Source organism: Taudactylus pleione, unplaced genomic scaffold (genome assembly GCF_031769625.1).
Source record: "Taudactylus pleione unplaced genomic scaffold, aTauple2 ptg001661l, whole genome shotgun sequence".
NCBI lineage: Eukaryota > Metazoa > Chordata > Amphibia > Anura > Myobatrachidae > Taudactylus > Taudactylus pleione.
This window is the reverse complement of record NW_028286058.1, coordinates 3,095,181-3,660,372: the sequence shown is the minus strand read 5'-3', so window position 1 is coordinate 3,660,372 and position 565,192 is coordinate 3,095,181. Positions and strand designations below refer to the sequence as shown.

General features: G+C 46.5%; 5 protein-coding genes across 10 annotated transcripts; 3 read left to right on the top strand and 2 right to left on the bottom strand.

Annotated features, from left to right (window-relative positions):
* Nucleotides 1-29,735: 29,735 nt before the first annotated feature.
* On the top strand, nt 29,736-64,884 carry CCDC197 (coiled-coil domain containing 197). Its single transcript, XM_088464348.1, has 9 exons — nt 29,736-29,992; nt 34,903-34,948; nt 38,661-38,837; nt 40,306-40,463; nt 41,498-41,580; nt 43,641-43,813; nt 50,705-50,815; nt 62,302-62,418; nt 62,517-64,884. Exons 1-9 carry the CDS (start codon nt 29,907-29,909, stop codon nt 62,670-62,672), a joined length of 1,107 nt encoding a protein of 368 aa, XP_088320474.1. The 5' UTR covers nt 29,736-29,906; the 3' UTR covers nt 62,673-64,884.
* A 5,519-nt stretch (nt 64,885-70,403) lies between these two features.
* OTUB2 (OTU deubiquitinase, ubiquitin aldehyde binding 2) lies at nt 70,404-108,769 on the top strand. The gene is made up of 6 exons (XM_088464347.1): nt 70,404-70,571; nt 97,285-97,380; nt 100,072-100,190; nt 102,710-102,794; nt 106,161-106,355; nt 108,502-108,769. The coding sequence occupies exons 1-6, from the start codon at nt 70,404-70,406 to the stop codon at nt 108,712-108,714; spliced, it is 876 nt and encodes a 291-aa protein (XP_088320473.1). The 3' UTR covers nt 108,715-108,769.
* A 5,804-nt stretch (nt 108,770-114,573) lies between these two features.
* On the bottom strand, nt 114,574-136,859 carry DDX24 (DEAD-box helicase 24). Of its 3 annotated transcripts, XM_088464378.1 has the most exons (10): nt 136,622-136,859; nt 134,672-135,399; nt 133,899-134,315; nt 131,458-131,611; nt 129,454-129,969; nt 127,042-127,117; nt 124,150-124,338; nt 123,845-123,974; nt 122,059-122,126; nt 114,741-114,867 (listed from the first exon to the last, which is right to left on the bottom strand). In XM_088464378.1, the coding sequence occupies exons 2-10, from the start codon at nt 135,387-135,389 to the stop codon at nt 114,835-114,837; spliced, it is 2,301 nt and encodes a 766-aa protein (XP_088320504.1). In that variant the 5' UTR covers nt 135,390-135,399; nt 136,622-136,859; the 3' UTR covers nt 114,741-114,834. The 3 variants fall into 3 exon arrangements, with proteins under 3 accessions (XP_088320505.1, XP_088320503.1, XP_088320504.1); XM_088464379.1 differs by lacking the exon at nt 122,059-122,126 and having other exon boundaries at nt 114,574-114,867; nt 134,834-135,399; nt 136,622-136,857; XM_088464377.1 differs by lacking the exon at nt 122,059-122,126 and having other exon boundaries at nt 114,574-114,867; nt 136,622-136,855.
* Nucleotides 136,860-222,380: 85,521 nt separating this feature from the next.
* PPP4R4 (protein phosphatase 4 regulatory subunit 4) lies at nt 222,381-434,076 on the top strand. Of its 4 annotated transcripts, XM_088464385.1 has the most exons (25): nt 222,381-222,759; nt 223,575-223,648; nt 336,007-336,109; nt 349,540-349,687; nt 355,416-355,489; nt 363,735-363,841; nt 367,164-367,271; nt 387,321-387,442; nt 391,217-391,339; nt 392,154-392,317; nt 393,732-393,851; nt 397,324-397,401; nt 399,928-400,011; nt 400,605-400,787; nt 401,671-401,776; nt 405,947-406,094; nt 408,407-408,551; nt 408,849-408,890; nt 408,997-409,071; nt 412,652-412,721; nt 413,278-413,358; nt 418,839-418,938; nt 420,746-420,798; nt 431,124-431,268; nt 433,000-434,076. In XM_088464385.1, the coding sequence occupies exons 1-25, from the start codon at nt 222,646-222,648 to the stop codon at nt 433,022-433,024; spliced, it is 2,592 nt and encodes an 863-aa protein (XP_088320511.1). In that variant the 5' UTR covers nt 222,381-222,645; the 3' UTR covers nt 433,025-434,076. The 4 variants fall into 4 exon arrangements, with proteins under 4 accessions (XP_088320511.1, XP_088320514.1, XP_088320515.1 ...); XM_088464389.1 differs by lacking the exons at nt 222,381-222,759; nt 223,575-223,648 and adding an exon at nt 318,087-318,205; XM_088464386.1 differs by lacking the exons at nt 222,381-222,759; nt 223,575-223,648 and adding an exon at nt 322,424-322,512.
* An 8,758-nt stretch (nt 434,077-442,834) lies between these two features.
* Nucleotides 442,835-530,270, bottom strand: LOC148442019 (uncharacterized). The gene is made up of 9 exons (XM_088464346.1): nt 529,658-530,270; nt 512,541-512,811; nt 488,198-488,345; nt 485,577-485,765; nt 474,011-474,203; nt 450,663-451,349; nt 447,932-448,205; nt 446,982-447,129; nt 442,835-443,032 (listed from the first exon to the last, which is right to left on the bottom strand). The coding sequence occupies exons 1-9, from the start codon at nt 530,268-530,270 to the stop codon at nt 442,835-442,837; spliced, it is 2,721 nt and encodes a 906-aa protein (XP_088320472.1).
* Between the last annotated feature and the right edge of the window lie 34,922 nt (nt 530,271-565,192).

Below are 565,192 nucleotides of genomic sequence, written 5' to 3'. Positions count from 1 at the left end.
GAGCGAGCGCTCTTTCAGAGCGCCAGTCTCCGAATCAGGGCCACAATTTCTTCACAGAGAAGAGCCTGTCTATGCTCCCGCGCATATTGAGTTGTAGGTAGAGGATTTTAAAATCAAAATTCTTTTCACGTTAGTATTTCTATGCTGCTAGGCCTGTGTAGTCTATGTGACTTATCCAGGACATTGTGAATACTTTGTGTGGGTCATATGTACCTGAATTCAACAAAATATGCAGCAAAATAGGAATGTGTTCATCAAAGCACAGAGGGACTGATTCAGCAGGGAACGTAGTAGCTTATACGCACGCAATGTCTATTGTTGCATGCATCGCAGTGCGCGTGCGGGAACTAGCCACTGCGCTCGGGACCTGCGAACGCAGAGGATACGCAGACGCATGGCAGTTTGATTGACAGGAAGTGCCGTTTGTGGGTGGTGATGGGGGGGGGGGTGGACGGGCGAATGTAGGCGTGTCAGTGCGTTTCAGCACCGTTGCATGGGCGTGCATAAATTAGCCACTGCGATTCCAGACGTAGCCTGAGGCCTCATAGCGTGCGCTGAAGTTAGCAATTCCTGAGTGAGGTCTGGGCTTCATTAACTGTGCATATGGGTCCGATGGTACTCGATGTTACCGATTATTTTGCTATGTTGCCCTAGTATATGGGTGTGAGTAAGGGGAAGTGGGCGTCCTTATGTCAGGCTGAGATCGCAATGTGAATGCAAACATTTACATATCAGCGCTGATATTAGCAACTGCGTTGCGTTCGTATTAGCAGAATAGTGATCCGAAGTGAATCAGGCCCAGAGTGACCTGTCTGGTCTAATATAGCTTAATTGGACTCATATGTTTAGACCTGTTTGGCCAATTTCATTATGTTTAGACATTTCACTGTGTTGCTCCCTAATAAACTGTTCAAAACTATTCTAATCTGATCCAATCACATTTGGTTAATTGGAATGGAGAAGGAATGGTGGAGCCTGTACAGCCATTGGCCAACCAGGATCATTGTTCTCTCTACTCCTCCCCATCATATAATGCAAATGTTCATTAGTTGCTTTCACTAGCCATAAGGAGTCGCTCTACCATTCCTTTCACTTCCCCCATCCCCTCCACCCTGCGTTTGGTTATATGATTTTCTTATGCTACAGTTATACTGTGTTGTTTTACGTATTCATGTACAATTGTATTGTTAATTCCTGAATTGTACTGTGGATACCTTGTGACGCCATAAACTGTAAATACAAGATGATGATAATAATAATAATAATAATAATAATAATACCAGGTTCAATAGATCTGGCGTGACTGGCAGGTGGCGCTTCAAATGGGAAACCACTGCTAGTCACAGTGTAGCCAGTGCAGTCACGGACTGCACTGGCTCACTGAAGTGGAGGACTTTACTGGGGAGGTGGGGGGGCTACAGCCCCTAGATAAAATCCACCACTGGTAATAATAGGGAAGTTGAACCAAATGACTGAATCTGGCTGTGCATGGGTAACACTAAACTATTGCAAATGGTTACTTACTGATCCACAATGTGTCCAGGACCCCTGCAGTCTTGGATACCATGTGTCCAGGCCCCCCCCCCCCCCCCCACCATCCCTTGTGGTAATGATCTGTTCCCAACTCTTAAATTCCTACATCACTCCGTGTAAAGCTGCATATACACGTAAAGATTTTCGGTCCAACCATCCAACTAGTTGATTGGTTGGAATGAGAATCTGGTAATGTATGGGAGTAACTGATGATCAGCAATTTGCTCCTAAATGACAGAAAACAGATGAAAATGACGTCAGACAAGTTTGTTAAATGTTTGATCTAAAACATTTGTTCAAACAGCAGTTTGTGTCCATTTTCTGGCGTTTGGGAGCAAATTGCTGATTGTCATTTGCTTTCATACATTACCAGATATTCATTCCAACCAATCAACTAGTTGGATGGTTGGACAGGAAATCTTTACGTGTGTATGCACCTTAAATGTTTCCCTAAAGCTGATTGGACAGCTTCCTTCGCTTTGTTGATACATTCGCAGAGGCCTTTATATACTTTGAAACTTCTCTAGAGTGTAAAGCCCAGAGCTGGCCACACATCTAAAACCAACCAGCCAACTACAAACAACAATCGGCCATTTGCTGCCAAACGCTGGAAAATTGACAAAAATGGTCATTCAGACAAGTTGGTTAAATAAAATTAATTTAACCAACTTGTCTGAAGTCTTTTTCGTCAGTTTCCCGGAGTTTGGGAGCAAATGGCCGATTGTTGTTTGCCCCTATACATTACCAGATTTTCATTCCAACCAGAAACTAGTCAGCTGGTGGGAAAGCTTATCTTTAAAATGTGTGGCTAGCTTAAAACCCCATGAGGCAATATACTCATTTGGAACCCATTACTTACAACCTGTTTGTCAAAAAGGGTTGGGTACGACATCCCGTCAGTCAGAACCCCGACCCAATTCCGAAAGTATTCTAAGCCTAACCCTCCCCCTAACCCACCTTTTCCTGCAGCCTAACCCTCCCACCGCAGCCTAACCCTAACCCTCTCCCCCCACAACCCAACCCTACCCCTCCCCCTAGTGCCCAACCCTAAACCTAACCCATCCCCTAACCCTAATATTTACCATCGAGATGCCAGCATTCGGGATTCTGGTGGTGGGATTCCGGTGCCGGTATTCTGAGAGCCGCTATCCCGACCGCCGGGATGGCAACTACATCTTGTCAAAAATAATACAACAGAAGAATGGGTTAGGGCAGGGGTTCTCTACAAGCGTAGGCTCTTCCTATGTTGAGAACGGGGTTCACACTGCATCGTGAGCCGCGTTGAACTCGTGTTCAACCCTGCTCGATGTACGGGTGGAAATGCCGCGTCGCTCAACCCGGGTTATTTCAAACGGGCCCTTCAACACTGCACAATAATCTGGGTTTCTGAAGTGAAATAACCCGGGTTACTGCTGGCAGTGTGAAAGGGGTATAACTATTCCACCTGCTTCCACAGACAGAAATCCTCAAAACATGATCTGTTGGGGACGGGATACCGGCGCTCGGAATCCAGGCGGTCAGAGTCCAGACACCGGCATCCCAGCCAGGTCAGAATGCTGACGCCGCCAGGTAAGTAAGCCTAACCTAACCCTACCCCTCCCTCCCCGGTTCCTAAACTTAACGTCCCACCTTAGTGTCTAACCCTAACCCTCCCCATAGTGCCTATTCCGGATTCCGGTGGTCGGGATGATGGCGCCAGTTTTCTGACCGCCGGATCCCAGCGGTTAGCATTCTGACAGCATCCCGTTGGTCACACTTGAGAGTTGAGTCTTGGAACCACTGAGTTAGGGTATTCCTGGTCCATCAGTGCCCATTAGGAACCTAGGTTGCTTATTGAATGATCCAGCTATGGAGAAGCTCTGTATTAGTGACCGTTTTTGGGGAAGGCAGGGGTATGACAGTGAAATGTGGAGTTCTGGGCATATGAACGAGTCTGCGGTGTTGTGGGGACAGGGGGCCTCATTCAGAGGCGGTCGGAGGATGCAAGCCATCGCTCAGAAACTGGGCGGCCGCTTGCATCCTGACCGCCCGCCTCTGTTAACACCCACAGCTTCAGAGACCATTGCGACCATCGGGGCTTACGACGAGACCATAGGGTAGGGTCTCCCTTGTCATAAGCCCCGGAGAGATTCTGGCTCTGTCTGAGCCGGAAGCTCTCCACTGACATCACTAGTGATGTCAGTGGGGCCTCCCCCAAACGGTAGGCGTTCCCATGGGAACGCCTCCGTTTGGGCTGCCACCCCCCCGGCCCGCCTTCCAAACGGGGCGAGCTGTCAATCAACATCGACAGCTCGCCCCCTTTGGATCGAGACCCGCTACGACCGGCGCCGTCGTGCGCATGCTCTGTGGGGGGCCATCGACCCGGTCTGAGCGCATCAGCGCTAATGACCGGGTCTGAATGACCCCCAGGGTCTTGATACTTACAACTATCATACTGGACTTCTTTGAGTGAGCCTGAATGCTGGAACAATGCTGGGGTTGCGTATGGGTGTAGTATTTAGAAGTCTTCTCAAAATCTGTCCTTTGTGATTCTCCCAGTACAGCAAATTACACTTTGCCACTTTAAAGGTTAATTAAAAGTTGTGTATGTGCATGTGTGAACAAACCTCATACACAGGGCTAATGAAGGTTATTTATTGCCGGGGAACAATAGCTATTGTATGAGGAACCTGACTCCTACACAGACAGATGATCCGTGACAGCTGCTCTCAGGGACACAAAGATCTCTGTCCGGAAGCATCACACATTGTCTATGCTATGGACATCGGTACATAGCGGAGGAATAGTGGGGAGTGTCTGGGTGTGTGGAGGACACCCATCCTCCTGGCATTCATGCAATATAAATGCATTTGTTCCACCAGCCTAACATTTGTCCCACAGCATTGAGGTCATGAGTTTCCGCCCAGATCTCTTACTGGGGGACTAGTATGTACTAAGCCCTGCAGAGTGATGCAGGGCAAACGAGAACCAAAAGAGGGCCGGGTGCTAGGGGGGAAGAGGGGGGGGGGGGTTTAGTGGCCAAATATGGGTGGCGTGGCCATGCCCCTCCTAAAATAATGTGAAAAAATATCATGAACATTTGTTCCCCTCAGCAGCGCTGCATATGGGGCACCTCCAATGAGCCCAGACCCGGGTAATATATAAAAAATGTATACATTTATTTCAAAATAATGTTGTTTTCAGTCTATTTTTCCATGTTCTTGTTACATTTTTTACGACTCTGCACCTGGAAGACTGACACACAGCAATGCCAGATCACGCATGTGCAATATAGACTTTGGGCAAAATTTACTAAGCGGCGGGTTCTAAACCCCGGCGGTTTGGTGACGGTTTTGTGCCAGCACTGCCGGGGAGCCAAGCATCGCTCAGCTGTCCCTATTTATTTTTTCTAACTAGCCCTGAAAAAGATTTTCTATCGCATTGATGAGCAGTGGTAGAAACAGGGCAACAGCAGGATTTTATACAGGGAGGTTTTAACATGCTTGATTTAAGAACAAAGGGCCTGATTCAGCAGGACACGCAAGTGCACTGCTGATCACAGATACCCGATTATTGGGAATCTGTGCATGCGCAGGACCCATTCTGCGAGTGTGCAGAATGGGTCCTGCGTAGTTGCATGCAGACCCTTCTGCCTGATAGAAGGCAGAGGCATTTAAGGGGCGGTCGTCATTCCTGGAAACGGGGGGGGCAGTTGTCCGGGAGTGTCTGGCCCAGGATCTGCGTTGATCAATGCAATGTCCTGGGCTCGCAAGCCGGCCAGTCTGAGTAATCAGAGGCTTACTCAGATGACCGGAGGCCCTCCGCCATCCATTATCGCAACCATCGACCACCGATGGTCGCGATGGTGATCCCAGCCTGCGACCTCCGTCGCAATGCTTGGATCACAAAAGCACCCGGGGGTGTCATACACCTCCGCCTACATTTGCATAATAGCAAGGACGGAATTGCAAAGCTGCCTGCGTGCATATATCATATACTGTATCTATAGCCTGCGTGCAGCTTTGCAACTGCGGCCCTTGCTGAATCTGGTCCAAAGTTCAGAATAATTGCTGCAATACAGGCGGGTACACACTATACGATATATCGACCAATCTGCACAACCATCGTATTGTTTGTACACCTAAATCTATTGTTTACACATGTAGTTCATTGCATCTTCCCATCTTATGCGTTGCATGTCAGATGGGATGATGCCATGTACGATGCAGTGCACATTGGCCCTGATTCAGACCCGCTCGCAAGCGGGACGATGGTTGTGCATTGCACACGCGTGGCGTGCGCAAGCCCCGTAGCGAGTGAGAAATTCACTCGCTCCGGGGCTCGCTACAAACGGGGCGGCTGTCGATACTAAAGGTGGGTACACACCTACAGTAGCAGATATATCTGTAGATGATGGTCGTTCATATACACTGAACGACCATCATCTTCCAGGAAGCCGCGGTCCCGCCGGTCCGCCCCCCCCTCCCTGTGGCTGCATGTGCCGATGTCTGCAGATAGATCTGTCCATCGGCTGTGTAGCACAGCTAACGCAAAATGTCTGTGAACGATGTATTTCACAGACATATCGCTAGTACACACTGGCCGACGGGCACCAGATATATTGGCCGATCAATTGATCGGCCAATATATCTGTCAGCGTGTACCCAGCATGAGCGCCTCATTTATCAACGAGTTTTATCATTCACAATGAGTGTGATAATGGTGCTCCAGTTGGGAGCTGATTGGCTGAAGCACCATTATCATACTCATTGTGAATGATAAAACTCATTGAGAAATGAGACCCTAAGTAAGTAAAGATTGATAAATAGTTGAGGCTCTTCATACTTCCCAGTTTCGATGCTGCTGGCTTCTTCTCCAAGCGCTGGCTCTTTCTATGCAGTGAACGGGATCCAGGTTGCATCGATCCGGGTTACCCGTTCACACTGCATCACAAGCCGGGTTGAACCCGTGTTCATCCCTTCTCGTGACCAGGGATGAAATGTCAGGTTGCTCAATCTGGCTTATTTCAACCTGGCCCTTTTACCCTGGTTAGTGTGAAAAGGGTATTAGTGAAATCCCCCAGACAGTTTTATCTTATCAGACATAACAGTTATACCTCTTCCGACCTGGATTTTTGGACATGGTTCCAACCCTGGTCAGACCCATTTATACCCCTTTTACACCAGAGCAAAAACCAGGGTTTTTGCTGGGTCTACCCAGGTCGCAGCTCAGTGTAAATGGGTCCCTGAAAAATAACCTGGGTCAAGTGACCCTGCAATCCAACCCAGGTAGCTACCAGGGTTGGACCCAGGATGGACCCGGGTAATGGTGCAGTGTAAATGGTGCAACCCGGGTTATCTGACCTGGATCATGCCTAAAATTAGCTGATTGGTGGCTGTGGAGCAGTCACCTCCCACTTTTAATGACCTCACAGGTTTAGCAGGGCAGACCTGAGTTCAGTGTGAACAGGGCTGACCTGGGAGTAACCCAGATGAAAGGTGCAGTGTAATACCTCTTTTACACCGGAGCTAAAACCCGGGTTTTTGAAGGGTTAACCCAGGCAGCTCCCTGGTGTAAAAGGGCAGAGGGTTGGATCGCCGGGTCGAGTGACCCGGCAATCCAACCCAGGTAGCTAGCAGGGTTTAACACGGGCGTAGCCCGTGAAACCCTGCTATGGGAACAGCGCACTCCGGGTCACGATGACCTGGAGTGCGCTGCTAGCCGGCCGATTGGTCCGGCTCCAGTGGCGCTTGGAGATGACGTCATCTCCAAGCGTCCACTTTCACTCCGCAAAAGCCGGGTCTATGCAGACCCGACTGCGGTGTGAGCGGCGCTGACTCGGGAATATCCCGAGTCAGCGCCGGCAAAATTCCGGGTCTGATCCGGATAGGAACTTTGTTCCAACTCCGGGTCAGACCCGAAATTTAGGTGGAAAAGGGGTATAAATGGGTCTGACCTGGGTCTGACCAGGGTTGGAACCATGTCCAAAAACCCCGGACGGACCTGGGTTTTTGGTGGAAAAGGGGTATTACACTGCACCTTTGATCTGGGTTACTCCCAGGTCAGCCCTGTTCACACTGAACTCAGGTCTGCCCTGCTAAACCTGTGAGATCATAAAAAGTGGGAGGTGAATGCCCCACAACCACCAATCAGCTAATTTTAGGCATGACCCAGGTCAGATAACCTGGGTTGCACCATTTACACTGCACCATTACCCGGGTCCATCCTGGGTCCAACCCTGGTAGCTACCTGGGTTGGATTGCTGGGTCACTTGACCTGGGTTATTTTTCAAGGACCCTTTTACACTGAGCTGCGACCTGGGTAGACCCAGAAAAAACCCAGGTTTTTGCTCTGGTGTAAAAGGGGTATTACTCCATCCAGGATTTTAAGACTCAATTAGACATTTTAAAGGAATATGCAAATGTTATAATAATATATCTGAATTCCTAGCTAATATCTCTGTATTTTGTCAAAGTATAGAAACATTTAACTGTATTTTTGTTTAAACTGGGATCTGATTTTAATCCATCAGAAAACTTTTTTTTTAAAATGTTCTATTTAGCTTCCCTTACTTTGGGCAGGGAACCAAGAAAAAATACTTTATGCTCACTTGGAAAAGAAGCATGGATGAGGTAATCATATGCTAATCAGTATTACTCAGGATGGACTTTCACCTTGGAGAGATTGTAGAATAAATCCTGATTACAATCTGCGATGATTGTTTGGGCTGGTTCAAGATCATTGAATTGGTAAGTATCGTCACCAGGTGGTAGAGATCAACAAACAGATCATAGAATTTAGAAAGAGTGGGACAAAAGAAAGTTATTCTGTTTCATCAGAGGAGAGAACGTAATTGGATAATTGGATCCCTTCATCCAGTATGTAGATATGGGAAGCCATGTTCTCCTTGTCACTATGGGTGTGAGCCCATGGGTGTAACTACAATAGGTGCAAGGGGTGCAGCTGCTATAGGGCCTAGAGCCGAGGGGGGCCCATATTTCTTGTCAAACTTACATGTGTTATATAAATTTTTCACCATTTGGTGGTACATATGGGGCCGTCAAATGGAATCGGTATGTAATGCCGCCGGATCAAATTCCGACAGCGGGAGGCCGGCGGGACGAAATCCCAACAGGTACAGGTAAGTATTCTAACCCTCCCTTCTCCCCCCCTAACCCTCCTTTAGGGGTGCCTAACCCTAACCTACCCCCAGGGGTGCCTAAACCTAACCCCCCCTCCACGCACCCTAAACCTAACCCTCCCAGGGGGGTGCCCAATCCTAGTCTCCCCCCCCCTAGTGCCTAACCCTAACCCCCCTTTCCCCTAGCCTAACCCTAAGTCCCCCCAGGAGTCCCTAAATCTATCCCCCCCATCCCAAGGCTGAATGTTATACTTACCCGTCCGAGGACGATCGGGATGGTGGGCGTCGTTCTTCCGGCGTCGGGATTAAGATAGGCTATTTTAAGTCCCTTGTCGGGCAGGAGGAGTCAGGATTTAGACCGGCGGCATCGCGTCCGCCAGTCTATTAACTACATCCCGTTCAAGTACCTAGTTACGCCCATGGGTGTGGCGGTCTAATCTCAGTAATCTGCGCATGCATCAGGTGATATTACCGTAGTCAATCTCAGCAACGTTTAATTGCAGTGTGATTGGCAGATGGAGCATTTTGGGGAGGTAACGGGGAGTGTTGACAAAGAACGCAGGCGTGTTGCGACCGTTTTCAGGACATCACACCCTGTGTCTGCGATCCCATAAGCAATAAAAATGGCTCTAGCGTCACAGTTCCCGCGGCCATTCTGTGTGACCATAGGGCCTAATGAAGGATCTGTGACCAGTGCTGCGTCTTCATACGCAGATGCTGGAATTTGCATAGCTGCAGGGGGCATCTGCGACATTCGAATATTTGCGCACTGCGGCTGCATAGGTGATGGCGGCGATGGCATTAGTGTACAGTTAGTGCACTGTTAGGGTGCCCTAAGCCCTGAGTTTGGGAACCTCTGGTCTGATCAAATACTCGGAGTCAGTTTTATCTTATCGGACATCACTGTTTATGGGATGCGGTCAATATCCCAACAGCGGGGATTCCGGTGCTCAGAATGCTGGTACCAAAATCCCAACACTTGTCAGAATTGCAGCGCCGGCATCCTGCCCTCTGGAATCCCAAAGGTAAGTAGCGGGATTGGAGGGATGAATAGCGCGGTTAGGGTTAGGCGCTAGGGGGAGGGTTAAGGTTTGGCACTAGGGGGTATAGGGTTAGGTTTAGGGAGGGGGAGGTTAGTTTTAGGCACTGGAGAGGGAGGGTTAGGGTAGGGAAAGGGGGATGGTTAGAATAGTGACTGAGAAGTGTCGGTATTCTAACCCTGTCGGGATGCTGATTTCGGGATTCTGATGGCTGAGATCACGAGCACCGGTATCCCGCACCCAGCCCCTGTTTATCCCGCAAGGATTTTATAACTAAGTTTTTAGAGAGAAGCATTATTCTGCCACATTTGTGATTGAATTACACAAGCTAAAGCTCTGCAATATATTTGTAAAATGAGGTAAAGAGAGTTTGACTCAGCCCTTTAGTGGAGAGGCTGACAGGCTTTCAGGGGGTCTGCAGGCTCACTCTGCATACAGGGTTATAGATTTACTGGATAGCTACAGACCTGGTAGGGCTGCTGTATAAGTCAGCTCAGGGGCACCAGTACGTGTTAGTAACCTTTGAGTGTAAGCTACGTGCTATCCAGAAGCCATTCCGTTGTGCAACATTAAATCAAGTACCATAGCTAAGGTATTACTTCTTACTGTATATATGCAAAGTTGGGAATCCTGAGAGAGAGCTTGATGGACCATTTTAAAGATGAAGAAAGAGATAAGCCAGCTACTTGGGTGAAAACCCTGCAGGTCTGGGTCTATCACCTGTAAACGGATGAAACAGAAGATTAGAAGTGCTGTGGTACAAGAAAAGAAAGATTGGGATGTTCCTCTCCAAATCCTAATTTGCAGTACGGGAAGTCCCAAAGGCCTCAACAGGGTTAATTTGCTTGACATGTTGACTTTTACTATGTTGACATTTATGTCGACACAATGTTCGATGTCAATGTCAACAAAATGTTCCTGGTGACTTACCTGGTTTGGCAGGGTCGGCGGCTCCAGCTGTGACATCCGGGTCTGGCTGTCTGCTGACGGTGACTTCCAGCTGATCATGCGGCAGTTCCAGTGGTGAATACCGCTAACCCTTAACCCTTATACTAGTGCCTAACTTCCCCTCCCAAAGCCTAACCCTTCCCATAGGGACCAGTGAACTACAGAGTCTGCCTGTTAGGGAGAAGGTAGTAAGAACAGATGTATCTACTAAAACACAAGGAAAATGCTGCATCTTCGCTGCTAGCCACTAATACAGAGGACTGTGAATGCCCATTGAATCTTCCGTAAATCCAGGCCAAAGGCAGCAGGCAGAAGAAATGGTGGCGCGGAACAGGGACGTCTTCTCTGGAGCATACTAATCTTATTGAACATGATTTAGTTACACCTCTTAGATTAGTCATTGAGCAACAGCCTTACCATATCGTTTTTGGTTTGATGGGCTGTGGTGAAGTGGGAGATTGAGAATATGATCTTACCAGACACAATAGAGGAATCCTCCAGTGAGTCGTATTGTATTGGTCGTCTTTCCTAACGGGACGATACGGTTCACAATGACGTGAGACAGCTAAATAAAGTCTCTCAATTTGATACTTACCCTGTGCCATGGGTAGACGAGCCAGTTGAGAACTTAGCCGGAAGTTAGAACCTGACCATGTTAGACTTCACGAGGGGTAACGACAGATAACCCTGACAGCCTCAGCTAAGTCCAAGACTGTGCTTTTGACACCTGAGGACTTGTTCCATAATAAAGTAGGAAAAAAGAGGTATACCTCCAGCGATGGAGGAGGGTACAGCAACAATCTTGGGTATAATCTGAAAAAATGTGTCTGTGACACAGTGCTGTGACTAGACTGTCCCTTACTCTTCTAAAAGGAGAGCTATTCAGTGTTCTGGGAATGTTCCAATAATGGTCTCCGCTTCAACCACTATAATGATCAGCCTTACAGAGAGAGCTATATTATAAAGTAGGAATGACCAAAAGAGAATGACCAAGTATATGTTACAAGTTGCGGTCACGACTTGTCTCCTTCAAGCAGGTTACCTAGTCAGGACGGGGTTACTCCAGTTCTCCCGTCACTAGGCGATCGGCACGTCTCAGGAAATGACGTGTCATCCACAATGCAGTGTGATTGGTGCTTACATCTGTTTGTATTCACTGGACTTTTGCCGCCTCACTGACTATAGCGTATCTGAGTTCCATCGGCTTGGCTGCATGGTCAGCGTTCTGTTCCTCGTGGTGCAGATTTTGGCTTTCCCAAAGTGGCTTTTGTGCTATCTCCGGCTCTCCAGCTTCCCTACGGCTTCTTAGCCACACCTATACTACCGTGCTGCCATCGGCTCTCCAAGCCCCAGCACCGACTACCTACTCCTCACTCAGCGGCTCTTGCCACACTTTCGGCACATTTGCCGCACCACCAGCTTCCGTGCTGTCCCCGGCGCTCCAGCTTCTTTTACGGCTTCCAAGCCGCACTTACACCACCATGCTGCCAACGGCTCTCCAAGCCACAGCATTTAATGTTAACTGTCTATCACTGGCTATAGCTGCTCCATCGGCACACAAGCCGCACCATCGGCACACAAGCCACACCATCGGCACATTATCTGCTCCCAAAGCCACAACATTACTATTTTACAGTCTATCACCGGCTATTGCAGCACCATCGACACCTTTGCCGCATCATCGGCACATTTGCTGCACCATTGGACCAGTAGCCGCACCATTGGCACACTTCACACCATCGGTTTCCACGCCGCATCTCTCCAACTGTATTGTCTGCTCTTCCTGTACAAAGACTCATTCCTTTCATCTCAGGATTCCAGTCGACACTCTTGTAAGCTGCTACTACCCCGGGCAATAAGTCCAGGTGGCCGCCTAAGTACCGGTGAGTGATTAATCTCTAAGGGAACAACGGGCGGTTGTTAGTGGCGGAAGACCTCGTAGCCTGAGTTCTAGACGGCTTACTAGGAGTGGTCACTGGTAATCGTAACAGTATAAATGTAAATAAAAAGTATTTATTTTTAATAATGGTATCAACAAACATACAGCAACTGTCCTAGATAAGCAAATTACATAATGTTTTTCTCTAGTTCAGACAATATTTGATGAAAAACAGTTTTAAACAAAATAAATTTAAAACAGTATCACATGGTAAAATAGAACATAATACTTGATATACTTTAAAATAAAGCATAAAATTAAACGTAGTAATCTCACTTAAATTGTGATGCGTTTCACTGCATCCAGCCGCTTCCTCAGGCAGTTAAACAGTGACTATAAAGTGTTACCATTTGGGCTACATGGAGCACACACTGTATTCCAAAGTCTATGGATAAACTCTTGAAGCCCCACAAGGCATCTGTAGCTACATATAGTCATCTGCTCTAAGGATTGGGAATTACACTTTCCCAAGGCGGAGGTGGTCTTGGCGTCTTTGAGGACATTTGACCTTACTGACAATCCTCAGAAGTTTACCTTGGCCATGCGAGGGGCAAAATATTTAGGACATATAGTTGGATGTGTGAAGGTGAAACCCAAGTAAACCAGCTTTTCTGGCCGCCAGGATCCCGACTGTAGGTATTTCATACCGATTCCAGCCAGTCACTAGGTAGGAGATCACTGTATAGTTAGTGACATGGACCGTGCATGAAACTGCTGGATGCGAACTTTCTGAAACCGCAGATGTCACCGTCTTTACCATCCTGGCAACATTAAATACAGGTCAACAAAATGGTTCTGCAACTAATTCACCTTTTAAGGGGCCTATCCATTAGCAGATGTTTTTCTGAACGACGAAAGACAAAAGATATCTATTGAAAATTCCGGTGGCTGTACTGAACGATATCTGTCATGTACATGACAGATTTCTGCAAAAGATGAACGATATCGCGTGACATCATTCAGGGAGTGGATTTTTTTCTCTCCAGTGCTTTGTAGCTGCTGTTAATATCGTTCGTCGTTTACGTAGATATTTATTAGATATTTATAATTTATCGTTTATTAGATATTTCTAATATCTGCCAGTGATATGCGATAATTGACCAACATGTTGGAGAGACGAAAGATAAAATTTATCGGCGCATCTGTCATCGTTCAGGGCCTATCCATTAGCAGATAAATTGAACGACTGAACGATATATCGTTCAGTCGTTCAATTTATCTGCTAATGGATAGGCCCCTTTACTCTCTATCTCTCTCAAATAGATATACCACTCTTGGGTGTGCGGTCTCGCTCTGTCGAGTGCGTTCAGCCACCCAAGGCGTGCGTATACATCAGAGCGTGACCGTACACCCAAGAGTGGTAAATCTATCTTATAAAATGGCCCCTGTTGTGACAAAATAGCTCTACATGGAGATGATGTAGGGTGACACAGATACAGGATAGGAGATAATAATAGTACAGAATAGGCTGTTTAATATGAATTATTTTTAATGAATTTAACTGGATAACAAGTGAATAAAACAGTAAGAATAGGCCGATTAAACAGTCGAACATTAATGATTACTGTCATTAGATTAGTGGCTCATTTTGGAAAGAAAATGTGTGTTGAATAGTGAATTGTACTGGCAGAAAGTGCTACATGCTTCATCTGGGTCAGGCTTACATGTCTGCTCAATGTTTGCTGTGCTGGATTCTCAAGTGGCTGCTCCAGTGAGTCCTGTTCAAGTGCTTTGGTGAGGACTGATATCAGGTCCTTTGAGTTAAGTAATAATGTTGATATTTCTTGAAATGTTTCTGTAAGAAATGTGTATTTCTGTCAGTGAGGCAGTGATGTGTATCTGTCAGTGATGTGCTGCTTTTCTGTGAGCAGTGTCTCTTTGAGAGAAGTTATTGTTTACACTTGTGGGGGGATACAGCTGTAGCTTTGTGATGAGGTTCAGATAACAAAAGGAAGTAGATCAGGCGTGAGGTGTGCGGTCGTTGGGAAATAATGCACAGTCATGTGATCTAGTGTGTCCAGTCATGTTGGTGATATATCTCCCAATACACCACACCGTTTTATATATATATTCCATGGTCTTCCGGGTCTTTTGGTGTTGCTGAGCTCTCCGATGCGTTCTTTCTTTTTAAGAATGTTCCAAACAGTTGATTTGGCCACACCTAATGTTTTTGCTATCTCTCTGATGGGTTTGTTTTGATTTTTCAGCCTAATGATGGCTTCACTGATAGTGACAGCTCTTTGGATCTCATATTGAGAGTCGACAGCAACTGATTCCGAATACAAATGTCAGACCTAGAATCAACTCCTGCTTAATTGATAATGAAATAACGAGGGAATAGCCCACACCTGTCCATGCTTTTTTAGCTTTTGAGTTGATAGTCCCATTACTTTTGGCCCCTTAAAAAAAATTCTGTCAATGTCCCAATATTTATGTACCTGACTGTGTGTGTGTGTGTGTATGTGTGTGTATATGTATATATATATATATATATATATATATATATATATATATATATAAAAGTTGGAATGGTTGTGTCTGTACATAAAAATGATTTTGACAAAATTTACTGTACTCCTTGGGACTGTGGACCTGGTTCACTAGATGCGATCACTCGCTCCGAGCGTATGGAAACTCGGCTAAGTGACGTCAAGGCAGCTGCTCACAGGGCAAGTCATAAGCACTCCCACTATTCATTGGCGATCGATCACTTTTTGTTTGTAGATGCCCACCAGCCTGTCTTAAGACGCCCACTTGCGTACGTCATCTCCAGGAAGTGCATGAAACCATTGGTACATCGAGCACCATCAGATGCGATCGCAGCGCTTGAGGTTGACTATACCCTGCCGCAAGCACTGCGAGAACTTCAGTGTATATTTCTATGAAGCTGGCTGTTAATTATGCACGCTTCTGAAACTGCGTTAAAATTCTCAGGAACGCCAGCGTTCGCACCTCCACTCCCCCATTTCCAGTGGCCTGCCTCAGTTACCACCCACAAACTGCTTGACCTGTCACTCATTCAGCTGGGCTGTCTATGCTTGGCGAGCGAGAGTTTCCCCATCGCTCATTCTAGTTCGCGCACTCGCATTACGAAGCGTACGCATGCGCACATTGAAAAACATCGCTCGCTCTGAGCGATCGCTTGCTAGCGAACGGGTCTGAATCAGGCCCTTTGTATGAACTATGGAGACAGAAACTCATTTTTGAGGACTTTTTGCTTGTCTGTCTGTCTGTTCGTTCCAGCATCACACAAGAACTACGGTATGAAATTTAATTGGGTCTTCAATATTGCATAGCTTAGTCACCAAGAAAGAAACTGAGGTCTGTATTATCTCAATGTGACATCAGAGAGAGAAGCAATAAAGGAGTAACCAGACGCTTGACACTCGGCGAATGCAGTATATATATATATACATATATACAGCCTCAGCGGCACTCTGGTATAAAAGGGGCACAGGATTTAATACATCAACTTTTCGATGCCTTTATTGCATCGTCATCAGGATACAAACATTTAAAAAAATTGTCACTTACTTATACCCGACCACCAAACACCATGTGCGGCTCCACAGCTTCCGGGTCCGGTCAGTAAATGCCCACAGATGATGGCATCCTGCACGGCCCGTTGCCATGGCTACCAATAGTCTCTGAAAAGTTATTTAAAAACAAAGAAGCAATGTCATTTATTCTAAAACATTATCCTGCTAATCCACCGCACAAACAAGATCTTGAACTCTAAATGTCATGGCATCCCACCGAGCACCATATTATACCATACAATAATAATAATAATAATAATAATAATAATCCGAACACAGTAATAGTCAACATAGGGAACTAATACAAACTCAATTGCAACATACAGGTGTTCACCCAGCTCACATAGCTATAAGCTTTAAACACTCCTTGGTATATGATAGCCTGTGTGTCTTAATATATATGCAGCAATCCTCTCTGCAATGGAAGATTTATGTGTAGCTCTTAATCTGGCCTTACAGACTGAAGGACATAGGTTGTCATTTTCTGAGTCTGAGGCAGGATCAATCCTTTGTAAAGAACCATTTGATGACTCAGGCACCAAGACTAATGAGCAGTTATACCGGGATTTATTGAAATTGCGACAAAGGGAGTTGGATTATTACTTCCATGGAGTAACACTTATTGATTACTTCAAAGTGAAAAGAATACCACGGTGATTCCGGGTAAAGAATTGCCCAACCATTGGCAGGCATAATGTGAATTTTTGTTGGTGCTGAATCGCCATTCTAAACAAATGCAGTTTTGATTTAATATTACTTGTCATCGAAGAAGCTATACGTGAGCTCAATGCCACCAAAGACAAAAATCCTGCCTTTGAATGGCACATAAAGACATGTTAGTGGCTGATACACAGGCAGATTGGATGGAAAAATTGGGGACACAAATTGCAACATATAGAAAAGACCTTATTCAGTTAAAAAAATTGAAGTTGTCTAAAGTTATCAATGACTATGAACAGAACAAGGTATATATGTGGAGCAATAATGGTCCTCATAAATCAGGATAGACCACGACGTAGACGTTTTAGACGTTTCTTTCCTGACTCTGATATATCAGGCATGACTAGTGACTCTGATAATGCCAATAACACCAATGACATGCCATCACGTGTCCCTTTAGGGGTACGAACTCGCCAACAGGCCGAAGGTCGAGGAGATGGTATACGCGGCGCGGTGGCCAATGGACGAGGAGGAAAAAGGAGACTGGGGAGGCCCCCTCTGCCGAAGAAACGATAATCTTCAACCTTTCAGAACAACGATCTACGGACATTTGGATAAAGGTATTATCAAAGGGCTTATCCTTCGTCCCCACTGTACGTTTTGATGGCATGGGCTGGGGGCTTGAGAAATATAAACTCAACAGACAGCTCAAGCTGCATGAATTTTATAGAGGAACGAATTCAAAGGTGGTAGAAATCAAGCCATCTGATGTACCTCAGAGTCTAAGGAAATCAACATATAAGTTCTTTTGACCCTATTTCTAATAATCCATCCATCAAGACTTATATGAACTTGGAAGAGAAAGATGTTAATAGAACTACATCACAGAAACCTTACGTCCAACATAATCTCAGTAGAGACGAATTCCAGGCCTTGAAAGATCTCACCTTATACTCAAATATTGTAATTCGACCTGCGGATAAAGGTGGGTCAATTGTTATACAAATTTTGGTTGATTTTCGTAGTGAGGTGATGAGACAATTATCTGATGTATCTGTGTACATCCCATTAGATGTGGATCCAACTGTTCGCTTATTTGCAATATTGCCTTGAGGGGGCTGTATCTGAGGGTAGTATTTCTCAGGAGTTGTGTGAGGCATTAATACCTAAATTTTCAGTTACGCCACTGTTGTATACCCTGCCAAAGGTACATAAAGGCTTAGACAACCCCCCGGACGTCTGATTATTTCAGCGCGGGGGTTGTTGTTTCAGCCTACTTCTATGTACCTAGATTCTCTGTTGCAGCCCTGTGTAGTTGGGCATCCTGAGTACTTATTGGATGCTACCTCCTTTCTAAGAAAATTGATGGCCGTGGGAGACATCCCACCGCACAGTTTACTGTACAGTGCAGATGTCTCCATTTTATACACTGTCATACCGAATGATGAGGGAATTGATGCAGTGTTTCAGTTGATTAAGGATAATCCTTTGTATAAGGGACCAGATATCAAATTAGTCCGGGAATTACTAAAAATTATTCTTACCCATAATTACTTTATTTTTGACGGGAAAATGTACCTACAGCGGCTGTGCGATGGGGTCCAGTGTAGCCCCATCGTACGCCAATGCGTATATGTTTATGGCAGAGAAAAATATTTTTTTTTCAGCGTACGATGTATCGAGGAAGATTTATTTCTACACGAGATACATCGATGATATTTTTTTGATATGGACAGGCACTAGGGAACATCTAGAAGAGGTCATTAGGAGTCATAATACATCATCTAGCCCTATAAAATGAAGTACATGTAATGACTCTGAACGAGTGACGTTCTTGGACGTCGAAATACAAAATCAATAGGATAAATTGAATACATCATTATACCGTAAACTGACTGACAGGAAGACTCTTCTTCACGCAAATAGTTTCCATCCAAAACATTCAAAATATAGCTTACCGTACTCACAATCTTGAGAGCAAGAAGGATCTGCAGCAATAAGGAGGTTGCAGAATACACAATCAATATGATGATTAAAGATTTTTTGATAAGGGGATATGAGGAAGAATCATTGATAAAAGCAAAGGATAGAGCACTTAAAATCCCTCGGGAACAATTAATGATTTCTAATACTAAAAAATCCAATGGAAACTGTATACCTTGGATAAATCATTTTAATACATCCAGTGGTAATATTAATTCAATCCACTGATGTGGAGTAAAGAAATCTAAGGTGGGGGAGATTTATATAGTATACCCACAAACAAAGCTGCATTTTATCAAAATGTTATATGAAATATGATGGTATATACCTGGAACTAATTCCTAGAGTTTTTTTTTTTTTGTCTGAAAAGATTTTTTATGTTTTAATAAATGTATATATATTTTATATGCTCTATTGATTCATTTCTTAGGGGTGTCAGGGTTTATCCACAGGGAAATTTGGGTTAAAATTATTGACCTACATCTAAAGTGTCCAATATTGTCTGTGAAGAATTTGTATAAATTTGGAAGTTCTTCCTTCAATTGAAAAGCGACCACGTGAAGTTCCACTCCCTTAAAGAAAGAAATCAAGATCCGGGAGATATCACTGTGTTTCACCAAATAGGAACTGTTTGTTCTTCATACGTTACTTACAAAAAAGGACATTGTTCTGGTGATGAAAAATTCTATAAACTTAAGATTTCTGTTAGCACCCTCTCTCATATATATTTTACACATACATACACAATATATACATATATTGCACACCCCGAACGCAAACAGTTATATATGTAAGTATGCATATATAAGTACAAAGATATACAGTGCATCTGGAAAGTATTCACAACGCTTCACTTTTTCCACATTTTGTTATGTTACAGCCTTATTCCAAAATGGAATAAATTCATTTTTGTCCTCAAAATTCTACACACAATACCCCATAATGACAATGTGTAAAAAGTTTTCTTTAGATTTTTGCAAATTTGGGCTGCCATGTGCTTTTTACTAAGGAGTGGCTTCCGTCTGGCCACTCTAATATACAGGCCTGATTGGTGGATTGCTGCAGAGATGGTTGTCCTTCTGGAAGGTTCGGCTCTCTCCACAGAGAAATGCTGTAGCTCTGACAGAGTGACCATTGGGTTCTTGGTCATCTCACTGACTAGGGCCCTTCTCCCCCGATTGCTCAGTTTAGACGGCCGGCCAACTCTAGGAAGAGTCCTGGTGGTTCCGATCTTCTCCCATTTACGGATGATGGAGGCCACTGTGCTCATTCTGACCTTCAAAGCAGCAGACATTTTTCTGTACCCTTCCCCAGATTTGTGCCTCGATACAATCCTGTCTCGGAGGTCTACAGACAATTCCTTGGACTTCATGCTTGGTTTGTGCTCTGACATGCACTGTCAAGTATGGCACCTTATATAGACAGGTGTATGCCTTTCAAAATCATGTCCAATCAACTGAATTTACCACAGGTGGACTCCAATTAAGCTGTAGGAACATCTCAAGGATGATCAGTGGAAACAGGATGCACCTGAGCTCAATTTTGAGCTTCACGGCAAAGGCCGTGAATACTTATGTACATGTGATTTCTTAGTGTTTTTTTTATTAAATTTGAAAAAATCTCAAACTTTTTACATGTTGTCATTATGGGGTATTGTGTGTTGGATTCTGAGGACAAAAATCAATTTATTCCATTTTGGAATAAGGCTGTAACATAAAAAAATGAATACTTTCTGGATGCACTGTGTATGTATGTATATGTGTGTGTATATATATATATATATATATATATATATATACTGTAAATATATACTGTAAATATATACTGTAAATATGTTAAGATTTATTTTGAAGGAAAATCCATCTATATATTAAGCACTAATTAGGCAGCTTATCTTGACTCATGATGTTGCTGTATACATGTCAATCCAGTAGATGGCGCACCAAGACAGATATTACATATCATAGAGTCGCTGCTCATGTTACTTGCAACTTTTCAGTGTCACTGTAGGTTAAGCGACTTGCTCACGAGTTAGTAGTAGCCCCAAGCATCTTTTTGTGTTAATCTCTGAAGGAAAAACTACAAATATTGTTTTGTGATCAATGTCTACAATATAAAATATACATCACAATATTAGATGCCACTACTGTCTTTGTAAAATTAGTTCCGCTGAGCAATAACCGACATCCACGCGAGCGAGGCTGAGGGCAAACACTAGTATATGTGTTTGTATATGAAAATATATATATATATATACACATACACTCTTTATACGTTGTTTGACGGTTCTATAATGTTACTTTTAAATACTTTTTCTACAGTTTGCTGGCTGTGGTTACACATTAAACTAGTTATTTCCATGTACGATAAGTGGGTAAGTATATTATTGCATGTGAACTCGCATTGGTCTTGGCCAGCACTTAGTATAATTAGCCAGCTGGAAACATTCCTGGATTCTGCCCATTATACCATTACTTAATGCAGATGCATTTCTCACAATTACTGTGATGTATTGTATTGTCTATGTTGCAGTGTTGACTAGCTGGTACTCTACATGGACCAATGTTTCTTGTTAATGATGAACAGTATTCACAATTGTTCCCTTTGCTGAACCTTCTCTACAAAAATCAGACCCATCTGTATCTCTGTAAAGGTGAAAATCCTCATTGCCAGTGACTTTTTTCATTTCACTCTATACATCAAAGGTTTACTGCCACTGATGGCACTGTATGACAGTAGGGTAGCCTATATAATAAAAAGCGTGTCAGTATTTGTAGTGATGCAAAACCGGTACCAGCTCTGTTAGCGTCATCTCGTAAAATAATTTAATAAATTGAATTACTCTTTGAATTTAATATTTTTTTTAAATTAATAAATGTTTCTTTTTTCATTTTTTATTTTTTTATTTTTGTTAATATACTCTTTTTTTTATCGTGCTCACAGATGTGTGTGGACATATTTTTTGTTAAATTTCAGAAATAAGCAATTTTCTTTTTAATCACTATGATTAGCTGCAATAAGCAAAATCAGCTGTATTAGATATACTGCCACGATCAAGGTGCTTATATGAGTGAAAGAAAAAAGAAAGAATGTGAAAAGGAGAAATAAAATGAGAGGTAAAAGGAGAAAGAAAAAGTATAAAAGCAAAACGGGCCTCATGACCCTATTCCTAATGCCTTAAATACTAGATTAGGCTGACCTCCCTCGTCTTACTTCTACACCAGGGGTTCCCAACCTCGGGGCCTTATTTGGCAGTGTACCCTAGTACTCTGCTGAACGCTGATTCCCGATAATCAGGAATGTGCGCAGGCGCCTGACCTGTTCTGCGCATGTACAGAACGGGTCTGCAATCCAGTACACAGACTGGCACCAGACTGTCATTGACTGACAGTTTGCTGCCGTTGTGGGTGGGGAGGGGGCGGCGATGGCCTCCGTTTCCAGAAACAGAGGCGTGCTGCCGCCATTGGGGGATAGGGAAGAGACAAGGATCTCTGTCGGCTGACGGACATTTCCTGGCCTCTTCCTCTCATCTGCGGCGGCCAGCTTGCGTGACCCCATGGGTCACCTCAGACGGCCAATATTCCCGCAGAGTATCCGATGCTTCTGCAGAGTATCCGATGCTGCATTGGACAACGCATCTCGGTTAAGTAATGCACAGGAGGCGTGATGCCTCCTCTGCATTATCGTATCTGCAAGTATCACAATTGCGAAGCTGCTTCAGTGCATACATCATATCTATAGCCTGCGTGCATATATCTATAGCCTGCGTGCATACATCATATCTATAGCCTGCGTGCATACATCATATCTATAACCTGCGTGCATACATCATATATCTATAGCCTGCGTGCAGCTTTGCAATTGCCCTCAGGGCCTGATTCAGCTTTGGAAATAGAGTGAGATATCTCACTCAACTGATCATCTTGGTGACACCATGCTGCACTGCAGGTGGGGCAGATTTAAAATGTGCAGAGAGATTTAGATTTGGGAGGAGTGTGTCAAAATTAACATCTAAATTGAAGTGTAAAAATAAATCTGTGCCGAATTCAGGGGCGTGTCTTTAAGGGTGCAGGGTGTGAGGGACACACGGGCCCAGGGGGGGCCCAGGGGGGGCCCCGCACACCCTGCACCCATAGTATTACTTACCTCTCTGTAGTCCCACATCGGAGCGGGTATCCAGCGCTGTAAAAACGACTGGAAAATGCGCAGTACTGGGAAAATGGCCGCCGCGGCCATTTTCCCGGTGACCAGCACATACTCTATAGACTCTGGGCGCACTCTAGTGCCCAGAGTCTATAACTCTGGTGCTGGCTGCGCACAGCTCAGTGCGCTGCCGGCCGCCGGACAGAGAGGAGGGGGCCCATGTCGGAGACTGCACACGGGCCCCCTCCTCTCTAGAAACACCCCTGGCAGTATTTGTGGGCTACATTCAAAAGCAGCCAGTATTTACCCCACATGCAAAAAAAATGTATGTATTTACACCCCTTGCATTGCAATATGGTTTGTCCAGGTTCACATTTTAGTGCTATTTCTCACTCTATTCCCAAAGCTGAATCAGGCCCACAGTCCTCAAGGAACCCTAATACCTCTTTTACACCGACATAAAAATCCTGGGTTGATGCACATCAACCCGGGATTTTTCGTCTGTGTAAATGGATCCACCCGGGTCCAGGGATCCAACTCGGTTGTTCCCGTGGCACCCTGCAGTGTAAACGGAGCGATCCAGGTCACGATGACCCGGATCGTGCCACATGCCGTCGGACTGGCTGGTTTCTGTGGAGCTTGGAGATGACATCATCTCCAAGTGTCCACTGCAACGTTGGAAGAGCCGGGTCACCACAGACCCGGCTCCGGTGTGAACGGCGCTGGTTCGAGAATATCCTGGGTCGGCGCCGCAGTATGAAAGGGGACTGTTCCGGGTCTGAACCGGATTGGAACCCAGGACCTGATTCAGACCCGCTCGCTAGGATGCGTTCGCATGCAGCCAGCCGATTGTTGCATTCTGCGCATGCATACGCATCGCAATGCACGTGCGCGAATCAGTGCGAGCGATCGGCAAGCGTTCGGTCGCTGCGCATAGACAGCCCAGCAGAATGAGCGATCGGAGATGCCGTTTGTGGGTGGTGACAGGGGCTGGACCCTAGAAACGGGGGAGTGGAGGTGTGAACACAGGCGTGCCTGAGCGTCTTAATGCCGTTTCAGAGGCGTGCATAATTAAAAAGTAGCGTCATTGTACACGTCACTTGGTAGTATTCACTCGCAGTGGTTGCATAAGTGTATGGTCAACCACAAGCGCTGCGATCGCATCCGATGTTACTGATGGTTGCATACACTTCCTGGATATGACGTACGCAAGTGGACGTCTTAAGATAAGCGTCTGCATACACAATGCGATCGCACGCTAAGACATAATGGGCGTGCTAATGCCTGGCCGTGTGATTGCCTGCCTTGCAGAATTTGCATACGCATCTTGCGAGTGGGTCTGAATCAGGTCACCTGTTACTACCCTCGGGTCAGACCCTGAACTTTGGTATAAACGTGGTATAACAGTCCAGGTTTTAAGGATATCCATGCCTGTGCATAGATAGTATAATCAAACTGACTGAGGTATTAATTTAATTCACCCGTGCTTAAGTATGGATATCCTGAAAACCTGGATTGTCAGGGTGCCTTAAGGTCCGAGTTTGGGAACCACTGATCTTCACAGAGGGGTGTCCTAGGGTTACACACAGATCCAGCGACATCAGACGGGAAAGGGCTGGTGCACATGCAGGCCAGTCATGATGATGGCGGTTCTCAAAAGCGAGTTCATATTGGGGGCCTATTTCTTAAACTATATTTGCGCCATATCCCGTTTTCGGAGGATATCTGCCAAGGTCCCTCCATTTCTGACAGCAGTCGCAGCCTCCATAGGTCTCTATGGGGGCTGAAGCGCTGCGTGCTTACCAAGCTCAGGAATGGCGTTAGCCTATAGTATCCTACAGGCTACCTGTCACAATTTGTTTCGTGAGAGGGAACCAAAGGATCCCTCCCAGATGTTTGCGGCTTGCCTCCGTCGTTGGCGAATGCCAGGTGGGTCAGCTGAGGGGAGAAAGCAGGACGTAATGTGATCTCAGTACAATCACATTACTTCTCACTGATCGCCGGAATGGGCTCCTTATATTCAGGAGCAGACTTCAATTAATAATAAATAAGCCCTTGGTGAGTCAGGCAGCTCCTGGGATGCCGGGATTACACAGCTCAGGGATACAACAAGTGCCACGTGTAGTGTATGCAGTGCTTAGACTCTAGAGATGACATTTCAGATGCCACCGTGTCATCAGCAGATTCTAAGTTTAGTACAAGAGTAAGCTAGATAACACATGGCCAAAGTTTGTGTCTGTTATACAACTTGTATTGAACAGAACATACTCAAAACAGACACATCTTATTGTATTGCTGCTGTCACATTTCTCCCTAAACACGTCTGTATCATAGATAAATAACTGCGAGGTACCAGGGGGTCACTAATGAAATGACTGCAAAAACTAATCTTCGATTAAAACTAGGAGTAATACAGTACCGTGCTCGGGGAATTGGTTTGTTTGACCGCCGGACCGAAGTCCGACGCCGGAAGACCGGCATAACAAGATCACGACAGGTATGTTTTTACTATAGCTAACCCTCTGCTCCCCTAACCCTCCTTTAGGGGTGCCTAACCCTAACCTCCCCCCGTAAGTGCCTATACCTAACCACCCCGCCCTGCACCCTGAACCTAACCCTCCCGGGGGGCTGCCTGACCCCAACCCCCCTTTCCCCTAGCCTGACCCTAACACTCCCGGGGGTGCCTAATCCTAAATCCCCCCCGGGAGCCTCTAACCTAACCCTCCCCTCGGCTGTCCGCTCCCGCTGCCCGGCTTTCCTTCGTTCCGTATGCTGGCCGTCGTAGGGATAATGGATAGGCGTCAGGATTTCTACGCCTATCATTAGTCCCCTGCCGGGATTTGACAGTTGGGAAGCCGGCAGTCGGCATTTCGACCGCCGGCTTCCTGACTGCATCCCAGCCCTCTGTTAGAGTGCGCTCTCAGGTAGATAAATGGATTAAAGGGGAACGGATCCTATACGGTATTGTAGAATGTGGTTGTAATCTGTTAGTGTGGTGGTATGTGATAAATCAGTGCTGGATGCAGATCTATAGTTGAATGCTTTGCTAAAATTAATAAAAAGTGAAGATTACATAAATTGGTGATACAAAGCAGATAATCAATACACACAAAGTGGTGACAGTAAGTGAGTGGTCTGTGCTACTGAGTGCTGAGACAGATCGGGGGGTTTATTTCTTCTTCCAGGGTGAACTTCAATAATTGGGTGCCCCAATATCCTCTATGAGGAGAGGAAAAAAATCCTGTAATCCAGCGATTCCCACACTTTCCCGTGATCACAGGGCACTAGATTATCAGGATTTTTATCACGGCACCCCTGGGCCAAAAGTTTCTTATTGAGAAATGTATAAAAAATGATTAAATTGAGTAAACTGTGCTTCCCTGTCATCCGTAGGGTCAGTTATGTGGTGCTTCTATTTGTCCATTGGTTTAGAGTATCACATGGATCATAATTAATTTGATTTGGTCCAGGATCACTAACTCGAGGCACCCCTGCAAATGCCCAATGGCACCCAGTTTGGGAACCACAGTTATAATCTGTGCTAATGCTTAGACTGTCAACTACACCTACAAGCCAGGGAATATTATTCATGGGAAGCTGCTTATATATAGGGGCATGTGGGTGAGACTGGTAGCATATAAGTGGCATGTGGAGGGGCCTGATGGTATGTGTGGGTGTGGGAGGTCTGATGGTATGTAAAGAGCATGTGGAGGGGCCTGATGCCACATAAAGGGCATGTGGAGGGGTCTGATGGTATGTAAAGAGCATGTGGGAGGTCTGATGGTATGTAATGAGCATGTGGAGGAGTCTAATGATATGTAAAGAGCATGTGGAGGGGTCTGATGGTATGTAAAGAGCATGTGTGAGGTCTGATGGTATGTAATGAGCATGTGGAGGAGTCTGATATGTAAAGAGCATGTGGAGGAGTCTGATGATATGTAAAGAGCATGTGGAGGGGCTTGATGGCACATAAAAATCATGTGAGATGGAGTATGTGTGGAGGAGACTGAGGGCAAGACGGGGGGTGTCCCAGGGGGTACTGCAAGTGAGGGGGCGTTGGTGTCGCGTGTGGGGAGTTGGGTGCGAGTGTAAAAAAAAATTGTAAAGTAAGGTGAAGTTTATGAATCCCATCTAATGATCACATGTAACAGATTTAATGTGTGTAAATGATCACAAGTATATAATTGATCACATGTAAGAGACTGGCTTAGTCTTGCTGGGTGTAAAAGGGCCCATACACCTAAACGACCAGCATAAGATCAGATGAATGAGACGTTTTCCCTACGAATCTCCCGGAGCTCCCTGGCCGTCCCTGCAGCATGTTTGTGGTTTTTCTATCACAGGATCAGTCGTAAGATCGATCCTTTGTCTCACAGGCTCATCAGGGGCTCATCAGGGAAACAGTCATTGAAATGACTTGAAATGCCACACGATGGATCGCATGAACAAATTAAACGGCACAATCCTCATATGGATACGACGGGCAAGATGTGCTGCACATATGATCAGAAGACACAATTGAACGAACAGCGGGAGCGCGCATCGGATCGGAAGTTACTAAAAAAAGACACGATTTTCACAACATCCATCTTACGATTGCAGGAATATCGTGTAATCTTCCAGAAATCGTGTAGGTGTATGGGGGCCTTAACTGATCACATCTAAGGGACTGTCCTGCTGTGTGTAAATCGTCACATGTAAGGGACTGGCGAGCTGTATGTACTTGATCACATGTAACGGACTGACTTTCTGTCTGTAGAAATTTAAATGTAAAGGGACTGGTGTGCTATGTGCAACTGATAACATGTAAGGGACAGGCGAGCTGTGTGTAACTGATCACATGTAAGGGACTGGTGTGCTGTGTGTAACTGATCGCATGTAAGGGACTGGTGAGCTGGTTGTAATTAATCACATGTTCATGAACTAATGTAAAGGACTGGTGAGATGTGTGTAGATGATCACATGTAAGGGACTGGTGATGTGTGTAACTGATCACATGTTAGGGGACTGGCTTGCTGTATGTAGATGACCACATGTAAAGGGAATGGCATGCCGTGTGTAACTGATCACATGTAAGGGACTAGCTTGCTGTGTGTAGAAGATCACATGTAAGGGACTGGCTTGCTGTGTGTATAAGATCACATGTAAGGGACTAGCTTGCTGGGTGTAGAAGATCACATGTAAGGGACTAGCTTGCTGAGTGTAGAAGATCACATGTAAGGGACTGGTTTGCTGAGTGTAGAAGATCACATGTAAGGGACTAGCTTGCTGTGTGTAGTTGATCACATGTAAGGGACTGGTTTGAGGTATGTAGAAGATCACATGTATGGGACTGGTTTGCTGTATGTAAAAGATCACATTTAATCCTACTGGCTTGCTGTATGTAGATCACATGTAACGGACTAGATTGCTGTATGTAAATGATCAGATGTAAGGGACTGGTTTGCTGTATGTAGATGATCACATGTAAGGCATGTAAGGGACTGGATTGCTGTGTGTAGAAGATCACATGTAAGGGACTAGCTTGCAGTGTGTAGATCACATGTAAGGGACTGGTTTGCTGTATGTATAAGATCACATGTAAGGGACTGGCTTGCTGTGTGTAGAAGATCACATGTAAGGGACTGGTTTGCTGTATACATAAGATCACATTTAAAGGACTGGCTTGCTGTGTGTAGAAGATCACATGTAAGGGACTGGTTTGCTGTGTGTAGATGATCACATGTAAGGGACTGGTTTGCTGTGTGTAGATGATCAGATGTAAGGGACTGGTTTGCTGTATGTAGATGATCACATGTAAGGCATGCAAGGGACTGGATTGCTGTGTGTAGAAGATCACATGTAAGGGACTGGTTTGCTGTGTGTAGATGATCACATGTAAGGGACTGGTTTGCTGTGTGTAGATGATCAGATGTAAGGGACTGGTTTGCTGTATGTAGATGATCACATGTAAGGCATGCAAGGGACTGGATTGCTGTGTGTAGAAGATCACATGTAAGGGACTAGCTTGCTGGGTGTAGAAGATCACATGTAAGGGACTAGCTTGCTGTATGTAGAAGATCACATGTAAGGGACTAGCTTGCAGTGTGTAGATCACATGTAAGGGACTGGCTTGCTGAGTGTAGAAGATCACATGTAAGGGACTGGCTTGCTGTATGTATAAGATCACATGTAAGGGACTAGCTTGCAGTGTGTAGATCACATGTAAGGGACTAGCTTGCTGTATGTATAAGATCACATGTAAGGGACTAGCTTGCTGTATGTAGAAGATCACATGTAAGGGACTAGCTTGCAGTGTGTAGATCACATGTAAGGGACTGGCTTGCTGAGTGTAGAAGATCACATGTAAGGGACTAGCTTGCAGTGTGTAGATCACATGTAAGGGACTGGCTTGCTGTATGTATAAGATCACATGTAAGGGACTAGCTTGCAGTGTGTAGATCACATGTAAGGGACTGGCTTGCTGTATGTATAAGATCACATGTAAGGGACTAGCTTGCTGTATGTAGAAGATCACATGTAAGGGACTAGCTTGCAGTGTGTAGATCACATGTAAGGGACTGGCTTGCTGTATGTATAAGATCACATGTAAGGGACTAGCTTGCAGTGTGTAGATCACATGTAAGGGACTAGCTTGCTGTATGTATAAGATCACATGTAAGGGACTAGCTTGCTGTATGTAGAAGATCACATGTAAGGGACTGGCTTGCTGAGTGTAGAAGATCACATGTAAGGGACTAGCTTGCTGTATGTAGAAGATCACATGAAACAGACCAGTACTAACATACACACACAAGGGTAACTGGTAGTAGAGGCAGCATTGTCTGGTGTGTGGACAGGGGAGGAGGCGGGTCAGTGGAGCCCGGGTAACGCGCAGTGATTGGTGATAAAGTTGCTATGGACGCATAACGCTGACCCGGCAGGTCCCCGCTGTCCGGTGCAGGATCTCTATGGGGGGCCTGTGATTCCCGCTCTCCCTCCTCGCCGGACCGTACGACACAATGACGGACTGGGAGCCGCCGAGACATGAGCTGCAGCTGGACATCAGGAGGAGGATCGTGTTTGTCACCCAGCTGGGGGAGGGCAGGTGAGAGACCCCTATGGCTGTGCATGGGAAGTGTAGTGAGGCCGGAGGTTGCAGCACCTCAGGCTGGAGCTGGTCTCAGTGTCTCATTAGCGCCCGCGCTGCCCCTTCATGCAGAATAATAATAGTATGTGTTAGTGATTGCTCCGTGCCCAATTCATGAGTCTGTGCATAGGCAGGGTGCCCAGAATACCCCCCACACCCCTTCCTCACCACAACTGCTGGGTACAATGAGACACTGACCTGCTGTGCTGCCATTCCCGGCTCTGCACCAAACTTGCACTCACTCCTTTCTGTAGGGTAATATTTGTGGACGTATATATTTGCTGTATACTCTGCATGTGATGTATATACAACATGTATAAATATTTTGCCCCAGCTGTATTGCAAGATCTTCTTCTTACTCGCCAGAATAACAGCGGCTTTGTGCCTGATTCAGACCTGGTCGCTATCCGCGTACGCTCGCTGGATGCATATGCAAATTTGTCAGTGACGCCACGGGAAGCGAAGGCTCGCCAAGGCATAAGCACGCCCACCATGCCTTAGCAAGCGGCCACTTTGTCTGAGCGTACGCCCAATTGCACAGGCAGAGCCGCCCACCAGCACACGTCATCTCCAGGAAGTGTATAAAAACATTGGTACATCGAGCACCATCGGATGCTAACGCTGTGCTTGCGGTTGCTTTACCCTACCGCAAGCATTGCGAGGAAATCGGTGTAAAAAAAAGGCAAGTGACGTGTACTATGACGCTGCCTGTTAATTATGCACGCCGTTAAAATGGCGTTGAAACACTCAGACACCTGTGTTCGCATCTCCAACACCCCGTTATTAGTGTCCTGCCCCTGTTACCTCCCACAAACAGCCTCTCCTGTCACTCATTACCCTGGCCTGCCTTTGCTGGGTGAGCGAGAGGGTTGCGTTCCCAGCGTGTAGTTCGTGCACGTGCAGAACGAAGCATGCGCGTACGCTAAACATCGGGCTGCTTGTGAACGCACAGCGTGAGCGAGCGGCACTGAATCAGGCCCTTTGTACACAAGCAAGGTGAGTGTGAGTGTTCCCAGTCCTTGGGTTAAGCTCGACCTCAGGAATGAGTGACAATAACTGCCGGGGAGGGTGGAACCTAGGGGCCTAATTCTGAGTGGCGTGGAATGCCAATGTTCACGTATTTGAGTGATTATTTGCAGCTGGGCATGTGCGAACCCGTACGGTGCATGCGTTACACATTGTGCACACACCGGTGGAGACGATATCAGAGGAGATGGCCAGTGACTGGGAGGTGGCCACTGGTGCATGCAAAAATGGGCCTGTCAGTTGGCGTATTATGGGAGTGTCGCCATTGTGTCAGTGACGGCGGCTGCGTTCACAGATGCACCAAAGCGAGCATGAAAAACTGCACCTGCCATAGGGCTAGTGCAATTTCTGATGGCGCGACTGATGTTGGCATATAATGATGCACCAATCGGTATTATGGCGTGCATGAGCGCTAACAGTGGATGTCTCTGGCCTTGTTCATTCTGCCACACGGATGTACCCATGTTGAATTCGTTATTGCGTGTGACTCAGAATCGGACCCTATATCCGCAACACTCAGACAAATGGAGCCTGATACATTGATGCTATACATTGGGCGTGACTCAGTGAGGTACGCTAATGCAGCTGCAAGTTTATACACAGCGGCTGTGTGAAAATATGCGAATGTCGCAGCTGCTGGGATTTGTATCGAGTCACCCACCGCTGACTTTGCAAATCCATGTGACTGCGTACAAAGATGCAGCTTGGTCGCAGGTCAGTTTACCATCGGCCTTCTGAGTAACGTTATGGTTGCACAGAATGGCTGCGGGAACTGAGAGACTTCATGCGGGATCGCAGTCGCAGGCTGAGACATGCTGCGAAAATGACTGAGACACATCTTCCCTCCTCCCCCGTCGCCACAAACTGTCCCTGCCTGTCAATCACTTTGCAAATAAATCTGCACTGTGCGCAACATCAGCAATGAGATCTGACGCATGCGCAATGTGACGCAGGTGGTGCATATACTGACTGACCACCGCTAATCACTCACCTGCATAAACATTCATATTGTGTCCATCTCTGTATCAGGACCATTGTCCCCAAGGGAGATCTCAGCATCCATTGTCACGGAACTCATAGAACTTTCATTTCTATCTTGTCAAGCAGCTGACATATCCCTGGTGAGTAGGTTCCAATATGTGAGATTAGATTCCTAGTGAGTAGGTCCCAGTGTGGTAGATTAGCTGGTCCTGGTGAGTAGGTTTCAGTGTGGTAGATTAGCTGGTACGTAGATTCCAATGTGGTAGATTAGCTGGTCCTGGCGAGTAGATTCCAATGTGGTAGATTAGCTGGTCCTGGCGAGTAGATTCCAATGTGGTAGATTAGCTGGTCCTGGCGAGTAGGTTCCAGTGTGGTAGATGAGCTGGTCCTGGCGAGTAGGTCCCAGTGTGGTAGATGAGCTGGTCCTGGCGAGTAGGTTCCAGTGTGGTAGATGAGCTGTCCCTGGCGAGTAGGTTCCAGTGTGGTAGATTAGCTGGTCCTGGCGAGTAGGTTCCAGTGTGGTAGATGAGCTGGTCCTGGTGCGTAGATTCCAATGTGGTAGATTAGCTGGACCTGGTGCGTAGTTTCCAATGTGGTAGATTAGCTGGTCCTGGCGAGTAGGTTCCAGTGTGGTAGATTAGCTGGTCCTGGCGAGTAGTTTCCAGTGTGGTAGATTAGTTGCTCCTGGTGCGTAGGTTTCAGTGTGGTAGATTAGCTGGTGCATAGAATCCAGTGTGGTAGGATGAGCTGGTCCTGGTGAGTAGGTACCAGTATGGTAGATTAGCTGGTCCTGGCGAGTAGGTTCCAGTGTGGTAGATGAGCTGGTCCTGGTGAGTAGGTTCCAGTGTGGTAGATTAGCTGGTCCTGGCGAGTAGGTCCCAGTGTGGTAGATTAGCTGGTCCTGGTGAGTAGGTTTCAGTGTGGTAGATTAGCTGTCCCTGGCGAGTAGGTCCCAGTGTGGTAGATTAGCTGGTCCTGGCGAGTAGGTTCCAGTGTGGTAGATTAGCTGGTGAGTAGGTTCCAGTGTGGTAGATTAGCTGGACCTGGTGAGTAGGTTCCAGTGTGGTAGATTAGCTGGTAAGTAGGTTCCAGTGTGGTAGATTAGCTGGTACTGGTGAGTAGGTTCCAGTGTGGTAGATTAGCTGGTGAGTAGGTTCCAGTGTGGTATATTAGCTGGTGAGTAGGTTCCAGTGTGGTAGATTAGCTGGTCCTGGTGAGTAGGTTCCAGTGTGGTAGATTAGCTGGTCCTGGCGAGTAGGTTCCAGTGTGGTAGATTAGCTGGTCCTGGCGAGTAGGTTCCAGTGTGGTAGATTAGCTGGTACGTAGATTCCAATGTGGTAGATGAGCTGGTCCTGGTGAGTAGGTTCCAGTGTGGTAGATTAGCTGGTCCTGGCGAGTAGGTTCCAGTGTGGTAGATTAGCTGGTGAGTAGGTTCCAGTGTGGTAGATTAGCTGGTCTTGGTGAGTAGGTTCCAGTGTGGTAGATTAGCTGGTCCTGGTGAGTAGGTTCCAGTGTGGTAGATTAGCTGGTGAGTAGGTTCCAGTCTGGTAGATTAGCTGGTACTGGTGAGTAGGTTCCAGTGTGGTAGATTAGCTGGTACTGGTGAGTAGGTTCCAGTGTGGTAGATTAGCTGGTGAGTAGGTTCCAGTGTGGTAGATTAGCTGGTGAGTAGGTTCCAGTGTGGTAGATTAGCTGGTCCTGGTGAGTAGGTTCCAGTGTGGTAGATTAGCTGGTCCTGGCGAGTAGGTTCCAGTGTGGTAGATTAGCTGGTCCTGGCGAGTAGGTTCCAGTGTGGTAGATTAGCTGGTGAGTAGGTTCCAGTGTGGTAGATTAGCTGGTCTTGGTGAGTAGGTTCCAGTGTGGTAGATTAGCTGGTCCTGGTGAGTAGGTTCCAGTGTGGTAGATTAGCTGGTGAGTAGGTTCCAGTCTGGTAGATTAGCTGGTACTGGTGAGTAGGTTCCAGTGTGGTAGATTAGCTGGTACTGGTGAGTAGGTTCCAGTGTGGTAGATTAGCTGGTGAGTAGGTTCCAGTGTGGTAGATTAGCTGGTGAGTAGGTTCCAGTGTGGTAGATTAGCTGGTCCTGGTGAGTAGGTTCCAGTGTGGTAGATTAGCTGGTCCTGGCGAGTAGGTTCCAGTGTGGTAGATTAGCTGGTCCTGGCGAGTAGGTTCCAGTGTGGTAGATTAGCTGGTCCTGGTCAGTAGGTTTCAGTGTGGTAGATTAGCTGGTCCTGGTCAGTAGGTTTCAGTGTGGTAAATGAGATGTTCTTGCTCAGTCTCTTTCCAAGTTTGTTATATCAAATGTAATCTGTTTGTTGAATGATATTGTAATCTACATAATGTTACTGCTTCAATATATTTAGTATGTGTATATATACATTAAATTGTCACTCATTACTGTTACTCTGTGTTTGTGGACTTGTTCAGTGAAGCCATACATATGTGACCACATTTTCCTTGTTGTCTGATTGTAAAACGGATCTATGACACCTGCATGATGGGAAGTTTGAACTATTGCAGAAATGATTCCTAACCACTGCTGGAGATGTACGATTACGAACTGTCCTCACCTATCACTAATCAAAATTGCTGAAGAAATGTAAATGTACATGAATGTATTGGGATTTTTCGTTGTCCTCCAAGGACAGACCGTTGATAGATGGCTGGGCACTGACTATAATAGACACATGACCTTTGAGTACATATGTCAGCCATAAATAACAGCTCAGTCCATGGTTTGGACTAAGCGGGTGTTGGTGCTGTGCCTGCTCAGTGGGGAAAAAACAACAATACAAATCAAAATACAATTCTCTGGTGCAAACCTACCAGGATATACCTAAAGTGTTGTAACTTTACTTTCCAGAGAGGAAGAGGATGAAAATATTACGCAAATCCCTATAATAAAGGAGGTAAGTTTTTTGTTTTGTTTTGTTTTTGTATCGTTTACTGTGATCACTGAAAAGTGAGCGTTTTTAGAAGTGGAGATGTTGCCCATAGCAACCAAGCAAATCCTACTTAACATTTATCTACCACCTTCTAGAAGATAATAGCTAGAATCTGATTGGTTGATATGGGCAACACCTCCACTTCTAAAAACTCTCATTTTAGTAAGTTTACCCCTTTTGTATATTGGTTCTCTGACACTTGCAATAAAATCAGCATGCTTTAAATGTACAAACGTAAACTGGGGTCAGTGGCCAGGGCCAGATCAACAATGGGGCGGATGGAGCTCCAGCTCCAGGCCTTTACAAAAACATAGGCCCATCAACATGACAGCATGATTACCAGCTGCCTAACTGGCCATACATTTTAAGTGTTTAAGTAGTTTATCTAGTCCTCCGACCCCAAACCCCCCCCTCCAAAAAAAAAAAAAAAAATGCAAATTTTTTTATTTCTGTGTAATTAGTGTTCGTAGTGCTGGGGGTGTACACACCAAGGTGACTCTGAACACACTCACACAGCACCGATCACAGCTCTTCCCCTTCTCACTATGCGCCATTGAACATTTTCAGTTCCAGGCCCATGTCTTAATCCGGCCCTGTCACTGGCTGGTTATTATAAGGGGACATGGAGAGCTATGAGAAATCTTAAGTTTTCCTTTGTTTAAATCAGTGGTGAAATTTGACCTTGACAAGACATTAAGTGACCTTGGAGTCAGGTCTGGGGGTCCATTGTGTGTTCCAGTGATGTAGGTGGGATGCCCTTGCTGTTCCTGTATAACACTGGCAGTATAAAGCAGCACATACACAGTTGCAGCTGGATTAGTGTCTTCTCAACCAAGGTGTGTGACCATCTCTGACATGTCCTCTGGGCCAATTTAGTTAATTCCTCTGATGAGCACACAGGCTGGCACATCTGACTGCCAGGTTTTTTGCCAGTGATTTCAGGCTAAGTTTAATGCCTACAAAGAACAACTTAATTGGCCAACCGGATGGCAACATAAACAGGATCTGAAAATGTATAAAGTGAGATTGTTGCAAGTCTTGGAAAATATAAGATCCAACGTGGTGCTGTTTTAGATTGTCAGCTTTCAGAAACAAATATATGAACACTGGGTAACCTGATGGCAATTTGCCATCTACAGTTTGCTACACTGTCATAGTATATTGTAGATTAGGACTTGGGCCTGATTCAGAGCCGGACGCTATTTGCGCTCGCTCGTTCAGAAAATAGGGGTGGCTATTCAAATAAACCGTTCGCTCTTTGCGGTCTGTTCACGCCTCTAGGTCTGAACGAGCGAACCAAACATGCGGTAGTTTTTTGGAAAACTACGCCCCCTGGCCGCTCGCATCCTACGTCATGTCCGCTATTTATTAGATTAATCGAGTACATCGACCAGCATATGAACTGCTCGCTATTCTTGTGGTTGGTTTTTCCTACCACAATCTTGCGAGCAGTTCTGGCTATAAAATAACCCAGTGACGTGGTCAATGACGCTGCTGTATTAATTATGCACACCCATAAAACGCCCGTTTTGACTTTAAGCACGCCTGCGTTCGGATCTCCACTCCCCCGTTTTCAAGCACCTTCCCCTGTTACCACCCACATACGCCTCCTCATGTCACTCAAAATAGCAGGCATTCCATTTTAGCGAACAAACTATTTTCGGCCGCACTGACTGGTTCGCGCATGCGTATTACGATCCGTACACATGCGCAGTTGTGCGAACATCGCTGGGAACGAACGAGCGGCCGCTTATGAGCGGCTCTGAATCAGGCCTTTGGTCTTTTTCTAGTATATTGCTGCATAATACAATGGTAAGGTGACGGCAATGTATGTAATTTATATCTATATGAAAGTAAATTCTCATGTCATTCCCTGTAATTGCTGAACTCTGATGTCATCACTGTAGTATTCAGTAGCAAAACTTGCATAATATAGATCGTGCTGTAAATTATTTCAAGCTTGCGGCTTAATTCCTTTATATAGACCCAAAACTCCTTGGTGACTTCATAAGCATGACATTAACAGTAGTGGTGGAATGGTCGCACATGTCTTATCACAGTACGGCACATTATCCTGAGCTGAAGGGAACGCTGCAAGTGTAACAGTGTAAGGTCCGCTCCTGGGAAGTGCAGGGTTGTAGTGATAGTAGTCAGCGCTAGCTCGCGGTTATAGGTACTGTATGACTATATGTCACAATAATTTAGCCAAGAAGGGTGATGGGAGAAGAAGAGTAAAATGCTACTGTAGGTCAGGGCTTGGCAAATCCCAGGGGCCTGGTCGCCATGGCTACCAGATTTTGCTGCCTGGCCACCAGATTTTGCAGTGAGGCAGATCCTCATCAGCTTCGGCGGAGATTCGTGCCTATAGTATTGCGGTGTTCATATCATGCACAGGAGTGCATGTGCTGAGTGTCATCTGCGGTGACTGCTGTGCCTCTGTCCGTCCCGGCCTGCGCTGACGACTCCTCTCCATCCTGGCCTGCTCTGATCGCTGCTGTCTGTCCCAGTCTACACTAATCATCCTGTACGTCCCGGCTGTCTACTGTCTCCTATCTCCTGCTGCATAGAGCAGGGATTGCGGAGCGGCTTCAGAGGGATAGTGGTGTGACCATGAGGGGAGGGGGGGGGGGGGGGGTTTGTTGTACTTGGCACCATTGTTTTATATGAAATGTGGTCCGTTATTACTGGAGGGTGGGGGTGGAGCAGGGGAGCTGTGCAGAGCAGTGAGGGGGCCTCCATTTTACTGTATCCATTCAACTGTGTAGTGTTCCCTCTAGCTGCGGCAGCAGGCAGGTCGCTGGAGCTAGAGAGGGCAAGCTTGTGCGCGCGCCGAAGGCGCGTCCGAAAAGGGGCGTGGTTATGAAAAGGGGGCGTGTCTATAAGACGCGTCCCCTTTTTGTCATACTTGGGGGCGTGCCTGGCGCTTACGGATATGCTGGGCAGCCCCCAAGCGCTACAGAAAGGGAGAATAGATGCCGGGCGCATGCGCCCGGCGTCTATTCTCCCGCGGTGATCGGATCACCGCATGTTTGTCTACCCGCGGGACACTGCGTCCCGCGGGTGAGAACGGCTCCCGCAGGCTGTTAGGGCAGGGCGCTTTTTGCTCTCCTCCTGGAGGGCAGGGTGCTTTTTGCCCTCCAGAAGGAGGGCAGGGCGCCGCGCCCTGCTAAAACAGCCTAGCGGGAACGCTAACTGTGACTATTTTGTGGACTAGTATAGTGTGTATAACAGTTATATAACACACAGAGCTGTGTGCCTCACTCACGCCTGTAATTTTTTGGGGGGGACAGTGGTCTGGCTCCTACACTGGCTCCTAGATTTTAGAAAAAATTTGTCAAGCCCTGCTGTAGGTGAGAGGGATATTCTAGTCTTGTGGTCCTATAAAGGAGGAGGCAGAATGCACAGATGGCCAGGGGTGGTTAGATACACTCTAATGATGCATAGACAGTATATTAGCAGCAGCCCTGTAGCTTCTTGACATACATATATGCCGGTCTGCATGCCCAACATTTGCATAAACCTCCTTACTGTGTTTTGCCTGCGTCAGGCCGATCCTTGTCACCGCCGTCCTGCCTTACAGAACTTAGAGTTGAAAGTGCCAGATAGGCGATGGGCGGCATTGGCACCACAATGCGTGGTCGGCGTATACGTTCATGGTTTTCTGTTTTATTTTAAGGCTGCCGGTAAGATATTGGACACCAGTAAAAACACTCTGCAGAAGACGCTGGTTTTGAAAAAAGAGGTGGAGTATGACCGCGTCAGCCAGGAACTGGTCAACAAAAGACGTGAGTTTACCGAACGGATGCGGGCGCTCGATGCGCTGAAGGAGGAGTTTGCACTGAAACAGAAAGAAGTAAGATGGACAGAAGTAGATTTCATGTCTTCATTTGCATCTGAATCACTAAGAGACAGTGGGCCTCATTCACATTGCGCAAAATGTTTGAGCGCTGGCACAGATATTTACAAACTCTGGGTCTGATTCTGTGTCTTGGCCGCGTCAGCAGCCATTTATCCATGCGGCAGCCTGCTCCCTACCTTTTAAAGCGCTCGCTTTTCATCGCATAGCGCCATTCTCAACATTAAAACGCCAAAAAAAATCCAGTGAGACGCGCTGTCACAAGAGCAGCTGGTTCAAGGGGTAGTCACGCCCTTAAGTCATACACCATAAAATTCAAGTAAACCAGCGCTAAGGTAAAAGGATGGACAGTTATATCTTAAACAATGAAATACATTTATTTATAATAATATATAAAATATATACCACAAACAATGTATGAATTGCCAATAGTCTTTGTATCAAAATATTAGAATTCCAGATATTATGATTGTTTATAAAATATAAGTCTCTGTTCCTGTATATTAAAGTGCAGATGGGACCTAGGACTCCTTCCACTGTGTCCAAGACTTGTGTATAAGTAGCAATAAGGTTCTCAGCACATAGGTTTCAACACTGGCCCTCATTCAGAGCCACTCGCTAGCGGCAGTACGCTCGTTCCGAGCGATGTTCGCACATCTGCGCATGCGTACGGTTTTTAGTACGCATGCACGAACCAGTCAGTGCGGCTGAAAATCGTTTGTACGCTATATAGCGAATGCCTGCTATTTTGAGTGACAGAATGAGGCGTATGTGGGTGGTAACAGGGAACGGTGCTTGAAAACAGGGGGTGGAGATCCGAACGCAGGCGTGCTTAAAGGTCAAAACGGGCGTTTTATGGGTGTGCATAATTAATACAGCAGCGTCATTGACCACGTCACTTGTTTTTTTTTAACTCAGAACTGCTCGCAAAATAGCAGTTGAAAAAACCAACCACAAGAATAGCGAGCAGTTCAGACCCTGGTCGATGTACTCGATTAATCTAATACATAGCGGACGTGACGTATGGTGCGAGCGGCCAGGGGGCGTTTTTAACAAATAAACGAGCGTATGTTTTGCTCGCTCGTTCAGACTTAGAGGTGTGAACAGACTGCAATGTGCGAACGGATCATTTGAATAGCCACCCCTTGTTTTTGAACGAACGCAAATAGCGAACGGCTCTGAATGAGGGCCACAGTCTTTAGCATCCAGGGTGCAAGTGATGAAGCTGTATATAATCCACCTGTATTGTCTCCAACGCCGCATTTTCAGCATTGTCTGAAACTTTCAAACCCATTCTATCTGAGTGCGATATAATTCTGTAGGAGCAGTCACTGTGGCTTATTCTGAGAAAGGCGCTCCTATTTTCAGAGACGCAAATAGCGAGTTTTCCATAGTTTGTTAAACCAAACAAAGCAAAAAAAAAATCTTCCATTGCAATATCTATATTTCTTTTTATTGTCCGCAGTGCTCAGATAAAGCAGTAAAGTTTGAGAAGTTCCTGAAAGACAGCGATGCCAAGAGAAGACGGGCGATAGCGAAATGCCAAGCAGAGTCGCGGCAGAATGATTTGCGCCAAATGGAGATTGATGAGCTGACACAACAGCTTGGAGAGAAGCGAATCAGGTAGAACATGTAACAACTGGTATATTTTCGCCAGCCGTGCACTGAGGTTCACTAATACAACGATTGTACATGAAGTGATCAGATTTGTAGGTACACCTGCTCTTCCTATGTAGTTCAACGTTAGTGGGTTGTACTGTCAGTCTGCAAGAAGCCATAGTACAAAGCAAATCGCTGGAGAGGGTAAGTGTTTGATTTGCAGTAGGGCCCATAGTAATTTCCACTCTACAAGAATAAAAAAAAAAACAGTTGACATTTTAACTAGCTCAGAGCTGGTGAAGAGCCAGTCTTTTCCTATAACAAGACGCATTTCGCCATTGTAGACGCATTTTGCTCAATGGGATGAAAAGCTTGAAACACTCAAGATGAGTTGCAACATGTAATAAAGTCAACCGCCACATCTCCTCACCCTGAACATACAATTAAAGCCAAAATAAAGCTAAACTAAGCAGTAGTGTAGGATAACCAGGAAAGGAGATGTAGCCTCACTAATACCGCTTTTATACTGAAATATCGGGTCTGACTCGGAGGTTGGAACAGGGTTCCAATCCAGGTCAGACTCGGAATTTTGCCGGCGCTGACCCAGGATATTCCTGAGTTGGCGCCGTTCACACTGGAGCCGGGTCTGCAGAGACCCAGCTTTTCCGGTATTGAAGTGGACGCTTGGAGATGACGCCATCTCCACGCGCCACTGAAGCCGGCCAATCGGCAGGCATGCGGCACGATCCAGGTCACCGTGACCCGGAGTGCACCATTCACACTGCAGGGTTACTCCCGTGTTAAACCCTGGAAGTTACCTGGGTTGGATTGCCGGGTCACTCGACCCAAGAATCCAACCCTACCCCGTTTTACACCAAGGAGCTACCTGGGTTAACCCTGCAATAACCCGGGTTTTAGCTCTGGTGTAAAAGGGGTATTACTTTCATCCCTAGAACATAGTACGGGGCTATCGTCCTACCACACTGCATCATGTTGTTAGATATAGGATAAGAAATATGAGAAATGACTGATTGTCTCCATTATTATGTGATTCATAGACAGCAGAATTTACATGTAAGAATGAAGAGAAGCAAAATCTATGACGATTTCTTGTTGAAGATGGTTGAGAAAGTCCCAGACAGTAAGTGACTGGTGATCTTGTATCTATTATTGGAATATATATATATATATAAGTTCTTGTTTAGAGATTCGTCCAACTCTGCTTCGGCATCATGTGCACCTAATTTATTTTATCATTGTGTGTATCTGTGAAAGGAATACGCCTCCTAACAGGTGTGTGCTTGTGTCTGCAGCTCTGCACAAGTCCCATTTGTGTAAGCACCTTTACTGTACTCAGCCTACGTGAGAACATCCCTTCTCTTCTCCGTCCTGCTTCTCCAGGCACATTCAGGAGGAAGTCTCTAATATGCGCTTACGTGTGTGCCCACTGCCTGGCCGTGCGCACAGTGATTCATGCAGGATACGTAAACTTGCGTACATCCTCCTCTATGTCTAAAGCTAGTGGGGAGTTTTAAGTCTCAGGGGAAGATTTATGAAACCTTCGAAAGAAGAGGTGTTACCCTAAGCTACCAATCAGATTCAAGCTATCCTTTATCTAGTATATTCTAAGATGATAGCTAGAATTTCATGAGTTTCTAAGGGCAATATCTTCACTGATGAATAGATGGGCTGCATTCTCAGTGACATCACTGGTTCCTAGTGACTGGATAGGCTGCATTCTCAGTGACATCACTGGTTCCTAGTGACTGGATAGGCTGCATTCTCAGTGACATCACTGGTTCCTAGTGACTGGATAGGCTGCATTCTCAGTGACATCACTGGTTCCTAGTGACTGGATAGGCTGCATTCTCAGTGACGTCACTGGTTCCTAGTGACTGGATAGGCTGCATTCTCAGTGATGTCACTGGTTCCTAATGAATGGATAGGCTGCATTCTCAGTGACGTCACTGGTTCCTAGTGACTGGATAGGCTGCATTCTCAGTGACATCACTGGCTCCTAGTGACTGGATAGGCTGCATTCTCAGTGACATCACTGGTTCCTAGTGACTGGATAGGCTGCATTCTCAGTGACGTCACTGGTTCCTAGTGACTGGATAGGCTGCATTCTCAGTGATGTCATTGGTTCCTAGTGACTGGATAGGCTGCATTCTCAGTGATGTCACTGGTTCCTAGTGAATGCATAGGCTGCATTCTCAGTGATGTCACTGGTTCCTAGTGAATGGATAGGCTGCATTCTCAGTGACGTCACTGGTTCCTAGTGACTGGATAGGCTGCATTCTCAGTGACGTCACTGGTTCCTAGTGACTGGATAGGCTGCATTCTCAGTGACGTCACTGGTTCCTAGTGACTGGATAGGCTGCATTCTCAGTGACGTCACTGGTTCCTAGTGAATGGATAGGCTGCATTCTCAGTGACGTCACTGGTTCCTAGTGAATGGATAGGCTGCATTCTCAGTGATGTCACTGGTTCCTAGGGAATGGATAGGCTGCATTCTCAGTGATGTCACTGGTTCCTAGGTAATGGATAGGCTGCATTCTCAGTGACGTCACTGGTTCCTAGTGAATGGATAGGCTGCATTCTCAGTGATGTCACTGGTTCCTAGTGACTGGATAGGCTGCATTCTCAGTGATGTCACTGGTTCCTAGTGACTGGATAGGCTGCATTCTCAGTGACGTCACTGGTTCCTAGTGACTGGATAGGCTGCATTCTCAGTGACGTCACTGGTTCCTAGTGACTGGATAGGCTGCATTCTCAGTGACGTCATTGGTTCCTAGTGACTGGATAGGCTGCATTCTCAGTGACGTAACTGCTTCCTAGTGACTGGATAGGCTGCATTCTCAGTGATGTCACTGGTTCCTAATGAATGGATAGGCTCTTCTCTCAGTGATGTCATTGGTTCCTAGTGACTGGATAGGCTGCATTCTCGGTGATGTCACTGGCTCCTAGTTAATAGATGGGCGGTACTCTCGGTGACGTCACTGGTTCCTAGTGACTGGATAGTCTGCAGTCTCATATCCTTTATATAAGGATACCCACAAAATACCATCCTCCACTGGTGATAAACACTGGGTACATTTTATCTGTCAGTCAGGGCAACCTTTACCTGTGACTTGTGAAAGTCGCCCATTATAGCAGTGCGTTGCTATTCCATTAAGATTTCTTTTATGATCCTCCTTGCAGATTATCTGGAATATGGAGTAGACACCCCGGTGAAGGCCATAATCAGACGCTATGAGACTCTCTCCTTTACAAATGAGAATTTAGTGAATAACCTGACTGGTCTCGCTGACGAGTTGGAGAGCGCACAGCACACATTGGATGTCCTAAAGAGAGAGCACGACACGTCGAAGCTGGTAAATAGGCCGCCCAATCATACATGACTTGATATGGAGGTTGTGTGTGTATGTAATGATTAATGAATTTTCAATAAACGTCACCTTGTCTACTTCAATTAACATTTCTATTCCATACTACATGGGAAACTAGCTTTGTGTGATCGTGGCTATATTTAGCAGAAATGTTTAATTTGGATGAGAGGCTGCTTAATGCCAGTGACTCAGGTATGCAGATGAAATGGAGGAGAAAGACTTAACAGGCATTCTAGCTGCATAAAAAGACAGGTATCCCATCCATGCACCATGCAAGGGGATAAAATTGACAACAAAACACATAAGTACAGACTAATACAGACAGTATATAAATTTACATAGATACACCATTACAGTGAGCAGCTAGAATAATTTTGTGGATCAGGCCAGGGGAGAGAGCAGGGTTTCTGAGTACCCAGAAAATTCCCCAATGAGACAGCTTTGTCTCCATCTCAAACTGACGCAGACGGCGATAGGAGCTCCCAACAGGGAGTTCTGATCGGCAGGGCTCTCTGTCCATGGCATACGGACGGCTGAGGTGGAGCTGCTGTATATGTAACATTAATTTATACGTATAATATATAGTATTTGAAACCCTCACCCCTACAAACCTTGCTTTTCCCCCTGGAGAGGGCCCTGCTCATATGAGCTTACAATCTTTAGGTGATATAGGTGGTCACATCTGGAGAAGAGGGCAGAGACTACAGTCGCAGACCCTCCAGCATGCCTCGTTCCATTAGGTGCACAATGCTCTGCTCCTCACATTGTAATGCAATGTTTTCCATCAATTTGCAGCACCTCCTGTAAGATAGAAGCCAGCAAGAGGATCTAAAACTGCAATCGTAGACATAGATCTATCCAGGGCCGCTGTGAGGTCAATGGCTGGGGAGGCACACATGGAGATGGGTCTGAGTGCTGGGAGCCTGTCTCACCCCCTTCTCAATGTAACTCTCCTCTCACTACACACTTCAGAGTCCATTGATTCTCCTACCTGCATCACTGTGTCTTCTCTTGCTGCTGCTGACTGAGGAGGTCCGATCTCTAAACACTGCAGTGCACTTCTTGGTCACATAAAACAGCCAAGGTGTCTATCAGTGCTCAAGGCATGCCCCCCATAGTCAGAGGCATGCCTATATTAGCTCTCTCTCTGTGTAGCTTATTGCCTGTGGTGTTGCCCCGCCCCCTGCTCTGCAGGCAGTGTCTAACTATATAGAAGCGAGGCTGAACTGTTGCCGCCTCATCTCTCATCTCTCATCTCCCTGTAGTCAGAGGGAGCTCCACAAAGATGGTGAGTGTTAACTATAAAAATGATTACAATAAACCAGTGGTTCTCAAACTCTTTCCTCAGGTTTTCCATGTACTCATTACTCACTGACACATTTTAAAAGATCCACAGGTGGTTATAATTTTTTTTTTTTTGATTCTGTGAAGAGACCTGGAAAACATGCAATGTGTGGGGTCCTGAGGACCGAGTTTGAGAACCTGTGAAATAAACAAAGACAATAGTTATAACTTATAAACATCTTCTTTGTGTTATTCTAATCCTTTTATATCAAATCTCAGCAGTATGACAGGGGAGGCATTGCCTACCCTGACTGCAGGTCTGTAACTAGGGGTGTGCAAACTATGCCCCCGCACAGAGCGGAGGGCTCTGTGGGCGGCACTGTCACTGCCCCATGGACCTTGCTTTTGGCTACGAGGGTGCCTGAAATTGCACCCTGCAGTCAGTAACACTGTAGCAGTGCTGCCAGTATCTTCCTTTGGACACTACAATCAGGCACCCTGCTGTGTATACAGCTTCTAGATGCTCTGTGCACTGCCACACTTCCAGGTGCTGGCTGGCTCTGCCCCCCATACACAAAGGGGGTGGGGCTGGCACAGGGCGCATTAAAGTCCTGTTACGGCACTGGATCTGTCAAACAAACCTATATCTCTATTATCCTTAAAATGTCAGATGAGATGTAAGCTTAGCACGTTGCTGTACTTGGTATTGCAGGTATGTCTGTGATATCGTCAGAGCAGCGAGTAAGAAGAAAAGCGACTTGTTCTTTTTGTTGTGGAATTCTGCCAGCAGGATTGAGCAATCAGTTTCTGTACAGCGGGGGCACAATTACAGGATTACCAGACGTTTGCTTGGAGCGAGGCGCTTGGTGTTTCCAATTTACAATGGATTATTGTACGCTGAAATAACTGAGTTTATGAAACACTGTTACAGACAAAACAATAGAACATTGAAACAGTTTCATTCTTGGTTAATCTCTGGCTGCTGACAGCAAGCTGGTTACACCTTGATATAATATGACATTATGTTTATAAATATATTAGTGACAGAAGCATATTTGGAAAAATAGAAGCTTTTAAAGTATCTAATACATGCTATACGATATATTGGGCAATTTTATGATCTGCGATGGATCGAAACAACCATCGTATGGTATGTACCCTCAATTTATTGTTTCAATTGTCTTATGGCATCTTTTCATCTGATGTACTACAGGTCAGATACGACGTGCGGTAATACTACCCCTATAATTATATATTGTGCAGATCTTGTGTGTTTACGCGGCCAAAATATAGATCGCAGTATACTACTTCATGTCCGCAACACTGCTGGGAACCGACTCCTAGCAGCATAGTACACTGGTAAGAGCAAATGCAGGATTGTGGGTGGGGGGCTTAGAGAGATGGAGGAAGGCAGACAGAGAGAGGGGAGTGAGGTATAGGTATATCAAGCTGTCTTCGGGTACATACCGCAGTTGATTACCGCGAGATGTACCTAGAATATTGCAAATGACAGATCGTCCGATAAGAGCTGTCCTTTTGCGATGGCTCCGGACAGAGGGCCTAATTCAGACCCGCTCGCGAGCGCTGAGCGCTCGCAAGCGAGTCGATGGTGCCCTAATGCGCATGCGCACGACGGAGGGAGCTCTCGCTCCGGGTCTCGTACCAAAGGGGGCGTGCTGTCGATGGTGACTGACAGCACGCCCCCTTTGGTGGGCGTGCCGGGGGCATTGCTGCCCAGACGGAGGCGTTCCCAGACGGAGGCGACCATCTTTTTGGTGGGCGTGCCGGGGGCATTGCTGCCCAGACGGAGGCGTTCCCAGACGGAAGCGACCATCTTTTAGGCCGCTCGCATAAGCTGTGGGTGGTCACCCACAGCTATGCAAGCGGCCAAGAGGCCGCTCCATTTTTAGGTAGGAGGGCCCTGATTCAGAGCGTCCGGCTCTGAATCAGGCCCAGAGGAACTTCTGGGTTTAACACACAGAAGTCCTTGCAGAAGGCTGCAGGATGGGAGGGAGGGAGTGATGGGAGGGAGGGAGGGAGTGAGTGGAGGGATGGGAGGGAGTGAGTGGAGGGATGGGAGGGAGGGGTGGAGGGAGGGAGTGATGGGAGGGACGGAGGGAGGGATGGGACGGAGGGAGTGGAGGGAGGGAGGGAGTGATGGGAGGGAGTGATGGGAGGGACGGAGGGAGGGATGGGACGGAGGGAGTGGAGGGAGGGAGGGAGTGATGGGAGGGACGGAGGGAGGGATGGGACGGAGGGAGTGGAGGGAGGGAGGGAGTGATGGGAGGGAGTGATGGAGGTTGTTTTTCTTTTAACAATGTCACCCCTATCTGATCAATTGCTAGATGCACCCCGATACAGGGTGTAGCTAACAAACCTATCAAAGAATAGTCAGCATTGCAGATTCCTCATCTTCAGTAGGAAGGGGACTCCATCACCCTGTGTGAATTAATATATATTGCATTATACTGCCCACAAATCTAACTAATTAATGAATTTTTCCCACTCCGTCAAAGACCCCAAACTTCAGAAACTTGTTATAATAGTTTGGTAACTACCACAGATAGGAAAATGTAACAGCCTGCAAGATGCAGGCATCATCGCAATTCCGGCGACTGGACGATATTTTAAATCGGCAATTATTTACAAGGCAAAGGTTTTGCCATTAAATGATTGCTGTTTTAAAACATTGGACAGACTCATCGGAATTCCGCTGATGCCTGTATCTGGCAGGATGTTACTGTTCCCCCAATGTCAGGATTCCAGGGAGATGAGCTCAGAGCTATTCTCTCTCTCTAGTCTAAAATAACAGTATGTAACAAATTTTTAGTCCTTGAGTGGAAGCGGTATGAAATACTGGCGGCTATTGAGTCGCGGCGTTCAAACTTCCGCTATATCTTGGTGGAAGTGCTCGCCTTGCTCCTCAATTTCTCAACATGAGCATCAGGAATATGGACTTCACCAAAGTCTCAACCAGCTCCTCGTAGTTTTCGGCCTTGTGATTGCCCAGGAAGCCCCGAAACACTGCGATAAAGCTGGTCCAAGCAGCTTGCTCCTTCTGAGCGAGCATCTTTGGGAATTCCTTGCACTGCAGGATCTTCTTAGTCTGTGGTCCCACAAAAACACCAGCTTTGACCTTTGCCTCAGACAGCTTAGTGAAGAAGTCTTGAAGGCTGCCAAATCCTTATCTAGAGCTCTAACAAGTTGTTTCATGAGGCCCAACTTGATGTGTAGTGGAGGCATCAGCCAGGGCCGGTGCTAGGAGGCTGCCTAGGGGCACCAGCCACTGGAGGGCGCCGCTGAGTCCACATTAAAAAGGAGGATGTCTCTTTCAGTCCCGGCTGGGTCGTGTGTGTGTGTGTGTGTGTGTGTGTGTTTAATTGGTGCTGACATACTGTATAATAGGGCACAGATGTGTCATAAATATATATTGGGGCATGGATGTGTGGCATGTATTGGAGGCACAGCTGTATGGCATAAAGAAGTTGGGGCACGTGTGGCATACAGTATGTATTAGAGACATTGTATAGCCTAATTCAGGGCAGCGGGATACAATACATTTGGTGCACAGCTGTATGGCGTATGTATTGTAGGCATTGATGTATAGCATAATTATAAATTGGGGATACAGCTATGTAGCATACAATGAATTTGTAGCACAGGTGTGTAGCATATTATGAATTGGTATCGCTAATGTGTGGCATAGTATCGGAGGGAGCAGGGGCGGTCGATGAAATGGCGCCTAGACACCTTACCCTGGTATCCGCACCTTCCTGGAGTCCACCTGTGGCTCCCACTTGACGTTATTCGTCCCCACACAGAACCCTGGGCTTGATTCTGAGACGGATGCAACAGCGATTACGTACGCAGATGAAGCGATCGTTTGTCATTACGCATGCGTATAAGCCGTACTGCACATGCACAGCGTTCACATTGCGATTACGGATGCGCAGAGAAGTCCATTGCAAAGTGAGTGACCGGTTGTCAGTGTTTGGGGGTTGGTCTGAAAAACGCAGGCGTGTTGGTCCGTATGAACGCCGTTTTATGGGCGTGAATACATTAGCACATGCGTTTTCCTACGCAGCTCTGCGTGTCAGGAGAGCTGCCGAGTCTGTGGCTGGTCGGACCTGCTGCAAGGGCAAGATGGCCGCCGACGTGCGTCGATGGTACCGATATGTACGCAAGTACGAGTCGACCACGGCTAAGGCATCAGTGGGCGTCCTTATGCTCAGGTGGTCTTTGCAGGCATTATCATATCTGCATAGCTGTGTTACATATGAAATCGCATCTGCATTCGTACTGGCGTCTGTCACTGAATCAGGCCCTCTGTCCGCTGTGGTCAGTGTCCTGTATATTGTAGTGCGCCTTGGTGTCCCTGCTGTCCCAAAGGCAAATAAAGCAGCAAAATTTGTTAAGACCTCCTTGGAGACCCATTAGAGGAACTTTGAAGTCTCCGATGACCTCCCAGCCATATTCAGCATATTACAAGGCTTCCAGCGAGATACAGTCAGTGTTATTGGGCTCACCTCTGGCGGAGCTGCAATGTTCTGCAGCCTCCACGTTGCAGCTGCACTGAAGTATCAGAAATGTCCTGGAAAATAAGAACATTTCAAAATATCTCTGATCAGGTGACAAAAGCAGTTTGTGGGGAATATTTCACATTTTCTACACTCTAGGGGCAATTTGGAAATAACATTTCATACACAAAGGCAAACAAAAATGTGTTACATAGAGTGATTAGAATGTAATAAGCAATATATTGCATACACAGTGGGTTGTCTATTAATAGGGATAAAGTAAGTTGTTTCGTGATTGTAAATGTGAGTGCCAGATAGAAAGCACATATCAAGTACTGATTGATATTGCTGACTGTGTTGGAGTCAGTAAATCTAGTGTTTCAAGACTTAAAACTCACTGTGTGTCATGGAAAGGTAAAACAACACCCAGAACTGAGAAACTGTTGATTCAAAAAAGTGTTATTTGTGCAGATAAAACAAGCAAGGGCATAGAAAGAGACTTAAAGGGAGATGTATCAAAGAACGGAGAAGCCCATAGCAAACAATCAATTTCTACATATTTTATAAAATGTGGTTCATAAATGATTGGTTGCTATGTACAACTTCTCCACTCTTCAGAGCTTTGACCTATCTCCCCCTTAGCCACTGGTGGTGCACTGACAGTTTCTAGAAGTGGGAAGAACTAAATAAAAAATAACTTCTTACAATTACAACTATTTATAGCAGCTATTGGTGGTTATATTAATCATTTAGAATCTGTAAACAATTCTATTTTGGTAATAGAAACAAAATCCAATTTGTCAAATAATTTGCATATCACATTAAGAGTCCTAATATATACCCAGTGCCCCATCTGCTCCTGTACAACTATCTATGCTAGTAGAAACGAGTACTACCAGCCGCTAGTCAGAGTTTCTGCAGGAGAATATAGGTAAAATATAAATCTGTACATAAGGCCCGTCAGACACATTTGCAGGATGCCCACGTTTAGTCTTTGGAGTTGTTAGCTTCTGGTGATGAACTACAGTTCCCATCATGCTTTGGCTAATGTCATATGTTTGTCTGGGTTCTGCAGATAATGACGAGTGAACTTTCTCAGCTGCAACTGGAATATGACAAATTACAGGAGAAAAATAAACAGCTGGAATTAAACTTCAACGTGGGGAAAAGTCAGTTCCGGAACCAGGTGAGTGCAGCCCGTGCTGTGCGGAGTGTTGTGGGGTTCCTGCAGGAGCTGAGTAATTCGGGGAGTGAGAACGGTAATGTATCCGGGATGGGTGTTTGCATCCGTTGGCAGGAAAGAGTTGGTATGAGTGTTCTTGTGGCTGTTATGTTATAGCCACCAATTCATGTACTAACACAACTGGAAGAATCTGATTATTAACTGTGTCTCAATAAACCAGGGATTGCCAGACTAAAGGGCGAAAATCTTTTGTGATCTACCAAGTTAGGACATTTGCACGCACCCTAGGCCTGCACCCTAAAAAGAGGACTTGTCCTCATGCCAAGCAGCGTGGGGACTGTCCCACCAAAAAGGACTCTGAGCCATTGAAACGTAAATTAACAAAACATATCAATTTTAAATGAATTATAAAGTCAGCAAGCATGTCATCAGATCTCCTCAACATTCCCCTTGTTTGCCCAAACATCATCCACATGCCCATTACATCTCCTCAAAATGCCCCTCCGCTCCCTACTTATTGTTACGCTGGAGCAGAAGGGCAAGAGCAGATTCTCCTACGTCTCCTCCACTTGCAATTTTATGTGACCTCCTGTGTTATGCAGAGAACACAAGACTCAGGTGCCGCAATCCCTGCTCCTAGCTGGTGTAGAGGGGTTGCTAGGGGGCGGTGCAGAGAGCCTGCTGTGGTGCAGGTGTAGTCAGGCACTTACCTCAGTCAATCGCCCTCACCTTCAGGTTGCCGATGACGCCACGGGCGACTGTCCTGGAACACCGGTCTGACGTTGACGGTGAAAGCTGAAACTCCTGCTCAAGAACCCTGCGAGGGAAATATGCGTTGAACCAGGATGACCTCTACTGGGATCAGTGGCTGATCCTCATTAGCACTTTTGGCCTCAGACTGGTTACACCTACTTGCCAAACTCAAGGGCGTAACCCGCACAAAAATACCCAAAGGGGAAGGGATAACACAGATAACAGAAGTTATGCTCACCAAATTTACACCCGGTCCCCTTGATGGACGAGTGGTCCTGATCTCTGCACCTGAAAATAAACACAAGAAACAACACAACCCCTCGGCGACAATACCCTTTCCCTAGCGTGTGCCACCCACAACACCTCGACTGACTCATTCACACATCAGTCTCTGACAGAGGCGGATTGGGATGGAAAACCAGCCTGGGAAATGTTTGAAAGCAGCCCTAATGGGGCGAGTCTATTGAGGGGAGGAGTCTGTGGAGGGGACGGGATACTGCCTTCTCATAGGGCCTGATTCTGAGTCGGGGGCAGTCATGGAAAACATCACTCCACTGCGTCTGACTCCGCATCAGGCCCATATTGTTTTTACCATAGTGGTGCTCGCTGTATAACATGCATATTACATGATGCCACTCCCTTTCTATCTGCTGATTATAAAAATGTTCAGTGCAAGAAATAGAAAATAGCTGAGACACGTCCCCCAAACAGTCAGGACACGCCTGGGTTTTACTCGCCATCCCCCATTACCTCCAACAGATGCCCCATCTATAAATCACTCTGCGTCCATTTCATCACTGCAATTACCGTCGGTAACCTATTACATTGCAGTATATACAGCCCCCCCCTCCCCATACTACCCTCAGTACACACAGCACCCCCATATTACATTGCAGTGTGTGTATATATAGCCCCCCATACTACCCCTCAGTATACACAGCCCCATCCATACTACCCAACAGTATACAGTACAGCCTCCCATACTATCCCTCAGTATACACAGCCCATACTAGCCCTCAGTATACACAGCCCCCCCATACTAACCCTCAGTATACACAGCCCCCCAATGCTACATCTCTGTATACACCGCCCCACGCATACTAACCCTCAATACAGCCCCCCATACTAACCCTCAGTATACACAGCCCCCCATACTAACCCTCAGTATACACAGCCCCCCAATGCTACCTCTCTGTATACGCCGCCCCACGCATACTAACCCTCAATACAACCCCCCATACTAGCCCTCAGTATACACAGCCCCCCAATGCTACATCTCTGTATACACCGCCCCACGCATACTAACCCTCAATACAGCCCCCCCATACTAGCCCTCAGTATACACAGCCCCCCCATACTAACCCTCAGTATACACAGCCCCCCAATGCTACCTCTCTGTATACACCGCCCCACGCATACTAACCCTCAATACAGCCCCCCATACTAGCCCTCAGTATACACAGCCCCCGCATATTAACCCTCAGTATACAGTGATCGCAGTGAGTGACAAAATGTGGGTCCCGGGGACCCTTCGCTGTAAAATAAATGGGGTACTTCCTCACCGTTTCTGGGTGCCATTATAATTTAGAGCTCCCCATATAACTCTCAGACCTCCCCTAGCCCCTTACACATTATGCCACACAGCCATGCCCGGCCTTTACACATTATGCCGCACATTAATGCCCAATCTTTACACATTATGCCGCACATTAATGCCCCTTACAAATTATGCCACACCGCTATCCCCGGCCTTTGCACATTATGCTGCACATTAATGCCCTTTAGTCCCCCTATGCATTGGCCCCAGCAGTAGTAACCCCCCCCCCCTCTCCCCCCTTTGCATTGCCTCCAGTAGTTGACCCCCTATGCATTGCCACTAGTAGTAATCCCCCTATGCATTACCTCTAGTAGACCCCCTATGTATTGCCCCCAGTAGTCCGCCTATGCATTGCCCCCAGTAATAGTCCCCCTATGCATTACCTCTAGCAATCCCCCCTATGCAGTGGCCCTAGTATTGGCCCACCTATTTGCCCTTTAGTGACCTGGGCCTAATGTGCAGGTTACTCACACCTATTTGTGGGGTAGATACCTTCAATTGGGCCTAATTCCCCCTATGTAGCCGGGGCCTTGTGCCCACCTATATACCCACAGGCCTATTGCTTGAATCTATGCCACGGACCTAGTGCTCTACAACCCTGGTGGTCTAGAGAGGGGTAACTAACGGTGGCCCAAGGCCACCTACCCGTACGGTGGAAGAGGCTGCAGGGGGAGCTCTTTTTCTTTCCACCCCCGCAGTCCTCTCCGGTCCCCAGCTTCATTCTTCTGCCGCTGGCCCGTCCTTTCTTCTCTCTTGATCACGCCGTCTTCTGGCCTCTTGCGCGGCTGCCGGAAATGTTGCCGCGCCACTCTGCTCTTCGGGAGGTCTTCACTCCTCCCCTCCGCCGCCGGTACTGAAGTTTCCCATTCAGCAGCGTCTAATTCAAGACGTAGCGACTGGGCGGGGCTATGACTAGGTGAGCCGCGATTAGCTCGTCGCATCTGCCTCCTATTGGCTGCTGGACCGCGAGCCATGTTTGGCTCGCGGCCAGTGCCAAACAACCGCCTCCGCTACTTGGCTTCCGGGCAGCGAGCTCAGCTGCTAGTATGAGGGCCCTCAGTATACACAGCCCTCCCTATACTACCCCTTAGTATACACAGCCCCCCATACTAGCACTCAGTATACACAGCCCCCCATACTAGCCCTCAGTATACACAGCCCTCCCTATACTACCCCTTAGTATACACAGCCCCCCATACTAGCACTCAGTATACACAGCCCCTCATACTAGCACTCAGTATACCCAGCCCCCCATACTAGCCCTCAGTATACCCAGCCCCCCATACTAGCCCTCAGTATACCCAGCCCCCCATACTAGCTCTCAGTATACACAGCCCCCCATACTAGCCCTCAGTATACACAGCCCCCCATACTAGCCCTCAGTATACACAGCCCCCCATACTAGCTCTCAGTATACACAGCCCCCCATACTAGCTCTCAGTATACACAGCCCCCCATACTAGCACTCAGTATACCCAGCCCCCCATACTAGCACTCAGTATACCCAGCCCCCCATACTAGCCCTCAGTATACCCAGCCCCCCATACTAGCCCTCAGTATACCCAGCCCCCCATACTAGCCCTCAGTATACCCAGCCCCCCATACTAGCTCTCAGTATACACAGCCCCCCATACTAGCTCTCAGTATACACAGCCCCCCATACTAGCTCTCAGTATACACAGCCCCCCATACTAGCTCTCAGTATACACAGCCCCCCATACTAGCTCTCAGTATACACAGCCCTCCATACTAGCTCTCAGTATACACAGCCCCCGCATACTAACCCTCAGTATACACAGCCCCCCATACTAGCCCTCAGTATACACAGCCCCCCATACTAGCCCTCAGTATACACAGCCCCCCATACTAGCCCTCAGTATACACAGCCCCCCATACTAGCTCTCAGTATACACAGCCCCCCATACTAGCTCTCAGTATACACAGCCCCCCATACTAGCTCTCAGTATACACAGCCCCCCATACTAGCTCTCAGTATACACAGCCCCCCATACTAGCTCTCAGTATACACAGCCCCCCATACTAGCTCTCAGTATACACAGCCCCCCATACTAGCCCTCAGTATACACAGCCCCCCATACTAGCTCTCAGTATACACAGCCCCCCATACTAGCTCTCAGTATACACAGCCCTCCATACTAGCTCTCAGTATACACAGCCCTCCATACTAGCCCTCAGTATACACAGCCCCCCATACTAGCTCTCAGTATACACAGCCCCCCATACTAGCCCTCAGTATGCACAGCCCCCCATACTAGCCCTCAGTATGCACAGCCCCCCATACTAGCCCTCAGTATGCACAGCCCCCCATACTAGCCCTCAGTATGCACAGCCCCCCATACTAGCTCTCAGTATGCACAGCCCCCCATACTAGCTCTCAGTATGCACAGCCCCCCATACTAGCCCTCAGTATGCACAGCCCCCCATACTAGCTCTCAGTATGCACAGCCCCCCATACTAGCTCTCAGTATGCACAGCCCCCCATACTAGCTCTCAGTATGCACAGCCCCCCATACTAGCTCTCAGTATGCACAGCCCCCCATACTAGCTCTCAGTATGCACAGCCCCTCATACTAGCACTCAGTATACCCAGCCCCCCATACTAGCCCTCAGTATACCCAGCCCCCCATACTAGCCCTCAGTATACCCAGCCCCCCATACTAGCTCTCAGTATACACAGCCCCCCATACTAGCCCTCAGTATACACAGCCCCCCATACTAGCCCTCAGTATACACAGCCCCCCATACTAGCTCTCAGTATACACAGCCCCCGCATACTAACCCTCAGTATACACAGCCCCCCATACTAGCCCTCAGTATACACAGCCCCCCATACTAGCCCTCAGTATACACAGCCCCCCATACTAGCCCTCAGTATACACAGCCCCCCATACTAGCTCTCAGTATACACAGCCCCCCATACTAGCTCTCAGTATACACAGCCCCCCATACTAGCTCTCAGTATACACAGCCCCCCATACTAGCTCTCAGTATACACAGCCCCCCATACTAGCTCTCAGTATACACAGCCCCCCATACTAGCTCTCAGTATACACAGCCCCCCATACTAGCCCTCAGTATACACAGCCCCCCATACTAGCTCTCAGTATACACAGCCCCCCATACTAGCTCTCAGTATACACAGCCCCCCATACTAGCTCTCAGTATACACAGCCCTCCATACTAGCCCTCAGTATACACAGCCCCCCATACTAGCTCTCAGTATACACAGCCCCCCATACTAGCCCTCAGTATACACAGCCCCCCATACTAGCCCTCAGTATGCACAGCCCCCCATACTAGCTCTCAGTATGCACAGCCCCCCATACTAGCTCTCAGTATGCACAGCCCCCCATACTAGCTCTCAGTATGCACAGCCCCCCATACTAGCTCTCAGTATGCACAGCCCCCCATACTAGCTCTCAGTATGCACAGCCCCCCATACTAGCTCTCAGTATGCACAGCCCCCCATACTAGCCCTCAGTATGCACAGCCCCCCATACTAGCCCTCAGTATACACAGCCCCCCGTGGTACCTGCATTTCTTCCAGTACAGAGCAGCAGCAGGGTTGTGACAGTTCATGGGAGGAGCAGGAAGAGGAGGGCGGGGCTAATGCACACAGCTCAGACATGAGGGAGGGGCCAGACAGGCGCTGTGTCACATGGCCCGGTATGTATGCTGTCCTGGCTGCTGCGCTGCTTTAGTTTGCGGGCAGCACAGCTGACCAGCTGTATCGCCAGTTAATCAGCCCGGCCTGCAATGTGCTGTTGCTAATGCGCAGAATCTCTCAGTGCTGCCTGATGGCTGCAGTTGTGATTTGGCCCACGTAGCAGACGGGGGAGGGGGGGCAAGGGGGGGGGGGGGATGGCGTAGGGAACTGTCCCCAATCCACCCCTGGGCTCTGATACTAGCTGGCCCGGTGGACAACATCAATATACCACGTGTGTGTAGTGCACTGCCTTGCCAAGCAATTCCTAGACTTTCCAAACAATGCATTTCTTCTTATAATGCAGTAACAGTTATGAAACAAAGAAAACATACAGTTACAGCACCCAAATATACAAGCAGGTTCCTTACCAACAGCCTACCTTTCATGGGGTCCTGACTGTGGGGGAATACAATGATTTAGCACAGCCTACCTTTCATGGGGTCCTGACTGTGGGGGAATACAATGATTTAGCACAGCCTACCTTTCATGGGGTCCTGACTGTGGGGAATACAATGATTTAGCACAGCCTACCTTTCATGGGGTCCTGACTGTGGGGGAATACAATGATTTAGCACAGCCTACCTTTCATGGGGTCCTGACTGTGGGGGATTACAATGATTTAGCACAGCCTACCTTTCATGGGGTCCTGACTGTGGGGGATTACAATGATTTAGCACAGCCTACCTTTCATGGGGTCCTGACTGTGGGGGAATACAATGATTTAGCACAGCCTACCTTTAATGGGGTCCTGACTGTGGGGGAATACAATGATTTAGCACAGCCTACCTTTCATGGGGTCCTGACTGTGGGGGAATACAATGATTTAGCACAGCCTACCTTTCATGGGGTCCTGACTGTGGGGAATACAATGATTTAGCACAGCCTACCTTTCATGGGGTCCTGACTGTGGGGAATACAATGATTTAGCACAGCCTACCTTTAATGGGGTCCTGACTGTGGGGGAATACAATGATTTAGCACAGCCTACCTTTAATGGGGTCCTGACTGTGGGGGATTACAATGATTTAGCACAGCCTACCTTTCATGGGGTCCTGACTGTGGGGGAATACAATGATTTAGCACAGCCTACCTTTCATGGGGTCCTGACTGTGGGGGAATACAATGATTTAGCACAGCCTACCTTTCATGGGGTCCTGACTGTGGGGGAATACAATGATTTAGCACAGCCTACCTTTCATGGGGTCCTGACTGTGGGGGATTACAATGATTTAGCACAGCCTACCTTTAATGGGGTCCTGACTGTGGAGGGAATACAATGATTTAGCAGAGCCTACCTTTCATGGGGTCCTGACTGTGGGGGATTACAATGATTTAGCACAGCCTACCTTTAATGGGGTCCTGACTGTGGGGGAATACAATGATTTAGCACAGCCTACCTTTCATGGGGTCCTGACTGTGGGGGAATACAATGATTTAGCACAGCCTACCTTTCATGGGGTCCTGACTGTGGGGGAATACAATGATTTAGCACAGCCTACCTTTCATGGGGTCCTGACTGTGGGGGATTACAATGATTTAGCACAGCCTACCTTTCATGGGGTCCTGACTGTGGGGGATTACAATGATTTAGCACAGCCTACCTTTAATGGGGTCCTGACTGTGGGGGAATACAATGATTTAGCACAGCCTACCTTCCCTGGGGTCCTGACTGTGGGGGATTACAATGATTTAGCACAGCCTACCTTTCATGGGGTCCAGACTGTGGGGGAATACAATGATTTAGCACAGCCTACCTTTCGTGGGGTCCTGATTGCCTAACCAAGGAGCTACTAACCAAGTACTTATAACAATACCTTTTGGGCCTAGTGGCGTCTAACGTGGGTCAAAATACCAAATTTCTATAGTGCTTATTGCCCTACATGGCTAGGGCCTACTGCCTGTCTAGTAGGGAACGATTCTATAGGGCCTAGTGCCCTTCCTAAGCCCTCTGGTATTGTCCCAGCCCGTCTAACCTGGGGCAATATATACAGGCACAGAAACAGACAAATCTCAGGTGCACAACTCCAAATTATTAATATATATAAATGCAATAAAATTTTGCAATCAATAGAGGTATTTAGCATAATCATGGCCAAGCTTATGGGCCTACCCAACATATCCGGGTAACCTCTTTCAGGTAGGTCCCTAACATACTAGGGTTCAAATCCAGAACGCATGACCCCCCAAAACCTGCCCCAGCTGCAGCTATATATAAAGAATGAAAATAAAAAAGTGAAGTACATATATATTAAAAATACACAGTGAAGGGTTAAAATGTGTTATAATGGAAAATGTGTTATAATGGAAAATGTGTTAAAATGCAGTGCCCTGAGACAAATCAGCCAATGCAATCCAGGGGGACCCACGCCCCAAAAATGAACCAAAGTTGCACTACAGTATATAACTTGTAGGACTTATCTAGAATTGTGCCTAGGGAATAGCCCACACCTGTCCATGAAATAGCCTTTGAGTTGATAGTCCCATTACTTTTGGCCCCTTAAAAAGTGGGAGGCACATGTAGAAACCGTTGTAATTCCTACACCGTTCACCTGATTTGGATGTAATTACCCTCAAATTATATCTGAAAGTCTGCAGGTAAATCACATCTTCTTTGTTTCATTTCAAAGCCATTGTGGTGGTGACTAGAGGCCAAAATATGAAAATTCTGTCAATGTCCCAATATTTATGCACCTGACTGTATACAGTCAGTATACTGTAATGCTGCCTAACATGGGGGTAAATCATGTCTAAAGGGCTTTGTGCCTGTCCTACCGGGGCCTAGTGCCCTTTATATTCCCTGGGCCTAGTGCCTTTCTATGCTGCCGGGGCCTAGTGCCCTTTATATTCCCTGGGCCTAGTGCCTTTCTATGCTGCCGGGGCCTAGTGTCCCACTACCTCCCACGGCCTGTTTAAACTCTCTTGCAATGGCCGCCACCTTCCAGGACTTCTGGCGTCGTCATCTTTGTGCTTCTGTCTTCAGGAGCTCTTCTTCTCTGCTCCTTCCCTAATACAAGCCGGCGCCAGGGGGCAGTGTGATGATGCAGCGCTTTTGATTGGCTGCCAGTCTGAGTGCCATGATTGGCTCGCGGTTGTGCCAAATTTGAGATGCATCCTTGCAGGTTCACCGCTGCCTCCACGCCCGCTGCTGCACTCTGCTGTCAGGATGTCAGGATAGATGGGGACTGGATCCTCCAGGATCCAGGCCCTCTGCCATGCCTGGGGGTTGTACAGAACGGATTTCCTCCATGCAGATGGGGAGACACAACGGTCCGGCACTGTCTGTTTCGTTGTGGCCATGTCGGGTAAAGCAATTCTGGCTGTGGACGTATCCCAATGCCTTTGTGCCAGGCGTGTGGTTAAGGGAGGGGACTCTATAGCATTAGCTTCAGGGAGTATTCTCCACCTGTCTAATAGTCCAGTTAGAGCGGGTGCATTCCCTGAGTGGATATACGCTTAAAATGGCCCTGTCCAATGGAGGCAGACAATTTGTAGACTGAAACAAATAATGAACCTATCAATTTACTAGAGACAAGTAGAATCACTGAGGCACGAGGTACTCCCTGCCTTGTAAATGTATAGGTTGCATTCTCATGAATATTGGGTTCCACAAAATGGCTGCCTCCACTATATATAGTGACGGATCAATATTAAAAGTCAGAGGGAGGAGGCGGTGTTTGTGTGGTTAGATGAATGGCAAGGGGCAGATACAGTAAGCTGCGAGCAGCTGCTATAATGGTTTCCAGCGGCTTTGCAGGATATGGGTCTTGCTGAATTCCTGCTTTCAGTCTATGCTGCTATGGGCAACAGCTCCACTTTTTAACTCTTAGAACTTTTAGTAAATATGCCCCTAATCCTATATACTTGGTAGTCTTTAAAAAAAAAAAAATCTGTGCTATAACTTTCACATCGCCCAGCCCCGAAACGTCCTAGTTCACAGAACGACAGATGATCAAGAGCCGTATTCAATTTGAGCAGAACTGCGATACTTTTCCACCTCCCGGACTTATTTGCCTACATCGCGTGATTTGCAGGCGGAAAAGTATTGCGCGCGTGCCCCCGTATTCAATTTGAAAGTACGTGAAAACATTTGGGTCGCTGAAGGTATTTGGTGATTTTAAACGGGCTCAATAGCTGCTAAATAGCGTTTTTGTATAAGTGGTGCAGAATAATATTCAGGAGTATTTTTTGCAGAAAATAACTTATCCCAGCAAATTTGGGGTACTTCAAAATGGGGGTCAGCATATTTTAAAGTTAAGTTGAAAAAATCTTTAAAAATCCACCTGCCTGCCGCAAGCTCCTGCAATGAAAAAAAACACAGGGGGCATACTTTGTCCCCCATCTTTCTTTTTTCGCCCCCAAATTCAAAGCTATATTTTTTTTGGGGTGTCCTTAAGTGTTTTTTTTTTTTTTATATGCAGTTTACGTTTGGGGTACTGTCTGAAGGCTGCACGAGGGTTCCCGCAATGTTGAACCCCAAATCTGCACTTTTTTTCGCCTGCTATTCATAGGCGAAACTTTTCCGCCTAATACATTGCATTGGCTTTCCGCCTGGCGAAATGACGTCATCGGCGAAACGATTCCGGCTTTTCGCCTCGAATAGGACAGACCTGCGCAAAAAATGTATAAAGTCGCTTCTGTGTATTCGTTCTGTGCAAAAACTCACCATTTATGTCCGTTAACAGAGAACCGTTCGATTTAAAATCAACCCCCAGGAGAGCTATAGAGCGAGAATAGACAACAAAAATGACCATTTCCTTTCTGTTCTTAGGCCCTCATTCAGAGCCGTACGCTCTGAATGAGGGCCGCCCTCCATATTTATGGAGCGTCCTCCTGGACGCTCGTATAGCTGTGGGTCACCACCCACAGCCTATACGAGCGTGCAGTTTGATGGCCGCGATGGTCTTGACCATCGCGACCATCGCCACTGCGATCCGGAGCCTGCGGTTGAGGTTTTCAACCGCAAGGCCCGGAGTGATTTTGGCTCTATTAGAGCCAAAATCACTCCCACTGACATCACTAGTGATATCAGTGGGCCGGCTTCTGACGGTAGGCGTTCCCTTGGGAATGCCCCCGTCAGGGAGGCACGCCCCCGGCACGCCCACCAAAGGGGGCGTGCTGTCAATCAACATCGACAGCACGCCCCCTTTGATCAGACACAACGAGCGAAGGAAAGTCCTTCGCTCGTCGCGTCTGGCGCATGTGCACGACGGAGCTCCCGCCGTCGTGCGCATGCGCAGTGCACAACATCGACCCACTTGCGAGCGGACAGCCGCTTGCGAGTGGGTCTGAATCAGGCCCTTAGTACACATCTAGTCAGTTGTACAAACCTCTTTTATTTGAATATACCAGTGAGTTGTTGTGTAGGCTTTGCTGTAGGTTGATCCCTAATACCGCTGTCTCTTGTCCCTATAGAGTGTTGAGATCGGCAGTTTACTGCTGGCAGTGATTAACATCGCCGATCAGTGTCACATGAAGCATTATGGGCCTCTGGCCGAAGTAGAACTCGCCCATAAGTTGGATATGATCAAGGTAAATATGGTATCCTCAGCCGATGTGGGTTCAGTTGTTTTCATATTCAAATATCTCAATAAAATCATTTTCTGACCGTTTTCTGTGTATAATTCCAGGAATATATTCTGGAGAAAATACAAATAGAAAAATTGTCCAAGAATCCCTATGAAGAAATTCAGATTACCGAGGAGCAAAAGCAGAAAAAAACGAACCATGCGATGAGTAAATTCCTTTCCGATAAGATTGTAAAAACGTCGGGAAGTAAGCGCTAGGTGCCCAACCGCTGCATCAAGCGCCAAACCGCCTTTTACCACCAATAAAGTGTGAGGGACGCACAAACCGTGTGGACTGTAATAAGAGATTTTTTATGTTTACTACAATTTTATAAAAAGACTTAAAAGCATCTTATGTCCTGATCTGGAAACTCAACAGTTAATCAAATTATGCGCATAGCACCATGAGGAGATATGGGTCCCTATGTCCTTCCATGAGTGCGACTGCTAAAATGAAAGTGAAGACTCGGAAAAAAAGCGGAGGACCTCTCTCCGTCTCTGTTAACAGAAAACGGAGCCTTAAAGCGGATGTTATATATGGTTTTGTGTTTAAGAGGTTTAATGGCACAGATTCCGTGTTGGTCACCACCCGGCAGTCAGTCCATTTTTGTAATCGTTGCTCGGTGCACACAGCCATATTTCTCTGTACGAGGCACTGACATGTTCTCATCGGTTTGTTATGGGTTTGTTTTATTTATACATGCCACAACATATTACATAGCACTGTACAGAGAGAATGTTTAATAAAATCAATTGTTGCCGGAGTTGCCCTTACAATAGAATTTCCCAACTGCGGGTGCAGAAATGTGCACACATGCTACAGCCCATCTAGTTAGGAGATCATTATTTGGAAGGAAACCAATGCTGGAAGATACTACAGTATGTACTTGTCTTCTTCACACACTGAAAGCAGCCATTTGGATGTCACTGCTTCCTAGTGAATAGGTAGGCTGCATTCTCAGTGATGTCACTAGTTCCTAGGGAATGGATAGGCTGCATTGTCAGTGTTGTCACTGGTTCCTAGGGAATGGATAGGCTGCATTCTCAGTGATGTCACTGGTTCCTAGTGACTGGATAGGCTGCATTTTCAGTGACGTCACTACTTCCTAGTGACTGGATAGGCTGCATTCTCAGTGATGTCACTGGTTCCTAGGGAATGGATAGGCTGCATTCTCAGTGACGTCACTACTTCCTAGTGACTGGATAGGCTGCATTCTCAGTGATGTCACTGGTTCCTAGTGACTGGATAGGCTGCATTCTAGTGAGGTCACTGGTTCCTAGTGAATAAATAGGCTGCATACTAAATTATGTTACTGGTTCCTAGGGAATGGATAGGCTGCATTCTCAGTGATGTCACTAGTTCCTAGGGAATGGCTAGGCTGCATTCTCAGAGATGTCACTAGTTCCTAGGGAATGGATAGGCTGCATTCTCAGTGATGTCACTGGTTCCTAGTGAATAAATAGGCTGCATACTAAATTATGTTACTGGTTCCTAGTGAATGGATAGGCTGCTTTCTCTGTGATGTCACTGATTCCTAGTGAATAGGCTGCATACTAATTATGTCACTGATTTCTAGTGACTGGATAGGCTGTTCTCTCAGTGATGTCACTGCTTCCTAGTGAATCGATAGGCTGTTTTCTTGGTGAGGTCACTGGTTCCTAGTGACTGGATAGGCTGCATTCTCAGTGATGTCACTAGTTCCTAGGGAATGGATAGGCTGCATTGTCAGTGTTGTCACTGGTTCCTAGGGAATGGATAGGCTGCATTCTCAGTGACGTCACTACTTCCTAGTGACTGGATAGGCTGCATTCTCAGTGACGTCACTACTTCCTAGTGACTGGATAGGCTGCATTCTCAGTGATGTCACTGGTTCCTAGTGACTGGATAGGCTGCATTCTCAGTGATGTCACTGGTTCCTAGTGACTGGATAGGCTGCATACTAAATTATGTTACTGGTTCCTAGGGAATGGATAGGCTGCATTCTCAGTGATGTCACTAGTTCCTAGGGAATGGATAGGCTGCATTCTCAGTGATGTCACTGGTTCCTAGTGAATAAATAGGCTGCATACTAAATTATGTTACTGGTTCCTAGTGAATGGATAGGCTGCTTTCTCTGTGATGTCACTGATTCCTAGTGAATAGGCTGCATACTAAATTATGTCACTGATTTGTAGTGACTGGATAGGCTGTTCTCTCAGTGATGTCACTGCTTCCTAGTGAATCGATAGGCTGTTTTCTTGGTGAGGTCACTGGTTCCCAGTGACTGGATAGGCTGCATTCTTATTGTGGTCACTAGTTGGTTGGTTCCTAGTGAATTCTACTGCTGTAACCAATGTGTTGCCTATATTAATGCTACCCACTGAAACTAATAAAGATAATTTGCACTAAATTCATGGTCTATTATTCGGAAAGAGGATATACTGCGCTCAGCTAGCATATAATAATATCTGTATAGTGTATGTTAACAGAATGTTGGGCTAATTATGTCTCTACCTGGATAATATGAAAAACAATAAGTATGCAAAATCCTACCAAACCACTGCAAATACTATGTTATAAAAGTCAAAAAGACTTAGCGTCCGGCTCTGAATCAGGCCCTATTTGAGGTCGTTCGTCCAGAAAAAGAGGGTGGCTATTCAAATGAACCGTTTGCTCTTTGCGGTCTGTTCACGCCTCTATGTCTGAACGGACGAACAAAACTTGCGGTCGTTTTTTTAAAAACTACGCCCCCTGGCCGCTCGCATCCTACGTCATCTCCGCTATTTATTAGATTAATCGAGTACATCGACCAGCGTATGAACTGCTCGCTATTCTTGTGGTTGGTTTTTGCTACCACTATATTGCGAGCAGTTCTGACTATAAAATAACCCAGTGAGGTGGTCAATGACGCTGCTGTATTAATTACGCACACCCATAAAACGCCCGTTTTGACCTTTAAACACGGCTGCGTTCTGATCTCCACTCCCCGTTTTCAAGCACCTTCCCCTGTTACCACCCACATACGCCTCATTCTGTCACTCAAAATAGCAGGCATTCGCTGTTTAGCGAACAAACAATTTTCGGACGCACTGACTGGTTCGCGCATGCGTATAACGATCCGTACGCATGCGCAGTTGGGCAAACGTCGCTCGGAGCGAACGAGCGGCCGCTTACGAGCGGCTCTGAATCAGGCCCTTAGTCTTAAAAGTCTATAAAAGACTGTGCACTTTAGTGCATTGCAATATTTTCAATAGCAGGATTTCTTCAGTCTGATATCCAATATTCACCAGCTCATTCTTTGCATGTTTATATCTTATGTATTTTCTCAGCTACAATTGATTCTATTCCTGACATTTTGGTAGGATATACATTTGTGTGCCTGTGCAGTTTTTCTGTTTTTTTATGGTTTAGCCCTTTTGATAATAAATTGACTTTTATAACATAGTATTTGCAGTGGTTTGGTAGGATTTTGCATATTTATTGTTTTTCATATTATCCAGGTAGAGACATAATTAGCCCAACATTCTGTTAACATACACTATACAGATATTATTATATGCTAGCTGAGCGCAGTATATCCTCTTTCCGTTACGATTTAGGGATTCAGGCCCTGATTCAGAGCCGGACGCTCTGACAGAGCGCTCGCTCTGAATCGGGGCCGTCCCTCCTCCTTTTTGCAGCAGCCTCCTGGCCACTCGCATAGCTGTGGGTGACCACCCACAGCTATAGCGAGCGGCCAAAATGATGGTCACGATGGTCAAGACCATCGCGACCATCGGGCTTGCGACGAGACCCTTGTGGTAGGGTCTGGCTGCCGCAAGCCTGGAGTGCTTTTGTCAGTATCAGAGCCAATAGCACTCCCACTGACATCACTAGTGATGTCAGTGGGGCCGGCCCCAGACGGTAGGCGTTCCCATGGGAACGCCTCCGTCTGGGCAGCCACGCCCACCAAAGGGGGCCTGCTGTCAATTGCCATCGACAGCACGCCCCCTTTGGTGTGAGACCCATAACGGCGGCTTGGCCGCCGTTATTCGGGTCTCGTGCATGCGCACAACGGAGCAGCCTCCGTCGTGCGCATGCGCACTTTGGCAACATCGACCCGCTTGCAAGCGCTCAGCGCTCGCGAGCGGGTCTGAATCAGGCCCTCAGTCAGTTATCCCATACGGCAGCTCGCTTGCATCTCATACCCCCTAAATTTCTTGGTGCGCTAGTATTCTGTTTTTTCATGGTCTATTATTCGTTTATAAAATGAGACAAAAATAAAGTGGGCAAGTGACGTTCCAATGCAGGATTTGGAAAACCGTTTTACTGAATAGAAGGGTGTGAATGATGGCCATGGTTTAATCTTTATTCTGCATCTAGTAAATGTACATTTCATCCTAATGAATGTGTATTCCTGAAGTAAGGTCTAAAAAGTGTGTAAAAACCCAGAAATGAAAGCAAATTTGTTTTTATTATATTATGAAGTATGCAACGAGGGTCTGACGGACTTAATGACAGCTGGCTCCCTTCATTCCATTTTACCAGCATTTAGTACATCGAAAAATGTACAGTAGCATTTATTTTATATTTTATCTGTAAATATGCTGTGTTGTGTTTTATGTACATCAAACTAATATGTAATAAAAGACTCTGTAATTTCACAGCTTGATAATTAAGAGATTCCAGAGCAATTATCATTTTTGAGACATTTAGCTGGAAATTATATCTTGGCTTCTAATAATAAAACTGAAGACATAAAGCCGAATTCAGTTTGGAGCGAAAAACCGTTCTTGGCGAAACTTTTTCACCGATGTCACTTTCGCCAATTCCACTTTTCCCCGTATTCAATATGGCCGACTTTTCGCTGGTGGGGCGAAAAGTCAATGCATCAAACACGGCGAAAAAGTATAACCGAGTAATAGGTGTCGAGAAAAAATGCAAAATTGGGGTACAATAGGAAAAATAAACACCCAGCACCCATGGGAAAGGCCCCCTAAGGATAACGGCGTCAACATTTAAAAAAAAAAAAACACTTCAGCACACCCCAAAAACAGTACTTTTGTTTTTCGGGTGAAAAAAAAAAATCAGTTTGGGAACAAACTTAAAAACTAGCAAAATAAACTCCAGGGTGGTCCCCAAGTATACCCCAGGTGTTTTTTTGCTTGCAAGTAGTTGCGGTAGGTGTATTTTTCAAGTTTTCTAACAACTTCATATTAGCAACTTTAAAATATGCTAGCACCCATTTTCATGTACCCCAAATTTGATGGGACCACTTATTTTGCCAAAAAAATCCTCCATAATGCTATTCTTCACCACCTTCTAAAAAAAACACTCAGATTGAGACCATTTAAATACCTTCAGCAGGGCTATTCGGGGGTAAACATAGTGATCCCCAATATCACAGCACCTTTTGAGGGGGGGTGTCGGGCTGATTTCCCCAAAAATGACAGCACTTTTCGCTGATGTCTGTTTCGCCTGGTCCCGTTTTCGACGATTTCAAATTGAATCCGGGGATACACGGGGACGCGCACGATACTTTTTCGCCGGCAAAACCTCCAATGACGGCGAAAAGTCCGACCTAGGACCTTTCGCCTCAAATTGAATTCGGCCCATAGTGTAGGGTGGGAATCACTAAGCTCAATATATAGTCATCCTAAATATCACTTTCGTGGAGCCCTCTGTTCCTTTCACAGAGGCAGGAGGGGTGGAGGGGTTGGCATCTCTATATCATGTTGATTCCCCCCCCCCAACATTGCATATTGAACCAACATTTTGGTTTCAGCACACTTGGCTCATGCAGGTAATATATTGTATTAATATTAATGTTTAACCACTTTACTGGCACAGTGGCATGGGATGCACACAGCCGGATGGCCTTTCTCTGACCTGGTCATATCTCATCACTAAAATTGGTAAAAGTTTATGTAAGAGAGGTTCTTGATTTAATTATCTGAAGCTACAGTTATAGGTGGAGTCTTCCCGCCCCTGTAGTAAGAAGCCCCGCCCCTCTTCAGCTGTGGAAGCTGGGACTGTCAATCTGAAATTAGGGTTATGCCAATGGTTTCGAACCCTATCCACAGATACCAAACTGCTCCCATCCCTTCAGGGCTCCATACCAACAACATGGTGTAATCACACAGCCAACAGGTTTAAAGTCCTAGATTTCACCACCAAACCATGTTGTGTCTAAAGGTGGGTACACACGGTACGATGTGTACCCACTGATGCGACCAACGGTCAGAGGGCCGACATATCGGGCGGTCCCTACACACTGGGCGATCCGGTGCCCATCCGCCGATATGCCCCCCCCCCCCCCATTGCGCTGCATGGGATTGTCCATCGATTTGCCTGATCTTTTGAACATGAAGAAAGATCAGATGAAGCCACGAACGACCCCACGGGAGCGCACAATGCACAATATCATGCATACACACAGAACGATATTGCTGATTTATCGTTCCAATCCGTCAGATCGTAGGGAATATCGTTCTGTGTGTAGGGGCCTTAAGGCAGCTGCCTGTTCTGCCTACCACTGATCCTGGCCACGTGATTAAATTCACCATTACGTCTGAAAATGTATGCATCCTTAGTGAGCAGTAGGCTTAGTGGACATGGTTAAGAGCATAGGCTTCTGTGCTGTTCAGTCATGTAGTGATTATAATCAAGAAGGTCGGTTTTTTTTTGCCCTGGGATACGGCACAAAAGCTGCTCACTGATACAGATTTATTAAATACAGACAGCAGAGCGACAATCCCTGGTCAACAAAATACATATCTCTGCCTTAACAAAGAAGGACATGGTAAAGGAACAACACAGACAGAATGTATTTAGTAAATGTTGCATAACAGCATGCATCGTACAAGCCAGAAAATTAAATCAATATGAAGGTGGATTAGTTATTGCTGAGACCATTAGAATCTGGTTCTTTGTTTAGAAGTGAGGTTCCGAAACTCTGTCCTCAAGGCACCCTAACAGTCCAGGTTTTAAGGATAAGAGTGTAGCGCCATGAGGCAGAAGACTCGAGCCATTCAGCGAAGAGGAGAAGAATAAAGTAAGTCACTGTGGGCTGGAGCCGGAGGGATGCAAGGGCCTGGCTGGAGAGACACTGGTGCTGACTGGAGACACAGAAGGGGGCTTTCTGGTAGGAATGGACATCGAATCGCGATGGTTTAAAACCTTAAATTTTTTTGTGATGGTAGTGTTTTTACCATTTGATTATGGCGTTCCGATGTTTGCTGCCATCGAATGATTGCACTACCTCCTCTAGTGATAGACCGATTCTATTCAGGGCCCCACCCCTACCCTCAGTCACACCCCTAGCTCCGCTCTCAGTCCTGTCCCAGACGGTAGTGTTACAGAGCATTGCGCATGCGCAAACATGGTAATGGCTTTGCCATTGAATGCTATTGATTCGATGAAGGAGGTGAACCGCGCTCACTGATTTGGTTGTTGGGTATGGGGAGAGAGGGGTGAGGGTGGGGGAAGGGGGGGTGTATGGAAGGGAGAGGGATAGGGAAGGGGATGTGCGTGTGTCTAGATGGGGGGGGGGTTGGGGGAGGGTAAGTGCTGCACCTGTGGTAGGAGTACCTGATCCTACCTGGATAGCGGACAAGTAATAGGGGGGTAAGGCGCGCTCTTCTGTGGGAGGTGGGAGTGTGTGCTGTGTGTGGGTGTGTACGAGATGTCTAAAAGAGAGACTGAGTCGGTAATGTTGGGTCAAAGGCTTTATTTGAGTAGGCACAGTGTTGATGAAAAAACAAATGACCCTGGGGTGTAAGGGGGTGTAGATAGATGCGTGCACGGGGGGAAGGTGGGTGGACCCTTTTAGGGGGCTCCTTGCCGTGCAGTTCTTGACCAGCACGTAATCCCTGCTGGACCTTTGGTCAACAGTCTTAATGCCCGGCAATGTGGTGGTGGAGGGTGTGGTGGCGGCGTCCCGCACAGTGTGCAACTTACCTACCGGTAGGTGCCTGGGTAGGCGTTGCGATATGGAGATGGTGATCGGCAGTCGCTGGTTGTTGTGCAGCGTTGTGGCTGTAGAATGTTCTTTCTGTACTGTGTCTCTTGGAGCGGTTGTGCCACGTGCTGATGGTGATGGTGGTGGCGTTCTTGATGGCAGACTGGAGATGTCTGCGTCAGCTCGGTGTCTGTACCCGGTATGGGTGGGCGGACTGTGACGGGCTGGCGGCACCTGGGATCGGTATGCACGCTTGTGCCGAAGTGTAGGTTCCGCGTGTGCCGGCGGGACGACCCGGGGTGGGAGTTTGGTGTAGGTGCTGCTGGAAGCCGGGTGTGCCTGTGCCCGGGTAGAGGGCGGGTAGCGGCTCCGAGGTGCGGGAGGCGCGCTGCTGGCTGGACCATGTGCCGCGTGTGCCGGCGGGGCAGACGGGTGTTGAGTCTGGAGGCTGCTTGCGGCTCCTGACAATGAGATCACTGGGTTGCCGCCGGAAGTGGTGTGTGCACAAGGCGGGGGTGCCGCTCGCCGAAGGTGCTGGCGGCTCCTTGTGACTCACCACCCTGCGTTCAGCTGGGGGAGTTGTTTAGCTGAGCAGAGTGCGGACTTGGATGAGTAGACGGTGGAAGGTGTGGATTCTCCAACGCGTTTCGGCGTGTTGCCTTATTCATGGAGGTATTCTGCTCAGCTAAACAACTCCCCCAGCTGAACGCAGGGTGGTGAGTCACAAGGAGCCGCCAGCACCTTCGGCGAGCGGCACCCCCGCCTTGTGCACACACCACTTCCGGCGGCAACCCAGTGATCTCATTGACAGGAGCCGCGAGCAGCCGCCAGACTCAACACCCGTCTGCCCCGCCGGCACACGCGGCACATGGTCCAGCCAACAGCGCGCCTCCCGCACCTCGGAGCAGCTACCCCGCCGGTACCCGCCCTCTACCCGGGCACAGGCACACCCGGCTTCCAGCAGCACCTACACCAAACTCCCACCCCCGGTCGTCCCGCCGGCACACGCGGAACCTACACTTCGGCACAAGCGTGCATACCGATCCCAGGTGCCGCTAGCCCGTCACAGTCCGCCCACCCATACCGGGTACAGACACCGAGCTGACGCAGACATCTCCAGTCTGCCATCAAGAACGACATCACCATCAGCACGTGGCACAACCACTCCAAGAGACACAGTACAGAAAGAACATTCTACAGCCACAACGCTGCACAACAACCAGAGACTGCCGATCACCATCTCCATATCGCAACGCCTACCCAGGCACCTACCGGTAGGTAAGTTGCACACTGTGCGGGACGCCGCCACCACACCCTCCACCACCACATTGCCGGGCATTAAGACTGTTGACCAAAGGTCCAGCAGGGATTACGTGCTGGTCAAGAACTGCACGGCAAGGAGCCCCCTAAAAGGGTCCACCCACCTTCCCCCCCGTGCACGCATCTATCTACACCCCCTTACACCCCAGGGTCATTTGTTTTTCAAGCAGCACTGTGCCTACTCAAATAAATCCTTTGACCCAACATTACCGACTGAGTCTCTCTTTTAGACATCTCGTACACACCCACACACAGCACACACTCCCACTTCCCACAGAAGAGCGCGCCTTACCCCCCTATTACTTGTCCGCTATTGATTCGATGGTTAACTACAATAGCATTGGAGCGGACGGATACCCGTAACACCATTTGACGACTGGCTTCCGATCTCCATCTCTACTGTCTGGAGAGACAGAAGGGGATTGCTGGAGAGACAGAAGGGGGCTGGCTGGAGACACGGCGGGGCTGACGGGAGAGACACTGCGGGACTGGCTAGAAACACACTGTGGGACTGATGAGACAGAAAGTAGCTGGCTGGAGACACACTGAAGCTGGTGAGACAGAAGAGCTGACTGGAAACACACTGGGGCTAGGGAGACAAAAATTGAGCTGGCTGGAAACACTGGGGCTGATGAGATGGAAGGGGGCTGGTTGGAGAGACACAGGTGCTGGCTGGAGACACAGAAGGGGGCTTTATGGTAGAGCTGGACATCGAATTGTGATGGTTTATAACCATACAATGTTTTTATTTGTGATGGCAGTGTTTTTAACCTTCAATGGAGGCGTACTGATGTTTGGCGCCATCGAATGGATGATTTGATCTGTGGGGCTGGCTGGAGAGACACTGGGGCTGGTGAGACAGTAGGGGAGCTGGCTGGAAACAAACTGTGGGGCAGGTGAAACAGAAATGAGCTGGCAGGAGACCCACTGTGGAACTGGTTGGATACACTGTGGGGCTGGCTGAAGACACACTGTGGGGAAGGTGAGACAAAAGGGGGCTGGCTGGAGACACATTGTCGGGATGGTGAGACAGAAGGGAACTGGCTGGAAACACTGGGGCTGATGACACAGTAGGGGGCTGGCTGGAAACATACTTTGGGGCTAGTGAGACACTGGGGCTAGTGAGACACTGGGACTGGCTGGAGACAGTTTAAGTTGAGGATTGGGACATTATGTGCATGATATGTTGACTTTTTAACTGTCAGCATTTTGGATGTGCCGTCATTTTGCAGGTGTTGATATTAACCATGTTGACATTATGGTGGCAACCTTTTGACTGTTGACATGATTTCTACATCCCCATAACAACATTCCTACACATTTCTCTGTTTACTGCAGTGTAAACTGCTTAGAAATATGTTGTTAGAGCCAGTTTATATAGAGTATTATGTCATCCTTTACTGTATTTAAACTGCACGTCACCTACACACATTGGAAGCAGCCATTCTGTGGACACTGCTAACACTCATAAGAATGATTGTAGCCTGTCAATGTACTAAGAAACAGTACCTCATGAATATTAATCAGGCAGTACCTCAGGCAATGTCTGTAGCAAATTGATTGGTTGCTTATTGGGTTATCCTGTAAGATGGCTGCAACCACTATTTATAACAAAGGGCAGAATGTACAAGGTTGTGAATTTGAGGCAACGTATATGTTGCCTCAAACCCTGGCGATTTTGGCCTCCAAATCCCCGGACATAATAGCAGGTGATTTGGAAGCCGATTGGCCACACTGACAACAATGTGAGAGATTACAAACCCACACACTGCCCGGCATTCTGACATTTTACCTTATTTTTACTCTCAATAACCCAAATGTTTTTCACATTCTAACTAACCAGAGCGTTTCCATTCACTTTAACAGGCGCTTTGTGCCGCCATTCGTCACAGGGTCCTGCAGCAACAAGTTGATCACCATTGTAGTGTTGTTGTTATTTGCCGTTCCAGGCCATAGATGCTATGTGGGCAGGGGACGAGATGCCGGGGACGGTGGTGACATGGATAGGTTATGAGATGCAGGGGACGGTAGTGACATGGATAGGTTATGAGATGCAGGGGACGGTGGTGACATGGATAGGTTATGAGATGCAGGGGGCTTTGGTGACATGGATAGGTTATGAGATGCAGGGGGCTTTGGTGACATGGATAGGTTATGAGATGCAGGGGACGGTGGTGACATGGATAGGTTATGAGATGCAGGGGACGGTGGTGACATGGATAGGTTATGAGATGCAGGGGACGGTGGTGACATGGATAGGTTATGAGATGCAGGGGGCTGTGGTGACATGGATAGGTTATGAGATGCAGGGGGCTGTGGTGACATGGATAGGTTATGAGATGCAGGGGACAGTGGTGACATGGATAGGTTATGAGATGCAGGGGGCTGTGGTGACATGGATAGGTTATGAGATGCAGGGGACAGTGGTGACATGGATAGGTTATGAGATGCAGGGGACGGTGGTGACATGGATAGGTTATGAGATGCAGGGGACGGTGGTGACATGGATAGGTTATGAGATGCAGGGGACGGTGGTGACATGAATAGGTTATGAGATGCAGGGGGCTGTGGTGACATGGATAGGTTGTGAGATGCAGGGCACGGTGGTGACATGGATAGGTTATGAGATGCAATGGATGGTGGTGACATGGATAGGTTATGAGATGCAGGGGACGGTGGTGACATGGATAGGATATGAGATGCAGGGGACGATGGTGACATGGATAGGTTATGAGATGCAGGGGACGGTGGTGACATGGATAGGTTATGAGATGCAGGGGACGGTGGTGACATGGATAGGTTATGAGATGCAATGGACGGTAGTGACATGGATAGGTTATGAGATGCCTGGGACGTTGGTGACATGGATAGGTTATGAGATGCAGGGGGCTGTGGTGACATGGATAGGTTATGAGATGCAGGGGACGGTGGTGACATGGATAGGTTATGAGATGCAGGGACGGTGGTGACATGGATAGGTTATGAGATGCAGGGGATGGTGGTGACATGGATAGGTTATGAGATGCAGGGGACGTTGGTGACATGGATAGGTTATGAGATGCAGGGGACGTTGGTGACATGGATAGGTTATGAGATGCAGGGGGCTGTGGTGACATGGATAGGTTATGAGATGCAGGGGGCTGTGGTGACATGGATAGGTTATGAGATGCAGGGACGGTGGTGACATGGATAGGTTATGAGATGCAGGGGACGGTGGGGACACGGATAGGTTATGAGATGCAGGGGGCTGTGGTGACATGGATAGGTTATGAGATGCAGGGGACGGTGGTGACATGGATAGGTTATGAGATGCAGGGGACGGTGGTGACATGGATAGGTTATGAGATGCAGGGGACGGTGGTGACATGGATAGGTTATGAGATGCAGGGGGCTGTGGTGACATGGATAGGTTATGAGATGCAGGGGACAGTGGTGACATGGATAGGTTATGAGATGCAGGGGGCTGTGGTGACATGGATAGGTTATGAGATGCAGGGGACAGTGGTGACATGGATAGGTTATGAGATGCAGGGGGCTGTGGTGACATGGATAGGTTATGAGATGCAGGGGACAGTGGTGACATGGATAGGTTATGAGATGCAGGGGACAGTGGTGACATGGATAGGTTATGAGATGCAGGGGACGGTGGTGACATGAATAGGTTATGAGATGCAGGGGGCTGTGGTGACATGGATAGGTTGTGAGATGCAGGGCACGGTGGTGACATGGATAGGTTATGAGATGCAGGGGGCTGTGGTGACATGGATAGGTTATGAGATGCAGGGGACGGTAGTGACATGGATAGGTTATGAGATGCAGGGGGCTGTGGTGACATGGATAGGTTATGAGATGCAGGGGGCTGTGGTGACATGGATAGGTTATGAGATGCAGAGGACGTTGGTGACATGGATAGGTTATGAGATGCAGGGGACGTTGGTGACATGGATAGGTTATGAGATGCAGGGGACGGTGGTGACATGGATAGGTTATGAGATGCAGGGGACGGTGGTGACATGGATAGGTTATGAGATGCAGGGGGCTGTGGTGACATGGATAGGTTATGAGATGCAGGGCACGGTGGTGACATGGATAGGTTATGAGATGCAGGGGACGTTGGTGACATGGATAGGTTATGAGATGCAGGGGACGTTGGTGACATGGATAGGTTATGAGATGCAGGGGACGGTGGTGACATGGATAGGTTATGAGATGCAGGGGACTGTGGTGACATGGATAGGTTATGAGATGCAGGGGGCTGTGGTGACATGGATAGGTTATGAGATGCAGGGGACGGTGGTGACATGGATAGGTTATGAGATGCAGGGGACGGTGGTGACATGGATAGGTTATGAGATGCAGGGGATGGTGGTGACATGGATAGGTTATGAGATGCCGGGGACTGTGGCGAGATGAAATTGTTCCCGTACAAAGCTGGGGCGGGTCGCTAGTCAACAATAAATGAGTAAAAAAGAGAAAACTGATAAAACATTAGTTGAGTCATGACTTTATTTTAATGGTGCACTGCAGGTACCGGCGGCCCTGGGAACAACTGGGCAGACGGGGACCCCTAGTGTGCCAGTAAAAAATATTTATTCTAACAATAACCATTTATTACACCACTACCCATGTATTGGGAATTGACCTAGTGCTAGGAGCACATGGCTGTTGTTTACTAGGAGTGGGCTACTTTTTTTTTATCACAAGCTGGAACCCAGTTGGGAATACAGCCTGGTGCTGACTGGCCTAAGGTGGCTTGCCACCATGGTTGGTGGCAGGGCCGTAACTAGGGTATTGCAACCAGTGCCATGGCACAGGGCACCGCAGGGCGGGGGGCCTGTCAATTTTCCTGTTTATTATCATTCTCACTTTTAGTTTCCTTTTATCCCCAGCATCTCCTGGCCTCCCCTATATCTTCCCTGGCCCTTCCCCATGAGGCCATGGCCCTCTCTCAGGTGCACTATATTATGTCTCTATTTATCCCCAGCATCTCCTGGCCTCCCCTATCTCTTCCCTGGCCCTTCCCAATGAGGCCATGGCCCTCTCTCAGGTGCACTATATTATGTCCCTATTTATCCCCAACATCTCCTGGCCCCCCTATCTCTTCCCTGGCCCTTCCCCATGAGGCCATGGCCCTCTCTAAGGTGCACTATACTATGTCCCTATTTATCCCCAGCATCTCCTGACCTCCCCTATCTCTTTCCTGGCCCTTCTCAATGAGGCCAGGGCCCTCTCTCATGTGCACTATATTATGTCCCTATTTATCCCCAGCATCTCCTGGCCTCCCCTATCTCTTCCCTGGCCCTTCCCCATAAGGCCCTGGCCCTCTCTCAGGTGCACTATATTATGTCCCTATTTATCCCCAGCATCTCCTGGCCTCCCCTGTCTCTTCCCTGGTCCTTCCCCATGAGGCTATGGCCCTCTCTCAGGTGCACTAAATTATGTCCCTATTTATCCCCAGCATCTCCTGGTGTCCCCTATCTCTTCCCTGACCCTTCCCCATGAGGCCATGGCCCTCTCTCAGGTGCACTATATTATGTCCCTATTTATCCCCAGCATCTGCTGGCCTCCCCTATCTCTTCCCTGGCCCTTCCTCATGAGGCCATGGCCCTCTCTCAGGTGCACTATATTATGTCCCTATTTATCCCCAGCATCTCCTGGCCTCCTCTATCTCTTCCCTGGCCCTTCCCCATGAGGCCATGGCCCTCTCACAGGTGCACTATATTATGTCCCTATTTATCCCCAGCATCTCCTGGCCTCCTCTATCTCTTCCCTGGCCCTTCCCCATGAGGCCATGGCCCTCTCTCAGGTGCACTATATTATGTCCCTATTTATCCCCAGCATCTCCTGGCCTCTCCTATCTCTTCCCTGGCCCTTCCCCATGAGGCCATGGCCCTCTCTCAGGTGCACTATATTATGTCCCTATTCAGGGCCGCCATCAGGGGGGGACTGCCGGGACTGGAGTACCGGGCCCGGACAGAGAGGGGGCCCGTCCACAATCCCAGTCCCCCCCCTTGCCTACAGATCCATCGCTGCCGCTAAACGAGTGTGGGTTTTTTTCTGTGAGACGGAGATTCTTGTCTCCGTCTCACTGGAGTTCCCCATGCGTGCCTGTCAGCGAAGTGAGCTACCGCGCATGCGCGGCAGCTCCTCGTTCTCTCATAGCCACAGAGAGATCACAGAATGAAGGGAGCTAATGATGTGGTACATAGCTCCTCCTAGGCAACTCGAGAGGTGAGGTCCTTTGGTTACAGTGCTCGGTCAGCCACTGCACTCCTACTCCAGCTGCAGGTAATGCACACCTTTATACATTGGGGGATTGGGCTGTGAGTTGTCACATGTTGGGGGGAATCATCAGAATAAATAACTGGGCACTGTGGGGAGCATGTGTATATATTGCATGCAGTATGTATGTGTATATATATATATATATATATATATATAAAGCAATATCCTGACAGTGTGGGCAGGATATATATTTCTCTCTCATATATATATATATATATATCTCCCGGTAATACCATACCACCATCAATACAGTATTAGAGAAATGGCGACACTCAGGTACTATCATGTAAGACTTCACACAACAAACATAGGGCCTGATTCAGAGCCGCTCGTAAGCGGCCGCTCGTTCGCTCTGAGCGATGTTCGCACAACTGCGCATGCGTATGGGTCATATAATGCGCATGCGCAAACCAGTCATTGCGGTCGAAAATCGAGCGCTCGCAAAACAGCGAATGCCTGCTAATTTGATTGACAGAATGAGGCGTATGTGGGTGGTAACAGGGGAAGGTGCTTGAAAACGGGGGAGTGGAGATCCGAATGCAGGCGTGCTTAACGGTAAAAAGGGCGTTTAATGGGTGTGCATAATTAGTAAAGGAGCGTCATCGACCACGTCACTTGGTTGTCTTTTAGCCTGAACTGCTCGCAGTGATAGCGGGAAGTAAATCCTACCACAAGCACTGCGAGCAGTTCAGACGCCTTTCGATGTACCCGATTAATCAAATAAATACCGGAGATGACGTGTGATGCGAACGGCAAAGTGGCGTCTTTACAAAATAGCGAGCGCATTTTTCGTTCGCTCGCTCAGACATAGAGGAGTCAACAAACCGCAATGAGCGAGCGCACAATTTAAATAGCCGGCCCCTTTTTTTGAACGACCGTCCGCAAATAGTGTCCGGGTTTGAATCAGGCCCTAAGTCTGTGCCACCATTTCAGTCCATCCAGGCTTTTATTAAGAATATTCTTGCTAAAAGTCCAAATGGACTGAAACTTTGGGTAAAGACACTGTTTGAATTCCCTTCAAGTAGTACCCATGAGCGATGGCGTTTGTCCAGTACTGTATAATATATATATATATATATATATATATATATATACACATACACACACACTGCCAAGTTATTGCTTATGTATACTTATATATATAGTAAACCCCCTCATGCAGCAAATCCTGCAATCCCACTGCCCGCCCACATCCCTGCCCGTCACACCGTGCCTCTGAAAGGGAGGGGTGTGTCACATAAGGAGTAGGTCTCTGAGCAACAAGAACAAGGTAAGTGTGGAGGCTGCCTGTAGACAGAAGGTGGGCTCGCATGAGACACAGCAAAAGGGGGCCAGGCTGGGGAGACAGTAGGGGGGCTCACTGGAATTGGAAAAACACTGCATGGCAAGAGTTGCAGAAACATGGGGTGGTAGGGAGGGCCCTACCTATTTTGTCAGTCCCGGGCCCCACAATTTCTGATGGCAGCCCTGTCCCTATTTATCCCCAGCATCTCCTGGCCTCCCCTATCTCTTCCCTGGTCCTTCCCCATGAGGCCATGGCCCTCTCTCAGGTGCACTATATTATGTCCCTATTTATCCCCAGCATCTCCTGGCCTCTCCTATCTCTTCCCTGGCCCTTCCCCATGAGGCCATGGCCCTCTCTCAGGTGCACTATATTATGTGCCTATTTATCCCCAGCATCTCCTGGCTTCCCCTATCTCCTCCTTGGCCCTTCCCCATGAGGCCATGGCCCTCTCTCAGGTGCACTATATTATGTCCCTATTTATCCCCAGCATCTCCTGGCCTCCCCTATCTCTTCCCTGGCCCTTCCCCATGAGGCCATGGCCCTCTCTCAGGTGCAGTATATTATGTCCCTATTTTTCCCCAGCATCTCCTGGCCTCCCCTATCTCTTCCCTGGTCCTTCCCCATGAGGCCATGGCCCTCTCTCAGGTGCAGTATATTATGTCCCTATTTTTCCCCAGCATCTCCTGGCCTCCCCTATCTCTTCCCTGGCCCTTCCCCATGAGGCCACGGCCCTCTCTCAGGTGCACTTTATTATGTCCCTATTTATTCCCAGCATCTCCTGGCCTCCCCTATCTCTTCCCTGGCCCTTCCCCATGAGGCCATGGCCCTATTTTCAAATGCACTAACTTATGTCCCTATTTAAACAATGTGTGGGGGGGTTGTCAATGCTCTCTCTGGCACAGGACACCAAAAAGTCTAGTTAAAGCTCTGGTTGGTGGACACCTGGATAGTAATGCCTAATGCTGGTGGTTATGGAAGTGTCAGGGGTATCCCGCGCTCTTTATTTATAGCCCCCCTCCCCCTGATTTTTCAAATACCAATCTAAGGTGAAGCGCTAGTGTTGGTTTTGCATCTTTTTTTCAATTAGGCTATTTTTTTCACACGGTGCCAGACGAGAGAACTGCATTAGCTCCTATCTCCTCGGCCACAGGCCCCTCTTTTGTTTGCCAAATTTTTCTGGTGCATTTCCGGCAAGTTGAAACTCGCTGGCTATTTACATCTGGTGACTTTTATAACATTAGAAACCCACGGAACGGCGACAAGCAGCCTGGTGTGCTTCATTCTATCAGGTTTCTTGCAACTTTGAGACCAGTTTTCTCAGAACAGAGGCGATTAATTATAAATTCTTCATTGCAGTGTATTAACTTTAGACAATTGATAATTACAATTAGAAGTCCATATCCTAACCTTAGAAGCTGGATCGATTATAGAGATTGTCCAGGTCTGTTTATACCAGGACACGTTTGACAAACTTTACTTATCAGAAAGTCAACTTGGCTCTGAAAAGTTTGAGAACTATTTTACCAGTGATGTCATTGTGCCCCCCGGTGGATTTTTCTAGTACCGCATGTAGTCTACGAGGTCATCATGACTGGTTCTCAGTGTAGTAGTTTTAAAAAAAATAAATAAAAAAAGGCTCCAGTGTAGGTATTTCAGTCCCACACATGCCGGTTGTATTAAGCCTTCGTTCTCATAATATTAAATTTGCTCTCAATCATTTTAACACCTTCATAACTGGATGTAGTGTGCTCCTTAAGTGACCTGAGCTTTCAGTGTGTTTTTATGTGGAGTTGGATTTCTCAGGAATAACTCTATTTGTAGGTACCAGTAGAAGAACTTTTGATGTAATCAGAGACAGGGATGTCAGGAAGATAACTACACCGCGCACTATTAGCCGGTGGAGGGATCCGCCAGAACCCTCCTCGGTTATGGCGGATGTGCATGTGCAGTCCCTGCATTTCCGTGACAAGCCCGTGTCCCTGCATATCCCGCATTATACATCTGGCCAATAGGATGGCTTTTTGCAATGAGATCATGGGCATTACTGCATGTATCATTGATAAATGGGCCACTTAGTAACACGGGCCAATACAGAGGCTGAGTTTAGAAGAGGATAGGTAAAGTCAGGTATCATTCATATAGAGATGATACTGAAACCAAATGATGTTATAGAGAGATGTTGGTGTTGGAATAGAGAGATAAGAGCATTGGTATAGAGAGATAAGAGTAGAAGATCTAAGACTGAGCCTTGTGGTACTCCCACTGAAACAGCGAGTCAATAAGTAGAATGAGGATCAAGAGAGCAAAAAGTTACAAACCTTAAATTAAATAATTTAATCTCACAATGCACAGCACTAGAAAATGTAGAAAATCTGGGTAGACAGAAGGGGGATGGATGGGAGACTGATGGAGGATGGCTGGGGGAGACAGAAGGGGATGGCTGGGGAAATAGAAAGGGATTGCTGGGGAGACAGAAGGGGTATGGCTGGGGAGACAGAAGGGGGATGGCTGGGGAGACAGTAGGGGGGTGGCTTGGGAGACCGAAGGGGGGTGGCTTGGGAGACCGAAGGGGGGTGGCTGGGGAGACAGAAAGGAGATAGATTGGGAGACAGAAGGGGGATGGATGGGGAGACAGAAGGGGGATGGTTGGAGAGACAGAAGGGGATGGCTGGGGAGACAGAAGGGGATGGCTAGAGCAACAGAAAGGGATGGCTGGGGAGACAGAAGGGGTATGGCTGGGGAGACAAGGGGGATGGCTGGGGAGACAGAAAAGGGATGGTTGGGGAGACAAAAGGAGGATGGCTGGGCAGACATAAAGGGGATGGCTGGAGAGACAGAAGGGGATGGCTGGGGAGACAGAAGGAGAATGGCTGGGGAGACAGGAGGGGGATGGCTGGGAAGATAGGAGGGGGGTGGCTGGGGAGACAAGGGGGTCAGCTGGGAAGACAGAAAGGGGGCTGGCTGGAGAGACATTATAAGTACAGAGTGTAATTATTCACAAAATATGGGGGGCGCCAGTCCATTACTTTGCCAGGGGTGCTCTGAGTCCTAGATACACACCTGCTCTGTCTCACTTGGCTCCAGCTATCACACAGACTTTTAATACACATTATCCTTCCTTGGGTTCAGGTACTGGCTCACTAACTTAAAGAGACAGAACCACACCCAAGCATATCAGTTAGTGAGCAACTCGGCACTTACCTACTGTACTTATATTCCAAATTGTATTTTATTTAAATTCAGGGAATGTTAGTACCAAAATATTGCAATAATTTGTCAAGCTGTCCATAAGGGGAGACTGTGACGTGGTTGGTCAGCCTGACAAATTAATGCAATATAACATTTTACTTTCCACAAATGTTTTTGAAGATGTTGTGTTTCTTTAGTGTGCCAGTTCTGTCGTCGTGGCTGGTGCAATGTGTGAAGGGCCATTTGATAGAGGACTTGTTTAAGATGTAGCGCTGCCATATTCGGGCCGGAAAATTTAAAAAATTGGGAGATAAGTTGTTGCAGGGAGAGGTAGATAGTTATTGATGATTAACAGAGTTAATATTTCTGCAGGCTAGAGGACGCTTGGTAGAGTTTAATAGCAGAGAGTTTAGAGTAATGGTGGAGAGCGTGCAGGTGATAATCTGAGAGAGGGAAGTAGTGTCAAGCTGGCCATACACTAGACCAGAGGTTCTCAAACTCGGTCCTCAGGACCCCATACAGATCACGTTTTCCAGGTCACCCAGCAGGTGCACAGGTGTATTCATTACTCACTGACACATTTAAAAAAATCTACAGATGGAGCTAATTATTTCACTAGTGATTTTGTGAGGAGACCTGGATAAGATGCACTGTTTGGGGTCGTGAGGACCGAGTTTGAGAACTTGTGCACTAGACCAACTTTCACTCAAGCATTCAACTAACCAACTGTCCAAAATGGAATGGGGTTGTTATGCCGGCGGCTGAAATCCTGACAAGCGGAGGTAAGTAACCCTAACCCTCCCCTCTCCCCCCCTGACCCTAACCTCCCCCCCTAGTGCATAGCCCTATCCTCCCCACGTTAGTACCTAAACCTACCCCCCCTCTCCGCACTCTAAACCCAACCCCCGGGGGGGGGGTACCTAACCCTAACCTCCCCCTGGTGGTGCATAACCCTAACCACCTGTTGATATTAAAATTGAACCTCTATATACCCCTGCCTGTACCTTCTAAAATCCTACCTATAAACCTCTAAGGATGATGCTTAATTTGCGTACGCAGTCATACCATAAATAAAGACTTAGACGTGGAATCTGTGGTTCCAAAGCACAGGTGTTATTCAGGTAAAAGTTCAGACAGTCTCACGCAATTGATCAAGACACAATTTAGGCGCAAAAGGAAAATTATACAGACCCAAGTACAGTATACATATGCAGGCGCTTCCGGACCCAGAGATAGGCATCAGCAAGAGACCCCTAGTCATACAGCGTTCAGCACGAAGACTGAGAACCAGCGTTCGTGCATGCATATTTATACCCCCCCAGAATAAATAGGACAATAGGGAAGTTAGTTGCTGATGTCATTGGTTCCCAGGGGAGAAGCATCTGTTACAGCACATTTAACAGGCTGGTTCAAATAGACTCTCCCTACCTCTAACAGCTGGGGATCTTCCTCTTCACGTCCCCTGCAACATTCTAACAGTTGTTCCTGAAATATACATTTTGTTGCCTGTAGGCTCTGCGATCCATAACTTGAGTTTGCATGATGCGATAGTACTGGAATTCTGTTGAAAGAGTATGCATCAGTACGAACCCAAACACTGCTGTCTTAACATGTATAGAACCTTAGTTAGCAAATATCTTTATTTCACAGCATTTAAACTAACTGAACCAACTTAAATCATATACTTTAAAGCTTATTAAACCTTATGTGTGAATATGTAATGTGTGAGTATTCGGGGTTTGGTATAAAGACGTATTAATGTGTGTATGAGGAAGGGGTGCAGTTAACTCTCACTGAGTGAACATTTTAACAGTGTGACATGCTGAGCCAGGTAGTTCCACATGCCCACTCTGTCAGCAGTCCCCCCCACCTGTCCCAGACTTCAAAAGAAAACTCTTTATTCTCCCAGTCTCTTGTGTGAAATGCAAATAACCCAGCTACAAGAGACAGACATAAGATGACACTCTAGTCTTTGAAATCATGTCATTGCAGGAAGCTTGCTAATGTAGGTGTGTATTCGAGCCAGACCACCTGTTGTAAAGGGCAAACACTGTCCATGAAGCTTATTTACACAAGCTAGTTGTCACGTAGTCATTTGCTTTATTCAGCTAATGCAATCAATTTTGGCATACTGTAAAGTCATTTCTGAAATATATCCTTTATAATATGTAAAGTTATGAAATAGGCTTCTGGTGAATCGCCGTAACTTGCTAATAGTATTATCGCCACATGTACTAAAGTGTGAGTTTATCTAAAATGGCGCTTAGGAGGCCATCTTGCAAAATGGCGTCTTGCGGCCAGTCGCAAGATGGTGTCGCTGCGATTCAATTTTAAACTGATCTTGTCTCCGCCAATAATCTAGTTTCGACACACCCCTTCCCCTAGCCTAACCCTAACCCTCGCCAGGGGGCACCTAAACCTAAGTTCCCCCGGGGTGCCCTAAACCTAACCCCCCCCCATCCCCGGGCCAAGTGAATACTTACCCCGTCAGCGATGATCAGGATGGCTGAGGTCGGGGTTCCGGCATTGGGATTATGGCAAGCGTTGGCATCTCGACGCCTGTCATGAATCCCTAGCCGGCATTCTGGCGCCGGGATTGTGATCGGCGGCCTTGAGGCCACCGGTCACATGACTACCTCCCGTCCAGGAATGCAAAACAGTACTCCATAAACTGGCCAGCCAAGTTCTCTCCAACTGGAGACACTGTTCCCCTACTTCTATTTATAAAATAGAAAAATAAATAATTATAATTAGTAATAGTAATAAAATAATCAATTACTGTAATCACGAATAAAAAATATTCACATATGCCACAGCAGCTTGCCGTACAACCCTCCATTTGCAGAGCAGCTTGTTACACACTCTCTTCAGTAGTGTATCTATAATGGGTACAGGGTGTGCAGGGAACATGGGCCCCTGGGGGCCCATACTGCACACCATGCACATATGTTCTTTACCACTTACCTCTCTGGAGACCCCTTTGACAGCGGTAGTGCTACAGAAATGACTGGGAAAATAGTGTGGCAGCCATTTTCCCGGTGATATGAGCATGCACAGTAGAAAAATCACTAGCAAAATGTCTCACTGCGCCATTTTTGCAGAGACCTGCTCATGCGCAGTAGACTCTAGTACAGTGCTAGATTTTACTCTGTGCACCGCCTGCTGGAGGAGGGGGCCCGGATAAAGACTTCCTGTCATAATATGCCCAGAGTCCACCCCCTGCACAGCAGCACTTACCACACTCCCTCCCCTTCCACACTTCATCTACATGCTGTCACTGCTGTCGTCTCCTCCCCGCACTTCAGGCAGCTCCCAGGGAAGAGGCAGCCTCATTTTTAATCCAAATGGCATCAGCGTTCACTTCACTTAACAAATCAGATCATAGGTGTATTTATGGGATGCAGTCAGTATACAGGCGGGCGCTATCCCGCCCGCCAATATCCCGACACTTTCATTCCAACATGGGACTAGAGATAGGTGTCAAAATCCCGATGCCTATCATTAGCCCCACTATGGAATCCCGACATCTGGCATACCAAACGAAGGTATGCCCGGTGTCTTAGCATCTAGCCACGGGGGAGGGGGGGAGGGTTAGGTTTAGGGACCCCCGGGGGGACTTAGGCAACCCCTGGGAGAGTTAGAGTTAGAGTAGGGGAAGGGGGTTAGGCTTAGGCACCCCTAGGGGGGGGTCAGGGAATTAGAGGTAGGCACTAACGGGGGGGAGGTTAGGCTTAGGAACCCCTAAGGGAGGGCTAGGGTTAGGGGGGAGAGAGGGGAGGGTTAGGGTACTTACCTTTAGCTGTCGGGATTTAGAACTGCCAGCCTGCCGCTGTCAGTATTTGGTATTTGAACCGGCGTTTAGCCGCTGGCATTACATACCGATTCTGTATTTATAATGGGTGCAGAGGCTGCTACTGTGTCAGAACTATTCTTTACTTGTGCGCATGTGCTATCTGCCCGAATATCACTGGGAAAATAGCACAGCGGAGGAAGGGGTACCCGCTGATCGGCACAAAGTAATTGCGGAGGCAGGGCTGGCAACAGAAATCATGGGGCCCGGTACACCAATTTTTTTAGGGGCCCCCATCCCTGGGTCCCCGTCGGTACAGGCCCATCGCTGGAGAGTTTGCTTTACCTGTATGTGGTTTCACTGCAACAGGGAACCACTGAAAAAATTGTTCATCCCTAAACTCCCCCCACCATTGGTGCCTAAACCTAACTCCCCCTCCCCGCACCCTAACCCTCTGGGGGTTTGCCTTATCCCTAACCTTCCCCCTAGTGTCTAACCCTAACCCCCCTTTCCACTAGCCTAACCCTAACCTTCCCCGGGGCAGGGGTGCTTAACCCTAAGTCCCCCCGGGGGTCCCTAAGCCTAAACCCCCCATCCCCGAGCTAAGTGTATATATACCCGGCAGAGAGGACGATCGGTCCGGCATCCTCGGCATTCCAGCGTTGGGATTAACATAGGTGTCGGTGTTTTGACACCTATGATAAATCCCTTGCCGGGATTATGCTGTTGGGATTGAGACCGGCTGCCAGTCTCATATCTACATCCCGTTAGTAGTAAAGTCAGATTATCCAAGCATCATATACATAGGATAGAAAAGAGTCATGACAGTGTTATTAATAAATGTGAAAGTTGAATCTACCATGTTCTGTAAAAAGCACTTAAATACAGACACAAATACAAAAGTAATGTGAAGATTAAATGACGTCAAAACATAGGTTGGCTTAAAAAAACCAAACAAATGGGAATCTTCTTTCCACCATGGTCCTGCAAATATAAAACGAGTAAGGTGCACAGATTGAGACGTCAGGTAATATAGCAGCCACTCTACTAATTATATACCATCGGTAGTAGGTGTCCAGGTGCAATCAGCCAATCAGAGGTCGCTGCCGCCAGCATCATTATCAGTGAGTATTTTGCACCATGAGTGTAGCAGCTGCGAGAGACACATCTTCTGATAGGTGCATGAGTGTCTGTAGGGCTGATTCAGAGATTAGGCGCAATGCCGATATTTATGCAGTTAATTGATTATCGGTAAATATTGCATGCATCTAATATGGTGAAGGTACATTACCATGCTCGCAGCGACTATATACCCGCAGTTTAAATTGACAGTCTGGGAGCGTTTGGGGGAGGTGACGGGGGAGTAGCAGCACATAAATGAGGCGTCACAACCATTTTGAGGCATGTCGCAGCCTGCGTCTGCAGTCCCATACACTATAAAAATGGCTCCAACCTCACAGAACACATGGCCCTCCTGTGTGACAATAGCGTTACTAAGAAGGCCGTGTATCCAATGATACACGGCCCTCTTAGTAACACTATTGTCATGCAGGAGGGCCATGTGTACTGAGATATATATTAATTATTGGGATTTAGACTCAATACTTATAATTTCTTATCGTCGCTATTTACAGAAATAAGAAAATGATGTGCTGCCCGGATGTATAAAGAAACATCCAGGAGCAGGGTCTCTGATAGGAGCCCATCCGTCTGATGTAGAGGTGTATTAATACCCAAGGGTCTCATGTACAGTGGGCCTCCTCCTCTGCGTAGCAGGATCTCCCAGCCCCTTTGCGCAGGTCTGGCGACAAGGAGGGACTAGGGGCACAGCTGTACCAGGCCCGAGGTTCTAGGGGGCACCGGAAGGCCCTCAGATGAACCTATCTCTAATGGCTGCCTGTGCTGCTGCAGTGATTGGCATAGTCAACGGGATCCATCTGGGGAGATACTGTGGCTGTAGCGCTGCTAAATTGCACCGGTGGTGGCCAATGCAATATGGTCTTTTTGTTTATTGCGGTGCAGCACACGTGACATTATGCAGCGCTGAGAGGAGCCACAGAAGGCAGCCAGATCTTAAAGACATAACAGAAAGGTAATTGTGGGGACTGGAGATACACTGGGGACTGAGGGGACACTGTAAGGACTGGAGATACACTGGGGGCTGGAGAGACAGAAGGGGTCTGTGGATGGAGAGACAGAAGGGGTCTAAGGCTGTAAAGACAGAAGGGAGCTAGGGAGACAGAGGGGGTTTGGGGATGGAGAGACAGAAGGGGTCTGGTGATGGAGAGACAGAAGGGGTCTGGGGATGGAGAGATAGAAGGGAGCTGGAGAGACCTTGGGGAATGAGGAAAGACTTGTGTGGGAACTGGAGATACACTTGGAGCTGGAGGGACAATGTGGGGGCTGGAGGGATACTGTGGGAGCTGAAAGGACACTGTGGTGGCTGGAGAGACACTTTGGGAGCTGGAGGAACACTGTGGAAACTGGAGAGACATAACGGGTCTGTGGATGGACCCGTTCCAATGCTGCATCTTTGTACGTAGACACAAGATTTGCAAAGGTGCCGGTGAGCATCTCAATACATTCCTTGGCATATGAGACATTGCCATATTCCACACAGCGGCTGCGTACATGGATGCCGCAACAGCAACAGCGTCCATCCCTGAATCAGGCTCTCAGTGCAGGTCTGCCCCCAAGTTTTGGTCAGGGGGTCAGAGAGGGGGGGCGGGTATTTGTTGCTTATTCCACGAAAACTCCCTTTTTCCAGGGGTAACGGCAAATATTTAATATTCCCCGAATGTATGACATAGACACCTGCTGCGATCCCTCCATTCCCGCCGGCAGTCGCAATGCCCATAGGTTCCTACGGGGGATGCGATGCTGCTATATTTACCAACTTCCAGAATGCAAGATTGGCCCCCAGCCCTTTGTAGCCTATGGGCTATACATTACATAACTGGCTGGGAGAGGGTTCCATAGGATGCCTCACTTTGGCCCTGTCCTCAAAGATCCCTAACAGTGCATATTTTCCGGATCTCCTAGTACGCATTACTGGCTTGATACATTTTTAAAAGATCCAGAGGTGTTGCTAATTATTTCACTTGTGATACTGAGAGATCTGGAAAACATGCACTGTTAAGGGTTCCTGAGGACTGGAGTTGGGAAACACTGTACTAGACACGTGACATCATTGAGGCATGAGGCACTGTTTACCTTATGCCATGACACGCACAAAATGAGACGTCGTCACTCGTCAGACATGGAGGTGAACTGTTCAAACAAATTTTCTGTGTTTCATATTAACCAGTCACAAATGATATTCTCATTAGGACATTTTTACAGTTGTTTTGCTATTGTGCATGTCCTGTTGCTATTGTGCATGTCCTGTTGCTACTGTGCATGTCCTGTTGCTATTGTGCATGTCCTGTTGCTACTGTGCATGTCCTGTTGCTATTGTGCATGTCCTGTTGCTATTGTGCATGTCCTGTTGCTACTGTGCATGTCCTGTTGCTATTGTGCATGTCCTGTTGCTACTGTGCATGTCCTGTTGCTATTGTGCATGTCCTGTTGCTACTGTGCATGTCCTGTTGCTATTGTGCATGTCTTGTTGCTATTGTGCATGTCCTGTTGCTATTGTGCATGTCCTGTTGCTATTGTGCATGTCCTGTTGCTATTGTGCATGTCTTGTTGCTATTGTGCATGTCCTGTTGCTATTGTGCATGTCCTGTTGCTACTGTTGCTATTGTGCATGTCTTGTTGCTATTGTGCATGTCCTGTTGCTATTGTGCATGTCCTGTTGCTACTGTGCATGTCCTGTTGCTATTGTGCATGTCCTGTTGCTATTGTGCATGTCCTGTTGCTATTGTGCATGTCCTGTTGCTACTGTGCATGTCCTGTTGCTGTTACTGTTATTATCTAGATTTGACACTGTCCGAACTCATCATGGGCCCCATTTATCATTGTGAAATTGACTTAAAAAATGAGAAAAGCGCATTGCTTCGCATTAAACAAGTATCACTTGAATGTATGTAGCTGTTAGCGCTTTTAATTTCGTTAAATATTTCGTACGGCTTTCACTTCGTTCTCTTACCGCAGTCCCCATCTCTGTAATGGAATTGCCGGTTACCCAAATGTATCAAGGTCCGGGACGAAATTATTTTGGAAACTTGCCCCAGACTACTAATGCCAACTTCAGATGCCGTTACAGTGATTTTCCACGTAAGTCACTCCCCACCTCCCCTGTCCCCGACATTGCTCACAGATCACTGCCCGGATCCGCCTCAGGGATCCTGCACACTCTCCTCTGCTCCTGACCGCCCCATATGCACTTTGGTCTATTCTGTGCAAGACTCCGCCCACGTCGTGACATCATGCACAGGGAAGTGGGCGTGGTCTATGTGAGAGGTGGAGTTTATATGGGGACAGTGTCGGTGGTGTTGGTTTTGCAGGAAAAAGACGGTATATAGCAGCCATGGTCAGTACTAGGTGTATACTGTATATAGCAGCCATGGTCAGTACTAGGTGTATACTGTATATAGCAGCCATGGTCAGTACTAGGTGTATACTGTATATAGCAGCCATGGTCAGTACTAGGTGTATACTGTATATAGCAGGCATGGTCAGTACTAGGTGTATACTGTATATAGCAGCCATGGTCAGTACTAGGTGTATACTGTATATAGCAGCCATGGTCAGTACTAGGTGTATACTGTATATAGCAGCCATGGTCAGTACTAGGTGTATACTGTATATAGCAGCCATGGTCAGTACTAGGTGTATACTGTATATAGCAGCCATGGTCAGTACTAGGTGTATACTGTATATAGCAGGCATGGTCAGTACTAGGTGTATACTGTATATAGCAGCCATGGTCAGTACTAGGTGTATACTGTATATAGCAGCCATGGTCAGTACTAGGTGTATACTGTATATAGCAGCCATGGTCAGTACTAGGTGTATACTGTATATAGCAGCCATGGTCAGTACTAGGTGTATACTGTATATAGCAGCCATGGTCAGTACTAGGTGTATACTGTATATAGCAGGCATGGTCAGTACTAGGTGTATACTGTATATAGCAGCCATGGTCAGTACTAGGTGTATACTGTATATAGCAGCCATGGTCAGTACTAGGTGTATACTGTATATAGCAGCCATGGTCAGTACTAGGTGTATACTGTATATAGCAGCCATGGTCAGTACTAGGTGTATACTGTATATAGCAGGCATGGTCAGTACTAGGTGTATACTGTATATAGCAGCCATGGTCAGTACTAGGTGTATACTGTATATAGCAGCCATGGTCAGTACTAGGTGTATACTGTATATAGCAGCCATGGTCAGTACTAGGTGTATACTGTATATAGCAGGCATGGTCAGTACTAGGTGTATACTGTATATAGCAGCCATGGTCAGTACTAGGTGTATACTGTATATAGCAGCCATGGTCAGTACTAGGTGTATACTGTATATAGCAGGCATGGTCAGTACTAGGTGTATACTGTATATAGCAGGCATGGTCAGTACTAGGTGTATACTGTATATAGCAGCCATGGTCAGTACTAGGTGTATACTGTATATAGCAGCCATGGTCAGTACTAGGTGTATACTGTATATAGCAGGCATGGTCAGTACTAGGTGTATACTGTATATAGCAGGCATGGTCAGTACTAGGTGTATACTGTATATAGCAGCCATGGTCAGTACTAGGTGTATACTGTATATAGCAGCCATGGTCAGTACTAGGTGTATACTGTATATAGCAGCCATGGTCAGTACTAGGTGTATACTGTATATAGCAGGCATGGTCAGTACTAGGTGTATACTGTATATAGCAGCCATGGTCAGTACTAGGTGTATACTGTATATAGCAGCCATGGTCAGTACTAGGTGTATACTGTATATAGCAGCCATGGTCAGTACTAGGTGTATACTGTATATAGCAGCCATGGTCAGTACTAGGTGTATACTGTATATAGCAGCCATGGTCAGTACTAGGTGTATACTGTATATAGCAGCCATGGTCAGTACTAGGTGTATACTGTATATAGCAGGCATGGTCAGTACTAGGTGTATACTGTATATAGCAGCCATGGTCAGTACTAGGTGTATACTGTATATAGCAGGCATGGTCAGTACTAGGTGTATACTGTATATAGCAGGCATGGTCAGTACTAGGTGTATACTGTATATAGCAGCCATGGTCAGTACTAGGTGTATACTGTATATAGCAGCCATGGTCAGTACTAGGTGTATACTGTATATAGCAGCCATGGTCAGTACTAGGTGTATACTGTATATAGCAGCCATGGTCAGTACTAGGTGTATACTGTATATAGCAGCCATGGTCAGTACTAGGTGTATACTGTATATAGCAGGCATGGTCAGTACTAGGTGTATACTGTATATAGCAGCCATGGTCAGTACCAGGTGTATACTGTATACAGCAGCCATGGTCAGTACCAGGTGTATACTGTATACAGCAGCCATGGTCAGTACCGGGTGTATACTGTATACAGCAGCCATGGTCAGTACCGGGTGTATACTGTATACAGCAGCCATGGTCAGTACCGGGTGTACAGCAGCTGGATGGACAGTTATGTAGTGTTAAATGTGTAATGATCTGCATGCATGTAGTGTTAAATGTGTAATGATCTGCATGCATGTAGCAATGTCCTATATGTCTTGCTGTTCAGTTATAGGGGAAGCTGTCCTGTAGCTCATTGGTAACTAGGGAGCTGTTACATATTATTGTAAGGATTTGTTACAGACTTGCTATAATACTGAGATCTGCACAAGCAGGGCTGTGTACAAATAATGTGGCAAGTTAATGAATGTGATACTATGTAGCCAGCTGAGCTTCACAACATGTATGTGGGAGACATTCAGATAATAGGCTCAGTCTGATTATCCTATTACAGGACAGGGGCTAGGAAACGCCCTGATCCAGCACAAGTGCTGTTAAGAAAGAATATGTTAAAGTAACTAGTTTGTGCTATTTGTACTCTGTACAGCAGGACAGTCATCATGGATCTCTCCTGGCCTAAACCAGAAGTACTAACTGAGGAGTGCTGGAAGCTGCCACCAAGGCTGTATGTATAACAGCTGGCGATTCCCTGGGCACTAGGAGAATATACACCCTGCCACATGCTTCTTTTTAAAAAACAAAACAAAACCACACACTTGTATTAAGGGGTTGGGTACGGGATGCCAGTGGTCAGAATCTCCACAGGGTTAGAATATCGACACCTGTTTGTCAGTATCCTAACCCTCCCTGCATGCACAAGGTCGCAGTTATTGCAGTGCAGAGGCAGCCCCTAGTATTCCTCTATTCACAACCCTGGACCTCTTCCCATTGGAAGGAGCTGGGCTCTGGGAACCAATGGCCCGTTGGTTTCAGTTTTCAGCGTTTGCTGAATACTACACGGCCCCTAATAAGAAATGGGCCCGTTATAGAAAACATGTGGAAATGCTAGTTTTCACATCTGTAACAGGCCTATAAGGAATCCTGAATAGGCCTCTAAGTAGTAAAACTGAATATTGATAACCATCCCCTATGCCAGTGCTTCTCAAACTGTCCTCAAGACACACTAAAACAGGTTTTAAGGATATTCATACTAGAACACAGGTGACTTAACTAGTACCTCAGTCATTTGCTACTTCTATTGTTCCCAGGGAGATACATACATGCATGCATACATATTATACCTTAAACGTGGGTGTCCTCCCGGGAATCATTCAGACTCCAATAGTACAAAACTTCCATCATCAACATTTCAGATGTATTGTCACATCCATGGTCAGAATGATAGATGTGACAATAAATCTGAAACATTGATGATACAGCTGGTGTTTGTCTGAACTTTTTTCAAATTCGGGGAGTACCGCCCTATGTTGGAAGTTTTGCGTATATATATCATTTTTTTTTTGTTTATTTTGTTTCGTGGTCTGCTGAGCTCTATACATGGTGTAATATTGTATCCAGAGATTAGTTTCTATCAAGACATTACTGAAAAGGAGAAGAAAGCTGTATGTAAATGCATCAGGTGGGCCTGTACAAGCCATTAGATTATTATCTGAAGGTGAAAAAATGCTTTAACAGAAAAGTACAAATCGCTACTTTCCTTAGGTTATGTTGTGAATTACGTGACCCCTGGTAACATGAAACCATAACTGACCTTCTGTATGTGAATTCCTGCTTATTTATGTGTATGCTTTATGCTGTGCCTGTCTGCAGTTCTCAGTCATGGTTACTGTAATAGTGTTTGTGTGTATGTATACAGATGTGTCCTCACACACAAAGCCTCAATACACCATCAGGCGCGAGATTCTCGGTGATACTGAGCCGCTCCGAGGGGTGTAGCATAGCAGCTTTTTATTTAAATGTGCTGGTGGTCAGAAATGCTGATGAAATGTCCTGATGCAAAGTAAGGTCCAGTACAGAAACTCCTGATGCGTTTCCCGGTGGGTCCTACAGCTTTTTCAAATCCTGCATCGGGACTTTTCATCAGCATTTCTGAACACCTGGACCAAGCCCTGGATCCTTTCTTAATACCTGGACTTACTGCGGCAATTTGTCACCTACCATCTCTTCAGCAACTCTAACCACAGGGGTCTACGCCTTACAAGGGGCTAACGACATCCAGGACTTTCTCTGCTAAAGGACCCTACACCACTGGATCATAGTAGTAACTATCTGAGACTGTCTGATACCATATATGTAACACCAGCCAACAGACTCTATGGGCCGCATTCAATTTGAGGCAAAATGTCAGTTATTGGCTATAATTTATCGCCGAAGATGTCATTTTCGCCTGTTTCACTTATCCCCATATTTAATTTCAAAGACCTTTTTGTAGGTGCGAAAAGTCTTTGTTAAAAAACGGGGAGAAGTTTTCTCCTTGTAATACATGGCAAAAAAAAGAGCAGAATTGGGGTTTTGGGGTGCAGACTTAAAAATAAATAGCCTGCACCTCTGGGAGTGTCCCCTAAAAGTATTGTGTCAATTTTTTTTTTTTTAAAAGTCCTCAGGACACCCCAAGAAATGTACTTACATTTTGGGGGCGAAAAAAATATTGGGGATCAAAGTTTTAAACAAACTAAATTGATTCAAGAAGGGTTCCCCTGTGTGCGGCCGGTGTTTTCTAGAGTGCGGGTGGTAGCAGCAGGTGCATTTTTGAAGAATTAAAAAAAATTACTTTAGGGACTTAAAAATATGCTTGCACCCATTTTCATATACCCCAAATTTGATGGTCATAGTTTTTTTTTTTAAAAGAGAGAAATGCTATTATTCACCCCTTCTTCACAGGCGCATTTATGCACCTGCCGCTGCTATTTAAAAACCCAACTTACCTTCCGCAGGCCAAAACGGGGGTACCCATAGTGATCCCCCATATCAGACCATCTTTAGAGGGTGCCAGGATGATTTCACCAAAAATTGACAGGACTTTTCCATACTTACCTTTCCACTGGGTCCCGTTTTCACCAGATCCAAATTGGATACGGGGATTAGCGGGCATGCGCCCGATACTTTATCCCTGCAGAAACCTCCGATGATGGCGAAGTCCGAGCTCGGACTTTTCGCCTCTAATTGAATATGCCCTATATCATAAAGGCTATAATGGGAACATGTGTTTTATACATTATACCCTGAATGTCCCAGATGCTTAATATTAATTGATTTTAAATTAATGTATTTTAGCATCTCTAACAAACTGTATCCAACACAGGTCTTGTATTGCTGCCTTGTATATTTCCCAACCTGCCAACATTTACTGTTGAAAATTTGGAACACCATAGACCAGGGATCTTCAACCTTTGGCCCTCCAACTGCTGTGGAACTACAGATCCCAGGATGCACTGCCGCAGTTTTAGCATGCTGTTATAACAAAATGGTGTCAGGGCATGCTGGGACGTGTAGTTTCACAGCAGCTGGAGGGCCAAAGGTTGAAGACCCCTGCCATAGACCATGCCTAGATCTTCCCAAACTATACGCGATTCAGGTTGGGAATGATTATCGGATTGTTGGTAACAATAATTGTTCCGATCTGATGGAGACAGCTTCTCTCTGATGGCTGCTGACATCATTCCTGCCGAGTACACCAGGAAGGAGAAACTCTGTGTGTCTGTAGCAGAACTCCATTGCGCAAACTTCAGATGTCTTCTGCGCCATAATTTTCCAAACTCTGCCATTACAGTCCAGATTTTAAGGATATCCATGCTTGAATCCAGATGGTTAAATCAAATTGACTGAGGTTCTAATTAAGTCATGACCCTCATCTGGTGTCGACCCCTAATTCAGATGAGACCTTTTCCATTAAGCCAGAGGTTCTCAAACGTGGTCCTCAAGGCTCCCCAACAGTTTAGGTTTTAGAGATATCCATGGTTGAGCACAGGTGGCTTAATTAGTACCTCAGGCTATTTGATTTAACCACCTGTGCTCAACCATGGATATCTCTATTGGGGAACCCCAAGGACTGCGTTTGGGAACCTCTGCATTAGGCCACAGGTTCTCAAAATCTGTCCTCAGGACCATAACAGTGTATGTTCTCCCGGTCTCCTCAGTCACAAATGGAATAATTAGCTCCACCTGTGGATCTTTTAAAATGTCAGTGAGTAAAGGCCCCCATACATCAGAGATAGATTGCAGCAATCGTGCAATTTGCAATCGATTGTGTATAAAAATCTGCAATGTATGGGCTTCACAGATCGCAGATTGCAACCAAAAAGTGATTGGAATTGTTTAATCAGATTGTCCAACATGTTGGATTTCACAGATCGATTGGGGCTGTAGATTGCTAGTGTATGGTCATGATCACCAGATTTGCAGACTGTTACTAGTAAAATGATGGAGCCTTTCAAGATTGCCAGATCTGTGTTTGCTGCAATCGATCTGTAAATCACTGAAAAAGATCTGTAATGTATGGGCACAGATTGCTCGATTGGGAAATCCTAAGATCGGGCAATAAATCTTCAAATTGTTCAATTGTGGTTTTCAGATTGCTGATGTATGGGGGCCTTAACCTGTTTCTGCTTGATTCTCAGACTGACGATTCCTTTGATTTTGTATCAGAAAAGTGTGATATAGAGTCATTTATAGAAGAACACGCTGGCGATCCGCTGTATCAGCAGAAGCTGAAGGTAAATGTTTGATTAATCACCATTTCTGTACACAGTATAAAAGTTTGTGACTTTGGTGCGTTCTGTTCCTCACATCTATTTGCTATGCTAAAGTTTGTGGTTTAAGAAGCCTACTCGTAGTATAAAAACCCTGATTGGACAGATTTGAGGTACGGATTATTTGTCACTAATTTCCAAAGTAAAGTAATATAATCCATGTTCCTGGTGATATCAAGGGCAATTTTCAGACAGACTGGACCCATTTTGCCTTCTGAAAATTGGGTCTATTACTTGATATGACTTGCATCCCCTCCATTCCCTTTGGGACATTTCTTATTGTGCTATTACCTATTATGTTCTGGTGGGAGGAGCAGAGCGCTTTCACCAGGTGCCAATATTTGCACAATTCACACCTTCCTGGTCCAAGTGAGAGTTTGGATTGGCCACCGGGCTCTTTCAATCACATGCTAATCAATTGGCATTAATTAACTGGCTTTGGACCAGCCAGGCTACATTTATTTGTCCATGCTGTAGGGAATATAAAGTGTAAGCTTCCCTGGGGCGGGAACTGATGTGAATGGCCAAATATTCTCTGCAAAGCGCAGAGGAATAAGTGTGCGCTATATAAATAACTGTTACATATATCATCTTGATGTTTTAATTAATTTACTATGTATTTTTTAAAAGGGCACTATAAAACCTTTCTTGATACTCCTGTATAGTATGCTGCTGTCATAGTGTCGGTGTAGTGTTACTAAAACTTCTATAAAAGTGAAAAGTGGAGGCTTGGCCGATAGTAACCAATCAGATTGCACCTATATGGAATGGGTATGTAATACTGGCTGTCGGGATACCTCTTGTCACAATACTGACAGTGGCATCCCCATGGTAGGTATCCCGACGGGTCGGGTAAGTATACTTACCCTCCCCCCTTCTCCCCATTACCCTCCCTTCTTGTAGCCTAACGCTCCCCACCAGGCACCCTAACCATCCCCATTAGTTCCTAAACCTGTGTCCCCCCTTAGTGCCTAAACCTAACCTTCCCTCAGTGGTGCCTGACCCTAACTCCCCCCCCCCTAGGGGTGCCTAACCTGCCTCCCACAAAAACATAACGCTAATCCTGCTAACTGACCTAAACCTAACCCTTCCCGCGGCTAATACTATGGGCGCCCTGGCTTTCCTTCGTTCAGGAATCAGGCACGTGTCCTCCTGGATTCCAGCATCGGGAATAAGATAGGTGTTGGTATTTTGACGCCTATCGTAACTCCCTTCTCGGGATTCTAGCGTTGGTATAGAGACCGGCAGCCGCTGGTCTCTTAACTACATCCCCATCTATATAGTACAGTCTAAAAAATTGATAGCTAGCATCTAATTGGTTGGGCATATGGGCACCCCCCTTACTTTTTTTTTTTTTTTTAAGTTTTTGTAAATCTACCCTAAATCTTTTTGTGAACAGCCATTGTAATGGTGAAACCAGTCTGCTACAGTAACAAAAGAAAATAGACAGCACTAAAGGGGGAGAAGAAAGAAAACATTATACCAATGCTATGTGTGTGTATGTATGTATGTGTGTGTGTGTGTGTATATGTGTATATATATATATATATATATATATATATAAGCACTAATACACGGCACTCACCTTTCCTAGAATTGGGGTGCAAAATGGTATGTGACCACATTGTTTAAATAGAAATCACAGGGGCTCTGCGCTCACCATAATAACTAAAACAATCGTAATAAACAGTGGGGTTTTGGTTCATGAATTGATCAATGCATTTAAGCTTGCAGCCCCCGTCACGGGACCCCACTTTACTGCAAGTCCCTACTCTATTGCTCAGAATTATAACATGGACATAGCCATCACATTAGTGTTAAACTCAGGGTATGCTATCAAGGTTTAAAGCTCACAGTAACTTTGCTTTTAAATGTAAGACAGTTACCAAGCACACCTGTTGCAAAGCACCTAGGAAAACAGCTGACACAAGTTAGATAACTAGTTAAAAGGGGTGCATGAGAAAATGTGATCACAAAAATGATTAATTATAAAAATTAATCAAAATAAACAAAAAGCACTAATCCACGGCACTCACCATTCCTAGATTTGGGGTGCAACATGGTATGTGACCACATTGTTTACAAAGAAATCACAGGGGCTCTGCACTCAACATAATAACTAACAATAATTGTAATAAAGATAATAAACAGTGGGGTTTTGGTTGTGATGGCTATGTCCATGTTATAATTCTGAGCAATAGAGTAGGGACTTGCAGTAAAGTGGGGTCCCGTGACGGGGGCTGCAAGCTTAAATGCACTGATCAATTCATGAACCAAAACCCCACTGTTTATTATGTTTATTACGATTATTGTTAGTTATTATGTTGAGTGCAGAGCCCCTGTGATTGACTTATATATATATATATATATATTTATTATAAAAATTGTATTTTTTTTCGTTAATGAAAAGAGGCTGACGTTTATTTATAGCCATACAAAAGTTTATTATGAAGATCCTTGGTGTTTTTTTTTTTTAAAAGGAGACTTCCATTAACGGGACAGTCGAGTTTTGTTTATCCCATCCAGTGAGCAGCTTTTTTTTATATTGACCTCTGTTTTTATATCTACCATCTCCTCCAAAGTGCTAGCTCAAACCTTTCTCCTTTTTCTTTGTCCTTATTTTGACCCATATTTGCTGTTTAATTTTTAATCCAGGACCTTCAGGCCATGTACTGCGCTGTCCGTAAAACGCGAGCTGATGGCAGCTGTTTCTATAGAGGCCTGGGCTTTGCCTATTTAGAATCTTTGCTTGGTAAACAGCAGGAAATTCTCAGGTGAGTGTTGCATTTATAAACCAGATAAAGACCTTTTCTGATAACTATTTCCTGGTGGCATATGTCCATTACTCATATCCTTTGTGCACTCTAGAGAAATTTTGACCACCAGTATTGAAAAATAATTCGGTTACAAATTCTGTCTCCAAGTGGCGTAGTAGTAATACAAATCACTTGAGTGCTACAATTGTTCAATGCGTCCTCAGTTTCCACTGGAAGAACAGCATTTCCTGTAGCAGAACGTAACATGTCAAGTGGAATAGCCAGCAAATAACTAATGCCTTTCATATCTGACAGGGTATAACATCCTTCCTTCCAGGGAATGTATTCTTTCTGATGCACTTGGTTCTACTTTAAAAAAAAAAAAAATGATATATATATATATAATCACATGGGCTGAGGACTGGTGATCGGGGAGGTCATGATGTCTGAAAGTAGCGGTTGATGACCTGTTCGTCAGTAAAGTGTTTTAGCAATCTTTGAACACAATAGATGATTTGGAACTGTGCACCACCTAGCATGAATATGTCCTGGTGACGATATTTGTGGTGAGTTTTTTGTTTTTTTTTCCTCAATAAATGACTAGCACACCTGTTGGAGTACCTGTTGTCTAAGTTTTTACTGATTATGAAACTTAAAATTAATATATCCCTACATATAACCAAGTTCGAACAGCTGTGGACATCAAGATGCGCTGTGGGGGGAGGAGCTGGAACTAATTGCCTGGGCCTGCTGGAGGGGTATGCAGTCAGGAAGCCAGAGGACCTAATCCCGACAGCCGGCTTCCAGACTGCTTAATCCCGGTGAGGGTTAAATGACAGGCGTCTAAATCTAAACGCCTGTCATTTTACAGACGCCGGGAGACCGGCGCTCGGCATCCTGATCAAAGGGACTCCGAGCGCGGATAGCCATGGGGGGGGGGTAGATTAAGGGTTCCTGGGGGGGACTTAGGGTTATTTACCCCCCTGGGTGGTTAGGTTTAGCTTAGGGGAAGTTGGGGTTTAGGTTTATGCACTTAGAGGGGGGATTAGAGTTAGGCACTGGGGGGGGGACGTTAGGGTTAGGCACCCCTAAGGGAGGGTTAGGGTTAGGGGGTATAATTAGGTAAGACAATACTTACCTAGGACGATCGGGATTTCCTCCTCTGCCAGGATGCTGCTGTCGAGATTCCAACCGCTGGGCATGGGTCTGGCGGTAAATCATACCGATTCCACTTGAGGCGGGTGCCCCAGTCGGCTGCTAAAGGGACAAATGTCCCCCTGTGCCTGGAGCCCCCTGTGCAGCCATCTGTTGAGGGGGGATGGCAATGCCTTTCCGGGATTTGTCCACACCCCCTCAGTACCCGGACCTGTGGCAGCTGTCGGCGGCTCTGTGCACATCAACCAATAGCTTGTGCCGCTAGCCCCTTACAGTCTTAGACCTAAGACGATTTACTTAGATCATCTCGTACCTGCTGTCCTGAGATGCAGGGGGGGGAGGGGGGTTATTGTCCTTTTATACCACCTGGGAAATGTACATTTATATATTATAGACTTTGACCTATCGGTCTTTGTGTGTAATGTATTACAGCAGGTCCTGCACTTGTTTCCCAATGTGCCAGGGGCAGATTTAAGGTTGCCAACTCAAGGGTGAATATAATAAACGTATTGAATATATAAACACAATGTTACATTCAGTTACGATAAAGACTTGTTACTAATTAATAAATACTGTAAATGTGTCCAAATACCATGTGGAAGGTAATTATCCCAAATATTTCTGGAGGAAGTGAAACCTACCATATAGCAAACCATGATGCACAAGCAGAGTTACGCCATGCAGTCACCGAGCCCACCGAATTGAATTGCTCTTTTAACCCCAAATGGAAAAGCTAAATATACAACTGTATTGGGCCACTAGATATGTCCTATAACACCCTGGTGAGGAATAAGAGTAGCTTTTTTATATGACTGTCCTCCAGGGAGTCCTTTGCAAGGTGGGTGACATAGGGGTGAAAGTTACAATTGGGAGAAGACTCCAAATAAATTTTGCAGGCTCAAAGTCATTGATATAACATTCTAAATAGGTGCAGGCGGCTCATATTAGCAGGGGTGCCAAGGGGGGGCATGTACTAATTTCCTGGGCTTATTTGAGGGGCCCTGTGGGGGGCCCAGGTCCAATGCTGGACCCCATCCCTCTTGCAAATAGGGTTTTTTATTTATTAAGGGAGTGTGAACATGCCCCAGTGATTAGGCCATGCCCCTCACAATAATGGGGCTCTGGTCTTTGCTGTGGGCCCAAGGGTATGAAAGATAAAATCAAATGATCCATTAAAGGATTTAACCCGACGCATTTCTCCACAGGAAATATGATTTCATCATATTCTTTCTGGTAAGAGGAGGGAGAGTTTTATATATCTCCAATCTCTTCAGTTATCACCTGAAATTATAGGCCGAACGTAGGTTACCTGCTGTTCACTATATACAGCATGTACTGAGGAACTGCAAACCTGCATTAATCATCTCTTTGCTTTCTCCTAGGTTTAGAGAGCATTTAATCCAGAGCAGACATGAGCTCCTCGCAGCCGGCTTCTTGGAACACCTATTTCGATATTACTATGAAACAGTGAGTGGAGATAAAAACTATTATAAGGAGCGACCTCTGACAACATGAGATATATAGGGGCATATTCAATTAGACGCGAAAAGTCCTGTACTTTTTGCATGCCGGACTGTTATCGACATCACTTTTTCGCATGGAAAACCAGCATCGCCCATGTCCCCGTATTCTATGGGATTAGATTTATCAGATTTGGGGGACATCTGCCTGACGCCCCCCCCGAACGATGCACTGACATTGGGGATCACTATAGATACCCCCGATAGGCCTGCTTGAAGGTATTTGGGGTACTTAAATGATCTCAATAGTCTCAGCAAATTTGGGGTACATGAAAATGGGTGCAAACATGGTTAAAAATCGCAAAAGTGAGGTTTTGAAAAATGCACCTGCAATTAAAAGAAAAAAGACCACTCCCCCATACTTACAGGACCCCCCCAAGTCTATTTCGCTAGTTTTTAAGTTTGTACCCCAACTTTATACTCTTTCGTCCCTTTTTTCAAAGTCTATTTTTGCGGTGTTCTCAATATTTAATTTTTTTGACGCTGTTTACCTTTTGGGACCTGTCCTAATGGTGCAGGGTGGTTTCCCCACCTTTGCACCCTAAAACCGCAATTCATAGGCAAAACTTTTCCGCCGGGAACATTGCATTGCGTTTCCACACCGGCGAAACGTTGCCACAATTGAATACGGAGATAAGTTTCCGCTGGCAAAATGACGTCACCGGCAAAACTTTTTTACTGAAAACTGCTCTTCGCCGCTAATTGAATACGGCCCATAATCTGGTACAAAATTGTCCATTGTACTACTCCAGCGACTAAAGTGGTCTTGAGGAAAAGACTGCTGTTTGTTATGGAACTACATGTCCCAGTATTCTGTACCAACCAGAGGATGGGAGATGTAGTACACCGCAGCTAGAGTCACAGGTTTACTACTCTCTAGTTCAAGGCACTAAATCGAAACTGGTGAAAACGTGTTATTTGTGCATCATTTCTCTAAATCGCCGGTGCGCAAAATCAGCCCACAGGACCCCAAACAGTGCATGTTTTCCAGGTCTCCTCACAGAACCACAAGTTAAATAATTAGCTCCACCAGTGTAACTTTTAAAATGTGTCAGTGAGTAATGAGTACACCTGTGCACCTGCTGGGTGACCTGGAAAACGTCACCTGTGTGGGGTCCTGAGGACTGAGTATGAGAACCACTGCTCTAAATTATGTCCATTTCTCAGGGTATGCAGTCGTGATGCCGACGGTCTAAATGCCGACTGTCTGCATCCCGACTGTCTAATCCCGGCAAGGGTCTAATGACAGGTGTCGAAATCCTGATGCCAGTCATTTTACCTATGCCGGGAGCTGATGGGGGGGGGGAGCCGTGGGTTGGAGGGTTAGGCTAGGAGCTCCCTCGGGGGACTCAGGGTTAGGCTAGGGGAAGGGGGGGGCATCCACTGGGGGAGGTCAGGGTTAGACACCCCCCCCCGGGAGACTTATGTTTAGGCTGCAGGGAAGGAGGGTTTGGTTTAGGCACTTACAGGGGGGGTTAGGCACTGCGGGGGGGGGGGGAGAGAACAGTATTTATATCTGTATCTCCCCTGTAACATGTCACTTCTTGTGCCACCTAATTGGTGGTTGCAGTTTAGAATTGTGACATATTGGTACAAGGAAGGAAGCCCTTGGCTTGTATCAGGCTTACTGAGAGCAAACCGCACAATCCTCCATCTCCTACGCTGGATAATCCAAGACCAATATTTCAAACAAACATAACCAGTCCATCTCTGTTCCTCTTACATTGCAAGGCCGGCTGCCATGGGTAACCTGGCCCTGCAATCATATGCCACCAGACTTAAAGCTGAAACGCTATTTACTAAAGTTTACGGGCCCATGTTTAGAGGTTGTGGCCAGCCACCGCAGAGCTTAGCCAACCATTATAGAGGACATAACCTTCAGTAAACATGGATGTTACAGTGCATGGTCTGTTCATTATCTACCAGGTAACTGACCCTGTAATAAAGTAACAATGTTTAATTTCAGGCACTGTCATTAGAAACGAAGGTGGGGGCCTCAGGCAGTGGGACCCACCTGGAGTTTCCCCTTTACCCCTGTGGGCCAGTCCGACCCTGATCTTGTACATGGTTGTAGGGGGTGCCATTGCTATGGGAGTCCAGAGGTTTAGGGTGCTCGGACAAAGATTGTATAGTTGTCTACCAAGTTCCCAGAATTGCTTGCTGAGCAATTGGGTCCTACCCGTTGGCAGGCCTAAATGGGGTGACATTCAAGTTTTAGTGAATGCTGTGAGTAGTGGATGTTATAATGGTAAGGCAGGCCTGTAAACTGGCATAATCTAAATTGGGCACTGTCATGTGATATAATCTGATCTTGGGGCACTGTACTGTGGCATAATATGAACTGGGGGCACTATAGTATGGCATAATATAAATTGAGGGCACTGAAATGTTTCTTTGTATGAACTCTGGGCACTGTAATGTGGCATAATATGAATTGGAGGCACTACAATGTGGCATTATGAACAGAGGACATCTCAATGTGACATGTACTGGGGACACTGTATGGCATAATGTGAATTGGGGGCACTGTGACATGTGTACAGCGGCATATTGTGAACTTGGGCACTACTGTGGGGCATGCAATGAACTAGGGCACTACTGTGGGGCATAACCTTAACTATAGGATACTACTGTGGGGCATAAAATTAACTAGGGCATTACTATGGGGCATAAAATGAACTGGTGCAGCGAAAGGTGTCTCTATAGGAGCATTAAGGTAGAGGCCCTTTCAAAATGAACTATGGGTCCCACAAAGTTCTGGCTATGCCCCTGAACCACTTACCGGACAATTCCACTACAACTCCACTAAATAATGCTGCCCCGATTAATACCTCTCCCCTACCGCCTGTCTAACTTTAGAATTCAACATTTCGGTTGAACCCATGATGATTTAGGGAGCCTTCCCTTTTATTTTTCCCGTATGGTGGCGCAGTCAATATAGAAATGCATGAGAATTATAGGAGAATATTAACAGGACGTGTGGTGGTAATAAAAGAGTTGTGGAGATACAATAACAAGAAGCACAAAACAAGTACAGATTCCTTACATGGCAATTACACATATCAGAAAAACACTGGCTATAATAATAATAATAATAATAATAATAATAACAATAATAATGCAGCATAAAACCTAACTTGTATAAGTGAGATAGACAGAGGGGACAGACATGAGATAGAAGGTAGGGAGGGTCCTGCTCATGTATGATGCCTTCAATGGTTCTTTTTCTTCTGTTTATTTTTGTGTCTTTGTGACTTTGGATTGTCACATGCTTGTGGTGTAAAGACATTGCAGTTAACTGAACTAATCTCAGTTTCTTAGCATTGTAGATATGACTGAGAAAGATGGTTCGGTCTCCAACCTACTGAAAGCATTCAACCATCCATATGTCTCGGACGGTGCCATCCAGTACCTGAGACTGGTCACCTCTGCCTTCCTCAGGAACAGGGCTGAGTTCTACCAACCGTTTATAGAGGACGGACTACACATATTGGACTTCTGCACTCAGGTCAACTATATACTCATTGTGTACAACAGTTACTGGGGTATATTTGGTCACCAGACATGTTACTAAAGGGGGGAAAAAGCTAATTTGGGTAAAACTTTCTACTTAAGTTTTCTCCTGGCTTGGTAAATGCAGTGACATATGGGGCACTTGATCCATAAACTTAATAACTATAGCCTCTAACTCATGGGGGTCAGTCTATAGACCTGGTGCAAAAGTGTCTTGGAGTTACTTTAACTGTGTGTTTTATTAGCTATAAAATGTCCCATTTTTATTTTGCCATGCAAATAAAATGTACAGTATAGTGGGGATCGGTATGAAATCCCAATGCTGGAAGACCGGCAGTGAAGATTCTGACAGGTAAGTATTTCAACTTACCTACCCCCCCATCCTTAGGGGTGCCTAACCCTAACCCCCCCCCCCAGTGCCTAAACCTAGTTTGACCCTGATCATAGGTTTTAGTATCTCTAACCAGTCCCTAGTAGAGACACTGTGAAATGGGGATCTCCAATCAAGGTAGAAATTTCCATAGCAAGAATGTCCAAAACCACCCAATTCCTTTGTCCAAAGCTGCTACCCCCAAGGATTAGCAATTAGATGAAGATCAAAGTCACCCTAAAGTCTATCTTCACAGAGCCACTAGCCTCACTCTGACCATTCTGTTTTAGGGTCTGAGGTCCAGCCAACCCATTTTGGAATTGTTCATGAGCACATCAGATAGGCTTTTGAGTAGCTGGGAGAAGTGGCATTTCTTGGGCAACGGTCTATCTCTGTAGTCGCAGTGCTCCTTGCTCTGTGGCCTAGACTGGTTGATACAGATCCTCCACCCTTTGCAAGGTAATGCCTTGTTTGCCCCTGAACAAAATAATCTCATTGGATACAGGAGAGGCGAAGGAGAGTTCTTTCTTTAGCTGGAGGACTCAGTTTGTGCTCCTTTGCCCCAGGCTGGTCCTTCAGACCAATTCTCAACTTAAAATATCTAAATGTTCATCCAAGTGTGCACAAGTTCAAGGTGGAGTGGCTGAAGTCTGTTGTCAAACGCAGGAGGGCAGTTTATGGATACATGGACATTAAGGTTGCCTATCTGGGAGAGCACCGGTGCCTCCTTAGATTTGCTGTGCAGTCTCTGCATTGTAGACAAACCCAAAGGGTAGACCAACTGAAACTGTTGAGGGTCTCCAAAAATATTTTTGGCAGTTATACTGTAGTTGCCTTGCTGAGAACATGAGAATCCTACTGTACCTGGTTGACCTGATCGTCAAGGTGGCTGCCCCAGTCTTACTGCAGGCCCAGGTTCTGTTAATGGCCCAACCCAAAAGTCCAGTTTGAACTGTTTCACTTGAGAGAGATCAGATTGAGGTCCTCTAAAAGTGGAACAAATCTCATCTGCAGCTAATCTCTAACTATATCAGACTCTCTATTCTCCGCTTTGGTGGTTGAGGGGTGATAAACTCAAGTGGTTATCCAATCACTTTATGGGACTGGACTCTGGTGGTCAGTTTCATGAGCTGGGGGTGGGGGGTAGTTACCTTCCAGTACAATTTTCGGGGGCTTTGGGTTGTCATGGTCTCCCTATCGAGGATTTCCAACAAGTGGTAGACCGATGGTGTCAGACATTGACCTAATGGCCTCCTGACTGTATTGCAGCAAGACAAAGTGCAATAACCAGGAAAACCTGACAAGGAGCATAATTGGGTAAGGGTGTGCAGTGTGCCGTATGAATTTGGAGAAAAAGACTTGTAAGTACAAAAATTCCTCTTTTGAAAGTGAGTGTGTGGGATATCCCTGATGGCTTTGGGGGGCCCTGACTGGGGATTCTTTAGTTGCAATAGAGAATGCCAGGAAAACACAAAATGGATAGGTATAAACCAATGGTTCCCAACCACAGGCCTCATGGCCCACTAGCAGTGCATACTTTCCAGATGCACACGTGTATGTATTACTGGCTGACACATTTTAAAAAGATCCACAGGTGGTGCTAATTATTTCCTTGCTAATACTGAGATCTGTAAAACATGCAGTTACGGCTCCTTGAGGATGAGAGGTCTGAAGCTCTAGTATCCACCTTTAGTTGTATGTTGTTCAGCTCTTCAAATAAACTAGGTGCCATTTCTATGTACCGTTCTCAATGTACTGTCCTTGTTTCCAGCACGTGGAACCCATGAACACGGTATGTGACCATATTCAGATCATCGCCCTGACGCAGGCGCTGGACATTCCTCTGCAAGTAGAATATGTGGACGCCATGGACAGTGTGGTAACTCAGCATGTGTTTCCTGAGGGTGCTAGTCCCACCATCTACATGCTGTACACACAGGATCATTACTCCTTGTTATACAGGGCACAAAGCCTGGAGAAGTGAAGTCACATTATGATGCTGCAGTGATTATCCTCACTGGACACTTTTATAGTGAGTTGTTGTGTTGTGTTTTTTTTTTTGTCCTCGTCTGATCTTAAGTTTAGACTTTGTTTTTTTTTTTTTTTTTAACTTTAAGAAATTGTACAAAATAAAATACATTTTCAGAAATGTACATTCCGTGTGTGTTAAGACAGGCTCCGAAGACTTGTGACATAAAGCCTGTACGTGTGTGTGTGTGTGTTGATACACAATGAGCATTCATTATATTATGTATAACTGGTACACATTTTTTCTATTGAACCAGTGTCCTTGTAAAGTTAGGATTTTGGCAAATGCTAAAATATACATTCTTAAATCTTAATAAATACATGTATTGTTGAACGCACGGAAACAGTCTGGTAGAACATATGACGCCCTCCCCCTGGAGGGGTGATAAAAGATCAATAACTAACAATGGGGTTTATGTATCGAGCAGAGAGAAGTTGCCTATAGCAACCAACCAGCTCCTATCTTTTATCTTATAGACTGTACAGCCATGGCCAAAATTTTTGAGAATAACAAGTATTGATTTTCGTAAAAGTTTACTGCTTCTGTCTTTAGACCTATTTGTAATTTTACTTCAGTATACCGTAGTAACATCTGACAAGCATTTCATAAGTGTCAAAGGCTTTTATTGACGATTACATTAAGTTTATGCAAATTAGTCAATATTTGCAGTATTGACCCTTCTTTTTCAAGACCTCTGCAATTCGCCCTGGCATGCTGTCACTAAACTTCTTGGCCACATACTGACTGATGGCCGCCCATTCTTGCCTAATCAATGCTTGGAATTTGTCAGAATTTGTGGGTTTCGTTTGTCCACCCGCCTCTTGAGGATTGACCACAAGTTCTCAATGGGATTAAGGTCTGGGGAGTTTCCTGGCCATGCACCCAAAATTTCAATGTTTTGTTCCCCGAGCCACTTGGTTATCATTTTTGCCTTATGGCAAGGTGCTCCATCATGCTGGAAAAGGCATTGTTCATCACCAAACTGTTCTTGGATGGTTGGGAGAAGTTGCTTTTGGAGGATGTTTTGGTACCATTCTTTATTCATGGCTGTGCTCTTAGCCAAGGGAGTGAGCTCACTCACAATTTAGCCTGAGAAGTAACCCCACACATGAATGGTCTCAGGATGCTTTATTGTTGGCATGACACAGGTCTGATGGTACCACCCACCTTTCTTTCTCCGGACGTTTTTCCAGATGCCCCAAACAGTCTGAAAGGGGATTTATCAGAGAAAATCACTTTACCCCAGTCCTCAGCAGTCCAATCCCTGTACCTTTTGAAGTGGCTTCTTCGCTGCCCTTCATGACACCAGGCCATCCTCCAAAAGTCTTCGTCCTGTGTCATATGTACACAGCCTTACAAGCCAAGTTTCAATCATTTTAATGGTGAAGATCCAGGGTGTAAGCACAAAGCACCACCCATGCTTAATAGTGTCATGGGTGGCTTATAGTTGTGCATTACACCACCGTGCTGAACCAGTGATTATACAGCTGTATATATGGGAGAGGGATGGAAAGCATTTAGAAAATCAGTAATGAAAGCATCAAAGTGAGGAGGTGAAGTATCGGCTTTGTTACATGAAGGTAAGGTTAAGTCTATCAGGGGAGGAACAGCATTTGGTCAGGCCCCAAAATGTAACTTAGTATACTGCTGTAGCTTGGGGTGCCCCCATCGCAGTAACTTTGTTAAGAAAAGAGAAACGCATAGGCCCATATTCAATTGCCGGCGAAAAGTGCCAGACTTTTCGTCGTCATAGCCAGTTTGGGCTCCGGAAAAGTACTGCACTAGTCACTGCGATTCGCCCTATTCAATTGCAAAGGACATGAGAACGTGTTTCAGTGAAAAGTACTGTCAGATTTGGGGAAATCAGTCTGACACCCCCTTAAAGATACACTGATGGGGGGGTGGAATGGGGGAGAAGGTCACTATGGATACCCCCAAATAGCTCTGTTGAAGGTATTTGGGGTACTTGAATGGTCTCAATAGGTGCTATTTAGCGTCTTTGCAGGGTTTTTTTTTGCCTAAAATAAGTAGTCCCAGCAAATTTGGGGAACGTGAAAATGGGTGCAAGCATGGTTAAAAATCACTAACGTGAGGTTATTTTTAAAAAACAAACCTGTACTAAAAAAAACAGCTTGGGCATACTTGGGGGACCCCCTGGAGTCTATTTCGCTAGTTTAAGTTTGTCCCCTAAGTTTTTTTTCACCCCCAAAATGAAATCTTTTTTTTGGGGTGATCTAAAGTATTTTTTTTAAGTTTACCTTTTGGGGGGCTGTCCCAAGGCTGCGGGTGTGTTCCTGCAACTTTGCACCCCAAAACCTGCACTTTTTTCCGCCTCCTTTCAGTGGCGAATCTTTTCCACTGGTTACAAGGCGCAGACTTTTTGCACCGGCGGAAAGTCTTTACAATTGAATATGGGGAAAAGTTCTCGCCTGCGAAATGGAGTCACCGGCGAGAACTTATTGCCGGCAATTGAATGCGGCCCTAAATCGCAATGTAATTGTATACTAGTCATATTGTAAGTTACAAATATAACTATGTTCTCTTAATATACAACAACTTTGGTAATTAAATAATACAAAGTGCAGCTTATTGTAGTTAGAGGAAATGATCCAGAAGTTTGTCATTCTAATCTCTGTACTGGCTTTGAAAGAGAGAAGGGATTTACACCTCCAGGTGGTCATCTAGTAGAAGTCTCCCTACACATTATACGTAGCACATCTTCTGAGTGTTTGAATTGTGGTTAAGGCATCAGCCAGTGTTGTTGTAGGGCAGTGGTCTCCAACCTGTAGCTCACCTAGCTGCAGTACTGCCAAGTAAACTAAGGGGAAGTTACCTCTGATGTGTGCTCCCCTGTAGCATTGACACCATGGGTGGAGCCACAGGGAAAGACGTCATATGACTGCTACCGCCTCTACAGCAGTGGTGTCAAACTCGGGCCCTCCAGCTGCAGTAGAACTAACATCCCAGCATGCAGTGCCACAATTTTGCTATTAGGGCATGCTAAAACTGTGGCAGGGCATGCTGGGATATGTAGTCTCACAAAAGCTGAAGGGCCCGAGTTTGACACCACTGCTCTACAGCAATCACCCGCTGTATTTCCATGTGGTTCCGCCCACGGCGTCTACGCTACGGCGTAGTGACTGACTCCCGCCCTGCCGGAAAATCACACAGCAGCCCTGCCTATAACCTTTGCTCCTCTACTGCACGTACCGCCTTGGTGCCAGTAATTAACAGTGAAATGTGCGTGTGCTTAAATATTATTTACAAACTACAATATCACTAATACTTAGTCGAAAAGATAGGGGGTATACTGCGCACTGAGCTATGGGTTGGTTGTGCGGGAGGGCAGCGTTAGCAGTGGAGGGGTATCAGGCCTCCTATTTGATATATACTAAACAAATTGGATTAACGCGCTCTATAGACCCCTTTATGTGAGGGCTCTAGCCTGCACTGATGTAGAGATATCGTAGGTAAAAATGCATATATCAAAGAATTGATTATGTAAATCTGATAAAGAGGAAATGTTCAATAATTCTTTACTAGAAGAAAATCAAAATGTTTGGGAAAAACACAGAACATGAAAATAGTGAAAAATATTAATAATGAATACACGTGTAACGATGGGAGCAGGCTCTCCACATCAAAATATATGAGTTACCAAAACAAAACAAATTGCAGCAATATAGTAAATGAACAGCCGTCGGAGTGGATATGAAAGTCAAATGAAAATGATAACAGGTAACACTATAGCAAGTGTTCTTCTGTATATGTAACCTTGATGTGTCTTAAATTGTGCTAAGGCACTAGGGGTTAGTGCAGTCTATAGGCAAATCACAAATGTCAGTCAAAACTCTCTAAAGGTGACGGGAGGTGGTTATGGTGTCGTTAGCGGCGTCCCGCTGAAGAAAGTGTGCGGTTCCCGGGGATGGATTCTTCCCTGGGTAGGAGTACGGGACTCTGGAGGGTGTAAGGCTGGTCTGTCCCCTGGCTCGCGTCTGCCGTACCCTATCCGGGCGCAGCATGGGTCCGAATGAACGGGCCGCGCACTGCCGACACTGAAGGGGTGGACTGCGCCTGCCTGGGGAGGAGGTATGACGGCAGTGGCTCGTGTGAGCAATATGCCGCAACCTCCTCCAACGGTGGGGCTTACCTCCTTGGGGCTTACCGGATCCCGCTCTACCCCTCGCCGGCTGTGTTGATAGAGATCGTCTGTGGCTTGCCGTGTGTAGTTTCCGGATGGAGCTCGTGAATGAGTTTGAATAGGCTGGGTAACGTGGCTGTTTGCTGCAATCACTTTCATATGGGTCCTTAAGTTCTGGTAATTGTGGGTATGGTGGGTGCAATTGGGTAACGCGTTTCGACCCTCTGGGGGTCTTTTTCAAACCAGTGTAACATGGACATTTGTTGTATCTTGCAGTGATTATAAGGCCAGGCAGGTCCCGCCTCTTGTTAGTTTAATGAAATGATTGGTCCAAACAAGGTTGGTGTCAGGTGATAGGATGAGTCTCCTGTCACTCCTAGTTAACCACCTGCTGTGTGCATGTAATTGTGGTAATTGATTAATTGCCAAACAAGTCCAATCTCACTGTGACAGCAATATAGTGGACTGATGCCATGTAAGAAAGAACGGAAATTTGACAGAATGTAGATCAAACTCTAATCTTAGTAAATCTGTACGTTTAACTAATTTAAAAAACACCCTAAAAAATCGGGACACAAGGGACTTACATTATAGAAAGGATATTTAGGATGGTACGATGGTATAGTCTAAGTTTATAATCCAGACTCAAGCGTATTAATTAGGATAATAACAAACATGACCGACTCCGGTATAATAAAGAAAGTTAAAGAATGCCGGAGCGGGGACTAGTGATGTATCTTATTCATAATACCATGAGTATATAAAACTGAATATATTCTGATTCTTCATTATTAATATTTTTCACTATTTTCATGTTCTGTGTTTTTCCCAAACATTTTGATTTTCTTCTAGTAAAGAATTATTGAACATTTCCTCTTTATCAGATTTACATAATCAATTCTTTGATATATGCATTTTTACCTACGATATCTCTACATCAGTGCAGGCTAGAGCCCTCACATAAAGGGGTCTATAGAGCGCCTTAATCCAATTTGTTTAGCTAATACTTAAATACTTTTATTCTTTGAAACTTTTTTTTTTTTTTTCATTAAATTACCATCAATTGTTCGGTTATTATCCAGATTTTTTTTCTACAATTTTAGTAGCTCTTCGGGAGGTTTCATTTTTCTAAAGTAACTCACACCTCAATTTACGGTTAATGTAAGTAGGGCATTAATGACACAGATCTGCTCTCCGCATTGGATGAAAGAGTCCAGAGAGGAGTTTTGTATTAGGAAAACGTCTCATTTAAGCTTAATGACGCCTAAAACCAACCCCCCCAAGGGAACATTAAGGCCATGTAACGGAATCTGACCAGATCCTATCAATGTGAGATTTATGCTGCCCATGGTAATAGATTGCACATCCAGAGGGTTGTAGTAAATCACAGAAGTAACAGCTTAGAAAAACTGTATATAGGCCTAAAAAAATATTATGTGAACATCCCCCGACTGTACAGTGCTGCATAACCTCTAGTAATTATGTACTATTACACAAGGGTCTCACACACTGGTTCATTAAATACCTCTCCCATGCCAGGTGTTTGGATTTTCCTAATTTGTGTTCTTCAGGACCGGACTACCGCACCTGGTCAGAGTACATTGCACCCACCCTAATCGCCCTACTCCCAGGCCCAGCACCACAGAAGTGTTATAGACCACAGACCAGGCATGTTAATAAAAGACTGTGGCTTTGTATTTGCAATAGAATCTCACAATAAAACACTCTGAATCAGGGTCTGTGCGATTTCTTCTTCTTCTCAGACGTCTGCTTGGAGAGGGTGTCGAGGGCGGTCTCGGCCTTGCTGACAGGGAGGCTGGGGAGGGACAGCCGTCCGCTCTGTGTTGGGTATTTTGTTTTCATGACGTTCTTGAATATGGGCTGAGCCAAGAGTCGTTTTAGCTGTTTCTTCATCAGTTTCAGCTGCTTTTGCTTCAGGCTGGTCTCTCGCTCACTTTGTTTCCCACCTAAAAACAAGCAGATTATTATCACTATTGTACCATGTAGATGGTCATTTCATCCGATCACTGTGACACACTGCAAGTTTTATTAATGGTCACCCAAAATCCTTATACTTTGCTAGTTGTGTCAAGAGAGACACATTTCTCTCTATGGGTCATATTCATTCAATTACTTTCGCACCAGCGATGCTTTTTCGCATGCCGGACTTTTCACCTACATCGCGTATTTTAGCTGCGGAAACTTATCGCATGCATCTCTGTGATTCGCCGTATTCAATTCCAAAACACACAATAACGCAACACGGCGAATGCAAGACAGGCGGAAAGTGCTGTCAGAATTGGGGAAATCAGCCTGACAGCCCCTAAAAGACACACTAACATTGGGGATCAATGTACATGCCCCCAACTAGCCCTAATTTAAGCTATTTGGGTTACTTAAGGTGTGTCAATATCTTCTAGCTTTCCCGCTAGGCTGTTTCAGCGAGGAGGTGCACCCTGCCCTATTTCTGAACGGCGCACCGCTGAAAGAACCTGTGGGTTCTGTGCTCCACCCGTGGGCCGCAGGTGGGAAAAACGGCCGAGCAGCGGTCACCGCTGGTGAATGGATGTCAGGCGCATGCACCCGGCATCCATTCACAGTGACTGCGGCGCTTGGGGGCTGCCCAGCATGTCCGTAAGTGCCAGGCACACCCCCCAAGAGTGAAAAAAAAAAAAAGGGGATGTGTCAAAGACACGCCCTTTCATTGGGCACACCCCTTTTCAGGCACGCGCACGCAGAAGTGCCCTTACTCTAGGTCCGGCGCCCTGCATGGTTTGAAGTTAAGTGAAGTTTTACAAAACCCACCTCAAGCAAACACCTGCAATCAATCCCAAGGGTGCCGATTGGTTTCCCCACCTTTGCACCTCAAAATAACGACTTTGCACTCTCTTTTAGACACCTATTCAGAGGCGAATATTTTTCGCCTATTACATCGCGTTTTTGCGTACGCGAAAAGTGTTTGCAATTGAATATGGAGATAAAAGTTTCCGTCTGGCGAAAATTCGCAATCGGCGATACTTTTTTCGCAGATTCTGACTTTTGGCGGCTAATTGAATACGGGCCTATTTCTACTTCAGGGTCCATAGGGGGTCCACAGGGTTGACCTTGGGGTTATAGCTGGAACAGGATCCATGGGCACCACACAGTTAAGCTTTTAGCTCCCAGGATGCACTTGGGTCCTCCTCTATACCCCGCCCCCGAGCCACAGGCACCTCAGTGTAAGCTGGTGCCCGGCCGGAGTCGGTCACCGCGCAGGGGGGCTGCAGGAGCAGCCCCCAGAAGCTTTTTATTTTAAGTTAGATTTTATTTATTTTAATCTCTTTTTACTACAGACGGCAGCGAAGGGCTGTCTGTACAGACGCCCACGCTGCCGCTCTGATCCCCGACTGGCGCCGCGACGCCAGTACTGATCTGGGGATCGCGGCGGGAGGGCAGAGTCCGTACTAGCCGGACTCTGTCTACCTCCCAGGACTGCTGCCGGAGTCGCCGGGGATTCAGTTAAGCCGCGCGTCGCTGGCTAGCGGCGGCGCGCGGTATGCCTTAAATGCAGTCCTTTAGCCTCCGGTCCTGGGGACAGACCGGAGGCTGCTGGCAGTGGCGGCGGGCCCCCCCCATAACCCGTGGGACCACTAGACCACCAGGGATAAAGGGGCAAGCGGGAAGCCAGCATCCCTGGGGTTATGGCCAGCCAGGGGAGGAAGCCTTCCCTGTCAGCGGCTCCTCCCCTCAGCTCAGCGCGCCTTTCAGCACGGAGTCTGGCGTCGCTGAGCTGCAGCTACTTGGGCCACTCCTCCTCTGAGGTCTCCAGCGGCCATTTTCTCACAGTGGAAGCGCAGATCTCAGGGAGCACGCGGACCGGTCCCCCTGTGTACCTCTCCCCTGATTAAGGAGAGCGTACACAGCACTATAGCCCTCCCAGACACTGAATCTGGGCAGGTTGATTGTAGTGGAAAGGTGCAGTGAGTATATCTTCCTGCATGGTATGTGACTTTTGCTAGTGCTGCCTGTCTGTGCTTATTTTCTACTTACTGTCAGCTTATACCTATCCCTTTACTTCTCCTACAAGCCCTACAGGTGTGTGGGGGAGGGGCGTTTCTACTGACCTCACTTATATAGATCACGTATTTGTGAGGTCCGTCACATACAGTTGTGTGCTACTCAGTGCCATATTGTGGGCTGTTGTTCAGCACACCGGTGAGTGCGTTTTACTTCTACCCTGGTGCCAGATATATAATATATTCTGTCATGTCAGACGAGGAGGTTGAGCGCTCAGTGGCTCCGGTGTTGGCCTCCTGCGGACGCTGTTCTGCAGGAGTAGATAGGGAGGATTTGTCACAGGATGGCCTGTGTAGTCGATGCCAGGTGGCTCCTGGCCCATCCAGACCTTCTCTGGCGCAGGAACCACCGTGGGCGATGTTTTCTCAAGTGCTGGTGTCTATTGCGGACCGTCTGTCGGTCCCGACTGCTCTCCCTACTAGGGCGGTGCCCCAGCCGACCATCCCCCATTCCCCGGGTGTCCCGCAGTTATTGCGGAGTCCTCCTGGGTCTCAATCAGTAGGTCCCTATGCGGGGTTGCCTATGTATATACAGGCTTCCCCTGTGCCGCAGCAGCCTGTGGTACCTTTTCAGGCCCCTATGGCGACTCCTCCACCATGGGTGGATGTGCTCTCCAACTCCGTGCAAAATTTGGCGGCCGCTTCCTCGGCTTTTCAGTCAATGTTGCAGACTGACATGCCTTCTAGGATTTCAAAACGCCCACTCATGACACGGGCTGCTCAGGTATCGGACTCAGAGGGTTCCTCAGATGATGGGGAGGTCCCTGATGACACTGACTCGGACGCCTCGGTCCAGAAAATGGATACCAAGTCGTCCATTAATGTGCGAGCACTAGTTAGGGCGGTGCAAGCTATTCTTCTTATAGAGGATGAGGCACTGGTTCCTAAGTCGAAGTTTCCTAGTTTCAAAAAAACTAAGGTGGCTTCTGCGGTGTTTCCCCTGTCGGATCAGTTGACGGATCATATGGCGGTAGCTTGGCAGGCGCCCAGTAAGAGATTCCTTCCTCAGAAGCGGTTGGCTTCTAATTACCCCTTCCCTGAGGCACATTGTAAAAAATGGGAAACTCCACCGGCGGTGCATTCCCATGTCACCCGTTTAACTCGGGGCGCCACCTTACCATTACCGTCGATATCCTCGCTGAAGGATCCCACGGACAGGAAAGTTGAGACTTGCTTAAAGTCTATTTACTCCCTCTCCGGGGTGGTGGCCCGACCGTCCATGGCCATCTCCTGGGTGGCCAAGGCCATTGAGGGGTGGGCCAATGCATTGGAAGATACCTTCCCAGACGACGCTCCGGATGTCCAGCGGGCGTTGTTGGGACAAATGAGGGACGCTGCTTCTTACATTGGTGAAGCCTCTTTAGATGCTAGTCTGCTGACCTCGCGGGTATCGGCTGCAGCGGTGTCTGGCCGCCGATCCTTGTGGTTGCGGTCCTGGAGAGCGGACTCTGATTCAAAGAAGGGTCTGGAGGCCTTACCTTTCAATGGGGAATTACTATTTGGTCCGGACTTGGACAAAATAGTGGACACCCTGGCTAAATCCAAGTCGGCCTTCCTCCCTTCGGCGGCACTGCCTGCTAAGGTTCGGAGTTCGGCTTTTCGTTCCTTTCGGGTTCAGGGTAAGGCGAAAGGTCAGTCCTTCCCGAGACAGTCTGCGAGTAAGACTGCCTCTAAACCCAAGAAGCAAGCCTGGAGTGCTCGGCGCCCTTCTTCCAAGCAGGAAGATAAACCTGCGGCCTGATGGGACGGGCCTCCCTCTGGGGGACCTCAGAGTGGGAGGCCGACTTCTTCTATTTGCCCAGTGCTGGCACAATACCACCACGGATGCCTGGGTTCGAGAAGTGGTCTCCCAGGGGTACGCCCTGTCTTTTCGGCACAGAAAAACCCCACCAGTTTTTCTGCACAAGTCCTTCTCAGGACAAGACCAAGGCGTTACAGGTTCAGGAGGCTATAGAGTCCTTGCTGAAAGCAGGGGTCATTGTTCCCGTTCCTCTATCACAACGAGGGACGGGGTATTATTCGTCTCTGTTTCTGGTGCAGAAACCCAATGGTTCTCATCGCCCTATCCTCAACTTGAAGTATCTGAACAAATTCCTCAGAGTTCCCAAGTTCAGGATGGAAACGTTACGTTCCATCATTCTGGCGATGGAACCGGGGGATTACATGGTGTCCCTGGACATCCAGGACGCCTACCTCCATGTTCCGATAGCATCTTCACACCAGCGGTATCTGAGGTTCGCTATCCTTCAACACCACTATCAGTTCCGGGCGCTACCCTTTGGTCTCTCCACGGCACCGAGGGTGTTCACGAAGATTATGGCGGTCATGGCCGCACATCTTCGGAACCAGAATGTACGGCTGCTGCCGTATCTGGACGACCTCCTGTTGCTGGCAAGCTCCCCGGAGGTACTGCTTCAACATCTCCACCTGACGATCGCTTGCCTCTGCAAGCACACGGGTGGTTGATAAATTGGAAAAAGTCCTCCCTGATTCCATCACAGCGGATGGTTCATTTGGGAGCCCTGCTGGATTCGCGTCAGCAAAGGATCTTCCTGACTCCGGAGAAGGTCTCCTCCCTACAGCTGCGGATACACAGTTGCCTGAGCCGTTGCCGCCTGTCGGTCCATTCGGCTATGAGAGTTCTGGGGTCCATGGTGTCGACATTCAACATGGTGGAATTTGCCCAGTTCCATTCCCGGCCCCTGCAGGGGCTGATTCTATCAGAATGGAACGGGTTACCTCACCGGATCCGCTCTCAGGTGCTGGTGTTGTCTCCGGACGTTCGGCAATCTTTGGCTTGGTGGCTTCAGACAGCTCATCTGGTCGAGGGGCGCCCATTTTGGATCCCGGACTGGGTCCTGCTCACGACGGATGCCAGTCTCCGGGGTTGGGGGGCAGTGGCCGGCTCTTTGTCGCTTCAGGGTCGTTGGTCAGCGGAAGAAGCACTTCTCTCCATCAACATCCTGGAACTGCGGGCAGTATACAGGGCCCTGCAGTCGTCCGGCCCCGCTCTTCACGGAAGGGCGGTACAGGTGCAGTCTGACAACGCCACCACGGTGGCGTATATCAACCACCAAGGCGGAACTCGCAGTCAGGCAGCGATGTCGGAGGTGTCTCGTATCCTGACTTGGGCGGAGGGTCACATTCCGGCGATCTCGGCGGTCTTCATCCCCGGAGTCCTCAATTGGGAGGCGGACTTCCTCAGCCGTCACGACGTGCATCCCGGGGAATGGTCGCTTCACCCAGAGGTGTTTCAGCTACTCGTGGACAGGTGGGGACTGCCGGAGCTGGACTTGATGGCCTCCCGTCACAATCACAAGTTGCCCGTTTACGGGTCAAGGACAAGAGACGCCGGCGCAAGTCTGGTGGACGCGCTGTCGGTGAAATGGACGTTTCACCTGGCGTATCTGTTTCCTCCGCTATCCCTGCTTCCTCAGGTTCTGCGGAAATTCAAGCAGGACGGCGGCATGCTCGTGCTGGTAGCTCCGGCGTGGCCCAGACGTCCTTGGTACTCCGATCTCAGGAGCCTCTCTATCAACGCTCCGTACCTTCTTCCTCAGCGTCGGGACTTGTTGTCTCAGGGGCCCTGCCTTTACCCGGATCTGGGTCGGCTGTCTTTGACGGCGTGGCTCTTGAGACAGCCGTCTTGAGGTCTCGGGGCTTCTCCAGTTCGGTTATTGGTACCATGCTCAGGGCACGCAAGCCTGCTTCAGCACGGATTTATCACAGAGTGTGGCACACTTACTTTCAGTGGTGTGAGTCCAGACATTATGATCCTCAGGTGTTCCAAGTTTCTAGGATCTTGGAATTTCTTCAGTCAGGATTGGATCTCGGCCTACGCCTTGCATCTCTGAAGGTTCATGTGTCCGCCTTGTCCGTGTGGTTTCAACGGCGGTTTGCAATACTACCAGACGTTCACACCTTTTTCCAGGGTGTTCTCAGGATCCAGCCTCCCTTTGTGCCTCCTGTGGCTCCTTGGGACTTGGCGGTGGTGCTACGGGTCCTGCAGGGTCCTCCGTTTGAGCCTCTTGAGGCAGTGGAGCTCAAGTGGCTGACATTTAAGACGGTTTTTCTCCTGGCAATTGCTTCGGCCAGGAGGGTGTCTGAATTGGGGGCGCTTTCCTGTCGCCTTCCTTTCCTGATTTTTCACCAGGACAGAGCGGTGCTCCGCACTCGTCCTGAGTTTTTGCCCAAAGTGGTCTCGAAGTTCCACATTAATCAGGAACTTGTTGTGCCTGATCTTTCAGCTGGTGAGACTTCCTTAGATGTGGTCCGGGCGCTTAGAATTTATGTAGACCGGACGGCTTCGGTTAGGAAGTCTGATTCCTTGTTTATCCTCTTTGGTTTTCACAAGAGGGGTTGGCCTGCCAACAAACAAACGTTAGCCCGTTGGCTTCGTTCCGTTATTTGTGAGGCTTATGCACAAGAGGGTTTACCTGTGCCAGCCTCTGTTAAGGCTCATTCCACTCGTTCTGTGGGTCCCTCTTGGGCTACTAGACGTGGCGCTTCTGCTGTTCGGCTGTGTAAGGCGGCCACTTGGTCTTCTATTCAAACGTTTTTGAGGTTCTATGCGTTTGACACCTTCGCCTCTCAGGATGCTTCCTTTGGGCGCCGGGTGCTCCTTTCAGCACAGGAGCGTCCCTGCCCTTAGTTGAACTGCTTTGGGACATCCCCAAGGTCAACCCTGTGGACCCCCTATGGACCCTGAAGTAGAAAACAAGAGATATGGTAAGAACTTACCTTTGTTATCTCTGTTTCTACAAAGTCCATAGGGTCCACAGGGCGCCCGCCCTGACGCACCTGGCTTCAAATGGGCTGTGTGGCTGGTCACCGGTTTTCCGTCTCCTATTGCTGTGAGTATGGTTTCTTGTGTGTTCCAGTCTTCCTTCTCTCTGTTCCATATTCTCCTCCGGCCTAGGCTGCTTACCAACTGAGGTGCCTGTGGCTCGGGGGCGGGGTATAGAGGAGGACCCAAGTGCATCCTGGGAGCTAAAAGCTTAACTGTGTGGTGCCCATGGATCCTGTTCCAGCTATAACCCCAAGGTCAACCCTGTGGACCCTATGGACTTCGTAGAAACAGAGATAACAAAGGTAAGTTCTTACCATATCTCTTGTTGTATCTTGCCCATCATCTACTAGGAAACGCCAGGAGGAGAGGACGCCATGTGTGACTGTAAGAAATCTAATACTGCTCGTAACAATTGATCAGATTAGAGTCCTTGTCTAATTATTATTTCAGTAAATTTTTCTTTATTAATGAGGATTTTCAAGTCTCAGCTACACATGATTAAGAGTGCCCCCACATAATAAAAGCTAGAAGATCGCTGTCCATATATAGCAGCAATTCCATTCTACATCCATCACAAATGCAGTGTATACATAAAAAAAAAACCAAAAACATAACACCATAGAAGTATTAGCAACTAAAGGGGATATTAATACATTCAGATAGTTTTCCAAGAAAGCATGAAAAGACATCCATATAACAAGATGACAGCAATAGACACCAGCGTCCACAGAACATCACAGCCAAACCCACTGAGTTCCCCGATGTACAGTTTTATCCAAACAGTAACTTCGTGATCACAGCCCATTCACCAGAGTTGAAAGTCTCAGCAGCATCCAATAACATCACAACCGAGTCATCATGCAGAACCAGGGAACCTCCGCACCATGCACTTCACAGTTATAAGGGGAAGATATATGGGTCAATCCTATTCCATGCGATGTTCTCATGGGTGCACGTCATCGCTACAGCAGCCGCTCTTGACGGTAACCCGGATTTGCTTAGAAGTGCTCGCAGCCCCATAGGAAGTGCCGGTATTTTAAAGCCATTGCAACGGCAACTCGCACCCTTAGCATGGAATAAGATTGACAGTATTGAGAGGGATGGAATAGATATAGGCTATTTGAACATAGATTGACCCATTGGGTCTATATCCACCATGTCTAAGACCAAAGGATAGGCGTCTATGAGACAGAACACCTACTAGCAGCTAACTGAACTGACCAGAAAGACAACAAACACAATCTCCCCCCAAACTCCCAGCCCATATACCAAATCCCCAATTTTGGACCCCTTGGCAATTATTAGAATTCATTTATATAGCGACACCAATTATGCAGTGCTGTACAGAGAATATTTACCATTCCCTGTTCCTGTGAAGAGCCCTGCCTAAGTTCCTTAACACACTAGGGTAGGGGGTTCCCAAACGCAATCCTTAAGGCACCCTAACAGCCCAGGTTTTAAGGATATCCATGCTTATGCGTAGATGGTATAATCAACCTGACTGAGGTACTAATTAAGTCACCCGTGCTGAAGAATGGATATTCTGAAAACCTGGACTGCTAGAGTGACTTGAGGACAGAGTTTGCAAACCACTGCACTAGGGTACACATTTTAGTTAGCAGTCAGTTAAGTTACCAGTATATACTGGAGTGTGGTAAGAAACCACACGTAAAGAGGAACGCATACAAACTCCACACAGATAGGGCCTTGATTGGGAATCAAACTCAAGACCCCAGTTCTGGGAGTCAGCAATACTAATATAAATATCTATAGCCTCTGTATGCAGGTGAGACACCATGCAGCAAACAATTGGCACTAGCAGATGACAGAGTATATATTCCTATTATATTATATACATTGCCAGCATATTCTGTCGCCCTCTACAGCCAGTGTCCGGACATTCACTTTATTCCGCGTCCATGTATGTGCATTTGCTGTGCACTATATAAATATAGTATACTCTTCTCTTTTCAACGGTAATTAAGATGGCCCCACACATCACAACCAATCCTGGCCAGCGGGGTGATACAATGGAAGATCGTGTAGCAGGAATTTGTTACATATAAAATAAATAAATAATATAAAACCTGACATTCTTACCAATTAAATCATCATCGTCCAAATCCATTTCAAGGGCCTCAGCAGCCTGCTGGATCCAGGAGTTCTGCTGCTTTGCTTTACTGTTGAAATATTCCATCTTCTCGATGGCTCTGGCCAGATCGACACGTTCCTGATGACGGAGGGAAAACAAACGTGATGAGCAATACACAGAGTACTACTAGGCGACACACCGGATAAAGCAAGGACAAAGGTGCAGTCTCACATACACTATGTATCACTGGATAACCTCTACTTTATACAGTCTCCATCCCCTCCGGCCTAGAACCACTTTCCGCACTGTATACCTTAATGCCAGTCATGCACTTTGGCTCCACCGGGAAAATCGCCAACTCCTCGTTCTTTTCCAGGGTCCTGAAGATCTTCTTATAATTCATGATGTCGTCCGGTCCGATAAGTAGCAAGCTGAGGCCATCGCTAGAGGCTCGCGCTGTTCTGCCGCTCCGGTGAACATAGGTTTCAGACGTTCTGGGGACCTATGTCAGGAGCACATGGAATCTCTCATTACAACGTATACAGGAGCATTGCTGCAGCAACCAGATGTTCGCTTCGGTCAGTGTATGCAGATACTGTATTAATTGCTATGGGTTACAGCTCCCCCAGGATGGGTTACGCTCCCTTGTGCGCTCAGCAGCATCCATGATCCAACGCCCACAGTAGCTCCGAGCTCTCACACTCAGTGTAGCGGTAGCAGCAGCCTCCGCCCAATCAGAGGGCAGCGTCAGCGATAGTGCTGGCTGGCTGCGCCAATAACAGGTGGAGTGTCATTGTGGGCTGCTGGGCCTGGAGGTGGCTTTGTGGGTGTGTGTGTGGGACTGCATCACAACACGGATACAGCGCAACAGGTAAAGTGGGGGGGGGGCCTCAGATTTTATTGCGCCCCCCCCAACATAAAGTCGCCTCTAGATACAGGTATCGACTAAATATATATTTTACAGTTCTTGAGTGATAACCAATTAATTTATGAAATATACAGATAAGAATGGCTCACATTGCCATGATAGTTGTCATCCAAAAGTATCTTATACAAATTGTCTGAATAGGAAAGGATTATGCTGACTAGGCCCAAAATGAGAAACCGCACATGACTAATGCATCTGAATGATAAATAGGTTTATTAGAAAGGGTTAGAAGAAATGAGGTCTTAAATCGATTGCAACCCTCGTATCCTCGGCTGTTGCACAATCAGAGTTCCTTGTGTGATGAAATATCAATTCTCACAGGCCCTAATTAATCATCATTTTGCAGAATGCTGTAACACGCTGGTCCCCAATTAAATGACCTCCTTTCTTTGCACATAATAGAACAAGTCCATCGGTGAACAAGTAACCAAATCTGATTGCGGCAGAAGGAGAACAAGTCAACAAGCGCATAGGCACACAGAGGCAAGACTTGCATGGTGGGCCATTATAAAGGGTGGGGTGAACTAGCCATTGATGTACCTCTCTCATTTTGGGGGGACAGTAAAGCAGCTAGGATGTGAGCCCTCAGTTTAACATCAATGGCTGCATCACGTCTGTGTCTGCTCCTATTGTATTGCTTTACTACAAAAGCAAAATCAACAAACCAGAGCATAACCCGTACACTGGATTAAACGCTGTATTGCAGGCCAATGGGATGTGGCACTATATAGTAATGCGAGGCGTAACATGAGAGCACATGGTGACAAATCCTCTTTAACCTGAACCTGTAAAATGTACGATAAGTAGCACACTTGGGGCTGTATTCAATTAGCGGCGAAAACAGCAGTTTTCGCCCCAAAAAAACTGCAAGATTTTCGCCAAAAAACAAGCGAAAACGAAGAAAAAAAAAAAAAACAGGAAAAAAGTTTTCTTCGTCCCAGACCAGAAGGAAAAAAAAAAATCCCAAAATCCCTATTTTTGGCCAAAAATGTGGGAATTTCGTTCAGAACCCTTTGGACACCCCCCCAAATGATAAAATTACCCCAAATTGTTTTCGTGAGCTGCGGACTTTGGCAAAAAACGACCGCACAATATTTGGGTGAAAAAAAAAAAAAGGGTAAAAAGATAGAAAGCTATTTTTTTTTTTTCAGGAAATTACTGTTCCATGTAAATTGGGGGTACGGTAAAATGGGTGCAAGTATATTTTCATGTCGTAAATACGCAATTTTAAAAACCGTAAAAAAACAAAAACTGCCTGCTATGACCACGTGCAATGTTTAAAACACTTGACACATCCATACCGCCCCCCGAAAAAAATAAAAAAATCAGACCCAATACATTAAAACCATTTTCATTGATTTTTTGTTTTTCCGCCCATAATTTGCCGGTCGTTTCTCACCTAAGTACGCAACTTACGATTTTTTTTTCCTGGTAATTTATCATTAAAGGGGCGGGAGGGGGTGTCCAAAGGTTACTGAAGGAAAATCCCCACTTTTTAGCCAAAAATAGGGATTTTGCTTTTTTTTTTTTTCCTCCTGGTCTGGGACAGACAAAACTTTTCTCCGTTTTTTATTATATATTAGCAGTTTTCGCCAATGGTGATAAAAACGTCTGTTTTCGCCGCTAATTGAATACGGCCCTTGGTGAGAATTCACAATACAGGCTGTGCTCTCATAAATTAAGCCTTGCAGGAAGGGGATGTCTACTAAATTCATTTATAGTAAAGAACCGCCATTAGCAAAGGCTTAATATTCTGACGTTTCACCCGCCGTCTCTTCTGAAATATTCTCTGAATAAAGAAGCCAGGGCTGCAACTAGAGATAAATAACTGGTGCCGCCGTCTAGGGCAAAAGAACCAGAGGGAGGCATCAGTGCTGCACTGTGCCACCTATATCTGCCTGGAACGACACCCTGCAGATACGCCCCCGAGTATCCTTATAACGCGCAGAGAGATCAGCTTTTTGGTCCCGGTAGTGACCCATTGTGATGTGATGATGTTACTTTGGCGAGTGGGGCCAGCTCAGGGTGCATTATCGTCCTGTCACTGGTCTAATCATGCCCCCACATTCCCTGGCAACCAGCGCTATGACAGAGCAGCAATCACACCCCCTTAACTCTACATGGAAAAGATTTAAAGGAAAAAATAAATAAAACAATAAAAGTTTTTTTGTAGCCTAAGGGTAAATAATAACATTGTCAGTAGACATCACACGTGTACATGTTTCCATGCTAGTAAAGGTAGATCCTACTTTACACCAGAAGAAACGGCATCTGTACCTGGTAATGGAGAACGTGCTGGATGTTGGGGATGTCCAGACCTCGAGCTGCGACATCAGTGGTGAGGAGGATACAGCTGTGGTAACATCAGAGCGGAGATTTCAAGCTTCCCAGTTACACATATTCAACATGGCTGTTATCTTAGACTTACCCTTTACACCATTCGGCTACCTCGTCCTGTATTATAATTTATATGTAGCTTTCTTCAAATACTCCTCTCCTTCCCTCCACTAAAAACTGGCTTCGTTCTGCACCATCCACTCATCTCCCATGCCCTAATCTTCTGTTTCCTTACCTCTAAACCGCCATCGCTTCAGCTGAGATAAGTGTTCATTCTAGTTCCCTGCACCTGTCACTACCCGTGCAGTTCCTCTTCCCTGCCTGGGGCGTCGCTGTCTGCTCCGGTGCTTCTAGCACACTCTGGTCAGTACCCCAGCAGTCTGTTGCATCAGCTGAGTTTGCTGGAAGCAGCAGAGCAGAGAGTGACACCCCAGGCAGGAAAGAGGAACTGCAACGGTCATGACAGGTGCAGAGTGCTAGAATGAACACTAGAGATTGCTATAGTGCTATAACAAAAACAAACAAACAAAAAACACAACAGGTAAACTTTTCAGATGTTAAACTTCCTGTTTGTTTGGAAAATATTGTGCACAATGTGTGGTGGCAAATAAAAAAAATATACAAAAAGCATAACTAAAAAAAAAAAACTTTTCTACTTCCAAAGTAAAGATTCACACAGAGCTACAGAGGTTAATTATTTTCCTCCGTCAACCTAAGAGACTGAACCTTGGGAATAGTGGGGGCGATTCAGACCCGGACGATAAGCCGCAATCGCTCACATCCAAAAGGGGCCGGTTATGCAAATTCTGCGATTGCACTGTCTGGTGTAAGGACGCCCTCTATGTCTTAGAGAGCAATGGCAGAATGAGCGCACGCCGGTCTAAAGACGCCCACTTTTCTTTCTTAGTGCACGTCATCTCCAGGAAGTGTGTGATTAATCAGAACCATCGAGAGCCATCGGAGCTGCACTCTACGCTTGAGGTCGACCCTACCCCGCCGCAATCAAGTGACGTGTACAATGACACCTCCATGCTAATTATGCACACCCATAAAACTCCGTTTTGACGGCCAGACACGCCTGCGTTCGCAGCACCACTCCCCCGTTCATTAGCACCTTCCCGTTACCACCCACAAACGGCACATTCCGTCACTCAAAGTAGCGTCCAGTCTGTGTACTACGAGTGCACAATTCCCGATCGCAGTGACTGGTTCGCGCGCTGTGATGCAGATGGGCGACAATTGACCATCGCGTGTGTCCGCAGCTTAGCGACCGGGTCTGAATCAGGCCCAGAGTCGCTGAGGATGATACTTTAAATTCTTCTAAAGCGTTAACCCCTCCTCTTCCATGTTTAATATTACTGAAGTTTATCTAGATAGTGCCTTCATTAATATGGTGCTACATGGGATCCACAGCACTCCAGAGGATACCATACAATAAAAAATTAAAATACATTATGCAGTTACAGACTAGTTTGTAAATTGATGGATTAGCATAGTTATAGAATATAAACCCACCAGTTACATGGAGGAGACCGTAGGAGAGAGGGCCCTGCTCATCAGTTCTTACATAATATGAGAAGGCACAAGTGGCAGAAAGGAGCGGAGTTGGGGAGAGAAGAGGCTGAAGAGTTAGGTAAAGGATGACACCCAGGCAGCTGACTTGGGAGGCAAAGGGGTGGAGGAGAGAGGACCTTAGGAGGGGATGGAGCTGTAGTTCCCAAATCAGTCCTCAAGCCACCGTAACAGTGCAGGATTTCCGGATATCCATACTTAAGCACAGGCAACTTAATTAGTACCTCAGTTAGTTTGAGTATACCATCTATGTACAAGCATGGATATCCTTGAAACCTGGACTGTTAGGGTGCCTTGAGGAGCGAGTTTGGGAACCCCAGGAATAGAGTTCAGGTTTAGAGATGTTAAGTTTGAGGAAGTGAGGTGACTGACGGACCGTTATATGTGAGAAAGGACAGATGGGACGAGGTCAAGGGAAAGAGAGGTACATTTGAATGTCATTAGTGTACAGGCGGTAACGGAAGGAAAGGAACTGACGAGCACTGTGAGGGAAGTCTAGAGGGTGAAGAGACGGGGAGCAAGGAAAGATCATTGGGGGACATAGAAGGAAGGGGAAGAGGAGGCGAGGTGGAAGCTGATTGACCTCATTTACCACCTTCTCCTCCTGCAATCCACCATTCAAAGGTGCCGAGAGTTTGCGGAGGACAAGAAGAGACGGGGAATCCTTAGATGAGAGGAAGGGGGTGAAGTGCTTGTGGAAAACATGCTCAAGTAGCTTGGAGGCCTAATCTTCTATGTGGGGTATCAGATCTCCCCATCAGGAAGAAACAGAAACTTTACCTCTCTCTGTCGGCAAATCGCTCCAGGTTTTTTAACCTCTGCTTTTGGTGCATGTTGGCGTGTAGAGGGAGAGGGTTGCAGCCCAGGATGGTGAGGAGGGAGGTCAGCCTCTTAATGCAGTCGATGCTGTTAGCAAATACCATAGTCCTCCCAGAGTACTGGAGCAGAAAGTAGTACAGGTAGAAGTCCTTCTCGTCACTGGTGCAATGGATTCTGGTCTCGGTCAGAGTCTCCACCGTGGCCTGTTTCCTGGTCAGGTCGATCACTTTCGGCTTCCCCTTCAAGCCAATCTTATCCATGAGGTTTCCCAGCTTGCCCTCCTTGTCCATTCTCTTGAAGGTCTTTTTCTGCAGCAGCCGAGCGGGGGCCTGGTGGATGAGAGTCAGGGTGGCGGAGAACACAAAGGTCTGTCTCTTGGGATTGTAGTAGGTATCGTTCAGCATCTCCAATAACTGTGTCAGCTCGGCATAGTGCCCCTTCTCCACCATCCGGTCCGCTTCATCGATAACCAGACACCTGTTGCACCAAGGCAGAGATAAAGAGTGTAGACTGTGCCTAGATACTCAATCGTGAAAAGTTTAATAAATTATAATAAAAACTTGCAGACTCCAAGTTTGTAATAACAGTAAGAAGAGAGATATCAACATTTTAGTGATGCAAGATTGGGATGAATATTTAACCCCCTAATCTGCTCAGAAAAATAAAATCGGAGAACCGTAATGTCTCATATTGTCAGGGCAGTCGTAATTGTTGCGGGATTGTACTGAGTTTTATCCCACTTAATTCCACATGCTACGACTGCCTGTAACCCCTGCTAGTGAGTCAGAGAACCATACTGGTTGGTTTGTGTCCCCTATAATCAATAGAATGTTCAATGTATGTAGGAACTAATCCATAATCTTTTATTATTAGTTTTTTAATAAATGCACATTCTGGTCATAAAGGGGCAATACAAATTAAGAGTATTTATACATATGTTCTTTTTACTTCTATATATTTTAATTTTATAATAATTAACTGGTCCCGGTAAACGTTAAAATATAAATATCTTTTCATCTTAATCCCCCTTTCCTAAAATGCAACCCCCTTGCGCCATTATCCTTGTAGTGAGATGTTCAAATCTCAGCCCACGGGTCCGCCTAGACTGACCTCTTCTCCTTACAGCCATGTAACAGCTGTCGTCCAAATCATCAAAGTGGGCATCTGCTATTATACTGCCACAAGACTCTACCAGGGTGTGCCACTCCCAGCTGCCCCCCTCTGATATGTTGCCTTCCCTGATCGCCCATACGAGTACACAGCTGGCCAAGCTGAACAAGGGGCAAAGCAGTGAGATGAATAGCATTTCACCAGCTGGCTTTCTGACTATTTACCCAGCCACTGGATGGAGAGCGATCAGGAAGGTACAAAGATGCATCAACTGGAACAATTTGCCTGATGTAGATGGGAAAATCACAGATGGCACAATGTAACATTTCTGCAAATGTTATATCTATGTCAATAAATAGAAAAGCATTTTCCATCTCCAGGACCCTGGTTTTTTTTTGGAAACAATCTGAAATGACACTAATATAAGCTGATCGAATTCTTCTTGGGTGGTGGGCACTGGATAACCCATCCCCACCGACGTGTCCTGTATAAAATTTTGCTAACTGAAACATAAACAAGTCCTGTTCTATAAATCTGTAGCCATTTATGACTTGACCACTAGTGAAAGCTATAATAATTATATTATAGTTACCGCGCTAATGAACGTTATATAGAAAAAGCTGCTTATTCTTAAATAATAGTAAATGAACTAATAAATGAAGCGCTTGTAAATAAGTAACATAAAATGTGTAGCACAATACCTGCAACATAAAAACAAATTAAATCATGTTTATAGCGGCTATAAACATTATTTATTTTGTTTTTATGTTGCAGGTATTGTGCTACACATATTTTATGTTACTTATTTACAAGCGCCATATTTATTTGTTCATTCACTAGTGAGAGCTGCCACACCTGAGCTTCCGGAAGTTAGACAGATGCGGGTGTCTCTCTCTTATCATCTCCCACAAGCGTCCTGGGGTTGCTATGACAATTTCCGGTCTTCGGTTTAACACCCTCTGCTGCTTTTGTGGCGCCATTCCTCCGACAACTGTTGCTGTTTTTATCCCTAGAATGATGAGCAAAGGGGAAAATGATATTACACAGCAGATCTATGGGAGGGTTGAGAAATGTACCTCGGACCACTTTTGGGTGTCCCGCACCAGAGGTAGCTCTGGCTACAATAATATTTGATCTTCGACCTACAGTTGTGTCCACATATAACTATCCTCCCTACGCGTTACACAGCCCTTCTAGTCGCGCTATGCCGTGGCGTGACTCAGTAGCGCCAAGTGTTTTTAAGTGCGACTTTTCCCCTTCAAATTCCTCCTCTTCGCATTGTGATGCACAAGCAGCATCTGCTGATTAAAATGGTATGTGGCATGCCTATATTGTGTGCGAGAATGCGGGTGTATCTGCATGCGGAATGCTACGTTACAGTGTCACAGCCAGATGCTACGTTACAGTGTCACAGCCAGATGCTACTTTATAGTGTCACAGCCACCGACACTGTAACGTAGCATTTCGCCTGCAGATACTGTACACCCGCAGTCGCACACAGAATATAGGCATGCCACATATCATTTTAATCAGCAGAAGCTGCTTGTGCGTCCTATTTGCACCGCTGTGCAATCAAGATGGATGTGAAGGGAAAACGTTGCACGTAAGGACATTCGGCATTACTGAGACACACGGCGCTCACGTGTTATGTGTAAAACGACTTGTAGTGCACGGAGAATAGATGTATATGGACACATCTGTACTTTGTTACTACTTTGTTCTTCAAGGGTGTATATCAAACACTAAGGGGAGAATTTACAAAGCAGCGGCTTCTGTAAGCCGCTGCGTCCCGGCGGGTTGCAGGAACATATTTAAAACGGCACCCTTAGTCAGTGTAAAGCCCATGGTGCTTTACACTGACTGACTCCGGGTGCCGTTTTAAATATGTACCTGCAACACGCCGGGAAGCAGCGGCTTAGAGAAGCCGCTGCTTTGTAAATTCTTGAAAGTTAAAAAAAAAGTTAAAGTAGTTTCAAGTAGTTGAAATTCTAGAAAGTTAAAGTATCAACCAATCCGCTCCTGTCATTTTTACAGGCTCCCCAGAGGAGGAGACATTTCCCCATTCCTTCTCTGTGAAGGAAGAGGTTAAATGTCTGTCGGTGGGCCACAGCGGTACATGCACTGCCCGATGCGTCTGACTTTTATCTTACAAAATATTGCATCAGTCGGACATGCTGGACGAGACGGCATTCCAGACCAATCGATATTTTCTAATTGGCCAGCCGCATGCACAGTACAATTATCTGGGCGGTCCGCTGATATCGGCCCGATAATTGTATAGTGTATGCCCAGCATTAGAAGCTGGTTGGTTCCTAGAAGCAACTTCTCCACTCTCCCCGTCTCCAATATGTGATAAATGTTCCCCTATTATTGTGATTAAACACAAAGGTTCAAAAACAAAAGGAATAAGGATTAGTTATTTTGGAATGTGCACTCAGATTTTTATATATATATATATATATATATATATATATATATATATATATATATATATATCTATTAGATTATATAAAAATAAATCTCTCTTTTTAAATGCAATAATTAGAAGGTGAACAAGTATTTTTGGGGTCACATATTGCAATTATGCCACCTGTACATTTTTGGAGTGTGAAAGAACCCCGGAGTACTTAGAAAAAGCTCACTGGAAAATTGGGAAAACATACAAACTCCCCACAGATGGTTACCTGGTCTGGAATTAACTCAGGGCCCCAGAGCTGTGAGGCAGCAATATTAACCACTGTGCCACCACATTATCTTTCAGCAACAGAACTGCATATCCCCACTATACTACAGTGCGTTTAGGCCGTGTGTCGACACTGCACCCAGAATGCACTGCTGGTATTTATATATACGTCCACTTGCTCGCCTTTTGTGTAAAAAGTGTAAAGGTACCTCTATAGCTGCATACACAACGATTTAGCAAATGAACAATTTTAGTAAACGACTATCGTTTATTTTTTCAAGGGAAAAATTAACGAAAATCGTTTACTAAAATAGTTCATTTATTAAACGTAATGAACGATTGTTTTGAACTACAAATGATTTTTGCATATTCCCTTACTGAAAATCGTTGGTCAGTATGATTGAACTACAAACGTGAACGCGCATGAACGATAATAGTTCGTTTTAACTCAGAAAGTGAACAATTTTTTCAACGATTGAACGATATCGTTATCGATAATCGTTCAAAAAAATCGTTGTGTGTGTATGCACCTTAAGGCTCTATATTTGCCTGCAGCATGGAGAAGACCTGACACAGTTCTGTTACAGAAAGAGGAGTATTATTGGAAACTCACCCGTAAATTTGGCCACGGCGTCTATGTGATGTTTGACTTGTACAGCCAGCTCTCTAGTGGGGGTGACCACAAGCCCAAGCAGCGGTCTATTTCTGTCCCACTGGGGAGCGCTTCCGGGAGGAGCAGCGTTAAAATTTATGTCTGCAACTTCCTCAACCTGCGCACAGCCCGTGGAGGCAGAATCCTCATCATCACCATCGTCCTCCTCCCCCTCATCATCACCACCAATGTCGTCGTCGTCCTCATCATTATCCTGACTTGTGCTCTCCTCCATGTCTGCAGCATCTTCTGCCTCCTCTTCTGGATTCTTCTCATCAGTGTTTTCCTCTTCATCTGAGACTCCACTTTCCTGAGATTTCCTCCATTCCAGGATGGAGTGGATCATAGGAATGGCAAAGGCCAGTGTTTTCCCACTTCCTAAAGTGACAGATGGCATGTAAAGTGTTCTCATAGCTCAAGAAGATTTCAAGTTACATTAATAGCCTATAAATGTTCAGCAAAACTCATATTATAGTCTTTTTTTTTTACTAAGATGGGTGAAAGCTTGCTTGACGGATTGTGGTACCTCGGACTGCGTGTGAATCTACACAAACCCGCTGATCAGCGGAAGTAACTGTATTACGAACAAAAAAAAATTTAAAAATAAATGTTTTCACCTAATCGCTCACAAATTCCATTTTAGGGGGGTATTCAACCTTTTGAACAGCAATATTTTTTTAGATTAAGTTAATTCAAATAAAAGAGTAAATAATTGGTGAACATTTCCCACTCACCTGTTTCAGCGGCACCTAAAATGTCCATTTTGTCCCGGATTGCCGAAGGCAGCGCCAAAGCTTGTATCGGTGTCGGAGCAGAAAACCCCAAGTAGCTGAGAGCCTGGAGAACTGGCTGAGGAACACACAGGTCTTTCCATGAAGCAACATCAGTGTTCTTACCCACTGTGTCAGTCATGGAACTTGCAGCCCAGTTCTTGGTCCTCTTTGAGGGTTGGACGACCGGAGCTTTGTCCGGAGATTCCTCTGGTTTCTTTTTTGTCTTATTTTTCCGTTTCCTCCTTTTTCTCAGACGGCTGGTTGCTGTTTTTTCTCCAGGTTCGGCATCTTCTTCAATAGCTTCATTGACCTCCTCTGCTTCTTCCCCTCCAAGGAATATTTCCTCCTGATCATCCTCCGATTCCTCCTTCACTCTTTTGGCCTCAAATTTTTTCTTATGCTTTTTCTTCTTTTTTCTTTTGCCAATATTCCCCTCCGAATCCTCCTGTTCAGAGTCCTCATCGTGTTTTCTTTTCAACGCTTTTGCTTCAAAATCTTTAGAGGTCTTCACTAGTTTATAATCTGTGAGTTCCTCAAAACATATGACTTCATCCATTTTCTCGTCCGCAAAGAGACTCGGGTCCAGAGAAACCGGTTTCCATTTGCCGGTAACTTTGATGCCCTTGCTCAGTAATTTTGAGCATTGCTTTCCTGGCTTTCTAGACTTCTGTGATTTCATTTTTGCTGATCTGTATAAAGAAAAAAAAAAATTATATGATACATTTTACTATATAGCAACATATACACTCAATGGCTACTTAGTGAAGCACGGGTACAGGATGCCGACGGTCAGAATCCCGACGCCGACATCCCAACAGGGTTAGGATACCGACACCTGTCGTTTAGTATCCTAACCCTACAACCCCCCCCCCCCCTCCCCACAGCCTAACCTAACCCTCTCCCTAACCTCAACATTTACCATCGGGATGCCAGCAGGAGCACCAAGAGGGGGGGGGGGTTGTGGGTACAGATTACCCATGCTTCGTGAGGGGCCTGGCGCCGCCCCTCCCCCTCTCTCACAGCAGCCCAGCACACAGCGTGTGCTGAGCTGCAGTGGGAGACTCCCTCACAGCAGCCACAGCAGTCTCCTGTGTCTGTGGGGGGGGGGGGGGGGGGGAGCGATCACACTGATCGCACCCCCCTGGCTTTGAGCAGGGCTGAGGGGGCTCAGAGCGTACCCCCTCCCCAGCGCCGCAAATCGTTTTTTTTCCCCGGGAAGGGGGTGTGGTCACACCTCCCGCGATAAGCCACGGCCCCTGTTACCCGAGCCCACCGCGGCTCTTGGTGGGCCTGGATGCCAGCACCGAGATTCTGAGAGGTGTCGGGATTCCAGCGCCAGCATCCTGACAGCCGGGATTATAACCACATCTTCTTTCCAGCACTGGGTAGGATCACTACACATCAATGTTTAATATATAAAATAAATGTACACCCACTAAAGATGAGAAATATAGAAATACTGTGACCAGAGAACTGGTACAAAACCACAGGCCTTTCTAAGCACAGAACTTGGAGGTGACTTCTATAAAGGATCATACAGTAAGTTACTGAGAGCACATTATTATTACTCCTGTTCCACAGAATTCACCATTTATATTGCTGCCATCGCACCAAACGCAATTTATACACATATTACCAACACCTCAGCGCTTTCTCCAACTGCTGTCAGACAACTGCCCCCATTGTCAGACGGATGATAGGAGTGGTGGTCTAATCAGCCGAGGCACCTAGAAACCTGAGCTACATACAGTACATAAATGAATGGTACCTCAGGCCAGGGTGGTACTCCCACCACAGGGAACTGAGGAGATAGATAGGACTGATATGGCAAGTCTCTATCTGTCTAGGATCTATCCCCCACCCATACACCAGACTGCTGTGCCCTGGTCATACTACGCCTCGCCTTCTTACATGTATCACCAGTGATGATGCAGCTGCACCGGCTCCAGGGCTCAGTGACAGAGTATCAGGGCCGATCTCCGGATTACACAGTTGCCAGATCCGCTGCTGCTCAGCCACATGTACCGCAGCAGCACGCCGCCATCACTCCGGTGACATCATCATCAAGCGACAGAGAAAACTTTAATGAACACGAACATTGGCTGCAGTGAGCAATAAGCCTAGGGAATGACGCTGGACAGTAACTGATGACGTCAGGGTGGTACGTCTAAGGAAGGGGATGTAGCTGTAACCAGGTAATGTCTAAATCCCCTTCACGGAGAGGCCCCTGGCGCATAATTCCATAGTGTGTCTGTGTGTAAGAGAATTTAGCTACGCATGGCATGCAGGAGCCCCGCCCCCTAGCTACAGCCGTGCTCCCTATAGGTGTAAACCCCCCCTGCTTCCCCCAGACCAGTGTCACTGTCAGTGTATGCAGTATATACATACAGGCACATGCTCATCCATCCATGTCATCTGCTATGGTTGGGAACTAGGCTTAACCAGCCAGGTCTTCTTTGTGTTTTCCAGACCTCGCTCTGGGTGGCACTGTGCTCTAGATATAGAGAACATAGGGGGAGATGGTCTACTCTAAGCCTTGAAAAGTGATAAAGTGGACAGTGATAAAGTACCAACCAATCAGCTCCTAACTGTCATGTTGCAGGCTATGTTTGAAAAATGACAGGAGCTGATTGGTTGGTAGTTTATCACTCTTCACTTTATCACTTTTCAAGGCTTTAGTACATCTGCCCCACAATCACGTTCACAGGGCCCTCTTACCTCTATGTCTGTCTGTTATTATCCTGTTTTGTTAATTCAATGTTTCCAATTGTAAAGCGCAACGGAATATGCTGCGCTATATAAGAAACTGTTAATAAATAAATCTCTCGTTCTGTACTTGAAATACTTGATTCTGCTAATAACTTGCTTACACATATCCGGGGCTAAATGCCCCCCTTCCCTTCCTTGTTCCCTCCCCCTGAGCATATACCAATAAAGCTAGCGGGTGGGTGGTGGCGGCCGGGTTTTTCCGAAACCGGGCGATGGTGAGCGCCTCAAAAATAACGTTCAGGCTATGGCGCTCCGGGCAACTGCCCTTCTAACCCGTGCCCTGAGCCGTTCATTGTATTTATTGAGCCAAGTCAGTGACTAGCAATTGTGCTGCTGTAGCCTATGGACTGCACTTCGTAAAAATTACTGGGAGAGAGTTCTGGAGGATCGCCCCCCCCCTCCCCTTGGCAATAACCGCTGCACATTGCCTGGAGTCCTGGAACAGGAGTGAAGAGACCGGTCTCCTCACTTCAAGCACATCGCAGGGACGGGGGTGCTCTTTCATACGTCCTGCCGCTATGATCGCATACTGCAATGTGATCACGGGCGCTAATATCGCGCCCAGATCGATTATTGATAAATGGGTCCCTTTGTGTTAAAACAAAAAATTTCCATAATTAATTTTTCATTCCTCAAACAAATAGAATTCCTTCTAATAAACCCCCCTTTTATTTTCTTAGACCTACTTGCATTTGGGAAAGGGCTGACACAAAAAAGGAGGTAGCAAAGGTATGTTCAACATCATGGAAACTGGGAGGTTTTGATTAAATTGATTTAGGATGCTCACATCTGCCATCCCCCTATATGACTACAAAATGCCATTCATAAAATAGGATAGTGGTTGTGGCCTCACTAATATTGCAGGTGCTCAAGCATGTACAGCACCCATAGATCTGGCTACTATGGAGGTTGCTGTTACCATAATTTGTTTTTGTACAGTGGCGGAAAAAAAGTTTAGTCCCTCCATGATTTCTTCTATTTTTGCATATTTGTTACATTTGATTGTTTCAGATTAAACAAAATTGTATATAAGACAACCTGAGCACAAACGAAATACATTATGATGTAAATGATCATTTCATTTAATGAGGGATAAAGCTTATCCAGCACTTATGTCACCCATGTGATAAATGAATTGCCCCCATAAACTTAATAACTGGTTCTGCCACATTTAGCAGCAGCAACTGCAACCAAACGCTTCCGATAACTGGCGATCAGTCTTTCACATCGCTGTGGAGGAATTTTGACCCACTCTTCTTTGCAGAATTGCTTTAATACAGCAACATTGGAGGGTTTACAAGCATGAACTGACCCAAGTGTTCCGAAAAGTTCCATTATTGACTCATCAGTCCACAGAACATTAGCCTAGAAGACTTGGGGGTTATCAAAGTGTTTTTTGGAAAATGTGAGACGAGCCTTTACGTTGCTCGCAGTGGTTTTTTTGCTTTGCAACTCTCCATAGGAGTCCATTTTTGCCCAGTCTCTTTCTTATGCTGGAATTACTGTATGAATGAATTAACTGAGGCGAGCGAGGCCTGCAGTTGATTAGATGTTCGTCTGGGTTCTCTTGTGACTTCCAGGATAAGATGTCGATGTGCTCTTGGAGTAATTTTGTTAGGCTGCCCACTTCTGAGAAGATTCATCACTGTTCAAAGTTTTTGTCATTTGGAGATAATAGTTCTAACTGTGGTTTGCTGGAGTCTTAGAGAGATGGTTTTGTAACTCTTTACAGGATGATATATTTCAATAACTTTCTTTCTCATCTCTTCTGGGCTTTCTTTAGACTGCGTCATATTGTGCTGCTTGTTGAGACCTGTTAATCAACTTCACATTGCTTGAAAGGTTCTATTTAAGTAATGGTTTGATTCAACAGGACTGACAGTTAATCAAGCCTTATTATGTCTAGTCTAATTGTGTCCAATGATAAATTCAATTTATTTAATGGGTCGAATGAGTATCTAAGGGGGCAAGTGCAATTTCACACAGGTAGGACTGGCAACAGAAATCATAGTGCCCTATACAACCATTTCCCCCCCCCCCCCCCCCCCCCATCCTCGGGTCTATGGCAGGTACAGGCCAGTCCTTAATTATATGTGGTTTCTCTGATGGAACTGTGCCTCTCTGGGCAAATGGTGACTTCAGTTGGTATTCACATTAGAGATCACATGGCCTGGAAAATGCCTGTTAGCGTAGGTATATAGTCAATGTCTTTGTCATGTAGTAGTGCCCTTTCAGCCCCCACAGTGTCCCTTCAGCCCCAAAAGTCTCTCTCCAGATATCACAGTCTCTCTCCAATCCCTACAGTGGCCCTCCAGCCGCCACAGTGTCTCTCTAGCCCCCAATGTCTCTTCAGCCCACACAGTCTCTCTCCAGCCTCCACAGTGTCTATCCAGCCCCTAGTGTCCCTCCAGTTCCAAAGTGTCCCTCCAGCCCCTAATGTGGCCCTCCAGCCCACACAGTCTCTGTCCAGCCCCCACACTGGTTCTCCAGTTCCCACAGTGTCTCTCCTGCCCACAATGTCCATCCAGCCCCCACAGTGTCTCTCCAGCACTCACAGTGGGCCTGATTCAGAGCCGCTCGTAAGCGGCCACTCGAGCTTTCCGAGCGATGTTTGCCCAACTGCGCATGCGTACGGATCGTAATACGCATGCGCGAACCAGTCAGTGCGGCCGAAAATCGTTTGTTCGCTAAATAGCGAATGCCTTCTATTTTGAGTGACAGGAGGAGGCGTATGTGGGTGGTAACAGGGGAAGGTGCTTGAAAACGGGGAGTGGAGATCCGAACGCAGGTGTGCTTAAAGGTCAAAACGGGCGTTTTATGGGTGTGCATAATTAATACAGCAGCGTCATTGACCACGTCACTGGGTTATTTTATAGTCAGAACTGCTCGCAAGATTGCGGTAGGAAAAAGCAACCACAAGAATAGCGAGCAGTTCATACACTGGTCAATGTACTCGATTAATCTAATAAATAGCGGACATGACATAGGATGCGAGCGGCCAGGGGGCGTAGTTATCCAAAAAACGACCGCAAGTTTTGTTCGCTCGTTCAGACATAGAGGCGTGAACAGACCGCAAAGAGCGAACGGTTCATTTGAATAGCCACCCCTTTTTTCTGAACGAACGACCGCAAATAGCGTCCGGCTCTGAATGAGGTCCAGTGTCTCTCCAGCCCTCCAGTGTCACTCCAGCCCCAATGTCCCTCCAGTCCCAACAGAGGACCTGATTCAGAGACGGAGCGCCCGCTCTGAATCAGGGCGTTTTGTTTTTTTTGGAGCGTCCTCCTGGACGCTCGCATAGCTGTGGGTTACCACCCACAGCTTATGCGAGCATCCATGATGATGGTCGCGATGGTCAGGACCATTGCGACCATCGGGCTTGCGACGAGACCCTGCGGTAGGGTCTCGGTGACCGCAAGCCCTGGAGTGATTTTGGCTCTATCAGAGCCAAAATCACTCCCACTGACATCACTAGTGATGTCAGTGGGGCCGGACCCAGACGGTAGGCGTTCCATGGGAACGCCTCCGTTTGGAAGCCACACCCCTGGCACGCCCACCGAGACCCGGAGCGACAGCCTCCGTTGTGTGCATGCGCACTAGGGCACCATCGACCCGCTTGCGAGCGCTCAGCGCTCGCGAGCGGTTCTGAATCAGGCCCAGAGTCTTTCCAGCACTCACAGTGTCTCTCCAGTTACCCAGTGTCTTTCCAGTTCCCAAAGTGTCTCCCCAGCCCCCAGAGTGTCTCTTCTGCCTCTACAGTGTTTATCCAGCTCCCACAGTGTCTCTGCAGCCCCCACCAAGTCTCTTTCCAGTCCCAATAGTGGCCCTCCAGCTCACACACCTTCTTCTGGCTGCCTGCCACAGTTCCTATGTTCTGTTTCAGCAGTGCGGCACTGTGTGACATCATGACTCCACAATAAACAAATCAGGAAGGGGCAAAACTTTTTTACGCCACTGTATGTGCAAGTAATTATTTTATTTGTATTACTGTATTGTACTTGCAATGTTTTCTCATGGAGATTCAGCCACCCTTTCTGTCCTGAGCCATGCTTTGTAAGTCTTATCAGGGCCATAAAGAGCAATGGTGGGCCCAGGTGATGGGGGAAGGCGTGGCCAAATAATGGTAGTGTGGCAACATCAGGTTTGTTTGTTTGTTTTTAAATGAAAACAACTATACCACTGGCAATGTGCTCAGAGGAGGGGAGAATTCTTACCCCTGCACGGCTGGCCTGGGCCTCTGCGGGGCCCTTAAGACAAGCCCTGGTAATTAGCAGCTGACCCCGACCCCTCTCAGCACCCTCAAATCTTATTGTTACTTTTCTGAATGATGCCCGTTTCAGTTACTGGGCCCCTTTTATACTAAATGATTGTTTTGCAGCATCAGTTTACAGCATAAATAACTGTAAGAGTACAATATTCATTTGCATGCTAACAGCAGTAATTAGTGAACCTTTTCACCTGCACACATGTGAGGCAACCATTTTTTTGTTGACTAAACCATTATTCAAGAGAACATTGCCAATCCATTCACTGGGATATAGTCAGCATGTCAACATTCAATCTGTTGACACCTTAAAGTCGACATGGTCAGAATGACTTCTTTGAAAAATGTCATCGTGTTCGGTGTGTCAACATTTAACATGTCGACCTCCAAATTGGTGACACTGACAAAATGTTGACATTATGAATGTCAACAGTCAGCATGTTGACACATTTAACTAGGGCTAGGTGGCAATTATTGTTAGGCTGCCATTAGGGTTAGGTTTAGGCTGCAATTAGGGTTAGGCGCAATTAGTGTTAGGCTGCCATTAGGGTTAGGTGGCAATTAGGATTAGGTGGCAATTAGGTTTAGTGTTAGGCTGCTATTAGGGTTAGGGTTAGGCTGCCATTAGGGTTAGGATTAGGCAGCAGTTAGGGCTAGGTTTAGGCTGCAAATAATATTAGGGCTAGGTGGCAATTAGAGTTAGACTGCCATTAGGGTTAGGATTAAGCTGCAGCAAGGGTTAGGATTAGGCTGCAATTGAGTTAGGGTTTGGGCTAGGCGGCAACTAGGATTAGGCTGCCATTATGTCTAAGCTGCAATTAGGGTTAGGCTGCAATTAGGGTTAGGGTTAAAATGCCAATAGGGTTAGGTTGCCATTAGGGTTAGGGTTAGGCTGCAGTTAGGATTAGGTTTAGGCTGCAATTAGAATTAGGTGGCAAGTAGGTTTAGTGTTAGGTTGCAATTAGAGTAAGGTTTAGGATGCAATTAGTATTAGTGCTAGGTGGCAATTAGGGTTAGGCTGCCATTAGCGGTAGGATTAGGCTGCAGTTGGGTTAGGGTTTGGGCTAGGCTGCAATTAGGGTTAGGCTGCAGTTAGGGTTAGGATTAGACTGCAGTTAGGGTATGGATTAGGCTGCCTTTAGGGTTAGGATTAAGATGCAGTTGGGTTCGGGCTAGGTGGTAATTAGGGTTAGGATTAAGATGCAGTTGGGTTCGGGCTAGGAGGTAATTAGGGCTAGGCTGCAATTAGGGTTAGGCTGCAGTTAGGGTTAGGATTAGACTGCAGTTAGGGTATGGATTAGGCTGCCTTTAGGGTTAGGATTAAGATGCAGTTGGGTTCGGGCTAGGTGGTAATTAGGGTTAGGATTAACATGCAGTTGGGTTCGGGCTAGGTGGTAATTAGGGCTAGGCTGCAATTAGGGTTAGGCTGCAGTTAGGGTTAGGATTAGACTGCAGTTAGGGTATGGATTAGGCTGCCTTTAGGGTTAGGATTAAGATGCAGTTGGGTTCGGGCTAGGTGGTAATTAGGGTTAGGATTAAGATGCAGTTGGGTTCGGGCTAGGTGGTAATTAGGGCTAGGCTGCAATTAGGATTAGACTGCAGTTAGGGTATGGATTAGGCTGCCTTTAGGGTTAGGATTAAAATGCAGTTGGGTTCGGGCTAGATGGTAATTAGGGTTAGGTTTAGGATGTAGTTAGGGTTAGGATTAGGCAGCAGTTAGGATTAGAATTAGGCAGCAGTTAGGGTTAGAATTAGGCAGCAGTTAGGGTTAGGATTAAGCTGTCATTAGGGTTAGGATTAGGCTGCCTTTAGGGTTAGGATTAGGCTGCCATTAGGGGAAGCAGTCGGGAAGCCAATGGATGGAATCCTGACCGTCGGCTTCCCAACTGTCTAAACCCGGCAAGGCACTAATGACAGCCGTTGAAATCCCGACGCCTGTCATTAGACCTGAGGCGGGAGCCCGACACGCGGCTTTCCGTTCAAAGGTAAACCGGGTGCGGACAGCCGCGGTTGGATAGGGTTAGGTTTAGGGCTCCCGGGGGGGTGGGAGCCTAACCCTAAATATCCCCCCCCCCAGGAGCCCTAAACCTAACCCTACACCCCCCAGGTGTAGGCGGCAATTAGGGATAGGCTGCCAATAGGTCTAGGCTGCAATTAGGGGTAGCCTTCAATTAGGGTTAGGGTTAAAATGCCATTAGGGTTAGTTTGCTATTAGGGTTAGGATTAGGCTGCAGTTAGGATTATATTTAGGCTGCAATTAGAATCTAGGTGGCAATTAGGTTTAGTGTTAGGCTACAATTAGGGTTAGGTTTCAGATGCAATTAGTATGAGTGCTAGGTGGCAGTTAGGGTTAGGCTGCCATTAGGGGTATGATTAGGCTGCAGTTGGGTTAGGGTTTGGGCTAGGCAGAAATTAGGGCTAGGCTGCAGTTAGGGTTAGTATTAGACTGCAGTTAGGGTATGGATTAGGCTGCCATTAGGGTTAGGATTAAGATGCAGTTGGGTTAGGGCTAGATGGTAATTAGGTTTAGGATGCAGTTAGGGTTAGGATTAGGCAGTAGTTAGGGTTAGGATTAGGCAGCAGTTAGGGTTAGAATTAGGCAGCAGTTAGAATTAGGCTGCCTTTAGGGTTAGGATTAGGCAGCAGTTAGGATTAGGCTGCCTTTAGGGTTAGGATTAGGCTGCCATTAGGGGAAGCAGTAGGGAAGCTGATGGACGGAATCCCGACCGTACGGCTTCCCGACTGTCTAATCCCGGCAAGGCACTAAAGACAGGTGTCGAAATCCTGACGCCTGTCATTAGACCTTCGCCAGGAGCCTGACGCCCGGTTTACCGATTGAAGGTAAACCGGGCGCCGGGTGCGGACAGCCGCGTGGGGAGGGGAGAGTTAAGTTTAGGGTTCTTGGGTGGATTTAGGGTTAGGCACCCCCCCGGGAGGTTAGGTTTAGGCTAGGGGAAGGGGGGGTTTGGGTTAGGCACCCCCCGAGGGGAGGTTAGGGTTAGGCACCCCACGGGGTACTTGGGTTTAGGTGGCGGGGAAGGGGGGGTTAGGTTTAGGTACTTAGAGGGGGAATTAGGGTTAGGCACTTGGGGGGGAGGTTAGGGTTAGGCACCCCTAAGGGAGGGTTAGGGGGTAGAATTAGGTTTGTAAATACTTACCGTTGACGATCAGGATTTCCTCCTCTGCTGGGACGTCACTGTCGGGATTAGAACCGCCGGCCAAATGGTATGTATTCTGCCATTAGGGTTAGGTTTAGGATGCAGTTAGGGTTAGGTTTAGGATGCAGTTAGGGTTAGGATTAGGCAGCAGTTAGGGTTAGGATTAGGCAGCAGTTAGGGTTAGGATTAGGCAGCAGTTAGGGTTAGCATTAGGCTGTCATTACGGTTAGGAATAGGCAGCAGTTAGGATTAGGATTAGGCTGCAGTTAGGGTTAGGATTAGGCAACAGTGAGGGTTAGGATTAGGCAGCAGTTAGGGTTAGGATTAGGCAGCAGTTAAGGTTAGGCAGCAGTTAGGGTTAGGATTAGGCTGCAGTTAGGGTTAGGATTAAGCAGCAGTTAGGGTTAGGATTAGGCTGCAGTTAGGGTTAGGATTAGGCTGCAGTTGGGGTTAGGATTAGGCAGCAGTTAGGATTAGGCTGCAGTTAGGGTTAGAATTAGGCAGCAGTTAGGGTTAGGAATAGGCAGCAGTTAGGGTTAGGATTAGGCTGCAGTTAGGATTAGGATTAGGCAGCAGTTAAGATTAGGCAGCAGTTAGGGTTAGGATTAGGCTGCAGTTAGGGTTAGGATTAGGCAGCAGTTAGGGTTAGGATTAGGCAGCAGTTAGGGTTAGGATTAGGCTGCCATTACGGTTAGGATTTGGCTGCAGTTAGGGTTAGGACTAGGCTGCCATTACGGTTAGGATTTGGCTGCAGTTAGGGTTAGCATTAGGCTGTCATTACGGTTAGGATTAGGCTGCAGTTAGGGTTAGGATTAGGCTGCAGTTAGGGTTAGGATTAGGCAGCAGTTAGGGTTAGGATTAGGCTGCCATTACGGTTAGGATTTGGCTGCAGTTAGGGTTAGGACTAGGCTGCCATTACGGTTAGGATTTGGCTGCAGTTAGGGTTAGCATTAGGCTGTCATTACGGTTAGGATTAGGCTGCAGTTAGGGTTAGGATTAGGCTGCAGTTAGGGTTAGGATTATGCTGCCATTACGGTTAGGATTTGGCTGCAGTTAGGGTTAGGATTAGGCTGCAGTTAGGGTTAGGATTAGGTTGCAGTTAGAGTTAAAATTAGCTAGCAATTAGGGTTAGAGTCAAATATGAATGTTGACATCATGACTGTAGACATTCATAATGTCAACATATTGAACAGGTTGACATTTTGTCAGTGAATGTAGATATATTATATGTCAACATTCTGAACATGTTGAATTCTGACCATGTCAACATTGTGGTGTCAACATTTTGAATGTCGGCATTACATACCACACCCAATATACTAGGCGGTAATGACATCACTGAGACATACGGCACAAAGAACCTCATGCTAGATGCTACAACCTTGCCACAGGCTTCTTCTATATGACCGGCAGTTTTACTGTAGCACATTGCTAGATCTATGTAGCACATTACAAAGTAATAAAAGCCAATTAACCACACACTGCATGCAGGTATTAAGTATTTAATAGAGTAATAGAACACATATTAAAGATAACAGCCTAGGCACAAATGAACATGCGTGTGTGACTAATTCTTATTGTTTATTTAAAGGATTTTGGTGGTTTTGATCCTGCAGTTATTTAATCTCATACTGTGAGCTGTTATCTCTGGCTGGGAGAGTCCGCTCAGGTCCTCCTTTCACAAGGTATAGTGCAGACAATAGGACATTGTCTGTCTTTTCATACCCTGATCTCAGCAGAGAATACAGGCTGTTTGTTGTACAGGTCACCAAGACAACCATGGCTCTAGTGTGGCTTTACATATGATTGTAATTATGTATACAGCTTATTTAATACCTACATGTGACAGCAGCGGTACAGTGGATATGTATTACAAAGGCATTTGTGGTCTCTTTCACATTAATAGTAATCCTTGACATGTTCTATAAATAGATAGTTGCAATTTTTCCATATGCTCATTATGTTGGTTAATGCAGATTGAAAATGCAAAATGCGTATGTATCAAATATAATGGCTTTATTCTGCACCTAGATACTTATATCTGTAAGTACTGCTATATTCCTATACACACAGCAATAAGAAGAGTGTCACCTGGGCTGAATTTCCATGAAAGCATTGCACAGGAATAGATTTGTTCTACTTACCATTAAAAATAAAATAAAAAAATCAATAAAACTGGGGCCCATGTTGAGTTGGGCGTACTCCCACTCCCATTTGCATAGTGGAAAATACACAGGGCAGTGAGTGCCCCAGGCCCTGGTACTGAGAGTGGGAGTGGCCAATCCAGTGAGGCCTCTTTTAAAAAATAGAAAGAAAATAGTATGTTCTGCAGCACCGCCCGCTGTACAGATAACATAGCTACAGATCATATAGCCCCGCTCACAGCAGCCGACACCTATGGGAAGGGACATCCTCCTGAGGGCACATGATCCTCCGTCCTCATGTCCCCTCCTTCTTGCCGCTGTGCAGGGGGGCCACCGGTAGTTGCACAGGGGGACAGTGTGTATCATCATGGTCCCACAGCGTAATGGTGTGAATCACAGAAATACATTGTGGGGTCCTGTATTGCCACATCTTTCCGTGGGAATCAATATTCATGGCTTTGCACCCTGTAAAGTCACAACCAATCGGTATCATGTTTGAGGTAAAGTGGTGGCAGCCATTTTGTAGGCTGACCCTATTGACATGAGATTGTAGCCTATCAGTTAGCTAGAAATCACAGAAGCATGAGGCACCTTGTTCTTCTGGTTCCCCTAGTTGCTAGAAAATTTGTAGGCTGACTTCTCCGTAATATAGGTTTGGATATATGTCTCATCGGCGTATGCCCATTTAATAGCACATGTACCAGCGGCATTTAAGGCTATTTAAGGAGACTTGGACCTTCCCAGAGCTTTGGAATGCCATGATGACATAGTACAACACAACGTGACGTGACCCCTCACCATGACACATGACCCACCCCCCTTCTCGTGTGCCTACATAGGGCCTGATTCATCACAGATCGCAACTGCAACAGTGCACGCAGATTGGCCGATGGTGCGTACTGTGCATGCGCATGCATTGTGCGATCTCATATGCAGATACAAAGCCATTGTAGGGTGAGCAACGGGATGTCAGTGTTTGGGGGAGTGGTCGGAGAAACGCAAGCGTGCCAGTCCATTTGAACGCCGTTTCCTGGGTGTGCATAAATTACCCACTGCAAGGGCTGCCATCAGAAATTTTGGGGCCCAGTACTGACAAAATAGGAAGGGCCCCCCGGGGTATAGGGCAGACTTGGGTGGAGTTGTGGATAATGTGGATGGAGCTATTTCGGGGGTGGTGCATCAATTGGTATGTAAATCAGGGATGGCTAGACATGGTGTATGGGGGGGCACAGGGTAGAGAAGGTTGGATATTAATGGGGGCACAGGGCCGGGAAGGTTAAAAAAGCGGGGGCACTTGGCTGGGAAGAGTGGATTGGGGTGGCAAAGGGCAGGGAAGGCTGGCTTGGTCTGAGGGGGGCAAAGGGCAGGGAAGGCCGGCTGGACTAGGGGAGAGGCAGGGCAGGGAAGGCAGGCAGGCTGGCTAGACATAGGGGTGCCGCAAGAAAGACTGTCAGGACTAGGACAGGGAAGACAGGCTGGCTGGACCAGAAGGGGGGAGAAGGGAGTGCATGGAAGGCTGGCTGAACTGGTGGGGTAGGCAGGGAAGGATGGCTTGCTAGACTGGGGAGATAGGCGGGGAAGGAATTCTGGCTGCACTGGTGGGGGGAGGTGGGCAGGGATTCAAGGCTGGCTGCACTAGTGGGGTGTGGGCAGGGAAGGAAGGCTGGCTGCACTGGTGGGGGGGCAGGGAAGGATGGCTTGCTGGACTGGGGGGATAGGCAGGGAAGGAAGTCTGGCTGGACTGGGGGATAGGCAGGGAAGGATGGCTTGCTGGACTGGAGGGATAGGCAGGTAAGGATGGCTTGCTGGACTGGGGGGGGTGGGCAGAGAAGGAATGCTGGCTGGACGGAGGGGGTGGGCAGAGAAGGAATGCTGGCTGGACCGGGGGGGTGGGCAGAGAAGGAATGCTGGCTGGACTGGGAGGTGGGTAGAGAAGGAAGGCCGGCTGCACTAGGGGGGTGGGCAGGGAAGGAAGGCTGGCTGCACTGGTGGGGGGCAGGGAAGGATGGCTTGCTGGACTGGGGGGATAGGCAGGGAAGGAAGGCTTGCTGGACTGAATGGATAGGCAGGGAAGGATGGCTTGCTGGACTGGGAGGGTGGACAGAGAAGGAATGCTGGCTGGACTGGGGGGTGGGTAGAGAAGGAAGGCTGGCTGCACTAGGGGGGTGGGCATGGAAGGTAGGATGGCTGCACTGGGGGGGTGGGCAAGGAAGCAAGGCTGGCAGCAATGGGGGTGGGCAGGGAAGGCAGTATGGCTGGCTAAACCTGGGGGGAGGGCAGGCTGGCTGGACTGGGGGGGCAGTGCAGGGAAGCCTATCTGGCCTCGAGTGGGGGCACAAGACAGGGTCAACAGAAGTACCTGAGAAAGGGGCCAGGGTGGCAGCGGCAAGTAGTGCCCCGGGCCGCAGGCGTAGAAAAAGAGCGTCTTCATCGCGGCATTTGAACTATGGAGCCGGTCCTGAGCCAATCACATCTCACGGAACAGCAGCCAATCAGGAGCAGCCGCTCCTGATTGGCTGCTGTTTCGTGACCTATGATTGGCTCGCGGCCAGCTCAATACAACTACTGAGCTGGCCGCGAGCCAGTCACAGCTCGTGGAACAGCAGCCAATTAGGGGCGGCTGTTCCTGATTGGCAGCCGTTCCGCGAGCTGATATTGGATCGCAGGCGGCTCCATAGTAGTGCCGCAGCACCACCGATGCGCTTCCTCCCTCGCCGAGTCACCGCTGCCACCCGGGCCCCCTTTCTCTCCGGGCCCGGGACAGGAGGCCCGGCAGTCCCCCCCTGATGGCGGCCCTGCCCACTGCGATGGCATTCGCATGTCTCACTGCGTGCGACGACAGTTGCAATTTGTAAGACAGGTCAGACTTGCTGTAATTCTGCATGAGGGTCCGATGTTACTCGATGTTACCGATGTATACGCAGGACTGCGAGGTCTTACGGATGTGCGAAAGCTGTAGTCAGGGCCGGTGCAAGGTTTCTTGGCACCCCGGCATAGCTTCAGCCTAGCGCCTCCCCCCTTCATTCGGGTAGTTACAGAAGCCCTTATATAGTGCTCCCAGTAGTGGTCCCCTTTATGCAGTGCTCCCAGTAGTGGTCCCCTCTATGCAGTGCTCCCAGTAGTGGTCCCCTCTATGCAGTGCTCCCAGTAGTGGTCCCCTCTATGCAGTGCTCCCAGTAGTGGTCCCCTTTATGCAGTGCTCCCAGTAGTGGTCCCCTCTATGCAGTGCTCCCAGTAGTGGTCCTTACACAGTGCCCCCAGTAGTGCCCCTTATACAGTGCCCCTTATACAGTGCCACCAGTAGTGGTCCCCCCTATGCAGTGCCCCCCATACAGTGCCCCCAGTAGTGGTCTCCTCTATGCAGTGCCCTTTATAAAGTGCCCACAGTAGTGGTCTCCCCTATGCAGTGCCCCTTATACAGTGCCACCAGTAGTGGTCCCCTCTAAGCAGTGCCCCTTATACAGTGCCCACAGTAGTGGTCTCCCCTATGCAGTGCCCTCAGTAGTGGTCTCCCCTGTGCAGTGCCCCTTACACACAGACAACAACAAATGACACACCTGAATCCTTGCTCCTGTTCCTGCACCCGCTGCCGTCTGCTTCTCTGTCCTCATGCTCAGCACTATGGGAGAGACGTCATGATGTCTCTCCCCTCACCCGCTACGGGCATCGGAAGGCGGAGCTCATGAGTGAGCTCCAGCCTGGCTCCGCCAGTGGGCACAGCAGCCAATGAGAGTCTGTCTGACTCTCATTGGCTGCTAAAACAAATACACCGTGGCCGGGTAGTACGAGTGCCGGGTAGTACGAGTGCCGGGTAGTACGAGTGTACTACCCGGCGCCGGTGTTTGTTACTGTGTAGTGCAGACCACACTTTGTGGGGCCCGCAGTACACTGACTGGGACACAGCGCCGCCCTCCAATGGCCAGTGATCTAGGCAGCTGACTAAGTGCTATTTCACACCTGCCGGGTTTGGTCGGCCGGCCAAGAAACAGGCAGAAGCCGGACATTTTTTTTCAGGCACTCAGTGCCTATCACATGGAGCCGCTTTGAGTAGTTTTACATTTTTTTTTTTGCCCTTCACCTACTGAGCATGCGCATCTGCAGTACAAGCCGACCGGTGTGTGTGTATTTTCCACTGCCTTGCTTGGACGGCACGGACACAGCACGGCAGCCATCCTGCTCAGCGGATACTTCTGGCTCTTACACGGCGACCGTGTAATGCCTGTGCTGTGTGAAAGAACCCACCTGCCTCCATGAATAAATGTATGTACAAGTACGTTCCTCTTTTTTTTTCTTTTTCAATGCTACTGTTATATTGGAAAATCTGAATAAAAATATTTTACAAAAAAAATTTAATTTAACACCCGGGCGGGCAAAACCGGCAGGTGTCAAATAGGCCTAAAGCTAGGGCATCTCTATGCCGGATGAGCAGTTGCAGACATTAGCATATTTTCACAGCAGAACTACATGCGTAATCGCAGCTGCAACCGCAATAGCGATCTGTAATGAGTCAGGTCCTTTGACCAAATTCTCCAAAATGAAAGGTTGGGATTTATGGTTTAGCTAGCAAAATGGCTACACCTTGAATGATATTGTATTATATTTGTTTCATTTTAAATTGCAACGTTAGGGTTATAAGAAAGTGAAGATTCACATTCTCTATTTTGTCCTTAATATTATCTGACACTTTGGGCCTGATTCAGAGCCGCTCGTAAGCGGCCGCTCGTTCGCTCTGAGCGATGTTCGCACAACTGCGCATGCGTATGGGTCGTAATGCGCATGCGCAAACCAGTCATTGCGGTTGGAAATCGTACGCTCGCAAAACAGCGAGGGGCTGCTAATTTGATTGACAGAATGTACCGTTTGTGGGTGGTAACAGGGGAAGGTGCTTGAAAACGGAGAGTGGAGATCCGAACGCAGGCGTGCCTAACGGTCAAAAGGGCGTTTAATGGGAGTGCATAATTACCACGTCACTTGGTTGTCTTTTAGCCTGAACTGCTCGCAGTGATAGCGGTAAGAAAAACCTACTACAAGCACTGCGAGCAGTTCAGATGCCTTTCGATGTACCCGATTAATCAAATAAATACCGGAGATGACGTGTGATGCGAACGGCAAAGGGGCGTCTTTACAAAATAGCAAGCGCATTTTTCGTTCGCTCGCTCAGACATAGAGGCGTCAACAAACCGCAAAGAGCGAGCGCTCAATTTAAATAGCCGGCCCCTTTTTTGGAACGACCGTCCGTAAATAGCGTCCGGCTCTGAATCAGGCCCTTTATCCCTTCATTGCAGCTTTTACCCTTTCCCTTATTCCCGAATATAACAGGTATTTTATAAATAGTGAGTCTTTAGAGTTAGGCGTTAACCAAGCTAGAAAATGCAGGGGGGTAAAATGTGTGCAGATCAAAATACCAGTAAAATATTAGAACTACCCAGTATTTGTGCGGTGTATGTAAAGGCAGCCAGTATTTCCCATGCTTGCTAAAAACAAAAACCAGCATTGTCCGGCTGGCATCGCACCATGGTTTGTCCAGGTATAAATTTGCTCTTCATTAGCTGCCTCTAATTCACATATGTACATTAATGCAATCACAGGTGCGTTCCCGCTGTGGTCGCAGATCCTTTGACAATTGACCATCTGAGTAACGCTATGGTTGCGTATACGCCAAGTTTTCTGCGTATGGGATCGCAGTAATATGCTGAGACACGCTAAAAAAAAACCTGGCAGCGACATGCCTGCATTTTTGCCGCCACTTCCCGTAACCACCCCTAAATGGTCCCGCAATCTCAATCACTGCTTACAAATCCTCACTGGGAGCGGCACTGCAAAGGTACCTTGGCGCGTGTGCAGTGCGACCGATAATAGCTCAACTGCGTAAATACCGGCATTGCATCCACATCTGAATCATCACTTATTTTTTACAAAAGCAGGTGAAAATGCACATTGCTTCTTCAGGGTCCATAGGGCTCCACAGGGAGACCTTGGGGTGTAGGTGGTGGTTGAGGACCAGGCACCACGCAGTTAAAGCTTTCAGCTCCCAGGATGCATCGGCCCATCCCCAATACTCCGCCCCTGAGCCAGAGGCACCTCAGTTTCGTCAGTGCCCGGCCAGAGTCGGGTCACCATTATGCAGGTGGGCTGCTTAGGCAGCCCAAGAAGCTTTTATTTTCTGATTTGTTTATTTATATATTTTCCTGCTGAGCACGTAGCAGCAGACTGCCCACAGGACATCTGCGCTGCCGCTCCGTCACCCCTCCGGGCACCGCAACGCCAGCTTCAGCTGGGGATTTCGGCGGGCATCCCGGGGTCCTCGCTAGCCGGCTCCGTAGACGGACCCAGACTGCAGCTGGACGCAAGGGGACAGGTAAGGCGGGTCATCACTTGCGGTGACCCGCGATTGGCAGTCATACCTCCGTTCTCAGGGGACAGACCAGAGGCGCTGAGAGTGAACAAAGGCTTTGTCCAAAGTGATCCACTAGACCACCAGGGTACATATGGAGCTGGAATCCAGCATCTCGGTGGTTACTAATCAGCATGGGGAGGTCAGCGGCCCCTCCCCTCAGCTCAGGTCTCGCTTCCCTGAACTGCTCTGCTCCTCCGACCACGCCCCCTCAGAGGTCTCCGGCGGACATTTTCTCCAGGATCAGCCAAAGTTCTCTCAAGGAAACGCTGGGTCCGGTCACCCTACATACCTCACCCTAGAGTCAGGTTATGTAGTGCTATAGCCTACCAGATGTTGAGTCACTGACCACAGAATCTGTGTAGTTGATTGTAGTGCCCTTCTGCAGTTATATGGTTTTCTGCCTGTCTGTTTATTTCTCTATACTCAGTATATATCTTTCCCTTTTTTATTTTACTTTGCACCAATATACAGGTGTATTCAGAGTTTTTCCAGTGCCTCAAATCTCTATAATAAATGTATTGGTGAGGGTTGTCACATACAGTTGGTTACTGCACCGAGCCATATTAGTGCTGTGTGCGCTCCTGCAGCTTGCCCAAGCCTAAGAGAGAATCAATATATTGCATTCCTACTTGTTTCCTACATACCCAGTGGTTGCATTATACCCAGTGCTATATTGTGTGCTATACTACTCTACAGCTATGTCTAGCAAAGGCAAGAGTAGCAAGCAAGCATCTGCACCCATACTGCTATCATGCAAATTATGTGCTGCAGGCTTACTTGAGGAGGATTTGATAAAAGATGGGTTATGTGTTAAGTATTATTCTCCACTAGGCCCATCAGACCCCCCAGCTCGTGCACAGGAGCCCTGGGCTTCCTTTTCTCAGGTGCTGGCTATGACTACGGACCACCTAGCAGTTCCGGCTGTAATTCTCTCTATGAGCTTACCACAACAGGTAACCTTCAGCGTGTTGCTTCAGCCTGCTCACAGTTTCCTGTATCAGCTTCCATGCTAAACCTTACTCTGAGACTTTAGCTTTCTCACAGTACTTCAGTGTTTCATGTCCCTTCCCTGTGTGTCTTTGTATATGTGCTGCTAATTCTATTGCAGCTTTCCTGTGGCTATTACCCTGTATCACTGAAGTGTCAGATTACCTGCTGGTATTAATTAGCTCACAGCTGGACCCCCCAGCACATGTCTGTGTCAATCTGCTCTGTGTCTTGTCAGTGCAAATCTGCACTTGCAGTTAGCACTCTCCCAGTGTATGCCTATCTTCTCTATATGTCTTGTCTGTGCAATCTGAACCTGCATATATGATTATTCCCAGTATTTTGCCTTTGCCCAGTACCAGCATTTCTAGCTTCCCAGTATTTGGCCTTTGTCCAGTACCACATTTCTAGCATTCCCAATATATTCCTTGAGTCCAGTCTACTCTTGTATGTGCAATCCCCAGTATATGTTTGTGCTTTCCTGCATATTTAGCAAACTCCAGTACCTGCCTGTGTCCACATCTCCCTGAGCTAGTCAGCTCCTGGATTTCTTAGTGATTCTCAGTACATTCTCAGTAATCTCATGCAAGCCGGTGATCAGGATTTCTAATTGTGTTCCAGTGTATCTCCAGTGTTCTAGCAATAACTTAACGTAATATAGTTTCCGGTCTTCTGCCATTCCCAGGTACCTGTCCAGAGGGCCGCGACCTGCTCACTTGGTGCAGCGGAAAACCAAATCCCAATTGGAGGGGTCACTGGAGAAAACCACCAAGTGAGTTAGACTCCGCGCCTCTGGGCAGGTCTAGCCAAACCTGGGTTCGGCCGCAAATAGGAGACCTAGCCACAGTCACTCCGATAGTCACCTGAACCCCCCGGCTCACCGTCCTCCACAGAGGATCACTTTCACCGGATTGTGACAGTTTGAACAGCCTAATATGCAAGCCGCCGGGTTCCAGGTTGAAGCAGGTTTTCAGGATTTACTCTTTCGTGTATCTGCACAGGAGACAGCTTTGCAATCCGTCAGACAGCAGCTGCAAGAACTCTCTAGTCAAATGATGGTTATTCATTCAGTTCTAGCTGCTTTGTCCCCAGACACACCACAAGTTCTGTCAGTGAATTCTCCACAGTTTCGTTCCGAAGTTTCAGTTACCCCTACAGATGAAAAATTTTCTGTGCAAGCTAGTGAACCTCTCAAGTGTCCTCTGGTTCCCCAATTTCCTGATATTCGTGACCCTGAACCTTTCAAGAGTTTCTACTGGCTTCTAGAACAACTACAAAATCTCCGTCCCAAAATTTTTCAAGTTATTTCCAAGCTTTCTAGTGCTACTCCTGACTTGACTAACAGCTTTTCCAAGCAAACTAAAGTAAAGCATCAAAGTTACCTGCGCCCTAAACTTACTGAGGTTGAACGTCAGCGACGCCGGGAACTGCATCTGTGTTTATATTGCGGTTATGATGATCACTTTCTTAAGGACTGTACTCTGCGCCCACTGAGAAGTGGTGACAAGTGTGTGACTCCTAATGTCTGCGTTTTCAGTTCTCCCCATCATCCATCAGTGATTCCCGTTTCTTCAGTTACAGATAAGGAGGTGATGTCCACTAAGCAAGAGAAAGTTCAAGTTTTCGATTGGTGCCCTGCTACAAGATGCTTCAACCCTCGTCTAAGAAATATTGGGAGGATATTTCAACCTTCTAAAGTCAGGGACACTACTCATTCCACTTCTACTGGTCACGGCCCGGATTCCATTTCCATCAGTCCCAGCCCGGATTGTGCCTGTTCCGGTCCTAGTCCGGATTCTGCTTTTCCCAATACGGGACTCCAGTCAGTAGCCCCAGGAGGGGTCTCAACTTCCTTACCCCAGCAGGGGGTCCCAAGTCTCGCACCCCAGCAGGGGGCCCCAAATCTCGCACCCCAGCAGGGGGTCCCAAGTTTCGCACCCCAGCAGGGGGTCTCAAGTCTCGCACCCCAGCAGGGGGTCTCAAGTCTCGCACCCCAAGAGGGGGTCTCAAGTTCCATGCCCCAGAAGGGGGCCTTCGTTTCAAGTTTCATGCCCCAGGAGGGGGTTTCAAATCTCTCACCCCAGAAGGGGGTTACAAGTGTTGTACCCCAAGAGGGGACTTTCATTTCAAGTTTCACGCCCCAGGGAGGGGTCTTCGTTTCGAGTTTCATGCCCCAGGAGGGGGCCTTCGTTTCGAATTACACGCCTCAAGAGGAGGCCTTCGTTTCGAGTTTCATGCCCCAGGAGGAGGCCTTCGTTTCGAGTGTTATGCCCCAGGAGCGGACCGTAATTTCAAGTGTTACACCCCAAGAAAGGGTCTCAAGTTCCATACCTCAAGAGGGGGTTCTGAGCCACTCACCCCAGGAGGAAGTCTGTGTTCTTGCATCCCAAAAGGGGGTTTCATATTGCGCACCCCGAAAGGAAAAGCCAAGTCAGCTTCCCCAGAAGGGGGTTTTAGGTCCCATACTCCAACAGGGAGTGTCAAGTTCTGTACTCCAGGAGGGGGCCTTGAGTCTCTCACCCCAAAAGAAGGTTTCAAATCTTGTTTCCCAGGAAGGGGCCTCAAATGCTATCCCCCAGGAGGGTGTTTCTAGTGTTATACCCCAAGAAGGGATTTCAAGTGTCACACCCCAAGAGGAAATCCTCATTTCAAGTTCTTTACCCCAGGAGGGGATTTCAAGCCTCTTACCCAGAGAGAGGGTTCCTAGTGTCCTTCCCCTAGAGGGGACTTCAAGTGTCTCACCCCAGGATGGGGTTCCCAGTGTAATACCCCAGGAGGGGATTTCCAGTGTTACGTTTCAAGAGAAAGTTCTTGTTTCAAGTTCTTCACCCCAGGATGGGGTTCCCAGTGTTGTGCCCCAAGGGGGAATTTCAAGTGTTATTCTCCAAGATGGGACCTCAAGTGTCTCACCCCAGGATGGGGTTCCAAGTGCTATACCTCAAGATGGGATTCCCAGTGTTATACCCCAGGAGGGGAATTCAAGTGCCTCATCCCAAGATGGGGTTCCCAGTGTTATACCCCAGGAGGGGAATTCAAGTGTCTTACCCCAGGACGGGGTTCCCAGTGTAATGCCCCAAGATGGGGTTCGTGGTGTTATTCCCCTGGAGGGGACTTCAAGTGTCTCACTCCAGGATGGGGTTCCCAGTATCATTCCCCAGGAGGGGTTTCGAGTAGTATACTTCACAGAACAACTTCCGCTAATTTGTCCATCCCAGTTATAAATTCTTCTGTTCCTATGTTCAGGGGATCTTCACAAGCCTCACGCTCTTTTGAATCAGAGTCTAGCATTTCTGAACAGACTTCCCAGGAGATTGATAACCACTTGAAAAATGTTACTTTTGTGATCTCAGAGGTCCATGGGCTTCTGGGGAATAAAGGACTCAAGTCTCTAGTTGAGGCAGTTGGAGGTAGCATTGTGGAAAATCTTAGTAAAGAAACCGATTACCTCATCATGAGTCCCAACGGTGATAAATCTAAACGGAAAGTCGCAGAAAATCTTGGTGTCAAGGTCATCGACGAGGACCAATTGTTTGAATTAATGTATTCTTCGTCCAATGACGTAGTAGGTACTGACCATATAATCCCTGAGAATAACAATTTTTTTAATTCTGGTGCAGATAAAGAACATCATTTAATGCCAATTACATCTCCTGTTTATCAATCGATGGATCTCCAGTATAATTCCATGTCCACTCCTAACTGTGTTTTGTCCATTCCAGTATGCTCAACTAAAGTGTCTGAGGTATCTTCAATTCCAAAAGGGAAAAGCTCTAAATCAAAGACCAAAGAAATTTCATGCTCACAACCAGTTCTCCTACCTTCCTCTGTGGATAAAACCAGTTCTTCAACTAAAGACCTTGGCCCTCATTCAGAGCCGTACGCTATTTGCGGTCGTTCGTTTAAAAACAAGGGGTGGCTATTCAAATGATCCGTACGCACATTGCAGTCTGTTCACGCCTCTAAGTCTGAACGAGCGAGCAAAACATACGCTCGTTTATTTGTTAAAAACGCCCCCTGGCCGCACGCATCCTACGTCATGTCCGCTATTTATTAGATTAATCGAGTACATCGACCAGCGTATGAACTGCTCGCTATTCTTGTGGTTGGTGTTTGCTACCACAAATTTGCGTGCAGTTCGGGCTATAAAATAACCCAGTGACGTGGTCAATGACGCTGCTGTTTTAAATATACACACCCATAAAACGCCCGTTTTGACCTTTAAGCACGCCTGCGTTCGGATCTCCACTCCCCATTTTCAAGCACCTTCCCCTGTTACCACCCACATACGCCTCATTCTGTCACTCAAAATAGCCGGCACTCGCTATATAGCGTACAAAGGATTTTCGGCCGCACTGACTGGTTCGCGCATGCGTACTAAAAAGCGTACGCATGCGCAGATGTGCAAACATCGCTCGGAACGAGCGTACTGTTGTTAACGTGCGGCTCTGAATGAGGGCCCTTATCTCTGAGCAAAATTTTTTGGGAACAGATAATTGCCTGAAGGACTTGTCTTTTGTGATCTCGGGAGTCTTAGAATCTGTTGAGAATAATGAAGCCAAATCTTTAATAGAAACTTATGGAGGCAAAGTTTTTGAGAAACTCAGCAGTAAAATCAATTATCTTATTTTGGGCCGTGATGGTGGGAGATCCAGGCGAGCAAAAGCAAAAGATTTGGGGGTCAAAGTCATTAATGAGGATACATTTTTTTAATTGGTGGACATTTATTTCAGCAAACAGTTACTTCTTGAACAAGCCTCCTTATGTAGTATTCCAGTACTTCCAGTCTCTAAAAACGGATACGAAAGTTGGGAGGATATCTGAAAAGTTATTTTTTCTAGTCTGCTGGAACCCAGTTCTTATTGTGTCTTCAAGCAAGATTTTTTTTTTTTTGTTGATATTTTCAAGTCGGATTTTCGAGTTTCCTGTGTTTTTCAAGTATATTTTTTGTGTCTTTCTGAGGAGTTCCAGTTGAGCCTTTATGGGTGTTCGGTGCCCACCCTAAAAGGAGGGGGTACTGTCAGGGTTCAGCCTAGGATCGGCCTCTCTCACCTCCTTGCCGGCTTCCCCTGACTTCCTTGCGGTCAGACGTTTGGTGCAGTGATGGATGTGGGGCTGAGTATTCTGCCTTAGGTGCTTTTTGCGAGCTTCCATGGTCGGCTGTGTATGCTGGGGATCGGAGTTCCCATCATGGGCGCCGCCATGACAGTTCCTCTCATGTGACAGTACTCCTAACCTATGGTAGCATGATTTCAGTCAGCTAATGCTGTGCTCCAGTAATCTGCTACCCCTGGGTATAAATCCGCCTCCAGAACTCCAGGAAGTTGCTGTTCAACTTCGTTATTCCAAGTGCCTGTGTTACTCCCACTGTTGCTCTCTGCTAAATCCTTCAGCGTGTTGCTTCAGCCTGCTCACAGTTTCCCAGTTTCCTGTATTAGCTTCCATGCTAAACCTTACTCTGAGACTTTAGCTTTCTCACAGTACTTCAGTGTTTCATGTCCCTTCCCTGTGTGTCTTTGTATATGTGCTGCTAATTCTATTGCAGCTTTCCTGTGGCTATTACCCTGTATCACTGAAGTGTCAGATTACCTGCTGGTATTAATTAGCTCACAGCTGGACCCCCCAGCACATGTCTGTGTCAATCTGCTCTGTGTCTTGTCAGTGCAAATCTGCACTTGCAGTTAGCACTCTCCCAGTGTATGCCTATCTTCTCTATATGTCTTGTCTGTGCAATCTAAACCTGCATATATGATTATTCCCAGTATTTTGCCTTTGCCCAGTACCAGCATTTCTAGCTTCCAGTATTTGGCCTTTGTCCAGTACCACATTTCTAGCATTCCCAATATATTCCTTGAGTCCAGTCTACTCTTGTATGTGCAATCCCCAGTATATGTTTGTGCTTTCCTGCATATTTAGCAAACTCCAGTACCTACCTGTGTCCACATCTCCCTGAGCTAGTCAGCTCCTGGATTTCTTAGTGATTCTCAGTACATTCTCAGTAATCTCATGCAAGCCGGTGATCAGGATTTCTAATTGTGTTCCAGTGTATCTCCAGTGTTCTAGCAATAACTTAACGTAATATAGTTTCCAGTCTTCTGCCATTCCCAGGTACCTGTCCAGAGGGCCGCGACCTGCTCACTTGGTGCAGCGGAAAACCAAATCCCAATTGGAGGGGTCACTGGAGAAAACCACCAAGTGAGTTAGACTCCGCGCCTCTGGGCAGGTCTAGCCAAACCTGGGTTCGGCCGCAAATAGGAGACCTAGCCACAGTCACTCCGATAGTCACCTGAACCCCCCGGCTCACCGTCCTCCACAGAGGATCACTTTCACCGGATTGTGACACCTTGCTGCAGACAGGGATAATTGTGCCAGTCCTGCTATCTCAGCGAGGGGACTGGTTATTATTCTACTCTCTTTCTGGCTCAGAAGCCAAATGGGTCTCATCAGCCTATCCTGAACCTCAAATCCCTGAAAAAATTCCTCAGGGTACCAAGGTTCAGGATGGAAACCCTACGCTCTATCATCCCAGCTATGGAGCCTGGGGACTTTATGGTATCTCTGGATATTGAGGACGCGGACCTACATGTACCTATAGCGCCCTCACATCAGCGATATCTCCAGTTTGCTATACTAAAGCAACACTTCCAATTTCAGGCTTTGCCCTTTGGACTATCCACAGCTGCACGGGTGTTTACCAAAATTATGGCTATCATGGTGGCCCACCTGCATGGTCAGGGTATCTGACTGTTACCATATCTGGACGACCTCCTGCTCTTAGCAGGATCCCCAGAAGTGCTTCACCTCCATCTGCGGCTAACCATTGCTTTCCTTCACAAGCACGGACGGTTAATCAACTGGAAAAAGTCCTCCCTGAATCCCTCACAGAGAATGACTCATCTGGGAGCCCTGCTGGATTCTCAGGGTCAGATAATCTTTCTGACATCAGCTAAGATCTCCACACTTCAGCTACGAGTGTGCAGATGTCTCCACAGTTGCCGGGTGTCGATCCACTCAGCAATGCAGGTTCTGGGATCCATGGTGTCCACCTTCGACATGGTGGAGTATGCTCAGTTCCACTCTAGGCCTTTGCAAAGGCTGATTCTCTCCAGGTGGAACGGGTTACCCCATCGGATCAAAGCTCACACAATGGTACTCTCTCCGGAGGTGCATCTGTCCCTCTCTTGGTGGCTATAGACATGTAATCTAACCAAGGGGCGCCCCTTTTGGATCCCAGACTGGGTACTCTGAACAACGAACACCAGTCTCCGGGGTTGGAGTGCAGTGACCGGTCCACACTCCTTTCAAGGCTGCTGGACATCGGCCAAATCAACCCTGCCGATCAACATATTGGAACTTCGAGCTGTCTACAGGGCCCTCATGCTGGTCCAGCACATACTTCATGGAAAACCTGTACAGGTACAGTCCGACAATGCCACAAAAGTGTCTTACATCAACCATCAAGGAGGCACTTGAATTCAGGCAGCAATGAAAGAAGTGTCATGCATTCTGACATGGGCCGAAGGTCACTTCGTTGGCATCTCTGTGGTGTTCATACAGGGAGTTCTCAATTGGGAGCAGACTTCCTCAGCCGTCACGACCTGCATCTTGGGAAATGGTCTCTTCACCAAGAGGGTTTTCAACTCCTAGTGTGCAGATGGGGCCTCCCAGTGGTGGACCTCCTGGCCTCCCGACACAATCATCCACTCATAGGAGCATGGCATAGCACCCAGCAGCTGGCACTAAAGTAGTCACTACTGTATTAGGATGGCAGGAGCTGCATTGTTAGCAGGATGTATTTAGATGCTAAAATGCAATACACAAAAATTAGAGCGCTACAACTTTATTTTGTACATCTCTCAAGTAAATAACACATAAACAAAATCTATTTTCTGTCATATAGATGAATGAAGGACTTCATTTTGTCATAACATCAGGTCATCTTATACACACACATTCCGCAGCACATATCCTAACCCACTGCTCCTTGTGCCTTCCTCACTATCTACCCCATCTGTCTCGCCCCTGTCTGTCTGCCCCTCCCCTTTAGAATGTAAGCTCTCACGAGCTGGGCCCTCGTCCCTCACGTGCTTCTCCTATACCTACTTATAGTATAATTTATTCCTAACTCTCCAATTGGCACCCAACATCTCGTTGCTGAGGCCCTGCTGCTTGTGTTATGCAGCTAAGCTATGTGTATAAACCATGTCCTTGTCCTGCATTGTTTTGTATTACTATTAACGTTTTTTCTTGTGTGCTCATTTATGTACTGTGTAAGGCGCTGCGGAACCTTTGTGGCGCCATATAAATAAAGGATAAAAATAATAATCACAAACTGCCGGTGTACGGGTCCAGAACAAGAGATGCCGAGTCAACCTTTGTAGACACATTATCAGTGAAGTGGACCTTCCAGTTTGCTTATCTATTCCCTCCGGTCTCCCTTCTTCCTTGAGTTCTTCGGAAGTTCAAACAAGACGAGGGCACTGTTCTGCTGGTGGCTCCAGCTTGGCCGAGACGTCATTGGTACTCAGATCTTCGGAGTCTCTCCATAGACACTCCGTTCCTGCTGCCTCAAAGACCGGACCTGTTGTCTCAGGGTCCTTGCCTTTAACCGGACCTGGGTCATCTGTCTTTGATGGCGTGGCTCTTGAGACATCCCTCCTGAGGTCTAAAGGATTCTCTAGCTCTGTAGTCAAAACTATGCTCAGAGCGCATAAGTCAGCCTCTGGTCGGATCTACCACAGAGTGTGGAATACATATTTCCAATGGCGTCTTACCAAATGCTACGATCCCCAAGTGTTTAGGATTTCCAGAGTCCTGGCCTTGCTTCAAGCTGGATTGGACGTTGGACTCCGCCTGGCCTCACTGAAAGTGCGTCTCTGCTCTATCCATTTGGTTCCAGCGTAAGCTTGCTCTACTTCTGGACGTCCACACCTTCCTCCAAAGTGTCCTCCATATACAAGCTCCCTTTGTCCATCCAGTGGTTCCATGGGATTTGTCAGTAGTGCTTCGTGCCCTCCGGGGTCCTCCGTTTGAACCCCTGGATTCTGTGGAACTAAAGTGGCTCACAGCAAAGACTCTTTTTCTTCTGGTTATGGCGTCCACCAGAAGGGTGTTAGATTTAGTGGCGTTCTCCTGTAGCTCCCCATTTCTGATATTCCATCAGGACAGGGCTGTACTCGCCTTCGGACTCGTCCTGGTTTCCTTCCAAAAGTTGTTACTAGTTTCCACATTAATGAGGAAATTGTATTCCTGGCCTTTCAATCACCAGACCTATCGGCAGGTGAGGCCTCCTTGGATGTGGTCCGTGTCCTCAGGATATATGTGGACCGTACCAGTTCTCTTCAGAGATCAGACTCCTTAGTTGTGCTCTATGGATTTCACAAGAAGGGATGGCCAGTAAACAAACAGACATTGGCTAGATGGCTTCACATCACTATCTCACAGGCTTACACGCAGGTAGACCTTCCTGTACCGGCTACTGTTACTGCTCACTCCACTCGCTCTGTGGGACCTTCGTGGGCAGCTCGCCGTGGCGCCTCAGCTGAACAGCTTTGTACGGTGGCCATGTGCTCCTCTGTCCATACATTTCTGAGGTTTTATGTCTTTGATACATGTGCCTCTCAGGATGCTTCATTTGGGCGCCGGATTTTCCTCTCAGCACAGGAGCGTTCCCACCCTTCAATCACTGCTTTGGGACATCCCCAAGGTCTCACTGTGGAGCCCTATGGACCCTAAAGATGAAAATGGGAGTTATGGTAAAACTTACCTTTGTTAACGCTCTTTGGGCCTGATTCTGAGCCGGACGCTCTGAACGAGCGCCCGCTCTGAATCAGGGCGTTGTTTTTTCTTGGAGCGTCCTCCTGGACGCTCGCATAGCTGTGGGTTACCACCCACAGCTTATGCGAGCGTCCATGATGATGGTCGCGATGGTCAAGACCATCGCGACCATCGGGCTTGCGACGAGACCCTGCGGTAGGATCTCGGTGACCGCAAGCCCTGGAGTGATTTTGGCTCTATCAGAGCCAAAATCACTCCCACTGACATCACTAGTGATGTCAGTGGGGCCGGACCCAGACGGTAGGCGTTCCCATGGGAACGCCTCCGTCTGGCAGCCACGCCCCCGGCACGCCCACCAAAGGGGGCGTGCTGTCACTCAACATCGACAGCACGCCCCCTTTGGTGCGAGACCCGGAGCGACAGCTTGGCTGTCGCTATCTGGGTCTCGCGTATGCGCACGACGGAGCTCCCCCCGTCGTGCGCATGCGCACTAGGGCACCATCGACCCGCTTGCGAGTGCTCAGCGCTCGCGAGTGGGTCTGAATCAGGCCCTTTATTCGAAGTCCATAGGCACCCGCCCTGACGCACCTGGCTTCATATGGGCTATGTTTCTGGTCACCGGTTTCTCGTCTCCTTCTCCGTGAGAGTGTGATTCTTGTGTGTACCAGTCTTCCTTCTCTCTTCCCCTCCTCCGGCCTTTGGCTTGTCACAAAAGGTGCCTCTGGCTCGGGGGCGGGGTATAGGGGGATGGACCGATGCATCCTGGGAGCTGAAAGCTTTAACTGCGTGGTGCCGGTCCTCAACCAACACCTACACCCCAAGGTCTCCCTGTGGACCCTATGGACTTCGAAGAAAGAGAGTTAACAAAGGTAATTGTAAAAATTAAGTTATAGGGCCATTCATCACGAAGGTAAAGCACGAGATATCACAGATATCTCCTGCTTACTTTCCTCTGACGGAATGGCCCGCTGTCCCCATACACTAGTACGGGGACAGAATTCATCAAGCTCCGAAAATATAAAATTTTCGGAGCTTGACTGCGGGAGCATTCGCCATCTTCAAATAGCGAATGCTCCTTCTCCGTACTCACAACCCGCTCCTTCGCTATGGGAAGGAGGTCCGGGTTGCGAAGATGGATCCTTTCGGATCTCTCTGCCCTTGTCCGGCTCCTTCCGCCGGATGTTGGAGTTTTAGTGCGCATGCATAACCTGAAGGACGCGCATGCGCAGTTCCGTCACTGCTCCGAAAGGAGCAGTGAAAGATTCGCTGCTCCGAAAAAGGAGCAGTGAAGCCGCTCGCTGGGAAAGTGAGCAATGATGAATTGCTCCGGCAGCCGCGGCGAGTTAGAATGTTAATTATCAGGGTCCGTTCGGACCCCGATAATTAACATCATGAATAGGCCCCTAAATGAGACCCACCGTATGTATTTTTTTGCAAAGAGAAGTAATATACTCTATAATCCTGCAATTTGGCATTACTTTATGTATGATGATAATAAATTTGGTTCCAGAGAGTGTCTGTAACCTTGAAAAGACATTGTATTTGCTCACATAGAGCGATGAAAATAACATCTAGAAAAAAAAAAACACTTTACTTATTAAATTCATAGATACAGTACTGCAGTTATAAAGAGGAGCTAAATATAGAAGCTTTATAAAAAGACGCTGGAGATTGAAAACCGGAGATAAATTATCTGCAGCGAGACGCGTTTATTCTGCAACCTACTTCTCTTTTAAATAATAAAAAATGGTACGTTTATAAAGAGTACTAACAGAAAACAAATGTTGTCTATATTTTCAAGTTCTCAATTGCTTTTCTTTGTATGTTTTTATATTTGTAAATTAGTTTTTAATCTCTTTTCATAATTAAAGCTGCCCCCACTAGCGGAGATTCTAGAGGGCAATTTGGTTGTGAGACTAAAGGTGGGTACACACCTACCTGATAAATCTGCAGATGATGGTCGTCCATACACACTGAACGACCATCATCTGCATGCCGCAGCGGGTCCCGGCAGCCGGAGGTCAGGTAGGGGGTGCGGCCTAATCGTGGAAGGTGTGGCCACGCCCCCTTCTGGAAAAAAACCCATTTGCGACGCTGTGCTGCACTGCGCGCTGGGGAGGGGGGCGCTGTGTGCTCCTCAACCTGGCGCACAGCCAATGGGGGACGCGATCAGCGTGATCGCTCCCCGCTTTGGCATAGGATACTGCTCGGGCTGCTGCTTTAGCAGCCTCGGACAGTCTCCCAGTGTAGCCCAGCACACAGCAGCGTGTGCTGGGCTGCTGTGGATGGGGAGCTGTGCCGGACCCGGGTATGTAGTACCCGCTCGTGGCTCCCAGGGCTGGCTCTAGGAGTGTGCGACCAGTGCGGTCGCACAGGGGCGCCACCCATAGAGGGCGCACCCCTCCCCAAAATCCCGATTTCAGCGGGACAGTTCTGTCCCGCTGCTCCACCCGTGGGCCGAAGTGGCCCGCGGGTGGTCAAATTGGGAGGTTGGAGACCCCCACCGCTGCAGCTGTGCGGCGGTGCCAGACCCCCGGAGTGTGAATGGATGCCGCGCGCACAGGGTGCTCAGACCCCTGGAGCCGGCCCTGGCGGCTCCCCCCCTTTTCTGCACACCTGTGTACTGGCGATCGGCTGATCGCCCGTACACACATACCGATGGACAGATATGTCTGCAGACATATCTGTTCATTGGCATATCGGGCCAAATGTAATAGGGTGTCTGTTTTGGTAAATTGCGAGTTTGGTGCTAAACTCGCAATTTTTCACAACTTTCCAATGTAATAGGGGTCTGTTCACTAAAAGTCGCATTTTTCAGAGTTACTAAAACTCTCCATCCTCAAACTCGCATCCAGATGTTTTCACATTGAAAACAATCAACTCGCCCAATGTAATAGGGTCTGTTTCAGACTCGCAAAAAAAAGATTACCAAAAGTCCCCAAATAATAGACCTGCTTCAGGCTAGCGAGTACAACCTGAGCAGGTCAGATTAACACAGAAACATGCACATATCTTTGAGATATGTACATGTTTCTGTGTGTACTTATGTAAAATGTTTTTAAATAAAAAAAAAAATTACGTGCACCCCCTCCCCAAAAGCATAACCAGCCCCGGGCTTTATAAAGCCTGTTCTGGTTCTAAAAATACAAGGGCTAAAATGCGTAGGGAGCCCCTGTATATTAAGGACCAGCACAGGGCTTTGTTGAGCTGGTCCTGGTTCTGGAAAATCAGGGGACAAAACGAGTAGGGGTCCCCAGAAAATTCCAGAACCAGCACCGAACTCTTTCTAGCGGGGGGATAATGCCACAGCCAGGGAAAACCTTTCACCGGTTTCCCCAGCCAAAGCATTATCCCTGACCGCTAGTCAGTCCAGGCCGCTCGCTCGGTCAGAAAAAGGGGCCGGCTATTTAAATTGAGCGCTCGCTCTTTGCGGTCTGTTGACGCCTCTATGTCTGAGCGAGCAAACGAAACATGCGCTCACTATTTTGTAAAGACGCCCCCTGGCCGCTCACATCATACGTCATCTCCGCTATTTATTAGATTAATTGACTACATCGAAAGGCGTCTGAACTGCTCGCAGTGCGTAGGTTTATCCTACCGCAATCATGCGAACAGTTCAGGCTAAGAGACAACCAAGTGACGTGGTCGATGACGCTGCTTTGTTAATTATGCACACCCTTAAAACGCCCGTTTTGACCGTTAGGCACACCTGTGTTCGGATCTCCACTCTCCGTTTTCAAGCACCTTCCCCTGTTACCACCCACAAACGCCTCATCCTGTCACTCAAATTAGCAGGCACTCGCTATTTGGCCAGCGCTCGATTTCCGATCGCACTGACTGGTTGGCACATGCGCATTACGACCCATACGCATGCGCAGTTGTGCGAACATCGCTCGGAGCGAACGAGCGGCCGCTTACGAGCGGCTCTGAATCAGGCCCAAAGTTTCCATATTGTCTTTAGTTGTAGAACTTTCGTACCAGCAAGCCTCCCCTGCATGCTGGTATTTGGAGAACCACAAATACCAGCATGCGGGGCATTACGGGCCCGCTGGCACTTGTAGTTCCACAACTAAAGAAATACGTAAATAAACAAACATACACCGTGAAAGTATAATTTTAATAAAACATACATGCACACTCACACTCACACATACTCACCTAGTATCCGAAGTAATCCATAGGGGTGTACCTGAAAAGTGCCAGCGGGCCCGTAATGCCCCGCATGCTGGTATTTGTGGTTCTCCAAATACCAGCATGCAGGGAAGGTTTGCTGGTACTTGTGGTTCTACAACTAAAGACAATATACAAACTTTATTTTTACACTTTACACTATCAACCCGGCACCCACCGCCCTAGGGTGCCTGGGATAGCCCCGGGCTATCAGTCTAGGCCTGGGGTGCCCTGGAGAGGGGTACCCCTTTATTGGGGGGGTACCCAACTCCCCACGGATCCCCGGCCTGGACTGACTAGCGGTCAGCGATAATGCTTTGGCCGGGGAAACCGGCGAAAGGATTTCCCTGGCTGTGGCATTATCCCCCCATTAGAATGAGTTCGGTGCTGGTTCTGGAATTTTCAGGGGACTCCTACTCCTTTTGTCCCCTGATTTTCCCGAACCAGGACCAGCTCAACAAAGCCCTGTGCTGGTTCTTTATATACAGGGGCCCCCTACGCATTTTGGCCCCTGTATTTTTAGAACCAGAACAAGCTTTATGAAGCCCGGGGATGGTTATGCTTTTGGAGAGGGGGTGCACGTTTTTTTTTTTTACACACACACAGAAGCCATCACGGATCTCACTGATCTGTGATGGCTTCTCTAAAACTCGCACCTTTTAATGCTACTCGCATTAAAAGGTGTCAGTTTACATAGTCCTAAACTCGCCTGCACTCGCAAATGCAGTAGCCTCGAGCTGAAAAGTTCGCAGGCTATTGAATTTGCGAGTTTCAGTACAAACTCTCACTTTTTAAAAGTGCGAGAAAGTGCGAGTTTGTACTGTTACTAAAACAGACTACCTATTACATTTGGCCCATCGTCTGTAAACACTGGGCGACGAGGGCACGATATATTGGCCGATCAATTGATCGGCCAGTGTGTACCCAGCTTAAAGTGTATAGAAATCATTGTACATGAACCTAGTATGACCGCCAAGTCTGATCTTTGTGATAGGGTGTAAATAGATGTCGATTGTAACTAGAGATGTGCGCCGACCCTCGTGTTTTGGTTTTGGATCTGGATCTCCCCTGGTTTTGGATCTGAATCTGGTTTTGGATTTTTTTCCTTGGTGTTTTGTTTTCGTGTTTTGGTTTTGGATCTGGATTTTTTCCTTAAAAAATAAAAAAAACAGCTAAAATCACATAAAATGTGCCTCTTTTGTTCCTACAGTATTAATAACCTCAATAACATTTATTTCCAGTCAATTTTGGTTACCTCACAGCTCACAATATTCATTTTTTTCATCTAGTTAAAGGGCCAAAAGGTTGCATCCAGCTTGCTGGCTCAAAACTGATTAATATAATTGTTAATAAATAGAGTTGAGGACTGTGCAGAGATGATGGTTGGGATACCCTTGAGGATTGAAGACATGGGCCTTCATAGAGGACAAGGAAGTTGACGGCCTTGCAGTATCATGATGGCTGCTGGCGGCAGCTACAACATGTGGTTCTTGGCCTTGCTCTCCTGTCATGTGACAGCCCTCCATATTTTCTGCGGTCTTGAAGCAGTGTCACAAGCACCAGTAGTGTAGACAACGTGCGGTTACAAAATTCACACACGTGCAGTCGTGCACAGAAAAAATATACAAAAGACGCTATTATTTTTTTTGCGGGTCCAGAACTTGGGCCCAGAGCACAGATTGGTGATGATTGGAGTCGGGCAGCACTAGGTTGCGTTGCTGTATCTTGTGTGGCTAAGCCTAACACACACACTCACACAGAAAATAAATAGACAAAATACACTATTTTTTTTGGGGGGGGGGGGTTTCGGGTCCAGAACTTGGGCCTAGAGCACAGATTGGTGACGACTGAAGTCGGGCAGCACTAGGTTGCATTGCCGACTTGCTACATCTTGTGCGGCTAAGCCTAACACGCACAGACACACAGACAATTATTAGAAAGAAAGACAATTTATTTTAATTTTATTTATGCTCCAGAACTTGGGCCCAGAGCACAGATTGATCACGACTGGAGTCGGGCAGCACTAGGTTGCAACTTGCGTTGCTGGCTGGATCTTGTGCGGTACTGCGGTTAAGCCTAATATGCACACACACACACACACACACACACACACAGAAAAATATAAAAGACACTTTGATTTTTTTTTTAACTATATATATTTTTATTTTTTTTTTGAGTCCAGAACTTGGGCCCAGATGGACACAGCAGACATGAAAAACACCAGCCCAGAATGGATCAATAGCACCGCCAGCCCAGGACACAGCAGACAGCACAGACAGCCCAGATGGACACAGCAGACAGCACAGTGACAGCACCAGCCCAGGACACAGCAGACAGCACAGACAGCCCAGATGGACACAGCAGACAGCACAGTGACAGCACCAGCCCAGGACACAGCAGACAGCACAGACAGCCCAGATGGACACAGCAGACAGCACAGTGACAGCACCAGCCCAGGACACAGCAGACAGCACAGACAGCCCAGATGGACACAGCAGACAGCACAGTGACAGCACCAGCCCAGGACACAGCAGACAGCACAGACAGCCCAGATGGACACAGCAGACAGCACAGTGACAGCACCAGCCCAGGACACAGCAGACAGCACAGATGGACACAGCAGACAGCACAGTGACAGCACCAGCCCAGGACACAGCAGACAGCACAGACAGCCCAGATGGACACAGCAGACAGCACAGTGACAGCACCAGCCCAGGACACAGCAGACAGCACAGACAGCCCAGATGGACACAGCAGACAGCACAGTGACAGCACCAGCCCAGGACACAGCAGACAGCACAGACAGCCCAGATGGACACAGCAGACAGCACAGTGACAGCACCAGCCCAGGACACAGCAGACAGCACAGACAGCCCAGATGGACACAGCAGACAGCACAGTGACAGCACCAGCCCAGGACACAGCAGACAGCACAGTGACAGCACCAGCCCAGGACACAGCAGACAGCACAGACAGCCCAGATGGACACAGCAGACAGCACAGTGACAGCACCAGCCCAGGACACAGCAGACAGCACAGACAGCCCAGATGGACACAGCAGACAGCACAGTGACAGCACCAGCCCAGGACACAGCAGACAGCACAGACAGCCCAGATGGACACAGCAGACAGCACAGTGACAGCACCAGCCCAGGACACAGCAGACAGCACAGTGACAGCACCAGCCCAGGACACAGCAGACAGCACAGTGACAGCACCAGCCCAGGACACAGCAGACAGCACAGACAGCCCAGATGGACACAGCAGACAGCACAGTGACAGCACCAGCCCAGGACACAGCAGACAGCACAGTGACAGCACCAGCCCAGGACACAGCAGACAGCACAGACAGCCCAGATGGACACAGCAGACAGCACAGTGACAGCACCAGCCCAGGACACAGCAGACAGCACAGACAGCCCAGATGGACACAGCAGACAGCACAGTGACAGCACCAGCCCAGGACACAGCAGACAGCACAGATGGCCCAGATGGATCAGCAACAGCCCAGATGGACACAGCAGACATCACAGTGACAGCACCAGCCCAGGACACAGCAGACAGCACAGACAGCCCAGATGGACACAGCAGACAGCACAGTGACAGCACCAGCCCAGGACACAGCAGACAGCACAGATGGACACAGCAGACAGCACAGTGACAGCACCAGCCCAGAATGGATCAACAGCACCAGCCCAGGACACAGCAGACAGCACAGACAGCCCAGATGGATCAGCAACAGCCCAGATGGACACAGCAGACAGCACAGTGACAGCACCAGCCCAGAATGGATCAACAGCACCAGCCCAGAACACAGCAGACAGCACAGACAGCCCAGATGGACACAGCAGACAGCACAGTGACAGCACCAGCCCAGGACACAGCAGACAGCACAGGACACAGCAGACAGCACAGACAGCCCAGATGGACACAGCAGACAGCACAGTGACAGCACCAGCCCAGGACACAGCAGACAGCGCAGATGGATCAGCAATAGCCCAGATGGACACAGCAGACAGCACAGTGACAGCACCAGCACAGGACACAGCAGACAGCACAGTGACAGCACCAGCACAGGACACAGCAGACAGCACAGTGACAGCACCAGCCCAGGACACAGCAGACAGCACAGTGAGAGCTGTCACAGGCACCAGCCCAGAATGGATCAGCAGTCACCAGCCCAGGACACAGCAGACAGCACCAGCACCTCTCCCAGCCCTACACTACCCACCCTCCCTGTTCAGTCTCCACAGCCAGAGTGAAATGGAGTCTGTCGTGTGGTCCCTTATATACTTCATTGATTTCGTCTCTATGGTTTTGCCTCGATTTGAGAGATCCGAGTAAGGCGGGAACATCCGAGCCTGCTTGGATCCGACTCGGTTCTGCTATATTCGGGTGGGTTCGGATCTCTGGAAACCGAACCCGCTCATCTCTACTTGTAACTACTAGAAAATATATATTACTATCTGTGTATATATTTTAGTCATTGCTTCTAGGCATACTTGCAGACCGTTTATTGCTGTCTTGTGGTGGGGGGTGCGGTCAATTGTTTAATTGCATCCCTGCCCCCCATTGCACAATGCTCTGATTCGCCGCAACTCGCGGCATGAAGACCCCGGACTGCCCACATCACTTGGGAAGTTGGAGGGATATGGAAGACGTTCCTATTCTTCCAGGAGGGCAGAACTCCCTGAAATTCAGTGTGTCTACACTTTACGAAAACTGTTCAACATGCTGTTTATTTATTTTGTCCAGACATAGAAACCATTGCTTGCTAGGGTGATACTTTCAATCAGATGAGTATTTGAGTATCCTGAGTATAGTTCCTTTTATTCAAATATGTTGTGAATTGTATGTTAATAACATGTTTACAGTGCCTGATCGACAATTAGGCTGTAGCCTAGGGCACCGGGACTTGGGGGGGTCTTGGGGCAGTAAGCAGTTGGCAGCCGGGGAATAAAATGAAGTCCTAATTAATTCCATGTTGGCAGTTGCTGCAAAGATTAATTAAAGAATCTTGTTATCCATCCGAAGGCAGTATTGAGGGATGTTCTTAATGTGACTACAAGATGGCTATGGCTATGTGACCATGTAACTTACTGCTAAAACCTTTATGTACATTGGGCTACAGCACCATTGGGTAGCCTGAAGAAATGCATGCGATTATCTTTATAGTCCTCCTCATATTCCCCAGGAGTCAAAGTTAACCTTACATTACACAAACATCATTAGGTGCCATGATCAATCACGTCAGTTGAATATTCATCGTTAGCTGCACATGCGCAGTGTGAATGGCGATTTCCTGAGCACGCATACGCACCGTGCTCTGTATTTACCAGCATTGCAGGGGCTGCTGAAAGTGCATTAGCCCAGTGTGTCCAGAACCCAGGGACAGACAGACCTGATTACAGCTGGTGATTACAGCTGGGAAGCTGCACATTTCCTCTCCCCTTCATTTCGAGCCGGAGGTAAGGCGGGTGGGCAGGGTTTTATTATCTGCGCCATGCTGGGTGCCTGGCGCCCTTACACGTCCGGGCACCATGTGTAATGGTCGGGCCGGCGCTGCCGGAACTCTTAATCAGGCCCTGCATATTTATCTAATCTATGCTTAAAATGTTAAATAATTTATTTTGGAAAGCTGTTTGCCATTAAACAACTATGGTGATCCTTGTGGTGCCATATTGAGGATCTGGATGTACCTCCAGGAGAGTTGGCTCTCAATTTAAAAATACATAAATGTATGACCCAAAGGGGGGTATTCAGTTTGGAGCGAAAAGTCCGTTGGAGGTTTTCCGGGGGTAAAGTATCGGACGTGTGCCCGCTTATTCAATTAGGAATCAGTGAAAACGGGAGCCGGCGGAAAGGTGTATCGAAAAAATTTGGGAATTTTTGGGAAATGTTCCCGGGACCCCCCTAACATGGGTACCCCCGTTTTTGCCTGGTGAAGGTAAGTCGGGTTTTTAAATGCGCCTGGAAGAAGGTGGTGGAGAATAGCACTTAGTTTATTTTGGAGGAAAAAAATAACTTGTCCCATCAAATTTGGGGTACATGAAAATGGGTGCAAGCATATTTGTAAGTTCTTTAAATGATTTTTAAAAATTCTTTAAAAATGCACCTGCCACTACTCCCCGCATTCTAGAAAACACCTGCCACATACTTGGGAACCCCTCAGGAATCAATTTCGTTGGTTTAGAAGTTTGTCCCCCAATAATTTTTTTTAACCCCAAAATTCAAATACCTTTTTCTTACTTTTTTTAAATTTTTTTTTTACACAATACTTTTGGGGGACTCTCCCAAGGGTACAGGCTATTTTTTTTTAAGCCTACACCCCTAAACCCCAATTCTGCACTTTTTTTCGCCATGTAAAACATGGTGAAAAGTTATCCCCGTTTTTTAACAAAGACTTTTCGCATAGGTGAAAAGTCTTTGAAATTGAAAACGGGGATAATTGAAACATGCAAAAATGACGTAATCAACGGCTTTTTGCAGGCAAATTGAACACCCCCCAAAGTGGTGCTATTATCATGTAGTGTAGGACCACCAGAGCAAAAATGCCTTTCCATGGCTGGTGGCTTACCATATGCATGCAAGTGTATTACTATTATCATGTAGGATATATGTCTCTTTTGCTGATCCCTTGTTTTTTTCTCTGTCTAGATTAACCCCTCTCTTACATGCACCTGTGATGGACCAATAAATTGATTTGAGCAACTACCATTCTGTGTATCACTGTTCATTAAACAACAAGCAATAATCCAGCACTCCCAGTACAAAGTTAACGTCACCAGGTACCTTCACAAATAGTTTCGTCAATGTGGGTGCGCCACTCCCAGCTAGAATGAACCATGCTCATATGCACTGCAGGTTACCAACGTTTCAGTGCTGTCAATGAATATATGCACTGTCATCAGGGATATAAAGTATAAAAAATTTTACCAATCTTTTTTAAGCACCAACACCACGTTGATGCTGTTGACTCGAAAGTGAAACTACACACCCGGTCGACAGCGAAATGTCATCACTGACAGTGCTATGTGGTAAACAGTTTGCTCCAATGTGCCAAACTGTGTACATGTGGTGGACTTTACATCATATTTGCCTACTCTCCCGGAATGTCCCGGGAGGCTCCTGAAAAAATGAGTGGCGCTTCCGGTCGCATGGAAAAGTGGGCAAGTCTCCCAGAGTGAAAATTGGCAGTCTCAACGGCGGAGGACGTGATTTGTGCTGATTCGCATAATCGTGCTGATTGCCGGTAATCGCGGCATTATGTTACGATGGGCGGGGACACGATGACACAATTGCGACATCATGCCCACCGGCCCGCCCACATTCCTGTGACCCCTTCCTCCCCATCACTGAGCAAAGTCAGCAAGTAAGCTTTACAAGAGAAACGACCTGTACAAGAAATTAAAAAATAAATGTATTCCTGTGAGGTTCTGAATTTGTTGTGGACCCGGGGTGGTGATAGGAGCAGACACAGAAGCAGACTTAAATGAAAAAGTGGAGTTTTTAATAAGTGACTTAGAAGACATGGGAATGGCAAATGAAAAAGTCCAGGTATAGCACTAAAGTGCACTTGATAACTGTAGTGGGGAAATGTCCAGATAGTGACAGGCAGGAACAGTCCAGTAAATAAGTATGGTGAGCTGAAAACAGAATGCAGGTATGGTGAGCTGTAACTAAATGCAGGCTTGATGTGCTGTAACAGAATGCAGGTATGATGAGCTGTAACTGAATGCAGGTATGATGAGCTGTAACTGAATGCAGGTATGGTGAGCTGTAACTGATGCAGGCAGAGGTAGTGAAGTCCAGCTGGGAGTGAAATGAAGCAAGGTGCAGGGAAACAGCAGGTTCAGGTACTCAGGCAGGTGAGAAGGTATATGGAGGGTGCAGGGTAAGTCCAGCAGGTTGGAGCAGGCAAGGTTCAGGCTAGGACCGTATACAAGCAGGCAGGTAAGGCACAGGTACTCTCTCTCAGCCGCAGCTGAGAAACACGTTGCACTGGCAAAGGAATGAAGGCTCTAGACCTTCCTAAATACTCAGTACCGCGCTGTGACTGGCTGGAATGAGCACATGACCTACCAGGATTGGATAGCCGGAATCACATGGCCGCAGGCAAGATGGCGGCGCCCATGCCAACGGAACGGAAACACCGCCAGACCTCACCAGGCCTAATGACAATGTGCCCGCACAGAACCACGTGCAGCCAATGCCCCTCGCCAAACACCAGCACTCATCCAAGAGACCCCCCGCCATAACGACCTCACAGGTAATACCCAGTGACTACCATGCCGAGAAACCCTGGCCGTGACAGTACCCACCCCCCCTTATGGGTGGCCTCAGGACACTCACCAGGCTTCTCCGGATGGGGAGCATGGAATATCTTGATGAGTGCAGGAGCATGGACATCTCGGGCATCGGTCCAACAACATTCCTCTGGGCCGTAGCCCCTCCAGTCCAGTAGGTACTGCAAATGTCCTCTGCGGAGACAGGAATCCAAGACCTGGGAGACCTCAAACTCTATGCCCCTTTCAGTCTGGACACGGGGAGAAGCAGGCAGGACTCTGTGACATTTGTTTAGCAGCAGGGGTTTCAACAGGGAGACATGAAAGGAATTGGGAATTTTCAGATAAGGGGGTAGTTGAAGGTGATAAGCCACAGGGTTAATGACTTCTATGATGGGGAAGGGCCCGATGAAGTGTGGAGCAAATTTCATGGATGGCACTCGAAGTCGTAGGTTCCAGGTGGACAACCAGACCTGGTCTCCACTTGCATACGTGGTATTTTCCTACGCTTCTCATCAGCTTGAAATTTCTAACGGGAGGCTGACGGGATTTGAACCGCGGGCCGCATACTGATTCCCTCGCAGACATACTTCCAGCTAAGCCTAAGATCATTTACCGCAAGTCACCAGATATTAAAAAACGACTGGTAAAAAAATAATTTGAACTAGGAAAAAAAACAAAAAACACTAAACAGGAAACCCACTACAGGGAGGTTTATATTATACTATTGCAGCAATTGTAAATTAGGCAATACATCCACGAAAAAAAAGTGGGAGAGTTCGACTCACATACCACCAAAGAAACGTACAGAATTAAACAGCACATCACTTTTAAAATTATATACATGATAGAATGCCCTCGTGGCTTGCAATATATTGGCAGAACCACACTAAAATTACAGCTAAGAATCTCTGAACATATAAAAAACTCACACACAACCTCTCACTCCATTTCAGGGAACATCACCATTAAGGCTTGAATGTCCTGGGCTTTAGGAAAAAAACTCATCAACCAGTAGGAATTAAGGTGAATTTTCACACTCAAAACATTCAGACCCCAATGGTTAAACATTGACAAACGAGGTTAAAGCAGTAATCTCATGCTGTTTGGTGATTATTATGCCATGGTAACCTCCTGAGTTGGACCCACTTGTAACACATGTACATAGATGATATAACCCCTATTGAGAGATATATTTGCTAACATGAATTATATTGTACAGATGATACATCCGGAGACATTGTAAGAAGGGATACAAACAAGATTTCCCTATCAAAACTTAAATGGACCGGAACGAAAGGGACATAGAATAAATTGAGAGCACATGAGAATCACAATGAACTCTGCTGTAGACGAGGAAATCAACATAGCATTGATAACCACCGCCCACATGTGACATCATAAGTGAGGTCATGAGTGGGAAAGAATAAAAGGGAACCACATCCAAGATGGCGCACACATTCCCTGTGGAAGGATCTGTATAAGCCGATACGCATTAAGAGACTGAACACCAAGCACCTGCACACTCACTTCCACACAGGAATCCATCCAAAGAGCGGGTGGTAACTGCGGTGGACGCTGAGGGACTGCGAGATCGCGATACCCAGAAGTCCTGCAGAACACCAGTCAATCCCAGGCGTGGGCGCACCACTGGGACAGAATTAAGACACCAGGACAACACTCACCAGGAGACGAGTGCACCGCGCGATACAAATGGGTGAGTGACTGGACCAGAGGGCACGGGGCGCCACCCCTCCAGAGCAGACTACTTCCGGCAGGACTCACGTCATTGTGGACTCACATCGTCCCTTGCACTTCCGTGACTGAGATGCGATCATTCCGCCTGTACATTATACTAAGGTGGATCACATTGAACAGTGATCAGTGACTTTAGCTGGAACATTTATATCCAGTATCACCCACAACAGATTACTTAATATGACTGGTTGGAGCACTGTGTCTTCCAAATAAAACCAGACATACTTTCACCACCTGTCGTTACATGTATCATTTATTTGGTTACTCAAATTGCCTACAGTAAATAATTACTGTGTTTTATGTAGTGTAATGGGCCAGTCGCAGGAGTGGTTTTGGACTCAGATATATAATCGTGTACATTGGAGGCCATACACTGATGGAGACTCTGGCCCTCATTCAGACCCACTCGCGAGCGGCTGTCCGCTCGCAAGTGGGTCGATGGTCTGCACTGCGCTTGCGCACGACGGAGGGAGCTCCGTCGTGCGCATGCGCGAGACGCGACGAGCGAAGGACTTTCCTTCGCTCGGAGTGTCTCATCAAAGGGGGCTTGCTGTCGATGTTGACTGACAGCACGCCCCCTTTGGTGGGCGTGCCTGCCAGACGGAGGCGTTCCCAAGGGAACGCCTACCGTCTGAAGCCGGCCCCACTGACATCACTAGTGATGTCAGTGGGAGTGATTTTGGCTCTGATAGAGCCAAAATCACTCCTGGCCTTGCGATTGAAAACCTCAACCGCAGGCTGTTGCTCGCAGTTTCGATGGTCGTGATGGTCAAGACCATCGCAACCATCATCCTACACGCTCGTATATGCTGTGGGTGGTGACCCACAGCTATACGAGCGTCCAGGAGGACGCTCCATATTAATGGAGGTGGGCCCTGATTCAGAGCGAGCGCTCTGGTCAGAGCGTCCGGCTCTGAATCAGGGCCTCTGTGCCTAGCATGGGGCTGTGCAAGTCCTGATGGTGCTTCCGATAGTTGCAACTGCAACCGCTCAAGTGGGCGTCCCAGCTCTCGCAAATTCAGAACAAGATTGTCCTTCGGAGAAAGGCAACAGATGCAAAGGTATACTTACCTACTCTCCAGGAAGGTGTGGGAGCAGGGGCGTATCTATAATGGGTGCATAGTGTGCCATGCACACGGGCCCCTGGGTCCAGGGGGGCCCACACCGCACACCCTGCACCCATACTTTGTAATACTTACCTCTCCAAAGTCCCACGTCGGCTGGAGTGGCGCTACACAAAATTCCTGGAAAATGGCCGCCATGGCCCTTTACCCGGTGTCCTGCGCATGCGCAGTAGGGGAATCACCGGAGAAATGACAACCGCGCCATTTTCCCGGTTTCCTGCTCATGCCCAGTATACTCCTTGTCAGTGCGCCGCAGTCACCGGAGAGAGAGAGAGGAGGGGGCCCCGGATAGTGAGTGAACAGAGAGGAACAGCTATAATATGTGACAACCCAATATTCAGCCTATGAGTAGGAACTAGTGACATGACTGCTCTATGCCCCCAGAGGGGATGTAGTCAGGACAGTGAAAGCCCGGCATGGGACTAATGATAGGCATCTAAATACCGACGTCTATTAGCCCCACGCCTAAATCCCGATGCCCGGTATACCAAACGTAGGTAAGCTGGGCGTCGGGAACTCATAGCCGTGGGAGTGGGGGAAAGGTTAGGTTTAGGTACCCCCCCCCCGGAGGGTTAGGCTAGGGTAATGGGAGTTAGGGTTGAGGTTAGGGTTAGGCACCTCCCAGGAGGGTTAGGGTGCTGGGAGGTGGGGTTAGGTTTAGGCACCACCCCAGGAGGGTTAGGGTGCGGGGAGGGGGGGTTAGGTTTAGGCACCCCTGGGGGGAGGTTAGGCTTAGGCACTAAGGGGGAAGGTTAAGGTTAGGCACCCCTAAGGGAGGGTTAGGGGGGAGAGGGGAGGGTTAGGGCAAATACGTCAGTTAGGATCTTCATCTGCCGGCCTTCCGACGTCAGTATTTCATCCGCCAGGTTTAGGTCCGGCGGTAATACATACCGATTCCCCCCAAGAGGTCTAATTCCTAGAAAAATGGTACACTGCATTTCCAGGAATATTAGTTTTGTGCACAAATGGCTGCCTCTACTGTGTATTTAGGCGGGTACACACTGGAGCGATGTCGGGCCGATATGCCATTTTGTAATGACATATATCGCCTACATCGTTCAGTGGGCCTGATTCAGAGCCGGACGCTATTTGCGCTCGCTCGTTCAGAAAAAGGGGCCGGCTATTTAAATTGAGCGCTCGCTCTTTGCGGTCTGTTGACGCCTCTATGTCTGAGCAAGCGAATGAAACATGCGCTCGCTATTTTGTAAAGACGCCCCCTGGCCGCTCGCATCCTACGTCATCTCCGCTAATTATTAGATTAATCGAGTACATCGAAAGGCGTCTGAACTGCTCGCAGTGCTTGTGGTTGGATTTTCCTACCGCAATCATGCGAACAGTTCAGGTTAAGAAACAACCAAGTGACGTGGTCGATGACGCTGCTTTGTTAATTATGCACACCCTTAAAACGCCCATTTTGACCGTTTGGCATGCCTGCGTTCGGATCTCCACTCCCCGTTTTCAAGCACCTTCCCCTGTTACCACCCACAAACACCTCATCCTGTCACTCAAATTAGCAGGCATTCACTATTTTGCGAGTGCTCGATTTCCGACCGCACTGACTGGTTGGCGCATGCGCATTACGACCCATACGCATGCGCAGTTGTGCGAACATCGCTCGGAGCGAACGAGCGGCCGCTTACGAGCGGCTCTGAATCATGCCCAGTGTGTACACAAGATTCCGCTGTCACTAGCGATGGTCGCCAGGATTGATGTGCTGCACATCAAACCTTGTGATATTGCTAGCGACCAATGCACAATCACTGTTCACGGGCATTCATTCTGATGTCGGAAGGAATGCCCGCCGCTCCAGTGTGTACCTAGCCTTGTGGTGGGTCTACTTTACTACTAGTTTCCATATTCATAACTGTTAGTTGCAGCCACATTTAATGATTTTTTGCTAATAATTATAGATTATTTATTATTATAGTTTAGATTGTAATTCATAGGCAAGGTTAGGAAATCAAATCTCTGCAGTAATATGGAATCAACATGTCTCCTGACCAACCCTATATGGTCAGGAGACAGGTGGTCTCCATAGTATAAGATCCACTAATAACTCAGCAACAAGGACAAACAAACGCAGGGATTATATAGAGATCAGGGAGGAAATAGGATCAGTTAAAGGACAAACCTTCACTTCCAAAAATTGCTCACCAGTCCCTATGACCTTAGGGAAATGTGACTTCTTCAGGCCTGCAAATAGCACCAACCCGGTCCTGGCTTCTGTTGTGCTTGTCAGTGTTTCCATCATGTAAGTGTGATGACGCACAAAGCCAGATTCAGAGGTGTATGCCGCGCCGATATGCGCTCAGCTGACCAGTAATTCTTATTCCACGCTTGCGTCCGAATCGCAACAGGCCTGCATCCCGATTGTCTGTGCACAGAGACGCAGCACAGGATCGGATGCAGGGTCTGTGAATTTTAGTGGGCGTTCCTGGGAGGGTATGCAGTCGGGAAGCCGGAGGACCTAGGGCCTGATTCAGACCCACTCGCGAGCGGCTGTCCGCTCGCAAGTGGGTCGATGTTCTGGACTGAGCATGCGCACGACGGAGGGAGCTCCGTCGTGCGCATGCGCCAGACGCGACGAGCGAAGGAAAATCCTTCGCTCGTTGTGTCTGATCAAAGGGGGGCGTGCTGTCGATGTTGATTGACAGCACGCCCCCTTTGGTAGGCGTGCCGGGGGCGTGCCTCCCTGACGGGGGCATTCCCACGGGAACGCCTCCCGTCAGAAGCCGGCCCACTGACATCACTAGTGATGTCAGTGGGAGTGATTTTGGCTCTGATAGAGCCAAAATCACTCCGGAGCTTGCGGTTGAAAACCTCAACCGCAGGCTCCGGCTCGCAGTTTCGATGGTCGCGATGGTCAAGACCATCGCGGCCATCAAACTGCACGCTCGTATAGCCTGTGGGTGGTGACCCACAGCTATACGAGCGTCCAGGAGGACGCTCCATTTTCATGGAGGCCGGCCCTCATTCAGAGCGTGCGCTCTGCTCAGAGCGTACGGCTCTGAATGAGGGCCCTAATCCCTACAGCCGGCTTCCCGACTGCTTAATCCCGGCGAAGATTAAATGACAGGAGTCTAAATCTAGACGCCTGTCATTTTAACGATGCCGGGAGACCGGTGCCCGGCTTCCCGATCGAAGGGGTGCCGGGCGCCGATAGCCGCAGGGGGGGAGGGTTAGGTTTAGGGTTCCCGGGGGGGGGGACTTAGGGTTAGGCACCCCCCCGGGAGGTTAGGATTAGACTAGGGGAAGGGGGGTTAGGGTTAGGCACCCCCGCAGGGAGGTTAGCATTAGGAACCCCCCCATTTAGGCAGTGGGGAAGGGGGGGTTAGGTTTAGGCACTTAGAGGGGGGATTAGGGTTAGGCACTGAGGGGGAAGGTTAGGGTTAGGCACCCCTAAGGGAGGGTTAGGGGGTATAATTAGGTTAGACAATACTTACCATGGACGATCGGGATTTCCTCCTCTACCGGGATGCTGCTGTCGGGATTCCAACCGCCGGGCATGGGTCCGGTGGTAAATCATACCGATTCCCCTGGGAGGTACCATGGGAGGTGGCGAGGTAGGCGGGGGGGGTGTCGCTGAAAGCGGTTGCATTCAAAGACGCACAGCCGATCACACAGGAGGCCACAGTCAGACGGAGGGGTGGGGTATAAAAGATAGACAGTAAAAAGGTCGACAGTGTCTAGATAGACATCAGATGTTAGACAGTCAATAGGTCGACAGGGACGAGAGGTCGACACAGAAAAGGTCGACATGGAAGGCAGACAGGTACAAAAGGCCGCAATACATATTGGTAGCTGCTCAATCACCTTAGTAATATCGCTCAGGTGTATGAAAGGGACGGGTTATTCTATACAAGAAACAGCAAAGTGTATCCCCCAACCCTCGGCATGATATCAGCAATAAGATTTGACAAACCAATGGTAGTAGATAATTCAGAGATCTCAGGGCTTGATTCAGACCCGGTTGCTAAGGAGCATTCGCTTGTAGCTGGGCGACTTTCGCATTCTGCGCATGCATCGCAATGCGCGTGCGTGAACCAGTGCAAGAGATCGGGAAGCGTTCGCTCGCTGCACATAGACAGCCCAGCAGAGTGACAGGAGAGGCCATTTGTGGGTGGTGACAGGGGCTGGCCATTAAAAAAGAGGGAGTGGAGGTGCGAACGCAGGCGTGTCAGAGTGTCCCAACGCAGTTTCAGAGGCATGCACAATTAACAGGCAGCGTCATAGTAAACGTCACCTGGTTGTATTTCACACTGAAGAGATCGCAGTGCTTGCGGTAGGGTATAGTCAACCTCAAGCGCTGCGATCGCATCTGATTGTCCTCGATGTACTGATGGTTTCATACACTTCCTGGAGATGACGTGTTCAGATGGGCGTTTTATAACAGGCTGGTGGGCGTCTGCATACTGAAAGTGATCGCACACCAACACATAGTGGGCATGCTTATGCCTTGCCGTGTGATCGCCTGCCTTGCTGGGTGTGTGCCGGATTTGCATACGCTGGGTGCGAGCGAACGCATCCAGTAAGCGGGTCTGAATGAGCTCCTCAGTTGCATATGTTTGCAAAAATATGGCTAAGCCTCCAGGCCACGTCACGGCTTCTCTGATTACTGGAGGTCCCTAATTCTAAGTCTGGGGCCAGCCACCCCAGGGCAGCACACCTGTAAGTGTTAGTAAATATAAAACAAAAGCTATATTTTAAAAGGTGATACATAGGTGAAAAGTGTAATTAAAATGCTAAATAAAGTAATATTAGTAGAAAAATAATTAGAAAGTGCTAAATAAAGTGTTATAGTGTGTCACCCCAAAGCAGTCCAGCCACACCAACCCAGGGGGCACCACGCCGCAATCTCATCCCCAAAATAATAATATCCAATCTAGGTCATATAATTGCCCAATATTAGGCCAATAATAATGACACATACACAAACATATCTAAATGAGAGCCAGCTTACCTTGGAATCACCCCTAGGCCTCCTAATGGCACTACAGGAACCAGCATGCCTTCCATGCTGATATCATTCAGAGTGCTGGGGCATACCCTTTGCTGTTTCAGGTACAAAAGGCCGTCATGGTCAAAAGGTTGACACAAAAATATGGTTGACACACAATTGGTCGACAGGGGCTTCGAAAGTTTTTGGCCACAATTTAAAATTGTAATAAAAAAAATATATATATATATATTGATATCTATCTATAAAAACTAATAGGGTTATTCAGTTTCAAATAAGTCTGGCTTTATGCTTGCATTAATATTGATAGGCAGCAGTACGCTCACCCCCATAACACTGCGGTGGAACACTGCAGAGAGATGTGTCTCTATAAAAGCTATGGGGGGAAGGGTCCCACAAAGTTCTAGCTACATCCTTGGTCCGGGGCATAATACAGAAGTCGTCGCAGGGCAGTGAAAGGCTTCACAAGCTTTCCATGTGCAGCATAAGGTCTCAGCGCCCCCTCAGCACCTAAAGGGACAGAGTAGCTTAGCAGTCTAAAGTCTGTGAAGTCGGCCTGGGCCTCCTTATGATCTTAACGGGGAAGGGAGAGGATGGGGAATTTAGAGGGTCATTCAGACCCGTTCGCGAGCAAAGGACGCTCGCAAACGGGTCGATGTTGCCCAACTGCGCATGCGCACGACGGAGGGAGCTCCGTCGTGCGCATGCGTGAGACCCGGACTGCGACAGCCAAGCTGTCGCTCCGAGTCTCGCACCAAAGGGGGCGTGCTGTCGATGTTGATTGACAGCACGCCCCCTTTGGTGGGCGTGCCGGGGGCGTGGCTGCCAGACGGAGGCGTTCCCATGGAAACGCCTACCGTCTGAGTCCGGCCCCACTGACATCACTAGTAATGTCAGTGGGAGTGATTTTGGCTCTGATAGAGCCAAAATGACTCCAGGGCTTGCGGCAGCAAGACCCTACCGCAGGGTCTCCGTTGCAAGCCCGATGGTCGCGATGGTCTTGACCATCGCGACCATCATCATGGACGCTCGCATAAGCTGTGGGTGGTAACCCACAGCTATGCGAGCTTCCATGAGGACGCTCCTAAAACAGGTAGGAGGGCCCTGATTCAGGGCGAGCGCTCTGGTCAGAGCGTTCAGCTCTGAATCAGGCCCTTAGTTTTATGGCCAATATAATGTTTAATTGAAAGTATCACACTACATCTGGGGGAGGTCAGTGCCATAAACAGTGTTTAATCCTTAATTGAGGTGGTCACTGATGTACTGTAACATTAAGAAACAATGTAACCACAGTGAAATTGGGTTCATACAAAGCCCGATATAGCTATAGATTAATAGGGAAAACCTGCCATAAAAATAATAATAATCTGATGTGAATGTAATAGTTGTAATTTAGGAGTGACATCACATTTCCCTTAGGTCAGTCATGCAAAAGACACCAGGGGCCTCAAACCAGAAATAACCAGTCTTGGCCTGCCTGTTGGAGTCTGTGAGGTCATGCTGTGATGTCATAATGGTAACTGCCTGTATCAGGGCTTTGCTGTTGCTGCCTCTGTCATACACTACCAGGTCACTGACACTGCACCACACACCAGCAGGGGATACTCCATAAGGTTAGTGACTGGACAGAGATAAGGGCAGCTTAGTTCTATGCGTCGGCAGACAGCGTGACTACTGTAATATGACTTATGACCGCGGGGACAGGGCAGTATTGGATAAAAACAGAACCTCACACCTAGTGGGACAGTGTTATTACTTCACAGCCCAAAGCGGCTGCATCTCGGACATCTTTTATAGAGAGGTGGGTGTTGGATGGGACTATACTGTTCCTAATTAAATCCTTTACACTCTTCCTCCTAAGCCCGGTATGCCAGTATTGCAGTCTGTTCCATTCTTATTAATGTGCAGAGGTGTGAGAGCATACTGTGCTTTAGTTATTTGTTTTTATCCAATACTGCCATTAGTAATTGTTACATCTAGATCATAGTTTGGGCTCCATGTAAGAGTGATACTAAATGCCGGTGGCATATTTTGTTTCTTGTCACTGTGTTACATACGAATATGCCGCTGGTATTTACCATCACTTACCTGTCCAGCGGTGTCCTCCTCCTCTGCTGCATCCTCTGCTGTGTTGCTGGCAGCCTAACGTTGCCGGCGATGGGTCACTGACTAATGTACATATGTGATGACCGTCTGTGCATGCGCATAGAGCTCAAACCCTGTGGGGACATCAGAAACAGCGTTAGAGCTGGTTGCTGAATATAACATTGCAGTCACCACCCCTTATAGCACCAGAAATGAGTACTAAAGGGATCATGACTCTTTCTTACATGGAGCTCTAAATACTAAGGGGGTGCTAGGTTGTTTTCTTCCTACGCCCCTCTTCCCCTCTCTGTTTTGTCTCTGCCCCTCCCATGCCCACTTCTCCTGTCTATCACTCTCCTTTCTGTCTCTCTCACCGTGGACATGCGATCGCCATCGACGTACAGATGCGTTTTTCACCAGCCGGGTAATAGGTCAAAATAGCAGATTGAAGTGACAGAAGGGATGACGAGTTATGCACGGTTAGTGGTGGGTGGGTGATTTGGGAAAACTCTGCATAGCCTCTTAATGCCTAGAGGGACGGGCAGTCCTTCAGCCATGGGTCCCCAGAGGTTTCCTCCACAGGGGGTTTTTCCTCTCCTGAGTGCTGAAGGATGATTCTTCGTGAGTCATGAGGTTTCCACCAATTTGTTCCTCATATCCCCAATCCACCAAAATCCCGAATCTGTCCTGGGATTTGGAACACGGTTCCAAGCCGGGTCATACCCAAGATTTACCCCATTCCCACAGCGGCGCAGACTCGGGAATATCCCGGGTTGGCACAGTTCTTACTGCACACGGGTGCAGTGCTGGCGCTTGGAGATGATGTCATCACAGAGCGGACCAGCAACCAGGAGAGGGGGTAGTTCCTGAGGGGTGGGGTGTCCTTTTGGGAGGCGGTGATGTCACAGCTGTCACCGGGGACACGTGCAGGGAGAGATTACAGTCTCCCCGTATGAAGTGGGGATGGGGTAAAAACCAGAACGGTCCGGACCATACAGGGAGGCTGTAATCTCTTCCTCACTGGTGACAGCTGTCTCGGACAGCTTCCGAATACCACCCAATCAGCATGCTGTAAAAGGGTCCTGGGTTGGAAGACCTGGGTTACCAGCTTCTACTGAGCTTGACCAGGGTTTTACCCGTGTTAAAACCCTGCTGGAGACTCGGGTAGAAATTCCGGGTCAATCGACCCTGGATTTTTTCCTAGGAGCCTTTTCCACTGAGCCACTACCCGGGTTGACACGGCAATAACCTGGGTATTTTGTCCAGTGGAAAAGGGGTATTATAGGACAAGAGTAAGAATTCTGGATCAATCTTGGTCCAGAATTCTCTATTTTATAAAGCAGAGTATATAAAAAAAGTTTACATTGTACTTGAAATAAAAGCTTAAATTATTATTTTTTATATATATTTTGCTTAAAGGAGTCTTTATTTTTATTAATAAATGCTCTCAAATGTGAAGATGCTGAAATGAGACCTGGCGTGGTAAATGATAGCCGAGCTGGAAATGGAAAGTAATACGGTGGTGTGGAGACAGAGAGGATGAAAGATCAGCTTAGATAACGTATAGGTAAAGGTGTGAGAACTGCAGGCTTAGGGGCCCATTTATCAGGGCATCCAGTACCGCCCATGATCGCATTGCAAAATGCGATCATATCGGCTGAATGTACTATCCGGCACATGCAGGGAGATGGCCTGCGATGTGGCCGGAGTGCATGCGGGACTGCTGCGCATGCGCAGTCCCGCGGACTGCACATGAGCGGCGCCCATTGCCGGCGGAGGGATCTGGGGGATCCCTCCACCAGCTGAAATGCGGTAAGTCCCCATAGACTACAGCGGCTAACGCTATCTTCAGATAGCGTTAGCTGCTGGTGCGAAGCATTCCCGATATTGATATATTTGGCAGCATCGCATCCCCCATAGAAACCTGTGGGGGAGGCTGCTGCGGGCGGCAATGGAGGGATCGCAGCAGGCTGCGGTCCCTCTTTCATACATCCGGGGGATACTTAATATTTGAGGTAATAGGAATTTACCTCAAATTAACTTTGATAAATGGGCCCTTAGAACCTAAAGACTGAGGTGACAATGCAAATGAGAGGGGTTTCTGGAGAAATTATGAGAATGGATCGATGCCTCTGTCTCATATCCGGAGAACCTTATTCAACTTGGGATGTCCACATCTCCTGACAGACATCGTCGGAGAGAGATCGTATGAGTCACATTGTACCCAATACCATAGGATCATGAACCATGATACCCCAACCATATGAGAAACTTTTCAACAACTTTATGCACCATGGGCCTGATTCAGAGCCGAACGCTCTGACCAGTGCGCTCGCTCTTAATCAGTGCCCTCCTCCGTGAAAATGGAGCGACCACCCACAGCATATGCGAGCGACCATCGGGTTTGCGACGGAGACCCTGCGGTATACGAACAGTGTATAATCACACACACTGGTGTCTCCCCCTGGTATACGGACAGTGTATAATCACACACACTGGTGTCTCCCCCTGGTATACGGACAGTGTATAATCACACACACTGGTGTCTCCCCCTGGTATACGGATAGTGTATAATCACACACACTGGTGTCTCCCCCTGGTATACGGACACTGTATAATCACACACACTTGTGTCTGTCCCCCTGGTATACGGACACTGTATAATCACACACACACAGGTGTCTCCCCCTGGTATACGGACACTGCATAATCACACACACAGGTATCTCCCCCTGGTATACGGACACTGTATAATCACACACACAGGTGTCTCCCCCTGGTATACGGACACTGCATAATCACACACACAGGTATCTCCCCCTGGTATACGGACACTGTATAATCACACACACTGGTGTCTCCCCCTGGTATACGGACAGTGTATAATCACACACACTGGTGTCTGTCCCCCTGGTATACGGACAGTGTATAATCACACACACTGGTTTCTCCCCCTGGTATATGGACAGTGTATAATCACAGACACTGGTGTCTCCCCCTGGTATACGGACACTGTATAATCACACACACTGGTGTCTCCCCCTGGTATACGGACAGTGTATAATCACACACACTGGTGTCTCCCCCTGGTATACGGACACAGTATATTCACACACAGGTGTCTCTCCCTGGTATGCGGACACTGTATAATCACACACACAGGTGTCTCCCCCTGGTATACAGACATTGTATAATCACACACACTGGTGTCTCCCCCTGGTATACGGACAGTGTATAATCACACACACTGGTGTCTGTCCCCCTGGTATACGGACAGTGTATAATCATACACACTGGTGTCTGTCCCCCTGGAATACGGACAGTGTATAATCACACACACTGGTGTCTCCCCCTGGTATACGGACAGTGTATAATCACACACAGGTGTCTCTCCCTGGTATGCGGACACTGTATAATCACACACACAGGTGTCTCCCCCTGGTATACGGACAGTGTATAATCACACACACTGGTGTCTCCCCCTGGTATACGGACAGTGTATAATCACACACACTGGTGTCTCCCCCTGGTATACGGACACTGTATAATCACACACACTGGTGTCTCCCCCTGGTATACGGACAGTGTATAATCACACACACTGGTGTCTCCCCCTAGTATACGGACACTGTATATTCACACACAGGTGTCTCTCTCTGGTATGCGGACACTGTATATTCACACACAGGTGTCTCTCCCTGGTATGCGGACACTGTATAATCACACACACAGGTGTCTCCCCCTGGTATACGGACAGTGTATAATCACACACACTGGTGTCTCCCCCTGGTATACGGACAGTGTATAATCACACACACTGGTGTCTGTCCCCCTGGTATACGGACAGTGTATAATCACACACACTGGTGTCTCCCCCTGGTATACGGACAGTGTATTTTCACACACACTGGTGTCTCCCCCTGGTATACGGACAGTGTATAATCACACACACTGGTGTCTCCCCCTGGTATACGGACAGTGTATAATCACACACACTGGTGTCTCCCCCTGGTATACGGACAGTGTATAATCACACACACTGGTGTCTGTCCCCCTGGTATACGGACAGTGTATAATCACACACACTGGTGTCTCCCCCTGGTATACGGACAGTGTATTTTCACACACACTGGTGTCTCCCCCTGGTATACGGACAGTGTATAATCACACACACAGGTGTCTCTCCCTGGTATGCGGACACTGTATAATCACACACACAGGTGTCTCCCCCTGGTATACAGACAGTGTATAATCACACACACAGGTGTCTCCCCCTGGTATACGGACAGTGTATAATCACACACACTGGTGTCTGTCCCCCTGGTATACGTACACTGTATAATCACACACACAGGTGTCTCCCCCTTGTATACGGACACTGTATATTCACACACAGGTGTCTCTCCCTGGTATGCGGACACTGTATAATCACACACACAGGTGTCTCCCCCTGGTATACAGACAGTGTATAATCACACACACTGGTGTCTCCCCCTGGTATACGGACAGTGTATAATCACACACACTGGTGTCTGTCCCCCTGGTATACGGACAGTGTATAATCACACACACTGGTGTCTCCCCCTGGTATACGGACAGTGTATAATCACACACACTGGTGTCTCCCCCTGGTATACGGACAGTGTATAATCACACACACTGGTGTCTGTCCCCCTGGTATACGGACAGTGTATAATCATACACACTGGTGTCTCCCCCTGGTATACGGACAGTGTATAATCACACACACTGGTGTCTCCCCCTGGTATACGGACAGTGTATAATCACACACACTGGTGTCTGTCCCCCTGGTATACGGACAGTGTATAATCATACACACTGGTGTCTCCCCCTGGTACACGGACAGTGTATAATCACACACACTGGTGTCTGTCCCCCTGGTATACGGACAGTGTATAATCATACACACTGGTGTCTCCCCCTGGTATACGGACAGTGTATAATCACACACACTGGTGTCTGTCCCCCTGGTATACGGACAGTGTATAATCACACACACTGGTGTCTCCCCCTGGTATACGGACAGTGTATAATCACACACACTGGTGTCTCCCCCTGGTATACGGACAGTGTATAATCACACACACTGGTGTCTCCCCCTGGTATACGGACAGTGTATAATCACACACACTGGTGTCTGTCCCCCTGGTATACGGACAGTGTATAATCACACACACTGGTGTCTCCCCCTGGTATACGGACAGTGTATAATCACACACACTGGTGTCTCCCCCTGGTATACGGACAGTGTATAATCACACACACTGGTGTCTCCCCCTGGTATACGGACAGTGTATAATCACACACACTGGTGTCTCCCCCTGGTATACGGACACTGTATATTCACACACAGGTGTCTCTCCCTGGTATGCGGACACTGTATAATCACACACACAGGTGTCTCCCCCTGGTATACAGACAGTGTATAATCACACACACAGGTGTCTCCCCCTGGTATACGAACAGTGTATAATCACACACACTGGTGTCTGTCCCCCTGGTATACGGACACTGTATAATCACACACACAGGTGTCTCCCCCTGGTATACGGACACTGTATATTCACACACAGGTGTCTCTCCCTGGTATGCGGACACTGTATAATCACACACACAGGTGTCTCCCCCTGGTATACAGACAGTGTATAATCACACACACTGGTGTCTCCCCCTGGTATACGGACAGTGTATAATCACACACACTGGTGTCTGTCCCCCTGGTATACGGACAGTGTATAATCACACACACTGGTGTCTCCCCCTGGTATACGGACAGTGTATAATCACACACACTGGTGTCTGTCCCCCTGGTATACGGACAGTGTATAATCACACACACTGGTGTCTCCCCCTGGTATACGGACAGTGTATAATCATACACACTGTTGTCTCCCCCTGGTATACGGACACTGTATAATCACATGGATGTCTCACCACCGGGACACAGACACGGTATAATCACATAGATAGGTAACTCCCCCCTTATAAGGATAATATATGGTCACACATACAGGTGTCTCCCCACGATACACACACACAGTATAATCACAGGTGTCTCCCTGGTACACGCACACCGTATAGTCACACATAGGTGTCTCCCTGGTACACGCACATCGTATAGTCACACATAGGTGTCTCCCTGGTACACGCACACCGTATAGTCACACATAGGTGTCTCCCTGGTACACGCACACCGTATAGTCACACCTCGTCAGTGTCTTTGCATTTCAGAACTTGGTAAATCTGACAGGATCGCATCCCCCTTTTAAACCTATGGGGGTTGCGGTGCTGGTGAAAAAGGAGGGAGAGCAGCTATCGGAGATATCTGCTGCAATCCCTCCATAATACATCTGGGGATACTTAATATTTAGGCACCAGTGTGTGTGTGTGTGGGGGGGGTAGGGTTAGGCACTAGGGGGTACGGTTAAGTCTAGGCACCAAGGGGGGTGGGTTAGGTTTAGGCACTAACGGGGAGGGTTAGGGTACACGACGGGAGGGTTAGGGGGAGAAGGGTTAGCATACTTATCCGACCACTGTCAAGATACCGAGCATCAGGATGCCGCTGCCTGCATTATTGGCAGCAGGCTTCCTGACTGCCATTATTTCATACCCATACCTGCTGTGATCCCTCCATTCCCGTCAGCAGCCGCAGCCCCCATAGATTTCTCTGGGGTATATGTTGCTGCCATATTTACCGACCACCGGAATGCAGAGCATTCCGGAGATGGCTCCCACAGCTACTGCCATCTAAAGATGGCGTTTGCCCACTGTAGCCTATGAGCTACACATTGCATAAATAGCCAGGAGAGGGTTTGATAGGAACCATCCCCCAGGAATGGCTGTGGCGCATGCTTGTTCTGTAGAACGCTCATGCGCTGGAGTTTCGGCACAGGAGTGTAGAGACCGCTGACGCGGTCACTTCACTCCCAGCACATCACAGGGACGGGCTTCTTTCGGAGGTCATGTCACTGCGGGTGCTTCTTGTTACATTCGGGCGCTATGATCGCATATCGCACCCAGATTAATAAATGGGCCCCTATAAAGTGTTCGTATTCCGGAAGAGACACCTATGTGATTATACAGTGTTTGTATGTCCTGGGGAGAAGACGCCTGGTTGTGTGATCATACCTTGTCCTTATACCATGGTGGAGATACCTGTGTGATTATACAGTGTTTGTATGTTCTGGGGGGGAAGACGCCTAGATGTGTGATCATACCTTGTCCTTATACCATGGAGGAGATACCTGTGTGATTATACAGTGTTTGTATGTCCTGGGGGGAAGACGCCTGGATGTGTGATCATACCTTGTCCTTATACCATGGTGGAGATACCTGTGTGATTATACAGTGTTTGTATGTTCTGGGGGGGAAGACGCCTAGATGTGTGATCATACCTTGTCCTTATACCATGGAGGAGATACCTGTGTGATTATACAGTGTTTGTATGTTCTGGGGGGAAGACGCCTGGATGTGTGATCATACCTTGTAATTATACTATGGTGGAGATACCTGTGTGACTATACAGTGTTTGTATGTCCTGGGGGGAAGACGCCTGGATGTGTGATCATACCTTGTCCTTATACCATGGAGGAGATACCTGTGTGATTATACAGTGTTTGTATGTTCTGGGGGGAAGACGCCTAGATGTGTGATCATACCTTGTCCTTATACCATGGAGGAGATACCTGTGTGATTATACAGTGTTTGTATGTCCTGGGGGGAAGACGCCTGGATGTGTGATCATACCTTGTCCTTATACCATGGAGGAGATACCTGTGTGATTATACAGTGTTTGTATGTTCTGGGGGGGAAGACGCCTGGATGTGTTCTGGGGGGAAGACGCCTGGATGTGTCCTTAGACCTTGTCCTTATACCATGGAGGAGACACCTGTGTAACCACACACACATACAGGTGACTCCCCCAGTATACCGACACTGTATACTCACACAGGTGTCTCACTTGGTATACGGACACGGTATGGTCACACACCAAGGTGTCTCCCCAAGTACACGGACACTGTATAGTCACACAGGTGTCTCCCCCGAGTATACAGATACGGTAAGCTCACACTCACAGGTGTCTCCCCCCCAGTATATGGACACTGTATAGTCTCACATACAGGTGTTGCCCCCTGGTATAAGGATACAGTATAATCTCACAGATGTCTCCTTCATGGCATGAGGACAAGGTATGACACAACAGGTGTCTCCTCTCCTCCTCTTCATGGTATAAGGGCAAGGTTATTATGGGGGATGCGATGCTGTCAGATTGACTAAATTCTGGAATGCAAAGTATTTAGGGACCTAAAGATGGCGTAAGCCTCCGTAGCCTATGGGCTACACATCACAATACTAGCCGGGAGAGGGTTCCATAGGGGATGTAGTCGGCATCCTGTCGTGCGGGATGCCGACGGTCTGAATACTGGCGCTGAAATCTCGACAGGTCGGGATCCCGGCACCAGTATCCCGACCACTGTCATCCCAAAGGTAAGTGCCGGGGTGTTAGGGTTAGGTAGCGGGGTTAGGCATTAGGGGGAGGGTTAGGCACAGAGTAGGGAGTGTTAGGATTAGGGTGCGGAGAGGGGGAGGTTAAGTTTAGACACTAGGGGGGAGGTTAGGTTTAGGCATCAGGGAGGGGGTGTTAGGTTTAGGGTGCGGGGAGGGTGAGGTTAGGATTAGGCACTAGGGGGGGTTAGGGTTTGGCACCGGGTAGGTTGGTTAGAAAAGTACTTACCATCACTTCCTATGGGTGTCGGGATTCTGGCTGTCGGAATTCTGACCAGCGGCATCCTGACAGCCGGGATTTCATACCCAACCCTTCCATGGGAACCTTCTGTAGACTGAGTATGATCCCTGGCACAGGTGTGATGAGACTGCTAATGGGATCACTTCACTCCCAGCACATCGCAGGGACAGGCTCCTTTTCGGGTGCAATGTTACAATCTGGCGCTATGACTGCATCTTGCAATGCGATCATGGGTGCTAACATTGCTCCCAGATTGCATTGCAAATGCAATCATTAATAAATGGGCCTCCTAATTTATGATTCTCCTCCCCTGTGTTGAAACACTTTTCTCATGATCAATTAACTAGTTCATCACAGGTGGCAGCAATCATACAAAATAAGAGGAAAGTCCAGGAGCAGAGCATTTTGTAACGGAAGGGGTCATGTCAGAGGGTCTGACACTGTATGGTCACACATGAGTCCCCACCCTACTCCCTGGTATAAGGATGGTGTCTCCCTGGGTACACCATATAGTCACTCGGACAGACATGGTGTCTCCCCCTGGTATGGTCACACACACAAAGGTCACTGTCTCCCCCCGGTATACGTACACAATATGGATGGTCACACACACAGGTGTCTCCCCCCAGTATGGTCACACACTCACAGGTCACTGTCTCCCACCGGTATACGGACACAGTATTGGTCACACACACACGTGTCTCCCCCTGGTATAGGGACACGTTATGGATGGTCACACACACAAGTGTCTCCTACGGTATAGGAACACGGTATGATCACACATGCAGGTGTCTACGGACACGGCATGGTCACACACACACAGGTCACTGTCTCTCCCTGGTATACGGACACGGCATGGTCACACACACACAGGTCACTGTCTCTTCCCGCTATACGGACACGGTATGGTCACACACTCAAAGGTATAGGAACACGGTATGGTCACACACAGACACAGGTTTCTCCCCCCGGTATAGGGACAAGGTATGGATGGTCACACACGCAGGTGTCACCCCCTGGTATATGGACACGATATGTTCACACATGCGGGTGTCTCCCCCCCGGTATATGGACACGGCATGGTCACACTCACAGGTGTTTGCCTAACAGAAGGGGTCATGTTGGAGGGTCTGAAACTGTATGGTCACACATGAGTCCCCACCCTACTCCCTGGTATAAGGATGGTGTCTCCCTGGGTACACCGTATAGTCACTCGGACAGACACGGTATGGATGGGCACACAAGCGTCTCCTACGGTATAGGGACACGTTATGATCACACAAGCAGGTGTCTTCCCCCAGTATATGGACACACACACACAAAGGTGTCTCCCCCCGGAATACGGACACAATATGGATGGTCACACACACACAGGTGTCTCCCCCGGTATGGTAACACACACAGGTCAATGTCTCCCACCGGTATACGGACACAATATGGATGGTCACACACACACATACACACACAGGTGTCTCCCCGTTGGTATAGGGACACGTTATGGATGGTCACACACTCACACAGGTGTCTCTCCCCGGTATATGGACACGGTATGATCACACTCACAATTGTCTCCCTCCGGTATAGGGACACAGTATGGTCACACTCACTGGGGTCTCCCCCCCGGTATAGGGACACAGTTTGGTCACACACACAAGTGTCTCCCCCCGGTATAGGGACACGGTATGGTCACACTCACTGGGGTCTCCCCCCCGGTATATGGACACGGTATGGTCACACAGTGTCTCCCCCAGTATAGGGGCACGGTATGGTCACACACACAGGTGTGTCTCCCTCAGTATAGGGGCACGGTATGGTCACACACACAGGTGTGTCTCCACCAGTATACGGACACGGTATGGTCACACACACAGGTGTGTCCCTCCCAGTATAGGGGCACGGTATGGTCACACACACAGTTGTGTCTCCCCCCCCCCCCCGGTATATGGACACGGTATGGTCACACACACAGGTGTCCCCCCCTTCCCCCAGTATAGGGACACGGCATGGTCACACACACACACACACACAGGTGTCTCCCCCGGTATAGGGACACGGTATGGTCACACACACACAGGTGTCTCCCCCGGTATAGGGACACGGTATAGTCACACACACACAGGTGTCTCCCCCCCCCAGTATAGGGACACGTTATGGTCACACACACACACATACACACACAGGTGTCTCCCCCCTGGTATAGGGACACGTTATGGATGGTCACACACTCACACAGGTGTCTCTCCCTGGTATATGGACACGGTATGATCACACTCACAATTGTCTCCCCCCGGTATAGGGACACAGTATGGTCACACTCACTGGGGTCTCCCCCCCGGTATAGGGACACAGTTTGGTCACACACACAAGTGACTCCCCCCGGTATAGGGACACGGTATGGTCACACTCACTGGGGTCTCCCCCCCGGTATATGGACACGGTATGGTCACACACACAGGTGTCTCTCCCAGTATAGGGGCACGGTATGGTCACACACACACAGGTGTGTCTCCCCCCCCCCGCCCGGTATATGGACATGGTATGGTCACACACACAAGTGTCTCCCCCCGGTATAGGGACACGGTATGGTCACACTCACTGGGGTCTCCCCCCCGGTATATGGACACGGTATGGTCACACAGTGTCTCCCCCAGTATAGGGGCACGGTATGGTCACACACACAGGTGTGTCTCCCTCAGTATAGGGGCACGGTATGGTCACACACACAGGTGTGTCTCCACCAGTATACGGACACGGTATGGTCACACACACAGGTGTGTCCCTCCCAGTATAGGGGCACGGTATGGTCACACACAGTTGTGTCTCCCCCCCCCCCCCGGTATATGGACACGGTATGGTCACACACACAGGTGTCCCCCCCTTCCCCCAGTATAGGGACACGGCATGGTCACACACACACACACAGGTGTCTCCCCCGGTATAGGGACACGGTATGGTCACACACACACAGGTGTCTCCCCCGGTATAGGGACACGGTATAGTCACACACACACAGGTGTCTCCCCCCCCCAGTATAGGGACACGTTATGGTCACACACACACACATACACACACAGGTGTCTCCCCCCTGGTATAGGGACACGTTATGGATGGTCACACACTCACACAGGTGTCTCTCCCTGGTATATGGACACGGTATGATCACACTCACAATTGTCTCCCCCCGGTATAGGGACACAGTATGGTCACACTCACTGGGGTCTCCCCCCCGGTATAGGGACACAGTTTGGTCACACACACAAGTGACTCCCCCCGGTATAGGGACACGGTATGGTCACACTCACTGGGGTCTCCCCCCCGGTATATGGACACGGTATGGTCACACACACAGGTGTCTCTCCCAGTATAGGGGCACGGTATGGTCACACACACACAGGTGTCTCCCCCCCTGGTATCCTGGTATAGGGACACGGTATGGTCACACACACACAGGTGTCTCCCCCGGTATAGGGACAAGGTATGGTCACACACACACACGGTGTCTCCCCCCCCGGTATAGGGACATAGTATGGTCACACACACAGGTTTCTCCCCCAGTATAGGGACACGGTATGGTCACACACACAGGTGTCTCTCCCAGTATAGGGGCACGGTATGGTCACACACACACAGGTGTCTCTCCCGGTATAGGGACATAGTATGGTCACACACACAGGTTTCTCCCCCAGTATAGGAACACGGTATGGTCACACACAGACACAGGTTTCTCCCCCCGGTATAGGGACAAGGTATGGATGGTCACACACGCAGGTGTCACCCCCTGGTATATGGACACGATATGTTCACACATGCGGGTGTCTCCCCCCCGGTATATGGACACGGCATGGTCACACTCACAGGTGTTTGCCTAACAGAAGGGGTCATGTTGGAGGGTCTGAAACTGTATGGTCACACATGAGTCCCCACCCTACTCCCTGGTATAAGGATGGTGTCTCCCTGGGTACACCGTATAGTCACTCGGACAGACACGGTATGGATGGGCACACAAGCGTCTCCTACGGTATAGGGACACGTTATGATCACACAAGCAGGTGTCTTCCCCCAGTATATGGACACACACACACAAAGGTGTCTCCCCCCGGAATACGGACACAATATGGATGGTCACACACACACAGGTGTCTCCCCCGGTATGGTAACACACACAGGTCAATGTCTCCCACCGGTATACGGACACAATATGGATGGTCACACACACACATACACACACAGGTGTCTCCCCGTTGGTATAGGGACACGTTATGGATGGTCACACACTCACACAGGTGTCTCTCCCCGGTATATGGACACGGTATGATCACACTCACAATTGTCTCCCTCCGGTATAGGGACACAGTATGGTCACACTCACTGGGGTCTCCCCCCCGGTATAGGGACACAGTTTGGTCACACACACAAGTGTCTCCCCCCGGTATAGGGACACGGTATGGTCACACTCACTGGGGTCTCCCCCCCGGTATATGGACACGGTATGGTCACACAGTGTCTCCCCCAGTATAGGGGCACGGTATGGTCACACACACAGGTGTGTCTCCCTCAGTATAGGGGCACGGTATGGTCACACACACAGGTGTGTCTCCACCAGTATACGGACACGGTATGGTCACACACACAGGTGTGTCCCTCCCAGTATAGGGGCACGGTATGGTCACACACACAGTTGTGTCTCCCCCCCCCCCGGTATATGGACACGGTATGGTCACACACACAGGTGTCCCCCCCTTCCCCCAGTATAGGGACACGGCATGGTCACACACACACACACACACAGGTGTCTCCCCCGGTATAGGGACACGGTATGGTCACACACACACAGGTGTCTCCCCCGGTATAGGGACACGGTATAGTCACACACACACAGGTGTCTCCCCCCCCCAGTATAGGGACACGTTATGGTCACACACACACACATACACACACAGGTGTCTCCCCCCTGGTATAGGGACACGTTATGGATGGTCACACACTCACACAGGTGTCTCTCCCTGGTATATGGACACGGTATGATCACACTCACAATTGTCTCCCCCCGGTATAGGTAGGGGCACGGTATGGTCACACACACAGTTGTGTCTCCCCCCCCCCCCCGGTATATGGACACGGTATGGTCACACACACAGGTGTCCCCCCCCTTCCCCCAGTATAGGGACACGGCATGGTCACACACACACACACACACACACAGGTGTCTCCCCCGGTATAGGGACACGGTATGGTCACACACACACAGGTGTCTCCCCCGGTATAAGGGACACGGTATAGTCACACACACACAGGTGTCTCCCCCCCCCCAGTATAGGGACACGTTATGGTCACACACACACACATACACACACAGGTGTCTCCCCCCTGGTATAGGGACACGTTATGGATGGTCACACACTCACACAGGTGTCTCTCCCTGGTATATGGACACGGTATGATCACACTCACAATTGTCTCCCTCCGGTATAGGGACACAGTATGGTCACACTCACTGGGGTCTCCCCCCCGGTATAGGGACACAGTTTGGTCACACACACAAGTGACTCCCCCCGGTATAGGGACACGGTATGGTCACACTCACTGGGGTCTCCCCCCCGGTATATGGACACGGTATGGTCACACACACAGGTGTCTCTCCCAGTATAGGGGCACGGTATGGTCACACACACACAGGTGTGTCTCCCCCCCCCGCCCGGTATATGGACATGGTATGGTCACACACACAGGTGTCTCCCCCCCTTCCCCCAGTATAGGGACATGGCATGGTCACACACACACAGGTGTCTCCCCCCCTGGTATCCTGGTATAGGGACACGGTATGGTCACACACACACAGGTGTCTCCCCCGGTATAGGGACAAGGTATGGTCACACACACACACGGTGTCTCCCCCCCCGGTATAGGGACATAGTATGGTCACACACACAGGTTTCTCCCCCAGTATAGGGACACGGTATGGTCACACACACAGGTGTCTCTCCCAGTATAGGGGCACGGTATGGTCACACACACACAGGTGTCTCTCCCGGTATAGGGACATAGTATGGTCACACACACAGGTTTCTCCCCCAGTATAGGGACACGGTATGGTCACACACACAGGTGTCTCTCCCAGTATAGGGGCACGGTATGGTCACACACACACAGGTGTCTCTCCCGGTATAGGGACATAGTATGGTCACACACACAGGTTTCTCCCCCAGTATAGGGACACGGTATGGTCACACACACAGGTGTCTCTCCCAGTATAGGGGCACGGTATGGTCACACACACACAGGTGTGTCTCCCCCCCCCCCCGCCCGGTATATGGACATGGTATGGTCACACACACAGGTGTCCCCCCCCCCTTCCCCCAGTATAGGGACATGGTATGGTCACACTCACAATTGTCTCCCTCCGGTATAGGGACACAGTATGGTCACACTCACTGGGGTCTCCTCCCCGGTATAGGGACACAGTTTGGTCACACACACAAGTGTCTCCCCCCGGTATAGGGACACGGTATGGTCACACTCACTGGGGTCTCCCCCCCGGTATATGGACACGGTATGGTCACACAGTGTCTCCCCCAGTATAGGGGCACGGTATGGTCACACACACAGGTGTGTCTCCCTCAGTATAGGGGCACGGTATGGTCACACACACAGGTGTGTCTCCACCAGTATACGGACACGGTATGGTCACACACACAGGTGTGTCTCTCCCAGTATAGGGGCACGGTATGGTCACACACACAGGTGTGTCTCCCCCCCCCCCGGTATATGGACACGGTATGGTCACACACACAGGTGTCCCCCCCCTTCCCCCAGTACAGGGACACGGCATGGTCACACACACACACACACAGGTGTCTCCCCCGGTATAGGGACACGGTATGGTCACACACACACAGGTGTCTCCCCCGGTATAGGGACATGGTATAGTCACACACACACAGGTGTCTCCCCCCCCCAGTATAGGGACACGTTATGGTCACACACACACACATACACACACAGGTGTCTCCCCCCTGGTATAGGGACACGTTATGGATAGTCACACACTCACACAGGTGTCTCTCCCTGGTATATGGACACGGTATGATCACACTCACAATTGTCTCCCCCCGGTATAGGGACACAGTATGGTCACACTCACTGGGGTCTCCCCCCGGTATAGGGACACAGTTTGGTCACACACACAAGTGACTCCCCCCGGTATAGGGACACGGTATGGTCACACTCACTGGGGTCTCCCCCCCGGTATATGGACACGGTATGGTCACACACACAGGTGTCTCTCCCAGTATAGGGGCACGGTATGGTCACACACACACAGGTGTGTCTCCCCCCCCCGCCCGGTATATGGACATGGTATGGTCACACACACAGGTGTCTCCCCGCCTTCCCACAGTATAGGGACATGGCATGGTCACACACACACAGGTGTCTCCCCCCCTGGTATCCTGGTATAAGGACACGGTATGGTCACACACACACAGGTGTCTCCCCCGGTATAGGGACAAGGTATGGTCACACACACACACAGGTGTCTCCCCCCCCGGTATAGGGACATAGTATGGTCACACACACAGGTTTCTCCCCCAGTATAGGGACACGGTATGGTCACACACACAGGTGTCTCTCCCAGTATAGGGGCACGGTATGGTCACACACACACAGGTGTCTCTCCCGGTATAGGGACATAGTATGGTCACACACACAGGTTTCTCCCCCAGTATAGGGACACGGTATGGTCACACACACAGGTGTCTCTCCCAGTATAGGGGCACGGTATGGTCACACACACACAGGTGTCTCTCCCGGTATAGGGACATAGTATGGTCACACACACAGGTTTCTCCCCCAGTATAGGGACACGGTATGGTCACACACACAGGTGTCTCTCCCAGTATAGGGGCACGGTATGGTCACACACACACAGGTGTGTCTCCCACCCCCCGCCCGGGTATATGGACATGGTATGGTTACACACACAGGTGTCTCCCCCCCTTCCCCCAGTATAGGGACATGGTATGGTCACACACACAGGTGTCACCCCCCCCCCTTCCCCCAGTATAGGGACATGGCATGGTCACACACACACACACAGGTGTCTCCCCCCCTGGTATCCTGGTATAGGGACACGGTATGGTCACACACACACAGGTGTCTCCCCCGGTATAGGGACAAGGTATGGTCACACACACACACAGGTGTCCTCCCCCCCGGTATAGGGACATAGTATGGTCACACACACAGGTTTCTCCCCCAGTATAGGGACACGGTATGGTCACACACACGGATGTCTCCCCCCCGGTATAGGGACACGGTATGGTCACACACACAGGTATCTCCCCCAGTATATGGACACGGTATGGTCACACACACACACACAGGTGTCTCCCGCAGTATACGGACACGGTATGGTCACACTCACACAGGTGTCTCCCCCGGTATAAGGACACAGTATGGTCACACACACACAGGTGTCTCCCCCCCGGTATAGGGACACGGTATGGTTACACACACAGGTGTCTCCCCCAGTATAAGGACACAGTATGGTCACACACACACAGGGTCTCCCCCGGTATAGGGACACGGTATGGTCACACACACAGTGTCTCCCCCGGTATAGGGACACGGTATGGTCACACACACACAGGTGTCTCCCCCGGCATAGGGACACGGTATAGTCACACACAGACAGGTGTCTACCCCCCCGGTATAGGGACACGGTATGGTCACACACACACACACAGGTGTCTCCCCCCTGGTATAGGGACACGTTATGGATGGTCACACACTCACACAGGTGTCTCTCCCCGGTATATGGACACGGTATGATCACACTCACAATTGTCTCCCCCCTGTATAGGGACACAGTATGGTCACACTCACTGGGGTCTCCGACCCCGGTATAGGGACACAGTTTGGTCACACACACAAGTGTCTCCCCCCGGTATAGGGACACGGTATGGTCACACTCACTGGGGTATCCCCCCCGGTATATGGACACGGTATGGTCACACACACACAGGTGTCTCCCCCGGTATAGGGACACGGTATGGTCACACACACACAGGTGTCTCCCCCGGTATATGGACACAGTATGGTCACACACACAGGTGTCTCCCCTGGTATAGGGACACGGTATGGTCACACTCACTGGTGTCTCCCCCCCCCCTCTCCTTCCCCCAGTATAGGGACACGGTATGGTCACACTCACTGTGTCTCTCCCCCCGGTATAGGGACACGGTAGTACCGTATGGTCACACACACAGGTGTCTCCCCCATCCCCAGTATAAGGTATACCGTATGGTCACACACACCCACACAGGTGTCTCCCCCATTATAGGGGCACGGTATGGTCACACACACAGGTGTGTCTCCCCCAGTATAGGGGCACGGTATGGTCACACACACAGGTGTGTCTCCCCCAGTATATGGACACGGTATGGTCACACACACAGGTGTGTCCTCCCCCAGTATAGGGGCACGGTATGGTCACACACACAGGTGTGTCTCCCTCAGTATAGGGGCACGGTATGGTCACACACACAGGTGTGTCTCCACCAGTATACGGACACGGTATGGTCACACACACAGGTGTGTCTCCCCCAGTATAGGGGCACGGTATGGTCACACACACAGGTGTCTCCCCCATCCCCGGTATAGGGACACGGTATGGTCACATACACAGGTGTTTCCCCCATCCCCGGTATAGGGACACGGTACCGTATGGTCACACACACACACACAGGTGTCTCCCCCATTATAGGGGCACGGTATGGTCACACACACAGGTGTGTCTCCCCCAGTATAGGGGCACGGTATGTCACACACACAGGTGTGTCTCCCCCAGTATAGGGGCAACGGTATGGTCACACACAAAGGGGTGTCTCCCCCGGTATAGGGACACGGTATGGTCACAAACACACAGGTGTCTCCCCCATCCCCGGTATAGGGACACGGTACCGTATGGTCACACACACACACACACACAGGTGTCTCCTCCATTATAGGGGCACGGTATGGTCACACACACAGGTGTGTCTCCCCCAGTATAGGGGCACGGTATGTCACACACACAGGTGTGTCTCCCCCAGTATAGGGGCACGGTATGGTCACACACAAAGGGGTGTCTCCCCCGGTATAGGGACTCGTTATGGTCACACACACACAGGTGTCTCCCCCCCGGTATAGGGACACGGTATGGTCACACACACAGGTGTCTCCCCCAGTATACGGACACGGTATGGTCACACACACAGGTGTGTCTCCCCCTGTATAGGGGCACGGTATGGTCACACACACACAGGTGTGTCTCCCCCAGTATAGGGACACGGTATGGTCACACACACACACAGGTGTCTCCCCCCCCGGTATAGGGACACGGTATGGTCACACACACAGGTGTCTCCCCCAGTATACGGACACGGTATGGTCACACACACAGTTGTGTCTCCCCCCTGTATAGGGGCACGGTATGGTCACACACACACACAGGTGTCTCCCCCGGTATAGGGGCACGGTATGGTCACACACACAGGTGTGTCTCCCCCAGTATAGGGGCACGGTATGTCACACACACAGGTGTGTCTCCCCCAGTATAGGGGCACGGTATGGTCACACACAAAGGGGTGTCTCCCCCGGTATAGGGACACGGTATGGTCACACACACACAGGTGTCTCCCCCGGTATAGGGACACGGTATGGTCACACACACACACACAGGTGTCTCCCCCCCCGGTATAGGGACATAGTATGGTCACACACACAGGTTTTCTCCCCCAGTATAGGGACACGGTATGGTCACACACACAGGTATCTCCCCCAGTATATGGACACGGTATGGTCACACACACACAGGTGTCTCCCCCAGTATACGGACACGGTATGGTCACACTCACACAGGTGTCTCCCCCGGTATAGGGACACAGTATGGTCACACACACACAGGTGTCTCCCCCCCGGTATAGGGACACGGTATGGTCACACACACAGGTGTCTCCCCCAGTATAAGGACACAGTATGGTCACACACACATAGGTGTCTCCCCCGGTATAGGGACACGGTATGGTCACACACACACAGGTGTCTCCCCCGGTATAGGGACACGGTATGGTCACACACACACAGGTGTCTCCCCCGGCATAGGGACACGGTATAGTCACACACAGACAGGTGTCTACCCCCCTGGTATAGGGACACGTTATGGATGGTCACACACTCACACAGGTGTCTCTCCCCGGTATATGGACACGGTATGATCACACTCACAATTGTCTCCTCCCGGTATAGGGACACAGTATGGTCACACTCACTGTGGTCTTCCCCCCGGTATAGGGACACAGTTTGGTCACACACACAAGTGTCTCCCCCCCGGTATAGGGACACGGTATGGTCACACTCACTGGGGTCTCCCCCCCGGTATATGGACACGGTATGGTCACACACACACAGGTGTCTCCCCCGGTATAGGGACACGGTATGGTCACACACACACAGGTGTCTCCCCCGGTATATGGACACGGTATGGTCACACACACAGGTGTCTCCCCCGGTATAGGGACACGGTATGGTCACACACACACAGGTGTCTCCCCCGGTATAGGGACACGGTATGGTCACACTCACTGGTGTCTCCCCCCCCCCCTCTCCTTCCCCCAGTATAGGGACACGGTATGGTCACACTCACTGGTGTCTCTCCCCCGGTATAGGGACGGGGTAGTACCGTATGGTCACACACACAGGTGTCTCCCCCATCCCCAGTATAAGGTATACCGTATGGTCACACACACCCACACAAGTGTCTCCCCCATTATAGGGGCACGGTGTGGTCACACACACAGGTGTGTCTCCCCCAGTATAGGGGAACGGTATGGTCACACACACAGGTGTGTCTCCCCCAGTATATGGACACGGTATGGTCACACACACAGGTGTGTCTCCCCCAGTAAAGGGGCACGGTATGGTCACACACACAGGTGTGTCTCCCTCAGTATAGGGGCACGGTATGGTCACACACACAGGTGTGTCTCCACCAGTATACGGACACGGTATGGTCACACACACAGGTGTGTCTCCCCCAGTATAGGGGCACGGTATGGTCACACACACAGGTGTCTCCCCCATCCCCGGTATAGGGACACGGTATGGTCACATACACAGGTGTTTCCCCCATCCCCGGTATAGGGACACGGTACCGTATGGTCACACACACACACACACACACGTGTCTCCCCCATTATAGGGGCACGGTATGGTCACACACACAGGTGTGTCTCCCCCAGTATAGGGGCACGGTATGTCACACACACAGGTGTGTCTCCCCCAGTATAGGGGCACGGTATGGTCACACACAAAGGGGTGTCTCCCCCGGTATAGGGACACGGTATGGTCACAAACACACAGGTGTCTCCCCCATCCCCGGTATAGGGACACGGTATGGTCACATACACAGGTGTCTCCCCCATCCCCGGTATAGGGACACGGTACCGTATGGTCACACACACACACACAGGTGTCTCCTCCATTATAGGGGCACGGTATGGTCACACACACAGGTGTGTCTCCCCCAGTATAGGGGCACGGTATGTCACACACACAGGTGTGTCTCCCCCAGTATAGGGGGCACGGTATGGTCACACACAAAGGGGTGTCTCCCCCGGTATAGGGACACGGTATGGTCACACACACACAGGTGTCTCCCCCCCGGTATAGGGACACGGTATGGTCACACACACAGGTGTCTCCCCCAGTATACGGACACGGTATGGTCACACACACAGGTGTGTCTCCCCCTGTATAGGGGCACGGTATGGTCACACACACACAGGTGTGTCTCCCCCAGTATAGGGACATGGTATGGTCACACACACACAGGTGTCTCCCCCCCGGTATAGGGACACGGTATGGTCACACACACAGGTGTCTCCCCCAGTATACGGACACGGTATGGTCACACACACAGGTGTGTCTCCCCCTGTATAGGGGCACGGTATGGTCACACACGCACAGGTGTCTCCCCCGGTATAGGGGCACGGTATGGTCACACACACAGGTGTGTCTCCCCCAGTATAGGGGCACGGTATGTCACACACACAGGTGTGTCTCCCCCAGTATAGGGGCACGGTATGTCACACACACAGGTGTGTCTCCCCCGGTATAGGGACACGGTATGGTCACACACACACAGGTGTCTCCCCCCCGGTATAGGGACACGGTATGGTCACACACACAGGTGTCTCCCCCAGTATACGGACACGGTATGGTCACACACACAGGTGTGTCTCCCCTGGTATAGGGGCACGGTATGGTCACACACACAGGTGTGTCTCCCCCAGTATACGGACACGGTATGGTCACACACACACAGGTGTCTCCCCCGGTATAGGGGGACGGTATGGTCACACACACAGGTGTGTCTCCCCCAGTATACGGACACGGTATGGTCACACACACACAGGTGTCTCCCCCGGTATAGGGACACGGTATGGTCACACACACACAGGTGTGTCTCCCCCAGTATACGGACACGGTATGGTCACACACACACAGGTGTCTCCCCCGGTATAGGGGCACGGTATGGTCACACACACGTGTGTGTCCCCCGGTATAGGGGTACGGTATGGTCACCCACACACAGGTGTCTCCCCCGGTATAGGGGCACGGTATGGTCACACACACAGGTGTGTCTCCCCCAGTATAGGGGCACGGTATGTCACACACACAGGTGTGTCTCCCCCAGTATAGGGGCACGGTATGGTCACACAGAAAGGGGTGTCTCCCCCGGTATAGGGGCACGGTATGGTCACACACAAAGGTGTGTCTCCCCCGGTATAGGGGCACGGTTTGGTCACACACACAGGTGTGTCTCCCCCGGTATACGGACACGGTATGGTCACACACACACAGGTGTCTCCCCCGGTATAGGGGCACGGTATGGTCACACACACAGGTGTGTCTCCCCCTGTATAGGGGCACGGTATGGTCACACACACAGGTGTGTCTCCCCCTGTATAGGGGCACGGTATGGTCACACACACACAGGTGTGTCTCCCCCAGTATACGGACACGGTATGGTCACACACACAGGTGTCTCCCCCGGTATAGGGGCACGGTATGGTCACACACACACAGGTGTGTCTCCCCCAGTATACGGACACGGTATGGTCACACACACAGGTGTCTCCCCCGGTATAGGGACACGGTATGGTCACACACACAGGTGTCTCCCCCAGTATACGGACACGGTATGGTCACACACACAGGTGTGTCTCCCCCGGTATAGGGGCACGGTATGGTCACACACACACAGGTGTCTCCCCCGGTATAGAGGCACGGTATGGTCACACACACAGGTGTGTCTCCCCCGGTATAGGGGCACGGTATGGTCACATACACAGGTGTGTCTCCCCCAGTATACGGACACGGTATGGTCACACACACACAGGTGTCTCCCCCGGTATAGGGGCACGGTATGGTCACACACACAAGTGTGTCTCCCCCAGTATACGGACACGGTATGGTCACACACACACAGGTGTCTCCCCCGGTATAGGGACACGGTATGGTCACACACACACAGGTGTGTCTCCCTCTGTATACGGACACGGTATGGTCACACACACACAGGTGTCTCCCCCGGTATAGGGGCACGGTATGGTCACACACACAGGTGTGTCTCCCCCGGTATAGGGGCACGGTATGGTCACACACACACACACAGGTGTCTCCCCCGGTATAGGGGCACGGTATGGTCACACACACAGGTCTCCCCCAGTATAGGGGCACGGTATGTCACACACACAGGTGTGTCTCCCCCAGTATAGGGGCACGGTATGGTCACACACAAAGGGGTGTCTCCCCCGGTATAGGGGCACGGTATGGTCACACACAAAGGTGTGTCTCCCCCGGTATAGGGGCACGGTATGGTCACACACACAGGTGTCTCCCCCAGTATACGGACACGGTATGGTCACACACACACAGGTGTCTCCCCCGGTATAGGGGCACGGTATGGTCACACACACAGGTGTGTCTCCCCCTGTATAGGGGCACGGTATGGTCACACACACAGGTGTGTCTCCCCCTGTATAGGGGAACGGTATGGTCACACACACACAGGTGTGTCTCCCCCAGTATACGGACACGGTATGGTCACACACACAGGTGTCTCCCCCGGTATAGGGGCACGGTATGGTCACACACACACAGGTGTGTCTCCCCCAGTATACGGACACGGTATGGTCACACACACAGGTGTCTCCCCCGGTATAGGGGCACGGTATGGTCACACACACACAGGTGTGTCTCCCCCAGTATACGGACACGGTATGGTCACACACACAGGTGTCTCCCCCGGTATAGGGACACGGTATGGTCACACACACAGGTGTCTCCCCCAGTATACGGACACGGTATGGTCACACACACAGGTGTGTCTCCCCCGGTATAGGGGCACGGTATGGTCACACACACACAGGTGTCTCCCCCAGTATACGGACACGGTATGGTCACACACACACAGGTGTGTCTCCCCCGGTATAGAGGCAAGGTATGGTCACACACACACAGGTGTCTCCCCGGTATAGGGGCACGGTATGGTCACACACACAGGTGTGTCTCCCCCAGTATAGGGGCACGGTATGTCACACACACAGGTGTGTCTCCCCCAGTATAAGGGCACGGTATGTCACACACACAGGTGTGTCTCCCCCAGTATAGGGGCACGGTATGGTCACACACAAAGGGGTGTCTCCCCCGGTATAGGGACTCGGTATGGTCACACACACACAGGTGTCTCCCCCCCGGTATAGGGACACGGTATGGTCACACACACAGGTGTCTCCCCCAGTATACGGACACGGTATGGTCACACACACAGGTGTGTCTCCCCCTGTATAGGGGCACGGTATGGTCACACACACACAGGTGTGTCTCCCCCAGTATAGGGACACGGTATGGTCACACACACACACAGGTGTCTCCCCCCCGGTATAGGGACACGGTATGGTCACACACACAGGTGTCTCCCCCAGTATACGGACACGGTATGGTCACACACACAGTTGTGTCTCCCCCTGTATAGGGGCACGGTATGGTCACACACACACACAGGTGTCTCCCCCGGTATAGGGGCACGGTATGGTCACACACACAGGTGTTTCTCCCCCAGTATAGGGGCACGGTATGTCACACACACAGGTGTGTCTCCCCCAGTATAGGGGCACGGTATGGTCACACACAAAGGGGTGTCTCCCCCGGTATAGGGACACGGTATGGTCACACACACACAGGTGTCTCCCCCGGTATAGGGACACGGTATGGTCACACACACACACAGGTGTCTCCCCCCCGGTATAGGGACATAGTATGGTCACACACACAGGTTTCTCCCCCAGTATACGGACACGGTATGGTCACACACACACAGGTGTGTCTCCCCCGGTATAGAGGCACGGTATGGTCACACACACACAGGTGTCTCCCCCGGTATAGGGGCACGGTATGGTCACACACACAGGTGTGTCTCCCCCAGTATAGGGGCACGGTATGTCACACACACAGGTGTGTCTCCCCCAGTATAGGGGCACGGTATGTCACACACACAGGTGTGTCTCCCCCAGTATAGGGGCACGGTATGGTCACACACAAAGGGGTGTCTCCCCCGGTATAGGGACTCGGTATGGTCACACACACAGAGGTGTCTCCCCCCCGGTATAGGGACACGGTATGGTCACACACACAGGTGTCTCCCCCAGTATACGGACACGGTATGGTCACACACACAGGTGTGTCTCCCCCTGTATAGGGGCACGGTATGGTCACACACACACAGGTGTGTCTCCCCCAGTATAGGGACACGGTATGGTCACACACACACACAGGTGTCTCCCCCCCGGTATATGGACACGGTATGGTCACACACACAGGTGTCTCCCCCAGTATACGGACACGGTATGGTCACACACACAGTTGTGTCTCCCCCTGTATAGGGGCACGGTATGGTCACACACACACACAGGTGTCTCCCCCGGTATAGGGGCACGGTATGGTCACACACACAGGTGTGTCTCCCCCAGTATAGGGGCACGGTATGTCACACACACAGGTGTGTCTCCCCCAGTATAGGGGCACGGTATGGTCACACACAAAGGGGTGTCTCCCCCGGTATAGGGACACGGTATGGTCACACACACACAGGTGTCTCCCCCGATATATGGAACCGATATGGTCACACACACACACAGGTGTCTCCCCCCCCGGTATAGGGACATAGTATGGTCACACACACAGGTTTCTCCCCCAGTATAGGGACACGGTATGGTCACACACACAGGTATCTCCCCCAGTATATGGACACGGTATGGTCACACACACACACAGGTGTCTCCCCCAGTATACGGACACGGTATGGTCACACTCACACAGGTGTCTCCCCCGGTATAGGGACACAGTATGGTCACACACACACAGGTGTCTCCCCCCCGGTATAGGGACACGGTATGGTCACACACACAGGTGTCTCCCCCAGTATAAGGACACAGTATGGTCACACACACATAGGTGTCTCCCCCGGTATAGGGACACGGTATGGTCACACACACACAGGTGTCTCCCCCGGTATAGGGACACGGTATGGTCACACACACACAGGTGTCTCCCCCGGCATAGGGACACGGTATAGTCACACACAGACAGGTGTCTACCCCCCTGGTATAGGGACACGTTATGGATGGTCACACACTCACACAGGTGTCTCTCCCCGGTATATGGACACGGTATGATCACACTCACAATTGTCTCCCCCCGGTATAGGGACACAGTATGGTCACACTCACTGTGGTCTTCCCCCCGGTATAGGGACACAGTTTGGTCACACACACAAGTGTCTCCCCCCGGTATAGGGACACGGTATGGTCACACTCACTGGGGTCTCCCCCCTGGTATATGGACACGGTATGGTCACACACACACAGGTTTCTCCCCCGGTATAGGGACACGGTATGGTCACACACACACAGGTGTCTCCCCCGGTATATGGACACGGTATGGTCACACACACAGGTGTCTCCCCCGGTATAGGGACACGGTATGGTCACACACACACAGGTGTCTCCCCCGGTATAGGGACACGGTATGGTCACACTCACTGGTGTCTCCCCCCCCCTCTCCTTCCCCCAGTATAGGGACACGGTATGGTCACACTCACTGGTGTCTCTCCCCCGGTATAGGGACGGGGTAGTACCGTATGGTCACACACACAGGTGTCTCCCCCATCCCCAGTATAAGGTATACCGTATGGTCACACACACCCACACAGGTGTCTCCCCCATTATAGGGGCACGGTATGGTCACACACACAGGTGTGTCTCCCCCAGTATAGGGGAACGGTATGGTCACACACACAGGTGTGTCTCCCCCAGTATATGGACACGGTATGGTCACACACAGGTGTGTCTCCCCCAGTATAGGGGCACGGTATGGTCACACACACAGGTGTGTCTCCCTCAGTATAGGGGCACGGTATGGTCACACACACAGGTGTGTCTCCACCAGTATACGGACACGGTATGGTCACACACACAGGTGTGTCTCCCCCAGTATAGGGGCACGGTATGGTCACACACACAGGTGTCTCCCCCATCCCCGGTATAGGGACACGGTATGGTCACATACACAGGTGTTTCCCCCATCCCCGGTATAGGGACACGGTACCGTATGGTCACACACACACACACACGTGTCTCCCCCATTATAGGGGCACGGTATGGTCACACACACAGGTGTGTCTCCCCCAGTATAGGGGCACGGTATGTCACACACACAGGTGTGTCTCCTCCAGTATTGGGGCACGGTATGGTCACACACAAAGGGATGTCTCCCCCGGTATAGGGACACGGTATGGTCACAAACACACAGGTGTCTCCCCCATCCCCGGTATAGGGACACGGTATGGTCACACTCACTGGTGTCTCCCCCCCCCTCTCCTTCCCCCAGTATAGGGACACGGTATGGTCACACTCACTGGTGTCTCTCCCCCGGTATAGGGACGGGGTAGTACCGTATGGTCACACACACAGGTGTCTCCCCCTTCCCCAGTATAAGGTATACCGTATGGTCACACACACCCACACAGGTGTCTCCCCCATTATAGGGGCACGGTATGGTCACACACACAGGTGTGTCTCCCTCAGTATAGGGGCACGGTATGGTCACACACACAGGTGTCTCCCCCAGTATACGGACACGGTATGGTCACACTCACACAGGTGTCTCCCCCGGTATAGGGACACAGTATGGTCACACACACACAGGTGTCTCCCCCCCGGTATAGGGACACGGTATGGTCACACACACAGGTGTCTCCCCCAGTATAAGGACACAGTATGGTCACACACACATAGGTGTCTCCCCCGGTATAGGGACACGGTATGGTCACACACACACGTGTCTCCCCCGGTATAGGGACACGGTATGGTCACACACACACAGGTGTCTCCCCCGGCATAGGGACACGGTATAGTCACACACAGACAGGTGTCTACCCCCCTGGTATAGGGACACGTTATGGATGGTCACACACTCACACAGGTGTCTCTCCCCGGTATATGGACACGGTATGATCACACTCACAATTGTCTCCCCCCGGTATAGGGACACAGTATGGTCACACTCACTGTGGTCTTCCCCCCGGTATAGGGACACAGTTTGGTCACACACACAAGTGTCTCCCCCCGGTATAGGGACACGGTATGGTCACACTCACTGGGGTCTCCCCCCTGGTATATGGACACGGTATGGTCACACACACACAGGTTTCTCCCCCGGTATAGGGACACGGTATGGTCACACACACACAGGTGTCTCCCCCGGTATATGGACACGGTATGGTCACACACACAGGTGTCTCCCCCGGTATAGGGACACGGTATGGTCACACACACACAGGTGTCTCCCCCGGTATAGGGACACGGTATGGTCACACTCACTGGTGTCTCCCCCCCCCTCTCCTTCCCCCAGTATAGGGACACGGTATGGTCACACTCACTGGTGTCTCTCCCCCGGTATAGGGACGGGGTAGTACCGTATGGTCACACACACAGGTGTCTCCCCCATCCCCAGTATAAGGTATACCGTATGGTCACACACACCCACACAGGTGTCTCCCCCATTATAGGGGCACGGTATGGTCACACACACAGGTGTGTCTCCCCCAGTATAGGGGAACGGTATGGTCACACACACAGGTGTGTCTCCCCCAGTATATGGACACGGTATGGTCACACACAGGTGTGTCTCCCCCAGTATAGGGGCACGGTATGGTCACACACACAGGTGTGTCTCCCTCAGTATAGGGGCACGGTATGGTCACACACACAGGTGTGTCTCCACCAGTATACGGACACGGTATGGTCACACACACAGGTGTGTCTCCCCCAGTATAGGGGCACGGTATGGTCACACACACAGGTGTCTCCCCCATCCCCGGTATAGGGACACGGTATGGTCACATACACAGGTGTTTCCCCCATCCCCGGTATAGGGACACGGTACCGTATGGTCACACACACACACACACGTGTCTCCCCCATTATAGGGGCACGGTATGGTCACACACAGAGGTGTGTCTCCCCCAGTATAGGGGCACGGTATGTCACACACACAGGTGTGTCTCCTCCAGTATTGGGGCACGGTATGGTCACACACAAAGGGATGTCTCCCCCGGTATAGGGACACGGTATGGTCACAAACACACAGGTGTCTCCCCCATCCCCGGTATAGGGACACGGTATGGTCACACTCACTGGTGTCTCCCCCCCCCTCTCCTTCCCCCAGTATAGGGACACGGTATGGTCACACTCACTGGTGTCTCTCCCCCGGTATAGGGACGGGGTAGTACCGTATGGTCACACACACAGGTGTCTCCCCCATCCCCAGTATAAGGTATACCGTATGGTCACACACACCCACACAGGTGTCTCCCCCATTATAGGGGCACGGTATGGTCACACACACAGGTGTGTCTCCCCCAGTATAGGGGAACGGTATGGTCACACACACAGGTGTGTCTCCCCCAGTATATGGACACGGTATGGTCACACACAGGTGTGTCTCCCCCAGTATAGGGGCACGGTATGGTCACACACACAGGTGTGTCTCCCTCAGTATAGGGGCACGGTATGGTCACACACACAGGTGTGTCTCCACCAGTATACGGACACGGTATGGTCACACACACAGGTGTGTCTCCCCCAGTATAGGGGCACGGTATGGTCACACACACAGGTGTCTCCCCCATCCCCGGTATAGGGACACGGTATGGTCACATACACAGGTGTTTCCCCCATCCCCGGTATAGGGACACGGTACCGTATGGTCACACACACACACACGTGTCTCCCCCATTATAGGGGCACGGTATGGTCACACACACAGGTGTGTCTCCCCCAGTATAGGGGCACGGTATGTCACACACACAGGTGTGTCTCCTCCAGTATTGGGGCACGGTATGGTCACACACAAAGGGATGTCTCCCCCGGTATAGGGACACGGTATGGTCACAAACACACAGGTGTCTCCCCCATCCCCGGTATAGGGACACGGTATGGTCACACTCACTGGTGTCTCCCCCCCCCTCTCCTTCCCCCAGTATAGGGACACGGTATGGTCACACTCACTGGTGTCTCTCCCCCGGTATAGGGACGGGGTAGTACCGTATGGTCACACACACAGGTGTCTCCCCCTTCCCCAGTATAAGGTATACCGTATGGTCACACACACCCACACAGGTGTCTCCCCCATTATAGGGGCACGGTATGGTCACACACACAGGTGTGTCTCCCCCGGTATAGGGGCACGGTATGGTCACACACACAGGTGTCTCCCCCTTCCCCAGTATAAGGTATACCGTATGGTCACACACACCCACACAGGTGTCTCCCCCATTATAGGGGCACGGTATGGTCACACACACAGGTGTGTCTCCCCCGGTATAGGGGCACGGTATGGTCACACACACAGGTGTCTCCCCCAGTATACGGACACGGTATGGTCACACTCACACAGGTGTCTCCCCCGGTATAGGGACACAGTATGGTCACACACACACAGGTGTCTCCCCCCCGGTATAGGGACACGGTATGGTCACACACACAGGTGTCTCCCCCAGTATAAGGACACAGTATGGTCACACACACATAGGTGTCTCCCCCGGTATAGGGACACGGTATGGTCACACACACACAGGTGTCTCCCCCGGTATATGGACACGGTATGGTCACACACACAGGTGTCTCCCCCGGTATAGGGACACGGTATGGTCACACACACACAGGTGTCTCCCCCGGTATAGGGACACGGTATGGTCACACTCACTGGTGTCTCCCCCCCCCTCTCCTTCCCCCAGTATAGGGACACGGTATGGTCACACTCACTGGTGTCTCTCCCCCGGTATAGGGACGGGGTAGTACCGTATGGTCACACACACAGGTGTCTCCCCCATCCCCAGTATAAGGTATACCGTATGGTCACACACACCCACACAGGTGTCTCCCCCATTATAGGGGCACGGTATGGTCACACACACAGGTGTGTCTCCCCCAGTATAGGGGAACGGTATGGTCACACACACAGGTGTGTCTCCCCCAGTATATGGACACGGTATGGTCACACACAGGTGTGTCTCCCCCAGTATAGGGGCACGGTATGGTCACACACACAGGTGTGTCTCCCTCAGTATAGGGGCACGGTATGGTCACACACACAGGTGTGTCTCCACCAGTATACGGACACGGTATGGTCACACACACAGGTGTGTCTCCCCCAGTATAGGGGCACGGTATGGTCACACACACAGGTGTCTCCCCCATCCCCGGTATAGGGACACGGTATGGTCACATACACAGGTGTTTCCCCCATCCCCGGTATAGGGACACGGTACCGTATGGTCACACACACACACACACGTGTCTCCCCCATTATAGGGGCACGGTATGGTCACACACACAGGTGTGTCTCCCCCAGTATAGGGGCACGGTATGTCACACACACAGGTGTGTCTCCTCCAGTATTGGGGCACGGTATGGTCACACACAAAGGGATGTCTCCCCCGGTATAGGGACACGGTATGGTCACAAACACACAGGTGTCTCCCCCATCCCCGGTATAGGGACACGGTATGGTCACACTCACTGGTGTCTCCCCCCCCCTCTCCTTCCCCCAGTATAGGGACACGGTATGGTCACACTCACTGGTGTCTCTCCCCCGGTATAGGGACGGGGTAGTACCGTATGGTCACACACACAGGTGTCTCCCCCATCCCCAGTATAAGGTATACCGTATGGTCACACACACCCACACAGGTGTCTCCCCCATTATAGGGGCACGGTATGGTCACACACACAGGTGTGTCTCCCCCAGTATAGGGGAACGGTATGGTCACACACACAGGTGTGTCTCCCCCAGTATATGGACACGGTATGGTCACACACAGGTGTGTCTCCCCCAGTATAGGGGCACGGTATGGTCACACACACAGGTGTGTCTCCCTCAGTATAGGGGCACGGTATGGTCACACACACAGGTGTGTCTCCACCAGTATACGGACACGGTATGGTCACACACACAGGTGTGTCTCCCCCAGTATAGGGGCACGGTATGGTCACACACACAGGTGTCTCCCCCATCCCCGGTATAGGGACACGGTATGGTCACATACACAGGTGTTTCCCCCATCCCCGGTATAGGGACACGGTACCGTATGGTCACACACACACACACGTGTCTCCCCCATTATAGGGGCACGGTATGGTCACACACACAGGTGTGTCTCCCCCAGTATAGGGGCACGGTATGTCACACACACAGGTGTGTCTCCTCCAGTATTGGGGCACGGTATGGTCACACACAAAGGGATGTCTCCCCCGGTATAGGGACACGGTATGGTCACAAACACACAGGTGTCTCCCCCATCCCCGGTATAGGGATACGGTATGGTCACACTCACTGGTGTCTCCCCCCCCCTCTCCTTCCCCCAGTATAGGGACACGGTATGGTCACACTCACTGGTGTCTCTCCCCCGGTATAGGGACGGGGTAGTACCGTATGGTCACACACACAGGTGTCTCCCCCTTCCCCAGTATAAGGTATACCGTATGGTCACACACACCCACACAGGTGTCTCCCCCATTATAGGGGCACGGTATGGTCACACACACAGGTGTGTCTCCCCCAGTATAGGGGAACGGTATGGTCACACACACAGGTGTCTCCCCCAGTATAGGGACACGGTATGGTCACACTCACTGGTGTCTCTCCCCCGGTATAGGGATGGGGTAGTACCGTATGGTCACACACACAGGTGTCTCCCCCTTCCCCAGTATAAGGTATACCGTATGGTCACACACACCCACACAGGTGTCTCCCCCATTATAGGGGCACGGTATGGTCACACACACAGGTGTGTCTCCCTCAGTATAGGGGCACGGTATGGTCACACACACAGGTGTGTCTCCACCAGTATACGGACACGGTATGGTCACACACACAGGTGTGTCTCCCCCGGTATAGGGGCACGGTATGGTCACACACACAGGTGTCTCCCCCTTCCCCAGTATAAGGTATACCGTATGGTCACACACACCCACACAGGTGTCTCCCCCATTATAGGGGCACGGTATGGTCACACACACAGGTGTGTCTCCCCCAGTATACGGACACGGTATGGTCACACTCACACAGGTGTCTCCCCCAGTATACGGACACGGTATGGTCACACACACAGGTGTCTCCCCCCCGGTATACGGACACGGTATGGTCACACACACAGGTGTCTCCCCCGGTATAGGGGCACGGTATGGTCACACACACAGGTGTCTCCCCCAGTATACGGACACGGTATGGTCACACACACAGGTGTCTCCCCCGGTATAGGGGCACGGTATGGTCACACACACAGGTGTCTCCCCCAGTATAGGGGCACGGTATGGTCACACACACAGGTGTCTCCCCCAGTATACGGACACGGTATGGTCACACACACAGGTGTCTCCCCCGGTATAGGGGCACGGTATGGTCACACACACACAGGTGTCTCCCCCGGTATAGGGGCACGGTATGGTCACACACACAGGTGTCTCCCCCAGTATACGGACACGGTATGGTCACACACACAGGTGTCTCCCCCGGTATAGGGGCACGGTATGGTCACACACACACAGGTGTCTCCCCCGGTATAGGGGCACGGTATGGTCACACACACAGGTGTCTCCCCCGGTATATGGGCACGGTATGGTCACACACACAGGTGTCTCCCCCGGTATAGGGGCACTGGCATGTGGCAGACCCTGGTGAGGACACGCAGTAGTTGGCGAGGTGTGAGGTAGTAGCAGTGATGCGTTGCTATGGAGCCCGGGAGCCGCACACCCCTCTCCCAGCCAGGCCGCCTCCTACTCCCAGCCACACGCAGCCCTGCTCACCGAGATCCGTATAGCCTGCGAGCCGAGCTCCGGACACAGAGACACCCGAGGCCCAGATACTTCGCCAGTGAGCGCAGCTCTCCCTCAGCACCCGCCGTGTGCCAGCCCCAGTTACTTCCCTGTGCCCCTGGTGCCCCCCGTACTAGTCTCTTCTCATTATTTGCCACTGTTCCTCCCCCATAACACTACCAGTCCTCTGTGCCCCTGCATACTCCCCTCAATACTGGTGCTGCGTGCCAAATCAGTGCTCGTCTACCTGTGCCCCCAATACCAGCCTTCTGTGCCCACTCCGCATCATCTATGCCCATGCACCCACAGTACTTCTCCTTAGTACTAGTCCTCCTGTGCCTCCTCGGTACTATTATCCTGTGCCCCCTCTATTATTCTATGCCCTCTCAGTACTGTTAAACTGTGCCCCCTCAATATCACTCCTCGTATCCCATATGTACCTGTCTCCTCTGTATTGGCATCCCCAATAACAGTCCAGTATTGTTCTCAGTAGCACTGTCCTGTGCCCCCTGTCACCTCACAGTGTCAGTCCCTCAGTAACCCTTCCCCCCTCTGAAGCAGTCTTCTCTAGTAGTCCCCTCAGTAACTTTTTCTCTGTACACACTCGATGCCAGTCCCCTTTGCCCTCTTAGTGCCAGTGCCCAGTGACTCCTCAGTCAGCCCCCTGTGCCAGTCCCTTTTCCCCTCAGTTCTGGCACCTGTGCTCCCTCAGTGCCAGTCCCCTAATTTCTGGCCGCTGTGCCCCTCAATACCAGTCCCCTGAGCCTCCTCAGTGCCAGTCCCCTGTGCCCCCTCAGATCCAGTCCCGTGCCCCCTAGGTTCTAGTGTTCTGTGCCCCATAAGTACCAATCCTGTGCCCCCTCAGTCAGTCCCCTGTGCTCCACTTAGTACCAAACCCCTGTGTGATAGAACCCCTGTGCCCCCTCAGATCCAGTCCCCTGTGCCCCATAAGTACCAATCCTGTGCCCGCAGTGCCAGTCCCCTGTGCCCCCCTCAGTGCTAGTCCCGTGCCCCATAAATACCAATCCTCTGTTCCCCCAGTGCCAGTCCCGTGTGCCCCCCACAGTGCCAGTTCCCTGTGCCCCCCTCAGTGCCAGTCCTCTGTGCCCCATAAGTACCAATCCTCTGTACCCCCAGTGCCAGTCCCGTGTGCCCCCCTCAGTGCCAGTCCCCTGTGCACCACTCAGTACCAATCCTCTGTGCCCCCAGTGCCAGTCCCCTGTGCACCACTCAGTACCAATCCTCTGTGCCCCCCTCAGTGCCAGTCCCCTGTGCACCACTCAGTACCAATCCTCTGTGCCCCCCTCAGTGCCAGTCCCCTGTGCACCACTCAGTACCAATCCTCTGTGCCCCCAGTGCCAGTCCCCTGTGCACCACTCAGTACCAATCCTCTGTGCCCCCCTCAGTGCCAGTCCCCTGTGCACCACTCAGTACCAATCCTCTGTGCCCCCAGTGCCAGTCCCCTGTGCACCACTCAGTACCAATCCTCTGTGCCCCCAGTGCCAGTCCCCTGTGCACCACTCAGTACCAATCCTCTGTGCCCCCAGTGCCAGTCCCCTGTGCACCACTCAGTACCAGTCTGTCTCCTTTATTAGTAGCAGCTCCGGGGACCCAACGTCTAACGTAGCCGCCAGCATCATCATCATCAGCAGCACTCTTCCCGGTGATCTCGGTGCTGGCTCCTCCCCTGTCCTCCCCCGCCACCCTCTGCCTCTCTCCCGCCGCCCCCACACGCAGGATCTCCGGGTCCTGGCATGTGAAGAGCCCCCGCAGCCGCCACTGTCTTCCGGGCGATGCCCAGTGCGGCTCTCTGACTCTCCCATGCATCCCACCGGCTTCTTCAGGATGGATTTCAGCCAGGGCAGCCTGTTCGGCTACATCGAGGACCTGCATGAGCTGGCGATCATCGAGAGGCCGGTCCGCAGGAGCCTGAAGGTATTTGGGGGGAGGAAGGGGGGGAACACGTGACGTCATTCACTTGTCTGCATCCCCACCCCTGGCCGGGACCCTTTGCTGTCACCCCCTTCAAATAATAGCCAGTGCTCAGTGCAGGTGAGGTATGATGCCATCTTACATCATACCAGGGTCTCCTGTACACCACACTACTGTACAGAGCTGACATTGGGGTCCCCTATGCATGGAACAGGAAAGCAGTTTGGGGGTGACAGAGAAAATGCCTAAACTTTAGGAGTGTTTGGCTGCAGAATTACCATAGGCTACAAAACATATTAAATATTCCATCTTTATTGCCTCTTTCTCAGCCTGTAATGATGACTCCAATGCTACATTATCATTGATGAGGGTTAATTAGCTCCCACTAAGTGTTCCTCTTCATCCCACAGACTGTACTGCCCATATACCCAGTATCATTGCTGCCCTGTATTTACATGCACAGAAATAATCATATCCCATCCCACCTGTATCTCTGAATTTCCACTATAAGCTCAATGTAATCTGATTTAGCATCCAATTCCAAAGGGGAGGCTGTTTAATCAGCTGAAAGTGGTAGACCGGTTCTGTCATTTTATCCCAGCGCTTTATATTGATTTTCTGCTTATAATTATAGTCTTTAGGTACATAAAATAATTGTACGTGTAATTCCCTTCAGAGCAGTGGCAGCATCCTTGCATACATAATGTGAATTCTGATTATTTTAAGCACGGTACATGCAGGGTTTTGTCATTAGTTGCATTTAACACTCTGTTTCGCATCTCCCACTGACGTACTGAATCTCTTATTGCAATGTGCAGACGCCTGAGGAAATTGAAAGGTTGACAGTAGATGAAGAACTTAATGATATTGAAAGAGCCGTATACCTGCTCAGGTATGTCTTACCTGTCCTGTGGATGTTTGTTGTCAGGAGCCACTGTACTGTGTGTTATCGTTTACTGTAATTGCTGTAATTCTCTTAATAAATAACCATTTGTATTGTGTTGAGAAGCATTTTGCAATCATGTATATATGTGACCATTAGATCTTGGTGATGGTATCTGCAATTCTGCATCTGGCATGTCGAATGTTGCTTTCCAAGAGACGCAGATCACTGCTGTGACAGATTTGGGATTGTTGCATACACACCACGTTTGTTTTTGGATAAGAGTCACAAGCACGTGGGTGACTTGTGTAAAGACATCAGAGCCCAGGAATGGGCAGGCAATTTCCCAGCTAAAAACCTCCTAGAACACTTGTGCCATTAAAGGCAGTATGAAAGGTGTGTGACGTAGTCTGGAGTTCACTGGCTGGGTTAAAAAATAGATTATTCCAGAGTCAGGTAGGCAGGAAAACTGTATGCGCTGATGATTGCCTAACCCATATTGTTGTTTTCGATATGTCTTTTGGTACACTTTTCTCCTGGATCCTTATTGCAGACCTAGAACACCTGTAGCTCTCCTAGGGGCCCATTTATCAATAATCACATACTCAATGTGTCCTGGGCGCGATATTAATGCTCAGAATCGCACTGCAGTATGTGATGATACCGGCGTAATGTATGTATGCGGAGGAAGGGTCACCGAGGGACTGTATACCGCTGCTCTGAAAGGAACCCGTCCCTGCAATGTGCTCGTAGTGAAGTGACGGCATCAGTGGTCTCCTCACTCCTGCGCTGGGACTCAAGCGCATGCGCAGTCTGCTGACCAGTCACGTGCTGTGGCCATTCTTCCGGTATTTTAGCCTATAGATAGACTACAGCGCCTAAGGGGGCCAAACTCTGGAATGTTTCGCATTTCAGGGTTTGGCAAGTCTGATAGCTTCGTAACCCCCATAGAAACCTATAGGGGTTGTGTCTACTGTTAAAAATGGGGGAACCACTGCAGAGACTGCAGATATCTGCTGAAGGTCCTCCATGGTACATTCAGGGGATACTTAATATTTGCGTGTATCCCATGAAAACAGGTATTTTCGGGGAGTATGCCACAATTATTTATTGATAAATAGGCCCCCTAGTGTTATGATACTACAACTACCAGCATGTTAGCTGACCGGATATGCTGGGATATTTAGTTACACAGCAACTGAAAGCCACATGTTGTCCAGGCTTGTCCGAATATATCAACCTGGCTTCAGAATGTCACAAACTGACTCCTAAATTATTCTTATCCAACCTTGGTTTATTCTGTGCAACCAAATAAATAGCGACTACTTTGGGCTCTGAACCCTTGAAGGTAAAAGTGAGAATAGTACTGTATGTAAAATTATCTTAGAATATTGATAGAAGTAGATCTTTTTCAACGGTAGGGGGAAAACAACTCCCCCTGACCTAATTCAGAGATCGCAGCTGCAATTTCCTACGCATCGCACCTGCGAAAATATGCTAAAGGTCGCAAAGCTTACCCGAGCATAAGGACTCCCACTGCTGCCGCCTTCTCACGTGCGCACAACGTCGTTTATGTGTGTAAATATCGATAACATCGACGCACATCGAGCAGCCACCTTGCCCTTGTGGGAGGTCTGATCTGCCGCAGCCTTCGGAGCTCTCCGGACCTGCAGAGCTGCATAGGAGATCGCATGGGCTAATTTATGCACGCCTATGAAACGGCGTTCAAATGGACAGACATGACTGCGTTTTTTAAGACCACCTGCCCCGTCACCACCCCCAAACGCTGACCGCCTGTCACTCACTTTACGATGGATTGCTCTGTACATCTGTAGTCACAATGCAAACACAGCGCACGCGCAGTGCGACTTATATGGCAAACAATCGATCGATCTGCGTCCGTAATTGCCGTTGCGTCCAGCTCTGAATCAGGCTCAATTTCTATTAATATTCTAAGATAAGTTTTACATACTATTCTCACTTTTTCCTTCAAGGATTGAGAGCCCAAAGTAGCCACCATGTATTTTTTGTGTCTAAGATTTTAGGTTTAATTAAACCAGTCACCACTACTTTATCACCCTTCAGCGCCCAATTTGTGCCCATCTCCTCTCCCTACTGCTTATTCTATGCAACCGCTCAAAGTCAAAAGTGACGAAATCTAGCTCAGTGGCACAGTGGTTAGCATTGTAATAAGAGATAACAGTGTTGACATTGATCAGGCTGCTATCTGCATGGCTTGTTTGTTTAGGTTTCCTTGCACAGCCTAAAAACATACAGGTAGATTAATTATCCTCTTGGTAAATTCCCCCATGCGTAATTGGTCAGCTCAATATAAACGACAAAATACGGTAATAACAATCTCTAGGAGATTGTTATCACAGTGCCCATATTCCTATATCTTTAGTGGACCAGAGGAGTCTTATCCAAGGAGGGTGCCCGTATGCAAATTCCGCGCGCCCATCTTTCATTAACGCGCATTCCGCAGTGAAGAATCTAGCATTGCGCCAGAGTTTACTGCGCATAGGCATGGCGCCAGTGCCATTTTCCCTGCAATTTTTTCAGTGATGTGGCATCAAGCTAAGTATACCCATTGGGTGCAGTGTAGCCCTCCCTCCCCTACTCGAGTCAGGGACCTGCATCCATTGCAGATGAACAAGTATAGTGGATCCTGTAAGCGCCCCGCTTTAAAGACGAATATTTGAGTGGCATTATATGTTTACCATGTTCTGGGAAATCAGGGATGGGGAATCTCAGACCCGGGGGCCGTATAAGGCCCCTGGGATCATTTGGTCTAGCCCTCTGAACTTTTTTCTGCTAGCCTCATCTGGACCCTGCAGCCAGAGTCTATGCAGCAGTGCCGCCTGGAGCCTCCTTAGGACGCTTCAGACAGTCACACAGCTGCCCTTACAGCTCTCCGGAGCATCCTCAGGATGCTCCGGGCATTGCTGTAATCACCAGAGATTATGGCCCCGCCCCTTTGTGACATCACACGGAGGGGTCGTGACCTGCACCTACTTTATATATCAAAATGGCCCTCAGCAGAAAAAAGGTTCCCCACCATGCTTGCCGACTATTTGGCTGCCCCTTCCGGGAGGGAGCAGCCAGATCGGCTTTACTGGGGGGGCGTGGCCAGCAAACGGGAGCGGGGCCGGCCAGACTTAAAAAGTAAGGGGGCGGAGCCACGCGATCGCGTCACTTTGGCCCCGCCCCCGCTACACACTGCCAATATTACAGGCAGCGTGAAGCAGGGGGCGGGGCCAAAATGACGCGATTCGACGTGAATCGCGTCACAGGCCCCCCGCTGCCGAGGATTTTACTGTTTTGAGGTTGGGGGCAGGAGGGGTTTGCAGACGCCGGGAGACTTGCCTGCCTTCCCAGGAGGTCGGGAGCGGCACCCAATTTTCGGGAGGCTCCCGACCAAATCGGGAGGGTAGGCAAGTATGTTCCCCACCCCTGTGGGAAATATATAGTTTCTTTCATTATTAGCTTCCATTTCACTTGCACCTACTGTATCTAAAAGAACTTGCTGTTTACCAATGAAATCTGAATGTTGCAACTTTATCAGACTGGGTTCTCATATAAACAAACAAACAAACCAGCCAGTAATACTAACTACATCCTGGATATAGCTGACCACAAAATGTCTATTACCTAATGTTGTAATAACATGGCTTGCTGTACTACCCTAGCAAATATTAACTTTTAACTTATCACATAAATTATACATTGGGCAGATCCACCTTTTTGAGTATTTGACACTTTAATAAAATATTAAGGGTGAAGATAATATAAATTATATCATTAGTTTTTAGAAGCAATTCATTCGTACTTTTGATCTTTGTATTATATTCCACTGGAAAACAAGCACACATTCTGTGGAACGTTCAGTTTGATTATATTTATTGTTTAGTTATATTTTGACTGTTGTCACTATTAAATTCTGCACTTTTAAGCTGAAGCGGTTTAGTTGACATCTTAATAGACAGGAACACCAGCATGGCCACCATTCCGCTATAAGGAGTTACCACGTTCTATATAAAGTGTATATCTGTTTACATACAGATTTATAATATTGGGACATTTTCAGCAACTGTAATATATTGATTTTGACCCTTAAGGACAGGAGTATAATATGTATGGCTTTAAAAAAATACGTATAGGATACCAGAGTCTGTCAGGTATTGCCTGTAATGTTGTCTTGTTGGGGGACACGGTGGTGGCTTTAAAGATGGACATTGTTGTAATATTATTTGCAAGATCCAGATGGTAGAAAAGATGCTGGCAAAATCCTTGTTAGACTGCTAATCATTCATTTACACACAGGGCAGATGCAGAATGGAATGCAAGTCAGTTTGTGGTGCGTATCTGGTGTGCTTTCATTCTGCGCACGCTCCCTAACCAAGTGTCTGTTACTCTGGGTGATGCAGAGTCTTATATAATCAATGCACATCTCTGTGACTGAAGAGGAATAGCTAGGCTGTAACGGGGCATGCTTATGTAGGCAATGTTCTCACGAGGGCTACGTACCATAGAGCGTAAGTATGGCTGTTTTCAGAGATATCTTTTGTACCAGGTATAGGGATAATGCAAATGCGCCCTAATGATAATGAGGGATGACCATCGGGGTTGGACTGGCCCACAGGGGTACAGTGTCGTAATGCTGGCATTTGTGGCACAACGTCACATGGGGTAAGGTTGTGATGATGTGATTGGCGTTCCCCTACCCCACCCACCTGGTCTTACCACTCCATAGTCCCCACTGGTCTCATCATTACAAAGATGACAGTTATGCTATAAGAGTTTGAGAAATACCTACACAATTCATTGACCTGAAAATGTTCTAAAGTAACCACTCCATTATTGGTCCCCTTTACCCAAATTATGGTGGTCCCTCTGTGCTACTGGGCTCCGCCATCTGTCCTCTCTTCAGAGGTCCATGTTTATATTTTCCCCGTGAAAAGAAGGGTCCAATATGCGAGCCCCGCCTCCTTCCCTTGCGACCCTTGGACTGATGAAAACATTTACCACAGTGCAGCAGAGGGACTTTTAAGGGAAGGGTCCTAACACAGGGCCTGATTCAGACCCGGTCGCACTGAGCGTACGCTCGCACAGAGCGTATGCAAATACAACAGAGTGACGCCACGGGAAGCGAACGCTCATAAGCACGCCCACAATGTCTTAGCGAGCGGCCACTTTGTCTGAGCGTACGCCCAATCGCACAGGCAGAGCCGCCCACCAGCACACGTCATCTCCAGGAGTTGTATTAAAACATTGGTACATCGACCACTATCGGATGTGAACGCAGTGCTTGTGGTAGCTTTTTTCAACTGCAAGCATTGCGAGGAAAACAGAGTAAAAAAATGGCTGGTGACGTGTACTATGACGCTGCCTGTTAATTATGCACGCCTCTAAAACGCCTTTGAAACTCTCTGGCACGCCTGCGTTCGCATCTCCAACCCCCCGTTTTTAGTGTCCTGCCCCTGTTACCACCCACAAACGTCCTCTCCTGTCACTCATTACACTGGGCTGTCTTTGCAGGGCGATCGAACGGTATGCGATCGCAGGGAGTAGTTCGCGCACGCGCAGAATGAAGCATGCGCATGCATGTACGCAGAACATTGGGCCACTTGCGAGCGCACGCCTATAGCGAACGGTTCTGAATCAGGCCCGCAGTTCAAGAAAAGGGGGCGCAAATGGAGTTGGGGGCGTCACTCCACCAAATTTTCAGTAAAAGGTGGAATTAGCGTAACGTCTATGACGCATACCTGCCCAGGTATTGCTGCAATACAGACAGCCATTTTGCCACTGTCAACTAAACTAAGATCACATTGGTGCCTGTGTGGGCCCAAATGACCACCAACTCTGTTCAAGTGGGGCCAAGACTGCCATAAAACTGGTACAGCTGCTACCCTCCAACCCATAATATGATCTCAAAGGATATTTGCCCAAATTAGCCATACACAAAGCAGACCACTCCAGCCACTTCATGCTTCACCCGAGCTGCTGGATCTGATCATCTGTGGGCACTGGGCAGCTTCTATTTCTGCTGCTTGGTGCATGATGTAAGGTTACATAAGATGAATATTATCTGCCTCCTCTGTGTAAGGACTGTTCTGCACTTTGTGCTCGGCAGATTAGCGCAGACATTGGTGGGTGTGACTGTGTACCATGTGAATTACTCTGAGTGACACTGTGTCGGTTACATAATAAGCATATGTTCTGCAGCCGGCGGGTGGGAGTGGGTTTAATTAGTCCATACCATTTACTCTGTGCCTTTTCCATTGTGCTAGAGGTGTGGTTTCAATGCCCTCTTAATCATTTTAATGCTGTAACAAGCCATTGTGATTCGTTTGGGAATCAGCAGCAGGTCAGCCTTGTGCTGGAAGTGTTAAGCACTTAAATCTTCTGTTGCATGGAAACCACAATCATTCCTATGTTTTTAGACAGAATTGTAAAAAAAAAAATGTTGATCAAAATAACATTGATTTCAAGCACAAACCAGATTCCAAGAACTCAAATTTAGAAGAGGGTCATATTAACAAGAGGTATTTATTGAATATTTCCATGATCTGCTAAAAGCAGCCTGCATAATGGTCACAACAAATTCCATTGTAGTACGAAAGTGTATTTTGAGTATCTCATTCATTTCTGATCATCTAGACGTGTTCTGACAATCAAGGAAAAATGCTTCATTCATTCAGACTGACTCATCTGTGTCATTAAATGGGATATAAGGGAACTCAAACTGCATCCATAATATCATTCCTTTGACATTGGGGTACTCAGACTGTCTCCACTGCATCAGTCATCTGACATTGGGGTACTCAGACTGCCTCCACCGTGTCATTCATCCGATATTGGGGTACTCAGACTGTCTCCACGGCATCATTCATCTGACATTGGGGTACTCAGACTGTCTCCACCGTGTCATTCATCTGACATTGGGGTACTCAGACTGTCTCCACTGCATCATTCATCTGACATTGGGGTACTCAGACTGTCTCCACTGCATCATTCCTCTGACATTGGGGTACTCAGACTGTCTCTACTGCATCATTCATCTGACATTGGGGTACTCCGACTGTCTCCACTGCATCATTCATCTGACATTGGGGTACTCAGACTGCTTCCACCGTGTCATTCATCCGACATTGGGGTACTCAGACTGTCTCCACTGCATCATTCCTCTGACATTGGGGTACTCAGACTGTCTCTACTGCATCATTCATCTGACATTGGGGTACTCAGACTGTCTCCACTGCATCATTCATCTGACATTGGGGTACTCAGACTGCTTCCACCGTGTCATTCATCCGACATTGGGGTACTCAGACTGTCTCCACTGCATCATTCCTCTGACATTGGGGTACTCAGACTGTCTCCACTGCATCATTCATCTGACATTGGGATACTCAGACTGTCTCCACTGCATCATTCATCTGACATTGGGGTACTCAGACTGCCTCCACCACATCATTCATCTGACATTGGGGTACTCAGATGGTCTCCACCGTGTCATTCATCTGACATTGGGGTACTCAGACTGTCTCCACTGCATCATTCATCTGACATTGGGGTACTCAGACTGTCCCCACTGCATCATTCATCTGGCATTGGGGTACTCAGACTGTCTCCACTGCATCATTCATCTGACATTGGTGTACTCAGACTGTCTCCACCACATCATTCATCTGACATTGGGGTACTCAGATGGTCTCCACCGTGTCATTCATCTGACATTGGGGTACTCAGACTGTCTCCACTGCATCATTCATCTGACATTGGGGTACTCAGACTGTCCCCACTGCATCATTTATCTGACATTGGGGTACTCAGACTGTCTCTACTGCATCATTCATCTGGCATTGGGGTACTCAGACTGTCTCCACTGCATCATTCATCTGACATTGGAGTACTTATACTGTCTCCACTGCATCATTCATCTGGCATTGGGGTACTCAGACTGCCTCCACCACATCATTCATCTGACATGCGGGTACTCAGACAGCCCGTACAGCCTCATTGGGATACTCAGACTGTCTTTACCACATTGTCATCTGATCCCCTTATTTGTTTTGTAGAAGGGGCAGGAGATGAAGATTAAATAAAATAAGAAGCTCAGGTCATAGTCCAAACTACCTTATAAATTTTATTAAACTCCCTACGATTGATGAACCTGGGACTTACCGCTTCTCCACCAAAATCCCGGGTCCAGCCCAGGACACTGAACACGGGTTTCAAGCCGTGCCACAGTGGCTTGAACCCCGTTTACACCGCAGGCTGAACCCGGGATATTGGCGGGGCTTACATCTGCGGCTCTCCCTATGCTGTGAACAGGACTGTTTCCACTGAGCCTTAGCCGCTTCGTACATGCGTAAAACCCTGCTCGAGACCTGGGATTTTTTGCTAGAAGCCTTTTCCACTGAACCATGACCCAGGTAATAACCTGGGTTTTAGCAGCAATGGAAAAGGGGTATAAATCACCTCTATGTCTTAAATTTAACTTAAACAACGTATCACTCTGTAGTTAAAACCGATAGTCAACAATGAGGTTTCAAGTATGTGAAATTAAGTTTGACAATTTGAAATTGAAAATTTAAATTTATCAGGGAAAAGGTTTGGTGAGGAAATGAAGAACTGGCAGGAAAAGAACACACACATACACACAACCCCATTCGCTGGTGTTCAACTCTCCTTCCAATTTTCCAGGACAGACCCATCCGGACAGTTGGTGTCATAACTTTATAAGGAGAGAGCATCTAAACACTTTATAACTGCAACAAACTGCTGCCCTTTACCACCCAACCAAGCAAACCCATCAACAAGCCATCAACAAGTTACCCAAAGGGAGTGAGGGAAAACCCAATCAGAGACCTCACTTAGTAACAGGCGACCTTTTATAGAAAACTAGGACAGCTCCCAGTTCAAACACCCCAAAACAAATTGGACAATTAATAACTTGTCAATCAACAAATAACCAGAACCTTAATGGTACAGACGCTCTGCAACAGTAGCACCAATCTCACAGCTCAGGGGTTGAATAATCCTCCGGCTGATTATTATCCCTACGCCACTCACTAAGTTACATTAAAGTTAAATTCAAATTTCAGAAGAGATGACTTAAGCCTTTTACTCTAGCGGCATGTTAGGTGGTTATATGATATAAGTGCACATTTTGCTTTGTCGTTCTCTTCCCGAGTGCCAATTTATCTGCTTGAGTGGGATCACTTTTATGTCATTGAAAACGATGCATGCAGATAGTCAACTACACTGTGCTATGGACTGCTAATTTAGGTATATTTGACTAAAAGGTTTCACACAATAGACTTCTGGGGGCACATTTCTTAGAATTCAAATGTAATGCCAACATTTAAATTTTGTTTAATGGAATTTACAATACTGTATGCTATAATCCCCTTTTTTTTTTTTAAAACACAGTCTTATACAATGACGAAGTAGACATTTAGAAGTATGGAAAGTGTGAGTCAATGGAATTTTAATGTTTTATAGGCAGAGCAGTAGGAGAAGTGGCTGTATGGCATACCACTGTATACAGGCCCACAGTGACCACTAGGGGGAGATGTACTAAGCCTTGGAGAGAGATAAAGGGGTCTATGTACTAAGCCTTGGGGGTCTATTCGTGATGTTAATTATCGAGGTCCGATAATTAACATTCTAACGCCGGAGCAATTCATCAGTGCTCTGGAGCGGAGACGGCTGATTCGAAAATCAGCTGTCCCCGTGAGCGGCTTCACTGCTCCTTTCAAAACAGTGACACTTGTGCACATGCGTGACCTAGAGCCTCCGACGTCCGGCGGAAGGAGCCGGATAGTGGCGGAGGGATTCAAAAGGGAGGGATCCCTCTTCGCAAACCTGGGACTCCTTCCCATAGGGAAGGAGCGGGCAGCGGGAGCACTTGCCATCTGAAGATGGCGAATGCTCCCACAATCAAGCTCCGAAAATATTGAATTTTAGAAGCTTGATGAATTCTGTCACCATACTAGTGTATGGGGACAGCGGGCCATTCCACCAGAGGAGGTTAAGCAGGAGATATCTGTGATACTAGTGTATGGGGACAGCGGGCCATTCCAAGAGAGGAAGGTAAGCCAGGGCCGCAACTAGGGGGGGCTGGAGGTGCACGTGCACCGGGTGCGCCGCTGTACCTGGTGCCAGTGACCTCCAGCCCGGCACTGCAGAGAGGCTCCAAGGCAGACGTCCGCTGGTAATATTTATTACCAGCGGGCGCCCGGCTCCTTCTCTGCAGCAAAGCAGTGTAGCCGGAGGCTGGAGTTCTCTCCCGAACTCCAGCTTCCGGCTCTCCCCACGGGCACTATGGGGGAGACATCATGACGTCTCCCCCATAGTTCCAAGGAGCAGCCGGCGGAACGGACGCGACGCTGGATGCAGGAGCAGGGTTCAAGGTAAGTATTTTTTTTTATAATAAGCTGCACTTCGTGTGGCATTATTATGGGGCATGGGCATTACCACAGGGGCATTACTATGGGGGCATGGGCATTACCACAGGGGCATTACTATGGGGGCATGGGCATTACCACAGGGGCAATACTATGGGGGCATGGGCATTACCACAAGGGCATTATTATGGGGGCATGGGCATTACCACAGGGGCATTATTATGGGGGCATGGGCATTACCACAAGGGCATTACTACGGGGGCATGTGCAATACCACAGGGGCATTACTATGGGGGCATGGGCATTACTATGGGGGCATGGGCATTACCACGGTGGCATTACTATGGGGGCATGTGCATTACCACAGGGGCATTACTATGGGGGCATGGGCATTACCACAGGGGCATTATTATGGGGGCATGGGCATTACCACATGGGTATTACTATGGGAGCATGAGCATTACCACAGGGGCATTATTATGGGGGCATGGGCAATAAGGGGCATTACTAATGGGGCATGAACACTACAGGGGCATTATTATGGGGGCATGGGAATTACCACAGGGGCATTACTATGGGGGCATGGGCACCACTGGGGCATGAGCACTACAGGAGCATTACTATTGAGGCATAAGCACTACAGGGGCATGAGCACTACAGGGGCATTACTATTGGGTCATGGGCACTACAGAGGCATTACCACAGGGGCATTATGGGGGCATGGGCATTATCACAGGGGCATTATGGGGGCATGGGCATTACCACAAGGGCATTAATATGGGAGCATGGGCTCTACAGGGGCATTACTATGGGGGTATTAACATATGGGCATTACTATGGGGGCATTACAATATGTGCACTACTACAGGATCATTGCTATGGGGCATTACTATGGGGGCATTATCATATGGGCACTACTACAGGGGCATTACCTCAGGGGACATTACTATAGGGGCACTGCTGCAGGGGGAATTACCAGGGGGGGCGCCAAATTACTGTATTGCCCCTGGTGACAAAAATCCTAGTTTCGGCCCTGGGTAAGCAGGAGATATCTGTGATACTAGGGTCTGGGGACAGCGTGCCATTATACCAGAGGAAGGTAAGCAGGAGATATATGTGATACTAGTGTATGGGGACAGCTGGCCATTCCACCAGAGGAAAGTAAGCAGGAGATATCTGTGATACTAGTGTATGGGGACAGTGGGCCATTCCGGGAGAGAAAGGTAAGCAGGAGATATCTGTGATACTAGTGTATGGGGACAGCGGGCCATTCCACCAGAGGAAGGTAAGTAGGAGATATCTGTGATACTAGTGTATGGGGATAGCGGGACATTCCACCTGAGGAAGGTAAGTAGGAGATATCTGTGATACTAGTGTATGGGGACAGCGGGCCATTCCACCAGAGGAAGGTAAGCAGGAGATATCTGTGATACTAGTGTATGGGGACAGCGGGCTATTCCGGGAGAGGAAGGTAAGCAGGAGATATCTGTGATACTAGTGTATGGGGACAGCGGGCCATTCCACCAGAGGAAGGTAAGCAGGAGATATATGTGATAATAGTGTATGAGGACAGCGGGCCATTCCACCAGAGGAAGGTAAGCAGGAGATATCTGTGATACTAGTGTATGAGGACAGCGGGCCATTCCACCAGAGGAAGGTAAGTAGGAGATATCTGTGATACTAGTGTATGGGGACAGCGGGCCATTCCGGGAGAGAAAGGTAAGTAGGAGATATCTGTGATACTAGTGTATGAGGACAGCGGGCCATTCCGGGAGATAAAGGTAAGCAGGAGATATCTGTGAATCTAGTGTATGAGGACAGCGGGCCATTCCACCAGAGGAAGGTAAGTAGGAGATATCTGTGATACTAGTGTATGGGGACAGCGGGCCATTCCACCAGAGGAAGGTAAGCAGGAGATATCTGTGATACTAGTGTATGGGGACAGCGGGCCATTCCACCAGAGGAAAGTAAGTAGGAGATATCTGTGATACTAGTGTATGGGGACAGCGGGCCATTCCACCAGAGGAAAGTAAGTAGGAGATATCTGTGATACTAGTGTATGGGGACAGCGGGCCATTCCGAGAGATAAAGGTAAGCAGGAGATATCTGTGATACTAGTGTATGGGGACAGCGGGCCATTCCACCAGAGGAAGGTAAGTAGGAGATATCTGTGATACTAGTGTATGGGGACAGCGGGCCATCCCACCAGAGGAAGGTAAGCAGGAGATATCTGTGATACTAGTGTATGGGGACAGCGGGCCATTCCACCAGAGGAAGGTAAGTAGGAGATATCTGTGATACTAGTGTATGGGGACAGCGGGCCATTCCGGGAGATAAAGGTAAGCAGGAGATATCTGTGATACTAGTGTATGGGGACAGCGGGCCATTCCGCCAGAGGAAGGTAAGTAGGAGATATCTGTGATACTAGTGTATGGGGACAGCGGGCCATTCCGCCAGAGGAAGGTAAGTAGGAGATATCTGTGATATCTCCTGCTTTACCTTCTTGATGACTGGCCCGATAACATAATTTTTACAATTGATGGTGAAAATGTGCATTTTCATCTGCTTTTGTAAAAATTAAGTGATGATGAATAGGCCCCTTGGCGAGAGATAAAGTGTAGCGTTCTTGCTAGGCTGCTTTAGCAGGGGGGGGGCATGCACTGTCCGTTTTCAAAAGGGCAGAGTGCACACTGCCCCTTTTGGCGCCGTCCCGATGAAAACAGCCTGTGGGTGCCATGCTTTCCAGAACAGGCCTGTTTACTCATAAAATCATTAGTCCTTTCTTCTCAGGATATCTAAGAAAGTCAATATTACTCATATCACTATGCTGAGTATTAGCACAGGCCAGTGGTGTATCTATAATGAGTGCAGTGTGTGCGGGGCACACGGGACCCCGGGTCCAGGGGGACCCCGCACCGCACACACTGCACCCATATTATTTTAGACTTACCTGTCCGTGGTCCCACGTGCCTACGCTGCTCAGAACACCGGAAAATGGCCGCCGCGGCCATTTTCCGGCGTTCTGCGCATGCGCAGTAGACTCAGGGCACACTCTAGTGCCCGGAGTCTACTAAGGCTCCGGTGGCTGCCGGCCACCGGAGAGAGAGGAGGGGGCCCCGCACGAGAAGTGCACACGGGCACCCTCCTCTCTTAAAACGCCCCTGCACAGGCCTATCTATCTTGGGTGCAGAGTGTGCAGTGCACACTGGTCTTTGGGCCCAGTGGGCTCCAACCTTGGACTGATCACTGTGCATGTCCATGCAGTGTCTTGGCTCCCTAAGCTTGCCCATGGCGCCGTCTTTTCAGAGCTGTATTTAGAAAGTTGGGTCCGCACAGAAGCTAGCACAGACCTTAGCACTGTGCCAGAATCATTGCTCTCGGGTTCCATACAAAAGGTCTACAATGAAAAGGTCGACAATGACTTACCCCAACGGTTAGCGTTAGGCTTTAGGAGGGACGGTTATGGTTAGGGCTAAGATTAGGGTTAGATAACGTGTCGACCATTTCTGTGTTGACCATTTCCACATCAACCTTTTGAACCTGTCGATCTTTTGTACCTGTCGACATTCTGCACTGGCTAACATTTGTCATGTCGACCTTTTTTCCACGTCGACCTTTTGGTGTCGACCTTTTTTCTTAATAAGCCAGTTCCCAGTAGCTTTACAATGTATTGGAAAAGACATATTTGGTTACGTAGAATTTTTAAACAATCCAAATGTTGCCTTGGATGGCGCAGCTTATATTTTATGAAGATTTATTAACATTTATCAGCATATTGCGTTGCGTTTTACAATTGGGTAGAAAACAGTAATAAAAGAAGACTGGGTAATAACAGACAGACGTAAGAGGGCCCTCCTCCAAGCTTACGGTTATAATTGCTTCTTATGACTGTAGAACCAATTTAAATAATTATATTTAATTTGGAATTTTACATTTCATTTTCCCTGATGGTTTACTATTTTATTGGAATAGTAGAAGTCAGCAAAGAATGTCCTAATTGGCTATGCAGTGGTATTATAAAGAGCTGGAGGAAGTAAGGATGTACTCAGGTGGGCAGATAGACTGCAGATAAACCTGTTTATTGCCATTCTGCATTGTATATTGGTTTTCAGATAGTGCTCTGCGTTGTACACTTATCAGATAAAGCAAGTTGGTCATGCAATGAGCTTCAACAGTGTATACTGGCCAGAAAACGTGACTCTATTAGGGTTCCCGCTAGGCTGTTTTAACGGGGCGCAAAGCCCTGCCTGATTTCAAAAGGGTAGATTGCGCCCTGCCCTTTTGGCGGCACCCCGCTAAAACAACATGCCGTGTGCCTTCCCTACCCCAGGTCGCAGTGTCTCTCGGGTGGGAAAAATTGAGGTGCGAGGTGCGCACGGCATCTATACACAGAGAGGGGAGAGCTTTGGGGCAGCCCGGCATGCTCGTAAGTAGCGGGCATGCCAGCAAGACTGATTAAACGGGGACCCATATTAAAGACACGCCCCCTTTTATTATGACTACGCCCCCTTTTCGGACACGAACGCACTTTTGGTGCGCTCTAGAGTGCCGTTTCTACAGTCCGGTGCCCTGCCCCACTCTGGACTTAGAGTGGAGACTACTTTTCATAGTATACTGGTCATCAGATAGTGCTCTGCATTGTATACTGGTCATCAGATAGTGCTCTGCATTGTATACTGGTCATCAGAGACAGATGGTGCTCTGCATTGTATACTGATCATCAGATAGTGCTCTGCATTATATACTGGTCATCAGATGGTGCTCTGCATTGTATGCTGGTCATCAGAGACAGATGGTGCTCTGCATTGTACACTGGTCATCAGATAGTGTCCTGCATTATATACTGGTCATCAGATGGTGCTCTGCATTGTATACTGGTCATCAGATAGTGCTCTGCATTATATACTGGTCATCAGATGGTGCTCTGCATTGTATGCTGGTCATCAGATGGTGCTCTGCATTGTATGCTAGTCATCAGAGACAGATGGTGCTCTGCATTGTATGCTGGTCATCAGATGGTGCTCTGCATTGTATACTGGTCATCAGAGACAGATGGTGCTCTGCATTGTATACTGGTCATCATATAGTGCTCTGCATTGTATACTGGTATTCAGATGGTGCTCTGCATTGTATACTGGTCAACAGATTGTGCTCTCCATTGTATACTGGTCATCAAATGGTGCTCTGCATTATATACTGGTCAACAGATGGTGCTCTGCATTGTATACAGGTCATCAGAGACAGATGGTGCTCTGCATTGTATACTGGTCATGAGCTGGTGCTCTGCATTGTATACTGGCCATCAGAGACAGATGGTGCTCTGCATTGTATACTGGTCATCAGATGGTGCTCTGCATTGTATACTGGTCAAAAGATGGTGCTCTCCATTGTATACTGGTCATCGGATGGTGCTCTGCATTGTATACTGGTCAACAGATGGTATTCTCCATTGTACACTGGTCATCAGATGGTGCTCTGCATTGTATACTTGTCAACAGATGGTGCTCTGCATTGTATACTTGTCATCAGATGGTGCTCTGCATTGTATTCTTGTCATCAGATGGTGCTCTGCATTGTATGCTGGTCATCAGAGACAGATGGTGCTCTGCATTGTATGCTGGTCATCAGAGACAGATGGTGCTCTGCATTGTATACTGGTCATCAGATAGTGCTCTGCATTATATACTGGTCATCAGATGGTGCTCTGCATTGTATACTGGAAATGAAATCAGCCTTTGGCTTCTATACCCACCAGATTAAACTTGTATTTTGATCACAGCTGTTTGAAAATAGTTTTTTTTTCATATCCCATGGTTCGTAATCTCACACACAACATGGCAAGCCTTGTCCATACACTACATGTACTACAGGTCTCCCTAGTCTCTTATTCGTCATTGAATGACAGAATGTCAAACATTGAAATGCAGTGATTATGTAATTACTTGTATTTACAATATTTGCCATCAGTACTCTTTATATATTTTGGAGACTACTTTTCATAGTATACTGGTCATCAGATAGTGCTCTGCATTGTATACTGGTCATCAGATAGTGCTCTGCATTGTATACTGGTCATCAGAGACAGATGGTGCTCTGCATTGTATACTGATCATCAGATAGTGCTCTGCATTATATACTGGTCATCAGATGGTGCTCTGCATTGTATGCTGGTCATCAGAGACAGATGGTGCTCTGCATTGTACACTGGTCATCAGATAGTGTCCTGCATTATATACTGGTCATCAGATGGTGCTCTGCATTGTATACTGGTCATCAGATAGTGCTCTGCATTATATACTGGTCATCAGATGGTGCTCTGCATTGTATGCTGGTCATCAGATGGTGCTCTGCATTGTATGCTAGTCATCAGAGACAGATGGTGCTCTGCATTGTATGCTGGTCATCAGATGGTGCTCTGCATTGTATACTGGTCATCAGAGACAGATGGTGCTCTGCATTGTATACTGGTCATCATATAGTGCTCTGCATTGTATACTGGTATTCAGATGGTGCTCTGCATTGTATACTGGTCAACAGATTGTGCTCTCCATTGTATACTGGTCATCAAATGGTGCTCTGCATTATATACTGGTCAACAGATGGTGCTCTGCATTGTATACAGGTCATCAGAGACAGATGGTGCTCTGCATTGTATACTGGTCATGAGCTGGTGCTCTGCATTGTATACTGGCCATCAGAGACAGATGGTGCTCTGCATTGTATACTGGTCATCAGATGGTGCTCTGCATTGTATACTGGTCAAAAGATGGTGCTCTCCATTGTATACTGGTCATCGGATGGTGCTCTGCATTGTATACTGGTCAACAGATGGTATTCTCCATTGTACACTGGTCATCAGATGGTGCTCTGCATTGTATACTTGTCAACAGATGGTGCTCTGCATTGTATACTTGTCATCAGATGGTGCTCTGCATTGTATTCTTGTCATCAGATGGTGCTCTGCATTGTATGCTGGTCATCAGAGACAGATGGTGCTCTGCATTGTATGCTGGTCATCAGAGACAGATGGTGCTCTGCATTGTATACTGGTCATCAGATAGTGCTCTGCATTATATACTGGTCATCAGATGGTGCTCTGCATTGTATACTGGAAATGAAATCAGCCTTTGGCTTCTATACCCACCAGATTAAACTTGTATTTTGATCACAGCTGTTTGAAAATAGTTTTTTTTTCATATCCCATGGTTCGTAATCTCACACACAACATGGCAAGCCTTGTCCATACACTACATGTACTACAGGTCTCCCTAGTCTCTTATTCGTCATTGAATGACAGAATGTCAAACATTGAAATGCAGTGATTATGTAATTACTTGTATTTACAATATTTGCCATCAGTACTCTTTATATATTTTAGTATTCCCAGAGTATAACAATTAACGGTACAGTTCATTATTGCACAATAAAGGACACTCATATGCGTTGTCAGCGTATTAGAATGTCCTTTCTAGTTGATTCCGTCCCTATCAGGATTCTCTACCTGCAATAGTTTCTACTGTTCAAGTCCCATTTCAATAAACCACAGATCTGCCTGAGAGACTGAGCAAATTCCAACAAGCCTTTTGGGGTGTAGCCCTCCCATACCTCCCATACATAAGCCCAGTGCTGGAGAAAGCAGAGGGAATGCTATCTGGATTTATGCACAGTGAAGAATATCCGTGGCTGCTCCTGGGGTGTCCAGGGTGTTTTGGCTCAGCAGTTGTGAACTGAAAACAACTGTCGTTGGGGTTGTAAGTAGAAGTTGGTATCCTAGAGATTGGAATAACAGCCTGTAATTATGTCATGGACCCTCCTACTTGCTCTGAGCCTTGTTATATAAGTGGGTTCAGGGTTTCCTGGAACCTTCCATCTTTGTGTGGCGGCTGAAGTGTCGGCATAGCCTCCTTACATGTTTTATACAAGGGTTGCTAAGTCGGCAGTAGAAAGGGAGAGGGGCTGGACCGCACAACCTAATTTTAAGCAAAATAAGAGGTGCGGCCATGCTGACACTTGTAGTGCCATGCAGGAAAAAGAAGATGCTGGTGCACAATCCAGGGACTAAGAGCACGGATAGTCAAAACAGATATAATAAACTCTGCATGTAACGTGGTGTATTATGGAGGTTCTTAACATAGACTTTGGGGTGAAGTGTGAGCCCATCCACCATGTCAAGGTGAACCCCATCAAATGGGTGTCTCTAGCATTCCTAATACTTACACATTATGTCAATTTATCAGGGATTTACCATAATAGTGCCCTCTAATGTGTAGACAGCAGTCCAGGTACCTGTTCTGATTAATAACACCTAAGGGCAGATGAAATGTGGGCTGGTACCAAGCAAAAGGGTCTCTACCTTCAAGTGTACTTTATTACTTTATAGACTGGCATACAGGGGAAAGGATGGGTCGTACACCCTAATTTTAAACATAACAAGAGGTGCTACCATGTCATACATACCTACCCTCCCGGAAGTCATGGGAGTCTCCTATTTTTCAGGTAACCCCCCGCACCCCCGGAAGGGTAGGCAATTCTTCCGTATTCTGCCTTCCTATTGAAGTGGGCAGAATAAGGAAAATTTTCATGCGGGCAGGCGGGTCCGCGAGTAAGGGGCATGACCTAATGACGCAATTCTATGAGATTTGCATCATTTGGCCCTGCCCTCTTATTTAAATATGCGCAGTTCGCAGCAAATTGCCGCACAGTGGTGGGGCTTAATGACGCAATCCATCTGGCCCCGCCCCCAACACCTCCCACCTGCTTCTTCTCCCCGGGCTTCTCCCGGAGGAGGAGAAGCCAAATTTCGGCAAGTATGTACCATGCTGAGACGGCAGTACTGTGCACTCCAGCCGTAATTCTCCTATACTTAATAAACAGCACTGTGCTGATACATGGTGTACGATGGCACCCCTCCAGCCAAGGCAGAGTCTCACATACATCACTGGGGGAAGCAGTCTATGACTTTCCCCATAGCTCTAAAGTTGGGTACATACATTAGCGATAGATCGGCTGCCAGCCCGACGGGCCGACCCATCTAACGATTTGGTAAGTGTTCTGCACAAACGTATTGTGCATACACAGTTACCAATCCGCTGCTCCGACATGCCCGGCCACAGGAACCGGCAGTGACGTCATTACGGTGGTTCCTGCAGCAGGCATATGGGTTGGTCGGCGGTTCGTCCGTACATACAGGCAGATGTAACGATATATCTGCAAGATATATCAGCATCTGGCATGCTGTACGGCCGATGCTATATGTCTGTGAACAACGTCGATCACAGACATATCGCGCGCACTGAACGATATATAATTTGTCTGCTGTACGAACAATATATCATTTATATATGAATTAATTGACCTGGACATTTCTTTTCATTCTGTCTGGTGATAGCTATATGTATACACTCCTATCACATAGTAGCTGGGAATCCTACTTATACTTAGTCCTGAGACTGGTTAAGGAAGAAGGGTGTAAAGGTCATGCCCCAGTACACATGTAGAGGGAGATGTACCAAGCCTTCTAAAAAGTGGAGAAGTTGCACATAGCAACCAATCAACGTAGAGATATCATTTATCAAGGACATTCCATAAAATGATAGATAGAAGCTGATTGGTTGCTATGGGCTTCTTCGCCACTTGCACACTTCTCCCCCATAGTGGCTTAAAATATCTCAGCCTCTGGGGGCATTTCAGTTCATTGCGGTGTGCGCCAAGTGTTGCCAGAATGGTTGGCAAAAGCTCTGTGACTCATATCGTTGCTGATTTTTCCTTGCACTCCATAGAGGTGGCTTCATACCATATTAAACAGTAATGTAGATTGTAAACTTGCAAGCAGGGCCTTCCTACCTATATATCTGCCTGTTATTACACTGTATTGTTCTATTAATGTTTCCAATTGTAAAGTGTAACGGAATATGCTGCGCTATATAAGAAACTGTTAATAAATGAATAATGTAAGCAGACGGACATGGCGGTGATGTCCTGCGGCATGTCACTTAGAATTGAGTTGTCTGTTGTAAAAGTGACAGGACAACACCTCCTCTCATACCGCTAACCAAAACATCCCCATATACATGAAGCACTTCAGCACAGCAAGGTCTAGAGCAAAGCCAATGATAGTACTAATAATGAGCCAATGATAGTACTAATAATGAGCCAATGATAGTACTAATAATGAGCCAATGATAGTACTAATAATGAGCCAATGATAGTACTAATAATGAGCCAATGATAGGGCTAATAATGAGCCAATGATAGTACTAATAATGAGCCAATGATAGTACTAATAATGAGCCAATGATAGTACTAATAATGAGCCAATGATAGTACTAATAATGAGCCAATGATAGTACTAATAATGAGCTAATGATAGTACTAATAATGAGCCAATGATAGTACTAATAATGAGCCAATGATAGTACTAATAATGAGCCAATGATAGTACTAATAATGAGCCAATGATAGTACTAATAATGAGCCAATGATAGTACTAATAATGAGCCAATGATAGTACTAATAATGAGCCAATGATAGTACTAATAATGAGCCAATGATAGTACTAATAATGAGCCAATGATAGTACTAATAATGAGCCAATGATAGTACTAATAATGAGCCAATGATAGTACTAATAATGAGCCAATGATAGTACTAATAATGAGCCAATGATAGTACTAATAATGAGCCAATGATAGTACTAATAATGAGCCAATGATAGTACTAATAATGAGCCAATGATAGTACTAATAATGAGCCAATGATAGTACTAATAATGAGCCAATGATAGTACTAATAATGAGCCAATGATAGTACTAATAATGAGCCAATGATAGTACTAATAATGAGCCAATGATAGTACTAATAATGAGCCAATGATAGTACTAATAATGAGCCAATGATAGTACTAATAATGAGCCAATGATAGTACTAATAATGAGCCAATGATAGTACTAATAATGAGCCAATGATAGTACTAATAATGAGCCAATGATAGTACTAATAATGAGCCAATGATAGTACTAATAATGAGCCAATGATAGTACTAATAATGAGCCAATGATAGTACTAATAATGAGCCAATGATAGTACTAATAATGAGCCAATGATAGTACTAATAATGAGCCAATGATAGTACTAATAATGAGCCAATGATAGTACTAATAATGAGCCAATGATAGTACTAATAATGAGCCAATGATAGTACTAATAATGAGCCAATGATAGTACTAATAATGAGCCAATGATAGTACTAATAATGAGCCAATGATAGTACTAATAATGAGCCAATGATAGTACTAATAATGAGCCAATGATAGTACTAATAATGAGCCAATGATAGTACTAATAATGAGCCAATGATAGTACTAATAATGAGCCAATGATAGTACTAATAATGAGCCAATGATAGTACTAATAATGAGCCAATGATAGTGCTAATAATGAGCCAATGATAGTGCTAATAATGAGCCAATGATAGTACTAATAATGAGCCAATGATAGTACTAATAATGAGCCAATGATAGTACTAATAATGAGCCAATGATAGTACTAATAATGAGCCAATGATAGTACTAATAATGAGCCAATGATAGTACTAATAATGAGCCAATGATAGTACTAATAATGAGCCAATGATAGTACTAATAATGAGCCAATGATAGTACTAATAATGAGCCAATGATAGTACTAATAATGAGCCAATGATAGTACTAATAATGAGCCAATGATAGTACTAATAATGAGCCAATGATAGTACTAATAATGAGCCAATGATAGTACTAATAATGAGCCAATGATAGTACTAATAATGAGCCAATGATAGTACTAATAATGAGCCAATGATAGTACTAATAATGAGCCAATGATAGTACTAATAATGAGCCAATGATAGTGCTAATAATGAGCCAGTGATAGTACTAATAATGAGCCAATGATAGTACTAATAATGAGCCAATGATAGTGCTAATAATGAGCCAATGATAGTGCTAATAATGAGCCAATGATAGTACTAATAATGAGCCAATGATAGTACTAATAATGAGCCAATGATAGTGCTAATAATGAGCCAATGATAGTGCTAATAATGAGCCAATGATAGTACTAATAATGAGCCAATGATAGTACTAATAATGAGCCAATGATAGGGCTAATAATGAGCCAATGATAGTGCTAATAATGAGCCAATGATAGTACTAATAATGAGCCAATGATAGTACTAATAATGAGCCAATGATAGTACTAATAATGAGCCAATGATAGGGCTAATAATGAGCCAATGATAGGGCTAATAATGAGCCAATGATAGTACTAATAATGAGCCAATGATAGTACTAATAATGAGCCAATGATAGTACTAATAATGAGCCAATGATAGGGCTAATAATGAGCCAATGATAGTACTAATAATGAGCCAATGATAGTACTAATAATGAGCCAATGATAGTACTAATAATGAGCCAATGATAGGGCTAATAATGAGCCAATGATAGGGCTAATAATGAGCCAATGATAGTGCTAATAATGAGCCAATGATAGGGCTAATAATGAGCCAATGATAGGGCTAATAATGAGCCAATGATAGTACTAATAATGAGCCAATGATAGGGCTAATAATGAGCCAATGATAGTACTAATAATGAGCCAATGATAGTGCTAATAATGAGCCAATGATAGTACTAATAATGAGCCAATGATAGTACTAATAATGAGCCAATGATAGTACTAATAATGAGCCAATGATAGTACTAATAATGAGCCAATGATAGTACTAATAATGAGCCAATGATAGTACTAATAATGAGCCAATGATAGTACTAATAATGAGCCAATGATAGTACTAATAATGAGCCAATGATAGTACTAATAATGAGCCAATGATAGTACTAATAATGAGCCAATGATAGTACTAATAATGAGCCAATGATAGTACTAATAATGAGCCAATGATAGGGCTAATAATGAGCCAATGATAGTGCTAATAATGAGCCAATGATAGGGCTAATAATGAGCCAATGATAGTGCTAATAATGAGCCAATGATAGTACTAATAATGAGCCAATGATAGTACTAATAATGAGCCAATGATAGGACTAATAATGAGCCAATGATAGTACTAATAATGAGCCAATGATAGTACTAATAATGAGCCAATGATAGTACTAATAATGAGCCAATGATAGTACTAATAATGAGCCAATGATAGTACTAATAATGAGCCAATGATAGTACTAATAATGAGCCAATGATAGTACTAATAATGAGCCAATGATAGTACTAATAATGAGCCAATGATAGTACTAATAATGAGCCAATGATAGTACTAATAATGAGCCAATGATAGTACTAATAATGAGCCAATGATAGTACTAATAATGAGCCAATGATAGTACTAATAATGAGCCAATGATAGTACTAATAATGAGCCAATGATAGTACTAATAATGAGCCAATGATAGTACTAATAATGAGCCAATGATAGTGCTAATAATGAGCCAATGATAGTACTAATAATGAGCCAATGATAGTGCTAATAATGAGCCAATGATAGTACTAATAATGAGCCAATGATAGTGCTAATAATGAGCCAATGATAGTACTAATAATGAGCCAATGATAGTGCTAATAATGAGCCAATGATAGTACTAATAATGAGCCAATGATAGTACTAATAATGAGCCAATGATAGTACTAATAATGAGCCAATGATAGTACTAATAATGAGCCAATGATAGTACTAATAATGAGCCAATGATAGTACTAATAATGAGCCAATGATAGTACTAATAATGAGCCAATGATAGTACTAATAATGAGCCAATGATAGTACTAATAATGAGCCAATGATAGTACTAATAATGAGCCAATGATAGTACTAATAATGAGCCAATGATAGTACTAATAATGAGCCAATGATAGTGCTAATAATGAGCCAGTGATAGTACTAATAATGAGCCAATGATAGTACTAATAATGAGCCAATGATAGTGCTAATAATGAGCCAATGATAGTGCTAATAATGAGCCAGTGATAGTACTAATAATGAGCCAATGATAGTACTAATAATGAGCCAATGATAGTGCTAATAATGAGCCAATGATAGTGCTAATAATGAGCCAATGATAGTACTAATAATGAGCCAATGATAGTACTAATAATGAGCCAATGATAGGGCTAATAATGAGCCAATGATAGTGCTAATAATGAGCCAATGATAGTACTAATAATGAGCCAATGATAGTACTAATAATGAGCCAATGATAGTACTAATAATGAGCCAATGATAGGGCTAATAATGAGCCAATGATAGTGCTAATAATGAGCCAATGATAGTACTAATAATGAGCCAATGATAGTACTAATAATGAGCCAATGATAGGGCTAATAATGAGCCAATGATAGTGCTAATAATGAGCCAATGATAGTACTAATAATGAGCCAATGATAGTACTAATAATGAGCCAATGATAGTACTAATAATGAGCCAATGATAGGGCTAATAATGAGCCAATGATAGGGCTAATAATGAGCCAATGATAGGGCTAATAATGAGCCAATGATAGGGCTAATAATGAGCCAATGATAGGGCTAATAATGAGCCAATGATAGTGCTAATAATGAGCCAATGATAGTACTAATAATGAGCCAATGATAGTGCTAATAATGAGCCAATGATAGTACTAATAATGAGCCAATGATAGTGCTAATAATGAGCCAATGATAGTACTAATAATGAGCCAATGATAGTACTAATAATGAGCCAATGATAGTACTAATAATGAGCCAATGATAGTACTAATAATGAGCCAATGATAGTACTAATAATGAGCCAATGATAGTACTAATAATGAGCCAATGATAGTACTAATAATGAGCCAATGATAGTACTAATAATGAGCCAATGATAGTACTAATAATGAGCCAATGATAGTACTAATAATGAGCCAATGATAGTACTAATAATGAGCCAATGATAGTACTAATAATGAGCCAATGATAGGGCTAATAATGAGCCAATGATAGTGCTAATAATGAGCCAATGATAGGGCTAATAATGAGCCAATGATAGTGCTAATAATGAGCCAATGATAGTGCTAATAATGAGCCAATGATAGTACTAATAATGAGCCAATGATAGTACTAATAATGAGCCAATGATAGTACTAATAATGAGCCAATGATAGTACTAATAATGAGCCAATGATAGTACTAATAATGAGCCAATGATAGTACTAATAATGAGCCAATGATAGTACTAATAATGAGCCAATGATAGTGCTAATAATGAGCCAATGATAGTACTAATAATGAGCCAATGATAGTACTAATAATGAGCCAATGATAGTACTAATAATGAGCCAATGATAGTACTAATAATGAGCCAATGATAGTACTAATAATGAGCCAATGATAGTGCTAATAATGAGCCAATGATAGTGCTAATAATGAGCCAATGATAGTACTAATAATGAGCCAATGATAGTACTAATAATGAGCCAATGATAGTACTAATAATGAGCCAATGATAGTGCTAATAATGAGCCAATGATAGTACTAATAATGAGCCAATGATAGTACTAATAATGAGCCAATGATAGTACTAATAATGAGCCAATGATAGTACTAATAATGAGCCAATGATAGTACTAATAATGAGCCAATGATAGTGCTAATAATGAGCCAATGATAGTACTAATAATGAGCCAATGATAGTACTAATAATGAGCCAATGATAGTACTAATAATGAGCCAATGATAGTACTAATAATGAGCCAATGATAGTACTAATAATGAGCCAATGATAGTACTAATAATGAGCCAATGATAGTACTAATAATGAGCCAATGATAGTACTAATAATGAGCCAATGATAGTACTAATAATGAGCCAATGATAGTACTAATAATGAGCCAATGATAGTACTAATAATGAGCCAATGATAGTGCTAATAATGAGCCAATGATAGTACTAATAATGAGCCAATGATAGTACTAATAATGAGCCAATGATAGTACTAATAATGAGCCAATGATAGTACTAATAATGAGCCAATGATAGTACTAATAATGAGCCAATGATAGTACTAATAATGAGCCAATGATAGTACTAATAATGAGCCAATGATAGTACTAATAATGAGCCAATGATAGTACTAATAATGAGCCAATGATAGTACTAATAATGAGCCAATGATAGTACTAATAATGAGCCAATGATAGTACTAATAATGAGCCAATGATAGTACTAATAATGAGCCAATGATAGTACTAATAATGAGCCAATGATAGTACTAATAATGAGCCAATGATAGTACTAATAATGAGCCAATGATAGTACTAATAATGAGCCAATGATAGTACTAATAATGAGCCAATGATAGTACTAATAATGAGCCAATGATAGTGCTAATAATGAGCCAATGATAGTGCTAATAATGAGCCAATGATAGGGCTAATAATGAGCCAATGATAGTGCTAATAATGAGCCAATGATAGGGCTAATAATGAGCCAATGATAGTGCTAATAATGAGCCAATGATAGTACTAATAATGAGCCAATGATAGTACTAATAATGAGCCAATGATAGTACTAATAATGAGCCAATGATAGTACTAATAATGAGCCAATGATAGTACTAATAATGAGCCAATGATAGTACTAATAATGAGCCAATGATAGTACTAATAATGAGCCAATGATAGTACTAATAATGAGCCAATGATAGTGCTAATAATGAGCCAATGATAGTACTAATAATGAGCCAATGATAGTACTAATAATGAGCCAATGATAGTACTAATAATGAGCCAATGATAGTACTAATAATGAGCCAATGATAGTACTAATAATGAGCCAATGATAGTACTAATAATGAGCCAATGATAGTACTAATAATGAGCCAATGATAGTACTAATAATGAGCCAATGATAGTACTAATAATGAGCCAATGATAGTACTAATAATGAGCCAATGATAGTACTAATAATGAGCCAATGATAGTACTAATAATGAGCCAATGATAGTACTAATAATGAGCCAATGATAGTGCTAATAATGAGCCAGTGATAGTACTAATAATGAGCCAATGATAGTACTAATAATGAGCCAATGATAGTGCTAATAATGAGCCAATGATAGTGCTAATAATGAGCCAATGATAGTACTAATAATGAGCCAATGATAGTACTAATAATGAGCCAATGATAGTGCTAATAATGAGCCAATGATAGTACTAATAATGAGCCAATGATAGTACTAATAATGAGCCAATGATAGTACTAATAATGAGCCAATGATAGTACTAATAATGAGCCAATGATAGTACTAATAATGAGCCAATGATAGTACTAATAATGAGCCAATGATAGTGCTAATAATGAGCCAATGATAGTACTAATAATGAGCCAATGATAGTACTAATAATGAGCCAATGATAGTACTAATAATGAGCCAATGATAGTACTAATAATGAGCCAATGATAGTACTAATAATGAGCCAATGATAGTGCTAATAATGAGCCAATGATAGTGCTAATAATGAGCCAATGATAGTACTAATAATGAGCCAATGATAGTACTAATAATGAGCCAATGATAGTACTAATAATGAGCCAATGATAGTGCTAATAATGAGCCAATGATAGTACTAATAATGAGCCAATGATAGTACTAATAATGAGCCAATGATAGTACTAATAATGAGCCAATGATAGTACTAATAATGAGCCAATGATAGTACTAATAATGAGCCAATGATAGTGCTAATAATGAGCCAATGATAGTACTAATAATGAGCCAATGATAGTACTAATAATGAGCCAATGATAGTACTAATAATGAGCCAATGATAGTACTAATAATGAGCCAATGATAGTACTAATAATGAGCCAATGATAGTACTAATAATGAGCCAATGATAGTACTAATAATGAGCCAATGATAGTACTAATAATGAGCCAATGATAGTACTAATAATGAGCCAATGATAGTACTAATAATGAGCCAATGATAGTACTAATAATGAGCCAATGATAGTGCTAATAATGAGCCAATGATAGTACTAATAATGAGCCAATGATAGTACTAATAATGAGCCAATGATAGTACTAATAATGAGCCAATGATAGTACTAATAATGAGCCAATGATAGTACTAATAATGAGCCAATGATAGTACTAATAATGAGCCAATGATAGTACTAATAATGAGCCAATGATAGTACTAATAATGAGCCAATGATAGTACTAATAATGAGCCAATGATAGTACTAATAATGAGCCAATGATAGTACTAATAATGAGCCAATGATAGTACTAATAATGAGCCAATGATAGTACTAATAATGAGCCAATGATAGTACTAATAATGAGCCAATGATAGTACTAATAATGAGCCAATGATAGTACTAATAATGAGCCAATGATAGTACTAATAATGAGCCAATGATAGTACTAATAATGAGCCAATGATAGTACTAATAATGAGCCAATGATAGTGCTAATAATGAGCCAATGATAGTGCTAATAATGAGCCAATGATAGGGCTAATAATGAGCCAATGATAGTGCTAATAATGAGCCAATGATAGGGCTAATAATGAGCCAATGATAGTGCTAATAATGAGCCAATGATAGTACTAATAATGAGCCAATGATAGTACTAATAATGAGCCAATGATAGTACTAATAATGAGCCAATGATAGTACTAATAATGAGCCAATGATAGTACTAATAATGAGCCAATGATAGTACTAATAATGAGCCAATGATAGTACTAATAATGAGCCAATGATAGTACTAATAATGAGCCAATGATAGTGCTAATAATGAGCCAATGATAGTACTAATAATGAGCCAATGATAGTACTAATAATGAGCCAATGATAGTACTAATAATGAGCCAATGATAGTACTAATAATGAGCCAATGATAGTACTAATAATGAGCCAATGATAGTACTAATAATGAGCCAATGATAGTACTAATAATGAGCCAATGATAGTACTAATAATGAGCCAATGATAGTACTAATAATGAGCCAATGATAGTACTAATAATGAGCCAATGATAGTACTAATAATGAGCCAATGATAGTACTAATAATGAGCCAATGATAGTGCTAATAATGAGCCAGTGATAGTACTAATAATGAGCCAATGATAGTACTAATAATGAGCCAATGATAGTGCTAATAATGAGCCAATGATAGTGCTAATAATGAGCCAATGATAGTACTAATAATGAGCCAATGATAGTACTAATAATGAGCCAATGATAGTGCTAATAATGAGCCAATGATAGTACTAATAATGAGCCAATGATAGTACTAATAATGAGCCAATGATAGTACTAATAATGAGCCAATGATAGTACTAATAATGAGCCAATGATAGTACTAATAATGAGCCAATGATAGTACTAATAATGAGCCAATGATAGTACTAATAATGAGCCAATGATAGTACTAATAATGAGCCAATGATAGTACTAATAATGAGCTAATGATAGTACTAATAATGAGCTACACTGAATTCAGTGGGGTCCTTGTGACCTTTGCTATTTTGTCACATTAGTGATGGAAACCACAGTGACTCTAGGCTGTTCCCCTTTCTTGCTGTTATTCTATGGTGAGCTGTCCAACAGTTTTCTTATCTGCATCCCAAATCTCAGCTATTTCAGCTTCTTGTGTTGCATCGTTACATGGATAAATACGGATTACCTCATTAATGCCCATTGTACGGCTGACAAGTGACAGTCCTCGTCTATGATAATACTCCACCATGTAACTTCTAATCACATCTTATTGTTATATGTTGAATTACTAGTTTATCTGTGGTGCACTTAACTCCAGATCAGTTATCATTCTCCTGCTTAGAATTATTTTGAGACTTCAACAACACCACAATTTCATCTCACTGGAAAATAAATATCCAGAGTTTAGCGAAGCTGTGCGAAAATGAGAGAATTATGGAGCAGTGCAAAAACCAGAGTTCAGTGAAGCAGTGCAAAAACCAGAGTTTAGTGAAGCTGTGCAAAGTTGAGAAATTTGTGGAGCAGCGCAAATACCAGAGTTTAGTGAAGTAGTGCGAAAACCAGACTTTTGTGGAGCAGTGTGAAAATGAGAGATCCGTGGAACAGTGCAAAAACCAAAGTTTTGTGGAGCAGTGCGAAAATGAGAGATTTCTGAAGCAGTGCAAAAAAAAGTTTTGTGAAGTAGTGCAAAAACCAGAGTTTTGTGGAGCAGTGCAAAAATGAAGGATCTGTGGAACAGTGCAAAAAACAGAGTTTAGTGAAGCAGTGCAAAATTGAGAAATTTGTGGAGCAGCGCAAAAACCAGAGTTCAGTGAAGTAGTGCAAAAACCAGAGTTTAGTGAAGCTGTGCAAAATTGAAAAATTTGTGGAGCAGCGCAAATACCAGAGTTTAGTGAAGTAGTGCAAAAACCAGAGTTTAGTGAAGCTGTGCAAAGTTGAGAAATTTGTGGAGCAGCGCAAATACCAGAGTTTAGTGAAGTAGTGCAAAAACCAAAGTTTTGTGGAGCAGTGCAAAAATGAGAGATTTCTGAAGCAGTGCAAAATCCAGTGTTGTGAAGTAGTGCAAAAACCAGACTTTTGTGGAGCAGTACGAAAATGAGAGATTTCTGAAGCAGTGCAAAAAAAGTTTTGTGAAGTAGTGCAAAAGCCAGAGTTTTGTGGAGCAGTGCGAAAATTAAAGATCTGTGGAACAGTGCAAAAACCAGAGTTTAGTGAAGCAGTGCAAAATTGAGAAATTTGTGGAGCAGCGCAAAAACCAGAGTTTAGTGAAGTAGTGCAAAAACCAGAGTTTAGTGAAGCAGTGCAAAATTGAGAAATTTGTGGAGCAGCGCAAAAAACAGAGTTTAGTGAAGTAGTGCAAAAACCAAAGTTTTGTGGAGCAGTGCGAAAATGAGAGATTTCTGAAGCAGTGCAAAAAAAAGTTTTGTGAAGTAGTGCAAAAACCAGAGTTTTGTGGAGCAGTGCAAAAATGAAGGATCTGTGGAACAGTGCAAAAAACAGAGTTTAGTGAAGCAGTGCAAAATTGAGAAATTTGTGGAGCAGCGCAAAAACCAGAGTTCAGTGAAGTAGTGCAAAAACCAGAGTTTAGTGAAGCTGTGCAAAATTGAAAAATTTGTGGAGCAGCGCAAATACCAGAGTTTAGTGAAGTAGTGCAAAAACCAGAGTTTAGTGAAGCTGTGCAAAGTTGAGAAATTTGTGGAGCAGCGCAAATACCAGAGTTTAGTGAAGTAGTGCAAAAACCAAAGTTTTGTGGAGCAGTGCAAAAATGAGAGATTTCTGAAGCAGTGCAAAATCCAGTGTTGTGAAGTAGTGCAAAAACCAGACTTTTGTGGAGCAGTACGAAAATGAGAGATTTCTGAAGCAGTGCAAAAAAAGTTTTGTGAAGTAGTGCAAAAGCCAGAGTTTTGTGGAGCAGTGCGAAAATTAAAGATCTGTGGAACAGTGCAAAAACCAGAGTTTAGTGAAGCAGTGCAAAATTGAGAAATTTGTGGAGCAGCGCAAAAACCAGAGTTTAGTGAAGTAGTGCAAAAACCAGAGTTTAGTGAAGCAGTGCAAAATTGAGAAATTTGTGGAGCAGCGCAAAAAACAGAGTTTAGTGAAGTAGTGCAAAAACCAGAGTTTTGTGGAGCAGTGCAAACTTGAGAAATGTGTGGAGCAGCGCAAAAACCAGAGTTTAGTGAAGTAGTGCAAAAACAAGAGATTGTGAAGCAGTGCAAAAACCAGCAGTGCAGAAACCCAAGTTTTGTGGAGCCGTGCAAAAATCCGTGTTTTGTGGAGCCGTGCAAAATCCTAATTATATAGAGCAGTGCGAAAATATATGAAACATAAAACATCCAATGTGCAATGTTTAATCAGTTTTTGTCATGTTGTGTGCTTTAATTTGTGCAAGCGGACATAGATTTCCTAGCATAGGTTTGCAAAGCACTATAGCAGCGTCTGCGGAAGAGCAAAAGTTTGCCCAGGCCAAAGAGAGGAGAGGAGCATAATGAGGGAGTTCTAGAGATTGGTGGAGCAATGTAGAAGCTAGAGTTTTGTGAAGCAGTGCGAAAACAAGAAATTTGTGGAGCAGCGCAAAAACCAGAGTTTAGTGAAGTAGTGCAAAAACCAGAGTTTAGTGAAGCAGTGCAAAATTGAGAAATTTGTGGAACAGCGCAAAAACCAGAGTTTAGTGAAGCAGTGCAAAAACCAGAGTTTAGTGAAGCTGTGCAAAATTGAGAAATTTGTGGAGCAGCGCAAATACCAGAGTTTAGTGAAGTAGTGCAAAAACCAGAGTTTAGTGAAGCAGTGTGAAAATGAGAGATCCGTGGAACAGTGCAAAAAACAAAGTTTTGTGGAGCAGTGCGAAAATGAGAGATTTCTGAAGCAGTGCAAAAAAAAGTTTTGTGAAGTAGTGCAAAAACCAGAGTTTTGTGGAGCAGTGCAAAAATGAAGGATCTGTGGAACAGTGCAAAAAACAGAGTTTAGTGAAGCAGTGCAAAATTGAGAAATTTGTGGAGCAGCGCAAAAACCAGAGTTCAGTGAAGTAGTGCAAAAACCAGAGTTTAGTGAAGCTGTGCAAAATTGAAAAATTTGTGGAGCAGCGCAAATACCAGAGTTTAGTGAAGTAGTGCAAAAACCAGAGTTTAGTGAAGCTGTGCAAAGTTGAGAAATTTGTGGAGCAGCGCAAATACCAGAGTTTAGTGAAGTAGTGCAAAAACCAAAGTTTTGTGGAGCAGTGCAAAAATGAGAGATTTCTGAAGCAGTGCAAAATCCAGTGTTGTGAAGTAGTGCAAAAACCAGACTTTTGTGGAGCAGTACGAAAATGAGAGATTTCTGAAGCAGTGCAAAAAAAGTTTTGTGAAGTAGTGCAAAAGCCAGAGTTTTGTGGAGCAGTGCGAAAATTAAAGATCTGTGGAACAGTGCAAAAACCAGAGTTTAGTGAAGCAGTGCAAAATTGAGAAATTTGTGGAGCAGCGCAAAAACCAGAGTTTAGTGAAGTAGTGCAAAAACCAGAGTTTAGTGAAGCAGTGCAAAATTGAGAAATTTGTGGAGCAGCGCAAAAAACAGAGTTTAGTGAAGTAGTGCAAAAACCAGAGTTTTGTGGAGCAGTGCAAACTTGAGAAATGTGTGGAGCAGCGCAAAAACCAGAGTTTAGTGAAGTAGTGCAAAAACAAGAGATTGTGAAGCAGTGCAAAAACCAGCAGTGCAGAAACCCAAGTTTTGTGGAGCCGTGCAAAAATCCGTGTTTTGTGGAGCCGTGCAAAATCCTAATTATATAGAGCAGTGCGAAAATATATGAAACATAAAACATCCAATGTGCAATGTTTAATCAGTTTTTGTCATGTTGTGTGCTTTAATTTGTGCAAGCGGACATAGATTTCCTAGCATAGGTTTGCAAAGCACTATAGCAGCGTCTGCGGAAGAGCAAAAGTTTGCCCAGGCCAAAGAGAGGAGAGGAGCATAATGAGGGAGTTCTAGAGATTGGTGGAGCAATGTAGAAGCTAGAGTTTTGTGAAGCAGTGCGAAAACAAGAAATTTGTGGAGCAGCGCAAAAACCAGAGTTTAGTGAAGTAGTGCAAAAACCAGAGTTTAGTGAAGCAGTGCAAAATTGAGAAATTTGTGGAACAGCGCAAAAACCAGAGTTTAGTGAAGCAGTGCAAAAACCAGAGTTTAGTGAAGCAGTGCAAAATTGAGAAATTTGTGGAGCAGCGCAAAAACCAGAGTTTAGTGAAGTAGTGCAAAAACAAGAGATTGTGAAGCAGTGCAAAAACCAGCAGTGCAGAAACCCAAGTTTTGTGGAGCCATGCAAAAATCCGTGTTTTGTGGAGCCGTGCAAAATCCTAATTATATAGAGCAGTGCGAAAATATATGAAACATAAAACATCCAATGTGCAATGTTTAATCAGTTTTTGTCATGTTGTGTGCTTTAATTTGTGCAAGCGGACATAGATTTCCTAGCATAGGTTTGCAAAGCACTATAGCAGCGTCTGCGGAGGAGCAAAAGTTTGCCCAGGCCAAAGAGAGGAGAGGAGCATAATGAGGGAGTTCTAGAGATTGGTGGAGCAATGTAGAAGCTAGAGTTTTGTGAAGCAGTGCGAAAACGAGAGATTTGTGGAGCAGTGCAAAAGCCATAGTTTAGTGATGTAGTGCGAAAACCATAGTTTTGGGGAGCAGTGCGAAAATGAGTGATCTGTAGAACAGTGCAAAAACCAGAGTTTTGTGGAGCAGTGCGAAAATGAGATTTTTGAAGCAGTGCAAAAACCAGAGTTTAGTGAGGCAGTGCAAAAACCAGAGTTTAGTGAAGCAGTGCAAAATTGAGAAATTTGTGGAGCAGCGCAAAAACCAGAGTTTAGTGAAGTAGTGCAAAAACCAGAGTTTTGTGAAGCAGTGCGAAAACGAGAGATTTGTGGAGCAGTGCAAAAGCCATAGTTTAGTGAAGTAGTGCAAAAACCAGAGTTTTGTGGAACAGCGCAAAAAACAGAGTTTTGTGAAGCAGTGCAAAAACCAGAGTTTAGTGAAGTAGTGCAAAAACAAGAGATTGTGAAGCAGTGCAAAAACCAGCAGTGCAGAAACCCAAGTTTTGTGGAGCCGTGCAAAAATCCGAGTTTTGTGGAGCTGTGCAAAATCCTAGTTATATAGAGCGGTGCGAAAATATATGAAACGTAAAACATCCAATGTGCAGTGTTTAATCAGTTTTTGTCATGTTGTGTGCTTTAATTTGTGCAAGCGGACATAGATTTCCTAGCATAGGTTTGCAAAGCACTATAGCAGCGTCTGCGGAAGAGCAAAAGTTTGCCCAGGCCAAAGAGAGGAGAGGAGCATAATGAGGGAGTTCTAGAGATTGGTGGAGCAATGTAGAAGCTAGAGTTTTGTGAAGCAGTGCGAAAACAAGAGATTTGTGGAGCAGTGCAAAAAACAGAGTTTTGTGGAGCAGTGCAAAATTGAGAAATTTGTGGAGCAGCGCAAAAACCAGAGTTTAGTGAAGCAGTGCAAAAACCAGAGTTTAGTGAAGCAGTGCAAAATTGAGAAATTTGTGGAGCAGCGCAAAAACCAGAGTTTTGTGAAGTAGTGCAAAAACAAGAGATTGTGAAGCAGTGCAAAAACCAGCAGTGCAGAAACCCAAGTTTTGTGGAGCCGTGCAAAAATACGTGTTTTGTGGAGCCATGCAAAATCCTAGTTATATAGAGCAGTGCGAAAATATATGAAACGTAAAACATCCAATGTGCAGTGTTTAATCAGTTTTTGTCATGTTGTGTGCTTTAATTTGTGCAAGCGGACATAGATTTCCTAGCATAGGTTTGCAAAGCACTATAGCAGCGTCTGCGGAGGAGCAAAAGTTTGCCCAGGCCAAAGTGAGAAGAGGAGCATAATGAGGGAGTTCTAGAGATTGGTGGAGCAATGTAGAAGCTAGAGTTTTGTGAAGCAGTGCGAAAACGAGAGATTTGTGGAGCAGTGCAAAAGCCATAGTTTAGTGATGTAGTGCGAAAACCAGAGTTTTGGGGAGCAGTGCGAAAATAAGTGATCTGTAGAACAGTGCAAAAACCAGAGTTTTGTGGAGCAGTGCGAAAATGAGATTTTTGAAGCAGTGCAAAAACCAGAGTTTAGTGAGGCAGTGCAAAAACCAGAGTTTAGTGAAGCAGTGCAAAATTGAGAAATTTGTGGAGCAGCGCAAAAACCAGAGTTTAGTGAAGTAGTGCAAAAACCAGAGTTTTGTGAAGCAGTGCGAAAACGAGAGATTTGTGGAGCAGTGCAAAAGCCATAGTTTAGTGAAGTAGTGCAAAAACCAGAGTTTTGTGGAACAGCGCAAAAAACAGTTTTGTGAAGAAGTGCAAAAACCAGAGTTTAGTGAAGTAGTGCAAAAACAAGAGATTGTGAAGCAGTGCAAAAACCAGCAGTGCAGAAACCCAACTTTTGTGGAGCCGTGCAAAAATCCGAGTTTTGTGGAGCTGTGCAAAATCCTAGTTATATAGAGCAGTGCGAAAATATATGAAACGTAAAACATCCAATGTGCAGTGTTTAATCAGTTTTTGTCATGTTGTGTGCTTTAATTTGTGCAAGCAGACATAGATTTCCTAGCATAGGTTTGCAAAGCACTATAGCAGCGTCTGCGGAAGAGCAAAAGTTTGCCCAGGCCAAAGAGAGGAGAGGAGCATAATGAGGGAGTTCTAGAGATTGGTGGAGCAATGTAAAAGCTAGAGTTTTGTGAAGCAGTGCGAAAACAAGAGATTTGTGGAACAGTGCAAAAACCAGAGTTTTGTGGAGCAGTGCAAAATTGAGAAATTTGTGGAGCAGCGCAAAAACCAGAGTTTAGTGAAGCAGTGCAAAAACCAGAGTTTAGTGAAGCAGTGCAAAATTGAGAAATTTGTGGAGCAGCGCAAAAACCAGAGTTTAGTGAAGCAGTGCAAAAACCAGAGTTTAGTGAAGCAGTGCAAAATTGAGAAATTTGTGGAGCAGCGCAAACTTGAGAAATGTGTGGAGCAGCGCAAAAACCAGAGTTTAGTGAAGTAGTGCAAAAACAAGAGATTGTGAAGCAGTGCAAAAACCAGCAGTGCAGAAACCCAAGTTTTGTGGAGCCGTGCAAAAATCCGTGTTTTGTGGAGCCGTGCAAAATCCTAGTTATATAGAGCAGTGCGAAAATATATGAAACGTAAAACATCCAATGTGCAGTGTTTAATCAGTTTTTGTCATGTTGTGTGCTTTAATTTGTGCAAGCGGACATAGATTTCCTAGCATAGGTTTGCAAAGCACTATAGCAGCGTCTGCGGAGGAGCAAAAGTTTGCCCAGGCCAAAGAGAGGAGAGGAGCATAATGAGGGAGTTCTAGAGATTGGTGGAGCAATGTAGAAGCTAGAGTTTTGTGAAGCAGTGCGAAAACGAGAGATTTGTGGAGCAGTGCAAAAGCCATAGTTTAGTGATGTAGTGCGAAAACCAGAGTTTTGTGGAGCAGTGCAAAAACCAGAGTTTTGTGGAGCAGTGCGAAAATGAGATTTTTGAAGCAGTGCAAGAACCAGTTTTGTGAAGCAGTGTAAAAACCAGAGTTTAGTGAAGCAGTACGAAAACCAGAGTTTTGTGAAGCAGTGCGAAAATTAGAAATGTGTAGAGCATTGCAAAAACCAGAGTTTAGTGAAGCAGTGCAAAAACCAGAGTTTTATGGAGCAGTGTGAAAATGAGAGTTTTATGAAGGAGTGCAAAAACCAGAGTTTTGTGGAGCAGTGCGAAAATGAGATTTTTGAAGCAGTGCAAGAACCAGTTTTGTGAAGCAGTGTAAAAACCAGAGTTTAGTGAAGCAGTACGAAAACCAGAGTTTTGTGAAGCAGTGCGAAAATTAGAAATGTGTAGAGCATTGCAAAAACCAGAGTTTAGTGAAGCAGTGCAAAAACCAGAGTTTTATGGAGCAGTGTGAAAATGAGAGTTTTATGAAGTAGTGCAAAAACCAGAGTTTAGTGAAACAGAATGAATAATCTGAGGCTGGTCCACCAGAATCCTCAGCTATTCCTGGCGCTCAAATCAACACTGCTAAATAGTACTAACAATTAAAAAAATATATTGATTGATTAAATATATCAGTGTATCAGTATTGTCACAGAACACAGCGCTGCAAAACTTAATGTCAGTTGCTAATCTGACATAAAAATACAACCATAGGTACAAAAAAGAATAAAGAAATTGCGCTGCTGTGGCTGTGTAATTAATTGTGCTTGTTTGACTAAAGACCACCTTGGCCTCTCTGAATCAAAAAATTACAACATTTATTAGACATACAATAACAAAAAGAAAAAAAGCTCCAAGAGGGGAGCGAAATGCGTTGAAGGTGTTAACTATACACTGTGAACAGTGTCTCACAACTCTTCATATCTCCTGCTCATCACTGCTGGTATTCTCCGCATGCAGTGAGACATGCGCTCCGGATCATATCTGACCACCAGCTGGGAACCTGGACGCACTATTTTGCCATCCACACCTTGCTGCCGTATCAAAAGACTGCACCTCAGACCGAGGTGTTGGACGGCCGCCGGCAACTATACAGCCGCTACCTGGCCTGGTGTGCTGGGAGACTGCCTGCCGCCAACAGGAGACTGGTTCCACACCCGGGTGTCGGACAAACGCCGGTCACTTCACAGCCGCAACACGGTTATATCTGCGGCTCTATTGCTCAGTGTAACGCCGCTCTGGGGGACTCTATTACATCCAGCGCTGGTTCTAATATAAGCTCCGGCGCACTACAAGTGCCAGCTGGACGTTTCTATACATCAAGCTACTGCTGGACATTTTCAGCATCAATACGTGGATGGCGGTGGTGAGCAATTGTATCTAAATATTTTAAATTGACTATAATCAGGCCACTAATGGGACAAATATATGTTATGGATACATTGTGATGGCCATAAGAGTTGTTGTAACATTTGTATCACAGTGATTTTATTCTTATTCAAAAGCAACATTTCTTACTCAAGAGCTATATTTCATATTGTTTGTTATTGTATGTCTAATAAATGTTTTTTTTAGATTCAGAGAAGCCAAGGTGGTCTTTAGTCAAACAAGCACAATTAATTACACAGCCACAGCAGCGCAATTTCTTCTTTTTTGTACCTATAGTTTAGTGAAACAGCGCAAAAACCAGAGTTTAGTGAAGCAGTGCAAAAACCATAGTTTAGTGAAGTAGTGCAAAAACCAGAGTTTTATGAAGCAGTGCAAAAACCATAGTTTAGTGTAGTGCAAAAACCAGAGTTTAGTGAAGTAGTGCAAAAACCATAGTTTAGTGAAGTAGTGCAAAAACCAGAGTTTCGTGGAGCAGTGCGAAAATGAGAGATATGTGGAACAGTGCAAAAACCAGAGTTTAGTGAAGTAGTGCGAAAATGAGAGTTTTATGAGGCAGTGCAAAAACCAGAGTTTAGTGAAGTAGTGCAAAAACCAGACTTTTGTGAAGCAGTGCAAAAACCAGAGTTTAGTGAAATAGTGCAAAACCACAGTGTTGTGGAGCAATGCAAAAATGAGGGATATGTGGAACAGTGCAGAAACCAGAGTTTTATGAAGTAGTGCAAAAACCAGAGTTTAGTGAAGTAGTTCAAAAATCAGAGTTTTGTGGAGCAGTGCGAAATTGAGAGATATGGTGGAATCTAGGCTATATAGTGTTATGTGACCATACATAGAAGCACATGAAGGAGCAGATGGATCTGATATACATGGCGCTACTGTATTAAGGGCTGATGCAGAATCGGTTGTAATCGTCGGTACATTTTTCAAAAGAAATGTACACTGGAAAAATGCGGCATATGACTGTTTTACTATTTGTTTCATCATCAGTCAGTATATGCACCTACCCTATACTTGGTGCAAAAGATACATCTCCAAGCAGGTGTGTTACCCAGCTTTGTGGTCGCCCTCCTCTGCATGAACATGCTCTCACGAAACTTCCCTTAAATACCCAGTTCTGCCGCTTTGGTCATAAGTGTAGCTGCGATGGAAATGCGCACCACTCTGCACTGCTTGTACTTGTGTGTTCCCGTATTCTTAGCAAATTCACGCAAGCTACACTCCAAAAACGGGCGTACGACCCACTCCGCGGCACACCCAAAATGTAAACTTTTTTTTTTTGGCCAATTTCTGCAAAGAAGTGCACAATTTTTCTGCAGTTACATTTCTCTATTTTAGAGCACCTTCAATTTACTGTATTTGGGACCTCATTCAGAGATGTACGCTAACCCGATGGTTAGCGCACTTCTCTGATGGTGGAAGGACTACGGATGCGCAAGAGGTGTACTGGGCCTGTGCAGCCCTCCGTCTGCGAGTTCGCTCGCAGTGTCTCCCAGCCGCAGCCTGACTGACAGGCTGCAGCGTTTGGGAGGCGGAGCGGGGGCATTCCCTGACAGCGTTTCTAGAAGGGGGGGCGCGTCGCCCTGTTTTCCAGAAGGCACGAGGCCAGGGTCTGCATGGGTGCACACAGATTTCCTGGCCTCGCAAGCTTCCAGGAGCCGGCCAGACTGCTGGAAGCCTTAGCTCCCGCAGCCTGGCCGAAGCGACAACAGTCGTGACATTGTTCTGATGGTGACCACAGGCTGCGACCTAGGAGGTTTGCGTACATCTCCGACAGTGTTCTCCCCAGAAAATTTTTCCAGCCGGGTGGCATCAAGAAGTAGCCGAGTGGGGGCCTTAGCAATAATCAAATGTTTTAAATCCTGACCTTACAATGATTTAAACTTGAAATAACATTTGATATATTAATTCTCTTCTTAGAGGCCCAGATACTGTCCTCACTTGCAGGCTACACAGAATATATTTTTTATACAGCTCTACATATACTGGCCCCACTAGCAGGCTCTCTTTAATCAGTTCAGGTGACAGTTCCCGCCTTAACTTTTATACAGGAGGAGGGATCTTTGCCCTCCAGCCCGACACCGCCCCTGCACTGTGATGGACAACTACCCCACGCCCCAATGCCCCATCCCCTGCTCGGCACTCTCCCCTGACCAAATGCTGTGTTCCCTGCCCGGCACCTCCCCCTGACCCAATGCCGTGTCCCCTGCCTGGCACCTCCCCCTGACCCAATGCCATGTCCCCTGCCCGGCACCTCCCCCTGACCCAATGCCACGTCCCCTGCCCAGCACCTCCCCCCGCCCCAATGCTCCGTGTCCCGTCACATGGAACCTTCACTAACATGTCCTTATTGCCGGCGGACACGGAGCCTCCAATGTGAAGAACGTGATGTCGGCGCAGATCTGTACTGCGAAGGCGCAGATCTCCTTTGTCCCCCGTTTCCGGGCATGCTGAAGCCAGTGGCTTTGTCCCTGTAAGCAGCTTTACTGGCTTCAGCTGTGTGAAAACCCCGTCCATCCTGAGTAACCTGAAGGTTCCTCCGATGGCTGATGGTCATGCAGAGAGATCCGATGCCGCAGTAGCTCACAGAGTCCGGCCAGAGGCGTCTATGTACACAAGAGACGCCTCCTGCATATTAGCATATTCTAACATCGCTGCTGTGCCCTAAGATGAACCAGGCCCTTAATACATTCGTTTTGCAAATTACTGTGCTAAAGTACATATCGGCATCAGTACATGACTCTAAGTTAGGGCTCATATAGATGGGCATTCATTTTACACTGTTCTAAAAGCCCATTAAGCATTGTTTAAAGCTGATAATAGAAAAAATAATAATACAAACAAAGACAGATGTCTCATCAATTATAACTTTGCAGCATACAGAAGTGTTACCGCTCAATATAATGGGGGTCTATGGGAGCGCTCACTAAGGGCCTGATCCTGAGCCGCTAGCTATTGTTTTAGCAAACTGTGCATACGCAGCGACCAACAAACGCAATTCAGAGCATATATGAGATGTACGCATCTTGGTCACTTCTCACCGATGGCAGAATGGGCGTTATTGGGTGGCATGTGGGCGGCAACGGGGCATTCGCACATCCCGTGGCTGTGTAGACTGAATTACGACCTATTCTCAGTTGAGCGTATGCAGACTTCACGCGATCTTCTGTTGGACTTACGATCGCAAGAAGCGGGCACAATTGCAACCGCATTACTTGAGACTCTTAATTAGGCCCTAAGTGCATTATACTATGCTGCAGGGAGACTGTAATGTGAGCACAAGGTTCAATGGTCCCGGTTCATTAAGGATCGCAACTGCGATTGCAATAGCGATTACGCACGCAGTCTCACTGCGAATGTATGCTAATCCACTGTGATCGCTATGCCGTCGCAGCACAACATAAGGACGCCCACTTTACTTTACACACATCCGTAATCCTTAGCAAGACTGCGAAACCATCGGTAACATGGAGTACCATCGCAGCCTCACGCACACTTGCACAAGGTCAGAAATGGCTAACCTCATCACACACAGTGAAAACCCAAGCTGCGTATGGCATCACAGCGGATAATTTATGCACGCCCATGCGATGGGTCTGCATAGTCAACGCGATCGCAGTGGACGGTTCGCGCACGCTCACTGCAGTGCATACGCATGCGCAGATCGCAACAACCGGCCAAATGCGTTCGTAATCACAGTTGCGATCCTTGCTGAATCAGGCCCCATGTTATCAATGTTTTGTACGTAACGGGTGTTTGTATATTTTATTTCTTTTGTACGAGCCCATATTCTCAATGATCTCACTGTAAAAAAATGAAAATAAAACTGTAATTATTATGTTTGAAATAAATACGTTATTGTGTAGCTACATACGTCCATTTTGGATTGATGTTTGCAGACACTGGTCAGTAATACAACATTTCTGCTTGTGCCACGTTACACCATAACCCCAGGTCTAGGTCAGTCTGCAGCGTGCTGGCTGCATGGACAGGGCCTGTTCCCAAGGAGACATTTTTGTTTACACACACTGACCATTGCTGCTTACTGCTGGGCCCATTGTTACAGAAACGTTTGTAAAGTGTTGACGAGATGCTGGGCAGCGTAGAGAGAGAGAGAGAGAGAGAGAGAGAGCGAGAGAGAGAGAGAGAGAGAGAGAGCTTTATGAAAGGGCTTTTCACCTTGTACTCATATGCCAGTGTTTGTGCAGAGGCCCTTGCCTTTGTGACTGACATGTCAACATATACAAACACATTTACTGCTTCATGGCTTTCTGCAGTCAGTCAGAACGCAGCTTGGTTTTCATCCATAGGCATGTTCTAATTATATTACATATTTAACTTGTTTTTTAGTTATACGCATAGTAGCAAATTTAAACTAGGTAAAAATAGAAACAAGAACTGGAGGAAGCAGCCACAAGGCAGGGCCATCGTAATGAATGGGCCCACTGGGCATCTGCCCAGGGCCCCAAGATTCTATAGTCCTTGGAGCTGGAGTTGGCTGGGCCGAGTGGCATCTACATGGAGTGTGCAGGCCCCCTCTTCATACATAGATCAGCCAGCGGAGAGGCAGGCAGAGAAATATGCTCCCCGGCCGCTCTGATTGTGAATTACACAAAATCAGAGCTGCCAGGCAGCGTTCTCTATCTGCCTGCCAGCCTGCGGCCACAGGACCGGGGGGCACCCCCCGCACTTAAAAGGGAATTTAAAATAAATCATATCCAATGGAAAATACATTTTGGCCCAGGACATTACATCATAGTTAATGAGAGGTTCAGGAACTGAGGAGCTCATTCAGACCCGCTCGCTAGATGCATACGTTCGCACCCAGTGTATGCAAATCCAGTGCACGCCCAGCAAGGCAGGCGATCGCACTTCAAGGCATTAGCACGCCCACTATGTCTTGGCGTGCGATCACTTTGTGTATGCAGACGCCCACCAGCCATTCATAAGATGCCCACTAGCACTCAGGCACGCCTGCGTTTGAACCTCCACTCCCCCGTTTCTAGTGGCCTGCCCCTGTTACCACCCACAAACGGCTTCTCCTGTCACTCATTCAGCTGGGCTGTCTATGCTGGGCAAGCATAAGCTTCCCGATATCTCGCAGTGGTTCGCGCATTGCGATGCTTACGCATGCGCAGAAAGCGAAAATCGACCAGCTACGAGCGATCACATCCTAGCGAGCGGGTCTGAATCAGCACCTGAGTTCCTGCTTGTTCTTGCTGAAAAATAGCACTGGATAGGTGTATGTGAGTGGAGAGGCGGGGGTGGGGGGGGGGTAGGTGAGCAGGGCATGGCTGGCAGAGGTGGGCGACTAGGCATCTATTGATGATATGAATAAAAGACTTGAGTTATAATATGTTATAATAATGTTAGACTGGTGAGTTGCTCGTCACAGCCTGTGATGCAGATAAGGACAGGGGTCATGGATATTTGTGGAAACAGGACTGGATGGTGGGAGAGATGTAGATATTTATGGGAGTTTGGGGGAACTCCGCCTTGGCTATGTGGCAGCCCTCAATCTGGCCCATGTGTGTATTATTATAACCTGGTTTCATTAATCAGGATAGTAGGTGCCAGGTGACCAGATAATGGGAACTGTTAACATAAACCCAGATTGGCGGAATAGCTGGCACGGTGGGTGTGGCCTAGCACGCAGTGGGTTGCCCTGTGCCCTCCTCCGATTAAAATTGTGAGATTTTTTAAATAAAAGGCAATGACCATTTACTCTCTCTGCTTTATGTCATGTCTATTATTTTGTGGTTGTTGGTAGGATGTGTTTTGGGAGAGAGAGGCAGATAGTATCCCTGTCATGAAACTGATACTGTAGGTCTTAGCAGCAGATTTCTTATTCTCATTGAGGAGTAGGCACATTAGTAATCCTTCAGTAACATTGCATTTAGGTGCACTGAGCCACAGCAACCAATCAATTAACTTTTATCTGTGTCATACAAGGCAAACAATGAAAGCAGGAATCCAGCTAATTACTGTGGTTTAGTGCAAATTATGCATCTTTTATTCTTACTTGCCTACGAGACTGGAAAGAGGTGGGCGTGACTTGATGAAGCCATTTATGTCATCATTTGGGCGGAGTCATTTGTCCGGTGTGGTCACTAATGTGTCATCATGACCCTGCTAACTCTTTGTGAGGTGGGCGTGGCTACATGATACAGCAGGTCCCCGAGACTGGCCTGCTCCACCAGAAGCCCAGGACCAGGAGGTGTTCTCCTGATTTCTGAGATCTCGCGGACATACTGAGAAAGTCAGCCACGCATTGTTAGCAAATGAGCCTTATTGAGATGTGTTTTTAAAATGCTGCAATTTTCATCCATTATCATTCATTTATTTCATCCATACAGAGTATTTATGCATTAATTGACTGATCGCTGAATGATGGAAATTGGAATAATATTATGCAATGTTAGAATATAGGCCCTCATTCAGAGCCGTACGCTCTGAGCAGAGCGCACGCTCTGAATGAGGGCCGCCCTCCATAATTCTGGAGCGTCTTCCTGGACGCTCGTATAGCTGTGGGTCACCACCCACAGCCTATACGAGCGTGCAGTTTGATGGCCGCGATGGTCTTGAACATCGCCACTGCGAGCCGGAGCCTGCGGTTGAGGTTTTCAACCGCAAGGCCCGGAGTGATTTTGGCTCTATCAGAGCCAAAATCACTCCCACTGACATCACTAGTGATGTCAGTGGGCCGGCTTCTGACGGTAGGCGTTCCCTTGGGAACGCCCCGTCAGGGAGGCACGCCCTCGGCACGCCCACCAAAGGGGGCGTGCTGTCAATCAACATCGACAGCACGCCCCCTTTGATCAGACACAACGAGCGAAGGACTTTCCTTCGCTCGTCGCGTCTGGCGCATGCGCACGACGGAGCTCCCGCCGTCGTGCGCATGCGCAGTGCACAACATCGACCCACTTGCGAGCGGACAGCCGCTTGCGAGTGGGTCTGAATCAGGCCCATAGTCCACAGAGTACACAACATTTTTTTAAACAAAATGTTAAATGTGCTTAAACGCATTGTGGAAAATGATAATTAGATGTTGAAAAATAAAATCTGTGTTGCATAGTGTTCTGGTTGGTGGTGATGATATGATGGTAGGTATTGTTGGTGTAGGGCTAATCAAATCCCTTGAGAGCATAGGTTCTCAAACTCGGTCCTCAGGACCCCACGCAGTGCATGTTTTCCAGGTCTCTTCACAGAATCAAAAGTGAAATAATTATGACCACTTGTGGATCCAGGGCCGGATTAAGGGGGTGGCGACAGGGGCGATCGTCCCTGGGCCCCCACACCTGAAGGGCCCCCACACCCATCGGGGTTGATGTGAACCGGAGGAGACGGAACCTAACCCCGGAGGGAGGCATTATTTGCCAGACGCCCGCTGATTGTAACCAGCGGGCGCCCGGCTCCCTCCCCGCAGTGTCAGCAGGAGCCAGAGACTGGAGCTCATTCGTGAGCTCCGGCTTCCGGCTCACGCAGTGCACTATGGGAGATACATCATAACGTCTCTCCGATAGTGCAGAGGAGCAGCCGGGCGGAATGGACGTGGATGGCAGCGGGAGCGGTGCTTAAGGTAAGTAATAGCTTTCTTTTTTTTTAAATGCAATTGACTTTTCTACTGGGAGCATTACTCAGGGGGGGGGGAGGGAGTTACTAATGGGGGCATTACTTGGGGGGCATTATTTGGGGGGATCACTACTGGGGGCATTACTCGGGGGGATTACTACTGGGGGCATTCCTCGGGGGATTACTACTGGGGGCATTCCTTGGGGGGATTACTACTGGGGGCATTACTCAGGGTGGGGGGGCATAACTACTGGGGGCATTACTCTGGGGGGGGCATTACTATTGGGGGCACCACTTCTGGGGGCACTACTCAGGGGGCATTAATATTAGGGGTTCTACTCTTGGGGCCTTTACTACTTGAAGGTGGGGCATTACTACTGGGGTACTACTACAGGGGCCACTAACACAGGGGGTAACACAGGGGTATTATTACTGAGGGCATTTATACAGGGGGCATTGCTACTTGGTCATTACTATTGGGCACACACAGGGGGCATGACTACTGGGGGGCATTACAATTGGGGGCACAACTACAGGGGTATTACTACTGGGGGTTGTTATACAGGGGGCATTACTATTGGGGACACAACTACAGGGGGCATAACTATAGGGGGCATGACTACTGGGGGCACTACTACTGGGAGTAGTGCATAGGGGGCACTGCATAAGGGGCACCACTCCTGGGGGCACTGCATAAAGGGCACCACTACTGTGGGCTCTGTATATGGGGCACTACCACTGTGGGCACTGACACTACTGGGGTCCCCACTGCGCATACCCCCAATTTGTCACATTTAATAGGGGCCCCCACATGTTTGTTGCCCAGGGGCCCCCACAGACCTTAATCCGGCCCTGTGTGGATCTTTTAAAATGTGTCAGTGAGTAATGAGTACACCTGTGCACCTGCTGGGTGACCTGCAAAACGTGAACTGTGTGGGGTCCTGAGGACTGAGTTTGAGAACCACTGTACTAGAGGCTGCAAACCAAAGCACATGCTCAGGGTAGGCTCCCATATGCATATTCATTGTGCCCTACACAAGGCTTTCTGAGTGTGTAGGGCATATGGGCGGTGGGGGAATTTATAGTTTGTATTCTCTTTAATATTTCATTCAGACCCCAATATGGCCAGATGTATTTATTAAGTTATTTATATAATGCACACTCATTCTGCAGCACTTTACATTTTGCTTTTGTCAGAATCTAATACCGCTTTTCCACCAAAGTCCCGGGTCTGACCCAGGATTTGGAACATGGTTCCAAACTGGGATAGACCCCTTTTCCACCGCAGCGCAGATCCATATTATTTGTGGGTTGGCGCCGTTCACACTGCACACGGGTGCGGTGCCAGTGCTTAGAGATGATATCATCTCCTTGCCCTGGAACGCGACTCTACTGTAAACAGCACCCGAGTCAATTGACCCGGTTATCCGTTTCCACTGCAGCTCACCCAGGTCCTTCTTGTGTAAATCCCTGCTAGGTACCCGGGAAGGGTTCCCCGGTGAATATACCCAGGTGGAGCCGTTTCCACTGACAAAAATCCCGGGTTGTTGCGCATTCATGTGCTATAACACAGGATTTTCAAGTCATTGGAAACCTACCAGTATATCTTTGCATTGTGGGAAGAAACCAGATTACTCAGAGGAAACCAATCAAAAAAAATGGGGAGAGCATACAAACTCCACACAGTCAGAAACTGAAACCATGACCTCAGTGCTGCGAGGCAGTACTACTAACCACTACACCATCCATGCTCATTGAGTGTGGGTGGGTGATAGCTACACTCTAGTGTTTCATTTACATGTCAATAGAGAAATGATAGCTGCAATGTGATTGGTTGCTATGGGCAACACCACCACATTTTATTTTTAGAAGCCTTAGTAAATCTACCCCAGTGTTTGAAGTTAACAAATCATGATATTGGTGAACTGTTTTTATTTACTTGTTTCTATGGTTTTATAACTTTTCTTTATACCTATTAATAATGGCAGTCTGGGTGGTTCGGGGGTGCGATGACGCGATTCGTGCTGAATCGCATTATCGTAGCCCTGCAGGCGATAACGTCATTATAAAGCGGGGGGTGATGATGCGATCACACCGGCACGCCCTTGCACCACCCACTTCAGCCGCCCCCACACACCCTGCTGCACCGAACTTGAAGCCCCCCTCCCAGAGGGCACTGCCAGAATGTCAGCTAGTATGACCTAGTGCCCTTTGTTTCAGCAAATATGAAATTTGCAGTGTTAGATCACAGCCATGTATGCATTAGCCTCTTCATAGAGAATACTTTGGCAAGCTGGGCTGAGTGTTTGAATCTGTTCTTTATAAATACAAAAGAGTGTGAGCCTCAATGCAAACCCCTTCCGTCATCTCACCCTCTCTAAGGTGCTGTTTTTCCTTTCAACTTAATTGAACTCTTGAGACCTGCAGCGAGTTCACCGTTACTTCCTTCTGCGTCCCCGGCCTCGCTGTAACTTTGCTCAGCTATTTAGTGCTTTAAATACATCTTGAATTGTTCACAGGTTCAGTTTCAAGTAGCAAAACGTTCTCCAGAGTGAAAAAGGATATTGTTCTGTATAACACCACAACCATTAATTAGTCGTGTTTCCAGGATCCCTTTCACTCCAGCCCAGATCATTTCTGCATAGAAGTGACGAAAGGAGGTTTCATACATTCAGATGGATCAGGCTTCTGTATCATTCCACCTTGACGGTAAATGTTTACCAAGTACAAGCTATTCTCTATCCCTTTATCCCAAATACCCCCTAAAAGGGTCTATTAATTCCAAGCACTCTTTGAAGTACTGTACATTTTTAAAAGTTTGTACGAATGCCCTTTATGTTTTGTCATTAATAGTTTTAATAATGACTTAAATATTAAACTTTTTATTTAACTTTCATTTAATTTAACTGGGTAATGCATATCACTTAAAATAACAGATATCTCCTGCTTACCTTCCTCTCCCGGAATGGCCACTGTCCCCATACACTAGTATCACAGATATCTCCTGCTTACCTTTATCTCCCGGAATGGCCCGCTGTCCCCATACACTAGTATCACAGATATCTCCTACTTACCTTCCTCTCCCGGAATAGCCCGCTGTCCCCATACACTAGTATCACAGATATCTCCTGCTTACCTTTATCTCCTGGAATGGCCCGCTGTCCCCATACACTAGTATCACAGATATCTCCTACTTACCTTCCTCTCCCGGAATAGCCCGCTGTCCCCATACACTAGTATCACAGATATCTCCTGCTTACCTTTATCTCCCGGAATGGCCCGCTGTCCCCATACACTAGTATCACAGATATCTCCTGCTTACCTTCCTCTCCCGGAATAGCCACTGTCCCCATACACTAGTATCACAGATATCTCCTGCTTACCTTTATCTCCCGTAATGGCCCGCTGTCCCCATACACTAGTATCACAGATATCTCCTGCTTACCTTCCTCTCCCGGAATAGCCCGCTGTCCCCATACACTAGTATCACAGATATCTCCTGCTTACCTTTATCTCCCGGAATGGCCCGCTGTCCCCATACACTAGTATCACAGATATCTCCTGCTTACCTTCCTCTCCCGGAATAGCCACTGTCCCCATACACTAGTATCACAGATATCTCCTGCTTACCTTTATCTCCCGTAATGGCCCGCTGTCCCCATACACTAGTATCACAGATATCTCCTGCTTACCTTCCTCTCCGGGAATAGCCCGCTGTCCCCATACACTAGTATCACAGATATCTCCTGCTTACCTTTATCTCCCGGAATGGCCCGCTGTCCCCATACACTAGTATCACAGATATCTCCTGCTTACCTTCCTCTCCTGGAATAGCCCGCTGTCCCCATACACTAGTATCACAGATATCTCCTGCTTAAATTTATCTCCCGGAATGGCCCGCTGTCCCCATACACTAGTATCACAGATATCTCCTGCTTAAATTTATCTCCCGGAATGGCCCGCTGTCCCCATACACTAGTATCACAGATATCTCCTGCTTACCTTCCTCTCCCGGAATAGCCACTGTCCCCATACACTAGTATCACAGATATCTCCTGCTTACCTTTCTCTCCTGGAATGGCCCGCTGTCCTCATACACTAGTATCACAGATATCTCCTGCTTACCTTCCTCTCCCGGAATAGCCCGCTGTCCCCATACACTAGTATCACAGATATCTCCTGCTTACCTTCCTCTTCCGGAATAGCCGCTGTCCTCATACACTAGTATCACAGATATCTCCTGCTTACCTTCCTCTCACAGAATGATCCGCTGTCCCCATACACTAGTATCACAGATATCTCCTACTTACCTTCCTCTCACGGAATGATCCGCTGTCCCCATACACTAGTATCATAGATATCTCCTGCTTACCTTCCTCTGGCGGAATGGCCCGCTGTCCCCATACACTAGTATCACATATATCTCCTGCTTACCTTTCTCTTCTGGAATAGCCCGCTGACCTCATACACTAGTATCACAGATATCTTCTGCTTACCTTTATCTCCTGGAATGTCCCGCTGTCCCCATACACTAGTATCACAGATATCTTCTGCTTACCGTTCTCTTCTGGAATAGCCCGCTGTCCCCATACACTAGTATCACAGATATCTCCTGCTTACCTTCCTCTCCCGGAATGGCCGCTGTCCTCATACACTAGTATCACAGATATCTTCTGCTTACCTTTATCGCCCGGAATGGCCCGCTGTACTCATACACTAGTATCACAGATATCTCCTGCTTACCTTTATCGCCCGGAATGGCCCGCTGTCCCCATACACTAGTATCACAGATATCTCCTGCTTACCTTTCTCTTCTGGAATAGCCCGCTGTCCCCATACACTAGTATCACAGATATCTCCTTACCTTTCTCTTCTGGAATAGCCCGCTGTCCCCATACACTAGTATCACAGATATCTCCTGCTTACCTTCCTCTCCCGGAATGGCCCGCTGTCCCCATACACTAGTATCACAGATATCTCCTGCATACCTTCCTCTCACGGAATGGCCCGCTGTCCCCATACACTAGTATCACAGATATCTCCTACTTACCTTCCTCTCACGGAATGGCCCGCTGTCCTCATACACTAGTATCACAGATATCTCCTACTTTCTCTTCTGGAATAGCCCGCTGTCCCCATACACTAGTATCACAGATATCTCCTGCTTACCTTCCTCTCACAGAATGACCCGCTGTCCCCATACACTAGTATCACAGATATCTCCTGCTTACCTTCCTCTCACGGAATGGCCCGCTGTCCTCATACACTAGTATCACAGATATCTCCTGCTTACCTTCCTCTTCCGGAATAGCCAACTGTCCCCATACACTAGTATGCGGACAGAATTCATCAAGCTCCAAAAATACAATATTATCGGAGATTGACTGCAGTAGCATTCGCCTTTTGGATCTCTCCAACCCTCTCTGGCTCCTTCTGCCGGAATCCGTGGCTCTTGTGCGCATGCGTGACCTGTAGGTCACAAATGCACACTAGTTTCACTGCTCCGAAAGGTGCCTAACCCTAAGTCCCCCCCGGGGGTGCCTAACCCTAACCTTCCCTCCCCCTAGCCTAACCCTCCCGGGGGGGTGCCTAACCCTAACTCCCCCCTTGGAGCCCTAAACCTAACCCTCCCCCCCCCTCGGCCGTCCGCTCGCGACACCCGGCATCACTATGATCGTGATGCCGGGCGCCGGTCTCCCGGCGTCGGGGAAATGCGGGCGTCTACATCTAGACGCCCAGCATTTCACCCTTCCCGGGATAAGACAGTCGGGAAGCTGGCTGCCGGTATTTAGGCAGTCGGCTTCCCGATTGCCTCCCCACACACCCAACCCATAGGGCTTGCACTTACTATGTTTTTCAGCCACAGTAGCCACTGCTCAGCCTCTCCCGACACCCATCCGCTCCCCAGTGACAGCCACCGGCCGTGCTGACTCCCGTCCACGCTCCCGTGCCCCCACAGTGACTGCTGCTGCGCACGCCCAAGCCCGCTGAACTGTCTTCCTCCCGGCTCCTCAGTCAGGCAGGTTCAGCCTCAGGGAGGGTGTAGGTCACATGGTCATGTGACGCCGTCCGCCGTTAGAGCAGTCCAGACAGGAGGAGCGCCGCTGATGCTGATCGGGGCTCAGCTTGGCGGCTCCTCTGTTCCAGCACAGGCACAGTAGGACACGGAACGGGTGACAGGGGAGGATTTGCTCTCTTCAGGGATGGCGGCCGGCGGCAACTGACTCCATTGTCTCCGGGGGTTCCGCCACTGATTAGTAGCGAGTTGGGTACTGCAAGCCGTTCTTACGACAAACTCGCCCTGCAAATTTCATTTGCTAATCAATTCCAAACTCGCATTGCATATTGTGCGCACCCCCATGAGCTGGTGAAAAGCTGCCCTCCTCCCAATGAATCATAATGCACTTGTAGGTAGTTAATATAACTTTGTGTCCCAACACATGAAAAACTACTCACTCAGTGTAATGCATTACATCTCCCCTCTCCACTCTCAGCCCATGATTATGTCACCCACTTCACACTATCGGCAGGAACAGGCCCTACATTTAATGTTTTGGGCAGTTGTCAGATAAGGGGTAAAGGGACCAGGCTGGCACTGGCCTATTGATGGTCGGGCCGGTTGGCCGCCCACCCCCAAGGGACCAGTCATTGTTTAGCTTTTGGCTTGCTTTCCTCCCCTTCCTGCTCCTCGTACACCATCTCATTCAACAGCCCGCTCCAAGTCATTCCCCCCCACCCCCCTGCCCCGGTTCACCACCCTCATCTAGATTTCTACCATTTTGGTAGTAGGCGCACCTCTGCAGTGGAAGGTGCGCACCATCTAACACAGCAGCCGGCTCCCGCCACCCCTTCCCTCGCGCACGGATCGTTATACCCCTGGATTACTTCTCCCCTGCCCAGCATTGTTACCCCATTTGGATTTCCACCCCCTTCGTTGTTGGCACACAAAATCCATGCCATCTCACACAACAGCCTGCTCCCTCCCAAGGTCCCCCCTTCCCTTTATGCTCCTTGTACACCATCACCCCTAAAAGCTCACTCCAAATGCCACCAACCCTGGATCACCCCCCTCCCCGGTTTGCCACCCCATCTGGATTTCCACCCTTTTGGTAGAAGGTCCACTGGTGCAGTGGTTGATGCGCCCCATCTAACCCAATAGCCTGCTCCCCCTCCACTCCCCACGCCCCGGCTGACTATACCTCCAGGACTACTTCTCCCCAGGCTGGAAGCCAATCTAGATCTTTATCCTTTGGCAGTGAGCACACCACTGCAGTTAAAGATGGAACAAAGTTCCTGCAGGAAAGTAAATGTCATATGCATTACCATCACATGTACTAGGGCACTACTAAGGGGCATATAATTAACAACCACTGCAGGGAGAGATTTCTCTTTAGAAGCATTAGGGGGTCCCTTCAAAATGTTGCTATGGGGCACATAGAGTTCTAGTTAAGTCACTGGTTCCCAACATTGGTGAAAATGTTAATTGGAGGAAATGCATAACTTTACATAATATGCAAATCGGTGTAATAAAGAAGAGTTCAGATATAGCGAATGGAAAATGAACCCTAGCGAATCTGTGTTATTATTAGAAGATCATATAAGTCTAGTGTTCCCGGCTAGGCTGCGGGAAGGGCAGGGCACTGGGGGGCCCGGCAGGGAGATTATGCATGTGTCGAAGGTGCCTGCGCTCCTAAAAAGGGGGCGTGGCAGGCCAGTGAGGGGACACCTCCAATTTCTCACACTTGGGGGCGTGCCCGGCCCCAGCATCATCTTTGCAAAAACTAAGTAACCTAAATTCATAGAAGAAATATATTTGGTGGGCATAGAGCTAGCGCTGCGTTCACATGAACAGTCAATGAAATAAGGGATAAAAACGGGAGTAAAGTAGAACAAGAAGTTAAAAGTTATAAATCAGATTTTATTTACACACGCAGGCATGCACGCACGCACGCAAGAACACACACACACACACACAATAACCTAAGACATTTGACCTTTGAATAATAGCCGATTAATACAACGTGTCTATTGTATCTGGAATTAATTTCTGTATGGCTGACTTTCTCATTATATAGAGCTTCATCTACAACCCCTTGTTATGAGGTCGCTATGCACAGGATTTTATATGCATTTTACAAGAACTGGAAAATGTATCTAGTTAGACCTTCCACACATTAATTCCCTATAGCAAACAGCTGTCACCAATGAAATTTCAATTAAAGGATGGTAAACATTTAGCATTTTTAAACTTTTATGGCGCATACACACAGTCAGATCAGACAACGATAAATATATCGTTGTCTGATCGTTCTGCATGTGCTGGATGGTCATTATCGAACATCCAGCACAGCACCAACCCCCAAACTACTAAACGACCAGCGATCAACGATCGCATGGTCCCTATAATAACCTGGTTGATATCGACCAGGTTGGACTGCATGCACGGGCGATGGTCGTTATTGTTATGAACCATCCGTGCCCGCGCATCGTCCGTCGTTTGGGGGTTGGAAGGGGTTAAAAAATGAAAGATATAAATGATCTAATGATATCGTTATCGTTTATATCGTCCTGCTAAATCTGACTGTGTGTATACACCATAACTCTCATTAGGTTATATACATTTATTTCCCACAATTATTTGGAGACCGGTTTTAAAACTATGGGCACAGCAATGGGCATTACATTTACTCCTAATCATTCAAATATATTCATGACATGTTGAGATGATCTATCTATCTATCTATCTATCTATCTATCTATCTATCTATCTATCTATCTATTATAGTAGAATTGGATGAATTAATTAAGTAAAATAAGTATATTAATTAGAATTATTTAATTTACAAAACAAACAGTGCTGAAATAGAATTTTAGCATTATGTCTAGAGACTTACGTTAATGGTCAGATTATGAGCACCTTTTTTAATACTGTAGATGTTAACAACTATAACCCTCTTTCACAGTGTGCCATACGCTCAGTTTATTTGATTAAGGCAATAACAGACTGATGTTCATTACTGTTCTTATAGTTTCTTTGAACTGCTAATATTGCTCCAGAGATTGAAAGGTTACTCAGAAAACAGTGTCTAGAAAGCTTTTTTCATGCCTTCCATAGAGTGGACTAGACTGCTGAGTTATAAGAGCTCAGACACATGCGACCTCTATGAATGCAAACTGAATTTCTTACCAACTCAACCTTATATCACAATATTGAATCATTCTATCAGGAAAACGTTATTGTTTCTTAACAGGTATTGGAAAGATGCCCTATTAATTCTAAACCTGGGTACACACTAAGCGATCCATCGCATGATATATCATTCCGGCGCAAACGATATATTGTGCGGATCGCATTGTGTGTACCCCCGATCGCACGCGTCCCCTGGTCGTTCATCGCATCGTCCCTTCTGCTGTCGCATGGAATGACACAGCGCGCCGTCTTCCGATGCATCGTGCTGTGTGTACGGACGGTGCGATGTATCGTTCCATCGCGTCATCCAGTCGATGCCTACACATGTCGTGTGGTGTGTACCCAGCCTAACACTTCCCAGAATAATCCAGTTTCGATAGAAGACTTCACTGCAGGTTCCAGGCCACAAGTGCTGTAATATCGTACCAATTGTGTTGATTATTGCTGCCCGTGTGGTCACCATTATCACATTATGAATTCATATCATTATGAATATATACCAATATGCAGTAGTATTGCATGTTTATTTCATGATGTCTTTATTATGGGTTTCATTTGCCTTGTACTTCTTGAGGACAGTATTATCATTCCACCTGTTCTTGTTGATACTGTTTCTGTATACAGGTTGAGTAGTGTTCCCTCTAGCTCCGGCGGCAGGCAGGGCGCCGGAGCTAGAGAGGGCAATCTTGTGCGCGCGTCCAAAAAGGGGGCGTGGTTATGAAAAGGGGGCGTGTCTATAAGACGCGTCCCCTTTTCGTCATACTTGGGGGCATGACCGGCGCTTACGGACATGCCGGGCAGCCCCCAAGCGCTGCAGAAAGGGAGAATAGATGCCGGGCGCATGCGCCCAGCGTCTATTCTCCGGCAGTCACCGGGTCACCGCATGTTTGTCCAGAACGGCTCTCGCAGGCTGTTAGGGCAGGGCGCTAAAACAGCCTAGCGGGAACGCTAGTTGAGTCTCTCATATCCAAATATTCCGAAATACAGAATATTTTTAGCATGACTGAGATAGTGACACTGACTAGAGAACGGAGGGTGTAGCCCAATCTCCGTTCACTAGTCAGAGAGTGTTACATACTACCCACCTGTGACTCCATGTTCCCACAGTAGGTAGCCTTATTCACACTCTAAGTTACATTCTGTATATAGTGTATACAAACAAAGCTTGTCAGTCTATTTGCTTACAATAAATCAGACTGCAGAGCACATTCATTAACAGAACAGCACATATATACTTGTGTTTTGAAAACAGCTTAAGAAATGACATCTAGATTTACAGGTCTGTTCATCAAACCCTTCTTCATTCATAGGACTGAAGCACATACAAAGAAACAGGCCACACAAAGTGGCCGCCAAGTGATACATTCAATAGGCTTCATGTTTAAAAAAAAACATTTGTCAAAACACAGACTAAAATAACTTTATTCTTTCATACAAAAGGGAAGCTCACCATTTACCAACACGCGTTTCACCCCAACGTATATTGTGTACTGACAAGAGGAGTAAGTGTGAGAAGCTTTGTAAGACCAGGAAAGCTAGAGATTTCTCATTATATGTATATTTGTTTTGGTGTTTAGAGACGGCTGTAGTTATAGAGGTGAAAGTAACCTGCAATATTTCCATTGGAGCACTGTCATCAATATTTGTTATTGAGATGATCTTTTGTTCATATGGAGGTTTAACAAGCTTGTGTTGCATAGGAGACTTTGATTGCAGGGTGGGTGACAGTTGGGGAAAAGGGACCGTGGTCCCCTGATATTGGCTACTCCTGTCCTGGAAGTTTTTTTCTCCTAATTGTGGCAGTTGGCGGGTACTACCATTGGTCATAAAATAGCTTTTAATATAATTTACATGGACATTGCTATATGGTGGCCAGCACTGTGTAAAGTACATGACTAAGGATACCCAGACTTGTGTTTTGATAAGTTTTGTAATTACCCTCCTGAATAAAGACATGTCTAATTTCCTTTTATACACATTTGAACTTGGGTTTATTATGGGCTCTAGGGTGGGGTTGTGCATCCTGACAACCAATTCTCCCTGCAGTCAGGACTATGGGCTTAATTCAGACCCGCTCGCTAGATGCGTTCGCTCGCACCCAGCATATGCAAATTCAGCAAAGGCAGGCGATTGTACGCCAAGGCATTAGCACTCCCACTATATCTTGGCGTGTGATCGCTCTGTGTATGAAGACGCCCGCCAGCCTGTCTTAAGACCCCCACTAATGCACGTCATCTCCAGGAAGTGTACGCAACCATCGGTAACATTGCGTACCATCGGATGCGATCACAGCACTTGTGGCTACCATACCCTACTGCAAGCACTGCAAAGTGATTCAGTGTGTAATTCAACCATGTGACGTGTACTATGACGCTGTCTTAATTATACATGCCTCTGCAACGGCGTTAAGACGCTCAGGCATGCCCGCTTTCGCAACACCACTCCCACGTTTCCATCAACCAACCCCTGTTACCACCCACAAACGGCTTGTTCTGTACCTCAGTCTAGCGAGCAGTCTATGCGCAGCGAGCAAACGCTTCCTGATCGCCTGGACTAGTTTGCGCACTGCGATGCGTACGCAGCCTAGTGAGCGGGTTTGAATCAGGCCCTATATACCCAAATTGCAGGGCAAAGCGTCAGTCTGCATTGAATATCTGAATTCAGTACACGTATGTGCATTAACAATTGTGGGTCAAACCTGCCTTCCTTGCATACTTGCCTACCCTCCCGATTTGGACGGGAGCCTCCCGAAAATCAGGTGCCGCTCCCGACCTCCCGGGAAGGCAGGCAATTCTCCCGGCTGCCGCTCACCCCTCCTGTCCCCCCCGCTATAACCCCTGTAACCCCCGCAGCGGATGGGGCCGGTGACGCGATTCGCGTCATTTTGGCCCCGCCCCCTGCTGCACAATGCCTATTTTATCGGCATTGTGTAGCAGGGGCGGGGCCAAACTGACGCGATCGCGTGACTCCGCCCCCGCCACGCCCACAAGTGACGTCACCCGACCGGCCACTCCCCCTTGTCTCGGCCACGCCCCCCGTCCTGCCGATCTGGCTGCTCCCTCCCGGAAGGAGCAGCCAGAATGTCGGCAGGTATGCTTCCTTGAAGACCTGGGGGAGTTCTATTTAAGAAGTGATGTTGCCCATAGCATCCAGTCAGACTCTACTTCTCATTTATCTTGCACCTTCTAGAAGGTAATACCTGGAATCTGATTGGTTGCTATGGGCAACATCACTTCTTAATAGACCTCGCATCTTAGTAAATTTACCCCCTGGTGGTCAAACCTTTCACCTTTTTACAACTACCACTAGTGGCAAAAGTGTTAGTGGTAGGGCTCATGTGAGGGCATTTCAGAGCATCTATCCCAGCAATGGAGCAAGATGGAATTGCTCTGGTAGTTTATTATCCTCCAACGCATTGTCAGTATATAATTATCACTATTATTTTTATTATTATTATCGTTTATTTATATGGCGCCACAAGTGTTCCGCAGCACCTTACAAAGTAATTTAACAGGGTGTTTTAGGGGCACAATAATGACTATGCCCCACAGTGCTATTTATGTACATTTGTCCAAACTGGTCACCAGAACAACTTTATTATCTGCTATATTGCCCAAAATGACCTACACAACTGGCTTGGCCAATCTTCCGGGTGGCCAAGAGCATCACATGATATTCGGCGGCCTCACGGTCGTTCTGGGAGAGTAGGTAAGTATGAGCTGGAGCACCCAGAACAAAATCCATGCAAACAGGGAGAACATACAAAATCCACACAGACTGGGCCCTGCAATCGAACCCATGAACCCAGTACTATTAAGCAGCAATGCTAACCACTGAGTCACCATGCTGCTTTTCCAACCAGTCTTTGTGACAGTCCTTTTGTTGTACCTTACCTCCACACGCCCTATATTGTCCTCCCGGCTTTAACGAGCAACATGTGTACCAGCAGCTATCTGCTGAGTGTGATAATCCAGTGGTGCCATCTGATGCCTGCATTGCTGTGCTGCTGGAGAGAGCGTTGTGCTAAACAGCCACTGAGCAGATCTGCTCTCAGAAGAATTATCAGAGATCTGGGAATGCAGGCATGGCAGGGTAATGAGAATATGATCTCCCATAATCCTGTGCCTACAGTCTTGTATCACAGGTATGCAATCGGGAAGCCGACTGCCTAAATACCGGCAGCCGGCTTCCCGACTGTCATATCCCGGCAAGGGTGAAATGCCGGGCGTCTAGATGTAGACGCCCGCATTTCCCCGACGCCGGGAGACCGGCGCCCGGCATCCCGATCGTAGAGATGCCGGGCGCCGCGAGCGGACAGCCGCGCGCGGGGGGGGGGTTAGGTTTAGGGCTCCCGGGGGGGACTTAGGGCTAGGCACCCCCCCGGGAGGGTTAGGGTTAGGCCAGGGGGAGGGTTAGGGTTAGGCACTTAGTAGGCACTTAGAGGGGGGATTAGGGTTAGGCACTTGGGGGGGAAGTTAGGGTTAGCCACCCCTAAGGAGGGTTAGGGGGGAAAGGTTAGGTTAGTAGATACTCACCTATCCACGATCGGGATTTCCAGCGATGTCGGGCTTCCGCTGCACCGAACTCTGCTCATGTCGGGCTTCCGCTGCACCGAACTCTGCTCATGTCGGGCTGCCGCTGGCAGTATTTCATACAGATTCCGTATGACAAGCTGGCCTCCCTGGCTGTGTATTCAGGAAGCTTGTGCTACATTACATCTGTTAAAAAAAAAAAACTAAGAGAGAAAAATGGATTTGTCTTTAAATGTTAAATAAAACATATGGGACCGATTTATGGTTATTATTTTTTTTTACAGAAAATCAAATGGAATCTGCTGTTTCACATGGCAGAATACCCCAATATATCTGCAAATGTATTGGGCATTGGCTGTGCAGCACAGCTGATGTGATATGTCTGTGAACGACGTCGTTCACATACATATGGCTGGTAGACACGATATATCGGCCAGTGTGTACCCAGCATAAGCTACCTTTTTTCCCTCTCTGGCAGCCTATGCTATGTCTATGTGTGGGACAATGGGCGCGCATGTACAGTAGGTAAGTTGGCTCCATACCTGGCAATAAAGTGACTACAAAAGCGATCATGCTACTTTTCACTCTTCACTGGGATGGGCTCTTATCAGCTCCACTGTTCCGGCAAGAGGTCTTTGGTAAACTCCTTCAAAATGACATCTGTTATCGCTGTGAATTGGGGCGGCAACAGATAAACCAGGGGACCAGGGTAAAACGAAGGTGGATGATAAATACACACAGGCAATGTCAATATTGTATGCATCCGTATCTATTCGAGAGCACCCATGGCCTACACGCAATGGGCTTTATTAATGAATTGTAATGGACACGCAAAGCACAGCACCTTATTTTAAGAGTTGATGAGCTGTCTGACAAAACTCAAGGTTCGTACGAGGCCTCTGCTGGGGAGAGGTGTCTCCACAACCTAAAACTGTGCCCACTGTAGATTTGAAAAAAGGTGGAAAAATCTGAAGAGACAGAATGTACAGCACTTGTGAATCTGACTTCAAAATCCAATTTCCTACCATTTCTGAACTACCATATTCATTACGTAACCTTTGGACCCAGCATTCATCTGCATAGGAGGTCTGGTTCACGGGAGTTGAGTGAAAGAGGAAGAGGAGCCAACGTCACTAAGGGGTTGTCCAGCGCTGCCTAATTTACCAAATACTAGACTACATAGCATGCTTGGGAGAAAATATATTGCAACCTGCCAGATGAAAGGAGTTTGGCACCAAAGAGCCAGAGGGAGGAAAAGCAAAAAGAGTGCGGCTGGAGAAGGGGAAGAGTTCCTGTGTAAGCTGTCAGGGGAACAGAGGGAGGCCAGCTTCAGCCCTGAGGTATAGAGGGAGGCCAGCTTCAGCCCTGAGGAACAGAGGGAGGCCAGCTTCAGCCCAGAGGAACAGAGGGAGGCCAGCTTCAGCCCTGAGGAACAGAGGGAGGCCAGCTTCGGCCCAGAGGAACAGAGGGAGGCCAGCTTCAGCCCAGAGGAACAGAGGGAGGCCAGCTTCGGCCCAGAGGAACAGAGGGAGGCCAGCTTCAGCCCAGAGGAACAGAGGGAGGCCAGCTTCAGCCTCGAGGAAGATTCGCCTGTCTCCTTACAATTGTTATAGGTTCCTTCTGCAATTTTAAAAACTCAGGGCCGTTGCAAGTCTTTGAGGGCCCCCCCCCTTCTTCCTTGGCATTGCACCCACCGCCATCACTGCTTCTTACCTTAGCACTCAAGAGGTGGGGGTGGACACTGCTTCTCCTCAGGCAGATATTAAACTAAACACCACAACCCCAGCGTAACACTGACATGGACAAGAATCCTGAAGCTTCATAGCCATGGTTAGGCACAAGGCTACATTAAAATACTGGTGTGTCATATCACAGATGTCCAGTTGTAAATTAGCCGCAAAGCATTTGCACATTTCGCCACATATGAATTATGTACAGTATATGATGTTTTCCATGTTATTAAGCAGCTAGATAATGGGAATAAGGTACATATAGGATAGTAGTCTGTGCATTGCAGAGCCTCAACTAGGGTGGAGCGACCTGTAGGCGTCACCTATCCCTTCACCGGCCCTTCCCCATGAGGCCATGCCCCTTTTTTAGGTGCACTATCTTATGTCCCTATTTAAAAATGGGGGGAGGGGGGTGGCGTGGCGCCAATGCACTTTCTGGCACAGGGCACCAAAAAGTCTAGTTACGGCTCTGGTGCTTTGAACCGGGTTTTTAACTGTTGCAAACCATGCACAGATAAATCTGCGATGATGGCCTATAATACTTCTGCTCTTTAGCCCATTTGCCCACTTACATCAGCTGTTTTACTATAGACGTGACTGTTCATTAAAAATATGCTGCACTTAACTATTTTTACCGCTGTGTTGCACCCGCCTGACTTCAGGGAGATTGTTAGACTCTCCAGGGAGTCATGGAGATCACCACTATTTCACGGTGTCTCCCTGACATTTAGGGAGAGTCGGCAAGTATGGTGTAACTTGATATCCTAGTGCTGCAGCAAGCACATGTTGTGTGTCCCCCTTCCACATTACTGTAATGAGCCTCATACCCCTCAGGCCTCTTAGGGCCGGCGTTGGGAACTGAGAAATCTAGTGCCGGCCCTGAGAGGCCTGAGGGGTATGAGGCACACTACAGTAATGTGGAAGGGGGACAAACATAATTTTCTTGCTGTGGCGCTAGGATAGGTGCGCTCTACTGTCGTCCCTTACCTCACCTGCTCCCTTCCCCTAAGCCTATACCAATAACACCAGCGGTGGGGTGGAGGAAGGGGGAGAGGTTCCGGAACGGTGGTGAGCGCTTCTATAATGTTCAGGCAGGGCTGCGTCCTTCAGGTTATGGCACTCCGGGTGACAGCCCTGGCTAGCCAGTGCCTTGGACCGCCACTGAGGCCTCTCCACATGCCATCAGACCTCCCCACATCACCCATAGATGCTAATCAGACTCCCCACATGCCATTACAATATTTGTTAGCAATTGCAAATGGAGACTATACCACTGACTGTCACTGTCTACCCTGGTGAGGGTGTGCACCCGTGGGCATAAGTCAGGGCGTGACATCTCTTTTGGGGGTCTATTCATCATCACTTAACTTCTACAAAAGTAGGTGACCGGGAGGTGCGCTGGAGTGAGCGGGGCAGGGGGCGGGGCAGGGAGGGGGGCTGAACTCCTCCGGTTTTTACCCTGCTGCTTCAATTGGTCTTCGCAGCCCGTCTTCAAGCTGCGCATGCATGCTGCGAAGCTGTCTCTGCAAAATGAGCAGCTCTTTGGAAGTGATAATTCGGTATAGGAAGCATGGTGAATGCCTCCAATGCAAGGATTGAACTCGCAGTGAGTTCAATCCTTAATTATAACAGGGGATACCCTTAAAGACTGTGCTTGCCCCTGATCTAAGCACAGAGTGTAAATTTGACATGGCCTCCGGCATTGACTGACACATTGTAGAAGCTAGGTATCCTAACTGTGAGCTTTGCAATTCACATTCATTTACCTGTTATCATGTATGACTCGTTTCAGCTGATATCAGATATTGCTATACCTATTGTCTTCTTACATGTCATTACTGTATATCAATGTTCACCTAATCTTCATCTGCCAATATGTAATATTGCCTTTGCAGTTTCTTCATCTTACGGTTATATTAATCTTCGCTTTACCACCCTTATCAGATCTTAAATTTGCAATACGTCACAAATTTCTTATCGGATTACAGCATCTAAATTATATGGCTTTTTAATAGCTGTGCCATGTGGCTTATTCCCTTTACTGTTGTGTTTGAGCGAGTTCTCATAAATCACTTGCACTTAGTCAGGCAAGAGTCTCCTGAGTCTACCCCTAGTGGTCCTTGCCAAGATCTATGTCCGGGAGAGAGAGAACTCGGTGGTGCAGGGTTTACGATTAAATTATACTTTTTATTCCTAAAGAACGGCTTTGTTTAGCCTTGTTTGTGGCTTAATCATTAAATTGAGAGTACACCAGGACTGCTTATAGGATGAAAGCCGAAGACTGACTCTGAACTGTTACAAAAATCCAGTCCTTTTGTGGAATTAAATTAGCATCCATAGCACATCACGTAATGCTCCTAAAATGCATACTCCTTGTTAACTCATTTCAATAGTCTCATCTGCAAAATAAAATCTTAGTTCTGCATTTCTCTATAATTTGCTCTTACACCACTTTACTCTTCCCCTCTTCCTGTGCAAATGTCTGGTCACCCGTCTTGTTTCCTAAACATGTAATTTGGAGATCGACTGTTTGGCGTTTTGTAAACGACGCTCAGCGAATACATTCAACTTAGGAACCGGTGACATCACTGATAAATCAGACACCAGTCTTCAAAGATTTTCTTCTGAAATGATCTAATTATGGTTGGCAGCTTTTCTGGAAAAATATACCAGGCTTCCTATATCTGTTATGTTATCTGTTATGTTTCTGCCCTGTTAATTGCATTGGTGCCAAGTCCCATTTTTAACATCCAGGTGGCAACCACAGAGAGGAGACTGTCTAATGGAAACATGGCTGTTTACAGTACGTATAGACGTAAGGTGCACTTTTCAAACCATGAGACAACACATCAAAAACATCCTGTTATATGTCTGGATATTAGGTTTGGTTAAAGAGTTTTTAATTTGCCTTTACTAATAAGGTCATCATTACTTTAGTTATTGTTGGATGGTATGTGACAGTTCACCTTGTCGTCTTAACACAGGGTGGGAGCCAATTTTGAAGAATTTTCAGCTCATACCTCTCAACTTTTGTGAAGAGTAGATAGAGACCTTTGCCTGAAAAGGGGGGCCGTGGCATTGCAGGAAGGGATTTGGTCTCAAATCCCTTACCAGTTTATATCCGTGAGATACGCCCCCCTTGCGTTTTTGTTGCGCTGGAGGCATGCCTGCAGTCCCTCTCTTCAATAAATAGTCAACGTGGTCATGCGCACGCCATTTATTTACTGCTTGCTCTGCTAAGGTGATATAGAGGGCCTCCCAACTCTCATCCACCCACCCATCCCGCTGTGGGACACTGAAGCCCGTGGGTGATATAGTGCCCAAAAAGTGGGACTGCCTCCAAAATTGGGAGGTTGGAAAGCAGTTGCGGATTTTATCTAGGGGCTGCGGGGCTGTAGCCCCCCCCCCAGTAAAATCGTCCACTGTTCAGTGACTGCACTGTGATTGGAGGTGGTTTCCCATAGGAAGTGCCACCTTCCGGTCACACACAGGACAGGCAGCCCCAGGAGGACTGCCAGGCCTGGCTGCAATTAGCAGAGAGTAGCTTCCAGTGGAAGCCGCTGCTCTCTCTTTTCGGGAAACCCTACATGGCATTTCTGGGCTGCAGCCAATGCAGTCCCCAGAAGCCGGTGTCATGCCCAGATCTATTGCGCAGGCGCCGGGAATCCGGCCGGCCAGATCAGCAGCAGCGGCAGCATCCCTCAGGTAAGAGGGTAAGAGCCGCTGCTGGTTGGATGGTATGTACAACCTGTCAATGTACTATAAAACAGTGACATCATAAGAATAGTATAGTACACAAAATAAGAATAGATAATGGAGCGCTTAATTATCCAATATTAAAACATGTAACACAACTCACGGTTTTCTAATATTTATATTGTTAAAAATAGTCACAATATAAAAATCAGGTACATAGCATTCCTTTCACACATAAGCTGGTAAACCAAATGTAAATTGCAACACTGTCACAAACAAGTAGCTAAATATTTGAACTGAACGGTTTACCATATAAAAACAGACACATATTATAAAAACTGGATACCCAGAATAAACATCTTTCAGAAAGCTTCACTTGCTGTTTAATCTGGATATCCAGTTTTTACGGGGAGAAAGCCTTTTCTAATGGATCCCTTGCATGTAACATGGGGATGGTGCAAGTGCTGTTAGTAATGATGTCGATTGTGGCAGCTGGCGTGAAGTCAATGGGCAGCATGGCTTTCCGCTAACAGGCGCACGAGCCCCCACGTTAGTCCCTTGGATTTACACATTGACATAAGGTAGTAAATCTGCATTCATCAAATACAGCCACATTGCTTGCAACTCAGAATCAGCCTTCCCACATGGGCCGGGATGTACTAACCCTGGAAATGCGGTAAAACCAACATTTTCCATATGTACTAAGCGGCTTCATACCGGTAGGTAATGCCACCTTCAGGTGGTGTTACCCAATGGAAGCCTATGGGCTTCTTACCCTGAGAGGGATTCGACCGGATACATCCTGCCCAGGATATGATATTTCCCTGACATACAGTAATGTGAATTTAGCCATTTGCATAATATAAAACAGACATAGGTTAGTGTATGAAGCAAAGGGACCCTTTTAGATTTGTCCACATACCTCTAGCCTCCTTGCGCTTCAAACGGCTCTTCGAGTCGCACCATGCTGTGGCATGACTCGGTAGCACCGAGCGTCTTTTCGTGCAACGTTTTTCCTTAAAATGCACCTTATTTGTAAAGCTGTACACACACACAGCGATATTTTACCCGATTTGGCCGATTTCTACGAATCGTGACGACAAATCGTGTAAAATATAGCAAAAATCGTCAGTGTCCACTCGCGATCACGATTTCAATGCACGTCCCCGCTCGTCGTACATCACATCTTCAGATCTGCCATGCTGTAGGGCAGATTTGCCAATCTGGGACACAATGCACTGGATGCACGATAGATCTTAAGTCAGACTGGACATTTTTTACTCCAAATCGTGAGTAGGACTGCCGGGGAGCTGCCGGGGGAGAGTTCAGGGGAAATCGTGAGTAGGATTGCCGGGGAGCTGCCGGGGGAGAGTCAGGGGAAATCGTGAGTAGGATTGCCGGGGAGCTGCCGGGGGAGAGTTCAGGGGAAATCGTGAGTAGGACTGCCGGGGAGCTGCCGGGGGAGAGTTCAGGGGAAATCGCACACATTGTGGGATCGTATGCAGATCGCTATGTGCGTGGGCACCTTAAGGCGGCACAAATAGGACGCACAAGTAGCTTATGCTGATTAAAATGATATGCAGCATGTCTATATTCTGTGTGTGACTGTGGCTGTATCTGCACGCGGAACGCAACGTTACAGTGTCACAGCCGCTGACACTGTAACATAGCACAGGAATTTGGGGAGTGGAATAACATGTCATATGATAATTGACATATTAGAAGGTATAGTATGCTTAGACATTTACAATCTTAATCATAAACCGTTATCTGTTCCCTGATGTAAGCAGCTCTAAAATTCATAGAATTTTAATCACCTGCTTGTGCGTCCTATTGTCACCGCTGTGCGAATAAGCCGCATTTTAGGGGAAAAATTTGTACGAAAAGACGCTCGACGCTCCCGCTTTATGTGTAATGCGATTTGTAGCGCACAGAGGATAGATGTATGTAGACACATCTGTATATGTTTCATACTGTGATCTGCATTTTGTATTGTGCAAAGAATATGTATTTCAACTTCTAACAGCTACATTGTAGTCGCCCTTTAATCACCAGAACTGTTATAAAGAGCCAGAATAAGTATTTGTCTGAGAGTTCCGTTCTTTTCTAAGATCCATCAGCATTCACTAAAGCGAGAAGTAGAACAGCCCTGTACGGACACTTCCTAATCTACCTGCCTGTTTCCTTCTTTATCAGTGAGGGCAGCTAATCTGCTTTTGTTTAATATAAAAAATCCCTCATATTCAGGTGTATACCCATGACAGTGTTGCATTCATAGTAACCTTATTTACCAAGATCAGATTGGTTAATTGAAGTCTCATATTTCTTTGTATCCTTTTTTGAATAACAGCCAATGAGCAGGAATCTAATTCAGACAAACAGCCATTCTGTTCGCGTGCCAAGGCTGTGTAGCAATGGCAGCTGCTGATTGGTCAGGCACAAGGTAGGCGCAATGATTGTGTAAGAGAGACTATTGCCACAGGCTTCTCAAGCACTGATTAGAAAGGACGCTCTTTTGAAATCGCCTAAATGCAACAATTTTGTCTTCGGAACCGATCATCAATAATAAAAATCCTATTTTTTTGGGGCACATGATCGTTACATTAAAGCTACTGAATATTAGACAATTCTGTGTACGTGTACAATTGGTGGAAAAAAATATTTCCATAAAAATATGCAGAATTACAGTGTGTGATAGTAAATTTCTCTGTTTTTCATCATAATTTACAATACACAGGTAAGTGTACATTTGTTAAGTGAAAAATGATAACTATTTAGGAACTGAAACGACAGCAGGTAGCAACCAAACCAGGAATATTGGAGCAGGATTGTCTTAACAGCAGTGTGGGCCCTGGGCAAAGCAATGCACCGGAGCCCCCTACTCACCCATTCACGGGAAAAAAATTTAAATGGTCAATAAAATTAAACCCTCCTGCATGCCCATCAGACCTCCCACACATGCAGAGAGACTGTCTGACTGGTCTGAAGCCGGCGGATGAAGAGAAACTGGGACTGAGATGAGTACTCGTCACCGGGGGGATGGGGTGGGGGAGGTTGGTTCAGAATACAGTGCACCGGCGGCTGGCTTATAAAAATATCACAAATTTACCAACTGGCCGCAGCTGTAGGGGGGCTGGTTGGCGGGCCCCTGCAAGCTTCGGGCCCTGGGCAACTGCCCAACAAGCCCAATGGAAGAGATGGCCCTGTATTGGAACATATATTAGCTGCGTTTGCAGAAATGTGTTTGGAGATTCTCTGGAAGAATTAAGAACACCAAAAGCAATAATTTATTTGCTTCTTTTTTTATCATAAAGGCTTATTTACAAACAGAAAAAAATATAGACCTGTACTGTTTCCTTGTTTATGTTGATACCCCCTCTGGCCACACAACACATTTTAGGGTGCATGAACACTTTCCACTTTTGATAAGTTATCTTAATTTTGTAGGTTTACACATCTCCCTGCAAATAGTGTAGAGAGGGAAAATACAGAGCCATAGGTAGACATTTCTGTGCCCTGGGTGAGATAGAGCACCAGCACGACCCCACTGCCAATTTGCAAACATTATTTATTACAGTTCAGTAAATTTGTAAAAAAATAAATAAAAAAATAGTGTTGCTGGGACTGGGCTCAGGCGCTCGCTGCTCTTGCTGCTGTCTGCGCTGCTCGGGGATGAGATGTTATGATGTTGTGATACCTCACTCCCCTGTGGCGTCACAGTACCAGTGTCCGGCATACACAAGAGCAGTTTACTCAGGAACTCAGGACAGCAGGAGGCAGGGGACATACAGGCTGAGATATACACATATGCAGTGCTTTTAATATTCCACTGCTTTGACCACAGCATTTTTTAACCAAACCCACTTAATTTCTTTCTCGTTCACTTGTGTCCATTTTTTTTGAAGAATGGATGTAATAGATACACCAAGTTTCAATGGTGCATCTAAAGACGCACAGTGATGGACACACAGGAGGAGGCCATACTCAGACAGAGAAATTGCAGCTGTCATATAGAGTTGGTGCAAGTTTCAATGGTGCATCTAAAGACGCACAGTGATGGACACACAGGAGGAGGCCATACTCAGGTGGATAAACTGCAGCTCTCATATAGAACTGGTGCAAGCTTCAATGGTGCATCTAAAGATGCACAGTGACGGACATCATGTCTCAATATGCTGCAAGTGGACATCTCTGTTTTCTAAAAATCGGGCACGGCATTAGATTAAGAAACATAATACTACCACTGCAAACTCAGAATAAGGCCCTAACACAGATGACACAGGGTCTTATTAAGAGGTGCACGCTTACTGCACGCAAGGCAGATATGCACACAGCTGGCCGATATTGGAAGTACTGTGTATTTTGGATGCACGAGCTAAGGATTTCAGTGGGTATTCCTATTTAAGGCATTTGTTCCCCTTACTCCGTGCTTCAGCAAGATATTATTACTGTCTATTAAAGGCAATGGTGCTTGAGATTATGTTGTTGCTGAACTTTGGCCTCCTCGTTTTTGCAGCCCTTGACCTTAGCTAGTGACCTTGGCCATTCTGCTCTCTACGGTTGTGGCCTGATGACCTGATTACCTTATCTTCTCTAGTCCCTCTCCTCAGCTGTTTAGCTATTATTCTGTCTGGGTCTTTGCTCTGGATTAGCAGACACCTGGGGGTTTCTGCACCTGTGTGTATTGAGCAGTGTTATAACTGTAGACGCAACCAATTTTTATGAGCATCCAGCCTGGGGTCACCATCTAAACAATCGCGGCCACCAGTCATGATTGTCGTCGATGTTCCATTGGTCAGGCTGCGGGAGCTAAAGCTTCCCACAGCCTGGCCGGGTCCTGGCACCTTGCGAGTCCAGGAAGTCTGCATGCACCCACGCAGACCCTGGCCTAGACCCTCCCGGAAAATGCCCCCGTTTCCAGGAACTCTGCCAGCGAACACCCCCACTCCGTCTCCCAAACGCCGCAGCCTGTCAGTCAGGCTGCTGCTGGGACACACTGCGAGTGGGCTCGCAGTCGGAGGGCTGCACATGCGCTGTCCTCCAAACATCGGAGATGTGCGCTAACCGTCGGGTTAGCGTTCATTTCTGAATCAGGCCCATTTTGAAAGCAGACGTTACACAGTGTTGGGATTGTTTTGAAATGGACATTACATAGAATATGCCTTCATTTATTCGTAAGAAATTCTGGCCTATCCTTAATTTAGACTACACGCTGGAGGCAACGGGAACAATTTAAAACGCATTAGTGTCCCCACTCTATCATCAGTCTTTGGCTTTGTACAAGCAGTTGCTTTTGTTCCTGGCTGTCCTCTGTTATGTTCTTTGCCATGTGCACAGTCTGTCTGTTGCTCCATAGAGATCAATTTTCTTTTTGCAAGTATCTGTCTCTCGGCCATTTATACTGTAGAAAACAGAGAACATGGAGTGGAGCTGGGCAGAAAGGCCGTGTTTGCATGGCTGTATGCGGATATTAGGCAATCAGGACTCGCACCTCCTAACTGCAACATTTGAAATACAGCAAAAGAGTCTCCACAAAAGAACGCATTACAAGGATCCCTATTTATATCACTAGACATGTCCTCTAAAATCAACGTTCTGTATTAAATCGATTATTTGTCACCCTCTGCTCGGACGAGGTGTAATGGTTAGCGTTACTGCCTCACAGCACTGAGGTAATGGGTTCAATTCCCACCACGGCCCTACCTGTGTGGAGTTTGTATATTCTCCCTGTGCTTGCGTGGGTTTCCTCCGGGTGCTCCGGTTTCCTCCCACACTCCAAAAATATACTGGTAGGTTAATTGGCTCCAAACACAAATTAGCCCTAGTGTGTATGTGTGTGCGCTTGTGATAGGGAATATAGATTGTAAGCTCCACTGGGGCAGGGACTGATGTGAATGGACAAATATTCTCTGTAAAGCGCTGCGGAATATGTGTGCGCTATATAAATAACTGGTAATAAATAAATAAATAAATAAATAAAATGTGTTGTGCATATAAACTTACATCTCGACAGGCTTACTATCTATATCATTAATATTCGCTGCTCTCAGATTGAATGGAATTGGCACATAGTAACCATAGTGGCTTCAGTGTCACACACAGTGGCAAGAAGCCATGACCATGACTTTTGGAGATACAGATACAGATGTGTCCCCAATCACCTAGCCTCAATACGCCATGCAGTGCGAGATGCCTGGCGCAAGTGAGCCGCTAGGTCCCGTGAGATTCCGCTTGTGCTGAGTGTTATCTTTGCCCGAAAATGTGTTTTAGTCACAATTGGACGCAGTAGACTACTTCATGAGATTGCACCTTGTCATTTGATATGTGACATTTGTATATTTGTATGCGTCTGAGTGTGCAGCAATAGCGCAGGAGTACACATCTGTAGCTACTGACCAATTGCCCCTGACACCCACCCATGGTATAAACGTTGGCATGGCGAGGCAAGTGGCAGTACAGCAACGATTGCATGGCCAGTGTGGAAGGGGCGTGTCTAGAGGTATAGGAGCGTAAAGGCTCCTATACCACCTTCAACCACCTCACAGTGTATAAAACAGATGGGGAGAGTTTACTTACAGTGATATGTACCAAACTATCATTGCTAAGCACTTAAAATAAAAAAAGACATTTATTTCAGGATGTGATAGATAAATCAAATTTATAACATCAATATATGAATTTTTGGATATGCCAAATTATTATTTTTTTATATAAAACTGTAATTCCTTCTCCTCGTAGCCTTATCACTGTGCCACGTAAATCCAGTCCCCCACCTTCACCTTCTTTCTGTTTTATCAAACCCTCAACTGGTATTCATCAATCCCCTTCATTATCTCCCTTTATCACCCCCTCCCTAGTTATTCATCATCCCTTCATTGTGTCTCTTCATCACCGCCCTCCAGTTTCTCATCACCCCCTTCAGCATCACCCAATGTTATTCATCAGACCCATCTTTTTCTCCCTTGTTTTCCTCATCCCACTTCATTATCTTTCATCATCTTATGATAAATAACACAGGTGGGGGTATGATGAATAACACAGGTGGGGGTATGATGTATAACAGGTGGGGGTATGATGAATAACACAAGTGCAGGTACGATGTATAAGAGAGGTGGGGTATGATGTATAACACAGGTGGGGGTATGATGTATAACACAGGTGGGGGTATGATGAATAACACAAGTGCAGGTACGATGTATAACACAGGTGGGGGTATGATGTATAAGAGAGGTGGGGTATGAAGAATAACAGGTGAATGGTTGATGAATAATAGGTAGGGGTATGATGAATAACGGGTGGGGGTAGGCAATCCAGTGGAGTGATGAGTAACAGCGGTTGGTGGATGAAGAGGAGGTATAGTAAAGTAGAACTACAGTACACTAACATTGCAGAAAGTTGCAAAATTTGCCCTGAACCATGTCAACCAATCAGATAAACGCTTTCATTGTCTAACTTGCACTAGATAGATTATTGCTGATTAGTTTCTGTGGGTCAGTGCGTGTTTTACACATCAGAGCAGTAGGCCTGATTCACTACGGATCGCTATTGCTATCGCAGCTGCAATTACGCATGGAGGTCTGCTGCGAAAATATCCTAATGAATGCAATCACAAAGCTATCGCACAGCCAGCATTGAGACGCCCAATACTCACATCCGAAATACCTTGCAGTCCTGCGTATACAAAAAGTATGGTGGTCGCTCATATCAGCTTAATGACATAGCACAGGTGCTTGTAAAGGGCGGGGTTTACACTGAACACAGAAAATAAGGGATTTGCCCTCCAGCACACTGCAGCAAAATCAACAAAAAATACTTAAATCCTACATGATAATAGAGATTCAGAGGTGTTAGTTACATACATTGCAAATATATGAATAAGTGTCAGGCTATCGTCAAGGCTCCTCTATACTGGCGTCACTAACATTAAGGGGTTCACATCCGAGAAGCAAGGTACCCCAAAAAAATCCAGCCAAGGACCATCCCCAGGGCATCACACGAAAAGGGGAAAAAAGGTGATAGTGAAGTGTAAAGGATAGATGTGTAAAGATAAATCAATAAGTGTTAATGAAATGTGAAAGAATGAAAATGACATAAATAATAAACAAACAATTAGAAAAGTGATAAAAAATATTCTATGTCAATTAAGTGGTGATGCCCTGAAAAAGGTCCAGCCAGAACAACTCCGGGGACCCCACTCCCAAACGCTCACCCCAAAATAATTACTGCTACATAATAGTAGCACCCACTCTGGGTCATATAATTACAAATGAATGTACTGCATGATAACAGCACATGTATAAGCCGAGAGCTGACTCACCTTGGAGGTACCCCAAAAACCTCCAAATGGCACTATAAGGATCAGCACCTCCTCCCAATGCTGGGTCCCTTCATGCCTCTCAAGACTGCAAACAAAAAGTATGGTGGTCGCTCATATCAGCTTAATGACAGCACAGGTGCTTGTAAAGGGTGAGGTTTAATCTGAACACAGAAAATAAGGGATTTGCCCTCCAGCTCACCGCAGCAAAGTCAACAGAAAAAACTTAAGTCCTGCGTATACATCGGTAACATTGCGTCACATCGGTCCCTCACACAGAATTTAGGTAGGTCTTATCTTACTCAGAAATTTCTAACCTCGTTGTACGCAGTGAGCACTCAGGCTGCGTATGTCGTCGCAGTGGCTCATATATGTACGCCCATGCAACGGCGTTCAAGCAGACAGACACGCCTGCGTTTCTCCACCACTCCCCCGTCGCCACTCCTAAATGCTGACCTCCCGCCACTCACTCTGCGATGGCTTTCTTTCTGCATGAGTGATCGCAGAGCGATCGCAATGCTAACTCACGCACGCGAGTACGCACCATTGACCGATCTACGTACGCTCTTGCAGTTGCGATCAGTGATGAATCAGGCCCAGTGTTAGTAGTACCCCTTTTACACCGACTTAAAAATCCAAGGTTGATGCATTTGAACGCGTATCAACCCGGGATTTTTGTTGGTGTAAACGGATCAACCCGGGTCCAGTGACCCGGGGAGCCGACCAGGCTGGCTTGCAGTGTTGAGCACGAGTCGTTCCCGTATCACCCTGCAGTGTAAATGGCGTGACCTGGGTCATCGTGCCCCAGGTCGCGCCGCATGTCGCCTGATTGACCAGCTTCAGTGGAGCTTGTAGATGACATCATCTCCAAGAGTCCACTGCCGGGCCAACCAGAATGGTGCAGCGCTCTCCACCCGCCCTCCCTGCCTCCGGGCCACTGCGGAGTAAGGTAAGGGGGTCGCGGAGGGGAAGGGAGGGTAAGAAGCACTGCTCACCTGCGCCAGAGAGACAGGTCAGTGCAGACCCTGCTCCGGTGTGAATGGAGCGGTGTAAAAGAGGGTCTGTCCCGGGTTGGAGATGTTTTCCAAATCCAGGTCAGACTCGGGACTTTGGTGTAAAAGGGGTATTTATGAACCCTATAGAATAATAGGCTGACAGTTGGAGAGCTGAAAAGTGTCTTTCCACGCTGCAAGTTGCATAAGCATAAGTTTAGTCTATAGTGCGGGCGATGTTCAAGTGGATTCTGTTACGCAGAAGGGGCAGCAGACTTATACCTTCTTTTGTCTTGGCTGAGCTCAGACTCGGTGTCTGCACAATGTCACATTTTGACTTAGTGGCAATTGAAAAGCTGCTCATTCATCTCATTGTCCAGTAAGTAGCGGTTGCCTTGTACAAAGGGTGCACCGCGGTGTCATACAATATGGCACTAGCAGCAACCTATAACTTCACATGCTGGCCTGCTGTTACAGTCCATTCATTCAGACACTAGTGATTTATACTGTGATCATCTGCCGGTGGCAGTCATTAAATAAACATTACTGGTAATGTCAGACAGTACTGCAGGTAAAATAGCATTAAACGGACATTGTAGTAAAACATTTGGTTTTAAAATAACGTCTTTTTATTTAATAAAGCAAAACTGCTTCCTGGTCTGCGAGGTTCAAAAGCCAAACACATTTTCCACTATTTTCCATTCTAAATTATGTCCACTAGGGGCGCCGGGCCTGATTCAGTGGTGGACTCTCGCCCGATGTTTGCTCAGTTCGGCAATGTTTTTTGTACTGCACATGCGTCGTGGTGGTTTACAGACGACGGCCCTAGTGAGTATTTGGATGCAGAGTGATTGACAGTCAGTGCGTTTATTTGGGGGGGCGTCTAGTCAAACGCAAGCGTTTTTGTGTCGCAGCCAGCGATGGTGTCTTTGTACGCAGTTTCATTTGCCCGGAGGCTCAGTTACGAGGGACATTCTGAGCAGCCATGGGGTTGCTTAGAAATTTGATGGTGCGACCGATGGTGGGACTTTATACACAAGCGGCGGATTCGAGACGCAGCCAGTGAGCGTCTCTGTACATATTACAATGGCTGCTGCATTACCATATCCCCATTACTGCTGCGTACAGAGACGCAGCCGCGACGGGATTAGCATCCACCTATGGATCAGGCCATCTGTTAAAGTCTATAATATATTTAATTTTACATCGGCCAAGTAATCAATATGGCTTTACTTGTACTTTAATTATGACTAATACTTAAATTTAGATAGATTAGGATCACAGGGCCGATTCAGTAGGGAACACACGGATCCAGACGCTTGCAATTGGTCGATGGTTTTTCTCTGCGCATGCATCGGCCAGTGCGATGGAGTTTGCGCAGGCAGGGAGTCCGCAGCCCCAGGGACAAGTGAGTGACAGGAAGTGCTGTTTGTGGGCAGTGACAGGGGAGTGGTCGGGCAAACGTGGGCGTGTCTGTGTATTTGGATGGCGTTTCAGGGGCGTGCATAATTAAGCCCTTGCAGCGGCGGACGCAGCCGAGGTCTAGTTGTTCACAGAAAGTCTCGCTATGTCTGCGGGAGGGTCAGGTCAACCACTATTGTGCGTAACTGCGTATGGGTCCGATGGTTCTCGATGTTACCGATGTTTCCGTTGTCTTGTCAGGTATAGAGAATGCAAGTAAAGGGAAGTGTGTGGTGTTATGTAGTGCTGGGCGTCTGCTTATTCTGCTGCGATTGCCGTGCGTATGCATTCATTAGCAAATTCTCGCAGCGGCCGGGTGCGTGCGTCTGCATCCGTGCGTTCCTTGCAGAATCAGGCCCACAGTGCTGTAATATGATTTAATACTCAGGTCTGGGATGGAAAACTTGGAAAATTTTCACACTTTGCCATAGATTTTAGGGTGCTGATTTCAGTAAAAATACAAAAAAATAAACCATCATGTACCGTTATTCCATAGAATTATAACTTTATTTCATTATCCATTAATTTGTCTATTCTTACATATAAACCTATTATTTTCATTTTGTTTACAAAATGTTATGTATCATTTGAAAAACCTACAGTTAAAGTATTATTATTGGCTTCTCTTTGTTGTGGCACAGATACAGAGAAAAAGATACAAGGGCCTATTCATCATCACTTCAATTTTACAAAAGCAGGTGAAAATGAACAGGAGATATCTGTGATACTAGTGTATGGGGAAAATACAGATATCTCCTGCTTACCTTCCTCTGGCGGAATGGCCCGCTGTCCCCATACACTAGTATCACAGATATCTCCTGCTTACCTTCCTCTCCCGGAATGGCCCACTGTCCCCATACACTAGTATCACAGATATCTCCTGCTTACCTTCCTCTCCCGGAATGGCCCGCTGTCCCTATACACTAGTATCACAGATATCTCCTACTTACCTTCCTCTCCCGGAATAGCCTGCTGTCCCCATACACTAGTATCACAGATATCTCCTACTTACCTTCCTCTCCCGGAATGTTCTGCTGTCCCCATACACTAGTATCACAGATATCTCCTGCTTACCTTCCTCTCCCGGAATGGCCGCTGTCCCCATACACTAGTATCACAGATATCTCCTGCTTACCTTCCTCTCCCGGAATGGTCCGCTGTCCCCATACACTAGTATCACAGATATCTCCTACTTACCTTTATCTCCCGGAATGGCCCGCTGTCCCCATACACTAGTATCACAGATATCTCCTACTTACCTTCCTCTCCCGGAATGGCCCGCTGTCCCCATACACTAGTATCACAGATATCTCCTGCTTACCTTCCTCTGGCGGAATGGTCCGCTGTCCCCATACACCATGCTTGCCGACATTTGGCTCCCTCCTTCCGGGAGGGAGCTGTGGGGCTTACAGGGCTGGGGGCATGACGCGGCCAAAGGGGGCGGGGCCCGGCACATGACACAGCGTTGGGGGCGGAGCATGGGAGCGTGACAGGGCGATCGCGTCATCGTGGCTCCGCCCCCTCTTCACAATGCCGTGATTAATGGCATTGTGCAGCCGGGGGTGGAGCAACGATGACGCGATTCATCGCGAATCGCGTCACCGGCTCCCCTGCTGCCGGGGTTTGTACTTAAAGGCGCGGGGGGGTGCGGACACATCGCCGGGGCCGGGAGGATGGATTGCCTTCCTTCCCGGGAGGTCGGGAGCGGCGATTTTTGGGAGGCTCCCCACCAAATCGAGAGGGTAGGCAAGTATGCCATACACTAGTATCACAGATATCTCCTACTTACCTTTCTCTCCCGGAATAGCCCGCTGTCCCCATACACTAGTATCACAGATATCTCCTGCTTACCTTCCTCTCCCGGAATGGCCCGCTGTCCTCATACACTAGTATCACAGATATCTCCTACTTACCTTCCTCTCCCGGAATGGCCTGCTGTCCCCATACACTAGTATCACAGATATCTCCTACTTACCTTCCTCTGGCGGAATGGCCTGCTGTCCCCATACACTAGTATCACAGATATCTCCTGCTTACCTTCCTCTGGTGGAATGGCCCGCTGTCCCCATACCCTAGTATCACAGATATCTCCTGCTTACCTTCTTCTGGCGGAATAGCCCGCTGTCCCCATACACTAGTATCACAGATATCTCCTGCTTACCTTCCTCTGGCGGAATGGCCCGCTGTCCCCATAAACTAGTATCACAGATATCTCCTACTTACCTTCCTCTGGCAGAATGGCCCGCTGTCCCCATACACTTGTATCACAGATATCTCCTGCTTACCTTTCTCTGGCGGAATGGCCCGCTGTCCCCATACACTAGTATCACAGATATCTCCTGCTTACCTTCCTCTGGCGGAATGGCCGGTGTCCCCATACACTAGTATCACAGATATCTCCTGCTTACCTTCCTCTGGCGGAATGGCCCGCTGTCCCCATACACTTGTATCACAGATATCTCCTGCTTACCTTTCTCTGGCGGAATGGCCCGCTGTCCCCATACACTAGTATCACAGATATCTCCTGCTTACCTTCCTCTGGCGGAATGGCCCGCTGTCCCCATACACTAGTATCACAGATATCTCCTGCTTACCTTCCTCTGGCGGAATGGCCCGCTGTCCCCATACACTAGTATCACAGATATCTCCTACTTACCTTCCTCTGGCGGAATGGCCCGCTGTCCCCATACACTTGCATCACAGATATCTCCTGCTTACCTTTCTCTGGCGGAATGGCCCGCTGTCCCCATACACTAGTATCACAGATATCTCCTGCTTACCTTCCTCTGGCGGAATGGCCGCTGTCCCCATACACTAGTATCACAGATATCTCCTGCTTACCTTCCTCTGGCGGAATGGCCCGCTGTCCCCATACACTTGTATCACAGATATCTCCTGCTTACCTTTCTCTGGCGGAATGGCCCGCTGTCCCCATACACTAGTATCACAGATATCTCCTGCTTACCTTCCTCTGGCGGAATGGCCCGCTGTCCCCATACACTAGTATCACAGATATCTCCTGCTTACCTTTCTCTGGCGGAATGGCCCGCTGTCCCCATACACTAGTATCACAGATATCTCCTGCTTACCTTCCTCTGGCGGAATGGCCCGCTGTCCCCATACACTAGTATCACAGATATCTCCTGCTTACCTTCCTCTGGTGGAATGGCCCGCTGTCCCCATACACTAGTATCACAGATATCTCCTACTTACCTTCCTCTGGCGGAATGGCCCGCTGTCCCCATACACTTGTATCACAGATATCTCCTGCTTACCTTTCTCTGGCGGAATGACCCGCTGTCCCCATACACTAGTATCAAAGATATCTCCTGCTTACCTTCCTCTGGCGGAATGGCCGCTGTCCCCATACACTAGTATCACAGATATCTCCTGCTTACCTTCCTCTCAGGGAATGGCCCGCTGTCCCCATACACTAGTAACAATATAATATTTTCGGAGCTTGAGTGCGGTAGCATTCGCCATCATCAGATGGCGAGTGCTCCCGCTACCCGCTCCTTTCCTTGGGAAGGATTTGCGAAGACAGGGTCTGCCATTGTCCTGCTCCTTCCGCCGGCCCTGGCGGCTCTTGTGCGCATACGTGACCTGTAGGTCATGCAGGCGCACTAGCTTTCTAAAAGAGCAGTGAAGCGCTTCTGGGAGACAGATGATTTTCGAATCAGCTGTCTCCGTGCTGGAGCAATGATGAATTGCTCCGGCGCTTGCGTCGAGATGGATTGTTAATTATCGGGGTCCGTTCGGATCACGATAATTAACATAATGAATAGACCGCTTAATCCCACGGTTCACTCAAGATGCTGATTTATGGGGTGATTGAAAGAAGAAAAGATTCTGCACTTAACAAAATTCAACATTTGATGTGAACCAACATTATTAGATCTTTTATACCATATATAATATGTCACCGCTGGTGGTGCTCCCAAGGCCCAGGGCTAATATGTAGATATACACAGAGAGAAAAGATGGGCTTTTTGCTGGGGCACACTTTAAAATGTATGGGGTGATTCAGAGATGGATACAGTTCCTGTAGTGACTGCAACTTTTGTATTCAGTAAAGCGTTGCGGAATATGTGCGCACTATATACAGTAAATAACGTAATAATAGTAATAATTGTTACGCACATCTCTTCCAATTAGCAGACTATTGCGGAGTGCTCCTGGGCATGTGACCTATTGGCAGTGCGACCTATGACGGACACTGGGGTTAGTAACTAAATAGAGATGGCATGATGCAAATATATATATAAAACCACAGAGAGTACACGTCGGGGAATATTTACTACAGTGAGAGTTTTTGGAAGTGGAGATGTTGCCCATAGCAACCAATCAGATTCTACTTAACATGTAACTAGCACCTTCTAGAAGACAACAGCTAGAATCTGATTGGTTGCTATGGGCAACATCTCCACTTCTAAAAACTCTCACTTTAGTAAATATGGTATACAATCGGGAAACCGGATGCCTTAATACTGACAGCCGGCTTCCCGACTGTCATATCCCGGTGAGGGTGAAATGCCGGGCGTCTATATCTAGACGCCTGTCATTTCCCCGACGCCGGGAGACAGGCACCCGGCATCCCGATCGTAGGGATGCCGGGCGCCGCGAGCGGACAGCCGCGCGGGGGGAGGGTTAGGTTTAGGGCACCCGGGGGGACTTAGAGTTAGGCACCCCACGGGAGGGTTAGGGTTAGGCTAGGGGAGGGAGGGTTAGGGTTAGGCACCCCCGGGGGGGACTTAGGTTTAGGCAGCGGGGAAGGGGGGGTTAGAGTTAGGCACTTAGAGGGGGGATTAGATTTAGGCACTTGGGGGGGAGGTTAGTGTTAGACACCCCTAAGGAGGGTTAATGGGTTAGGTTAGTTTATACTTACCTTAGCGACGATTGGGATTTCCAGCGCTGTCGGGCTTCCGTTGCTGGGAACTCTGCTTTGTCGGCCAGGCGCTGCCGGGAATCGAACCACCAGCCATGCGGCCGGCGGTATTTCATACCGATTCTGTAAATATACCCCTGGGAGTACTCTGGGCCTTGGGTGTACAGGATGATAAGTGAGTTACGCGCAGAGGTGCTGGTGGTGGTTAGTCCACACGTGGTACAGCTTTAACCAGGTTTCAAGTTTATTAAACCAGGTATAACAGCTAGGTGGCATAGATATACAGGAATGAGCAGGTACAATAATAATGCTAGCTGGGCGTTGTAGTTCACCAGGTAGTAGGATGGTGTATGCTCCTGATAGTTAGTGACGCTATGGCTCTTAGTAATAGCAGTGGTGAAATAGGGTACTTGCGGTACTCTGTATGGCTGGGCGTTTCAGAAGGCACGTCCAGTTGCCTGGAACGCTGGGAAGTCAAGATGCGCCTACAGGACTGGCATGCGTAGTGCCGCATGTGGAAGGTCAGGCCTCCTGCTGAGCCGCAGTGGGTCCTAGAGACCGCAGGCTCTGCTGCTGTATGGATCTAAGGAAGCGCAGGGCGCTCTTCATCCAGCATAACTCAACCTTTGGTTGGTTGTTGTGTTTTACAAACTACTGCAACCATTCTGCTTCATCACCAGCAGGAGGGGATTCAGATTACTAGCATGAATAGAGAAAGAAGCTGACCGTCTGTTACCACTACCCTTCCTCCCCCCTTAGCCTTTATAGGGTCTTGTATCTTATATCCATTCAGCACTCCACCCCCAATATCAGCTTACTAAACTATCACACTTTCCGCACATGCTATGATTAAAATAATTGTGTTGTACTGCAGCAAAGCCATCATTCCGCTACCTGTTCTCCATATTAATTTGAATGTGTTTTAATCGTCACACACTTCATTATATTCAGATGCAAAGTGTGAAATTTCCCCTTCGAACAAGTGAATCAGGGATTCAGATTCCGCCTACTGTTTCCAAAATTACAAGGCTCACTTTCGACGGCTCTGCATTTTCCTTTAGAGAATGCCATGGCAACACACTGTTACAAGAGAGATCGGGACAATGCAATGACGGTCACTGCTCGTTTTATTGAGCATCCAATTATTGTCTCATTTAACTGCTTAACTGCCGGAGTAAACATCCCAGCTTGGGATCATTGCTGAGGTATGCTCCAGGCGTGCTAGCCCAGAAGTCATGTAGAGCACTAATGCTCAACCTTTTTCATGCTCGAGGCTGGGCTTGTGTTGAGGCATGACAGCGATGTGTTTAGCCATGTGGGTGGGCGTTGGATACAAAGTCGTGGCTTGTTGTTGTGGGTTTATGCAGCCAGTGGAATTTATGGAAAATATTAATGTTGAGGTTGCAAAGAAACACAATGCAGTGCAGTATTACCAGTGTCGGTGACCTTCACATGTATGTTCTGTGTAGCGTGCCCTCCATGATGCTTGCCTTTGTGATGCTCCTGGGCCGACCACCTGACTGTAGCTCAGTCTCTCCAATCACAGTGTCATGCAGGAGCTGGTGTAGTATAGATGAATAACTGATGATGGGCGGTTAGGTGGGGCAAACCTATTTGTTGATTATAATGAGCTCCAGATATCTTCTGATGTCAATAAATTCCATATATCTTCCATTTATGTACATGGTACCCGTGTAAGGTCTCTGAATGCACAGTTCCCTGGAACACATTCCCGTTCACTGTATCTCTCTCATTGCCATCCCATTGACAGTGTGATAATGGGGAAAGCATCATGTTGGTGGATGGGGCCTGGCACATTGCCCTCCTAAGATAACTCTGTCACTTTAGCTCCTCTTCTCCCCGTGACCCCTCTTTGAGCTCCCAGGCAGATCTGACCCCTGATCAGGCTTGTTCACGTACAGGACCTTCTGATCCCTATGACTGTGGTACCCGATTTCTCCCCTCTAGAACTTATATTTCTCTCTTAGCATGCACCCACGCTCTCGGATTTCCACTCCCCCCATAGATCAGGATTAGCTTCTCTCTGAGTCCTGATTATGTCACAGTCAGCTCATGCTCTGCCATACCACAATATTGTGGGGGCATATTGGGCAGGGGCACCATGTGACATATTGGGGGATGCACATTGGGGGGAGGGGCACTGTGGGGCATATTGGGGAGCACAGTGGGACCTATTGGGGTGGACAACATGTGGCATATAGGGGGGTCACTGTCCGGCACATTGGGGAACACCATGTGGCATGTGGGGGGCACTGTGGTGAAAGATAAGGGTCACAGTGGCCGTGGGTCCATTTTATTGGAGGGTACCCCAACAATTTAGTTGACCTGGGGCCCCCACAAGCCTTAATCTGGCCTTGGCTAAGGTCAACTTCTTCACTTGTAGTCTTTAGGGTTGATACATCACCCCAATTTTTACGCCCTTTACAATACAATCCTCTTTTAGCACCAGAAGTAACTTAAAATATGAGGGCTGATTGAAATGTAATGAGACTGACGTTTTTATTCAGAATCAGATGACTTCACAGGATCTGAACATTTATCTTCTAAGTAGCGTCCTTCACATTCAATACATTTTTTGGAGCGTTTCAACAAAGATACAAAGACGTGCAGTAGACTGTTTTGTGACATCACTGTTAGCGTTGTAGCTGCGGCATTTTTCACTTCATCATCTGTTGAGAACTTCTTTCCGCACAATTGCTTGTTTCAGAGTTGGGAATGCCCAGAGATCACAGGGCTGTATGGAGGGTGTTCCAGTGCTGTCCCATTAATTTCAGCCAGTGCTGCCAATGCAACAGCAGCAACATATGGTCGGGCATTGTCTTGGAGCAAAAACCACTGTTTCTTCAGCAAATGTGGACTTTTCTTCCTCATGGGTTTTCAGGACATTTGCATAGTAGTCACCATTAATTGTCTGTCCACGCGGGGAACCCAGTGCTGTAGGATCATACCGTGCTCATCAAAGAACAGCAGAAGCATAACTTTACACACCAAAGGAACCAGAATTTATTGGGCGGAGGCAAATTTGGAATCCATGAGTACGGAACCCACGATTTGTCACATGTCACAATCGATGTCAGAAAGCGGGTATCCTCCCTGACATTCAAACAGTGTTTCTGCATCGTGCATCGTCGCATCTGGTCTTCTGTGAGATTTTTAGGTACCCACCTGGCTCACGCAATGCACTCACAATATGCTGAACACGTTCGTATGAGATGCCAAGTGAAGCTGAAAGTTTGCGTAAAGTTAATTTTCTGTCATCTTGCATTATCGCCGCAGCTTTGGCAATGTTGACATCTGTAACCACGGTGGATGGTCACCCAGAACGTGCTTCGTCAGTGTGACAGAGTGGGTCTCTCCCACATTCTGAGGAAAGAGTTAAATTCCGTGTAGCCAGGGAGGAACTACACCCTTACCTCTATTAGGACCAACTAAGGTATAAAAACCTGGTAAGTTTAGTTAGTCAGTGGTAATATGAGGGAGAGGCTGCACCTTTAGCAGCTCTCTCTATGCTGGACAATCTGAACCATGACTGTGCTGGGAATACTCTGCTCTGCTGGGAATACTCTGCTCTGCTGGGAATACTCTGCTCGTTTGAACTGCTGTCTCATGTAAGCTGTATTACTGTTCCTGAACTGTGTTTGCCTTATGTACAAAGTCATTACACTGGCTCTGCCTTTGCAGCCTGGAATAAAAATTTAGCTTTTCCGCATCATCTCAGTCTCCCATTGGTCATCTGAACTTACCCGCTACAGTCAGTTACTTGTGTATTAGCATCTTTGAAGCGCTTCCACCACTGAAATACTGCAGCACGGCTACTTGTTTATCCACCGTATGTCGTAACATTTCATGAGTTTCATTTCTGCTTTTATCAAGGTTAACACAAAATTCAAATACACATCTCTGACGTAATGTCACAAACATGTCTTCCTCATCCGCCATGACGGAACGTACGAAGAGCCTTACAATAACCAGCATAGCGTTACCACGTCTACCAATGCGACAGAAAAACAGAGGCAGCCTCATTACTTTTCAATCAGCTCTGGTTTATTTATTCTATGATATGTCACCCTTTATAACACCACCCTCGCTGTAATGCCAGTGTTACCTTATGTTTTAAGGTGCGAGTGAGAGAAGGAACACTGTATAATGTAATTTTTATTCTGTGGCCCTTGCGTGTGACAAGGGTGGTGGCTACAGGCGAATATCCGAGCAGTAACATAGAAACACAAATTGGGTGATCCCAGGCAGCAGGTTATGGTAACATGTTTCTCAGTCTGGCTCAGGTGCTCCAGTTTTTGCACATATTGTCATGTCTGACGCTGGTCACGAGGTGACACTACCTGGAGGTGTTTACAGCACTGGTTACTAAGGAGAAGATGGCAAGTGATTCTTTCCATGCAACTGAATGCAGCAGTAAACCTGTTCCACATTTTTTTTTTCTTGCAAACAAAACAACTTAAAAGTGCTTAGGCATAATTCATTCATTACCTGAGATCTAAGTCAGCGCAACATACGGGGCCCATGTCTGTCCTTACAAGGAAACACAAATCTCTGCAGATTTGTTTTGTAAATTCTACCCTCGCGTTTCCAGATTTGTGGATGAACACGACATTTATGAGGGGATGTAGACGGTCTGAATACCGGCACCAATATCCCAACTGCCGGCATCCCGAAGGTAAGTATCGGGGTGTTAGGGGAAGGTTAGGGTCAGGGTGCGGGGTTAGGGTTAGGCATTAGGGGGAGGGTTAGGCACCAGGGAGGGAGGCTAAGGATTAGGGTGTGGGGAGTTTAGATTTAGGCACATCGGGGGGAGGTTCAATTTAGGCACAGAGAAGGGGGGGTTAGGTTTAGGGTGCAGGTGGAGGTTGGGGTTAGGGATAAGGTACTTACCTTACCTGTTCGATCTTCCGGCGTCGCCATTTCACCCGCCAGCCGCCCGGATCACATATCCAACTCCTAGAGATAATAGCTACAATCTGCTTGGTTGCTATGGGCAACATTTCCACTTCTAAAAACCTGCACTTTAGTAAATACCTCAAGCAGTCCAAGCTACTATATCAGAGCTGGAAATTATGCCTAACATATTAGCCATATACTTTTATACACCTAACATAAAATAAATCACTCTCGTTATCTGTAAGAAGACACATGAATTTGTTAAATGTTCACTATGGTTTTGATTCAAGCTGATATTAGTGATTTATCACATACAGTATAATGTAGTATATGGAGAGATTTGGAACTTCATTACATAATTCTTTCTCTGCCATCACATGATCAATAAGGAGTTTAGGGGGAGATGTATTAACGGCAAAATGCGGTAAAACCCCCGAAAATGCAGTTTTCGGGGGTTTTACCGCATTCCCCGTATGTATTAAGCAGCAGAATGCGCTGCATTCTGCTGCTTCGCGTCGCTAGGTAACGCCACCTTCAGGTGGCGTTACCCAATAGAAGCCTATGGGCTTCTTAGCGCGACGCTCGGGGCTGGGAGGGATCCGATCGGATCCCTCCCATGAGCCCCCGCGGCCCGCAGCGCGCAGAAGGACTTCTGGGTGTTCAACCTGGAAGTCCCTCTGCCTGGCAGCATCGCATCGAGAGAGCTGTCCTTTGCGAAATCCTTGGTACATACACCGCGGTATGTACGCGAAGTCGGGGGGGATGTACCGCAACGGCGATGTCGCCATTAATACATCTCCCCGTTAGTGACTGACTAGCTCAGATTGAAAGATCAGTCTACACAGCCCTCTCCTGCAAACAACCAGAAGCCGAATGTTTCCAGGAGAGAGACCTTTTTCTTTTGCTGTGACAGCCATGTCAGTTTCCTCTAAATATTGATCTTGCAAAGGGAGCACTGCCTTACCCGAGGACTTCTTCTCCTCAGCTTCATGTAAAAAGTACAAAATGTGCTGTTTAAAGGCTCTGCACTGCCTCAGATCCATAGAGCAGCAGAGCTGGCGGTCTCTAGGACCCACCACGGCTTAGCAGGAGGCCTGACCTCCAACCTACACCAGCGTTGGCGCATCTTTTTTCCCCAGTGTTCCAGGAGGCTGGATGTACCCTATAAGACTCTCAGCCATATGAGCCACATACCGCTCTACAGAGTACCGCAAGTACCCTATACCACTGCTATTACTAAGGAGCATAGCACCACTGACAACCAGGTCATATAACATCCTGCAGCTGGAGCACTACAATGCCCAGCAATACCCCTAAGCTCCAGGCTGCTCCAGCATTGGTATAGTATCTGTTCATCCCTGTGTCTCTATACCACCTTATTGTTCTACCTGGTTCAATAAACCTAAGACCTGGTAGGCTGTAGCATCAGAATTTTAGTGGGGGGTTTATATTATATATTGTGGCAGGTTCAGCATAATTCCACATGAAGCGAATGTGGAATATCCAGATAGCTCAGGTTTGGCAGAGCAAAAGCAGTAGGACTGAAGGGTCCAGTTCAGCTGTTACCTCAATCAGTTGTCATCTTATTAAACTGCACCTGTAATCATCCTTTATGAATGTGATCAGAGCCAGGGGCTGGTAGGCAACTTTTAGCTTGGGGGGCAAATGCAGCAGGCGGCCCTGGCAGAGGAGTAGCATGTAGCCAGGGTGCCCGGAGCACGTGTGTGCTACGGCGCCCCCCTCCCCTCAAGTGTTCCAGGGAGGAGGCGGGCCCATATGGGATTAATGTAAAGTAAAAATAAAGATTAGGGGCATCCCCCTGTAGTGGTGCCCATATGCAGTGCCCTCCTGTGCCCCAGGAGAAGACCCCCTTATGCAGGCCTCCACTAGTGCCCCCAGTAGTGATCCCCCCTATGCAGTGCCCCTTATACAGTGCCCCCCAGTAGTGGTCCCCCCTGTGCAATGCCCCTTGTGCCCCCAGTAGTAAGCCCCTTATATAGTTCCCCCAGTAGGGGTCCCCCCTGTGCAGTGCCCCCAGTAGTAAGCCCCTTATATAGTGCCCCCAGTAGTGGTACCCCATATGCAGTGCCCCCAGTAGTGGTACCCCCTATGCAGTGCCCTTTATATAGTGCCCCCTTGTAGTCCCCTCCCCTTGAAGTGCCCCCTTGTAGTGCCCCTAGCAAGCAACGCTGAGACCTGCCGCGGGACCACTGACAGGTAAGTTTAAAATAATATGCGTGCAGGGTGTGCGGTGCGGGGTCCCCCTGTACCCGGGGGCCCGTGTGCCCCGCACACCCTGCACCCATTGTAGATACGCCACTGTATCTGACCCACAATTTCTTATGGCAGCCCTGAACACATCCACTGATTCCTAACCCAGGTGTTACCCTTGCCGATGAGTTCAACTGCCAGCGCAGGGTGCAAACACGGATCCCCCGGCCGCTGATATTTGCTGCATATACACTACAAGCTTTTTCTATACAGTCAGTCGGTGATCTACACTGCCGGCTCCAGGCTTGTGCACCGCTGCTCTGATAGACAAATCCTGCTGCAGCTGCAGCTTCACCAGCGCTCTCCTACATCTAGAGCTGGTGAGTTACACTGCATCATTATAGTGTATCATCACTGCAGCCATTGCATTCACACTGTATTTGGCAGTGACACCTGGATAACAGTGGTACAAAGGGATCGTTACCCCTTCATCATCGTTTGGGACAAATCAGATTTATCATGGCCCTTCCCCATGAGGCTACACCCTTTTTTCAGGCACGTGTCTTCAGTCCATATGTGAGAAATAGGGGGCGGTGAGGGGCGCCAATGCTCTTTCTGGCCCAGGGCACCAAAAAGTCTAGTTACAGCTCTGGCTGGTACTGACGGGTCCACTTCTCTAGGCCGTGTAATGAAGGTGTGTTTATGTGCAAAGCAAAAATGAGCAACATTTTATAGATGTCTGGTATTAGGTATTAGACTATTTGTGATCACAAGAGACAGAGCCACACGGAGGCATGGCAGATAATAATCAGGGCTTATGTACAGAAGTCTATTAATTCCATTCAATCATAAATCATTTTATTCTGTTTGGCAGCTTCCACTACTGGTAGTTCTGTAAGTTCAGAGAAGAAAGTTTCTATATGCACCATTACTTGTCCCTTACATATTACTGAGCACTTATAGAAAGTAAAGCGAGGATATCATCCTTTATATTTTGGGATTAATATTTGGACTTGTATAGCAAAGCTTTTTGGTTCTTTCAAAATCCTATTTGAATAGAATATAATAGGATATTATAGAATATTCTAAATACGTGGAATATCCTTAATAACCAACAAGTAATTGTTAGCAGCAGAAACTAGTATTGCCTATTGTGTTCAGTGTTATCTTGTGGACAGGCTTAGGGCCTGATTCAGAGCCGGACGCTCTGACCAGAGCGCTCGCTCTGAATCAGGGCCCTCCTACCTACAAATGGAGCGTCCTCCTGGCCGCTCGCATAGCTGTGGGTGACCACCCACAGCATATGCGAGCGGCCAAAAAGATGGTCGCGATGGCCAAGACCATCGCGACCATCGGGCTTGCGACGAGACCCTGCGGTAGGGTCTCGTTGACCGCAAGCCCTGCAGTGATTTTGGCTCTATCAGAGCCAAAATCACTCCCACTGACATCACTGATGTCAGTGGGGCCGGACCCAGACGGTAGGCGTTCCCATGGGAACGCCTCTGTCTGGCGGCCATGCCCCTGGCACGCCCACCAAAGGGGGCGTGCTGTCAGTCACCATCGACAGCACGCCCCCTTTGGTGCGAGACACGGAGCGACAGCTTGGCTGTCGCTGTCCGGGTCTCGCGCATGCGCACGACGGAGCTCCCTCCGTTGTGCGCATGCGCATTGGGGTAAGCGGGTGTGAATGACCCCCTTAGTTACTTGTCTGTATTTGTGTCCTGGAAATAAACTGCTTTTATTTTTTTAAGCTTAGAGTAGAGAAGATTTATTGTGATTGTGATTGTGATTTATTGTGATTGTCCCACATTATCCACCGAGCTGCTTATCCTCCTTACGTCTGGCTCTGGAGATCTACAATGAGAGTTCAATACAATGTATTACTGAGAGCCGGATTCAGAGAGACACGCAGACACGTATTCATTTGCTATTACTTAAGACGCCCACTTGCAGGGCCTTGCAGTGGTGCATTTCTGTCTCTCTGCCTCTTTAGACACCATCGGTCGCACCAATGAAACTTGTAGCAGCCTTATGACAGGTGCAGTTTCTCTGTATGACCATGGCCTCTTGTGTGAGTGGATGTGCGTCTTTGGACGCAGCCGCTGATGGGAATACGCCCGCTTCTGCTCAGCCACCCCCCTGTTACCTCCAAGGAGCGCCCATTGAAATCTTCCAGACTCTGTGTCCGACCCTATTATCTCCCAGGAGCACCCACTGAAATCTACAGACCCTACGCTTGACCCTGTTACCTCCCAGGAGCGTGCACTGAAATCTACAGATCCTACGTCCAACCCTGTTACCTCCCAGGAGCGTGCACTGAAATCTACAGACCCTACGCTCGACCCTGTTACCTCCCAGGAGCATGCACTGAAATCTACAGATCCTACGTCCAACCCTGTTACCTCCCAGGAGCGTGCACTGAAATCTACAGACCCTACGCTCGACCCTGTTACCTCCCAGGAGCGTGCACTGAAAACTACAGATCCTACGTCCAACCCTGAAGCCTTCCCTCATCTCTAGTTTGCAATTGCAAGGCAGAATTTAAGGATTTAAGCTGTTTATATAATAGATAGCCACAGTCATGGTATGTTGCTGCTATGCCACATATGGGTGACTCGGGAGAGATGACATCTCCAGACCATCAGAAAGATGCAATTACATAGAGATCTTAGAGAATTGAAGAGCAATGTAACCATTCAGGTTGTAAACAGCGGCTTGTACTGTACGGATGGCTTTTATAATGTTTATTTAGATGTTTCCATCTTATCCTTGTTATGTATGATGACTATTTGGGGAAAGCTTATAACTTGTTTTGTATTTTTGAATTGAAGAATGAACTGAGCAAACTTATTACTAATGCTAAAGTTTAAATATAAAATATTAATAATAATAATAATAATAATAATAATAATATCCTGCCCACAAACACATACATACATGTACACATACATACACACATACATACATAACACACAGAAGTAAAGGAGAAAATTGTATCAATTATTATTTGATTTTCTACTGTCAAAGGGCCTGATTCACTACAGATCGCAACTGCGTTTGCGGCTACGATTATGCACGCAGTCTGGCTGCGATGATATGCTAATCCATTGCGATCGCTATGCCTTCGCAGCACTACACAGGGACGCTCACATTACCTTACACACATCCGTAATACTTAGCAAGACTGCAAGACCATCGGTAACAGTGAGTACCATCGCAGCCTCACGCACACTTGTACAAGCTCTGACCTTACTCAGAAATTGCTAACTTCATTGCACGCTATGAGGCCTCAGGCTGTGTATGGCATCGCAGTGGATAATTTTTGCACGCTCCTGCAACAGCGTTGAAACGCACTGTCACGCCTGCGTTTACCCGACCACCCCCCCTTCACCTCCCACAAACGGCACTTCCTGTCAATCACTCTGCGATAGATCTGCAGTCCTGATCGCAGTGGCCGGTTCGCGCACGCACATTGCGTTGTATAGGCATGTGCAGTAAACAACAATCCACCGATTGCATGTGTAATCGCAGTTGCGATCGGTAATGAATCAGGCCCAAAGTCTTTCTGCTTCGCTAATTCCCTTGAAATAGATCCACTGTCATTTGTTTAGAGTGGTGATAAGAGATTATCTGGGCCCTGATATTAGAGGGTAGCGTCTATGCCCCATTATCATTGGTGTGTGTACATACATCTGCGCAATAGCAGGTGCAATAGATAACCTCCTAATAAACGTATATATATATACCCATAAATCTTCATCATCAGGAGCCGAATTTTCGTGAACACGCCCTCACTGAACTTTGCCTATGTGATATTGCCTCTTCCCATCCCCGTTACGCTTTTTTGTGCAAGATACGAACGATTTTGCAATTGCGCATGAGCTTAAGCTACGTGTACGACTCACTCTGCATCAACCCCCGACATGTGTGTCTGGAGCCAAAGAGAAGAGTGGTGGAGGGCTATACAGGGGGCTTTCCTCATCAATTCCAACAGTAATGTTACAACATGCATTTTAATGTACAGATGAGATAAACATTCTTGCGTAAAGGAGGTAGACCTTAAGTTTTAGGGGTAAATTTACTAAAGTGAGAGTTTTTAGAAGTGAGTTTTAGAAGAGATGTTGCCCATAGCAACCAATCACATTCTAGCTATTATCTTCTAGAAGGTGCTAGTTAAATATTAGGTAGAATCTGATTGGTTGCTATAGGCAACATCTTTTCTAAAACTCACTTCTAAAAACTCTCACTTTAGTAAATATACCCCTTAGTGAAGAATTGGGTGATATTTTGGGGATATACATATTTGTTGCAAAAACAGACACCACAAAATTGACTTAATCTGATACAAAAGCTGTACCCAATGATCTATAATTTATATTTGTCACATGTTTAAGAAATAACTAATAACCGTGAAGCTTGATTCACTAGCGCATGCAACTGCGATTACGCACGCAATTGGCCGATTGTTGCGTTGTGCACATGCATCGCTGTGCCTGTGCGCAAACTAGCTATTCCGATCAGGACTGCGATCGCAGTGACTACGCAGACCCATCGCAGAGTGATTGACAGGACGTGCCGTTTGTGGGTGGTGATGGGGTGTGATCGGGTGTAGGCAGGCGTGCCAGTGCATTTCAACGCCATTGCCGGGGCGTACATAAATTATCCACTGCTATGGCATACGCAGGCTGAGGACTGATAGCGTGCATGGAAGTTAGCAATTTCAGAGTAAGGTCAGGGCTTGTGCAAGTGTGCGTGCGGCTGCGATGGTACTTGATTGTACCGATGTTTTCGCAGTCTTACGGATTTGTGGTAAGTAAAGTGGGCGTCCTTGTGTAGTGCTGCGAGGGAATAACGATCGCAATGAATTAACATACTATCGCCGTTGAACTGCGTGCGTAATGGCTATTGCATATGCAGTTGCGTACGGTAGTGGTCATGCATTGCGCAGGTCTGGGCTTTCAGTTACACATTACATGTCAGAACTGGCTAACCAGGTCATGCATGTGTAGATCCCATCTGCAAGAATGTCCTGCAGGATCAGACCTTTACTTCAGTAAACTTTAGCTCTCATAAGTCAGCTTATGCTCTGTGACTCAGCACATTAACGTGATGCCCTCTATCTGACAGTCGCTTGTTGCATCACAAGTTTCTATTTTGTTTTTATTGGCATTGGCAAAATTCCTCTCAGGAAACTGAAGTGCATTAATAATCATTTATTTCTGCCTCATTAGTCCCCTCTGTGCACCTACTGCAAGGGCAGCTCGCCCCGATCAATTACAAGAGACAGGCAGGAAAATTGATGATTATAACCTTGTAGTCGTATTTGGCAATCTCAGCATCTCATGTACAGTCAGGTGCATAAATATTGGGACATTACAGAATTTTCATATTTTGGCCTCTAGTCACCACCACAATGGCATTGAAATGAAACAAACAAGATGTGATTTACCTGCAGACTTTCAGATATAATTTGAGGGTAATTACATCCAAATCAGGTGAACGGTGTAGGAATTACAACGGTTTCTATATGTGTCTCCCACTTTTTAAGGGGCCAAAAGTAATGGGACTATCAACTCAAAAGCTATTTCATGGACAGGTGTGGGCTATTCCCTCGCTATTTCATTAGTAAAAGATCTGGAGTTGATTCTAGGTGTGACATTTCCATTTGGAATCAGTTGCTGTCGACTCTCAATATGAGATCCAAAGAGCCGGGCTGTCTATGCTGGGCGAGCGTACGCTTCCCGATAGATTGGATTAGTTTGTGCACACGGACTGCGATGCATGCACACAATGCAAAACATCGCCAGCTACGAGCGAACGCTTGCTAGCAAATGGGTCTGAATCGGGCCCACTGCTCCTTCTAGTATATAAAGCTGGCCACACACTAGACCAACTTACATCCAACCAGCCAACTTGTTGATTGGTTGGAATAAAAATCTGGTAACGGATGGGAGTAACTGATGATCAGCAATTTGCTCCTAAATGCCAGAAAACAGATGAAAATAGTCATCAGACAAGTTTGTTAAATGTTTGATCTAAACTATTTGTTCAAACAACTGTATTTGTCCATTTTTCAGTGTTTGGGAGCAAATTGCTGATTGTCAGTTACTCCCATACATTACCAGATTTTCATTCCAACCAATCAACTAGTGTGGCCAGCTTCAGTCTGTGGCTTCCTGCTGCCTTCACTTGCCTCCTCATATCATGTCACTGCTCCTGTCACATGCAGCCCGGTCCTCACTAACACATCACTCATCTCCTGATATACTCTGTGCTGCTGGGGGAATTCACACTGAATCGCGTCATCATAACCCTGCCCCCGCTTTACAATTCCGGTAATCTCAACATTGTGTAGCGGAGGGCGGATCCGCAATGATTGCGCCCCCACACCGCCCATCATTGCCATCGTCACACTTCCTGCAGCACCGATCTTGCTGCACCCTCCTGGAAAATCGGCATGTATGATATACTTTTTGCTGCTGGGCCCAGTTGGCATGTACGATATACTCTTTGCTGCTGGGCCCAGTTGGCATGTATGATATACTCTTTGCTGCTGGGCCCAGTTGGCATGTATGATATACTCTCTGCTGCTGGGCCCAGTTGGCATGTATGATATACTCTCTGCTGCTGGGCCCAGTTGGCATGTATGATATACTCTCTGCTGCTGGGCCCAGTTGGCATGTATGATATACTTTTTGCTGCTGGGCCCAGTTGGCATGTATGATATACTCTCTGCTGCTGGGCCCAGTTGGCATGTATGATATACTTTTTGCTGCTGGGCCCAGTTGGCATGTATGATATACTCTCTGCTGCTGGGCCCAGTTGGCATGTATGATATAGTCTTTGCTGCTGTGCCCAGTTGGCATGTATGATATACTCTTTGCTGCTGGGCCCAGTTGGCATGTATGATATACTCTTTGCTGCTGGGCCCAGTTGGCATGTATGATATACTTTTTGCTGCTGGGCCCAGTTGGCATGTATGATATACTCTTTGCCACTGGTCCTTATTTATACAGTTAGACAAGCGACAAATCATTAGCTCCAACAAGTTCCGCACACCAATCCGCTTATCTGTCCTACTGTGAGCATAATATAATGGTGATCTGTTTGAGTACAGTTTGCTCTGTACCCACCTACTAATGATGAGCAGGAGATGACTAACTGACTCAAAGGACCTGACTCGGGGTGCAGGCACTCGCTGCCACGGCTGCTTCTATTTGCTGGTCCGTGGCGACAATAATATGCAAATGCTACTTTCTGCCTTCCCCTTATGTACCAGCGTGCACCTGAATGTGCCAGCCCTGAGACGTCCACTCTCAGCGATGCTGCACGGTGTAACACCGCCAGGGATTCAAGACACTCCGTCATCGGCCCATCGTCACATGCACCATCGGCAATTAGGGCAGGTGCAGCGCCTCTATCTGAGCGAGGCCTCTGTGGCTGTGTCTCTGCGTTTGAGAACCTCAGCCGCTGTCACTGACATGCCCACGACACTCCCATATTACGCCAGCATGACAAATTTGTGTGCGTTAAGTTCACGCCACCTCTCAGTCACTACCCAGCAACGCCCATTGTGTTCCCTTGCATACGTGACCACTTCTAATACCAGTGGTCACGTATGCACCAGCGCATTTGTGCATACACACTCCCGGTTTTGCTGAATATCTTGCGAATGCGCAGTAGCAACTAATCGGTCAGCTACATGAACATCGGAATTACGTGCCATCAGTGTGCACTTCTGAACTAGGCCCGGTATGATTACAGTCAAGGCCGTAACTAGGGTATTGCGACCAGTGCCATGGCACAGGGCACTGCAGGGCAGGGGGTACTGTGTGGGCCTGTCACTTTTCCTGTTTATTATCATTCTCACTTGTAGCTTCCTCTTATTTCATCCCCAGCGTCTCCTGGCCTCTCCTATCTCTTCCCTGGCCCTTCCCCATGAGGCCATGGCCCTCTCTCAGGTGCACTATATTATGTCCCTATTTATCCCCAGCATCTCCTGGCCTCTCCTATCTCTTCCCTGACCCTTCCCCATGATGCCATGGCCCTCTCTCAGGTGCACTATATTATGGCCCTATTTATCCCCAGCATCTCCTGGCCTCCCCTATCTCTTCCCTGGCCCATCCCCATGAGGCCATGGTCCTCTCTCAGGTGCACTATATTATGTCCCTATTTATCCCCAGCATCTCCTGGCCTCCCCTATCTCTTCTCTGGCCCTTCCCCATGAGGCCATGGCCCTCTCTCAGGTGCACTATTTTATGTCCCTATTTATCCCCAGCATCTCCTGGCCTCCCCTATCTCTTCCCTGGTCCTTCCCCATGAGGCCATGGCCCTCTCTCAGGTGCACTATATTATGTCCCTATTTATCCCCAGCATCTCCTGGCCTCCCTATCTCTTCCCTGGCCCTTCCCCATGAGACCATGGGCCTCTCTCAGGTGCACTATATTATGTCTCTATATATCCCCAGCATCTCCTGGCCTCCCCTATCTCTTCCCTGGTCCTTCCTAATGAGGCCATGGCCCTCTCTCAGGTGCACTATATTATGGCCCTATTTATCCCCAGCATCTCCTGGCCTCCCCTATCTCTTCCCTGGCCCTTCCCCATGAGGCCATGGCCCTCCCTCAGGTGCACTATATTATGGCCCTATTTATCCCCAGCATCTCCTGGCCTCCCCTATCTCTTCCCTGGCCCTTCCCCATGAGGCCATGGCCCTCTCTCAGGTGCACTATATTATGTCCCTATTTATCCCCAGCATCTCCTGGCCTCCCCTATCTCTTCCCTGGTCCTTCCCCATGATGCCATGGCCCTCTCTCAGGTGCACTATATTATGGCCCTATTTATCCCCAGCATCTCCTGGCCTCCCCTATCTCTTCCCTGACCCTTCCCCATGAGGCCATGGCCCTCTCTCAGATGCACTATATTATGTCCCTATTTATCCCCAGCATCTCCTGGCCTCCCCTATCTCTTCCCTGGCCCTTCCCCATGAGGCCATGGCCCTCTCTCAGGTGCACTATATTATGTCCCTATTTATCCCCAGCGTCTCCTGGCCTCCCCTATCTCTTCCCTGGCCCTTCCCCATGAGGCCATGGGCCTCTCTCAGGTGCACTATATTATGTCTCTATATATCCCCAGCATCTCCTGGCCTCTCCTATCTCTTCCCTGGGCCTTCCCCATGAGGCCATGACCCTCTCCCAGGTGTGCTATCTTATGTCCCTGTATAAAAAATGATTGGGGGGGGGGGGTCACCAATGCTCTCCCTGGCACAGGGCACCAAAAAGTCTAGTTACAGCTCTGATGATTAGAAGTACTTGCACGAGGCGGCACTTACCTGTTAGTTCTCATGCAGAGACTAAACACCAATACATTTGGATCTATTTATGAAGATGCTGTGATAACAAAGATTTCCTCTTGCCGCTTTGCCAGCCAATATGGATGCATTTGCCCATGCGAGAACCACCTTTACCTTTTCATACGTGCGCAGTAAACTCGCAGCCCCAGCATGGTATTCCAGTTTACTTTCAGCACAACAACAAAAAAACAATTCAAGAAAAATATGAAAAAAATATGTAATTTGTTTTTTTTTCTTCAGCTTTTTGTCCCTGCTATTACCATCGTGAGTTGCCGATAGCGATAAAAGGATTCTGACGAATAGTTTCTACGCCAGTAGTCGTCAGTAACCTTATCATGCATTGGGAGATACCCTAAAGCCGTGTACTCACTAGACGATGTGTGTACTCAGCACCGACAGATGCTGTGGCACGATATATCGGACGGTCTCTACACACTGCACAGTCTGGTGTACGGCCACCCGATATATCATTCCCCCGCCTGCATCCAGAAGAATGGTGTCGGCCACCGTATCTTTAGATTGGCTCGCTGTGAAGGCTGATCTGAAGTTACGATAAACGACGCATGGGAGCGCACTATAGTGCATACAAACTGGATGATGTTTGTTTTTGCGTTTCGCTTCAAAATGACAAATCGTCCAATATATGGTCCTACGTGTACCTAGCTTAACTCTAAAAGGGATTATCGCCTCTAAATAAACACACCCGTTTGTCTAGCGAATTTCACTTGGGACACAGCATACCTATTCATTGTAGGACAAAATGACAAATATTACCTGTACTGACTATTTTTTATGCCAATTACTACTATATATATATAAAACTATGCTGCACTTATTTGGGATTTCAGTGTCCATCTTCCCTTCCAGTCCGTCCCTCTTCTGTGTCTGTCTGTGCATGTAGTTAGTGTTAGTAGTATTTGTGCGGAGAGCAGGTGGGGTCTACCTCCCCTTCCCCCGAATAGATAGTTATGAGCTGCTATCACTAATGCATTCGTCAGAGATACACAGCATAGTACAGCTTTGTATTACCATGCGTCTCCCTCCCACACACAGAGGAGGCAGCTATGCTGGGGGCTGAAGCTATGTTCATGTTCATGACAACACCCACTATCAATTCAACGGGGGACAATGAGACATGAGTCACGTGTCTGAGGAAACATATGTAGCACAATAAAATGACATTATGTACAGCAGTCATGCCACCTGGGTGGTTGTAATGGCGCTGTGAGTGCTCCGGGGGCACGTTGGCGTACTGTGGTGAGCATGTTGTTCCTGCTATCAGCAGTGTCACTGGTAAGTGTATCCGAAAGCTGGAAACACAAGTAGTATGCAGGGGACAGTGTCTGACTCTTCTTTAGCTGGAACCCCAAAGACATGGTTAACATTAGGCTGCATTGTACATTATTCTTATTATTACACTAGTATTGTGTACCTGTCATTCACTGGGTCCCAAGCAGCCAGAGGGCCTGATTCAGCAAGGAACGCACGGATGCAGACTCACGCATCTGGCCGCTGCGAGGATATGCTAATCAATGCATACGCACGGAGACAGCAGCACAAGATGCAGACGCCCAGCCCTATATTAAGCCGTCCATCTCCCTTTACTCACAGCCTGATCAGTACGCAAGATAGCGTAAACATCGGTAACATCGAGTATCATCGGCCATATTTGCATAATAGTGGTTGACTAGACCTCGCGCAGGATCTTGGCAACTTCCTGTGTGCACAGAGTCTCATCACTGCGTGCGGCACAGCAGAGGCTAATTTATGCACAGGCGTTCTAACGCACAGGCACGCCTGCTTTTGCCCGACCACCCCCCGTCACCACGCAAAAACGGCACTTCCTATCAATCAATGTCAGAGGTGGTCTGCGTACACTTACCCAATCGCACTGGCTAGTTCGCGCATGCGCAGTTCGGAAAAATCGGCCAAGTGCTTGCGTTCCTTGCTGAATCAGGCCCAGAATGCATTGTTGTTGTTTTTTTCCATTTTCCTTCTGTCTCTTTATGGTGTAATAATTTTTTATTTTAACAGTGGTTTTTTTTGTTGTGTTTTAAATTTCTTTTTATTCTTTACACCCCCAACCTACACCACCTTTCTGCCTCACACCCCTTTCCTACACCACCTTTCTGTGCCTCACACCTCTTTCCTACACAACCTTTCTGCCTCACACCCCTCTCCTACACCACCTTTCTGCCTCACACCCCTTTCCTACACCACCTTTCTGCCTCACACCCCTTTCCTACACCACCTTTCTGCCTTACACCCCCTTTCCTACACAACCTTTTTGCTTTACACCCCTTTCCTACACAATCTTTCTGCCTCACACCCCTTTCCTACACAACCTTTCTGCCACACACCCCTTTCCTACACCACCTTTCTGCCTCACACCCCTTTCCTACACCACTTTTCTGCCTCACACCCCTTTCCTACACCACCTTTATGCCTCACACCCCCTTTCCTGCACAAGCTTTCTGCCTCACACCCCTTTCCTACACCACCTTTATGCCTCACACCCCCTTTCCTGCACAACCTTTCTGCCTCACACCCCTTTCCTACACCACCTTTATGCCTCACACCCCCTTTCCTGCACAACCTTTCTGCCTCACACCCCTTTCCTACACCACCTTTCAGCTTCACACCCCTTTCCTACACCACCTTTCTGCCTCACACCCCTTTCCTACACCACCTTTCTGCCTCACACCCCCTTTCCTACACAACCTTTCTGCCTTACACCCCTTTCCTACACCACCTTTCTGCCTCACACCTCCTTTCCTACACAACCTTTCTGCCTCACACCCCTCTCCTACACAACCTTTCTGCTTCACACCCCTTTCCTACACCACCTTTCTGCCTCACACCCCTTTCCTACACCACCTTTCTGCCTCACACCCCTTTCCTACACCACCTTTCTGCCTCACACCCCTTTCCTACACCACCTTTCTGCCTCACACCCCTTTCCTACACCACCTTTCTGCCTCACACCCCTTTCCTACACCACCTTTCTGCCTCACACCCCTTTCCTACACCACCTTTCTGCCTCACACCCCTTTCCTACACCACCTTTATGCCTCACACCCCCTTTCCTGCACAACCTTTCTGCCTCACACCCCTTTCCTACACCTCCTTTCTGCCTCACACCCCTTTCCTACACCACCTTTATGCCTCACACCCCCTTTCCTGCACAACCTTTCTGCCTCACACCCCTTTCCTACACCTCCTTTCTGCCTCACACCCCTTTCCTACAACACCTTTCTGCCTCACACCCCTTTCCTACACCACCTTTCTGCCTCACACCCCTTTCCTACACCACCTTTCTGCCACACACCCATTTCCTACACCACCTTTCTGCCTCACACCCCTTTCCTACACCACTTTTCTGCCTCACACCCCTTTCCTACACCACCTTTATGCCTCACACCCCCTTTCCTGCACAAGCTTTCTGCCTCACACCCCTTTCCTACACCACCTTTATGCCTCACACCCCCTTTCCTGCACAACCTTTCTGCCTCACACCCCTTTCCTACACCACCTTTATGCCTCACACCCCCTTTCCTGCACAACCTTTCTGCCTCACACCCCTTTCCTACACCACCTTTCAGCTTCACACCCCTTTCCTACACCACCTTTCTGCCTCACACCCCTTTCCTACACCACCTTTCTGCCTCACACCCCCATTCCTACACAACCTTTCTGCCTTACACCCCTTTCCTACACCACCTTTCTGCCTCACACCTCCTTTCCTACACAACCTTTCTGCCTCACACCCCTCTCCTACACAACCTTTCTGCTTCACACCCCTTTCCTACACCACCTTTCTGCCTCACACCCCTTTCCTACACCACCTTTCTGCCTCACACCCCTTTCCTACACCACCTTTCTGCCTCACACCCCTTTCCTACACCACCTTTCTGCCTCACACCCCTTTCCTACACCACCTTTCTGCCTCACACCCCTTTCCTACACCACCTTTCTGCCTCACACCCCTTTCCTACACCACCTTTCTGCCTCACACCCCTTTCCTACGCCACCTTTATGCCTCACACCCCCTTTCCTGCACAACCTTTCTGCCTCACACCCCTTTCCTACACCTCCTTTCTGCCTCACACCCCTTTCCTACACCACCTTTATGCCTCACACCCCCTTTCCTGCACAACCTTTCTGCCTCACACCCCTTTCCTACACCTCCTTTCTGCCTCACACCCCTTTCCTACAACACCTTTCTGCCTCACACCCCTTTCCTACACCACCTTTCTGCCTCACACCCCTTTCCTACACCACCTTTCAGCCTCACACCCCTTTCCTACACCACCTTTCTGCCTCACACCCCTTTCCTACACCACCTTTCTACCTCACACCCCTTTCCTACACCACCTTTCTGCCTCACACCCCTTTCCTACACCACCTTTCTGCCTCACACCCCTTTCCAATTCCTACACAATCTTTCTGCTTCACACCCCTTTCCTACACAACCTTTCTGCTTCACACCCCTTTCCTACACCACCTTTCTGCCTCACACCCCTTTCCTACACCACCTTTCTGCCTCACACCCCTTTCCTACACCACCTTTCTGCCTCACACCCCTTTCCTACACCACCTTTCTGCCTCACACCCCTTTACTACACCACCTTTCTGCCTCACACCCCTTTCCTACACCACCTTTATGCCTCACACCTCCTTTCCTACACCACCTTTCTGCCTCACACCGCTCTCCTGCACCACCTTTCTGCTTCACAACCCTTTCCTGCACCACCTTTCTGCCTCACACCCCTTTCCTACACCACCTTTCTGCCTCACACCCCTTTCCTACACCACCTTTCTGCTTCACACCCCTCTCCTACACAACCTTCCTGCCTCACACCCCTTTCCTATATATCCTTTCTGCCTCACACCCCCTTTCCTACACCACCTTTCTGCCTCACACCCCTTTCCTACGCCACCTTTCTGCCTCACACCCCTTTCCTACACAACCTTTCTGCTTCACACCCCTTTCCTACACCACCTTTCTGCTTCACACCCCTTTCCTACACCACCTTTCTGCCTTACACCCCCTTTTCTACACCACCTTTCTGCCTCACACCTCTTTCCTACACCACCTTTCTGCCTCACACCCCTTTCCTACACCACCTTTCTGCCTCACACCCCTTTCCTACACCACCTTTCTGCCTCACACCCCTTTCCTACACAACCTTTCTGCTTCACACCCCTTTCCTACACCACCTTTCTGCCTCACACCCCTTTCCTACACAACCTTTCTGCTTCACACCCCTTTCCTACACCACCTTTCTGCCTCACACCCCCTTACCTACAGCCCTATCACTGTGTATTCATTGTTTAACGGTATATTTAAATACTCGTATATAAAATATGTTAACAGACTCGAGTCACCCCAGTCTTCACCCTCCCACTTGGCCCCACACCCTCTATGGCTGACCCCACCCCATCTATGCCATTCCCCCCACCCAAACATAGACACCCCCCTGTCGCTCCATCCCGTGCTTCACTCTACCCTTTGCTCCAGTGCCTCACACTACTCTTTGCTCCAGTGCCTCACACTACTCTTTGCTCCAGTGCCTCACACTACTCTTTGCTCCAGTGCCTCACACTACTCTTTGCTCCAGTGCCTCACACTACTCTTTGCTCCAGTGCCTCACACTACTCTTTGCTCCAGTGCCTCACACTACTCTTTGCTCCAGTGCCTCACACTACTCTTTGCTCCAGTGCCTCACTCTACCCTTTGCTCCAGTGCCTCACACTACTCTTTGCTCCAGTGCCTCACACTAACCTTTGCTCCCGCACCTCACACTACTCTTTGCTCCAGTGCCTCACACTACTCTTTGCTCCAGTGCCTCACACTACTCTTTGCTCCAGTGCCTCACACTACTCTTTGCTTCACAAACTTAACTTAACGCATCTGTAGGCAGTGCTGCGCATGCGCTGGTATTACAGATGTAACAGCGCATGCGCAGCACTGTTTCCAGACGCGATAAGGTAGTGTAGGCAGGAAAAGTATCTATTTCCCGAACAGCTGTCATCGCAAAAATGACAGCTTTTCGGAATAGATACTTATGGGGAGGAGGAATGATGAATTCCACCTATAATTAGCTAGAACTCCATGAGAGTTCTAAAGCTAATTATCTCCAGAGAATTTTTATGTTTAATGAATAGGCCCCTTTATCTGAAATGATTTAAGCTATTGTCAAACATATCACATGTTACGTATTTGTCCCATTAATGCAGACCCCTCCCCACTCCCCAAACATGTCTCCACCATCACAGTTACTGACAGCCTCTGCCTAATGCCTCTACTACGCACAGGGAAGACCCTGTACATTCAGCAGCTTTGTTGTATTTTAAAAAGTATAATGGGGAGAGTATTGAAAAAAGGGTAGTTACACCTGTTGGCACAGAAACAGACAGCTCTCAGGTGCACAACTCCAAATTACTGGTAATATATAAATGCAATAACGTTTTGCAATCCAAACTAATCTACAGATGGCAAGTGCTCCTGCTTCCGGCTCGCAAACCCGCTCCTTCTCTATGGGAAGGAGTCCCGAGTTGCGAAGTGGGATGCTTTCGGATCCCTCCGTCCCTGACTGGCTCCTTCCGCCGGATGCCGGGGCTCTTGTGTGCATGTGCACTAGTGTCGCTGCTCCAAAAGGAGCAGCAAAGCCGCTCGCAGGGACAGCTGATTTTCGGATCCGCTGTCTCCGCAGCGGAGCAGTGATGAATTGCTCCGGTGCTTGCGGTGAGTTAGAATGTTAATTAACATCATGAATAGACCCCTTAGTCACTTATTTAAAATTGTATTTGGTTTATTTAAAGTCACATTTTAGTCTCTCTTTTTTGCTTTGTTTTAGTTGAGATTCAGTCAGTGAAGCTCAGTTTTCATTTTATTCTAATTTTCATCAATGTTTTAGTCATAATTGTTGCAAACAGTTTAATGAGACTGTAATAAATTTTACTGAAGAACTTTTCTCTAAAATTCCCTTGAGAGCTTGAAATCCGGATACCTGTAGCTACAGTATGTGTTTAGTCATCTGGGCTCATGAGAATGTGTTATACAAATTAATGCCTTAAGTTTGTTAGAACCAGTGTTAATTTTGACAAGGATTTTAGACTTGGGGCCTGATTCAGAGCCACTCGTAAGCGGCCGCTGGTTCGCTCCGAGCGATGTTTGCCCAACTGCGCATGCGTACGGATCGTTATACGCATGCGTGAACCAGTCAGTGCGGCCGAAATTCACGTGCTCGCAAAATAGCGAATGCCTGATAATTTGAGTGACAGGAGGAGGCGTATGTGGGTGGTAACGGGGGAAGGTGCTTGAAAACGGGGAGTGGAGATCCGAACGCAGGCGTGCTTAAAGGTCAAAACGGGCGTTTTATGGGTGTGCATAATTAATATAGCAGCGTCATTGACCACGTCACTGGGTTATTTTATAGCCAGAACTGCTCGCAAAATTGTGGTAGCAAAAACCAACCCCAAGAATAGCGAGCAGTACATACGCTGGTCGATGTACTCGATTAATCTAATAAATAGCGGACATGACGTAGGATGCGTGCGGCCAGGGGGCGTATTTTTTCAAAATACGACCGCAAGTTTTGTTCGCTCGTTCAGACCTAGAGGCGTGAACAGACCGCAAAGAGCGAACGGTTGATTTGAATAGCCACCCCTGTTTTCTGGACGAGCGAGCGCTAATTGCGTCCGGCTCTGAATCAGGCCCTTAGTTTTAGTCTTAGGACCTGATTCACGACCGATCGCAACTGCAATTACGCACGCAATTGGGCGATTGTTGCATTCTTCACAGTGACCACGCAGACCCATCGCAGAGTGATTGACAGGAAGTGCCGTTTGTGGGTGGTGACGGGGGAGGGAGGTGGTCGGTGAAACGCAGGCGTGCCAGGGCGTTTGAACGCCGTTGCAGGGGCGTGTGTAAATTAGCCACTGCAATGCAATTCCTGAGTAAAGGTCAGACCAGGGGCGGAGCAATGGATTAGCTTACTATTGCAGTGAGACTGCGTGCGTAATCGCTATTACAATTGCAGTTGCGATCGGTAGTGAATTAGGCCCTTAGTCGCTTATTTAAAACCGAACACAGGTTTCGTCATAATTTTAGTTATTAAAATGTTTATATTTTAGTTATTTTTACAATTTAGTCCTGAAAAAAAATTGGAGTCAACAAATACTTTTAGTCAAAGATTTTGTCGACAAAATGAACACTGGCTGTAGAGTGACTTTGGCTTTTCGGTCGCTGCTGAGGAAAGAACAATGTTACTTTACAAAGAAGAAAATTCCTGATCTGTTATGTGTCCTGATCAGTGCCAGTAGCCAGCTAAGGCATTGGCTAATCTCCAGGTGACTGGACTCCTTCCTGGATTTGTTTGTTTTCTTTTCAAACAAGAAAGTGGCGAAACAGGATCTAAATGGCAATATTGGGGCCTATTCATCATAACTAAAATATCTCTGGAGGTAATTAGGTTTAGAACTCGCATGGAGGAATTCATCATTCCTCCTCCCTATAACTATCTATTCCGAAAAGCTGTCATTTTTGCGATGACAGCTTTTCAGGAAATAGATAGAGCAGGCAGGGAAAACTAACTTACCGCAGCTGTAATCAGTGTTGCACATGCGCTGTTACATCTGTAAAACCAGCGCATGCGCAGCACTGCCTACAGATGCGGTAATTCTGTGTGCCCCCCCTCCGCTCACCTCCCCCCCGTCCCCGATTTACCTGCCCACTGCAGCGGCCTCCGGCTCCGTCTGCTGTTCTGACACTGTGTTTTCCAGGCAGAACACAGTAAAGTTTAGAAAATAAAAAAAAAACATTTTTCTAAACTTTACTGTGTTCTTCCTGGAGAACACGTGTCAGCAAGTGTCACCTGCTATACGCCACCTCACAGTGGCGGATAGTAACTCCATCAAATTCCGAAAATACATCATTTTCGGAATTTGATGAATAGCATAATTTCCATATCCCCATACTAATGTACTAATGTACTAATGTATGGGGAGTGTGGAAATTAACGCAGGCGGACTTAACCAGGAGATATCAGTGATATCTCCTGTGTTAAGTGTCTTAATGAATACTATAATAACGGTAATTAGGAAAAATGTCCTTAAAAACATTATTTTAGAGTTGATGAATAGGCCCCATAGTGAGATAAACTGGCAATACTGCAGCAATATTATTGTAAAACAATAACTGTACAAGATAACTGCTCTGTTTTTTTTTCTTCTAAAACTATTTTATTGGTATTATGGCAACAAAAATAAAATCACATTGGTACAATGTAGTACAATCAGAGCAATAAAGAAAATAGTAGCATGATGTAATATACATAGATATGTAGCATAGTGATTGCAATGATTATTCAACATATAAGTAAGAGACTGGGATAATTACATCAGTGTCAAACTTCCAATAACAATTAAAAAAAAAATATTTTAATGAACTGAAATAAGAAGAACGGAAAATAATAAAAAAAGAAAAAGAAACAGAGAGGGGGGGATTAGGGGTTAGGATTTAGGAGAGGTCAGGGAGAAGTCCTGTTACAGGTGTGTACAGTATATGCAGATATAAATATGTTGAAACAAAAATTGGTACAGAATCAAGTAAGATTATGCATCAAGGACCAAGAGGTATTTTCAAAAATTTTCATAATTTGTTTCCAAAATTGTGGGAAGTAAGTATGGCAAATATAATTCCAATTTTATGTGTGGAAATGAGCAACTGCTTTCTCTATGTCAACCTGGGCTTTACGTCTGTCAAAATATAATGCAGAGAGTAAATCTGATTTCACCATAGTGATTGAGGGTGGGTTCGGGGAAAGACATTTTTGTAAAATTGCCTTTCTGGCCAATGTGATCAATATGGAGAGGATTGGGATATGTCTTAGGTAAGGACGCTTGAATCCAGACCGTGAAATCAACTAATAACAATGGTGCCCACGAAAAAAGGTTCCCGTTAAATCCACTATGAAATTATGAATTTTACGCTAGAACTTTTTAATTTTGGAACAGTGCCACACATTATGTACGAAGGTTGCAGAGGAACGATGGCATTTTGGACAGCTCCATGGAACATCCTGTGATATATCAGCTATTAAAAAATTTTAAATTAATTTCTTGCAATTTAGCAGAACCAACTGACCGCATAGTAAGTGGCATTGATTTCAGAAAAGTCAGCCGACCAGGCCTTCCACACTCCAGCCCACAAACCGTTAATACTAACTGTGCTTTATTTGAATGTAAAACTGTAAACCTAGCTCTTGGTGTAATTAAGGAGCTGTGACAAATAAGAAAATGTTGCATATACCTTCTCCGATGACTGGCAGGTCCATGGAAGCCTCCGCCTATCTGAGCGGAAGTTCCACTCCCATGTCTGAGTCAGGCTGCCCCTAGCAGTGCTGTTAATCCTCTCTCCTTCCCCTGGCAGTGCTGTTAATCCTCTCTCCTGCCCCTGGCAGTGCTGTTAATCCTCTCCCCTGCCCCTAGCAGTGCTGTTAATCCTCTCTCCTGCCCCTAGCAGTGCTGTTAATCCTCTCTCCTGCCCCTAGCAGTGCTGTTAATCCTCTCTCCTGCCCCTAGCAGTGCTGTTAATCCTCTCTCCTGCCCCTGGCAGTGCTGTTAGTCCTCTCCCCTGCCCCTGGCAGTGCTGTTAATCCGCTCCCCTGCCCCTAGCAATGCTGTTAATCCTCTCTCCTGCCCCTAGCAATGCTGTTAATCCTTTCTTCTGCCCCTGGCAGTGCTGTTATCTCCCCTGCCTCTTGCAGTGCTGTTAATCCTCTCCCCTACCCCTAGCAGTGCTGTTAATCCTCTCTCCTGCCCCTAGCAGTGCTGTTAATCCTCTCCCCTGCCCCTGGCAGTGCTGTTAATCCTCTCCCCTGCCCCTAGCAGTGCTGTTAATCCTCTCCCCTGCCCCTAGCAGTGCTGTTAATCCTCTCCCCTGCCCCTGGCAGTGCTGTTAATCCTCTCCCCTGCCCCTAGCAGTGCTGTTAATCCTCTCTCCTGCCCCTAGCAGTGCTGTTAATCCTCTCCCCTGCCCCTGGCAGTGCTGTTAACCCTCTCCCCTGCCCCTAGCAGTGCTGTTAGTCCTCTCTCCTGCACCTGGCAGTGCTGTTAATCCTCTCCCCTGCCCCTGGCAGTGCTGTTAATCCTCTCCCCTGCCCCTAGCAGTGCTGTTAACCCTCTCCCCTACCCCTGGCAGTGCTGCTAACCCTGTCCCCTGCCCCTAGCAGTGCTGTTAACCCTCTCCCCTGCCCCTGGCAGTGCTGTTAATCCTCTCCCCTGCCCCTGGCAGTGCTGTTAATCCTCTCCCCTGCCCCTGGCAGTGCTATTAATCCTCTCCCCTGCCCCTGGCAGTGCTGTTAATCCTCTCCCCTGCCCCTGGCAGTGCTGTTAATCCTCTCCCCTGCCCCTAGCAGTGCTGTTAATCCTCTCCCCTACCCCTGGCAGTGCTGCTAACCCTGTCCCCTGCCCCTAGCAGTGCTGTTAACCCTCTCCCCTGCCCCTGGCAGTGCTGTTAATCCTCTCCCCTGCCCCTGGCAGTGCTGTTAATCCTCTCCCCTGCCCCTGGCAGTGCTATTAATCCTCTCCCCTGCCCCTGGCAGTGCTGTTAATCCTCTCCCCTGCCCCTGGCAGTGCTGTTAATCCTCTCCCCTGCCCCTAGCAGTGCTGTTAATCCTCTCCCCTGCCCCTAGCAGTGCTGTTAATCCTCTCCCCTGCCCCTAGCAGTGCTGTTAATCCTCTCTCCTGCCCCTGGCAGTGCTGTTAATCCTCTCCCCTGCCCCTAGCAGTGCTGTTAATCCTCTCCCCTGCCCCTGGCAGTGCTGTTAATCCTCTCCCCTGCCCCTAGCAGTGCTGTTAATCCTCTCTCCTGCCCCTAGCAGTGCTGTTAATCCTCTCCCCTGCCCCTGGCAGTGCTGTTAACCCTCTCCCCTGCCCCTAGCAGTGCTGTTAGTCCTCTCTCCTGCACCTGGCAGTGCTGTTAATCCTCTCCCCTGCCCCTGGCAGTGCTGTTAATCCTCTCCCCTGCCCCTAGCAGTGCTGTTAACCCTCTCCCCTACCCCTAGCAGTGCTGTTAATCCTCTCTCCTGCCCCTAGCAGTGCTGTTAATCCTCTCCCCTGCCCCTGGCAGTGCTGTTAATCCTCTCCCCTGCCCCTAGCAGTGCTGTTAATCCTCTCCCCTGCCCCTAGCAGTGCTGTTAATCCTCTCCCCTGCCCCTGGCAGTGCTGTTAATCCTCTCCCCTGCCCCTAGCAGTGCTGTTAATCCTCTCTCCTGCCCCTAGCAGTGCTGTTAATCCTCTCCCCTGCCCCTGGCAGTGCTGTTAACCCTCTCCCCTGCCCCTAGCAGTGCTGTTAGTCCTCTCTCCTGCACCTGGCAGTGCTGTTAATCCTCTCCCCTGCCCCTGGCAGTGCTGTTAATCCTCTCCCCTGCCCCTAGCAGTGCTGTTAACCCTCTCCCCTACCCCTGGCAGTGCTGCTAACCCTGTCCCCTGCCCCTAGCAGTGCTGTTAACCCTCTCCCCTGCCCCTGGCAGTGCTGTTAATCCTCTCCCCTGCCCCTGGCAGTGCTGTTAATCCTCTCCCCTGCCCCTGGCAGTGCTATTAATCCTCTCCCCTGCCCCTGGCAGTGCTGTTAATCCTCTCCCCTGCCCCTGGCAGTGCTGTTAATCCTCTCCCCTGCCCCTAGCAGTGCTGTTAATCCTCTCCCCTGCCCCTAGCAGTGCTGTTAATCCTCTCCCCTGCCCCTAGCAGTGCTGTTAACCCTCTCCCCTGCCCCGAGCAGTGCTGTTGACCCTCTCCTTCCCCTAGCAGTGCTGTTAATCCTCTCCCCTGCCCCTGGCAGTGCTATTAATCCTCTCCCCTGCCCCTGGCAGTGCTGTTAATCCTCTCCCCTGCCCCTGGCTGTGCTGTTAATCCTCTCCCCTGCCCCTAGCAGTGCTGTTAATCCTCTCCCCTGCCCCTAGCAGTGCTGTTAACCCTCTCCCCTGCCCCTAGCAGTGCTGTTAACCCTCTCCCCTGCCCCTGACAGTGCTGTTAATCCTCTCTCCTGCCCCTAGCAGTGCTGTTAACCCTCTCCCTTGCCTCTAGCAGTGCTGCTAATCCTCTCCCCTGCCCCTGGCAGTGCTGTTAAGCCTCTCCCCTGTCCCTAGCAGTGCTGTTAATCCTCTCCCCTGCCCCTAGCAGTGCTGTTAATCCTCTCCCCTGCCCCTGGCAGTGCTGTTAATCCTCTCCCCTGCCCCTAGCAGTGCTGTTAATCCTCTCTCCTGCCCCTAGCAGTGCTGTTAATCCTCTCCCCTGCCCCTGGCAGTGCTGTTAACCCTCTCCCCTGCCCCTAGCAGTGCTGTTAGTCCTCTCTCCTGCCCCTGGCAGTGCTGTTAATCCTCTCCCCTGCCCCTGGCAGTGCTGTTAATCCTCTCCCCTGCCCCTGGCAGTGCTGTTAACCCTCTCCCCTGCCCCTGGCAGTGCTGTTAATCCTCTCCCCTGCCCCTGGCAGTGCTGTGAATCCTCTTCCCTGCCCCTGGCAGTGCTGTTAATCCTCTCCCCTGCCCCTGGCAGTGCTGATAACCCTCTCCCCTGCCCCTAGCAGTGCTGTTAATCCTCTCCCCTGCCCCTAGCAGTGCTGTTAACCCTCTCCCCTGCCCCTAGCAGTGCTGTTAATCCTCTCCCCTGCCCCTAGCAGTGCTGTTGATCCTCTCCCCTGCCCCTAGCAGTGCTGTTGATCCTCTCCCCTGCCCCTGGCAGTGCTGTTAATCCTCTCCCCTGCCCCTAGCAGTGCTGTTAACCCTCTCCCCTGCCCCTAGCAGTGCTGTTAACCCTCTCCCCTGCCCCTAGCAGTGCTGTTAATCCTCTCCCCTGCCCCTGGCAGTGCTATTAATCCTCTCCCCTGCCCCTGACAGTGCTGTTAATCCTCTCCCCTGCCCCTGGCAGTGCTGTTAATCCTCTCCCCTGCCCCTAGCAGTGCTGTTAATCCTCTCCCCTGCCCCTAGCAGTGCTGTTAACCCTCTCCCCTGCCCCTAGCAGTGCTGTTAATCCTCTCTCCTGCCCCTAGCAGTGCTGTTAACCCTCTCCCTTGCCTCTAGCAGTGCTCGGACATTGCAGGAACCAGTGTTTCTGGTAAGTGTAGATAAACAGCATTTTGTTATTGGATATATCTCAGATAGAGCCTGATTCAGAGGTGGATGGTAATACAGCTGCTGCTGTATCTTTGCATGCAGCGGTACTGTGAATGTATGCTAATGCCGCAGCCGCTGAAATCTCTGCAGAGACGCTCACCGGCTGCGCCTCTAATGCACTGCTCGCGTACATAGACGCACCATCATATGCACCTTCAGTCGGACCATCGATCTTCCATGCAACCCCACGGTTGCTCAGAATGTCCACCGGAACTTAGCATCCGGGGCCAGTGCAACTGCCACCACAGGTGCAGTAGCCGTCTCCGACGCGCCCACGGAAGCCTCACAACACGCCTGCGTTTGACTAGCCCCCCCATTACCTCCCACAAACGCACACTGACTGTCAATCACTCTTGTGTCCAATTCGCACTGTTACCGCTGTCAGTAACCAACTTCCGACACATGTGCAGCGCGATTCAAATATATGCGCAACTGCACATGTCCTCAACTGCACAAACATCGGCAATGCAGTCATCCCGAATCAGGCCCTTTCCACCCTAGACTAAATGTATGATATTTGTTTGGTGGGTTTCCCTTATCACATAGGTGCAGTCTTTAAAAATCATACGAAGAGCTTTATTTTCACCTCCAAAATGTTTTGATCTTCCAGCTCCGGCCAAGACATCCAGGGAACCAGTGTTGTGGCCAATCTGCCCGTGCTCATACGGCAGAATCCTACGGATACACTGCGGAGGGTGGTGCCAAAAGTCAGGGTAAGTTTCCTGTGATGCAGCGTTGTCTTGTTCCTGCACAGTAACCGGGTCGCTGGGTGGGTAAAGGGTCTTTATCAATGGCCCAAGAAGCATTTCAGCTACACAAAGTTTAGGAAGATACATGGGCAATGTAAAATAGCAAAGCAGAATCATTGCCTGCTTTCACCACATGCCATGCACATTATAATAGTGGTGGTTTCAGAAACGGGATAGCCGTCTCCTGGCATCGTTGGTGGCACATATCAACCAACACAACCCAATAACAGGTTCAGAGTCCAGCAAATAAGATACAACTAGGGGTATATTTACTAAAGAGAGAGTTTTTACAAGTGGAGATGTTGTCCATAGCAACCAATCAGATTCTACTTAACATTTAACTAGTACCTTCTAGAAGATCATAGCTAGAATATGATTGGTTGCTATGGGCAACATCTCCACTTCTAAAAACTCTCACTTTAGTAAATTTACCCCCTAGCCTCAATTTATTTTTTCAGATTGTAGTTTAATAAACAACATCAAATAAAATTCTGTGACTATTCAGCTGTAACTCTAATAATACAGGTTTTCTTATGACTATGGGGAGGGACTAGGGACCTCATTCAGAGTCGGTTGCGAGCGCCGATGCGCTCATAACCGACTCGATGGTTTGGCCTGCGCACACGCAGCGGCCGCTCTGCGCGTGCGCAAGCCCCGGAACGACAGAGAAACTGTCGCCCTGGAGCTCATTACCAAAGGGGCAGCTGTCGATGTAGATCGACAGCTGCCCCCGTCTGGTAGGCGGGCCGGGGGGGGGGGGGGGTGATTTCCAAAACGGAGGCATTCCTTTACGAACGCCTACCGTTTTGTGGGCGGCCGCACTGCCATCATCGGTGATGTCAGTGGGGAGCTTCCTGCTCCATCAGAGCAGAAAGCTCCCTGGGGCTTACGAGTGCCCAGACCCAACCTTAGGGTCTGGTCGTAAGCCCTGATCAACCTGGTCGGTCGTTAAGCTGTGGGTGGTAAAGCACAGCTTAACGATCGACAAGGAGGTGGCCGTTCAGGATGCAAGCGGCCGTCCTGATTCAGTGCGACCGCTTGCAACTAACGACCGCCTCTGAATGAGGTCCTAGGACTCATGCTACATCTGACAAACTACAGCAAAAGAGTACAGTAAGTCACACGTACAACTCAGCAGTCTCTCTCATACAGGATTGCATTTTCCACTTATTGCAGTATAACAAGAAACAATCACTGGAGGTTGCACGGCCATACTGGCTGACAGACTACTCTTGCTGCTGTGCCGGGCAAGTCTTGCTGGGTCTGCCTTTGAGTGACCCAGCCTGCCAGCTTATATATTTCCAGTAGATCTGGAAGCCCTTAAAATTTTAGATAGATAGAAAATAAGATCACGCTAATCAGACGTGCTATATCTTAGTACATTGCTGCTGGAGAAAGGGCGCGAGGCACCCCAAATGCCTCAGATCGATTATGGTAAATAGGAAAGATATTCCCTAGCGCATCCGTACACGGTAATATAATAAATAGTATTTATATAGTCAATTCATAAATGAGAACACGTGGTCAGTATATTTTAAAAGGCTAGATTTTATTATATAAGGAGGTCCATAAAATTCTATAATACGTGAATGCAAATATGTTCTGGGTATTGTATATATGTAAAAATAAAATAAAATAAAATTCCTCAATTTCATATATATTATATATTATAAAACACGGTATACGTTGCATACATAACATACAATTATAATATACATATAACATAAAGCAATCCATGGCTACTATCATTTGATAGGTAGAATGAACAAAAAGGCATACACTACTAGTGGCAGATTACTCCATATTTATGTTCTTTGTTATGAAGCCCGATGAAATTTGGGGTTTCCAGCTTCCAAAGTAGCCTGAGGTGGTTGTCCTCAGATGTACGTACAATATAACAAATTCATAATTGCAATATTTTGCCAGTTTAAAGTGCCGTATGTGCCAGTTTAAAGTGCCGTATGTGCCAGTTTAAAGTGCGGTATGTGCCAGTTGTCTCAGATCTTATCAAAAGGGGTTGGGTATCCCATAAAATCCCAAATTGCAAAAAAGAAAAAGATTCAAATAAATACATTATTGAAATAAAGCATTTTTCCAATCACTATATCCTGCTATATCCAATTCCAATCCTGAGACAGTGATAGCAAAATTTGGATTGCAGCGGTATTTGTTGTGTCATTATCCTTGTTAAATAGGTTTCCACCAAAAAAAGCCACAAAAAGAAAACGGCGACCTCTTCTCCAGTGGGGCTGTCACCAGCAGTAGCACTGCAATAACCTGTGATACTCCTTTTCCACCGCCGCAGAAACCCGGGTTATTGCCGTGTCAGCACGGGTCGCGGCTCATTGGAAAAGGCTCCTAGGGAATAATCCCGGGCTTTTCTTCCCGTGTCTCAAGCAGGGTTTTTACTCGTCTAAGCTTTGGGTTAGGCTCAGTGTAAACGGGTAACTCAGGTCATCCCATTTACGGTGATTGGGTGAAATCGGAAGGTGTCTGTGAGCTGTCGTCAGGGAGGTAGAAATTATAGCCTCCCCGTATGGTCCAAATCATTCTGGTGTTTACTCCATCTCCTCTGCAGTTAGACCCGGGATTTTGGTGGAAAAGAGGTTTGCTGGATGGGTAGTTTTCTCCCAATATAGGACTTTTCTTAATAACTGTGTTTACTTATAGACTTTTATTTTCCAGGTTTTCATATCTGTTATATTCGAATTTATTTATTGTTGCAAAATGTGCTTCTTTGTTTAAGTATAAACCTGCAAGTAAGATCGTCTTACAATGAACAGAACAGGTTATCAACATAACATATACTGGAGGCTTGATAAACAAGATTCTACAATAGAGAACACTGTCATATCTTATGAAACAGCACCACCTGCTGTCCCTCCAGTGTTGCTTCTTAAGCTATACTCAGCCTATAGCTGTTGCCATACTCCAATGACCCTCTCTACACTAAACCCGCTCTCCTCAGTAGCATGTGATGTTCTTCCCAAAGCAGAATCTTCGCACCGATTAACCTTGTCCATTTGCAGCCTAATGGTGCGTACATACGGTTCTTTTTTTTGTGCCTTCCAACCCTCAAACGACCAGTGATGCGCGGGCACGTATGGACGATAATGATATCGACCATCGGCCGTGCATGCCACCGACCTGGGCCATATTGTCCAGGTTACATGGGGACCCGCTATATCGATCATCCAGCACACCGGGAAGGTGCAGGAGATCAGTCAGCGATAACGATATCGTACCGTGTCTATGCACCATATGACTTTTCTCCCTGCTGGCAGTTAAGTGAATATCCAGGTTTTGTTTGCATGCATGGACTTTATTACTTCTTCTTCCTATGTTGATCTGGTGGCTTCCCTTTCTGAAAGCTGGGATATGTGGGTTCATGTGTACTAGTCGCACTTGTTTTGTATGCGAGTTGTACAGGTGGTTTCCCTTATTAAACGCCTTTTTATCGTTCTCTGTTCTCTTGACTGTGTGCTCATCCATGGTGCCTGACCTTACATGTACTCAATTGTTTTATTCAGAAGATGTTGTCTGGTCTGTTTAGTGTTGGATCTTCCCTCTGTCCCTACGTCTAATAAAGCCATTGCATCGTCCTTTAGTGTCACCTTGCTTCCTCCTGCTTCTAGGATTCTGTGTCCTTTGGAACTCTCATGGGGCCCAGGGGTCTGATTTAGAAGCACATACAGCAGCATCGATTAGCTGTCGCCCACCTGTGAATGCAGATACAAGCTCCTTCCCTTGTGTACATGCGAGCGTCCAGCGGTGCAGGGACTGAGATGCCCACTTTTAGCGCCTGTTCATTCTGTGATACAGATTGGCGTGTCCTTAGATGCCACCATCGATCGCACCATAAAAACTTGCACCAGCCCCATGGCGGCTACAGTTTTTCCATCTGTGAACGCAGTCACTTGCACTGAGACTCCCTCAACACTCCCATCACTGAAGAGACAATTTTTGTGTTTATTACTAGCCGTCTCTCGGTCATCTCCCAGGAGTGATCATCACTTTTACACAACTTTCCGGATATTGTCTGTCTAGATCACAAAGCGTTTGTACGCGTACTGTTATAGCAATCATAGAATACATACGCTCAGATCAGCTGAAAACAGCATAACCATTTATTTATCCGGAATGACATACATGTATGGGTATCCTTTCCTCTTAACCACTTGCCTGGCGTGGTCACATCAGATGCGATCACACCAGACTGGGCTTTCCCTGACATGGTCGTATCTGATGTGACCAGTCAGAAATGCCCACTAGACAGCTGCGGGAAGCTAATTTTCCAGCAACCGCGTGGTCCCTCTGCACCCGTGGCTGCCCCTCCAGTGTGTCCCGATCACTGCTGGCCACAGTGATTGGACACCCGGGGGCTCTGCCCTTGTGGCGCAGCTGCAGGCAGTCTTGACTTCAATAGAAGCACTAGCTGCGGCTTCTGCTGTTTCCCGATCACTGTGGCCAGCAGTAATCGGGCTCTCTGCTGCTGTTCCCTCCCGGCATCCTGCGGTGCTTAATTTCCTCCCCGCGCAGCTGCCTGCTGCTGTGTCCCTGGTCCACCCCCTCCTCCTAGTGGGCACTGCTGCTGTGTCACCGGCCAACCAGCTGCTGCTTTGTCCCCAGCCCTCCCCCCACCCCCCGATACAGCTGCTTGTGTGACTAGTCTACTACAGCCGGCGGCACCCAGACCCCCTTCTTCCTGTTCAAGCTCCACCTCTGTCCCGATCACAATGATCGGGCAGTGTATTGTTTAATTCTATATATATATACATGCTACTGTTCAAAAGTTTGGGGTCACTTAGCAATGTCCTTATTTTTTTAAAGAAAAGCACTGTGTTTTTTTTCAATGAAGATAACATTAAATGAATCAGAAATACACTCTATACATTGTTAATGTAGTAAATGACTATACTAGCTGCAAATGTCTGTTTTTTACAGGAATATCTACATAGCTGTACAGAGGCCCATTTCCAGCAACCATCACTCCAGTGTTCTAATGGTACTTTGTGTTTGCTAAGCGCGTTAGAAGACTAATGGATGATTAGAAAACCCTTGTGCAATTATGTTAGCACAGCTGAAAACGGGTTTGTTTGTTAGAGAAGCTATAAAACTGGTCTTCCTTTGAGCTAGTTAAGTATCTGGAGCATCACATTTGTGGGTTCGATTATACTCTCCAAATGGCCAGAAAAAAGAGACTTTCATGTGAAACTCGACAGTCTGTTCTTGTTATTAGAAATGAAGGCTATTCCATGCGAGAAGTTGCCAAGAAACTGAACATTTCCTACAACGGTGTGTACTACTCCCTTCAGAGAACAGCACAAACAGGCTCTATCCAGAGTAGAAAGAGAAGTGGGAGGCCCCGGTGCACAACTGTGCAAGAAGACAAGTACATTAGAGTCTCTAGTTTGAGATCTAGACACCTCACAAGTTCTTAACTGGCAGCTTCATTATGTGGTACCTGCAAAACGCCAACGTCAACGTCTACAGTGAAGAGGCGACTCCGGGATTCTGGCATTCTAGGCAGAGTGGCAAAGAAAAAGCCATATCTGAGACTGGCCAATAAAAGGAAAAGATTAATATGGGCAAAAGAACACAGACATTGGGCAGAGGAAGATTGAAAAAAGTGTTATGGACAGACGAATTGAAGTTTGAGGTGTTTGGATCACAAAGAAGAACATTTGTGAGATGCAGAACAAGTGAAAAGATGCTGGAAGAGTGCCTGATGCCATCTGTCAAGCATGGTGGAGGTAATGTGATGGTCTGGGGCTGCTTTGGTGCTGGTAAAGTGGGAGATTTGTACAAGGTAAAAGGGATTTTGAATAAGGAAGGCTATCACTCCATTTTGCAATGCCATGCCATACCCTGTGGACAGCGCTTGATTGGAGCCAATTTCCTCCTCCAACAGGACAATGACTCAAAGTACACCTCCAAATTATGCAAGAACTATTTAGGGAAGAAGCAGGCAGCTGGTATTCTGTCTGTAATGGAGTGGCCAGCACAGTCACCAGATCTCAACCCCATTGAGCTGTTGTGGGAGCAGCTTGACCGTATGGTACGCAAGAAGTGCCCATCAAGCCAATCCAACTTGTGGGAGGTGCTTCAGGAAGCGTGAGGTGAAATTTCTTCAGATTACCTCAACAAATTAACAGCAGCTAGAATGCCAGAGGTCTGCAATGCTGTAATTGCTGCAAAAGGAGCATTCTTTGACGAAAGCAAAGTTTGAAGGGCAAAATTATTATTTCAAATAAAAATCATTATTTCTAACCTTGCCAATGTCTTGACTATATGTTCTATTCATTTTGCAACTCATTTGATAAATAAAAGTCCGTTTTCATGTAAAATACTAAATTGTCTTGGTGACCCCAAACTTTTGAACGGTAGTGTATATTGTGATATGATCGGGGTAGGAGGTCCCTCTCCTGGGGTAGATGGCCCCCTACAAACACACAGCAGCCAGTAAACAACACACCAGTCCAGGTTTTCGTGCAAGCTATCTGCAGCTAGTTTTTATTGTGCAGTATAAAAACAGAAATAATAAAAATAAATCCTAGCCCATCTGGGCACTAACTACACAATAACTTCCCTTTCTCAAACAGTGGTAGAGCCTACTGCCCTTACCACAAACATAGGCATATGCACAATACAATAAGTATATCAAAGTGTCTCTGAACAAGTCTGCCTGCTTTCTCTCCCCAGGTGTGAGACTCTGAGCCATGCCCTGACATATATGAGCCTCTCCCAAGTGCAATCACAAAATCATCCTGCTCTCAGGCTGAAAGGCCCAAACAACCTCAAATCAGGTGCGCTGAGAAACCAAATTGATATACTCTTGAAAAACCAAGCAGCTCTCAAAACAGGTTCTGCACCTGCTAAAGTGGACAATGTATGAGAATAAAGATGAGAGCGCTAGTTATATCAAGAGGGACCACACTGGATTAAGAAAAACATTTTTTAAATGAATAAAAATAGGTAAAAACCACAATCTATGTTGCACACAGTAAACAATAAGCGGTCATGCAGAATGTAACATTAAACCACTTGACAACCTTTTCCTTTACTGATCTGCAGTCTGCAGTTAATGCCACTATAGTCCTTGGTATGGAATGCAGCTTTTATAATAACCACAGTTGAATGAGAAGCCCACAATTGTGGGGTTTAAAAGTCACCTCTTTAGTGTATGCCAAATATCCACGTTTGTGAACAATCAGACTGACACCTGATAATACGCCGGGATCCGTTCCAGATAGGGACCGAGCGTTTAGCTAGTGTTGCTAGTTGCAAACAGGCAAAGGGAGCCGTGGCCACTGGCTAGGGGGAATCGGTATGTTACACCCCCGAAGCGTCGGGCCGACATGGAAGGAAATCCCGATCGTCCGAAAGGTAAGTAATTCCTAACCTAATCTACCCCCTAATCCTCCTTTAGGGTACCTAACCCTAACCTCCCCACTCTGTGCCTAACCCTAATCCCCCCTCTAAGTGCCTAAACCTAACCCCACCTTTCCCCGCCGTCTAAACCTCCAAAGTCCTCCAGGGGGGTGCCTAACCTTAACCCTCCCTCCCCCTAGCCTGAAACTAACCTCCGGGGGGTGCCTAACCCTAAGTCCCCCCCGGAACCCTAAACCTAACCCTCTCCCCCCCTTGGCTGGCCGCGCTCGGCGCCCCGGACTCTGTAGTGGAGATGCCGGCGATCGGCATAGCGACCGCCAGCATCATAAACGCATACCGGCTAGGGTGATCTTTTCCTCACTTGGTAAGCTCACTTGGTATGTTCTAGCCCTATGACTGAGGCCAGCTCCAGGGTTCTGAGCACCCTGTGCCGGCTCTTGAGAGAGCGCACTAACCTCGTGCAGGGCGAAGCCGTGCATGAACGAATTTGGGGGCGTGACCTAATTACCATAGGCCACGCCCCCTGCATGACGTTATTTGGAGGCATCCATGCGCGCGGCATCCATTCACTCTCTGGGGGTCCGGCACTGCCGCACAGCTGCTGCGGGGGTCCCCAGCCTCCCGATTTGACCACCTGGGGGCCACTTCGGCCCGCGGGTGGAACAGCGGGACAGTACTGTACCGCTGAATTCGGGATGCTGGGGAGGGGTGCCGCCCTCTACGGGTGGTGCCCCTGTGCGACCGCACTGGTCGAACACCCCTAGAGCCGGCCCTGCAATTACTACATGATGGGACAGTCATTGGAGTCTCTCACAGGTCTGTTTAATACAGCTCAAATAGAATGAACCCTTACACATCCAGCTTCGCTTCCTTTGATCCATTTTCCCCTGGCAGTACTCTCTGTGACGCATGTGCCGTAAGACTTTACGCATACGCAATTGCAAACACTCAACCATCTGAACATCAGCATTGCATGCAGACTGCGTACGACTGAAAATAAGGCCCACAGTAACCAACAAGTGTTCCTTTCACTGACTGGTTTTGTAGCTTTCCATGTCTTTCATGAATTGTTGGCCGCACATTCCAGGGCAGATGGTGGACATTAACCGTAATGGACTGTTTTTACAATGTTCGCACAAGTCTGTAATGGGATTCCCCGAATTGCAATATGTAGTTTTATTATTTTGGTGATTTATCAGTTCATACTACGCTATGCGTGTTACTATATTAACAAATTATTACTGGTGACCTTAAATAGCCATTTCTTAACACTGGGCAGTATTTAGGGGGATCATTTGGCATTCTGTTGTCATTGATTCCCATCGCAGAGTCCCGGAAGTGCTCTCCTTGGTCCTGATGCGGTGGTAAATGCAGTCGGGGACGTTGCTGAATCTTCGGTTGCTGCGGATCTAAGAACATATGCATATACTGCAGATGCCATCTTCTGTAATGAGATGCCCACCGCCGGCTTCTCAGATCTGCACAGCATCGGATGAATGTCGCGAACATTTCTTGGACCATCCGACATCTGAGCAGCCCTGCGGTTGCTCAGAATGTCCTTCACAACTAAGCTGCTGACGCCAGTGAATCTGCACGCCCCCAGAATGCTGGTGAAACACCTGTGTTTTGTACACACCTCCCCGTCACTGTCCCCAAACTCCCACAGTCTGTCAAATAAAGCTGAGTCTGAAGCCGCAATGTAGCTGGCATTGCAAGACCATTTCCACACATGCACAGACCACAAGACATCAGCTAGTTGCAACCGAATCAGGTCCTTTGTCTCTCTCTCTCTTTCCTTGTAAATAGTTAGATAGAGAGAGACAGTTGGAACAAGTTATGCTGGGACAAACTTTATGACTAAGCACCAAACTGCAGGTCACCCAAAAACAAGATTCTAGATATTTTATTGAAGCCATTAGTGGCCCTATAAGATCCATAGCCATATTCTTTATTGATTGACTCAGTGTCCCTATGTTGTTCCTGTGAGTTTATAGACAAGGCTTTGAAATGGTTGCCATGATAACAGCTAGATGATTTCAGACACATCTCTAGGACCATGAAACAATGGAGAGCAGATCAAACGTTAATACATTGTGAAATACAGGCAGACGTGACAGGCTCTGTAAACTTTGATATTTTGTGTTTCATGCTTGTCTCAGAACATGGGGAGAGATGTACAAAGCCTTGGAGAGAGATAAAGTGGACTGAGATAAAGTACCAAGCAATCAGCTCCTAACTGTCACTTTGCAGGCTGTATTTGAACAATGGCAGTTATGACCTGATTCGTAGGTACTTTATCTCTCTCCACTTTATCTCTTTCCAAGGCTCAGTACATCCATGGTCCCAGGCTACTGTATGTGTCTGCACAGATCATTGTGGCTTTATATATGTTTCATAGGAAGTCAGCTGAGCATGTTGTGCACTCACACAAATTGTCCTGATTTAAATACAGGTATGGAATCTATTCTCTGGTAAGCTTGATGCTTGAGGTTTCCTGGGTACAAGGCTCTTATGTAATAAGGAGAACCATGCCCGAAATTTATGAGAACACATTTGTGTTGTTTTGCAGCATTGCCCCTGGCAACCTCATCCTCAATACATTGCTAGCAGCTGATGATCAGCGGCTTTAACCAATGGATTTAAAACGGCAACAGTAATAAGTTAATAGATGCTAAACTAGGCTTGTTCAGCATTTACTACTGTTTGCCATTTTAAATCCATCGGTCAAAGACGCAGATCATCTGCGGCTTTGCTAAACTAAAAGCTAGTAAATCTACCCCTTAGCGGCTGATGCAGTGTTGAAAGCAAATCAGCCATAGATGCAGTAGCGTCTCTAGGGTTGGTGTTACCCAGTGCGCCACTGCGGACTCCTCGGTAAGTGAAAAAGGGCGTGGTCTTATGTCTGCGAAGCCATGCCCCCTGGTGCATGACATTTTAGGGGCAGGCCCGCATGTAACGGGAATATATTTTTTTACAACTGCAGATTTCCTGCCCATTATCCCATTGAGAGCTTGTTTGCACCTGTTCATTTTGTTTTTCAGATGTTACATGCATAACAAATCTTCTAGAAAACACACCAACAATACTCCTAAGCACACTACATCAGTGACTTACAGTCTCTTCAGTGCAAAAATCTGCACTGTCCCATGAAAACAGCATAGGTCAGTGGTTCCCAAACTTTTTGGAATCACGGAGCCCTAGAGTATCTGCATTGTTTTCACGGCACCCCTAAGTTTAAGTTTATTATTGAGAAATTCATTAAAAAAAATGTCGTAAAGTAGTAAATTAAGTAAATGGTTCTTAACTGTCAGCCTTTATGTTCAGTTATGTGGTGGTGGACAGGTTTGCGCTTCTGTTTGTCCACATATTTACATACATTGACCATAAATAATTTCATTTGGTGCTGGACAGCACAAAGTTTGGGAACCACTGGCATAGGTTATAATTTATTATACTTTTAGATAATTGTCCCTAGCCAATCCACTTGTGCACTGGAGATTTCAGCCCACATGTATCAGATGAGTCTAAGCTCTGGCATTGCCACCCTTCCCTATTCACTATGCCACTAATGTTGGTTTTTACTTTGCTGCAACAATGTTGCTGCTCTCTTAGTTGCTGTTATTGCATTGGAGAAAGAATAGAAAGAATGAAGAACAAGATAATAATTATAATAATAATAAGAAGATGATGATGAACTCTTTCAGAAACTTAGGGCCTGATTCAGCAAGGAACGCACGGATGCAGACGCTGTGAGAATATGCTAATCAGTACATACGCACGGAGACCGCAGCACTAGATGCAGACGCCCAGCCCCCTACTAAGCCGCCCATCTCCCTTTACTCACAGCTTTATCAGTACGCAAGATAGAGTAAACATCGGTAACATCGAGAACCATGGACCCTTTAGCATAACAGTAGTTGACCTGACATGCCGCAGGATTTTGGCCGCTTCCTGTGTACAGTTTACGACAGGGCCAGGTTGCATGTGCTGAGTGTCACCTGCGGTGACTGCTGTGCCTCTGTCCGTCCCGGCCTGCGCTGACGACTCCTCTCCATCCTGGCCTGTTTTGATCCCTGCTGTCTGTCCCAGTCTACGCTGTTCCTCCTGTATGTCCCGGCTGTCTGTCTCCTATTTCCGGCTGCATAGAGCTCTCCGGTAGTAGGGTCTGTGCGTGGCCAGGGATTGCGGAGCGGCTTCAGAGGGATAGTGGTGTGACCACGAAGGGAGGGGGGTTTTGTTGTACTTTCTGGCACCATTATTTTATGTGAAATGTGATCCGTTATTACTGGAGGGTGGGGGTGGAGCAGGGGAGCTGTGCAGAGCAGTGAGGGGGCCTCCATTTTACTGTATCCATTCAACTGTGACCATTTTGTGGACTAGTATAGTGTGTATAACAGTTATATAACACACACAGCTGTGCGCTCACTCACGCCTGTAATTTTTTGGGGGGGCGGTGGTCTGGCTCCTACACTTTCATCCTGGCTCCTAGATTTTAGAAAAATGTGTCAAGCCCTGGTTTACGGTATGGCTGCGTATGCCGCCGAACTACCTTAATTATGCACGCCCCTATAACGCCCCTATAATGCCCCTATAACGACTGCGTTCGTCTGACCACCCTCCGTCACCACCCACAAACGGCACTTTCTTAAGGGATTGCTTACACACTGCGTGTATTCTGCGTACCATAACCCAATTGCATTGGCTAATTCATACACGCGCAGTGCAAAAACATCAGCCAAGTGCATGCGTTCTCTCCTTTGCGTTCCTTGCTGAATCAGGCCCTAAGACCAGAAAGTACACACGTTTTACAGAATTTTATGGTTGCTCCACTTTTATACATCTCCGTAAGCTCAGTGTCTGTAATAAGTATTGATGCATATATTCAAGTACAGGCCACACAGTGTAAAGCTTGGTACACACTGTGCAATATCCGAGGTGATCAGATGATTTTCAGATGCTTGGGCCAATAATCTCACAGCGGTACGCAGCAAATTAATGTTACAGAAGCGGTCGGATCAGATTATTGGGTGTGAACTGCTGCACATCGTTACTCTAAAACGATGAGCTAAAATTGGGCACATTTTGTTGTGTGTATGAGGTTTTGAACAAGAGTTCATTTAGGGCTGATAGTCTCTGGGATAAGAACAATTAATCACTAGTGTATACACCCGAAATCGGATGTTTTCAAGATTGTTTCATCACTCAGAAAATCCGAAAGTTGGTTGGATTGTGCGGAAAATCGTTCAGGTGTGTAGCTGAGGTCAGATGTTCCCAAACGCTGTCCTCAAGGCACCCTGACAGTCCAGGTTTGAAGGATATCCATGCTTGACTACTGGTAACTTAATTAGTGCCTGTCAATTTGACTTAGCCACCTGTGCTCAACCATGGATATCTCTAAAACCTGAACTGTTGGGGAGCCTTGAGGACCGTATTTGGGAACCTCTGCTATATTGGTTTGATCAGACTGGAAAGCATTGGGGACAGTTGGGAGGGAATAATGTTTTTCTTTTATTGGTAAGAAAAATGATGATTTGTATAATAACTATAGGTGGGAACTTCTGCCCTGGAGATTATCACAGTGTATATACCTGGCAAGGAAGGCAAAGATTAACAGTGGGGGAATTAACATCACCAGTTGTGTGGCAGGGTTTATTATGAGAGATACTGAGTAATTCCCACACTAGGGGGTATATTTACTAAAGTGAGAGTTTTTATAAGCGGGAGATCTTGCCCATAGCAACCAAATCAGAGTCTAATTAACATTTATCTAGCACCTTCTAGAAGATAATAGCTAGAATCTGATTGGTTGCTATGGGCAACATCTCCACTTATAAAAACTCTCACTTTAGTAAATACACCCCTAGGTGTTGGTAATTATCCTGATGTTAATCTCTGCTCCTGTTCGGCATTGCCAAAATCTCTGTGCGAGAAGCCGCACCTATTACGATACGCTGTTAACGTAGTCTAACATTCTACCTGTTCTAATATTCCCCTGTTGACAGGAGGTTCTCCATGTTGCAGGAGTAGAGATGCAGCTGACAGCAGCGTACTCCTTCCTGACTATACTACAAGAGGAGTCTGTGCCCGTCCATTCCTACTGCCTGTCCTTCCTGCAAGTAATCCTGCAGAACCTGGAGCACCGAGACACAGGTGACCATTGTATTGTGAACATTGTCTGGCTTAAAAGGGAAAGTCCACCAGCAGGGAATCTATTGTACAGGCAGATTTGTGTACTCTGGTTGCCCCTGGACACGATGTTTGGGTTTGGGCAATTTAAACAATTGTGTCTATGTAGCAGATTGGCTGTCATCTCAGGGCAACAGAGAAATCTACTGTGCCCGGACAATTGTCTACAGGCGGACTTTTCCTGTGAGAGGCTGCTAACGCAAAACAATGCTATAGACAGAACAATGATCACACACTCACACACTATATAGTAATATAGTACACATATGCATATATTTGTATACTCATTTGTGTATGTGTGTGTATATGGACCCATAAACTTACAAGACGTCCTGTCAGTAAGCCTGTGCCTAAAATGCTTGTAAATAGTTAGCAATAAATTGATCGTAGCTACGCATGTAACAGCACATTCCGAAAGAAGATCCAATGCCATTTTAGTATTTACTAATGTTCCATTGACTGAAGATTTTCTATTGGTGCTGACCTGCGGCTATAGAAAATCATTTATCGCCACAATTTAGTCTTGGGGCAACAATACCGGACGGCAACGTTAAGATTCCTTTTACTGGTTTTCCGGCCTGTCCTGAGAGCAATATGTGCATGGTGGCCTGGGTTTGCCAGTTTTCACGTGTGCAGTGGCTTCCAGTTCCACTTTCCATAAAAAAGAAATGTAAATAAAATAAAAATAGTAAATAAAATAAATATGTATATATATATTTATATGAGTCTGTGGAATGGCACTCCTAAAGACTGTTGTAGCCACCGTGATGCACAGCAACAAAAAGGTATATAGAAAACAGGGTCAGCGGCACTCATCTGGATTTCACAATAAAGACGATAGAAACATGTTGATCTTCAACGTTTCGGAATTTAATCCGTCATCAGGGAGAATATGCTTCATGATGATGGATTAAATTCTGAAACGTTGAAGATCAACATGTTTCTATCGTCTTTATTGTGAAATCCGGATGAGTGCCGCTGACCCTGTTTTATATATATATATATATATATATATATATACACACTAAAAGAAATCTGCGGCACTCCAAGACTGATAGTCAAAAACAACGTGTATTGAAGATATGTGTAACATACACCAACGTTTCAAAGCCTCCAGGCTTCTTAGTCAAGGTTAATCCACATAACATAAATGAAATAATACATTTTCTTACCTTAAATAGGCAAATGCTGACGCTAAACTGCTGCAGACCGGGGAGGAGGGACGCACCACGTGTCTCCGGACGTCCCCAGATGACGTCATCACGGCGCTGCCGGGTTGTCAAGGCAACCAGCATAATGCCGGAAATAGTCTCCCCGGTCTGCAAAAGCAGAGCCAGGATACAAGATAGTATTGCAAATACATATAATGTATAAACGCTAATTGTACAGAGACAGAATAAGGGATAATGTTGCAAATTACATCTAAAGAATGAAGGCTACTTATTAGCACCACACCACATCCTGCAATGGATCGATAAGATAGATTGCAATCAGATTACAGGAAACGTGTGAGATTTACACGGTTCCGAAGATACACAAAAACTTAATCTCACCGCCCGGCAGACCGATCATATCAGCAAGAGGTTCCTTATATCAACCCATTTCCAAATTTCTTGATTCTATTCTTCAACCCATTGTGACACAACAACCTACGTATATTAAAGACACGACCAGTTTTCTGAATCTTTTAAAAACCATCAGTTCGGTGCCAAACAATACTCTCATCTGCACCATGGACATCAGCAGTCTTTATACGTCTATACCACATATGGGAGGCTTGGAAGCCATGCGCAACTTTCTATCACAACAACCCATTAGCCTCAACATGGAGCTATTCATGAAATTATTAGAATTAACTTTAACCAGAAATTACTTTATGTATAACGGTACCTTTTACCAGCAACTATCTGGTTGCGCAATGGGCAGTAATGTCGCCCCGTCTTATGCTAACGTGTACATGTTTCAGGAAGAAAAGAAATTGTTCTTTTCAAATCCATCTATGTTACAACATGTGTTACTATTCTCACGTTACATCGATGATCTCTTTGTCCTTTGGACAGGAGGTGAGGAGCTATTTGTAGATCTCATGTCTGAAATCAATGCTGCTGAGTCACCTATCAAGTTTACATTTCAGTGTAGTTCATCGTCGTTGAATTATCTTGATGTACAAGTTTCAATCATCGGGGGCAAAATCTGCACGGGGGTATACTGTAAACCCACAGATAAAAATACTTTACTTCTGGCCAGTAGCAATCATCCCAAACCTCTTACATACGGCTTACCCAAATCATAAATGATGCGGGTAGCACGTATTACGAGTGACTCGAATCAAACCATCATAGAAATCAATAAAATTATTGACAAATTCCTCGTAAGAGGATACAATTTATTGCAACTAAACAAAGCCAAAGATGAGGTTCTGAAAATGTCACGTGATAGGCTATTAAGCCCTGTTGTTAAAGACAAGAAAAACATCATTCCATGGAAAATGCAGTTTCAAACCAGCAGTCCAGTGGTACAGAGAGCGACCAAAGCCCTGTGGCCAATTATTAAAACAGACAAGGATCTCCCTAGTCTGAAGAATAAAGTACCGATGGCATGCTACACCAGGGGCCGTAGCATTCGAGACTTTGTTGTGCATACTGATATAACGGAACGCACGTCAACACCGCATCTCCAAACAACATCATTTCTACACAGACCTCCGGGATGCTACAAGTGTCTTCATTGTACCACCTGTTCCCACATGGTTACTGGCGATTCTTTTAAACATCCGCATAAAGACAAACGATATAATATCAAATATGTCTTGAATTGCTTATCATCTTTTATCGTGTACATTATCATGTGCCCATGTGGATTATATTACGTAGGGCAAACTACACGCACAGTAAGAGAGCGGATGGCTGTCCATCGCTCTTCAATAAAATCAGCTTTATTAAAGAAATCTTCGGATCAACCAGTGGCACGACACTTCCTAGCATTTGGTCACTCACTAGCCTCATTAAAACACATGGTTATTGACCATGTCCCGGCTTCTGTGCGCGGCGGCGACCGAGCAGGAAGACTCTTGTCGCTAGAGACCAGATGGATCTATCAATTGGACTCCATTGCTCCTCTAGGATTAAATGAAAAAATTAATTGGAATTCGTTAAAACTGTGATGCCTGTTTAGTAGTTCCATTATCCCCATTGTAGTATAGACATGCATTAATTCATTTCATCATTACCCTTTTGGTATGCTGGTGTAGACCTGCTTTTATTACGATCACTTATGAATTGGTGAATAGTGTGTTTCATTTATTTGGTTTGCGTAATCTCACACGTTTCCTGTAATCTGATTGCAATCTATCTTATCGATCCATTGCAGGATGTGGTGTGGTGCTAATAAGTAGCCTTCATTCTTTAGATGTAATTTGCAACATTATCCCTTATTCTGTCTCTGTACAATTAGCGTTTATACATTATATGTATTTGCAATACTATCTTGTATCCTGGCTCTGCTTTTGCAGACCGGGGAGACTATTTCCGGCATTATGCTGGTTGCCTTGACAACCCGGCAGCGCCGTGATGACGTCATCTGGGGACGTCCGGAGACACGTGGTGCGTCCCTCCTCCCCGGTCTGCAGCAGTTTAGCGTCAGCGTTTGCCTATTTAAGGTAAGAAAATGTATTATTTCATTTATGTTATGTGGATTAACTTTGACAAAGAAGCCTGGAGGCTTTGAAACGTTGGTGTATGTTACACATATCTTCAATACACGTTGTTTTTGACTACCAGCCTTGGAGTGCCGCAGATTTCTTTTAGTGTGTGTTTGTTTAACACTGAAGGCAACCAAGCAGTTGTTGTGCGGAAGGAAGTGCCGGTCCATATTGTCCATGTATATATATATATATAAATAAATGAATTACTTAAATAAATAAATATTTTTTTGTGTGGCCTGACACTGCCAGGGTCAAATTGACAATGGGGCAATTGGTAGTACAGCCCCATGCCTCCCCATAAAAAAAGGCCCATTATCATGATAGCATGATGATGATCAGCCACCGGCCATAAATCATAAGTATTCAAATTATATTTCTATTTTCCGCACAAAATTATGCAAGTTTTTTACGTTTACATATTTAGGCCCCAAAAATTAAGTATCCAACTCGCTGTGAGTAGCAGGATGCTTTGGGCATTGCTGTAATCACCAGCGATTGTGACCCCGCCCCAGTGTAACGTCACATGGCTTGCACCGGGCCCCGGATAATGTTCTATATATCAAAATGACCCTCAGCAGAAAAAATGTTCCCCACCGCTGCCTTAGGGAGACAGAGAGGGCTGATAGTGTATGGGGTGTACACGCCCACATGGCACTGGCCACACCCACATAGCACTGGTCACACCTCCTCTGCTTCTCACTATAGGCCCATGACCATTTTATGTCCAAGGCCCATATGGCCTTTAATCCAGCCCTGGGCTCTGCTATTGCCACCCTGAGATGGTGATAACAATGCCCCGCTAAAAGTTTCTCCGGCTGTAGCTGGTTTTCACATGAGAAAGGGCTTTTGTCCCTTTAATAAATGGACAATTAGTGACATAATCCTTATTGTTCAAATGCAAAGGTTAAACTGATTGGCTTGTATGCGTAGGGGCCTAGATACTTCCCATTTTTGCGCATTTTTAATTAAAATACGTACTTCCCTGTGTTACTGTAAAGTTCCCAGGAATGGTCACGTGAGTTACTTTAGAAACTACTCTGCATTCTAGCAGAGAAATAATTGTTCCCAGTGGGAGCTAGATCGCTAAATGGATCCATTGAACAAGAGCCATTTCTGAATTTCTCCGGATAATTTGAGTTTTTGTTTTATCATTGTGGCTTTTAAATAGGCCCAAATTGCAGCCTGATTATAAGAGCTGGATATATCCGGTTCAGTGAATGTGTATCTGAAGTTACTTCTCAAAGTCTGAATGTTGTTTAGACTATTGCTGTTCTATATTTATTTATATTTAATATCTGGATAATGGTTAATAACTTATGAATAATAATACTGTCTAAGTGATCTTCATAAGATCCCCTAGCTAGCGGAACAGGTCTCTTGTGCAACTTAGGGTATATTTTTATTAACTTTTGATTACAAGCCGCCACAAAATGCACGCAGTGCCAAACACGATAAACACAGAACACGTGCAGTATGTAAGGAAATCATGTCACATGTTAATAGTGTATGTTTTGTTAGTTTCCTTGCTAAATCATAGCCCCCAAAAATGGATTCTATACAAGTAACAGATGACTTAACGTTCATTACAGGAAAGGGATTCTAAAATCATCTTGTAGTTGCTTTACATGAATAAAATGCTGGTACTCTCATGACATTTATTCGGTAATATCAAACCAATGAGAAGGCAGATTAGTACTTGTAGTTAGATTTTACAAAGCTGATATTATATACACATTGTGACATGTTACATCCCCACAGTGTTGCACTAATTTAAGAAATCGTCAAAGATCTCCCAGAAATGTATTGTACATACAAGTGGCTTCATTGATAGTAATTGCGCAGTGCTACCTACTAACGGAGATCTGGGTAACGTCCCTCCGGACTGCGATATAACGCAGCGTGTTATGTGCCAGGTGACAGATTACCAAATGCTCCTCAGCCAGGACGCACCATGGTGGTTAATTGTTATTTTGCATGTTTTTATGGCAGGTGTTAGCAATGCGTGGCTGGACACCCTCCTCGCGGTTATAGATGTCTTACCAAAGGAGACCATCAGACATGAGGTAACGGCGGAGGTCTTTCTCCATTCCTCCATACCGTCTCTTCACGTGTTGTATATTATTGTATATTCCCCCTTCCCATCAGAACTCTGGCAGAAAAACAGCGATGTATAAACTAATATTACTTTAAGGGGGTTTTTAAAGGGAGTTTCGAAAATTCAGGATACATATTACAGACTCTTGGAGACTACAATAAAAAAACCCCCTTAGTGTTATGTTAATACTTTTCCTGTAGCGTTATAGTTTATGTATTTATAGAACATTGTTTATAATTGTCAGATGTTCAGTTTTATGTTGTCTTTTGTAAATGTTCATTTCTTTCTCTTCAGTGGCATTGTTATCAACAACCGCATTTTTAATGCGGATTTGATGTGATAATTACGCCCCAACTCTCAGCGCCTGATTCAGAGTTGCACGCAGTTTCAGCCGCTGGTGCGTATGTTTGTGGAGTCGCAGCAGCGATAATATGCAAATGCTAGTAACAGCCTTCCCTTCGTGTACTAGCGTGCACCAGAATGTGCAAGCACAGAAACACCCACTTACAGCGTCTCTGGACGCTGTAACACCGCTGGTGATCCTTGACAGTCCAACATCGGTGCACTATCGACACTTGCACCAGTTCTATGGCAGGTCCAGCTTCTCCGTCTGAACATGGCCTCTGTGGCTGCAGCTCTGCGCAGCCTCTTTTACTGACCCTACCGTGACACTCCCATAACGCCCACACGATGGATATTTTTTAGTTCACTTCAGGTAGCCTCCGAAAAATGCCCGTAGTTTCTACTGGCCATTTCTGATACCAACGATCCCCTAAGCAAAAACGCGTCTGTGGGCACACTCAGGGTACCGCATTAGTCGTCGGAGTTTGCAGAATATTTGGCGCAGATGCCGCTCTGCAAATGTGCAGTTTGTTCTGAGACATGCGCAGTAGCCATGAATCGCTCAGCTATGTGAATATGGGCATTGCGTGCAGTTAGCGAGCACCCCTGAATCAGGACCGCAATGTCAAAATGAATACTTCTTCATGCATTTATCATCGTTGGGGCAGCAGGACAGAGCTTCCGAAAAAGCCCTTCCCTGGAGAAGAGCTAGATGCCATCGCTAATGCTTTGCTTCTGGGTTCGCACCCGATGAGCGCACTGCGCATTTGTTAACATCAGCCTCTGCATGCATCAGTGGGGGACGACGGAGATGGATCAAAGGGATCTCTTTCTGAAAAAAAATGAGGTAGAGTAGCCCAGGGGCTAGTATGGGCTAACACCAATCACACTGCAGAGGCCAGTAAATCTGACGCAGACCCTGGCCTCGGAACGCCTACATAACGGTGCAGACACACCCCCATTTCTAAAAGGTGAATGGTTTCTATGATACTATACTGTGATTAGACCTACCCTTACTCACCCATATACTTTAGGCAGAGACGGTGCAAGGTTTCTCGGCACCCTAGGCAAAGATTTGGCCTACCGCCCCCAATACCCACTTTCCAGCGCCTTGCACACTTAACATTTGTAAAATAAAAACCACTGTCGGGACTTTTGTTCCTAATTGCAAAGCTCCAACTCCTTTTCCCTTCCATCCTATCTGCAAACTGTCGGGTGCGTTTCGGGCTAATTCGGTGCTGTTAGCAGTAAAGCTGGGTACACATTACACGATCAGCAAATGATTTGATGGTCGTCCACATTTCACTTGAACTCCCTTACAAACAATATAGCGCATACACTGTGCAATCTTCCAAATGATCGAACGATATATCTTTAGACATCTTTTTAGATGTTATATATATATATATATCACAAACCCTCAATGCGCTAATATTAATACAGATTATTGTACAAAATTGAATAACAATAAAAAGCAAATTCAGCCGCTCCGCTTGTACGATCCTTGCCAGAAAATGGATCTAGAAATTTGAATATAAACACAAGACAAGAAGGCGCTAATAGTGTAATATGTATGAAACAATTTGGGTTCAAAATAAACAATGTGTGTACATTTAATAGGAATAATTACGCTTATCACAATTCCAACCGATGATGTGATGAATCAGGACACGACCTTCATAAGATTACAAATTTCAGAATATAGCCCAGCACAAAAGCAAAAACAAAAAAGACTCCTAGGGTAGTATATCACAACTTTATGATTTAAAATAAGGATTAAGAACACGTACAAAAAAGTTATTTGGCATATACTATATCAAGCAAGGACAATTCACCCAAACCAGGGATCCGGAAAGTTCGGACTGAGTGGTACCAGATTCAGGGAACCTCCGACCGTAGTGTTTCCTCAAGGGGTGTAGACTTGAAAGATGATGAGCAGAAACCCCCAATGCGTTTAGTTTAGAACAAACTTCCCTGAGGAAACTCCCTGAATCTGGTACTGTTTTACACATAGCCACACATATACACTTACATACGTACTGTTGTACACATAGACACACTTATACACATACATATATAGTCACACACATATACACTTACATACGTACTGTTGTACACATAGACACACTTATACACATACATATATAGTCACACACATATACACTTACATACGTACTGTTTTACACATAGCCACTTATACACATACATATATAGTCAGACACATATACACTTACATACGTACTGTTGTACACATAGCCACTTATACAAATACATATATAGTCACACACATATACACTTACATACGTACTGTTGTACACATAGCCACTTATACACATACATATATAGTCACACACATATACACTTACATACGTACTGTTGTACACATAGCCACTTATACACATACATATATAGTCACACACATATACACTTACATACGTACTGTTGTACACATAGCCACTTATACACATACATATATAGTCACACACATATACACTTACATACGTACTGTTGTACACATAGCCACTTATACACATACATATATAGTCACACATATACATACTGTCACACACACATGCAGTCACACACTTATACATGTACATACTGTCACACACATATACACATACATATACACATACATACAGTATATATAGACACACATGTACACAAACACATAGTCACACACACACATGCATACTGTCATCACATAGTCTCACACATACACACATACCGTCAACACATACATACAGTCACGCACTTGTCACAAATATACATACAGACAGTAGTGTCCTCCCTCCCACATACCTTACACTCTGCAGCTGCTGCTCCTCCTCTCAGTTCTCCCATCCATGCTGCTCCTGGCCCTGACGTCAGACAGTGCCGTGTAGCCCCGCCCCCTACTCGGGCTCCGCCTCCACCATTCCTATCCTCAATTTATGTCAGATCGCAGCTCTTTACTAAACACTGTAGCTGCAATCAAAGGTTGGGGGGGCGCATCTTCTCCAATCGAATGCCAGTGCTGCTACACAGCACACGTCAGCACTGACAGCCCTTGCGGCCGCGGAAGATACAAGCCACTCAGTGACCAGTGAGTTCATGTGTGCGGTGACGCCACGGTCGGTCACTATGGGGTCGGGTTGGATAGCGAGCCCCAACCTCAGCCAGTGACATGTAATTTTTTTTTTTTTTTTAGCACACTCAGTGGCGCCCTCCAGGGGCTGGCGCCCTAAGCAGCTGCCTAATGGTGCGCGCCTGTATATGGGGACTGCTAATGTGTAGATTCAGAGGTCAGAGTAATTATCACAGCTATTATATAATTTGGTAACACCTTAGAACTATTAATAATGGAAATGATTCAATAATGGAGGATATTCCTTTAGGTTCAAATAACATTTATTATAAATTTAAAAGTGGCATTAAAAATACAAAACTTTTTCAGTCATAGACAAACGTAATATCAAAACATATAAAACGTGTTTTGCTATTTACAGACAGTAAATTGATAATATATAAGAAATGAAGGTTTAAAAAAGACAGCATCATTAAAATAACATCAGGCATAAAATAATCCAAAAAAATAAGGCATTAAATGAATAAAATAGCTCATATCTAGGATTACACTGGACGCGTCCCCCTGGGATCTGGTGGCTTGCTAAAGATTCACTATTTACTGCTAGTGTTAGGGTACAGACCTTCTAGCACTCGGGCCCACAGTATGTCTTGACATCCCTGACAGCTATTAACGTCACTTTACTGCTGGTTCTAACCTTCACATAGGCGTCAGGGGAGCAGTATGGAGACTGCCGGGAATGGATCAGAAGATCCCCTCTCACCATAGGGACAGAATGGTTAGCAGCTTTTCTCCTCATGGTGTTAGTTTTAATAAACAGAATCTTTAACCTCTTGCTTTATTTGGTATAAGGGACTTCCTCACACCTAGCTATTTAGTGATAATCCAGGGACCTATCATTTCACAGTGATCATTGGTAAGAGCGCAATGGTCCAGTGAGGCTAATTCAGTAAAGGTCATAATTGCAAAGTTGCAAGCAGGCAGCTCTGCAATTCCATCCTTGCAAATATGCCAATGCAGCAGAAGGTGTCTGACACCCCCTGTATGACACCCCCTGTATGACACCTCCTGGATGACACCCCCTGTATGACACCCCGTGTATGACACCCCCTGTATGACACCTCCTGTATGACACCCCCTGTATGACACCCCTGTATGACACCCCCTGTATGACACCTCCTGTATGACACCCCCTGTATGACACCCCCTGTATGACACCCCCTGTATGACACCTCCTGGATGACACGCCCTGCTGTATTTACGATCCCAGCACTGCAACCGAGGTCGCAGGTTGGGATGGTCATGATGGAGGATGGCACCGGCCAGCTAAGTAAGCTTCAACTTACGCAGGTTGGCCGGCTTATGAGACCAGGAAACTGCATCCGTGGACGCAGCCCTTGGCCTTGCCACTCCCGGAAAACGGGGCCGACACGCCCCAGTTTCCAGGAACGCCGGACGTCCCTGCCCCCACACTGCCCCTGCCTAATAGGTGCTGCACGCGATCACGCAGGACCCATTCTGCACATTGGAAGAACTGGTCCTGCACACTCCGATTCCCCATAATCTGGAATCTGCGTTCAGCATTGCCCGTACGTGCGATGCTGAATTAGTCTCCGTGACAGCAATACAGGAACACACAGCCGGCCTCTTTATTGGACATTAAAAAAAATCCATTGTGAGCTACAAAAATGTAATCCAATGTTTAATGGATGAATAAACCGAAGATGTGTTACCTTCTATAAAGGAGAACATAGTGCCAATCACATTGGTAGCTTATTAATGACAAAAAAACTTTTCCTGTTATGTCAACTTGAATACTAGCTTGAAACTTAAATTCTGCTTAATTCTGGCGTCCCTGTAATGCAGACTAGCACAAAAGATAAACAGTTCTTAATTCTCTATATATTCACAAAGGAGACTAGAGTTGTCTTCCAAGAAAAGTGAATTATGTTAGTAAATTGGCAATACCAGTCTCAGTGCTGCTCACTCCTTGGTAACTGGCAGTCCTAGCACAAAGAATCTGCAATGCAAATCACAGCAGTATATTCATTGTACAGTAACCGGCTCATTTCTCCAAGGCACTGTAGGGAGCAGGTTGCTGGATGACCACCCCATTCGTCCGTTACACCATAGAAGTCTGTGTCTCAGAAGCCAAGGGCATGTGCCTGGCTAACGTAGAGTTAATCACGAGAACATCGACGTGGCTGGCATATGGATGAAAACCTGGTTATTTGCATATTTTAGCCAGAAATAAGTCATCTGTTGCATACCAGCTGTTATGGAGTTACATGTTCTGTATGCCGTGCCAAGTCGGCATGCTGGGATATGTAGTTCCACGACAGCTGCAGCCACAGATTGGCTGACTGTGATTAAGACTCAGGCAGTCTATCGTGTAATGGAGATTTTCCTGCCCTCAATCACAGCCCATCTGATGGGCATTTAGGGGCTGATTCTGACTGGTGCACAAAGTGGCTGTATAGCCGGTTAGCCGCGGACTTATTACCTTATGCTAATACCGGAATCCATAGGACTAATGCGGGAGTCCGTGCGTCTGCAAGCGGAAACCTGTGCCACGCGTTGTTTTTACATCAGCAACTGCAACTGTCATCATTAGTCTCTGCGGGATGCTGACGGTCTAAATACCGGTGCCGAATTTCCAGTAGGTCGGGATCCCGGCACCAGTATCCCAACCGTCGGCATCCCGAAGGTAAGTATCGGGGTATTAGGGGGAGGTTAGGGTGCGGGGTTAGGGTTAGGCACTAGGGGATGGTTAGGGTTAGGCACCGGGGAGGAAGTCTTGGGATTAGGATGCGGGCAGAGGGAGGTTAGGTTTAGGCACTAGGGGGAGGTTAGATTTAAGCACTGGGGAGGAGGTGTTAGGTTTAGGGTGCGGGGAGGGGGAGGTTAGGTTTAGGGACTAGGGGGAGGTTAGGTTTGGGCATCGGGGAGGGGGAGATTAGGTTTAAGCACTAGGGGGGAGATTAGGTTTGGGCACAGGGGAGGGGGAGGTCAGGTTTAGGCACTAAGGGGGGAGTGTTAGGATTAGGGTGCGGGGAGGGGGAGGTCAGGTTTAGGCACTAGGGGGGAGGTTAGGTTTGGGCATCGGGGAGGGGGAGGTTAGGTTTAGGCACTAAGGGGGGAGTGTTAGGATTAGGGTGCGGGGAGGGGGAGGTCAGGTTTAGACACTAGGGGGGAGGTTAGGGTTAGGCACTGAGGAGGGTTAGGGTAGGGGTTAGGAATATACTTACCGTTCGTTCCTATGGGTGTTGGGATTCTGGCTGTCGGTATTCTGACCAGCGGCATCCTGACATCCGGGATTTCATACCCAACCCGTCTATGCACTTGACACTCCCACATGTTAGGGTGGTTGCGTTGCCATCACATCCATGTTGCCCAGTACCCGCTCCAAAACGCCCTATTTCACGGAAAGACAGTTCCGGCCCAGTTCCATCCGACTCAGAATAGGACGGACATATGCATAAAAGAAAAATGTAAATCCGCATCTGCGCATGTGCTCTATGCAAACAATCACCGTCAGGCCACATAAATAATGCTGCCACTACTCATTGTAGGAAGAGTCGGTGTGTAGGATCAGCACTGGAATATAGGGCTTGCACAGTTATTCTGCGTTCCTCCGTCACTCAGACACCCAGGGCAGGATGAATCAAGCTTTGCATTTTGGATGCGATACCTCCCGCCACTTACCGCATGCATAGCGGCCTTAATAACGCAAAGGACAGCTCTTCCAATAAGAGCTGGCCATTGTGTAGAGAGAACTTTCGGGTTTATAACCCAGGAGTCCTTCTGCGCATGTGCGGCTGCATGTACGTACAGTCTGGCTAATTATGGCCAGCTCAGATACAGATTCCTGCACTCAATCAAGAAGTGGCATCAGGAATCATTAATCCTAACGCGGCCCCTCCTCCTGGATGGAGCCCCTCATTAGCTCTCAGTGCACGCAGCCATCCTGATACTGAGTGAATAAGATGAGTATTGGTTTATATCACAAAATTAGTTGGTCTAAACCGTTTGATAACTATTTGCTTTGAGACCCATAATAAAGCAATGTATAATGTGAATGCCACAAGTTGTCACTTTGTATAAGATCGGTAAGTATTTTAGGTTTAGTGGTCCTTCCAATGCAGATTTCTAGGGTATTGGGATACCAGTGCAGATTCTACAATAATTAAAAGCATAAAATATTTTTTTAATTAACTTTAAATAGTAAAATGCTCCATTTAATTTATTAAAGCACATTTTCCTGTGCCATGACAGTCGTTAAATAGTCTCTCCCATAGAAGCTATTACAGTTGGCAAATGCTGTCACCAGTGATACCAATTTACGGCAGCCCGAACTTGCACAAAAGTGCTCGCAACCCCATAGGGGCGCAGAGCGGGCCGTGAGTGGTGCAAGATGAGGTGCCGTTGCTTGCGTTTTAACACAGTGGTAGCAGCAACTCTCACCCTTTGCGGCTAATTGGAATGTGTGTGTGTTTGTGTGTTTTTTTTTTTTGTTGGTTTTAGCAGTTTGTTATAATAATCTTATAGTTTCGTGTATAGAAAATAGAACATATTTATAAACAGCTGTAACGGGGACATCTACAGGCTATAAGAAGGTACTACACCGCATTCTAAAGGAGGAGGATTGCCAGAATACACAACATCAACACGTTGAGTTTTATGTCATATTAGTTTACTGACAGATCTGCTATTTTCAAACTTACAAGATGGTTTTGTTGTGTCCATGTTTGTTTCATTGCTTAACATTCTTGGCTTAATTATACTGTTTGTTTTCTCTGTCCAGATTTTAAATCCACTTGTGTCCAAAGCACAACTGTCCCAGACTTTACAGTCCCGTCTCACTAGCTGTAAAATCCTCGGGAAAGTAGCAAACAAGTTTGAAGCCCATATGTGAGTATTTTTGTACACACTGGTGCACTGGGGTAGAAAACACTGTCGAGCCTTTCCTAGTCTCTACACTGGAGCTTTGCTTAGAGTAAAAATGGAAAAAACAATCCCAAATAGCAAAAGATACTCCAGCAGCAGGGGCGTATCTATAATGGTTGCGGGGAACACGGGTCCCAGGGGCCAAGGGGGTCCCGCACTGCACACCCTGCACCCATAACATTACTTACCTCTCCGGAGTTCCACGTCGGCATGGGCGTCTGGCGCTGTAAAACGACTGGAAAATGGCCACGGCGGCCATTTTTCCGTAGTTTGCGCATGCACAGTACAGGGATAATGGCCGCCGCGGTGACCTGTGTATACACTATAGACTCTGGGCACACTCTAGTGCCCAGAATCTATAACTCCGGCGCTGGCCACACACAGCTCCGTGCGCTGCCGGGTGGAGAGGAGGGGGCCCGTGTCGGAGCCTCCTCTCTAGATACGCCCCTGTCCAGCAGATTTCAGTTACTGACTGTAGTGCTCCCGTGATTACTCCACATGTAACATGATTTATTAAATTACTCTTTGCTAGTTTTTAGAGCTGCACTACCACCTACTGTAATATTTTATTGGCACATTTTTTTTCCCTAGCCCGAGCCCTAGGGGGCCGTTCTCCATTTTTCTCCCAGCTCTGGATAGAAGTCTGGAGCAGGTGGTGAGCAGGAAGGCCAATTACATTAGTAACATTTTACAGTAGGCGGCACTGGAGCTTTAATAAAATAAAAATGAGAACTCTTAATGGTGTTTGGTTGGCATCCCATTTCCTACACTCAGCCTAATTCTACTGTACTGTTTCACTGGCCCGGATGCCATCGTCTGTCGCTGATTGTGAGAGATTGGCAGAAATCCATCACACCTCGCTCATAATGCCTGAGCCAGACATCTGTCCCAGTGAGACATGACTGTAATGGTGTGCTGAGCATGGCAGAGGCTAGATCACTTTTTATGTCCAACAGAGTGAATGTTTAAGTACTCCCAGGTCTGAAGAGGGTGCAGACGATTTAGTATTTACCTTCATGGTATATGTTATATAACTCTCTGTTACAGGCCCTGCTCCCGCCACAGTTCTTTCTAAGGGTCACTTAGTCGGCCGATGTTCTGCAGATTGGACAACGCAGCTCGGATAAGTAATGCAGCAGGAGGTGTGATGCCTCCTATGTATTACCATATCTGCACAGACGGAATTGCGTGCCTGCGAGCAGCTTTGCAATTCCAGCCGAAGCTGAATCCTATAATCCTACAAAATCCCTGACTGTGTGCAAGTGTACCTAGAAGAATTGATGCTGTTTTGAAGACAAAGAGTGGTCACCCAAATATTGATTTGAATTAGATTTCTCTTCTGTTCATTCACTTTGCATTTTATTAATTGATAAAAATAAACTATTAACACTTCTATTTTTGAAAGCATTCTTAAGGGGGGTATCCACTTAGCGATTTAACCAAGCGATTGCACGATAATAACGTCGTTATAGTGCAATCGCTTACAAATCGTGCATGCATCAGGCATGTTTTGGTCGGCTTGCAGGTGGGAGTTACAGGTGCTTTTTAACAAATTTTTAAAAGTGGCAAAAATGACAAAACAAAAATGTACTTTTATTTTTATGAACCCCTAATTTGTCTAGAGCAAGTTGCTGAAAAAAACTTGTTTTCGATCCTTTTATCACGGTTATTAAAAAATGCAAAATCAGCCATTTGACACCTTTTAAGAGTCCAACATACTTTCCTTTTGACCACTAATAGACTTCTATACTGTTATCCAATAAAAAGTTTTTTTTTTCTTTTTTGGGGTACAGGCTAATTTTGCCAGTTTTTCCAACACTTAGCACGGCTAACATCATTAGAAAATGTCAGCGCAACCGCTGGGATAAGCCTTTCACCAGTTGAATTGTGCGTTAAGTGGGAGCGTGCATACTGTAGATGCCGTAAGTGAAATAACTGCGCAATAAGTGCGTTAAGTCAAGTCGTAGTAAAAAGATTTTACCGCTGCTAACTGAATCTGCCCCTAAGTGTGCAGAACTGTCTGCTATAGCACATTACTGCTGTGTAGTACAGTTTTATATCACCATATAACAGGACAGGGCAGCTGGCTAGCTAAACAAACCCTAGACACAAATGGGTATGGACTGTCTTCTGGAGCCGAGATGTCTTCATACTGTGATCAACAACGGATGCATGGTAAAGGTTTCTACATGTAAACAATATTGCAGCAAATAAAAGGTATAGATGATGGGCCTGGTTCAGAGATGGACGCTGTTCGCATCGCTGCGGCATGCTTGGACACACCAGCGATGGTAACATATGTTAATGCAGCAGGGGGTGTCTGGTGTAAATAGATTCTGTATGCTTGTGTGATCCGCAGCTGCGTCTGAGGACGCAGCCATTGGATCACTTGCGAGACCATCGGCCATCTAAGTAACCCTCATGTTACTCAGATAGCCGTCTCAGAACCGTAGCCGGAGCCAGTATTTCTGCATTGGAAGGCACAGACCCAGGCTTCGGCACGCCCAAAAATTTGGTGCCACGCGCCTCTATTTTTGGGAATGCTAGCCAGCCACCACAGTCCCCGACCCTAAATGGCTGGGATTTAGGGGGCACTGTGAGCGATCTTGCATGACCCGTTCTGCACATGTGCAAAACGGGTTCCGCGCAGGCGCAATCCTCCCGTTATTGTACGTAAACCATCAGGTCTTTGGACAAGTCGAAATTAGGCCCAGAATGACGGAGTAAAGCGTGCGCATAAAGGCACAGTGGCGTTTGAGACGCACAGTTTCAGAAATGGCTTGGAGATGCCCCGTCTTATGGGCGTGTTATGGGAGTGTCGCGGAACTGGTTGCATACTCTGACTCTCAATCATTCCCTTTGGAGGCCGTACTCAAAGGGAAAGTCTGCACCTGCCATAGGGCTGATGCAAGTTTCGATGGTGCGACCGATGGTGGCGTCTAAATACGCACCCGATGGTATTACAGCGTGTACAGACGCTGACAGCGGGCGTCTCAGTCTTTGCACATGTAGACACACGGACGTACACCAGCAGGCATAAAGTCGCAGACGGAAGTCCGCCAATAAATGCAGCTGCACCTGCTTATGCGTCCACCTCTCAGTCAGACCCAGTATGAGTATGCGGATCGGTGTTACAGAAAGACCCCTTACGTAAATGTAATTCACAGAGCAGTGTAAATGACTTGTTGTGCAGTAATGCCATCCTGGCTGGACCATTTAGAATGGTAGCGGGGAATCCTGTAGGCATTCTGTAATTCCTCATTATCATTGTAACCTTCTATTGCAGAGTAAAACGAGACATATTCCCCCTAGTGGAATCTTTGTGTCAGGACGTAGAGTATGAAGTCCGCTCATGTATGTGTCGCCAGCTGGAGTTTATTGCTCAAGGCATAGGGTAAGTATGAAATCATCTTATGTTTCCAGTATTGAAGGGATTACGCCCCCTTTCTCCAATGTGGTCACTTGTCCTTATTCTAGGGTACATAAAAGGACTGCTCCGATAATCCAAACAATTACTACTAAGAAACCTGCACTTTATCTAATAAGTCTCATAGTTTAATATATAGTATAACACACCAAAATACAGATAATTCCTATCAGTATTAAAAACAAATAACACTTAGTCCCGTATGAGCGGACTATACAAATATTTATATATATATTCTAGTAGTAGGTGGAAGATGTGAGAGGTGATTATGAATACAATGCGGCTCTGATTTGGGCACCAGCAACAACAACTTAGGACTCCAATGTATGCTGGTCAATCTGTCCAGAAGCAGGAATGGGACAAGAGCAAAGCTGTGCCTTAACGCGTTTCACTGCTTGAGCTCACAGTTTCATCAGATGGTCTAAGTGTAGAGTAGATGCTTTTGCCTTTCTGTGACTACATACCTGTCAATCTCATATCTATAAGCGAGTGAGTGTAATCTGTTTGCCTGTCCGTAGTATTATAATTGTGTTGAAGGTTAATATGTATTTTATTATAATTAATAAATGATCAATCATCCAAAAACTGGGACAAAATGTTGACAGTTTATAGTTCTTCTGCAGAAATTTATATGCACAGAGTGAGGGGTTTCTTGCAACATCCATACTGAGCACACCAGCCTAGTTGTGTGGAGCAGTCCATATAACATATAATTACTGCAGTAAGAGAAAATGGCACAAATGATTAGAGGGAGTGGGTTTCCTGGAGAGCAGGGACTGGGTTTCCCAGAGAGTCGGTAGTAGGTTTCCTAGAGAGCAGGGAGGGGGTTTCCCAGTGAGCAAAGTGATAGTTTCCGAGAGATCAGGGAGTGGGTTTCTTCGAGAGCAGTGAGCACATTTCTCAGAATGCAGAGAGTAGGTTTCCCGAAGAGTATAGAGTCGGTTTCCCGGATAGCAGATAGTAAGTTTTTTGGAGTGCAGGGTGAAGGTTTCCAGGACAGCAATTAATAGATGTTCTGGAGAGCAGAGAGTAACTTTCCCGGGGAAAAGAGAGCTAGTTTCCTGGAAAGCAGAGAATAACTTTTCCAGAGAGCAGTGAGTGTGTTTCCCTCAGAGCAGGCAGTAGCTTTCCTGGACAGTAGGGGATAGGTTTCCTGGAGAGAGCAGAGAGTAGATTTCCTAGAGAGCAGGGAGTAAGTTCCCCGTGCAGCAGGGGTAGGTTTTCCAGAGAGAACAGGGAGTGGGTTTCCCAAAGAGCAGGGCTTGGGTTTCCCAGAGAGCAGTGAGCACATTTCCCATGGATTTAGCCTCATGGAGAGCAGGGAGTGGGTTTCCCAGAGAGCAGGTAGTGGGTTTCCCAGAGAGCAATAAGTAAGTTTCCCAGAGTATGGAATGGGTTTCCCGAACAGCAGGGAGTGGGTTTCCTGGAGAGTAGTGACCACATTTCCCGTAGAGCATGGATTGAGTCTCCTGGAGAGCCGGAAATGAGTTTCCCGGAGTGCAGCAAGTGGGTTTCCCAGAGAGCAGGGAGTAGGTTTCCCAGAGAGCAGGGAGTAGGTTTCTCAGAGAGCAGGGAGTCGGTTTCCCAGAGAGCAGGGAGTCGGTTTCCCAGAGAGCAGGGAGTCGGTTTCCCAGAGAGCAGGGAGTCGGTTTCCCAGAGAGCAGGGAGTCTGTTTCCCCTATCCATTGCCCCCTGTAGTGGTCCCCCCTATGAAGTACCCCCAGTAGTGTTCCCCCTTATGCAGTGCCCCTTATATAGTGCCCCCAATAGCAGTCCCCACAATGCAGTGCCCCCAGTAGTGGTCCCCCTTATGCAGACCCCCAGTATTGATCCAACCCCTATCCAGTGCCCCTGTAGTGGTCCATCCTATTATTGCCCCCAGTAGTGGTCCCCCCAGTGCAGTGCCCCTAGTAGTAAGCCCCTTATATAGTGCCCCCAGTAGTAGTCCCCAGTAGAGGTTCCCCCTCCCGATGAAGTGCCTCCAGTAGTAGCCCCCCCAGTAGTAGACACCAGTAGTGCCCCACCCCCAGTAGAGGTCCCCCCCAGTAATGGTGCCGCCAGTAGTAGCCACCCCCTCCCCCGTTGTGACCCCAGTAGTGCAGACACGTTAAAAAAAAATACACTTACCTGAATCCACGCTCCGGCTCCGGACACCGCTCCCGCCGCCGCACGTCAGTCCTCCCGGGCTGGCGTGCTCAGCATTATGGGAGAGACGTCATGACGTCTCTCCCATTACCCACTGCATGAGCCAGAAGGTGGAGCTCATGAGTGAGCTCCAGCCCGGCTCTTGCAGTGGGTGCTGCAGCAGTCAGTGAGAGTCTGTCTGACTCTCATTGGCTGCTGGTAAACACACACATCGCTGCCGGGCTGGCGGCGATGTGTGTGTTAGCACAGCCTGAGCCCGCCTCCCACCCTCCTCCTGGTGTATTAGGCAAGTGCTCAGGGGGAAGGAAGGGGCTCGGCTGTGCAGCACAGGACTGCCCCCCCCACGCCGCCGGTCCTACGGTGCCCAGGGCACACACCCCGCTCGACCCCCCTTAGTTACGCCACTGCTTATTACATAGAAGAGTGCCCTATCTGCCACATTTTTCCATGTTTCGTAAATTACCCCAGTGGTTCACGTGTAATGTTCTTTGAAAAGTATGAGTCCTGTCATTGAGTTATTGACTGACACTCTAATGTTACTGGCAGCTGTGATTTTCTGTTCAGCGATATATTAAGTTATACAGAAATGAGCCTCCTAAGGCAAACTGTATGCACTACTTTTTTAATTAATGTAATCCTCTTGTGGAATGAATGTGTTTAAGTATTCATTAAAGGAATAGATGACTTTAGAAAGTATTAAAACGTATCAGTCTTTTAATTAGGCCATACCCATAATGCAGTAGTAAAGGAGAGAAATAAAGGTTATTATTCATTTCATTGCAATATAACCAAATGGGAGATATTTCTGGAGCTGGTGCACAGAAAAAGGGTGCTGTTACCCCTAGCAACTAGGGTTTTATCTGTCCTTTTTCTAGCGCAGTGAAGAATGTTTCCCATGTAGTGGAACATAAGACACCACAAACTTTTCATGTTCCTTTTTGAAGACAGTAAAAACATGTTGATTGTTTTTCCGTAATAACCATCGAAAAAATGCAAAAATTTGTAGAATGTAATAAAAAATATATAAATAAAAAGATAATTTAGATAATTATTGTAGGCCCTTTTTGCGCAAATTTCTAACCTCTTCGTATTAAATTTTGCCTTCTGTATTCTCTTTATTCTGCTGATCACCATTTGGGTAAATCCCACTCAGACGCTGATTACATCCCTTTAAATTCATCCTATCCTCTTACTACATTGTCCTCTCTTTTGACAAACAAATATAATGTACTTCAAATCTGATCACACTGTCCACCAATTCCTGCCACCTCTTCACTACTGTCAACTTGTCTTCAAACGCCCAATCCACTGTCTCTTTGCCCACTCTCTCTTCGACTGTTTGCCATGCGGGTTTGACCTCTTTACTACAGCCCTCAATAAAGTAACCAATGACTTACTGTTCCAGTGTCTCTTCTCCAGTCTCATTCATCCTGGTTTCTAAGCTACTTTTGACACTTTCGATCACCCTCTAGTCCCATTGGCTTTGCTGCATTTTCTCTCCGGGTTTGCCTTCTACCTCTCTGATTGCTCCTACAGTCTTGTTACTTATGAATCTTGGTCCCTTACTCTTCCTCATTCTATCTGGGTCACTCAAGGCTCTGTTCTTGGCCCTGTTCTCTTCTTGGGTCACACCTCATCTCTTGCTGAACTTTCTTATCTGTCGTAACTAAATGTCTCTCTCTGCCGTTTCCCCCTGGATGTCATAACACTAATTGAAAGTCTTAATCAAAGCTCATTATCTTTTCCCCTCCCCTCATCACCTTTATTGTTGATAAAATAACATTCTACATTGTTGCTCAAACTCGGTTCTTTGGTGTCATCATGGACTCTTCGATCAGCTTCAACCCACATTACCTGTCCCTCTCAATGTCTTACTGCTTGCTTCTTTGCCACGTAGCCAAAATGTGTTCCCTTCTCACTAAGGAAGTAACCAAAGCCCTGGTCTATTTGTTCATTATTTTTCTCTTGGACTACTGCATCCCCCACCTTGCTGAACTTCCCCTCTCCAATGTGTGCAGGATGCAACGGTGATGGTTATGTTCCTCTCTATAAATCCCTTCACTGGCTCCCCATTCCCTCCTGAATTCACTTCAAGCTGCTTAACTTCTCTTCCAAAGCATTCATTAAAGCTTCCCCTTCATACATACCTGAACTTATTAATAGATAGATCCCAGTTCCACCTCTCTGCTGTGCCTCTGACCTACACCTCTTCTCACACTTTCAAGATATCTCTGGTCCTTCTCCCCACCTAAGGTCATGCACCTTTTCACTGTTGGCCTACCCTGTCTGCTCCAGGACCACTCCCAATTACTCACTCTGAATTGGCCACTTGTCAAGTCTACCTGTCTACGTGCTTATACTGTGTCCACCTGCTCCGTCCCTCTAAATTACCTACCCCACTCTGCCTATTATATTTTATGCTTCAGTTGTATCTAAGTGAGTGCATTCAACTTATATGTATAGAATCTGTACTTGTTTTGTTCCACTTGTCATTGTACACGTGTTACTCATACTGTACTTGTAATTATGCTTAATTTATGCTCGGGCACTTATATGTCTTATACACATATACAATTATACAATAATGACAATGAAACATTTAATGGGCTTGTTATGTCTGTAGCACTGATTTTTATCTTTTCAAATTTCCTTATATGAAAATAGATTATTTTTCCCACAAATGATTGCAATACCTTTTCCACAACCGGTAATACAGTGTGTCCTCATACATCTAACCTCTTTTCGCATTAAACAGTCCTTCTAGTTGCACCATGCCGTGGCGTCACTTGGTAGTGCTGAGCGTCTTTTCATGTGACTTTTTCCCTTCAAATGCTTCCTATTCACACCGCAATATGAATAGAGGCCCTCATTCAGAGCCACTCGCTAGCGGCAGTACGCTCGTTCCGAGCGATGTTCGCACATCTGCGCATGCGTACGGATCGTTATACGCATGCGCGAACCAGTCAGTGCGGCCGAAATTCATGTGCTCGCAATATAGCGAATGCCTGCTATTTTGAGTGACAGAATGAGGCGTATGTGGGTGGTAACAGGGGAAGGTGCTTGAAAATGGGGAGTGGAGATCCGAACGCAGGCGTGCTTAAAGGTCAAAACGGGCGTTTTATGGGTGTGCATAATTAATACAGCAGCGTCATTGACCACGTCACTGGGTTATTTTATAGCCAGAACTGCTCGCAAGATTGTGGTAGCAAAAACCAACCACAAGAATAGCGAGCAGTTCATACGCTGGTCGATGTACTCGATTAATCTAATAAATAGCGGACATGACGTATGGTGCGAGCGGGCCAGGGGGCGTTTTTAACAAATAAACGAGCGTATGTTTTGCTCGCTCGTTCAGACTTAGAGGTGTGAACAGACTGCAATTTGCGAACGGATCATTTGAATAGCCACCCCTTGTTTTTGAACGAACGACCGCAAATAGCGAACGGCTCTGAATCAGGCCCAGAGAGCACAAGCAGCTTCTGCTGATTAAAATGATATCCGACATGCCTATATTCTGTGTGCGGGTGTATCTGCAAGCAAAATGCTACGTTACAGTGTCACAGCCTCTGACACTGTAACGTAGCATTTCGTATTCAGATAAACCCGCACACAGAATATAGGCATGTCGGATATAATTTTAATCAGCAGAAGCTGTTTGTACTCTCTATTCATATTGCGGTGTGAATAGGAAGCATTTGAAGGGAAAAAGTCGCACGAAAAGGTGCTACCAAGTCACACGGCACTCACGTTCTATGTGTAATGCGACTTGTAACGCATGGAGGATAGATGTATGTGGACACATCTGTATATTCAGGGAAGACGGTTGTGAAGTAAGTCCTGCTGTGTGGTCTGATGTTTCTTTCATTGACATTGGGTCTGTTGGATGAGTTGTTTGTGAGAGGCTGGAGCTCCATCAGGGCCCCCCAATGTACTCGTATGCAGCCTGTTTGTAATCCCAGAAGCACATTTCTGTAACATACATCGGGGCCCTGAATAAATAAGTTCCAGGCGTTAATTCAGAATCTTGTAGTAATTGTGGGGGTGTATTGACGTTCCTGCAGCCCACACATTGTGGGCTATTTGTTTATGCTGCAGATATGGAGGAAGAGGAGTTGCCTTGACCCGGTAGTGACACAAAGAGACAACAGGACACAAACAAAGGCATAGTCTCCTGTTCTCTCGAGAATATCTATTCATCCACGTTATTCAATGCTGTTATGCACTGCTAATGACTCAGTGCTTACTGTCTCTTAATAGCTCAGGAAGAAATGATTGCACCTGCAGTGAGATTATAATGGGCACAGTGCCACTCGCGATGTACATGACTACGTGATTCACCTTCGTTTTACTGCAGCGCCCCTGGCTCCTATGAGCAGATGACCTACAGTCCTCTATTAACGCCTGCTACTGATTTTTTTTGTGCATAGTCCAGGCAACAGCATCTAGGGAGGAGATGTATCAAACCTCTGAGAGCGAGAAATAGCAACTAATCAGCTTCCTCTATCATTTACACTACCGTTTAAAAGTTTGGGGTCACCCAGACAATTTTGTGTTTTACATGAAACTGACTTTTACTTATCAAATGAGTTGTGAAATGATTAGTACATATAGTCAAGACACTGGCAAGGTTAGAAATAATGATTTTTATTTGAAATAATAATTTTGCCCTTCAAACTTTGCTTTCGTCAAAGAATGCTCCTTTTGCAGCAATTACAGCATTGCAGACCTCTGGCATTCTAGCTGCTGTTCATTTGTTGAGGTAATCTGAAGAAATTTCACCTCACGCTTCCTGAAGCATCTCCCACAAGTTGGATTGGCTTGATGGGCACTTCTTGTGTACCATACGGTCAAGCTGCTCCCACAACAGCTCAATGGGGTTGAGATCTGGTGACTGTGCTGGCCACTCCATTACAGACAGAATACCAGCTGCCTGCTTCTTCCCTAAATAGTTCTTGCATAATTTGGAGGTGTGCTTTGGGTCATTGTCCTGTTGGAGGAGGAAATTGGCTCCAATCAAGCGCTGTCCACAGGGTATGGCATGGCATTGCAAAATGGAATGATAGCTTCCTTATTCAAAATCCCTTTTACCTTGTACAAATCTCTGACCTTGTACAAATCTCTGACTTTACCAGCACCAAAGCAGCCCCAGACCATCACTTTACCTCCACCATGCTGGACAGATGGCGTCAGGCACTCTACCAGCATCTTTCTACTTCAGGGTCCATAGGGGATCCACAGGGTTGACCTTGGGGTATAGCTGGATCTGAATCCACGGGCACCACGCAGTTAAAGCTTTCACTGCTCCCAGGATGCACTTGGGTCCGTCCTCCTCTATGCCCCGCCCCCGGCACCTCAGTTTTAGTTGGTGCCCGGCCGGAGTCGGGTCACCCTGTCGCAGTGGGGCTGCAGGAGCACCCCCTAAGCTTTATTTTAAAGAGGAAACATTTTTATTTTTTCTGCTTTTTTTACACTATCAGAGCGGCAGCATCAGACTGTCCTTTAGGACGTCCACGCTGCCGCTCCTTCTCCCCGCTGGCGCCGCGACGCCAGTACAGATCTGGGGATCGCGGCGGGACCCCAGAGTCTGTACTAGCCGGGTTCTGGGGATTCCCTGTGACTGCTGCCGGACGCGACGGGGACCAGGTAAGCCGCGGGTCGCGGATACTTCAAATGCAGTCAGGAGCGTCCGGTCTCTGGGGACAGAGCGGAGGCGCTAGCAGCGGCGGCGGGCTCCCCTTCTATAGAGGAACACCCCTCGTGTCCGCTAGACCACCAGGGTGACAGGCTGGACGCGGGATCGTTAACCCGGGGGTTAATATGCTAGCCAGGGGAGGAAGCCCTCCCTGTCTGGCGGCTCCTCCCCTCAGCTCAGCGCGCCTTTCAACACGCAGTCTGGCGTCGCTGAGCTGCTCTTATCTTACGGCCACTCCTCCTCTGAGGTCTCCGGCGGCCATCTTCACTGGCAGGCATCGCAGATCTCCCAGGCGGAATCAAGTGGACCGGTCCCCCTGTGTACCTCTCCCCTGCTAAAGGACAGTGTACACAGCGCTATAGCCCTCCCAGACACTGAATCTGGGCGGTTGATTGTAGCGGAAGGTGCAGTGAGTACTTACTTTTCTGCATTGTATGTGACTATTGCAAGTGCTGCCTGTCTGTGACTTATTCTCCATTACTGTCAGCTTATACCTATCCCTTTCCTTCTCCTACGGCCCGGCAGGTGTGTGGGGGAAGGGCGTTTTCTGATACCCTCACTATAAATCACGTATATTTGTGAGGCCAGTCACACACTGTTGTGTGCTACACAGTACCATATCTGGGCTGTTTGTGTCGCATACTGGGAGTGCGCGGGTGTTTACACCGTAATTCCTCTGGTGATACATATTTCTTGAGTATTTACTGTATCATGTCTGATGAGGAGACCGAGCGCTCCGTGGCTCCTGTGCTATTCTCCTGCAGACGCTTTGCTGCTGGAGTTGATGGGGAGGACTTATCTCAGAATGGTCTGTGCGGGCGGTGCCAGCTGGTACCGGACCCCTCCAACCCCCCTGTGTGACAGGACCCTCCTTGGGCGATGTTTTCACAGGTGCTGCCGTCTATTGCGGACCGGTTATCGGTCCCATCAGCGGTCCCTTCTAGGGCGTTACCCCAGCCCACCATTCCCCGGGTATTCCACAAATATTGCAGTCTACCCCCGGGGCCCAAACTGTGGGTCCTTATTCGGGACTGCCTGTGTATGTGCAGTCTCCTCCAGTGACGCGACAGTCTGTGGTGCATTTGCAGAGTTTTGCTCCGACGGCTCCTCCACCTTGGGTGGATGTTCTTTCCAGCTCTGTACAGAGTCTGGCGGCTTCATCTTCGGCGTTTCAGTCGATGTTGCAAAGTGATGTGCCACCAAGGGCGTCCACACGTCCTGTTGTGAGTTCACTAGCTGCGCATTTGTCGGTTTCGGAAGTGTCCTCAGGTGATGGAGAAATCTATGAGGACTCTGACTGTGATGCCATGGGGCAGGAGGTGGAAGCTAAGTCCTTCATTAATGTTCCAGCCTTAGTTAGGGCGGTCCGGGCCATCCTACATGTAGAGGATGATGCGCCGGCTCCTAGGTCGAAGTTTCCTAATTTTAAAAAAGCCAAGGTAACTTCGAATGTGTTTCCCCTGTCTGATCAATTAACGGATCATATGGCGGCGGCCTGGCAATTACCCAGTAAGAGGTTCCATCCACAGAAGAGGTTGGCGTCCAATTATCCTTTTCCTGAAGCTCATTGCAGGAAATGGGAGACTCCGCCAGCGGTGGATTCCCACGTTACCCGCTTGATCAAAAGCGTGACGCTACCATTGCCATCTATCTCCTCTTTGAAGGATCCCACGGACAGGAAGGTGGAGACTTGTTTAAAGTCCGTTTACTCTTTCCGGGGCGGTGGCTCGCCCGTCCATGGCTATCTCTTGGGTGGCTAAAGCCATTGAGGCCTGAGCCAATTCCTTGGAGGATACCTTTGCTGACGATGCTCCGGATATCCAGAGAGCGTTAGTGGGACAGATGCGGGATGCAGCTTCCTATATCGGGGAAGCGTCTTTGTAGGCCAGCCTGCTCACTTCCTGGGTGTCGGCAGCAGCGGTGTCTACTCGGCGATCCCTGTGGCTGAATTCCTGGAGGGCTGATGCAGACTCTAAAAAGGGTCCAGAGGCCTTGCCTTCTAATGGAGAGTTACTATTTGGTCCGGATTTGGACAAAATAGTGGATACGTTGGCTAAGTCTAAGTCGGCTTTCCTCCCTTCGGCCTCTGCGCCAGCTAAAGTGAGGAGCTCTGCCTTTCGGTCCTTTTGGGTTCAGGGTAAGGCCAAGGGTCAGTCCTTCCCGAGACATTCGGCGTCCAAGGCCGCACCCAAGCCCAAGAAGCAGGCATGGAGTGCTCGGCACCCTTCTTCCAAGCAGCAGGATAAACCTGCTGCCTGATGGGACGGGCCTCTCTCTGGGGGACCCCAGAGTGGGAGGCCGACATCTCCAGGGGATTACATGGGGTCTCCCTCGATATCCTATCTCCATGTGCCCATAGCTCCGGCACATCAGCGGTATCTGAGGTTTGCTATCCTGAACCATCACTACCAGTTTCGGGCGTTGCCTTTCGGCCTTGCCACGGCTCCGAGGGTGTTCACCAAGGTGATGGCAGTTATGGCTTCCCACCTTCGGGGTCAGGGTATACGGCTGTTGCCGTACCTGGACGATCTTCTGCTGCTGGCAAGCTCCCCGGAGGTGCTTCTTCGACATCTCCACCTGACCATTGCTTGTCTTCAGGTGCACGGGTGGTTGATAAATTGGAAGAAGTCCTCTCTGATCCCATCACAACGGATGGTCCATCTGGGAGCACTTCTGGATTCTTGTCAACAAAGGATTTTCTTGACTCCGGAAAAGGTGTCCTCCCTACAACTGAGGATACACAGTTGCCTGAGCAGTGGCAGGGTGTCGGTCCATTCAGCAATGAGAGTCCTGGGGTCCATGGTGTCGGCATTCAACATGGTGGAATTTGCCCAGTTCCATTCCAGGCCCCTGCAGGGGCAGATTCTATCGGAGTGGAACGGGTTACCTCACCGGATCCGATCCCAGATGCTAGTTTTGTCCCCGGAAGTGTGCTGGTCGCTGGGGTGGTGGCTTCAGTCAGCTCATCTCGTCCAAGGTCGCCCCTTTTGGATCCCGGATTGGGTTCTGCTTACGACAGATGCCAGTCTCCGGGGTTGGGGGGCAGTGACCGGCTCGTTGTCTCTTCAGGGCCGTTGGTCGGTGGAGGAAGCCGCCCTTCCCATAAACGTTCTAGAGCTGCGGGCGGTGTTCCGTGCTCTACTGTCGTCAGGCACCGTTCTTCACGGAAGAGCAGTTCCGGTGCAATCGGACAACGCTACCACGGTAGCGTACATAAATCACCAGGGAGGGACTCGCAGTCGAGCTGCGATGTCGGAGGTGTCTCATATCCTGGCTTGGGCGGAGTGCCACCTTCCGGCAATCTCGGCAGTCTTCATTCCGGGAGTCAACTGGGAGGCAGACTTCCTCAGCCGTCACGACGTGCATCCCGGGGAATGGTCGCTTCACCCAGAGGTGTTTCAACTTCTCGTGGACAAATGGGGACTGCCGGAGTTGGACCTGATGGCCTCCCGTCACAACTGCAAGTTGCCCGTGTACGGCTCAAGGACAAGAGATGCAGGTGCAAGCCTAGTGGACGCACTGTCGGTGAAATGGACGTTTCACCTAGCGTACCTGTTCCCTCCGATCTCCCTGCTCCCTCGGGTACTCAGAAAAATCAAACAGGACGGGGGCTCGTTTCTGCTGGTGGCTCCAGCCTGGCCCAGTCGTCCTTGGTACTCCGATCTCAGAAGCTTGTCTGTAGACATTCTGTTCCTTCTGCCTTAGCGTCGGGACCTGCTGTCTCAGGGGCCCTGCCTTTACCCGGATCTGGGTCGGCTGTCTTTGACGGCGTGGCTCTTGAGACAGCCGTCTTAAGGTCCCGGGGTTTTTCAACCTCTGTCATCTGCACGCAAGCCGGCCTCTGCACGGATTTACCACAGAGTGTGGCACACTTACTTTCAGTGGTGTGAGTCCAGAAACTTTGATCCTCAGGTGTTCAGGGTTTCTAGGATTTTGGCATTTCTACAGTCAGGTCTTGACCTGGGCTTACGTCTTGCTTCCCTGAAGGTTCACGTATCGGCTCTGTCTGTTTGGTTCCAACGACGGATCGCTACCCTGCCTGATGTTCACACCTTTTTCCAAGGTGTGCTTAGGATTCAGCCTCCCTTTGTGCCTCCAGTGGCTCCATGGGACTTGGTGGTGGTTTTTCGGGTCCTGCAGGGACCTCCTTTTGAGCCTCTTGAATCCGTTGACCTCAAGTGGCTAACACTGAAAACTGTGTTTCTCCTGGCTATTGCTTCAGCCAGGAGGGTATCCGAGTTGGGGGCACTTTCCTGTAGTCCCCCCTTCCTAATTTTTCACCAGGACAGGGCAGTGCTGCGTACTCGTCCTGAGTTTTTGCCTAAAGTAGACTCTAAGTTCAACATCAATCAGGAACTTGTGGTACCAGCTTTTCAATCTCCTGATCTTACGGCTGGTGAGGCTGCGTTGGACGTTGTCCGTGCTCTCAGAGTTTATATTGATCGGACTGCTTCTGTAAGAAAGTCCGATTCCTTGTTTGTCCTCTTTGGTTTTCATAAGAGGGGTTGGCCTGCCAACAAACAAACGTTAGCCCATTGGCTTTGTTCTGTTATTAGGGAGGCTTATATACAGGAACGTTTACCTGTTCCGGCCTCTGTTAAGGCTCATTCCACTCGGTCTTTGGGTCCTTCTTGGGCTGCTAGACGTGGTGCCTCCGCTGTTCAGCTGTGCAAGGCAGCCACTTGGTCTTCCATTCAGACATTTTTGAGGTTTTATGCGTTTGACACCTTTGCCTCTCAGAATGCATCCTTCGGGCGCAGGATTCTCCTTTCTGCTCAGGAGCGTCCCCGCCCTTAGTTGAACTGCTTTGGGACATCCCCAAGGTCAACCCTGTGGACCCCCTATGGACCCTGAAGTAGAAAACAAGAGATATGGTAAGAACTTACTTTTGTTATCTCTGTTTCTACGAAGTCCATAGGGTCCACAGGGCGCCCGCCCTGACGCACCTGGCTTCTAATGGGCTGTGTGGCTGGTCACCGGTTTTCCATCTCCCATTTTTGTGAGTATGGTTTCTTGTGTGTTCCAGTCTTCCTTCTCTCTGTTTAGTCTCCTCCTCCGGCCTTGGCTGCTTACCAACTGAGGTGCCTGTGGCTCGGGGGCGGGGTATAGAGGAGGACGTACCCAAGTGCATCCTGGGAGCAGTGAAAGCTTTAACTGCGTGGTGCCCGTGGATCCAGATCCAGCTATACCCCAAGGTCAACCCTGTGGACCCTATGGACTTCGTAGAAACAGAGATAACAAAGGTAAGTTCTTACCATATCTCTTGTTTTTCATTTGTTCTGCGTCTCACAAATGTTCTTCTGTGTGATCCAAACACCTCAAACTTCGATTCGTCTGTCCATAACACTTTTTTCCAATCTTCCTCTGTCCAATGTCTCTGTTCTTTTGCCCATATTAATCTTTTCTTTTTATTGGCCAGTCTCAGATATGGCTTTTTCTTGGCCACTCTGCCTAGAAGGCCAGCATCCTTGAGTCGCCTTTTCACTGTAGACGTTGACACTGGCGTTTTGCTGGTACCATATAATGAAGCTGCCAGTTAAGAACTTGTGAGGCGTCTATTTCTCAAACTAGAGACTCTAATGTACTTGTCTTCTTGCACAGTTGTGCACCAGGGCTTCCCACTTCTCTTTCTACTCTGGTTAGAGCCTGTTTTTGCTGTTCTCTGAAGGGAGTAGTACACACCGTTGTAGGAAATGTTCAATTTCTTGGCAATTTCTCGCATGGAATAGCCTTCATTTCTAAGAACAGGAATAGTTGAGTTTCACATGAAAGTTCTCTTTTTCTGGCCATTTGGAGAGAATAATCGCACCCACAATTGTGATGCTCCAGATACTCAACTAGCTCAAAGGAAGGCCAGTTTTATAGCTTCTATAACGAGCAAACCCATCTTCAGCTATGCTAACATAATTGCACAAGGGTTTTCAAGGGTTTTCTAATCATCCATTAGTCTTCTGATGCGCTTAGCAAACACAATGTACCATTAGAACACTGGAGTGATGGTTGCTGGAAATGGGCCTCTATACACCTATGTAGATATTCCTTTAAAAAACAGATGTTTGCAGCTAGTATAGTCATTTACCACATTAACAATGTATAGAGTGTATTTCTGATTAACTTAATGTTATCTTCATTGAAAAAAACAGTGCTTTTCTTTCAAATTTTTGAACGGTAGTGTATCTATATCTAGCACAGTCTTTAAAATGACAGTTAGAAGCTGATTGGTTGCTATGAAAAGGCTTGATACATCTCCCCCTCCTGGTCAGAAATCTTGCACTGACCGGCAACTCTCCGGAGACATCGGAGCCCGTGTCCCTGCATGTACCAGATGATACATCCAGCTGATAGGATCGCTTTTTGCAATGCGATCAGGGGCGTTACTGGCATGTCCTGATTGCATTTAAAAAGCATTCATCGATAAATGGGCCCCTAAGAATGGGACGTATTTTGCACTTTCCCGTTGTATTTTTGCAGGATGACGCAGTTCTAGTGCGCAAACGTAATAAGGACAGTCTTGATCTCACCTAAATATAATGTTTCATATTCATTACAGACATGAGGATAAAACGAACAGTGTTTTAGATGATCAGTTTAAATTAATGAAGGTTGTAGATCCAGAAACTATGTGAAATTCATACTTACACCAACTTACAACTGTAGCCATAGATTTATGGGGAGTTCCCAGAGACCAGGAAGTGGTCTCTGGGAACGCGCGGAAAAAATGGGCGTGGTCACTTAAAAATGGGGCGTGTCAACATGACACACCCCTTTATTTTCACGCTGAACATTCCTATCCATATGCACCTTGCACCTTAACCCCAGTAGTACCCCTTATACAGTACCCCCAGTATGCAGTTGTGGTCCCTCTTATGCAGACCCATAGTAGTGCCCCTTATACAGTATCCCCAGTAGTGGTCCCCCTTATACAGCCCCCAATTAGTTCCCCTTACTCAGTACCCCCAGTAGTGGCCCCCCAAATACAGTGCCCCACGTAGTGTTCCCCCTTATGCAGTGCCCCCAGTAGCAGTCCCCACAATGCAGTGTGCCAAGCAGCAGTATCCCCTTATGCAGTGCCCTTTATATGGTGCCCCCAGTAGTAGTCCCCCCCCTATGCAGTGCCCTTTATATAGTGCCCCCCAGCAGTAGTCCCCCCCCATGCAGTTTTCCCAGTAGTGGTCCCCTTATGCAGGCACCTTGTAGTGATCCCCCCTATCCAGTGCCCCCTGTAGTGGCCCTTCCTATTATTGCCCCCAGTAGTGGTCCCCCGAGTGCAGTGCCTCTAGTAGGCCCCTTTTATAATGCCCCCAGTGGTAGTTCCCCCCCACGTAGTAGTCCCCAGTAGAGTAGGTCCTCCCAATGGTGCCCCCAGTAGTAGCCACCCCTCCCCCAGTAGAGGTCCCCCCAGTAGTAGCCAGCCCTCCCCCAGTAGAGGTCCCCCCAGTAGTAGCCACCCCCCTCCCCCGTTGTGCAGATAGATTAAAAAAAATATATATATATATATCTATAAAAATATACTTACCTGAATCTCTGCTCCTGGTCCTGGTCGCGACACCGCTCCCGCCCGGGCGGGCGCGCTCAGCATTATGGGACAGACGTCATGACGTCAGTCCCATTACCCTCTGCAGGAGCCGGACGGAAGTCCGGCTCTTGCAGTGGGTGCTGCAGCAGTCAATGAGAGTCTATCTGACTCTCATTGGCTGCTGTTTAACACACGCATCGCTGCCAGCGCTGGTGGCGATGCGTGTGTTATGCACAGCCTGAGCCCGCCTCCTGGCGCTATTGGGCAAGCGCTCAGGGGGAGGGAACGGGCTCAGGCGTGCAGCACAGGACCGGCGCTGGAAGCCTAGCGCCAGTCCTGTGCAAATGTGTAGCGCTGACCGCACTCATTGCGGTCGGCGCTACACTGGCTAACTAGGGCGGGCGGGCCGGTACCGTGGCCGGCGGCGACCCCCCGCGCCGCCGGTCCAACGGCGCCCAGGGCACGAACCCTGCCCGCCCTGCCCTAGTTACGCCACTGATTATAGTAGGAGGCCACGTTTTGCATGTAAAGAAGCTTTCCGGCTCCCCTCTTGCTGGTGATAGAGTAGCCTTTCTGTGAGTAAGCAGAAATTCTACATCCCAGTTGAGTACAGCGGCTGCAATTGTGTAATTTGCAGACATTGGTGACTGTTGGAGTGTGGTAGAATATGTTGACATTGAGAATGTTAACATTCATCATGTCGACATCAGAATGTTGACATGGTCTGAATGTCGACATTCAGTATGTCGATATGGTCAGGAGGTCGACATATCAAATATTGGCATTCATAATATCGACGTTGGTATAATGTTGACATTTTGCGTGTTGATCATGCGGAGTTTCCCTAACCACAGCCTGACCCTAAGTCTAATCCTGTCCCTAAATACAGCCTCACCCTATCACAAACCACAGTCTAACCCTATCCCTAACCACAGACTAACTATGGCCCTCATTCAGAGCCGTACGCTCTGAGCAGAGCGCACGCTCTGAATGAGGGCCGGGCTCCATTTTCATGGAGCGTCCTCCTGGACGCTCGTATAGCTGTGGGTCACCACCCACAGGCTATACGAGCGTGCTTTGTGATGGCCGCGATGGTCGAGACCATCGCGACCATCGAAATTGCGAGCCGGAGCCTGCGGTTGAGGTTTTCAACCGCAAGCTCCGGAGTGATTTTGGCTCTATCAAAGCCAAAATCACTCCCACTGACATCACTAGTGATGTCAGTGGGCCGGCTTCTGACGGGAGGCGTTCCCGTGGGAACGCCCCCGTCAGGGAGGCACGCCCCCGGCACGCCCACCAAAGGGGGCATGCTGTCAATCAACATTGACAGCACGCCCCCTTTGATCGGACACAACGAGCGAAGGACTTTCCTTCGCTCGTCGCGTCTGGCGCATGCGCACGACGGAGCTCCCTCCGTCGTGCGCATGCTCAGTGCATAACATCGACACACTTGCGAGCGGACAGCCGCTCGCGAGTGGGTCTGAATCAGGCCCTATGTCTCTAACCACAGCCTAACCCTATCACTAATCACAGCCTAACCCTATCCCTAACCACAGTCTAACCCTATCCCTAACTACAGACTAACCCTATCACTAACCACAGTCTAACCCTATCCCTAACCACAGTCTAACCCTATCCCTAACCACAGACTAACCCTATCACTAACCACAGTCTAACCCTACCCCTAACCAGAGACTAACCCCCTTCGCTAACCACAGCCTAACCCTATCACTAATCACATCCTAACCCTATCCCTAACCACAGACTAACCCTTTCTCTAAACACAGCCTAACCCTATTGATAACCACAGCCTAACCTTATCCCTAACCACAGCCTAACCCTATCCCTAACCACAGACTAACCTTATCCCTAACCACAGCCTAACCCTATAACTAACCACAGCCAAACCCTTTCCTTAACCACAGCCTAACACAGTCCCTTACCACAGCCTAATCCTCTCTTTCACCCGAACCCTATCACTAACCACAGCCTAATCCTAACCCTATCCCTAATCACAGCCAAACCCTAACCGCGGTCTAAGCCTAACCTTATCCCTAACCACAGCCTAACCTTATCCCTAACCACAGCCTAACCCTATCCTAACCCTAACCACAGTCTAAGCTTAAACCTATCCCTAACTACAGCCTAACCCTATCCCTAACCACATCCTAACCCTAACCACAGCCTAACCATAACCACAGTCTTTGCTTAACCCCTATCCCTAACCACAGCCTAAGCCTAACCCTATCCCTAACCACAGCCTAACCCTATCACTAACCACAGACTAACTCTATCCCTAACCACAGCCTAACCCTATCAATAACCACAGTCAAACCCTTTCCTTAACCACAGTTTAACACTGTCCCTAACCACAGCCTAACCCTCTCTTTCACCACAGGCTAACCCTAAGCCTAACCGTTTAACCCTGTCACTAACTACTATCTAACCCTATCCCTAGACTACAGCCTAACCCTATCACTAACCATAGCCTAATCCTAACCCTATCCTTAATCACAGCCAAACACTAATCACATCCTAACCCTATCCCTAATCACATCCTAACCCTAGCCACAGTTTAAGCCTAAACCTCTCTCTAACCACAGCCTAACCCTATCCCTAACCACATCCTAACCCTAACCACAGTCTAAGTCTAACCCTAACCACAGCCTAACCATAACCACAGTCTTTGCTTAACCCCTATCCCTAACCACAGCCTAAGCCTAACCCTATCCCTAACCACAGCCTAACCCTATCACTGACCACAGACTAACCCTATCCCTAACCACAGCCTAACCCTATCAATAACCACAGTCAAACCCTTTCCTTAACCGCAGCTTAACACTATCCCTAACCACAGCCTAACCCTCTCTTTCACCACAGGCTAACCCTAAGCCTAACCGTTTAACCCTATCACTAACTACAGTCTAACCCTATCCCTAACTACAGCCTAACCCTATCACTAACCACAGCCTAATCCTAAACCTATCCCTAATCACAGCCAGACACTAACCACAGCCTAACCCTAAGCCTAACCCTATCCCTTACCACAGCCTAACCCTATCCCTAATCACATCCTAACCCTAGCCACGATCTAAGCCTAAACCTATCTCTAACCACAGCCTAACCCTATCCCTAACTACATCCTAACCCTAACCACAGTCTAAGCCTAACCCTATCCCTAGCCACAGCCTAACCATAACCACAGTCTAAGCCTAACCCCATTCTAACCAGAGCCTAAGCCTAAACCTATCCCTAACCACAGCCTAACCCTAACCACATTCGAAGCCTAACCCTTTCCCTAAAATTGTGATAAAATTGTCTGTCAACATTATGAACATATACCGACTGTTGCACTCACACTGTACCACTTTCCTTGAGCTCTGCCAGTGTCAACGGTGCTTATAGCGATCTCACAGCAAATATTTAATATATAACAATTACAAATATATTAGGACCACTGCAGTCTAGCCCTAAGCCTAACCCTATCCTTATCCTCAGCCTATACCCACAGTCTAACCTAAAGCCTAACCCTCTCCCTACCCACACCCCAATCCTATCCTTAACCACAGCCTAACCCTAACCTCAGCCTATAACCACAGCCTAACTCAAAGCCTAACCCACTCATTTACCACAGACTAAACCTAAGCCTATCCCTAACCACAGCCTAACCCTATCCCTAACCACAATCTAAGCCTAACCCTATCCCTAACCACAGCCTAACTCTCTCCCTAACCGCAGCCTAAGCCTAAACCTATTCCTAACCACAGCCTGTCTCTAACCACAGTCTAAGCCTAACGCTATCCCTAACCACAGCCTAAGCCTATCCCTAATCACAGCCCAACCATATCCCTAACCACAGTCTAACCCTAAGCCTAACTGTATCCACAGCCTAAGCCTATCCCTAACCACAGCCTAACCCTATCCCTAACCACAGTCTAACCCTAAGCCTAACCCTATTCCTAACCACAGCCTAACCCTATACCTAACCACAGCCTATAACCACAGCCTAACCCTATCCCTAACCACAGCCTAACCCTATACCTAACCACTGCCTATAACCACAACCTAACCCTCTCCCTAACCACAGCCTAAACCTATTCCTAACCACAGCCTAACTCTAACCACAGTCTAAGCCTAACCATATCCCTAACCACAGCCTATCCCTCTCCCTAACCACTGCCTAACTCTAACTACAGTCTAAGCCTAACCTTCTCCCTAACCACAGCCTATAACCACAGCCTAACACTTTCCCTAACCACAGCCTAATCCTAACCCTATCCCTAACCACAGCCGAACCCTAACCACATTCTAAGCTCCTATACCTCTCCCTAACCACAGCCTAATTCTAACCACAGTCTAAGCCTAACCCTCTCCCTAACCACAGTCTAAGCCTAACCCTCTCCCTAACCACAGCCTTTAACCACAGCCTAACACTTTCCCTAACATTGTGAAATCTTCTGTCGACATTCTGTCATGTTAACATTCTGTCGACATAATGAACATATACCGACTGTTGCACACACACTGATCCACTTTCATTGAGCTCTGTCAACAATGCTTATAATGATCTCACAGCAAATATACAATATATTACAATTACAAATATATTAGGACCACTGCAGTCAGTAAGATGATATTAATGTGCAATTGTTCTTTGTTGCAGGACAGAATTAACAAAATCAGCCATTCTTCCGGAGCTCATAGAACTGGCCAGAGATGAGGGGAGCAGTGTACGGCTTGCAGCCTTCGAGACTCTTGTTAATTTACTAATTATGTTCGACCATGGTACGTTCGTAAAGTTTGTATTATTTCCTATGCCGTTTATTACTCTCGGCCTTCTTAAAAACAGCTTGGACCAGCCGGGGCTCTCAGCAGAAATAATACAAGTAATTTACTTGACAAGTTACAAGTGACAAAACTTCTAGCTCCTACACAAAGGGACCTCGTGTAGAGTCAGTCATAGATGCTCGCTTGCGCATTGCGCGATTGGAAATAAACGCATGTATTTACCCATATACCAAGTTCTACACATCCTGAAGTGTGCCCACACCCTATCTGTATGCTTGGTTTGCTACTTATCATCATAAGTGCACACTTGCACTAATGACTCCATCTTCTCTATTAGAATCATGTAACCACTCGCAAGCAGGGCCCTCCTTCCTCTTTCTTTGTCCCTCCCTCTAGGCTCCTTCACTCAGCCAATCTATATTATAATCTGCTAAAGTCTGTCCAGTCTCCAACATACATGTACAGTGGGAGCTGTAGTGCACTCCCCAAAAGCTCCCACTGCCAGAGAGATTGGTAGATGATAGCCTATCAGAAAAATAGGAGGTCTCGCCAGGAACACGGTAAGTATGAGGATGGGAAGGAGCGGGGCAGGACAGGGCAGGAGTGAAGCAGGCAGAGAGGGGGTGGGGCAAGACAGGGCAGGGGAGGGACAGCAGCAGGCAGAAAGGGGGTGGGGCAGTACAGGGCAGGGGAGGGACAGCAGCAGGCACAAAGGGGGTGGGGCGGGACAGAGCAGGGGAGGGACAGCAGCAGGCAGAAAGGAGGTGGGGCGGGACAGAGCAGGGGAGGGACAGCAGCAGGCACAAAGGGGGTGGGGTGGGACAGAGCAGGGGAGGGACAGCAGCAGGCACAAAGGGGGTGGGGTGGGACAGAGCAGGGGAGGGACAGCAGAAGGCAGAGGGGGTGGGGCGGGACAGAACAGCAGGCAGAGAGGGTGGGGGGTTTGGAACAGAGTGGTGAGTGGAGCAGAAGGTAGAGAGGGAGATGTGGTGGAGCAACAGGCAGATACTAAGGTAACGAGGCAAATGCCAGGTTTCTTTACTGGTAGGTATATACTGCAACTATGCCTACACTTAGAATTATGTAAATATGTTAGTTTATTACTTTATTTATCCTGTCTGTACCTTTTCCTATGTATGGAACCGCGGACATTGTGATATCTTATAAATGCTAGTAATAAAATTGTACGCCTGCATTTATATTTACGCCCAACTCCGCATACTGTAGCCCGCAGTTGCGTTGCCACGTGAGAAAGCCTCATTATAACCCTGTTTCACCTCTCCGGCCGCAAGTGGAGGCACAATGGAAATGCATACGACGCTGCCTAGTCCACAGTTGCCTATGCTCAGTCCCGGAGCACGTGCAGTGTAACTCCAAAGATACAGGTCACCCACATACTCAGTGACTAACGCCTGAAGACCTGACCTGCTGATGAAATTGCATAATGACTGTGTTGTTCAGCTTTGTTCTGTCAGTGGGATCATTGGTTACATGTAGGGGCATATTTACCATTCCGCAGGAACTGGTCCCGATAACTATAATGTCTGATCACCACAAATCACGCGCAGTAAGAAGTGATGTATTGGGGCAATGTACAATAAAACACATGCCGGGACATGGGCTCCGATAAGAGGCCCATCCTGTAATGTGTGAAAAGTAAAATGATCGCTTTACTTCTGGTTTCGTAGCCGACAAAGCTAATTCACATGCGCGGATGTCTGTCTGCAAATATGCAAGCAGAGATTACTGGAGAGGGATCCTAAGGAGGCTGCATTTGCAAACAAACAGGGAGGGACCTGTTATTACATTCCAGGATACTTCATTTTGGTGGAATCATCTGACAACTTCTGTTTTTGGATGATTTACCACAAATATATGTTAAGAAATATACCCACTAGCCACCTCAGAACTAAAATCCTTTGTGGTGTCCTTAAAGCTTACTTGTCACCTACACACAAAGGCACATTAAAGAATTAACTGAACGAATAACTAAAAAAACCTGAGGGGTATATTTACTAAAGTGCTGGGTTTTTAAAAGTTGAGTTGTTGGCCATAGCAACCAATCAGATTCTAGCTATTATCTTCTAGAAGGTGCTAGATAAATGATAAGTAGAATCTGATTGGTTGCTGTGGGCAACATCTCCACTTCTAAATACCCATGCTTTAGTAAATATACCCTGAAAAATATGTTACCTGTGGTTTGTTACTGCTTTTTCTGTATTCAGTTTGTAAACATGGGCCTGATGTTAGCCACCTTTTCTGTATTTGTGTGCGGGAATACGCTGCTGAAAAATGTTCTTCATGTCAAAAAAATCTCTAGCGAGCCTAACAGGCTCTTTTCATTGGCTGTGAGTGATCACATGATGTGAGTGTCACTGGCTTTTCTGCCCTGTAGCCCTCTGAAGCAGCTAATTTAAAGCCCTAGAGCAGCGGTTTTCAAGTGTGCCGTGGCCGGTTGTGAAGTGTGCCGCGGGGCTGTCAGAGCCACCGGGCACATTTTACTGTACTTCAGCATCCCGGGCCGCTGAGCTCCTCTGGGAGACTCAGGCGCGACCGGGTAGTGACCTGCAAAGATGCGGCGGCTTGACATCACAGGTCACGCACGCCGCGTTGTCCACTGCCCTCCAGCCCGCTCTGCCAGCCAACGCCCTGCGCCAATCAGCCAGCCCGCGCTCTGTCCAGGCAGGCTCTGCAGCCTGCCTGAAAGCCCGCCCGCACGCGATCCTGCTGCAGTGTGAGTGACAAGGGGGGAAGAAATGTGGGTTTTGTGGGGACCAGACATTTTTTTCTTCTTCGTGGGTACCAGCCATAGTTTATTTTTTCGTGGGAACCAGTCATGTAATTTTTTTTAGTGAGAACCAGCCATATGTTATCCAGCCATATATTTGTCTATTTAGTGGGGAACAATGTGTTTTGTTTTGTTTTTTGTTTCTGTGGGGCCAGCCATAGGTTTCTTTTTCTGTGGGGCGCAATTCTGTGGGGCGCAATGTGGCATACATGCCTACCCTCCCGGTTTTCGCGGGAGGCTCCCGATTTTTCGGGTAACCCCTCGCACCCCCAGAATGGTAGGCATTTCTCCCGCATTCTGCCCACTTCCTAGTGAAGTGGGCAGAATGAGCAGAATTCTGGCGGCGATCGCGGGTCTCCGTGTAGGGGGCGGGGCTTAAGATGTGATTCTACATGAATCACGTTGTTTGGCCCCGCCCCCTATGTAAATTTTAACCAATCGCAGTAATTTTACCACGAGGGGGCGGGGCTTAATGACGCGATTTGTCAGGCCCCGCCCACGTCACCCCCCCTGCTGCTTCTCTTACCCGGGCTTCTCCCGGGAAGAGCAACTGAAAGGTAGGCAACTACGCAATGTGGTATGGTTGTTTTTTTTGTGGGGAGCAATGTGGTTTTTTTTTTCTGTTAGGCCAGCCAATGGGATTGTTTTATTCTTGTGGGGGCCAATGTAGTGTGTTTTGTTCCTGTGGGAACTAATGTAGTGTGTTTTTTCATAGTCCGCGCACACCGCATCGCCGGATAGTGTGCCTTGGCAATTTTAAAATCTTGTGTAGTGTGCCGCGAGTTAAAAAAGGTTGAAAATCACTGCCCTAGAGGGAGAGAAGGGCACCGTTTTATAGCTCATTCTCTCAAGAATCGTATGCATGCTAATGACTGTCCGTTGCAATTAGACTTTTCTCCAGTCTGTATTAATAACCATAAAGCTAAGTTTTTGTAGTTTACAAGAGAATTCTATTATAAACAGTGCACCTTGTGTCTTCACAGATGACAGAAGTCAGATTGTTCTCCCTCTGGTGAAGTCATTTTGTGAGAAGTCTTTTAAAGCAGATGAATCCGTCCTCACTTCCTTGTCTTTACATTTAGGAAAACTCTGCCATGGACTGCAAGGTAGGTTTCATGTTAATGTTAACTAATGGGGTCTTTCCTCTGCCAAACACAGTCTAGCTCAGTGGTTCTCAAACTCGGTCCTCAGGACCCCACACCGTTCACATTTTGCAGGTCACCCAGCAGGAGCACAGGTGTATTCATTACTCACTGACACATTTTAAAAGATCCACAGGTGGAGCTAATTATTTCACTTGTGATCCTGTGAGGAGACCTGGAAAACATGCACTGTTTGGGGTCCTGAGGACCAGGTTTGAGAACCTATGGTCTAGATCACAGGTTCTCAAACACGGTCCTCACGACCCCAAACAGAGCATGTTTTCCAGGTCACCTCACAGAATAACAAGTGAAATAATTAGCTCCACCTGTGCACCTGCTGGGTGACCTGGAAAATGTGAACTGTGTGTGGGTGAGGACCGAGTTTGAGAACCACTGGTCTTGATGTGCAAAGTGAATGATTTTTAGCAATTGTATGGGATGTAAATACAATGGTATTGTGTCAAACAGTTTTAGACAAGCTTTGAGACTCTAGTTGAGGGTAGCCAGGGTATGCTGTGATTTGTAGTTTAGCGCCACCGTACGTGCTACAGGTTGCCTAATTCAGACAGAATATACTGTATTTTTGTGCATACAGTATTTGTTTTGTGTGCTTGCACTAGCCTGATGTTTGTAAAATTGATTTAATCTATGAGTCATTGGGAAATAGGTATTTGTGAGCAGCGCATGATATAAAGAGACTGCAGGATACCCCTTATATCAGAGACAGCTATCATATCACCCCTCTTTGAGTAACATTACCTCAATTACTCTCTGCAAGGCCTATTCACTCAGGAGCAGCAAATATGGTTCCTTGAATTCTACAAGAAGCTCTGCAGGTTGGGTCTTCATCAAGAGAACGGGCACAATGACAACCAGATCCTGAACATAGAGCTAGAAAAGAAGTATTCTGCTGTGAGAAAAAACTGTGCCTACAACTTTCCCGTGAGTCTGTTTCTCTCTGTGGCTTCAGCGGCTTCCATATCTTGTGTATATCCATGGTACAGTAACTGTATCTCTTGTACATTGTGCTTGTAATTCATTGTGTTTTAATAAACTAGGAATATTTTAACCATATGACAAAGTTTGAATCCATAGTTTTTGGTCATACACACTCAGGTGTGAGTAGTATTTCAGCTAGCAAATATTTTTAGACCATGTCCTGGAGGAGACTGTAATTCTCCCCCTCCCTCCTTTGTCATCTTCATACCTGCCTTCTCTTGTTTCTCTCACTGGCAACCTATTTTTTTCTCTATCTGTCTTACCTGCTTTCCCTTCTATCTCTCACTGGAGACCTAACTTCTTTGTCTTATCTTCTTACCTGCCTTCCCGTGTTTCTCTCACTGGAGACCTATCTTCTTTCTCTCACTGGAGACCTAACATCTTACCTGCCCTTCCTTGTTTCTCTCACTGGAGACCTATCTTTTTTCTCTCACTGGAGACCTATCTTCTTTCTCTCACCGGAGACCTATCTTCTTTCTCTCACTGGAGACCTAACATCTTACCTGCCCTTCCTTGTTTCTCTCACTGCAGACCTATCTTCTTTCTCTCACTGGAGACCTATCTTGTTTCTCTCACTGGAGACCTATCTTCTTTCTATGTCTATCTTACCTGCCTTCCCTTGTTTCTCTCACTGGAGACCTATCTTCTTTCTATGTCTATCTTACCTGCCTTCCCTTGTTTCTCTCACTGGAGAACCTATCTTCTTTCTCTCACTGGAGACCTAACTTCTTACCTGCCCTTCCTTGTTTCTCTCACTGCAGACCTATCTTCTTTCTCTCACTGGAGACCTAACTTCTTTCTCTCACTGGAGACCTCACTTCTTACCTGCCCTTCCTTGTTTCTCTCACTGCAGACCTATCTTCTTTCTATGTCTTATCTTCGTACCTGCCTTCCCTTGTTTCTCTCACTGCAGAGACATCTTCGTACCTGCCCTTCCTTGTTTCTCTCACTGGAGACCTATCTTCTTTCTATGTCTATCTTACCTGCCTTCCCTTGTTTCTCTCACTGGAGACCTATCTTCTTTCTATGTCTATCTTACCTGCCTTCCCTTGTTTTTCTCACTGGAGACCTACAGTATCATCTTAGCAGCCTTCTCTTGTGTTCCTCGCTGCATACCTACAGTATCTGCTTTTCTCTCTTGTTGGCATTACACAACAAAAGTAAACAGAATATGAGAGGAGATGACAACAATAAGAGAGAAACGGCCTGGATTCTGCCAAGAGTCACAGAGAGTAGATAGAGAAGTTACAGGAAATATTTAATACAACTATCAGACATATGTGTTTGCTTTTGTACGGAAGTATATCCAGCCTAATGAAATGTCCCATTTACTGAACCTTTCATTTGTATTTTTCAGGCCATGGTTGTGTTTGTTGGGGCTAAAAACTTCCACCTAGAGCTGTATGCCACATTCTTCTGCCTGTGTCATGACCCCGATGAGCCCATCAGATACACCGTGGCTCTCGGCTTCTGTGAAGTGAGTATAGAGCTCTCATTTCAAGTGTTTCTCACACCCATTCAGCTGATACAATTGTCTGGATTATTAGGGGTAAGTTTATTAAAGTGAGAGTTTTAAGAAGTGGGGATGTTGCCCATAGCAACCAAAAAGATTCAAGCTATTATCTTCTAAAAGGTGCTAGTTAAATGTTAAGTAGAATCTGATTGGTTGCTATGGGAACATCTCCACTTCTGAAAACTCTGACCTTAGTAAATTTACCCTTTAGGGCCGTATTCAAACTTTTCTCGCCGGTGACGTCATTTCGCCAGGCGAGAACTTTTCCCCGTATTCAATTCCAAAGACTTTTCACCGGTGTGAAAAGTCTGCGCCTTGTAACCAGCGGGAAAGATTCGCCTCTGACAGGAGGCGGAAAAAAGTGCAGAATTGGGGGTTTGGGGTGCAAAGTTGCGGCAACACCACTGCAGCATTGGGACAGTCCCCCAAAGGTAAACTGGGTCAAAAAAAGTTGGAAATATAATTTAGAACTCCCCAAAAGAGTACTTTCGTTTTGGGGGTGAAAAAGTTCAAAACTTAAAAACTAACGAAATAGACTCGGAAGGTCCCCCAAATATGCTCCAGGTGTTTTTTTGATTGCAGGTGTTTTCTGGAGGTACGTTTTTTAAAACATTACTGTAGCAAATTTTAAGCATGCTTGCACCCATTTTCATGTACCCCAAATTTGCTGGGACTACTTATTTTATGCAAACAAAAACTGCTAAATGCTATTCCTCACCACTTATGCAAAGACACTAAAGAGCACCAATTGAGAGCATTTAAGCACCCCAAATACCTTCAGCAGGGCTATTCGGGGGTATCCATAGTGATCCCCCATGTCACTGCATCTTTTGGGGGTGTCAGGCTGATTTCCCCAAATCTGACAGCACTTTTCACCTATTTGAGTTACGCCGGGACGCGTTCTTGCGTCCTTTGCAATTGAATAGGGCGAAAAGCAGTGACGAACGCAATAGTTTTCCGGAGGCAAAACTAGCGATGACGGCGGAAAGTACACCATGCGAAAAGTCCGGGACTTTTCGCCAGCAATTCAATACGGCCCTTACAGTTTAGTGGGTTGATCAGGTCAGTGCTAGACAAAGTTTGTCTTTTGTTTTTGGGCAGTTTAATGACGGACAATAGTTCCCTAACCCAGACAGGAATTAAGATGCTTTAAATGACATTATGTCCCAGGTGATCTAAGCAATTGTCAACGGTATGTTAGTTTCTTTTTGTTAAAAAGCAATCCGATGTTCAACCATTTTTATGTATTTATAGTTTAACTCTGTGAGACTAATGTTAGGCTCTCGTGCAGAGATATTGGCCAGAAATTAGGTCATTTTCATCCATGCCCAAAAACTTCTGCCATCAAATGACTGCTGGTTACTTATGTGTGGGGCCAACGGGATGCAGTCTATACGCAGCATTGATTGACAGGAAATGCCATTTGTGGGTGGTGAAGGGGGGGGGGTGCTCGGCCGAATGCAGGCATGCCAGTGCATTTGAACGTTGTTACAGGGTCGTGCATAATTAAGCCTCTGCGACAGAAGACTCAGCCAGAGCTCTAGATGCACACAGGAAGCCGCCCAAATCCTGAGTGAGGTCAAGTCAACCACTATTATGCTAACGGGTTCGATGGTTCTTGATGTTACCGATGTTTACACTGTCTAGCAAGGTATTGCGGACGTGAGTAAAGGGAAGTGGGCGGCATTATGTAGTGGTGGGCGTCTGGTTCTTGTGCTGCGGTGTCATTGCGATTGGGTTCATTAGCATAATTTCGTGTGTGTGCGTATGCAGACTTGCGTTCCGTGCTGAATCGGGCCCTCTGTTAGTAAAGGTTTTGCAGCATAGTGTCATTATTTAGTTTTTTAATAAAACGATAAGTTGCGTACTATTATTTCACAGTATACAGCAAACGCACACGTTTCTTTTGTACTGGATGGGTATGGCTAAGCGACATTCACAATATCGTCACGAACAATGGAGGCAGCATTATGTCGAACCCGGGTTGCCGACATGATAGTAATGCGATGGGCAGTATCGGAACCACATTGGCTTTAGAACTTTAAACATGATGGTAAAGCATCTCGTTTAAAGTTCTAAACCGGACACGGTGACAATGCTGTACATTGCATTACTACCACGGCCCGTATTCAATTTGGAGCGAAAAGCCATTTTCGGGTGTTTTTGGCCAAAACTTTTTCGCCAATGACATAATTTTCGCCTGTTTTGCTTTTACCCTGTATTCAATTTGAAAGACTTTCTGCCTAGGCGTAAAGTCAATGCAATGTAATGGGCGAAAAAGTTTCGCCTATGAATGGGAGGCGGAAAAAAGTGCAGAATTGGGGTTTTGGGGTGCAACGTTGCGGGAACCCCCCTGCAGCCTTCAGACAGTCCCCCAAAGGTAAACTGTGTCAAAAAATAAATAAAAAAACCACTTAAGGACACCCCAAAAAATCACTTTGAAGTTGGGGACGAAAAAAAAAAATGTTGGGGGACAAAGTTAAAAACTAGTGAACTTGACTCCAGGAGGGTCCCCAAGTATGCCCCAAGTGTTTTTTTCATTGCAGGTGCATGCGGCAGGTGGATTTTTCAAGATTTTTTCAACTTCACCTTAGCAACTTTTAAATATGCTGGCCCCCATTTTCAAGTACCCCAAATTTGCTGGGATAAGTTATTTTCGGGAAAAAATACTCCTGAATACTATTCTGCACCACGTATAGAAAAACGCTATTTAGCAGCTATTGAGCCCGTTTAAAAACACCAAATACCTTCAGCAAGCCAAATCGGGGGGTAACCATAGCTAACCCCCATGTCAGAGCATCTTTTGGAGGGTGTCAGGCTGATTTCCCCAAATCTGACAGGACTTTCCGCTTGTTTAAGTTTCGCCGTGTGCCGTTTTCGCGTCCTTTTGAAATTGAATACGGCAAAAAGCATGCGCGCGTGGAAAGTGTCTTCTCCAAAAACACGAGATGTAGGCGGAAAGTCCGAGACTTTTCGCCTCAAATTGAATACGGGCCCACCATGTCGGCATGTCTGGTTTGACATACCGCTGTCTTCCTTGTGCTAGTTGACATTCTGAATGTCGATAAGTTAACTACATCCCTTTTGTGCAGCTTACTGTATATTGCTAAATACAAGACATCTTGGAGATTATAGTAAAAGAATGATCGGTAACCCAATCATGTCTTCTACCACTAATTGTTGCTATACTGTTACAGCATTTGGGAGATAATCTATTTTGCCCCCATAGAGCCAGTGTGGCAGCTAATGACAGAAGAGCACAAATAGTTTTCCCATGTCTTTAAATCTGGTTAAAACCTTAAATATTCCATTCACTGTTTGCTTCTATCTATAGATTGTTATATCTGTTAGAACATCTGTGTAGTAGATTGGTATAAAATGGATGCGGAAGTGTAGAATTTTGTGCGATCTTTATTTTTTGCTCTTTTTTTTGCAGGTCTGTAAGCTCTTAGGATCCAATGTGTATTTAATACACAAAGAACTGGTCACCTTACTACAAGATGACTCACTCGAGGTTTGTGAGCGATTTACTGCAGAGGGCCTGATTCAGCTTGGATCGCGATTGCAGCCGCGATTACGCACGCAGTTCAACTGTGATAGAATGCTAATTAGCCATCGCTCTGCCACCGCAGCACTACATAAGGACGCACACTTTACCTTACACACATCCGTAATGTTTAGCAAGATTGTGAAAACATCGGTACAATTGAGTACCATCGCAGCCTCACGCACACTTGCACAAGCCCTGACCTTACTCAGAAATTGCTAACTTCAGCGCACACTATGAGGCCTCAGGCTGCGTATGGCATCGCATTAGATAATTTAAGCACGGCCCTGCAACGGCATTCAAACGCACTGGCACGCTCGCCGACCTCCACCTCCGTCACCACCCCCAAAGGGTACCTCCTGTCAATCACTCTGCGATGGGTCTGCATAGTCACTGTGATCGCAGTCCCGATCGCAGTGGCCGGTTCACGCATGCACACGGCAATGCATGCGCAGTACGCAATAAACAGCTGATTGCGTGTGTATTAGCAACTGTGATCCAAGCTAAATTAGGCCCTTAGTGTTTTGTATATATATATATATACATATATATATATACATGCTGCCTCATCGGAATCTGTTGTCTTACACGCTCCAAGTTAAGCTGGACGCACACACTCGCCCAAATGCAATCAGGGTGCAGAACAATTCCCAGCAGCAATTTCAACTTTAAATTTAGCCGAAAAATCCACACTTTTGCCAAATCGCACCGGACTACATTTGTCCCTCCGGATGTGCGGCCAGACAATTGTCTGATTTGACGACACACAGGATAATCACATTTAAACACATTTTTCTGGACGTTCAGTGGTGCAGCTGAACAAACACCCGGCATAGCACCCAGTGCATTCTGGTCAGTCTATCATACAAGCGCCCACTGATGGGATCATGGGCACACCAGGCTTTACAGCCTGTCCCATCCAAATTTTAGTCAACTTTGGATTGGGTAGAAGAATTGTTGGTGACCATTTGAGGCCTCCATAAGTTTATGATTTTGGGAACATTTGGTTGAAAAAGAGTAAAGTAATGTACTGCAAATACTTTGCAGCAGATCCAATATAAATAGCATGTCCTCACTCTCACCAATTGTTCTTGTAGCCAAGAGTCACCCCTATGCTTGGCTCTGTACAGTATACTCAGCAACACATGTTCAGGAAGATACCTGAGAATTGCAAGTTTAGCCCATCATCTCTTTGCATATATCATACAGAATAGGGCAGCCAACATATTCAGAAGGGGTGTGATGTATTTTGTCAACGTTCATCATGTCGACATTCATAATTTGTACTTTCGACATACCACATGTCAACACGCTTGGCATATCAACCTTGACCGTGTTGACTTTCTTCTACATGATTAGAAATTTGACAAAATGCCTCTGGTGGTCTGGTGGTAACGACAGATTGGCCATGTTCCGGGATGAGAGAGGGTCCCTACACCCGACTGATCGTTCAGTGTAGGCACAGCACAGACAGTGAAACGACTGAACGATTACAATGTCGTAATCGTTCAATGGTTTCACAGTCTGCTAGTGGATACACACTTTTACTTAATTGGTCAGTTTTTGACATTTGTGTATTTCAAAAAAAATATTAGTTAGGTCCTAACAGTCTCCTTCTTTGTCTTTGTGTGTGTGCTCAAAATTCATTATACTGATTTACGCATTTAGAAAAATCTGTACTCGCGAGTGTAGAGTCACAAACTAGCGATATCAGTAATTAATCACCATCCGGCAGTGGCGGCTGTGTGCGTCGCCCATTACTCTTTACCATGAGTAACTGCCCTTAAGCAGGGAAAAATCCCTTTTGGTGTACTACAACTTTCAGTTTTGGGCAGATTTATATTGGACGTAATAGGCCTTATTCAGAGGCGGACGTTATTGTGGCCGCAACGGCATCTATAGCCGCAGAATGCTACTTTATGCTAATGCGGCGACCGATGGATTACGTACAGAGACCCTGTGGCGCTAATCCACCACTGTGCGTTTTAATATCCACCATCGAACGTTGCACAAGCCCTATGGAGGAGCAGAATGTCCGTCTGAACATGGGGCCCCCGTCTGGCTAGCCAACCCCCCCTCCCCGTTACCACCTAGAAACACCCACTGAAATTGCCTCTCTTGACGTCCAAATTGTTCTGTGTCTTTTGGCCGTAACTATCGATATAGTGCGGCCAGGACGCACGCACAGACTGAAAACATTGGTCGCTTCATTCCGACATGGCCACTGCGTCCACTACTGAATCAGGCTTATTATATTGTCAGTAAGAATGTTCGCCATCGGTAAATGTTAATAAAATTGTCAATAAAATATTTTTAAAACACTGACAGAGTAGATACGTTAAATGTGTTTGTCTATTAATGATCACAGGATCCATTTAGTTATAGTTACATCACAATAATAGTGTAAGCTTACCTGTTGTATCCGCTAACCTGCCCCTGCGCACACTGACTCTGGCCTGATCATGTGATACTCACCTCCCCCTCTGTCTGCAGGTTGTAGATGCTTTATTAAATTACCTCCCGGAAACTCTGGAGCTCATGACAAGTGGAGGGGACAACTCAGGGTTAGATAACAAGGTCAGTATTATCCCCAATATATTGTTACCCTTTATATAGTGTGGATGTATTATGCAGGGCTGTACAGAGATTAGATTTATATTCTTCAGTCCACTGGAACTTACCTGTCTCCCCAGCTACATGATAACACTTTCTATTGTAAGGGACTTGTTCTAGCTGTAGTAGGATTAAACAGGGTGAGGGCAGCTGTTGATTAGCATGTTGTGTAGCTAACTCTTCTGATGGGTTGGGTATGGGTTCCCGGTCAGAATACCGACAACGGCATCCCGACACTGTAGGTAAGTATAGTATACTACCACTAACCCTCAACCCTACCTTAATCCTAACCCTGCCTCCCTGGTGCCTAAACCTAACCTCCCCACCTAGTGCCTAAATCTTCCCCACACCCTAAACCTAACTCTCCCCCCTTAGTGCCTAACCCTAAACCTCCCCTAACCCCTGATACTCGGGATACTGGACGCTGTCGGGATTCCGGCGTCGGTATTTAGACCGTCGGCATCCCGCACGCCGGGATGCCGCCTACTTCCCCTTCTGACATGTTAGTGTTAGGTAATTCAGCTACCAGGAATAATGGAAATGTGTTTGTATTCCAGCTTGTCATAGTACCTGACCTGGTCCCAGCTCTGACATTAGCGGAACAGAGAGTCGCCAACTCGTTGAAATGGCGAAGCCACGAGAAACTATTACAGAAGTTCTCCTGCCTGCCGCACATTATTTCCAGCGACCAGATTTATTACCGCTTCCTGCATCGGATGTTCGCAATCATCTTGACAAATGTGAGCCTCAAGAATTGCGCTGTAATTGCTGGCTGTGCGCTGCTTGTCTGTCAACACTATTTTTTTAATGATTTTTTTTCTCCTCTCAATTCATCGGTCAAATTTACTAAAGCTGGGTACACACCTATTCAATCGTCAGACAGTTCTTTAGATTCCCAACCCGTTCATCATATCTTAAGGGTGTGAAGAGAACTCGGATCATGTTTTATTGGAAGAAAACCGGTCGCATTTGAAGATCAGGTTTATGGGCTTCCTAATATCCATTCGATGCAATGGTACAATGTCGGACAAAATTTGAAGGGGTTGGCTATGATTGCTCGACAGTTATTATGTCAACATTCGTCATTCCGACAAGACTGATCTGTCGATAGTCATCATGTCTACATGGATGATATGTCGACATTATGAACTGTCAACAAACGGTACCTGGTGATCAAACGATGTCTTACCTCCCCCGGCGGCTGCAGCGGCTCCAGCGTCTACTTCCAGGTCTCGGCGGTCGTGTGAGGATCAATTCTGGTGGCGATGTCTCAGCAGCGGCGTTCCAGTGTTTATATTCCCCACTATCGCTAATCGCTAACCCTCCTCCTAGTCCCTAACCCTAACACCCCCTTCCCCCGCAGCGTAACCCTGAGCTCCTTGACATTTCACATGGCGACAGTTCAGATGTTGAAAATGTAAACATGTCGACGTTCTGAGGATGTTGACACGGTGCTTGTCGACTGTTTGAACCATGTCGACATTATTTAACTTTACAGTTGCCATGAGAATTCATACATATGTAATAATAATATATAACAATAGTTATTGCAGGTAGTGACACAAATCTTTAGATGATTAACACGTGAAATGTACAATAGTCATTGTGATCTTATATCTGTAGAATGTTTTACCGGTGCAGAGAGCGGCGAGTCGGACCCTATGTATATTCCTGCGCTATAACCGCAAGCAGGAGCAAAGGCATGAGATTATTCAGAAACTGGTGGAGCGTAAGTACATTATAATTACGTTATTACACTACTGAGTTGTTAGACATGGAGGCACTATGGACCTTATTCAGAGTCAGTCGCGAGTGCCGATGCGCTCATAACCGACTCGATGGTTAGGCCTGTGCACGCGCAGCGGGCGCACTGCGCGCAAGCCCCGGAGTGACAGAGAAACTCTGTCACTCCGGAGCTCGCTACCAAAGGGGCGGCTGTCGATGTTGATCGACAGCTGCCCCCGTTTGGTAGGTGGGCCGGGGGGGTGGCTTCCAAAACGGAGGTGTTCCTTTACGAACACCTACCGTTTTGTGGGCGGCCGCTCTGACATCATCAGTGATTTCAGTGGGGAGCTTCCTGCTCCATCAGAGCAGAAAGCTCCCTGGGGCTTACGAGTGCCCAACCCAACCTTAGGGTCTGGTTGTAATCCCCGATGGTCGCGATGGTGATCACCATCGCGACCATCAACCTGGTCGGTCGTTAAGCTGTGGGTGGTAACCCACAGCTTAACGATCAACAAGGAGGCGGCCGTTCAGGATGTAAGCGGCCGTCCTGATTCAGTGCGACCGCTTGCAACTAACGAGCACCTCTGAATGAGGCCCTATATGCTTGTGACCTCTCATAACTGTAACCAAAATAGAAAGAAAGGAAAATAAAATTTCTAACTGTGAAGTGCTAAGATAAATAATTGAAATGTTTATATGTAACGCTATCTGCCCTTTACCTTGGCTTTGCCTAGAGGAACAAAAGAATAGATTAGTTGGTCTTATTTTATGTGTCTTGCACCATACTGGCATAAGGAATGAGTGAAGTTTCTTTAGACCTCATGTGATGAGTCATAAATGTAAGTCATTGGCTTACAGTTGTCTAGGTAACTGAAAATTCGCTGAGTAAATTTCTGGTTTCCAGCATAAGGGACATGAAGCTGGCGACACAACAGGATGTAGTCAGCATCCCGGCGTGCCGACAGTCGAAATACCGTGGCCGAAATCCCGACACGTCGGGATCCCGGCACAAGAATCCAGACCGCCGGCATCCCGAAGGTAAGTATCGGGCATTAAGGGGAGGGTTAGGCTTAGGCAGCGGACAGGGGGAGGATAGGGTTTGGCACTAAGACGCGAGGTTAGGGATGCAGCCAGGAAGCCGACGGTCGAAATGCCGACCGCCGTCTTCCCGAATGTCAAATCCCGACAGGGTCATAATGATAGGCATCAAAATCCCGACGCCTGTCATTAGACCTATGGCCGGGAGCCTGACACCCAGCAAACCGAACGAAGGTAAGCTGGACGCGGACAGCCACATGGGGGATGGTTAGGTTTCAGGGCTTCCTGGGGGACTTGGGGTTAGGCATCCCCCCCCCCCAGGAGAGTTAGGATTAGGCTAGTGAAAGGGGGGGTTAGGGTTAGGCACCCCCAGGGGGAGGTTAGGGTTAGGCACCCCCCCGGGAGGCTTAGGTTTAGGCTGCGGGGGTTAGGTTTAGGCACTTAGTGGGGGGGTTAGGGTTAGGCACTATGGGGGGAGGATTAGCATTACTTACCTAAATCCGCTGTCGGGATCTTCACCCCTGCTGGGCTTCCAGCGTTGGGATTTGAATGTAGGAACAGAGGGTTAGGGGTAGAATGGGGAAGTTTACTATACTTACCCGGGATCCTGAGCATCGGGATGCCGCTGTCGGTATACTGATAGCAGGCATCCCGACTGCTGGGATTTAAAACCCATTCCCCCCTGATGACCCACATGTACTTGTCTATTCCCCCCTGATGACACACGTGTACTTGTCTATTCCCCCCTGATGACACATGTGTACTTGTCTATTCCCCCCTGATGACACATGTGTACTTGTCTATTCCCCCCTGATGACACACGTGTACTTGTCTATTCCCCCCTGATGACACACGTGTACTTGTCTATTCCCCCCTGATGACATGCGTGTACTTGTCTATTCCCCCCTGATGACACACGTATACTTGTCTATTCCCCCCTGATGACACACGTGTACTTGTCTATTCCCCCCTGATGACACACGTGTACTTGTCTATTCCCCCCTGATGACACACGTGTACTTGTCCATTCCCCCCTGATGACACATGTGTACTTGTCCATTCCCCCCTGATGACACACATGTACTTGTCTATTCCCCCCTGATGACACACGTGTACTTGTCTATTCCCCCCTGATGACACACGTGTACTTGTCTATTCCCCCCTGATGACACATGTGTACTTGTCTATTCCCCCCTGATGACACACATGTACTTGTCTATTCCCCCCTGATGACACACGTGTACTTGTCTATTCCCCTCTGATGACACACATGTACTTGTCTATTCCCCCCTGATGACACATGTGTACTTGTCTATTCCCCCCTGATGACACACGTGTACTTGTCTATTCCCCCCTGATGACACACGTGTACTTGTCTATTCCCCCCTGATGACACACGTGTACTTGTCCATTCCCCCCTGATGACACACGTGTACTTGTCCATTCCCCTCTGATGACACACGTCACATGTGTACTTGTCTATTCCGCCTGATGACACACGTGTACGTGTCTATTCCCCTCTGATGACACGCGTGTACGTGTCTATTCCCCTCTGATGACACGCGTGTACTTGTCCATTCCCCCCTGATGACACACGTGTACTTGTCCATTCCCCCCTAATGACACACGTGTACTTGTCTATTCCCCCCTGATGACACACGTGTACTTGTCCATTCCCCCCTGATGACACACGTGTACTTGTCCATTCCCCCCTGATGACATACGTGTACTTGTCCATTCCTCCCTAATGACACACGTGTACTTGTCCATTCCCCCCTGATGACACACGTGTACTTGTCCATTCCCCCCTGATGACACACGTGTACTTGTCTATTCCCCCCTGATGACACACATGTACTTGTCTATTCCCCCCTGATGACACACGTGTACTTGTCCATTCCCCCCTGATGACACACATGTGCTTGTCCATTCCCCCCTGATGACACACATGTGCTTGTCCATTCCCCCGTGATGACATACGTGTACTTGTCTATTCCCCCCTGATGACACACATGTGCTTGTCCATTCCCCCCTGATGACACACGTGTACTTGTCTATTCCCCCCTGATGACACACGTGTACTTGTCTATTCCCCCCTGATGACACACATGTGCTTGTCCATTCCCCCCTGATGACATACGTGTACTTGTCTATTCCCCCCTGATGACACACATGTGCTTGTCCATTCCCCCCTGATGACACACGTGTGCTTGTCTATTCCCCCCTGATGACATACGTGTACTTGTCTATTCCCCCCTGATGACATACGTGTACTTGTCTATTCCCCCCTGATGACACACATGTGCTTGTCCATTCCCCCCTGATGACACACGTGTACTTGTCTATTCCCCCCTGATGACATACGTGTACTTGTCTATTCCCCCCTGATGACATACATGTACTTGTCTATTCCCCCCTGATGACACACGTGTACTTGTCTATTCCCCCCTGATGACACACATGTGCTTGTCCATTCCCCCCTGATGACATACGTGTACTTGTCTATTCCCCCCTGATGACACACATGTGCTTGTCCATTCCCCCCTGATGACACACGTGTACTTGTCTATTCCCCCCTGATGACATACGTGTACTTGTCTATTCCCCCCTGATGACATACGTGTACTTGTCTATTCCCCCCTGATGACACACATGTGCTTGTCCATTCCCCCCTGATGACACACGTGTACTTGTCTATTCCCCCCTGATGACATACGTGTACTTGCTATTCCCCCCTGATGACATACGTGTACTTGTCTATTCCCCCCTGATGACACACGTGTACTTGTCTATTCCCCCCTGATGACATACGTGTACTTGTCTATTTCCCCCTGATGACATACGTGTACTTGTCTATTCCCCCCTGATGACACACATGTGCTTGTCCATTCCCCCCTGATGACACACGTGTACTTGTCCATTCCTGATAAGTAGAGAAATGTTTTCTCTTGTCGTTTTTTTAGGCAAACTATGATGAAATGTAATTTGGTCTCAGTGTATCAGATAGTAACATTCCGTAGCTGAGTTTAGAATGCATTGTAGGAATCCTTCGCCTACAGTAATTACTGATCACCTCGCTGCAATTCTTCTTGGGGATGAAATCTCACAGTGGTCTCTGGCCTGTTTTTTGTCGCAGAGTTGGGTCAAGGAAAAAGCTACTGGAACAGACAGAGATTCCTGGACACGTGTGAATACATTATGGAGTTTTTCTCAAAGTCTTTCTTCTGTAAATACTTTTATATGTCCGTCCTGGAGCTGACAAGTGACCCAGTCGCCAACGTCAGGTAAGAGGTCTTGTTCCTAATCTGAAATACATTCGGGTAACTTCAGTAGCTTTCAAATGCTGAAGAAGCGATCTGTTCTGTGTTATACTCGTGGTTTGTGTCTATGTGTGTGTATGTGCGTGTATGTGTGTGTGTGTGTGTATGTGCGTGTATGTGTGTGTGAGTATGTGTGTATGTGTGTGTGTCTGTGTATGTGTGTTTATGTGTGTGTATGTGTGTATGTGTGTGTGTGTGTATGTGCGTGTATGTGCGTGTGTGTGTGTGAGTATGTTGTGTATGTGTGTGTGTCTGTGTATGTGTGTTTATGTGTGTGTGTATGTGTGTATGTGTGTGTGTGTGTGTGTATGTGCGTGTATGTGTGTGTGTGTGTGTGAGTATGTGTGTGTGTCTGTGTATGTGTGTTTATGTGTGTGTGTGTGTATGTGTGTGTATGTGTGTGTATGTGTGTGTGTGTGTATGTGTGTGTATGTGTGTGTATGTGTGTGTGTGTGTGTATGTGTGTGTGGGGGGGGGGGTGATGGGAGTGTGGTTTGAGCTTTGTGCAATTTTCAGGCATACGTACGGGGAAGACATGGATCTCTTGTCAGCTGTTACACTGCTACCTGGTGAGAATAAAACACTTTGGGGAGATATAAACATCTTGCTAACACTAACTACTGAGAAAAACACAACTAACCAAGGCGCTTCCGAATCACTATAGAAAATTATAATAATACCCAATATGGATAATCCTGTTTGCCGCTGGTCTAAAGAAATTTACAAACAAAAAACCATATGCCAGACCTGTGCAAATAGGAATTTGGCACATAACGAGTGTAGCTTGTGAATAAATGACTTAAAAAAGATAAATTAAAAACATATGACCAAGCTAAAATAGTGTCTAAGGAATATATGTTTAGCATTAATGATGGTTATTCACAATAATAAAACATTTAAAGAACAAAATAATCCACATAATAAGGAAATAAAAAGAAATAAAAAGAAAAAAATATATATACTGTATAAAAGTAGCAGTCTGCTAAAACAGGGATATCCCTTAAGTCGATCTCCGATGGCACATGAGGTATTAATTTGTAAAACGTTTCATATCGCCACTGAGAACAGTGTTCTGAATTCGTATTTTGATACAAAGATATTGATTTGGAGCTGCAATGATGGGTAAAGGTTCTGTACTCCGTGAACAGCAAGTAATGGCAAATGCTTTATCTTTGAGACTCACTGTCTCCGTATACACCCGGACCTCCGGAAAAAATGACAAATAGTCTTGTGAACCCAACGGGATATTTATAATCAAACACTCACGTATCCTCCGTCTGATCCTGGGCCCCAGAATAACATAGGCAGTCCAAGACTTGATTATAATACACGAGGTCATGCAGAAATGATAATGCTGATATACCTCAAGTCTATCCGAGCGTCCTCAGAAGATGAGTACTGAGCAGTCCTCTCCTCAATGGGATAGACGGCTTTCAAAGTTAGGTAGAAGAGGTCAACGAAGTCTCCGGCATATGGGAGAAGGTTGGATACAAGAGCCCATAACGCGTTTCGTCTCAAAAGGTCTACCTACTGAATTATATAAGGATACAGCAGTATCTCGTATTACAAAAGCACCAGCACCAGCACCAGCATCAGCTGAGCAGCAGTCTTCTCTGTCTGTGCGATGGTGGTGGGGAGCAATCACACTGATCGCACTCCCCCCTCCCCCATTTAGCGTGTAGCACTTTTCTATGTGGCACTCACGGGACCTTGTATAAAAGACTCCAGATGCAGAAAGGTCTATATTTGACACTTCAGTCTCACCGACTTTTATAAAGAACCTTCTGGGTTTATTGTGTATATATATATATATATATATATATATATATACATATATATATATATATATATGCGGTATATAGATTAATATATGTGTCTTTATTGTTAAGTACTTTTATAATATTATAGAAACTTTGTCTGTGTTTTCATCTTTCTTCTGGTTTCCACAGTAGAAGGCTCAGACCCCTTCATTTGGAATCAGCAGATCTAGTTTATTTTTATCAGTATATAGCACCCCTATATAATTCTCTTTATGTATAGCACCCCAGCAAGCTGGTAGTGTGTGCACTGTACCACCATCCCACCATAGGGATCAGTGATCGGTCTGTGTGAGCCCTCACCCTCCTCTGTTCACTTGTTTAAAAACAGAATGGACGAGCCTGTGTGGAAATTGCTGCAAGAAGAGGCCGCATTACTGGATTGTAAATCACCTGCCGTTGCATTGGTGTTGCTGGACGTGCCTTAGCGTATGACGTGTGTGCCGCTTTATTTTACAGAATGAAGGTTTGCTACATGTTGCCAAAACTAAAGTCCACTCTGAAGCTGCCGGCCGACAAACATTTGCTGCAGCAGCTGGAATTGTGCGTCAGGAAATTGTTGTGTCAGGAAAAAGACAAGGATGTTTTGGCTGTGGTTAAAAGGGTGAGTGATGTCTGGATGACTTATATACATCACAGAACACACATGATACACATCAGTCATACTGAAATACCACAATTTAATCTGCCCCACAAAGTTCCCCAGTGATGTCATTTGGTTCCTAGTGCATTGATTGGCTTAACCTGCATCTTGGCCCCCTCCACTATTTGTGGTGGTAACAGGTCCAGTCCTCTTCTTGGTATATGTCAGATTCTGTCTATCACCTGTGATGGCAGAGATACACAGAGGCTGTAATGTTCTGCTCTAACAGAACTGAATCTCTCCTTCCTGTCTCTGCAGACTGTGCTGGAACTGGACCGGATGGAGATGTCTATGGACACAGTAAGTGCCAGCTTACCTTGTAGCTATGCTTAACCCGCAACACAGCACGCTGTATACACGTATAAGTGATCATACTCATTAGACTGCTTTTTTGTTTTCGGATTAGTTCCAGAAACGCTTCTTTGAAAAAGATTTACTGGACCAGGAAAAAGAGAGAGAGGAACATTTGCTGCTGGAAATGGTAAGATTCAATAGGGGACAAACAAGTGCATAAAAAGGATAAAAGTAGTGTTTCCCATACCAGCTGTCACTATAACGCTCCTACGTGTAACTGCCAGGGGTTAGTCACTGTACTCTTATAATCTGTCACTCACTTTATACAGCGGCTACAGGTCAGAGCGGCATCACCGCTAGAAACAACCCACTCTCTTGTCAGTACGACCGTCTAGGGGGGCTAGCAAATTACAGTCTAAGGGGTAAATTTACTAAAGTGAGAATTTTTAGAGGTGAGTTGTAAAAGTGATGTTGCCCATAGCAACCAATCAGATTCTAGCTATTATCTTCTAGAAGGTGCTATTTGAATGTTAAGTAGAATCTGATTGGTTGCTATGGGCAACATCACTTTTAAAACTCACTTCTAAAATCTCTCACTATAGTAAATTTACCCCTAAGGGTTAATGCACTGTCCTAAAGGGTTATCTAATAAATCAGAAGTAAAGAAAATATATCAGAAATCCAACATAGGGCCGTATTCAATTCGGAGCGAAAAGCCGTATTTGCATGGTTTTTGGCGAAAATTCAATTCCAGTCCGTTATCGCCTATGCGAAAAGTTAATAGACAGAAATAGGCAAAACTTCTTCTCCACAGAAAAGCAGGAGAAAAGAAGTGAAAAATCTATATTTTGGGGTGCAGATGTTGGGAAACCACTCAGAACCCTTGGTACACCCCCCTTCCCCAAAAGAACAATTCATTAAACAAAAAGTAATAGAAAATTCCAGGAACACCCCAAAAAACGCATTAGAAATTTGGGGCGAAAATGAAAAAAGTGGGAGGACAACTTCAAAAATTAGCAAAATAAGCTTCTGGGGGTGCTCTAAGAAGGGGCCAAGTGTTGTTGGGATTGCAGGTGCTTGTATGACGGAGGAATTTCATTTTTCTAAAACTTCACTCTAGACTTATTAATATATGATAGTACCCATTTTCAAGCACCCCAAATTTGATGGAACTACTTATTTTACTTATTTGCTCCAAAAAACACTGCCTTATGCCACTCTTCACCACTTTACCAAGACGCTAATAGCAAGCAATTACCACCACTTAACTAGTTCCATTAGGGCTAATACTAAACTACCATAATGATTTCCGAAGTCAGCCCATCTTTTTCTGGGGTACAGAGTGATTCCCCCAATTCATCCTGCACTTTTCATCTGTTTCACATTCGCCGGGTCCCGTTTTTCGCCTGTTTGGCAACTGAATACGGAGCGCGCACGAAAAGTTTTCACGTCCAAAACACGCGAAGGCGGTGAGAAGTCAGGCAAGCTGAACTTTCTCACCAATGCAAAACTAATTGAATACGGCCCACAGTCTGCCGGTTGCAGGATCTTGAGAATTAATTTGATTAATTTCTAATAAGAAATGAGGAGCCAAAGAAATGTTCCCAATGACTTGCTTATTTAGTTTGTATGCTGGGTACACACGCCACCATGTGTGTCTCCAGCGATGGCGCGATGCGACGGCACGATACATTGCGCCGTTTGTGGTAGATGCAGTGGACGACAGGGCGACGTGTAGTTCCACGCTGCATTTAGCAGCATGGCATGGTTCACGGCATCGTCCCATCTGCTGTGCACAATATATCGCTCCAATCCGCGTTATAACGGTATATTGTGCAATGGATCACGTAATGTGCACCCAGCTTTGGGTTACCTGTCGGGACTCTTTAGGTTACCCATTCTAATGTACTGATATGCAAGTTCCCGGAGCAGAGATACAGCAGAGATACAGCTGATCATCGTTCCGGGAGCCCGTGGAACTGCCTGAAAATTTGGGAGTCACCCGGATGTTCCAAGTATGAAGCCCACTCATTCCCATCTGATATAGGAAGCTGCTGGTTTACTCCTACATTCCTAAATAACAATGCCATTATCTAATATTTTTATTGTACTGTAGGAAATAAACATCTGCTGGATGGGTTGCTATGGTCGGCACACACACGTTTCTTCTTGTACCGATCATCTGAAATGTATCACACTTTGGACATTCTGGGTCTGATACCGAATGAGTACATCGCCTGTTGAAGTGCAGTGTTTCTCAAAGCCAGTCCTCATGGAACCCTAACAGTGCATGTTTTCCAGACCACCTAGGTGAAGCACAGGTGTGTTAAGGAACACAACAGATGCACTGGTGGTACTAAATATTCCTGAGGATACCTTGAAAACATGCACTGTTAGGGTTCCATGAGGACGGAATTTGAGGACGCTGCTGTAGTGTATCTTCCATGAAATTCCTCTGTGCTTTCCCAAAACAGTGGGTACACACCTGTGCGCCCATGCAGAGTTGCAGGATTCTGCCAGTTACGCCCGCCTGCACCTACAGTAGATAGGCAGGACCGGGACGGCGGTGGAGCACAGTAAGGACATGTTCGCACAATTGGGATCAGATGCAAACCGTGAAAAAGATGCATTTACATCTGAGGAAAAGTTTTGTATGTATGTACATGACACAGGGAGTTGTTCTTGTTGTAATATTGACATTTTTTGTTAGTTCAAGTGATGCCTAATAGCAAATGCTTTTGTTGCACATAAAAGTATAGGTTTAAAACATGGGTATGTAGGTGTCTGTGATGTGTGCCTGGCATAAATCAGACCCTTATCCTACGTGTGCCATCTGGAATGCTTTTTTAGTGAAAGGTGCAATCACGGACATCTCTGCATCAGAGTTCCATATGGAGTAGGCTGGGCTAAACTACACCAAACGCTTCATTTTAGCCCCACCTTCCCCTCGTACCAGAGAATTGTGGTATTTTGCCATGACAGGGGCGGTCCTAGTGACATTAGAGCCCTGGCCCCCCAAAGTAGCAAGCTGCGTCCCCTCCCCAGGCTTATCCTGGAAAGAGGATGAAAAAGCAAGCATGTTTTATAGCCGTATTAAAATGCATAGTGCCATCTGCTGTGCATACTGTGCTGCCACTGCAGGTGATTGTATGTTATGTTGTTTTGTCTGCATGAGCTGAGAATGTACATGAAGGATACCTCCCAACATATTGGCTGGATCAGGACAGGGAGGCCTGGGTGAAAGGCACTAAGCTGACCCCTCCCTTTCCCATCTTTCACAGTGACCTGTTCACTACCGCTCACACCAGCAGCGTGACACTGCCGCTCACACCAGCAGCGTGACACTGCCGCTCACACCAGCAGCGTGACACTGCCGCTCACACCAGCAGCGTGACACTGCCGCTCACACCAGCAGCGTGAATGGGTCATACCTCTAGGCCAGATCGGGACAATGCAGTCCGCATATTAACTGTGAAACAGAGCCCTGATATCGGTAGGGTTGGGTGATATGCACAATGCAATGCAAGTTCATTGTCTTATTTCAGATCACCCCCAGCTGAACCTACTGACCTGAAAAAAAGTGCAAAAAATATTATAAAGTATATAATAACGTTCTTTTGCAACATTGGTTCAAATAAAAAAAGTGCAGGTCCGCTTTCCTATTTTTGGCATATTGTTTTGTATTGCAGGATTGCTGTTCGAATCCAGAATGGTTGCAGCACTTTGGTGCTAAGTTATTTATTCATCTATCCTTGATTTGTTTCCAGGAGCAAATAGAGAAGGAAAAGCAGCAGAGTGAAGCACGTTCCAGCAATGAGAAGAACTTTGAGAAGAAACGTAAGTGCTCATTGGCTGTAAGCTCTGTCCCCTCAAAGTGGCTCACAGCAGTGGTCATCCTGCGCTTCTAGTGTACATGACTGGTGAGAACAGCCACTGTAGATGATTTGGGGGCTCAATCATAGTGCCGCGCAGTGCTGATGTTCATGTAGATGCGCCTTTTTTTTTGCAACTGCGTATGCGCAAAAGTTTACGAAAACGCAGAAATATTGCTGGGCGTTGCTTTGGCGGTTACTGGAAGGTGGATGGTAGTGCAGGCAAAAATGGTCCGTTCAGTGGGTATGTTATGTTGTGCCACCAAGAAAACCAGCCCCGTTATGTTATGCCGTTGTGCCTGCACCAATTGGGGAAATTGCACATCCCGGATGGTATGAAATGAAGGTGGTTAATGTTGTCCTATTGCCTGCACACAATGGGTGTTTTTCCTGTCACAATATTGGATCAGTGGAGACTTTTTGAGCTCGCATACAATGGCGGCCTCCAGTGTGTGTAGGGGGTGGGCTTAGTGTAAGTAACTTTAGTTTACTCTGATCATTGACTTGTACATTTGTTTTAGGAAGAGACAGTAAAACGGGATCAGCTTTGCCAAAAAATCTCCCCACGGTCATTTCCGGATGCTCGTCAGGAACACAAACAGGTGACTAAGAAATGGCGGTGTATTTTCTATGACATCATAGTTATTGTGCTGATGTCATTACTAACTAAACTACTGGTTATTCCTGAAATGCAGATGTACATAAAGTCACTGGACAAAACCGTACCTTCTACTTATCATGAAACATGTGCAGGGTAACCTGCTGATAGGTGGACTGGTAAATCAGTATTTCTGCAGAATGTGTTCCATCGCAGAACAGTGTCATGTGATGCAAGTGACATCACTGCGCACAAAGTATGAGGATATATTTAATAGGGCTGACACCACTATTCTCCAAATATACATTGTTACATCTCTACTCTCTAAACCCCAGGATTTCTTCATGTCACTCCTGTTTTATATGTTCATGTATTCAATAGGATGTATTTCCGCTCTCGGAGGTTCTGTATGACTAGACTATAAAGTAACTAGTAACTTGGACCCATCATCAATCGCCGGGCTGTGAGCGCACAAGATGCATAAAATATATGATCTGCATGGGTATCTGTAGCTGTTGAAGTTGCTTCAGTTTCCTCTGTCCCCCTCCTTCCCATCTCTTTACCCCCGTTTCTCTCTCTGTCCGTCCTCCTCTCTTATTCCATCCCCCACTTTTCTACCCCTCTCTCTATCCCCCTCTCCCCTATTTCTCTTTGCCCCATTCTTTCTCCTGTGTCTCTCTCTCTCTCTACCACTCCCAACTCCCTCTTGTTCTCTGTTTTCATTTCTGTCTCCATTTTTTCTCTCCCTCTTTCTCCACTCTTTCTCTCATCCCCTCTTTTCTCACTCCCCCTCTTTTCTCACTCCCCCTCTTTTCTCTCATCCCCTCTTTTCACTCATCACCTCTTTTCTCTCATCCCATCTTTTCTCTCATCCCCCTCTTTTCTCTCATCCCCCTCTTTTCTCACTCCCCCTCTTTTCTCTCATCCCCTCTTTTCTCTCATCCCCTCTTTTCTCACTCCCCCTCTTTTCTCACTCCCCCTCTTTTCTCTCATCCCCTCTTTTCTCTCATCCCCCTCTTTTCTCTCATCCCCCTCTTTTCTCACACCCCCTCTTTTCTCTCATCCCCTCTTTTCTCTCATCCCCTCTTTTCTCTCATCCCCTCTTTTCACTCATCACCTCTTTTCTCTCATCCCCTCTTTTCTCTCATCCCCTCTTTTCACTCATCACCTCTTTTCTCTCATCCCCTCTTTTCTCACTCCCCCTCTTTTCTCTCATCCCCTCTTTTCACTCATCACCTCTTTTCTCACTCCCACCTCTTTTCTCACTGCCCCTCTTTTCTCTCATCCCCTCTTTTCTCTCATCCCCTCTTTTCTCACTCCCCCTCTTTTCTCACTCCCCCTCTTTTCTCTCATCCCCTCTTTTCTCACTCCCCCTCTTTTCTCTCATCCCTTCTTTTCTCACTCCCCCTCTTTTCTCACTCCCCCTCTTTTCTCTCATCCCCTCTTTTCTCACTCCCCCTCTTTTCTCTCATCCCCTCTTTCTCTCATCCCCTCTTTTCTCTCATCCCCTCTTTTCTCTCATCCCCTCTTTTCTCACTCCCCCTCTTTTCTCACTCCCCCTCTTTTCTCTCATCCCCTCTTTTCTCTCATCCCCCTCTTTTCTCTCATCCCCCTCTTTTCTCACACCCCCTCTTTTCTCTCATCCCCTCTTTTCTCTCATCCCCTCTTTTCTCTCATCCCCTCTTTTCACTCATCACCTCTTTTCTCTCATCCCCTCTTTTCTCTCATCCCCTCTTTTCACTCATCACCTCTTTTCTCTCATCCCCTCTTTTCTCACTCCCCCTCTTTTCTCTCATCCCCTCTTTTCACTCATCACCTCTTTTCTCACTCCCACCTCTTTTCTCACTGCCCCTCTTTTCTCTCATCCCCTCTTTTCTCTCATCCCCTCTTTTCTCACTCCCCCTCTTTTCTCACTCCCCCTCTTTTCTCTCATCCCCTCTTTTCTCACTCCCCCTCTTTTCTCTCATCCCTTCTTTTCTCACTCCCCCTCTTTTCTCACTCCCCCTCTTTTCTCTCATCCCCTCTTTTCTCACTCCCCCTCTTTTCTCTCATCCCCTCTTTCTCTCATCCCCTCTTTTCTCTCATCCCCTCTTTTCTCTCATCCCCTCTTTTCATTCATCACCTCTTTTCTCTCATCCCCTCTTTTCTCTCATCCCCTCTTTTCTCTCATCCCCTCTTTTCACTCATCACCTCTTTTCTCTCATCCCCTCTTTTCTCACTCCCCCTCTTTTCTCTCATCCCCTCTTTTCACTCATCACCTCTTTTCTCACTCCCACCTCTTTTCTCACTCCCCCTCTTTTCTCTCATCCCCTCTTTTCTCTCATCCCCTCTTTTCTCACTCCCCCTCTTTTCTCACTCCCCCTCTTTTCTCTAATCCCCTCTTTTCTCACTCCCCCTCTTTTCTCTCATCCCCTCTTTTCTCACTCCCCCTCTTTTCTCACTCCCCCTCTTTTCTCACTCCCCCTCTTTTCTCTCATCCCCTCTTTTCTCACTCCCCCTCTTTTCTCTCATCCCCTCTTTTCACTCATCACCTCTTTTCACTCATCACCTCTTTTCTCTCATCCCCTCTTTTCTCACATCCCCTCTTTTCTCACTCCCCCTCTTTTCTCTCATCCCCTCTTTTCTCACTCCCCCTCTTTTCTCACTCCCCCTCTTTTCTCTCATCCCCTCTTTTCTCACTCCCCCTCTTTTCTCTCATCCCCTCTTTTCACTCATCACCTCTTTTCTCACTCCCACCTCTTTTCTCACTCCCACCTCTTTCTCTCATCCCCTCTTTTCTCACTCCCCCTCTTTTCTCACTCCCCCTCTTTTCTCTCATCCCCTCTTTTCACTCATCACCTCTTTTCTCTCATCCCCTCTTTTCTCACTCCCCCTCTTTTCTCTCGTCCCCTATTTTCTCACTCCCCCTCTTTTCTCTCATCCCCTCTTTTCTCACTCCCCCTCTTTTCTCACTCCCCCTCTTTTCTCTCATCCCCTCTTTTCTCTTTCCCCCTCTTTTCTCTCATCCCCTCTTTTCTCACTCCCCCTCTTTTCTCTCATCCCCTCTTTTCTCACTCCCCCTCTTTTCTCACTCCCCCTCTTTTCTCTCATCCCCTCTTTTCTCACTCCCCCTCTTTTCTCTCATCCCCTGTTTTCTCACTCCCCCTCTTTTCTCTCATCCCCTCTTTTCTCACTCCCCCTCTTTTCTCTCATCCCCTCTTTTCACTCATCCCCTCTTTTCTCACTCCCACCTCTTTTCTCACTCCCCCTCTTTTCTGTCATCCCCTATTTTCTGTCATCCCCTCTTTTCTCTCATCCCCTCTTTTCTCACTCCCCCTCTTTTCTCACTCCCCCTCTTTTCTCTCATCCCCTCTTTTCTCACTCCCCCTCTTTTCTCTCATCCCCTCTTTTCTCACTCCCCCTCTTTTCTCACTCCCCCTCTTTTCTCTCATCCCCTCTTTTCTCACTCCCCCTCTTTTCTCTCATCCCCTCTTTTCACTCATCACCTCTTTTCTCTCATCCCCTCTTTTCTCACTCCCCCTCTTTTCTCTCATCCCCTCTTTTCTTACTCCCCCTCTTTTCTCACTCCCCCTCTTTTCTCTCATCCCCTCTTTTCTCTCATCCCCTCTTTTCTCTCATCCTCTCTTTTCACTCATCACCTCTCTTCTCACTCCCACCTCTTTTCTCACTCCCACCTCTTTTCTCACTCCCCCTCTTTTCTCACTCCCCCTCTTTTCTCTCATCCCCTCTTTTCACTCATCACCTCTTTTCTCTCATCCCCTCTTTTCTCACTCCCCCTCTTTTCTCTCATCCCCTCTTTTCTCACTCCCCCTCTTTTCTCTCATCCCCTCTTTTCTCACTCCCCCTCTTTTCTCACTCCCCCTCTTTTCTCACTCCCCCTCTTTTCTCTCATCCCCTCTTTTCTCACTCCCCCTCTTTTCTCTCATCCCCTCTTTTCACTCATCACCTCTTTTCTCACTCCCACCTCTTTTCTCACTCCCCCTCTTTTCTCTCATCCCCTCTTTTCTCTTTCCCCCTCTTTTCTCTCATCCCCTCTTTTCTCACTCCCCCTCTTTTCTCTCATCCCCTCTTTTCACTCATCACCTCTTTTCTCTCATCCCCTCTTTTCTCACTCCCCCTCTTTTCTCTCATCCCCTCTTTTCACTCATCACCTCTTTTCTCACTCCCACCTCTTTTCTCACTCCCCCTCTTTTCTCTCATCCCCTCTTTTCTCTCATCCCCTCTTTTCTCACTCCCCCTCTTTTCTCACTCCCCCTCTTTTCTCTCATCCCCTCTTTTCACTCATCACCTCTTTTCTCTCATCCCCTCTTTTCTCACTCCCCCTCTTTTCTCTCATCCCCTCTTTTCTCACTCCCCCTCTTTTCTCTCATCCCCTCTTTTCTCACTCCCCCTCTTTTCTCACTCCCCCTCTTTTCTCTCATCCCCTCTTTTCACTCATCACCTCTTTTCTCACTCCCCCTCTTTTCTCACTCCCCCTCTTTTCTCTCATCCCCTCTTTTCTCACTCCCCCTCTTTTCTCTCATCCCCTCTTTTCACTCATCACCTCTTTTCTCACTCCCCCTCTTTTCTCTCATCCCCTCTTTTCTCACTCCCCCTCTTTTCTCTCATCCCCTCTTTTCTCACTCCCCCTCTTTTCTCTCATCCCCTCTTTTCTCTCATCACCTCTTTTCTCACTCCCCCTCTTTTCTCTCATCCCCTCTTTTCTCTCATCCCCTCTTTTCACTCATGACCTCTTTTCTCTCATCCCCTCTTTTCTCACTCCCCCTCTTTTCTCTCATCCCCTCTTTTCTCACTCCCCCTCTTTTCTCTCCCCTCTTTTCTCTCATCCCCTCTTTTCTCACTCCCCCTCTTTTCTCACTCCCCCTCTTTTCTCTCATCCCCTCTTTTCTCACTCCCCCTCTTTTCTCACTCCCCCTCTTTTCTCTCATCCCCTCTTTTCACTCATCACCTCTTTTCTCACTCCCCCTCTTTTCACTCATTCCTCTCTTTTCTCTCATCCCCTCTTTTCTCTCATCCCTCTCTTTTCTCTCATCCCCTCTTTTCTCTAATCTTCTCTTTTCTCTCATCCCCCTCTTTTCTCTCCCCCTCTCCTCTCTCTATCTCCCCCCCCCCCCTCTTTTTATCACACCTCCACTATATATTCCTTCTGCGGGAGTACTGCTGGTCCTCCCTTTCTGACATCTCCAGGCTGTACACGTGGCTGCCTGAACCTTGCTGCACATGTCATAGACTCACAGTTTAGTACTGTAGATCTATATAGCAGTGTATGTAGCAGATACATTGGGAAATGAAAGTGGGGAAGTCACTGTGCTTGTACATATGTTGTATCACATAGTGCCACTAAGTATCCAGCATTCACAGGGAATAGCACAAGCAGTAATATATATAGTACAATAATACATGTGCATTGAGCAGTATAGAAGACACATAGGGATGTAGTTCCTTTCTCAAAGAGCTTACATTCTGATGTCTGATTAATTGCAGTTATTAGCAGAGAAAGCAAGAAGAGCAAGCTGATCCGGAGCCAATCTTTCAGCAGCCATGCCATCCACCCGAAGCACAGCACCATGGAGAAGAGTGTTAAGTATGACATTACACAGTGTGTGCTGTAGTAAATCTGTTATGCCCATAGATGCTGCATTATTGTGCTCTGTAGTATTTACTGCACATGTAGAGGCTAGATTCAATAAGGTGTGCTAACTCACACAGCACTCACCAGGGAAGGGCTTCACCCAGTGCTCCCTGACGGTAGAGGAGCTTAATTACCACCAATAGAGGACCTGAAGAAACAACACACCCAGTTAGGAGGAGTGCCCTTCTTGTGCCGGAACAACAAGATAATGCAGACTAAGGGCCTGATTCAGAGCCGGACGCTCTGACCAGAGCGCTCGCTCTGAATCAGGGCCCTCCTACCTGAAAATGGAGCGGCCTCCTGGCCGCTCGCATAGCTGTGGGTAACCACCCACAGCTTATGCGAGCGTCCATGATGATGGTCGCGATGGTCAAGACCATCGCGACCTTCGGGCTTGCGACGAGACCCTGCGGTAGGGTCTCGGCGACCGCAGGCCCTGGAGTGATTTTGGCTCTATTAGAGCCAAAATCACTCCCACTGACATCACTAGTGATGTCAGTGGGGCCGGACCCAGACGGTAGGCGTTCCCATGCGAACGCCTCCGTCTGGCAGCCACGCCCCTGGCCCGCCCACTAAAGGGGGCGTGCTGTAAGTCACCATCGACAGCACGCCCCCTTTAGTGTGAGACCCATATTGACGGCTTGGCCGTCGTTATTCGGGTCTCCCGCATGCGCACGACGGAGCTCCCTCCGTCATGCACATTTGGGTACCATCGACCCGCTTGCGAGCGTCCTGCGCTCGCGAGCGGGTCTGAATGAGACCCTAAGGGTGACTGTGACCTTCATCCTTTGGGTGAATGATCATCATCGGCCCTAGGGCCTCAGTCACCCCGTTCCACCACTTGTGCTTGCCCACTGTGCGTAGAATGTGTGTCTTTGCACAGATGGTGAGCACGTCTAATTTTTTGGTCTCACTCGTTTGATTTGGTTCTCTTTATCTACTTTTAGGACTTGTGTGAAAATTTCTGCAAAAATATAGGAAATTCTGAAGGGTTCACAAACTTTCAAGCACCACTGTACCTGCTTCCTCATTTGCAGCTGTAACGCCTTGTGCTAAAGCTTTTACACCGTTACACATTTTCTTATAAATTGCAGGAACATCTGTGGAAATACATACTCTACACTTCTAAAATGAAAGAGAGAACATTTCTAGACATAATCGGAGTAGCCTAAACATGGAAAAGATGAGATTTAGGGGCTTTTAAGCATTTTTATTTATAAGGTTATGTCGAAACTGCTGTTTCTGCATACGTTTATGAATTGTTGTTATGTACTAACAGCCTAATGCAGGAGATTGCACAGAAATCTCATGCAGAAGGCTTATTAACGGAGCAGACCACTTATTATCAGCGTAAACTGCTTTATGCCTATGGTGGCTGACTTACAGGGCTCTTACAATACCTCTACTGCAGCCTCCGTCCGGCTTCTGAACCTGACACTGTGCGCATTTGTAGTGTCAGGTTCCCTTGGAAGTGCCTTTCACATCTTCCGATGCAGCCGGGATTAACTTTGCAGGGACAGCGGTTGTCACTACCTCTGGCTGTGTGAGTTATCGTTAGAACATAGTAGGGGACATTTTTGTTTAAACTTAAAAAGTCTGTCGCAATACGGACTGTTAACAATCACAGCATTGCCAAGATTATTAATACATAGACCCCTTAGTATGTCTGCTATTGTTTTCTTTATATAGTATATCACTGATGTACCAGTTACTCTTTCCAATCATTTTATTTTACTCATTTTTTTTATCTCTTTTGCAGCAAAAGTAATTCTGTGATAGGAGTTGGGAAAAATGTTTTGCTGCCGTTTGTTGGTAAGTAGTAATAAAATACCTACTGACAAATAAATTGTAACTAATTTTACAGTTTATGAGAAAATATAATGAACTATGGGGGTCTGATGTATGAGAGGCAAAATGACTGAGGTGCAGAGTGAAATTCCATCATAAGTAAGTAGATTGCATCCTGCAGTCAGTGTCACTTTCTCATTGGGCTGTGCAGCAGGTTAGAGAATACAATATTCCCAGCGATGTCTGTTCTGTTTGTAATATTCACATTTCCTGGATCAGAGTGAAGTTGCTAGCACTGGACCAGTTCTCCATCCTGAAAGAGACGGCCAGATAGTCTGAGCGTGGCTCACATCACATTGACAGTATCTTGCCCCAATGGCATCACTAGGGTTGGTGTTACCCAGTGTGGTAAAAAGACCAAGCGCCCCATGCATTTCTCTGGTGGCGTGCTCATTACTTCTGGAAGTACTGGGCTGCCCCCAGATACTCTGCCCGCACTGCCGCCTCCTCCCCAGTGACCGGGAGCTGGGCGCTGCAGTGTGGTGTTGTGGTGCAGTGCCCGCTCCTGGCTTCTGTCATTTTGGTGTCATTCCTTCAGATAGTGTCACCCAGTGCGGTACACCCCCCACCCTCCCAGTGACGCCACTGTCTTCACCATTGTCTCCAAAAGTTGCTGTTTAATTGAGTTGCAGAACATACTATACAGCAGTGCTTATCAAATTCAGTCCTAAGGACACACTTAAGGGGCCCATACATCAGCAATCACAAAAGAACGATTCACAGATTCTGTGATTTTGTTCCCCAATCTAAAGATTTCCCAATCCTCCACTCTGCACCCATACATTACAGATATTTATGAGTGATTTGCAGATATTTTTCAGGGTGCAAATACATGATTATTTATTTACATTTTTTTCCCATGTAAGGGTAAATACTGGCTGCTTTTGCAGATTTCTAAATTAGATTAGAGTTTGGACACGCGCCCTCTCAGATGTAAATCTCTCTGCACATGTTACATCTGCCCCACCAGCATACAGCATGGTTACTTGCTCTGTTTTTTGTTTTTCTCCCAACTCAGAATTAGCCCCTTATTGTGTTCCAAGGGGGAATGGTGTAGGTCGACCGGGACAAAAGACCGACATAGATGTAGGTCAACAGGGTCAAAAGGTCCATATGGGAATAGTTGGGTCAAATAAGTAATATAGGTATATCTATTTATTAATGTGAACTAAAAACAGATCACAGGATCAAAAAAGAAAATATATTATAAAATTATTATTAGGGATGTGATGGTATAGAAACACTTCTCTTCTGTCTGTTTCCTTTATAACAGTTCGTTTCCTGAGGCAGAGATCAGGGCAATCAATAAGGAAATATTAAGGACAATTAGTTTATTAAATAGACCCCAGAGTCCTTTTAAAAATGAAGGACCTCATTCAGACCCACTCGCAATCGCTATGTGCTTGCAAGCGGGTTGATGGTGAGAGCCTGCGCACGCGCAGTGCTCGCCCTGCGCGTGCACAAGCCCCGTAGCGAGTGACAAATGCACTCGCCCCGGGGCACGCTACAAAAGGGGTGGTTGTCGATGTTGATCGACAGCTCGCCCCATTTTGTAGGCGGAGTGGGGGGGTGGCCGGACAAACGGAGGCGTTCCTGAAGGAACACCTGCCGTTTGTAGGCGGCCCTACTGACATCACCTAGTCACTCGCTAAAGCTGTTGGTGGTAACCCACAGCTTAGCGAGCGGACAGGAGGCCGCCTTTCAAAAGATAAGCGGCCGCCCTCATTCAGAGCGTTCGCTCGCATTTTGCGAATGGGTCCAAAGTCTTTCTCTAACTAAAATGCTGGAGTAAAGCCATATTTTCTTATAGTTTCTCTGTATTTAGTAATGTGGAAAGTGCGAAGAAATCACTAGTTTCTCCTGTCACATTCCTGCAGCCCCCGTTGGATACAGACGTGCCCACATACATTTAGCCTCTTTGCACGTTAATCAGCCCTTCTAGAATCGGTAGCGCCGAGTGTCTTTTCGTGCCAGTTTTACTCTTCAAGCTGCTTTTGTGAATAAGATGCCGTTGAAGAGAAAAAGTCGTACAAAAAGACGCACAGCGCTCACGCATTATGTGCAATGCGACTTGTAGCACATGGATGATAGATATACACTGGTGGCCAAAATTGCGGACACTTTTTGAAATTTTAATGTTTTTCAACTTCGAATGCTTATAAAAACTGTTACACTTCACGCAGTGCAATGATTCAAAATGTGTCCGCAATTTTGGCCACCAGTGTATGTGTACACATCTGTATAATGGAGGCAGTACAGGAATGGTATTTATATAGATGAGAAAAGCTTCATGCCGTCTCTAGTACCAATAGATATGGCGTTCTCTTCCTGTTTTCCTCTGCTGCCCCGGCCAACTCTGTCGCCTCTGCTCCCTCGGCAGCTCCCGCTTCCCCGCCGGCAACTTCTTCAGTCTGCTCCCTCCGGCTGCTTCTCCGATCAGCGCTGCGCTGACATAACCGACGCTGATATGCACAGACAATATAGACATCTTTTGAGAAAGATGTTTGATATGTCCTCGCCTTATACTCCTGACTTACGGGACGCCCTATTCCTGACATGGGACGCCATCCTCCTGACATGGGACGCCATCCTCCCTACATGGGATGCTGCACTGCTGACATGGGATGCTGCACTGCTGACATGGGACGCCATCCTCCTGACATGGGACGCCATCCTCCTGACATGGGACGCCATCCTCCTGACATGGGATGCCAGCCTCCCTACATGGGATGCTGCACTGCTGACATGGGATGCTGCACTGCTGACATGGGACGCTGCACTGCTGACATGGGACGCTGCACTGCTGACATGGGATGCTGCACTGCTGACATGGAACGTCGCACTGCTGACAAGAGGTGCCATACGCCTGATATGGGACGCCATACGACTGACACGGGATGCCATACAACTAACACGGGATGCCATAGGACTGACATGGGACGCCATACAATTGACATGGGACACCATACCCCTGACATAGGACACCTTACTTCTAGCATGGGACTGTCATGACTAGGGTTTCCAGGCATAGGGGATGACGGGTGTTACCTGTGAGGGTGCTGTGGAGTGGTCCTTCCGGCGGAGGGGCTGGTGTCTGGCGGCAGGTGTTGGCTGTGCGAGGTGTTCCGCAGGCACTCTGTCATTCTGACTGGGGTAAGTATGGTGGTGTTTCAATTCTGTTCTGGTATGGGCACCACCATCTTGCTTCTGGTCATGTGACTTAGTTGCTCCAATCCTGGTGTGTCACATGCTCTCTCCGACCATTCACGATCCTGCACTGAGTACTTAAGGGAGTTCAGAGCTCCCCATAGTTGCCAGTGCAATGTGTTTCACAGCGCATGCTGTGAGAGAGTTCCTGTGCTCCTGAGACCTGTCTGTTCCCTGCTCACCTGTGCTCTTGCTGGATCCCAGCTTCCAAGCAGCCTTCATTGCTCTGCCTGCTCCCAGTCTCCTGCTGGAACCACCCTGCACCTTCCATTAACCCTCTCCCTGCCTAAAGACCTGAGTGTGCAGTTAACCCTGCCCCTACACTGCCTCCAGTTACCTAGCTCTCTGCAGCTATCCAATTTCTGCACTGAGCCATCTTAGTACTAATCAGTTAATCAACTACTCCATAGCCTCGCTGGATTCATCTCACCAGTATCAATTTGTAACCTGATATCCTGTCTGCAGTCTCGCAGTAACCATTTAGATTACAAATGGTTTTTATTATTTCTGTCACTACCTGGACATTACCCACTCTTACTCAACTTCAGTTTCCAGTCATCACCTCCCCATCTATATTCAGGACTTTATATTATCAGTGTACATGTCTTCAAGTTCACCCATTAAAAAACCCACTTTTCAGTTTAAGTCTGTTCAGGTGTCTGCTCCTGTTACTACCCCGGGTCCACAACAAACTCAGCACCTAACAGGGACATCTTACGCCTGACTTGGGACATCATATGACTGACATGGGACACCTTACTCCTAGCATGGAACACCATACTCCTGACATGGGACACCTTACTCCTGGCATGGGGCACCATACTCCTGACATGGGGCACCATACTCCTAGCATGGGGCACCATACTCCTGATATGGGACTCCTTACTCCTAGAATGGGACACCTTACTCCTAGCATGGGGCACCATACTCCTGACATGGGACACCTTAAGGTGCATACAGACAGGACGATCTGTTCAGCGAATGATATCGCTGAACGATCTCCCTTGAAATTCCTGGTGTGCTGGATAAACGATATTGTTCATCCACACACCAACGATATTACCAACGACCAACGATCATGGATCCTTATAGGGCAGTGTTTCCCAACCTCGGTCCTCAAGGCACACTAACAGTCCAGGTTTTAGTGATAGCCATGCTTGAGCACAGATGGTTAAATCAAAATAACTGAAGTACTAAATAAGACACGTGCTCAAGTATGGCTATCCTTGAAACCTGGACTGTTAGTGTGCCTTGAGGACTGTGGTTGGGAACCCCTGCTATAGGGAATATAACGATATCACCCAGATTGGCCGGTTTGCATGGCCAATGGACAATATCGTTATCGTCCAGCGGGAATGCGCATCGTTGGTCGCATATACATGGAAAGATATATTGTTATTGTTCCTATCGTAATGATAAATTGCTCCATGTGTGTGTACCTTTACTCCTAGCATGGGACACCTTACTCCTAGCATGGGACACCTTTACTCCTAGCATGGGACACCTTACTCCTAGCATGGGACACCTTACTCCTAGCATGGGACACCTTACAACTTACTTCTAGCATGGGACACCTTACTCCTAGCATGGGACACCTTACTCCTAGCATGGGACATCTTACTCCTTACTCCTAGCATGGGACACCTTACTCCTAGCATGGGACACCTTACACCTTACTTCTAGCATGGGACACCTTACTCCTAGCATGGGACACCTTACTCCTTACTCCTAGCATGGGACACCTTACACCTTACTCCTAGCATGGGACACCTTACTCCTAGCATGGGACACCTTACTCCTAGCATGGGACACCTTACTCCTAGCATGGGACACCTTACACCTTACTCTTAGCATGGGACACCTTACACCTTACTCCTTAGCATGGGTCACCTTACTCCTAGCATGGGACACCTTATACCTTACTCCTAGCATGGGACACCTTACACCTTACGCCTAGCATGGGACACCTTACTCCTAGCATGGATCACTTTATTCCTAGCATAGGTCACCTTACTCCTAGCATGGGTCACCTTACACCTTACTCCTAGCATGGTACACCTTACTCCTAGCATGGGTCATCTTACTCCTAGCATGGGACACCTTATACCTTACTTCTAGCATGGAACACCTTACTCCTAGCATGGGACACCTTACACCTCACTCCTAGCATGGGACACCTTACTCCTAGCATGGGACACCTTACTCCTAGCATGGGACACCTTTACTCCTAGCATGGGACACCTTACTCCTAGCATGGGACACCTTACTCCTAGCATGGGACACCTTACAACTTACTTCTAGCATGGGACACCTTACTCCTAGCATGGGACACCTTACTCCTAGCATGGGACATCTTACTCCTTACTCCTAGCATGGGACACCTTACTCCTAGCATGGGACACCTTACACCTTACTTCTAGCATGGGACACTTTACACCTTACTCCTAGCATGGGACACCTTACTCCTAGCATGGGACACCTTACTCCTTACTCCTAGCATGGGACACCTTACACCTTACTCCTAGCATGGGACACCTTACTCCTAGCATGGGACACCTTACACCTTACTCCTAGCATGGGACACCTTACTCCTAGCATGGGACACCTTACACCTTACTCTTAGCATGGGACACCTTACACCTTACTCCTTAGCATGGGTCACCTTACTCCTAGCATGGGACACCTTATACCTTACTCCTAGCATGGGACACCTTACACCTTACGCCTAGCATGGGACACCTTACTCCTAGCATGGATCACTTTACTCCTAGCATGGGTCACCTTACTCCTAGCATGGGTCACCTTACACCTTACTCCTAGCATGGTACACCTTACTCCTAGCATGGGTCACCTTACACCTTACTCCTAGCATGGTACACCTTACTCCTAGCATGGGTCACCTTACTCCTAGCATGGGACACCTTATACCTTCTAGCATGGGACACCTTTCTCCTAGCATGGGACACCTTACTCCTAGCATGGGACACCTTACACCTTACTCCTAGCATGGGACACCTTATTCCTAGCATGGGACACCTTACACCAAGTATGGGACACCTTACTCCTAGCATGGGACACCTTACACCTTACTCCTAGCATGGGGCACCTTACTCCTAGCATGGGACACCTTATACTTTACTCCTAGCATGGGTCACCTTACTCCTAGCATGGGACACCTTACTCCTAGCATGGTACACCTTACTCCTAGCATGGGCCACCTTACTCCTAGCATGGGACACCTTATACCTTACTCCTAGCATGGGACACCTTAATCCTAGCATGGGACACCTTACAACTTACTCCTAGCATGGGACACCTTACTCCTAGCATGGGACACCTTCCACCTTACTCCTAGCATGGGACACCTTACTCCTAGCATGGGACACCTTACACCTTACTCTTAGCATGGGATACCTTACTCCTAGCATGGGTCACCTTACTCCTAGCATGGGAAATCTTATACCTTACTCCTAGCATGGGACACCTTACACCTTACTCCTAGCATGGGACACCTTACTCCTAGCATGGATCACTTTACTCCTAGCATGGGTCACCTTACTCCTAGCATGGGTCACCTTACACCTTACTCCTAGCATGGTACACCTTACTCCTAGCATGGGACACCTTACTCCTAGCATGGGACACCTTATACCTTCTAGCATGGGACACCTTACTCCTAGCATGGGACACCTTACTCCTAGCATGGGACACCTTACACCTTACTCCTAGCATGGGACACCTTATTCCTAGCATGGGACACCTTACACCAAGTATGGGACACCTTACTCCTAGCATGGGACACCTTACACCTTACTCCTAGCATGGGGCACCTTACTCCTAGCATGGGACACCTTATACTTTACTCCTAGCATGGGTCACCTTACTCCTAGCATGGGACACCTTACACCTTACTCCTAGCATGGTACACCTTACTCCTAGCATGGGCCACCTTACTCCTAGCATGGGACACCTTACACCTTACTCCTAGCATGGGACACCTTAATCCTAGCATGGGACACCTTACACCTTACTCCTAGCATGGGACACCTTACTCCTAGCATGGGACACCTTCCACCTTACTCCTAGCATGGGACACCTTACTCCTAGCATGGGACACCTTACTCTTAGCATGGGATACCTTACTCCTAGCATGGGTCACCTTACTCCTAGCATGGGAAATCTTATACCTTAATCCTAGCATGGGACACCTTACACCTTACTCCTAGCATGGGACACCTTACTCCTAGCATGGGTCACTTTACTCCTAGCATGGGTCACCTTACTCCTAGCATGGGTCACCTTACACCTTACTCCTAGCATGGTACACCTTACTCCTAGCATGGGTCACCTTACTCCTAGCATGGGTCACCTTACACCTTACTCCTAGCATGGTACACCTTACTCCTAGCATGGGTCACCTTACTCCTAGCATGGGACACCTTATACCTTCTAGCATGGGACACCTTACTCCTAGCATGGGACACCTTACTCCTAGCATGGGACACCTTACACCTTACTCCTAGCATGGGACACCTTATTCCTAGCATGGGACACCTTACACCAAGTATGGGACACCTTACTCCTAGCATGGGGCACCTTACTCCTAGCATGGGACACCTTATACCTTACTCCTTGCATGGGACACCTTATACCTTACTCCTAGCATGGGACACCTTACTCCTAGCATGGGACACCTTACTCCTAGCATGGGTCACCTTACTCCTAGCATGGGACACCTTATACCTTACTCCTAGCATGGGACACCTTAATCCTAGCATGGGACACCTTACACCTTACTCCTAGCATGGGACACCTTACTCCTAGCATGGGACACCTTCTACCTTACTCCTAGCATGGGTCACCTTACTCCTAGCATGGGACACCTTACTCCTAGCATGGGACACCTTACACCTTACTCCTAGGATGGGACACCTTACACCTTACTCCTAGCATGGGTCACCTTACTCCTAGCATGGGACACCTTATACCTTCTAGCATGGGACACCTTACTCCTAGCATGGGACACCTTACTCCTAGCATGGGACACCTTACACCTTACTCCTAGCATGGGACACCTTATTCCTAGCATGGGACACCTTACACCAAGTATGGGACACCTTACTCCTAGCATGGGGCACCTTACTCCTAGCATGGGACACCTTATACCTTACTCCTAGCATGGGTCACCTTACTCCTAGCATGGGACACCTTACACCTTACTCCTAGCATGGTACACCTTACTCCTAGCATGGGTCACCTTACTCCTAGCATGGGACACCTTATACCTTACTCCTAGCATGGGTCACCTTACTCCGAGCATGGGACACCTTACACCTTACTCCTAGCATGGGACACCTTACACCTTACTCCTAGCATGGGACACCTTACTCCTAGCATGGGACACCTTACACCTTACTCTTAGCATGGGATACCTTACTCCTAGCATGGGTCACCTTACTCCTAGCATGGGAAATCTTATACCTTACTCCTAGCATGGGACACCTTACACCTTACTCCTAGCATGGGACACCTTACTCCTAGCATGGGTCACTTTACTCCTAGCATGGGTCACCTTACTCCTAGCATGGGTCACCTTACACCTTACTCCTAGCATGGTACACCTTACTCCTAGCATGGGTCACCTTACTCCTAGCATGGGACACCTTATACCTTCTAGCATGGGACACCTTACTCCTAGCATGGGACACCTTACTCCTAGCATGGGCCACCTTATTCCTAGCATGGGACACCTTACACCAAGTATGGGACACCTTACACCTTACTCCTAGCATGGGGCACCTTACTCCTAGCATGGGACACCTTATACCTTACTCCTTGCATGGGACACCTTATACCTTACTCCTAGCATGGGTCACCTTACTCCTAGCATGGGACACCTTACACCTTACTCCTAGCATGGTACACCTTACTCCTAGCATGGGACACCTTACACCAAGTATGGGACTCCTTACACCTTACTCCTAGCATGGGACACCTTACACCAAGTATGGGACACCTTACACCTTACTCCTAGCATGGGACACCTTACACCTTACTCCTAGCATGGGACACCTTACACCTTACTCCTAGCATGGGACACCTTACACCAAGTATGGGACACCTTACACCTTACTCCTAGCATGGGACACCTTACACCTTACTCCTAGCATGGGACACCTTACACCTTACTCCTAGCATGGGACACCTTACACCAAGTATGGGACACCTTACACCTTACTCCTAGCATGGGACACCTTACACCTTACTGCTAGCATGGGACACCTTACACCTTACTCCTAGCATGGGACACCTTACACCTTACTCCTAGCATGGGACACCTTACACCTTACTCCTAGCATGGGACACCTTACTCCTAGCATGGGACACCTTACACCTTACTCCTAGCATGGGACACCTTATGCCTGACTTGGGACATCATATCACTGACATGTTTCCCACCACTTAAAAATCAAGATAAAACAAAGCGGAAAGCAGCAATTTTTTTTGTGCTGCTTTTCGCTTTATTAAATGGACCCTCTAACCCCACATTTTTTATTTTCCCTTTGTGTTTGTGTAATGAAAATGCTAAGGCATGTATTTATCTTATAGCACTTAGATGGTGCTAGTACCTATTGCTCGCCATTCAGTAGAGATGCCATTGTTGGCTTTCTCTTTCTTCCCATCACACATTTCTCCTGTGTTATGTACAGCTAAGCTAAGAATACTGGGAGGGGACAGTGCATTATGAAAGGCAGAGAAGTACCTTTATGTAAGAAAGGTGAGAAGTAGAACTCAAGAGAGGGGTAGAAGTCCTAGGAGAAACATTTCAATGAAGTGAGCAGATATAAGGGAGTAAGTAGGGGTTCAGGACTGCCAGACAAGAAGGGGAGAAAAGCTGGAGTTGTTGGACAAATAAATGGGACAAACAACTGTGAATAGTGCTGGGACATGTCTTAGAGGAGGAATTGCATTGTAATTGCACTTCTCAGTTGTGACTTTGATGCACTCGTACTGATCATTAATAAATGTCCTTCAGTTGTGCATACAGATATTTTCTCACAGTGTGCTGCTATGTCTTTCAGAGGACTCACTGAAAGCTAGAACCAGCAGTGCCATCTCCTCTGTGGCATTCTCTGGCTCTGCAACAACTTCCTCCCGAAGTGTGGGGGGTCCAATCGACCAGAAGACCAATGGCAGCAAAGATGCACAGTCCCGGAAGCTTAGCCTGTGAGTTTCAATGAGCGCTTGTAAATGTCTCCGCGTTAATAAATAACAATTGTTATGGGGCTGTAGGAAGGTTATAACTCACCGAAATCCCTTCAACAAGATAGAAACGTAGAATTTGACGGCAGATAAGAACCACTTGGCCCATCTAGTCTGCCCTTTTTTACCTTTTGGTAACTTCAACCCTATGTGATCCTCAGTTCTGTGTAAGGATATCCTTGTGTCTATCCCAGGCATGTTTAAATTGTTCTACTGTCTTAGCCTCTACCACCTATGATGGGTGGCTATTCCACTTATCTACTACCCTTTCTGTGAAGTAATTTTTCCTCAAATTTCCTTTGAGCCTCCCTCCCCCAGTTTCAGTGCATGTTCTCGTGTTTTAGGATTTCTCTTCTTTTGAAGAATGTCTATCTCCTGCACCTTGTTAAAACCCATAATATATTTGAAAGTTTCTATCATGTCCCCCCTTTCCCTTCTCTGTTCCAGACTATATGGATGTTAGGGCCTGATTCAGAGCCGGACGCTCTGACCAGAGCGCTCGCTCTGAATCAGGGCCCTCCTACCTGAAAATGGAGCGGCCTCATGGATGCTCGCATAGCTGTGGGTTACCACCCACAGCTATAGCGAGCGTCCATGATGATGGTCGCGATGGTCAAGACCATCGCGACCATCGGGCTTGCGATGAGACCCTTCGGCAGCAAGCCCAGGAGTGATTTTGGCTTTATCAGAGCCAAAATCACTCCCACTGACATCATTACTGATGTCAGTGGGGCCGGACTCAGATGGTAGGCGTTCCAATGGGAACGCCTCCGTCTGGCAGCCACGCCCACCAAAGGGGGCGTGCTGTCAGTCACCATCGACAGCACGCCCCCTTTGGTGCGAGACCCATAACGACGGCTTTGCCGTCGTTATTCGGGTCTCGCGCATGCGCACGACGGAGCTCCCTCCGTCGTGCGCATGCGTATTAGGGCACCATCGACCCGCTTGCGAGCTTCCTACGCTCGCGAGCGGGTCTGAATCAGGCCCTCAGTTTCATGGTACTGGTACTGTAATTAAATTACTTGCTGTAAAGGTATACGGTTATGTAGCTGGCGGACGGAATGCCGACTGCTGGCTTCTAGACTACTAAATCCCGGCGAGGGTTAAAAGACAGGCATCTAAATCTAGACGCCTGTCATTTTACCGACGCCGGGAGACCGGCGCCCGGCATCCCGATCGAAGGGATGCCGGGCATGGACAGCCACGGGTGGGGAGGGTTAGGTTTAGGGCTCCCGGGGGGGACTTAGGGTTAGGCACCCCCCACGGGAGGTTAGGGTTAGGGAGGGTTAGGGTTAGGTACCCCCCCCGGGAGGTTAGGGTTAGGCTAGGGGGAGGGAGGGTTAGGGTTAGGCACCCCTGGGGGGAGGTTAAGGTTAGGCACCTCCCCGGGGGGACTTAGGTTTAGGCGGTGGGGAAGGGGGTGTTAGGTTTAGGCACTTAGAGGGGGGATTAGGGTTAGGCACAGGGGGGGAGGTTAGGGTTAGGGGGTAAAATTAGGTTAGTTTATACTTACCTGGGGACGATAGAATTTCCTCCTCCATCGGGCTGCCGCTGCCGGATTTGAATCGCCGGTGAATCATACCGATTCCGCTGTAACTGCTGGCATCTCTGTCTGCTGCTGTATTGTTCTTTGCTATGTATTATACTTTGTATCAATTAATATTTCCCTTTTTTTTTTCTTTTGATTACATGAAGGAAAAACAGGAAGTCCAAATCTTAGCTCATGGGTTCAGTAACAAATAAACCAAAGAGACGCCAGAGCTGGAGAAAGTGCTGGAGCTAACCCAGTACGGAGACAAGGCTACATTATTCCATATCCTCCAGCTGATCTCTCACCGAAGGAAGGAAATTGCTATGAATGTCTTTACTGCATGATGGTTACATTTCCCAACATGACCATCCCAAATCATAGCCACCTGGGAGAGCTGCTTATTCCCTGCAAGTGTCCTGTGTCCTCCTCGTCTTTAACCATGAAGTCCATTACGTACTACACAGAGGTCCTCAAGCCGCTTGACTTGCTGCTGGTGGTGGGAAGGAACAGATATCTTGCAGAAAATCCTACATCCAGGAGGACAAGCTCAGATCGTGGCTTCTAAGTGCAAATTCCTTTTCTACAAATGGTCCCATATTGTTTTCACCAAAACAGTTTCAGTTCTGTAAATACTTTATTTAATATTTTGGGATATTTGAAATAGTATTTTTTTTTTTTCCTCTTTATCTAGTGGCTCAAATCGCTGACCCCCCGTTTTATCTGTTGCTACGAGTTTCTTTACCACTGCTCCTCCCACTGCGCCAACACCTTCCGCTTGATTTGCAGCAAATGACACCGTTTACTTGGAAAAGCCAATATTTAAAACAGTATGAAGCTATTGTCAGCTTCTTTCTTTGAAGATAAGAATATGTATATTATGAAATAAATATTTTTATTCATTGTATCAAAAATTCTCAAAAAGAAAGAAAAAAAAAAACGAAATCAGATTCTGGATGTTTTTACGTGTGTGCTTTTTACAGGGTCATTTCTAATTCAGTGAGTACATAAGACAGCGCAGTGCCTGCATGATCATAAATAAACATATTGAATAATCGCTTAGGTCTGTATATTTCATAATTGAATCAAAATATCAGAATCACTGAGCGCGACTTCTAAAAATATTTGCATTATAAAAAGCCGTTTCTAAATATTATTGTTGGCATTTAAGTCGCAAAGCAAAGATCACTATTGCTTATTTATAGAAAGGTACACCGTGGTACGTCTTGCTGATGGAGGGGATAAAGGAGAATTCTTATTTAAATATTTCTATTTTTAAATTTTGTTTGAAATAAAAATGATTTAACATTTGCAGTTTAATTACAAAACAGTATTTATTGTTATTATATTAGTATTGTGTTCTGATATTTCTTCTTAAATCACTATTGCAATGAAATGTTATTTACAGGCAGAATTTCTTCTTGTTCATATACAAGAGATATGTGACTTGCCCGTATTGGGCCTGACTGTGAGTTGGATGCCGCCTTGTCCGTGTCTGTGTCTTTGCTGCAGTCACATCTGCGACTTTTTGCTAAAGCCCTCCCCTGGTGTACATTCGCGCATCCAAATATCCGAGGACTGAGACGCCCACTTTGGAGAGGTATCTCCTGCTTTTCGTCTGCCAGCCCTTTCAGCAGCCATCCCCATCATTTCTATGGGGACGATTTGTAAAAAGATCAACAATTGGCCTGTTACCGTCAATAAGGCAGCCCCTTTGCGATCTCTCTCTGGTGGTTTGAAGCTGTTTAAAATGCCATTGCCAATAGTGAGATTTTCACATCGCACGTGTGCAGATAATTAGCAACGCATGCGCAGTTCCTGGGCTAGGGTCTTACCCTGGAAGTAAAGTGAGTGAGAGTGCGATCACTTCTTACTGGTCACCGGGAGGGGCTTTTATCAGAGCTCGTGTCCCGGCAACTTAAGCTGGGCAGGGGCGCCGAAAGGGGGGGGGAGCAGGTACAGATTAACCGGGCCCGGGCTTCCTGAGGGGCCCGGCGCCACCCCTCATTCACAGCAGCCCAGCACGCAGCTCCCCCCCTCCCCAGCCTGTCACAAAGCTTTTTTTTTTTTTTTCTGGGAAGGGGGCGTGGCCACGCCTCCCATGATTAGGCCACGCCCCCTGTTAACCGAGCCCGCCGCGGCTCTTGGAGGGCCTGAAGCTGGGTGCACACGGTACGATCTACATAGCCAACGATATCGCTGAACGATTTCCCTTGCACTTTCTGTAGTGCAGGACAAACGATATTGGGTGTACACACTGATATCTATGATAGATATCGTTCAGTGAAGTCATCCTGCCACATCTCTGAACAGGCAAATTGTGATGAAATTGTCCAAGTTGGCCTGCATGTATGGACGACAATTGTTATCATCCATGCGGGAAAGCACATTGTCGGTAGTTCGTTGGTCATTCGCTGCATAAAAACTAATGATATGAACGATTTATCATTATCGTTCATAGATATCGTACTGTGTGTACGCACCTTTAGATTGACTTATCCCCCTGAAAAAAGATTCCCTATTGCCACGATTTGCGGTGATAAGGATGCTTTATTTTGGGTCTGGGCACAATTTTTAATAAATAGGTTTCATTAGTGGTCATTTAAATGAATTAAATTGTCACTCTCTCAAATTAAAGATCATGAAAATTCCATTATCAGTAAGGAACAGGGTTACAGGTTCACATGCCATGAGAATGATTGTGGGTCTGTTGCAGGGACGATGTTCACTTCATTTGGCAATTTTTTTTTTCTGCGACTGCTCTTGCGTCTAAATCCCGAAAAAGTTGCTGGACCAATTGAGCCACACTGACTATGGGATGTATTTGGGCGTTCCTGGGCGGTGGCTATGCAGAGACTGGGAGGGGCCTTATTCAGAGATGATTGGTTATGTAGCCATAGTCTTAGCCGCTCTCGCAAAAGCGGTTGAGGGATTATGCAAATGCTAATATCAGGCGGGACAGCATGATGGAGCGTACGAGCAGTGAGACGGCCACTTTCAGGCTGCGTGATCTCTGCATTGCGATGGAGATTGTAAATATACCAACATCAACGCAACATTCATCCGCACCATTGATATTTGCAGTAGCTTAGAGTTTACTCTAGCTCCTCTACCCGAATCCAACTAAACATGGCCTCTGAAGCACTGCGGATGCGATTGGGAAGGGAGGAATCTTCCCAGACACGCCCGTGATGCTTATTGGAGTACATTGGAGGCCATTCTCTGACAGATTCTGCACCTAGCACCGGCCCGGTGCTAGGTGCAGAATCTGTCAGATGTTTACCGACTGCAGTCACTTGCTGGGCGTCTCAGTCCTTGCGCATTCAGACACCCGGCTGTACACCAGGGCAAGTGATGATACTAGCATTAGCATAAAGTCACAGGCGCGAATACGGCAAAAGACGCTCATGTCGCAGCAGCGTCCGTCTCATGTCGCAGCAGCGTCCGTCTCATGTCGCAGCAGCATCCGTCTCGCAGTCAGTCTTTACATACATAAATGCTCTTAGTTTAACAAATACGCTCCTTGAGCGAATTCAGTCATGTTGAGAGATAAAAAGTACAAATCTTGTAGTTATTATTGAGTCATGGCACAATGATCGGCATGACTGGGACATTCCTAGTAAAATACAGGTAGGAATTTTATCGGGTCCAAAGTGCATATTTTTCTGCAATTTTGCCACAGGATTACAGTAAGGGATTGGGTAGGAAATCCCAGCTGTCAGGATGCCGCTGGTCAAAATACCGACACCCATAGGGAAGAAAGGTAAGTGTTTTCCTAACCCCTACTCTAACCCTCCCTCCCCAGTGCCTAACCCTAACCTCCCCCCCTAGTGCATAAACCTAACCTCCTTCGCCCTGCACCCTAATCCTAACCCTCCCTCCCCAGTGCCTAACTCTCCCCCTAGTGCCTAACTCCTAACCCTAACCTCCCTCTAACACCCCGATACTCACCTTCAGAATGCTGGCAGTCAGGATACTGGTGCCGGGATCCCAACCTGTTGGGATTTCGGCGCCGGTATTTAGCCCGTTGGCATCCCGCATGCTGGGATGCCGACTACATCCCCTTGTAAGTGCATCAAAAAAATGCATTTATACAGTGGCTGAAGTGGAAATTGAGAAATGGCGGTATGGAAAACGTACAGGATGCGAAAAAAATATGATAGTATTAAAATTAAAGCAGCAAGTTAAGTGGTGGAATGGTGGTAAGTGGTGGAATGGTGGTAAGTGGTGGAATGGCATACTGCCGTATACTGGGCAAATTCCACCACTTCATCATATACACCCATCAGCCGTCACTTTAAAACCGCTGGCCAGTGAGGTTAATAACATTGATTACCTCGTTACAATAGCACTTACACTGTTGGGAACCTCTGGGCTAGATGAATGGGCAAGAGCATCTCCAAAATGGCAGGTCTTGTGGGTTGTTCTCGGTGTACAGTGATTAGTACCTACTAAAGGAAGGACAACCAAGGAAGGACAACCATTGAACCAGCGATAGGGTCATGGGTACCCAAGGCTCATTGATGCGTGTAGAGAGTGAAGACTAGCCTGTCTGGTCCCTATCCCACAGAAGAGCTGCTGTAGCACAAATTTTTGAAAGAGTTAATGCTGGCTATAACAGAAAGGTGCCAGAACTCACCGTGCACTGCAGCTTTCTGCATATGGGGCTGCATAGCCACGGACCGGTCAGAGAACCCATGCTGACCCTGTCCACTGTCAAAAGTGCCTACAATGAGCACTTGAGCCTTAGAATGGAACCATGGAGCAATCAAAAAAGATGACCTTGGTCTAGTGCAGTGGTTCCCAAACTTATTTGAATCGTGTCACCCTAGTGCATCAGAATTGTTTTCATGGCACCCCTAAGCCAAAAGTTTGTTATTGAGAAATTCAGAAAAAAATTTAGTGAAGTAGTAAAGCGAAGTAAATTACGCTACCTGTGATTTTTAGGGTCAGTTATGTTATGGGGGACAGATTTTTCGCTTCTGTTTGTCCACATATTTACATTACATTGACCATAAATAATTTGATTTGGTGGTGGACCACCAACCTGAGGCACCCCTGCAAGTGTCCCAAGGCACCCCTGGGTGCCACGGCATACAGTTTGGGAACCACTGGTCTAGTGAATCATGTTTTCTTTTTCATCATGTGGACGTGTGCGTCATTTACCTGGGGAAGAGGTGGCACCAGGATGCACTTTGGGAAAAAGTCAAGCTGTTATATCTGTACTCGGCTGCTTAAGCCTAGACTGAATCATCGGAATGGTTGCTGACTTGCTCACCTGTTGTGACGATGTCAGCCTGGGCGTTGGCCTGGTCGACTGTGATTGGTTTGCCAGCAGTTTTAATCAGGTGCTGGCTCTTGGGCATGTGTGGATTGTTATTTTTTAAACGAGTCTCCCACAGGATTCCACGTCTTTCCTGGTCCCTGGTTCTTGCTGTTTGCAAGCTGCCTAGGAAATATTGCTGGTTTCTTCATCTGCTAAGTATCCTGTATACATTCTATTACATATTATTGTTAGCAGATGTACACCTGGCTTATATACTACTCTGAATAGTCCATGTGTTCTGAAATGTCTTATCCTCCAGTTTGCTGTATATCTAAAAAAAATTTACTGAGTTTTGCAATTTCTCTAAGGTCTATTGAATTATCATTCTGGAATTGTTACTATTGCTTAAGAATGTATATATTATCAATGTAGTGAAACTATAACTGCATACCCTTTTGCTAGCTGCTTAATATTTACTAGCTAAATTGAACCCTTGTTGTTACTACTTTGCAGTGATGTTAACTGCAGGAGAGTATACTGATAAGCACTTATTAGGAGTGTTATTTGTATTACAACATCATTTAGCTTTAGACTGACTTCTGTCTAGTTTGGCAAGCTAAGCAGTAAGGGCTTGGGTTTATCCCTGGATGGGAGACCTTCTGAGAATCTAGGTGTAGTTCCCTATATGAATTCTCAGAGTGTCACATTCCTATGTTTATACAGAATTTTGATGCCTCTGCTTCCTGCACTGTTATTACTTTAAGGCCCTGATTCAGAGCCGGACACTCTGACAGAGCGCTCGCTCTGAATCAGGGCCGGGCTATTTTTTTTTTTTTTAGAGCGGCCCCCTGGCCGCTCGCATAGCTGTGAGTGACCACCCACAGCTATAGCGAGCGGCCAGGAAGATGGTCGCGATGGTCAAGACCATCTGGACCATCGGGCTTGCGATGAGACCCTTGTGGTAGGGTCTCGTTGACGCAAGCCCCAGAGAGATTCGGCTCAAACAGAGCCGAAATCTCTCCCACTGACATCACACTGACATCTCCCACTCCACCCCCCCCGGCCCGCCCACCAAAGGGGGCCTGCTGTCACTCAACATCGACAGCACGCCCCCTTTGGTGCGAGACCCGGAGCGACGGATTGCCCATCGCTATCCGGGTCTCGCGCATGCGCACGACGGAGCCGGCTCTGTCGTGCGCATGCGCTCTGGGCCACCATCGACCCGGTTGCGAGCGCTCAGCGCTTGCGACCGGGTCTGAATCAGGCCCAAAGTGCGAAGTCTAGACAGCAGCTGAGTACCAACGAACAAGTGTGTGTTTCGGGAAAGGGGGCTGTTATTGGTGAAGGGCACTTTTGTTTAGGTTTTGACAGTGTAGGAGTTTATCAGGTATGATAACACAAGCCGGAGAAGGCAGTGTGATGTGCTGGGCAATGTTCTGCTGAGATACCATGAGTCCTGGCATTCATGTGGATGATGTTTTGACATGTACCACTTACCTAGACATTGTTGCAGACCAAGTGCACCCCTTCATGTCATCAGTATTCCCTGATGAAAGTGACCACTTTCAGGAAAAGGCACCCTGTCACGCTGCAAACATTATTTAGGATTGGTTTGAGGAACATGACAAAGAGTTCAAGGAGTTGACTTGGCCTCCAAACTCCCCAGGTCTCAGTCCACTCAAGCATCTGTGTGATGTGCTGGAAAAACAAGTCTGAGCCATGGGGGCCCCACCTTACAACTTACAGGACTTAAAGGACCTGCTGCTATCTTCTTGGTGCCAGATACCACAGGACACCTTCAAAGGTCTTGTGGAGTCCATGCCTGGATGGTTCAGAGCTGTTTTGGTAGCACAAGGGAGACCTACATAATATTAGGCAGGTGGTTTTAATGTTATGACTGAACGGTGTATATATTCTTTATAAGGAATCCTACACAAGTATCTGTCATTCGTACCGATTTAGCTGATTTAAAACTTCTCTCCCTACCACCTCATCATTATACTTGTGCCCTCCCATCAGTACCACAAAGTCAGCACCTGTAATTATTGGTAAGTTCAACCCTTTATGCAAAATACATAGCAACTTTTTATTCACCTGAAAAGTGTCAGAGTGCCCTCTCTGGCTCCGTGATAGACTCAGATGTGCCTAGCATAGGGCGAGGACCTAATGCTAATAGAGGAAACCCCCAATAACCGCCAATGACCAAGGGGCAAGAGCAAAACTCTGACACGGAACACTGTGCCCCCATAGCATGGTATGAGAGTGCATACAAGCACTTGCAGCCTCTACAAACCACACCAGTGGAGGATATGTAGAGGCTAGTGGAACAAAATGTCCCTGATGATACTGCATTTGAATATGGGCTCGGTCCATAACATGGCTGATTGCAGTGACGTCAATAATTCTTAGTGAATTGTTAGGCTATAATATGGGAGCCTTCACTAGGGTTTAGGCTACAGGTGTAGGTATATTAATGTAAATATCTCGACAGGAGCCCATCCTGGTGTAACGCAGAGACCATAAATTTGTATAGAATCTGATTTTTTTCAACACAGTGTAAATCATGCATTATTTGATTTAATAATGTGATAATGTGCCATCCTTGAGCCCTGGTTTAATAGGAATCGGTATGAGATGCCAGCAGTCGGGATCACGGCTGTCAAAATCCAGACACTGGCATCCCAACAGAGCTAGCATACCGACACTTTTTATTCGGTATGCTAACTCTCCCCCGCTCCCTACCCTAACCCTCCATCTTTGCTGCCTAACCCTAACCTCCCCCCTCAGTGCCTGAACCTAACCTCCCCCTCCCCACACCCTAAACCTAACCCGTCTCTCCTTAGTGCCTAACCCTCCCCCTAGTGCCTAACCCCGCACCCCAACCCTCCCCACACTCCGCTACTTACCTTCGGTATCCCGGCGGTCGGGATGTCGGCACCGGGATTGTGATAGGCGTCAGTATTCCGGTGCCGGTAATATCAGTTTCAACATTGCAGCCGCCGGGATATTGACTGTATCCTGTTTAATGATTTATAGCTGCTTTGGTATTCATAATCAACTTGGTTTTTATTTAATACTACTAAATATGTTTATTCACGTATATATATGCATTTCTTAGTACAAGTTTTATAGGGGGATACACATAATATAGAACATTCATTCATGAGTATTTGGTTAATACTCTCACAGATTCCATCAAATCCTATTGGGCTTTCTGTCTGAGCTACATTCGCTCATAAAGTGTCACGGACGTATAAAAGCACTCTGGGTCGGATTGAGAGTTGGACGCTATTGATGAGGATGTGCGAAATGACTCTAATGGAACAGCCGCCGGGACTTGTACTGTGAGACGACCACCAGAGCATTCGCAAGCTGTCTGCAACTGCGTACACCTACGCAGCATTGGGCGCAGATCATGCCAACATGAATCATAGCTGACACTCCCCATTGCTTCCCCCAATTGCTCCCTGCCTGTCCATCACACTGCTAATAAAGAATTGCAGCATGCGACTGCAGTAGCGTACCTTGACACGTGCGCAGTGCGATGTAGGCACATGCGCAGTGGTGAAAAAATCGCTCGTTTTGCGAAAACATCGACATTGCAACCAACTCTGAATCAGTCCCTATGTGCACACAGCCTAGAAGTCTTCTGATGACGGACAAAAAGGGAACATGGCAAAGCATAGCTTGTCAGTTACATTTGTCATCATTAGCAAAGTATCTGTATGGGAATCTGCATGGTTATACTAGGGAAGGAATATGAATGACCGATGTCCGGTGGTTCAAATGCCGACACCAGAAGACCGACAGTAGTGAAGATCCTGACAGGTAATTAATGTAAGTATCACTACCCCCCCCCCCCATAACCCTAACCCTCCCTTAGGGGTGCCTAACCCTAACCTCCCCCCTCGTGCCTAACCCTAACCCCCCCTCTAAGTGCCTAAACCTAACCCTCCCAAGGGGGTGCCTAACCCTAACCTCCCCCTGGGAGTGCCTAACCTTAACCCCCTCTTCCCCTAACCTAATCCTCCTAGGGGGGTGCGTAACCCTAAGTCCCCTCGGGAGCCCCTAACCTAACTCTCCCCCCCGCGCGGCTGTCTGCGCCCGCTGCCCGGTTTACCTTTGTTCGGTATGCCGGGCGTCGGGCTCCCGGCGTAGGGATAATGATAGGCACCAGGATTTCAACACCTATCATTAGTCCCCTGTCGTGATTGCACAGTCGGGAAGCCGGCGGTCGACATTTCGACCGTCGGCTCCCTGACTGCATCCCTATACTAGGTGTATTAGTAATATGTACACTGTATAATTGTGGGTTTCCTTGCTCATAAAGTCCAAAAGCCCAAGAAGCTTAAAAATATTTTCTTTACAGTCAGTTTAAATATAAAGCCAAACTGGGCAGTTTAGTATCTCATCAATGGAAAGGTGAACATTTAATCCATCCTCTACTGCAAGGTCGAAAAAAAAAGGTTTTGTAGTTGAATTGCTCTGTAAAGAACAGCTCTATTCAAAGTGGAGTTTCCCCCATTAGGAAGCTTTACCCCCTCACCCTCTTTCCACCCCAAAGCAGGAGTTATTCCCCTTTTACATGTCCTACTGCTGCTCAAGTGGCAATGATAATGAGCGATCCCTACTGGACCTCTACACAGATGGGAGGCTTCCTAATTTGGGAACTCTGCTTTGAGCACAGTTCTTCAGGGTGCGACCGGTGCGTTTAGTAAATAGTGAAAGAGATGCTTTTAGTCTTTGGAGCATGTTGGGTTAATAATTCTTCCAATAAAGAGAAGTAATTTATACTTTTCATCGAAGATCATGAAGATGAAGGGGCGATTAAGTCGGATTGTGTAAGGCATTGAATAGGCGATGATTTCTATGCCGGTGACACCGGAGGCTTCTGTGCCAATCTCATCGATTTCTATCACAGCTCGTTGTGTTACCTAAACAGAAAAATGAAATACAATGAATTGCAATTTTACATACATGTCTAACAAGCACGAGGTCTCTGCAAGTTAGTGTTGGTTATATAGTAACATTTGTTTCCTTCGTTTTAGACCACATTTTGCACTGCCCTCAGTTCTATCCTCCTTAACTGACATTTGAGCTCAACGCTTGGCTTCTACAGTTCTAGGGGTAAATTTACTAAAGTGAGAATATTTAGAAGTGAGTTTTAGAAGAGATGTAGCCCATAGCAACCAATCAGATTCTACTTAACATTTAACTAGCACCTTCTAGAACACAGGTTCTCAAACTCGGTCCTCAGGACCCCAAACAGTGCACGTTTTGCAGGTCTCCTCACATAATTACTAGTGAAATAGTTAGCTGCACCTGTAGATATTTTAAAATGTGTCAATGAGTAATGAATACACCTGTGCACCTGCTGGGTGACCTGCAAAAAGTGAACTGTGTGGGGTCCTGAGGACCGAGTTTGAGAACCACTGTTGTAGAAGATAATAGCTAGAATCTGATTGGTTGCTATGGGCAACATCTCTTCTAAAACTCACTTCTAAAAACTCTCACTTTAGTAAATTTACCCCCTAGACCTCATGGAATCACCCTACCTTTTGTCTAGCCTCTCAGGTGCATATAGCAGTCATTTACGTCTTATTCAAGATCTTTTCTGGACATTATTGAAGGGATCTCTCCATATTTTGACCCATTAATTCCAAAGACCTGTCCCATTTCATGTGTGTCACAAATCCGGGACTTAGTCCGGCGGTGCTTTATCAAAGTGGGCCATTCCGTTCCATGGTGATGTCACTGTGTTCCTAAGGGCCATGGGTACAGCCATGTTAGTTCTGATCAGCTGAGCGCTAGTATCAAGTCACATGACTGCTTCCTCCTATTCTCTGCAAAAGGGCCCTATTTAAAGCTGCACCTGCCATGACCATACCATCTGAACACTGTATAGAAATACTTTGTGCTCACTCACCAGTGTGTATCTCCTTTCTCCGATCTGCTGCCTGATCCTGCACTCCTGTCAGCTGGCCCTCTGCAAGCTGCTACCTCTGAGTCTGCTGGTATCCAGTCTGTACTTTTTTAGCCTGTGTTCAAGCTGCTGCTTCAAATGCCGGTCCCAGTCCAGTTCAAGTTGCTGTTTACCTCCGGTTCCAGCTCTGGTTCCATTTCGGTACAAGCTGCTTGTTCTCCTCTGGTCCCAGTCTGGTTTGAGTTGCTGTTTACCTCTGGTCCCAGTCCAGTTCAAGTTGCTGTTTACCTCCGGTTCCAGCTCTGGTTCCATTTCGGTACAAGCTGCTTGTTCTCCTCTGGTCCCAGTCTGGTTTGAGTTGCTGTTTACCTCTGGTCCCAGTCCAGTTCAAGTTGCTGTTTACCTCCGGTTCCAGCTCTGGTTCCATTTCGGTACAAGCTGCTTGTTCTCCTCTGGTTCCAGTCTGGTTCAAGCTTTGTTCCCAGTCCGGTTCAAGCTGCCTGTTCTTCAATTCCAATTCAATTCAACTTACCTGTTTATTCTGGATCCAGCCCAGTTCAAGCTCAGTTCCAGTCCAGATCCACCTGTAAGTTTCAGCCTGTTTCCTTCATTCCGGATCCAGTCCAGTTCAACCTGTTTGCTACTCTCTACTTCCAGCCTGAGCAGTAGTCTGTATTCCTTAGACTGTTATAGCACACTCAAGTGCCAAGTCTTCAGTCTGCCATCATTGTGACTTTTAGCAAGTCTTCTAATTACAAGTCGCCTGCTCTTTGCGGGTTCAGTGGACTATTCCTGCATTACACTTCAGACTCTATTGCTGCTAATCGGATTCTACTATTTGTCTCAGGACACAGCTCCAGGCCTGTCACTGAGACTTTCTGCACATTGTACCATTGGTGTCAACATTGATGGCGGTTGTTGTTCTGAGGGATCTCTCTGAGTGTTGGGGTTCGTGCTGACTGCTGAGACTCCAATGGAGTGGTCTTCAATGGGTATTTGGGAATGGGTACTGGATCTATATATCACTCCTTGAGGGTGTAGACTCCAGGCACCCAGCTCTGGTATTCGGGTCACACTATCTCTAGTAGATTCCAGGCGGGCTATTGGTTATTTGTAATGCTCTGTGCTGCTCCTGAGATTCTCAAACACTGGTTCAAGCCTCATGGTCCTGAGGTCAGGGATGGGGTTGAGTTCCACTCAATTGGTTCCAGGAGCAGGCTGGGAGCCGTCCAGTATTCTCTGACATCTTTGATGACACCAGACTACATTCCATATGGATCCTACCCATGAGTAGACATTTAATCCAGCCACCCCAATTCCTGTATACTGTACCTCATCAGCCCAGTCCACGGGTACTGACCTAGATCTGAATACCCAAACCATGCCAGTTTGTCCATTACCTTTGAAGCCAAGGACATTCAAAACCTACAATCTCGAAATTCATTCCCCCTTTCAATAACTTTCTCTAGCATTCTATGTTTGGTCTTATCCAAATACTAACTTGGTTTTTACGTCTCAACCATTGTCAATGTAGTGACAGCAACACTTCCATTTTCTGGTCATTCATTCCCAGTAGGAGCCTGACAAAATCGGAAACCTATGCTCATCATCTAAAAGCAATCATGGTCTTCAATTATTCGACCCAGGAATTAAAAATATTTCTCCTGAGTATGAAGGGCTCAACTGTCTTCTCTTGCCTTATCTTATTTTACACCTTCAGGTCACCTGCCTGAAATAAACTTTACCTAAACACCTTTAGTGCCAACTATATTTTCCATTTGCCCCTCACACAATTATAAGATTTGGCCTTGGATTGCGGGACAGGCCGAGTAACTTTTTAATCTGGTCCTTCCCTCTCATCTCTCTCTGATTGTTGGCCAACAGCCAACACAAGCCATGTGTATTTGCTTTCATATAATGGGATGACCACCTGTCACATACATTTTGTTGGAACACCTCTAGTGCCCACTATATCTTTTCGAGAAGCCCCTACATCATTAGAAAGTATAACTGAACCAGACAAACAGATGGGATATTACTTATTGGTTTATAAGGATGATACTCTTCTTCAGCTCATTGTTTTGTCAATTACTATAATAATAAAGCTGGGAAGTAATAGCTTATTACAAATCCAATTATACCTAAAGGACACAACAACTCCAAACTGAAGTGTGCAATCAGTTACACATAAATGCAGAACATTACTTCTGGCTGGTCCATTGACATCTGCCATGTTCTGGGGAGGGTGTCCTACGCTGGCCTGTTGCTAAAAGATAATATGCTGCCTGTATGGAAAACAAGCTGGATAGTCCTGTGGTGTATGCTATACTCGTTCTTGCCAAGGCTTTTGTCAATGAGGAGCCCTATTGTCCATCCACTGGATGCTTCCTACCGAAGTGAAGACAGCTTCCCCTGATTCTTGTAGGAGTCATTGTACCCGCTGAAGTGGACAGTTGGAGTCCAGGCCAGTAATATTTTGTATTATTCTTTAACCTATGGAACTCAACCCAAAACTAAAATTTCATATGTTTTTCTGTGGGGTTTGGAGCTGGTCTTTAATTGTACACATTATGATGACAGTAAATGTATCTGAAGATAATTATACAAGGAAAATAGTGGTGCTTAGATACCATATTCTGGTTACAGTATGGATGTGGTAGGTCCTGCCACCAAGAATGGAACCTATTTACCACAGCAAAACAGGGTTCTGAGGTCCATCTAATAAAAGTCACGGATGTCCAGAGGCTATTTCCCACAGGGAACTGTATCCAATTAGATCCCTTAGTTCTTTTGGTGCCCAAATGGTTTTAGGCATATATGTACTAAGCCTTGGAGAGAGATAAAGTGGAGAGAGATAAAGTACCAACCAATCAGCTCCTAACTAATTTTTCAAACACAGTGATAGCCGTTGCTGCGCTTGCTAGAATGAGTCTCTTTTCTGGAAAATAAGTGATACGCACCTCGGAAAGTCTGAGGTTCCTTTCCTCTGTCATGCTGGTCAGGTTGGCCTTCCCAGTGAATACTTCTTTAATTCCAAGCTCTTCCAGGGACGTTTTCAATTTGTACTTATGGTCCAGTTTGAATTTTGGAAATATAATATCAGTTTTCCTGTGGGATGGAAGAAATATAAGAACATATTGCAACGTATAATGCATAACACTATGCAAACTCTACAGGCAATTATCTATCACACAGGACCTAATTCAGAGATGGATGCAAACCCGATGGTTTGCATACATCTCTGATTGCGGGTGGTCTGCACAGGCACAAAACGGGTCCTGCATTGTTGCACCCAGTGCCCCCAAGCCGTAGCAATTCATTTGCCACTGTTTGGGGGTGGGAACAGGGTGACTCTGCCTGCATTTCTACAAAACGGGTGTGTCTGACCAGGTTTCTGGGAATTCCGGGGTCAGTGTCTTGAGATGCAGATTCATTGGCCTTGCGAGCAGACAGGCGCAGGCATCAGATGCAGGTGTCGGATCTGATCAGATCTTTCCTTCAGGAGCCTCTTGCGGCATTAGAATATATGTTTCCCCAGCCGCTGCATCCATAGACGCAGCTGCTGTGCAAATGCGCGCCACTCTGAATGAAGCCCACTGTCCTCATAATTACAAACATTCTCAACACGGGTCTTGTACGATCAGTATAATCTGTGGACCTACAGCCAATCAGCTCCTAACTGTCACCTGTTTGAAAAATGACAGTTGGGAGCTGATTGGCTGGAGCATCATTTATCATATGCAACCAGTTTTAAAACTCATTGCGTATGATAAAACTCATTGATAAATGACACCCTCCATACGTACTGCTTGTGAGATGCTTTATATAACTTGTGGCTCCACCACAAGTGCAGAGTGAGAGCTCATTCTGCCATTGCGTCGGATTACGGCCTTAGTTACAGTGTCAGTACCTGCTCTTCATTTTCCCCAGCCACCTTGCGACAAGCTCCATTGACAATCCATCCTCTAATGCTTCAAAGTTCCCCTCCTTCTCCGGCATGATGATCAGCATGTGAGCACCCCCCTTGTATGGGAGGTTCAGGACGGTGCACGACCATAGCTTGTCAAACATTGAGGCAACTTTGTCAGTCTTGTACATCATGGGCACTTCTACTGATTTGTATTTGTTTACAAAGAATGTGTCTGTGGCTGTGGAGTCCAGCTTAAAAGGGACTTGCCATTTACCTGAGGAGTAAAGTTGCATTAGACATGAAATTATAAGTTGCTTTCTAGGAGATAACTACAGACAGCTTTATTTTTATCATAGTTTATGGGAATATTTCAGGAGCTTTTGTACACTGAGCATCTTTGATGTAGGGTTTCCAAATCAACCATTTCATTAATGACCACACTCACTTATAAAGCCCCCCACCCAATGCTGTCCTATTTACATCTCTGACCTCATCTCCCATCACACTCCCGCCCACCCACTTCACCCCACGAATGCATGCCGCCTCTCCTCTCAACTGATAACTTCCTCCCACTCTGCCCTACAAGATTATGACCGTGCTGCTCCCTCCCTACCATTGGAACTCTCTTCCTATCACACTCTCCACCTCTGTCCAAAATCTCAAAAAGGCTTTCAAGGGTATCCGGTCATTAAGTCTACAGTAAAAAGGTAGACAATACAAGTTAGACAGGCAATAGGTCAAAAGGGTCTGAAGGTCGACACACTAAATGTCGACTAGTAAGAAGGTTGGCATGGACAGAAGGTCGACAGGATCATTAGGTTAACACACAAATGATTGACACAAAAAAAATGGTCGACACATGGTGCTTTTTTTTAGGGCTAGGGTTAGGCACTTACCGAAGGGTTAGGGTTAGGCGCTTACCCCGACGGTTAAGGTTAGGCACCAGGAGGGAGGGTTAGCAACTTACCGGAGGGTTAGGGTTAGGCACTAGAAGGGATGGTTAGGATCAGGCACCTACCCCGACGGTTAGGGTTAGGCGCCAGGAGGGAGGGTTAGGCACTAGAAGGGATGGTTAGGGTCAGGCACCTACCCCGACGGTTAGGGTTAGGCACCAGGAGGGAGGGTTAGTAACTTACTGGAGGGTTAGGGTTAGGCATTAGAAGGGATGGTTAGGGTCAGACACCTACCCCGACGGTTACGGTTAGGCGCCAGGAGGGAGGGTTAGGCACTAGAAGGGATGGTTAGGGTCAGGCACCTACCCTGACAGTTAGGGTTAGGCGCCAGGAGGGAGGGTTAGGCACTTACCGGAGGGTTAGGCACTAGAAGGGATGGTTAGGGTTAGGCACTAGGAGGGACGGTTATGGCTAGGCACGAGGAGGGAGGGTTAAGGTGTAGATTAGGGCTAGAAAAACAAACAAACATGTGTCAACCATTTCTGTGTCGACCATTTGTGTGTCGACATAATGACCATGTCGACATTCTGTTCCTGACGACCTTCTTACTAGTCGACCTTCAGACCCTGTCGACCTTCAGACCCTGTTGACCTATTGCCTGTCTAACTTTTGTCTACCTAAACATTGTCTACCTATTTACTGTAGACCTAACTATCCACACCCGCATTCAAGACCCATTCCGTTATCAAAGCTTGCAAGCTCTCATCCTAATGCACCACTGCTGGCTCTTTGCTCACTGTATCCTCCCTGTGTGTCACCCCTGTCATTCTACCACTCCCCTTTAGACTGTAAGCTCTAATGAGCAGGGCCCTCCTCCCTCATGTGCTTTACCTTCCCTCACTTATACCATCTTCGCCTCCCCACTACCTACTGCTGCTACAGCAATGTTTACAATGTTAAAAGCAGTGTGCTCCGGAACAGTCTCCACTCACTGCTATACGTGCTGGGTACTAGGACCCAGAGTCAGTGAGAGGCGCGACCTCCAACCTGATGACGTCAACACTCGGCTACTGCACAAGTGCAGTTGGTGCCACCTTTACTGTGTAGAGTGTTACAGCACTATGCGGATGCACAGTACTTAACGCCTGAGGTGAGGCACCAAAGTACCTCTGTTAACCCCTGTAATACCGCTAGTCTGCTTACTGCTGTGTTACCGCTGTTACCTGTTGATGTCAGTAAACCCAGCCTCCTGGTTAAGGACTCTCTGTGTGGCCTAACAGTAACTTTCACATTCCGTCTGACACCTATTGTGACCACAAACCCAATAGGCTATAACAATATATAAACCTTGTCCATGTCCTGAATGAGACATTAATTGAAGTCATATTACGCCGATGCATCAATAACAATTCAGCCGAAAGGGATTTAGATCTGTTAGTTTGGTTCACACAAGCCCAGGGCCGTAGAAAGCCACCCCGGGCCTGGGTGATGGGGGCGTGGTCTATTTGTGGGAGGCGTGACCATGCCCCCTGAGGAGAAAACACTTTTTGCGCTGCATGCAGGGGAGGGGGACGCTGTGAGCCCCCCTGATTTACATCTGGCTAGCCAACTGTGTGCCAACTTGACTTACCTGAGTATCTGACACTCCTTACAACTTGTTTGTTTTTGAAAGTTCTCAAATAGCTTTCAGTATACTGACCCTGTTTAGAATTAGCTCTTTTGGACATTGGTCTTCTGCACTGGCCTTTTGGACATTGGTCTTCTGCATTGGTCTTCTGCACTTTCCTGACACTCAATAATCACTTTCCTGACACTCAATAATCAATGACAGACAATACCTTTAAATAAGATGAAGTCAAAGAGCATCAGCTTGGTCTGGGGGTCAAAATCGTCCTGAAGCTCGGAAATTCTACCCCTTGACTTCTTACTGATCATGGTACTGATTGTGTGCTTGGCATTAGGGTTGTGAAAATCAATATTATGGTATTCCATATCAAAGTACATAATAGTCTGGTTGAGAAATTCCTGTCTCAGGGAAAAAAGTTCTTGTACAAATGAGAGGCTTCCCAGGTCCAGAGAATACCCTTCACTCTTTGTGACTCCTTCCCTCACCTCTTTCAGCAACATTGGCAATAAATAGGGGTGTTGGTGCTTCTTAAATGCCTCCCAATTTAGGCCACTCAGCAGCTGCTCATGAGTGTTTCCCTGGGTCCCAAGCACTAAGGAAGCCAGAGTGAAGGAAACACTGAAAGGGGAGAAGAAGATATTGTTGTCATGCTTGTCGGCCATCTTCCGGTACAGGTTGAATCCAAAGTTGCTATTCATTTCCGATACGTTATAAGCCGAAAGTTCTGTGGTAATATTTAGAGGATTCATAAATGGATCTTCAGGAAATTGAATAATTTCTTTGTTGTGTTTTTCCTTCTTTGACTTTCCGCCTTTAGTGCCCCCATGGGCCAGACATAACTCAAAAACGACAAAGAAGACAAGTATTCTCCTCATGTTGTGATTTCTTATTGCGAATCCTGTTAGGAGTTACAAGGATTACAATTTAATAGTATTATGAGTTTTTTGCAGTCAGGCCATATTTAGAAGGTTAGTAACCTATGTCTGTATAGAGTGTAATAGAAGTGTATTGTGATCATGTACAGTGGTCAGGTCATGTTGGCGGTATAGTGTCCTATGTCTCTATATAGAGTGTAATAGATGTGTAAAATGGTCATGTACAGTGGTCAGGTCATGTTGGGGGTGTAGTGTCCTATGTCTGTATACAGTGTAATAGATGTGTATTATGATCATGTACAGCGGTCAGGTCATGTTGGGGGTGTAGTGTCCTATGTCTGTATACAGTGTAATAGATGTGTATTATGATCATGTACAGCGGTCAGGACATGTTGGGGGTGTAGTGTCCTATGTCTGTATACAGTGTAATAGATGTGTATTATGGTCATGTACAGCGGTCAGGACATGTTGGGGGTGTAGTGTCCTATGTCTGTATACAGTGTAATAGATGTGTATTATGATCATGTACAGTGGTCAGGTAATGTAGGTGTGTAGTGTCCTATGTCTGTATACAGTGTAATAGAAGTGTATTATGGTCATGTACAGCGGTCAGGACATGTTGGGGGTGTAGTGTCCTATGTCTGTATACGGTGTAATAGATGTGTATTATGATCATGTACAGCGGTCAGGTCATGTTGGGGGTGTAGTGTCCTATGTCTGTATACAGTGTAATAGAAGTGTGTTATGGTCATGTACAGCGGTCAGGACATGTTGGGGGTGTAGTGTCCTATGTCTGTATACAGTGTAATAGATGTGTATTATGATCATGTACAGCGGTCAGGACATGTTGGGGGTGTAGTGTCCTATGTCTGTATACAGTGTAATAGATGTGTATTATGGTCATGTACAGCGGTCAGGACATGTTGGGGGTGTAGTGTCCTATGTCTGTATACAGTGTAATAGATGTGTATTATGATCATGTACAGCGGTCAGGTCATGTTGGGGGTGTAGTGTCCTATGTCTGTATACAGTGTAATAGATGTGTATTATGATCATGTACAGCGGTCAGGACATGTTGGGGGTGTAGTGTCCTATGTCTGTATACAGTGTAATAGATGTATTATGATCATGTGCAGCGGTCAGGACATGTTGGGGGTGTAGTGTCCTATGTCTGTATACAGTGCAATAGATGTGTATTATGGTCATGTACAGTGGTCAGGACATGTTGGGGGTGTAGTGTCCTATGTCTGTATACAGTGTAATAGATGTGTATTATGGTCATGTACAGCGGACAGGTCATGTTGGGGGGTGTAGTGTCCTATGTCTGTATACAGTGTAATAGATGTGTATTATGGTCATGGTTAGGACATGTTTGGGATGTAGTGTCCTATGTCTGTATATAGTGTAATAGATGTGTATTATGATCATGTACAGTGGTCAGGTCATGTTGGGGGGTGTAGTGTCCTATGTCTGTATACGGTGTAATATAAGTGTATTATGGTCATGTACAGTGGTCAGGACATGTTGGGGGTGTAGTGTCCTATGTCTGTATAGAGTGTAATAGAAGTGTATTATGGTCATGTACAGCGGTCAGGTCATGTTGGCGGTATAGTGTCCTATGTCTGTATACAGAGTAATAGATGTGTATTATGGTCATGTACAGCGGTCAGGTCATGTTGGCGGTAAAGTGTCCTATGTCTGTATACAGAGTAATAGATGTGTATTATGATCATGTACAGCGGTCAGGTCATGTTGGCGGTATAGTGTCCTATGTCTGTATACAGTGTAATAGATGTGTATTATGATCATGTACAGCGGTCAGGTCATGTTGGGGGTGTAGTGTCCTATGTCTGTATACGGTGTAATAGATGTGTATTATGGTCATGTACAGCGGTCAGGACATGTTGGGGGTGTAGTGTCCTATGTCTGTATACGGTGTAACAGATGTGTATTATGGTCATGTACAGCGGTCAGGACATGTTGGGGGTGTAGTGTCCTATGTCTGTATACAGTGTAATAGATGTGTATTATGGTCATGTACAGCGGTCAGGTCATGTTGGGGGTGTAGTGTCCTATGTCTGTATATGGTGTAATAGATGTGTATTATGGTCATGTACAGCGGTCAGGACATGTTGGGGGTGTAGTGTCCTATGTCTGTATAGAGTGTAATAGATGTGTATTATGGTCATGTACAGTGGTCAGGACATGTTGGGGATGTAGTGTCCTATGTCTGTATACAGTGTAATAGATGTGTATTATGATCATGTACAGCGGTCAGGACATGTTGGGGGTGTAGTGTCCTATGTCTGTATACAGTGTAATAGATGTGTATTATGATCATGTACAGCGGTCAGGACATGTTGGGGGTGTAGTGTCCTATGTCTGTATACAGTGTAATAGATGTGTATTATGATCATGTACAGCGGTCAGGTCATGTTGGGGGTGTAGTGTCCTATGTCTGTATACAGTGTAATAGATGTGTATTATGATCATGTACAGAGGTCAGGTCATGTTGGGGGTGTAGTGTCCTATGTCTGTATACAGTGTAATAGATGTGTATTATGATTATGTACAGTGGTCAGGTCATGTTGGGGGTGTAGTGTCCTATGTCTGTGTACAGTGTAATAGATGTGTAATATTATCATGTACAGTGGTCAGGACATGTTGGGGGGTGTAGTATCCTATGTCTGTATACAGTGTAAAAGATGTGTATTATGATTATGTACAGTGGTCAGGACATGTTGGGGGTGTAGTGTCCTATGTCTGTATACAGTGTAATAGAAGTGTATTATGGTCATGTACAGCGGTCAGGACATGTTGGGGGTGTAGTGTCCTATGTCTGTATACACTGTAATAGATGTGTATTATGGTCATGTACAGTGGTCAGGACATGTTGGGGGTGTAGTGTCCTATGTCTGTATACGGTGTAATAGATGTGTATTATGATCATGTACAGCGGTCAGGACATGTTGGGGGTGTAGTGTCCTATGTCTGTATACAGTGTAATAGATGTGTATTATGGTCATGTACAGTGGTTAGGACATGTTTGGGATGTAGTGTCCTATGTCTGTATATAGTGTAATAGATGTGTATTATGATCATGTACAGTGGTCAGGTCATGTTGGGGGGTGTAGTGTCCTATGTCTGTATACAGAGTAATAGATGTGTATTATGGTCATGTACAGCGGTCAGGTCATGTTGGCGGTATAGTGTCCTTTGTCTGTATACAGAGAAATAGATGTGTATTATGATCATGTACAGCGGTCAGGTCATGTTGGCGGTATAGTGTCCTATGTCTGTATATAGTGTATAATAGATGTGTATTATGGTCATGTACAGTGGTCAGGTCATGTTGGGGGTGTAGTGTCCTATGTCTGTATACAGAGTAATAGATGTGTATTATGATCATGTACAGCGGTCAGGTCATGTTGGCGGTATAGTGTCCTATGTCTGTATATAGTGTATAATAGATGTGTATTATGGTCATGTACAGTGGTCAGGTCATGTTGGGGGTGTAGTGTCCTATGTCTGTATACAGTGTAATAGATGTGTAATATGATCATGTACAGCGGTCAGGACATGTTGGGGGTCTAGTGTCCTATGTCTGTATACAGTGTAATAGATGTGTATTATGATCATGTACAGTGGTCAGGTCATGTTGGCGGTATAGTGTCCTATGTCTGTATACAGAGTAATAGATGTGTATTATGATCATGTACAGCGGTCAGGTCATGTTGGCGGTATAGTGTCCTATGTCTGTATACAGAGTAATAGATGTGTATTATGATCATGTACAGCGGTCAGGTCATGTTGGCGGTATAGTGTCCTATGTCTGTATACAGTGTAATAGATGTGTATTATGATCATGTACAGCGGTCAGGACATGTTGGGGGTGTAGTGTCCTATGTCTGTATATAGTGTAATAGTTGTGTATTATGATCATGTACAGCGGTCAGGACATGTTGGGGGGTGTAGTGTCCTATGTCTGTATACAGTGTAATAGATGTGTATTATGGTCATGTACAGTGGTCAGGACATGTTGGGGGTGTAGTGTCCTATATCTGTATACAGTGTAATAGATGTGTATTATGATCATGTAAAGCGGTCAGGTCATGTTGGAGGTGTAGTGTCCTATGTCTGTATACAGTGTAATAGATGTGTATTATGATCATGTACAGTGGTCAGGTCATGTTGGAGGTGTAGTGTCCTATGTCTGTAATTATACAGTGTAATAGATGTGTATTATGATCATGTACAGTGGTCAGGTCATGTTGGGGGTGTAGTGTCCTATGTCTGTATAGTGTGTAACAGATGTGTATTATGGTCATGTACAGTGGTCAGGTCATGTTGGGGGTGTAGTGTCCTCTGTCTGTATACAGTGTAATAGATGTGTATTATGGTCATGTACAGTGGTCAGGACATGTTGGGGGTGTAGTGTCCTATGTCTGTATACAGTGTAATAGATGTGTATTATGATCATGTACAGCGGTCAGGTCATGTTGGGGGTGTAGTGTCCTATGTCTGTATACAGTGTAATAGAAGTGTATTATGGTCATGTACAGTCGTCAGGACATGTTGGGGGTGTAGTGTCCTATGTCTGTATACAGTGTAATAGATGTGTATTATGATCATGTACAGTGCTCAGGTCATGTTGGGGTGTAATGTCCTATGTCTGTGTAGAGTGTAATAGATGTGTAATATGGTCATGTACAGCGGTCAGGACATGTTGGGGGTGTAGTGTCCTATGTCTGTATACAGTGTAATAGATGTGTATTATGATCATGTACAGCGGTCAGGACATGTTGGGGGTGAAGTGTCCTATGTCTGTATACAGTGTAATAGATGTGTATTATGGTCATGTACAGTGCTCAGGTCATGTTGGGGGTGTAGTGTCCTATGTCTGTATACAGTGTAATAGATGTGTATTACATCATGTACAGCGGTCAGGTCATGTTGGGGGTGTAGTGTCCTATGTCTGTATACAGTGTAATAGATGTGTAGTATGGTCATGTACAGCGGTCAGGACATGTTGGGGGTATAGTGTCCTATGTCTGTTTAGAGTATAATAGATGTGTATTATGATCATGTACAGCAGTCAGGTCATGTTGGGGGTGTAGTGTCCTATGTCTGTATATAGTGTAATAGAAGTGTATTATGGTCATGTACAGTGGTCAGGACATGTTGGGGGTGTAGTGTCCTATGTCTGTATACAGTGTAATAGATGTGTATTATGATCATGTGCAGCGGTCAGGACATGTTGGGGGTGTAGTGTCCTATGTCTGTATACAGTGTAATAGATGTGTATTATGATCATGTGCAGCCGTCAGGACATGTTGGGGGTGTAGTGTCCTATGTCTGTATACAGTGTAATAGATGTGTATTATGGTCATGTACAGTGCTCAGGTCATGTTGGGGGTGTAGTGTCCTATGTCTGTATACAGTGTAATAGATGTGTAGTATGGTCATGTACAGCGGTCAGGACATGTTGGGGGTGTAGTGTCCTATGTCTGTATACAGTGTAATAGATGTGTATTATGATCATGTACAGTGGTCAGGTGATGTTGGGGGTGAAGTGTCCTATGTCTGTATAGAGTATAATAGATGTGTATTATGATCATGTACAGTGGTCAGGTCATGTTGGGGGTGTAGTGTCCTATGTCTGTATACAGTGTAATAGATGTGTATTATGATCATGTACAGTGGTCAGGACATGTTGGGGGTGTAGTGTCCTATGTCTGTATACAGTGTAATAGATGTGTATTATGATCATGTACAGTGGTCAGGACATGTTGGGGGTGTAGTGTCCTATGTCTGTATACAGTGTAATAGATGTGTATTATGATCATGTACAGCGGTCAGGACATGTTGGGGGTGTAGTGTCCTATGTCTGTATACAGTGTAATAGATGTGTATTATGATCATGTACAGCGGTCAGGACATGTTGGGGGTGTAGTGTCCTATGTCTGTATACAGTGTAATAGATGTGTATTATGGTCATGTACAGCGGTCAGGTCATGTTGGGGGTGTAGTGTCCTATGTCTGTATACAGTGTAATAGATGTGTATTATGATCATGTACAGCGGTCAGGACATGTTGGGGGTGTAGTGTCCTATGTCTGTATACAGTGCAATGCTGAATACAGAAAACTTTCAACTAGCCGCCTGGAGCGACTCCAGCCACCGGCTGAACAAGAGCCAGGTCCGTAGAGTCACAACATCAACAACCCTCTAACAGCCCGTCCACATCAGGATGAGGAAATAAACACCCCAGAGGATGTTCTCCTCACAGAGACACAGACAGACCCTGGCACCAACACAGTGCTCCTACTGTAAGGTAAGCATAGCAACCTTCATTAGTGCAGGATGCCGCCAACACCAGGGCTCACCAAGGCCACAGACACTGATATAGACTACTGACTTCTCGATTCCACAAGACTGTAGACCATAGGTCCAGCAGTAAAGATGTGCTGGTCAAGAACCGCACGTTAAGGAGCCCACTGGAAGGGTTAACCTACCGCCCCCTGAGCTAGTCTCACGCCACCTCCATCAGCAGGCGTGGGCACTGTACACTGACCGGATGGGACTGTCCCAATACAGCAATACGAAAGACCATCACCACTATCCTGGAGAAGCACTGTGTCTCCTCAATAAATGGTTTGGCCCCGAACGTTTGTTGTCTGCCTTTTATTTCCTACACACTACCTGGTCGGACCACACCATACTTCCCATCACCTTTCAACGCACTCATTCTCTTTTTTTACAGGCAAGCATAACACACACATATCGCGCCTGTCACATCCTCCACAACTGATCACTCATTTACACTCTTTATGGACACAACACCACACAACCACCCCTCCCCCTTCTGTCTATCCCCTTCACCTCTGGTACCCCTTTAAGCATTTTCAGGAAAACATCACATTTGGTATCGGTATGACCTAAGCCTGGTGGATGAAATACAGACGCCGGAAGGCCGGCAGATGCGGATCCCAACAGGGTAAGTATTAATCCTACCCCGCTCCCCCCTAACCCTGCCTAAGCCTAACCTCCCCCCAGGGTTGCCTAACCCTAACCTCCCCCGGGGGTGCCTGACGCTAACCCTCCCTTCCCCTAGCCTAATTCTGAATCCCTCCGGGAGTCCTTAAACCGAACAATCCCCCCCTCCACTACGGCTAACAGTTCCCGACGCCCGGCTTACATACGTTCGGTATGCCGGGCGTCACAATATCGGCGTGGGGCTAATTATAGGCGCCGGTATGTAGACGCCTATCATTAGTCCCATGCCGGGCTTTCACTGTCTGGAAGCTGGCGGTCCAAATGCCGACCGCCGGCTTCCCTACGGTGATTACGTCCCCACACATTTCCCCCTTCCCAATTTTTCCCGCATCTAGACCACAAAAGAGTGCACTTACATCCACTATTTATTTCTGATTACTATTTGCACCTAGTATCTCATATCTATCTATCTATCTATCTATCTATCTATCTATCTATATCGCTCTGTATCTATCTATCTATCTATCTATCTATCTATCTATCTATCTTCTATCTATCTATCTATCTATCTCATATCTATCTATCTATCTATCTATCTATCTCATATCTATCTATCTATCTATCTATCTATCTATCTATCTCATATCTATCTATCTATCTATCTATCTATCTATCTATCTATCTATCTATCTATCTGTCTGTCTCAGATCTATCTATCTATCTATCTATCTATCTATCTATCTATCTCATATCTATCTATCTATCTATCTATCTATCTATCTATCTATCTATCTATCTCATATCTATCTATCTATCTATCTATCTATCTCATATCTATCTATCTCATATCTATCTATCTCATATCTATCTATCTATCTATCTATCTATCTATCTATCTATCTGTCTGTCTCAGATCTATCTATCTATCTATCTATCTATCTAACTATCTGTCTGTCTCATATCTATCTATCTATCTATCTATCTATCTATCTATCTATCTATCTATCTATCTCATATCTATCTATCTATCTATCTATCTCATATCTATCTATCTCATATCTATCTATCTATCTATCTATCTATCTATCTATCTGTCTGTCTCAGATCTATCTATCTATCTATCTATCTATCTATCTATCTATCTATCTAACTATCTGTCTGTCTCATATCTATCTATCTATCTATCTATCCCATATCTATCTATCTATCTATCTATCTATCTATCTATCTATCTATCTATCTATCTATCTATCTATCTATCTATCTATATCGCTCTGTATCTATCTATCTATCTATCTATCTATCTATCTATCTATCTATCTATCTATCTATCTATCTATCTATCTATCTATCTATCTATCTATCTATCTATCTATCTCGCTCTGTATCTCTCTATCTCTCTATCTATCTATCTATCTATCTATCTATCTATCTATCTATCTATCTATCTATCTATCTATCTATATCGCTCTGTATCTATCTATCTATCTATCTATCTATCTATCTATCTATCTATCTATCTATCCATCAGCACTAAGGCACTAATATAGAATATGTGAATTTGTTGATATTAGGCCTATTTATTTACTAAAGTAAGTTTGCAGGATATCCCCAAAAAACACACTTTTTCGGCAGATACTGTATCTTCAAATTTATAGAATCCCTTGAATGTATCTGCAAAAAGTACAAGGAAAGGGATCCGCATGGGAGCGTATTTATAATGGGTGCAAAGAGTGCGGTGCACACGGGCCCCTGGATCCAGTGGGCCCCACACACTGCACACCCTGCACCCAATTAAATATACTCACCTCTCCATCAGCCCAACACTGGCTGCAGCGCTGCAGAAATCACTGAGAAAATGGCCACCTCGGCCATTTCCCCGGTGATTCGCGCATGTGCAGTAGAGATGTCCCGAGAGAGTGGGGTGGGCGCCATGTTCCCGGAGACTTGCGCATGCGCAGTAGACTCTGGCACAATTACAGAGTCTACTGCACTGTCATAGAGGAGGGGACCTAATCGGAGCCTGGACACGGGCCCCCTCCTCTCTTAAAGCATCCCTCCCTGGCACTCTCTGCTCAGACCACACATGGACAGTAGTGCTGAAGGAGAAGTGAAGGGTTTGCATTAGGGTTGTGTATAGATCCCCTTCAGTTAATGTGCCTGGTACACATGGAAAGGTATACAGCTCTCCCATCGTATACCAGAGACACAAGATAAGGAATAACATTGCAACATTGTCTATCATAAAGATGGGGACTGCACTGAGGAATGGAATGTATGTATGTATGTAGGTATGTATGTATGTATGAAGAGCAACCTCAGCTACAGCCCTGGGATTAATGAAGAGTATATACAGCTATGTATTAGTCACAGATGAGATACTAGGGGTGTGCACCGGCCACTTTTTGTGTTTTGGTTTTGGATCTGGATCTTTCTTCGTGTTTTGGATCTGGATTGGTTTTGCCAAAACCACCCTTCCGTGTTTTGGGTTCTGGGTTTTGTGTTTTGGATCTGGATTTTTGGGGAAAAAAGCATAAAAACAGCTAAAATCACAGAATTTGTGGGTTTTTCTGCTCCTATGCTATTATTAACCTCAATAACCTTAATTTCCACTCATTTCCAGTTTATTCTGAACACCTCACACCTCACAATATTGTTTTTAGGCCAAAAGGTTGCACCGAGGTAGCTGGATGACTAAGCTAAGCGACACGAGTGGGCGGCACAAACACGTGGCCCATCTAGGAGTGACACTGCAGTGGCAGAAAGGATGGCACTTTGAAAAACTAGGCCCCAAACACTACATAATTCAAAGAAAAAAAAGAGGTGCAAAATGGAATTGTCCTTGGGCCCTCCCACCCACCCTTATGTTGTATAAACAGGACATGCACACTTTAACAAACCAATCATTTCAGCGCCAGGGTCTGCCACACGACTGTGACTGAAATGATTGGTTCGTTTGGGCCCCCACAAAACAAGCTGGCAATTAATCTGTCCCTGCACAAACTGGCTCTACGGAGGCAAAATGTCGTCCTCATCCTCCTCATCCACCGATTCTTCACCCTCTTCAATGTTGTGTACATCCTCATTCTCACAGAGTATTAACTCGTCCCCGCTGGAATCCACCACCACAGGTCCCTCTGCATGTTCTGGAGGCTGGTCTCCCTGGAAGAGTTGATAATTCATTTTTATGAACATCATCTTCTCCACATTTTGTGGAAGCAACCTCCTACGCCTTTCGCTGACAAGGTTCCCGGCTGCACTAAACACTCTTTCTGAGTACACACTGGAGGGGGGGCAACTCAGGTAAAATAGAGCCAGTTTGTATAGGGGCCTCCAAATTGCCTCTTTTTCCTGCCAGTACAGGTACGGACTGTCTGACATGCCTACTTGGATGCTGTCACCAATGTAATCCTCCACCATTCTGTCAGTGGTGGCAGTATCATATGCAGTGACAGTAGATATGTCAGAAATTGTTGGCACGTCCTTCAGTCTGGACCAGATGTCCAAACCGGCCCTTGACTTACGACACAGGCGCACGCTTGGTGCTGCTAATGTGTTGATGCACGTGCAGCTACAGTGCACACAATTCACAAAGACAGAAAAAAAACAAGAATTTTTTATTTTTTGTGGAGCGCACTTTGGGGGTTACACCACCCTTTAACAGACAGACGCATGCTTGGCGCTGCTGCTTTGAGGATGCACACACAGTGCACACAATTCACAAACACAGAAGAAAATGTTTTATTTTTGTTGGAGTGCACTTTGGGGGTTACACCACCCTTTAACAGACAGACGCATGCTTGGCGCTGCTGCTTTGAGGATGCACGTACAGTGCACACAATTCACAACACAGAAAAGAAGAAATTTTTATTTTTGTTGGAGTGCACTTTGGGGGTTACACCACCCTTTAAGAGATGAGCCAGCCAGCCCTTTACTTATGGGACACAGGCGCACGCTTGGTGTTGCTCCTTTGTTGATGGACGAGCGGCTACAGCGCACACAATTCACAAACACAGAAAATATATTTTTATTTTGTTTGGAGTGCACTTTGGGGTTTACACCACCCTTTAACAGACGAGCCAGCTGGCCCTTTACTTATGACACAGGCGCACGCTTGGTGTTACTTTGTTGATGCACGTGCGGCTACTGCGCACACAATTCACAAACACACAAAAAAATATTACATTTTTTTTTGGGAGTGCACTTTGGGGCTTACAGCACCCTTTAACGGACGAGCCAGCATGCCTTTTACTTATGACACAGGCGCATGCTTGGCGCTACTTTGTTGATGCACGTGCTGCTACTGCGCAAACAATTCACAAACAGAAAAAAAAACATTTTTTTTTGGAGTGCACTTTGGGGGAGCACCCCTGATGCACAGATCACCCCCTAGACAACACTACAGCACCCCTCTAGGACTACAGCCTTTATGGGACACTGCACAACACAGTCCAGCCAGCTCCTATAGACTTTGGAGTGGACACAGCCCCTATGGACAACTGACTGCACAACACAGCCCAGCCAGCCCCTATGACAGCAGCACAACACACCCCAGCCAGCCCCTATGGACAACAGCAGCACAACACTGCCCAGTCAGCCCCTATGGACTGAGTGGACACAGCCCCTATGGACAACAGCAGCACAACACAGCCCAGCCAGCCCTAGCTCCCACCCTCCCTCTTCACTGTCCACAGCCGGAGTGAGAAAATGGTGCTGACACGGGGACCTTTTATAGAATCCAAAACCCGCGAGATCCGGAAGGTGGGATGATGACGTTTTGCCTCGATTTCAGATCCGAGTCAGGCTGGAAAAGTTGAGCCTGACTCGGATACGACTCGGATTGGGGGGTCTCGGGGGGGTTCGGATTTCAGAAATCCGAACCCGCTCATCCATAGTGACCTGTATAGTGCAATTAGCATGAAGCTCAGAGTCCTCTTGATGGAGGCAAAAGCCACCTGATGTGGGGCGGGGAGCCCTCCTGATACCCTTGGTGGAGAGAAAAGCCACCGGATGTGGGTGGGGAGCCCTCCTGATACCCCTGGTGGAGGGGAAACCACCTGATGTGGGGGCATTGAGGACTGAATTTGAGTCAAGATATTGTAAGACTGCTACTGTGGTGGAACTACAAATCACAAAATGCCCAGTCTACTGCCGACTGCTTCACATGCCAGGAAGTTGTTCCACCAAAGATCTGCCCCCAGACTCAGCCACTGGTGCCCCAGGCCTCCGCCTCTCTTGCCTTCTTACCCGCAGCTCCGTCTGGTGCATCCTTGTTGACATCCAGCTCCTGGAAGATCTGCAGCCACGCTTATACTCATGGCTAGAGCTGCTACCAGGGAGGAATGGGACGGGGAGTTGTGGGTGATGGGGGGCGCCAGAAGTGTCACACTGGCATGAGAAGCTGCTGAGGAGCAGCGACATCAGTGAGTGAGGACAGGCTATAGATAGACGGAAGCGGCATCTGACGGTGTGATACGGAGCCCTCCACTAGTATATGGTTATGGTAGCTTCTCAGGTGCCGGGAAGAGGTGCCACGTATTGGCTGGCCGTGACGGTACACTCCGGGTACATATTTACAGCCCTAAGTGGGGTGAATATATTGTAGGCAATGGAGGAGGTGCCCCTTCAGTGCTGGCGCCCGGCTGCAGGCACCTCCATTGTCTCCCATAGTTCTGCCCCTGATAAGGAACCATTTTAAAAAGTTGATTCTGGCTCGATTCATAGTTGTACGAAGTTCACACAGCAGCTGCATCCACAGACGCAGCTGCTGTATGAAAATATGTCATAGTAGCAGGAAGTGTCTGTAGTAGAAAGACGCCGACTGCAGGCTTTTGTGATCCGCTGCTGAGTCCAACGGTGCAGCTTCCGATCACCTGAGTAACCCTCATGTAAATGAAACGGGAACATTTCCACACTATCTTAAGAAGCAGAGATTACCACTAATCTAATAATGCCAGACATTCATGTCTTGGCTTTTCTTAAAGTGGCGGTGCTCCCAAAGAGTGTGTTAGTTATCAATTCAAAAGAAGGAAAAAGAGAACTCTTGTCAAGAGGGGCACTCTTATGTGAATGGAAAGTTAAACTATATAAAACTTATAAAATCCATTAACTCTCCCCACATTCACCCTACCAGCACTCATTAAACCTACACACACATACCCTGTCAGCACTCAATATAACCACCATCACCTCTACACACACACTAAGCCTGGCTTCACTCATTAACACACACACACACACTGCATCAGCCTTGGTCATCAGTAGACCCAGCCGGCACTGAAAGAGACATCCTTCTTTTTTTTGTGGACCCAGCAGCCCCCACCAGTGGCTGGAGCCCCTAGGCAGCTGCCTAATGGTAGCACAGGCTCTGATGATACCAATGAATGACTTGAAGTCCTTTTTATGTTTTATTCACATGGTTATAATCTATGATTGTTCCATCCGCTGGTTTTACATTTAATGCTTATGAATTATGTCTAGCTCACATCAAGGTTCTTAAACACTATAAAGTATACATGATCTCAAACAGGGAGTGATGTCACCACCACCACCTAAGTAATTGATCTGGGTATAAATATGAGCTCTGTCCCACATGTAATAACACCCCCTTGATGAAGTCCATTGGATGAAATGCGTTGGAGTTTCCTAGACTGCACCTCTCCTAAAATGATAAGAATCTAATTTGCTCATTTTTCACCGTTTATGCCATTCATTATTTTGTGCGATTTTTAATTGATTTTTCATTTTTACTGCTTGCTGTAATATCTACTTATTCAATCCATTCCTGTTTTTTTAATTTATTTTTTGATTTGCTACTATATGCTATTTCATTGTATGAATTGTTTTTAATAAATTGGATGTTACATATTTATTAAACACAGTTCTTTTAATGTGGTTTGGACACCTGTAGTCGTTCTATTACCCTATTCTTACTATATATATATATGTTTATATATATATAATATATATATATATATATATATATATTGCGCCACAAAAAACATATTGGGGGCTCTGTAAAGAAAAATAGAAAATACAGAGCGACTGTAATGAGAGCACATACAAGGGGGCATTATGAGGAGAGTACAAACATGGTGGGCACTATGAGGAGATTATGGAAAAGGGGGCACTATGAGAAGAGTACAAACAAGGGGGCACTATGAGGGCTGTACAGACAAAGGGGGAATTATGAGAAGAATACAGGCATGGGGGACACTATGAGGAGAGGATGGTCAAGGGGGGACAATGTTGGGATAAAATAAACAAGGGGAGCCACTATGAGGAGAGTACAGACAAGGGAGGACATGAGGAGAGTGTAGATAAGGGGGGCACTATGAGGAGAGTACAGATAAGGAGGGCACTATGAGGAGAGTACAGACAAGGGGGGATTTGTGGAGACTGCAGACAAGGAGGGGCACTATGAGGAGAGTGCAGACAAGGAGGGGCACTATGAGGAGAGTGCAGACAAGGAGGGGCACTATGAGGAGAGTACAGGCATGGAGGGGCACTATGAGGAGAGTACAGACATGGAGGGGCAAATGAGGAGAGTACAGACATGGGGGGGCACTATGAGGAGAGTACAGACAAGGAGGGGCACTATGAAGAGAGTGCAGACAAGGAGGGCACTATAAGGAGAGTGCAGACATGGAGGGGCATTATGAGGAGAGTGCAGACATGGAGGGGCACTATGAGGAGAGTGCAGACATGGAGGGGCACTATGAGGAGAGTGCAGACAAGGAGGGGCACTATGAGGAGAGTACAGACATGGAGGGGCACTATGAGGAGAGTACAGACATAGAGGGGCACTATGAGGAGAGTGCAGACAAGGAGGGGCACTATGAGGAGAGTGCAGACAAGGAGGGGCACTATGAGGAGAGTGCAGACAAGGAGGGGCACTATGAGGAGAGTACAGACAAGGAGGGGCACTATGAGGAGAGTGCAGACAAGGAGGGGTACTATGAGGAGAGTGCAGACAAGGAGGGGCACTATGAGGAGAGTGCAGACAAGGAGGGGCACTATGAGGAGAGTGCAGACATGGAGGGGCACTAGGAGGAGAGTACAGACAAGGAGGGGCACTATGAGGAGAGTGCAGACAAGGAGGGGCACTATGAGGAAGAGTGCAGACAAGGAGGGGCACTATGAGGAGAGTACAGACAAGGAGGGGCACTATGAGGAGAGTGCAGACAAGGAGGGGCACTATGAGGAGAGTGCAGACATGGAGGGGCACAATGAGGAGTGTGCAGACAAGGAGGGGCACTATGAGGAGAGTACAGACAAGGAGGGCACTATGAGGAGAGTACAGACATAGAGTGGCACTATGAGGAGAGTACAGACATGGAGGGGCACTATGAGGAGAGTGCAGACAAGGAGGGGCACTATGAGGAGAGTATAGACAAGGAGGGGCACTATGAGGAGAGTGCAGACAAGGAGGGGCACTATGAGGAGAGTGCAGACAAGGAGGGGCACTATGAGGAGAGTGCAGACAAGGAGGGGCACTATGAGGAGAGTGCAGACAAGGAGAGGCACTATGAGGATAGTGCAGACAAGGAGGGGCACTATGAGGAGAGCGCAGACAAGGAGGGGCACTATGAGGAGAGCGCAGTCAAGGAGGGGCACTATGAGGAGAGCGCAGACAAGGAGGGGCACTATGAGGAGAGCGCAGACAAGGAGGGGCACTATGAGGAGTGCGCAGACAAGGAGGGGCACTATGAGGAGAGTACAGATAAGGAGGGCACTATGAGGAGAGTGCAGACAAGGAGGGGCACTATGAGGAGAGTGCAGTCAAGGAGAGGCACTATGAGGAGAGTGCAGACAAGGAGGGGTACTATGAGGAGAGTGCAGACAAGGAGGGGCACTATGAGGAGATCGCAGACAAGGAGGGGTACTATGAGGATAGTGCAGACAAGGCGGGGCACTATGAGGAGAGTGCAGACAAGGAGGGGCACTATGAGGAGAGTGCAGACAAGGAGGGGCACTATGAGGAGAGTACGGACATGGAGGGGCACTATGAGGAGAGTGCAGACAAGGAGGGGCACTATGAGGAGAGTGCAGACAAGGAGTGGCACTATGAGGAGAGTGCAGACATAGAGGGGCACTATGAGGAGAGTGCAGACAAGGAGGGGCACTATGAGGAGAGTATAGACAAGGAGGGGCACTATGAGGAGAGTGCAGACAAGGAGGGGCACTATGAGGAGAGTGCAGACAAGGAGGGGAACTATGAGGAGAGTGCAGACAAGGAGGGGCACTATGAGGAGAGTGCAGACAAGGAGGGGCACTATGAGGAGAGTGCAGACAAGGAAGGGCACTATGAGGAGAGTGCAGACAAGGAGGGGCACTATGAGGAGAGTGCAGACAAGGAGGGGCACTATGAGGAGAGTGCAGACAAGGAGGGGCACTATGAGGAGAGTGCAGACAAGGAGGGGCACTATGAGGAGAGTACCGATAAGGAGGGCACTATGAGGAGAGTGCAGACAAGGAGGGGCACTATGAGGAGAGTGCGACAAGGAGGGGCACTATGAGGAGAGTGCAGACAAGGAGAGGCACTATGAGGAGAGTGCAGAAAAGGAGGGGTACTATGAGGAGAGTGCAGACAAGGAGGGGCACTATGAGGAGATTGCAGACAAGGAGGGGCACTATGAGGATATTGCAGACAAGGAGGGGCACTATGAGGAGAGTGCAGACAAGGAGGGGCACTATGAGGAGAGTACAGACATGGAGGGGCACTATGAGGAGAGTACAGACATGGAGGGGCACAATGAGGAGAGTACAGACATGGAGGGGCACTATGAGAAGAGTACAGACATGGAGGGGCACTATGAGGAGAGTGCAGACAAGGAAGGGCACTATGAGGAGAGTGCAGACAAGGAGGGGCACTATGAGGAGAGTGCAGACAAGGAGGGGTACTATGAGGAGAGTGCAGACAAGGAGGGGCACTATGAGGAGAGTACAGACATGGAGGGGCACTATGAGGAGAGTACAGACATGGAGGGGCACTATGAGGAGAGTACAGACATGGAGGGGCACTATGAGAAGAGTACAGACAAGGGGAGGGCACTGTATGACAATGTATGCTTATTTAAGTACCAATAGGCTATAAAAGGTCAACCACAATATTAGATTACAATTTATAGTGGTGCCATTTCTTAATTTACCCAGGGCGCCATTGACCCTAGTTACACCTCTGCATGTTAGAGGGCAGGATGTACTAATCATGGCTTCCGCAATGCCGTACATTCCGCCACCTATTATAATATCACCAGTATGTACCTAGAAATGCATTTAAAATTGCAAAGGACAGCTCTTCCAGTAAGAGCTGTCCTTTGCGATAGAGGGACTTCCACGTTTATGACCCAGAAGTCCCTTTGGCGTCATTCTGCACATGCGATTGGCTCCCTCTCAGGGGGAAGTGAGGTAGGAAACCTATAGGCTTCTATTGGGTAACGCCATCTAATGATGGCATTACCCACCGGGTCCAAGCTCCAGAATGTATCGCATTCTGGAGCTTGGTACATATGGAAATGTGGCTAAAACTCAGAAAAGAGGGGGTTTTCGGAGTTTTGACCACAATATAGGCTTTAGTACATCCCACCCAGAATAAGTAAAAAGACTAATTGTATTTTCTGAAAATAAAAAATCTTCTGAAAAAAAACCCCAAGGTATAATTTGGGTGGGCGCTGCATAACGAAATCAGCGATATTGATATTGGAAGGTGACGAGCCCTAAGGTCAGAAAATGGCCTCAGCACAAGGGTGAGAAAACCTACAGCAGCTAAGGGGTTAAGAATATAAACTTAGATCTCATATTTTCGCTTTTGCAGATATAAACAATTTGTTTAGATTCAGAAGTTACCACATTTTTGTTACTTTTCATATTTACAAACAATAGTGAATGTCTGCGCTAATAGAAATGAATTTCCAAGAGAGTTAATATGTACAAATCACCACTAACACAAAGATAATGATAAATATTTTTTTTTTTACTATTATTAATTCAATTGACCGGTAAATATAAAAAACAAGAACAATCACACAAAATAATCAATCATTATAAAAAGGAATAAGCATAATATAACAATATATTAATATGTTTATAGAAAAGCTCGCTGGAGGAGGTGGATCCAAAGAAATGGTGAAAAACACATATATCAATCCATAGATGTCCGCATCTGTGATTAATGATCGTTGATCTCACCCACTTCCCACCCTCTTATAACTTCTATACCACTTAGTTTTTAATAATCTAATCTACTGTAAATTTATATCACTTCGCTTTTGAACTATCAGTAACTGGCTGCACCCCAGGCGGCTGCTGCTTTTCATTTCCATTCCAATGCCCCCCCCCCCACCCCCCCCCCCCCTTCCCCCCAAAAAACTTAATCTTACGATTTTAAAGAAATCATTATAGGTTATATCCAAGCTATGACGATAGGCAGTTTTTGCATATAAAAATGTAAAACCTTACCTGCAGCCACATGTGTCACTTCACCGATCTACTGAGCCAGTCAGAGACCAATGGCCGCTGTCCCAGCAAATATTTGACAATCCAAAGTGTAGAACAGACGGACTCTTTCCCAGCATTTATTAACAGGTTTGCACACAAAATTATCAGCAAAACATCCCTCCTAGTCACATCTGGTAACAGCACGCTTACCATCCGAGGATGTTCTCTTACGGGAAGATTAGAAACCAACAGACCCTCAGTAGCATGAAAGATGAGAACATGGATTTAACATGGATTCCGCACGCAGTATTACTGTGAAGATATGTTAATGATTGCAATCGCAATGCCATACGCAGCATGACATACGGACGCCACCTTTTCCTTACACACATCGGTAATGCTTAGCAAGACTGCAAAAAACATCAGTAACATCGAGTTCGAGTTCGAGTACCATCGCATCCTCACACACAGTGGCTAATTTATGTACACCCCTGTAACAGCGTTCATATGCACTGGCGCTTTGCCAATTTCTTGTCACTACCAAGGGGTGTTTTAACAAAGAAGGGTGCCTGTGTGTACATATGGTTAGTCCCCCCCCCCGATCCCTTCAGCAGGTCTGGTTGTTTATCTGTGGCGTACCCCTCCCGTCTTTATAGCGATGTCTCCTTGACTATGGTGCCTGTCCGGAAGATAGCATAGACTTTCACAGTACCATAATCTGCTGTTTTGTACAGGCGCCATCTTTCCGAAGACATCATCGGAAATATGGCACCACTGGCAGCCAGTAGCTTGGAAGCAGGGCAGTATCTAGGGGTGTGCAAGTGGTGCCATTGCATACAGCACAGAGCCCTGGGAGTCACACTGTAGCTGCGCCATGGCATTTACATGTGGTTTGCAGGGTGCCTGGAACCGGGCCCTGTAGCCAGTAGTGTTGATGTTTGTGTGCTATTTGGTGGGGGTATGCAGAGTTATAGCAACAGCAGCAGAATTCCAGATGCAATAAACAGTCCAGGTTAACAAGGTGTCAGTTTTAATGAAGTGTAGTTATACTTACTGGTATGAACGTACTCACATGTTACACACTTGTTAATCTGGATGGAGCGGAACATAGAGATCACCAGCCAGTTATATATGAAGGTAGGTAGGTGCAGGTATATGCAGGATACGCAGGCCATATACAGGATGGAATGGGTATGTAATCCCGGCAATCGGGATGCCTGCTGTCAATATACTGACAGTGACATCCCGATGTTCAGGATCCAGACAAGGGACGGATAAGTATACTTACCCTCCCCCCTTCTCACCCTGACCCTAACCCTCTGTTTCTAAATGCTAACACTAACCCTCCCCCAACCCCATCCTAACACTAACCCTCCCCGTTAGTGCCTAAACCTAACCCTCCCCGTTAGTGCCTAAACCTAACCCTCCCCCCTTGGTGCCAAAACCTAACCTCCTCCCTTGGTACTAAACCTAACCCTCCCCCCCTTACTGCCTAAACCTAATCCCCCCAAGTAGTGCAAAACACTAACCTATCCCTGGAGGTACCTAGCCATAACCTCCCCCTCCCCTAGCCTTACCCTATCCCCCCATGACACCTAAACCTAACCCTCGCCCCCCGTGGCTAAGTCCTAACCAACCCCACTATACTTCAGTTCGGCATCCTGGCTATCAGGATTCCGGCATCAGGATGTCACCTCTTGTTGGTATTCTGGTGCCGGTCTTGTAGCCGGGTAGTGGCATTCTGGTGCAGGGATTTCTTCAGCCGGGATGCTGCTCGTTGGTATTTTAACTAGATCCCCATACAGGATGACGTGGAAGGGTTTCTGGAGCTAAGTGGAATAATTCCATGTCCCACTGTAGTGCTCATACAACAGTGACAAGATGGTGCCGTGCATGCGCAGAGGATCAAACTTGAGAGAGTGCCTGAAGAGCACGAAACGCGTTGGTGACTTGGAAGAGACTGAAGCATATAGCCGCTGCATTCTATCCACCGCCCGCCTGCCGAAGTGACGTCATCGATTATGGCCCGCCAAAGCCCAGACGCACCAGGAGAGCAGATGGCAGGAGCCGTGCTGAACCATCCCTTACCTCCTCCACATCCACCAGGAGGACAGAGACAGGGTAAGCTAGGGTCAGCAAAGCCCTCAGACTATGATCGCAAACGGTCCCCACCACATATTTACAAAGAGCTATAAGCTTTGCTGCTAACAATCCTCTTTTTCCACAGGTGCCACTCATATTGAATTTTATTTGCATTTAAAAAAACCAAAACAAAAACATTTTAATTCACTTTTTTATTTAAATTTTATTCATTTTATTATTTTTATTCATATTTATTTGGCTTTATATTTACTTTTATTACATCTTTCCTCTAAAAATCCAAGCACTCATGTCTACCTATCAATGGTCATCTTGGTAAAGTAAGGTAGCGCAGTAGCGCACTCCATATTTCAACACCCCCCATCAATTCAAGCTTCTTCATTTTACACAAACATTACTCATTTGAGCGTTAGAGAAGCAATGACATATCTACATTTCAAATCATTTTAGTCTTCTTTTCTTTGGAAACAACCAATGCCTGTGACGTAATCCCCTTGGTAAGCACGTCAGCAGGATTCTTCTCACTAGCTATGTTAACGACAACAATAGATCCTTTGTCCACCAGCTCATAAAGTGATGCCTGATCTCAATGTGCTCGGATCTTCTATGATGCTTGGTGCTGTACGATAGATCAATTGCCCCCCAATTGTCATACACAATGTTGATGGTTATGTTTATGTTTCTCAGTTCACTCAAAGGGGTAAATTTACTAAGAATCGAGTCTGGACGAGTTTGCCTTTTTTTAACTCGATTAACTTCGCTGAAACTCGGGTAATTTGAGGCTCCTGAAACTCTCAAATTTACAAAGAAGTGAGTTTAGCTGATAGTAAAACAGTTCCCACGAGGGAACTGTCAGTAGCCGGAGCCAATCAGCTGGCGCTCTACAGTTAGCGGCCGCTGATTGACTTGCGGGACGTGGGTAATACCGTGACGTCCCATCAGTTGGCATTCGCGTGGGATCTGTATGTGTGGCAACAAACATACAGATACTGGGTCCGTCTGCCTCGGGTAAGTCGGTTTGTTTTTTGAAAAGTCCGGGGGATGCTACAGAGAGCAGCGCCAAGATGCAGGTGAGTATACCATCTTTATTGCAGGGCCAGGCACACGGATTCTACTTGGAGAAGACCGGCTGATACAGGAAAGTATGTGTGAATGGGTTGGTGTATGAAATTAAGTTTTACTAGGCACGGTGTGTGTGTTTTGTCTTTATTTAACTATTTATTTTACAGTGGGGGTACAGTTGATGACCGTCTGCTGGCACTTGTAGTTCCACAAGTGCCAAAGGGCAGGAATGTTGGCACCTGTAGGCCTACTGTAAAATACAATAGTTTACTTTTAGTTATCAATTTATTACCCCCATACCCACAGCTCAGGGGTTTTGGGGAAGAGCCCCGGGCTTCAGACCAAGCCTGGGGATTCAGGGGGGGGGACCCATTCTTGGGGGGGTCCTCACTTCCCCTGAGATCCCCGGCTTGGCCTGACCGGCTTGGGCTGATAATGCTTTGGCCACGAAGCCCCGGTGAAAGGGTCTATAGGCTGTGGCAGTACAGCACGGTCGGTTTGGGTCTGGTGCTGGTTTTAAATGTATGGGGGACCTTACGCAATTTTTCCCCCCTATGTTTACAACCAGGACTGACCCTGCAGCCTGTTGCTGGTTGCTAAATTACGGTGGAACCCTACTCATTTTGTTCCCCATAATTTCTGGAACCAGGACTGGCTGGCAAGTCCGGGGCTGGTTAAGCTTTAGGGGGGGACAATATGTAATTTTTTTCCTAACATTTAACCTTTTTAAACCTATTTACAGGAAGAAAACATACATGGATTACAGTGGTCTGTGTATGTTTTCTGCCAAACTCGCAGATACAGGCAGGTGAATTTATTTCACAAGTTTTTACAGGAGAGTTGTCCTATCTCATGAGAGTTTAGAAACTCTCTGCTTGGTAAATTCCCGAATCCTATCTTCACTAGTGAAAAGGTTCTCGAGTTTAGCCGATGGTGAACTGAAGAGAGTTTGCTAACTCTCCAGTATTTTCGAGTAGCAAAGGAGATCTCTCTCCCAAGTTTAACAATAGTAAATTTGCGAGTGAAAAAAATTCCCAAACTCTCCAGAGATTGCTAACTCGACCAGACTTGAATCTTAGTAAATTTACCCCAAAGTCTCTTTGAGTGAGAAACTTCCTTGGCTATTTTGGATTTCCACTCACACCAGTCATTTCTTGACTTTGCCTTTTGGATGACCACGCTGGTAGTCTCTGGTTCAGATATGTCTCCAGCTGCTGGCATATCCAATAACACATATTTGTTCTGCAAATCCAATTCCACTTTTTCTCTAAATGGTGCTATCTCTTGGAATATGACATATCTGGACTTGACATAGTTTTTGGTCTTTGGGTTTCAGAGTCTGTAACCTTTACTTTCTCTTGGCTATATCCAAGCATGATGCATTTCATGGACTTTAGAACCATCTTACAACTTCTCTCTTTGGGCATGCGTACATAGGCAGTACACCCCAAAATCTAAGATTTATGGTACTTTTCTCCGAGATCACACATGTAGTGGTGTCTAGTCCTTCAAGACAACTATGGGAGCAAGATTTTTCAGATAGACTGCCGTTGACACTTCTTCCACCAAAAACCATTTGTTTAGGCCATCATCTTTCAGCATACATTGGGCTCTCTCCACTAAAGTGTGATTATCATGCTCACTTACACCATTCTGCTCTGGTATATGCAATGGTCAATACTATGCTTCTTCAGGAAGATTTTCACATTTTGGTTGAAATATTCCCTTCCGTTATCAATTCTTTTAGTTTGTGACCGGTTTGTGTCACTACTAATTTCTTAAAATCTGCACTCTTTTTCATCGTTTCACTTTGTTTTGATTAAATAAATGTGTCGTTCTTGTGAAGTTATCGATGAATGTTATGAAGTATCTGTATCCACTTTTTTTTTTCTTTTCCATCAATAAATTTTTATTGAATATAATACTGAATATTTATGGGGATACAGAAAAAGGAAAACATACATAAAATAAATTATAAGGGGGTGACAGTACACTTAAAGACATTAAACAAAAACTGAAAACCGTATATACAAAGATGGGTAATAGACTAGGTGTTCTGGTCCACCTGTGGAAGCTCATTCAGATCAAAAGGATAGGTACTTCGAGGGATTGGAGGGGGTAGGGATAGGGGTGCATCCCTTCCATCTGTAACATAAAGATGCCAAGGATGCCACTTCACCATAGGAGATGAAGTGGCCATAGAGTAATCAACCCCCCTCGTCTCCATTTCAAAATGGGATTGTGTTTTAGTTATAACTTTGGCAAATGGGGGAGGGGAAGGGGATTTCCATTGCTGAGCTATAGTGGCTTTGGCAGATATCAGAATGTGGCTGAGAACATAACGGTCAGATTTGGGAACGGAGATTGGATACCAGAGGAGAAGGGCAAGGGAGGGATCTAAAGTTAAAGTGAGACCTAAGACATCATTAATAAGAGTGAATACTTCTTCCCAAAAGGGGCGCAATAAAGGACAATCCCAGAAAACATGGAAAATAGAGCCTTCAGAGTGACATAGACGCCAACAGAACTTTGAGACTGTAGGCCAGATTTTATGTAATCTAGAGGGTGTCAGATATAATCTATTTAAAAGTTTTACATACATTTCAATATGATTAGTACAATTAGATAGGGAGAAGGCAGAGAGGTAAATAGTCTCCCATTGTGGGAAGGTGAAAGTGCGTTGGAGATCTGTTTCCCACAGGAGCTGGGCAGGGGATTTAACTGTTGGAGCTATAGGAGTTAGTAGGGAATACCAGAAAGATATAGCCCCACTAGAGGAGGGATTATTAAATTTACTCAGAATTTGGTTTGGTGGAGTTTGGAATACGGTAGAACCTGTATTCATCAAAGCATACCAATGTGTAAGTTGGTGATAGTAAAACCAGGCTGCGGGACCCAATGGATATTTATCGCAAAGGTCTAAATACGATAGAATAGAGGACGAGGAAAAAAAGTCTGCTAATGACTCAATACCCAAAGTCATCCAATAGGACATATTAAGACTGGGTAATACTTTGTTCAATGCCTGAAGGGAAATATTTCTAGTAGGCAGGGTATTATCAAAATGGTCCGGGAGATTATGATCCCAAACTTTTAAAGTATCCAGGATTGCTTTAGGGAATAGGGGGAAATGTGGTCGAAGTCTTTGGGGTATCCATAAAAGATCAGGAAAGGGAAATTGCCGGAGGAGAGCATGTTCCAAATCTACCCAAGGTTTAACAGAAGGGGGGAGAAACCAGCGCATATTTGAGAGAGAATGGCTGCTTCATGATATCTGGTTAGGTCAGGGAGACTAAGTCCTCCCTGGGGTTTAGGATGCACAATACGACTATAGGCCATTTTATGGGCTTTACCCTTCCATACATAAGAAATCATCAAGTGGCGCATCTGTTGCAATAATTTACCGGGGATAGCGTATGGAATATCACGGAATAGATACATCAATTTTGGTAATAGCATAATTTTGAATGCCGCTATACGGCCCAACCAGGAGATCTCGTGACTCATCCAAGCAGTGGTTAGAGAAGACAATTGAATCAAAAGGGGAACATAATTTTCATTAAAAACAGCATTAATAGAGGATGGTATATTAATTCCCAAATAGGATAGGGAAGATTTCTTCCAAATAAAAATCTGTATCCACTTATTGACGTAACTTCCATTTGACTACACACATCTGTAGGCTTCAGTTCCAGGGGTGTCTCAGCTCTGCTTACTGATTTTGGAGATGGAAAACGGCTTTGCTTGCCTTTGCTTGCAGTGTTTTCATGTAGTTGAAGCCAGTGAAGCTGTGTACAAGGACAAAGCCACTGGCTTCAGCACACCCAGAAAACGGGGCCGATAGTCCCCATTTTCAGGGATGCTGTCTGATTTGTATGCAAACCATAAGGTTTGCGTACAACTTTGAATCAGCCCCATTGTCCCAGAAAAAAAAAAACCATGCACATTGGCCCCGACAGGGAAAAAGAACACACATTGTCCCAGACAGGAGAAAAAAACCACACACACACATTGGCCCCCACGGGGGAAAAAACACATACATGCAGACTAGTGAGTCCCACTCCCTTCCTTACCCAGGCAAGCAGCCCCTCATCACTGGCCTCAGCACTTCATCACTCCTCATGGATTTCATTCCCATGTCACCTCAACCCCTCATCAGCTTAGCACCATCCTCAATCCCTCATCACCTCAGCTCCTCAGCACTGTCCTCAGCCACTCACCATCTCAGCCCCATCCTCAGCCTCTTATGACTTCAGCCCCTCATAACCTCAGTACCATCCTCAGTCCCTCATTACCTCAGCCACTCATCAACGTCCTCAGCCCCTCATCATCTCAGCCCTGCCTTTTATGATCTCAGCCCTCATCAGCCTCCTCAGCACCACCAATAGCCCTTCATCACCACATCACCATCCTCAGCCCCTCAGCCCCTCTGCAACGACTTCTTCCCCTCATCACCTCAACCCAGTCCTCAGCCATTCATCACCTTAGCCCCATGAGCCTCCTTAGTCCCTCATCACAGTCCTCAGCCCCTTAGCACTGTCCATACACCTCATCACCTCAGTCCATCATCATCTCAGCCCTGTGCTCAGCCCCTCATCACCTCAGCCTTGTGCTCAGCCCCCATCACTTTATACTTCATCACCATCCTCAGCCACTCATCAGCACTGTCATCAGCCCCTCATCACAGTCCTCAGCCCTCAGCCATTCATCACCTTAGCCCTCATCAGCCTCCTCAGCCCCTCAACACTGTCCTCAGCCCTCATCATCTCAGCCCCTTAGCACTGTCCATAGCCCCATATCACCTCAGACCCATCAATGTCCTCAGAACCTCATCACCTCAGCCTGCCCCCAGGCCTGCCAAGATCCGTGGTGGACCCCGGTAATAGAAGGTGTGGCCTAATCGTGGGAGGCGTGGCCACGCCCCCTTGCCGAGAAAAAAAAAGATTTGCAGCACCGCGAAGCGTCGCTGCGCACTGGGGAGGGGGGGCGCTCTGAGCCCCCTCAGCCCGGCACAAAGCCAGGGGGGGCGTGATCAGTGTGATCGCTCCCCCGCACAGGCACAGGAGACTTCTGTGGCTGCTGCTCAGCAGCCATGAGCAGTCTTCAACTGCAGCTCAGCACACGCTGTGTGCTGGGCTGCTGTGAGGGGGGGAGCGGCGCCGGACCCGGGCCCCCGCCGGGCCCCTCAGGAAGCCCGGGCCCGGGTAATCTGTACCCACCCCCCCCCTCTTGGCGCCCCTGCCTGCCCCTCATCACCTCAGACCTCATCAGTGTCCTTAGCCCCTCATCACCTCAGCATCGCCCTCAGCCCTTCATTACCTCAGCCTTCAGAAAGAGCTGAGAATAGCTCGAGATGTGTCGGAATCCTGTATGCAGACACAAGCCACCAGCACCATACCAGAGATATCACCTGTGAGTGTCTGCAGTAGGGTGTCTCCGGAGATTCCCTGCTGATATAATCCAAACCAACAGGAGACTCACTACTAATCACTGGTATGGTTTATTTCTTTTACTGTGTCCTTTTTATCCAAGCTTGCTCAATTTTAGCTAATTATTAATGTGGGTCTTGATGCTTACATGCTTTTCTCATGCAATATGAACTGTCATGCTATTAACATGTTGCTATTGTGCTATTGAATAGATTATTATTAATGTTTATTTAATAGTGTACCTTCAATAAAACCTATATTGCTTAATTTTAAAATCTGCTCTAAGATAGTTCATATTTTCTACCACTTAGTGCCCAGGCACACTGTAATTTTTTTATTTATTGCATACTACTAATTGGGGAAACCCAATACAGTGTTCTCAGGCCTGCTCAGTGTCCTAGGAACCTTACTATCCAGTTTTATTGTTACCACATCACCTTAGTCCCGTCCTCAACCTCTCATCACCTCAGCCCTCTTCAGTCTCCTCAGCCCCTCATCATTGTCCTCATCCCTCATCACCTCAACACTGTCCATAGCCCCTCTTTACCTCAGCCCCTCATCATCTATGACCTTATCACTGTCCTCAACCCTTCATCACCTCAGCACCATCCTCAGCATTCATCACCATCCTCTACACCGTCCTCCTCAGGCCCTCATCATTTTCCTCAGCTCTCATCACATCAGCCCCTCAGCACTGTCCATAGCCCCTCATCACATCAGCCCTGTCTTCAGTCCCTCATCACCTCAGACCCAGGGCCGAATTAAGGGCCACATAGGCCTGGGGCTGAAAATGTTCAGGGGCCTATACTGAGAAGGGGAGGAGCTGTGACCAGTGTTCTGCGGGTGTGACCAGTGCTGTGTGGGTGTGGCCAGAGCCATCTGGGCATGTACACTCCCTATTAGCCCCAATTTTTACCCTAAACACATAAAAATATAGAAATTGCATCATTTTGTGAGAAAACTAGTAAAACAATGCATTACATATAATTTATGGCCAATTGTAATGGCAAGCTAGACTGCTGGTCACCATCATGCTGTTATGGGCCTACTTTTATGTGGAGGCCTGGAGCTGTAGCTCCATACGCCCCATTGTTAATCTGTCCCTGCTCAGACCCCATTCCTGTCCTCAGTCCCTCATCACCTCAACATCATCCTTGTCCTCCTCAGCCCCTCATCATTGTCCTCAGCTCTCATCACATCAGCCCCTCAGCACTGACCATAGCCCCTCATCACATCAGCCCTGTCTTCAGTCCCTCATCACCTCAGACCTCATTGCTGTCCTCAGCCCCTCATCACCTCAGCATCGTCCTCAGCCTCTCATCACCTCAGTCCTGTCCTCAGCCCCTCATCACCATCCTCAACCCCCACCCCAGTGACCTCAATCCTTAGCCTTTCATCACCTCAGTCAGCACTGCAGTTGTGCAACCTGCCTCAGTGTCAGTGACTCACTCACTGTATGCGGACGAGGACGACAAGCAGTTATCTGACCTATGATGTCACCGTGTTGCTGTCTGTAGGGTTACTCCCGGCCCATGCTGCATCTGAGCCATCTGGAAGAGACCAGCAATGACCGGGCCAGGCTATGAGGATGCAGCATCGTTGGTATGGGTCCCAGCTATGGCGGTAGCACTGCACCCTCTATGTGCAGCCGCTCAGCTGGAATGGGTCTCAAACCGGCCCTGTCAAGAACTTTTTGGGTCTTTTTAATTGCTCACATTGATGAGTGTTCAGAGACGTAGGGGATGAGTTTAATGTACATTTCTTATTGCCACATACAGTATTGTAAGTAGGACATTTTTTTGGCGGCATTATCGAAGTTTTGGTAGAATGCTATGTGGACTGCTGCCACAATTGATAAGAGAACCGTGCGAGAGCCGGGTATCTGGCATCTTATAAGTAAAGGTTAATCCCACCCGATGTACATTCTGGTTGAGCCACCTGGGGAGTGCTATTATTGCACAATGTCCATCTGTAATAAGGCATGTTGTTATTTTTAAATGTTGCCAAATGGAAACTGTATGTCAGAACTAAATTATGACTGATCACCTTAAGTCCTCAGGGTGTTACCTGGTGTGGGACACCTGGGGGACAAGGCCTGTTATTGTCCCCCCGATCTGAGCTGCAATCCCAACTATGGGAGGACTCTACTTACGACAGAGTGGGGAGATGGGGTAGACAGCCAGGAATGTCAGATTCTGTATGCTATACATATAAACAGACTGAGAGGTGATACTCTGTCAGGCACTTCGCTGTGGATTTTATTGCTACGAAGACTAGTGGATTTATTCTGGACATTGGACTTTATAAGAGGACCCCTACGTTACCCTGCCAGTTTTTCATACCGAGAACCTTATTCACAGTAACTCACCTGCAGGGCAGTTTCTAGGGTTTGAGGCTCCCAGTTCGAGCAGTCAAAATGCGCCCCCCCCTCCCTCGAAGCAGTAATATTGTGGAGTGGGCGTGGCCTCATCGTAAGGGGGTGTATTATCACAGTAAGGGAGTGTGATCTCGAAAGACCACAGAATGACAGCCACTGTGACTACTGAGGACTGGGGTCGCTAACCTGTCAGGGGCAAAGCGCTGAAAAATATATGTAGTTAAACAAAAGATAGACAGCTTGCGAGCGCCGTAGGCGCGTGCTCAAAAAATGGGGTGTGGCCTAGCTGTCACAAGCCCACGCCGCATTTCTGTGTGCATGCCTTTGGTGTGACATTTGCAGAAGTATGACCTTGCATCACACTCGTTTTTAGTCGCGTTGGGAGCGAATCCAGCACATTGAAAATACAAGCCAGATCCACATATAATACACTGTAATAAGCCAGATCCACATAAAATACACTGCAGCAAACCACTTCCACATAAAATATATTGGAAAAGCCAGAGGCACATAAACTACGTTTTAAAACCACATCCACTTCAAATACATTATTAAATCCAGAACCACATAAAACACATTGAAAAAGCAAGATTCACATAATACACACTTCATTCCAGCCCCCTCCCTTACCATTCCAGCCCCCTCCCTTACCATTCCAGCCCCCTCCCTTGCCATTCCATCCCGACAGGTCTTAGGCTTCCCCCCCACTGGCTCTCAGGCAAAAGTGCCCATTATGCAGTGCCCCCTGTAGTTGTCCCCATATGCAGTGTCCCCTGTATTTATGCCCCTTATGCAGTGCCCACAGTGGTAGTGCAACTTATGCAGAGCCCACAGTAGTGATGCTCTTTATACAGTGCACCCAGTAGTAGTGCCCCCAGGAGTGGTGCCCCCTATGCCATGCCACCATTAGTAGTGCCCCATGTAGTCATGCCCCCATCAGTAATGCCCCCAATAGTAATGGTCCCTGCTGTAGTGCCCCAGTAGTAGTGTCCCCAGTTGTATTGCCCGAAATAGTAATGCCCCCTGTAATAGTGTCCCCAGTATTAATGCCCCTGTATTAGTCCCCCAATAGTAATGCTCCCTTTGAACTAGTGCCAAAAGTAGTAAAGCCCCAAGTAGTAGTGCCCCCAGTAGTAGTGCCCCTGGGGACTGAGTAATGCCCCCAGTAGTGGTACCTCCTAAGCAATGCCCCCAGTAGAAGTGCCCCCTGAGTAATGTCCCCAGTAGTAGTGCCCTCAGTAGTGGTGTCTCCCCCCGCAGAAGTGCCCCCAGAGTATTGTCCAGGCTGCCTGCACATAAAAAAAAAAAACAGTAACACTTACCTTCAGCCCCGCTCTGGCGTCTGCTCCGCTCGGCTGCTCCTCTGCACTATGGGAAAGACGTCATGACGTCCTCCCATAGTGCACACTGGGGGAGCCGGGAGCCGGAAGCCGGAGCCTCCGTCTCTCCGGCTGCTCTGCTTTGCTCTGCCGGGCGCCCACTGGTAACTGAATCTCAGCGGGCGCCTGGCAGTTAATATTCTGTTTCTGCTGCAGAGGTCGGAGGTGGCGCGCCCCGTGCGATTGCACGGGTCGCCAGCCCCTAGAAACGGCCCTGCTCACCTGGCACTTGTTAATGTGTGATTTATACTTGTGGATTGCAATTTCTAGTTATATAAAATGTATTGTTTCCAACTTTGTTGCCTAAATGATCTAACAAACCCCTAAGGATCTGGCTCCTCTCTCACACACTGCCTCCATAGCCACACACACTGCCTCCATAGCCACACACACTGCCTCCATAGCCACACACACTGCCCCATAGCCACACACACTGCCTCCATAGCCGCACACACTGCCTCCATAGCCACACACACTGCCTCCATAGCCACACACACTGCCTCGACAGCCACACACACTGCCTCCATAGCCACACACACTGCCTCCATAGCCACACACACTGCCTCCATAGCCACACACACTGCCCCATAGCCACACACACTGCCTCCATAGCCACACACACTGCCTCCATAGCCACACACACTGCCTCCATAGCCACACACACTGCCCCATAGCCACACACACTGCCTCCATAGCCACACACACTGCCTCCATAGCCACACACACTGCCCCATAGCCACACACACTGCCTCCATAGCCACACACACTGCCGCATAGCCACACACACTGCCCCATAGCCACACACACTGCCCCATAACCACACACACTGCCTCCATAGCCACACACACTGCCTCCATAGCCACACACACTGCCCCATAGCCACACACACTGCCTCCATAGCCACACACACTGCCCCATAGCCACACACACTGCCTCCATAGCCACACACACTGCCTCCATAGCCACACACACTGCCTCCATAGCCACACACACTGCCTCCATAGCCACACACACTGCCCCATAGCCACACACACTGCTCCATAGCCACACACACTGCCTCCACAGCCACACACACTGCCTCCATAGCCACACACACTGCCCCACACACACTGCCTCCATAGCCACACACACTGCCTCCATAGCCACACACACTGCCCCATAGCCACACACACTGCCTCCATAGCCACACACACTGCCCCATAGCCACACACACTGCCTCCATAGCCACACACACTGCCCCATAGCCACACACACTGCCTCGACAGCCACACACACTGCCTCCATAGCCACACACACTGCCTTTATAGCCACACACAATGCCCCATAGCCACACACACTGCCCCGATAGCCACACACACTGCCTCCATAGCCACACACACTGCCCCATAGCCACACACACTGCCTCCATAGCCGCACACACTGCCCCATAGCCACACACACTGCCCCGATAGCCACACACACTGCCTCCATAGCCACACACACTGCCCCATAGCCACACACACTGCCTCCATAGCCGCACACACTGCCCCATAGCCACACACACTGCCTCCACAGCCACACACACTGCCTCCATAGCCACACACACTGCCCCACACACACTGCCTCCATAGCCACACACACTGCCTCCACAGCCACACACACTGCCTCCATAGCCACACACTCTGCCCCATAGCCACACACACTGCCTCCATAGCCACACACACTGCCCCATAGCTACACACACTGCCCCATAGCCACACACACTGCCTCCATAGCCACTCACACTGCCTCCATAGCCACACACACTGCCCCATAGCCACACACACTGCCTCCATAGCCACACACACTGCCTCCATAGCCACACACACTGCCCCATAGCCACACACACTGCCTCGACAGCCACACACACTGCCCCATAGCCACACACACTGCCCCATAGCCACACACACTGCCTCATAGCCACACACACTGCCTCCATAGCCACACACACTGCCCCATAGCCACACACACTGCCTCCATAGCCACACACACTGCCTCCATAGCCACACACTGCCCCATAGCACACACTGCCTCCATAGCCACACACACTGCCTCATAGCCACACACACTGCCTCCATAGCCACACACACTGCCCCATAGCCACACACACTGCCTCCATAGCCACACACTGCCGCATAGCCACACACACTGCCTCCATAGCCGCACACACTGCCTCCATAGCCGCACACACTGCCTCCATAGCCGCACACACTGCCTCCATAGCCGCGCACACTGCCCCATAGCCATGCACACTGCCACCATAGCCGCGCACACTGCCTCCATAGCCACACACACACACTGCCCCATAGCCACACACACTGCCTCCATAGCCACACACACTGCCTCCACAGCCACACACACTGCCTCCACAGCCACACACACTGCCTCCATAGCCACACACACTGCCCCACACACACTGCCTCCACAGCCACACACACTGCCTCCATAGCCACACACACTGCCCCTTAGCCACACACACTGCCTCCATAGCCACACACTGCCCCATAGCCACACACACTGCCTCCATAGCCACACACACTGCCCCATAGCCACACACACTGCCTCCATAGCCACACACACTGTCCCATAGCCACACACACTGCCTCCATAGCCACACACACTGCACCATAGCCACACACACTGCACCATAGCCACACACACTGCCTGCATAGCCACACACACTGCACCATAGCCACACACACTGCCTGCATAGCCACACACACTGCCCCTTAGCCACACACACTGCCTCCATCCATCAAATGTGAAATGTTGGATAGACCTCCAGTGTCATAACAGTGTGGACGGAGTTGGATTTGGCGTAGCCGGATGGATTTGAGTATCATACTACTGTGTATCAAAGTTAAAGTCACCAAAAAACCTTTTTTAATTTACTTAGTAAATCAGACACCACACAAGTCGTATATTGATCCAGGACGACAAGTATTCTTTCACTGATATGTAAACTCATGGAAAGGCTTCACCCAGACCAAAAAACCCCCCCACATAAATACAAATAATTTCTCATCTTAGCATTGGCGATGTATAACATTAATGATTAGTGTCACTGCCCTGTACATGACCAGTCCTTTAGGGTTCTGGATTTTGGGGCATGTCCTTCGTAATTGAGGATGTGCTTGGACAGGGAGCATGAATGATTGGTAATGGCTAGTACTGTAGGATCATGGGAATGGACATTTTTTTCCCTATTAGTATCCCGGTTTTGGTGGAAACAATGTTGTAGAGAACAATGAGTAGTGTACTACTAAGTAAGTAAAAAGTAAAAAGTAAGTAAGTAAGTAAAAAGCCACCCACAACACACCCTTCTATGGACAAAAAGACTATGAATTGTTCAGTGAAAACACTTTATTATGCCTAAAGCTAGTTTGAACCCTACACACTGCAGGCATATGTATATTTTCGGCATTGAACACACGGCACTGAGACTCATTTATGTCTCTGATGGTTCCATGACTCTTCCCATTAGGAGTATGGTTTTGTCAGGTTTGCTGATAACCAGTGAGAGGAACGGACGGTTGACCTTTAGTTCTGGGGCTCCGGAGTGGGCTAAGTTTTGTACGGCAGAGGCACTTTTCCCTTCTATCTCTTCCTCAGCGATGCTGAACCAAGACTTGTGGAAAATCTGTAGACAGTAAATTACTGAAATAAGTAGTCTTATTGGTTGGTTCTTACATAGTACTAACACCTAACACACTGCTGCTATTCCTTCATGCAACATTTTATACATTTTGTACTCAGTCATATCCCACCAGCCCAGACCCCAAGTTCCTATCGTAGATGACACAATTACCCCAGACAAACTCAGTTTGCTAAGGAGGATGTTTAGTTTATAGCAGGGGTGGGGAACCTATATTCTGCTGAGGGCCATTTTGATATATAATATTATTGGCAGGTCCTGTGCAGGCCACGCCCCCTCCATGTGATGTTACATGGGGCAGGGCCCACAGTCGCCGGTGATTACAGCAATGCCTGGAGCATCCTGAGGCCCCCAGGCCTGAGGTTCCCCATCCCTGGTTTAGAGTGTGCCCAGAGTCTATAGTACATGCGCAGGTCACCGGGAAAATGGTCTCGGCGGCCATTCTCCCTGTACTGTGCATGTGCAGACGATGGGAAAATGGCCACGGCGGCCATTTTTCAGCTGTTTTTTACAGCGCAGACACCGGCGCCGATGTCGGACTCTGGAGAGGTAAGTATAATATGGGTGCAGGGTGTGCAGGGCCGGTTTCCCCCTGGACCCATTATAAATACGCCCCTGCCTGAAAGCACTTGTTTTCAGTGGGTACCTGCAAATATTTAGTAGACTGTATCTATGGGGGACTGCAGCAGATGTCTCCAAGTTTGATCCCCACGATTTTCATCCCTAGAAACCTATGGGGGCTGCTTATTTGCAGAATTTGCCAAGCTCTGGAATGCTTTGCATCAGCAGACCGTGCCTGCTCAGTAGTGCGCCCAGCTCCCAAAGGAGAAGTGATCGCACTAGCCCCGGGTGTATTTAATACATTCAGGCAGTCATTATATTCTTATTGCCGTGAATACCTGCTATAAGAAATGATAATTGTCGAGTCTAGAACACAATGATTAATAAATATGCCCCATAGGGAAGTTGTATGTGGGGCTGACGCAGGCACTGTAGTGCAGTACAATTACCGATGGCAACATGAATGGTGGTCGGGCCGCTGCCTTGGTGAAATAAAGCTTCACTTGTAATACACCTTTTCCTCCTGTACTTATATGCATAAATCATGGTTACATCACATCACATGAGACCCCAGAGCTGGCAATCTTTTATCTTCAGTAACTCTGCTTCACACTCATTCAGCATGAACTCTCAGGGCTCTCTCTCCCTTTCTTCTTTCCTCTGTCATCCCTCCCTCCCCCCTCTCTCTCTCTCGCTCTCCTTCTCTCTCATTCTTTCTCTCCCTCAACTTTTTATCTTTGTTTTTCTCTTTCCATCTCTCTCCTCCCTCTCTCTCTCTCCCTCCCTCCCTCTCTCTCTCTCTCTCTCTCTCTCTCTCTCTCTCTCTCTCTCTCTCTCATTCTCTCTCTCCCTCAACTCTCTATCTTTGTTTTTTCTCTTTCCATCGCTCTCCTCCCTCATTATCATTCTGCCCTCTCTCTCTATCCCTCCCTTGCACATTCACAGTCCCCCACTCCCTCTCTATCTCTATTTCTATCTCCCTCTATCTCTCTCATTCACCCCCTTTTCTCTCCCTCTCTCATTATTTACTTTCTCCATCTCTTTCTTTCATTCCTTCTCTCTCTCCGCCTCTCCTCCTCTTGTTTTCCCTTCTCTCTATCATTCACCCCTCTTTCTCATTCTGCTCTCTCTTCCTTTCTCATTCTCTCTCCCTGCTGCCCCCCTCTCTCTCTCTCTCTTTCCCTTTATCACTCCCTCTCTCTCATTCACCCTCCCCCTCTCTCTCTCCATCTCTCTTTTTCTCTCTCTCCTTTCCTCATTCGCTCTCCCCAGCTCCCTATCTCTATCTCTTTTTTACTCTCCCTTTAGTCTCTATTTCTCCCTAATTCACTTCATACCTCCCTGCCTCTATCTGGCACATTCCCCCTTAATCCCATCCTTACCTTCTCTCCCCATCACTCTCTCCTTCTTTTCCTCCCTCTCTCTATCTCTCTCCCTCTCTTTCCATCTTTCTCTCACTATCCCTCCCCCTCTCCCTTTCTCCTCTCCCCCCCTCTTTCTGGGCACCAGAGGGAATATTAGAACGCTTAGTTCCTATCACTAATTGACTGACCACTACTGTGAATGCAGCACCAACTCAGAATAATAACCAATATCTATAAGGAAAATGACCTGTCACTGTCAGTATACATGGGCTCAATAAAAGGCAAAGAGCCATACATAATGCTCTATTGATCCGAAATGCAGTTACCTACAAGCCTCTGTATCTGTCAGTGCGCAACCGATCCCTATGCTGAGCTGAGAGGTGACACATTGGCAGCAAATTATATTCATGTAAATGAGGCCTTATGGGCAAGTGTTTTAGTTGGTTAAGGAATGGTTGAGTTAGGATAGAAAAACACTGCAAAATGACTTACATTAGAAACCCTGAGTCTTGACAGTCTCGAGATCCCAGACAGGTCAGCATTGTCACTAAACACTTGTGTTATTCCCATGGATAACAAGGCAAACTGGATATTGATTTGTCCATCATGGGTCAGCTTGGGCATGTAGAGGTCTACCATACTGTTGGAAATAAAAGGTGTGTATTAGTGGTGGGCAGAAAGAAACATCTTGTGTCCCTGGGTCATCTGATTGGACATCATGTGTATTATTGTTAGATTTTAAATTGTCTTTCACTTACTTGGGCATCTACAGAAACGTCACCACAGGATAGAAATCAGTTTTAGGCTAAAATAAATCTGATTACAAATGAAACACTTTTAGGCACATTTATCATGGTCTATATGTTGGTGTATGAACTAAATCTAATACTTACTATATGTGTGCACATAAGCAAAGTGTTTTCTTTGTAATGGATAAAGAGCCCAGTTACCTTCCACCGCTGGTGATCAGGGGCGCTGGGAGGGGGTGGGGAGCATGTACAGAGCCTGCCTGGGCATCTAGGTAGCAGGGGAGATGCAGTCATACCCTCAGGATGGCATGCCACACCCCCAGGTAGGCAAGATCACACCCCTTAAGCATGTAAAGATGCCTGGAATGCACAATGGCCACACCCCCATTCACATGTCCACTCCCCCTCAGCTGCTAGCATCAGGGCAGAAAGAACTCCCTTGGCCATGTTAGTGAAGCACATGTACTCCCTTGCTTGCCTGGTGGGTAGTGTAGATGCTTTTCTCTCAGTGCCTACCTTTAAAGTACACTTGGGTCACCATCTGACATCTGAGTATTGCTGAGTCTCTCTCATCTCTGGCTCTAGTGAGTGAGTACTTATTCACATAGGAGCCCCTGCACATGCAGGTTTGACACCAGTAAAGTTGGTGTAGTGAAGGTGCAGAAAGCATAGCGGTGTACAGGTTACAGTTGATGGAATGAAACAAAGTAACTTTATTAACACCTTCAGTAATTTACACTTTACAAGCATCTCCTCTGCTGGTAGACGGCTGGCAGGTTTGCCACTCTGCGCGTTGCTTATGGAAAAATTAATAGAGGGAGATCATCAGAGGCAACACAATAGGAAATGATTATGGAAGATGACCTGGGGAAGGTTCTGATGGTGAGTAAACAAATAGAGGAAGGTGGAGATGATTGAAGCCTAATGTAAGCTGACTTTATTGCCTCCTTCAATCACCTTGAAAAAAGTCCGGCTAGAGGATGCTGCGCAGTATCAGAAACCCAACATAAATTTTTCTCTTCGAGGCTCAAGAGTCAGGTAACATAACACAATGTCTTTCTGCTGCTGCCAGAGCTGGTTTCACATAAAGACTGGCATAGAGGTAAAATCTTCTGGTGACCCACTTGTTCCTGGGTGTGGTATGATATGTCAACATTCACAATGTTGACATGAGAATGTCGACATGGTCATAATATTGATGTGCAGCACGTGAACATTCTTAGCATGTTCACATTGACCATGCAAGACACTGATGAAATGTAGACACAATAGAATGTCAACATTTTATCCCTGGTGACCCAGCGTTGACTTACCTGCTCCCAGTGGCTGCAGCAGCGGCTTCCGGGTCCCCACAGTCAGGTGACCGTAGTTTCATCTGAGTCATCTGATGGAGCGGTATTCCAGTAAGTACATTGGCCCCACCCCCAGTCTAGTGCCAACCCTATTTCCTCCACAGCCTAAACCTAACCTCTACCTAGTGCCTAACCCCAACCCTCCTGTCCCACAGCCTAACCCTAATCTCCACCTAGTGTCTAACTCCAGCCCTCCTGTCCACAGCCAAACTCTAACCTCTACCCAACCGTCCTGTTAAACAGCCCACCTAGCGCCTAACCCTAACCCTCCTGTCCCACAGCATAACCCTAACATCCACCTACTACTTAACCGAACCCTCCCATTCTACAGCCTAACCCTAACCTCCACCTAGTGCCTAACTTTCCCGTTCCACAGCCTAACCTCCACTTTGTGCCCAACCCTAACCCTTCTGTTCCAGGGCATCTATTGTCTAACCCTGCTGCCCTATCCTCTTGTCCCACAGCCTAACCCTAACCTCCACCTAGTGCCTAACCCCAACCCTCCTGTCCCACATCCTAACTCTAACCTCTACCTAGTGCCTAACCCCAACACTCCTGTTATACAGCCTAAATCTTACCTTCACCTAGTGCCAAACCCAACCCTCCTGTCCCACACCCTAACTCTAACCTCTACCTAGTGCCAAACCCAACACTCCTGTTATACAGCCTAACTCTTACCTTCACCTAGTGCCAAACCCAACCCTCCTGTTACACAGCCTAACTCTTACCTTCACCTAGTGCCAAACCCAACCCTCCTGTCCCACAGCCTAACTCTAACCTCCACCTAGTGCCTAACCCCAACCCTCCTGTCCCACACCCTAACTCTAACCTCTACCTAGTGCCAAACCCAACACTCCTGTTATACAGCCTAACTCTTACCTTCACCTAGTGCCAAACCCAACCCTCCTGTCCCACAGCCTAACTCTAACCTCCACCTAGTGCCTAACCCCAACCCTCCTGTCCCACACCCTAACTCTAACCTCTACCTAGTGCCAAACCCAACACTCCTGTTATAGCGCTTAACTCTTACCTTCACCTAGTGCCAAACCCAACACTCCTGTCCCACAGAAAAAAAACCTTCCATTGGCCTCGGCCAATTTGCAGCAAGTGATTCCTTTGTTGATTGATATAATTGATATCAGGAAATATACATAATTACAATATAACTTTTAATCGGTTCCCTCATTAAAGAGATTGGGGATTATTTTGACTCTGAGCATGAAAATATGACAGTCACCCATCAATAAACACCCATAAATACCATATGGTTGATATCACAAAATGAACATAATTAAAACATAACTTTTAATCGGATCCTTCTTTCAAATAAATTGGGAATTATTATGACTCTGATTATGAAAATATGATAGAGTCACCCATCAATAAGCACACATACATATCATATCCATCAATAAGCACACATACATATCATATCCATCAATAAGCACACATACATATCATATCCATCAATAAGCACACATACATATCATATCCATCAATAAGCACACATAAATATCATATCCATCAATAAGCACACATACATATCACATTCATCAATAAGCACACATACATATCACATTCATCAATAAGCACACATACATATCATATCCATCAATAAGCACACATACATATCATATCCATCACTAAGCACACATAGATATCCTATCCATCACTGAGCACACATACATATCCTATCCATCAATAAGCACACATACATATCCTATCCATCAATAAGCACACATACATATCATATCCATCAATAAGCACACATACATATCATATCCATCAATAAGCACACATAGATATCATATCCATCAATAAGCACACATACATATCATATCCATCAATAAGCACACATACATATCATATCCATCAATAAGCACACATACATATCATATCCATCAATAAGCACACATACATATCACATTCATCAATAAGCACACATACATATCACATTCATCAATAAGCACACATACATATCATATCCATCAATAAGCACACATACATATCATATCCATCAATAAACACACATACATATCATATCATCAATAAGCACACATACATATCATATCCATCAATAAGCACACATACATATCATATCCATCAACAAGCACACATACATATCATATCCATCAATAAGCACACATACATATCATATCCATCAATAAGCACACATAAATATCATATTCATCAATAAGCACACATACATATCATATCCATCAATAAGCACACATAAATATCATATTCATCAATAAGCACACATACATATCATATCCATCAATAAGCACACATACATATCATATCCATCAATAAGCACACATACATATCACATTCATCAATAAGCACACATAAATATCATATCCATCAATAAGCACACATACATATCATATCCATCAATAAGCACACATAAATATCATATTTATCAATAAGCACACATACATATCTTATCCATCAATAAGCACACATACATATCATATTCATCAATAAGCACACATACATATCATATCCATCAATAAGCACACAAACATATCATATTCATCAATAAGCACACATACATAACATATTCATCAATAAGCACACATACATATCCTACCCATCAATAAGCACACATACATATCATATCCATCAATAAGCACACATACATATCATATCCATCAATAAGCAAACATACATATCACATTCATCAATAAGCACACATACATATCACATTCATCAATAAGCACACATACATATCATAACCATCAATAAGCACACATAAATATCATATCCATCAATAAGCACACATAAAGATCATATTCATCAATAAGCACACATACATATCCTATCCATCACTAATCACACATACATATCCTATCCATCAATAAGCACACATACATATCCTGTCCATCAATAAGCACACATACATATCCTATCCATCAATAAGCACACATAGATATCATATCCATCAACAAGCACACATACATATCATGTCCATCAATAAGCACACATACGTATCATGTCCATCAATAAGCACACATACGTATCATATCCATCAATAAGCACACATACGTATCATGTCCATCAATAAGCACACATACGTATCATGTCCATCAATAAGCACACATACGTATCATATCCATCAATAAGCACACATACATATATTCATCAATAAGCACACATACATATCATGTCCATCAATAAGCACACATACATATCCTGTCCATCAATAAGCACACATACATATATTCATCAATAAGCACACATACATATCATATCCATCAATAAGCACACATACATATCATATCCATCAATAAGCACACATACATATCATGTCCATCAATAAGCACACATACATATCCTATCCATCACTAAGCACACATACACATCCTATCCATCAATAAGCACACATACATATCATGTCCATCACTAAGCACACATACATATCCTATCCATCACTAAGCACACATACACATCCTATCCATCAATAAGCACACATACATATCCTGTCCATCAATAAGCACACATACATATCCTATCCATCAATAAGCACACATACACATCCTATCCATCAATAAGCACACATACATATCATGTCCATCAATAAGCACACATACATATCATGTCCATCAATAAGCACACATACATATCATATCCATCAATAAGCGCACATACATATCATGTCCATCAATAAGCACACATACATATATTCATCAATAAGCACACATAAATATCATATCCATCAATAAGCACACATAGATATCATATCCATCAACAAGCACACATACATATCTTATTCATCAATAAGCACACATACATATCATGTCCATCAATAAGCACACATACATATCACATTCATCAATAAGCACACATACATATCCTATCCATCACTAAGCACACATACATATCCTATCCATCACTAAGCACACATACATATCCTATCCATCAATAAGCACACATACATATCCTATCCATCAATAAGCACATACATACATATCATATCCATCAATAAGCACACATAGATATCATATCCATCAATAAGCACACATACCTATCACATCCATCAATAAGCACACATATATATCACATTCATCAATAAGCACACATACCTATCACATTCATCAATAAGCACACATACATATCATATCATCAATAAGCACACATACATATCATATCCATCAATAAACACACATACATATCATATCATCAATAAGCACACAAACATATCATATCCATCAATAAGCACACATAAATATCATATCCATCAATAAGCACACATACATATCATATCCATCACTAAGCACACATACATATCATATCCATCACTAAGCACACATACATATCATATCCATCAATAAGCACACATACATATCATATTTATCAATAAACACACATACATATCATATCCATCAATAAGCACACATAAATATCATATCCATCAATAAGCACACATAAATATCATATCCATCACTAAGCACACATACATATCATATCCATCACTAAGCACACATACATATCATATCCATCAATAAGCACACATACATATCATATTTATCAAAAACCACACATAAATATCATATCCATCAATAAGCACACATAAATATCATATCCATCAATAAGCACACATACATATCATATCCATCAATAAGCCCACATAAATATCATATCCATCAATAAGCACACATACATATCATATCCATCAATAAGCACACATAAATATCATATTTATCAATAAACACACATACATATCATATCCATCAATAAGCACACATACATATCACATCCATCAATAAGCACACATACATATCACATCCATCAATAAGCACACATACATATCACATTCATCAATAAGCACACATACATATCACATTCATCAATAAGCACACATACATATCCTATCCATCAATAAGCACACATAAATATCCTATCCATCAATAAGCACACATGCATATCCTATACATCAATAAGCACACATGCATATCCTATTCATCAATAAGCACACATACATATCCTATCCATCAATAAGCACACATACATATCCTATACATCAATAAGCACACATACATATCCTATCCATCAATAAGCACACATACATATCCTATACATCAATAAGCACACATACATATCCTATCCATCAATAAGCACACATACATATCCTATCCATCAATAAGCACACATACATATCCTATTCATCAATAAGCACACATACATATCCTATCCATCAATAAGCACACATACATATCCTATTCATCAAAAAGCACACATACATATCCTATACATCAATAAGCACACATACATATCCTATTCATCAATAAGCACACATACACATCCTATTCATCAATAAGCACACATACATATCCTATCCATCAATAAGCACACATACATATCATATCCATCAATAAGCACACATACATATCCTATCCATCAATAAGCACACATAGATATCATATCCATCAACAAGCACATATCCATCAATAAGCACACATAAATATCATATCCATCAATAAGCACACATACATATATTCATCAATAAGCACACATAAAAATCATATCAATCAATAAGCACACATACATATATTCATCAATAAGCACACATAAATATCATATCCATCAATAAGCACACATACATATATTCATCAATAAGCACACATAAATATCATATCAATCAATAAGCACACATACATATATTCATCAATAAACACACATACATATCATATCCATCAATAAGCACACATACATATCCTGTCCATCAATAAGCACACATACATATCCTATCCATCAATAAGCACACATACATATCACATCCATCAATAAGCACACATACATATCACATCCATCAATAAGCACACATACATATCACATCCATCAATAAGCACACATACATATCACATTCATCAATAAGCACACATACATATCATATCCATCAATAAGCACACATACATATCATATCCATCAATAAGCACACATACATATCATATCCATCAATAAGCACACATACATATCATATCCATCAATAAGCACACATAACTATCATATCCATCAATAAGCACACATACATATCACATTCATCAATAAGCACACATATATATCACATTCATCAATAAGCACACATACATATCATATCCATCAATAAGCACACATAGATATAATATCCATCAATAAGCACACATACATATCACATCCATCAATAAGCACACATACATATCACATCCATCAATAAGCACACATACATATCACATCCATCAATAAGCACACATACATATCACATCCATCAATAAGCACACATACATATCACATTCATCAATAAGCACACATACATATCACATTCATCAATAAGCACACATACATATCATATCCATCAATAAGCACACATACATATCATATCCATCAATAAGCACACATACATATCATATCCATCAATAAACACACATACATATCATATCATCAATAAGTACACATACATATCATATCCATCAATAAGCACACATAAATATCATATCCATCAATAAGCACACATACATATCATATTCATCAATAAGCACACATAAATATCATATCCATCAATAAGCACACATACATATCATATCCATCAATAAGCACACATACATATCACATTCATCAATAAGCACACATACATATCACATTCATCAATAAGCACACATACATATCATATCCATCAATAAGCACACATACATATCATATCCATCAATAAGCACACATACATATCATATCCATCAATAAGCACACATACATATCATATCCATCAATAAGCACACATACGTATCCTATCCATCACTAAGCACACATACATATCATATTCATCAATAAGCACACATACATATCCTATCCATCAATAAGCACACATACATATCCTATCCATCACTAAGCACACATACATATCCTATCCACCAATAAGCACACATACATATCACATTCATCAATAAGCACACATACATATCACATTCATCAATAAGCACACATACATATCATATCCATCAATAAGCACACATACATATCATATCCATCAATAAGCACACATACATATCATATCCATCAATAAGCACACATAAAGATCATATTCATCAATAAGCACACATAAAGATCATATTCATCAATAAGCACACATAAATATAATATCCATCAATAAGCACACATACATATCCTATCCATCAATAAGCACACATACATATCCTATACATCAATAAGCACACATAAAGATCATATTCATCAATAAGCACACATAAATATAATATCCATCAATAAGCACACATACATATCCTATCCATCAATAAGCACACATACATATCCTATTCATCAATAAGCACACGTACATTTCCTATACATCAATAAGCACACATACATATCATATCCATCAATAAGCACACATACATATACTATTCATCAATAAGCACACATACATATCATATCCATCAATAAGCACACATAAATATCATATCCATCAATAAGCACACATACATATCATATCCATCAATAAGCACACATACATATCATATCCATCAATAAGCACACATAAAGATCATATTCATCAATAAGCACACATAAAGATCATATTCATCAATAAGCACACATAAATATAATATCCATCAATAAGCACACATACATATCCTATCCATGAATAAGCACACGTCCATTTTCTATACATCAATAAGCACACATACATATCCTATTCATCAATAAGCACACATAAATATCATATCCATCAATAAGCACACATACATATCATATCCATCAATAAGCACACATAAATATCATATCCATCAATAAGCACACATACATATCATATCCATCAATAAGCACACATACATATCATATTCATCAATAAGCACACATACGTATCATATTCATCAATAAGCACACATACGTATCCTATCCATCAATAAGCACACATACATATCATATCATCAATCAGCACACATAAATATCCTATTTATCAATAAGCACACATACATATCCTATCCATCAATAAGCACACATAAATATCATATTTATCAATAAGCACACATACATATCATATCCATCAATAAGCACACATACATATCATATCCATCAATAAGCACACATACGTATCCTATTCATCAATAAGCACACATACGTATCCTATTCATCAATAAGCACACATACGTATCCTATCCATCAATAAGCACACATACATATCCTATCCATCAATAAGCACACATAAATATCATATTTATCAATAAGCACACATACGTATCCTATTCATCAATAAGCACACATACGTATCCTATCCATCAATAAGCACACATAAATATCATATTCATCAATAAGCACACATACATATCCTATCCATCAATAAGCACACATACATATCATATCCATCAATAAGCACACATACATATCATATTTATCAATAAGCACACATACATATATTCATCAATAAGCACACATAAATATCATATCCATCAATAAGCACACATACATATCATATTCATCAATAAGCACACATACGTATCATATTCATCAATAAGCACACATACGTATCATATTCAACAATAAGCACACATAAATATCATATCCATCAATAAGCACACATACATATCATATCCATCAATAAGCACACATACATATCATATCCATCAATAAGCACACATAGATATCCTATCCATCACTAAGCACACATACGTATCCTATCCATCACTAAGCACACATACGTATCATATCCATCAATAAGCACACATACATATCATATTCATCAATAAGCACACATAAATATCATATCCATCAATAAGCACACATACATATCATATTCATCAATAAGCACACATACGTATCCTATTCATCAATAAGCACACATACGTATCCTATCCATCAATAAGCACACATACGTATCATATCCATCAATAAGCACACATACATATCTTATCCATCAATAAGCACACATACATATCCTATCCATCAATAAGCACACATAAATATCATATTTATCAATAAGCACACATACATATCATATCCATCAATAAGCACACATACATATCATATTCATCAAGAAGCACACATACATATCATATTCATCAATAAGCACACATACATATCATATCCATCAATAAGCACACATAGATATCATATTTATCAATAAGCACACATACATATCCTATCCATCAATAAGCACACATACATATCCTATCCATCAATAAGCACACATACATATCCTATCCATCAATAAGCACACATACGTATCCTATTCATCGATAAGCACACATACGTATCCTATCCATCGATAAGCACACATACGTATCCTATCCATCGATAAGCACACATACATATCACATTCATCGATAAGCACACATACATATCATATTTATCGATAAGCACACATACATATCATATCATTCAATAAGCACACATACATATCCTATCCATCACTAAGCAGACATTCATATAATCATCAATAAGCACACATACATATCTTATTCATCAATAAGCACACACACTTATCATATCCATCAATAAGCACACATACATATCTTATTCATCAATAAGCACACATACATATCATGTCCATCAATAAGCACACATACATATCATATTCATCAATAAGCACACATACATATCATATCCATCAATAAGCACACATACATATCATATCCATCAATAAGTACACATACATATCATATCCATCAATAAGCACACATACATATCATATTCATCAATAAGCACACATACAAATCATATTCATCAATAAGCACACATACATATACATATCATGTCCATCAATAAGCACACATACATATCATATCCATCAATAAGCACACATACATATCATATCCATCACTAAGCACACATACATATCATATTCATCAATAAGCACACATACATATCATATCCATCAATAAGCACACATAAATATCATATCCATCAGTAAGCACACATACATATCATATCCATCAATAAGCACACATACATATACATATCATGTCCATCAATAAGCACACATACATATATTCATCAATAAGCACACATACATATCATATCCATCAATAAGCACACATACATATCATATCCATCAATAAGCACACATACATATCATATTCATCACTAAGCACACATACATATCATATTCATCAATAAGCACACATACATATACATATCATGTCCATCAATAAGCACACATACATATATTCATCAATAAGCACACATACATATCATATCCATCAATAAGCACACATACATATCATATCCATCAATAAGCACACATACATATCATATTCATCACTAAGCACACATACATATCATATTCATCAATAAGCACACATACATATATTCATCAATAAGCACACATAGATATCATATCCATCAATAAGCACACATACATATCATATCCATCAATAAGCACACATACATATCATATCCATCAATAAGCACACATACATATCACATTCATCAATAAGCACACATATATATCACATTCATCAATAAGCACACATACATATATCCATCAATAAGCACACATAGATATAATATCCATCAATAAGCACACATAGATATCACATCCATCAATAAGCACACATACATATCACATCCATCAATAAGCACACATACATATCACATCCATCAATAAGCACACATACATATCACATCCATCAATAAGCACACATACATATCACATCCATCAATAAGCACACATACATATCACATTCATCAATAAGCACACATACATATCACATTCATCAATAAGCACACATACATATCATATCCATCAATAAGCACACATACATATCATATCCATCAATAAGCACACATACATATCATATCCATCAATAAACACACATACATATCATATCCATCAATAAGCACACATAAATATCATATCCATCAATAAGCACACATACATATCATATTCATCAATAAGCACACATAAATATCATATCCATCAATAAGCACACATACATATCATATCCATCAATAAGCACACATACATATCACATTCATCAATAAGCACACATACATATATCACATTCATCAATAAGCACACATACATATCATATCCATCAATAAGCACACATACATATCATATCCATCAATAAGCACAAATAAATATCATATCCATCAATAAGCACACATACATATCATATCCATCAATAAGCACACATAAATATCATATTCATCAATAAGCACACATACATATCATATCCATCAATAAGCACACATACATATCACATCCATCAATAAGCACACATACATATCATATTCATCAATAAGCACACATAAATATCATATCCATCAATAAGCACACATACATATCATATCCATCAATAAGCACACATACATATCATATCCATCAATAAGCATACATACGTATCATATCCATCAATAAGCACACATAAAGATCATATTCATCAATAAGCACACATACATATCCTATCCATCAATAAGCACACATACGTATCCTATCCATCAATAAGCACACATACGTATCCTATCCATCAATAAGCACACATACATATCATATTCATCAATAAGCACACATACATATCCTATCCATCAATAAGCACACATACATATCCTATCCATCACTAAGCACACATACATATCCTATTCACCAATAAGCACACATACATATCACATTCATCAATAAGCACACATACATATCACATTCATCAATAAGCACACATACATATCATATCCATCAATAAGCACACATACATATCATATCCATCAATAAGCACACATACATATCATATCCATCAATAAGCACACATAAAGATCATATTCATCAATAAGCACACATAAAGATCATATTCATCAATAAGCACACATAAATATAATATCCATCAATAAGCACACATACATATCATATCCATCAATAAGCACACATACATATCCTATCCATCAATAAGCACACATAAAGATCATATTCATCAATAAGCACACATAAATATAATATCCATCAATAAGCACACATACATATCCTATCCATCAATAAGCACACATACATATCCTATTCATCAATAAGCACACGTACATTTCCTATACATCAATAAGCACACATACATATCCTATCCATCAATAAGCACACATACATATCCTATTCATCAATAAGCACACATACATATCATATCCATCAATAAGCACACATAAATATCATATCCATCAATAAGCACACATACATATCATATCCATTAATAAGCACACATAAAGATCATATTCATCAATAAGCACACATAAAGATCATATTCATCAATAAGCACACATAAATATAATATCCATCAATAAGCACACATACATATCCTATCCATCAATAAGCACACATACATATCCTATCCATCAATAAGCACACATACATTTTCTGTACATCAATAAGCACACATACATATCCTATTCATCAATAAGCACACATACATATCATATCCATCAATAAGCACACATACATATCATATTTATCAATAAGCACACATACATATCATATCCATCAATAAGCACACATACATATCATATTCATCAATAAGCACACATACGTATCATATTCATCAATAAGCACACATACGTATCATATTCATCAATAAGCACACATACGTATCCTATCCATCAATAAGCACACATACATATCCTATCCATCAATAAGCACACATAAATATCATATTTATCAATAAGCACACATACGTATCCTATCCATCAATAAGCACACATACATATCCTATCCATCAATAAGCACACATAAATATCATATTTATCAATAAGCACACATACATATCATATCCATCAATAAGCACACATACATATCCTATCCATCAATAAGCACACATACATATCCTATCCATCAATAAGCACACATACATATCATATCATCAATAAGCACACATAAATATCATATTTATCAATAAGCACACATACGTATCCTATTCATCAATAAGCACACATACATATCCTATCCATCAATAAGCACACATAAATATCATATTTATCAATAAGCACACATACATATCATATCCATCAATAAGCACACATACATATCATATCCATCAATAAGCACACATACATATCATATCCATCAATAAGCACACATACGTATCATATTCATCAATAAGCACACATACGTATCCTATTCATCAATAAGCACACATACGTATCCTATCCATCAATAAGCACACATACCTATCCTATCCATCAATAAGCACACATAAATATCATATTTATCAATAAGCACACATACGTATCCTATTCATCAATAAGCACACATACGTATCCTATCCATCAATAAGCACACATACCTATCCTATCCATCAATAAGCACACATACATATCATATCCATCAATAAGCACACATACATATCATATCCATCAATAAGCACACATACATATCACATTCATCAATAAGCACACATACATATCACATTCATCAATAAGCACACATACATATCATATCCATCAATAAGCACACATACATATCATATCCATCAATAAGCACACATACATATCATATCCATCAATAAACACACATACATATCATATCCATCAATAAGCACACATAAATATCATATCCATCAATAAGCACACATACATATCATATTCATCAATAAGCACACATAAATATCATATCCATCAATAAGCACACATACATATCATATCCATCAATAAGCACACATACATATCACATTCATCAATAAGCACACATACATATATCACATTCATCAATAAGCACACATACATATCATATCCATCAATAAGCACACATACATATCATATCCATCAATAAGCACAAATAAATATCATATCCATCAATAAGCACACATACATATCATATCCATCAATAAGCACACATAAATATCATATTCATCAATAAGCACACATACATATCATATCCATCAATAAGCACACATACATATCACATCCATCAATAAGCACACATACATATCATATTCATCAATAAGCACACATAAATATCATATCCATCAATAAGCACACATACATATCATATCCATCAATAAGCACACATACATATCATATCCATCAATAAGCATACATACGTATCATATCCATCAATAAGCACACATAAAGATCATATTCATCAATAAGCACACATACATATCCTATCCATCAATAAGCACACATACGTATCCTATCCATCAATAAGCACACATACGTATCCTATCCATCAATAAGCACACATACATATCATATTCATCAATAAGCACACATACATATCCTATCCATCAATAAGCACACATACATATCCTATCCATCACTAAGCACACATACATATCCTATTCACCAATAAGCACACATACATATCACATTCATCAATAAGCACACATACATATCACATTCATCAATAAGCACACATACATATCATATCCATCAATAAGCACACATACATATCATATCCATCAATAAGCACACATACATATCATATCCATCAATAAGCACACATAAAGATCATATTCATCAATAAGCACACATAAAGATCATATTCATCAATAAGCACACATAAATATAATATCCATCAATAAGCACACATACATATCATATCCATCATTAAGCACACATACATATCCTATCCATCAATAAGCACACATAAAGATCATATTCATCAATAAGCACACATAAATATAATATCCATCAATAAGCACACATACATATCCTATCCATCAATAAGCACACATACATATCCTATTCATCAATAAGCACACGTACATTTCCTATACATCAATAAGCACACATACATATCCTATCCATCAATAAGCACACATACATATCCTATTCATCAATAAGCACACATACATATCATATCCATCAATAAGCACACATAAATATCATATCCATCAATAAGCACACATACATATCATATCCATTAATAAGCACACATAAAGATCATATTCATCAATAAGCACACATAAAGATCATATTCATCAATAAGCACACATAAATATAATATCCATCAATAAGCACACATACATATCCTATCCATCAATAAGCACACATACATATCCTATCCATCAATAAGCACACATACATTTTCTGTACATCAATAAGCACACATACATATCCTATTCATCAATAAGCACACATACATATCATATCCATCAATAAGCACACATACATATCATATTTATCAATAAGCACACATACATATCATATCCATCAATAAGCACACATACATATCATATTCATCAATAAGCACACATACGTATCATATTCATCAATAAGCACACATACGTATCATATTCATCAATAAGCACACATACGTATCCTATCCATCAATAAGCACACATACATATCCTATCCATCAATAAGCACACATAAATATCATATTTATCAATAAGCACACATACGTATCCTATCCATCAATAAGCACACATACATATCCTATCCATCAATAAGCACACATAAATATCATATTTATCAATAAGCACACATACATATCATATCCATCAATAAGCACACATACATATCCTATCCATCAATAAGCACACATACATATCCTATCCATCAATAAGCACACATACATATCATATCATCAATAAGCACACATAAATATCATATTTATCAATAAGCACACATACGTATCCTATTCATCAATAAGCACACATACATATCCTATCCATCAATAAGCACACATAAATATCATATTTATCAATAAGCACACATACATATCATATCCATCAATAAGCACACATACATATCATATCCATCAATAAGCACACATACATATCATATCCATCAATAAGCACACATACGTATCATATTCATCAATAAGCACACATACGTATCCTATTCATCAATAAGCACACATACGTATCCTATCCATCAATAAGCACACATACCTATCCTATCCATCAATAAGCACACATAAATATCATATTTATCAATAAGCACACATACGTATCCTATTCATCAATAAGCACACATACGTATCCTATCCATCAATAAGCACACATACCTATCCTATCCATCAATAAGCACACATACATATCATATCCATCAATAAGCACACATACATATCATATCCATCAATAAGCACACATACGTATCCTATTCATCAATAAGCACACATACGTATCCTATTCATCAATAAGCACACATACGTATCCTATTCATCAATAAGCACACATACGTATCATATTCATCAATAAGCAGACATACATATATTCATCAATAAGCACACATACATATATTCATCAATAAGCACACATACATATATTCCTCAATAAGCACACATACATATACATATCCATCAATAAGCACACATACATATCATATCCATCAATAAGCACACATACATATCCTATCCATCAATAAGCACACATACATATCATATCATCAATAAGCACACATAAATATCATATTTATCAATAAGCACACATACGTATCCTATTCATCAATAAGCACACATACATATCCTATCCATCAATAAGCACACATAAATATCATATTTATCAATAAGCACACATTACATATCATATCCATCAATAAGCACACATATGTATCCTATTCATCAATAAGCACACATACGTATCCTATTCATCAATAAGCACACATACGTATCCTATCCATCAATAAGCACACATACATATCATATCCATCAATAAGCATACATACATATCATATCCATCATTAAGCACACATACATATCATATTTATCAATAAGCACACATACGTATCCTATCCATCAATAAGCACACATACATATCATATCCATCAATAAGCATACATACATATCATATCCATCATTAAGCACACATACATATCATATTTATCAATAAGCACACATACGTATCCTATCCATCAATAAGCACACATAAATATCATATTTATCAATACACACACTTACGTATCCTATTCATCAATAAGCACACATACGTATCCTATCCATCAATAAGCACACATACATATCCTATCCATCAATAAGCACACATAAATATCATATTTATCAATAAGCACACATACATATCATATCCATCAATAAGCACACATACATATCATATCCATCATTAAGCACACATACATATCATATCCATCAATAAGCACACATACGTATCATATTCATCAATAAGCACACATACGTATCCTATTCATCAATAAGCACACATACGTATCCTATCCATCAATAAGCACACATACGTATCCTATCCATCAATAAGCACACATACATATCATATCCATCAATAAGCACACATACATATATTCATCAATAAGCACACATAAATATCATATCCATCAATAAGCACACATACATATCATATCCATCAATAAGCACACATAAATATCATATTCATCAATAAGCACACATACATATCCTATCCATCACTAATCACACATACATATCCTATCCATCAATAAGCACACATACATATCATATCCATCAATAAGCACACATACATATCATATTTATCAATAAGCACACATACATATATTCATCAATAAGCACACATAAATATCATATCCATCAATAAGCACACATACATATCATATTCATCAATAAGCACACATACGTATCATATTCATCAATAAGCACACATACGTATCATATTCATCAATAAGCACACATAAATATCATATCCATCAATAAGCACACATACATATCATATCCATCAATAAGCACACATACATATCATATCCATCAATAAGCACACATAGATATCCTATCCATCACTAAGCACACATACGTATCCTATCCATCACTAAGCACACATACGTATCATATTCATCAATAAGCACACATAAATATCATATCCATCAATAAGCACACATACATATCATATTCATCAATAAGCACACATACGTATCATATTCATCAATAAGCACACATACGTATCCTATCCATCAATAAGCACACATACGTATCATATCCATCAATAAGCACACATACATATCCTATCCATCAATAAGCACACATACATATCCTATCCATCAATAAGCACACATAAATATCATATTTATCAATAAGCACACATACATATCATATCCATCAATAAGCACACATACATATCATATTCATCAAGAAGCACACATACATATCATATCCATCAATAAGCACACATACATATCATATCCATCAATAAGCACACATAGATATCATATTTATCAATAAGCACACATACATATCATATCCATCAATAAGCACACATACATATCATATTTATCAATAAGCACACATACATATCATATCCATCAATAAGCACACATAAATATCATATTCATCAATAAGCACACATACATATCCTATCCATCACTAATCACACATACATATCATATCCATCAATAAGCACACATACATATCATATCCATCAATAAGCACACATACATATCATATCCATCAATAAGCACACATACATATATTCATCAATAAGCACACATAAATATCATATCCATCAATAAGCACACGTACATATCATATCCATCAACAAGCACACATAGATATCATATCCATCAATAAGCACACATACATATCCTATCCATTAATAAGCACACATACATATCCTATCCATTAATAAGCACACATACATATCCTATCCATCACTAATCACACATACATATCCTATCCATCAATAAGCACACATACATATCATATCCATCAATAAGCACACATACATATCATATTTATCAATAAGCACACATACATATATTCATCAATAAGCACACATAAATATCATATCCATCAATAAGCACACATACATATCATATCCATCAATAAGCACACATACATATCATATCCATCAATAAGCACACATACATATCATATCCATCAATAAGCACACATACATATCATATCCATCAATAAGCACACATGCATATCATATCCATCAATAAGCACACATGCATATCATATCCATCAATAAGCACACATACATATCATATCCATCAATAAGCACACATACATATCATATCTATCAATAAGCACACATAAATATCATATCCATCAATAAGCAAACATACATATCATATCCATCAATAAGCACCCATACATATCATATCCATCAATAAGCACCCATACATATCATATTTATCAATAAGCACACATACATATATTCATCAATAAGCACACATACATATCATATCATCAATAAGCACACATACATATCATATCCTTCAATAAGCACACATACATATCATATTTATCAATAAGCACACATACATATATTCATCAATAAGCACACATAAATATCATATCCATCAATAAGCACACATACATATCATATCCATCAATAAACACACATACATATCATATCATCAATAAGCACACATACATATCATATCCATCACTAAGTACACATAGATACCATATCCATCAATAAGCACACATACATATATTCATCAATAAGCACACATACGTATCATATTCATCAATAAGCACACATACATATCATATCATCAATATACACACATACATATCATATCCATCAATAAACACACATACATATCATATCATCAATAAGCACACATACATATCATATCCATCAATAAACACACATACGTATCATATCCATCAATAAACACACATACATATCATATCCATCAATAAACACACATACATATCATATCATCAATAAGCACACATACATATCATATCCATCAATAAACACACATACATATCATATCCATCAATAAACACACATACGTATCATATCATCAATAAACACACATACATATCATATCCATCAATAAACACACATACATATCATATCATCAATAAGCAGACATACATATCTTATCCATCAATAAACACACATACGTATCATATCCATCAATAAACACACATACATATCATATCATCAATAAGCACACATACATATCTTATCCATCAATAAACACACATACGTATCATATCCATCAATAAACACACATACATATCATATCATCAATAAGCACACATACATATCATCCATCAATAAGCACACATACATATCATATCCATCAATAAGCACACATACATATATTAGACATTCTGTAATTGTGTATGAAATAATTACCTTGGGGTGATCATATTTGATCATTAACAATATATCCCCTAATGGGTAAATTAGGCAGGTTTAGCAGTTAGTACATTCACTCCCTTTCTTCATTAAGTAATTTATGTAGTATCACTATATGCAACCAACATGCACATAAATTAGAATTTAAACACTATAATGCTTCTAAAAACGGTTTTGATAAATGTTGCAGATATAGTATATACATACAGGACAGATATATTCTCGATATACTTTTGTTCTATGAGAGATACAGTAGTTTGTTTTATATCTGTCTTTCTCTCAACCATAAATGCCAGCAATTCAGTATCATGTATTAGAAACAAATAATAGACAATAATTAATAAATAAATGACACATCTAGTCATGTATACAATGTTGCAGCCCCTGTCTCCTGTGATTATTATTTATACTTCATGGAAAAACAATTGGGGGAAAATACATGAACACTGCTATTCATAAATGAGCTGGCTGCAAAGAGGTTCAAAAAGGACAGATAAATGGTTAGGTACGGTGTGAGGGTCCGGTTCCTTCTGCTTTCCCAGGTCTTCCAATTGAGAGGACCTGGGATGAGAGAGGAACACACAGCAGCACCGTTGGAAACAAAAGGGAGCCGTGGGGGACAGTGCTCCCATGTATGGTGTTAGGCGGATCCTGTTACTTAAAGTATTGCAGGAGCCAGATGCCCCATCGGGGTAAGTCGCGACCCACCTAATAGAGAAATACCTGACTTGAAGAGAATCCGTCTCAGAGGAGCCTGCTGCCTGCCGCAAACACTCTCCCCCTGCAGCGGGGAAGTGTCAGAGAGACAGTACGCACATTTCACCACAGTCAGGCTTGTTCACCTGTGTGTACACGTGAATACTACTAGACATAATGGGGCAGATGTATGAAGATCTGGGAAGTGATAAAGTGAAGAGTGATAAACGATCAACCAATCAGCGACTAACTGTCATTTTTCAAACATGGCGAGATGTACTAAGCTCTGAAAAGTGATAACCTGGAGAGAGAGAGAAACTACCAGCTCCTAACTTATGTTACAGGCTGTGTTTGAAAAATGACAGTTGGGAGCTGATTGGTTGGTGGTTTATCACGCTCCAGTTTATCACTTTTCAGAGGTTAGTACATCTGGCCCACAGTCTGTTACATGACAGTTGGGAGCTGAGTGGTTGGGCATTTATCACTCTCCAGTTTATCACTTTCCAGAGCTTCATACATCTGTCCCTATGTCCCATCAGCTACAGAAAGGTCGTTGGAACACCACAGATTGTGGCATCTGCTCATATTAATAAAAGCTCAACAGTCAGAAGCATATAGGCTTCTCATTGTCATCAGCAGGCCTAAGCACTTTGCAAGTTCACTAGGCTAAATATGTGTTGGCCACCAGACAACTAGGACATCTGCAATCCGTGTACTGGTATTGTGTGTAAGGTATTGGCTGCTAATTCCACATTCTATTGATACATATGAAGAAACCAATTCTTCTTGCCGGCTACCACAGCTGGGAAAATCTTATACACTGAGTAGTCTTGGAAACTATTCCATTGACATTGACTATGCTCCTCTAGGTACCTGTGTCTGTTTTTCAGGTGACCTGGGGCAATAGGTCTGGACTCCCCCTGAAAATGGAACATTGTGCATTAAGGGAAAATCGCTGTGTTTAGAAAAGGCATCACTGTCTTCTACTTCAGCGGAAGAGACACCCTTACAAATCGGATGCACATGGGTTTTAAGAATGGATGATTTTCTATGAAGATTAGCTAAATTCACATCTGCAATTTTTCCGTCCCCAAATTTTTTACACAAGCCTCAATCTACTTTACATGATCAGCCTGCAAAGCTTCAGACACTAGCTAGACTTTGGTGTTGAGTGTCAAGGTTCCTATTTAGAGAAGGTGGGAGAGTAGATAATTGGTCTGGAAAATGCAGCTTGTTGTGTGTCAGGTGAAAGCATGGTGGACATAGCATCCTGACCAGGAACATATAACATCAGGAGGTTATAAAGAAGGTGGAGAGCTAGGAGGACAATCTGAACATAAGTAGCAGAGCATGGAGTGGAGGGAACAGGTCAGGGGCGCAACTACAGTAGCTGAGTGTAGGGGGTGACGTTACTATGGGGTCCGAAATCTTAATGGTTTCCAAAGTGTGCCTCCCCTGCACTCACCTCATAGTTGCCTGCCTATTTGAAATGTTGCCTCCCATACGCAAACACACACACCCCGGAAATGCCACCCGGTAAGGGCTTTCATTCATTTATATTTCATAGCGGCTCACTACCCACAAGATTCTGGATAATCAACTCAATTAACATTTGTATCACGACATCTATACCTACTGTATACCAAACCATTTGCTAATGTGCCCCCAACAATAGACAAACTGAACTGTGTGACGCAGGGCTACATTTGTTACCGGAACTTATTGCCATGGGCATTTTTTATTTAGTATCACAGAGATACTAACGAATATGCCTCCGGCAGTTAACATTACTTACCCCTCCGGTGAGGTCCCATTGTGTCACCTTCCTCGACAGAGTCCTCCGCTGTGCTGCTGGCAGCCCACCTGGTGCGGGCTTGGACAAGGAGGAGCAGCTACTAATTTGATTGTCCTATACCTACAACAGCTTGCTGGGAGGGCCACATTTCTCATGTACATGTTTAATTACTTGTAATCCCTGAAGAAATGGCATGAAGACCTGAAACGTTGGATTTGACAAAGGTCACTGCTGCTGTGCGTTTCTATGTTAGACCAGGAGTGCCATCCCTGAACATAAAAATATATATGTATATATAATGTATGTGTTCTCACTCACCTGGTCTTTGTTTCACGTAAGTATTTTCTGATGAGCTCAGTTGTCAATTTTTGTTCCACTTTGTCAAGATTTCCCAATTTCGGTACAATGAGAAGCAGGATGAGGTCACCAGCCATGGGAACTTCAACCACTACAGACTGAAGATCTTTGTCCTTATACGTCTTAAAGTGGCCTTTTCTGTGGAGCATTGGTACCCGGACTGTTGTCTCCTGACTCACTGTGAAGTCTTCATCTTGTGTATCTTTTGGGTCGAAGGGACGTTCTAATTGTGCTGGTGAAACGATAGAGACATATTATTTATTAGTATTGCCAATCAGATTGCACAGCACTGTCCAGAGAATATTTGTCATTCACAACAGTCCCTGGCTCAGCGTAGCTTAATATTATTATCCTTTTTATTTTTTGCTGACAGGCAAAGCAGTCGTTAAGTAAATATATACCCCTGTGAGAGAGATGTTGCCTACCAATTAGGGACTAGAGGCCTATTGACAGCAAGATATGTGTTTTCACCAAATTTATCCTGAACACTGCTGCACATCCCATTTTTCTCTCTCACCGCTTGGCATTGACATCCCTCCCCCTACAACCTGTTTCACTGGATCCCTACCCCCTTAGAGTCCAGTTCTAACTCCTCATCCTGGCAAATAATGGCATCAATCACCCGTCCCCCCCCTACACCCGAATCCACATTTCTGTCCACATCCTCTCCCGTCCCCCCATCTCCTCCACTGATCACTGCCTGACCACCACCCTGGTTACCTCCTCTCACTCCCACCCCCATGATGTCTCCTACTCTGTTGCACTCTTCTGGAACTCCATCCCTCACCAAGGCAGACTTCTTACCAGTCTCGCTAACTGTACACTCAAAACACACCTTTTCTTCACAGCCTAACGGCCCTCCTCCTAATCTCAATTTACCTCCATTTTAGTTCCCTATTTCCTCCCTTAGCATGCCACCTGTACCTCCTGTCTCTTGTCGCCAAAAGTCTGTTCAGGGACTTTGATGCTGTGAGCTCATCCTCACCTCGTGTCCAGGCTCAACGAGTAGCAAACTGCCTCCCCTCCCTGCAACTTAGCACTGTTGCAAATACGAGATAGTGAGTTGCCCTAACTTTGCCCCGTGTCCTCATCCTACATAGTCATTTTATGGTGGCATGTTCTTCCAAGATATCTACATTTTCACTACATTATATTTATTTTAGAACATGTTAAGTTACTGTTGAGTTATTAAGTACATACTGTGCAGTCTCCATGATGCTCCTGTTGGGAGATGCCAATCCTTTACCAAGATGGCCTTTGGTCTTCTGAGCAGGCACAACGCCATCTTGTCACTGTGTTAGAGTGCAACAGTAGGACATGGATGTGTACCTCTTAGCTCCCAAAGACCCTGCGATATCCTGAGATACCAGTTACTACTACTGCATACTGTGTTGCTTGCAAATGCACCACTACCCTCATACATCACCAGCTAGTGCTCTGTATGTTCCACTGAAGCTTCACTCCATCATCCATATACTGAGTGTGTGTGACCATGAATATGGCTGAACAAACATACTACTGCTCAATAAACGATAATGCTGGTTAAGTACTGAGCTGTTTGGATCCGCTGGAGTATTCTATTGCTCTGCTTATACCAACTCTAAATAGTACACACATATTCAACAGGTTATGGGCCCATGCACACAAGCCCTAGGCACATCGGCCCCAAGAACCTAAAACACCCAACAGCACACAGATGCCATAGACATGTGCAAACACAGAGTGAACAAGCACAGAGGACCTCATTCAGAGTCGATTGCTTGCTGCAAGCAATCGCTCTGAATGAGGGCGGCCGCTTACTTTTTTAAGTGCCGCCTCCTGGTTGATCGCTAGGCTGTGGGTTACCACCCACAACTCTTGCAATTGACCAGGATGATGGTCGCGATGGTCAAGACCATCGCGACCATCAGGGCTTGCAACGAGACCCTAAGGTTGGGTCTTGTCAACTGCAAGCCCCAGGGACCTTCCTGCTCTGATCGAGCATTAAGCTCCCCACTGACATCATTGCTGATGTCAGTGGGGATGCCCCCAAATGGCAAGCGTTCCATCTGGAACGCCTCCATTTGGCCGGCCACACCCCCTGCTCACCTCCCAAACTGGGCGAGCTGTCACTCACCATCGACAGCTCGTCCCCTTTTGTGCGAGACCTGTAGCGACAGAGCGCCCATTGCCAGCCGGGTCTCGCGCATGCGCACGTCGGGGCCACCTCCAACGTACGTATGCCCAGTGAGGAAACATTTAGCCGGTTGCGAGTGCTCAGTGCTTGCGACCGGGTCTCAAAATGACCCCCAGAGTCTTTACAAGACAGAGTGTATCCAGCACAGTGTGTCAGTACAAAGTGTTAACCTGAGAAGTAGAGCACTGAAGCTATGTCAGTATGCAACATGCATATAAGAGCTACATCCATGAGAAAGGTCCAGAGAATTATACCACATGTAAATTTGCAATGCAAATGCAATTAAAGTGTGAAAGGTTGTGGAAAGTTACAGTTGATCCAGGTTACAGTCCAAGTTCAGATGATATAGAAAGAGCCATCTATCCTCTGTGTGCTGAAAGAGGTAAGCCCCAGTGTCACACTGTGAAGTGCGGTCTGCAGGACTAATCACGGTGACAATCACAGTGACAGCAGTGTCCCTGCAGTCTATGTGAGTTATATGGCGATCCCTGGTAGCAACCTGTCCCCATGCAGCTGGCACCCGGAAGGGACCACTAGAGAGGTACTGTGTCATACTGCAGCTGGGAGCGGAATCCTATATACTTATCTAACAACAGGGACTGCAGCAATTCAGCCTGGTACACCACACAGACGGATCCTGAGCAGGAACACCTTTGCTTCTGCAGGGCTCACAAGAAAAATCCCTTTGTGAATTAACATCTATGACATCTCGATATTTCTAGCAGGGGTATTCAAGGGTGAACTATAACCGAATATAAAGAACTTCCATACCCTATCCCCATTCCTCCACATCCCACCCCCTATCCTAGTGTATTGTGCCCTCCTGTTTGTTATCCCCCTTATGTACTGACACCTAAATACATTTTCTTTTTATTTGTAATCATTTTATCTCATATTTATTTAGTTTAATCTAAATTATATAACCACATTGTTTCTATAACATATGATATATTTATTTATTTATTATATATTTTAGTCAGATTTATCAATTTACTGGCTGTAGAAATATACATAGTTGTACAATATATTTACTGTGTCACGATCTACTAACTTTCATACAGGTACAAATAGAGGTTTAGCAATATTTATTAAATGTAGATTACAACAGTAGCATATCTGGTGAGTGCTTATACCATAATTGTTTACCATATGGACATTCGGAATTGGTATGACATACCGCCAGACCTAAGCCAGGCAGATGAAATACTGACGCCAGAAGTCCGGCAGATGAAGACCCCGACGGCGCTTGGTAAGTATCCTAACCCTCCCCTCTCCCCCCCTAACCCTCCCTCAGGGGTGCCTAACCCTAAGTCCCTCTGGGAGTCCCTAAACCTAAAGCCCCCCCCCATGGCTATCAGGTCCTGACGCCCGGCTTACCTACGTTCGGTATGCCGGGCATTGGGATTTTGGCGTGGGGCTGATGATAGGCGTCAGTATTTTTTTTTTACATCTATCATTAGTCCCATGCTGGGATTTCACAGTCGGAAAGACGGCGGTCGGCATTTCGACCGCCGGCTTCCTGACTACATACCGGACATTCAACCAGTTAGATGCAGCTCTAGGTTTCAATGCCTTAGGGAATTGGTCACAGCTGTACTATTTATAAGAGGGCTATTCCTAATTGTTTTCCATTGTATTTCTAGTATAAGATGGCTAGCCAGTATTGGTCCTAGACATATACAATTAAACAAGTTGTGTACAATATTACATATGTGTTTGCTTCTAATACATTTGCATTTTAGTACTTTTTTGTTATTTATATATATAGATTCCCTGCATCAGATCTTGAATGTTTTGGATTGTATATTAAAGCCTCTCCCTCGTGATCGGGCACTATTTCACACTGGAGACCGGGGGTATGAGGTGTGAGTAGTATAAGAGCATTAGGAGCACTGAAGGCAGGGGCACTGTGTACTGAAGGCACAAAAAACACCATAGGAGTGGGATTCAGCACTATGATACTTAAAAAGCTCACCAGGGCACTTTTTTATATAGAACATTGTTTTTTATAAAACAATAAAAAACTATTATAACATCATCATTATTATTAGGGTGCCATCCGGCTAATATTAGGGGTGCTGTGAGGTGGTTTGTTGTGTGTTCAGGTACAGTTAATATATACCATCATTATGAAGGTGCCACCCAGCTTATACAAGGGGAGCTATGAGGCAGTTTGTTGAGTGCTCAGGGCCTTCAGGTACTGTTAAATTTTTTTAATAATATAAAACTTATGTTTTCAAAACAAAATAAAGTCATTATTAGGGTGCCATCTGAATTACACTGGGGCGCTGTAAGGCACTGCCTTGTGAGTTCACAAAAACTAAGATGATAAAGCTTGTGTGCTAAAAAATATAACATCATTTGGGTGACACCATTACTAAGGGCGCTGTCAGACACGGTGTTGTGTGTTCAAGTACTGTTATAAAAAATTAAAATGATAAAACTTGGGATGCCTCCCTTATACAAGGAGCGCTATAAGCTGATATGGATCAGTTGATAGAGGAGCAGGAGCGGCAACCCATTACTAGTGATGCAGCTGCTGCCAGCAGTCATGGTAGTACTTCAACATAAACTAAAGGGGGTCCAGGGAAATATGTTTAAGAAAGGAAACCTGAAATCTAAACAATATTTCACAATGTTAAAGAAACCCACCTCTAATATGAAAGGGAAAATTTACTGCCAAAAAACATAAAATTGCCAACATCGACACATTTTTCCTGTAACTCAAACTGATACACTAAGCATCAATAGAATGGTGGAGGATTATTTTAATTACAGTGTACAAATTAACATGTCACATTGTCCCTTTGAATACTGGGATGAAACTAAATGCAATTTGGAGCCCCTTGTACAAACTGGCTTTGCTTTACTTAAGCTGCCCACTCTCCAGTATGTACTCAGAAACAGTGTTTAGCACAGCTAGGAGCCTTGTGAGCGATCAACGTACTGTAGGAGGCAGCCAATTACTGTACATCAAAGTACATAGACTGTATGGGTGGATTCTAGTGGGAATGAGCCAATATTGTGTGATGATGATGTTAATACTGATGAGGGTGAGGAGGATGTTAAAGACATCTTACCATGTATGTAGAGATGATTAACAATGCTGTTAGCCGCCTTAAGCCCATTGGTAGTGTGGGGGCCCAAACAAACCAAGCACTTCAGCCACAAAAGTGTCTGTCTCTGTCACTGAAGTGTTTGGTTTGTTAAACTGTGCATGTTCATTTTAATATACAATATAAGAGTGGATGGGTGGGCCCAAGGACAATTCCATCATGGACCGCTTTTATTTTCATTATGGGATGTATTTTGGGGGGGCATTGGTGATGGTCTATTTTGCATAGACAAATATTTATATTGGTTATTGCTCTAACACATAACTAATTTGCAACACATTGTTAACCAGAAATGTGGCTCCTCACAAAACAATAATTATGGAGCATATTTAGTATGATTTAGTAATATGAACAAGGTACAAGGCTAAGTCTCAATATGCACATTTTTAATTAATCAACTGATCATTTTGTTTACCCAGCTTTCACTACATTCTCCACCTCTATTTCCCTGTACTACCATGGGTCTTTGAGCTAGTTCTCCTCATACTCAGACTCTCTGGTACACCTCAGAAATGTACTACAGGGGTTGTTAGCCAATTAGGAAGGAGGGGCGTAGTATGGCCAGCTTCTCTTGCAACCCTTGTCAGGAATCCAGAACAATATTACATTCTTTTATTGCCTTTTCGCTTCTCAGTTGCTGCAAAAACAGATCTCACAAGGCCACATCTCAAATTAAGTTTTCTTAATTAATCAACAAATAAATACTTTACCTACTTTCCACTACATACTCCATCTCCATTTCGCTGTACTGCCCTCTGGACTCTGATCTAGTTCTTGATCAATGAAAACATTCTTTCTATGGGGTCGTATAGTTTATTAAACTGCCATCCTGTCTGCCACTGCTGTGCCACAATGTTTCATAGATGTGCTATATTCTTTTAAACTACCGTGTGTTTTTGCCACTGCTCTGTTGCTTATTTTAGCGAGCCAGCCTTTGGCCAATATGGGTGAAAACAATATTGTGAGGTGGTCAAAATTGACTGGAAACTAATGTTATTGAGGTTACTAATAACGTATGAACAAAATAGGCCCAAATTACATGATTTTAGCTGTTTTTATATTTTTTTTTTCTAAAAATCCACATCCAAAACCAATACACACCCATATAATTATACTTACCTCTCTGGCGATTTGTGCATGCACAGTATAGAAGTCTACTGTGTTGCCACAGAGAATGCCCTCGCTATATCTGTTCAAAGCAGAAAATGGTAGCACTTTTTACTGCACTGGTACCTACGTACATCATCGTCTGGTGAGCTGAATGTCCCGCTCAAGCTCCACTCCATCCAGATACTGACTATTTGTAACTGTGAATAAGACTGTACAAACATACAACTATTCAATAAACCATACTGCTGGTTAAGTACTGTATATTATATATTACAGACATTTTTTGGCACCTTAAAAATTTAAGAAAATAATTAATAATAATTGATCTGTTCTGTTAATAACACCACAGAAGAAAGAGTGGAGTGAAAAAAAAATGTTATGATTACATTTTTTTACAGTATCAATCTTTTTTAAAATGAATTTGAAGGTTGCTAAAATAATATTTATTTTCTGGTAGAAAGGATAGACATGGACACAACAATTTATATATCTACCATATTAATATATATATATATATATATATATATATATATATATAAATAACCAAACAAGAGGCGGCACTCAAGACTTGCAAATAGTGAACCCTGTGTTAGGGTGTTTATTGGGTGGTCGATATTTTGAGGAACATATCCCCTTCATCAGGACAGCAATCTGAGGAAGGGGATACGTTCCTCAAAACGACAACAACCCAATAAACACCCTAATACAGAGGCCCTCATTCAGACACGCTCGAAAGCGCTAAGCGCTCGCAAGCTGGTCGACGGTGGGGCACTGCGCACGCTCCGCGCGTGCCGCGCGCATGCGCAAGCCCTGTATCGAGTGAGAAATTCACTGGCTCCGGGGCTCGCTACAAACGGGGTGGCTATCGATGTTGATCTACAGCTCGCCCCATTTTGTGGGCGGGGAGGGGGGGTGGCTGGACAAATGGAGGTGTTCCTGAAGGAACGCCTGCCGTTTGTGGGCGGCCCTACTGACATCACTCGTGATGTCAGTAGTGAGCTTCCGGCTCTATTAGAGCAGGAAGCTCACTGGGGCTTGCGGCAGACGAGACCCTACCACAAGGGTCTCGTCGCAAGCCCGATGGTCACGATGGTCGCTACCATCGCGACCGTCACCTGGCCGCTCGCAAGAGCTGTGGGTGGTCACCCACAGCTTAGCAAGCGGCCAGGAGACCGGCTAAAAAAAAAAAAGTGGCTGCCCGCATTCAGAGCGAGCGCTCGCTTTTTGCGAGCGGCTCTGAACGAGGTCCAGAGTTCACTATTTGCAAGCCTCATGTTTGGTTGGAGTGCATTTGGGGGTGCATACCCCCGAGGAGGGCACTGGAGCAAGGTGTATTTTTGTTTCTGGTACTGGAGTGCCGGGGCTGAAATTCTGATATATATATATATATATATATATACAAATCTGTGACCCGGCACTCAAGACCCACCTCGGGGTAACTGGCTCTGGTGCCTTCCCAGGAGTACAGCACCCCCAACAGATATACAACCTACAACAGGAGGCACTCGGAGACTTGGGAATCAATAAAAAAGAAATAAAAAAGAAGAATAAAGCACAGTCTTTTTTACTGATTCCAAAGTCTCCGAGTGCCGCCTGTTGTAAGTTGTATATATACATATATATATATATATATATATTTATATACAAGCTTTTTCAATTATTAAATCCTTAATTTAAGCATCTGCCAGTTCCATGCACGAATGCACCTCTTCTTATTATCTCCACTCTATCTCTCTCCACGGCTTAGTACATCTACCCCTAGTCAAATCAATTTATTTGCAGTTCAGATTAACACATCCTTGAAAGATGGACCATGAGCTGATTAAACCAACTGTTTACTTAGGCCAGAGAAGGTTACATACCAGAGACTGGGATAGCGTTGAACTGTTTAGCAATATATATATTTATTAAAGTGTTTAAAAGATTTCAGTGTATGGGAAACAGTGGTCCCACCGAACATGACTATTATTTCCTCCCTGGCTAAATGCGGATTGCAGACTGTGGACCTGAATGAGTGTAGCCCGTACATCTTTGGCACAAAAGGAAAATGCGCATATTTGACTGCAAAAATGTGCATTTATGTATCTTAGGCAGGCATGTGCAACAAAAAGCTTATCTTTATATTTTTATTACCCCAAATCGGATTCGTAAGTAGCCTAGGCTAACGACGCAGGACAGTGATAATGAGGGCACTTTTGCTGCTGCCCCGTTCTTCCTCTCACCATCCCTTCCCTAAAACCCCACTCCTCCCCCTGAAAAAGTACCTGACTATGGGTCAGATCCAGAGATGGACGCAATGGCTATTTTTACGGAGATTGAGCAATTGTTTGAGAAGCCTGGGGAGGAGAAGTGGGTGGAGTTGGGAGGCGGGGCCAGCTGAGTCGCGTAATAAAGTCCCACCCCCGCGGGAATTCACCATGAACGTGTGATATTTAAATAGGGGCGGGGCTAAATTACGTGATTATCTTAGAATTGCGTCATTAGGCCCCGCCCCCTTTACTTGAACTGTCACATACCCATGGGGAGACCTGCAGTATCATAAGGTGGGCCACGCCATCAGCGAAACCATATGTTTAGGGCACTTACACATGTAGGGTTGTGTGAGACTCAGGGGTCTATTTACTAAGCAGTGTTAGGAGACAGAGTGAGAAGTGATAAGAAAGTGATAAGGTTCCAGCCAATCAGCTCCCAACTGTCATCTCACAGGCTGTGTTTGAAAAATGACAGTTGGGAGCTGATTGGCTGTCACCTTATCACTTTCTTATCACTTCTCACTCTGTCTCCTAACACTGCTTAGTAAATAGACCCCTCATACACTCCCCACACAACAGCAGCGTGAGGCAGATGTTAGTGAATGAGGCATATTGGAGTTTCCTTTGAACAGAAATGTCACCTTCAGCCATGTAGGTGGCACTATAAGTCCAGCCCTCACATTCTTGATAAATTACTATGCAGCTATACACAGCAACTATCATTCCAATACTTGTAATAACAACACCTCCGTCATATTGCAAGATACACGCAGATTTGCAGTGGTATATGGACAAGCGCTGATAACAACCGTATTCCTGCTCTGTATTTATATGGGGCACTTACTGTATATTACTGCTGTCTAACTGCTGTCTACCAAGCTTATGTAAGGCGCGATGTAAATACCAGCAGATGTTATGGTGACAGCTTCTATGCCTGGGAGGAAATGTTACTCGGTCCCGTTGCCTGCTAAGTCTTAGCGCACCTGCCAAGGTGCTCAGTGTGTAGAACTGCTTTGGGTAGCGCCACTCAGAGGATTCAAATGAAATACAGTAGATGTCTCAGCGGTCAACTCAGGCCTAACGAAAATATGAATACATTGAAACGTTGACCACTGAGACTTCTACTCAGGGGCGTTTCTAGAGAGGAGGGGGCCCGTGTGCAGTCTCCGACACGAGCCCACTCCTCTCTGTCCAGCGGCCGGCAGCGCACTGAGCTGTGCACGGCCAGCGCCAGAGTTATAGACTCTGGGCACTAGAGGGCGCCCAGAGTTTATAGAGTATGCGCAGGTCACAGGGAAAATGGCCGCGGTGGCTATTTTCCAGTCCTTTTTACAGCGCTGGACCCCCACGCCAACGTGGGACTCCGTAAAGGTAAGTAATACTATGGGTGCAGGGTGTGCGGTGCGGGGCCCCCCATTATACATACGCCCCTGGTTCTACTCTATTTCATTTAAATCCTCTGAGTGCTGCTACGTAATCCAGTTTCTTTATATATAGAGAGAGAGAGAGAGAGAGAGAGAGAGAGAGTGTCTGTGTGTAGCTCTGACGTGAATAGTATTAAGCAAATAAAGTATCAAAGAGGTAGAATGAACAAAGCATTATTTATGCCACGCATAGGGTCAATCAGAGAGGATTAGAGCTGGCGAAGTCCTTTCACGTCTCTGTCATAGCAATATTGAGCCACTAGTTGCAAAAGCGAGATACGGCAAAGATCCGTCTGACTCAGAACTGGCCAGAGATACACATACTGTAAATTCGTTTTAGTGTATGTGCTGTGTGCTACAACTTACCATTTGAGTGTGAAAAACGTGTTGGGTACGACCAGGTCTATTTTCCGGGAAAAATTGGTTCAGGAAGTGTGGGTGGAGCTACTGGGGGGGTGGGGGCTATAGAAAAACTATATATATATATATATACAGGTTGAGTCTCCCATATCCAAAATGCTTGGGAGCAGGGGTATTTAGGATAATTTGCATATCATAATGAGATATCTTGGGAATGGGACCCCAATATACACACAGAATGCATTTATGTGTTATATACACCTTATACACACAGCCTGCAGATACTTTTATTCAATAATTTTGTGGTTCAAACAAAGGCCCTGATTCAGAGCCGGACGCTCTGACCAGAGCGCTCGCTCTGAATCAGGGCCCTCCACCATTAATATGGAGAGTCCTCCTGGAAGCTCGTATAGCTGTGGGTCACCACCCACAGCATATACGAGCGTGCAAAAAGATGGTCGCGATGGTCTTGACCATCGCGACCATCGGAATTGCGAGGGAAACCCTGCGGTCGGGTTTCCCAGCCGCAAGGCCAGGAGTGATTTTGGCTCTATCAGAGCCAAAATCACTCCCACTGACATCACTAGTGATGTCAGTGGGGCCGGCTTCAGACGGCCGCTCGCGAGTGGGTCTGAAAGACCCCCAAAGTTTGTGTACAGAAATGAAATTAATTTATGTTTCATATACACCTTATACACACAGCCTGCAGGTAATTTTATACAATATTTTTAATAATTTGTGCCTTAGACAAAGTTTGTGTACATTGAACCATCAAAAATCAAAGGTTTCATTTTCTCAGTAAAGCTCAAAAAATTCCGTATTTCGGAATATGCCGTATTTCGGAATATTTGGATATGGGAGACTCAGCCTGTATATATATACATATACTGTATACATATATATATATATATATATATATATATATATATAAAAAAACTGGTATCCAATTAGCCACTTTAAATTACCGTGGCTAATTACCTCGGTCGGGGCTATCCAGTTAGCCCTGACGCTAATTACCTCGGTCGGGGCTATCCAGTTAGCCCTGATGCTAATTACCTCGGTCGGGGCTATCCAGTTAGCCCTGATGCTAATTACCTCGGTCGGGGCTATCCAGTTAGCCCTGATGCTAATTACCTCGGTCGGGGCTATCCAGTTAGCCCTGATGCTAATTACCACGGTCGGGGCTATCCAGTTAGCCCTGATGCTAATTACCTCGGTCGGGGCTATCCAGTTAGCCCTGATGCTAATTACCTCGGTCGGGGCTATCCAGTTAGCCCTGATGCTAATTACCTCGGTCGGGGCTATCCAGTTAGCCCTGATGCTAATTACCACGGTCGGGGCTATCCAGTTAGCCCTGATGCTAATTACCTCGGTCGGGGCTATCCAGTTAGCCCTGATGCTAATTACCTCGGGCGGGGCTATCCAGTTAGCCCTGATGCTAATTACCTCGGTCGGGGCTATCCAGTTAGCCCTGATGCAAATTACCACGGTCGGGGCTATCCAGTTAGCCCTGATGCTAATTACCTCGGTCGGGGCTATCCAGTTAGCCCTGATGCTAATTACCTCGGTCGGGGCTATCCAGTTATCCCTGATGCTAATTACCTCGGTCGGGGCTATCCAGTTAGCCCTGATGCTAATTACCACGGTCGGGGCTATCCAGTTAGCCCTGATGCTAATTACCTCGGTCGGGGCTATCCAGTTATCCCTGATGCTAATTACCTCGGTCAGGGCTATCCAGTTATCCCTGATGCTAATTACCTCGGTCGGGGCTATCCAGTTATCCCTGATGCTAATTACCTCGGTCGGGGCTATCCAGTTAGCCCTGATGCTAATTACCTCGGTCGGGGCTATCCAGTTAGCCCTGATGCTAATTACCTCGGTCGGGGCTATCCAGTTAGCCCTGATGCTAATTACCTCGGTCGGGGCTATCCAGTTAGCCCCGATGCTGGCACTTATCAGGGATTTTGTTTCATCTGCCTTAGGCAGGCAAAACCAAACCCACGATAAGCGGCTGTTTTTCGTCCGATCACGGCAGTGAAAATACATAGGTCCGTGACTTTTCGCGGATCCTATGTGTTTTCATAAGAAATACAGAAAGCTTTTGGACATAAAAAATGGGGTTTAATTGGATAGCACGAAAAAACAGTCAGTGAAAAAGACCCAAAAATCTGTGAAAAAACCCCTGTTTGTTGCGTCCGAAATTTTTTTGTGGCTAATTGGATACCGGTCATAGTAATTAGAACTAAAGGCACTCAAAATGGACTTTAAAATAAAACGTTTCTCATGGAAAATATATTTTGGCCCAGGACATTACATCACAGTTAATAAGAGGTTCTGATTTCCTGCTGAAAAATAGCGCTGGGTAGGACGCAGAATCAGCCCTTATGGATTCAGCTACATGCAGCAGTTTAGAAACGCCTCCTCACGGAACAGCGCAGCAAGATCAGACCGCAAAGATTACTGCACCTTGGCCCCTCTGTGTAATCATCCCTTATACTGGAAAACCTCATTGGCGGGAAACTTTTAATTTCTACTGGTAATTCTGTCAGAATGTTATCATCTATACTTTATATACAGTAACTGTCATTGGCATTGCATGTAAAAGCCTAAATTGCCAGCGGAGCCGTATTTACATCTTTACAGCCTATAGATCCATAACCTTCGCTACCACAACCTCAGCCATTTTAACACAGAAGACTGAGGGCAGGAATCGGATGCATGACGCATTGCATTCGGGAAGCGATGCATCCCACCGGTCTTTGCATGCATCACGGCATTGGTAACGCCGGTATGCCTGACGTTCACCACAAAAGTCTGCTCTCTCGGCAAGAGTGGCCCTTTGCGAATTAAGTGTCTATGTCTATGACCCAGAAGTCCCTCTGGTGTACTATGCATGTGCAGAAGGACACGCACCACGCGGGGGAGGGGGGGTCTGCAGTGAGATCCATGAGATCCAATCGGATCATTCTTACATCACTCTGTGGAAAGAAGCCCATAGGCTTCAATCGGTAACACCATACCCACCGCAACCAAGCCCCGCATTGCATTCCGGTGTTTCCCAGCATTTCTCAGGTTGCTGCATCCTCCCCTGAGTAGGTTATTCTGTCCTAGACCACACAATTTTGCTATTACTATGCAAAACCGACCTCATACAAACCTATAAGGGTTCATCCTTCCCATTTACCAAGCTGACTTAATTAAACTACAGTAAGCACTGTGCTGATCAGGGCCGGCCAAAGGGTCGAACGCGATCTACCGCTAGCTCGCGGAGCTCCCACCGGTAGATCACGACCAACTTGCTGCAGTAACTGGGAACGTTGGTCTCTGAAGCCATCAGAGACTAAAGAAGCCTCTGATCGCTGCAGAGACCAGCGTTCCCAGAGACTCAGTGCACGGGTGACATCACCCGCGTCACCCGAGATGTGAGGAGCCTGCGTGCCTGCTGGATCTAGTTAGATCCAGTCAGCAGCAGGCACAGGCCACGTCTACGCCGGCGTGAAGCTGGAGTGCTGACCAGCATGAAGACAGGTAAGTACTGCACAGGGGAGGGGGCACTCAGCAAGAGGGGCATTACCATGCGCACCGCATAAGGGGCATTACTGGGGCACAGCAAAAGGGGCATTATTGGAGGCACAGCATGAGGGGCATTACCTGGGGCACCTTATATGGGGCACTGCATAAGGGGTACTTCTGGGGGCTCTATAGAAAGGGGCACTACTGGGGCACTGTATAAGGGGTTCTAAAACAGGGGGGCATTGTATAATGGGCTCTAATACAGGGGACATTGCATAATGGGGTCTAATACAGAGGGCATTGCATAATTGGCACAACTTCAGGGGGAACTTTGTAATGGGCACAACTGCAGGGGGCACTACTATATAGGGCATTGCATAAGGAACATTACTACAGTGGTCACTGTATAAGGGGCACTACTGTAGGACATTGTGTAAAAAGGGGCATTACTGTGTGTCATATCGTGAATATGGGACACTACTATGTGGTGTAATGTGAATAAGATTGTGCTGCTGTGTGGAGTAATTTGAATTGGGGATACTATGTGTGATTTCGGCAGGATAGACCCCTCGTACCTTGCTGCAAGGCCACACCCTCTGTTTTGAATACCACGCCCCCTTTTTTGAGCTTGGTAGATCATGAAATGTTTTTAGTTTTAAAAGTAGATCACCGAGTCCAAAAGTCTGGCCACTCCTGGCGCAGATCATTGCCGCCTCACTGACTATTCCTCCCCTGAGCATTATCTAATGTACCTAATGCTACACTGGGGCAAGGGCATCAATATAATCTCCATGGTTTGGGCAGGGAGAGGTGTTTTTCAACAAAAGTAAGTGCAGAGTAGGATTTACACACAGCTACATTTTAAATAACTAGCAATAGTCTGTAATGTTGCTAGTTGAAGGGTAATTTAAAGATCAATCCTTATTGATGCCCTTTCTTGAGGTAGGTGGTAGTTCTGCCATTTTTTATAAATTTTTCTGTCAGATATTTGTATTTCTGAGTAAGGCAGTGATGTGCTTGTTTTCTTTGAGTAGTCTCCCTGTGAGTGAGGTTATTGTTTACACTTGTGGAGTGATAATGCAGTGACTTTGGGATTAGGTTTTGGTCACAGTGGGAAATAGTTCAGGCATGTTCGCGTCATGCGGGGAGATGTGCGACCATTGGCAAATAATGCAATGTCATTTGATTTAGTGTGTCTAATCTTGTTAGTGGGCTTTTTTGTAATTTTAAGACACCATTTTATAAATCTATCTATTAAAAATGGTGTAGTATGTTGAGAAAAATACCATCAACATGATTGGACACAAGATCACATGACCATACAATATTTACCAATGACCGCAAACTGCAAGCCTGATCTACTTCCCATTGTTATCAAAACCCCATCACAAAGCCACAGCTTTGTATCACTCCACACGTATAAACAATAACATCTCTCACAGAGACACTGTTCACAGAAAAGCAGCACACCACTGCCTCACTGACAGAAATGCACATTTCAAAGTCAAACTTACTACATTATATAAAGGACCTGACATCAATCCTCACCAAAAAGGACTGATCAAATGATGATATATTTAAAGAACTTGAACAGTACTTACCTAAGAAGCCACTTCAGAATCCAGCAGAGCAAACATTGAGTATAAATGACAGCCTTGAACCACTCTTATAGTGACAGTAGTCATTATTGTTCAGAGGTTTAACAGCTTATTTTGGATGTTCAACTTTTTTTCACTTACACTGTTAAATATTTAACTGTCTATTCATTAAAAATAATTAAAAGTAAACAGCCTATTTTGAACTGTTTTCCTCCTATTCTGTACATCATGTCCACGTAGAACTATTTTTGTTGATATGTAGTTAAATGGTTTATCGCTAAATGCTGTCTCTTAACTGTTTGTGCAAGACTCATCAGTCTGAATAAACATCACATGCCTGAGTGAATGTTATTTGCTAAACTTAAAGGTCAGGCTGTCTAGACTGCAGGTGCAAGACTTGTTTAGCTGGCTTTATAAAAGGGTCTGCATGTGCCCAAGCCTGTCACTGTTACTGGAGCATCACAGTGCTGTACGGCTGTACAATACTTATCCCAATAGAGATTGATACCTTATCATATTGACTGCTGTTAATATTTTACCACTTGTATCCGGTCATCTTGGTTGGTTGTATATATAATAGATATATCACACAAGTATGGTATGTCTAATATATATATATATATATATACATATATAGTGGCAGGGTTTGCACAGAACTGAAAGGGATGTAAAGCTGGCCACACATCTAAAGATTATCTGTCCAACCATCCAACTAGTTCATTGGTTGGAATGAAAATCTGGTAAGGTATGAAAGCAAATGACAATCAGAAATTTGCTCCCAAACGCCGGAAAATAGACAAAAACTGTTGTTTGAACAAATTGTTTAGATCAAACATTTAACAAACTTGTCTGACCATTTTCACCTGTTTCTGGCATTTAGGAGCAAATTGCTGATCATCAATTACTCCCATATGTTACCAGATTTTCATTCCAACCAATCAACTAGTTAGCTGGTTGGACAGATAATTTTTAGATGTGTGGCCAGCTTAAGAATGCAGGTTGTCGGATCCAGGCCAGTTATTATGTGTGCAAGCCTGAGCAGCTGGCTTGATTGCAAGCACCTGTCAATGACTGGTAAAAGAGCTTCAGACTCAAAGAACAGGGTTCCTAACGATTGGCAAGGCAGCCAAGCAATAGGCTGGGGGTTTGGGCTATGCTAGGGACCATAGGTACTCTTTGCCAACTTTGCTAAAAATTGTAACCAGTTATGCTGTGACCTGTGTTGCTGTTTGAAGACGTTGTAAACTGCCTGTAATATCTGACCTGTGAAACCTGCATTGTCCTGTGCAACCTGCCTGTGGTGGAGAATAAAAGTGAGTTGGATTCTACTCTGTCTATGTTATTCTTGTCACAAATATATATATTATATATATTTATATATATATATATACAGTATATATATATACAGTATATATATATATATATATATATATACTTCGATGCAATACCATACAGGGCACACTGAAACTTCTAGTCCTACAACATCTGGATAGCAATAGGGTGCCACTCCATGATTAGAATGTGCTTACCTTTGCAGGAAAAAGTGTCCACAAGGACTAGCTTTGTGTGAGGATCCAGGCTGCTGACCAGATCTCCTACTTTGCCACCTGTCTGCATTCTCGCATATTCGTTGATCTCGGCCCTTGCGCCTTGCGGAATGTTGAAGTTGATGGACTCAATGGATGCGTTGTAGTAACGCATCATATCTAGCTGATACTTTAGCACAATATCTGTTGAGCTCTGTGTGAAGAGCCGGTTTCCGAAGGTTACTTGTACTTTTTCTGTTTGTGTTCTTAGTGTCTCCAGAAGCTTTTTATACTCAGTATTGAGCACTGAATCGTCTTGTGCGACGTCCCAGGACAAACCTTCCAGAATCTGTTGGCGGGTGGACGATTTTGCTCCGACGGCTAACATAGTAAGGGATGCAGAAATGCTGATTGGTGAAAACATTATATTTGGTGGGGCTCTCGCTGTTTTGGAAGAGACAAAATTATAGAGCGTAACCGCAAACTGCATATTCGCTTTGCATAGTTTTGAATCTTCCTTTCCGCAGTCTGGGTCATAAGAATGGCGTTGGTGCTTCTCTTTGCCATGGGTGGTCGCCAGGATCAGGGAGGAGACGAAGAGTAATAGAAGATTCATCTTTCCTCCGTTGTTCTAAGCCTGCGGGATATACAGAATGACACTTGTGACTTGGGAGGCCAAATTAACATTTTAGGCTGTCCAAGTTTCCCGTAAACACACCTGATAATTTAGCAATTATTCACTCTACAGGCTCCTGCCCGATATCCAATACCATCTCATCCATTATATTACTGGGACAAACAGGAGAAAATGGAGGATGCGCATAACCGAGTGTAAAGCTGTGAGTCTGGTGCAGCATCGTGGCGCAACGCACAGTGCCCAACCCACACTCAGCCCCCCCCCAGCAAAATAAATAGATAAAAGGAAATAAATAAAATGTAAAGATCAGCGGGAGCGCGCATCGCTGGTCGTTTCTGACAATATTGTGCACAATTTGTGCACGATTAATGGACAACTGAATGATAACGATGTCGTTATCATTCAGTCGTCCATTAATATCGACATGTGGATGTGCGCCTTAAGAATACATGGGTCAGAGTAACAACCCTACAAAACGCAAGTTTCTTTGGGGTCTATTTACTAAACCGTGGATGGAGATAAAGTGAACGGAGGTAAGGTACCAGCCAATCAGTTCCTAACTGTTACGTCACAGGCTGTGTTTGAAAAATGGCAGTTAGGAGCTGATTGGCTGGTACCTTATCTCCATTCACTTCATCTCCTACAAAGCTTAGTAAATAGACCCCTCAATTTCTAACTGACAAAACAATGTATTTGAGAGAAGTTTACTACAAATGCCAGGTTACAAGATCTATCAGCACTCAGCAAAAAATAGACCCAATTACTGCAGTCTCTGTTGTATACATTTTCAAATGCAAGTTCATCTCATCAACCACTTTCATTAAGCTAATAGGGTGCTCTACAGAGCTGCAATACAAAATAGGGGTTGCTCATATCAACTTAATGGGTTTTCACAGGTACTTGTAAATGGGAGGGGTTTACTCTGAACTACAGAAAAGAAAAAGTTTCCACCAGCACGCTGCAAAAATACCAGCAGAAAGTCTTGAATACTGCATGGTAATAGAAAGTCAGAAGTCTTTGTTCCATATATTTGCAAATATATGGTTAAGCGCTGGGCCGCGTCAAGGCTCCTCTATACCAACTCTGCCTCATTGTCAGGGAGACTCCCTGAAGAGTCTAGCAATCTGACTGATTACATCCCCCATTATGTAGCTGTTATATGAAAAAAATCTATACATCTATATATATAGAGAAACGGTACTCCGGCACTCGCTCACTCTGTGTACGGGGACAAACAGTCCTATCTTGCTCCGGTGCCCTCCTGGAGGACAACACCCCCAATGCAGAATATACTTCAAATCATAGGCGGCACTCGGAGGCTGATGACATGAAGCCCTCAAACGAGGGACTTTGGGCCTGATTCAGAGCCGTTCGCTATTTGCGGTCGTTCGTTCAAAAACAAGGGGTGGCTATTCAAATGATCCGTTCGCAAATTGCAGTCTGTTCCCACCTCTAAGTCTGAACGAGCGAGCAAAACATACGCTCGTTTTTTTGATAAAAACGCCCCCTGGCCGCACGCACCATACGTCATGTCCGCTATTTATTAGATTAATCGAGTACATCGTACAGCGTATGAACTGCTCGCTATTCTTGTGGTTGGTGTTTTCAACCGCTATTTTGCGAGCAGTTCTGAGTTAAAAAAACCAAGTGACGTGATCAATGACGCTGCTGTATTAATTATGCACTCCCTTAAAACGCCCGTTTTGACCTTTAAGCACGCCTGCGTTCGGATCTCCACTCCCCGTTTTCAAGCACCTTCCCCTGTTACCACCCACATACGCCTCATTCTGTCACTCAAAATAGCAGGCATTCGCTATATTGCGTACCAACGATTTTCGGCCGCACTGACTGGTTCGCGCATGCGTACTAAAAACCGTACGCATGCGCAGATGTGCGAACATCGCTCGGAACGAGCGTACTGCCGCTAGCGAGTGGCTCTGAATGAGGGCCTTTATTCAGTCAGTTTGTCGACGTTTCGGGGTCTTACACCCCTTCCTCAGGATAACAAGATAATGTATATATATATACTAGGGATGTGCAGGCTCGGATAGGTTCGAGTTTGCACGTGGAGTTCGGATTTTTCCCTCCAAAAAAACGGAACTCAGAACGAGGCAAAACGTCATCTTACATGGACGAACATCATCATTCCTGGTCTTTTGTCCAGGAATGATGATGTTCGTCCATGTAAGATGACGTTTTGCCTCGTTCTGAGTTCCGTTTTTTTGGAGGGAAAAATCCGAACTCCACGTGCAAACTCGAACCTATCCGAGCCTGCACATCCCTAATATATACATTTAAATATGATCATTAGTATCATTTCCCTGCATTGGGTATAAGGCACAATGATCCCTATGGCTACATACATTTTCTGAAATGTATTAGTGTGTTTTCATCAACAAATAGATCTTACTAACAGCTCTGGTTCTCATTTACATTTGGATGTAAGTCAGTATTATGACACGCCTCTCAGATGTAGCAGGACACGCCCACTTTACCGCTGCGCTCATTGGTGTTACTATCACAATCTCCCTGACATGCTTTTCAAAAATAGGCACGTATGCTATCTGGCGTCCCTAATGCTACATAATAATAGCACCCACTCTGGGCCATAATTGCATATAGCTGTGCCACATGATAACAGCACATGCATAAATATATTTAAGATGAGAGCCGACTCACCTAGGAGGTACCCCAGAAACCTCCAAATAGCACTACAGGAACCAGCACACCCTCCCAATACTGCAAAATAGTGGCTGCTCATATCAACTTAATGCATACATGCCTACCCTCCTGGAATTCGCGGGAGGCTCACTGACTTTTCGGGTATCCCCTCGCACCCCCGGAAGGGTAGGCATTTCTCCCGCAATTCTGCCCACTTCCTAGTGAAGTGGGCAGAATGGGGAGCATTTCCGTGGCGATCGCAGGTCTCCGTGTAGGGGGTGGGGCTTAATGATGGGAATCTTCATTAATCACATAATTTGGCCCCACCCCTATTAAAATTCGAGCCAATTGCGACAATTTACAGCGAAGGGCAGGGCTTAATGATGCAAATCATCAGACCTCACCCCCCGTCGCCACCCTCCTGCTTCTCTTACTCTGGCTTCTCCTGGGAAGAGAAAAAAAATGTAGGCAAGTATGGCTTAATGCAGGGGTCTTCAACCTTGGCCCTCCAGCTGCTGTGGAACTACACATCCCAGCATGCACTGCCATAGTTTTAGCGTGCTGTTATATCAAAAAGGTGGCAGTGCATGCTGGGATGTGTAGTTCCACAGCAGTTGGAGGGCCAAGGTTGAAGACCCCTGGTTTAATGGGTTTTCACAGGTACAGTACTTGTAAAGGGAGGGGTTTACTCTGAGCTACAGAAAAGAAAGGTTTCCCTCCAGCACACTGCAAAAAGACCAGCAGAAAGGCTTGAATACTATGTTAATAGAAATTCAGAGGTCTTTGTTTTATATATATATGCGTATATATAAATATTTTATTCTACAGAGTTGTTAACTAGACATTTTAGTGCCTTTGGCGAGAGGGAGCACCGAAAGCTTGTACAGTCGGCTGTCTGGTTTCAATGTTGGATAGAGAGAGGGCAAATATACTGTATTGGCGAATCCATTGTAGACATTTGCCACTGGCAAAGTCATTTGCAAATCAGTGATGGTTCAACTTCACATAAATTATGTTGAATATTTTACATGCACTGGAGAATGTGGCCAATCACTGCACGTTGTAAGTGAACAAGCCAATCAGCTAAAATTGTCACATGTCTTGGCCATATAAAAGGAGCTTACAGGGTTCCTGGACATTTATTTTGTCTGTGGATGCTGTATGGGAGCAGGAGGGGCGCAGACTGCCACAGGCTCTTTGTTACGTCGCTGTATAAACAGAAATACAACATTTTCTGTCTGGTATATCTTTTCCATTTTTTTCCCATACACATTCTGCACCATCACACTATTTACAGCTAAATGCCTGTACTCGCCATAAGCACATTAGCTAGCTAGGTGTAGAAATACACAGGGGTAGATGTACTAAGTCTTGGAGAGAGATAAAGTGGAGAGATAAAGGCCCATATTTATCAACGAGTGATATTTTTGTTATCACTCATTACTAGTCTTAAGGCTCATACACACGGGTCGATGTGCTGTATGAACGATATTGGTGAAAGTTTTCCCTTGAACTTTCTATAGTGCAGGACAAACAATATTAGGTGTACACACTGGACCTCATTCAGAGCCGCTCGCAAAATGCCTTGGGGTCGGGTCTCGTCTCCCGCAAGCCCCAGGTAGCTTCCTGCTCTAACTGAGCAGGAAGCTACCTACTGACATCACTGCTGATATCAGTAGGCCCACCTACAAACGGCAGGCGTTCCTTCAGGAACGCCTCCGTTTGTCCGGCCACCCCGCCTACAAAACAGGGCGAGCTGTCGATCAACATCGACAGCCGCCCCTTTTGTAGCGAGCTCCGGAGCGAGTGAATTTGTCATAGGCGTTTGCGAGCGGGTCTGAATGAGGTCCACTGACAGATATCTATGATAGATTTCTTTCAGTGAAGTCACCCTGCCACCTCTCTGAACAGGCAATTCTTGACGATGCATGCAGGGCCGTCTCTTCCATCGGGCTTGTTGGGCAGTTACTCAAGGGCCCGAAGCATCAAGGGGCCCGCCAGCCCCCCTGCAGCCGCGGCCAGTATTTATTTATTTTTTAAAGCACCACTGTGTTCCGATCTGCCAGCCCAACCCCCCCCCCCCAGCGGTTAGCAAGTACTCACCCACTGCTGTCTGCCGTTACTACACTGTCCTGTCTGCTATATCCACTTGCGCCAGTCAGACAGAGTCTCTCTGAGAGATGACTGCTGACTGGCTGGCTTGATGCGCGAGCCGCAGCAGCTCCGCCCAGGCCCTGCTGCTGCTGGCTCCTTCTAGTATGCCGCTGCTGCCCGCCGCCTGTCTGGTGCCGGACTGGTCATTCGAGGATCCGTCTGGTCCGTCGTCATCCCGGTCTCTCTCAGCCTCCTCAGGAGTCAGGACAGGAGACTCCTCTCCTCTGCCAGGCGAGCCACTGCGTCCCAACAGGGTGACCCGGCAGGTAAGAGCCTGGCCCTGTTTTCCCCTACAGGGTCTGACTGGGCAATGGGCATTGCGTCCTACATTAAGGTTTGGATTTGGGAATGGATGTTACATTCTCCACTCCCACTAAAAAAAAAGAAAAAGTGCAATAAATACCAGGCTAGAAAGAATAGATGGCACCAATACGGGCAGCCAGCAGGCTCCCATGTGTACTATATGGTGGCTGTGTCATATTTAACATTGATTTGTTTTACATTTAAACTGATTTTGTTGAAAGTACTACTAAATCTTAAGGTTTAATTTTACTGACCATTTACTGTACATTTTTTTCCCGTGAATGGGTGGGTAGGGGCCCCAGTGCATTGCTTTGCCCAGGGCCCACACTGCTGTTAAGACAGCCCTGCCTGCATGTATGAACGACAAAACACATCGTTAAGGACCCGCAGGAGCGCGCATCGTTGGTCGTTCACTGCATAAACACTGAACGATATGAACATATATATCGTTGAACTATATCGTTACCATCCATATCGTCCATAAAAATCGTCTAGTGTGTATGCAGCTTAAAATGGTGCTCCAACCAATCTGCTCTTAACTGTCACTTTACAGGCTGTGTTTGAAAAATGACAGCTAGGAGCTGATAGATTGGTACTTTATCTTTCTCCACTTTATACTGTACATCTACCCCACTTATGGGAATAGAGATGAGCACAGGGGCCCCGGAGAAATCTCTGATTTCTCCAATGCTAATGTTTTGGCAAATGGAGAAAAGATGAGAAGACTCTTTGGTGAAAACACAGGAGAAATGGCCTTAAACACTTGTGAGGTCATTTATGATGTGCAAAACTACAGAGAAATAGTACAAAATCCTTTTTGGCTATATCACAATTTTTTATTTGCTCTTGTCTATTTCTTTGCTGAAGAGCCAGAGTTTGTGGGGCAAGATGGTGACACCTAGAGGTGCAGAAGTTTGCCAATGGGAGGAGTGTCGTGGAGGGAAAGCTATTTGTAGACTAGACATGTGAGTTAGCCTAATTGTGCAGACCAGCGTAAAAATATTTTGCAATTTAGGGGTCTGTTTATAAAATAGCCCCGAAAACACTGCCGGGATGTACTAAAGGAAAAATGCGGTAAAAACCCAGTTTTCTGGGTTTTTACCGCATTTCCATATGTACTAAGCCCTGGCCACCCTTTTTTCGGTGTGGACAGTAATGCCAGAAAAACCTGGCGTTACCCTATAGAAGCCTATGGGCTTTTTACCGCACCCCGCTCCTGACGCTTCGCCGCCACCCCGCCATCGCTGGCCCCCACTCACCTGCACTCCATTGTCGCCGACCCGCGCTCCTCCTGGGTCATCCGCCTCCTCCTAATCTTCTTCCGGGTGCACGGTGGAGGAGGAGGAACCCGGGGCTTCCTGCACAGGTGACCAGTAGGATGCTCCCGGTGCTCGTAGGGGGCGGGGTACCACGGAGACGCCGTCACCCGGCGTCGGCTGCTTCGCAAAGGGCAGCTATTATCGCAAGAGCTGTCCTTTGCGATACTAATCGCATATGTTAGTACATATGCGATTAGTAAGGTTGCGGTGACTGGCGGAATGATCACCACAACCTTAGTACATCCTGGCCTTAGGGATATATTTACTAAAGTGAGAGTTTTTAGAAGTGGAGATGTTGCCCATAGCAACCAATCAGATTCTACTTAACATTTAACTAGTACCTTCCAGAAGATAAAAGCTCAAAACTGATTGGTTGCTATGGGCAATCTCTACTTCTAAAAACTCTCATTTTAGTAAATATACCCCTTAATCTCTACTCATTGAAATCATAGAGAGTATTTGTTGGGGGCTATTTAAAATAAATATTTGAACGGTGGGCAGCTCTCCAATGATACTGGCCAGCAGGTGTAGACATAGACTTACTACATTGCCGGCCATTTAGGGTCTCTACTGCTTATGTGTAACCTGGCAACAAACAATCTGTGCACATGAAAGCTCAGTCCCAGGCACAGAATCATTAAAAGTAAAAAAACAAAAAAGATAAAAAATTAAAAAATTAACAAAATATGTAATTCGTTTTTAATTTTTTAAATACAGTTAGAAACTATTATCCAAAAATTGCCTTTCTACCAAAATTAGCGATTCTCTCACATTATTAAGTAGACCCCTAGAGGGAAAATTTACTAAAGTGTGGGTTTTTTAGAAGTGGAGATGTTGCCCATAGCAACCAATCAGATTCTAGCTAGGCGTGTGCACCGGCCACTTTTCGTGTTTTGTGTTTTGGGTTTGGATCTGGATCTTTCTTCGTGTTTTGGATCTGGATTGGTTTTGCCAAAACCACCCTTCCGTGTTTTGGGTTCTGGGTTTTGTGTTTTGGATCTGTATTTTTTTGAAAAAAAGCATAAAAACAGCTAAAATCACAGAATTTGTGGGTTTTTCTGCTCCTATGCTATTATTAACCTCAATAACCTTAATTTCCACTCATTTCCAGTCTATTCTGAAAACCTCACACCTCACAATAGTGTTTTTATGTCCAAAAGGTTGCACCGAAGTAGCTGGATGACTATGCTAAGAGATACGAGTGGGCGGCACAAACACGTGGCCCATCTAGGAGTGGCACTGCAGTGGCAGACAGGATGGCAGTTTGAAAAACTAGGCCCCAAACTATACATAATGCAAAGAAAAAAAAGACGTGCAAGATGGAATTGTCCTTGGGCCCTCCCACCCACCCTTATGTTGTATAAACAGGACATGCACACTTTAACAAACCAAACATTTCAGCGCCAGGGTCTGCCACACGACTGTGGCTGAAATGATTGGTTCGTTTGGGCCCCCACAAAACAAGCTGGCAATTAATCTGTCCCTGCACAAACTGGCTCTACGGAGGCAAGATGTCGTCCTCATCCTCCTCATCCACCGATTCCTCACCCTCTTCAGTGTTGTGTACATCCTCATCCTCACAGAGTATTAATTCGTCCCCGCTGGAATCCACAACCACAGGTCCCTCTGTACGTTGTGGAGGCTGGTCTCCCTGGAAGAGTTGATAATTCATTTTATGAACATCATCTTCTCCACATTTTGTGGAAGCAACCTCCTACGCCTTTCGCTGACAAGGTTCCCGGCTGCACTAAACACTCTTTCGGAGTACACATTGGAGGGGGGGCAACTCAGGTAAAATAGAGCCAGTTTGTACAGGGACCTCCAAATTGCTTCTTTTTCCTGCCAGTACAGGTACGGACTGTCTGACATGCCTACTTGGATGCTGTCACCGATGTAATCCTTTAACAGACAGATGCACGCTTGTCGCTGCGGCTTTGAGGATGCAAGTGCGGCTACAGCCCACACAATTCACAAAGACAGAAAAAAGAAGAAGAATATTTTTATTGTTTGTGTAGCACACTTTGAGGGTGTCACCACCCTTTAACAGACAGACGCACGCTTGTCGCTGCTGCTTTGAGGATGCAAGTGCAGCTACAGCCCACACAATTCACAAAGACAGAAAAAAAAAGAATATTTTTATTGTTTGTGTAGCACACTTTGAGGGTGTCACCACCCTTTAACAGACAGACGCACGCTTGTCGCTGCTGCTTTGAGGATGCAAGTGCGGCTACATCGCACACAAGTCACAAACACATTAAAAAAATAGTTTTTTATTTTTTGGAGCACTTTGAGAGTTACACCACCCTTTAACAGACAGACGCACGCTTGTCGCTGCTGCTTTGAGGATGCAAGTGCGGCTACAGCCCACACAATTCACAAAGACAGAAAAAAAAGAACAATATTTTTATTGTTTGTGTAGCACACTTTGAGGGTGTCACCACCCTTTAACAGACAGACGCATGCTTGTCGCTGCTGCTTTGAGGACAGTATCATATGCAGTGACAGTAGACTTGTCAGAAATTGTTGGCACGTCCTTCAGTCCGGACCAGATGTCCAAACCAGCCCTTGACTTATGACACAGGCGCACGCTTGGCGCTGCTACTATGTTGATGCACGTGCGGCTACATCGCACACAAGTCACAAACACATTAAAAAATAGTTTTTTTCTTTTTTGGAGCACTTTGAGGGTTACACCACCCTTTAACAGACAGACGCACGCTTGTCGCTGCTGCTTTGAGGATGCAAGTGCGGCTACAGCCCACACAATTCACAAAGACAGAAAAAAGAAGAATATTTTTATTGTTTGTGTAGCACACGTTGAGGGTGTCACCACCCTTTAACAGACAGACGCACGCTTGTCGCTGCTGCTTTGAGGATGCAAGTGCGGCTACAGCCCACACAATTCACAAAGACGGAAAAAAGAAGAATATTTTTATTGTTTGTGTAGCACACTTTGAGGGTGTCACCACCCTTTAACAGACAGACGCACGCTTGTCGCTGCTGCTTTGAGGATGCAGGTGGAATCTAGACGGGATTTGGAACCGGGGACACACTACCTCCATCAATTGTCTAAATCCCACTGCACTAATGGCGGATACCGGACGCACGTCTAACACCAACATAGCAGTCAAGGCCTCAGTTATACATTTTGCTTCAGGATGACTGCTGTCGTACTTCATCCTCATCGCTAGGGACTGTTGGAGGGTCAATTGTTTAGTAAAAGTAGTGGTGTTCCTACTTCCTCTCTGGGATGATGAACAACTCCCAGCAGCAGCAATAGCACTAGGAGGAAGTGGTTCTTGATCTTTCCCTATTTTATTTTTATCGGAGAAAGTTTGGTCCTCCATTTATGTTATATTGATATATACGTGCGGCTAAAGCGCACACAAACACAGAAAATATTGTTTTATTTTTGCTGGAGAGTAGTGCACTTTGTGGGTTACACCACCCTTTAAGAAATGAGCCAGCCGGCTCTTTACTTATGGGACACAGGCGCACGCTTGGCGCTGCTCCTTTGTTGATGCACGTGCAGCCACAGTCACAAACACAGAAAATAATTTTTTATTTGGTTTGGACTGGAGTGTACTTTGGGGATTACAGCACCCTTTAACGGTCAAGCCAGCCGGCCCTTTACTTATGACACAGGCGCACGCTTGGCACTACTTTGTTGATGCCCGTGCGGCTACTGCGCACACAATTCACAAACACAGAAAATAATTTTTTTTTTTGGTTTGGACTGGAGTGTACTTTGGGGGTTACAGCACCCTTTAACGGTCAAGCCAGCCGGCCCTTTACTTATGACACAGGCGCACGCTTGGCACTACTTTGTTGATGCACGTGCGGCTACTGCGCACACAATTCACAAACACAGAAAATAATTTTTTTTTGGGTTTGGACTGGAGTGTACTTTGGGGGTTACAGCACCCTTTAACGGTCTAGCCAGCCGGCCCTTTACTTATGACACAGGCGCACGCTTGGCACTACTTTGTTGATGCACGTGCGGCTACTGCGCACACAATTCACAAACACAGAAAATAATTTTTTTTTTGGTTTGGACTGGAGTGTACTTTGGGGGTTACAGCACCCTTTAACGGTCAAGCCAGCCGGCCCTCTACTTATGACACAGGCGCACGCTTGGCACTACTTTGTTGATGCACGTGCGGCTACTGCACACACAATTCACAAACACAGAAAATAATTTTTTTTTGGTTTGGACTGGAGTGTACTTTGGGGGTTACAGCACCCTTTAACGGTCAAGCCAGCCGGCCCTTTACTTATGACACAGGCGCACGCTTGGCACTACTTTGTTGATGCACGTGCGGCTACTGCGCACACAATTCAGAAACACAGAAAATAATTTTTTTTTTGGTTTGGACTGGAGTGTACTTTGGGGGTTACAGCACCCTTTAACGGTCAAGCCAGCCGGCCCTTTACTTATGACACAGGCGCACGCTTGGCACTACTTTGTTGATGCACGTGCGGCTACTGCGCACACAATTCACAAACACAGAAAATATTTATTTTTTTGGTTTGGACTGGAGTGTACTTTGGGGGTTACAGCACCCTTTAACGGTCAAGCCAGCCGGCCCTTTACTTATGACACAGGCGCACGCTTGGCACTACTTTGTTGATGCACGTGCGGCTACTGCGCACACAATTCACAAACACAGAAAATAATTTTTTTTTTGGTTTGGACTGGAGTGTACTTTGGGGGTTACAGCACCCTTTAACGGTCAAGCCAGCCGGCCCTTTACTTATGACACAGGCGCACGCTTGGCACTACTTTGTTGATGCACGTGCGGCTACTGCGCACACAATTCACAAACACAGAAAATTTTTTTTTTGGTTTGGACTGGAGTGTACTTTGGGGGTTACAGCACCCTTTAACAGTCAAGCCAGCCGGCCCTTTACTTATGACACAGGCGCACGCTTGGCACTACTTTGTTGATGCACGTGCGGCTACTGCGCACACAATTCTCAAACACAGAAAATATATTATTTTTTTAGCACTTGGGGGGAGCACCCCTGATGGACAGAGCACCCCCTGGACAACACTACAGCACCCCTTTAGGACTGGGACACTGCACAGGACTTTGGAGTGGACACAGCCCCTATGGAGAACTGACTGCACAACACAGTCCAGCCAGCCCCTATGGACTTTGAAGTAGTGGACACAGCCCCTATTAACAACAGCAGCACAGCACAACACAGCCAGCCCCTATGGACTTTGAAGTAGTGGACAACAGCAGCACTACACTACACTACACTACACAGCCCAGCCAGCCCTAACTCCCACCCTCCCTCTTCACTGTCCACAGCCGAGTGAGAAAATGGCGCCGACGCGGGTACCTTATATAGGATACAAAACCCGCGAGACTCGGAAGGCGGGTTGATGACGTTTTGCCTCGATTTCAGATCCGAGTCAGGCGGGAAAAGTCGAGCCTGACTCGGATCGGACTCGGATCGGGAGGGCTCGGGGGGGTTCGGATTTCAGAAATCCGAACCCGCTCACCCCTAATTCTAGCTATTATCTTCTAGAAGGTGCTAGTTAAATGTTAAGTAGAATCTGATTGGTTGCTAACGGCTACATCTCTACTTCTAAAAACTCTCACTTTAGTAAATGTACCCCTAGGGTGGTGGGATTTAAAGGTACAAAGATTTGCCAATGGGAGGAGTGTAGCTGTAGGAAGGTTATTTGTAGACTAGACACACGGCAGAGCCTATTTTTTTATTTCTATTTGAAGATTAATTTAAAATGATTTTGTGAATGTCCCTCACCTGTTCTGCAGTTCTTATACATCTCCCTCTCCCCCTCCTCAAAATGCCGTATAGCAATTCATACCCTATTATAAAGAATAACAGATGTCGTCTTTAAAAGTCCCCTCTCTCCCCCATCATGGCAACTGGAGAGATTTGGGCGTACTCTTGTTTGAAAGAGGCGAGTCCTCTCTTTCAAACTTTCTGCCCGTACAGATGTTATTGCCTAGTAATCAATGTCATCACAGGCAAAACATTGACAGAAAATTCATGGAGACCAGGGATGGGGGTAGATCTCTCCCAATCTGGCAGCCATTAATTAAGGGAGTCCCCTCTTTCAAATGATGTGGCCCCTTAGTAGGTATTGTCTGATCACCTGGGATCACCAGACAATATAACATGGAACTACGGAAAGCAGACTATTTCCAAGATGGTAAGAGAGGCACTACATGTACCCTAATGGCTCCTGCACACATGGGGGCACCCACGTGGAAAGAGGAATGTCCCCTATTTCAAACTATGATGCCCCATAGTATCTGGTGATTACCTGTGACCACTAGACAATATTGCTCTGCGCTATAGAAAAATGATGTGTTCCATAGATTGGGTGGACCGCCTGGACACGTGGGGGCAATGTTGTTTGACGGAAGGAAGACTACAAAACCAAAAAACACTATTTTCCCACACGGGGAAAACTAATGCTAAATACCAAAAAAAAGGAGTCTCCTCATTCAATGTGGTAGTTTTTTTAGTTTACAAAATGGATGTCCTCTTTGGGCTACCATATTATTCATTAACATTGTGAGGGGATTACTTACTAAGCATCGGGTTCTAAAACCCGGCACTTCCGGTCATGTGTTTATGCCCGTTTTAATTGATTTATGATTTTACTACCAACGCTTAGTAAATAAACGCCTAATCATTTATAAAATATGATGCAGATTTTGTTATGAAATCCTACAACTAGAATCTTGCACTTTTTTGGGGCATCTTGATTACATATTATTATATATGTTAGAAGGAACAAAAGGACTGATGGAATTTCCTGAAAAACTGAACTAGCGATATTGATAGTTGAATGTGACGTGCACAAATGTTGAAAAATAAGCAGAGGACAAGAGTGAGAAAACCCTCAGCGAAGAGATTAAAAAAAATATATAATAAAATTTCCTTTAACAATAACAATAAAAAAAAGAATTGTGACTGAGAGAATTACAACTTTGCAAAAAACACTTTTTTACCCAAGCTGGGAGCTGCTGACTTTACTACCACTGGAAAGAAGCGGCAGATGTACTAAGCCCTGGAGAAAGATAAAGTGGACAGAGATAAAGTACCAACCAATCAGCTCCTATCTGTCATTTTTTAAACACAGACTGTAAAGTGACAGTTAGGAGCTAAGTGTTTGGTACTTTGGACCTTATTCAGAGGCGGCCGTACGGTTTACGACCTTATTCAGAGCCGGCTCCCTCGTGCGCATGCGTGAGACCCGCTACGGCCGACAGCGCCGGTCGTAGCGGGTCTCTTTCCAAAGGGGGCGAGCTGTCGATGTTGATTGACAGCTCGCCCCGTTTGGAAGGCGGGCCGGGGGGGTGGCAGCCCAAACGGAGGCGTTCCCATGGGAACGCCTGCCGTTTGGGGGAGGCCCCACTGACATCACTAGTGATGTCAGTGGAGAGCTTCCAGCTCTGACAGAGCCAGAAGCTCTCCGGGGCTTACGACAAGTGAGACCCTACCCTAGGGTCTCGTCGTAAGCCCCGATGGTCGCGATGGTCTCTGACCATCACGACCATCACCCGAGCGGTCGTTAGAGCTGTGGGTGTTAACCCACAGCCTAACGACCGCAACAGAGGCGGCCGGTCAGGATGCAAGCGGCCGCCCAGTTTCTGAGCGACCCCTTGCATCCTCCGACCGCCTCTGAATGAGGGCCTTTATCTCTATCCACTTTATTCATGGCTTAGTACATAGGGCCTGATTCAGACCTGGACTGTATGCTGCACTCGCTTGCGTTGAGCAATTTTTCGCAATCTGTGCATGCGTATGAGTCGCAATGCGCGTGCACGATCCAGTCATTGCTATGGGAAAGTGCTCGCCCGTAGCCCGCAGTAGGGCCGCTAATTTGAGTGACAGATAGTGCCGTTTGTGGGTGGTAACAGGGGAAGGTGCTTGAAAATGGGGGTGTGGATGTGCGAACACAGGAATGCCCGACAGTCAGAACGGCGTTTAATAGGTGTGCATAATTAGCAAAGTAGCGTCATTACAATAGGTTACAATAGGTGAATAGGTTGTATTTTAGCCAGAACTGCTCGCAATGTTGTGGTGGGAAAAGCATACCACAAGCGCTGCGAGCAGCTCCGATGGCTCTCGATGTTCCCGATTAATCCTTAAACTGCCGGAGATGAAGTGTGTTGCGAGTGGCAAAGCGGCGTCTTTATAGAGGTGCGAGCGCATAGTGCGGCCGCTCGCTATTACTAAGTGGGCGGCTTTACGCGATGCAGTGCGAGCACATGATTTAAATAGCTGGCCCCTTTTAGCTAGCAAGCGGCCGCAAATAGCGTCCGGGTCTGAATCAGGCCCATAGACCCCTAAGTAGCAAATATTGGGTAAGACAATCGCTGACCTTGTGAAATATGTCATATTCAATCAATGGTATATTTAAGAGTGCATTACACATTTTTGGCACTAATTAAATTTATGTTGTTTGTGGTTTTTCTTTCAGATGAGCCCACATTACATGAGCAAATGTATACTAAAATTATGCCTGAAAATGGATCGGCTAGTTCTGTCTCAAATTTAATTTACAATCAGCGTAAGTTATTTTGAAACAATTCGCTATGGGCCTGATTCATAGGTGCAGGCAATTCAACCACAATGCCGATTATGCGCAACTGCGCATGCGCAAAAAGCTCTGGTAAGCCCCCACGATGCATGCGCTACACTGAGCGTACGCTCGAAGATTTTGTTGCGATCGGGACAGACGATATCGGAGATGGGGAGGCGGAGTGATGGCCGTTCCTGAGTGGTGACTGGGAGGTGGCCTGAATCGAATGCAACAAAATAGTCAGTCTCATGGGCATGTTATGGGGGAATGGGTATGAAATACCGCCGGCCGATACTCACCTATCCCGATCGTGGATAGGTGAGTATCTACTAACCTAACCTAACCCCCCTAACCCTAACCCTCCTTCGGGGTGCCTAACCCTAACTTCCCCCCCAAGTGCCTAACCCTAATCCCCCCTCTAAGTGCCTAACCCTAACCACCCCCTTCCCCGCTGCCTAAACCTAAGTCCCCCGGGGGGGTGCCTAACCCTAAGTATCCCCCGGGGGTGCCTAACCCTAACCCTCCCTCCCCCTAGCCTGACCCTAACCCTCCCGGGGGGGTGCCTAACCCTAAGTCCCCGCCGGGAGCCCTAAACCTAACCCTCCCTCCCCGCGGCTGTCCGCTCACGGCACCCGGCATCACTACGATCGGGATGCTGGGCGTCGGTCTCCCAGTGCCGGGGAAATGCGGGCATCTACATCTAGACGCCCGGCATTTCACCCTTGCTGGGATATGACAGTTGGGAAGCCGGCTGCCGGTATTTAGGCAGTCGGCTTCCCGATTGCATACCGTTATGGGAGAGTCCCCAGGGTATCAGTGTTTGCAGTCACAGAGACTATGATCAGATGGAGACACTGCATCTGCCATAGGCGATGGTGGCGTGTGGAGAGTAAAAGTGCACAGAAACGCTGAAAGTGGGTTGGGTATGGGAGAACGGCAAATGGGATGTCGGCCGTCAAAACACCGTCAGCAGCGTCCCGATGCTCAGAATCCAGACAGGAGCTCCATAAGTATGCTAAACCTCCCCCCTTCACCCCCTAGCCTTTCCTTCCTGCATCCTAACCCTAACCCCCCCTCTGCACCCTTACCCTCCCCTTTAGTGCCTAACTCTAACCTCCCCCCTCCTGCCGCAGCCTAACCCTAACCCCCCTCTCCGCACCCTAAGCCTCCCCTTTAGTGCCTAACCCTAACCTCCCCCCTCCTGCTGCAGCCTAACCATAACCCCGCTCTCCGCACCCTAACCCTCCCCTTTAGTGCCTAAACATTACCCTCCCTTCTAAGTGCCTAAACCTAACCCTCCCCCCCTTAATGCTTATCCCTAACCCTCCCCCAATGGTGCCTAACCCTAATCCTGCTGTCCACAGCCTAACCCTTACTTCCCTCCACCTGCCGCAGCCTAACCCTAACCCCCCCTCTCTGCACCCTATCCCTCCTCTTTAGTGCCTAAACCTAACCCTCCCTCCTTAGTGCCTAAACCTAACACTCCCCCCTTTAGTGCTTAACCCTAGCCCTCCCCCGATGGTGCCTAACCCTAACCCCCCCCTGTCCACAGTCTAACTCTAACCTCCCCCCACCCACCGCAGCCTAACCCTAACCCCCTCCATGGTGCCTAAACCTAACTCTCTCCCCTCAGCGGCTAAAAGCTAATCCGGCCTGCTATACTCACGTTTGGGGTACCGGCTGTCGAGATTCCGGCGTCGGCATCTCCACTGATTTTGGGATTCCGGCGCCAGTGTTTTGCCCGTGGGATTCTGGCACCAGGATTTTGACAGCCGGCATCCCGTGCGCCGGCCAATTCAATGCATCCCGCTGAAAGTGGGTGTCTCAGTACTTGCACATTCAGATGCAGGCTACTGCACCAGGGGAAGGCTGACACCAGCATTTGAAATAGGGGAAGTCAGAAAACCTGCGCTGCTCCTACTGGGTCTGTAAGCTGCTATCGGGAATGGAGTACTAAAAGCTCCCTAAGTACAAATAATCAACCAAAATAAATATTAATACTCCCTTGCGCTAAATGATCCAGATAATCATCAGATTATTTAGGAAACTTTATTTAATTGACTTCAACCAAATAAAAAGGAAATGGCATAGATATAACATATAGAAACATACATAAAACAGTAGATATAATAATCATATAAAGGGCTAATAATCGGAACAGTCCTGCGCAGGGTATTACAAACGCACGTTTGATGTGAGGGCAGAATAACACTGTCACTAACTGGTAACTGATATTGGCAAACTGTTGGTATTGCAAACGCCCATTTGCTATGAAGGCAGAATAACAGTGACACTTTTATTGCTGCTGGCACGCCGTTTAATATTTTGCTCCTCCAGAGCATGAATAATACATATGGCTCAATGTCATTAACACTACGTCTCCTTACTTATATCTACTGTTTTATGTATGTTTTTATGTTATATCTATGCTATTTCATTTTTATTTGGTTGAAGTCAATTAAATAAAGTTTCTTAAATAATCTGATGATTATCTGGATCATTTAGTGCTAGGGAGTATTAATATTAATTTTGGTTGACACTAGCATTTGCATATAATCATGCCGTGACTCCGGCACCAGATGCAAGAGCGGACGCAGCAGCATACACTTCTGCATTAGGTCCTAACTGTTCTAGATGATTTGTGATTTGAATATGTCACGTTGGTTTCAATTTAATTCATACGCAAATCATATGAATGTAAAGAACAAAGATAATAATATAATAACAACTAATAAAACAGATATAATTAAAATGCAAAATGCAAATAAAACAAGGGGTTACCGTTATGTCTGTGCGGTCGTCCTGGGCAAGTAAGTGATTCTCCATGAGCTTGATAAATATATATCATCTGATTTTCCTTATCAGATCTATCCGGATGTCATGCCAACCTGACCCAGTAAATGTTTCTAACCAGGGCAACATCAAGCATTGCTCTAGAACAACAGTACAATTAATGAGTATATCTAAAATACATTTATGTTCCAGGAAACAGATACAGTATTTAATTTCAATCATAAATAAAGTTCTGTGGATTTTATATAAGTAATATCAGAAGAATTGAAAGTTTTGAATAAAGAAATGATTCATTTTGTGCTGTACGTGCTTAGTTTATGCGCAGTCTGGAGAAAGAATTTTGCAATTGTCTTGAAAAACAATAAAACTCTTTACTCGGACTGTGGGCTCGATTCAGACCCGCGTGCTAGATGCGTGCGCATTCGTTCCCAGCGTATGCAAATTCGGCTAAGTGACGGTATGGCAGGCGATCGCATGGCAAGGAATAAGCACCCCCACTATGTCGTTGCGTGCGTTTGCTTTGTGTATGCAGAGTGATGCCCACCAGCCTGTCTTAAAATTCCCACTTGCGCACGTCATCTCCAGGAAGTGTATGCAACCATCGGTACATCGGGTACCATCAGATGCGATCGCAGCGCTTGAGGTTGACTATACCCTACCGCAAGCACTGCGAGCACTTCAGTGTCAAATTCAACCAGGTGTCGTGTACAATGATGTTGCCTGTTAATTATGCACGCCTCTGAAACGGCGTTAAGACACTTGCCTGCGTTCACACCTCCACTCCCCCGTTTCTACTGGCCTGCCCCTGTTACCACCCCCAAACTGCTTGTCCTGTCACTCATTCAGCTGGGCTGTCTATGCTCGGCGCGTGTACGCTTCCTGATCACTGGGACTAGTTCGCGCAAGCCAGGGGTGTTTCTAGAGAGGAGGGGGCCCGTGTGCAGTCTCCGACATGGGCCCCTTCCTCTGTCCGGCGGCCAGCAGCGCACTGAGCTGTGCACGGCCAGCGCAGGAGTTATAGACTCTGGGCACTAGAGTGCGCCCAGAGTCTATAGAGTATGCACGGGTCACCGGGAAAATGGCCGTGGTGGCCATTTTCCCTGTACTGCGCATGTGCAAATGACGGGAAAATGGCTGTGGCGGCCATTTTACAGTCGTTTTTACAGCGCCGGACCCCCGCGCTGATGTGGGACTCCAGAGAGGTAAGTAATACGATGGGTGCAGGTTTGTGCGGTGCGGGGACCCCCTGTGCCCCGCACACCCTGCACCAATTATGGATACGCCCCTGTCGTAAGCGCATTGCAATGCCTATGCATGTGCACAATGCGAACCATCAGCAGCTACAAGCGAACGCTTCTTAGGGACCGTGTCTGAATCAGCTCCTGTGCTCCTACAATGCAGCTAGAGGGTCAATGGCCATGGTGGTACTCTTAGTACCTTAGACATCCGTTATTATGATTTGCATTGAAAGTACACAATGTGAGATGCCCACCAGCTGTAGCGCAAATCCGCCACTGTGCACCATCAGAGATCGCACCAGCCGTACGGAGACACAGAAACTCCGCCTGAACATGGCTGCTGTGTCAGTGCAACTGCGTCTTTAGATGCAGTCGCTAACTACGACAAGCCCACGCCTGGCTAGCCACCCTCCTGTTGCCATCAGTGGCAGATTTTAACTAGGGATTCTACCCCTCCCCAGTAAAATCCACCACCCACAGGGCCTGCCTAGCAGTGACAGTGACTTCTCATTGGATACTCTCCCTGCTGATCACAGCCAGACACTCCCCCTGGCACTGCCAGTCTGGACTTCAATAGCAGAAAAAGGGCTTTACATGGGAAGTCACTCCCCTGCTATTACAGCAGCCCTATCTGGCTATTAGGGGTTGCAGCTGATGCAGCCCCCCAGAAGCCAGACTGTTTTCTAGCATCGTCGGACTTAAGCCCCAATCCGGATTTAAGCCCTGCCCCCAAACAGCATACATAAGCCACGCCCCCAGTGACGTTAGCCGTCAATCACCGGGAGGCCAGGGGAGAGGAGAGCATGATGCAGATCCGCTGGGCGGACAGGTAAGGAAATTGCCTCCTGTCTGCCTCCAACTTCGCTCTGCATCTCCCGGTGATAAGCGTCGCAGTTCTTCCAAAATGGGACAACTGCGTGAATTTTGACATTGCGTGCAGTTAGTGTGCACCTCAGCATCAGGCCCCTGTGTTCATGTCCTAATACAAATCAATTCATCTTTTTTCACAAGCCCAGTATTATTATTATTATTATTAGTATCAATAATAATAATAGTAATAATAATAGTAATAATAATAATAATAATAATAATAAGGTTTATTTATAGTGCGCCACAAGTGGTCCGCAGTGCCATACATAGGCAAAACAATAAGACCATACAGGGAAAAACAGTACAGTACAAAACAGTAGTCAAGTAACAAATAGCACTACAAATCTCTACTCAGCCTTTATGAACAGTAATATCACTTTACTGTATTGTACATTTTACGATAGAGCAGTCTCATGTGTATACCCACTGTATTTGTTATAACATAACATTTATTAATTGTATGAGGAGTTGTTATATTGGTTGCTTATTTAAAGGGCAGACCCCTCATCGTAAACCGGAAAGAACCCCTTAGACCAAGTAGGACCTGCTGCTCTCTGAATCCCCAGGTAGCTGAAGTAGATGTTGTACTGTATTATGGCCCATGGGGAGAGGGGCTTATAGTGGTTGGTATTTACAATAATATAGGAAGTTGTATTGTTATTTAATATATTATTTTGGAAAATAAATGCAATGTTTTTCTTTTTTTTTCAAATGCTCTGGTATATAATTATGTAAAGCTAAAGGGTATGCCCAACCAAATACATATATTTTTTACACCGTCCCCCAAGTTTCAGAGCAGAAGGGGTCTTATGCTTGGATCCCTGCCACTCTTATAATACTTCCACCTTTCTTTTTGATGGCTCACTTGTGTTACTGGGAATGTCAGGAGAATTTTGAAGTTCGGTTCTCACAAGAGCACTGTTAAGACCTGTGACCACCTTCAGGGGCACCGAGAGGGGGGGGGGAGGTACTTATTATTACCCAGTAATGGGCTTGTTAGAGGGACCCAGACCAGCTGTTGAGGGGGACAGATGCATAGCATTTTTCTTTGCTATTTGTTTGGAGGGGGCTTGCCTTTTTCTTGGAAAGTATGTGGGCCGAATAACTATGTGGATGGATGTGAGTGATTCCTGCTTTAGACCACAGTGAGATCATGTCAGTCTGTTGGTCTGGGGGGAAAAGTGGGTGATTCCACAGGAGGGGTCAAAGGGGAGAAATAATTACAGAACTTGAAGATGGAGTAGACCTTGTAGACCCAAAGATAAAGCGTGAAGTCGACTTAGAGGACACCAGGCAGCACGTGGTTGGTATTTTGCTTGTCAGACTCCATGTCAACCAAGGGTTTAGTTATTGGGGGAGGGGGGAGAATGGGAAGCTACAGTAGCAATTGATTAAGGTGTGTGGCGTCATGGTACCTGGCAAAGGTGAGTAGGCGGCCACTCCTTCGGCAGAAGTCTTTTCTCAGACAGGGCTTTTCATGGTACCACACAACCCGAGAACAGGAAGACTGAAGAGAACGAAGCATATGAAAGGGGCACAGGTATTGGTAATATTTGAAAGAGAAACAGGACTCTTGAGATGATATTCATTTTTAGCTTGATTATTTGGCCCACCCAGGAAATGTAATGCTTTTGCCAGTGCAAAAGATCCTTTTCAATTTGGGTGATTAGAGAAAGGTTATTAACATTATACAGTTAGGAATATAATTTGGTGATGCGAATGCCAAGATATTTTATAGCGGTTTATGCCATTGAAAGTAAAAATTAAGTTTGGGTTACTTTTATAGAAATGGAAGTGGAGTGTCTCTGATTTGGAGTTATTGATGTTTTAGTTGGAGACCTGTCCAAATTTGGACAACACCCTAAATAGAATAGGGAGAGAGGTGAGAAGTTTTGAGCGTGTGAGAAGGACTTCATCTGCAAAAGAGATACTTTGTAGTGAGAATCCTTGATGGTGATGGCGATGCCGGTATTATCTGGGATTGGTGAGGCTAAAGGTTCAATGACCAAGGTGAAGATCAAGGGCTACAGAGGGCAGAATTGCTTGGTACTGTTGGTAATAGAGGAACTGTCAGAGAGCATTCTGCCAGCCAGCACAAAGGCAGTGGGGTTTTGATAATGAGCCAAAATAGCTGGTAAGAATTTACCTGTAAAGCCAAATGTCAGTCATAAAAAGCCAAGATAGCTCGTCAAAGGCTATCTCCATGCGAAGGGCAAGCACAAGAGAAGGGCTTTTACAACCATTGATGTAATGAGTGATGTCAACAGTACATCTGGTGGTGTACAACGTTGAAGGGGGCCTTTTTTTGTTGCAGGTGCAGCCCTCCATCCATAAAAAGGGCTGTACAGTGCCCTTAGTTCCAAATATGAAAAAAAACAACAACCCAAAAACAGCCATGGCATGCCCTAATCCCTCATCCCACTTTGCAGCTCCCTTTCCCCAAAATAGCGTAACATTCCCCCAGATACACATTTAGCACAAAATATCCCCACATGCATTCAGACCCCCACAAGTCCCTAGACCTATCCTGTACTCCAAACTTCCCTCACATGCACTCAGACCTTAAAATGTCCCTAGACCCTACCTGTACTTCAAAATTCCCCCCATATGCATTCAGACCGCCTCAAGTCCAAAGACCCCACCTGTACACCATCATTTCCCCACATGCCACTCAGAGTTCCCCACTTGCCCACAGCAGAACACACACAGCACTGCATAAAGGATGATACATGAGCTAGTTCCCCATTACAAAATATATAAGCAGGGGTGCCGAGATGGGGGTGGGGTGAAGGGAGGAGGTAGGGTATAGATTACCCATTCCACTGTAGTGGCTTGAGACTGAATTGGAGACATCACAAGCCTCCTTACAATCAGGTTCCCCTTCCTCCGGTGCACGTGCAGCACAGTTATAGAGTTGTATATACCTAACCCAAGCGTCCACGCCTTCTGCCCCCTAGCACCCGGGCCCACACAAAGTCTCGGCGGCCCTGCATATATGATATACTGTATGAGAGAATATAAAGAATGTGGCATAAGGGGGCTGATTCTGAGTTGAGAGCAAGGCAGATAAGAGCAAGTAACTTTGTGCCCTGGTAAAATGTATTGCACTCAAGGGGGCAAATATAGAATCCGCAGAGAGATTTAGATTTAGGAGGGGAGCATCAAAACTCAAATCTAACGTCCCCCCCAAACATTTGAAAGGCGCGAGTGGAGCAGCGGCCGCAGATGGTCAGGGCCTGTGCTTTATAGCAATAGGCTGCACGGCCCCTGCACTGCACGGGGGAGGTGTAATGGGCGGTCTTTAAGTTAAAAGAAACTACACCTCCTCCTCCTCCTCTGTGCAGTGCAGGGGCTGTGCAGCTGCTGCCGGGACCAGTAGGCACTGTAAGAAGCCACGGCATTGTGAGGAGAGTGCTGCTGCCGGGACCTGAGCAGACAGGAAGCTTGTGAGGACCTGCCTTCCCCTTCGGAGTGACTGGAAGCCGGGGGGCTGGATAGGTGGAGAGAGAGAGCTGTCTGAGGTACTGAAATCGCTAAGATGGTCTCCAGGGAGCAGGTCTGTCAGCCTTATGCACACCACATTCCAGTTCAGCAAGTTGCAGATATAATAGACAAGTTATTCAGCTACTGTGAGGTCCTCCTTCTGTTAATAGAAGAATCCTCTGAACCGATATACTCAGCCTCTAGCTAAACAGCACAAGAAAACACTTTACCAGATAATTAAATGTTCCTGAGGTAAATCGTACCTACAAGAGAGTATAGAAGGATCCTTCAGTAAATATACCCAAAACAGCCCAGGTTCTGAATACATTAAAAGTTAGAGGATTTTATTGTTTAAACTGCATTTAAAGACTTAATAATCTGACAAAATTCAGTTTATTATATAAAGAACCGTGAGTAAGGTCGGAATATTACGCTGATGCTAGGCAGGGTCAGCCACCTTCAGTGTTAACCGCAGGAGGGTATTCATATCAGTGAGTGTCAGTCAGCCTCAAGGACCGCAACCACCTTTCTAAGGAATCCACAGGCCCGGGCTTGCCACGTACAAGTGTCAGCACCAGTGACAGCACCTGACATAGTACAGCCTTCTTCATAATTACCACCAGGTATCAGGGGGAAATAGTGACAAAGCAGCTGTTACTCAAACGTGCACCAATGCAAGGGGTACTGGCCAGACTTTAAGGGAAATTGAATGAACCTAAGACTGTTACTTGCATGCAGTAATAGTTGGTCATTGACTGGGTTTAGAACCAACATGAGTGTAGGGCATTCATTTGTTACTAATGTTTTGTGAGTTTTATTTGATGTGCTACATGTATGATCCAACACCCTTCTTTTCAGCTTAAAGAAAGAAGTGTTCCGAGTTAATAAAATTCCTGCAGGAACAGAGTGTGGTTATTGTAGTCCTATGTATGCAACTTACTGTAATGTACTTTGTTGATGTGTTACTTATTCTGCAAAATTGCTCTTTTGTGAAATTGTAAATTGTGAATAAACACACACTGTTGTTTAACCGTGAGTCAGCAAATCTGAAGTGACTGAGGGGTCTATTTACTAAGCAGTGTTAGGAGACAATCAGCTCCCAACTGTCATCTCACAGGCTGTGTTTGAAAAATGACAGTTGTGAGCTGATTGGCTGGCACCTTATCACTTTCTTATCACTTTTCACTCTGTCTCCTAACACTGCTTAGTAAATAGACCCTGAATCTTGCTGCAATTGAACAGGAGCGGTTAAAAGGATTAATAGGCAGGTTGATTGGGTAAGAATGCATCACCCTACACAACACTGGGACTGGTAACTAGCGGCGTATCACATGTGCATGGACCCCATCCTCCTCACAGACAGCAGCAGCCTTGGCAGGACCTGCCTGACAGGCAGCTGCTTCCTGGGCAATGTAGTGAGGCTGCAATAGGAGAACAGATTCGACAGAAGAGATTTCCAATATGTAAGTTAAGGTATTGGGAGAAGGGGAATGGTTTGATATAGTTTATGTTAGGTAAATACTATGAGGGCCCCATTTACCAACGAGTCCCTGTCAGTCACCCAGTGTAAGGAGCCCTTCCACCTTACACTGGGTGACTCACAGGGACTAGGTTACCTGTTGTGGAACAGTCCAGACTTTGCTTCCACTACAGGAGATATAAGAGAGAAGAGAACTTACCAGGAGAAGAGTGTTTGGCGCATTCAAAGAAACCTTTTTGAGCACGTTATTACATAGATTAAGTAGGGTACGTCCCCTATAACATAGTATCCTGATTTCACACGGGTGCCCGGATTATTATTCCCTTATCGTTATTCATAGGATAGAATACCCTGGAAACAAAGATCATTTCTTTAAGTGTACCTCTGTCTAACAGAGTGAGTATGGTACGACCCACCACTTAACCGATTCATCGCTACTTTTAGACCCTCTTCCTATTTGAACCAACACTACTACACCATCAGTCCTCCCTTTCTCCTTATCCCTCTCTTCTATTTGAGGAACATCTTTTGAAGTGTACTGCAGAAGAAAAGGGACCTGGGAATACACCTTTTTTATGTTCAAGGAGGACTTTTTTGGACTTATTAAGTGTGACCATTATTACATGTTCACAACCGGGTGTTGTATGTATAATCTGTATTTTGTTCATTCTTATTGGATATTTAACCATTGAATGCATATACTATTTTGATAGCGGTTGAGCGCAGTTGGGAGTCATCATATAAATTTCTTCATGTATAGAAAAAGAAGCTGCAGCGCTGACGAGCGCAGGAAGGTTGGCTACATGGAAGGTGTGACTGAGAGAAGGACACAATGAGTAGTCAGGCTGCGCATGCCGTCGCAGTGGCTAATTTATGCACGCTGTGGAGCCCCTTTAATGGCGTTCAAATGTACAAGCACGCCTGCGTGTCTCTGGCCACCCCTCGTCACCACCCACAAACGGTCACTTCCTGTCAATCACTCTGTCATTCCTCTGCATGCTCACAGCAAACGCATCCCGATCACAGTGGCTGCTTTGCGCACGCTCAATGTGATGCATACGCATGTGCATTTTACAAACATCGGCAGGGTGCGTGCAAACACAGCGTTGCGATCGGTGTTGAATCAAGGCCCATTATAAGCCTTCTGAGAACACAGGAAACCCGTGGAGCCTCATCTATGCAAATTAACAGCTGCAGGAATGTAGAGGTAAAAATGTATCATAACGAAGTGTAAAACAGCGCTCTTGCTAATTACAACATTCCATTGATTTGCAGTATAGTAACGGTAACTGCATAGCGCTCTCGGCGCTACTCAGAAAAAACATCAAAGCCCCATTGATAAATAGTTTTTAGCCAAATAGCGCTCAAAGCGATTGATAACTGACATAACACTCGTTGGTAAATGGGGTACTGAATAAGGGGTGTGGTAAGGGGTTAATGATTTAATGGGGCTAATTAAAATTAAGTTTTATTTTTATGAGACTGAGGTATGTAATTAGGAGCAGTGGCGTAACTAGACTGGCACATGTCCAGGGGCCCACAAGTTGAACAGGCCCGCCGCCACACACCCGGCAAACAGTAAAGCCACTCCCAGCGTCCTAAAGATGCTTGGAGTGGTGCAGTAATAAATTGGAGTAGGCGGTGCCCAAACTCACCTGGGAGCGCGCACCCGATGCCCACGACACACTTGCTGCTTTGAGTGACCAGAATGCAACAGGGAGCGCTGCCACCACTGGGAAGGCACGGGGCGCGCAGTGAGCACCGAGGGTGGGATGTTCTACATACCGCCAATTATTGGGTACATACCTGGGATAATATCAGGATAATATCAGGTGCTGCTGGGTATGAAGTGACATGTTAGTGTTTGGGAATCACAGCCACCCGTTGTAATGACTAGTGTTGCTTTTGACCATTCCTGTCGCAACTTCCAGTGCGGAACATTCTTTTTCCAAACTTAAAACCATAAAATACTACCCGAGACGCACCAGTCAGGAAAGCTTTAGCAGTTCTATACACTATTGCTAGTAGGAAGCTGGATTTTGAAGAAGAACTTTGCCAAGGTCAAAGCCAGGAGGAAGGAATTTTAGGGTATGAAAAAGCTTTACAGTAATAAAATGAACAAGTAATCAATTCTGATTATAATTTTTTTGTATATACAGTCAAATTAATTATTTAGAATGTCCTTGGCTGAACGGGTTAACATGTACAGTATTGTGTTGTATGTGTTGATCAATGAATTTGAGTTTCACTGTACATTGTATTTAGAGTTGTTACATATTTCTAATATGCATAATACAGAAATTATTCGGATATGATAAAACATGTAGATCTAAGGGTTTACAGAAATCAAATATGAGGCCCACCTTGAGAGTTTGCCAGGGGCCTCCAAGCCTCTAGTTACGCCCCTGATTAGGAGCTTAATGCTGTCTGTATTACAAGGCGGCCATTAATGTTGTCTGTATTATAAGGTGGTCACTAATGCTCTCTGTAGTATAAAGCAGTCACTATCCACTTGGACAGGGTTATAAGTCTCTGCTCGGGTGAAAGACACCACTGGGGGCTGTCACAACATAATTGCAGGACCCTATGGGGCATGCAAATTACTTGCTATAGCCCAGGTTTTCATTCTATTGTAAGAGTAGAAGCTGGGGAGATGAGAAAACACAGGAAACTGGAGATTATACACATTTTATTTACAGTAACATAAATGGACATTTATAATTTATTTTAACCTATTGAGAATTAAAATGCTACTACTACTGCTACTACTACTACTACTACTAATAATAATTAATAAATAATTATGGAAAGTGGCTATTTATGACTACTCACTTCATAAGTAATAAAGTCACAGAATGGGATCCGGTCAAAATACCGACAGTCGGGATGCCAGAGCCGGTTAGGGGGAGGGTTAGGGTTAGGCACTATGGGGGGAGATTAGGTTTAGGCACCGGGAAGAGAGTGTTAGGAGTAGGTAGAGGGGGAGGATTAGGATACTGACCAACAAGTGTTGGTATCCTAACCCCACAGGACAGATCCCCTTAAAACAAGCAGCATGATTTCATAACTTGTTGAATAATATAATATACTGATCATTCCTTTTGCTCTGCAATATATTTTATCTATAAATGACTAACCAAAATACCCAGCTGCAGTTGTTTAATGTCCCTGCACAAAGTCTCCTTATCAGTAATACAAACAGGTTTTTTTTTGGTTATTCAGCCAGAAAAGTTCAACAAACTCCCCTGTTTGCCATAGAGGTGCGGAGCAAGCTGCTAATGAAGGGTAAGGAGGGCTCACCTGGCCGTCATCATACTGTATGGCAACAGGTTTATTTGGCAAAAAGCAGCAATAGAACAGATTGTCTATGGCCACTATATAACATGTCGCCAGGGCAGCTGAGTGATGCTCTGCTCAACAGTGATATTGGCCTGGCACAGGTACGCTCACATTGATCTCTATGCTGGCATGCACTGGGAGCACCATCTTGACATTGTTTTAAAAGATTTTCCTTCTTATTTATCAAGCAGTTATTCCTACTTCTCTCTATTTAAGAAGATGGAAATCTCAGAGTTTTCTCCTGCAGTCGTTCCATTTGTGCATTACATTGCAGTCCAATTGCAGCTGCTTGTGTGCGGTTCTACAATTCCGTCCATCTCTGAATCAGGCCCAATGTGCCACCGGAATTACAGATGTTATGCTCAGAACCAGGGCCGGCCCAGCCCCCTTTGCAAATGACGTTGCGCATAAGAGGATGTGGCTGCCGGCACCCGGAACTGCAGTTGTAATTATGGCAGGGTGCCCGCTTGGCGTCCAATGGACACTACAGGCAGCACTGCTGCAGCGATACTGGCTGCAGGGTGCCGTTCCTGGCATCCAGCAGCCAGAAGCAGGGGCCGCGGGGAGGCAGTGGTGCCGCCCACAGGGCCCTGTGCTCTGTGCGGCTGTACCGGTCACACACCCCTAATTACGGCCATGCTTAGAACTGGCTGGATGATTAAGGCAAAGAGGGTGAAAGACCCATGCCACAGTTATTACACTTGTCACGAGATAGACCTGTCACCCACACATGCAGTCTTCCTTTTCTTCTATTTTGACCCCCACAAGTTAGGCTATTGTCAGCTGATGGCAGTTGGTTAGGGGTATTCGCACTGCTAAACCATCTGTTGTGGTCTCTAGCCTCACACCTGCCTCTGGGCCTAATTCAGACCCGGTCGCAAGCGCTGAGCGCTCGCAACCGGGTCAATGGTGGCCCAGAGCGCATGCGCGAGACCCGGATAGAGACGGGCACTCCGTCGCTCTGGGTCTCACAACAATGGGGGTGAACTGTCGATGTTGAGTGACAGCTCACCCCCTTTGGTGGGCGGGCCGGGGGGGTGGCTGCCCAAACGGAGGCGTTCGCATGTGAACGCCTCTCCTTTGGGGGCGGCCCCACTGACATCACAAGTGATGTCAGTGGAGAGCTTCTGGCTCTGTGAGAGCCAAAAGCTCTCTGGGGCTTGCAGCCACGAGACCCTACCACAAGGGTCTCATCGCAAGCCCGATGGTCGCGATGGTCTTGACCATCGCGAACATCATCATGGCCGCTCACTATAGCCAGGAGGCCGTTCTATAAAAAAATAGTCCGGTCCTGATTCAGAGTGAGCACTCTGTCAGAGCGTCCGGATCTGATTCAGGGCCTCTGTCCCCACTGTACTTTTTAGTCTTGACGTAATGCGTTCAACACAGTCTCTATCCAATTTCATCCTGGCCCCAACTTCATTTATTTACTTGACTTTTCTTAATGAAACTCCTTCTATATACGTGTTGATTAATGGGACCCATATGATCCTATTGCATTAATTCGCGATATGCGTAAAGGGTGACCCCTTTCTCCCAGCTGTATAATATTTCTTTGGACCCTCTAGTGTTGTAAAATTGCCCAACATTAAAGGTCATATGCATTGGCGACGCTGAGGTTAAACTGTCTACGTTTGCCGACAATGGGCCCGATTCACAGCCGCTTGCAAGCGTTGTGCGCTCGCAAGCGGCTTGATGTTAATGCCCTGCGCAAGCGCCGCATCCGGCGTGCGCATGCGTGAGTCCCACTGAGCGACTGAAGTTCAGTTGCTACGGGGCTTGCTACAAGACGGGTTGGCTGTCAATGTTGTTTGACAGCTCGCCCCGTTTTGTGGGCGGGTAGGGGGGAGGTTGCCGGACAAACGCAGTCGTTCCCTTAGGAACGCCTGCCGTTTGTTGGGAGGGGTTACTGACATCACTAGTGTTGTCAGTAGTGGACTTCCTGCTCTATTAGAGCAGGAAGTCCACTCGGGCTTACGGCAGCCTAGACCCTACCCCAGGGTCTTGTTGCAAGCCCGATGTTCGCGATTATCGTGACGGTCTCCTGGCCTCTCGCACAAGCTGTGGGTGGCCAGCAGCGAGCGGCTCTGAATGAGGTCCAATGTGTGGTATTCAATTGTTTTGACGGGAGATCGCGGGCCGCTATTCAATTGTTACTGCTTTTCACGCTGGTCGCGCTGAAAGTAGTCGGGTTTAGCAGCGTATATCGGCTAGCCCCGACCAAAGTGCTGGGTGCGATCGCAAAAAGTGCCGTTTGGGTGCCCAAACAGGTCTCTCTTCGCCCATTTCAGCTCGCACCCCCCTGGGGCTTGCAAGCTGAAATGGAGCGCTGACAGCTGATCGCGCCTGTCAGGAGCAACAATTGAATAGCTGCGTTGGGCGCCAAGAGGGCTGGAAACAATTGAAATGCGCCCAATGTGTTAATTTATATGTCTAACCCTAAACCATCTTTGTCCCCCCCTTAAGATTATATTGGAGGGTTTTACCTTATAACAGGAATTTTAATCAATTTTAATAAGTTGGAGGCCCTATATTTAAAAAAGTGGGTTGCATGCCCTTCATATGCCGCGCATTAACTAATTAAATGGGCATGGGGTGTCATTTATGTGTCCTCATTGATAAAATACGTCATACAGTACCCTCTATAAATGCAATGTTGGGACGATGATGGCAATGACTTCCAAAGGTGGAGCCATTTCTTATTGGTCTACTAGGGACAATTAAATGGTCTAAGATTCTATATCCTACGTAAGTGCTTCCCATCCTTCTGTCACCTGGTGTTCGTATTTCGAAGGGCGTCAAGAATTTACTGTTAGCTGTTTCTTTGGCTGTCCGTTAAAGCACCCGTCAGTTGTGGACTCAGAAAACTGACCCATCTCATGGCCTATTTAAAGAAAAACTTAAAAAATATATTTTGTATGGATTGGTGGGAGGCATCTTTCACCTAAAGGAAGCCCTTGTGTGGAAGTTCCTTGATATGTGGGAAACCTTCATTGACATGTTTCCATGTTCCACTAAGGAGCTTCTACGGTGATGTTTCTGTAACACCCTGTAAGACCCATGTATATGTCCGGGAAGTGCCAGGATATGGGTTGTGTTCCTGCACGCTTTTGGGAAGGGGGGACTCTAGGTTGTTTGCATTTTCTCATAAGGCTCGATGATTTGTACCTTTACACTGTTAGAGTATATCATAATATATTCAGATGGGTTTTGCCTCTTTTTATATATGTAAATTACATTGCTGTGTTATGGTTATATTTTACTCTGTTTTGTACCATTGAATTAGGTCAAGAACATCTTTTTAAAACTATTCCAACGCATACCATAAAAATAAACAAATGCGTCAGGTAGCACAGACGGTGTTGGCGTTACTGCCTCACAGCACAGAGGTCATGGGTTTGATTCCCACTTCGGCCCTAACTGTGCGGAGTTTGTATATGCTCCCTGTGCTTGCGTGGGATTCCTCCGGGTACTCCGGTTTCCTCCCACACTCCAAAAATACTGTATATTGGTAAGTTAATTGGCTCCCAACAAAATTGACCATAGTGTGTATGTTTACGAGCATGTGGTAGGGAATATAGAGTGTAAGCTCCACTGTGGCAGGGACAGATGTGAATGGTAAGATATTCTCTGTAAAGTGCTGCAGAATATGTGGAGGAGGTCCCTCTGATATAGGCGGCTACAGGAAGATCAGCTTCCCGCAGCCGCCCAGTGGGCATTTCTGACTGGTCGTATCAGATACGACCATGTCAGGTAAAGCCCAGTCTGGTATGGTCGTATCTGATACGACCGTGCCAGGCAAGTGGTCAATAGATTGGTTCAAAATGTTTGTTATAGCTACACCAGTAAATAACCCTTACTGCACATGCCTAAACCAATGTGAGCAAAGCCGATCGCAATTGCATACGGCATCGCTAACACCTTGGTATTAGAAGGGGTTTGTTATCCCTGGGTGTTTCAGGGTTGAACCTGGGAGATGACCTAAAGTGATATCAAAAAGGGGCTGTTTCATGGGCGTTAGGGGAGTGTCAGGGGCATGTCTGAGAACACTGCTGTGTTCCCAATTGCAAATCCAATGCTTTAGAGGCCATGTTTCTTTGGACTAGAGGAAAGTAGCTAGCATGGACCCTACCGATGGTGCGACTGATGTTCAGTCAGTGTCTGAGTGTTTACAATCTCCATCGCAAATGCACGGACCACGCAGCCTGAAAGTGGGCGCACTGCTGCTTGTACGCTCCATCACAGCGCCCTGCACAAAGGGAAGGCTGAGATTACAATGTGCATATTCCTGCAACTGCTATTGCGAAGGCATTTGTGACCGCGGCTGCATTACCGACCCTCTCTAAACCTGGCCCTAATAACATGCAACTTAACGTGTAGTTTCCAATTTCAGAGTTTACTTAATCTGAATGGAACTAAATATGTTTTGTAGATAAAACTGTACTACCATGCTGGGTGATTGGCTATCTATATGGTACTATATATACTTACTATCAATATATGTGGAGATGCACAGTTAAACTCACATGTTTTCCATTGATCATTGAGACAAATATAATGTAATAGTAATTGAGGTACACCTTGTGGAATACTCTTATTTGTAATCACTTTTTTTCACTCTGGGCCTGATTCAGAATTGGGAATAGAGTAAGAAAGAGCAAGGTACTGTGCATCTGGGTAAAATCACATTTGCCTACTCCAGGCTTGCCTACCCTCCCGATTGGCCGGGAGCCTCCCGAATATCGAGTGCCACCAGGGGTTTGGAGAGCCCTGCCGGGCCAAGGTAAAGAGGGGGTGTGGTCTATTTGTGGGAGGCGTGGTCACGCCCTCTTGAGAAAAAAAAAAAAACCCACACTTGTGCAGCGCCTGGGCCAGGTAAATAGTACCCGCTCCCTCTCCCCCCTCTTGGCGCCCCTGGGTGCCGCTCCCGGCCCCCCGGAAAGGCAGGCAAGCCTCCAAGGGGGATCGGTGATGTGATTCGCGCTGAATTGCATCATCATGGCCCCGCCCCCTGCTTCACAATGCCTATAATTTCAATTAAAGTCATTGCCCGGCCACGCCACCCGCTGTACACAGGCATTCAGCTCCCTCCCGGAAGGAGGGAGCTGAATGTCAGCAAGTATGGCCTATTCTCCTGAAATGCCCGAGAGGCTCTCGAAAATTGGATGGCTCTACCAGCCACCTGGGAAAAGTAGTCATCTCCCGCCCGGACCCCCCACCCCGCGGCCCCACTCCATCCGCTTGCACCCCTCGAACAAGTGAGTGGTTCAAGGGGGCCGATGACGCAATTCATGTTGAATCGCGTCATCGTAGCCCCGAGCTGCCCTATACGATGCCTGTTTCTCGGCACTGTACAGAGAGGTGGGGTCACGATGATGCAATTGTGTCACCACGCCCCTGCTCCATCTACTTTACCAGCCGCTACGTGCCCTCTCTACCAACCTGGCTGCCTCCTCCCGGAGGAGGAATTGCATGTCAGGAGGAGGGGGCATGAAAGTTGGTAAGTATGGGTAAAACCATGCTGCACTGCAGGTGGGGCAGATGTAAAATGTGCAGAGAGATTTAGATTTGGGAGAGGCATGTCCTTTCTCAAATCTAAACTGCTGTATTAAATAAAGCTCTCCAACATGTGTGGGCTATATGCAAAAGCAGCCAGTATTTACCCTGCATGCAAAAAACAAAGGCCCTCATTCAGAGCCGGACGCTCTGAGCAGAGCGCACGCTCTGAATGAGGGCCGCCCTCCATAATTATGGAGCGTCCTTCTGGACACTCGTATAGCTGTGGGTCACCACCTACAGCCTATACGAGCGTGCAGGTTGATGGCCGCGATGGTCAAGACCATCGCCACTGCGAGCCGAAGCCTGCGGTTGAGTTTCTCAACCGCAAGGCCCGGAGTGATTTTGGCTCTATCAGAGCCAAAATCACTCCCACTGACATCACTAGTGATGTCAGTGGGCCGGCTTCTGACGGTAGGCGTTCCCTTGGGAACGCCCCCATCTGGGAGGCACGCCCCCGGCACACCCACCAAAGGGGGCGTGCTGTCAATCAACATCGACAGCACGCCCCCTTTGATCAGACACAACGAGCGAAGGAAAGTCCTTCGCTTGTTGCGTCTGGCGCATGCGCACGATGGAGCTCCCTCCGTCGTGCGCATGCGCAGTGCACACCATCGACCCACTTGCGAGCGGACAGCCGCTTGCGAGTGGGTCTGAATCAGGCCCAATGTACTTTATGTTTGTGCACCCCTTACATTGCAACATGCTTTGTCCAGGTACAGAGTTACTTGCTCTATCTTACTCTAGTCCCAAATCTGAATCAGACCCTCTATTCACACACACATTTTATTATCTATATTTTATCGTATGTTTGTCCTTATTTCACTAGCAGAGTTCTAACAAACATTTTAAACCAATCTATTAAAGGTTATTCAAATCTAATTTTCTGTATCTTGTGAATCATAAAAGACAGTAACTTTCCCATTCTACCCTTGTTGTTCCATAATGTAAATTATCCTGCATTGTCCTCAGGGGCGTCGGAATGAATTTATGTTGGGGGGAGGGGCAACATAAAATCGTTCCGATGTCGCTGTGCCCCCCTCCCTCCCCCCCTCTCTCTCTCCCTCTTACCTGGGCACACAGGGGCACTGTAGTGATGGCCATGGACGGTCAGGGGCTGTGCTTTATAG

Bases quoted from the DNA above. Each gene is read 5' to 3' on its own strand.
- CCDC197 (XM_088464348.1), top strand. From the start codon at position 29,907: ATGACGGACTGGGAGCCGCCGAGACATGAGCTGCAGCTGGACATCAGG. The intron at 38,838-40,305 runs GTAAGATGGACA...TATTGTCCGCAG, and splicing joins TTGCACTGAAACAGAAAGAA to TGCTCAGATAAAGCAGTAAA. The intron at 43,814-50,704 runs GTAAATAGGCCG...TGGGTTCTGCAG, and splicing joins AGCACGACACGTCGAAGCTG to ATAATGACGAGTGAACTTTC.
- OTUB2 (XM_088464347.1), top strand. From the start codon at position 70,404: ATGGAGATGGTGATCGGCAGTCGCTGGTTGTTGTGCAGCGTTGTGGCT. The intron at 70,572-97,284 runs GTATGGGTGGGC...CTTGATTCTCAG, and splicing joins CAGCTCGGTGTCTGTACCCG to ACTGACGATTCCTTTGATTT. The intron at 100,191-102,709 runs GTGAGTGTTGCA...GCTTTCTCCTAG, and splicing joins AAACAGCAGGAAATTCTCAG to GTTTAGAGAGCATTTAATCC.
- DDX24 (XM_088464377.1), bottom strand. From the start codon at position 135,389: ATGAAATCACAGAAGTCTAGAAAGCCAGGAAAGCAATGCTCAAAATTA. The intron at 127,118-129,453 runs GTAAAGTTTCTG...ATGTTACCACAG, and splicing joins CGATTTGCCGACAGAGAGAG to CTGTATCCTCCTCACCACTG. The intron at 114,868-123,844 runs GTAAGAATGTCA...GCTTGTTTTTAG, and splicing joins GGACGATGATGATTTAATTG to GTGGGAAACAAAGTGAGCGA.
- PPP4R4 (XM_088464385.1), top strand. From the start codon at position 222,646: ATGCATCCCACCGGCTTCTTCAGGATGGATTTCAGCCAGGGCAGCCTG. The intron at 397,402-399,927 runs GTTTGTGAGCGA...CTCTGTCTGCAG, and splicing joins TACAAGATGACTCACTCGAG to GTTGTAGATGCTTTATTAAA. The intron at 400,788-401,670 runs GTGAGCCTCAAG...TTATATCTGTAG, and splicing joins TCGCAATCATCTTGACAAAT to AATGTTTTACCGGTGCAGAG.
- LOC148442019 (XM_088464346.1), bottom strand. From the start codon at position 530,270: ATGAATCTTCTATTACTCTTCGTCTCCTCCCTGATCCTGGCGACCACC. The intron at 488,346-512,540 runs GTGAGTGAGAAC...TATTTCCAACAG, and splicing joins TTACGTGAAACAAAGACCAG to TATGGTAGACCTCTACATGC. The intron at 474,204-485,576 runs TAAATGAGTCTC...ATATTCCAAGAG, and splicing joins TCATGGAACCATCAGAGACA to ATAGCACCATTTAGAGAAAA.